Source organism: Mesocricetus auratus, unplaced genomic scaffold (assembly GCF_017639785.1).
Source record: "Mesocricetus auratus isolate SY011 unplaced genomic scaffold, BCM_Maur_2.0 Super-Scaffold_100007, whole genome shotgun sequence".
Classification (NCBI taxonomy): domain Eukaryota; kingdom Metazoa; phylum Chordata; class Mammalia; order Rodentia; family Cricetidae; genus Mesocricetus; species Mesocricetus auratus.
In genome coordinates, this window is record NW_024429191.1 from 81,049,515 (window position 1) to 81,594,044 (window position 544,530).

The 544,530-nt window shown below is 45.7% G+C and overlaps 8 protein-coding genes, 1 long non-coding RNA gene and 1 pseudogene across 11 annotated transcripts; 5 read left to right on the forward strand and 5 right to left on the reverse strand.

Annotated features, from left to right (window-relative positions):
* Window positions 1-26,659: 26,659 nt before the first annotated feature.
* On the reverse strand, window positions 26,660-92,823 carry LOC101835842 (leucine-rich repeat-containing protein 37A3-like). The gene is made up of 14 exons (XM_040748065.1): window positions 89,083-92,823; window positions 86,135-86,206; window positions 85,044-85,115; window positions 81,249-81,320; window positions 79,672-79,752; window positions 58,951-59,022; window positions 56,798-56,872; window positions 39,875-39,993; window positions 36,273-38,050; window positions 35,351-35,455; window positions 28,541-28,587; window positions 27,093-27,126; window positions 26,878-27,017; window positions 26,660-26,795 (listed from the first exon to the last, which is right to left on the reverse strand). Exons 1-14 carry the CDS (start codon window positions 92,784-92,786, stop codon window positions 26,696-26,698), a joined length of 6,471 nt encoding a protein of 2,156 aa, XP_040603999.1. The 5' UTR covers window positions 92,787-92,823; the 3' UTR covers window positions 26,660-26,695.
* Window positions 92,824-108,871: 16,048 nt separating this feature from the next.
* Window positions 108,872-123,091, forward strand: LOC121141193. Of its 2 annotated transcripts, XR_005878080.1 has the most exons (6): window positions 108,872-109,053; window positions 111,101-111,144; window positions 111,983-112,166; window positions 115,834-115,966; window positions 121,578-121,837; window positions 122,614-123,091. It is a non-coding gene; the product is annotated as an uncharacterized LOC121141193 (long non-coding RNA). The 2 variants fall into 2 exon arrangements; XR_005878081.1 differs by lacking the exon at window positions 115,834-115,966.
* Window positions 111,046-117,865, reverse strand: Lyzl6 (lysozyme like 6). The gene is made up of 5 exons (XM_013113233.3): window positions 117,716-117,865; window positions 115,734-115,919; window positions 114,047-114,205; window positions 113,103-113,181; window positions 111,046-111,365 (listed from the first exon to the last, which is right to left on the reverse strand). Exons 2-5 carry the CDS (start codon window positions 115,870-115,872, stop codon window positions 111,296-111,298), a joined length of 447 nt encoding a protein of 148 aa, XP_012968687.1. The 5' UTR covers window positions 115,873-115,919; window positions 117,716-117,865; the 3' UTR covers window positions 111,046-111,295.
* A 4,811-nt stretch (window positions 123,092-127,902) lies between the features above and the next one.
* Window positions 127,903-128,923, forward strand: Rprml (reprimo like). Its single transcript, XM_013113252.3, has one exon. It carries the CDS (start codon window positions 128,183-128,185, stop codon window positions 128,534-128,536), a length of 354 nt encoding a protein of 117 aa, XP_012968706.1. The 5' UTR covers window positions 127,903-128,182; the 3' UTR covers window positions 128,537-128,923.
* A 23,961-nt stretch (window positions 128,924-152,884) lies between these two features.
* On the reverse strand, window positions 152,885-172,907 carry Gosr2 (golgi SNAP receptor complex member 2). Of its 2 annotated transcripts, XM_005070059.4 has the most exons (6): window positions 172,751-172,907; window positions 166,111-166,175; window positions 164,512-164,620; window positions 163,523-163,655; window positions 161,010-161,150; window positions 152,885-155,503 (listed from the first exon to the last, which is right to left on the reverse strand). In XM_005070059.4, exons 1-6 carry the CDS (start codon window positions 172,777-172,779, stop codon window positions 155,342-155,344), a joined length of 639 nt encoding a protein of 212 aa, XP_005070116.1. In that variant the 5' UTR covers window positions 172,780-172,907; the 3' UTR covers window positions 152,885-155,341. The 2 variants fall into 2 exon arrangements, with proteins under 2 accessions (XP_005070116.1, XP_021082821.1); XM_021227162.2 differs by lacking the exon at window positions 161,010-161,150.
* A 28,311-nt stretch (window positions 172,908-201,218) lies between these two features.
* Window positions 201,219-209,438, reverse strand: Wnt9b (Wnt family member 9B). Its single transcript, XM_040748066.1, has 4 exons — window positions 209,432-209,438; window positions 207,492-207,887; window positions 205,815-206,080; window positions 201,219-205,050 (listed from the first exon to the last, which is right to left on the reverse strand). Exons 1-4 carry the CDS (start codon window positions 209,436-209,438, stop codon window positions 204,577-204,579), a joined length of 1,143 nt encoding a protein of 380 aa, XP_040604000.1. The 3' UTR covers window positions 201,219-204,576.
* Window positions 209,439-226,430: 16,992 nt separating this feature from the next.
* LOC101831480 lies at window positions 226,431-237,683 on the forward strand (annotated as a pseudogene).
* An 11,056-nt stretch (window positions 237,684-248,739) lies between these two features.
* On the forward strand, window positions 248,740-292,213 carry Wnt3 (Wnt family member 3). Its single transcript, XM_013113259.3, has 5 exons — window positions 248,740-248,944; window positions 282,127-282,368; window positions 285,339-285,604; window positions 286,368-286,855; window positions 290,318-292,213. The coding sequence occupies exons 1-4, from the start codon at window positions 248,865-248,867 to the stop codon at window positions 286,845-286,847; spliced, it is 1,068 nt and encodes a 355-aa protein (XP_012968713.3). The 5' UTR covers window positions 248,740-248,864; the 3' UTR covers window positions 286,848-286,855; window positions 290,318-292,213.
* Window positions 292,214-295,992: 3,779 nt separating this feature from the next.
* Nsf (N-ethylmaleimide sensitive factor, vesicle fusing ATPase) lies at window positions 295,993-430,951 on the reverse strand. Its single transcript, XM_005070056.3, has 21 exons — window positions 430,856-430,951; window positions 410,725-410,810; window positions 408,651-408,750; window positions 406,027-406,066; window positions 385,340-385,506; window positions 381,575-381,682; window positions 380,719-380,794; window positions 377,994-378,149; window positions 351,931-352,130; window positions 343,960-344,125; window positions 343,291-343,365; window positions 342,639-342,826; window positions 336,680-336,775; window positions 335,009-335,165; window positions 331,401-331,534; window positions 320,746-320,812; window positions 319,093-319,172; window positions 301,698-301,832; window positions 300,413-300,526; window positions 297,960-298,015; window positions 295,993-297,507 (listed from the first exon to the last, which is right to left on the reverse strand). The coding sequence occupies exons 1-21, from the start codon at window positions 430,865-430,867 to the stop codon at window positions 297,486-297,488; spliced, it is 2,235 nt and encodes a 744-aa protein (XP_005070113.1). The 5' UTR covers window positions 430,868-430,951; the 3' UTR covers window positions 295,993-297,485.
* Window positions 430,952-442,632: 11,681 nt separating this feature from the next.
* Window positions 442,633-460,085, forward strand: LOC101830505 (ADP-ribosylation factor 2). Its single transcript, XM_005070054.4, has 5 exons — window positions 442,633-442,786; window positions 444,805-444,971; window positions 450,416-450,526; window positions 456,459-456,583; window positions 458,311-460,085. Exons 2-5 carry the CDS (start codon window positions 444,824-444,826, stop codon window positions 458,470-458,472), a joined length of 546 nt encoding a protein of 181 aa, XP_005070111.1. The 5' UTR covers window positions 442,633-442,786; window positions 444,805-444,823; the 3' UTR covers window positions 458,473-460,085.
* The last annotated feature ends 84,445 nt before the right edge of the window (window positions 460,086-544,530 follow it).

Sequence of the window (544,530 nt, forward strand, 5' to 3'; positions counted from 1 at the left end):
GAACAACTTGGGAAGAAAGAGTTTATTTGGCTTAGAGGTTATAGTCTATCACTGGGGAAAATCAAAGCAGGAACTAAGCACTGTGGAGGAATGCTGCTTCCTGTCTTACTTCCCACAACTTGCTCAGTTTTCTTTCTTATGCAGCCCAGGCCCACTTACTTAGGAATGCTACCACTAACAGTGGGCTTAGTTATCATATATCAACTAGCAATTAAGACATTGCTCTATAGAAGTAGCCTTGAATGCAATGGCACAGGAGACCACTTCCTAAATATAACACCGGTAGCACAGATACTTGAGAGCAACAATGAATAAATGGGACCTCCTGAAACTCAGAAGCATCTGTAAAGCAAAGAACATGGTCAACAAGACAAAAACAGCTCCCTACAGAATGGGAAAAGATCTTTACCCACATCTGACAGAGGACTGATCTCCAAAATAAACAGAGAACTCAAGAAACTAGATATCAAAAGACTAAATAATCCAATAAAAAATGGGGTACAGATCTAAACAGAGAACTCTCAACAGAACAATCTCAAATGGCCAAAAGACATTTAAGGATTCTCAGTATCCTTAGTCATCAGGGAAATGCAAATCGAAACAACTCTGAGAGTCCATCTTACACCAATCAGAATGACTAAGATAAAAAACACCTATGACAGCTTATGCTGGAGAGGATGTGGAGTAAGGGGGACACCTCTGTAGAGTGTAGTCTTTCTTGCCAGTCGCCTGGACCCTGCTGCACTGTCTGAACCCCCAAATAACACACAGGACACTATATTAATTATAAAGTTGTTGGCCGTTTGCCAGGTTTTTTACTGGCTATCTCTAACTTAAGTATTTAACCCATAATTGTTAATCTAAGTATTTCTCTTACTGGAGAAAAGGGTCCGGACCTCTTACTCCTCTGGCTGCCCTACATGGTGTCTCCCTGTCTCTTTTCCAGAATCCTCCTTGACTCCTAGTCTCACCTATCTTGCTTCCCTATTGGCCAACAGTGCTTTATTCAACAACTAATAAGAGACAGATTTACAGAATGACATCTGTAGAGAGAAGACTTTTCCTTGCCAGCAGCTTTGGTTTTTCCCCACCAGTCATCTGGTCTCTGTGGCGTTGTAGTCCCCAAATAACACACAAGATGCTGTATTAATTATGAAGCTGTTGGCCTTGCTTGTTTCTTACTGGCTAACTCTGACTTAAGTATTTAACTCATTGAAGTATTTCTCTTACTGGACAGACATCTTACTCCTCTGGCGGCCACATCATAACTCCCTGTGTTTCTCCTACCCAGAGTCCTCCTCGACTCCTAGTCCCACATATCTTGCTTCCCTATTGGCCAACAGTGCTTTATTGACATATACACAGGACTTCCCCATCAGACATCTCCCATCATTTCCTCTTTTCTGTCTAAATAAAAAGAAAGCTTTTAACTTTAACATAGTCAAATTATATGTAACATCAACAGTTATCAAGTAAAAACTATAGCTACAATATTTTGTCCATTAACATTTAGTAAGATTTAAAGAAAATATGGTCTATCCTATCTTTGTGAGTCTAAAGTCTTATATGTAACTTATCTTTTATCATAACTAAGGAAAACTATAACTACAACTATCTGTCTTCAACTCCATCAAAGACCACAGAAGGATAATATATAAACACTAGAATTGACAAAGTCATCTTGCTACCTGGACAGTCAGTTGAGGTTCCGCTGTAACATTTGGGCATCCAAAGTCAGCCACAATGTATCTGGAAGTCTTATCAGCAAAGCAGGAAATTTCAAACTGTCCATCTGCATTGGCAGTCTGACAGTCATTTTTCTGTGTTCTGCAGAAAGTCTGGTTGACTCTTCCATGAAGCAGGAACCCTTTAAGACTGTCCAAATTCAGTAGTGACTTTTCTGTGGGTCCTGCATGTCCAGATTATACAGCAACAGTCAGTCTAGGCAAGAGCAGTTTCTTGCCCAAATGGCTAATCTTGCCATGTTGAAAGCAAACTCCATAACGAGTTTCTTCCATGCCCATCTTCCTCTTAGATGTAATTCATGTTGCCAGGAGCAGACATTGCTCATTGTCAAGAAAAACCCTAAACCATTTAAAATGTCATTTTCTGAATGTCTTTGAAAGGTTTGAAGACTGTCTATCTATCTCAAATATATTTCTGTATATCTAGAAAACCTAACTTACCTAACTATAAGTTCTGACTATTATAAGTAACTATCTATAATCTGTACTTAATTATGCATTATGTTTTAAAAGATCAGTATAAACACAATACTTAATCAAGAGGAGAAATATACACATCACAACATTGACCTTGAATTTGCATCAATAAATGAAAAACCATATCAATACAAAGTATTCATTTCCATACCATATTCCCTTTTTACCTTTAAAAAGAGATTGGTTGTGATCATTAACCAATTATAAGCAACCCCATTCAAATGAAAACAAAGATTTATAAGCAATATGGGAATTTGGATGTTGCTCATTCCAAACTGCTTCCTGCTGATAGGGGGCGCTGTCCATACCATGGGGATCATGGCAAAACTCAGAAACCTGTATAAGTCCTTATTTTTGTGGTCTGTAAGGCTGCATCATCTTAGCTGTCTTAATTGTTGGAACACCTGGCCCACTGCTTCTGAGGGTCTTGTTTCATCAAACCACAGAAGCATGGAAGAAATCCATAGCTTTCCATTTTCTGTAGAAACATAAACAAAAACTCTTTTTCCAAGTAACCTGTCCTTATATTTAAATTTAGAAGTCAAGCATTTTCAAAATATATAAATTGGATTAATTTAGCAGCATTTACAATCAAGTGTACTTTAGCAGTTGTTCCTTCTTTAGAGCGATCGAAAAACTGGAAGACACAATAGCATAAGTATCCAGACTCTCGGTGTATTTTCCATCTTTACGTGGCTTATTTATTTAGCTATTATTATTACTCTATTTCTTTTACTTTTATTTACTTGTTCTCTGAGACAAGGTATCTCTTTGGAAATCTACCTGCCTCTGCCTCTGGAGTGCTGGGATTAAAGGTGTGTGCCACCACACCCAGCTACTTTATTTTTATTTTTTCCAATATCTTGTTTCTTTTATTCTCCCTAGTCTACCTATATTTTTCTTCATCTGAATCTGACTTTACTGTAAAAGTTTATGTTTTTCTGGCCAAGTGTCTTATATAGGCTAAAGAACACTGCTAAAATTAAAGAGGAAACAGCTGCTGGCTTTGCAACATGGCAGGAGTAAGTTTGACTTCAGTTTATCGCCTCAATCTATACTGACGTCCAGCAGCATGGTGCCGGCTTGGAGATGTGGTCACTGCCACTGCCAGATGCTCGTGCACACCATTCAATTGTTAGCAGAGCCTCTTAAAAGAACCTTGATGGTTTTTTTTTTTTTGCTTTGTTTTGTTTTTCTTCTTATGCTGAGTCAGGAAGACTCTCTTAAGTGAGCCACGTGAGTCTCTGTTGTCCCTAGCAAAACAGAGTCCACCTGAGAAAAATTCTGCTAACAAGAAGCCATGCTTCTCTCTGTTCTTTTGTTTCTAAAATCCATTTTATACTTTTGTCATTTATGTGGAAATTCATGATCTCACTCCTGACAACCATATGTAGAGTGTAGTCCTCTTTGCCAGTTGCCTAGGCCTTGCCACACTATCTGAACCCCCAAATAACACACAGGACACTATATTAATTATAAATCTGTTGGCTGTTAGCTTGGTTTCTTACTGGCTATCTCGGGCTTAAGTATTTAACCCATAATTGTTAATCTAAGTATGTCTCTTCCTGGAGAAAAGTGTCTGGGCCTCTTACTCCTCTGGCTGCCTACATGGTGTCTCCTTGTCTCTTTCCCAGAATCCTCCTTGACTCCTAGTCCCACCTATCTTGCTTCCCTATTGGCCAACAGTGCTTTATTTAATAACCAATAAGAGACAGATTTACAGAACGACATCTCCCATCACACCTCCATTGCTGATGGGAGTGAAAATTTGTATATCTGATTTGGAAATCAGTATGGCAGTTTCTCAGAAAATTGGGAACCAATCTATTTCAAGAACCAGAAATACTGCTTTTGGGCATATACTCAAAGGATGTACACTCAAACCACAAGGACATTTACTCAGTTATGTTCATAGCAGCATTATTCATAATAACCAGAACCTGGAAACAACCTAGATGCCCCTCAGTCAAACAATGGATAAGGAAAATGTGGTACATTTATACCATGGCATACTACTAAGCAGTAAAAAACAATGACATCTTATAATTTGCAGGCAAATGGACAGAACTAGAGAACACCATCCTAAGTGAAGTAATCCAGACCCAGAAAGACAAATAGAATATGTACTCACTCATAAGTAGATATTAAAATAAAGCAAAGGACATCTAGCCTATAGACCACAAACCCAGAGAACCTAGGTAACAAAGAGGATCCTAAGAGAGACATACATAGACCTGCCCAAGGAGGAGAAAAAGACAAGATCTCCTGAATAAGTTGGGAGTGTGGGAGGCAGAGGGGTAGAGTGGAGGAAGAACAAAATAAAAAAGATGCCCATAGACATTCACACTGGAAAATCTGATGGAGTGAATTCTTTAATTTAGGTTCCCTCCTCCCAAGGGGAGGGTTGTGTAAAATTGAAAGCTGAAGTTAACTATGATACTGTGCCATTACTAGACAGCTGTGTATATGTACATGAAAACTGGAGCAATAGGAAAATTAAAGGTAAATAGGAAGATTAACTGTGGAGTTTGACTGTAGTCTCTTACCATTTGAGAATCAAGAAATACAATACAATATTTATTGTGAAGGCTGCTGACATACAGATAATATTTCTTCTATGTAAAGACATTTCCTAGTAAGATATTAAAATAGCAAATTAATCATGCTCATGACCTAAGCCTGTATGGTCTCTTTCCTTTTCCAGCTGCAAACCTGTAATTTTCTAGAACTCTCATTTACAGTAAAAGATATGTCTTAACCTCTTAACTACAAGTATAAAAACCATAGTTTTCTCTTATTAGATTGGAATCCCAACCAAAGTACACCTGTAACCATCTTTGCATCTCACATAGCAAAAAGGAAAAAAAAAGATGGCTTCCAATTTTATTTTTGAGTATTTTGTTTCCATGTATATAAGTACACCACATGTATGCAGTGCCCATGGAGGCCAGAAGTAGGTATCATAGCACCTGGAACTGACTGTGAGCCACTGTGTGGGTTCTGGGTACCCAACTCGGTTCATCTGCAAGAGCAGCCTGAGCTTTCAGGAGCTGATCATTTCTTTAGCTCCTTAGCCTCCCTTTGAGTTGTAATGTAACTACTGCTAAGATGATTAAACACAGCTCTTCTTTGAGGAGCTCGGATGCATGCACTCTTACTGTGTCTTATTGTTTCCATGTGTACCTTTTTATTTTTAATTTTTTAGACTTGGAAATTTTTTGTTTTATTTTTGAGGCAGGGTTTCTTTGTGTAGCCCTGGCTGTCCTGGAACTAGCTCTGTAGACAAGGCTGGCCTTGAACTCAGAGATCTGCCTGCCTCTGCCTCCAAGTGTTGGAACTAAAGGTGTGCTTATATTTTTAAACGTGATGTCCCCATCAAATCCTTCCTCTCAGGGATCAAGGAATTCTGTGAAAAAGGAGAAGAAAAGACTGTAAGAGCCAGAGGCGATGGGGGACACCAAGGCAACAAGGCTTTCTAGACACAACAGGACTAACACACTCACGAACTCATAGAGACTGTGGTAGTATATGCAAAGCCTACATAGGTCTGGGGCCCCAGTGCTAAGAGAAGTAGACACTTCCCCTAACCTAGAAGCTATCTCTAACTGAAAACCACTCACTAAGGAAAGATTAGTTTTCTCCAGTTGAGTGTCTAACTGGGTATATGAATCACAGTTTAAGGGCAGACCCCATGCCTAGCAGTAGATGGCTAACACAAAACAAACTCAATGGTACTTTTGGAGGGATTTTCCCCACAATGCTTTGCCTAGGCTTTTTTTTTAAAAAAAAAAAACCTTATAGATTTCTTGCTCATATATCATGGTTTCCAATTTTGTCTTTATGGGTTTTCTCTGTGTGTGAATGTGTATATCTCAATGTCTATATGTGTTTCTTGTGCTTTTTCTTTGGCTCTTTTTTTTCCCTGTTTGTTTGTTTTGTCCTATTCTGGTGGCTTGTTTACTTTTATCTTATTATGTTTTAGATGCCTATTTGTATTCTAACAAGAGAGAGAAAGAAAGGGTGTGGATTTGGGTGAGTGGGAAAGTGGGGAGGTACTGAGAAGGGCTGGGAAATCAGTTGTATATAAGAAAAACTATTTTAAAAAAAAGCTGGACCGTGGTGGTACACGCCTTTAATTCCAGCACTCAGGAGGCAGAGGCAGACTGGTTGATGTGAGTTCGAGACTAGCCTGGTCTATAAGAGCTAGTTCTAGGAGAGCCTCCAAAGTCACAGAGAAACCCTGTGAAAAACCAAAAAAAAATCACAAAAAACAAACAAAAAACCACACAAAAACCCAACCGATCTATTTTCAATTTTAAGATAAAAAATTAAGTGTATAGGTGCAGTGCTCACAGAGAGTAGATGAGGGCATAGGATCCCCTGGAAATGGAGCTATACATGGTTTTGAGTTGCCATTTATTTGATGAATCAGGATTCTTTTGAAGAACAGCTAGTACTTTTAACCACTGAAACTCTACATCTTCAGATATTTATTTTTAATAAACTGTAAAACTGTTTTATACTGCTTCATCTTGAAGTTCATTTCTGTGGTGAAATCAAGATCTACCTTTACTGAGGTAGGTCCCTAAAAGATCAAGGGGATACTTCAGGCTACTAGCAGAAATTCTGGGCCTGTTTCTCCTGCTGAACCACCACTGACAATCTTGGTAGCTGAAACACAAGTCAATAATACTAGGCAAGTGTTTGGGGTAAGATGTACTGACTGCTTAATAGGAATTCCTTCCCAGAGTGTCACCAATGAGCCAGGCATCTTTTTTTTTGTGCTTCAAACCAAAGGATAACTCAGATGCAGGGTAATTGATTATACTTCCTAAACCAGATGTTGAATTCCTTCCAGGAGCTGAGACTGTTACACACAAAAGTCCTATACCCCTGACATATCTGGTAAGACCCCCAGTACCCAAAGTCAATCAGAATGTGTGGCTATGAGGAAACATTATCTTTGAAGCTCATAAGTAATCATCTGGGTCTCTGAAGATTTAGGAAGCTCTACCCTTCAAGATCTGCTACCTGCAACACATGTAGCCTCTTTGAGGCTAGTTCCACTCAGGCCCACAGCTCTTCTTGAGAGAAGTCTCATAGTCCTGGTATCTCCAATATCCTGGGGTCTCCACTGTAAATAAGGCTTCACTTCCACAAAGTCATACAACAGCCTCTCAGGGCCTCCTTGCACAGACTACAAGCACAGATTGATTGCCTGGCCTTAGCTTCCCTCCATAACCCTCTCAATCCTGAATCTCTCAAACCTTCAATACATGCTAGATGGATGAAACTTCTAAGTGCCTCTGTCATCTTGGGATGGAACTTGGCCCTCCTGGACTGACTCTTGGGAAACATTCACACAGCTGATATTGAGGAACAAGGAACCCTTTCAGTTTATGCTTTCTTCCTTTACATGGATTTGGGTCTTTACAAGATGGAGCTCCCAAGGTTTGGGGTTTTTTCCCCAGGACATCTTTCCTATTGTTACAGAGCAGTGTAGGGGTTTTGCCTTAAATAGTGCTGATTTCTCAAACAATTGGAACTGCTTTCTCAGCACCATAAGCTCTTGTCCTGAGTTGTCCACTGTCAAACAAATTAGTCCATTATCTTTAAATTCAACTTAATCTGGTTATCAGATATGGACCAGATGAAGCTAGATTATTGCCCAAAATATCACACAAATGGCTCCTAGCCCAGATCCTGATAAGAGTCCTGTTCGCTGGAACCTTGATCTGTGTCTCCACTGTTTACATTTCTCTCAGCATTCTTATCTTCCAAGCTTTTCCGAGAATGGGCCACTAAGCTCTGTTTACAGAATTAAAGAACTTTTCTAAGCCAAAGTTCCAAACTCTTCCATATTCCCAAAATAGACAGTTCCAGTGACTTTATGACCCACTTATGACAGTCTGGTTTATCACAATGTCCCCACTTCTTGGTACCAATTTTCTGTTATTATAATAAAAATACCCTGACAAAAGACATCTCCCTTCACTTAAGGGAGATGGGAGGCCAGGAAAGTGGGACTTAATTGGTAGAGTACGTTCCCATCATACATAAAATCCTAGGTTAGATACACAGCTCCACATAAAAACTGTAAGTGGTAGTACATGCCCCAAATTCCAGTACTAGAGAAGCCTAGACAGGCAGATTAGGATTACAAGGCCATCTTCAGCTATATAATGAGTTCAATGTGAACCTAAGACACAAGAGACCCTATCAAAACAGGAGGGAGGGAAGATAGGATTTCTTTTGATAAATAGTTCCAAAGGAATATAGTTCATTGCTGTGGGATATTTGTTTACACTGTGAGAAGATGTCATAGTAATTGTTTTAATAAGAGCTGAATGTTCAATAGCTAGACAAAGGAGAGTAGGTGGAGCTTCCAGGGAAAGAGAGAAACTTGGGAAGAATCTACATGTATAGGAGATGCGAGGAGACACAGAGTAAGTCGGATGTACATTTTGGAGGACAACTGCTGGGTGGCAGAACATAGATTAATAGAAGCAGGTTAATTTAAGTGATAAGAGATAGCTGGGAACAAGCCTAAGCTAAAGGCCAAACTTGAATAATTGATATTAAGTCTCTGTGTCATTATTGGGAGTTGGTAGTCTCCAAAAGAAAGTTCAACAACATTGGGTGCTCCAATGTGTGGCATAACCAAATGGGCAGAGAATTCATGCCAGCCAGTGCTGCTGCAGTGGCCTCCTGGGCCTCTTGATGAGCATTCACACCACTCAGGGGGATCCGGAAAACTGATTCAGAAATTTTCTAGAGCTGGGGCAGGCAGGCTTGGTGGGCATGAGTCTCAGCTCTCATGGAAAGGGAAATAGCAACTGCAGCCCAGAGCCAGTGGGGTAGCCTCTGGACCAACCCAGGGGGATGGGGCCAGCCACCAGTGCCATGTGCTAAGCAGAGTCACATGGTGGTAGCTTAGAAGTTTAAGGTTTGGCTCATGGGGTCAGAGAATATTGCAGGCACTTAGTAAAGCCAGGTCCAGGCAGAAAACAAAATCTATGAACAGGTAGAGAAATGTTTAAAAATGTGCTTAGATGCTTAAGAAAGAAAAGAAATGGGTATAAAGTCATAGAAAATAAATAGTTTAAAAATAATAAAGTGAAATATTTTCAAGAAAGAGTAAAGAAACATAAAAAGAATAAGTCATGGAAGGATAGGAAACATGCAGGGTGTCTGGATCCTATATGGTGTTTTGTGGACTTTGGCTGTTTCAAATGTTAATGAACAAAAAAAGGCAACTGCTAAAAGATATTGGATTGTGGAAAACACTACTGAATTAAACCAGCCTATATATATTTAAGGATGTCTTAACTTCAGAATGGAAGTTAGGATATGTGTTCCTTTTGGGGAGAGGTTATGCTTTTGTTTCCATAGGAAACAAAAAGTTAAGGATTCATTCAAAATTAATAAAGATCAGATTTGACCAGGGAAGACCCCTGAAGATTTTGGCTACAGATATGAAAAAAGAAACCAAGAAAAACTACAAGACAGGTGATATAGATGATAATCCCTCTACTGTGAGAACAACTCTGAGACTGAATGAGACATGATAAATCTTGTTGGCTACAGAATCCTCATGATTTATTATTACATGCCATCCTTTCATATGACATGGTTGGAGATTTATATTACAGTTTGGTTATGCAGTTCAAAAGGACTCAAAGTCTACAGATGTCTTTTACTGCTCAAACACAGCAGAGAATCATTTTTAACTGACTTGTACACACCATACATTATATACTTGTGTTAATTCAGATATGTATGTTACTTTTAAAAGTTTGTGTGTTTTCAGAACAAAAGGGAAAGACACCAGTGAAGATGAGACAAATAGCCCAGGTGATCCAGTCTCTCAGAATATCTCTGTGACAGTTTTTTCAAAAATCTATAAAAATCGAGGACAACTTCAAAGTTGCTAGCCGAGATGGTCCAGCCTCACAGACTACTCTCACCAGTCCTGCTCTTTCCCATCACACAGGGACTGGACAACAAATGATACAGCTAGTTCTCCCAGGATTTGACCATTATCCCAATTTTCTCAGGGTCTCCTAAAGATGCCACCAGACAACAGGAAGCAGTCTAGAAAACATGATGCCCACATTTCCAAGGGGTGGATTGGATAGTTTCTGGTCATTTTGTGGATTATGGATATTTGTCATTGTTTAGGTGAGTTGTTGCAAGTTGTTATTGGCCATGGTCAGGGAGGAAACTAAGCAAAGGAGGTTAGATTAAGGGATCTATTTCTTTAAAAAAAAGGGGGGGAGAGATATAGGAACAATAGGATAAAAGATTATTGAATCTACTTTTAAACTAAAAAACAACTACTAATCTAAAATATTTTACATTGGTATAAATTTTTGTATATTGATACAAATTTAAATTTATTTCTATTTTAACATACTGTATATATGTTTCTACTCTTGTTTAAGGCATTGTACCTATGTATCCCATTTTAAAATGTAATGTAAAGTTCTAGTTTTTGAAATTTATTACTATTTAGGATAATTAAGAAATGCAGGTTAATAGTCATCTATAACAATCAAATTTGTGACCATGTTAGGTATGTTTTCAAGGTCAAACAGAGACACATTTTAGATAGATAGATGGGTGGTCTTCAAAAACTTCAGATGCTTACAGATTATGGCATTTAAGATGTTTTAATAACATAAGACTTTTCATGACAGTGAGACAGGTCTGCTCCTGGCAGCACCAATCTACTTCAGAGAAGATAATGGGCATTAAAGAACCTTCATATGGAGTTTGCTTTCAATATGGCAAAGCTACACATTGGGCAAGAAATTGCCCTTGACTCTACTGCTGACAGTATGCTGTCCAAATTGGACAAGTGGGACACAAAAGAAAACGACTGTTGAATTTTGCCAAGACAAAGTAGGACAGTCCTTCAAAATTCCTGCTTCACAGAAAAGTCTGTCTGATACTCTAGGCCTGTTGGCCAAAGATGGATGCCCCAGTGTTACAGAGGAAACTTGGGTTTTGTCCAGGCAGCCAGCTGTCCCTGACATTTCTACAGCTTTGGAAGTTGCTTGCTCTGCACTTCCTGTTTACTCAGGTAAAATTGTATCCTTCTGAGATCTCTCATGAAAGTTAAAGACTAGATAGTTATACAGTTTTCTTTGTTACCAAATTCATAAAAGAAATGTAAAGTTTATAAGGTTGAGAGACATAAAAGCTTAAGTTGTTTATTTTAAAAATGTTTTAAGGTCTAGAAAGATTATTTTTAGGATGGTAATATAAGTTATGATAAAAAGTGAATTAGGTACAAAACTTTGAACTCACCAAGATAAGGTAAATAATGGAGTACTTTCTCTGAATTTATCAAATTCAAATATACCGAATATTGTGAATGTAACTGATGAAACATAATGAGAATAAAAGTCCCCCAACTAAGTGAGGGGGGGTTACGTGATCAGAAACTCAGACCCACGAGCAGCTGCAACAGCATTGGCAGCTACTCCCTTACTCACATGGAAGGATGTGCTCCGGTTGTGGAATCCCAGACGACAGATGTGCCAATTCTACCTAACCAAATGCAGTCATTGTCTTCTCAAGGCCCTTTGTCTTATGATAATTTTCTATAAAAAACTTACTGTACTAAGTAATCTCTGTAACTATGGGAACCTTACTGAGACTGACAGCCTCAGGACTCCTCCTCCTCTCTTTTCAAGGCCTTTAAGTCTCATGATAACCTTTGGTATGATAAGTAATCTCTGTAACCTTGGAAACTGAAGGTCAGGACTCCCCCATTCCCCTTTTTCTCTTTAAAAGCTTCTCTTTTTGGCTGGTGGGCATTTCATCTCATTTCCCCACCATGGGGTGAGATCCAAGCTGAAAAAAGAAACCTTTTGCTTTTGCATCAGAAGTGTAGACTCCTTAGGTCAATTTCTGGGATTTAGCAAATCTGGCACAACAGTAATCCTTACTTGATAATTGTTCTTATTGTATATAGTTTTCTTTGTTAAAGTTAAAATCTTTCCTTTTTATTTAGACAATAACTGATAATTGCTCTGATTGTATATAGTTTTACTATGATAAAGTTAAAATATTTCATTTTTATTTAGAACAAAAGGGGGAAATGTTGCAGGATATTTGTTTACACTGTGAAGATGTGTTGTGATTGGTTTAATAAAGAGTGGAATGGTCAGTAGCTATACAGGAGAGAATAGACAGGACTTCTGGGGAAAGAGGAACTCAGAAGGATCTAGGTGTGCAGGAGATGCCAACTAGACACTGAGGAAGTTGGATGTACATTATGGAGGATAGGTAGCTAGTCACGTGGCAGAACATAGATTAATAGGATAATAAAAGCAGGCTAACTTATGTTATAAGAGCTAGTTGGGAACAACCTAAGCTAAAGACCAAGCTTTTATGATTAATAATTAAGTCTCCATGCCATTATTTGGGGCTGGTAGCTGAAAAGAAAGTCCAACTACAGTTCATCATGATGGGGAAGTTGAAGTAGCAGAGCTTGAAGCTGCTGGTCACTCAGGAAGCAGAGAGGGATGAACACATGCTGCTGCTTAGCTCCATTTCTCCACCTACATAGTTCAAGATCCCATCTGGGAAAAGGTGCCACCCACAGCAGGAGAGTCTTCTGACCCAATTAATGCAAGTATGATAATCACCTACAGGAGGCCTAGAGGCCTATCTTCTAGGTAAATTTAGATTCTGTCAAGTTGACAACATCAACCGTTACACTATATTTGGAGACAATTTGCTGTGTGTCAAAGACATTTTCACCCGGACTTAACTTGCCAAGTTTTTACTGGAGCTTTTAAGCAAAAGCCTGGGTAGGTTCCAGGCTTAGTTACCTGTTCCCCATATACCAATTAAAAAATATCTGATAGTAAAAAGCAGAGAGAGCTATTTAGTCAATGTGATCAGAGGAACAGATGAATGGGTTTAATGATCCCAAGGCTGTTTTCCAGGTTGCCGACAGGAGCTCTAGGTTTGCACAAAGGAAAAATTGTGACACAAAGATGTGTGTATAATTAAGCAGTCCTGATCTATGTGTGAGCTCAGGGATCATTGTCTTAGCTCCAATTTTATAAGATGTGTGGTGGTTTGTTGGTTTTTTTTTTTTTTTTTTTACTCTTTTAGGGTCCTGCAAACCAGCTCCCAAATAAATTCACACAGAGGCTTATTCTTTCTTATAAATGTCCAGTCTTAGCTTGGCTTGTTTATAGCCAGCTTTTAAAAAATTATCCAATCTATCTTTTGCCTCTGGGCTTTTATCTTTATCTATTTCTGTATACCTTTTTTTTCCTTTCTAACTCCGTTGTTGGTTGTATAGCTGGGTGGTTGGCCTCTAGAGTCTTCCTCTCCTCCTATTCTTTTTTTTCATATTTGTACATGAAATCTTTATTTTTTATTATTTTAATTTTTAATAGCTTGTTTTACATGTCAATCCCAGTTCCCTCTCCCTCCCCTCCTCCCGCACCCCCCCACCATCCCCCACAGCCTCCCACCCTATTGCCAATTCCTTCCACATAGGGGATATTTAGAGTCTGTCATTTCACTTAGGGTAGGGTCCAGGCACTCCCCTAAGAGTCCAGGCTGAGAGAGCATCCCTCTTTGTGTTATGGACACACGATGTCTGTTTGTATTCCAGGGATAAACATTGATCCATTGCTCAGAGCCCCATAGGTTGCCCAGGCCTCCTCACTGACTCTCACATTTGGGGGGGGGGGGTCTGGATCAGTCCCATGCTGGCCTCCCAGCTGTCGGTCTGGGGTCCAAGAGCTCTCCCCTGTTCAGATCAGCTGTCTCTGCTGGTTTTGCCAGCCCATTCTTTGCCAATTTGCTCATCGCTCCTCTCTCTCTGTCACTGGGTTCCTTGGGTTCAGTTCAGTGTTTAACTGTGGGTGTTTGCCTCTGCTTCCATCAGTTACTGGATGAAGGCTCCAGGATGGTTATAGACATCAAGTTCATTATCAGGAATGGGCATTCGAGGTGGTCTCTCCACTATTGCTTAGCTTGCCAATTGGTGTCATCCCTTTAGATCACTAGAGGTCACACTGGTGCCTGATCTGTCTTCTAACCTATAATTCCCTCTTTCCCCTATTCTACCCCCCCACTCAACCTTCCTGTTCCCCCATGACCTACTCTCTCTTCCTCTTCTCCCCCTCTCTTCTTCCCAGCTCCCACTTGCCCCCACCCCTCGCCGTGTTCCCCATCTGTTCTGAGGATCTTGCCTCATTCCACTTCTCTTGGGTACCATGCATATCTCTTAGGTTCTTTCCTGTTTCCCAGACTCTCTGTCAGTGGAAGTGCAAACTGGCACTATCCTGATCCGTGTCTAAAATCCATATATGAGTGAGTACATACCATGTTTGTCTTTTTGTGACTGGGTTACCTCACTCAGGATGGTTTTTTCCCAGTGCTATCCATTTACCTGCGAATTTAAAGATTCCATTTTTTTTTCTGCTGAGTAATACTCCATTGTGTAAATGTGCCACATTTTCTCTATCCACTCTTCAGTTGAGGGGCATCTAGGTTGCTTCCAGGTTCTGGCTATTACAAATAATGCTGCTATGAACATAGGGGAGCAGATGCCCTTGTTGTATGAATTTGCCTCTTTTGGATATATGCCTAAGAGTGGAATTGCTGGGTCTTGTGGTAGATTAATTCCCATTTTTCTGAGGAATCTCCATACTGATTTCCAAAGAGGCTGTATGAGTTGGCACTCCCACCAGCAGTGGAGGAGTGTTCCTCTCTCTCCACATCCTCTCCAGCATAAATTGTCTTCAGTGTTTTTGATTCTAGCCATTCTGACAGGAGTAAGATGGTATCTCAGAGTTGTTTTGATTTGCATTTCCCTGATGGCTAAGGATGTTGAGCACTTTCTTAAGTGTCTCTTGGCCATTTTAGCCTCCTCTACTGAGAATTCTCTATTTAGCTCTGTACCCCACCTTTTAATTGGATCCTTTGGTGTTTTGGAGACTTGCTTCTTGAGTTCTTTGTAAATTTTGGCGATCAGCCCTCTGTCAGATGTGGGGTCAGTGAATATCTTTTCCCATTCTGTGGACTGCCTTTCTGTCTTGTTGACTCTCTCCTCCTATTCTTGCTCCTTCATCTCATTTGTTCTTTTTCTCCTTATATTTATTCTTTATGCCTATCGCTACTTATCCTTTCTCTTGCCTTGTTACTGGCCATTCAGTTCTTTATCAGACAAATCAGGTGTTTTAGACAGGCAAAGCAACACAGCTTCGCAGAGTTAAACAAATGCAACATAAAAGAGTGCAACACATCTTTGCATTATTAAACACATGTTCCATAGCATAAAATGTAACACATTTAAAATATTAATATATAAGAGTGGGTTGAAAGAAAATGGTCCCCAGAGGGACTGGCACTATTATGAGGTGTGGCTTTGTTGGAGTAGATATGGCCTTGTTGGAGGAAGTGTGTTTCTTTTAGACCACAACATTCCACTCCCTGGCCGCCAAAAGCTTGAAGCCATACCATAATGCAAAAGGGCATTCAGTACCACTTCAAAAGTCCCCATAGTCTGCAAAAGTCTCAAACTTATTTAAAAGTCTAAAATTCAAAGTCTCTTTTGAGATTCATGCAATCTCTTAACTGCAATCCCCTATAAATCAAAATAAACAAGCAGATCACATACTTCAACATATAATGGCACATGATATACATACCATTCAAAAATGTAGGGAAAGGAATATAGTGAAGAAATACTGGACCAAAGCAAGAACAACAACAACAACAAAAAAACCACTGGGCAAACTCCAAACTTTGCATCTTCATATCTGATGTCAAAATGCTCTTCAGATCTGCAGCCCAACTAAATGTTTTCCTTTATAAGGGTGCTGTGGTCATGGTGTCTCTTCACAGCAATAGACACCCTAACTAAAACAAAGTGCTATGAAGAACAGATCTTATTCCAGCCCATTCAAAGTTTCTTCAGCAATGCCGACTCAAGGTTTTTGTACTCAGAAGACTGCTGAGTATACAAGTACCATCTCTACAGCACAGGAAAACTGCTGACCTGACTTGTCCACACACAAGTTACTCAAGGTTTTCCACCTCAAGGTTGGAAAGCAGTTGAAGCTGTTAGGATTTTGAATTACTGTCTGTCCTAGAATTTGATTTTGACTCTGTGGCACTGAGGCTCAAATCCAGGGCCTCATATATGCTCATCGAGCTCTCTGTTAGTGAGCCACATCCCCACTGTCAGGTCCAAAACAGCTGACATTGTCTTAAACAGAAGTATGACCAGGGAAACAGAAGGATTGTTAGCAGGTAAACAAGGTGAAAGGTGGGTTATGGGGTTGTCCTTCTGTATATGTTTATCTTATTGGTTGATGAATAAAACACTGTTGGCCAATAGGGCAGCAAGATAGGTGGGTCTAGGAGATGAGGAGGTATAGGCAGAGGAGAAGTCATCATGTGAGCTGGGCAAAAGAGGATGTGAGTCAGGCGTTCTCCAATAAGACAAGGTCATGTAGAAACACATAGATTAGTAGTTATGGGTTAGTAATTAAGACAGAGCTAGCCAAATAAGAAGCCCTAGTCATCAGCCAACAGGTTAATAACTAATATATCATTTGTGTGTTCATTTGGGGCAGATGCAGCTGTGGGATCAGGCTGGTGGGAAGAACCATCTGTAACAGGTGGGTTCCTCTTAGCCTTCTCCAAAGATAAACTACTTCAGGCAGGGCACCTCATTGCAGATCAATCCCAACAGTCTGTGTCAGCTCACACTCCTGCCCTGTTGATTGCTACATAACATCTTCTTTCTTTTTCTGCCATTTTACTCTTCTCTCTGCCCTTTACAAGAGATGGCCTTGGCAGTTTGAATCCCCAGTAGATATTTCTGCCCAGAGTGGTCTAGCTGGGTAGTTTTCTCTGTGCCATTGCTTATACCCAGCACTCCTACGGTTTTAATGAAGAGAAATAAAAGTATGGCCCAATTAGCCCAGCTATTGTTGGAGGTGTCCTATAGCTTCAAAATCAAGTAAGACTTACAAAACAACTGTCAGATACAGTGAACCCCTTTTTATTTCACACCATATAAAGAGTGAAAAAAAGTATGGACCTCACCATCACACTGACTGAGGTGATTAATTCTAGGTGGTAGACCAGTCCAAATCACTCAGAGGTTATAGATTCACATCCAGTTCTCTCTAACAGTAATTACAATCCATTTTAATCCTTCTGTCTAGGATTATAGTGTTTAAATGAGAATGTGTTTAGTTGAAGAAAAACTACAAAGCTTACCTTCATGATCCTGTTAGACAATCAATCCAAAGTAGCAAATTTTCAGTTCTTGGTATCAAGAGCTGTTCAGGGAAAGGGCCTGATATAAAACTGCTTTATGTCTGCTGCACAGATGAACCTAAAAAATGTCACAAGTGGGAGACCCACAAATATCACAACGTGCCAGAGATTTCATTTTGGATATACTGTAGAATTTATCAACGCTCATTTTACAGGGTGAGCAAAAAGATTAAATACCATAGGAGAACATTTTAACTGTATTAGTAGAGAACCCTCAATAAATATTATTATTGTTTAAACCACTTTCCTGCTTAATTTTCAGAGCCAAACCAGAATGATCAAACCCAGGGCTTAATACAAGCTAAGTAATAATTTTCACTGGTCTTTGTTGAACAGTGATGATAAAAAGTAACCCAGGAAGCCCTGCAGAGAAAGCATAGGATTGTGAGTAGGCAAAGAAATTGTTTCAGTTCTCTCATCTGGTAGCTCCTGCTTGAGAATAGGACCCAAAGTGTGGATGAGGTCAATCTGACACCTTTTAATCCAAATTAGAAGGAAGAAATTAACTGATTACTATGAATTTTACAAGAGGAAGAAATATGCATAATTAGTCCTGATCTAGGTGTGGGCTCAGTGACCATTGTCTTAGCTTCAGTCTCACAAGGCACCAACAACAACCTTCCTAACACACCTTATAAGTAACTAAAACTTAGAAGAGGCTTATCTGCCTCTGAAAGTTTCTTTGAGAATGCAAATTTCTCTCTGGTTAAATAGTTTATCCTTTTTCCTTTCTTGAGCCAAGGTCTATATAGTGTCTGGGCTGGCCTTAAACTACTTAGCATAGAATTATCTTGAACTTCTGATCCTCCTGCCTCTACCTCTTAAGTTTGGAGATTATGGGTGTGTATATGAAAACATGTATAGTTGTTTTGTTTTGTTTTAATATGGTGGGATATCAAACCCAGGGCTTAATACAAGCTAAGTAAGCATTTTACCAATTGAGCTACATCTCCAACCCTACAATTTTTTTAGATAGGGTCTGATTGTATATCACTGGCTGTCCTGGAACTCACTAAGTAGACCAGACTGGACTTGACCTCAGAGATCAATTTGCCTCTGTCTCCTGAGTACTAGCATTAAAGGCATGTGCCAACACGCCTGGCTTTAGTGTAGATTTCCTATACTACCAGTTCTTTCTTAGATGTTTATTTTATTTTTAGAAAGTGATATATATTCATAAGATTTGAAAAATGCAAATAAAGTCAAAGCATTATTATTATTTATGGATCTGTTCACATATGGTATTCCTGTCACTAGTTTGTAAGCTATTAAACACCCGAGGGACCAATATTTTACTTTTTTTCCATTCCCAGAACCAAGATGCCATACCATCTAAAAGAAGACCATCAGTCTGTTGAGAGTAAGTGAATGAGTGAATAATTTGAAAAATGGACCTACTTTCTCTATGTGAAAGCTGACTGCTGTGAAGTACACCAAAGATTCATTTTTATTTATATGTGCATGCCTGTGTGCAGGTACCTGTGGAGACCAGAAGAGGGCAGAAGATCCTCTGGAGCTGGAGGTACCGGAGGTTGTGAGCCATCAGATGTGGGTGGTAGGACCTATACTCCAATCCTCTACATTGTCAGTAAGCCCTCTTTAACCACAAAGCCATCATTCCAGCCCCATGATAACTACTTATAAATGTACAGTGCTTCAGGGCCACTGCCCATACTAAGAGACTGATAGGCAGGGCTACTGCCACTTGTTTTAATATTTACAAAATTTAAAGCATTTTTAAAATTGCATTTATTTGTTTATTTATTTGTGTGTGTGTGTGTGTGTGTGTGTGTGTGTGCATTCATGCCAGACCTTCAGTGTGCATGTGGAGTAGAGGACAACTTATCAGAGCCTTTTCTCCCTCAGCCACATGGGTTCTGGGGATGAAATTTAGGCTGTCAGGCTTGGCAGCAGGAGCCTTTACTGGCTGAGTCATCTTACTGAAGCACTTATCACAGTTCTGGCTGTCAATCATTTTCCTTCATGCCACTGGTGGATGTGATGGGGACAGATGAACATTTCTTTAACTTGCTTAAGGTGTTTATTGATTTTACTTTAAAATGTTTTCTGTACTTAAAAATGGAAAAAGGGTAGAAATTTGTAGTTCATTTATAGTTCAACTGGATAACAAATGAGGATGAGGTAGTTATAGTAACTCAAAGTTCTGTGTTAAGTAAATAAATAGACCTAATATTTCTCCTCTCAACTATATCTTGACTTCACCACCTTTAATGGGATTAACTTGTGTTTTTTTCTCTGTGTAGCTCTGGCCATCTTGGATCTCCATCTGTAAACCAGGCTGGCCTTGAACTCAGAGATTCTCCTGCCTCTGTCTCCTGAGTGCTGGGATTAAAGGTATGAGCTACCAATGCTCAGTAACTTGTAAAATTCTTAAAACCTAAAGCTTATGAAACGGCTTTGCCATCCAAAAGAACTAGAAACCAATTACAATTTTTCATGTTTTCTAATCTTTCCAATACCATCTATATTATCTAAGTTGATATGAGACCTAGTCATAGGCTAGCAACAGGCTGATCATAGTCCAAAAATTAAAGAATGTCTTATAGGAAGTCGCTTTCGCTCTAGAAGTGGGTGGTCTAGGGTGGAAGAGGCTCTCAACAGACAAAAGAGGATATAGCATACTTGTAATTACCATTGAGTGGGGTTTTCAATGTCAATAAAGGTTTAATCCATGAGGAACCAACACAAACAAGATTAGGCAGCAAGGAGGCAGATAAAATAGCCAGCCAGAAAAAGAACAGGTGGTTGAAATGAAGGCTATAACGGGATGTTGTCTTTTGGGAAAATAAAAAGGGCTGGCTGTTAACATTGACTAGGGGTTCTATGAGGCATTAAAGCATTGCTTTTCAACTTTCCTAATGCTTTAATACAGTTGCTCATGTTGTGGTGACCCCCAGCTGATGGGGGAAGTCCTTCTGTGTGTATGTTTGTAATGACAATAAAGCTACAAGTGACAAGGTTTGTCAAACTCACACCTTAAATCCACATAAAAATAATACAAGTCAGTGGCAGTGAGGAGACTTAGTGTGTAAGGGTGTTTTCTGTGTGTCAATGCAAGCCTCAAGACCTAACTTCAATTCCTGCAACCTTTGTAAAAAGTAGGAGAGAACTGATTCCATTATGTCATCCTCTGCCTCGACAAGTGCTCCGTGGCTCCTGTCCCCCACTCCCCATCCCCCCCCCACTAAAAATTAAAGGTAATAGAAGCCAAATTCTTGTAGTAAAGTTTAAAAAATAGCAACATAAATTACTATGGAATATTCTACAAGAGTACACTTGGACACTTGGGTTTGACCTCTTTACACAACAGCCAGGGTCAGGAACCTTAAAAAAAAAAATCACTTAACCTTTAGGCAGTGGGGGAGCACACCTTTAATCCCAGCACTTGGGAGGCAAGGCAGGCAGATCTCTTGAGTTCGAGGCCAGCCTGGTCTACAGAGCGAGTTCCAGGACAACCAGGACTGTTACACAGAGAAATCGTGTCTCAAAAAACCAAAATCATGTAACTATCCAGAAAGCCTGAAAAAACCGCTTCAGGTCGTATGCATTTGTGGTGGTCTCGTCCAGTAAAACTTGATGATGGTGCAGAAACTGGGGGCCCACTGCAGCGTTCGGGAAGACCTGGATTACATACAGAAGGCCAAACAGGGAGAACGGCGTGAACCGAGAGAAAATACTACGGGAGGCCCACGATGTGGGCGCCGATCTGCTGCCCCACTCCTAGAGGTCCCAGCCCTCCCAGAGGCTTCTTCTGGGGAAGCGAGAAGGGCTAAGGGCGCCCGGATGGCTCACTGACCGCCGGGTCCTTAAGACCTGTGTCCCTCAGTCAGATGTTCCAAGCATGGGCGAGAGCCCTCTCGGCTCCTCCCTCAACACAGGCGGCCGGCGCGACCAAATGTGATTTTCCATAGCTCAGTACCCGGTTGGAGGCCCAAAGCTGGTGTTCTGAAATGGGGGGGGGGGGGGGGGGGACTCCCATGCTACTACGCCTGCGCAAGTATGCGGAAGTTTTCCCAGAGCTCCCTGGAGCGTTGTGGGGGCGGGGCCACAAAGGTGAGGGGCGGAGTCCAATCTTCCACCAGGCTGGCAAACCCTCCCTTAAGGGCAGGTATTTGGGTTTATTCTACTCTACTCTCACTGTTTAATACAAGAGTCTCAAGTTACAATTCAGAGGTTTAATTTTTTTTTTTTAATTTTATGTGTTTGGGTGTTTTGACTGAATGTATGTTTGGGCATCATGTACATGCTCGGTGCCCACGAAGGCTAGAAGTGGGCATCGGATAGATCTCCTATGGAGTTGTGAGACTGAGCCATCGTGTGAATGCTGGGAATCGAATCTAGGTTCTTTGGAAGAGCAGTAAGTGCTTTCAGACACTGAACTGTCACTCAAAATGTGTATTTTGGGGGACCATGAACGGGAAGCTGGATGTCTTAAGAGACCCAGGGAAGAATAAACACGACTTGAAGAGTGCTAGCAAGCCCGGGCAAATATGGTGCTGGCAGACCTTGCCCTTCCCTCTTCCCTCTCCCTTGTAAATCACAAATTATATCCCTAAAGCTGCCCATCAAGGTCTATTCCCATTTTTGGATACTTTTTTATGCCAGACTCATTCCTGAGAATGACTCAACTCCAGCAATGGAAAGCCCCTTTGGTTCACCTAATTAATATACCCAATCAAGATATACCATCACATACTAATCCATTCTAACGCACATACACTTTTTTCTCTTCCTAATAATTACATCTGAAAGGTCATTTGCAGCTGTTTCTTCACTGCTTAGTGAAGGATCTATGAAAACAGGTGTTTAGATGTGGTTTGTGCCTAATCTGGGGGTTCAGCAGGGAACCCCTGCTGTGCAGGGATTTCTTCAAGACTGACAAAAAAAAGTCAATGAAATGATTCCTAACAATATTCTGCCTAGCCCAATCATCACAGGGAGGCTTCCTCCGGCAGGTGATGGGAAGCGATACAGAGAGCCACAGTCAAACGCTAGGTGGAGCTTGGGGAAGGAAATACTGTAGGAGCCAGAGGGTCCAAGGACAACAGGAGAACACAGCCCGCAGAATCAACTAAGTAGGGCTCCTAAGGGCTCGCAGAGACTGAAGCAGCAGTCCCAGAGCCTGCCCGGGTTTGTGCTAGGTCTCTGCATACACAGTGATTGTACACAGCGTTTGTTTAGCTTAGGGTGTTTGAGGCACTCCTAATAGTGGGAGTGAGGGTGTCTCTGACTCTGTCTGTGCTTGGAATCCTTTCCCTCCACTTGGTTGCATCATCTACCCTTGACATGAGGCTTGTGCCTAGTCTCATTGCACCTTGTTATCCTGTATTTGGTTGACAGCCCTGGAAAGCCTGCTCTTTTCTGAAGGGAAATGGAGGAGCAGAGGATCTGGAGCAGAGGGTAGGTAGACATGGGGGGAAGGACTGGAAGAATGGGAGGCTGCGATCAGGATGCATTGTAGAAGAATAAATAAGAAAAATTATTATAGTGGGAGAAGAGAGCAGGAGGGAGGGGGATGCAGGGAGATGGGTGAGAGGACAGAGGAAGAGGAGAGAGAACTGGGAATTGCCTGGGCTTTTGAACCCTCAATCCCATCCCCAGTGACATACTTCCTTCATTCAACAAGGTCTCACCCTCCTTACTTCTCCCCAAACAGTTCCATCAACTGGGAACCAATTATGCAAATAGCCATTTTCATTCAAATCTCCATGTGTATCTGACTGGGTTCTGGATCACACTCAGGTCACAAGGTTTTCATGGCAACTGCTTTCACACAATGAACTGTAGGTGTGTGGAGTTTTCCACTGATACCATGGATCAGCTCTGTCCTGCCAATTGCTCCCAAATAACTATACTGAGCCTTAACATTAACTACAAATGCTCCGTCGATAGCTCAGACTAGTACTTAACCAGCACTTACAACTTATATTAACCCATTTCTACTAATCTATGTGCTGCTCTGAGGCTCATTTACCTCATGTACATACTTCCATCCAGCTTGCTCTGCATCTCATGGCATCTCAGGACCCCTCCTGCTTCTTTTTCCCAGCATTCATTCTCTTAGTCTGATTCTCCTCCTAACGTTATCCTGCTGAGCTAAAGGCCAGTCAGCTTCTTTATTAAACCAATCACAGTGACATATATTCATAGTGTAAAGGAATATTCTACATTTCCCCCCTTTGTCTAAGTAAAAAAGGAAGGTTTTAAATTTAATATAGTAAAATTATATACAACAAAAAAGTTATCAAGTAAGAATCACAGTTACAATATCCAGTCCATTTGCATTTGGCAAATCTAGACAAAATATTCCATCATCTTTCTTATCTTTGTGAGTCTAAAGTTTTATACCTAATTTAACTTTTTATCATAACCAAGGAAAACTTTAAGTCTAATTATCCAGTAGTCTTCAACTCCATCAAAGACCCAAGAAGGGTGCACTGTTACCTACTGACAGGGACTCTACCTGCTTGGACAGTTACTCAAAGTACTTCTGTATCATTGGGGCATCCATCTTTCATCTATGGGCCAAGTATATCTAACAGACATTTTTGAGAAGCAGGGAATTTTGAAGGACTGTTATACCTTGTCTTGGCAAAGTTTGGCAATAGCTTTTTTTCTTTTTTTGCATCCTGTGAGGTCTAGTTTGGACAGTATACTGTCAGCAACTGGGGCAATGGCAGTTTCTTTGCCCAAATGACCAGCTTTTGCCATAAAGAAAGTAAACACCATAAGCAGTTTCTTCGATACCATCATTTTCTTTGAAGTAGTAAATTGGTGCTACCAGGAGCAGAGGTGTCTGTCATGAAAAGCCTTAGGTTACTAAACATATTAAATGCCATATTCTGTAGATCTTTGAAGTGTTTGAAGACCATCAATCTATCTAAATATATCTGTTTAACCTTGAAAACATACCTAATATGACTACAAGATTGATTATTATAGATGACTACTAACTGTATTTATAATTATATATTACATTTTAAATGAATTACATGAACACAATTCCCCAAAAAAGAGTAGAAGCATACATATAGTATAGCAAAAATAACTTTAAATTTGTATCAATAAACCAAATCCATGCCAATGTAAAATATATTGAAATTAATAGTTGTTTTTGGATTAAAATAGATTCAATAATCTCATTTCTATATCATATTCCTTTTTCCTTTAGGAAGAGATCTTTGAATTTAACTCTTTCATTTAGTCTCTCTTTTTTTCTTTTTCCTATGCCCAATAACTTGTAACCAACCTTGCTTAAATGATAACCAACATCCATAACCCATCTTTTGGGAATGTGGGAGTTACTCTCTAGATAACATTGGTATTTGCGGGGTCTGGGGGCTGGGGGACGGGATGACCCTTGAGAAAATAATTTCTTGGCTGGAGTAGTCTGTGAAGCCAGACCACCTCAGCCAGCAGCCTTGAAGTTATTCTGGGTGTAAAATTTTGAGAGAACTAACAGGCATTTTGTGATATTGGATCATCGGGGCCATGCGTTTTCATTGCTGTCTGGTCTCCTTGTTCTGAAAATACATAAACTTTTAAAGGTAACATACATTTCTATACTAATAAAAATATAGACTGTGTGTTGTATACAAGTTAGCCAAAGATGAATTTTATGTTTGAGTAGGTAAAATATACATTAGGAGTCTTGTAGTTTTTCTAGGTTTACTTCTTTATGTCTGTAGTCAGGAGTTTTAGGGGTTCTTCCCTGATCAAAGCTGATCCATATCAACCTGAAATGAATCCACAGTCTCTCATTTCCTCTCCCCTAAAGCAACATTCCCTTTGACTTCCATTTTGAAATTAAGATATTTTTAAAAAATATATAGGTTGGTTTAATCTATCAGCTTACATAATCAAATGTCTCTTAGCAGTTGTCACTCAGTCATCAACAATCAAAAAATTCAAAGACAATGCAATAACATACAGGATACAGACTTCCTGTGTATTTTCCATCTTCACAAGGCTTTTAAAAATATTACATTACTCCTTTTTAAGGACTTTATTATTTTAAATTATATTTTCTTCTATGACTATTTATACCCTTTCAACTTTCTCTCTCAAGCCTTTGTACATTTTTTTTTCTTTTTTGAGATAGGGTTTCTCTGAGGCTTTGGAGGCTGTCCTGGAACTCGCTCTATAGACCAGGCTGGCCTCGAACTCAGAGATCAGCCTGCCTCTGCCTCCTGAGTGCTGGGATTAAAGGCATTCACCACCAAAACCTGGCTGCCTTCGTACATTTTTTAAACACACTGTAACCTGTTTAGAGGTTTCTTTCATCTAAATCTGTCTTTACTGCATATCTGTAGCCTTTTGTCTGCATGAGCAAAACTTAACCATGCCACGCAGCTTAGCTCATGGCCTGCTGGCGGCTTGTTTGTAGTGGTGGCTCAAGTTCACAAGCAGTGGTTGGGAGATATGTCTCTCTACCATGGCCTGTATGAGAGTAAGAAGCTGAATTCGGCTCTGTTTTTGTGTGTTTATAACTTTTTACATGATTTCTAAGGTCTTATGTAGATGTAGGTGTTGGACATTTGGGCACCATTTGTAGGCAGACTCTGTTTTTGTGTGTTTATAACTTTTTAAATTATTTCTAAGGTCTTATGTAGATGTAGGTGTTGGACATTTGGGCACCATTTGTAGGCAGACTTTTCTGTCCTGCCTGCCCACTCCCAAATAACCACAAAGAGACTTATTAATTATAAATGTTCAGCCAACAGTCTAGACTTGTTTTTAACTAGCTCTTATAACATAACCTATATCTATTAATCTAAGTGCTGCCCCAAGTCTCATTTGCCTCCTCTGTGTATTTCCAATCCTGATTGCTCTGCATTCCATGGTGTCTCTGGAGACCCCTCCTGCTTCTTCTTCCCAGCATTCTCAATCTGGTTCTCCCACCTAACCCTATCCTGTCTAGCTTTAGACTTTTAAGCTTATAGCTACCGCTTCTTTATTAAACCAGCCACAGTGACATATTCATAGTGTGAAGGAATATTCCATAATGAGCCATCTTTACTGGCCCATAATATCAACTGCTGTGCATTGATTTTCATTTATTCACAAAGGCCTTTGACACTCACGAATCTACAAAAAATAATTTATTAATAAACGATAGTGGATTATTCTGTGCCTTCGGCGTCCTCGGCTGCTTCACTCTCTTCTGCTTCAGTGGCCGACGCTTTCGTGGCCAGCGTCACTACCACTTCTTCCTTGACCTCCCTGGAAGAAGAGCAATGCCAAAGCTTTCAAACTTTGAAATCAGCAAGTTACCCTTAACTCCTCATTTGAGCCAGACGTTTACCTTGATACATCCTGAATGGTAATTTCCTCCATTGCAGAGGACCCCGTGGCCTGTAGATCCTCAGACATGCTTTCCTTTCGTGTGTCACGTCTGAATATATCTGTAAGCCACTGTGGCCACCTCAGCCAGGCAGATCTTTCCTAGGAAACAGAAAGGGAGACATTAGTTCTGCTAACCCCTTGCCCCTTCACCACAGCCCCGAGTCTCAGGCTTACCTGACTCTCACTGTCCTTGTAGCATTTCTTACTCCTTGGAAGAAAACACATGCAGAAGACAGTTAGTGACTGTGTCATTGTTTTGCATATCTCTCTGGGGGACATCCTGGCTCTCCCCATAACAAAAATCACGCCACCACTTGAGAACAATTCCATGCACGTTTGGCTTCTGGGAACCTTTCCAAGTCTGTTCTAAGGGCCCCACAATGCCTCTGGGGAGATCTTTGTATGTGCCTTGTGCTAAAGAATAGCAAAGTGCCAGCATGGCAAAAACCCCACTTATTCCAGTGAACAAACTTATCCCTTTGAAGAAACCACCCTGGGCAGGAGCATTTTGCTCTCCTTTAGAACAGCTCTCACATGCAGGCTTGCTGAGGTGAGGAGGGGCTGCTTCCTGCTTGCCTAGCTGCTTCCTCCTCCAAGTGCAATGCCCAGGACCACAGCACAGCTCACAGACTCACAGATTTCACCCTGCAGACTGCCTCTGATGAGTGAGTTGTGAGATGTTTAAAGGGCTTGACTGGCTGGGCATGGTGGATCATAGCTATGATGCCTGTACTTGGGAGGCTAAAACAAGAGTTTGGGGCCAGCCAGGTGGTGGTGCATGCCTTTAATCCCAGCACCTGGGAGGCAGAGGTAGGCAGGCAGATCTCTGTGAGTTCAAGGCCAGCTTCAGTTACATAGCATAGTGAGTTTCAGTCCAGCCTAAGTATGAAACCCTGTCTAAAAAAAAAAAGGCAGCAAAGTACATGACTAGCACCAACACACACATTGGCTACCTTTTCTGAATTCAAGAACAATTAGAAAATTCAGAGTGCACTTTCCAGATATATATGCTATACAGATCTGAAATGAATTATACCCAAAGCCTGAGCACAATGGAATTAAAAACAAGGTCCCCACCAGGAAGACTGGTCCTCTTTCTGACATGCCCTAGAGAGTGACCACAGGACCAGACATTTCTTCCATTCCTACATTTCCTCATTAGAAGAAAGGTAACTGTTGTCCATATTCTTTCCTGGCTATAGTTCTATGAGGTTTGCATCACTCAAAGAATAGGCTCAGAAGGTGACCAAAGGATGAGAAGATGGGGTTTCTTCTTCTATGTAGGCAGGGCTCATGCTCTACTCATAGCCCTGCACTCTAACACGGTGGGCTCCCCTGCTTCTTCCCCAAAGCATCCAGTTTTGGAGTCTCTGGCTGAAGCAGATGACATTAGCAAAAGCTGGTACAGCCCAAACCTGTGGGTTTCCACTCTCTTTCTTTGAAGGCCTGGTGACGCTGGAGCTACTGATAGTTCCAGGTGCCTCTTTGGGAGCCAGGCAAAACAACAGAGAGGATAATATTATTTCTGGCAATTTTCTCCCTGTCAGGTGGGGGAATTAGGTGAATTTTGAGTTCTCTGCTAAAACTCTCATGTTCTCCTTGAAAGGTTGTCTCATATTTACCCTGTGGGCTTCTCTTCATCTCCCTCTTTTGCTCTGTGGGAATAAACCTGTTTGGGGAGAAAACACGATTCTGATTATCACAGTGACCACTGTCTCTAAATCTACTCATTCCTTTTGTTTACCTAAAGTCTGACCTCCTCGCTGAGCACAGGAACACACTCTGATGTTCTTTGTCTCTTCACAATAGTGATTTTAAGGTTTTACTTACTATATTGTCCTCACTATTTTAGATAAAATTCAGCAAATAATTCCTAATAAAATAATTTGTTAAAAGTGAAAAGTATGAATATCTTTTCCTATTCTGTCAGGTGCCTTTTTGTCTTGTTGACTGTGTCCTTTGCCTTATAGAAGCTTCTCAGTTTCAGGAGGTCCCATTTATTAATTGTCGATCTCAGTGTCTGTGCTACTGGTGTTATGTTCAGGAAGCAGTCTCCTGTACCAATTAGTTCAAGGGTGCCTCCCACTTTCTCTTCTAAGAGGGTCTGTGTAGCTGGATTTATGCTGAGGTCTTTGATCCATTTGGACTTAAGTTTTGTGCATGGTGATAGACATGGATCTATCTGTAGTCTTCTACATGCCAGCATCCAGTTATGCCAGCACCATTTGTTGAAGATGCTTTATTTTTCCATTGTATCATTTTAGCTTCTTTTGTCAAAAATCAAGTAATATGTTGATGTGTATCTGACAGAGGCCTGATCTCCAAGATTTACAAAGAACTCAAGAAGCAAGTCTCCAAAACACCAAAATATCCAATTAAAAAGTGGGGTATAGATCTAAATAGAGAATTCTCAATAGAGTTGTCTAAAATGACTCAGAGACACTTAAGAAAATGCTCAACATCCTTAGGCATTAGGGAAATGCAAATCAAAACAACTCAAAGATGCCATCTCACTCCTTTCAGAATGGCTACAATAAAAAACACCAACACAGCTTATGCTGGAGAGGATGTGGAGAAAGGAGAACACTCCTCCACTGCTGGTGGGAATGCAAACTTGTACAACCACTTTGTAAATCAGTATGGAGGTTTTTCTGGAAAATGGGAACCAGTATACCTCAAGATTCAGCAATTCCACTCTTAGGCATATACCCAAAGGATACACATTCATACAACAAGGATGTCTGTTCCAGAATGTTCATAGCAGCATTATTTGTAATAGCCAGATCCTAGAAGCAACCTAGATGCCCCTCAACTAAAGAGTGGATAGAGAAAATGTGGTAAATTTACACAGTGGAGTACTACTCAGCACAAAAACACAATGGAATCTTGAAATTTGCAGGCAAATAGATGACACTAGAAGAAACCATTCTTAGTGAGGTAACTCAGTCACAAAAAGACAAACATGGTATGTACTCACTCATATATGGATTTTAGACATGAATCAGGGGAGTACCAGCCTACAATACCATCACCAGAGAGTCTGGGAACCAGGGAGTACCCTAAGAGAGATATGCATGATACCCCAGAGAAGGGGAATGGGACAGGATCTCCTGAGTGGACTGGGAGCACGGGGGGGGAGGGAAAAGGAAGCTGGGGTAAAGTGAGGGAGAGAAGAGAAGGGGAGAGGAGGACATGAGGGAGCAGGAAAGTTGAGTCAGGGGAAGAATAGAGGAGAGCAGGATGAGAGATACCATAATAGAGGGAGTCATAGGTTTGAGGAGAGATCTGGCACTAATGAGATTCCCAGAGATTTACAAGGATGACACTAACTGGCAATCTAAGCAATAGTGGAGAGACTACCTTAAATGCCCTTCCCATATAATGAGATTGATGACTACCTTGTATGCCATTCTGGAATCTCCATCCAGTGGTTAATGGAAGCAGAGGCAGACACCCACAACTAAACACTGAACTGAACTCCTGGAAACCAGTTGCAGTGAGGAGGAGTGATAAGCAAAGGGGTCATGACCAGGCGGGTGAAGTCTACAGAAACAGCTGACCTGAACAAGGGGTTGCTCATGGACCCCAGATGGCTGAGAGGCCATCATGGGACTGACCCGGACCCCCTGAACATGGGTGTCAACAAGGAGGTCTCGGCAAGCTTTGGGAACTTGAGTACTAGATCAGTATTTATCCCTGGCATCCGAATAAACTTTGGGAGCCCATTCCACATGGAGGGATGCTCTCTCAGCCTGGATACAAGGGGAGGGCCTAGGCCCTGCCATGGACAATATGACAGACTTTGGAGATCCCCCATGAAGGGCCTCACCCTCCTTAGAGAGTCGATTGGGGATTGGATGGGGAGTTGGAGAGGAGGGGAGGGAGAGGGAGCTGGGATCGACACGGGAAGCACATTTGTTTATAATTTAAATAAATAAAAATAAAAAATAAAAAACTGAAAAGTATGAATTTTTCTGAGACAGGGTTTCTCTATTTCACAGTGTTGGCTGTTCTGGAACTAACTCTGTAGAGCAGGCTCGGTCTGGAACTCACAGAGATCTGCCTGTCTCTGCTTCCTGAGTGCTGGGATTAATGCTGAGCACCACCATGCCCAGCCAGCTGAAACATATTTTTAACTTCATCAAATTATATGCTAAAGCCTAACCAATGGCACTGTTTGAGAAATCAAGAACAAGAGCAGATTGTCACTATTACTGCAATAGGGTATCCCTGCCAAGACAGTCTCAATGCAATAAGGAAAATAAATTTGTGCAGTCATATATTATTTATGATTTATTAAAGCATTAAGCTGAAGATAAGAAAAGCAAAGCAGCCAAGCCACTAGCTCTTACCTCTGCCTCAGGATGAAAGGGTTGATCCTGCCTCCACGAGCTCTCACCAAGCCTGACTGCTGCCTTTCCTCAGTGTGGCTGGAGAATCAATGTCTGATGCTGACTACTGAAGACCCTGTTCCTATCTTTTATACTCCTCTAGTGCTGGGCTTAAAGGTGAGAGTCTGTTTCTCTTTTAGACTGATTCAATCTTGTGTATCCCTGGGTGGCCTTGAACTCAAAGAGATCATCTGCCTTTAACTCCTGAGTCCTAGGATTAAAGGTGCATGGCATCACTGCCTGACTTCTATGGCTAACTAGTATGGCTGGCTTTGTTATTTTGATCTCCAGTGGCTTTAATAAATCATAGACAATATATCACTACAAATGGGGAAGACATGTTTGGAAGAAAGGGGAAAAACTAGCATTATTTATATTAGAAAGAGCAGACAACCAAAAAGTGAAAGAGATCAACTAAAATTGAATGAGAAGTAGTATGAAAAGTCAGTGGGATGGCAAGTCACAAAATGAAGATTTCGGCACAAAAGGAAGATCTCAACACACCAACCCCAGTGACTTCTCATGTCCTCAACACAAACTAGAAACTATAAACACAGCAGCAATGCAGATGCAGAAAGTATCAGAGAGTAAGCTTAAGATGTGAAAGCTCTATGTGACAAGAGTTCCACTACTCTTCTGGAGGACATTAGAAGGAACGACAGGCCAGCCTTGCCTACAGTTTCAGAAAGTAGAAGAACCGCATCAGAGAACTGGCTCGGCTGCAACTAAACCTGAGTCCAATCCCTGGGATCCACATGGTGGGAAGGCAAGAACTGACTCCCTCTGACCTTCTCATGTGTGTCCTCTACATATAAGATAAACTCTCTATATAGATTAGACTGACCTTGTACTCAGAGAGATCCGTTTGTCTCTGCCTCTCAACTAATACATATTTTTTAAATTTAAAAAGCCAAGGCTGGAGAGATAGATCAGCAGTTAAAAGCACAGGCTACTACTCTTCCAGAGGACTTGGGTTTGATTTCCAGCACCCAGCAACTTAACAACTGTTTGTACCTCTAGTTCCAGGAGTTCCACATACCCTTGGGGCCTCTGAAGGCATCACACGCCATGTGGTGTATAGACATACATGCAGGCAAAACACCCAAACAAACACACATATGCACACATGCATACTCTCACACTTGCAAAATAAAAATAATAAATCTATAAAAGAATATTGCAAAATTATATACTAATTTAGGAGGAAAGGGATTCCCTGCCTCAACCCTACTTAAAAACAAACAGATAAACACATTCTAGAAAGATTAAAAAACAGAAAGCTGCTGGGTATGATGGCTCATGTGACCCTACCACTAGGGAGGTGAAGGCAGGAGGATAAAAAGTTGAAAGTCAGGTTACCTAGTGAGTTTCAGGCTAACCTGTACTACATGAGACCTTGTCTCAAAGAAACAAACAAGAAAAAAAATCAAGAGAGAAACATGTACAAATGACAACATAGTGTTAGGAAAGTATGATGATATATTATTTATACCTTATTAAAGATTGTCTGAGGATTCAGAAAGCAAAATCAGCCACAAGCCATAGAAGTCAGGCTCACACCTTTAATCCCAGCAGCCAAAAGCTAGGAGGTAGTGGTACACACCTTTAATCCTAGGACTCAGGATTAGGAGGTAGATGGATCTCTGTGAGTCCAAGGCCACCCAGATCTACACAAGACTGATCCAGTCCTAAAGAGAAACAGCTCACACAAAGATGATCTCAGCACCTGGGATCACATGTCTTTAATCCCAGCATTAGGGAGGTATATAAGACAGGAGCAAGGTCTCAGTATCAGGCATTCGTTCTCCAGACTCATTGAGGAGAGGAGGCATTCATTCTCCAGTCATGGTGAGAATAGGAACGTCCCAGCCCTTCTAGAGGTAAGAGCTCTCTGGTAGCTTGCTTTGCTTCCCTTATCTTCAGATTGAACCCGAATATCTGTCTCTGGGTAATTTATTTATCCTGTTACAGGTAAGTGCTAGAAAGTCGTAGCAGAAAGTGCCTGGACTCCCTGAGGTGACAAACCCTCTATAGAAGAGCATAACGCACACAGGAGGCACAGGCTGGTTATGATGAGTGGCTTTGGCTAGAGACACTTTCTTTTCCCACTGGGTTGTGTTTCCATGAAATAGATTAATGCTTCGGGTGGTTTCCAATGGTTTCCTTGTTCTCCCACACTCCCAATACTTCCTGTTTGTCTCTAAGGAGGTGAAACTGACCAGTGGTGTGAAGGGTCAGTGAAGGCTTCAGGAACAGGGGACCCGGAGCTCTACTCTTGGAGTGGCCACCTAAGTTGCTCTTTCATCCTAGGAGAGTCTTGAGAAAATCTTCCCGGAAGGGTCAGTGATTAGATCAGACAAGGAATGGAGAACTCTGGCCTGCGCTCAGCAGGCACAAGTGCTAACATTCCTAAGGATGCCAAAGGCTTCTGCCCATGGAGCTGGGACTAGACAGATCTTTTCCTCCACACATTTATTTGTAAAACTACTTCTATTTTCTCTATCATCATTTCTTTAAGGTAAAGGGTAGTAAGCTTTCATTACTTGGCCACAAGATAGTTAGGTAGTTGTTCTATTATCATTTATTAATTTTCCACCACTGACTAAACTATTAAAGGGTGACATCTCTTTTTTTTTAAAGATTTATTTATATATTACATATACAGTGTTCTGCATACATGCCGGAAAAGGCACTAGATTGAATTGTAGATGGCTGTGAGCCACCATGAGGTTGCTGGGAATTGAACTCAGAACCTCTGGAAGAGCAGTCAGTGCTCTTAACCTCTGAGCCACCTCTCCAGCCCCAAAGGGTGACATCTCAAAGGTTTTAGTGTCTAGGAATGTAGCTCACACTCAGCATGCACAGTCCATAGCTAAGTCCTCAGACCCCAGTCCCTGCATTCAAATGACTGGAGCATTGGTTTGTCCATTGCTTTTATGTTTGTCACTATTTAATCTGTATTTTTAGATAGAATTTCTTATATTCCTGGCCCAGATTCCCTAAACTGCTAAGAATGACTGTGAACTCTGGATCTCCCTGATTTTGTTTCCCAAGAGCTCAGGCTATGGGAGTGTGCCAAACATCTTTCTCTGCTGTTATTTTAAGTAAGTACTGGATTGTATCATTCTCCATAGTGGAACTAATGGAACGCTTCACTTCTCTTCTTTGAACACCACTGCTATCTACTACAGGCAAAACACTGGGCATGCTTGCTGTTCTTACAGAGTCCATCATTTAAACTGGCAGAAGAAATAATGAAAATATGAATAAAGGCAAGCACAGGGTGAATTGTACACACAACTAAAGAGCAATATAGGACTTCACAGATAATTCCTGGGAGGTTGCACCCACAGCAGGTGTGCAGGTGCTGTCTATGCAGTGGCCAGAGGACATCCTCCCAGGGGGTTCATGAACTGACCCCATGTTGATCTCTGCCCTCTAGGCTCAAAATTCACCATCCTCATTGACAGAGAACTTTCCACTGCTCCCACAGAGTCTCGCACCAACACCACCCATCTTACACCAAATCAATGTTACACAGTGACCTGACATTGATGAGTCCTGCTTCACAGACAGAATACCTGTGAACACATGGGGACATTATTACTTGTAGACAGAGAGGGTAAGTGGCTCAGGTTTTCAGTTCACAGGTTCTAAATCTATTACACAGACAGGGTATATTCTGGACACATGAATGTGTGGCAGGATTCCTGCGGGCCTGGTGCCAGAATGTTAGCCCTAATCCATCTTATGTTTAGCAGATACCCTTTGTTTCTCTTGTTCCCCTATAGGAATCTTGTCTGAGAGTTTCCCAAGGATGCAAAGCCTATGTAAAACTTGGTTCGGGGAAACCTGGAAAACTGTTTCCTGATGTAACCCTGGGCTAGGGGAAAGTACTTCAGTCCATAGAGACTGGAGACGCCTGCAGCCATAAACGGCTAAGTACATTCTTAAGGTATCTCTGAGCCTTCTTTCAATGGACCTGCATGAACCCACACCCACTCCACCACACCTTCAATATCAATGGACTGTTGTTCTTACCACAACGAGACAGAAGATGATAATCAAAACTGTGACTACTGCAGTTATAGATACTGCCAAGATGACTTTGTTGTTGTAGCTGAATCCTGGAACTTCTTTTGCACGCTGGAATATATAAAATAAATGACATTTGTGTGGTTGTTAGATAATAATAAAGTAAAAAGAATGCAAGAAGGGGAAGGCTAATTGTTCAAAATTCATTCTTGAGCTGTGCATGGTAGCTTATGTATATAATCAAGCAATTGGAAAGTTAAGATAGGAGGACTGCCCTGAGTTCAAGATCAACCTAGAATACCAGGTAAGTTCCAAGATAACTTGGATTACACATTAAGACTTTGACTCAATAACACTAAGAGATGGACTTGGTGATGTGGCACACACTTTTAATCCTAGCACTCTGGAGGCAGAAGCAGATGAATCTCTTCAAGTTCAAGGCCAGCCTGGTCTACATAGCAATTTCCAGGCTAGACATAACTAAGTAGTGAGACCTTATCTCAAACAAAACAAAACAAAATTCCCCAACAAACCAATAAACAAAAATATAACTATGGGCTACAGTATGTAGCTTAGTGGTCAAATTCTTGCATAATATATATATATATATATATATATGGTCCTAAATTTAATCCCCAACACTGTGAAACAAAATGACAATAAGAAAAAAAAAGCTAATATGAATTCTCTACTTCAGTGTCATGCATATCCTAAAAGAACATACCAAATTGAATGTGCTACCTATCTAATGCAGTTATTTTATTTTGTGTTTTAGGTTGGTTTCTGTCAAAGATTTAGAAGCACAGTGGGAATCGCTGTCTTGGCTGGGCTAGAGTTACATAGCCAATACAAGATCTAGAGCGGGAGCCTCTGGTCTTTCTGCTTAAATGACTGAGAAGGATAGGTCACGTTCCAGCACTGTCCTCACCTGACTTGGTTCCAGACCCTTCGGTTCACCTTGGGCTTCTATATTCTCATTGATGTAGTTTCCACTTTTCCACTGGTCTGTATCCCATTCGGTCCTAGACAACTTTAATTCTTGTTGCTCACTGAGAAGTTTCATCAGGAGGCCTGTTCTGGAGATGAGTTTGGCACAGGACAGTTGCACGCTGGGTTCAGAGCAGTCCATCTTCAAAGTTCTGATAACATGAGAAATAAGCCTTCTCACATCGCTGTTGGGGATGAGGGGCTGCAGCTGCTGGTTTAGCTGAGATTCAAAGTGTTCACCCGGTGACATCAACAACACTGGGTAAGGAAATTCTTTGAAATGCTCATGTGAGTTGAAATGGTCATGTGAGTCGAAATGGTGATGTGTGTCAGATTCCAACATGAGGTTTAAAGGTGGCTCTTTGGTTTGCTGAACAGTTGGTATTAAATTGGATGGAGGCACATCAGACTCTACAGCAGGAATCTCAGGGGGTATATTCTCTGATGCAGCTTCTTCAGGTAAAATGATGGGTGGTTCAATGATGTTTTCTTCACTATTATCTGTTATATCCTGGTTTTCTTCAAGAAATTTTTCTGTAGGAGGTTCTGAAGTAGCATATGATTCTGAAAAAGGCTTTTCTGCAAAACTCAGGTCTCCTACAGATGAAAAGAATCCTCGTGAAGGGGAATTTACCAGGCTTATCAATGCAGAGGATGCTGGCCTCTTTGCAATCAACTGGAAATGAGATTTTTTCTTCCTAAGGTTTCCATGTCTCTTTTCAGACTGTAAACTAGGGTTAGACCCCGTCATTCTTTTCACATTGGCATTTGCCCTTTCTAAAACAAAAATGGTGTAAGACAAGTCTTTTCGTCTATCTATGAACTCAGGTAGCGAATTTGTAGTGGGGGCTTTGTCCACCAGGGACGGTTCTGGGGAAGAAGACACTGCCTCCCCGGGTTCTGTTGGAAGCACTGGCTCTGAGTGGAAGGAATTTCCCACTAACTTCCTGGGCTTCTGCACCAGACTGAACTGCTGCAGCTCTGTGGTGCGTGGGCCTCTGAGCTGCCCATCTTTGGCGATGTTCTCCACAGGTGTCCGGACACTCTGCTTACTCCACAGGCTCTTGTCACTCACTTCCTTGAAGTGCCTTTTCTGTATGCTTCCTGTCCCCTTGAGCACTGTGTCCATCCTGTGGAGGAGTCCTTTCTCTGCCTTCTCAATCTCTGCAAGACTGTCTTCCTCTGCACGGCCAGGCTCCCATCTCTTTTCAAATATTTCTCGCTTAAACTTTTTACCTGCATTACTAGACTTCTCCTTATGTACTACAGGTTTCCCTTCCTTTTTAACCTCGTCAATTTCTGCATCTAACAAATTTTCTAGAAAATAAAGTTTATTCAATTTATTTTTGAAAGTGAAGTTACCGGACTCAGATTCATTTGTAAGAGAAAGACTGTCTGTATCATTCTGCAAAGATCCCAAGGAATTATCTGAATCTTGTTCATGAGAAAACAGCAGTTTAATATATGGTAACATTGTTGATACTACATCTTCTAGATTTCCCTCAGAAAAATATGGCAGTATGTAATTTAGTGCACTCATAACATCATTTTCATCACTAAAGTCGATCTCTTCCTCCATGGAGCTTGAGTAACTGCCATTTTCTTTGTCTGAATAGCCCCTCTCTGGTTCAATAATGAGCTCTGTACTGGTGTTCTCCTTCCGGGTCTGCAACACCTTCATGAATGCTCCTTCAGGGTTCCCTATAGATGCTTCTTCAACTGTCAAAAAGGAAGAGATTGACTTAGTCAGAGAATATTTTTAGTCCTTTCTCAGTCCACAGCCATACATTGTAGTCAAATAAATTAGGGCCAGCAAATGCTGGTGTGCTGTTAGTGTGTGTGGGAAATAAATCTAAACTTTAACCCTGGGAAATGGCAGCAACAGAAAGAAATTGCCACTGGCAAAGTAGTCACCTTCTAGGAATACTGCACAGAGTGCACTCAGGAAGTCTATTCAAGATAGCCAATTGACCAGTAGAGACCCAGGGCCTGAAGACAATGCCAGTTTCTCTGCATGTCTGATTGACCTGCAGAGAACTTCCACAGACTCCTACATCCACACTATCCTGCCTCAGATGTGAAAGGTCCACTAGGTTCCTCTCTCTCCATTTTTTCAACGTGAACTGTGTTGATGTGCCCACATCTGATCATGATGGCAGACATCCTTTGAGGGCAGAAATGCTAAGGCAGGTGCCTCTCATCCAGTTAGCCACCCAATTTCTTCCTGTAGACTCGGTTGCCAGGAATTCTAGCTCCTGCAACAGAAGCATCCTATCTGTGCATTTTTCTGGTTCTTTTCTTATATTTGGGGAGAGGAGGTTATGAGGTACAGGTGAAGACATGTTTAATGTCCTGGGTTTATTCCTATGTACAATCCATTTACAAAACAATAGCAATTTCTCACTTCATGTCTCATTCTTCCAGCTCCATGTGGGAATACTGCAAAGTTTCTGGTAGTGTGAAGGTCAAGTGGACCACTGTGTTTCTTTCCCAGGAGAATTAAGAGGATTGTGGGTGAAGCCCTAAGGGAGTAGTGAAAGGAAAAATGTAGGCCTGTAGACAGCCTAGAATTAGGGAGAGAGAACTCAAGCATGAGATGGCAGACATTGACACTTCTGATGTGTAAAAGAAGGGAAATGATTACTTGCCATTTCTGGGGAAGAAAAGAATAATGTAATTGGTTAAAACTTTTTAAATTAAAAATAAGTAGCATCTTATTTATAGAGACAGCCAAATGCTAATTCTATTTATCTTCCCCAGATCAAGGCTAATGACCTGCATTCAATGTATTTAGATAAGACAGCTGTAATATTTTGGAATGAAGTTATTGCTAGCAAACCTAACATACAGAAAAATATTTTAGGGCCAAGCACAAGCTATACCATGGGGTTTTATCCCTGTCTGCTTTTAAAATTAAGAGAAAATGAAATGAGATAGGTTCTCACTAAACAGCCTAGACTAGCCTTGAACTTGGATCACCTTTTTTCAGCCTCCTGAGTAGTTGGGATTACTGCCATGTGACACTATTTCAGTTTAGAAAAACACTTAAAATTACATGATCTGGTGATAGAAAAAGCCTGAGGTTGAAAGCAAGTAGACAGTTGGTCAGTACAGGCATGGATAAGCACTCTGCTCCATTAGCGGAATGAGGCACCACTCACTGGTCATACAGAACAGAAGCTCTCAGATTCTAAATAAAAAGGTATTCCTTGTAAAAATTGAACAAAATCCATCTAGAGATGTCCAAAAGTCAGAGATCATTTGAGACCTAATGTACATAAAACCAGGTTACAGACTGCAGTGCACTACATGCTTAAGTAATCATTGGAAGCAAGGTACCAGGCAGAAGCATAGTGCAGGGCATGTATCCCTTTCCCATTCACTTCTTTCTCTTGCTCTTTCTGCTTGTGGAACAGTTCTATTTTTTTCAGCAAAGGAGAAGTTATGGATGAATGAATAAAAATAAGCAATTACTTTTAGTTAATTTTTCATAACTAGTTAAATATTAAGACATAAAATTAAAACATTAGGCAAGAGACTCACGACAATGTGTGGTGTTTATCAGACATCCAGTATGACAATGCAGTTTGACTGTCTTGCAGACAACCTCAATATCACTTTTATATTTGCAGAGGCAGCAGGCCATGTGTCTAGGTAAAACCCTATAAATGGAAAAACAGAGAACTGGTTTACTGGGAAAGTCTTACTGAGGTGCAGAAGAGGCAGGTCAAGGCCACCATAGGGTTGTAAAGGAAGGAGTTCTTGAGGCATGCGACACGGGCAGTTAGGTGTGGTCTCAATAGTAAATTACTGCTCTCTGATATTGAAAGTAATCATGAAGGAGGACAGAGGTGCTCAAAGGGTGTGTGTCAGGGTGAGTTTGTGCCTAAAACAAAGGAGAAGAAATAGGTGACATGGACTGCAGAAACCTCTCTCCTCAGCTCAAGTCTCCCTCTGGGTTGGCTATATACAAGAAGAAGGCCTGACCAAGCCTCCAACCTAGGGTTAATTTTCTAATTTTCCCTATTTTTTTTTGGTTTTTCGAGACATGGTTTCTCTGTATTGTTTTGGAGGCTGTCCTAGAACTCACTCTGTAGACCAGGCTGGTCTCGAACTCACAAAGATCCGCCTGCCTCTGCTTCCCGAGTGCTGGGATTAAAGACGTGTGCCACCAATGCCTGGCTAATTTTCCCTATTCTTGTTATTAGAATACTAGAAATTATGTGAGGCCTAAAGTAGACTACTTTAACTCATATTTTATGGTTCAATGGCAACGTGGATGACATTGGCCAAATCTGGATTATTTTTGTGTTCCAATGAATAAGCGTTGTGGTGTAGCTCTTTGGTATGATGTTTATGTAGCAGTACAAGGTCCTGAATCTTGATCTACACTGATCTACACACACACACACACACACACACACACACACACACACACACACACACACACTTTGGGAGACAAAAAGAAGGCTAGAACAAAGGAGGGATAATAAATAATATAATTAAATACAATATAATGTAAAGAATATCTGAATTCCTAATGATACTTAAAAAGAAAAGCAGGGTAGGTCTTTGAGAAAATTAACTGATGTGGAAGAAAATTTTGCAACTACCAAGTACTAATTAGCTCCAACAAGGTTATCAAAATTAGTCAGGTAAAAGACGTTTGAGAAGCCAGGCATTGGTGGCTCACGCCTTTAATCCCAGCACTTGGGAGGCAGAGGCAGGTGGATCTCTGTGAGTTCGAGGCCAGCCTGGTCTGCAGAGTGAGTTCTAGGACAGCCTCCAAAACAATAGAGAAACCCTGTCTCGAAAAACCAAAAAAAAAAAATGTTTGAGAGCAGGATCTTTAAGGTCTCAACAATTCCACAGGTTCATCCTTCCTTTTTCCTTCCCATCTCTTCTTCATTCTCTTCCTGTGTTTTTTTTTGAGACAAGGTCTCTCTATGTAGCACTGGCTTGTCCTGAAACTTGATATATAGACCCTGATGTCTTCAAAATCATGGAGATCCACTAGCTCCTGCCTACTAAGTGCCACAGCCAGGCACTGGTTATTCTCAAGTTACAACATATAGAAATAATTTTAAGACCTTCAACATCACACTTTACACGTGATCAAACTCAGAAAGCATGACAGGTCACTTGAAGTCCCACTCAAGAAGGCAGTACAGATATTTGACCTGAATTACTACTCATGAAACAAATCTAGACTGGAATGCTAATTCATGGTTCATAAAAAATAGTGAAATGTCTTTGATTAAAAACCAAAAACATGACAGGTTAACACCTGCCATATAACTTACTTTGAATCAAAACAAAAAGATGATGTATATTGCATTTATCATGTTTAGGTATGTTCCTGCTATCCCTGATCTCTCCAAGACCTTTATCATGAAGGGGTGTTGAATTTTGTTGAAGGCTTTTTCAGCATCTAGTGAAATGATCACGTGGTTCTTCTTTTTCAGTTTATGTGGTAGATTACACTGATAGGTTTTCGTATGTTGAAACATCCTTGCATCTCTGGCGTATGTTGAAACATCCTTGCATCTCTGGGATAAAGCCTACTTGATCATGGTGGATGATTTTTCTGATGTGTTCTTGGATTCCATCTGCCAGTATTTTATTGAGTATTTTTGCATCGATGTTCATGAGGGAGACTTGTCTGTAGTTCTCTTTCTTAGTTGTGTTTTTGTGTGGTTTGGGTACTAAGGTAATTGTTGCCTCGTAAAAAGAGTTTGGCAGTGACCCTTCTGCCTTTATTATGTGGAACAATTGAGTGTTGGTATTAGCTCTTCTTTGAATTTCTGGTAGAATTCTGCACTGAAACCATCTGGCCCTGGGCTTTTTTTGTTTTCAGATTTTTGATGGCTGCTTCTATTTCGTTAGAAATTATAGGTCTATTTATTTTTTATTATTATTTATTTTTAAGTTTAAATTTAGATTAGAAACAAGGTTGCTTCACAAGTCAGTTCCAGGTCCCTCTCCCTTTCCCTCCCCTCCTCCCGTGCCCTCCCCCCAACCCCCCCATTATTCCCTCATTTCCCCAGGGAGGGTGAGGCCCTCCATGGGGATGTCCCTAGTCTAGAAATTATAGGTCTATTTAAAATGCTTATCTATTCTTGATTTAATTTTGGTAAGTGATATCTATCCAAAACATTGTCCATTTCCTTTAAAATTTCCAATTTTGTGGAGTACAGGTTTTCAAAGTATGACCTGATGATTTTCTGGATTTTCTCAGTGTCTGTTGTTATGTCCCCCTTTTCATTTCTGATTTTGTTAATTTGCATGTTCTCTCTCTGCCTTTCGGTTAGTTTGAATAAAGGTTTGTCTATTTTGTTGATAGAACCAACTCTTTCTTTCATTGATTCTTTGTATTGCTTTCTTTGTTTCTACTTTATTGATTTCATCCCTCAGCAAGTCAACAGCCAACATCAAACTAAATGGAGAGAAATTCAACGCAAGTTCTCTAAAATCAGTAACAAGACAAGGTTATCCACTCTCTCCATATCTCTTCAATATTGTACTTGAAGTTCTAGTTAGAGCAATAAGACAACAAAAAGAGATCAAGGGAATACAAATTGGAAAGGAAGAAATCAAACTTTCACTATTTGCAGATGATATAATAGTTTACATAAGTGACCCGAAAAATTCCTTCAGAGAACTCTTGCAACTGATAAACACCTTCATCAAAGTGGCAGGACACAAGCTTAACTAAAAAAATCAGTAGCCCTAATATATATATATAAAATCAATGGGCTGAGAAAGAAATCAAAGAAACATTACCCTGTACAATAGACACAAACAACATAAAATATCGTGGGGTAACTCTAACCAAACAGGTGAAAGACCTGTATGGCAAGAACTTTGAGTTTTTAAAGAAAGAAATTAAAGAAGACACCAGAAAATAGAAAGATCTCCCATGCTCTTGGATAGGAAGATCAACACATTAAAAATGTCAATCTTATCAAAAGCAATCTACAGATTCAATGCAATCCCCATCAAAATCCCAGCACAATTCTTCACAGACCTTGAAAAGACAATACTCAACTTTATATGGAAGAACAAGAGATCCAGGATAGCCAAAACAACCCTGTACAATAAAGGAACTGCTGGAGGCATCACTAACCCTCTACTATAGCTACAGACAGGTAGACCAATGGAATCAAATCCACACACCTACGAACACCTCATTTTTTGACAAAGAAGCTAAAACTATACAATGGAAAAAAGAAAGCATCTTCAATAAATGGTGCTGGCATAACTGGATGCTAACATGTAGAAGACTGCTGATAGATCCATATCTATTGCCATGCACAAAACTTAAGTGGAAATGGATCAAACACCTCAACATAAATATAGCTACACTGAACCTCTTAGAAGAGAAAGTGGGAAGTACCCTGGAAGGAATTGGTACAGAAGACTGCTTCCTGAACTTAACACCAGTAGCACAGACACTGAGATCAACAACTAACAAATGGGATCTCTTGAAACTAAGAAGCTTCTGTAAGGCAAAGGACACAGTCAACAGGACAAAACAGCAGCCCACAGAATGGGAAAAGATCTTCACCAACCCCACATCTAATAGAGGCCTGATTTCAAAAATATACAAAGAACTCAAGAAGTTAGTCAACAAATACCAAATAATCCAATTAAAAAGTGGGATACAGAATTAAATAGGGAATTCTTGATAGAGGAATCTAAAATGGCTGAAAGACACTTAAGAAAGTGCTCAACATCCTTAGTCATCAGGGAAATGCAAATCAAAACAACTCAGAGATACCATCTTGCTCCTGTCAAAATGGCTAAAATAAAAACACCAAAGACAGTTTATGCTGGTGAGGATGTGGAGAAAGGGGAACACTCCTCCACTGATGGTGGTAGTGCAAACTTGCACTTTGGAAATCAGTATGGTGGTTTCTCAGAAAAATGGTAATCAGTCTACCTCAAGATGCAGCAATTCCACTCTTGGGCATATACCAAAAGGATGCAGAAACAACAAGGGCATCTGTTCAACTATGTTCATAGCCAGAATCTGGAAGCATCCCAGACACCCCTCAACTGAAGAATGGATAAAGAAAATGTGGTACATTTACACAATGGAGTACTACTCAGCAGGGGGAAAAAAGAACAGTAAAATCTTAAAATTCGCAGGCAAATGGATAGAACTAGACTGAGTGAGGTAACCGTCACAGAAAGATAAACATAGTATGTACTTACTCATATATAGATATCAGACATACAGCAAAGGATTAACAGCCTACCAGCCTGCAATCCACACCTTCAGAGAAGCTAGGAAACAAGGAGGACTCTAAGAGAGACATACATGTTCCCCCGGAGAAGGGGAAAGGGACAAGAGCTCCTGAACAAATTGGGAGCACAGGGGGTGGGGGTTGGGGGTGGGAGGTGAGGAGGGAGGTAGGAGAAAGAGGAAGGGAGAAGAGGAGAGATCAAGAAGATTGAGTCAGGGGATGAATAGAGGAGAGCAAGAAAAAAGATACCTTATTGGAGGCGCTATTATAGGTTTAAAGAGAAATCTAGCACTAGGGAAATGTCCAGAACTCTACAAGGATGATCCCAACTAAGAATGTAAGGAATAGTGGAGAGGCTACCTTAAATGCCCTTCCCCTATAATGAAATTGATGACTACCTTAAATGTCATCCTAGAACCTTCATCCAGTAGCTGATGGAAACAGAAGCAGAGACCCACAGCTAAGTACAGAGCCAAACTCCTGGAATCCAGTTGTAGAGAGCGCGAAGTGATGAGCAAAGGGGTTAAGACCATGCTGGGGAAAACCATAGAAATAGCTGATCTGAACAAGTGGGAGGTCACGAACCCCAGTTGAACCACTGGGGAACCAACATAGGACCAAACCAGGCCCCCTGAACATGGGTGTCATCTAGGAGGCCTGGGCAGTCTGGCAGTAGAACCAGTATTTATCTCTAGTGCATGAATGGACTTTGGGAGCCCATTCCCTATGGAGAGATACTCTCTTAGCTTGGTGGGAGGGCCTGGCCCTGCCCCAAAAGACTTTACAGAATTTGATGATCCCTCATGGAAGGCTTTACCCTCCCTAGGGAGTGGATGGGGGATGGGATGGGGGGAGTCTATGGGAGACATGGGAGGATGGGAGGGAGAGGGAAATGGGATTGATATGTAAAGTAAGATTGTTTCTAATTTAAAATACAATTTATAAAATAAATAAATGGTTAAACACACACACACACACACAAGATGTAAAGAATATTACTGACTTTTGGCCAAAATGGAGTGAATGGATTCAACCACCCTAAACTCAAAACAAACACTAAAAACAAAACAAAACCAGGGTGCTATTTTGTTTCTGTTTTTTAAGGGGGAATTAAAAAGCAAAGAGAGATGTTTTTAATGTGGCTATTCTGGAGACAACAAACATTAAAAGAGTCTTGGGATCACAAGTTCATCTTCAAGGGCTGATATGAGTTTTAGATCCTGGGGTGGGGCAGGGGCAGGGGCAAGGGCTAGGCATAACTCAGCAGCTGTGATCAAGGTGTGTCTGATTGATCAGTTTCAATTCTAGTCCTTCAGGGTGGTCCTTAAGAAGCTATTATCATCGACATAGCTTGAGGGGGAAAACCTAGTCCTCATTAGATAATTTCTAAATTACCACAATGAAGAACTACTCCATTTGGAAGTAGCTTGGCCTATGTGTGAACTGTTTTACAGGTGGCTGTCCCATAGGATGACTGTGAACTCTGCAGAAGTCAAGGATCAGAAGACTCATACTCTATGTTCTCTCATGTCTACAGTGATAACATGCAGTGAACACAGACTAAAATCTCTGAAACTGGGAACTGGGAACTCAATAAACTTTTCTTCTATTTAGTTGTCTTTCTCTGGTATTTTGCCATAGCAGCAAAAAGCTGACTGCTCTGGAAGACTTTCTGTGCTTCCAGGAGGAAAACACAAAGTAACAAATGGTAGACTATTTGAAATCAAGAGGTTATAGCTCACAGGACAGAGTTATCATAAGGTAAGAGGCACATAGAGAAAAAAATAGAAGCATGAAGGGAGATAGCTCAAATATTCGGTAAAGAACTGAGTGTTCAGATTAACTGCTGACAGCCTGGAAAGGAACAGCCAATGGGGTTATAAAGAAAAATAATTTAGCATGTGGTTAGGAATTCTGTTTGTCCATACATGCAATGACATGCCAGGCAGAAGAACTAATGACCAACACTACAAGGCACTTAGAATTTGTCTTGGGAGTTATAAATCAGCAGCTCTAAAGGTTACTTCATATTCCCACCTCACAAATCTTCAAAGATTAATTCAAAATGGTGAAATCCTTTTGAGTAACAATAGCTATACCTGGGAGCACATTTATAGGAATATCAGATTCTATAATGCCCCCTAAACCAAGATTTACAATGTTTAGTGTAAAAAACTTACTATGTAAAAAAGGCAAGTAAAGTGCACGCCTTTAACCCCGGCATTCTGGTGACAGAGGCAGGTGGATCTCTGTGAATTTGCAGCCAGTCTGGTCTTTACAGCAAGTTCTAAGACAGCCAGGGCTACAAAGGGATATTTTGATCGCACTCTTGCACTTCTGAGGCTGACAATGAAGTTTACCTTGAATTGGAGGGCAGAGCTAGCTACTAGCTGACTAGAATTAGCCATACAGGTTTGGGAGGACCCAGGGCATACAGAGAGACACAGGAAATAGGAGGGGCTTAGTAAGAAGGGGCTTAGAAATATTCTCAGGCCCTTTTTGGATTGAGGACAGAGAGAGGAAGTCAATGGTTGCTTCTCCACTGCATCTTTGATCAATCAGGTTTTTACCCTGATATCTGATCCTGAGGCAGCTGCTGGCTGTCATTCGGTTGGCCCTGTACCCTCACATCCCACCATGTGGGTATCACCTGCATACCCCCAGTATCCATTTTTTTCAGGCAGCTCACTCAAAAGGTACTCAAAGAAATACAATTTTGTAAATGGGTATGTTTTATTTTTGTGGAGTTTGGAAAATTAAAGTATGTGCACCATACTATAGATACATATTCAGGATTTCAATGGGTGCTGCTTTAGTTATTAAAAGGTTGATTCTGTAATCACACATTTATTGGAAGTTATGGCCATTATAGGAATACTCGGACAAATTAAGACCAACAATGCTTCAGCATATGTATCTCATAAAAAGAAGCAGTTTTTTTGCACATTACAACATAAAGCATATTACAAGTATACTACACAATACTAGAGGATGAGCAGTTATAGAAAGATCTAATTGTACTTTAAAAGATATACTTGGGGAAGAGGTTTTGCTTTTCTTTCCACAGGGGAAGAAAAGCTATGGATACCATCAAGGTTGATAAAGATTAGAATCAAGCAACAAAAGAGACCTCTTGATTGGGAGAAGAGATAGTTTATTAAACATTGTGGACATTCAGTCTAAACTAATTTATAAGGCTATCAAATATCTTTCTTTTGATCAGATACAACCTGCCAAAAAGAGAAACTCCCCAAAGTTAAGGTTGGGGAAGGGTTTTGTTTTTGTCTTTCCAGAAGAATGAAGGCATCCAAGTAAGGAATCTAAAGACCACTGGACAAACAAGGCATCTGAAGAAGGACGAATCATCCAGAGAAGAAATCCCATGGAAAAGAGTAAACTGGCCTAATGGTATGGAACGCTTCCAACGGGATAAAATTTCATCAATCTTCCCAAATGTTTGTTTCTGCTGTTCTCTATGGATATATGAGACAAATGGTCTTTTTGTAGTCCCAATTCAATTAAAAACTAAAGCTGGCTTTGGAGTTGGAGCATGGCTCTCTCCTCTTAATAGAAGCATGCTTGTTAAAGGAAAATTCAAAACCTCTCTCTCATGTCAGAGGAGCTAGCTATCTGGTATGGAACAGAAAAAAAAACAAAATTAAGGGACTATTCTATGGTCACCAATCTTGTAATCCTTTGGTTTTAGACTCTTTAAAACTTTTCTTAAGATATAAATATTATCTCAAAAAATTTTAATTGATATATATATATTTAAACTTTCTGTCATGATATTAAATTTCTCATAGAACACTAATTCTAGAAATAGGCTTCATATAGCTTCCTGTAGGTTATTTCAGGCTTGAGTCTGAAGCAGGTAACTAGGAATTAAGTTTGTGTACCTCACATGGACTTAACAAATTGTGGTCCTCAAACCTCTCAGAGATCTGCTGCACATGACATTTAAAATGTTTAAGTTTTCTGCAGTGATCCATGACCATTCCTGGCAGTGACCAAACGGCACAGAACAATTTACAAACAGTTAAGATGGCCCAGCCTCGTAGGTCACTCCAGTCAGGACTTGGCCATTGTCTCAATTTTCTCAGGGTCCCCTGGAGATGCAGTCACCCCCAGACAACAGGAAGTAATTTTAAAAACATGACACCCACATTTCCAAGAGGCAGAGTGGGAGATTATGGTGGATTGGTCATTTGGTGGACTATGGATATTTATCATAGTTGGGGGGCTTGTTGCAAGTTGTCATTGGTCACAGTCAGGGAAGAAACTAAGCAAAGGAGATTAGATTCAGGGATCTCATTCTGAAAAGAAAATGGAGAATATAGGAATGATAGGATAGGAATATAGACATGATAGGATAAAAGGGTAGATTAATGAGCCTACTTTTAAACTAAAACAGCAAATCCTAGTCTTAAATTTTTTACATTGGTATGGATTTTTTATATTGGTACAAATTTAAGGTTATTTTTGTTCTACCTATGTAGCTCATTGAACAACATAATGTAAATTTCTAGTCCTTGAAATTTGTTATTACAAACTATTTAGGATAATTAAGAAATAAAGGTTAGTAACTAGTCATCTAACAATCAAATTTGTTGCCAGGTTATGTGAAACAGAGACATATTTTAGATAAACAAATGGTCCTGAAACACTTCAGAGACCTACAGAATATGCATTTATGACAGTTTATGCTGGAGAGGTTGTGGAGAAAGGGGAACACTCCTCCACTGCTGGTGGGAGTGCCAACTCATACTTTGGAAATCAGTATGGAGATTCCTCAGGAAAATGGGAATAAGCCTACCACAAGACCCAGCAATTCCACTCTTAGGCATATATCCAAAAGATGCACATTCATACAACAAGGACATATGTTCCACTATGTTCATAGCAGCATTATTTGTAATAGCTGGAACTTGGAAGCAACCTAGATGCCCCTCAACTGAAGAGTGGATAGAGAAAATGTGGTACATTTACACAATGGAGTACTATTCAGCAGAAAAAAAAACAATGGAATTCTGAAATTTGCAGGCAAATGGATGGCACTAGAAGAAACCATCCTGAGTGAGGTAACGCAGTCACAAAAAGAGAAACATGGTATGTACTCTCTCATATATGGATTTTAGACATAGACCTGGGGAGTGCCAGCCTACAATCCCACTGCCAGAGAGTCTGGGAAACAAAACCTTCATTCAATGGCTGATGGAAGCAGAGGCAGACTCCTACAGCTAAACATTGAGCTGAACTCAAGGAACCCAGTGACAGAGATGGAGGACTGATGAGCAAAGGGGTTAAGACTGGGTTGGTTTAACCCCCCAGAAACAGCTGACTTGACAAGGGTTAGCTCTCAAATCCCAGACTGATGGCTGGGAATCCAGCATGGGACTGATCAAGACCCCCTGAATTGTGGGCAATCTATTGGGCCTTGGGTACTAGACCAGTATTTATCCCTGGCATACAAATGGACTTTGGGTGCCCATCTCACAATGAGAAATGCACTCTCACCCTGGACTCTTCGGAGAGGGTCTAGGCCTTGCCCTGGATGAAATGACAGACTATGGACACCCCATGGAGGGCCTCACTCTCCCTGGGGAAATGAGAGGTTATTGAGGGGGTTGGTGGGAGGGCATGGGAAGAGGGGAGGGAAAGGGAGAGGGGCCTGGGATTGACATGTGAAGCAACCTTGTTTCTAATTTAAATTTAAAAATAAAAAATTATAAAAAAGATATTTTAATAACATAAGGCTTTTCATGACAGTGACACACGTCTGCTCCTGGCAGCACCAATTTACTTCAAAAAGGGATGATGGGCATTGAAGAACCTTCATATGGAGTTTGCCTTCATTGTGGCAAAGTTAGCCACTGGGCAAGGAACTGCCTTTGCCTGGACTACTGAGAGTATGCTGTCCAAATTGGACAAACCAAGACAAAAAAAAGGAGACTGTCAAATTTTGCCACAAAAAAGGAGACTGTCAAAGTTTGCCAAGACAAAGTAGGACAGTCTTTCAAAATTCCTGGTTCACAGAAAAGTACATCAGATATTCTAGGCCTGTAGGACAAAGACGGACACCCCCAACATTGCAGAGGAACCTTGAGTGACTGTCCAGCAAGTCAAATGTCCCTGTTATTTCTGTAGTTTTGGAAGCTGCTTGCTCTACACTTTATGCTTACCCAGGTAATACTATAGCCTTCTTCGGTCTTTGATGTGGCTAAAGACTAGATAGTTAAAGTTACAGTTTTTCTTGTTACCAAATTCAGAAACTCATAAAAATGGTATAAAGTGTATAAGGTTGAGAGACATAAAAGCTTAAGCTTGTTTATGTAAGAAAATGTTTTGTGGTCTAAAAAGATAGTTCTGTGTACAAGTTAGGATAGAAAGTGAATTAAGTATGAAACCTTGGACTCACCAAGATAGGATAGATAATGGAGTATTTTCTCTGAATTTGCCAAATGCAAATGAACTGGACATTGTGAATATAATTCTTAGCTGATAATTTTTTACTGTGTTAGTGTAATACCTTCTCTTTATATTTAGAAAAAAGGGGGAAATGTTGTGAGATAGTTTGATCACACTCTGACACTCCTGAGACTGCCAATGAAGTTTGCCTTGGATCAGAGAGCAGAGTTACTAGCTGACTAGAATTAGCTGTAGAGGTTTTGGAGGACATAGGTTATGTAGAAAGACACAAGAAGTAGCAGGGAGGGACTCAGAAAGATTCACAGGCCCCTTTTGGATATGGGAAGGAGAGAGAGAGCTTCTCACTGGTCGCTTCTCTGCCACTTCTCTGGTCAGGTTTTTACCCTGATATCTGATCCTGATTTTTATTAAAATAGGATAATGTAAATAATCACTTCAACCCTGTATCAAAAATCTAAAAAAGAAATAAAGGAAGAGGAAGGAAGGAAGAAAAGAAAGTAAATATGAGAAAAAATAAGTCAAAACTGACCCAGAACTTTTACAGGTGCTGGGAAGAGCAAATACATTAAGTTATTATAAATACATGTGGCACATGTTCAAAACTCAGACACTGAAAATGGCTACAGAACGAGGATTTTTTTTACCCAAGAGAAAACCCAGTTGAAAATGTTACCTTGAGTAAGTGAGAAGGCTGCATGGTGATGACTATAGGGGAGACTGACCAACAAATGTTATGAAGGCCGAGAAAGAGGCTAGAGCAGGAGACAAAGGGTGTGACAATATGAGAAAACTAGTCAAAGGAAATGACCTGATCAATGTTATTGTAACAGAGTGTTCAACTGAAGAACCTTTTCCATATTCATTTTGCAATCCCCTACATATTCACTTAAATCCCCTACACTCTTACTAGCAATATAGCAAGCTTGTATTTAGCTTGCCATACTGGAGAAAGAGACAGAAGTATCCACCATACTGCAGAAAAATGCCAGACAAACTGCCAGATGCTGTTCTAGTTTGCTTCTCTAGTGCTGTGATAAACACTGACAACCAAATCGGAGGAAGGGTTTATTTGACTTACAGGTTACAATCCATCATTAAGGGAAGCCAAGGGATGAACCTGGAGGCAGAAACTGAAGCAGAACCCATGGAAGAAAGCTTGTTCAATTACTATTCTTAGACAGCCCAGGTTCATCTGCCTAAGGATGGCACCACCCACAGTAGAATGGATCCTGCTACATCAACTACAAATGTCCTTGAGACATGCCCACGGGCCAAACTGCTGGAGACAATTCCTCAATTGAGTTTCCCTCCTCAGAGGTATACTGCGTTTTCTGTCAAGTTGAAAGAACTAAATAGCCTACCAAGAGTAAAATGACAGACTCTAGATATCCCCTATGTGGAAGGATTTGGCAATAGGGTGGGAGGGAGGGGGAAGGGGAGTGCGGGAAGAGGGGAGGGAGAGGGAACTGGGATTGACATGTAAAACAAGCTATTTAAAATTAAAATAAAAAATGATAAAAAAAAAGAACTAAATAGCCAAGCAGTAACACAAGCCTTTAATCCCAGAACTTGGGAGGCAGAGGCAGCTGGACCTCTGTGAGTTCAAGGCCAGCCCCTGAGTGCCAGGACAGCCACAGAGAAACCCTGTCTTTTGTTCTGTTTTGTTTTTCCAGACAGGGTTTCTCTGTGGCTTTGGAGGCTGTCTTGGAACTAGCTCTTGTAGACCAGGCTGGTCTCAAACTCACAGAGATTTGCCTGCCTCTGTTTCCTAGGTGCTGGGATTAAAAGCATATACCACCAACGCCTGGATGAAACCCTATCTTAAAACAAAACAGCCGGGCGTTGGTGGCGCACGCCTTTAATCCCAGCACTCGGGAGGCAGAGGCAGGCGGATCTCTGTGAGTTCGAGGCCAGGCTGGACCAACAGCCTCCAAAACAGAGAAACCCTGTCTCGTAAAACCAAAAAAAACAAAACAAAAAAAAAAAAAAAACAAAAACAAACCCAAAACAAAACAAAAAATCCCCAAACAACAACAAAGTAAAACAAAACAACAAAAATAGCATATGGCCTTATAGAAATATATGTTTTTTCTAAAACTGCTAGAAAGACTTCACACTATACACAAAATTTTACTAAACATAAATCTAAGTACCTAATTTCTGAAAGAAAGCACAGGAGAAATCTTTTGTGAAGATTATGTAACAGGCCATTTTTAATCCATGTTTTACAACTTAAGTAGTATATATTATTCTGAATAAACTGAAGCCACCATGTTCAGCACGGGTAGGGTGAGTACACAGTATAAACACAGTCATCCCCAGTGATCAGAGACCATGGTCCACCCCTCATGCTAACCACCACTGGTCATCAAGCCTAGGGCTTCAAAAAGAATGGAGGGGATATCTGAGACTTGGCTTGTACACAGGAAGCTAGAAAGTTCCATTCTTCTGACCAGTATTCTCGGGAAAAGGGGGGAGATTTTGGCCCTCTGTGTTTAGCCATACATTCTCCAACAGCAACACATGGTCTCCAGCTCACAGAACAGGCTCCTGCCCTGCACAGGTGATAGGAAAAAACAATAGGGTTTACTCTATGCAGGCCTTGCTCTACTAGCTGTCACATCCTGTTCAGGTCACCCACACAGTTTCATTAGTGACAAGGATGAAGACAGTTCAAAGTTCTCTAGACTTGAATGAATAAATAAACACAAGCATGAATCACTACACCTTTGACCTTGGAGTGTGTGTACTACAACCCATTCAACCCCTAGAAAACTCTCTCTCCTCTCCTCTCTCTCCTCTCTCTCTCTCTCTCTCTCTCCTCTCTCTCTCTCTCTCTCTCTCTCCTCTCTCTCTCTCTCCTCTCTCTCTCTCTCACTCTCTCTCTGCCTGTCTCTCTCTCTTTCTCTGTCTCTCTCTGACACACACACACACACACACACACACACACACACACACACACTCCAAAGGACTGTAAAGACACATTGTAAGGACAGTGTGGTATTACTCTACTGTTCTCTGCTTACAAAAGGGTCTAATTCCAGAGCCAGAGGCTGACAGGATGAGAGTCTCTGCCCAGTATTCTCTGCTTCCATATGCTTTCAGTGGATCAAAGAAGTGAAGAAAGGATTCATGGGTACTTTATTAGTGACTAAGTAAAGTCACCCCTCTCCCTTTACACTGTTTTCTTAATCATTTTATTACAACATTTTGTTCCTTTTCTTTTGTCCAGTCAGTTATATACCTGTGATAGTACATGATTTCAGAACATCCAAAGGAAAAGGGGTCAGTCATTGTCTTGGCTCTGACTTCAGCATACATGTTTTTGTTACGAAAGGACTGGTAAAATAGTTGTGGGTTCAAAGTACAGCTTTAACAAAAAAGACAGGGTGTTTAAAGTCTAAAATGCCACTTTAATATAAACAGCCACTGGTGTTTCAAGTTGGGTCACCGTATTCCTACACTGACTCATTGTTTGTATCTTTAGAGGTGGAGAGTGGGAATGCCATGAGTCCTTTGGGATGCACTGGGGCTCTTCTGGAGATACTTCTTTTTCTGCTCCTGCTACTGCCTTCTCTGCCTGCAGTGTGCTCCTCTTCGTGTTCACCGTGCTGCTCATCGCCTGCATCTGTGGCATCATCATGATGAAGTCTTGTCTCTTGTCACATAGTGGCTGCTACAGTGCTGACATTTACGCTCCAGGTTCTTGTCATCTTCCTCAGGAAACCTGGATTTCTCTGTGAGCACATTTCACCTGAAGCTGCTTTGTAGCAGTTATTCTTCTGGGGAGAGTCTCCAGGCGTGTGGAAGGAGTATTGAAGAAGTTGCCACATGGTTCCTGTCAGGCTGGAGAACACATGCACTGTGTATCACCTGATCATGAGCTTGTCTGTTACTTGAATCTTGAGCAGCTTTTAGTGAATCTTCAGACACCTCATTGCAAAGCTGTCACCTGCCTCCTGAGTTTTTCTCCCTAGAACCAGAGAACCATGGAGGGACCTGCGCCACCTTACCCAAGAGGAAAATGTGGCAGGCAGAAATCATGCCAGACTGATAGCCATGGCCTGGTCCTTCGCAGGGAGGGCCAGGGGATAGCATTGGCCAGGGCATCCTGAAAAGGGGGAGGGGCAACAATTGCTGCCACAGCAAACCCCAACTATTTGGTCCCCCTCTGCAATACTTCCAAGCTGGTACCATCCAGACTATTACTGCTGTGACATTCTTACCCACCTGTGCTGCAGTTCCAACAGTGGGTAACTCACAAAAAGATTTATCATGTAAGTCACCAAAAAAAGCACACACTATAGAAGAAACATTGCTAGAGTGCCTCATACATAAAAATTTAAAAACAGGTGCTCTTCAGAAGATACTTTATTAGTGAAGACACAAGCCACAACCAGAGAGAAGACACTAAACACATATCTGGGAGAAAGGACTTATATGCAGAGTACAGAAAAGAAAACTTAACTCAGCAAGGTGGCTCAGTGGGTATGGGCATTTGCAAAACTCAGAACACATATGGTGGAAGGAGACTTTTGGAAGTTGTCCTTAGATCTTCACATGTGTACCATAGCATGTACTCACCACACACATTCACACACAAAAATACATGTACACAACATAAATATAGAAAAAGAGATTCTTAGTAAGAAACTGGGTATGGTGGCAAGAGCCTGTAAAGCAGAAAAGACAGGAGGCAAAGGCAGGGGAATAGCAACAAGTTCAAGGGCAACCTAGGCTCTATTGAAGAGACCCTGTCTCAAAAGACTTAGACTAAAATCAAAGCTCAACAAGAACAAAAACATCCAATTCCGATATGGACATAGGTTTAAATACACACCACTAAAACATATCTGCATATAACTAGACACTTCCATAGCACCCGTTATTAAATAAATTCAAATTAGATTACAAGGACACAAACATTACTAGGTATCAGATAGTAGGAAGGCAGCTTTTTTGTTGTTGACCATCTTACATGTATCCCAGGCTAGCCAGGAACTCCCTAAGTATCCAAAGATACCTTAATTTTTTTTATTCTCCTGCTTCCACTTTGTGAGTGCTGGGGAGGACAGGTAGTCACCACCATGCTTGGTGTATATAGACCAAGGGCATCATGCATGCTAGACAAACATTCTACCAACAGAGCTACACCCCCAATCCAGATAAATGCTTTAAAAAATGAAAAATAAAGACCAGGCAAATGGAGCAATTGCCATACACTGGTGAGGATATATACTAAAGACCACACTCAGTGAGAGAAGACAGATCCAAACGGCCACACACTATGGGGTGTCATTTATGAGATGTTCTGTGGAAGGAAAACTATAGGCTCAGAAATAAGAATAGTAATGGGTTAAAGCGTGAGAGGAGTAAATAATGGAAAAGGCACATGAGTGGCCTTTGAACTTTTACTAGTATATGTGTGTATGTGTGTGTTTCAGCACTCATGTGGAGGTAAGAGGACATCTTTGTTGAGCTGGCTCTCTCCTTCCACTTTAATGTAGTTTCTAGGAATTAAATTCATGTCACCAGGCTTTCATAGTGTCATGAACTGAGCCATCTCACCATCCATGATGGGCCTTTTGAGGGTGACAGAGCTTGCATGGTTACCTTAGCTCTAGTAATGGTTAGCTAACTATGCAAACTCATCATACTCTGCACTTGAACATCATTGCATAAAAACTGTATCTCAATAATCCTCACAAGAAATTCATAAAACAAAAACTAGAATAAAACAAACTTCATAAAGAGCTAGGTGAAATTATTCTAAGAAAATAAACCTTACAGAAGCTCCAGGTCCAGAGTCATCGTGAGGATGTTCTCAAGCGTTGTCAGTTGTACTTGTGTTGTTCCCAGGTCTCTGAAGGAGAAAGCCAGATTTCATGAGGACCCATTTTCATCACGAGTGGTGGCTTAAACTCTGTCTTTCCTACACAACTATCTGTTCCAGGAATAAGTAAATCCATCAGAGAAGAAACTTCTACAGAGTTTACTAGAATAGAAACCATCTTCGTACTTCTCATTTTCATATTGCATTTGCCACATAACTACTACTTCATATTTTCTGTTCTTATGCTTCTTTGCTTTCTAAGATAATGATATATTCATCTATCTTGGGTGATTTTGTATGTGTATATATCTGTGTGTCTAAATAGATACACATTAATGGTGCGTGGGTGCCATGGAAACCAGAAGGGATTGGATCTCTTGGGGTTGAAGTTAGAGTGTGTTGTGAGCTACCCACATGGGTGTTAGGGTTAAAATGCTAGTCCTCACAATAGAGCAGCTAAAGGCATCAAATGCAGAGACAAGCTTCATCCATATTACATATCTCTTCCTGATCCTCAATACTGGTCTTTCCCCAGGCCAAATGTCTTGCCCATTATTTAACCTTTCTTCACCATTTTCTTTGTTAATAACATTTGAAAGGATTCTTTTTATTTAAATTGTATGTATGTATGTGGGTCTGTGTGTGGGAATCTGTAAGTGAGTATAGGTGTCTATGAAGTCCAGAAGCATCAGATTCTTCCAGAGTTGGAAACAAAGTCAATTATGATCAGCCAACTTAGGTGCTAGGAATCAAACTCAGGTTCTCTGCAAGAGTAGCACACACACTTCTTAACTGCTGAGCCACCTTTCCAGCCCTTTAAAAGCATTTTAAAATAATTAAGTTAAAAATAAAACTGACTTTTTTATCCTTAAGGCAGACTACTCTTTGATAGACAGGGTAGAGGACAGAATACAGGGAATACCCTGTATGGAAACCTACTACTATAGAAGATTTTACACACACACACACACACACACACACACACACACACACACACACACACACACACACACACAGTTTAAGTGGAATAGCCCCATAATAGGTAAACAATTTCCTTATGAGATTCCACAACCTAACAAATAAAAAGCCCATTAGAGGGAATGGGTCCCCTAGATCTCCAACTATAATAGGTTTTTGCTAATGCTCTTCATTATCTTCCATAACTTGATGGTAATACCTTACTGTGGAAGATACCACATACTTGAGTACTCAACTGGAGGTTTCATATTTACTGGCTAGCTTTAATAGTGTTGGAAGGTGCTATACACAATACCCAAGGAGAAAATTAATCATCAATCTTACTTACCCATGAATTCTGCAAGCTAAAATAACAACTGACTGAGCAAGGAATACACAAACACCTTAAGAATAACCAACCATTTCCTGATGTAAGGTCTTCTCCACAAGCAGAAACCCATACCTGGCACATTATTGGAGCATGAATCTGTGACTAGACAGGTCATAGGCCCTAGGGGAGAACCGACTATTATCACTCTGCTAAAGGACATAGTACTAAATGCAAGTCTAACAACTTCTCTTTGAATCTATAGGGTAACATTTCTGGAACACACAGCAATCAACACAGAGACCATAGAAATCAAGGTTAGAAAATAAGAGACTGCAGGATACTCAGCCCTAACTGGGACATTCTACATCACACTTCTCTCTCAAGGCTCAGGCATCCTTGTGGAAGAGAATGACCACAAGGCAACAGTGCTTTCCAAACACATCAGGGCTCTTGTATATATGAATTGGTGACAGCATGTATGTATGAGACCTGCATAAACACAAGCCAGACAAAAAGAGGGCAGTGGGCCTGGAATGATGCCATTAGCTAAGGGGTTATCGACAACTGATAGCAACTGAAAAAGGAAAAGCCTGCTTTTAAGAGTGTGGCCCCAGACCATGCTCCATTGGAAAGCCACAAACAAAAGTATAAGAACACAAAGTTGGGTGGGTAGGGAAGGGGTGTGTATTTGGGAAGAGCTGGAAGGATATGATCAAAACACAGGGTAATATGACATAAAAGAACTAATAAGAAATGATTAAAATATTTTTTAGTGGAATAGGAATCATCTCACAAACCATACCATTATCACAATACTTACAGATATTTTAATGCTGGCAACTTAAAAAAGTAGGGATCTTCAACAATTGTGAGAGGATTACGGCTTAGAATTCTGAAAAATACAATGTAATTGAAATTACCAGCATCATCAATATTCATAAGTCTACTTATGAAGATTAATTTCCTTGGCATGGAACTTTTTAAAAATTGCTCTGTGGGCCAACAAGATGGCTTATCAGGTAAAGACACTTGCCACCAAGCCTGACAATTTAGGTTCAATCCACAGGATTTAAGTGATGGAAGGAAAACACTGACTTCTCCAAGTGACATACATGTCATGTCCATGATTAACATTTAACTAGTCTATTGTCATTGAGATGAGAGATTAAAGACCATTTTAACATATTGATGTCAATGAAAATGGTTGAGTGAAGACATCAGAGTTCATCCCTCCATAAAACAATGAATTATCAAACTGTGGAAATTTAACCAAAGGCTTGCTACATTCCAGAATAGTTTATTTAAGAAAACCAACTCGATTTCTATAAGAACACTAAGATTTGTGTTGTTTTAATTTACTCTATAACATTTCTTATCTTAGCTTCATGGTAACCTTAAAAATCAACCCAAAGCCCCACACTATAGGTTGCAGAATGGAGCTGCTGCTCCTGCAAAACCTCAACCCCAGGAAATTGGTGGCCTGTGGTGATATCTTGTTTGTACTCTAACAAATAAAGCTTGCCTGAAGATCAGAGGGTGGAGCTAGCCACTGGTTAACCATGGGGGTGGAGGTCTGTACAGACAGACAGGATGTGAGATGGCTGGGCAGAGAGAAGGATGTACGGTGAGAGCAGACAGGAGCTTGCTCTCTTTTCAGCTGGAATGTTGGCGAGGTAAGGTATGGCTGTGGCTTGCTCCTTTGTCTCTCCGATCTTTCAGCATTTACCCCCATATCTGACTCCAGGTTTTTATTATTAAGACCAATTAGAACTTGTGTAACAGTGGCCCCTAGTTGAGACTAGACTTCTCTGTTTTTGACCTGACTGAGCGTTCTCTGGTTCTAGAAACTTCCCCAGAAGATGGTTTTGGAAAACAACTGCAGGCAAGTGTTGTAGCTGAGGACAGTGGGACAACAAAGTGCCTGTGCGGTGAGACTGACAGGAGAGCGGAGGAATACGATGTCCACAGGAGCTGTGAGATGCTCAGAGTGAGCTTGGGAAACAAAGACCCCAAGAGATCTGCTGGGCAACAGTCATGCACACGTGTGCATGCTCGAGCCTAGGTGGGAAACAACCCAAGAATACCCGAGGAACTTCACCCCCGGCTGATCTTGCAGTTCTGCACAGGTAGAAGGGGAAGCTAATGCTGCCTCCAAAAGCACCCACACCAGAATCCCAAAGGCAGGCAGGAAATGGGTTCCTTAGAAGATGGCCAGAGAAATAAGCAGATGACCGAGACCCTGCTCCAACAAGCATGAAGTGTGTGAGGAGAGGAGAAATCCTTTCTTCTCTTCATCTGCAAGGTCCATGAGCCTGAGAGCATGCCTCCCTGTGTAAAGCTCTTCAGTGTAGGAATCATGTGTTACACCAGTAGATTCCAAGAAATAAAAAATGGTGAGCCTGCATCTTAACTACAGTGCTGAGAGTTACCTTAAGGGAGATTGCCTGCTGATGAAGAACAGGGAGAAGTAAGACTGCTAGAGTCAGCGAGACTCACATTTTTTTCTGTAACTTTCTAAGTGATTGAGTAAGGCCCCCTCAGGCTATGAGTGACTTAGTAGCATTTTCCTCCCTTCAATCAATGAGAAAGAAAATGTGAGAGGCATCTAAGAAAGGGATGCCCAGAAGAGGTGCTCAGCAGTAGTGACTTCATATGTCCAGTAGTTGTGTGACCAGGAGCCCTAGTGCTTCCAGAGGGAAACAGAGCTCTGTCCAAAGAATCCTCCTGAAATTAGAGACCAACTTTGAGATAAGATACACAAGCTGGGCGGCGATGGCACACTGTGCCTTTAATCCCAGCACTCTGAGGCAGAGGCAGGTAAATCTCTGATTTGAGGTCAGCCTGATCTACAAAGACAGTTCCAGGATTGCTAGGGCTACACAGAGAAATTAGTAGTTATGGGTTAATAATTAAGACAGAGCTAGCCAATAAGACTTCCTAGCCACAAGCCAACAGCTGTATAACTAATATAGCATTGGTGTGTGTATTTGGTGCTGAACGGAGGTGGAACCTCGCAGGACAAGAAAAACTATAGTAACAGGTGCACTTAACATGCAAACTGTCATACACTATTGGTTTTTGTAACATTTTTCATATGAAAGAGGCATGATTCCTACTTTCAATAAAACAATGGTACTTAACTAATGAGTTTTTGGTGTGTCTTTGACCTGGATTTCAGATTCAAGAGCATCTGACCCTGACATGTTTTGTCAGTGTTTGTCACTAACATGGAAGCTGTATCCAAGTAGGTATCTGGAAGCAGGGGTGAATGTGAATCTTGAGAGGCCTGACCGTCTTGGGAAAGGCCTCTAATAATAACATGGGAAGTTTATTAATATAGAAGCTGCTAAAGCTCCAAGCAGGACTTAGGCAGGGTTTATGCAATGAGAAGTCTTTGGGTTTAGGCTCCATTCATCCCTACACAAACCCACCTCAGTTGGGACCTTTGTATAACTTTTGTAATGCAGGGAAGACAGAATTTCAACTTAAAAACACTATAGGAACTGTGTGCTATGTATCACAGAATTCCTGTTCTCTCCCTTGTCAACTTGCTTTTGGAAAGATGCAAGCAGCTTGTGCTCCAACTCGAGCAGAAGACCTCTGTTCCACCAGAAGTCAAGCCTACCACCACAACTCCTGCTTTGGAGGATCCCCTGCTGGACCAGAGGACCTCCAGCCTCCAACTCGGGTGGAAACCCCCTGTTCAACCAGAGGCCATGCTGGCCATCGGAAGTCCAGCCTCCAATTAGGGTGGAGACCCTTTTCTCAACCACAGGCCATCTCAGCCAAAAGACCCGAGAGGAAACAGAAACCAAAGAACAAAACACCCATCTAACAAAGACAAACACAGGAATCATCACCTAGACATATAATCACCCTAAACCTAGATGCCTAGACACCAGTGTAAGAATATAACCCACAACAGTTAGCATCATGTCACCACTAGAGCACAGCTATCCTACTATACAACTAGCCCTGAATATCCCAACACAGCTGAAGCACAAGAAAATGACCTTAAAATCAACTTTATGAAGATGATGGAGCTCCCTTAATGAAATACAGGAAAACACAAACAAAAATAGGAAGAAATGAATAAATTCTTTAAAGAAAGTCAAGAAAAACTAACAGTTGGGAGTCCAGGGAAGCAGCTATTCCAGCGGCGGCATCAGGTACAACAGGCCCTGCTTATGGGCCTGTGTTCCAGTGCCTGGGGATCGCCTGGGAACTGCACAGAGCTTCCAATCCCGGCAGGAGCCAAGCACCCCAGACTCCGGGTCTTCTCTCCCACCAACGAGACCAGGAAACCAGAGGAGCCAGGGAGACCAGGGAAGCAGCTGTTCTGGCTGCAGGATCAGGTACAACAGGATCCAGCAAAGGGTCCAGGGGACCAGGTGGGAGGCTAAGCGCCCCAGATTCCTGTTCTTCTTCTCCACCCACGGGACCAGAACGAAGACAAGGAATAGAAGAACCACCAGATTATTGGACTTGCTAGCACCCACCAAAAGGGAACTCTGGTCCCCTAACCATCAGACCAGTAAGGGACTCTTTCTGCACCCACTAGAAGAAGAGATGGGAAAGAGACAATACAAAAACACACTCAGCAACAGAAAAAAAACAAATATGACACCGCCAGATTCTAGAGACTCCACACCAGCAAGGCTCCAACATTCCAATGCAAACGAAGCAGAAGAGAATGACCTTAAAACCACTTTCATGAAAATGATAGAGGCCCTAAAAGAGGATATAGGAAAATCCCTCAAAGAAATGGAAGAAAAAACAAACCAAAAATGCAAGAAATGGAAGAAAAAACAAACCAAAAAAAGGGGACATAACAACAGACTCTGAGGAAATCCAGAGAATCATCAGGGCATACTTTGAAAATCTGTACTCCACAAAATTTGAAAATTTAAAGGAAATGGACAATTTCCTGGATAGATATCACTTGCCAAAACTAAATCAAGAACAGATAAACAATCTAAACAGACCTATAACCCCTAATGAAATAGAAGCAGTCATCAAAAGTCTCCCAAACAAAAAAAGCCCAGGCCCAGATGGCTTCAGTGCAGAATTCCACCAGAAATTCAAAGAAGAGCTAATTCCAATACTCCTCAAAGTATTCCACACAATAGAAGCAGGAGGCTCACTGCCAAACTCTTTCTACGAGGCTACAATTACCTTGATATGATAGTTTACATAAGTGACCCAAAAAACTCCGCAAGGTTACTCCTAGAGCTGATAAATACCTTAAGCAATGTGGCAGGATACAAGGTAAACTCAAAAACATCAGTGGCCCTATTATATACAGATGATGAAGTGACTGAGAGAGAAACATCACCCTTTACAATAGCCAAAAACAGCATCAAATATCTGGGGATAATGTTAACCAAGGAAGTTAAAGACCTGTATATCAAGAACTTTGTGTCTTTAAAGAAAGAAATCAAAGAAGATACCAGAAAATGGAAAGATCTCCCATGCTCTTGGATTGGTAGGATCAACATAATAAAAATGGCAATCTTGCCAAAAGCAGTCTACAGATTCAATGCAATCCCTATCAAAATTCCATCACAATTCTTCAAGGACCTGGAAAGAACATTAATCAACTTTATATGGAAAAACAAAAGGCCCAGGATAGCCAAAACATCCCTATACAATAAAGGAACTTCAGGAGGCATCACCATACCTGACTTCAAGCTCTATTATAGAGCTGTAGTCCTGAAAACAGCTTGGTATTGGCACAAAAATAGGCAGGTAGACCAATGGAACCGAATCGAAAGCCCTAATTTTAACCCACACACCTATGAACACTTGATTTTTGACAAAGAAGCTAAAACTGTACAATGGAAAAAAGAAAGCATCTTCAACAAATGGTGCTGGCATAACTGGGTACTGGTATGCAGAAGACTGCAGATAGATCCATGTTTATCGCCTTGTACAAAACTTAAGTCCAAATGGATCAAAGATCTCAACATAAATCCAGCCACACTGAAACTTTTAGAAGAGAAAGTGGGAGATACTCTTCAACGAGTTGGTACAGGAGACCACTTCCTAAACATAACACCAGTGGCACAGGCACTGAGGTCGACAATTAACAAATGGGACCTTCTGAAACTAAAAAGCTTCTGTAAGGCAAAGAACACAGTCAAAAAGACAAAAAGGCAGGCCACAGAATGAGAAAAGATATTCACTAACCCTACATCTGACAGAGGGCTAATCTCCAAAATTTACAAAGAACTCAAGAAGCAAGTCTCCAAAACACCAAAGGATCCAATTAAAAGGTGGGGTACAGAACTAAACAGAGAATTCTCAATAGAAGAGGCTAAAATGGCCAAGAAACACTTAAGAAAGTGCTCAACATCCTTAGCCATCAGGGAAATGCAAATCAAAACAACTTTGAGATACCGTCTTACTCCTGTCAGAATGGCTAAAATCAAAAACACCGAAGACAATTTATGCTGGAGAGGATATGGAAAGAGGGGAACACTGCTGGTGGGAGTGCCAACTCATACAGCCACTTTGGAAAGCAGTATGGAGATTCCTCAGGAAAATGGGAATCAATCTACCACAAGACCCAGCAATTCCACTCTTAGGCATATATCCAAAAGAGGCAAATTCATACAACAAGGGCATCTGCTCCCCTATGTTCATAGCAGCATTATTTGTAATAGCCAGAACCTGGAAGCAACCTAGATGCCCCTCAACTGAAGAGTGGATAGAGAAAATGTGGTACATTTACACAATGGAGTACTACTCAGCAGAAAAAAACATTGGAATCTTGAAATTCACAGGTAAATGGATAGCACTGTAAGAAACCATTCTGAGTGAGGTAACCCAGCCGCAAAAAGACAAACATGGTATGTACTCACTCATATATGGATTTTAGACATGGATCAGGATAGTGCCAGTCTGCACTTCCACTGATAGAGAGTCTGGGAAACAGGAAAGAACCTAAAAGATATGCATATATGCATAGTACCCAAGAGAAGAGGATTGAGACAAGATCCTCTGAATGGATGGGGAACACGGCGAGGGGTGGGGGGGAGTGGGACCTGGGAAGAAGAGAGGGGTGAAGAGGAAGAGAGTTGGTCATGGGGGAACAGGAAGTTGAGGGGGTGGGGTAGAATAGAGGTAAGAGGGAATCATAGGATCGAATACAGATCAGGCACCAGAGTGACCTCGAGTGATCTAAAGGGATAACACCAATTGGCAAGCTAAGCAATAGTGGAGAGACCACCTCGAATGCCCATTCCTGATAACGAACTTGATGTCTATAACCATCCGGGAGCCTTCATCCTGTGACTGATGGAAGCAGAGGCAAACGCACAATTAATCACTGAACTGAACCCAAGGAACCCAGTGACAGAGAGAGAGAAGTGATGAGCAAATTGGCAAAGAATGGGCTGGCAAAACCAGCAGAGACAGCTGATCTGAACAGGGGAGAGCTCTTGGACCCCAGACCGACAGTGGGGAGGCCAGCAGGGGACTGATCTGGACCCCCCAAATGTGAGTGTCAGCGAGAAGGCCTGGGCAACCTATGGGGCCCTGAGCTGTGGATCAGTGTCTATCCCTGGTATACAAACAGTCTTCGTGTGCCTATAGCACAAAGAGGGATACTCTCTCAGCCTGGACTCTTAGGGGAGTGCCTGGACCCTACCCAGAGTAAAATGACAGACTCTAGATATCCCCTATGTGGAAGGATTTGGCAATAGGGTGGGAGGGTGGGGGGGAAGGGGAGTGCGGGAGGAGGGGAGGGAGAGGGAACTGGGATTGACATGTAAAACAAGCTATTTAAAATTAAAATAAAAAATGATAAAAAAAGAAGTGATGGAAGAGAGAATCTCAAGTGTTGAAGATACACTAGGAGAAATGGATTCATCAACCAAAGAAAACCTTAAGTCCAACAAATCTTTAACCAAAACAGCCAGGAAATATGGGACACCATGAAAAGACCAAACCTAAGAATAATAGGTATAGAAGAAGGAGAAGAAAACCATCTCAAAGGGGCAGAAAACATATTCAACAAAATCATAGAAAACTTTCCCAACCTTAAGAAAGACATGCCAATGAAGGTACAAGAAGCTTACAGAACATCAAATAGAGTGGACCACAAAAAATGTCCCCTCACCACATAAAAATCAATACCCCAAATATACAGAATAAAGAAAGAATATTAAGAGCAGCTAAGGAAAAAGGCCAAATAACATATAAAGGCAGACCTATCAGAATTACACCTGACTTCTCCATGGAAACTCTGAAAGCCAGAAGGTCCTGGATAGATATTCTACCAACACTAAGAGACCATGGATGCCAGCCCAGACTACTATGCCTGGCAAAGCTCTCAATCACTATAGATGGAGAAAACAAGATATTCCATGACAAAACTAGATTCAAGCAATACGTATCCACTAACCCAGCCCTACAGAAAGTTTTGGAAGGAAAACTCCAACCCAAGGAAGCTAACTACAACCAGAAAAACATAGGAATTAGAGAATCCCTCTCTACCAACAGCCAAAAGAACAAAGGGGTGAAATTCCACACATAATTCCACCAACAACAACCATTGCAAATCGAAGAAGGATGAACAATCAATGGTCATTAATATCCCTCAACATTAATGGCCTTAACTCACACATAAAAAGACACAGGCTAGCAGAATGGATTGGAAGACAGAACCCTTCCTTCTGCTGCATACAAGAAACACACCTCACCCTCAAAGACAGACATTACCTGAGAGTTAAAGGTTGGGAAAAAAATTTTCAATCAAATGGACCCAAGAAACAAGCAGGGGTAGCAATCCTAATATCTAACAAACTAGACTTTAAAATAAAATCAATCAAAAGAGATGAAGGAGGTCATTACATACTCATCACAGGTGAAATCCACCAAGATGAAGTGTCTATCCTGAACATCTATGCCCCAAATACAAAGGCATCCACATTCATAAAAGAAACATTATTAGAACTTAAATCACATATAAAGCCCCACACAGTTATAGTGGGAGATTTCAACACACCACTCTCACCACTAGACAGGAATTCCAGACAGAAACTCAACAAAGAAGCAAAGGGTCTAATAGAAGTAATGACCCAACTGGGATTAACAGACATCTATAGAACATTTCATCCACATAAAAAAGAATATACCTTCTTCTCACCACCACATGGAACCTTCTCAAAAATCGACCACATACGTGGCAACATATCAAACCTCAGCAGCTACAAAAAAATTGGAATAACTCCATGCATCTTATCAGACCACCATGCTTTAAAATTAGAATTCAACAACAACAGAAATTGCAGAAAACCTACAAACTCATGGAAATTGAATAATGCTCAACTGCACCATTCCTGGGTCAAAGAAGAAATAAAAAAAAAGAAATTAAAGACTTCCTCGAATTCAATGAGAATGAAGACACAACATACCCAAACCTATGGGACACTTTGAAAGCAGTGCTATGGGGGGAAGTTCATAGCACTAAGTGCCCACATGAAGAAACTGAAGAATAGTTACACTAGAGAACTAACAGCACAGCTGAAAGCTCTAGAACACAAAGAAGCAAACTCACTCAGGAGGAGTAGACGCCAGGAAATAATCAAATTGAGGGCTGAAATCAATAAAGCAGAAACTAGGAAAACAATACAAAGAATCAATGTAACAAAGAGATGGTTCTTTGAGAAAATCAACAAGATAGACAAACCTTCATCCAAACTCACAAATCGGCAGAATGTGAACATGCAAATTAACAAAATCAGAAATGAAAAGGGGGACATAACAACAGACACTGAGGAAATCCAGAGAATCATCAGGTCATATTTTGAAAACCTGTACTCCACAAAATTCGAAAATTTAAAGGAAATGGATGACTTCCTGAATAGATATCACTTGCCAAAATTAAATCAAGAACAGATAAGCAATTTAAATAGACCTATAACACCTAAGGAAATAGAAGCAGTCATCAAAAGTCTCCCAACCAAAAAAAAAAAAAAGCCCAGGGCCAGATGGCTTCAGCTTCAGTGCAGAATTCTACCATAAATTCAAAGAACAGCTTATACCAATTCTTCTCAAAGTATTCCACACAATAGAAGCAGAAGGGTCTTTGCCAAACTCTTTCTATGAGGCTTCAATAACCTTGATCCCCAAGACACACAAAGACACAACTAAGAAAGAGAACTTCAGACCAATATCCCTCATGAACATTGATGCAAAAACACTCAATAAAATACTGGCAAATTGGATCCAAGAACACATCAAAACAATCATTCACCACGATCAAGTAGGTTTCATCCCAGGGATGCAGGGGATGGTTCAACATACGAAAATCCATCAACGTAATCCACCATATAAACAAGCTGAAAAACAAAAATCACATGATCATCTCACTAGATGCTGAAAAAGCCTTTGACAAAATCCAACACCCCTTTCATGATAAAGGTCTTGGAGAGATCTGGGATAACAGGGACACACTTAAACATAATAAAAGCTATATACAGTAAACCAACAGCCAACATCAAACTAAATGGACAGAAACTCAACGCATTTCCTCTAAAATCAGGAACAAAACAAGGCTGTCCACTCTCTCCATACCTTTTCAACATGGTACTTGAAGTTCTAGCCATTGCCATACGACAACAAAGGGGGATCAAGGGGATACAAATTGGGAAGGAAGAGGTCAAACTTTCACTGTTTGCAGATGATATGGTAGTTTACATCAATGACCCAAAGAACTCTACCAGGGAATTCTTACAGCTGATTAACACCTTCAGCAAAGTGGCAGGCTACAAGACCAACTCAAGAAAATCAGTAGCCCTACTATATACAGATGATAAAAGGGCTGAAAAAGAAATCAGAGAAACATCACCCTTTATAATTGCCACAAACAACATAAAATACCTTGGGGTAATGCTAACCAAACAAGTGAAAGACCTGTATCACAAGAACTTTGAATCTTTAAAGAAAGAAATTAAAGAAGCCCTCAGAAAATGGAAAGATCGCCCATGCTCTTGGATAGGTAGGATCAATGTAGTAAAAATGGCAATCCTGCCAAAAGCAATCTACAGATTCAATGCAATCCCCATTAAAATCCCAGCACAATTCTTTACAGACCTTGAAAGAACAATAATCCATTTTGTATGGAAAAACAAAAGACCCAGGATAGCCAAAACAACCCTGTTCAACAAGGCAACGTCCGGAGGCATCACCATCCCTGACCTCAAGCTCTATCATAGAGCTATAGTCCTGAAAACTGCTTGGTATTGGCACAAAAATAGACAGGTAGACCAATGGAATTGAATTGAAAACCCGGATATTAACCCACACACCTATGAACATCTGATCTTTGACAAAGAAGCTAAAAATATACAATGGAATAAAGAAAGCATCTTCAACAAATGGTGCTGGCATAACTGGAGGCTGGCATGTAGAAGAATGCGGATCGATCCATGTTTATCGCCATGCACAAAACTTAAGTCCAAATGGATCAAAGACCTCAACATAAATCCAGCCACACTGAACCTCTTAGAAGAGAAAGTGGGTGGTACCCTTGAACGAATTGATACAGGAGACAGCTTCCTGAACATAACACCACTAGCACAGACAGTGAGATCAACAATTAATAAATGGGACCTCCTGAAACTGAGAAGCTTCTGTAAGGCAAAGGACACAGTCAGCAAGACAAAAAGGCATCCCACAGAATGGGAAAAAATATTCACTAATCCCACATCTGACACAGGGTTGATCTCCAAAATTTACAAAGAACTTAAGAAGCAAGTCTCCAAAACACCAAAGGATCTAATTTAAAAAGTGGGCTACAGAACTAAATAGAGAATTTTCAATAGAGAAGTCTAAAATGGCTGAGAGGCACTTGAGAAAGTGCTCAACATCCTTAGCCATCCGGGAAATGCAAATCAAAACAACTCTGAGATACCATCTCACTCCTGTCAGAATGGCTAAAATCAAAAACACCAACGACAATTTATGCTGGAGAAGATGTGGAGAAAGAGGAACACTCCTCCATTGCTGGTGGGAGTGCCAACTGGTTCAGCCACTTTGGAAATCAGTATGGAGATTCCTCAGAAAAATGGGAATAAACCTACCGCAAGACCCAGCAACTCCACTCTTAGGCATATATCCAAAAGATGCACATTCATACAACAAGGATGTCTGTTCCACTATGTTCATAGCAGCATTATTTGTAATAGCCAGAACTTGGAAGCAACCTACATGTCCCTCAACTGAAGAGTGGATAGAGAAAATGTGGTACATTTACACAATGGAGTACTATTCAGCAGAAAAAAAACAATGGAGTCCTGAGATTTGCAGGCAAATGGATGACACTAGAAGAAACCATCCTGAGTGAGGTAACGCAGTCACAAAAAGAGAAACATGGTATGTACTCTCTCATATATGGATTTTAGACATAGATCTGGGGAGTGCCAGCCTACAATCCCATGACCAGAGAGTCTGGGAAACAGAAACTTCATTCAGTGGCTGATGGAAGAAGAGGCAGATTCCCTCGGTTAAGCACTGAGCTGAACTCAAGAAAGCCAGTAACAGAGAGGGATTAAGACTGGGCTGGTTTAACCCCCAGAAACAGCTGACCTGACAAAGGTTGACTCTTGAACCCCAGGCATCAGCCTGGGAATCCAGCATGGGACTTATCAAGACCCCCTGAATGTGGGTGTCAGTGAGGAGGCCTAGGTAATCTATTTTGCCTTGGGCAGTAGATCCAGTATTCATCCCGAGTATACACACGGACTTTGGACTCCCATCCAACAATGTGAGATGCACTCTCACCCTGAACTCTTGGGGGAGGGTCTAGGCCCTGCCCTGTATGAAATGACAGACTATGGACACCCCCATGGAGGGCCTCACCCTCCCTGGGGAAATGAGGGGATAATGGGGGGATTGGGGGAAGGGCACAGGAGAAGGGGAGGGAAAGGGAGAAGGACCTGGAACTTACTTGTGAAGCAACCTTGTTTCTAGTCTAAATTTAAACTGAAAAATAAATTAAAAAACTAACAGTTGAAGGAAACAAAACTGTTCAAAACCTGAACATGGAAATAGAAGCAATTAAGAAAATACAAACTGATAGTCAACAAGACAAAACAGTAGCCCACAGAATGGGAAAAGATCTTCACCAACCCCACATCTGACAGAGGCCTGATTTCCAAAATATACAAAGAACTCAAGAAGCTAGTCACCAAAACACCAAATAATCCAATTAAAAAGTGGGGTGCCAAACTAAATAGAGAATTTCTCAATAGAGGAATCTAAAATGGCTGAAAGACACTTAAGAAAGTGCTCAACATCCTTAGTCATCAAGGAAATGCAAATCAAAACAACTCAGAGATACCATCTTGCTCCTGTCAAAATGGCTAAAATAAAAACACCAATGACAGTTTATGCTGGAGAGGATGTGGAGAAAGGGAACACTCCTCCACTGCTGGTGGGAGTGCAAACTTGTACAGCCACTTTGGAAATCAGTAGGGTGGTTTCTTTGGAAAACTGGAACAAGTCTACCTCAAGATCCAGCAATTCCACTCTTAGGCATATACCCAAAGGATGCACACTCATACAACAAGGACATCTGTTCACCTATGTTCATAGCAGCATTATTTGTAATAGCCAGAATCTGGAAGCAACCTAGATGCCCCTCAACTGAAGAATGGATAAAGAAAATGTGGTACATTTACACAATAGAGTGCTACTCGGTGAAAAAAATGGATGGAACTAGAAGAAACCATCCTGAGTGAGGTAACCCAGTCACCAAAAGACAAACATGGTATGTACTCACTCATATATGGATTTTAGACATAGAGCAAAGGAATACTAGTCTATAATCCTCCAGAGAAGCTGGGAAATAAGGAGCACTCTAAGAGAGACATACATGGTTCCCCAGAGAAAGGGAGATGGACAAGATCTCCTGAGCTAATTGGGAGTATGGGGGGAAAGGAGTTAGGAGAAAGAGAAGGGGAGAAGAAGAGGGGAGAGGAGGACATGAGGGAGCAGGAAGATTGAGTCAGGGGAAGAATAGAGGAGAGCAAGAAAAGAGATACTATAATAGAGGGAGCCAGTATAGATTTAAAGAGAAATCTGGCACTAGGGAAATGTTCAGAACTCTACAAGGATGACTCCAACTAACAATCTAAGCAATAGTAGAGAGGCTACCTTAAATGCCCTTCCCTGATAATGATATTGATGACTACCTTATATGAGATTCTAGAGCCTTCATCTAGTAGTTGATGGAAGCAGAAGCAGATACCCAAAGCTAAACACTGAGCCAAACTCCTGGAATCCAGTTGCAGAGAGGGAGAATGATGCGCAAAGGGGGTCAATACCAGGCTGGAGAAAACCACAGAAACAGCTGACCTGAACAAGGGGGAGCTCATGAACCCCAGACTGTTAGCTGGGAAATCAGCATAGGACTTACCCAGACCCCCTGAACATGGGTGTCAGTAAGGAGGCCTTAGCAATCTATGGGGCCTCTGGTAGCAGACCAGTATTTATCCCTAGCAGAAGAATGGATTTTGTGAGTTCATTCCACATAGAGGGATGCTCTCTCAGCCTAGACACACAGGGCAGGGCCTAGGCCCTGCTCCAAATGATGTGACAGACTTTGAAGATCCTCCATAGAAGGCCTCACCCTCCCTGGGGAGCAGAAAGGGGATGGGATAGAGAGCTGATGGGGGCAGGGGAGGAAAGGAGGGAGAGGGAACTGAGATTGACATGTAAAACAAGCTTGTTTCTAATTTTTAAAAAGAAAATATAAACTGAGGGAATTCTGGAAATGGAACAGGAACTATAGAGGCAAGCTTCACCATCAGATTTACAAGAGATGGAAGACAGAATTTCAGGCATTAAAAATACAATAGAAGAAATAGATACATCAGTCAAAGAAAATACTAAATCTAAAAATTTCCTCATACAAAACATCTAAGAAAGCCGGGTGGTGGTGGCGCACGCCTTTAATCCCAGCACTCGGGAGGCAGAGGCAGGCGGATCTCTGTGAGTTCGAGGCCGGGCTGGACCGATAGCCTCCAAAACAATACAGAGAAACCCTGTCTCGTAAAAACCAAAAAAAAAAAAAAATCTAAGAAATCTGGGACACTATGAAAAGTCCAAACCTAAGAATAATAGGAATAGAAGAAAGAGATGAATCCCAGATCACAGACCAAGAAAGCATTTCAACAAAATTATAGAAGGAAACTTTCCTAATTTAAAGAAAGACATGCCTACAAAAGTACAAAAAGTTTACAGAATACCAAATAGATTGAACCAGAAAAGGAAGTCCCTTGCACATATGAAGCAAAACACTAAACATACAGAAGAAAGAAAGAATATTAAACGCTGAATGGGAAAAAAGGTTAAGTAATATACAGGGAGACCTATTAGAATTACACCTGACTTCTCAGTAGAGACTCTAGAAGCCAGAGGGCCTGGATAGATGTCTTGTACAATCTAAGAGACCATGGATGGCAGCTCAGACCTATATCTAGTAAAAATTCTTATCACCACAGATGGAGAAAACAAGATATTCCATGATAAAGTCCAATTTGAACATATTCTATTCACAAATCCAGCCTTACAGAAGGTACTAGAAGAAAAATTCTTCTAGTGAACTACATTCATACCAGCAAAACCAAATGAAAGGACGTACACACATACATGCCAGATAGATATAGCAGCCCATCTGTAATTCCAATCTTAGAAAACAGAGACTAGGAATTCAGAAGAACCTAGCCAGCTAGAGTAGTCTTAAGGACATATTCCAGCTGCCTCAATGAATAAAATAGAGAATGATAAAAGAAGACTCTTGACATGAGCCTCCACATGTGCACTTGTGTGCACACACACATTGCCACCATCACCAACAAAATAACAGGAAATAGCACTCACTGGTCATTGATATTTCTCAATTATCAATGGACTCAATTCCCCAATAAAAGACACAGACTAACAGAACAGATGCAGAAATAGGATCCATCCTTCTGCTGCATATAAGAATTACACCTCTACATCAATGAGAGACATTACCTCAGAGTAAAGATGTAAGGATTCAGGTATTATGCTGGCCTGCCAGTTACCTAGCAGAATGCACTCACTAGGATGCCTGTTAGAAAATCTAAAACTCCTTCACTTAATGCCGCTTGTGAAGGCTCCCAGACTCACTCACCTCTACACTAAGAAATAGCCCAAATTGCCCATCTAAAGGCTCTTTAGATCTCCATATCTTATAGGACATTTCCAATTACTGCCACAGACAGGTAAATGGAAGGAGTTACTGTTCCTTTCCCAATAAACTCCATGTGTGTTTGTTGAAGTTTGGTGTTTCATTGCCAGCCGCAGTAATTGCAAATGCAGCAAAAGATATGGAAAAAGATTTTTCAAGCAAACGGACCTAATAAAAAAGCTGGTGTAGCCATTCTAATAGCAAGCAAAAGAGAATTAAAACCAAATTTAATGAAAAGAGACAGGGAAAGACACTTCATACTCATCAAAGGAAAAATCCACCAGAATATTCTTTCAATCTCAACATCTACTCCCTAAACTCAAGGATGCCACATTTGTGAAGGAAGCACTACTAAAGCTGCAAACACACACTGACCCTTCCACACTGCTAATAGGAGACTTCAGTACTCCACTCTCACCAATGGACAGAACATCCAGACAAAAACTAAATAGAAAAATACTGGAGCTAACAGATGTTATGAACCAAATGGACCTAAGATATCTATAGAACATTTTACCCAAACACAAAAATACACCTTCTTTTCAGCACCTCACAGGACACTCTCCAAAAGTGACCACATATGACATAACAAAGAAGTCTCAAAAGATACAAAAAAAACTGAAATAACCCCCTTCATCCTATCAGACCACCACAGATGAAAGCTGGATTCCAACAACAACAAGCCTACAAACTCTTAGAAACTGAACAACTCTTTACTGGATGACTAGTGGATCAAGGAAGAAATAAAAGAAATTAAAGACTTCAGGAAAACTCAGGAAAATGGATGTGCAACATATTCAAATTTACAGGACACAATGAAAGTGGTGCTAAGAGACAAGTTCTTGGCACTGAGTGTCCACCTAAAGAAATTGGAGAGATCTCATACTAGCAACTTAACAGCACACCTAAAAACTATAGAACAAAAAGAAGCAAGCTTACCCAAGATAAGTAGACAACAGGAAATAAACGGAGGACTGAAATCAATAAAATAGAAACAAAGAGACCAATGCAAATAATCAATGAAACAAAGAGTTGGCTCTTGGAGAAAATCAACAAGATAAATAAACCCTTATCCAAAGTAAAAGAAAGAGAAAAAAGACAGAAAGAGAATATCAAAATTATCAAATCAGAAACAAAAAGGGGGACATAACAATAGATTATATTTTATTTTATTTATTTTTAATTTTTGTTTTTTTGAGACAGGGTTTCTCTGTATTGTTTTGGAGGCTGCTCTGTAGACCAGGCTGGCCTCGAACTCACAGAGATCTGCCTGCCTCTGCCTCCCAAGTGCTGGGATTAAAGGTGTGTACCACCAACGCCCAGTCTTAGATTATATTTAAAAAACCTGTACTTTACTTCACAAAATTGGAAAATCTAAAAAGAAATGAATAATTTTCTTGGTAGATACCATTTACCAAAGCTAAATCATGATCAGATAAACAATTTAAATAGACCTATAACCTCTAAGGAAAGAGGAGCAGTCATTAAAAGTCTCCCAACCAAAAAACAAAACAAAATAAAAAAAAACCCAGGGCCAGATGGTTTTAGTGTAGAAATCTACTAGACTTTCAACAAGGAGCTAAGGCTAATACTCAAATTATTCCACAAAATAGGAACAGAAGGAACACTACAAATTTCATTTTATGAGGCCACAGTCACCCTGATATCCAAATCACACAAAGATTCATCAAAGAAAGAGGATTACTGTAGTGAGATATCCCCAAGTCCAAACCTGTAGCACTGACCCAAATGGGCATGGTAACAGGTGAGGATGTGACAGAGGACCAGAATAAATCTGGGGTGGCAGACTCCAGAGCTCACTCTTGCTGCTGGTCAGGTCAGAGGGAACAGCACTGTTGGCCAATAGGGAAGCAAGATAGGTGGGACTAGAAATCAAAGGAGGATTCTGGGAAAAAGACAGGGAGACACCATGTAGGCAGCCAGAGGAATAAGAGGCCCAGACCCTTTTCTCCAGGAAGAGACATACTTAGATTAACAATTATGGGTTAAATACTTAAGTCAGAGATAGCCAGTAAGAAACCAAGCAAACAGCCAACAGATTTATAATTAATATAGTGTCCTGTGTGTTATTTGGGGGTTCAGATAGTGCGGCAGGGCCCAGGCAACTGGCAAAGAGGACTACACTCTACATATGGTTGTCAGGAGTGGGATCATGAATTTCCACATAAATGACAAAAGTATAAAAGGGATTTTAGAAACAAAAGAACAGAGAGACACATGGCTTCTTGTTAGCAGAATTTTTCTCAGGTGGACTCTGTTTTGCTAGGGACAAGCAGAGACTCACGTGGCTCACCTAAGAGAGTCTTCCTGACTCAGCATAAGAAGAAAAACAAAACAAAGCAAAAAAAACCATCAAGGTTCTTTTAAGAGGCTCTGCTAACAATTGAATACCGCACGAGCATCTGGCAGTGGCAGTGACCACATCTCCAAGCCGGCGCCATGCTGCTGGACGTCAGTATAGATTGAGGCGATAAACTGGAGTCAAACTTACTCCTGCCATGTTGCAAAGCCAGCGGCTGTTTCCTCTTTAATTTTAGCAGTGTTCTTTAGCCTATATAAGACACTTGGCCAGAAAAACATAAACTTTTACAGTAAAGTCAGATTCAGATGAAGAAAAATATAGGTAGACTAGGGAGAGTAAAAGAAGCAAGGTATTGGAAAAAATAAAGTAGCTGGGTGTGGTGGCACACGCCTTTAATCCCAGCACTCCAGAGGCAGAGGCAGGTAGATTTCCAAAGAGATACCCTGTCTCAGAGAACAAGTAAATACAAGTAAAAGAAATAGAGTAATAATAATAGCTAAATAAATAAGCCACGTAAAGATGGAAAATACACCGAGAGTCTGGATACTTATGCTATTGTGTCTTCCAGTTTTTCGATCGCTCTAAAGAAGGAACAACTGCTAAAGTACACTTGATTGTAAATGCTGCTAAATTAATCCAATTTATATATTTTGAAAATGCTTGACTTCTAAATTTAAATATAAGGACAGGTTACTTGGAAAAAGAGTTTTTGTTTATGTTTCTACAGAAAATGGAAAGCTATGGATTTCTTCCATGCTTCTGTGGTTTGATGAACCAAGACCCCCAGAAGCAGTGGGCAGTGTTCCAACAATTAAGACAGCTAAGATGATGCAGCCTTACAGACCACAAAAATAAGGACTTATACAGGTTTCTGAGTTTTGCCATGATCCCCATGGTATGGACAGCGCCCCTATCAGCAGGAAGCAGTTTGGAATGAGCAACATCCAAATTCCCAAATTACTTATAAATCTTTGTTTTCATTTGAATGGGGTTGCTTATAATTGGTTAATGTTCATAACCAATCTCTTTTTAAAGGTAAAAGGGGAATATGGTATGGAAATGAATACTTTGTATTGATATGGTTTTTCATTTATTGATGCAAATTCAAGGTCAATGTTGCGATGTGTATATTTCTCCTCTTGATTAAGTATTGTGTTTATACTGATCTTTTAAAACATAATGCATAATTAAGTACAGATTATAGATAGTTACTTATAATAGTCAGAACTTATAGTTAGGTAAGTTAGGTTTTCTAGATATACAGAAATATATTTGAGATAGATAGACAGTCTTCAAACCTTTCAAAGACATTCAGAAAATGACATTTTAAATGGTTTAGGGTTTTTCTTGACAATGAGCAATGTCTGCTCCTGGCAACATGAATTACATCTAAGAGGAAGATGGGCATGGAAGAAACTCGTTATGGAGTTTGCTTTCAACATGGCAAGATTAGCCATTTGGGCAAGAAACTGCTCTTGCCTAGACTGACTGTTGCTGTATAATCTGGACATGCAGGACCCACAGAAAAGTCACTACTGAATTTGGACAGTCTTAAAGGGTTCCTGCTTCATGGAAGAGTCAGCCAGACTTTCTGCAGGACACAGAAAAATGACTGACGGACTGCCAATGCAGATGGACAGCTTGAAATTTCCTGTTTTGCTGAGAAGTCTTCCAGACACACTGTGGCCTATGGGCTGAAGATGGATGCCCCCAACGTTACAGAGGAACTTCTGGTGACTGTCCAGGTAGAGCAAGATGTCTTTGTCAATTCTAGTGTTTATATATTATCCTTCTGTGGTCTGTGATGGAGTTGAAGACAGATAGTTATAGTTTTCCTTAGTTATGATAAAAGATAAGACTTTATGCTCATAAAAGATAGGACAGATGATATTTTCTTTAAATCTTACTGAATGTTAATGGACAAAATATTGTAACTATAGTTCTTACTTGATAACTGTTCTATTGACTATGTTAAAGTTAAAACCTTTCTTTTTATTTAGACAGTAAAGAGGAGATGATGGGGGAAGTTCTGTGTATATGTCAATAAAGCACTGTTGGCCAATAGGGAAGCAAGATAGGTGGGACTAGGAGTGTAGGAGGATTCTGCGAAATGTAGTGAACGGGCTGGTCTCCATGTGACTCCCAGGAGGAAGGGACACGGCAGGAATGTACCCTAGCAAAGGTAAGTTTTTATAAAAATATGTATTGAGATTGTGGGCCAATAATTAAGTCAGAGCTAGACAATGAGAAACAATAGCAAATAGCCAACAGCTTGTAATTAATATAGTGTCCTGTGTGTTATTTGGGGCTTCAGACAGCTTGGCAGGGCCCAGGCAGTTGGCGGGGAAAACTACACATAACAGAGGAAGAAAAGTATTATATAGAACCAGACTAGAACAACATATTTTCAACCATATCGCTTAATGCAGATGCCTTCTTATCCCATGCTGCAAAGGTGCCTCCTGCCCACAGATAACCCATGACTCCAGAGGCATATACTTCCTGAATAATAATGTTCTGGATGATGGATGGGGAGAGAAGTCCCAGGGAAAATTTTCAGCATTTTCTGCTTTACATTTCTGAGGAAGGGACTATCCCTTTTGCTCCCTGGAGTACTTGGTGTTAATCTTTGCTCTCTGGGAACTAACTGTGCATAGGAGAGGGAATTGGAGTGAAACTCACAAGTTTCCAAAAGCATCACACATCAGAGCCACAGCCCTGGGGCCCCATGAAGATACCTAGTGAGTGCTACTTGAGTGGTGTTACTTGTAGTGTCTGTGCTGAAGGTCAGGACTAGGAAAGTAGACCATGTCCTATAATTTACACAAGTCTCCTGGCCTCCTGTGCCTTAGTTTCTTCATTAGAAAAGAATGAATGGACATTAAGACAAAGTATCCACAGTTCACAGTGTTTATACTCAGTAAATCAATACTTCATTGGGACTTTAACACACAAATAAGTATTTACATGTGCTAAACTTCTACTTCACTTACAACTTCTGTAAAAACTGCATTCCATGCCATGCTTGAAACGTTCCAAAGCTCAGCTCAGTGAGTAAATTGCACCCAAGGTTCCTAAAATAATTTTAAAACATTAAAAAGATACAAACCAAAACAAAAATTCTTCAGAACAGTTACCATGTAACAATCCTTCTAATACACATATAATGAAACATAACCTTTCTCATAAATGTTTCTTCAATTCACTAAGAAAATCTCATTGTGGATGATATTCATTTATGATTTACACTTCATATTTACATATGCAATGCACTAACTACAGTGAATCATAAATAAATCCTTTTTTCAATGATCTTACTTTTCTCTAGAGAGGGTTTCACAACCTCAGCATTACTGAAATTTTAGGCTGGCCCACTCTTATGTAGGTTTTTCCTGTACACTAGACAATGTTTAGAACAGCTGTGATGTCTTTACACTAGATGCCTGTTGCAAATCTACAGTTGCCAGTTGTCACCTGGGTACACAATCACATTCACTAAAAATCAGTGCTGTGCTGTGATTCAAGCCTCTCATTTTTTTTACCATAAACTAAAAGAATGTGGGATGGTGAGATGGCTCAGTGGGAAAAGATGCTTGACACCAAGACCAAGTTCAAGCCCCAGGACTCACATGGTGGAAGGATATAACTCAAGTTCTGTGATCTATACAAGCATGAGAATGTGCACACATCCACATGGCTGTACATCCACCCATACACACACACACACACACAGAGGCATACACATGAAAAATAATTTGCTGTGTAGTTGTGGTCTCTTCCTATTAGCCACAAAATTTGTTTCATTTGTATACTATATAATAGGTTTCATCATGACAGTTATACATTGTGTGTGTGTGTGTATTGTATCTTACTTCTTATCTTTCCTGCCACTCTCTACTGTCCTGTCTCCTTTCTGTTCCTTTCCTCTCAACAGAGTGTCACTTTTCCTTTTATGCTACATACTCACACACACACACACACACACACACACACACACACACACACACACACACCTACCTAGATTATAACCAATAGAAAAGGTGACATCAGCCGGGCGGTGGTGGCGCACGCCTTTAATCCCAGCACTCGGGAGGCAGAGGCAGGTGGATCTCTGTGAGTTCGAGGCCGGGCTGGACCGATAGCCTCCGAAACAATACAGAGAAACCCTGTCTCGTAAAAACCAAAAAAAAAAAAAAAAAAGGTGAAATCATTTTGGATTCCTTTCTCACATTGTCCTTTTTTATTTTACACCTTTTTAGGCTCCTTTCTTGTCCTCCACACTCCATCTTCTATTTTTCATGCTACCTACATGTGTATTTACATGTAAGTCTTAGGGTTGTGGATTTAGCTCATTGATAGAGTGTTTGCTTAGCAATTACAAGGCTATGGGTTCAGTCCCCATCACTGAAAAAAGGCATAAGTCTAGCTTCTATAAATGAGAGAAAGCATGTGGTATTTGTTCTTCTATGTCTGGCTTATTTCTTACTAGCAAAATTTTAATCATGTAACAGAATAAATAGCATGGAGGTTATAAAATTCCAAATATGGAGGAGCTATATTTGTAACTTACATATACTTCAAAAAAGGTAATGATTCAAATGTCCCTCTTTCAATATAGCGTATTTTATTGCAGGATAAGTCCCTAGGAAAAGGAAAAGAGAAATATTGCTTTGATTAGCTATTAGATCTCTAATTAGTATGAGTAAACAACAAAATTTAGAATTGTTAATACTATTGGTTTTGTCTAAACTCTAAACCTTTGAATTTATACTGGAATTTTGTAGAACCCCTAATGCTATCCACATCTATCCTAAACGTCATGATCTTCATATATAAATATATAGCTATAGATGCTGGTAAATTTCAGAGTTAGTCTTTCCTGAGAGAAGAATATTTAGTGACTTTTGTTTTTGAAGCAGGGTCTTTCTATGTAGAATGCAATCCTTTCACCTCAGCCTCCTGAGTATTGGCCGCTGGGAGCTTTAGAAGACAGAAATCAGCCTTGCTGTGGACTTGTTGATTGGGAACTGGGTGGGGTGCTGTCATAATGAAGTTCTAGCAAGCTCTGCAGGTGATGCAGAGGAGCCTTTTACAGTGCCATGGTCACATTATGGCTCCTTGGCTTGGCATTCAAATCCAAAGAAGGCCCAGCTCTGATCTACTTTTCCCTCTTACATTCTGCAGGTGCTCATGGCACCCCTCAAACTCTTCTGTGTGTTTTGCCTTTTCACTCTTGTCATTGGTGTTCAGCACATTCTCCCCAAAGGGTCTGTTTGATGATTCCCAGCGATTCTCCAAGGTTTTCTTCAAATTGAATTGGTGTGGGAACAACTTCCCTTAACCAAATTCAAGTCTTTTTCCTCTTCTGTACTCTACACAATTTATACCTTAGTGACCCAAAAAATATGTATGTATGGATGTGTACATGTGTGGAAGTCAGAGGACAGTTTTCAGAAGTCAGTTTCTATCTTCTGCTTTCTTGAAGCAGGGCTGTTTTCTGACACACTTCTTACTGGAGGCCTGCTAGCTGAAAACACCTCCAGCTCTCTGCCCCCATTGTTTCACAGCAGTGCTGGGATGAAAGATGCAAACTATTGCATGTGTCTTTTTGTTAATGTGGGTTATGAGGACCAAATATGGGTCACTGGGCTTTCCTAGCTAGTGCTTTTCCCACTGAGCCCTATCCCCAGGTCTCATTACTTTAAAAAATTAATTATTTATTTGTGTATGTGTGTGTGCAGGTGCTCACAGAGGACCAGAGCATCAGATCCTCTGGAGCTAGAAGTCCAGGAGGTTGTGCGCCCCCTGATGTTGATGCTGAGAACAGAACTCTGGTCCTCTTCAAAGCAGCCAGTGCTCTTAACTGCTGAGCCGTTTCTCTAGCCTGCTCATACTTTTGAAATTATTTTTGCATCCCTTCTTCTAATCACAAGCTCCTTGAAAGCATGTAGTCCAAATCATCTACACTGACCACCAAGTTTGAGACTGACACAAATATTTCAACAACCTCAAATATTTATTCAATAAACACATAGTTGGTGAGTTCAAGAAAAATGACTTATTTGGAAGAAATTCAGTTTATGACTTTATGGCTGAGCCCTCTGCATGTCTGAAACATTAAGATTCGTGCTCATATGCTTGTTCCTCTTGAAGTGCATGAGTTTTCAGAGGGAAGGAATCCTGTCTCATTCATCTCTGGGCCTCCAATAATAGACACAGTATTTGGCATGTTCTATTATAGCACATTTTTTAAACTGAGGGATATTTAAATAAATGAATGACAAATTAGGTTAATATAAAGTAACTATTTACAACTAAAATAAATAAGAGGACTATTCTACTCAGTTATTTTATTGTTTTTCTCCAAACATTTTTTTACAGTTTGAGAATTCAGATGCAAAAAGTCCCAAATATCAATATAAAAGTAGGTCCAGTACAATCATGACCATTCTCTTTCTATAGAAGGAAAATGTTTCTGATTTGGGTTAAGATAAATCTCACTATGTAGTCCTGGCTGGTCTTAAACTCAGAGAGATCTGCCTGCCTCTGCCTCTGGAATGCTACGATTAAAGGTGTGCTCCACCACACCCAGAAGATGGAAGATTTTTAATACGATGTAAGGATCTGTATATGTACTTCCCTAATGCTCTTTAATTGGAATTATACCCCATTCATTTTTTAAAATGTCATTTTTAGCTCAAAAAGGATTGAGGGTGTATACCTTAAGGATGTATAACCTTTACCCATAGGGTCAAGGTTAGAAAGCAAGCTTTCACACTGAAAAACATTGTACATGCTTATCTCTAAACAATCAAAATTACCATTGCAAGTATTCCCTCCTTGGCAACAATTCTGTTGAGATTTTACATTTTTTATAGGGTATCTAGACACTATATCCCTGGCTAGCCTGGAACTCACTATGTAGACCAGACTGGCCTCAAACTTAAGATATCTGCTTGCCTCTACCCCTCCAGTGCTGTGGTTCAAGTCATGTGCCACTAGCCCCATCTTTTAGTTGTTTGGTCCATGAATGACATGGGCACTTACAGTATGTTTGCTTCAAGTAAACATTTGTAGGTACTTCCTAACCACTATTTCAATATCTATTTTCACATGGACATAAAATTACATTAAAAACTGTAATACCAATCTGTTCTCCTAATGACTTAATCATGTTAATGTTTATATAATCTAGCATTTGGCTACTTATTTAGTGTTTCGGTGTCAATTTAATTCAGATTAAATTATTACAGGAAACTGGGTATGATGGCACATGCATGCAATCCTAGCACTTGGAAGGTGGGAGTAGGAGGACTGCTGCAAGTTCAAGGTCAGCCTGGGATACACATGAAACCTAGGCTCAAAACAACCATGAGGTATATCGTGGTTGGTAGAGCGAGTGCTTGCCTAGCATGCACAAAGTCTTTGGTTTTATTCCCAGAATTATATGAATTGTGTGATAATGCATGCCTGTAATCCTAGCACCTGGGAAACAGAGGCAAGGGATTCAAGAATTCAAGGCCAGCTTTGGCTATTTAGAGAGTTTAAGGCAAGCCTGAGCTACATGAGACCATATTTCAAAGAGGGAAAACACTGTCAAACATTCTGGGTTAATGGCCTTCAAATGAATGTAGTTGTCTGTTTTCTTCTCTTTGATACAACTATTCAAAGCTGACATTAATTTCTCACATATTACTATGCTGTCTTACACCCTTTTTGCAAAGTCTAAATTAGTACATGTGCTAGGTTTATGAGCCTACATACAGACCCAGACAATGGAGGCAGCTAACATAAACCAAAAACCTCTGAACTGAAGAGCCGATGAAGATCTCATCATGGGTTTCCACCAGATGTTTCTATTAAAGAACATCAACGATGCTTGGGTTTGCACCAATGACATGTTCAGGCTTTCCCTGCACAACTTCAGCTGACCTCCACCTAGCCGGATACTCACGCTGTTTGCTCCTCCCTCCGCTTCCCAATACTATCTCACTCCTCCAGATGCTCTAAATATCATACACACATGAGCAGGGCCGAGGTGGGAGTGAGTGCAGTGGGCGTCTGTCACCATGGTATTGTGCATGATGTTTGGATGCTAGACTAGTTGCATCTGACAGGAGAAGTTTGTGTTGTACCAGCGCATGCCTTGGAAAGACTTAAGTAATGCAAAAGATTGTTGGTTTTTTAGTTTCCTTTTATTTTTTAATCTACTGACAAGTTGCTCTAGTTACACAAAGAAGTGAAGGAGAAAGCAGCTGCCTCACTGCCCAGATATTGATTTGTTCAGATGTTTCAATGCCTCATGATATAATAAAACCACAAAATTTTTCTTAAAAAACAAAACAAATAGATATGCCTAACTTACAAAATCTGAAGGGATAGCAGGCCTTCAAATGAGTCCTTATGTAATTCAGTCAGGTGATTTTCACTGAGAATTCTGGAAGATTAAAAGGTTATCTGGATCAAAAATCGTCAAACAGATGGAGAACATCCAGTGGTGAAATGGGATGAGGAAATATATGCTGTCATATGCTACTGCCTAGAGAATAAATTGTTGTCAGTTCTTTTGGAAGCAGTTAATATTCCATATACGCAATGGTCTCAACCCTAAAGAGTATACTTCTAGGTATGTAGCTTATAGAAACAATAGTCTGAGGCACATAGAATGTTTAATTCAGTCCTATATGAAATATTATGCAAACTGGAAATGAATAGTATGAACCTCTACATATGGGAAAGAGAACTTTAAATATCGTGAAGTGAAACCATCAAGTTACCAAATGTTATCACGTATGTAAAAGTGATCAGCAACACTCCTATTTTTCTATATGCCAATATGTATGGAAGGATATATACCAAATTTAGAGTAGCAGTTACTCCAGATCTAAGGATTATGGCACAAGGAAGGTTTAACTATTCCCCTTACATGATCCCAGCACTTGGGAGGCAGAGGCAGGCAGATCTCTGTGAGTTCAAGGTCAGCCTGGTCTACCGAGCAAGTTCCAGACAGACTCGAAAACAATACAGAGAAACCCTGGCTCGAAAAACCGAAGAAAAATTTATAACCATTAAAAACGCCATCATAGATGACTTTCTGTACTGGAAAACAAAATTGTCTTTCAGTGAAAACCAACAACATTTAAACTAAAAATTTTGCCTGCGCTGGTAAGGTTCCAACTCAGGACCTCATACACTAGACAAGTGCACTAGCACACAAATCCCAGTTCTCCTGCAACTTACCAAACAAATTCAATTAGTACTAATTTGTTTATTTAGAGCCATTAAAATTCCCTATCTCCACCCTAAACATTCCATAACTAGCTATCTATTATACAAAAATTCACTGGGGATGAACAGAGGAAATATCTCCTCAGACATACTTACCTCAAAATCTGAACAAAAGTGGGCCTTGTGTAATATTTTATATAACATTTGGAGAGAATATATACTACTCACAGTTTCTCAGCCCAACGGTATGCTTTCCATACATTTTTGTCAATGTAAGAAATATCATTTCCTTGGAAATTCCTGTGAAGAAGCAGTTCACATACTTGAGTAAATAGGAAAAGAATAAGCAGGAGGAGTAAAAATCATCACACCCTCGTGGAGGTGTTCAATATAGAACGAAGGAAACCACCAAGCTTCTAATTCTATATTTTCCAAGGGAGCACAGTTAACAATGCAGGGCTGCTAATACAAGGTAAGACCTTTCCTTGCAAGTTGAAGTTCTAATATGACCTGCCTCTTGGTTAGAAAATGCTAGTTAATTACTAAGTATTTTTCTCAAACATAATTGTGTTTAAATGAAGTACTTCTACAAATCAATAAAAATGGAGATTAATAAATCAACAGGAAAAATAGGCGAATTTTTATCACCATGAGCAAATAAGAAACCCTATTATAGGTAACACCAAAACTTTGCCTGAGGGCTGTCTGTTTCTAACATTGGTGCGTTAGAAAGATGAGGGAATCAGGGTTAGTGAAAGAGATGTGCTAGTGTGGGAACAGCTCCTGGCCATGCACTTAGAAGAAAATCACAAAAATCACTGTGGAAGTTTTACCTCCTCTGGGAAAACACAAATGAAACCAAAGGAAGGACACACACCAAATGCAAGTGTGGTTAATTTTGGTTGGTAGGGAACAGAAGAAGAGTGTCAAGCTACATGGAATGAATTTTCTATATTATCCTATAAACACTGTGTCTTTTGTTTCCATTTTGTATGTGTGCATGTGGAGACCCAAGTCTGATGTTAGGAATCATCTTCAGTCATTCTCCTACTTTACTGAGGCAGAGTCCTTCAATTCAGCCTAGAGCTCACTGGTATGGGAGGCTTGCTAGCCAGATGGCTCTGAAGAATGTGCTTCTGACTTCCAAGGCTGTAATTACAGGTAAACTGTCACACCAACCTGTCATTCACATGGATTCTGAGGATCTGAACTCCAGTCCTTACACTTGCAATTGGAGAACTTTAACACTGAGTAACCTCCCCAGGTGTCCCAACCCTTCACCCTATTTTGCAGTGCTAGTAATGGAATCCAGGGCATTCTATCACTGAGCTGTATTCCTAGCCATTCTTAGACAGGATCTCACTAAGTATAGTCCAGGTTAGCCTTGATCTTGTGATTCTCATTCTTTAGTTCCCAAGTACTAGGATTATAGATATATACTACCACACCAGGCTTCCATGACATTTTTATGGGATGATATCCTTGAGTGGGACATGCTTAAAAGAAGCTGTTTAGTACCTAATTTATGTTCAGTTTCAACTTTGTGACTCACTTTGAGCATTTACCTTTAGTTCTGCTCGTGCTTCTCAGTGAAGTCGTTCTTGCTCAGTTTCAACATATTTTTTCTTGTGGTAGGGAAGAAAGAAATCCACTCACTTGATAATGGACAACTCCAATTAATCCCAAACTGTTCACCAATAAGGAAAATGCCTAAAACTGAACTCACCACTCTCAAGCTACACTTACTTGTACCTGACTACTGAGTCCATATGCTAAATTCTTATTCTCATCTTCATCCAGGATAGAAATTGTGGGCTCATTTTTTTTTTGGCACACTCTATCTAATTCCCAACTTTGTTCGAGAAGCACTCTCACCATGTAGCCCTGGCTGGTGTGGAACTCACTATGGAGATTAGGCTGGCCTAAAATTTACATAGATCCACCTACCTCTGCCTCTCACATTCTGGGATTAAAGGTGTGTACCATGTCCAGTATCAGTCACTAAATTCTATCTCCTTCCCATTCCCATAATAGCCACTGTGGCTAATCTTTTGCTCACTTTATTCCTAGATTTTGTTAGATCTTTCTATATGGTCATCAAGAATTAAGCGTCTTCTCTGGATTACTCTACACAGGATGCTAAAATGATCCTGCATGTAAGTGTTAAGACATATACCTATATTTGTCATTTGGGAGGCTGAGGCAGGATGATCATGAACTCAAGGTCAGCCTATATTACATAGCAAGGTTCTGTCCTCCTGTTTTACTACTTTTTCAATACTTCTTAGAAATTTCAAACCACTAGACTTTCAAACCACTAGAGTTGATATTCAAAGTATTTCATATCTCTTATCACTTTCTAACCCAATTTTTGCTGGTAGTATCACTTTCTAACCCAATTTTTGCTGGTAGACTAGTCTAGTAAATCATTATTCTTGTAGCTATGCTTTTGCCTATGCTGTAATACCTATTTTTACTTTATTAAGAATTAGACATTCTTTGAGCCAAACGTGAAGTTTTAATGTAACACCCAGTTTCCCATCTATTATTTAATGTTCCAGAGAAAATTCCCTACATATATGGCTCCAATACTTCTTAGCCCTGAGTGAGCACACAATGCATGAAAAATAGAGAAAACTAAGAACAAGAATGAGCTCTGGACATAACTGAACTGCAAAGCCGACATTCATGTATGATAAAAACTAAGATAAGTATTCCATGTAGTCAACTAAACCTCACAACAGTCCTATGAAACAGTAGTAAGCACACTCCCTGTTTTATAGGTGAGGAAGCTAACTCGCAGCTAAATACTTTACCCAGGGTTGCAGAGCTTGGGTCAAAACTAAAGAGTCCAGCTCCAGAATCTACTCTAATCACTCTGATGTGTCCTCACTAATGAGATAAATTATAAAGAAGGTGGAATGAAACAGAAGAACAAAAGTTGAGCAATGAGATAATGGGGCTCAGTAAAAGTGAATACAGGAAAAGAAGAAGGGTTATAATAAATAAAAGGGACACTGAAGAAGGAATTGAGGACAAAGAAAAGTTGACAAGCCAAGGTAAGAGCAGAAAGTCAATCAATGGGAGTTAGGGTGGCAAGGAAGGCCCAGGAAGGTTCTGAAGAAAAGGGTGCTATGTCAGGCAGAATGTAAAACCGAAATAAAGGTGAGTCTTACAAGATAGCAAAAGTGTCATTGTAGGTGTCCGGCCTTGGCACAGGCACTTGGTGGAGTCTCCGCATTGGGCTGAGATGAATACACAACAGTGTCTCATTTTCACACAAGCAGAAGTCACATATGTTGGTGTACATGTAGGCATTTTGTTCCATAGTTAAACCTTTTTCTGTATTAGAATTTTCAGAATATGGAGTTATGGTAAGTTCCATTTTCAAAAATTGAACTGTGACTTCAGCTGAGCTTGGATACTGTGTCACAACCTGATCTGGATGTGGAAGTGTCATTTCAGGGCACTTTGGAGTCGGACCTATAGTTGTTGGGACTTCAGAATGTGCAATCTCTGGAGGAACAGCTGCAGTTGTTGAGACTCCACAGTACACAGCCTCTGTAGAAGCATCTGTAGTCATTGAGGCTTCAGACTGTATGGACTCCGGATAAGATGTCTCTGGGATGTCAGAATGTGCAGATCCTGGATAAGATGTCTCTGGGATGTCAGAATATGCAGACCCTGGATAATATGTAGTCTCTGGGACTTCAGAATGTGCAGACCCTGGATGAGGTGTAGTCTCTGCGACTTCAATGTTCACAGACTCCAGATAAGATATAGTCTCCAGGACTTCAAAATGTGCAGACACTGTATTAGATATAGGCTCTGGGACTTTTGTGTATGCAGACTCCAGATAAGACATAGTCTCTGGGACTTCAGAATGTGCAGACTCTTGATAAGATGTAGTCTCTGGAACTATTGTGTGTGCAGACTCTGGATAAGATGTAGTTTCTGTGACTTCAGAATGCTCAGTCTCTATAACTGATATTGAATGTTGAGTATCAACATGAGCTGAAGTTAGAGCTGTTGTCTCATGATTCTCTACAGGTTGAAGTACAGTCTCCACAGGTATCTCTGAAGTCTGAGCTGGGGTGTCCTTCATACGGGCAGAACGTTTAACCATTGTATTAGGTTGTCGAGTTATGGAAAATTCCGAGTGTAAATACTGAGTTGTGACTTGGGTTAGGTTTAGATGTTGAGCCTGAATCTTGTCAGGAGGTGGGAGTATCTCTTCAGGGATATTTGAGGGAGGAATAGTAATATTCCCTGGGGCTTGATAAAGTTCACTCTCTATCTTAGATATTTCAGTTACAGCATGTTCTATAGCAAGATGATAAACTGGCACCTCAGGTGACACTGTATGCTGAGTTTGATGATGACTTGGTATTGCATCTTTAATGTCATCAAACACTGGAGTTTTGGGAGCAAACTCCTCATGTGTCTGTGCAAGATGAGAGAAGGTCTTTTTCATAGTTTCAAAGAGTCTTCCCTCAGCAGTAGATTGATGAGTTATGGTAGCTTCCAAATCTAAAGGATGGACCATGATTTCATTTGTGTTTGGATGCTGAGTGTGACCCTGTTCTAGAAGTGTCACTTGGGAATGCATTGGAAGATGAACTGTAGTCTCATTGAGAGTTATAGGATGATAAGCCTCTCTAGTAGGTTCTGAAGTTACAGTGAGTTCCAAGTCTAAGGGCCGATATGGTGCTGTTAGATGCTCAGATTGATTCTGAATTGGAGCTGGAATCATGCCCTCCTCATATCCTAGACTTTGAGCTACAACCTTTTTACGTGATTTTCTAACCTCAGCTGTGATCCTCCACAAACTTTCAGTAATGTTACCTAGAGTAGATGAGATATGTTCATCAGAGTCAGCTATATCAGTTGGAGTTTTTGTAACAGGAATGAAAAGTTCTGGGTTTAGCAGCACATTATGACCTGAAAGATGAACCGTAGTCTGCTCTGGAGTTGGAGGATACTGAGTCCCTGTAGGAGGCCGAGAAGGTATGGTGAGTTCCTCATTTGGAGACTGAAATGAGATCCTGGATGGTGTTGGATACTCAGCTTCATCCTGAATTGGAACTGTCACCTCTTGAAATTCTGGGCCTAGAGCTACACCCTCTTTAGGTGGTTTGGTAATGTGAGTTGTACTCTCTTCCATTATTTGAGAAAGCTCTCCATCATTAATAGTTTGATAAGTTTCAGTTAGTTCTTGATGCAAATGTTGAATGGTGACTTCAGATGTATGTACATGCTTATTGTAAACAGGCTCTGAATATATTGCCAGAGGGTACTCTGGAGTAGCAACTGTAGTCTCCTCTGGAATTGTCCGATGGTAAAACTCTCTAGTAGGCTTTGAAGTTATGGTGAGTTCCAGGTCCAAGGGTTGAGATGTGGTACTGGGTGAAACTGGATACTCAGCTTGATCCTGATGTGGGGCTGGAGCTTCAACCTCTTTAAGTGGTTCTATAATTTGAGTTGTGATCTCTTTCATGATTTGAGAAAATTCTCCCTCAGCAGTAAGTTGTGGAGCCACAGTAAGTTCTAGATCCAAACGTTGAACTGTACCTTCAGCTGGTTTTGTATGCTGAGTATGAACATATTCGGGATATATCACTAGAGGATGCTTTAGCGGTTGAACTATTACAGTCTTCTTGTGGATTATAGGGTGGTGAGTCTCTCTAGCAGGTTCTGAACTTACGGTGAGTTCTAGGTCCAAGGGCTGAGAAGAGATATGGGATGAGGTTGGATACTCAGGTTTATCGTGAGTTGGTGTTGGAACTGTTAACTCCTGATATACTGGGGCTAGAACAACAACCGTTTTAGGTGGTTCTGTAATATGAGTTATGGCCTTTTGAATGCTTTGATAAATTTCTCCCTCAGCAGTAGACTCTGGAGCTACAGGAAGTTCCAAATCCAGAGGTTGAACTGTTGCTTGAGTTGGGTTTGGATGCTGAGTGTGAACATGTTCTGAATGTATCACTAGAAGGTGGTTTGGAATTGTAGGATGGTGAGGCTCTCTGGTAGGCTCTGAAGTTATGGTGAGCTCCAGATCCATAGGCTGAGATGATGCACCATGTGTTGTTACATAATCAGCTTGATCCTGACTTGGTGTTGGAACTGTCACATCCTGATATATTGGCACTGGAGCTACAACCTCTTCAGTTGGTTCTGTAATCTGAGTTGTGCTCTCTTGCATACTATGAGAAAGTTCTTCCTCAGCAGGAGTTTGATGAGCTACAGTAAGTTCCAGATCCAGAGGCTGAACTGTAGCTTCAGCTGGGTTTGGATGCTTAGTGTGAACATGTTCTAAATGTATCACTAGAGGGTGGTTTGGAATTGTAGGATGGTGAGGCTCTCTGGTAGGCTCTGAAGTTATGGTGAGTTCCAGATCCAAAGGCTGAGAGGATGCAACATGTGTTGTTGGATACTCAGCTTGATCATGACCTAGTGTTGGAACTGTCACCTCCTGATATTCTGTGGCTGGAGCTACAACCTCTGTAAGTGGTTCTGTAATCTCAGTTGTGCTCTCTTGCATAGTATGAGAAAGTTCTTCCTGGGCAGTAGTTTGATGAGTTACAGTAAGCTCCAGATCCAGAGGCTGAACTGTGGCTTCAGTTGGGTTTGGATGCTGAGTGTGAACATGTTCTGAATGTAACACTAGAAGGTGGTCTGGGATTGTAGGATGGTGAGTCTCTCTGGTAGGCTCTGAAGTTATGGTGAGTTCCAGATCCAAAGGCTGAGATGAGGGAACATGTGTTGTTGCATACTCAGGTTGATCATGACCTGGTATTGGAACTGTCACCTCCTGAAATTCTGGGGCTGGAGCTACAACTTCTTCAGGTGGTTCTGTAATCTGACTTGTGATCTCTTGCATACTATGAGAAAGTTCTTCCTGGGCAGTAGTTTGATGAGTTACAGTAAGTTCCAGATCCAGAGGCTGAACTGTGGCTTCAGTTGGGTTTGGATGCTCAGTGTGAACATGTTCTGAATGTAACACTAGAAGGTGGTCTGGAATTGTAGGATGGTGAGTCTCTCTGGTAGGCTCTGAAGTTATGGTGAGTTCCAGATCCAAAGGCTGAGATGAGGCAACATGTGTTGTTGGATACTCAGCTTGATCATGACCTGGTGTTGGAACTGTCACCTCCTGAAATTCTGTGGCTGGAGCTACAACCTCTTCAGTTGGTTCTGTAATGTGAGTTGTGCTCTCTTGAATACTGTGAAAAAGTTCTTCCTCGGAAGTAGTTTGATGAGTTACAGTAAGTTCCAGATCCAGAGGCTGAACTGTGGCTTCAGTTGGGTTTGGATGCTCAGTGTGAACATGTTCTGAATGTAACACTAGAAGGTGGTCTGGAATTGTAGGATGGTGAGTCTCTCTGGTAGGCTCTGAAGTTATGGTGAGTTCCAGATCCAAAGGCTGAGATGAGGGAACATGTGTTGTTGCATACTCAGGTTGATCATGACCTGGTGTTGGAACTGTCGCCTCCTGATATTCTGGAGTTGGAGCTACAACCTCTTCAGTTGGTTCTGTAATGTGAGTTGTGCTCTCTTGAATACTGTGAAAAAGTTCTTCCTCGGAAGTAGTTTGATGAGTTACAGTAAGTTCCAGATCCAGAGGCTGAACTGTGGCTTCAGTTGGGTTTGGATGCTCAGTGTGAACATGTTCTGAATGTATCACTAGAGGGTGGTCTGGAACTGTAGGATGGTGAGGCTCTCTGGTAGGCTCTGAAGTTATGGTGAGTTCCAGATCCAAAGGCTGAGATGAGGCAATATGTGTTGTTGGATACTCAGCTTGATCATGACCTGGTGTTGGAACTGTCACCTCCTGATATTCTGTGGCTGGAGCTACAACTTCTTCAGGTGGTTCTGTAATCTGAGTTGTGCTCTCTTGCATACTGTGAGAAAGTTCTTCCTGGGCAGTAGTTTGATGAGTTACAGTAAGTTCCAGATCCAGAGGCTGAACTGTGGCTTCAGTTGGGTTTGGATGCTCAGTGTGAACATGTTCTGAATGTAACACTAGAAGGTGGTCTGGAATTGTAGGATGGTGAGTCTCTCTGGTAGGCTCTGAAGTTATGGTGAGTTCCAGATCCAAAGGCTGAGTTGAGGGAACATGTGTTGTTGCATACTCAGCTTGATCATGACCTGGTGTTGGAACTGTCACCTCCTGATATTCTGTGGCTGGAGCTACAACCTCTTCAGTTGGTTCTGTAATGTGAGTTGTGCTCTCTTGAATACTGTGAAAAAGTTCTTCCTCGGAAGTAGTTTGATGAGTTACAGTAAGCTCCAGATCCAGAGGCTGAACTGTGGCTTCAGTTGGGTTTGGATGCTCAGTGTGAACATGTTCTGAATGTAACACTGGAAGGTGGTCTGGAATTGTAGGATGGTGAGTCTCTCTGGTAGGCTCTGAAGTTATAGTGAGTTCCAGATCCAAAGGCTGAGAGGATGCAACATGTGTTGTTGGATACTCAGCTTGATCATGACCTGGTGTTGGAACTGTCACCTCCTGATATTCTGTGGCTGGAGCTACAACCTCTGTAAGTGGTTCTGTAATCTCAGTTGTGCTCTCTTGCATAGTATGAGAAAGTTCTTCCTGGGCAGTAGTTTGATGAGTTACAGTAAGCTCCAGATCCAGAGGCTGAACTGTGGTTTCAATTGGGTTTGGATGCTCAGTGTGAACATGTTCTGAATGTAACACTAGAAGGTGGTCTGGAATTGTAGGATGGTGAGTCTCTCTGGTAGGCTCTGAAGTTATGGTGAGTTCCAGATCCAAAGGCTGAGATGAGGGAACATGTGTTGTTGCATACTCAGCTTGATCATGACCTGGTGTTGGAACTGTCACCTCCTGATATTCTGTGGCTGGAGCTACAACCTCTTCAGTTGGTTCTGTAATGTGAGTTGTGCTCTCATGAATACTGTGAGAAAGTTCTTCCTGGGCAGTAGTTTGATGGGTTACAGTAAGTTCCAGATCTAGAGGCTGAACTGTGGCTTCAATTGGGTTTGGATGCTCAGTGTGAACATGTTCTGAATGTATCACTAGAGGGTGGTCTGGAACTGTAGGATGGTGAGGCTCTCTGGTAGGCTCTGAAGTTATGGTGAGTTCCAGATCCAAAGGCTGAGAGGATGCAACATGTGTTGTTGGATACTCAGCTTGATCATGACCTGGTGTTGGAACTGTCACCTCCTGAAATTCTGTGGCTGGAGCTACAACCTCTGTAAGTGGTTCTGTAATCTGAGTTGTGCTCTCTTGCACACTATTAGAAAGTTCTTCCTCGGAAGTAGTTTGATGAGTTACAGTAAGCTCCAGATCCAGAGGCTGAACTGTGGCTTCAGTTGGGTTTGGATGCTCAGTGTGAACATGTTCTGAATGTATCACTAGAAGGTGGTCTGGAATTGTAGGATGGTGAGGCTCTCTGGTAGGCTCTGAAGTTATGGTGAGTTCCAGATCCAAAGGCTGAGATGAGGCAACATGTGTTGTTGGATACTCAGCTTGATCATGACCTGGTGTTGGAACTGTCACCTCCTGAAATTCTGTGGCTGGAGCTACAACCTCTGTAAGTGGTTCTGTAATCTGAGTTGTGCTCTCTTGCACACTATGAGAAAGTTCTTCCTGGGCAGTAGTTTGATGAGTTACAGTAAGCTCCAGATCCAGAGGCTGAACTGTGGCTTCAGTTGGGTTTGGATGCTCAGTGTGAACATGTTCTGAATGTAACACTAGAAGGTGGTCTGGAATTGTAGGATGGTGAGGCTCTCTGGTAGGCTCTGAAGTTATGGTGAGTTCGAGATCCAGAGGCTGAGATGAGGCAACATGTGTTGTTGGATACTCAGCTTGATCATGACCTGGTGTTGGAACTGTCACCTCCTGAAATTCTGTGGCTGGAGCTACAACCTCTGTAAGTGGTTCTGTAATCTCAGTTGTGCTCTCTTGCACACTATGAGAAAGTTCTTCCTGGGCAATAGTTTGATAAGTTACAGTAAGCTCCAGATCCAGAGGCTGAACTGTGGCTTCAGTTGGGTTTGGATGCTCAGTGTGAACATGTTCTGAATGTAACACTAGAAGGTGGTCTGGGATTGTAGGATGGTGAGTCTCTCTGGTAGGCTCTGAAGTTATGGTGAGTTCCAGATCCAAAGGCTGAGATGTGGCAACATGTGTTGTTGGATACTCAGCTTGATCATGACCTGGTGTTGGTACTGTCACCTCCTGATATTCTGTGGCTGGAGCTACAACCTCTTCAGGTGGTTCTGTAATGTGAGTTGTGCTCTCTTGTATACTATGAGAAAGTTCTTCCTCGGCAGTAGGTTGATGAGTTACAGTAAGTTCCAGATCCAGAGGCTGAACTGTGGCTTCAGTTGGGTTTGGACGTTCAGTGTGAACATGCTCTGGATGTATCACCACCAGGTGCTTTGGATGATGATTTGTAATTGCAGGATGGTGAGGCTCTCTGGTAGGCTCAGAAGTTATGGTGAGTTCCAGATCCAAAGGCTGAGATGATGCAACATGTGTTGTTGGATACTCAGCTTGATCCTGACCTGGTGTTGGAACTGTCACCTCCTGATATTCTGTGGCTGGAGCTACAACCTCTTCAGGTGGTTCTGTAATATGAGTTGTGCTCTCTTGCATACTATGAGAAAGTTCTCCATCGGCAGTAGGTTGATGAGTTACAGTAAGTTCTAGATCCAGAGGCTGAACTGTGGCTTCAGTTGGGCTTGAATGCTGAGTGTGAATATGCTCTGGATGTATCACCACTGGGTGCTTTGCAGGATGAACTATTATTGTCTGCTCTCGAATTGTAGGATGGTGAGTCTCTCTGGTAGGCTCTGAAGTTATGGTGAGTTCCAGATCCAAAGGCTGAGAGGATGCAACATGTGTTGTTGGATACTCAGCTTGATCATGACCTGGTGTTGGAACTGTCACCTCTTGATATTCTGTGGCTGGAGCTACAACCTCTGTAAGTGGTTCTGTAATCTCAGTTGTGCTCTCTTGCATACTATGAGAAAGTTCTCCATCGGCAGTAGGCTGATGAGTTATGGCAAGTTCCAGATCCAAAGGTTGAACTGTGGCTTCTGTTGGGTTTGGATGTTGAGTGTGTGCCTGCTCTGGATGTATCACCACTGGATGCTTTGAATGATGCTTTGTAATTGTAGGATGGTGAGTCCCTTTTGTAGGCTCTGAAGTTATGGTCAGTTCCAGATCCAAAGGCTGAGCTGCAGCTTCAGTTGGGTTTGGATGTTGAATGTGAACATGCTCTGGATGTTTCACCAGAGGGTGCATTAGAGGATGCTTTGGAATTGTAGGATGGTGAGTCTCTCTGGTAGGCTCTGAAGTTACGGTGAGTTCCAGATCCAAAGGCTGAGATGAGGCAACAGATGTTGTTGGATACTCAGCTTGATGCTGATCTGGTGTTATAACTGTCACCTCATGATGATTTGGCACTGAAGCTACAACCTCTTTAGGTGGTTCTGTAATCTCAGTTAAGGTCTCTTGCAGAGTTTGAGGGAGTTCTCCCTCTGTAGTAGTTTGTGGAATTATGGTAAGTTCCAGATCCAAAGGTTGAACTGTGGTGTCAGTTTGAGGTGGGGTTGTAGGATGGTAAGGCTCTTTGGTATGTTCTGAAGTTATGGTGAGTTCTAGGTCTAAGGGCTGAAATGAGTCAGTTGGATACTCAGCTTGATCCTGAGTTGGTATTGGAATTGTCATGTCATGATATTCTGGACCTTGAGCTACAACCTCTTTTGCTGGTTCCGCCATCTCATTTGTGGTTTCCTGCATAGTCTGAGAAAGTTTCTCCTTAGTAGTAGATTGTAGATTGATGGCCAGTTCCAGGTCTAAAGGTTGAACTGTGGTTTTAGTTGGGTTTGGATGCTGAGACTTAACATGGTATGGATGTGGAAATTTCACTTGAAAATGTGGATTTACAGTTCTCTTTGGTAGTATATAATGCTTAGCCTCTGGAATAATTCCTGAAGTTACAGTAACTTCTAGGTCCAAAGGCTGAAACGAACCATTGGGTGATAGCGTATACTCAACTTGATCCTCATCTAGTCTTGGGGCAGTCATCTTGTATGTTTGAAAGTGAGTTACAGTATTTTTCAGTGGCTTTGGAGGATTATGTGGAATCACTTTATGGGTTAGGGAAATTTCTCCTTTTCTAGGGTGTTTTAAAGCATGGGCTGCAGTGGACTTCAGCACTAAAAATGGTTTCCGATTCTTATGGAGGAATGTGGGATGAGGCAGGGTCATTTGCTGAAGCAGGGAAGGTCTTACTCCCATTCTGTGACCTGGAGGCAGTTCTGAGCCTTCCTGCTGGGTTGAAGAAAGGTCTACCTCTTTAGAATGGTGTGTTGTGTGAGCTATGGCCTCTTGGAAGGCTGGAGATTCAGTTTCAGAGAAATATGGAGGCTGTGAAAGGGCATTAGTCTGGATTTGTGAAAATTTACCTTGCTCAGTGGAATCTATAGGCTGAAGTACTTCTTCCTGTGGAAATGGAACTGATCCATCTTCCAGAGAGGGCTCTGGGGTTATGGTAAGTTCTAGGTCCACATGTTTAGCAGTGGTTTTATGTGGTTTTCGACGTTCAGTTCTGAATATTGCCTCTAGATCTGCAGGTGAAAGGATATTTGTCATTGAAGGCCAAGTTGAGCTCACCTGCTGACTTGGAGAAGGTTCCTCAGGAAGTTCTTCAGGCTGGGTTGGGACCCCTTGACCAACTGGAGGATGTTGGTCCTCTTTTGGTGTGGTTGGATGCTGATTTGGGACATTGTGTGACACTGGAGGATGAACTTGACCATGACCCAGGGATGGAACTGTTACCTCATGGTGACCTGGAGGTTGAGCTACCTCTTCATTAGGCAGCTCTTCAATCTGTTCTGAGGCCTCCTGCTGGGCTGGAAAGGGTTCTCCTTCCTCAGGGATCTGTGATGCCCCATCTGTGTCTTCTTGCTGGCTTAGAGGTTTATTATAGAGAGTATGTTCTGGGGATTGAGATAGAACACCCTGTTGATTTAGCAGTTCAACCTCTTCAGAAAGTGCTGTAGACTCATGGTACACAGGAGAAGTTCCCATCTCAGCTAAGGGTTTTTCTGTTATGGTAATCTCCAGATCTGGAGGTTGACCAGTTACATATGACAAGTTAGAATGCTGAGCTTGATAGTGACCTGGGGGCAAAACTGTCGCTTCATTATGCTCTAAAAACTGAGCTGCTTGTTCCTGCTCAGTTGCAAAAGGTTTAAACTCTTCATCATACTCTAAGGGTTGAGTTGGTACCTCCAGCTGGCTTTGAAATTGACTCTCTCCAGGAGACTCAGAAGCCTGAGATGGAGGCTCCTCCTCATTGAGAAAGGGTTCCGTCTCATCAGTAGACTCCAAAGGATGCACTGGTAACTCCTGCTGGGCCAGAGAAGATTCCATTTCCTTGGTAGGCTCTGAAGTTATGGTAAGTGCCATATCCACAGGTCTAAATGTAACACGTGGCAAGGGATAATGGTGGTCTTCATTCTGAGTTGGCTGGACTGTCACTTGGTGAATTGGTGGAGTTCCAACAATATTCTCAATAGTAGACTCTGCAGCTTGAAGTGGAGCCTCTTGCTCGATTGGAGGGAGCTCTGCAGGCTGAACTGAGGCTTCTGGCTGGTTTTTAGAACCTGATTCTACCTCCTCTGGAGACTCAGTAAATTGAACTGGCTGTTCTAGTTCACTGGGAGAAGATTCATCCTCCAGAACAGGGCCTACATGTTGAGATAGGTCTTCCTGTTGGGTTGGTAAGGGTCCCAACTCCTCTGCTTCCTCTTGAGGCTGAAGTGGAGACTCCAGATCAATTCCAGAAGATTTAATCTCCTCAGGGTACTCAGAAGGTTCAGCTGGCTGCTGCTGCTGGCTGGGAAAAGGCTCATCTCCAACAAGAGGGCTTGGAGTCTGAGTTGGAGTCTCCTCCTCATATGGAGATGACTCAATCTCCATTTTAGGCTCAGAAGTTATTTTAAAATCTGTATCTGCAGGCTTACCTGTAACAGTGGGCAAAGTATAATAATGGAGAAATTGATCTTGACTGGGATTTTGATTGGTGGTTAGTGGAGTGTCAACTATACTCTGTATAGAGGATTCTGGAACTGGAACTGTTCCCTCTTGCTCAATTAGAGGACTGATTTCTTCAGGGAGCTTTGTAGGTAGAGCTGGAGCTTCTAGCTGGCTACCAGAAGTTTCAAGGTTTTCAGGAAGCTCTAAAATCTCACCTGGGGCCTCTTGTTGGGTTGATGAAGGTTCCAACAACTCAGGACTCTCTGGGAACTGGGCTAGGGCCTGTTGCTGGCTCGGAGTAGCTTGTATCTCTTTAGCTGCCTCTGAAGTCACTGTCTCAAGATCTACAGGATTCACTGTGACATTTGGCAAGTTTGAGTGCTGAGCTTCACTTCTATCTGGAGGTGGGCCATTTATTTCAGGACTCACTGATGGTTCCTCGGAAGAAAACTTATGGTGAGCTGAGTCTTCTTTTTGGATTAAAGGTTCATTTTCCTCAGGGAGATGTAGGTAATAATCTGGAGTTTCCTGGGGAGTCTGTGGATTTTGAATTTGTGTCTCCAACTGGTCAGGTTCCACCTGCTGTAGGAGCTCTGGAGCTTCATCTGCATTTTCCTGGGGTTGCAGGGGAAGGTTGTAAGAATAAGCTTCATTCATATTCAGATCTTCATAATAATCATCCATGATTTGTTTCTGAAGTTGAGGTTTTCCAACAACCACCTTAGCAAGTTTCCTGTGCTGAGTTAGATCTTTCTTCAACTCCTTGGGTGAAACAATGAACTTTGTTGCTTTTGAACTCTGGCTGTTTAGTGGTGGGACAAGTATTTCATATAACTGGTGATCTGCAGCCTCAGCTAGACTGGCAGTACTTCTGAACTGTGAAGGCAGACTGGGAGCCTGAATTTGATCCCCATTTAGCATTAAAATATTCTCTAGCTGCTTCCCAGGTGGTATCATCTTGTTGGTCAGATCCTGATGTGAAACAGCAAGCTCCTCAGGCTCTGGGCTCGGCTCCCGAGAAGTACTCGGGTCCTGGAAGGGAAGTAAACTGTCAGTCAACTCCTCAAGTGGGGCCAACATCTCTGTGGAAGCAGAGGACCCCAGATACTCAGTGCCTGCTGTGTCTGTCTTGGGTGCTCGAGTATGTGGGGATTTAGGTGGATGATCAGAGGGGTGCCAAGACCAGATCTTGGTTGGCATCCAGGGCTCTGAAGTCAACTGGACTGGGTTTCCAGTGAATTCTGGAATGGGAACAGCCAGGGCCAGCAGCCACAAAAGTTGCCACGTGAAGATAAGCCTTCGTGCGCCAAAGTGCAGTAGAGACATGACATGCAGTAGGGACTCAATCCACAGTGTTGCCCCACACTCGTGGAAAACTCAGGGAAAGCCCCCTGAGCTCAGGGAACCTTGGCAACGAGGCCTGCCCCGCCCCGCCCTCTATTTATGACAGCTGACCTTTGTTCCAAACCAGTACTAGGCAGGATCCCAGTTGGATTCTGTTTGTTCTCTTGTTTGTGCCTTTCCCCCTTTTGGACTCTCAACTTTTTGTAGAAAACTCCAAAAGCCTAATTTAAAGGTTATCTTGGAGTATTTGTGCCCTGTTTCTTCCTCTGTAACTTCTTCCTAATGTCCAGAGTAGACTGACTGATGAAATAAGCATCAAGCAATGTCTGTTGTCAGGACTTTTAAAATAATCTTTAATTATAATAAAGTCATACATTTTATTATTGTTGTATGCTGGATGTGGCACATGCCTCAACATGCATGCAGAAGTCAAAGGACAGTGTATAGAGTGAATTCTCATTCCACCTTTAAGAAGCTTCCAGGGTTGGAACTCTGGTCACCAGGCTAGCATTGTGAGGTGTCAAGTACCTTTATTCACTAAGCTATCTTCAGACCATAATTATAAACTTAATAATACAATACCATCTTAAAGTGTTACCTCTCACAGACCTTTTAACTTAGACCTCCCATAATGTACTTAACCTTTCTATGTTTGTCCTCAATTTTGATGTACATTTTGGAATACTGCTTACTTTAGAACAAAAGTACCACTTACAATTCTTTCTCATGTGAAAGCATTCTTTCTCTTTAACCTTCTTTACCAAAATGCATTTCATATCTATACCCTTTTATATCTCTTCTCTCAGTTGATTGCTATGCTTTCTTTACAAATTTAAAAACATTTTATATCATACTTCATACTGATACATATGGATAAGTAGGAGGCTTATAAACACTCCTCCATTGCTGGTGGGAATGCAAACTTGTACAATCACTTTGGCAATCAGTAAGGCGGTTTCTCAGGAAAATGGCAACCAGTCTACCTCAAGATCCAGCAATTTCACTCTTAGGCATATACCTAAAGGATGCACATTCATACCACAAGGACATAAGTTCAACTATGTTCATAGCGATATTATTTGTAATAGCCAGAACCTGGAAGCAATGGATAAAGAAAATGTGGTACAAGCCGGGCGTTGGAGGTGCACGCCTTTAATCCCAGCACTCGGGAGGCAGAGGCAGGAAGATCTCTGTGAGTTCGAGGCCAGCCTGGTCTACAGAGCGAGTTCCAGGACAGCCTCCAAAACAAAACAGAGAAACCCTGTCTCGAAAAACCAAAAAAAGAAAGAAAAAAGGAAGGAAGGAAGGAAGAAAGAAAGAGAGAAAGAAGGAAAATGTGGTACATTTACACAATGGAGTACTACTCAGTGGGAAAAAATGAAATCTTGAAATTCACAGGCAAATGGGTAGAATTAGAAGAAACTGTCCTGAGTGAGGTAACCCAGTCACAGAAAGACAAACATGGTATGTACTCACTCATATATGGATATTAGACATAGAGCAAAGGATTACCAGCCTACAGTCCACACCTCTAGAGAAGCTAGGAAACAAGGAAGACCCTAAGAGAGACATACATGGTCCCCCCAGAGAAAGGGAGAGGGACAAGATCTCCTGAGCAAACTGGGAGCATGGGGAGAGGGGAGAGGGAGTTAGGAGAAAGAGAAGGAGAGAAGAGGAGGGAGAGGAGGACATGAGGGAGCAGGAAGATTGAGTCGGGGGAAGAATAGAGGAGAACAAGAAGAGAGATACCATAATAGAGGGAGCCATTATAGGTTTAAAGAGAAACCTGGCACTAGAGAAATGTCCAGAGATCCACAAAGATGACCCCAACTAAGAATCTAAGCAATAGTGGAGAGGCTACCTTAAATGCCCTTCCCTTATAATGAGATTGATGACTACTTTAAATGCCATTCTAGAGCCCTGATGGAAGCAGAAGCAGAGATCCACAGCTAAACACTGAGTCAAACTCCTGGATTTGAGTTGTAGAGAGGGAGGAGGGATGAGCAAAGGGATTAAGACCATTCTGGGGAAACCCACAGAAACAGCTGACCTTAGCAAGTGTGAGCTAATGGGCCCCAGTTTGACAGCTGGGGAACCAAAATAAAACTGAACCAAGCCTCCTGAATGTGGGTGTCAGTTAGGGGGCCTGGGCAGTCTATGGAACCTCTGGCAGTGGAACCAGTATGGATCCCTAATGCACAAATGAACTTTGGGAGCCCATTCCCTATGGAGGTTATACTCTCTCAGCCTAGATACACAGGGGAGGGCCTAGGCCCTGCCCCAAATGATGTGACAGACTTTGATGATCCCTCATGGAAGGCCTCACCCTCCCTGGGGAGTGGATGGGGGTGGGATGGGGGATCAGTGGGGGGCATGGGAAGATGGGAGGGAGAGGGAACTGGGATTGATATGTAAGATAAGATCATTTCTAAATTGAATAAAAATATAAAATGTCAAGATAATGAAAATAGCTGTCTTAAACTAAGTATCTAACAAGACCTGATAAATCTTTTTTAAAAATAAATTTTAATGTCTGACAGCAATACAAGGGGAACCTGGGCCACTATTAAATAGAATGAAAACTGTCCTAGGTCCAGTCAAATAGACAATTTTAAAATGTTTGTAATAATAATTTTTTATGTTTAAGAAACAAAAATACCACCCATAATTCTTAGACCATTATCCTTGTGAAGAGAGGCAGACATACACAGGGTCTGGCTATCTGGCTCTACTGGAGGTACATTCGGGTATGACTCGTTTTCACTACCCCAATCTATTCCAGAAGTTCCTGGTGCCAGTTTAGGGTTCTAAGCCAAGACTATGGCATGAATCTCACATACTCACAGGTTTCAAACTGGCAAATGGAAGCTGTACTTCCTGGAGAGTCTTGCCTCCTGTGGATCAAGGCTTGAATAACACACTGAGGAAAGTTGTGTAGAAATGATGATGGTGGGTCTATGCCACTCCATCACTAACAACCTTGCTTTTGACTTGGACCCCCCCCAGCCCTAGGACCATGGAATCTAAGAAAAAGGAAAAAACAAAACCAAAAAACCCTCAGAATCAATTGGAATACCTTTTCTACATTTGATTTTTTCACTGCTTAAGTGATTCCTCATGCAGTCAAAGATGTAAATGTTTGACTGGGCAGTGGTGGCATTCACCTTTAATCCCAGCACTTGGGAGGTAGAGGCAGGAGGATCTCTGAGTTCGAGATCAGCCTGGTCTACAGAGTGAGTTCCAGAACAGCAAGGACTACACAGAGAAACCTTGTCTCAAAAAACCAAGAGTTTATGCCAATGATGATTTGCCAAGGTAACTGAAGCCTCTAAGACATTCAGATTTGGGCAAGTATTTTAGCATAAAAGCAAGTCCTTCACCAGGAACTAGAGAAACATGATTTCCTCCTTCTCCTAAAGCTTGTGGGCAGGTAGGTCATCTCCCCCACTGAGAATCTGACAGTTCTGTCAAGTATATGCTTATCCAAAACTTGCCACTAAAAAGGGAGTTCGAGAAATAAATTAATAATAATGCATCCATCCCTACACTGAGAACAGAACTGCCTCCAGCTCACACCACAGGCTCTTTGGTGGCGCCAACAACTCAGGGTCTCTGCATTCATGGAACATCAGCACCACTTGTGCAGCACAGAACTAAAGCTCATGAAGCTGTTAGAAATTTGAGTTAAAGTCTATTCTAAAAGCGCGCGCGCGCGCGCGCGCGCGCATTGCGTGTGTATGAATGTTACTGACCCTAAAATCCAGAGTCTCACACATTAGGCAGGCTCTTTACCATTGAGCCACAACCACAGAACACCTAGAGTTTTAATGAAGAGAAAAAAAAAAATAAACTTCAACAATCCCAGCTAACAGTGAGGTGTCCTATAGCTTCAAAATCAATTAAGATCTTCGAAGGAACGATTAGTGTTGGCATTTTTATTACATACTACCCAAACAATAGAGAAAATTATGGACCATCAAAGTGATTAAGGTAATTAGCTGTACATGGTGGATCAATTCAGATATATCTACTTACTTTCAATAGTAGTTGTCCTCTCACATATCCTCCACATAATCCAGTTCAATCCTTTTACCTAAGTCTAGGATTATAATATTGAGGGTATGGTCAAAGTCTACACAGTTTTCTTTCATGATCTTGTTTGACCATCAGTGGAAACCAAAGTAGCAATTTGCCAGTTCTTGGCATTGTGAGCCTAAGGACAATGGCCTGATGTCAAACTGCCTTATGTCTGGTGCCAAGATAAACCTAGTCCTAACTTACAATATCATAACCTGCCAGATATTTCATTTGGGATATACTTGAAATGCAATGCTCATTTCTCAGAGTAGATGTGAAGAACGTTTTAACTATTTGTAGAGAACACTAAATAAATGTGGATTGTTGGGGTTTTGTCACAGTACTTTCCTGCATCATTGCTAGGGTGCGCAGGGTTTACTAACTGCCCTCTGTTGATGACAGTGATGATAAAAGGAAACCCTTCAGAGAAAGAAAGCATCGAAGTGAGCAAAGAAATGCTTCAGTCTTCACACCTGGCAGCTGCTGCTTCAGAATATGGTTCAAAATGCAGATGAGATGAAACTGTCACTCCCTCCTCCCTCCAAATTACTAATCCATTAAAAGGAATAAATGCACCTATCTCTATGAATTTTACAAGTAACTAAAACTACCAGAGTCTCATCTGCATTGATACACTTCTGTGAGAATACAAATTCTTCCTAATGTTAACTTTAAATACTTTACAAGTCACTGTGGATTTTCTTTTTCTTTTGTGAGACAAGGTCTCATATAGCTGGATTCTCTTCTTAGCCCCAGGACAATGCCGAACTTCTGACCCTCCTATCTCCAACTCTTGAGTGTTGGGGTTAGAGATGTGTACTGTTATGCCCACCTTTGATTTTTTTAATGTGGTGCTAGAAATAGAACTCAGTGCTTCATGCTAGGCAAGCACTCACTTTATCAATTAAACTAATTTCCAGTCTTATAGTACAGTAGACAGCACTAGTTCTTTCAAGATGTCTACTTCAATTTCGAAAATTGTCATATTGTCTTAGTTAAGTTTCTATTGCTGTGAAGAGACACCATGACCATGGCAACTCTTATAAAGAAAATATTTAATTGAGGAGCTGGTTTCAGAGGTTCAGTCCATTATCATCATGACAGGGAGCATGACAGTGTGCAGGCAGATGTAGTGGTGTTTACATTTCAACTTGCAGGTAATAGGACGTTGATTGAGACATTAGGCGGTAACCTGAGCATGGGAAATCTCAGAGCTCACCCCTACAATGATTCACTTCCTTCAACAAGGCCATACTCACTCCAACAAGAATCACACCTCCTAATAGTGCCACTTCCTATGAGGTTTTGGGGGGCAATTACATTCAAACTATCATATATATATATATATTCCTAAAAGTTGAACAATACAAAATAAGTCAAAGCATTATTAGTAACTTGCAGATCTGTTTATGCATCTTAATTCTCTGTCACCAGTCCTTAAGCTAATAAGCACCCAATGAGCACTAAAAATGCCAGTATTTTGTTCTTTTATTATCCCAGAACCAAGCACAGTCCACACCATCTAATAGAGGATTGATAGTATGTCTGCTGAATGAATGAATAAAGGATTGATAGTGTATCAGTTGAATGAATAAATAAATGACTTAAAAATGAAATTTCTCTCTCTGACATCTAAAACTGCTTGTTAGAAAGCTGAAATGCCCAGTACTACAAGGGAGACTGGCTATGTGATGGGTCACATTGGGGCTTTTCTGGACAGGCAGGAAGCACAGAGCTGTTACTTTGGCAAGCTTACCGTAGTTGTCGCTGAGAACATCATTCTCTTTTCTATATCTAAAAAGGTGTGTGTCAGGGGGAACAAGGCAGGAACTACCTGTATGGCACCAAAGCTAAAAAAAAAAAAAACTTAAACTGGTAACAAGGCAAAGGCAAGTAATAGTAACCCAAGACTCTGCAATAAGTATGATTTCACTTATTCAGTGATGGGCTTGGCTTGTAAAATTCTTAAAATCTAAGATTTATGAAATAGTCCCAGTTTCCAAAAAGCAGGAAAAACTCACTACTGTTTTGTAATGTCTCCAGTGACATCTATACTACATAAATGCCTGGACCTGGTCACAGGTTAGAAATAGACCACAATTAAATAATTAAACAATGCCTGACAGATGATCTCTTCAGTCAGTAGAAGCGGATGATCAAAGATGGAAGAAGGTATTGAACAATATACAGAAGCAGCGACAGTAGAGCAAGGATCCCTACTGAGTAAAGTTCTCACATCCAATAAAAGTCGATGAGGAGGCTACATGGGCAAAAATAAGCAGCAAGGACAGATCAGCTCATTCATTGAAATGGTCCTTGAAAAGGACAGGTGTTTGAATTGAGAGACACAGTGACACGTGGCCCTGAAGCAGGCTCTGAGAAATTAAATCGGTTGCCATGATGACATGGAAGAGGGTTTCTACAACACATTAAAGGAGCCTACATTCTGGGAAGTGAAGGGTTACAACTGACCGTTTGTCAAACTCACACATCTTAAATCTGTAGAAAAGCAACAAAAGCTAATCTTCTGTCATTTCTCAAACTTAAAGGCAACAGAAACTGATGCGGAAGGAATATTCTACGTGAGTACACTTGAGTTTGACCTCTTTACAGCAGTCACTGTTGCAAAGAGACGAGAGAGACAGAGACAGAGACAGAAAGACAGAGAGAGGGAGAGGGAGGGAGGGAGGGAAACAGAGAGAGAGAGAGAGAGAGAGGAGAGAGAGAGAGAGAGAGAGAGAGAGAGAGAGAGAGAGAGAGAAGAGAGAGAAGAGACAGAGAGAGAGAGAGAGAGAGAGAGAGAGAGAGAGAGAGAGAGAGAGAGAGGGAGACAGACAGACAGACAGACAGACAGACAGACAGACAGACAGACAGAGAGAGAGAGATCCCGGCTCGGTGAAATGCATGGGGAAGCACTGTGTGAGCCGCAGGAATGCTAGCTCATGGCTGAACTTCACTACAGCTCTGGCATTTCTACCCACCTTCACGGGCTACATCTGAAGTGGGGGGTCAGGTCCCATGCCTTTGGGGAGGTCAGGTCTGTGTGTCCCTCTGTCCCTCGTTCGGGAAGACACGGGTTATGTACAGAAGGCCAAACAGGGAGAACGCTGTGAACAGACAGAGAATGCTGTGGGAGGCCCACCATGTGGGCGCTGCTCTCCCTCCCCAGTTCCCACGAGTCCCCGCCCTTCTCCACTGGGGGCACTTCTCCTTGCAGGGACAGAGGCTTCTTCTGAGAAGGCGACGAGGGCGCTAAGGGCGCTGGCTCACTGCCCACCGGGTCCCCTAGACCTAGACACCGAGTCCGACCCTAATACCTGTAGCCGAAGCTCCAAGCTGGAGGAACCCGGACTCTCCAGGCACCGGAGGTGCCTCGTCCATCCTCCCCCTCAGCGCAGCCCCTCATACGCCAGGCCTCTGCCAAAACTCAAGTTTCCACTCAACGCTTTCGCGCTCTAGGTGCAACCCCTACTTCCTACCCTGACTGCGCCTGCGCTCGCACGCCTGCACCAGTGCACGTGCAAGGGGTGTGGCCGGCGGCGTGCCAGCGCCAGCGTCGTCCTTACCCTCTCTCTGTTGTGTAGTCCTCTGCTACAGCCGCCCCAACTCCAGCGATAGCGTTGACCCGTAGGCTCCTACCCAAGCGTATTTTTAAGGGTAGACATACAGGATCCCGCAGGCTTCGTCTTCTCTTCGGGAAGAGACTAAAATAGTAGGTAGTGGTCACTGTTGAACTGGTGGGAAATGACTTCTAAAGATGGGATCCTTTGGGTTAACTTTAAGGAGTTTTAAATATGTTGTAACCAAGCAGAACTCAACCCCTAGGCGACCTGCGTGAAATCTTTCAAGACGTGTTCCTGCTTGTCCCAGAGTTTCTGGTGGTGTGTGTATGTGGAGTTTGGAGGGTGTGAGGAGCTGCGAGCTAACTGATAAGTAAATTGGAAAAGAGATCAGAATGGATCCAAAGAAATACTGGAGCGGATGGCATCTAAGAAAGGTGTTCCATGAGATATAATGCAGGAGTGGAATATAGTACACTTCATTTTATAAAATTAAAACTTATATTGTCTGAGAGGTGAGGCCTAAGGCTCAACAATTCTAGGTTTCAGAGGATAAAAGGACTCTGTAGGACTTGTGAGTTCTAAATGACAGCCCTCAGGTCCATGCTGGTCTCTGATAACGTTTTCACCTGTCCTCAACAAAATAACAAAAGGACAGGAAATGTGTTTTAATGACTGTGCACCATACATACCTGTTGCCCACGGAGGCCAGAAGATGATGTTGGATCCCCTGGAACAGGAATTACAGGCAGTTGTGAGCCTCCATGTGGGTGCTGGGAATTGAGCCTGTGTCCTCTAGAACAGCCAGTGTTCTTAACCACTGAGCCATCTCTTCAGCACTAACAATATAAGTTTTTTAATTTTATAAAATTAACTGTATTATATCCCATTCTCCTGCTTGTATGACTTCCATAACAATTTGATGCTAAAGATTATTTTACAAAAAAATGCTGAGACTAGTCATGATCTTCTTAATGAAGTATTGAAATCAAGTTTGAGTTTGTGATTAATCTTTATCTGCTTGGCTACATTTAGCATCACCATGGGAACACACCACTGGGTATGTCTGGGAGGGTATTTCCAGGGAAGTTTTAACTGAGGAAGGTGGGTGGCACTGTCCCTTGGGCTTGGGTTCTGGACCAGTCAAAAAAGAGAAAGTGAGGTAGCTAAGCATCCACATGCCTCTCTTTCTGCTTTCTAACTGCAGATGTCATGTGACCAACTGTCTGACTCACATGTCAACCGTGGAGGACTGGCCCCCTCAAACTGTGAGCCAAAATATTAAAAATAAAAATAAGACCCTTGGTCTTCCAGGTACTTTGGCACAGCAGCAAGACAAGTGTCTAATATGGGGCCCTTCTGGTTTAGTTATTGACCTGACTTCCTACTTGCTTGTGAAGTACAGAAGTCAGGGAGTTAGTGAATATCAGGTTCTTTGTAACTACTGATAGTGACTGTGTGCAGGACATTACTCCAACTGTCCCTTTTTTGCCTTTGTCTTGTCTTTAAGCAAATTATACTCCATATCTACCCTTGCCAAACCAATCAGATCCTATCCAGACAAGCTTTCACCATGGCACAAGTGTGTATGTAAGGCAGGACAACTTTCAGGAGTCAGTTTTAGCCTACCATTTAGATTCCTGGGATTGAACTCTTGTCATCTGACTTGGCAACGAGCACTCTTGCCTGCTGAATCATTTTGCTGGTTTTCTTCTACTTTTTTTAGTAGTAGTAGTAATAGTTTTTTTTAATAATCTAGATTCCTGTTCAATCTCTCCACATCACTGGCACCTGTTACCATATCTTTATCTTAGTATGATTTTCTCCATTTCAATGCCAGATCTCAGCACCACTGAATACCTATGTCTGAATCTCCTATTAACCCTTGAAAATAATTGTCTGGGTGTAATTACTAATAGCTCAGTACTGTATCTAACCAATGAGTATAGATTTTAGTAAACATTTTATCACCCACTATAATGTTTATGGCTGTCTCTCCTTCACCAACTTAATTATGAATACCTAAAGAGCAACAGATATATTTGTCTTCCTTTTTCTCATGCCTAGAACACTCTTAAAGTGGTAGGTACTCAAATGTAAGTGGAATTAATAACTAAACACATTCTTTGCACAGTGTGCTTTAATTCATTTAGAAAATAATTGTATTTATTTGACATCTTCTTGGTTTGCAAATGATAGGAACAAAGGAACTGTGCCTGGATGAACACAAGCAGGGAACCTTGGTAAGACATTTTTCCACCGGGACTCTGGCCAGTTTTACTTGTTAGTGGGAAGAGAAAAAATATGAGGTGAAGGCAAGGAGATGAAATAGTGAAGAATCTCCAAGTAGAACAGGGGTCCTGGAGTGACTCTCCAGTGGGTTTGCACTCTGGTTCATTCCAGATGGCATCCTGTCATCCAATAGGAGAGTGGCCGTCCTGAACAGTGCAACCTCCATTCTACCCTGTGGAGTAAAAAGAGAAGGTTTTGCTCTCTGTTTAATTGGCTGCTTCTCCACATACCTAGTATAGGACTAGAGAGTCCTCCCTGCAGAGCAACACCCAGGTCCCCTTCAAGTATATACATTTTTAATTCCTTATTTCCCTTTTAAGGTGGGTGTCACTATTCTATAAGATTTGGAGTTAATTAAAACAAAATCCTAGTTTCAATCTTTGAACCTCCCCTTCAAAAAGGATCAGCCCTAATAGTAATTACTTCCTGGATCTTGTTTTGAGCATGCAATACTAGTATTCTTTACATTCTTACCAATGTGGGGCCTTTGCATTAGTTATATGTCCAGTTTGAAGCACTGAAAAGATTAAGTGGTCCCCTATGCATTCTGCTTTGAGTAACTGAAAACTTTGGGGTACCTGTGCCACTAAAGAACCCCCTTTTTTTAAACAGGAAATGTTGTTTATTATGAGAGGGGCCCCTGCAGGAAACACATCTGTATTCAGCTTTGCTATGCTTTCTGCCAGTTGGATCAAAGGGGAAAACACTGGTTCGCAATGAATCAATTAGCGTTGCTATCTCAGGAACTTTGACTAGAATTTGACTAACTGGTCCACTTCGGATTTGAAGTTATAGACTTGGGATGCTGTCTGTCTTGTGGATTGGGGACCAGAGGATGCTGGTCTGCAGAGAATGGTGACTTGAATGTGAGATGAAAGCAGAACTGGCCATGAGAAGCCTCTGTCTATTTTCCAGCCTCTCTTGAGGTTCCAACCTTCTCCTGAGACCCAGCTGCATGCCTTGAGTGGGCTCGGTAAGAAACCTTCTCTCAAAATAAATTTCTGGGCTGGGGAATGGTTCACAGTGTAAGACCAGAGTTGGAATTATCCCCCCAAAACCCACATAAGTGCCAGGTGGGCTTGTCTGCCTCTGATTTCAGTGTTCAGGGGATTCCTGGAGCAAAGTGCTTAGCCAGACTAGCCAATTCGGAGACTCTGCCTCAACGAATAAGGTGAAGAGAGATTGAGGAAGACTTCTGCCATCAACATCAGACCTCCACATACATGTATGCAGAGGTGCATAGCACACACATACAGGAACTAAAAATAAGTAACAAAGTATCTAAATATATGAACAAATAAGTTTCCCTCTGCTAGCTCAAGCTGCTTTGTCTTAGTACAATCAAAATTGTTGACTGCAGGGCAGTGGTGGCGCACACCTTTAATCCCAGCACTCAGGAGGCAGAGGCAGGCAGATCTCTGTGAGTTCCAGGACGGCCTGGTCTACAAAGCAACTTCCAGGACAACCAGGGCTGTTTCAAGAAACCCCGTCTTGAAAAACCAAAACACTAAAAAAAAAGTGATTAATACAATATCAGAGAAAAAACCCAGGTTTTATGACAAAGAGTATTAAGATCATCCACTATCCTGTCTTTAAATTTTTGAGATTTTTATTTTTATTTTGTATGTAAGAGTGTTTACCTGGATTTATGTCTGTGTATCACATGCATGCAATGCCAATGTAGGCCAGAAGAGGGCATTGGTTCCCCTAGCTTTGGAGTTGCTGATGGTTGTGATCTGTCTCGCTGTGGGTCCTCTGAAAGTATTAACCACTGAGCAATCTCTCCAGCTCCATACTGTTCTAAACCTCTGTATGGGATTGACCACGAGCCCCTGTCCACTGCCCCTTACTCTGTCATGCTCTTTCTTGAGGCAGTGCCCACTAACTCAATCCCACCCATCCCCCTCACCAGTTCTTCATCCCTCCTGATCCAGACACAATCTTTTTCGCACAGTGGATGGATGAAAGGAGGTTGGGATTCAGTAGTTCTGAAAAGAAAGAGGAGGTCACCTGTGATGTGCACAAAGGCTAATCCCAAAGACCAGATAGAGGACTTGTCAACTAAGGGCCTGAGAGCACTTCCAGATTAGGCCAGGCCTCCATCCTAGGGACACATTTAGATACCCTACAGTGGCTGCCAGAAATAGGAAGTGAGGCCAGGAGGAGATTTGAGCCTGCCCACCACTATTCCTCTAGTTTTCACCCAAAGTTTTCAGGATTTCTGGGGAAAAGGGGGTATAAAAACAGACAACACGCAGACCAAGAAAAAGTCCTGTTTATAGGGGGGGTCTGTAGGTGAGAAGCCCAGGGATGTTAGGGTAGGAAGGAGTCACCAGCCCTGTCAAGCCTCCTGGATTAGCTTTGAGGCAAGAAATTTGTACCTGGCCTTCGTTGTGGCCATTAACCTGGGTACAAGTGAATGGTTATACCTGAGCACCCAAGGACACAAGTCACATTCTTTTCAAAACTGCCTCCCTCCTTCCCTCCTTCCCTCCTTCCCTCCCTCCATCCCTTCATCCTGCCCCTCCTTCCCTCCTCCCCTCCCTCTTTCCTTTCTTTCCCCTCTCTCTCCCTCCCTCCCTTCCTCAGACAGCATCTCACTGAATGGCCCCAGGCCAGGCTTGTAGGTGGCACTAATGACAGTGTACCTGGCTCTGTTCTCTGAGCCTGAATTTGCTCATTGGGAAGCAGGGATCATAAGCAGTTTCTACTGTGTAGAAGGGTGGATAAAATGATCTATGCATGTGATAATGCTCAATATATAACAGTGTGGCTGCAGTGCCACTCCCAGCCATTAAGAGTAGAGCCTGGTCTCCTCTCTCACCTCTCCCACCCTAGGGCTCCCAGCCAGACCTTGACAGTCTGTGTGGCAGAAGTTCTCCGAGTGACTCTGATAGTCGTTGCACCAGTAATGGCTGTTGATCTGGAAGATCCCATAGTCGAAGCTGCCATCTACATTCTCATTCACCTTTGAGATGTTGAAGTTGCTTTCCACAAAAGCCAGGCACAGCCCTTGGAAAAGAGAAGAGGCTCGGGCTTTAGGGAGAATACAAACTGAATGGGAAGGAGTTGACTGGAAAAAAAGGGGCGGTGGGGAGGCAAGGAATCAGGAGAGAGAACGAGGCCCAAGAGGCTAGATAGTCCCCAAGAGCTAGAAATACCCACAGGCTTCAGGCCATTTCCCTATCCATATGTGTAGCCATCCCCCATCTTTCCACCCACTTAGGTTTTCTGCCCTTGCTGAGTACCTACTGTGTGCCAGGAACTATGCACAGCCTAATAGACTGGTGTTGACTTCAAGTACAGATAGAACAAAAGTATGGGCTTCACACACACACACACACACACACCAGGTTATGTGGAGAATGTGTCACAGGGCAGGTGAGCACAAATTTTGGGTACAAAGGAGAGATCCCTTCCATGCAGAATCAAGGATGAAGCGTTGTACTGGCTGTTCCTTTGGCCTGGAATGCCTGCCCTCTAGACATCTGGGGCCATTTCATTCAGTGTCACTTCCTCAGAAGCCCCTGACTTCCTCATTTAAATGGTTCCTTTGTGCATGTAGTTATTTTTTAAGGTTTTTTTTAAGTGTGTAGAGGGGGCCAGAGACAGGTAGGCAGGCAGAGACAGAGAGGCAGAGAGAAAATGAGAATGCGTGTTGAAGTCAGAAGACAACGTTTGAGAGTCAGTTCTCCCCTTCTCCCTGTTGGGTCAAGGCCTTTCTTGCTTCTGTAGCTGCACTGTGGACTCCATGCTGGCTGGCCAGTGAGCTTCTGGTGCTTTCCCTTTCTCTGCCACTCATTTTACCGTAGAGTGCTGGGATTATAGGTGTGGACAAAAAGATTCATGCTTAATTATGTGTGTGAGCACATGGGTGTCTGTGTGCATGTGACTTCAGAGTACCCGTGAGGCCAGAGACGTCAAGTCCCCTGGAGACGGAGTTGCAGATGCTTGTGAGCTGTTTGACATGGGTGCTGGGACTCAGGCTCAGGTCTTCTGGAGGAGCAGAACACACTCTTAACTGCTGAGCCATCTCTCCAGCTCCCACTTAGAAAACGTTGGCTTTAGGGAACAAACTCAATTCTCAGACATACAAGGAATGTGTTTTTCCTGCTGAGCCTCCTGCTGACTGCTTAAGTCATTTTCGTCTGTGTTTTTTTTTTTTTGAGACAAGAACTTGCTGCCTAGCCCTGGTTGGCCTCATAGCAGCCCTCTTGCTTTCGACTCTATCATAAGCCTATTTCATGTACGCAATGCATTTGTCACCACCAGTCAATACCTTACATCTGTGTGCGTGCTTGTTGCTGCCCTCCTAGAATGTGATCACTGTGAGGGAAAGGATTTGATTTACACATTTATACACATGCATAATAAGTGTTCAGTTAATAGCCGTTGATTTAAATGTGGTATGTTGGGAAAGGCATCTTGGTGGGGGGAGACGGTTCTGTGAACTTGACTTTGAAAGGCAAATGGCAAAGACAGGAAGGTGGGTAAGAAAACTAGAGGAGGGGTGAAGAGAGGCTGAGACTGTGGCACTCACAGTCCGGCAGGGAGTAGCCCTCAAACCCATCCAAGTCCTCCTCGTGCAGTATCTTGGCCAAGGCACAGCGATTGATGGTGTTTCCACCATTCACCACCAGGAGGCAACTTGCCATGCAGATAAACAGCACCCTCATCATCACCAAAAGGAACAAGGAGGCTGCCAGTCTCTGAGAGCCTGGGGAATCTGAAGAGAGAAACCACATTTCCTGCTCACTCAATGCCCAAGGCCTGGTGAGTTTCAGTGTCCCCCACCCCAATCTCACTTTACAACCCAAGCCTATCCTGGAACTCAGGATGTAACCAGGCTGGCCTTCAGCCATCCTCCTGCCTCTGCTTCCAGAACCTTAGTGTCACAGGCAAGAGCCACCACATTCAGCTCACTTTTTCCTCATGTTTTTGGCCACAGAAAATTGAAACACAAAAGGAGAGAGTAATCTTGTGATCCTCCATATACCCATTGCCCAGATTCAACAGCTCAAAATCAAGACCACTCTGCCTTCGTCTGCAGGTCCTCCTGTAATGGGTATTGAGTAGTTAGAGGCACAGGCAGAGCTTGGGTGCCAGGATGGCAAGTGAGGTTGGCAAAGGAGAGTAGAGCAGATTATGCTTCACCAGCATTTGTGGTGTGTATTCAGAGGAAGGACTGGAACACTGAGTACCAAACTCCCCCAACCCATACTCTAGACACATGAGACCATGCCTGGTGCAATTCCTGGTGGGCTACTTGTAGGTTCCATTGGTTTGTTTCTGTTCAAGATGCATATCAGAAAGCAAGTAAAAGTGATCTTGTTATAGAAATTACCTGCGCTTCTCTGCTTGCTTCTCTCTCTCTCTCTCTCTCTCTCTCTCTCTCTCTCTCTCTCTCTCTCTCTCTGTGTGTGTGTGTGTGTGTGTGTGTGTGTGTGTGTGTGTGTGCGCGCGCGTGCTAGCGAGCACCAGTGTGTTTGCAGATCAAGGTCTCTGAATTCCTACCCACTGCCAGCTATCAAAGGGTGGGCTGTTGTGTGACTTTTAACAACATACTTACTTCTCTGGACCCAGGTGTAAAATGAAGATTTATTTATTAATACCTACTCAATCAAAATGATGTAATGATTAAGATAAATAATAAACATCCAAGATGTTGGTTTTCATTCCTTACAAAGTGGAACCAGGACTCCTAGGAATGTGGCAGATTTCTAGGCTACAATAGGAACATGGTGTGGGCATAATAATTGGCTTGAACAAGAGCTACCATGGGCACCTAGTCTGAGATGGTGGGAGCTAGAGAAATAGCAGGGCTTGTGTACATGGCCTTGGTCCTCCCATATTACTTAGCAAAATCCAGACAATGGTTTGACCTTGCAACTAAAATTAGCATTGTCAGGGAGGGACAGAGGGACACTCTGTACCTCTAGATACATAAACTCTTATGAGGTATTCTGGCCAAGGATGGGAAGCCTGAGTCTAATCATGAAGAAATGAAGAAGGGAATATCTATAACTGGGTTCTCTCCTTCAAAATGCTCATTCCATGAGAGCACATGGGGGCTAGTCCCGTCATAGGATGTGTGTCTTTCCCTTTAACCCAGGTGTATGAGACTGAGGGCAAAGGCCAGGATCCCTCCACCTTCCCTTCAGCGTCTACTGGGGCAAGATGGCTTCTCTGGTGGCCTCACTTGCCTCCTAGTCTCTTGTTCTGTCTGTCTTTGCCATACAGCATGCACTGAGGACATTCTTTGGCTGTTCTCACTACCCCGCTCTATTGTTGCAAATAGAACAAATGGCCCTGTCCAATTAGGATTTCAGGTAAATCCTGTTTAACTGATAGATGTGTCATGCAATCCTCCCCATTCTGATTCAGAATGTCCCTCAGAGATAGTTTTCTCAGAGCATGGATTGCTGAAAGGTCTGCTTCAGTCCGTTAAACCCCCCAGGAATTCCCCCTTGGGGTGACAGTGGTCCCAGCATGTGGCCCTATTCAGATTCCAAGTCTACCTACCTCTCTGGCCCAGGGCCTTCTGGGAGGATCTATAGGACAAGCTGGTTTGTGGCAAGAGCCTCCTCTTCCTCACCAAGCACTCTCCAGCCCCATCTGGCTAATAGTTCTCCTTCTTCTCAAGAAGGCACGTGTTCTTGGTCACCCCAGCCTTCTGGAACCCTGGTTCTGTGATGTCATCACTCTCATAAATATGTTGGTTTGAACTGTGCAAACTGTCCAAGCTTTAGGTAGAAATAAATGGCAGATGGGTCTGGAAGGCAAGGTGTCCCACGTAAGGGACACCAACAGGCAAAACCCTGCTACCTACCTTCCTTTCTGGGAACAGGACCACCTTGGCTTCTTAGGAGGACCTGCCAGTCACAGGCCTCTGCCCCTGGGCTGCAGGGGTGTGTGTTTATGTTTGTATTCTGAATTGGAACTCTGCAGATCTGTGGGGCTTTGCACAGGACCCAGAGACTGCGTTTTGAATTTCTGTGGGCACAGCCTTTGTGAAGTCTGGACCAGGATCCAGTTCCAGAGGCAACCCTCCAGGGACCCACATACACCTTCCTTCTGCTATCTGGGGCTCAGTAGTATCCCTTCTTCCATAAAAAAAATTTTTTGAATTGTGTCTCTGTTGTGTGCTAACAAAGAAGAACTTCCTGTTATAGCATGGCAGTACTTCAGATGGACTCTGAAGAAAATATTTATAAATTACTGTCATTAAACAAAATACATTTGTGGAAAGGAGATTGTGGGTCAGGCATGATTGAGAAACACAGCATTGTTTAGAAGTCAGGAAACCATGTCCACCATCTCGAAGCTCATACTTGTTATGCTAACCAGCAGCCACTAGAGGGCAGAAGCAGCCTGTGTGCAAGGTTTCAGAGTTTGTTTTCAGAAGTGCCTTCCCTTAGATGCCCTAACCTCCCCCTGTTGGCTGCTACCATTCCCTTTATTTGTGCTACACCTTTGGATTTCAGCCTTGGTCTCTGGTTCTGATTCTACCTTGCCAGTCCATCAGCACCAGGAGACCTCCCTGCATCCCCAGATCTCGGTAAAAAGAGGGTCCTGACTCCAGCAAGGGTAGTCACAATTTTTTGGGTTGTAGAGCTGGCGATGGTATCAGAGGCTTGTGATTCTCAGGGCATCTTTAGAGAAATCTCCCATTCACTTTGCCTGGAGCCCCATGGTTAGGAAGCAGAGTGATTTATGGGGCCAGTTGCTGCAGCATCACAGGCTTAGCTAGTCTGGTTAGCACATGGTAAACAGTGTGGCACTGGAATGAATGACTCAGTAAAGGAGAAGGGAAAGAGAGTTAATGCAGATGGGAAGAGATGGTGGAGTGCCCGTGGGATGAGGCAGAGGAGCCTTCCGAGAACAGACACTGACCCTGAGTGAACCCTGCTAGCAGGGATGCAATGCTCCGCACCACCACAGGGGAACCCATTTATCTTCAGAGTGCTCCTAAGAATGAGCTTCAGAGAGGCTCACATCATGCCCAAACTCTCCAAGCTGGTAGGAGGCAGCCTAAAGCCAAACAGGATTTGAACATGTGGGCTAAGCTGCTTCTCAAGGGCACTCACATGGATAGAATTGTTTTTATCTTTTTGAGACAAGAACTCCCTCTGTAACCCAGGCTAGTCCCAAACCTCACGGTTCTTTTTCTGCCTTCACCTCCCAAGTGTTGGTGGGCTTACCGTTGAGCACCAATGTCCAGCTCTACAGTTTGCTATTTGAAGTAGCCACATCACATGTTGCAAATCTGTGAGGTGGCTTAATAAGTTTTCATTTTCTGTTCAGTGATAGTCGAGTCTAGATGCCTAATCAGATGAAAGTTTAAAAGTTTGTCGGGTCTAGTTATCTCCCCAAAGGTATTTTCCTAGTTTATTTATGTTGCTGTGGCTAAATACCCTGACAACAAACAGCTTAGGAGAGAAGACTTGCTTTAGCTTGCAATTCCAGGTTACAGTCAAGTCACTACTGGGACATCATCATTGCAATTCCAGGTTACAGCCCATTGCTACTGGGACATCACCATTGCAATTGCAGGTTACAGCCCATTGCTACTGGGACATCACCATTGCAATTGCAGGTTACAGCCCATTGCTACTGGGACATCACCATTGCAATTCCAGGTTATAGCCCATTGCTACTGGGACATCACCATTGCAATTGCAGGTTACAGCCCATTGCTATTGGGACATCACCATTGCAATTGCAGGTTACAGCCCATTGCTACTGGGACATCACCATTGCAATTGCAGGTTACAGCCCATTGCTACTGGGACATCACCATTGCAATTCCAGGTTACAGCCCATTGCTACTGGGACATCACCATTGCAATTCCAGGTTACAGCCCATTGCTACTGGGACATCATCATTGCAATTCCAGGTTACAGCCCATTGCTACTGGGAAGTCACCACAAAAAGAGCTTGAGACAGCTGGTCATATCACAACCCAGTGAATCATGCATGCTGTCCGATTGCCTTGTTATCAGCTTGGTTTCTCCACTCTTAAACAGTTCAGGGTCTCTAGCCTAAGAAACAGCACTGCCGACACTGGGCAGTCTCTTCCCTTATCGGTTGACTTGGTTAAGATAACCCTCAACAGACATGCCCACGGGCAATCTAAGGCAGATAATCTCTTGCTGAGACTCCTTCCTAGATGATTCTAGGTTATATTAGCAATTACAGATAACTATCACAAGCATATAATGTCTTCCTTTAGCAATGCCGGTATGGCTGATGTTCAATGTTACTTCAAGCAATACATGCTCTTAACAGCTGAGCCATCTCTCCAACCCAGTTCCCTTTTTAAAATGCTTATGGAGCACGAGGTAGCAACCAGTTTTTAAATAAAGTTCTACATAGTATTATTTTAGCCCTTGTAGTCCATAAGGTCCCTGTGGGAACGGTCACCATGGCACAAGTGCAGCCATAGATAATGCACCCATGAATGAGTCTGTGATGCAGTAAACTTCCTTTGCAAAAATAGGTGGTGACTAGATGTGGTCCACCAGCTCATCACTGATCTGTTGTATAAACAACAATGTATGGTGTGTCTCCTTTAAAACTAACCCTTGTAGTATTAAGCAATCATTTTCTTGTGATGGTGGTTTTAAGTTATTTTCAGAAGCAGGATCATTTTTCAAATGAAACATTATAAAATTCATCCAGCCAAGAGCTGCAGAGATGACTCAGCAATTAAGAGCACTGGCTGCTCTTCCAGAGGACCCAGGTTCACTTCTCAGCACCCACATGACCACTGGGCAGTAACTCCAGTTCCCAAAGGTCCGTCGCCCACTTCTGGCCTCCATGGGTACTGCAAGCAAAGGCCCCATATCATTGAAATCTTAACTATAGCAGTTAAGATCATAAAGTGAGTGCACCAAGACAACCAGTCCCAGAAACAAGCATTTCTCAAGCCTGCCCCTTGCTTTACCTTTTCAGTTGTCTCATTGGCCAGAAGAAGTCATATGGCTAGTTTGTGGAAAATGTGAATTCCTGATTCATCTGTGGTTACCTAATAGGTCACAGGCGAATGGATCCCTGCACCTGAACAGCTCAGGTGGAAGAGGGCCTGGGATTAGCCCAGGCACTCATGGGCCCTTTGTTTCCGGAAAAGAAAGAATGGATCATTGGCAATTCATACTGTAACTGGCTGCATTGGAGAAAAGAAATTCCGCAAGACAGTGGGTGGTGTTTCAGGCAGACAAAGCAATTATCACCCATTTTCCCCAGGTCATGCTTTCTTAACAAGACTGAGTACACTCGGCCAGAGCAAGTCCCCATGCCTGTGCCACAAAAACTTGTTTGATGCTCAGGATTCAAACTCTTTCCCTAAACTACTGAATGTGAAATCACTTCCTGTCTTCACAGGTCCTGATACAAATGATGAGAGACACTGCATGCCTGGTCCTTCCTCGGGCCAGCATCTGATCACCATCCTGTTACCTTGGAGACCCAGTGCTGAGCCCTTGCATGTGTTCACAAAGCCCGGGAATGGTTTCCCATGCTTAAGCCAGAGTTGGCGTCTCTAAGCCACGTGGGAGATCAACTGGAGCTTCTCCTCCTGTGTTCCATTAGCCTGTGGCGTTGGCCTCTCCTCTGGGTGCCCAACATGCATTGTCTGCCCCTAGGTATAATTTTTAACCAGCTTGCCCTTACCAAGTTTCTCTGTCCTCCCCTCTGGCCTGGGCTCCTTGTGGCAGGGACTGTTCTGCACACAGTGATTTCGCAGAGGTGACGCCCTTTTCTCTGTTTTGAGACGGGGCACTGATATCCCAAGTGAGCCTCAAACTTCACAGGTGGCAGAGAGAGGATGACCTTGAACTTCTGATCCACCTGCCTCTGTTTCCCCAGGTCTGGAGTCACAGGCCTGCAACACCACGCTTGGTTTATACCATGCTGGAGGTCAAGCCCAGGGCCTTATTCAAGTGCTCTACCAGCTGAGCTATATCCCAAAGCCCTTCCTTTTGTTTTAGTGAAACAAAGCCTCGTTCTGTAGCCGAGGCTTTACTGGAACACATGGGAGTTCACCTGCCTGAGCCTGCTAGCCCACCCCTCCCTGTGCTGGTAATACAGGCGTGAGCCACCACGCCTAGTCTTTAAGGTTCCACCATCTCCTAGTGCCACCACACCAGGAACAAAGTCATCAACACATGAACCCTTGGGGGACATTCCAACCCTATTCAAACTTCAACAACCATAAAGCAGCCCTGATTTTCCCTCCAGCTGTCTGCGCTGGCAAATATCCCCCAAGGGTCCACGCTAACAGGGAACCGCAGGCTCCTCAAGCCCTGTCATTAAGGCTGGCATCTTGCTCCATTCCCTGTTGTACTTGCTGGTGGGGAGGCTGGTGCACAAATGGGCAGCCCAGAAGGAGCCGTCTCCTGCTCGCTTTTCCTTCCTCCAGGCTTGTTCTTTGTGCTCGGGAAGCCAGATGCTTTACGGTTTAATTACATGCTGCAGTTGGAAGTACAGAATGTCAGCGCTGGAAAGGAAGGACCTCGTTACAGATAATAGCTACCAACGTTTATTGAGCATTTACTCTGTGCCAGGTGCTGTGCCGGGCCTGTTTCCAGGCATGGCCTTATCTAACTTTTGAAGCATCGTCAATGTTCTGCACAAAGAAACTGAGGCTTAAGGGAAGCTTCAGAGTATTTCCCAAAGTATTCTAGGTGGTACTTTGTAGCACAAAATAGCAGTTGATATGGGAGGGTCCCATTTTCAAATGCCACATCCCGATTCCCCATGGGGAGCTCCCAAAACTTACCACATGCTTACAACCCAGAGAAGTCTTGCAGCAAAGAAACCTGTTTGGGTCCGTGTCTCTTATGTGTCAGACTTCACAGAACTACTGCTCCTGAGAGGACAGTTTGAGGACTGCAGAAAATGACCAACCTCCTCACCTACAGATGGGGTCATGAAGCTCAGGCACTTTGGGGACAGACCAGACAAAGGTCTTGGGCTTCATGCTTCTCCATACACCCATACACAGAGCATAGGAAAGCAGACAGCAGCTTGCCTGGTCCACTAATCTGTTCTTGTAAGTAAAGTTTTAATGGAGATTCTCCCCCTCCCCCCCCCCCGTGTGTGTGTGTGTGTGTGTGTGTGTGTGTGTGTGTGTGTGTGTGTCTGTACATGCACACTCATGTGCAGGTCAGGGATCAACCTCAGGGCTTGTTCCTCAGGCACTGTCAACCCCACTTTTTTGAGATAGCGTCTTTGCTTGTAGGAACCCACCAAGTCGGCTAGGCCATGTGGTCAGTGAGTCTCAGGAATTCTCCTGTCTTGGCCTCCTGAGCTCTGGGTTTTACAAGTTTGTGCCGATATGTCCCCACCTTTTTAAAAACATGGTTTATAAGGATCAAACTCAGGCCCTCATGCTTGCCAGGCAAGCACTTTGCTGTGCTGTCTCCCCAGCTTCCTTGATTAATGGATGAACCAATCAAAACCGCAGAGAAGAGGGTTGCTTTGTCCAAAAACACACAACCAACCAGGAGCCCAGCAGAAACATATTCTAGATCTCTGCAACTCTAATATTCTCTAAAGCATGAACCAACTGGTCATAGAGTTTCACCTGTTATCCTGCACCCAGGAATTGAGGCAGGAGCACCTTGACTTCCATGTTAGCCTGGACACTATACCAAGACCTTGTCAATCAAACCTAAATCAGAGAGGTGGAAGAGGGCGAGGCATAGAAGTTCCTGATACCTATGACAAATGTATCTGCTCTCCACTGTGCATTGCTGATTTTGGCACTGCCCCTTTCCATAGCTATAGACGTCACCCCCAGGCCCTTCTCCCACCCACTTAGGGAAGGCCATCGTGGCTCATACGGTCTGAGGGCCTCCCTCTACCCACTTACCGCAGCAGAATAGGGCTGGCACCCTAGGGGCAACATCATGTGAACAAGGGGTGGACAAAGCAACTGGTGTTTAACTCTGTACCCAATGCGGTAAAAATGTCATTGGCTTCCCTCCTGTCTGCCAGCTGGGAACGTGAGACCATGTGGGCAGGAACTGGGCAGAAGGCAAATTTTCCTACTTCAGGAAGAGCTTGCTAATGACTCGGGTTGCTTGCAGTGCTTCACGGAATACATTCCACTCAAGGGCTCTCAAAGTGCACCATCGTTCCAGTCAACTATTTACATTTTCAAGGGGGAGAGAAGGTACAGTTGGATACACAAGTTAACTTGGTCTTACCTCTGTTAGAGTAACTCACGTGTGCACAGAACACTATATCCTGTTTACAGTGTAGATAGTTTCTAAGGTCTGCTCACCAGGACATTTTAGTCCCCAGGGTTCAGCTAGCCAGCAGCACTAATAAGAGAGGTTTTATTAACCTTTTTGCCTGAGAGGAGAGCATTTCTTGCCAACCCTGATGGCCCACACATGACAGAGGGCTAAAGGTTAACCCAAACAGCTGCAGGGACAGGACATTACAGCCTCTGGGTGGCCCCTGGCACTTCCTCTTGGGGACCAGATTGTCCACATGGCCCTTCCAGATCTGAGAGATGCAGACTGTGGCTGAGGTACAGGGTAAAAATAGTCCCATGTGGGTGGCAGCTGGGCCCAGAGGCACCTGCTTCCTTCTCTGTGGAGGATGGTGGCAACCCAGGTGACAAACAGCTCCTGTGTTCCTGAGGCCCCACCCTACAACTTGGACTTCCCATCTTTCCTTCACAGAAAAATACACTGATTCGTAGTCACGTAAATCTACCACACCTGCCTATCCACATGCATCAAGAGCTGCAGAGTGTGGACTTGGTTGTAAGCTTTGTGGGCTTATACACTGTCTGTGCTACACTGCCGGCCATGGCTTCACAAGCTGTTTCTCCAAGTGCCCATGGGGTCAGGGCTTCTCTCCCCAGGGCTTGCCGTGAGAGCTGAACAACAGTGAGCTTGCTGATGCGTTTCATTTTGCAGCCTTGGTTTTTCTTCCCTCTCCCTTCTGCCAGTTGTTCACATTCTAGAACATTCTCCAAGTTTGGCCCTGAGGAAGGTCAAACAGCCCCATAGAAAGGCCAATGAGAGGGACTGAGGTTCCCGCCTGCCAACAGCCCACTGAGGGAGTCTGGTAGTCTGAATGAGAATGGCCCCCATGGGCCCATAGGGAGTGGCACCATGGAAGGTATGACCTTGTTGGAGGAAGAATGTCGCTGGGGGTGGACTTTGAGGTTTTGGAGGCTCAAGCCAGGCCTAGTGGCTCAATCTCTCTTCCTGCTGCCTGCTGATCCAGATGTAGAACTTTCAGCTACCCCTCCAGCACCGTGTCTGTCTGGGCGCCACTGTGTTTCCCGCCATGATGATAATGGACTAAACCTCTGAACTGTAAGCCAGCTCCAATTAAATGTTTTCCTTTATAAGAGAGCTGTGGGGGGCTGGAGAGATGGCTGAGAGGTTAAGAGCACTGACTGCTCTTCCAGGGGTCCTGAGTTCAATTCCCAGCAACCACATGGTGGCTCACAACCATCTACAATTCAATCCGGTGTCCTCTTCTGGCATATAGGCAGAACACTGTATATGTAATAAATGAACAACAAATCTTAAAAAAAAAGAGAGAGAGCTGTGGTCATGGTGTCTCTTCACAGCAATAGAAATCCTAAGATGGAGAGATCTGGGAAGCTAGTCCTCTGCCCTCAACCTAACTTTCAGATGGCCTTAGCCACAACCTGGAGTACCATCTTGTAAGGGACTCTGTGCCAGAGTCACCCAGCCTAGCCACTGTCCCTCAGGTACTGTGGAGGGATTTGTGATGCAGTCATTAATAAGGAAGGCCTTGGCTTGTCAGGGTTCCCACAAACATTAATAGTTCAGAGGCCGGGAAGATGGCTCAGACTGTAAAGTGCACAGGGACTTGAATTGGATCCCCAGCACCTGTGTGAAAAGGCAGTGCCCATGTAACTCCAGTGCTAACCGAGGGGGACAGGAAGGTCCCTGGAGCTTGCTGGCCAGATCCCCTGCTGAATCTGTGAGCTCCAGACTCAGTGACCCTGTTTCAAAAATAAAATAGAAGGAACTAGAGCTATAGCTCCATGATAGAATGCTTGCCTTACTTGTGTTCAATCACACTAGATTCGACCCTTAGTCCTGGCAGTGGGGGAGATGGAGGAATGGTTGAGGGAGACACCAAACATGTACAGAGAGGGGGCGGGGAGAGAGAAGGATAAAAATGAAGGGTTCATACACATCAAACTGTGAACAGCCTTGCCAGGACTCATGGTTGCAGACAGGTAGTGAGCAATGGCCTGTGTTCAGGTCAGGCAGGACCCCTGTCCCTGAACTGGAGGAGCCTGAGAGGCCCCCATCTGCACAGTGACCAGACAATGTGAAAACAAAACCAGTAGTCAGGAAGCCAAACAAAGCGCCTGGGGCAAGCAGGTCTGAGCTTGAACAGCAGCCCACAGCTTCCCTAATTTTGTTCCTAAATCCTAAAGGATATGGTAGGGGAAGCAATATGTCTCTCCAAACTAAGTCCCTCTTCTGCTGAGACACCCCCACCCCCACCCCAGGGCTTTCCTCCCTCCACTGGAAAGCTTCCTGCCCAGACTGCATTGTCCCGTGAGATCCCAGTGAATGGCCTAGGCATGTTCTCAGTCAGGTGATCTTTGTTCATGTCCACAAGCCCAAACTCTTTTTCCCTTCACACTCCAGGTCAAGGCAAACATCTCTGGTCCCTCCTTCCACACTAAGTTATCCAGAGAAATCTACCCAGGATGGTGGAAGGGAGCAGGGGCAGGCAGGAATCGTTGAAAGCTTACGGAACAGGGCATTGGCCCGTGTATGGTGATCATGCTCACTGGAACAAGGCATTGCCCTGAAAGGAGCCCACTTCCTACTCCCACCCTTTGTATCAGACAGCCCGGCTTCAGCTGAATGGAGTCAAGGACACGGGCTCCAAGTCCAGGTTAAACTGTCGTCGAATCAGAAGAATGAGCAAAGAATATAATCAAGCATTTCTCGGAAGAAATCCTGCTGCCAAAAACATAGCACAGACTGTCTGGGCCAGATACTTGCGGTACAAAACAGCATGTTCACTACAGTAGACAAGACATTCCCGTTTGCAGTGTGGAACACAAAAAGGCACCCGGGAAGAGTTTGTGCCTAGGTTAAGAATAATTGACCCACCCCAGACTGAAGGGTTTTGTAGTTTTAGAGGGTTTTCCTCACTCTTGCTAAATCATGCTTTCTAAGTCGTCTACAATAGCTTTCTATAAAACAAAAAATAAATAAAAATTACCTCAAATGATTTAATTTTGATGAATATATTAAGTAGGAGTGGTGTGTGGGGCCAGACAAATAGGAGGCCAAGAGGTCTCCTGGCTGTGACAGCCTTCAGTCAGGAAAAAGCGGAGAGGGCCCAGCAGGGACAGTGTAGCACGACTTAGTCACCCAGAACCAAGCCCAGTGGAGTGGGCAACGCGGGGGGCCACAGCTACGCCCCTCCCCGCGTGCGCACCTTAAATAGAGAAGGGTTCCAGACCACCTCTGGAGTCACAGTTCGGGGGGGGGGGGGAGACAGGACAAGTCAAGGTTACTTGGTCCGAGGACAGAGCTGCCTGGACGTTCTGACCCTTGCCAACCATATTTGCTCAGACTGTATGCTGGGAGGGATTCATGTCCTCACAGTTTGGGCACCACGAGTAGGCTGGGGCAAGGAGGGGTAGGGCGGGGCGGAGCTCGGCGGTTGCCAGGGGCGGAGCAGCATGGCTGGCGTGGATCTCCGTGGGCGACTGCCACGCACTGTTTGTTGGCTCTCTCCGGCTCGCGCGCTGCCTGTTGCTCTCTGCTCCCGGCCGCCGGTTTCCCGCCGGGAAGGTAGGCGGTCCGAGAGTGCCAGCGCGTGGGCCGACTCCCCCCTTCCTCTCCTCCCTGCTTAAGGGTGATCGAGGGCCCCCCCGGGAGTCCCCGACAGCTCGGACGCTGCCAGCTCCCGGCGCGCCCTGGACCGCGCGCCCGGACTCCGGGCGCCGCGCCGCGATGAACGCGAGCTTTCTGAACCACAGCGGCCTGGAAGAGGCGGGTGGTGACGCCCGGGCCGCCCTGGGGAACCGCAGCCACGGGCTGGGCACGTGGCTAGACTGCTGCCCCGGGGGCGCACAGCTGACCGCCAGTGACGGGGTCCCTGCAGGGCTGGAACACGACGAACGCAGCCTGTGGGTGTCGCGTGTGGCGCAGATCGCCGTACTCTGTGTGCTGTCGCTCACCGTGGTCTTCGGTGTTTTCTTCCTGGGCTGCAACCTGCTCATCAAGTCCGAGAGCATGATCAACTTTCTGATGCAGGAGCGCAGACCCTCCAAGGACGTGGGCGCCGCCATCCTGGGACTGTACTGAGCTCCGGCCGCCCTGGCAAGCGTCGCAGCACCGCGAGGAAGGGACCGCAGAGCCTCTGCCTCAAGGCTTTAGCCACCGCGACGTGACTTGGAAGGCTCCAACCTGGACATCGGCGGTGGCGGTGCAAGAAGGGACTGTCACCCCGGGCTCTCTCGTGTGCGCTCCAGCGAGGGCCGGGGCACAGGGTTCGTCACAGGTTTTTTACAAAGAGAAGTTCGGGTCAGGGTGGGAGGGAGGGGAGAGGGAGATGCAATGCAGGGTTGAGGTCACTGGCGTCGGGATTTCGGGCATGTTGGTGGGGGCCAGTTCCAAGAAGGGCGCGGGAAGAATCTCTGAGATTTTGCAGCTGATCTCGCATTGCATCTGAAAATAAATTTTGTAATAAAACCATAGCTGTCGGGTTTTCTTATACATTCTAGTTGTTCCCAGTGCTTGTGGGGGGGGGGGCGAGAAAGGGGAACATGTCCTACTTCTGGCCCCAATTTGGTCGACTTAAGGAGCTGTGCAGCAGGCAGCTCTGGAGCTCCATGGCAAGAGAAAAAGGAATTTGGGGGGGGTTGGCTTTTCCCCCTTCTCACAAAGAACTGTTTTCTTCTACTACAGTAGAGGAGGCCCTTTGGGGCAGCCAGACAGTTGGTGAGATTAATTAAATCGCTGGGAATTTTAGCCTTCTTCATAAAGTAGAAATGGAAAAAGAAAGTGAATAGAATCCAAAAGGGGGAGGGCTGTGAATAAAATAAACATATCAGATAAATTAATCTGGGCAGGTAGGAATTGGATCTAGTAAAAATTCCAGGCTGAGCCCAGAAGCCCCGTTCAAGGGCTTGTTTTGCCCCGCCCTTTTAGGAGGTAGATGGATAGACTCAAACAAGCCCCTTAAATGGATTGCGAATGCCATTTCTTCCGGCACTCAATCCTCCCATTAAGAAATGCACCCTTCACTCTCTGTTGACCTGAAACCCAATTCTGGAGGGGACTTGGTGCTTACAGGCCAGAAGGAAGGGAAGGGGGCCATTTGCAGCAAGTCTTTGCTCTGAGGGACAACTGGGCCCAGGCCACCTCAGGGAGAAAGCCTTTTGACCTATAGGTACCCTCTTAGCCAGTTCAGGCATGTAGTACTTGGGGAGGTTTCTAGGGAAAAGAGCTCAGGTCCCTCCCTCTCCTCTTCAGCTTGGTGGAAATGAGGGCGAACGGGAGGGAAGATGGCTGAAGCCTTCCCTGGCGTTAGCATGGGAAGCAGGAGGGACCTTCTCTCTTCGGCAACAGTTGGGGCGAGAAGGTGGCGGGGAGTTTCTTAACGACAACACCAAAAATTAAGTGATTGAGTCTGAAGGATGCAGACGCTTCCTAGCTCCCACACAGTTCTGTGGAATCATAGATATGGAAATCTGTTCCATCCACCATCCTGCCATTCAGTCACATATCTGGGGATTCATCCATAGGATGGACAATCACAGAGCCCTTGTTAAATATCCATGAGACACCCTCCCCAGCATGGAATGAATGTTGGGATGTGGATGATTAGCATTGTCTGTGGTAGCCTGTCTGATGGGTGGAGAGAGGCTTGGAACAGCTGGGACACTGATTCTGGACTCTTGGCCTGAGTTAGCACAAGTACCCGGAGTCTGGGCCACCTAGTGGTCAGGAGAATGCCACTCAGAGGACTGCAAAGAGTTCTCTTTAACTCCCCCCAAAGAGGGAAATGGGACGGGGAGAATGAGGACTTCAGATGTGTGCCTGACCAGGTTCTAAAGAACACTGAGTACTTCCTGAAGCAAAATGGCCTGTTGCTAAAGTGCCGACAGGGAAGCGATTCGAGAGGGCAGTTTCTAAAATTGCCAACAAAGGAAAGTCGTAGTGGAGAAGCCTCACAGGGTTTGTCTCACTGTAAACAAGGACCTGTCCGTGAAGTATCACGAGGTTTTTGAGATACAAATTCTAAGGTCTTCCTATGTAGCCCAGATTGGCCTCGAATTCAAGATCCATTCCACAATGTTCAAGCATGCATTCATTCATAGGCAAATGTGCATAGGAGCTTGTTCACACATGCAGGTACAAGCAAAAGCCAGGCTCAAGGGAAAAAACGACAGGCACAGGTTCTGGGAAGAGGGAAGGAGGACAGTCACACTGTAACCATTCTTATTCCTACAGCCCAGAAGGGGGGTGGTACTGGTTAAGTATGTAAATCTCAGACACAGGAGGAAGGGTTATGTGAGGTAGAAACCAGCGAGGCTTGATGCTGCAGGAGAAAAGCAACCCAAGATCAGAATCTTGAACCTTGGAACTCTGGGAAAAACTCTTCCTCTGTCTCCAAGCCTTGTGCAGCAAGAATTTTCCCCTGTATGAGGCTGACTCATGATACAGTGGCCAAATCTCAGAGATTCCCAGAGTCAGCAAGGAGAAATGCAGGATCCTTGTCTGAGAAATCTTCACTGTTCGGTTTCCCTGCTCTGTGACTTCAAAGAAGTAGCTTAGCCTTTCTGTGCCTCAGTTTCCTCCTTTGCACAACAGGAGTGGTAGAACTCAGGGTTCCTGTGATATGCGTGTGATGTGACCAGCACAGGGCCTAGCACTTGAGGGACTGCCAATAAAGAAAACTACCAGTATCACCATTAGTTTTATTTAATGTATGAGCTCCTTCCCCAGTAAAATGGAACTGGCTTTCTGAAATGAGAGCCCTGAAAAGAAAAAAAAAATCATATTCATGTCACATTTTGCTGTTTTCAAAGTACATTCATAAGCAGGATGGGAACCTGGGAACACTTTATTAAGTCCCTAATTTGTGAAGCACTGACTTCCTAGCCTACTAAGAAAGGCTTCATTAACACTCCCATTGTACAGATGAGGAAATTAAGGCCCAAAGAAGCTTCCCAAGTCACACACTAGGATCTTGCTGAATAAGAGGAGCAGACACCCTCTTTCAGTTGCTTTTTTGGGAAAGGAAACTGACATTTGATTTAATGGACTTGTCCAAGTTCATTCTCTCAACCAGCATCAACAACAAATCTGTGGGTCATGTCCTGGGCCAGGGGTCTGCAATGGTCCAGTCCTAGCATGCCATCCCTGAAGCACCAGTCCTGGGATAGAGCAGCTGGAACTCAATCATGTCTTCTGTGCCTGTACTCTGATCCTGAAGCAGGGGACAGTTGGGAGTGCTAATACCCACACCTCCACTCCCTCCCCACTTGCCTGTCCAAATTCCCACAGAGGAGTGCACAGCTGTGGTCAAGCCCCGCCCTCCACAGACAGGCACCACATCAGATGAGCAGTAAGCCTAGGGTGACAGAGCTGGTTTCAGAAGGAAAGAAAGGGGCAAAAAGCCCAGTGTCTGCCACCAGTAGCCTCACTGCCCAACTGAGGTTCTTGGCTGAGCAGAAATGGGCTATCCAGTGGCAGGGTAGGGGGATGGGGGGATGGGAGGGTGGAGGATGGGGGGCTGGGGGGCAGAGACACGTCACACCACCACCTTTTGCTCCAAGCTGCCACTGCCATTCATCCAAGGGCTCCAGCAACTGGGACCCTCATCCTGGGGTCCTTTTCGGCCCCCACTTCTCTTGTCTTGACCCAGAGCCAGAATCCATGCAAGAGTATCTTCCTATCCTAGCTAGAGCAGGAAGCAAGAATGAGAACAGGAGTAGGAGAGAAAAGGAACAGGGTGGAGAGAGGATATGAGGGGGAGTGGAGAAAAGAGGGGATAGAGGAGAGAAAGGAGGGTAGAGGCCCAGCAGGAAGCTAAGGTCTCCCTCCCCCCACCCCCCACTCCCCCACCCCTCCGCCAATGCCCCACAAGGTTCTGTCTATATACAGGGTTGGCCAACCACAGCCTCTTCCAAGTCTGCTGAAAATAAAGAGGAGAAGCAAAAGCACTGAGGGGGATCGCTGGGGTGGTCCCATCCCTACCTCATGGGATCTGTGTCCTCTGACAACCACATAACCTCCCCGTGGAGGTGACCCTTCCTCAATGTCAGGCCTGGAACACTCCATAATGTGTCATTCCTACTCCAGGGCAGGCACCCTAAGGGGTATAGTTCAGTTCATAGGAAAAAAAAAAAAAGGAGCAAAGGCTGGGCAGTGGGTGGAGGATAGGCAGGGATGTACAGAGACACAGGGCTTGGGACTGAAGAAACAAGCCTCAGATTTCCCTGCAGCCAAAGAGAGCCTGTCAAAGCTTCAGTCCCCTCATTCCTAAGCACATTAGCTGACCTTGGAGTGGTTGAGAAGTTAAGTGATAATACGTCTGAAAGCGCTCAATAACACTGTGAATTAAGTGAAAAGAAACATTTAAAGTGTCCAGGCGTCTCTGCCCTGATCTGTATGAGGTTAAGGACAGCAGAGGATGGAGTTAGTCAAGGAGGCGTTGAAACACTGAACCATAAGAGCCACACGGCCACGCTAGGTCCTTGACTGTCAGCTCAGACCAGTGCCTACAATCTGTAGAGGTCACACTCAGTGTGGTTTTCCTCATAAAATTACTCGATTAGGAATTTTACATTTACAGCAGCAACAACAAAAAAGAGAATGGGCAAAAAGTTGTCCCAGTCCTTCATCCAGGAAGGATCGCCATGGATTCTTTCTATAATTCCTTTTTAAGTTTAAGATCAAAACAGCAAAAACTGGGCTTTTTCATTTAAAAAATGTCCTTATAGAATGTATGCCATTTTGAACATGATTTGAACAGTTTTCACTTAGCAGTGTACAGGGATAGGTTCATGTTGGGAACTCACATTACAGGCCCCATCACCCCTCCAGCTAACAGATCCCCAGAAGTTGGGTATCACTCTGTTTCCAAGTGAGTGGAAAGGTTCCAGCTGTGCTCCACCCCACCCTGCAGATGGACATAAATGGGAAAGCTTAGCGGATGACTCATGGTAGCTGAAGTGCCCTTGTCCCAGCCTCTCTCCCATCACTCTCTTGGGACTATCTCTCCAGGAGGAGTCTCCATGTTCCCGGATGGAATCTGCACTCACTCGCTGAATCCCATATATAAGTCCAGATTTTAAAACATCTCACATTTAATGTTCGTAGCAACCTTGGATGTTTGCACTCACAGATGAGACCATGCATGCTCCAAACAAACAAACAAATGAGCGAACGAACGAATGAAACACCAGGTTTGGCCTAGCAGTGGTAGAGCCAGGATCCGGCGTCTTTGCTCTGGCCTCCACACACTGTCTCCTGCTCCAGTGTATCTGTATAACTACCCAGCACTGGGGACTGGCATAGGGTGAGAGGAGAGCGGTGCAACGGGACAAAGCTGGAGTGGAGGTGTACCGAGAACTTGGGGAAAGTGGCAAGCTCTCTCTTACCATGGGAAAGGAGGCTGATCATGTCATTCTAGAATTCAGAGACTTAGGCCAGGCCTGGAAACGCCCACAGAATGGCACCCTTCTCTCTGGTTTCCGATCACTCATCTGCAAGCCTCTTTCATCATTGGTTCCTGTTTAAAAAAAAAATTCCACTTCCGCACTCCCCTTCCCCCCGGGGCATGCTGCTTCTTGTAGGACGGAACTGTCAGAAGGTAGCTCTGGCTATCAGGACAGAGCCTGGACACAGCACCTCTGTGGCATAGCTCTGCTCCTTTGCAGGGTGCCACTGAGGTTGCTACATAGTACTTCCATCATGAAATAGAGTCAAGCAAGGCGAGGGCAGGGACAGAAGAAAGAGGAAACAGCACTTGGATGGTCGGACACCTCCTTTCTGGACACTCATCACCTAGCCCACTAGCCCCAGGATTGCTTCAAAGTGGGGTGCAGTGGTAAATGCAGCAGGAGGGACACCTCTGTGTTCTGAGAGGTGGCAGGCAGGGGCCCCAGGCTTCTCTCTCCTTTCCCGGCACTGGCTACCCCAAGCCTCTGCTATGAGCAGGGCACTAGTGGGGGGGGGGGCAGACACAAGGAAAGAAGGGTTTTTCTTTATGAAATGATGGTGGCCTAAAAGAGCACGGGGGACCTTTCTCTATGTCCTGAGCCCTGCTCACCCTCAAATGTGTCTTATTGTTCTCCTGACTTGCAGATTTGAATAATTAGAGACTCCACTTCAAAAACAAATGTGATTTTGCATTAATTTGGGGAGTGGTACATGTATAGGCATTTATATGTATACACACCAGCGGTGAAGAACTCTAATGAATTTCCATGGAGATAAAACTTGGGATGAGGTTGCCATAGTAACGGAAATGTTTCTGAAAGGCCACATCACCTTGGCAAAGTAGGAAGCTCCTGTCAAGAATTTGCAGTTAGAGGCTAAATCACAGACCTTCCCATCAGGGCCGGGTGCTCTTTTGGTTTCTCTTATTTCTCCTTTTTTCTTATTTCCTGCTTATCATGATCAATCCCAAAAGCATGAGATTTTTTATTTGGGAGACTTTGATTCAAGTTCAGGCTTGGTCACTGGAGGGGTCAAATATGTGAGAACCTTGAAGAGGTGAAAGAGAGTAGGCTCCCTGTTGACCTAATGTGTGACCCTGGAAAAATTGTGTCTCTCCCTTCCTGAGTTTCCTCTCATGCAAAATACGAGGCCAGACTTACGGATTCTTGTAATATTTCCACTGGTTGGCCTGAGGACCCAGCCTCCCACCTCCTTCCTGTCCCTAGGCAGCCGAACGTTGAGCTGTCCATGGTTCTGAAGTCCTGCATGCTGAACACCTGGGCCAAGCTGTATTCTCAACAGATTGATCTCTGTGATCTCAGCACTCATAGAGCCTGCTGGGTGGGCTCAGAACATCTCAGCCAGAGGCTAAGACTTTATGGGACCTTGGTGTTCAGAGAACCATAGAGGAGGGATCTGGTGATGTATTCTAACTGGATGATCTCTCCCAGGAGCCATTTCCTCCCTTAACTGTGAAACTTGTGTGACAGTCCAGAAGATTGCCTGGGCTATGGGGAAAGGAGGACCCCCAAAACTCAGTCCTTCCCCTATTACATGAAGCTTAGTTTCCCCACTGGTAACAGTGGACAGAGATCAAGACACACTCCCTGTCAGGGACTCACTTCAACTGAAAGGAAATTGAGGCAGCATTTACATGTCCTCAAACAAAAGCTGAGCACTGGCTTGTGCTTGTTATGAAATGTGTCAAAACCACAATAGCCCAACTATGTCTCTACCTAATTACCTGACCATCTTTCTATAATCTACTTCCCTCCCCTGGAACACAGGAAGAGAGAGAGAGAGAGAGAGAGAGAGAGAGAGAGAGAGAGAGAGAGAGAGAGAGAGAGAGAGAGAGGAGCTCATACTGGAGGACACAGGGATTTGCTCGGGGACATCATGTGTTTTCCATCTGATTGTCCCCATCTTGCTACGTAATGCAATGGGTGGAAATGCAGAGCCCACGATCAAGAAAGCCTTGACTCAAGCCTACTTCTATCCTGAATAGCTGTGCGACATTCTTTCTGAGTCCTCATTTGGAAAATGAAAATTATAGTTGCACATATTTTAAGTGTTGTTGGAAGATTAAATGGGGGAACCTTTAGCAAGTCCAGGGTCTGGACACATGGAAAGTAACTGTTTGGTTCTCCTTAGCTGTGCTACAAACTGGCCCCTAGGCTTTTAATTGATGGTTCTGTGGGCCAGGTGGGCCTAGGTGGGCACTCTTGATGCTTCGGATGACAGCAGTAACTGAGTCATCCAGAGGTGACACACTGGCTCCAGTATCTGTATCTGGAATATTGGTGGGGTCAGTTAGGAGGGTGAGTGTGTCAGGGATAATGGGCCTCTATCTGCTCCTCAGTCCCATGAAATTGCCTTCTCCAGTCTTCACAGGAGAAGAGCTGCACTTAGGACAGCTTCTGGACCTTCAGAAAGGCACATTGTAGCAGGCCTTCTTCTGGGCCACCAATCAGCTCCCAGAGACTTACCTCACGCTTGTCCCACTAGCTCTTATGACCTAAATTGACCTGTTTCTCTTATCTACATTTTGCCTTGGGGATTTTTACCTTTATTTCATTCTGTATGTCCTACCTTCTTGCTTGTTCTGTGTCTGTCTGTCTGGCCCCAGGTACCTCCCTCTCATTTTCCCTCACTCCCTTCTTTTTTCTTCCCCAAGCCTATATTCCTCTTCCTATTTATTCTCTCTGCCTGCCAGTCCTGCCTATCCCCCTACTGCCTAGCTACTGGCTGTTCAGCTTTTTATTAGACCAATCGGGTGCCTTAGGCAGGCCAGGTGAAACAGCAACACATCTTTGCGTAACTAAACACATGCAGCATAAACAAATGTAACACACGTTTACATAGCTAAAGGAACATTCCGCAGCATAAACAAATGTGACACATCTTCGCCCAGTTGAAGTAACATTCCACAACAGCACACAGTTGGTATCTTTTCTCCCCTGCCACAGCTTATGTATTAAAAACAAGTCACCACTGAGTCCAGATCCAAGTGGCAGGAAAAGGCACAAGGACATGAATACTGGGAAGCATGGTTCATTACGGGTATCTTTTGAAATCAGCTCTTATGTGGATTAGTAAATATTTTTATTACTAGAGTTTAAGGGAGGTTCCACTCCCTTATCCATTCTTAGAAATAGTTTTGGAGGTTGGAGACATGGCTCAGTGGATATGGTATTTGTTGTACAAACTTAAGGACCATAACTGAGACCTTCAGCACCCGCACAGAAGCCTGAGGCAGGGTTCTGTGGCCCAGCCTCTGGAAGCAGAAATGGATCCCCAGGGCAAGCTGGCTAGTTAGATTGGTAAAAGCAGCAGATTCTGTACCCAAGTGAAGAGACCCTGCCTTGGGAAATAAAGAGAAGGGTCATCAGTGAAGACATATGATGCCAACCTGTGGCTTCCACATGCAAAAACATACAGATACACCCACAGGTACCACCCCACACACATAAAGAAATTTGGGTTTGCTGACTGGAGAAATTCAAATTCATGTAATGATCACTTTAGCTACCATCCTAGGCTGTGTTTCCCCCTTAACACCCTGCAGGCTTAGCAATGGGCTTTGTGTGTCATCAGCATTAATACAAGTTGCACTTTCCTGTGGTATGTTAATGTTTCTAGGCCAGCTTTGTTTTTCTTTGTATGTATTCCCTTCAGGCCATTCCCCTCACAGATTTCCCACATCCTCCATTTTAGAACATAGCACATAGCTGGATGTTATTAAAGTATAACCTTTTTATTTGTGTTTCGTGAATTTTCCTTAATTGTGATAGTGAATATATTTGGATTCATCTCTACCATTTTATTTAGTGAGATTTTTATAAAACTATCATTTTATTTGATTTTCTTCTTTTTCTTATGCCTTCTATTGGCTTGGAAATTAAGCACTTTATATTGATTCTTTTAGCAGTTACCTTTCAAGTTTCGACAGCATCATTGTTGGAAAAGTTTGAAGTTAGTATCTCCCTTTATCCTGGAAAAAATGGGACTATAGATTTTTTTACATATATATATAATATGTATTATATATAATATCATTTGGAAGCAAAGACTCATATAACACAGGGTGGCCTCAAACTCACTATATAGACCAAGATGACCATAATAAAATGTTTAAATTCTGATTATCTCCTCCATAGATAAAATTGAGTTTATTACTGCTTTGTTTTATTTTTGAGACATTTTAAACTATGTATCCCAGGCTGGACTGAAACATATCACCCTCCTACCTCAGCCTCTGGAATGCTGGGATTACAGTTGATTATCACTGTGTCTAGCTATCATGTTATTTTTGTCTCATTTTTACCCCCTAGCTTTTTTTAAAAAATCTGTCTCCAAAGTATTCACTATGAATATATCTTTTGAGTTCTATTTTAAATATACAGTAAAATTAACTTTTGGATATTTGCTTGCTAGTTTTATGCCAACTTGACACAAGCTAGAGTCATTTGAAAGGAGGGAACTTTGATTTAAAAAAATGCTTCCATAAGGTCGGGCTTTATGTAATCCTGTATAGCATTTTCTTAATTAGTGATTGATGGGGGAGGTCCCAGACAATTGTAGGTGGAGCCACCCCTGTGCTGGTGGTCTTGGGTTCTATAAGAAAGCAGACTGGGCAAGTTATAATGAGCAAGTCAGTATGCAGCACCCCTTCATGGCCTCTACATCAGTTTCTGACTCGAGGTTCCTGCCTGTTTTGGTTCCTGTCCTGACTTCCTTCAATGATGAGCAGTGATGTGGAAGCATAAGCCAAATAAACCCTTTTCTCTTTAACTTGATTTTGGTCATGATGTTTTTCACAGCAATAGTAACCCTGACTAGGACAGGGTGTATAGCCTTATGAATTTTGACAAATGCTTAAGAGTACATGGACAGACTTCCTAGGCAGCCTCTTTGTAGTCCAACCTTCCATTATTACCCTTGACCTCTGATGATTTCAGATCTGTTCTCTCTCCCTATGGTTTGTCCTTTTCTGAATGTCATATAATAGGACCATACAATTCAACCTGGTTTCTCACACTCAGCTTAATGCACCCAGTGTTATTTCATCTGACCGTAATTCATTTTCTTTCATTGCAAAATAGGTACTATTCCCTCAGATGAATTATTAAACCACAGGTTTGGTTTGTTTTTGTTGAGACATGGTCTCATTATGTTGTCCAGACTACTCGAGTGAATGTTTGCCTCAGTTTTCTGAGTGATGGGAGCATGGGTACATGCCACCATGCTGAGCTGTAGCCTAAGTTTTAAATTTTGAATTCTTATTTTTGTCTGTAGTTGAGGTATATTTGGGTTGTATCCAATTTGGGGAGACTGAATAAATCCAACATAAATATTCATGCATAGACATTTATGTATGTATGAATAAAATTTTCATTTCTCTTGGGCAAATACCTACAGGGGAGGTTGCTGGGTCATATGCAAGCTTAAGCTTGACTACATGAAAAACTGCAGACTATTTTCCATGGTGACTATTTAATGCAATTGCATTCTCAGCAGCAGTGAGAGGTGTTTGGGTTTCTTTGTACCTCTTTGCCCCCAGTATTGCCAGTGCTTGTGTTTGTTTCGTGTGTGTGTGTGTGTGTGTGTGTGTGTGTGTGTGTGTGTGTGTGTGTGTGTGTGGTGGTACCACAGGGTGGACCAAACAACTAACTAACAAATGGTGGCATTGCGCATCTTTTCAGGTACTGATTTTGCTCCTTTCTAAAGTTGAGATGTTTTTCTTCACATTGTTGAGTCTGAGAGTTCTTGGATGCAGGTCATCATTAGTATTGAGGGGGCATGTACGCACCAAAGTGCATGTGGAAATCTGAGGGCAACTTTCAGGAGTTGGCTCTCTCCTTGTACCCAGTTGTGGCAGGCTCTCTCTTACTGTTTCTGCTGTGATGAATACTCCAACCCTGTTTGCCTGGATACTTCTGGGTGATTCTCCTCTCTCCATCTCCCATCTCTCTGCAGAAGTGTTGGGATCACCAATGCACACAATTGTATCCAGCTTTGATATTTTTTTTAAATGTGCATTCTGGGGATCAAACTGAGGTCATCAGGTTTGCCTGGTGTTTTTACCATAGAGTCATCTCGCCAATCTCTGGACATGGGTCTTTCCATCTATATACGATTTTGGAAGATACATTCTGGTGATCCATCTGAGTTTGGTCAACAGGAGGAGTCTGTCCTGGGAAGCTGACCCCTTCTAGATATCCTGATCCAAATGGATTTCTGAACCCTTCTGTTGAGGACAGACATGGCCTGTGGTAGCCACTCCGAAGCCTACTCCAAGAAGTCTCACCTAAGGGCTTAGCCACATTTCCTCTGATGGCCTCTCTTACACCTGCCTCTTCCTACTCAGAAGAGAAAGGAAGAAAGTCGATTGTGAGCCTGGGGAGAATGGTTATGGAGATGGGAGGGAGACAAAAAGAAAGAGAAAGAGAGAGGGGAATGTTGTGAGTTGGAGAGAGGAATGCTGAGAGTAGGAAATGTGATAAAGCTATGCTCTAACTTAGCCCCTTCTCACCATACGCCAGTGGAAGGTATTGCTGGCCAGGGGACTCAGTATAGACCATCATGGGTGCTGCATATTCTGAAGGACAGCTTCATGGCTGAGACACTTACCATATTTCTAAGTATCTGAGAGCAGTTTTCTTTCCAAAACCTTCCAACTGCTGGTTAGACACAGTGGAGCATCTTTCTACTTTTTGCCTTGTGCCCCAAATGAAGATTTAGACGAACAAAACCCCTCTCCTTTCCCCAGAGACACTAAAGCAAACTGAACTCTAGGTTCAGAAAAATAGTGACTCCCAAGCGCCGCTAGGCATAGAAAACCCAAAGACTGTGTGTAGGGTCCTGCAAGGGCTACACTTATGGCTTACCAAAAGGAAAACAGAATGCTTTTCCTTTTTGAGCCAAACTTCTTTTTAAAAATTAAAATAAACAGCGGAGGCTGCACATAGCCGCCTGCCTATGAGCTGACTCTGCCAGTCTAACCATCTGTCTGCGGCTGGGAAGCAGATGACGATCCAGCCACTCGGCCACCCGCCTCCACCTGGCCCAGTCTTCCTGGTTCCTCTCTGGCCACACTTGAGGTTCCCTCTACCTTCCTTACACCGACTCTTGCCCACCTGGCTCTGCCTGGTGAAGGCAGCCTTGGGTGTGGTTCATCTTGTCAAGCTGCTTCAGCTCGGCTGTACAGACATCGTGTGTCTGCACCGAGTTCTACTTCTATTATAAAAACAAAAACAAAACAAAACAAAACAAAACCCAAACATTTCCTCTCTCTTGCTAGTCATCCAACTCTATAGCAGATCTTGGAGTCAGTCACACACCTAACTGTGGGGGAACCTGATACAGGGGGTCTGGAGATGGGGTAGAGCTGGCTAGAGTTCAGGTCTCCCTACCTCATCTGGTGTGAGCCTTTAGTAGGCTACACTCGGTTTCCAGGCAGGCTCAAATTGGTCAAGGTCTTTAAGGTCCCAGGAAGCCGGGTTCCATCCTCAGCCCACCCAAACACCTTTAGAGGACAGGGTGGGTCATGGGAGTGGGTCATGGAAGGGATTCCCTGTGCCTAGTCTACTGTTGCTGGCCACACTTGAGGTTCCCTCTACCTTCCCTCGAGTCGCTCATCCTTTGTTGATGCCTGCTTTTGGCTTAGGCAGGCTCTGGGATGCCTTGAGCCCTGCCACCAGCCCAGCCTTTCTTCCATTTAAGAGTAAAGGAAGCCATTCTCTGAGCCCCCACACATGCCTCCCACCCCCGTATCTTCTCCACTAGCTCCTGCTGTTGCGACTGTCAGGAGCGGAGTTTTGGGTAATTGTTGCTATGGAGATCCCGTCTTGAATTATTGTGCAAATGTATCCCATCTTTCTCCTTATTTGGTTCAGGACATGGATGCCTGGAAAATGTGGAGGTTGAAAACTCTTTGTGGTTGGTTCTCCCTTGTTCTCCAGCTTGTTTAACCTGGGCCAAAGCCTCAGGGCACCCTGATCCCAATGCTCATCTCTGAGCCTTGTGATTGGTTAGTGACAATGGAAAGAGTCCTGGGCAGCTGAAGTGCCTGCTCTCTGTGGGTTATGGATGGGGCATCCCAAAGGAAATAACCCTTGGTAAAACTGTCTCCTGGGTGATCAGCCCCTCCCCACCTACTGGTCACCTTTCTCTAAGGGAACAAAGCCTTTGTAAAAGTTGAGTTGTTCGACTGAATCCTGATTCCTCCTGTTTCCATAGGCACACCCCATACCAGATCTCTGAGGCATTACCCGGATGAGCAGCGCTTGTCTCCCCACATGCTCTTCCTCCCACGGACCGATGTCTGAATCATCAGCATTATTTTTATCAAGTGACTCTCGTGTCAAAGGTCTGGCCCATCTCCCCATCGATTTTTGTACTAAATACAGACTTGAACTGTATTCAAGGTATCCAGCAGCTCCCCCCAACCATGCACGCACATGTGCACACACACGTGTAAAAACAAACAAAAGTAATTTTTAAGGAATTCTGGCCACATGTAGGGAGGGGATTTTTGCATATATTGCTGCCTAGGAGGGGACAGGACCTGCGTTTAATATTGCAGGAACCACTGGATAATGAATGCTGACTTACAAATAGTCCTTATGGGCTGTTGATAATTTTCATCTAAAGGAGAAAATGACCCATGATGTTAATTGCTCACTCCTTCCCTTTCTTCCTACTCTCTCTCTGCAGGCATGTAGTTCAGACTCCATGTTTTCTTATCTTGGCATGAGACAGGGACAGATGATTCTAGAATATCTCGCCTTCTATGAATAGATGCAGTATCTGGACCCCAATCTAATGGGGGAGACCTACCACAGGAAGTGCCTAGTCTGAAGGTACTAACACCTCTAATGCCCTTGTCTAGAGAGATCTTCACTCACTGGTGGGTAGGACTGGCAAGGGAGACACACACAGTGCTCAAATGGCTCATAGAACCAGGCACAACTGGGTTAAACTTTGAAAAGGAGTGAGTCATCATTGGGGGTGTAGCTCAGTAGAAGAGCACCTGCTTAGCATGTGTAAGTTCCTGGGCTGGGTCCAGCAGCACAAGGAGAAAGTCAGATCAGAGCGACCACAGGGACAGGATGGTGGAGTCAGATGTGATGTGGCCAGCTTCCCGGAGGTGTGAGTGCTGAAGGAAGGGTGTGTTGCCAGGAAGTCTGGCCCCTGCACTGCTACAGAGATGTTCGTGGCCTGAGACCTACGCAGGTGATTGGAGAGTTTGTTCTTATATTGGTTTAGTTTACATAGAAAAGTCTTTCAAATTCTTACCTGACTTTTACTAAGAATTTGCTGAGCACATTTGTGGCCTGTCACATTTTAGCATCTTATTGTATGGATTAGCTCAGAGTGCAGAGGGCAGACTGGGCAAACATGTGGTTTGGGTCTTGTGAGACAAGCACCCATCAAGGCTTGATGCAAGGGTGTAGCTGATGTTGTCCCTGCAGAGAGAGAGAGAGAGAGAGAGAGAGAGAGAGAGAGAGAGAGAGAGAGAGAGAGAGAGAGAGAGAGAGAGAGAGAGAGAGAGAGAGAGAGAGAGCGCACACACACACACCATTCTGGTTCCACTGAAGTCCTTGGGGAGCTTCATTATCAGGCACCCTCTTGTACGACTGTGATAAAACTATTCAGGTTGGGATGCCATGAATCTCAGCGGCATCAGCTAAGGTTAGGGTAAAAGAGGCTATGGCAACTGAGTTTGTTTTCATGTGTCTCTCTCAGCAACTTCTGCCCATATTTTATTGACCAGAACTAAGAATTGACAATTCTTAGCTGCAAGCATCTCCAACTGTTTTTGTTAAGTATATCAGGGAGAACTGATAGTTGTCAGAGAGCCAGCAGTGTTCACAGGAATACCAGAAGAAATTCTAATTGGCTCTACATGTTCATGTGGTCATCTTTAAACCAACCTCTATGCCCTTTCAATTGACTGACCAGACTCTTACCATTGGAGGAGGCAACTCTAGCTGGCCTGTGAAATAGGATTTCCGTAAGAAAGAGACAGTGCCATCAGCAGAAGAAGATCAGGACTTGCATGCTGGGCAGATAAACAACATATGCTCAGTAGAAGAATTTTTCAGCAGAGAAAGAAAACATAACAAAAAAATAACTTCAGGAAATAAATAGCTTCAGGGATCTCCCCCACTCCCTGAAACAACATACCATAAGGCAAGTCATGTTACAGGGACTAAATATAGTCACTGTGAGAAGACAGAGGAGAAGTTATTTAGGCAGGAAGACTTCTGGTGGGTGGGAACTTGGAGCAGGGTTGTGAAGGAGGTGGTATTACAGAGGAAGGGCAGAGAGGCACCAACGACGTGAAGAAGGCAGAAATAGGGTTATCTGGAGGAGAGAGGGGTGGTGGCCTCTGAGCATCCCCACATGGGGGCTATTTCTCTTTTCTGAAGGTATCAGAGGCTTTCTCTTCTCATTGGATCTATGACTGGCTGTGCACTAGCCCTAGTTAACACTCTTATAGCTGGGGACATTTAGCGGGGAACGGGGAAGATCTCTTATGGTGAACTCCAGAAAAAAGGAGGGACATAGCTCTAACATGGAGAGCAGAGAGCCCCTGAGAGCGAGTTCCTAATCCAATTAAGAAGCAATCATGTGGACGTTTTCAAAGGCTAGCCAGTTACCAGGCACCTCCCAGGAGACTCTATCTGGCAGCTTGACAGTTCACTGCTAAACCTGGGCTCTGGAGCTGTAGGCTGGTATGGCAGCTGGGCGAGGAGCCCAGGCTCAGACAGCTGGGGTGGGAATCTTTTAAGGATGAACAGGATGGGTAAGGATCTTGCTGTTGTCATGGAAACGAAGTCTGGATAGATGAGACATGGCCCAATGGGCAACTGTGGAGAGAATACCACCCACTACTAGGCTTCACTGTGGGCGGCCAGCAGGCACCCCCAGAGCCTGCTGTTCTGGCTAGCTTAGGGGTTGTGTCCATCTCTGACTGCCTCCTAGGGACACGTCAGTCTGGCCATATGAGTGAGAGCTTAGATCGGTCTCTGAGGGGTCTGAAGAGATGCTTTGAAACCAGAATGGCCTTTGGCATGGCTCCTACTTCCCTGAGTTACAATCAGCAGGAATACCACACAGAGCCAGGATGCAGACACTACAACCAGGACCAGGATCTCAGGCTAAGACTAGAATGGGATGTCCAAAGCCATAGGATAAAGTAGTAGAAGCCATGAATGTCAAATACGTAGTCTCCTCTCTGCTTCCAGCTCTGCCACCTCTAGTTGGCTGGGTGGCCCTTGACACCCTGTCTTCCCCCCACGAGTCTCCTTTCAATCATGCTGCTCCTGTTCTTAGACTTAGGACTGGATAGTTTTGGTCTCGTCAGCCTTGGGTCTCAGCACTCTGAACCATCCCACCGCAGAACAGAGTCCTCTCAGTGTATCAAGTCTGGGTTCTTTTTGGGCCAGATACCGGGGCAGCCCCTTCCCACTTGTCTTTGCAGAGCTCGGGGCGCATTCACACAGGGAGGCTCCTCAAGCTCACAGCTAGCCCTTACTGCCTGTGGAGATGGGCCTAATAAGCAGCCTGTTGTAATTACACTTCCATTTTCAATAGGCGCTATTTTAATTGGGCCTTTTCCTGGGACAGGCATGAAGGAAAAAGCAATTTGCAGCACAGGCTTTTGGCCCTGGCACTGAGCGCACACTTAACAGTTTCAATTTCTCTGTACTCCCTCTCCTTAATTCCCTCTCCTCTCCTTTCCCTTCCTGGCCCTGTTGCTCACCCACCCTTAGCATTTCTCCAAGCACTGGTCTCCTGCTCACCCTACAAAGAGCACCAGAGAGCATTGCTATATAGTCCAGGGGGAAGAAAAACCAATCCAAAAGTCCTGCAAGGGGTTGCGGGGCATGGATAGGAAAGACAAGTGACTGGGGAGGGGGTGGGGCTGTGCCAGTTCCTATGGATTCTCAGAGATATTGGAAAGGCGACAGCTGAAAAAGAGGACCTGTAGCAAGAAAGTGAGGGGCTGGAGAGGCGGCTCAGAGATTAAGGGCACTTGCTGCTCTTCTAGAGGCTTCTGAAAAGAGAACTACCTGCACATGTCTGTCTCTGTCTCTCTCTCCTTACACACACCCATTTTAAAAAAAAACACGAAATATCTAGCCTTTGTCTCATGACAGCCTTGCAGTATATATATTCTCTCTCTCTCCCTCACTTTTTCGTACAAGTGTTTTCCTTGCATGCATTTCTATGTATCACATGAGTGCCTGATGCCTTCAGACTGGATGCCTAGGACTGGAGTTACAGTTGTGAGTCATGATGTGGGTGCTGGGAATTTAACCTGGGGCCTCTTAATAGCTGCCTATGGAGTCACCTCTCCAGCCCCCAGTTTCTTCTTCAACATTTGCCGCTTACTTCAGTTTCAGTTAATATACATTGAGTGCCTGGTGTGTGCAGAGGCATGGGGAATGGCACCCTGTGGAGAGCATAGCACGCCTCTCTCTGCTTTCAACTCCAAGTCTAAGTGCCTGCTGCAGTGTCTCCAGCAATTCCCAGAGTATACCAGTCAGCTCGGCCCTTCCTCTTAGGTTTCCCGGGCAAGGCTCAGGATACAGCTAGAGCCTGCCCGCAGTGTCCCAGGGTGAGTGGAGGTTAGTTCTGTCACACTGCTAAGTACCCTGTAACCTGGATGAGGGAGCGTGTGAATTGTATCAGTGTAAATTACTTACGCATATGGACATGATTCAGGGGAGTATAGCCTACCAGAGTCCCCAGAGACAGATGTTCCCATGTGTTCAATCCATACCATCTGCTCTTCCTAATGAGAAAGAAGTGGCTGGACTTGACTGCCACAGTTAAGATGGGTATGGCAGAATGATGCCCTGCAAAGGCCTGTTCGGGAAAGGAACAGGTTCTGTTGGCCCTTGCCCTTGGGATGCCCACTCCTGAACCCGAGCCCTGCTGTGAGGAAGCCAGGCCACGTGGAGAAGTGTACTGGGTGGCCAGCTCCAGGCCAGGGCTCAGCAGACAGCAAACACCACTCAGCTGGAGCATTCGGGAGTCTTTCCTCTTGGGGTGGTCCAACTGAGGCTTCAGATGTCATACAACAGTGACACACTATACTAAGCATGTCTTGTTCCAAATCCTGATCCTTAGGAACTGTGAAGTGTGGCTTGTAGTGGTTTATCCTTCTTGCACTCTGAAACCAAGCCCTGTAGCTGGCACCCAGTAGGTGCTTTTTAGTAATCATGGAATGAATGGTTGAAGCCCAGCAAATAGAATTAATCTTGACTGTCAACCTGAATCTCCCAGGAGACAAAGCTCTGAGTATTTCTATGAGGGTGTCAACCTGAATATGGGTATGCCAGTCCCAGAAGAGACCGAATAAAAAGGAGAAAGTGAGCTGTGCTTCCTGGCTGCCAACACAGTGTGATCGGTCACCTCCCTCTCTGGCTGCCATGCCTTCCCCACCATAAGGAACTGAACCCTACATTCACTGTGAGCTGGAACAAACTCTTCTCTCCCTAGGTTGCTTTGTCAAGGAACTTGTCGCAGCAAGGAGAAAAATGATGCATACAGCAGGTGATGATTCCAGTCTGGCCTTTCCATTATGGGTCACCCTTCCTTCATTCTCTCTGCAGAGATCCGCTGCTCACAGGGCAGCCCAAGTCGGCCTCAATAATGTCACTGAGTCTTACACCCCATAAGCTTTCCCAGACACACCAGTTCCTACTGCTGTAGATGCTTGGATTGGCTTTTCCAGAACTGACTACCAGGTCAGCCTCAGATTCACAAGCCTTGACATTTTAAAAAAATTATCATTCTTTTGTTTTTGTTGCGTGTGTGTGTGTATACACACACACACACACACACACACCAGAGCATGTGTGTCAGAGGACAACTTTGTAGTTGGTTTTCTCCTTCTACCTTTACAGGCTTGAACATGGATCACCAGGCTAGGATGTTGAGTACATTACCTACTAAGCCATCTTGATGTCTCTGCTTCAAAAAAATTTGTGTTCTCTCTGTCCTGTAGGACATTACTAACACCTACACACTCATGAAGGTGCCGAGGATGAGTGGGGACTGATAATGACAAAGTGGGCACTTGAATGCAGCTCTTCCAATGCCAAAGTTACACAATGCTAGTTAACAACAGGAAAGTTTGACTGAATGTCTAAACCTAAGCCCTGGTGGCAGACACCCCATGTCAGAGGGAACACTGAGCCAATTAAGAGGAGAGAGACATGGGACAGAGGATGTGATCTGCTCAAGCTCACACAATAAAGGGAAGAGCTGATCTTCACAATCAGATCATGCAGATTCTTCCACCTTCTTACAAGGATCACTTCCACTGAGCACGCTCTCAAACACAGCCATGTGAGCCATCCTTGGGAAGTGCTGTTGTTACCCCTGTTATATAGACAGGAAACAGATTCAACAGATGAAACCCAAGGTCGGGGTTGCTGACAAGTTAAGAACCAAAGCTATCACTGCCACCCCCACTACACCATGTAGTACCTCAAAAGATCATGTCCAAGGCCAATGATGTCAGAGTCCTCAAACGGAGCAAAGCTTGCCCACACCTGACACCAGACCAAGTTTTTCTACTAGGTCTCACCGGTGTCAGCATCATGACCACAGGCTATGGGAAGCTCTGAGGGCGCTTCAATAGCTGAAGGTACTGTTTCCCCATGTCTTGGACCAGTTGGTGACATTACTAGGTTGGAGATGGGGAGAGTAGGCTACTGGGTGCTCCTGAGGAGATGTGCAGAGCCCTAGTACACTCCTTCCCGAGCGTGGCTCCTGGGAACTTGAAATTCAGGCATTAGTTAGGCTCTACCCCAGCGTTTTCAGGTTTCAGAATGACGTGGTTACCTCCATCTGCATCTACTCCCGGCCTTTGTCTCCCTCCCCAGCTTCCCTCCCTAAACCCAATCCACTGAACACTAAGCCCACTCCTCCTATGGGCTTAGGTTCCTGAGTCAATCTTCAGCCCACTATAGTACCCTCTCCTGTCTCTCGGGATCTATGATCTCTGCCCCATGTGTCTGGCATCTAATTGCTATCCTATGATATCCAGTTATTAAATTGGCCTTCTTTTTCTTGGCAGGCCAGGCTGGTTACCGATTTACTGATGGTCCTTCCGCCTCTGCCTCCCAAGTGCTGAGATTCCAGGTATGGCTTACCACTCACAGCTTTCACTTACTGGGTTTTATGCGGATGAATGTTTTGCCATGGGTGTGTGTGGGGGGTGTACTGAAGCCAGGAGAGGGCATTAGATCCCCTGACCTGGAGCTACAGAGGTTGGGAGGAGCAATATGGGTACAAGAGCAGCAAGTTCTCTTTACTGAGGAGCCAACTCTTCAGCCCCTTAAGTAGACTTTATGCTAAAAGGTGGCAATGCCGGGTTTGTGCTATTTTCCTCCCTTCGGTGAGTTTCCCAGGTATCCACATCTCTAACCAAGTGCAGGTAAGAATGACCATAACACTTTTATTCCAATGTCTCCCCATCCAGGTGGTGGCCACAGTTCCCATTCCCCATTTGGGGGCTGCCAGCTGAGGGTCTTCCAGAATCCCTAGACTGTGGTAAAAGGCTACCTTCTGCCACAAGCGGAAAGAAATGGTTTCTTGTACTAAATTGCTATGGACTCTGGGTGCACACTCCACTTCATCTCTAAAGCCTTATATTCCCAAGTTCACATCTGCAGCGGTCTTGGGGCTCTGCGATCTCTGCTCTCCTGCAGAGGTACCTGTCACCTCTCACCTGTGTCTCCACACATCCTGGAAACAGAAAACTGCTCTTAAAAGAAGTGTGGGAAGTCTCCGGGATGGGCTCTGCCCATGGGGCACCTGTTGCCATGTTGGAAACGAGAGAGGAATCTGTGTCTTCCTGCATAGCCCACACTTTTAACACCCACCATGCACTCAGCTTTGCCTCGAGCTTCTCTGCCTCTGAAGGGCAACCAGTTCTTTATGGGCTCTGAGCTGGCTCCAGGCGGCCATAAGCCACGTTGTGATGGGCATCAACCCTCTCAGCAGCTGTCTCACTGCCTCCTGCAGCCAAAGGGCAGTTAGAGCTTATTAACGCCATGGGTCACCTTGTCCCTCTCCCCCCAAAACCCAGTCATTGCTCATTACCTCCCAGTCTCTGGAAAAGCCCCTCCTGGTCAATGCCCCACTGATACAGCAATTCAGAGCCATGGTCCCTTAGGTTGGGAACTCTGTTTCCTTTTCCTCTGGCTGTTTTGGATGAGCAGGGTGAATCTCTGAAGCTAAACAGGATTAGCAGGGCACCACAGCTGGAAGGCACTGTGAACCTTCCCAGGCTCTGCCCCACATCGGTAGTGCAGAGCCTCTTGGGGCTGACCCCTTAAGCCTAGGCTTTTAAAAACCTCCAGGAAGTAGCCAAGGCTGAGAAGCACCATTTTAGTGACAAGCACTGAGCTTGTCACTGTGGTCCTCTCTCTTCTTTCCCCCTGGACTAGAGTGACCTTAGCAACTGTCCAGCAGAGTTGTCATTAGCAGCCGGAAGGAGGGGCTCTAAGACACCACTGCAGGAAGGCTGAGCCAGTGTGAGCTCTCACTCGGGCACTCTGAATAGGTCCTCATTGTCTCCATTAGCTTATCTGCGATAACCAACCACTATTACCAGGAACAGGGAAGGCTGCTCCTGCAGACCTTTTTACTTCCTGCCTGGTTGGCACATTTTTTTTCATTGTGTGACCTAAGCTTTTCTCCCCCTTACTTTATCCATTTCTGTTGTTGAGGGCCTATGAGCATGTGGGCCACAGCATAAGTGGTTATGATTTTTTTTTTGCTTTAGGGTGTGGCCACAGCAGCTTCTCAGAACATTGAGCTCTAAATCTATTACTGGCCTGAGACACCTCCTGTGGGCCACTAACTTGATAGCCTGTGACCAGTGACCACCTTCTGTGTGCAGGTTACCACTCGGAGTGAGGAACAATTACCATTTCCCACACAGCAGACATGGTGTGCCCAGAAGCCCAGCAGGCAGGGAGCATGGAGCCCTGAGCCAGGTGTGGAGTGAGAGAAAGATTGAGAAGTCTCCTGAAGAAACAGGGAAGGGCTAGCCTCTCACACATAAGTAATTTACTCAGAGACAGAGTGGTATCAGTTAATAATGACACCACTGGCCAAGGACCATTTTAGGTTCTTCCTGGTGGTCTAATGTAGTGTAACCAATGGAGACGGTGAAGTCCATGGGGACCATCTAGTCTTGGAACGACATTCCTATCTACAGTTGAAGCCATGCCTGCACACGCTAGCCATCTGGGCAATGCGCAATGTCCTGTCTGCATCCACACCGATAAACTAGTCAAAGTACAATGCCTCCACACAGCCATTTCTAAAAGCTCCCAGAGGAGCATGATGTAGAGCCAACTGCTAGAGCCCATGAACGAGGTGGGGAGTACACTGCAGCACAGGTCCTGCTGCATTGGATGGGGAGTACACTGCAGCACAGGTTCTGCTGCATTGGATGGGGAGTACACTGCAGCACAGGTTCTGCTGCATTGGATGGGGCAAGCCCTGCCAGAGCCTCAAGCCTGTTCCCATCCTGCTTGCTCGTTCCCTTAGTGCCATGAGGTGAAAGAGCAGAGGGGAGTAATGACACCTTGGGAAATGCTTCCCATGTCTGTTTGCTCAGAGTGGCGAGGGAAGGACGGGAGGGAATGCAGTCTTGAAACCTGGTCATCTTTTGTCAGACTCCTAGAGTCCTAAAGCAGCCCAGAGCCACAGCTCTGCAGAGTCATTAGCACCCTAAGAGAACTGGACCAGAACTGCTCAATGCACCAAGCAAGCGTCTCTGGACAGACCAGCCAAGAGTGGAGAATTGTCACCCCCTAGTGGCAAGCTGTGGGTATGACACCACCTTGCTTTTGGACTTACATGCAAATCCTTCTCCCTTTTAGTTTAGAAGTAGAACTAGCCATATAAGACCTAGTATGCCATTCATCACTAGATGCTAGCAGAGTATCTTTCAGGGGATGCAAGAGGCAGGTTGGTAGAGTTGGGAGTATAGCTACATAAGGAACCAGCTTCTCTGGAAAACCACTAAGACAGCCCATTGTCTGCACAGCAGGGACAACACAAGCTCTAACTCTGAGGGTTGGGAAGACTGAAGGTGAAGAACAGTTTGCCTCACCTACACAAAAAGCTATGGGGAAGCTGGCAGTACGGAAGTCTGGTCTTGGCCTGAGGACAGGTGTCACCCTGTCCTATTCAGCCAGTATCCTGCTTCTCTGCTGTGCTTGTTTTCCTGACTTGACATGCCTCTGCTTTCATTTGTTTGTGGTCCTAACTTTGTATTTCAGTTTTATCTATTTCCTTTTATGTGGGTGAGTAATTGCCTGTGTTTATTTCTGTGCACCACGTGTGCCTTGACCTTTGTAAGTCAGAAAGCGGCTTTGGATCACCTGGAACTATAGTTAAGATGGTTGTAACTATCCTCTGGGAGAGCAGTCAGTGCTCTTAGCTGCTGAGCCATCCCCCCAGGCCCTGTCTCCTTGTTTTTTATTATGAACGCCCGCAGTGCTGAGGGCAGAACTCCGTGCAGAGTGAATGCCAGGCAAGCACTGTGTCAGAGTGACAGCCCAGGCCCCACTTGTTTCTGGGGGTCCTCAACTCTCCTGGATGAGGCAGGCCACAATGAGACTTCAGCTGGGACTCGTCAGGGTTTACTCTTTACACACACATGCAGATCTGGTTCCACATTCTTTCCCGTGCTATCATCCTTAAGAGAACAGCTCTCTGTCTAGGAGGCAGCGGTACACACACACATGGCAGGATTACCCGGGAACCTTAAGCACTGTTCTGAATCAGAAGGTCTGAGGATATCCCAAGAGCCTCCACTTTCATGTTCCCAGCTGCTTCTGAGGCAGCCACCCAGCCCGCAGCTCTCAAACACTGTGCATGAAAGTTTCTGGCCTGGAAACAAAGGGGTAGTCATGACAAAGAATGCCAAGTGCCTTCTTAAAGTTTTCTAAATAAACCTCAACTTTATTCAGCTGACATGTTCTGAAAACAAGGGGTGTAAGTATAATTTGCCAATTAAAGCGATTTAAATTCAACAGGGCAAGCTGGCTTTCAAGAAAGCTTGGAGCACACCTGTAAAACCTAGACTACTTACTTGGTCCCTGGGCTCTGCTTTCCTTAAAGTGGCCACACATGGATTATACATCTATTTAATACAGGTGCCCTACCTGCTTTACATCACGCCTGTATTAAGTAGATGTATACTATTACACAGCGGCACCAAGCTGCACACACCACCTGCTGGGCTGCAGCTAGAACTCAGTCTTACCCCACTAGAGGGCATCCATTCCGGCTCTGGCCCTTTCCACCACTGAGGACAGTTGTACCCAGTCAGGTCGGGGTGATCTCACAAGGTACTGCATGGGAATGCAAGGGAGGGCAGCCGTGAGGCAGCCAGCTCAATGCCCTCAGCATCCAGATCCTCTGGCTACTACTGTTCTCTACTCCCAGGTAGTGAAGACGCCCACCCACTGCAACTTTTATTCCAAAGTTAGGGAGACCTGGCTGCGAAGGCAGAACATCAGGTTTATCAAAGCCAAGGAGCACTACAAAGACAAGTGTGGGAACACTGTCCCAACCATCACTGAAGGGCAAAGGGCAGGGAGCTTTTGCTGCCCACATTTTGAGTCCAAATGGCTCAAGTTTTAACTTGTGCATCTTCCAAAGCACGTTGTCTGATGGGATTGTGGGGTGCCCAGGGGGCAGGGCAGTCAGGTCTATGCAGTCTAAACTCCATTTTATGGCCAGCCAGTAGCTCATGCCAATTTGTGTCCCCAAAGTGAGACCTAGGTCTGAAGATGCTACAAGCTTCCTCTCTCCTCTCGGGGCCATTGTTTTCACTCCACAGAATTATCAATTCTCCCTAGAGGAGTCACAGATCCTTACTTCCTGGCCACTGAGGGCCCATTTAGCCTAGAGCGGAAGGAGCAACAGACGCTGAATCTGACCAGAATCTGAAATTAGTACCCAGGAAAGACAGGTTAAAAGTGTGACTGCTGATAAAGTTCCCCAAAGGGATCCCACAGATGTACCCAAGAGACCAACGCTGCTACTCAATAGGAGAGAGGTGGTATGTAACACACACTGTGAAGAGGGACATGGCACAGAGGGCACTTAAGCAAAGATAAGCAGGGCAATCAAAGGTAGGGTTAATACTGACCAGGTTTCCAGTTCTGAGGAATTCTGGGTGTCTGATTGTCCCACCATGAGGCTACTAAGTTTAGGATTGTTTGGGTGGGTCTGTGACTAGAGAACAAATAAAATCACTAGATCTTTCTGGTACTTTCAGAGACTAAGCACAATAAGTGTGCTCAAGATATATTATTTTTCAAAAAAAAAATTCTACAATACACCAGGTATTGATATAGCCTTAATCATGGCTGGGCAAAGTAAAAATGACCTGGTCCCTGAAACAGTCTCATAAAGATATACTTACCAGGGACATCTCCAGGGTGGCCTACAAGGGCTGGGGAACAGGGAGGGTTAGTGGATTGATATATTGCTAATATATTTCAAGGGAGAGGAGAGCTAGTCACAGGAATTTGAGATGGCAAAACTAGATAAGTCTGCAGCTTATAAATCACCCTTTGCTCATGGCTACTTTCAAAGGGGCAAAGGCCCACCCACTGAAGTCTGGGTGGAGGTGCCAAGCTACTGTCTCTCAACTGTAAGAGTCAATTGCTGTATTAACTGGAAAAACACTGGTGACTCAGGACTTGTGTCCAGACTGAACACTCCCCAGGAACACTGCTGGCCTCACCTCAGGAAGGACAAACACCCAGTAACCGTGGCATGGAAAAGCTTACACTATCAGCAGCAACTCCAATGTCTCCACTTCCCTGGAGTAGCTGCTTCCAGGGAAGTGTGCTGGTGTTAGCAGTTAGTCACCTACGTGTCATGTTTTCTTAGGGGTTGGGACTAGGGAGTGGCTAGAGGATGTGAGAACTGATCTATCCCAGAAGGCACAAGGAAAGACTTCTTTCCTCATCTTCTCACTTGTGTCCCAGCCCACCCATCAGGAGCCACAGAGGGCGGGTGATGACAAGGAATGACCAGTGTGGACAGTCCTGTGTGCAAGCGTCACCATGCAGGCTTTCCAGGGCAAGCATTAACTGTATGGACAGACCACAAAACCCACCCATCCCTCCCCCAGTGAGAACCAGATAATAGGATCTTGACCCACTTCCTAAGCACCACACATCTTGGTGACCCCAGTTCCCACTCCCCAGATGTCACAGAAAACAAAGCAGGTTTGATACTAAGCCACAATTAGTCCTGGGGGGAGGGGTGTCTTCACAGTTAAGGCATACATTTCAAAAGGTGGCCTCCCAGCCCACTTCCTGCTTGCACATGTGCACACAGTGGGAAGGCTATTCCGTGCTGGGTACAGCTGGCTCATGTCAGGTACTGTACCACAAGGAACATGACTGCACAAGTGAGCAGCATCCCTCCGATCATGAAGTACTTGTCTTGGAAGGCCCGCTTCTCAATTAGCCTCATCACTGTGTTAGACAAGCCGAGCATGTTGGCAATGTCAAGGATCTTTTTCTGAGTCCCCTGGGGAGATGAGAAGAGAAAGAAAAACAAGGATCAACATAATTGCCAAGGGTAGTTAAAGAGCACCACAAGTCAGGGTTTTACTAAGTGTCCTCTTGGTCATGCCCAGATACGAAAGGCAACACTCACCAGAGATAGATTCACTTGTGTTTGGTCAAAGGAAAAGAAGCCTTTCCCTCAAATGGTGCTGGAACTGGCTACATATCATGTATATATGTACACTTCATGTATAAGTAAAACAAAAAAGTGAACTGTGATTCACATTACATACAAAACTTGGGGCTGGGAAATGGCTCAGTCAGAATGTTTGCTGTGCGAGCACAAAGACTTGCGTTTGGAACCCCAGGATCCATGTAAAAAGCTAGATGTGGTTAGCCTATAGCCTTCAGTGCTGTAGGTGGCTGAGGAAGGAGAATTTCTAGGGCTTGCTGGCCACCAGTCTAGCTCCAGATTCAGTGGGAGGCACTGTCAAGAGCCCTAGAGAAGGGCACCTGAGCATTTGAGTAACACTCATTCAAGGCGGATCTCCAAATAAACACAAAGACGGAAACTACAAGAAAGCTTCTTTAAAAAAGACAAAAGAAAACAGAAAATCAGAATAAGGTCTGAAAACTGAGAGGCAATCCAGTTTATGTATCAACCAGAGGATAAATAAACACACTATGGCATAGATACACATGGCTCAGAAATAAAAAAGACCTAATTAGCACATGTAATCAAATATGTCATAACACGAGTAAACCTTAAAACCAGAGGAAGAAGCCACACACAACAGTATGAATAGTTATGTTTAGTTCAGTAGCCAGTACACCAATGGACATTGGACCTCCCCCAACCTTTTAAGGTACTTTTGTTGTTGTTTGTTTTGTCTTTCGAGACAGGCTTTCTCTATGTAGCCATGTCTCTCCTGGAACTCACTATATAGACCAGGCTGGCCTCAAACTCATAGAGATCTGCCTATATGCCTCTGTGTGTGCCACCACTTCCCAGCTTTTTAAACTACTATGTCATACCTACATCAATTCATGACAATTGTATCACATATATACACAAGCAGACATATCCCTCTACTAATCACAGGTAAACTATATATGAGTGTCTTTGCTGAAGCTCATTCAATTTTTAGAGGCAAAGTAGCTCAAATGGGAACAAATAAACTCAGAAAACTAGAGAAAAAATAAAAAAATACATAAGAGTGGTCAAGATTAGTTACACCGATCTGCTGCACCTATCTTTTAATATTATTTTTATTTGTTTTCGAAATAGGGTCTCCCTAAATAACCCAGGCTGGTCTACAACTCACAGTCCCCCTTCCTCACCCTCTCCAATGCTAGAATTCAAGGCATGTGCTACCACATCCAGCCTTTCCTACCCTTTGAATACACAAGTATGCACTGTGTGCATTCAAGCTAAAATTTTTGCAATATTAAGTGGAGAGCTGCTGCAGGCAGAGCCACTATGAGTGGAAGAGCCTTGGCAGAGTGTAAGGCGAGCGGAGGATAGACTCAAGGCAGACTAGTCAAGTCTTGCTAGGATCAGGGGCTGGCCTGCCTACTGGTCACTTATACTTTATCGTGTCCTGTTTTGTTCCTTATTTGCTTGTTCCACTATTTTGTAATTAAGGCAAAGGGGTTCAACTAGTCTAAGTATTGTGAACCACACATCAGAGTGTCTTACTCAAATATTCTTACTCTTCTGAAAATACATCTAATTTCTTCTTCTTCTTCTCTCTTTTTTTTTTTGGTTTTGTCTTTTTTGTTTGTTTATTTTTTTTTTCTCAGTGAAACAGTCCTGGTTATCCTGGAACTCACTCTGTAAACCAGGCTGGCCTTGAACTCACAGAGATCCACCCGTCTCTGGCTCCCAAGTGCTGGGATTTAAGGCATACCACCACTGCCAGGCCTAAATACATCTAATTTCTACAAACAACTTTAAAAACATTTATTTATGTGTATGTATGTATGCCTGCATTTATATGTGTGCCTCTATTTATGTGTGTGCACCACGTGCATGCAGGAGTCAGAAGAGGCATTGATGCCTTGGAACTGGAGTTACAGACAGTTAGCCACAATGTGTGGGTAGTGATAATCTAACATGGGTCCCCAGAAGAACATCTCTCATGTGCTAACAGACCTTCTGCTCTACCATAAATACCATTATTTCCTAAGATGAACCTTAAAGCAGCTGAAAAGACAGGCTGGACCTGGGGCCAAGGATTGCTATTGCTCTTGGGCACAGGACTGGTGGATGAGATGCTGGACAGTGGTGGGCAAGGACAGCTAGTAGGTCTTCTCCAAGAAGGCTTACATACAGCCTGAGAACAGATACACACCAACTCTTAGCAGAAGGGGCCACAATAGGAATCATCAACACTGAACAGTTTCTGTGGATCGCAGCTCCCAAGTAGCTCCAGTTTAGCTTTTCAGTTTTTAATTCTCAGGCTGCTTTCATTTATATACAGTATATGATCAAATGTGCAAAGTCTTCTTTGGTAACACTCTTGCCTTGTGCTAGTGCCATGATTTCTTGTCAGCTAACAGCCCTTGCATCCAGTGCCCAGCCTATGATCTAGCTGGAAGCAGCACTGCTGTCAATGGCCTAATTACCCAAAATGTTCCATTATTACCAGTTTTCTGAAAACTTCTACAATGGGTGACAGACAAACACTACCCAGACACATAAGCACCACAGACTGGGTTCGTGCTCAGCCATATTCCTGTGGACACTTCTAGACTTTATATTTTTAAAAGCTATCTGAAAAACTTCCTCAGCTCCAGCAATCCTTGATAATGACCCATTCACTTCATAGAGTAGAAATCTTTAGGGCTTCTACTGAGTAAGTAGTTACAGTTGTTATTAACAAGTAAGTTTGAAGTGGGAAAAGAAGCAAAGGCTGGGCATTTAATCCCAGCAGTTGGGAGGCAGAAGCAGGCAGATATCTGTGAGATCCAAGGCTAGCCAGGGATACATAGAGAGAGGAGAGAGGAGAGAGGAGAGAGGAGAGAGGAGAGGAGAGAGGAGAGAGGAGAGAGGAGAGAGGAGAGAGGAGAGAGGAGAGAGGAGAGAGAGAGAGAGGAGAGAGGAGAGAGAGGGGGAGAGAGGAGAGAGGAGAGAGGAGAGGAGAGGAGAGAGGAGAGAGGAGAGAGGAGAGAGGGAGAGAGGAGAGAGAGAGAGAGGGAGAGAGGAGAGAGGAGAGAGGAGAGGAGAGAGGAGAGAGGAGAGAGGAGAGAGGGAGAGAGGAGAGAGGAGAGAGGAGAGAGGAGAGAGGAGAGAGGAGAGAGGGAGAGAGGGAGAGAGGAGAGAGGGAGAGAGGAGAGAGGGAGAGAGGGAGAGAGGTAGAGAGAGAGAGAGAGAGAGAGAGAGAGAGAGAGAGAGAGAGAGAGAGAGAGAGAGAGAGAGAGAGAGAGAGAGAGAGAGAGAGAGAGAGAGAGAGAGAGAGAGAGAGAGAGAGAGAGAGAGGGAGAGAGAGAAGACATAAAACCTCTTCTATATAAATGCTGCCACCCACCACAATAAACTGCCTAAACCACATGGCCTGGTCCTCCTCACTGTTCCTTAATGTTTATTGTATTTACAGCTTCTTATGAAATAACAAAACTCAGCATGTGTCATGACACACAGCGCCCACTGTGCTCACATGGACGCTCTAGCCTCTAGTCCCACATTTGTTTTCTGAAAGGAACACCCATTAATAAGCAACTGAGAGAAGGGGCCAGGTGAAAGAGACGCACGGTAACATGAACAGAATTCAGAGCCTATGGTCTGCCTAGACAAGGATCAACAAGGCAACAAGCCTCATCAAGAAGGATCTTGAGCCAGGAGTGGTGGCGCACACCTTTAATCTCAGCACCCAAGATGCAGAGGCAGCAGATCTCTCTGAGTTTGAGGTCAGCCTGGTCTATACAGCAAGCTCCAAGACAGCCAATGCTATGTAATGAGACACTGTTTCAAAAAACCAAACAAAGGAATCTTGGGCTGGGGATGTGGCCCACTGGTAGAATGCCTGAGAGCATGCTATACATGAGAGCCTTATATTTGATTCTTTATATTGCAAATAAAAATAAAATGGTGGTCTCAAGCCAAACTGGTCAGCTGTCAGGGGAGACTAGAAAAAGTATTCCCAATAGTGAGGAAATGGGTGCTCTGTTAAAGATCCTGCCTTAGAGTGAAAGTGCAGACTACTTTGTGGCCATGCCTTCTAGAAACACCTAAAAGTGACCATTAATCTCAAAAAGTCCCTCTTCCCAAGATAACACCAAAGCAATTATCCCCGTTCTTTCATGCTCCCCTTAAATGGTTTGGAAGAAAATTGCTTGGTTCAGGTGGAAGAGATCAAGAAAAAAAGACAAGCAAAGGAGGGACACTGAGAAAGTGAGTCAGAGTCACAAGGTTCAAGACCCACCACCTGGACAGGTGTCCTGGCAGGCCACCCCTGCTACAGTGCACATGGACTCCTCAGTGCGGCTGCAGGACGAAGCTAATACTCCATCAATAACCTCAACCCCACTAGCTTGCATTGATGCCACATGGATGTGTTTTATAAGTCTGAACTTCTCCTGAGCTGTACAAAAGAGGGATGTTCTGTACCAAAAAAAAAAAAAAAAAAAAAAAAAAAGCAGGAGAGCCAACTGGTATCTGTGCAGACTTCTTTAGTGGCTGTTTTGAAAGGGGAGCACCCTCCTGGGCCACTGGAAATGCTGTAACTGTCAGCAGGAGGTGAGCATCAGCAGGCCTATCTATTCCTCTCCCTGGTAAAGATGGCGGGAGCTGATCAGATACACACACTGGAGGCCTATAGAGCAGACGGCTCAATGTGCTACAATAAAAACTAAGATAATAGGCACACTTCCAAGTGACTTTCTCACAACTCAATGTCTGGCAATGCCTTATTCTGGGGGATCACACTCTGATAACAGGCAGAGCCCATACCCCCAAGCCATCTGAAACACCAAGACTGACATCAATCTGTGTGATGTTTCTGTAAACCACTCCCCGGGGTCTGGGTCAACAGTGCCAACAGGGCAGACTTCTTGGACATGTGGTTGCAAGAGGAAGAGATGCATGCAGACCACCATGTGCTCTGGAAACCACCTACTGCAGGCTTGGGTAGCCTGAAGGCACAATCCCTGGGATAAATACAAAACAAAGCCTCCATCATAACACACTCTACAGCTGCAATCTCAAAGAAAACCACCTTAGAAGATTGCCATGCCTTCATTCTTAAACGAGAAAATCCAAAGAAGCATCTCTCAGTCTCTCACTGGTCCCTCTGTAGCAACCTCAATTTCATGCAGGGTCAGTAAAAAGACAAAGAAAGCCCTAGCTACCAAGAAATGCCACTGGGTTTCATTATAAGCACTGGCAAACTTGCAAGCTCAAGGGCTTGGGCTTACTGTTGCAACATCATGAGCTGGGGACACAGAAGCAAAATACAAACACAGATGCTAAACTATAGGACAAGGTCAGAATAAGAGGCCTTCTCTCTATTCTCCAACAGGGACCCCACCTTCAAGGTCAGTCTCTGGGCCCTCAGTCCCTCCAGAATACTGTGCCCGCCTCCAATGAGGTCATCCATGCCGTGGTGAATGTTCTGGAGGGAGGAATTAAACTGCAGTGATTCATCCATGGGTATGGTGGTGTCAGAGTCCTGTGAAAGAAACGCAGGCACTTGATTAACTTCCCTTGCTAGTCCGCGCCTAGGGGCTGGTGGCATCTTACTACTCTGCCTTTTGGCCGAGGTCAAGCCAGAAGAGCCAGAGGGAACAAGGCAAGAATCAGCAAACCGAAGAAAAAGCAATCAGAGGTGTGTGTATGAGGGCAGGGGTCTGCTTACACAACAGCAGAGGAGGTGTCAGGCCCATTACTCTCCATACGAGTCCTGCTACCGTGTTGCGTTCTGTATCTGTCACATTTCCCCACTGAGGAAAAGCTAGCTATGCCTTCAAGACTTCATTCATTTCTCCTAAAGGTTTTCTCTGGCTCCTCCCAAAGATAGCTGCTCAAACGTTCCTTCTTGCTCATGTGCTATTACAAGTTTGCTTTTGTTCTTTAGCTATTTTATCTAAAGTTGTCCCTTTGGATAGACTGAGACTACAGATCAAAGAAGCAGTGCTTTCAAATGAAGGCTTAAGGGTGTTCAGGATAGGAACACACTTCTGAGGAAGCAGAAAAAGGTTGCTAAAGAAAGGAAGGCAGCGGGAAGAAGGACAAAGACCACAGACTGAGTACAGGCTATCCGAAAGGCTTGGGACCCATGTTTCAGATTCTAGGACTCTGCAGACTTTGGATTGGAGTTTACCTACTGAGCAGTTCCTTTGGATGCTGGACTTCCAGACGGAAGATGCCCTATCAGTATAAACCAAGTCCTTTTACTTCACAGGTCCATTTCCCTAAACTCTCTCGGCATGCTGGGAGTTATTTCTGTTCTCCCCATTTTACAGATGAAGAAAGTGAAGCCCAGAGAGACAGAATAACTTATCCAGATAGGCAGGATCCCAGGGCAGAGTGCACAGCCAACTCTCAGTTGTAACCACACTGTAGACAGAAACACTAAGAACAATTCTGGTGGCTCTAGTCTCACAGTCTGGGCTGGGGAGAGGACCAGGTGGTCACCAGTTGTGAGTGCTCTCCTTTCTGCTGCCTGACTAACAACCTCCTGCCAGGCAATGCCCCTTCTACCACAGAAGCCCCAATTCCCAGTCAGGAGGATAAAGCATTTGCTCTGCTGCTCAAGTTCAGAACCTACCTTCAGATGGACATTCTGAATTTCCCACTAACATGAGAACTCCTCAAAGGGAGGACCCATGTTTAGTAATTTTCTCAAATGTTTTACTTGGTACCTTGGTGTTGACTCTAGTATTTAAGAGAATTAATGACTCCCCTTACCTGACAAGCACTTATTGACTTCACACAAATCTGTCTCACATTCATTCCCATCTGAAAAGGGACGGGTGCTAGAGACTCTCTTTTAGAATAGGTAAAATGACTAAGAAATAAGCTTCACTTGGTGGGTCAATGTTTCTGAGTAGCCTAGTGAATGTGGTGCCACATCAGGCTGGCAATCAACAAAGTAATCCTGAGAGGTCATCTCTGGCCTAAAAATGCCTGAATGTGACATATTTTTCAGTATGCTATCCTATTTAGCATCTTAAAACATGTTGTGGTGTTAACCACCACAATCTGCCTGCCCACCTACTCTGGAAAAACAAAACTATGAAGCCATGTCCTGAGGCACCTGGAGAAATGCACTGCAGCAGGGGGATGGGGCCATGGGTTTATCCTCCTGCCAGTGGGAATGGGGGCTGAGAAAGGTCAGTACATTGCACATTCAGAGAATAATCCTACTGAAGCTACAGGGCAGGGGTGGGGCTTCTAAGAAATCAAACATGCAAACCAACAGGTTATTCCAAAAGACTGAAGCTAAGCAATCCACAACAGTAAACATCTGTTAACAAATTTCTTCAGGAGTAAAAACATTTCAATGCATCTGAGGCTAGAAACACACACACAAACACACACCATGACAGTGCCTGAACAAAACATATACACAGCACAATGGCAGTACCACACACACATATACACACACACACACACACACCACCATGACAGTGCCTGAACTAAACATATACATAGCACAATGGCAGTACCACACACGCACACATGCACACACAGTACCATGGCGGTGCCTGGAGGCAGCTTACAAATGCTGTCATCTGCATCTCTACAGATGGGCTAAGTTCTAGCCGTCTGTCTCCATCTGATCACAAAAACACCTCAACTGTGTGATCTTCCACCTCTGCAGTGGACCAGCCTCTGCCCACTTCTCCAATTTAACCGCTTCCTCTTCAGGGTTTTGCGTTGGAGAGAAATTCCCCATCTAGGTATGGTCTTAGTGGCAATGCATAAAATTTCCTGTCAGTCCACTTGTTCTCCTCCTCCTGCGTCTGCTTCAAGCAACCCCCTAAGAGGTGATGCCTGGTGACCTGCTCTCAGTTCTGACACCCCCAGTGTCTGGCTTACGTTAGTGGTGAAGGTTCGAGACAGAAGCTCATCTCGCTGTCTCTCCTGCTGCTCCCTGGCATGGCGCCGGTGCCGGAAGTTCCTGAGGGCTGTCTGCAGGTGCTGGACATCATACTTGAGTTGGTCGACACGGCTGGAATTAATGACACAGAGATTAAATTCCAGGGACCAAAGGTGGCACACTTTGAGGCAGCCTGGCTTGGTACTCAGGGGAGAAGACCTTGCTTCATTTCTCCCCACAACGCCCGCACCAGTGCCTAAACTGACAAGCAAAGATGCCGAGTCAAGCAGCAGCTTGTGGTTTAGGTGGGTGGAATCACACACAATTCCAGCAGCTTTGCTTAAATGTCTGCTGGACTGCACCGCTTCAGGGAACAGGTGACAGGAAGCAGGCTTGATGACCCCTTCCTGACCTTGCACGAGTTATTCCACACTCCTGGAAGAAGCCCAAGGGCAGCTTTGAGGTAGAGCAGCAATGAGTTTCGTGGAACTTTTAGGAGCAGGGGTTGGAGTGTTGGTGAGGGAGTTTCCTTTGACTTTCATGGTGGAGTATCAAACATGAGATCAGTACTTCATTATAAACAGACTGATTGAGGCGATTAGGACCAGGGCATGTCAGCCCAACAGAAGCCAGTGGGAACTAAACAGCAGAGCCAAAATCCCCAGAAGCATTAAGCTTTCAGTGGCTAGGGGTCTGGTCAGAAAATGCATACTTTCAAAATGACCTCAAAGAAATAAGAGATCATAATCATCCCCAAAAGAAACATGGGACCATGATCACAGGCTTCTGAGAAACAAACCTCATACTTTTAATCTGGAGGGTATACTGCTTAGGTAGAACTCTGTATTTTAGGCAGACTTATCTTTGCATTGTCTACATTTCTTTAGTATGTACCCAAGTTTTCAGTATATCCTACAGCTTCTAATGGGAGAAAGGGCAGCCTCGGTGGGCCTGCAGTATCTGAGCCATGTCAGGGGTCAACACTCACAGTTTGGCACTCTGCCTTTTATTAGGGGGCTCCTTGCTGGACAAAATCTCCAGACGCTCTAGATGGCTGAATATCTGGTCTATGCTTGCTTGGATTTCATTTTCTACTACTGCACAAAAGAGAGAGGGAGAAAAAAATAATTACTGGAAGAGATAATAAATCGAAATAAGAGTGATAACTTGTGCCGGGTGGTGGTGGCACACGCCTTTAATCCCAGCACTCAGGAGGCAGAAGCAGGCAGATCTGAGTTAGAAGCAGCCCTGTTCTACAGAGCAAATTCCAGGACAGCCAGGACTACACAGAGAAACCCTGTGTCAACTCCCACCCTCAGAAAAGTGATAAACCAAACATTTTTCCATAACACAAACAAAACATATGTATTTCAAAAGGAGCACAATGCATATAAAGATGAATCAATTCAAGGCATACTGTGTTTCAAAGCATGTATATACTTATAGCTACACATAGTTGTTAGCTGTTCTGTTTTTAAAGAAGGCATGTCTGAAGACATAAACTCTCCACCTTTTGAAAATAAACATTTAAAAATTGCCTAAATAGCTCTGTTAAGCTAAATGTTTTGATATAGCTTAACAGATATGGTTAATAAACCCCTAGTAAAAAGGTGACCAACTGAACTCCTCATAGATGAGGCTAAAAGAAAAGCAAGAAACAAAGAAACGGGACGGTTAGTATGAAAACACCAGAGGAATTCTGAAAGCAGGGGTAGCTGGCATGTGTTGGAGCCCTCAGAATAGACCACATATCAATAGGAAAGACCCAGGAAAGAGCCCGCAGAGGTAGAGGGTGTGATAGTCACTTTCCTTATCCCCTTTGATAAGGCTGTCAAAAAGACCTCTTTCCATTTCTAATCAGGCAACCATGAGATTGTTGGGAAGGCAAACAAAGGCCAGTGGGCAGAAACTAAACTGCACAGATCAAGTATCCAGGCAAGAAATGACAACCCTGGCACCAGCCTTTCCTAGGACTCCGCCCGCACCTGCAGCAAACGCAGTTTAGATTAGGGCACACTGCAGGGCGCAAAGCTAAGGGGAGCGACGGAAAAAGAGGAAACGGAAACAGGCCTAGCGAGAGCTGGGCAGTGAGGTGACAAGAGCTTCCGTGGGAAGTCCCCGAGGCTGGCTCTGAAAGGGGCACTTTGGAGCAGAAATGAAACTCCAAACCACAACCCCACATGCCTCTCAAAAGAAACTGGTGTGGGAACTAATTAATATTGCTAGTTGTTTGAATAATCCTACTAAGAAGCCAGAGTTCTCAGCTCAGAAGAGATGGCCAGTTCCAGGTCAACATGTCTGAATTTTCAGACTAGGTAATTAGATTAAGACAGATGGAGAGAGAACTCCCATTCCCATAGGGCCATGTCAGGTTGAGTGGAAGGGTAATGGGGGATAAAACTTGTGGGACTCCAGAGGGCACAATCAGGGAGCTCTGCAACTTGGCCATAAGGTTTTTCTGTTCATCCTAACAGCTCATTCCATGCTGAGTCATTAAGCCCCCAAGGCAGAACACAGCCAGGAAACCCAGCCCAGCAGCCCCATGTCATCAGAGAAAGGACTCTGCTCTCCCTGGTTAATTACTCACAGTGCACAGACTGCCTGTCTGCAGTCTCCAGGCGTCCCATGTGAGACTGGGTCTCGTGAACCTGCCTATCAAAGGAAGAGGGAGGAAATGAGTGAGACAGGAATAATCACTCGCACTTCAGTCAGGAAAGACAACTTGTTCTAATGCCATCTTACAACTGATTTAAACTGACAGTGCTGCTGAACTGTAAAATTTATATGTGGTGCTTTCGGGCCACCCATTTTGGCATCATTTCTAAGATCCTAATGCTAATAATAATACTGCTAGCATTCAATGAGTGCTTACTGTATCTGAAACACTGCTAAGTCAATAACCCTGAAAGGAAAAGCACTATCACCGTTCTCATTTTATAAATAAAAACTGGAACCCAGAAAGGTCATGCAAGTTGCTCCAGGCCACACAGCAGGCGATAAACCTCCACCAGGATCCAGCCAATCCCACTCTCTGTTCTGTGACCCAATGTGCTGAGCACTGGTCTGTCTACCAAGAGTCAAAGGGCAAGGGAGATACAATCCTTGCCCCTGAGAAACAATGTAATTAGGAACTGACAGGCCAGATGGACATGAAAAATCCCCGAGAAGAATTACGGGAAAACCAACACACAGAAGCAGAAACAAACAGAAAGTTGAGGAGGGAGCTGTGTACAGTGGGGCAAAGGAACAGAAAGGCTGGGCTAAGAAAGTGTAAACCATGGCATTTGGTAGATGGAAGGAGTTGTGTTCGCTTGTTTTTGAGACAAGATTGCATTTATGAAGCTGAGGCTCACCTTGAGCTTGTGATCCTCCTGCCTCAGTCTCCACAGTGCTGGGATTACTATTGTGCATGCCACCATAGAAAATGCTATGCAGAAGGCTCACAAGGCATTTCACATGGGGTAAAGGCAGGCTTGGAGTGCCTGAAAGACACTGAGAGAAAGAGCAGCGGGGAGCACACAGTGGAAGGACCATTTAGGAGGAAAGCCCTGAAAGATGGGTATCTCTTGTTTGGTAAACATCTCTCTCTGACAATAGGAGGGTGACTGCCATCTCATTTGGAAAAGCAACAGGTCCCAGACATTAGGCCCAGGGCACTCTCTGGAGACTCTCCAGGTCAACATCACCTTCGAACCCTTCCTAGTGGTTCCCCATCACTTGTCAGCTCTTGGAATGCTGCTTATGTTAGTCCCAATGCCTTCTGTGCTTATACAGGCACTACGCACAGAGCCAGTGTGAAGGAGACCTCATCTCCAGTCCATAACAGAAAGCAAAACAACTTTTCTCCACTGTGAACTTTATATACCATGAACTCAAATTTTACCACGGCCAGCCAGGAGCACCATCTTGCTTCCGTGTGTCTCTGGCTTTTTCTTTTCTTTTTTTTTTTGGGGGGGGGTTCAAGACAGGGTTTCTCTGTATTGTTTTGGAGGCTGTCCTGGAACTTGCTCTGGAGACCAGGCTGGCCTCAAACTCACAGAGATCCGCCTGCCTTGCCTCCCGAGTGCTGGGATTAAAGGCATGCACCACCAACGCCCGGCCGTCTCTGGCTTTTTCACAGCTTTCTGGTAACTTCTAAGTGTGACCTATGGCACCAGAAGCCAATCCAGCTGTCTAAGACTTCCTGAATGCTTCAAGGCAAGCCTTGTAACCATGAGAAGCAACCTGTCAGCTGTTTCAGGAAGGGAGCTTTGGAAGGGATGGGGCGGGGCAGAGGCAGTGGAGGTACAGAGACTGATGCAGGGATGCAGATGGAGGTAATTGATATATGGAACACTTGGATGAGGACAACACCAGGGGCTGGTGAGTTGATGGGCAGGAAAATTAGGATACCTATTAGTAGAAGTAGGACACCGGCAATGAAATAAACTTGTAATGGTGACTTAAAGCAAATCAGAAAGTTCATGTTATTATCCACAGGAATAGGAATGACAAAAAAGAAGAGGAGGAGGAGGAGGAAAGAAGAAGAAGAAGAAGAAGAAGAAGAAGAAGAAGAAGAAGAAGAAGAAGAAGAGAGAGAGAGAGAGAGAACAGAGGCAGCAAAAACATAACCAACTCAATTCTGAAGAAATATATGGAAGTTGACTCAATAAATAGCGATAACAAAAGGGTTGCAGATAACAAAAGGGTTGATGTCCAAAATATGTAAAGAACCCCTACAAATCAACAGGAAAAGTTCAACAGAGCAATTTTTTTTTTTTTTGGTTTTTCGAGACAGGGTTTCTCTGTATTGTTTCGGAGGCTATCGGTCCAGCCCAGCCTCGAACTCACAGAGATCTGCCTGCCTCTGCCTCCCGAGTGCTGGGATTAAAGGCGTGCGCCACCACCGCCCGGCTCAACAGAGCAATTTTTAAAATAGCCAAAGAGCTGGACGTGGTGGCACACACCTTTAATCCTAGCACTCAGAGGGTAGAAGCAGGCAGATCTCTAAGTTTGAGGCCACCCAGGTCTACAGAACAAGTTGCAGAACAGCCAGGGCTACACAAAGAAACACTGCCTTCATTGAAAAACAAACAAAAAACGAAACAAAAAGACCAAAGGGCAAATGACAGAAAAGGAAACACAGAGAGTAGACACATTTTAAAAAGATCAACTTCAATGATAACTCTGAAAACACATTAAAACCAATGGTATCATATGCCTCCCATCAGAACTTGAGAACATGGACATAAGTAGGGAAACCATACATGATAGTCTCATACCTGTCTGACGAGACCCTTCAAGTGCATTCTGACAACACCTGGTAGCATCACACACACTGCATGACCCAGTACCACACTTTTAGCAGCAAGGTTTACAGAGATTCTGCTTATATCAAGGACTTGTAACAGATGTTCATCAAAGCATTTTGTACAGATCTATAACCCACAGCCACACATCTATAATAAAAACTTGTAAGTTTTTGGCAAACCAATTATGTGGTAAAAATTGATGAGACTTGAAGCTATGGTTTGTTTATTCCACAAAGTGTGACATTCTATTGCCCTTTTCATGGGTCCTGTGCTGTCCTTATGGTGATTTTGTTTGGTTTTTGTTTTTCAAGACAAGGTTTCTCTGTGGCTTTGGAGGCTGTCCTGGAACTAGCTCTTGTAGACCAGCCTGGCCTCGAACTCAATAGAGATCCACCTGCCTCTGCCTCCCGAGTGCTGGGATTAAAGGCATGCGCCACCACCGCCCGGCTCTTTCTTTTATTTTTTTGGAGACAAAAAGAAACAAACAAACACAGCGGTTGCTTTATTATGTAGCCTTGGCTATCCTAGAACTCACTATATAGACCAGACTGGCTTCAAACTCAGAGATCCACCTGCCTTTTGTTTCCCTAGTCCTGGGACAAGTTGTGTGTGGCTTGTGTGTTGGGTTCTCCACTGTCCTCTGTCAGCCTACAGGCGGAAAAGCAAGGCTGACTGAAGGATGCTCCTTCAGGGGGAAGCAGCACTGAAAAGCACCCGATTCAAGATGAGTGGGGACCACCCCAATAAACACATCTTGGGGGGAAGAAGAGAGGAGGAGGAGGAAGAGGAAGAAGAGAAAGGGGAAGAGGAAGGAGGAGGAGGAGGAAGAAGCAGCAGCAGCAACAGCAGCGGCAGCAGCAACATCAGGCCCATGACTGTCTGGGGTCTTACAAGGATCTTCATGACCAAAGACAGAACTGGAATGGAAGCTCTTGTCAGTCCCTTTCAAGTCTGAGATTCTTAAGGACAGGTGAGACAACACTACCTTAAAATCACTCTTTGGCCAGATAAAAAGAAGAATTTTAAGAAATTTCAGAGAAACATTAACGACTTTCCCCATTTAATTTCTATTTATAAGTTCTGTTTGGCGATAAATGAATGAGAAAAGATATAACCAATAAAGTAGGTCCAGCCTCTACATTCCATGCTAGGAAATAAATGCAAACATGGCTGGTGTGACTGGCATGGTGGAAGTTCCTACCTAATACAGCACTTGGAGAATCCATTTCCATTCAGCTGGGATCCAGACAACACCCACACAGCCAAGTGACAGATACCCAAATAGGACAAACATGAGGGTGTAGACATGAGAACAAAAGAAGTTTCAGGCTTTTCTATCATGGGGTCCACCATGGACTTGAGTGATAATATAGGCAAGCAAAGAGTTAGTACACATTAAGCAGGAGGCATTGCTGTAGCACTGTCTGCTCTTCCAGAGGACCCACTCCAGCTGCAGGGGATTTGACACCCTAACACATAAATACAGGCAAAATACCAATGCACATAAAAACAAATAAATAATTTTAAAAAAAGAAGTCACAGCCGGGAGGTGATGGCGCACACCTTTAATCCCAGCACTCAGGAAACAGAGGCAGGCAGATCTCCGTGAGTTCGAGACCAGCCTGGTCTAGAAGAGCTAGTTCCAGGACAGTTTCCAAAAGCCACAGAGAAACCCTGTCTCAAAAAAACAAAACAAAACAAAAAAACAAACAAACAAACAAAAAGAAAGTCAATGAATCTGTTGGGCCCAATAGTGGTAACAACTATAATCCCAGCAGGAGCCGGGACAACAGCAAGTGAGGGGGAGGGGGAATGTCATGAAACTACCTACCCACCTCCACGATACACGGTGACTATATGTGCTTACTGCCTCTGACCACCATGAGCAAGATAGTGCTTGGGAGTTAAAAAGATCTCAGTTGCAAATCTAGTTCAATTATGCAAGATGACAGACTCTTTGCAAGTCATTTAACTCCCTGGTGCCTCTGTCTTAACTATGCAACTGAGCTTCTAATGGCAACAATAATTTGAGAGATTACAGAAACCAATGGTTGTGTGTAACCTAAATAGCATCAAGTTAAACTGCTGTTGCTTTTAAAGTAATGAGTGTGATGGTGTACATCTTTAATCCCAGCACACAAGTAGCAGAGGCAGGTGGATCTTTGTAAGTTTCAGGCCAGCCTGATTTTCATAGTGAGTTCTAGGTCAGCAGGGGCTACACAGTGAGATTCTATCTGAAACAAACAAGTAGTGGGTTAACCTGGGTGTGGCGGTGCTCACCTGTCGTCTTAGCACTTGGGACAGAGGCAAGCAGGCTATAAGTTCAAGGCCAGTCTGAGCCACAAAGCAAGTTACAGGCTAATCTCAGCTATATAGGGAAATCCTGTCTTGAACACACATATAATCTCTCTCTCTCTCTGTGTCTCTCTCTCTCTCTCTCCACATCTTCCACTCTTCCTCTATAGTTAGTCTTTACACCTCATAAGGCAAATTAACAAATTGGTCTTGAGATAATAGTTCTTAAAACAAACTACTCATTAAAACCACCTGGAAAGCCTGTTCACTACAGACTTGTTTGTATCTAAGACCTACTTAACCTGCATTGTCTAGAGATGAGACCCAGAATTGCAGACTGGACAACACAAGGAACAAATATAACCATCTTTACAAACACAAGTATCTCAAAAATGGAAGCCTGGCTATTAGCTTCTCCATGAAGCTCACTTTAGTGAACAATTACTGAAGTATAAAATGTCCTGTTTTTCATCTTTTTTTTTTTCATTCATTTGGTGCTCAGGACTTTAAATGATTTAATGTCAGTGTACTTTCACAGTAAGAGATAATCACAGATTAGGTCCAACGTTCTAGAGAGATGTTCCAGAGAGTATGTTCTGATGTATGTTTTGTCAATTCAGCAAACAGCATATTAACCTCAATGCACGACTAGGCCCATGTAAAGGATCGGTTCTTAGTCATGCAAGTTTGATTTTCTGTTTCATTCCTTTTCCAAGTGACTCACAGGCTATTTTTTAATCTCTTACTACACTTTTTATATAATATGTAAATTGTCATTATAATGTAGTTTCCATATTTTCCCCTCTCCAAAATCACTTTGTTGCCAAAGTAAAAAGAAAACCATAAACTTAGAATATAAGATAGAAAAAGAGTAGCCACCATCTTATTTCCAATCCTTTGTAATGAGTTTACTAAGGAGGCCGGATGACTACTTTATTTCATTTTCAGACCCAGGGAATATGACAGTTCAGTGTTGTAAAATCAACAGAAAGGCCTTAAAATGGCATAAGTATGAGCCCTTATCACGCCCAGCTACATAACACAGCAAGTTCCCAAAACACAGGCCAACATGAATAAAGGACACATCAAGGAAACTAATTTAGTTATGAATAGACAGTCTTAAACTCAATTTCCTTAAAGCTAACTTACCCAATGTGACTAACAATAATAGTCTATGTCACCTGTATTTCTTTAAATCACAAAAATATGTTCTTTAATAACCAGTCAAGAATACAAAACGCTTTTTTCGTACAACCCCTGACACTCCCACTAAGCAATGAACTCATGGACACAATCTTCGTCAACTGCTTCTCTGTTCTCGAAGCTCTACCAATCCGGAGGACTACGCTGGCAGGTGCTGGACAATGTACTATAACCTGCGGCGGGTGGGGGGGGGGTGTTGCTACTTTTCCTTCCCAATAGGCCGTCACGGTTTGCAGTCTGCAGCAGGGGCTACCCGGCCCGAGCCTTCGCACCCACACCGGCCCCCTCTCGCGGCCGAGGACATCCCGCTAGGGACTGAGCAATGCGGAGCAGCCCCGGCGGAAACGCTCGGCCTCCACAATGGCAGTCGCCAAAGCCCCGAGCCCCGGGAGTCGCCGCCCGGGCCGAGCCCAGCCCGCTCCCCGACGCAGCCCTCACTTGTGCGTTTGTTGGTACAGCGGCTCCATGACGCCGGCCGAGCCGGCCTGCGGCTTCCTCGGAACACGTCCTCACAGCCCCACTTCCGGCTTCCGACTTCCGGTCTCAGGACCCGCCCTTGTGAGTAGGGCGCCCGCTAGTGCGCCTGTCCCGTGGTGGTTGTGAGGTTGCAGAAGGGGTTGCGAGAAAGGAAAGCAGTACGCGAGGGGTGGGTGTGGCTCGAGGCTTGGCCCAGCGGGGAGCCAAGGGGAAGGTTTTTGCTGGAGCCTAGCTTCAGGTTTGAATCAGGTATCGGAGAGGACGGTCGCGGGGTACTGACGTCAGAGCCTTAGGGAGAAGTCGCTGGCGACTTTCTCCCTCGCTCTTCGCCGCGCTTTCCGGCTTGGCTTCCCTGTGTAATTTTGGGCCTGGGGATTTCTCTCCTCGACACGAATGCTTTTCCTGTCACGAACTTGTCCGTCCCATCTCCTGTTGATTTCCGTTAAGCCCACAGCGCGTGCGTGTTTAACTTCTTGTCCTGTGTGACGTGGAACAACCAAATTCCTCCTGGTCTTCAAGAAGTTGGACTAGACAAGGAAATACGATCTGTATACAAATAAGCATTCCAAAAGGTAGAAAAATCCCAATAAATGCAAAGATAATGAACTGAACTGGGGTTGTCGTCAGTGGGAAATTTTTAAAAGACGTGCAGGGCGGGTGACGTTTGGATTAGGATTTGGAAGGGCTCAAACACTTGTCTTCACCTAGGCCCATCTCATTTCCATCCATCTAGGTGCTTATCTACAGTTCCTCCCAAGGGAGGAGTTGTTCCTCTTCCTTTAGTGAGTTGAACCTTCTATTTTCCTGTATCCTGCATCCCTCCCAGTTTTGTGTCCCAAGAGACTGCCTGCCCATATTCATTCTTTCCCTAACATTAAATTTCCCGCTTCCTCTCACATTTACTGAACATCTACTGGGTACCATGCACAGATGTGTGGGGTAGGAACACAAACAAAACACATTCCTGAAGTTTCCCTTTCTCACTGTCTATTGAGAAGGTTCGTGCCTTGAGGCCACGTAGCAAGCAGCAACATTTAGGTTATCACGGATACAAGGACCATTTCTCTGGAGAAGAGCAAGAGGGATTCAGAATCAAGAAGCCTGGGTGCCGGGCGGTGGTGGCGCATGCCTTTAATCCCAGCACTCGGGAGGCAGAGGCAGGCGGATCGCTGTGAGTTCGAGGCCCGGCTGGACCGACAGCCTCCAAAACAATACAGAGAAGCCCTGTCTCGTAAAAACAAGCAAACAAAAAAAAAAAAAAAAGAAGAAGAAGAAGAAAGAAGCCTGGGTATGGGACACTCAAAAATCAATAGAAGGTTTGGGGAGGGAACGGCTGCATTTCAGCTATGATTGGGGAGGATTAGATAAAGGGCTACTTTATTAGATTTTTAGTACTTCAGTGGCGAGGAATGTGCAGGGAAATATGTATACTTGTATGTATCAGTAAAATTGTCTTTGGGTTGTGTGGGGCCCTAAGCAAATATTTTTGTGGGCCTTGTTATTTAGGCCTTTTGGTTTTAAACTGTATCACAAAATCCATGGCCCCATATGAAGAACAGTAAGAATAAATAACAGAAAAGAGGAACCTTCATATTCAATTGTTTTGTAATAAATACAGCAAGGACTCCTTACAGTATTCATACATCATAGGTTCCTGTTTGGACCCAGTAACTATATATGTGTTCTTGTCCTTTATTTTTGAATGTTCTATTTCTGGCCACCATGAAAAAATTAAAGGAGAACAAAGCTGTTACTTACAATGTCATGGCTCTTCTGTCTTCATTGGTAGCTCTTGTGCCTTTCCAGTTCCTTGTGCCATTTGATGTGACGTCACTCGTGGTGCTTTGTTCCCTTCCGTCTGCTGGTGATTACCGGCTCGGTCCACTACTGTGCTTTGCTAGTGGTGGCAGGAGTCGCAGGATTGCCTAGAGTCCTGTGTTTGCTAGTTACTTCTGTCATCGCTGAGAAGCTACTTAGGAGAGGGAAGGTTAATTTTGGTTCACAGTGTGAAAAGGTACCATCCATTTTGTCAAGAAAGTCATACTGGCAGGCAGCTTTACGGTGCTGGGGATGGGAGGCTGCTACTTGCTACAGCTCAGCAGACCAGAAAACAGAGAAAGGAAAGGGCTACCACTCTGTTGAGTTTGTCCTTTTTTTCTCTCTCTTTCTTTCTTTCTTCTATTTAGTTTGGGACACCAACCCATGTGATAGTGATGCTCATATTCACGGGAGTATTCTCCCCTTAGTCCTTTTTTTTGTTGTTGTTATTTATGTGCCTATATGTGTGTGTGAGTGCAGATGCCTTAAGAGGCCAGAAGAGGGCATAGGATCCTCTGGAATTGGAGTTACTGGTGGTTGTGAGCCATCTGATATAGGTGCTGGGAACTGAACTCAGGTCCTCTGGAAGAGCAACAAGTGGTATTGAGTGCTAAGACATCTCTCTAGTTCCTCTGAGTGTTTCTTAATGCAATCAAGTTGGCAAATTTGATTGCCATAGCAAGTATTCATAAACACATCAAATTCTGCTAGGAATTTTGTAGGATTAGTGTGCAACAATGTAGCTTCTACTGCGTTCCTGGGATGTAATTTTTTTCAGGGTTTACTGCACCCTGGCTTCCACACACTGAAACCCATTGGTAGAGGCAGGGAGAAGACTGGTTAGTATGGCTCTGGAAGAGAAGTCCCATGTGCAAGGCACGTTTGACTCTTATCTGACACAGCTTGAGATTGACCATGAAGTCATCACATTGATCATAAGGAACAGAGGAGACTGACTGCAAAGGCCAATTGGCCTTACAAAGTAATACTATTAAATGGAAATAGACACGGCCACTGCTGGAGGACTGCCACCATGTGGTGTAAAGCTGTAGAGGCCCAAGTTCCTGTCCTGTGACTCTAAAGGACACAGTAGAACAGATGATGTTTAAGCTACTGAATCCTTGAGTGGGGCACTGAGACAGTGCCTTCGTGCTCAGGATGGCCTCTAACTCACCATCATCCTATATGCTGGGATTAAATGTGAGTCGTCATGTCTGCCATAAGACACTATTTAAGTGGTTTGATATGTAGCAAAACAGATAGTTGACCTGAAAGAGTTCATTATCAAGTCAGGGTGATAAAGATCGGAGCTTATGAAAAACCAAAAATGCATGATAGCATATAAATCTGCCATGGGGGAAGGCTGATGAGCACCTGCCTAGACTTGATATCCACTACTACAGAGGGAGAGGTGGTGAGAGACAGGTAGGGAGGAGATGTTCTTGAACCATGATGGGAGAGGCTTTCCAGAGAGACAGGACCTTAAAGTGCACAGACAATGTATGGTGAGGCAGGCCAAGGTCTCCAGGCAAGTGGAGAGGTAAAGTAGGGATGGCCTGTTTCGGTGATGGTCTGTGTGGTTCCCCTTGACTGGAGCAGAGGGTTGCCTCTACCTTCTGACCTGGGACTTCTGAAGGCTGTTGCGCCTCAGACAGGATGGGTGATCTTCATGCTTCCTCCCTCTGTTTGAGTGTTTAGACACTCACAGTTCTAGGGCTTCAGGATTTGGAACACCACCTCACACTTAGCCTGTTTATTTTCATTTGTGGGGTAGCAAACTTAAAACACAACTATGAAAAATGATTCAGTTTGGTTGTGTATGCCAGCAATCCCCATGACTTAGGAGGCAGTGGCAGAAGAAGCATGAGTTGTGTCAGCTTGGGCTGCACAGAGTGATCCTGCTTTGAAAAACAAAAACAAAAAAGAGTTCTGGCCAGGCATGGTGGCATACACCTTTTAATTCCAGTACACATTCAAGAGGCAGGGGCAGGAAGATCCTGTGAGCTCAAGGTTAGCTAGAGCTTCATAGTGAGATCCTGTGTCAAAAAAATCCATCTGCCTGTGCATCATGATGAAGATTCATTTTTACCTCTGAAACCACATTAGTTTGTGTTTCTGTCTTAATCAGCCTTCATAGAATAATTCTGTTATCCCTTCAAGTCGCCAACACCTCTTCCCCCTCCATTTTCTGCAAATCTTCAGTGTTTCTCAGAAAACCTTTCTAAAACCCAGATACAGGACTACATCCTCCTCTTGTCACTCAGAGCCCATCTTACTAGTCTCATCTCTGGCCATGCTCCCATCCCAGCTGTAGTAACCTCAGCAATCTCCCCAAGGACCGCTGTGTCTTCTGGCTTTGGCATCTACTATTCCCTGTGCCTCTGATGCCTTTCCCTCTGCCTCAGGCCTGGCTGATCCCCACTTACCTGCAAACTCCAGCTGTGATGTCATCTCCCCTGGGGAGCACCTTAGAGGCCTAGGCTGTGGATGCTCAACAACTTGCTGTTTCCCTTTGCACATTGTGCTCCTCCTTGACTCTCAGAAAAGATGTCTCAGCCCTCTGTCCACCATCCTGGGGGCAGGAGATGTGCCTTTTGTCTTTACATAGCTCAGAGCCTCATAACAGGCAGGTGCTTATTAAATATTAGTCCTCCTGGGGTGGGGATGTAGCACAGTGGTAGAATATTTCCCTAGGAATTCCTAGATTCAATCCCCAGTATCACAAAACAGCCATCTTAAATAGATTTTATGTAATAACTCATTCTCCCAAGTATGTTTCATGGCCCTGTATCCCAGAAACCAAATTACTTGAAAACTGGCTTTTAGGTGTTTAAAAATTGCCCACATCACTTGGCTCTGACCAGCGCCAAGGAAGAATAAAACAAAGTCAACAACAAAAATCAACCCACATCAGGAGAGCCATCCTCTGTGAAAAGTCTAAACTTAAAGTGGGTTCAGTGATGGGTAAAATACGCCTCCTTTGACTTTAAACACAGCCCCTTCTCATTCTGTGCTCTCCTCTCCTGCTGGGAGGCAGGACCAGCAGCATCACCCTGCTTGTCTGTGCAGAGACACCGAGCTGAAGAGGACTTAACATCATGGCCCACGCTGACTAAAGAAGGACGAGGACAAGGACCAGACTAGAGTCACATGCCACCCTCCAGGCAGTTGCTGTATCACCAGCCTGCCTTATTGACTCAAAGTGCTTGTCACAGATAAACAGGACACCTCTGGATTGGGTCTGCTTTAGACAATAGCTTTCATCACCCCCCACCTAAGCCTGGGAGACATTGCCTGGCCACCTCTGGGTTTGCTCTGACCCCTTGGATTGAAGCTGAGCAGACGGCGGGGTTGACAGGTCTGAATTCAGGGACTGCAGTGAGCTAAGAAAACATGCATCCTCTCCCAAACCTAGGACCCACCAGGTGGAGGAGATGTTGCCCCAGGTGTTGTGGAGGGGGAACTCAGTCTCCAAGGAAACTGCCCTCTATGAAGAGTCTTTCCCCAAATTGTCTCACGTAGCCATAACAGCCAGGAGCAAGGCAGAGAGAGAAGGGCCCCTGTCTAAGGAAAGCCAGTGTGTTGTAAACAGAATAAAAGGCACTGGGAAGCCCCACTTACCACAGGCTAATGTGTCCCCAGGTCATCAGAGCTGGATGCCCTACCAGCAGCCCTGAGTGAGGGAAAGAAAATTCCTGAGTAACCCCTTCACCTGTGCACAGGGCCAGGGCAAAGGTCTTGCTTCTTATTTTTCTAAACAATTCCCATAGTCCTTTGGCATTCAGAGGGACCACAGCACAGCTTTTAGGAAGAGCTCTCTCCTCACCAGAGAAACGGCCTTTGGTGTCTTCTGGAGCAGGTTGCTGTCTATATGTCGTTCTTGGAAGGAGTGCAAGTCTGAAGGAAGCAGGCTTGCTTGACTTAGACTTGGGGGACTGAATGAGAAATGTGCTTAAGAACATTAATCTTAATATTCTTACTAGGTCATCGCCAGGGCCTGGGGGTGTCTTGATGGTAGTGCTCGCAGACACAAGGCCCTGCATTTGATCCCTAGCACTGGTGGTGGTGGGGAGGGAGCGCACTATCAATTCATTCATCACAAATCTTTGCTGCTAGTGATTGCATCTTAATAAAGAAGGAAACAGGCTCAAAGGACCTGAGTAAGAGATTCAAAATTGTTGCTGTCACGGTCTAAAGCGCACTGCCTAGCACTCTAGCCAATAGCCACAGGGGACCAGTACAAATCACAAACTGAGATGTGTCCTGCTCCCCTACCCCCTGCCCCCTTCCCTGTCCCCCAAGAATCAATGCTCACCCAAAGCCTTGTTCGTACCAGTGAGTACAGACAGGATCTACTACTGAGCTCCAGCATCTCAGCCCTTGCTCTTTCTGATTTTCTTTTCTTTCTTTTGTGTATCTCCTAGAAATTTAAGTACACAGGCCGTATTTGCAGCTCCTGCTGCTTCTGTCAGCCAGTCTCCACTGGCTTAGAGCACACTTTTTCTTTCCTAAGATTCACTTATTTTCGTTTTATGTGCATGGGTGTTTTGCCTGCATGTGTGGCTGCACGCCACATGCATGCCTGGTGCCCACGGAGGCCAGAAGAGGGCATCAGGTCCCCTGGACCTGAAGTTAGCGGTTGTCAACCACCATGCCAGCACTGGGAACCGAACCCTGCTCTTCTGCAAGAACAGCAGTTTCTCTTGAAACGACTGAGCCAACTCTTCAGCCCCACCTTTGGCTCCTTGAAGGCATAATGCTATCTGTCTTCCTCCTCTCCTGCTCCCTCCCTTCCAGATCACTGAGTCACAGACTCTGCCCTGAGTTCTACAGACACTGTAATCTCTACAGCAGGCTCCTCTGAGATCAGGGTGGGGTGTGTGGACAATCAGAAAGGGTTTCCTGTTGAGCATGAATGAGGCTTCAGGGCAAGACCCAGAGGAGGGCAAGTGCATAAAAGTTAAGAATGGTCTCAGCTGGGGTGCACAGGTGGCACAGGCATGGGAACCAGGCTTGCCTCTCCCAGGTGCTTAGATCTCAACATGGTGCTTACAGGGGCAGCTGCATGGCTGCAGAGGTCCAGAGCTAATGTCCCAGCAGTTCCAGTGGGATCTAAAACGTCTGCTTCTGAGGCAACCCCTTTTCAACACCCACGGAGACAGTCCGTGCCCCCCAAACACTCAACCCCAAATAAGGCAGCTCGAGCCCTGGCTATGCTGGTCATGAGTGAAGTCGTCTTCCTTCCCTGATGTCCCTCCAGGAGACAAGCTGCACTAATGGTGGTAATCTTGCAACTTTGAAGGATGTACCCTGGACCCCGAGGCATGAGGCCCCAGAGAAACCCTCTGAGGAGAGGGCCAGACGGCAGCCATCCCTCAGAGGCCTCCTCCTTGCTGCAGGCCATGAGGCCAACATGTCCCAACACTGTCAGGCTTCCTTGCACAAGTCAGACCTCACAGAGTGAGGGGGACACATGAGGAGGGGGACATGAAGCTCGACAGGAGGATCTGGACTCATCCATCAAGAACCGTCAAACAGCAGGGCCGAGGCCTGCCTTCTTAAAGGAGCCTCATGCATCTGACCCACCCCCAGCACCTTAGTCTCCTGGAATCAAGCACATTCCACTAAGGGGGGATTAGAGGGTCGGCAACCCGGACTGGCCCCCAGCCTGCTCTCCCACAGCGCTAGGACCAAGCATCCCTATTCCCCCACCCTCAAATGGAGCTGTGGTTACGGAGCCCAGGGCAAAATAGAAATTGATGGGGCCTTTCTGTCTGCCCCTGTGTTAAGGAAAATAGCATACTTTGAAAGGTAATCTTTATTACCTTTTTCTGTTGTTGAAATCAGGGAAGCTGAATTCTACTGAGGGCCTTTAAAACCTTGTTTATGCCAAGAGCCGGGATGGGAAACAGGAAGATTCCCTTACAGGGGAATAGAGGACAGAGGACCAGCTAGGGCGTCCTTCCCTCCCAGCCCAGCATCTGCCAGTCTTCCTGAAGCTTGTGGTCAGCCAGCCACAGGTGCATGAATACAGTCCTGTTTTATATGCTGTTTCATCTGCCCTGACTTCAGTTACACATAGATAGCCACGGCCACCAAGTATTAAATGGAAGTTTCCAGGGATAATTTATGCTTTAGTTTGCTTTATTTTATATATAATCGCTCTACTCTGCTTTTGGTTATTGATGTTCATATCTTCCTAGACTGATTTTATAAATTAAACTTCACTTGGTCTCAGCCAAAAGGCAGTTATAAATTGAACTTTATGAATAGGGAAAATGCAGCATGTGTATGTTTTGGTACTCTGTTTCAGGCTCCCATGGAGAACCCTCCCTGCCAGGTGGGACAAGAGGAGCCTTGATGGGGAGTATGCCATCCTGAGAACAGTGGGACCAGGCCTGACACTTGCTCACTGACATCAGAAAGGTCTTGGGTTCAAATCCTGGCTCAGCCTACTGCTGTTAGTTGACCTTGACAGGCTACTTGGATTATCTGAATCACCCTCAGTTGGCAAGGGTTTCTAGTCTATTCCTGTATAGTGGAAAGCCACCTTGCCTTGCCACTAGAGAGACCTGGTTTGGACCAGTGGTTGTTGGGGCATTCTTAAGCAAGTCTCATGATTACTCTTAAAGATTGGTTTTTATTTTGTATTTGTATGTGTGTGCAGAAGAGGATTGGGATTCCCTGGAGCTGGAGTTGCAGGAGGTTGTAAGCCATCCAACATGGGGGCAGAGAACTGAGATTGTGTCCTCTGGAAGAACAGAAATTGCTTTTAACCACTAAGCCATCTTCAGGCCCTGATGACTAAGCTCAAGGAATTTTTTTCCTTTTCTTTCTTTCTCTTCTTCCTTCTTTCCTTCCTTTCTTCTTTTTTTCCTTTTCTCTTTCGTGTGTGTGTGTGTGTGTGTGTGTCCTGAATAAAACCAAGTATTTAACAGTACTTATCTTAATACAAGGTTGATTAGACTATGAGATGAAATTCATTACTCTAGCTCCAGGCTACCTAGAGCATCAGTGCTAGTTTCTGTACATACAAACCTGGACCTCCCACTTCCACTTCCACTTCCTGGATAGATGACATCAGACAAGCTGCTTAACCTCCGTGTGTGTACTTCAGCCTCCTCATTTGTACCCTGGACTCAATGATTGCACCTTCCTGAGAAGGCTGTCAGGAGCTGTATAGTCATTCATACATGACAATGAAGGATACCACAGATCTCATTATCCTGGCAGGCTTTTGCCTACCCTGTCTTGTTAGGGCACGGAAGTCCTTGCTGACTGATCCTGTGTCTGTATTCTTATGGGAGAAGCAAAGGAACCACACTCCAGAGGGGGCCAATATGAAGAAGGTCTTTTGCTCAGCCTCTGGACCTGATCTCCTACCCCACCCATTAGCCCTGGGCCCACGCCAGGCCCAGACTGGCCCTCTCAGGAGTGGGGGCTGGGCTGGGTGAATAGCACTGCTCAGGAAGGGTACGACAAGCAGGGAAGGATTTTTAACGCCCAGTGGCAGCACAAAGGTGGCGCAGGAGGAGCTTCCTCTGCAGGAGGAAGGGAGAAGGTCGGGACCCACATCCGGCCCTGCCTGTTCCTCCCTGAATCTGTGGAAAGATGGCCTGGCTGCTCCAGTCACTGCTGGGCGGGGCTTTCCTTCACACTGGGGCAGGTCCCTTGGAAGACCCTTGTGGACAGGCTGAGGCATACACTCACAGGTTCAGATCCTGCCCTCCCTCTTGCTAGCACGCACACGCATACACAGGAACACAGCACAGGGGCTGCAGGATGAAGCAATTGATTAATGACTTGGCTGAACTAGGCTGTAGAGCTTCACTATCTGGAAGCTCAGGGCTGCTGGAATGATGCTTAGCTGCCAGTGTTCACTGTTCAAGAGTCAAGGTCCAGGGTCACTCTCTCTTTGTGCTTGACATGTGTGAAATCACCCTGCAGGACAATGCTGGGACTTCTAGATGTTGTCCAGCCTTGATGGGATCAGTTACTTGAAGCACTATCTTCATAGGGGACCTCTGGAATCTGTAACACTGGCTGGCTAAGGCAAATGAGGTATCCCTCTTATCCTATATAAAAGCAGACTGTGGTACAGTGTAGAACTGCTCTAAATCTTTTTATGGTGGTGTTGGGCAGTGTCTGCTTTGTGTGTCAGGAAGAGAAGGTTCATGGAGAGGCTCTCCAAGGCAACAGACAATCTTATCACCAAGCAGGAGGCAAAGTTCTGCAGGAGACCTGGAGCAAGGGTACTCTATGAGATATTTGCTGGGATCAAGTTTTTCCCAGCAGATCCAAGTGGGAGCATTCCTACATTCACGTGAAAGCTTCAGGCATTGAGTTTGGAACTAAATATCCTCCAGTCCACTCCAACTTTGCTCAGGGATGTAGTGAGAACTTGAAGAGCAGATGGTAGAACTAAGTTGCTGTGAGAGCTGGTGAGTCCTATTCACTCTTCCATCCATCCATATATGCATTCATCCACCAACACACACATACACACACACACACACACACACACACACACATCCATCTACCCCAATCCATCCAACTATTCATCCTTCCACCTACCCACCCATCCATCTACCCACTCATCCCATCCATCCATCCATCCATCTACCCATTCATTCACTCCCCATCCATCCATCCATCCCTGGAGTACCCACAGACAACCTGGCCTGTTGTTGAGTGCTGGAGATCCAAAGAGAAGAGACCTATAGTCCTTACTTTCCGATGGTTTCCCAGAGATAGACAATATTGCTTAGGATGCAATGCCTGAGATGGCTTAAAAATAAGAAAAACATCCTTCTGTCTTTTTTTGCCTGACTAGCCTCCTAGTCATATATAGTGATATGTCATGATGTTGAGATGACTGCCACACATTTGGAGACTGTATGCCAATGCTGTAAATAGCCAGTAGTTTCTTCATGTGACCCCTTTGGGAGAAGAGGCTCTCTCACAGTCCCCTGCAGGTCCTTCATTAGCTCTCTTTGCTAGCATGCTCCATCTGCCATACTTAAATTCATTTCCTTGAAAGAAAAGGGAATGACCACACCTGGCCTAAGTGAGTAGTTAGGTATGTGGCCAAAACTGGGATTCTTTTTACCAAGAGCAGGGACTAACTATTGGGTTGGCAGCTCATGGTGTCTGTTGGCATCCAGACACAAGATTGATGTGTTTTGTGTTATTTCTTCCCTTCCCCAGAAGCAGCATGGCTAATACATCCCTCACTTTCTGAACCTCCTACTCTTCATGTTTGTTTTTTGTCCTGGAAGTTCTGCTTGGCCACAAACTTCTGAGTGTTTGTTGTTAAAACTTGGCCAAGTGAAAACTTCCTGCTATCACATTTTCACACACACACACACACACCATACATTTCTCTCCTCTAGATTTCCACTGCGTTACTATGAGCCCTATACATTCTAGGGAAAATAATTTCTGTTACATTGGCCCTTCCCACCACAGATCTCCAGATCCACTCCACACAGTGTTTGTCAGAGCAGGAGTCTGGGAATCTCTTCCTAGATGAATTACAACAGAGACCAGGTTTGACCTCAGCATGCCCAAGCTCCCACTCTCCTGTCCTTGCCGTCCCAGGTACAGAGGCTTACAGCTGGACACACAGAGGGAACAAAAGGACCTGTGAGAAATGACTCAGCCTCACTCAAATGCTTCTACATGCAGAGCCACCACTATTGGTCATACCCCTTAGGATTCTGGGAACAGCTTCTTTCTTGTAAGACATCTGCACCAGAGCCAGAATTAAGTCCTTGGGGCAGAGCCCCACTGTCTGCTTGTTGTGGTGTAAGTGGGCTGACCTTATTCTGCAGACCCCTAACTACTTCACCCCTTCCTCTTGTCTTATCTCAGACGTCAGTTTGTTTTGTAAACCCTTCTCTGAGGCCTGGAGCTATCCTTCCATCTTTATTTGATGTCTTTTCATTGCATCATACCTGATCAGAAAATACATTGTTACAAGCTCCTTCCCCAAGAATGCAAGCCTATTGATACTTTGGACTGTCTTTGTCCTTGGTAGATCTCAGGGCCAAGAAGACAGAGTTTGGTTTGTAGATTGTGTTCAGTTATAAATAAGTTATTGAATTTCTAGTCCAGGCCACTTTTCTAGGATGAATTAGGAAGAAGGGTTATATAGAAAGTACCTACTGGAGATTATCTTTGAGGTCATCTTCACTCCGCAAGAAGCCAAACATGCCAGGAGAAGCAGAAACTGATGATCTTGTAGATACTTCTTCCTCTTCTCCATCATGTTCTCCAAGGTGATAGTGCTTCCAGGAGCTTGGGAAACGGAAGAGGATGGGAAGAAGTTGTGAAATCATAACCCTATTATATTACAATCACGCCAAACAGTAGTGCTACTTGAGCTTCTCTGTGTACCAGATACTGAGCTGTGTGGGTGACGTGCAGATCACTGAGCCCACTTTACAGATGAGAATGCAGAGTCTCCTGGGGGTTAAATAACTTATGAACAGTCCCTGCCTTAGCAGGATGTAGCCAAGACTGCACACTCATACTCTCATAGGAAAGTAATGCCTTTTAACCATCTCTTTAAACTACTTCTTACCCCAGTGTCGGGTTAATGCAAGAAATAAATGCACTAAGAATCTACCCACTAAACAGCTTCCTAGCATTCAATAAATACCACTCTATAGATAACACACAGGCACACGCATGCACTCATGTGTGTGCATGCACACACATGCACGGTCACTCTTGAAATATGCAATTCAGTAATTTTCATTGTATCCAGAGAGCTCTACAACCACCACCACCACTATCTACATCATCCCCTTTTCAAAACCCCCATACTTATTCGCGGCCCTCCATTCCTTCCTTCCCAAGTCCTGGGCAGTCACGTGTCTGTCTCTATGGGAATTGTGGATGCTGGTGAGTTTGTAGCATTAAGGACTAGCCCGATGATGCCAGTTACCTGGCACAGGGCAGACACTAGAGCTGGACATGAGAGGGAGGAGGAGGCTGACTTGTCTCTGGGCTCCTAGCTGACCTGAGTTTTCCTGAACCTGAAGCTGGCTCAGCTCTGCTCATGCGTCTTTGGAGTTCTTTGTCTGTGGATCTCCTCCCTTCTACACCAAGCAGCCATGGGTGCTCTCTAGTCTCCTCAGGAACTTGTCTGGGAGTCAGTCTGGAGCATTTTACTTGAAGCTGCAAAGTCAAGTGAGGCCAAGAGTTTGGGTCCAGGGCATCCCTACCCAATTGGGCATCACCCAATTCCTGAGCTATGTAGGATCTGACAGGGGTGGTCAGCCATTGCTGTACATCTATCTGTCTCTCCACATATTCGCAAATGGGCCCTGAAATCTAGGAAGAATAAGGAGCAGTGCGTGTCCAGGACTGCTTTGCATTGGGCAGGATGTTAGAAGGCATCACCAAGTCTGAGGGTGGAGTGGCAGAGGTAGAATAGGAACCCATAACCTGGACAGCAATCTGGCTTTTTTGTGTTTGCACAATTACTAAGGCATAATGGAGACCAGATTGCTGGATGCCCCTACCCTTGCTCCGTTCCCCACACTCTTCTTCAGGCACCTGCGCCTTCTAAAAAGGCAAGTGTCAGGGAGTAACATTAAACATCAACTGTGTCATGTCGTAGAGGTTCCTGTGCCAGAGGCAAACAATGAAACCTGCTTGATACATCGATTTACTATTAAAACAAGATCTGGGGCCAGTCAGATGGTTCATTGGGTAAAGGCACTTGCCATGTAAGCCTGGTAACCTGATCCGAATTCAATACCCAGAACCCACCTAAAGATAGAGAGAACCAACTCCCTGAAGTTGTCCTCTGACCTCCATACGTGTGCATCATACGCTCACATTACACACATGAGGTTGGGGAAGAAGAGAGAGAAGAGAAATTTTGTTGTTGTTTTCAAGACAGGGTTTTTCTGTGTAACTTTGTAGACCAGACTGGCCTCAAAATCACAGAGATCTGCCTGCCTCTGCCTCTGCCTCTTAAATTCTGAGATTAAAGGTGTGAGCCACCGCCACCCTGGCTGAGAGAAGAGAAATTTAAATGCTAATAAGAATTGGGCATGATGGCAAGTGCCTTCAAAGTCATCACTTGGGAAGCAGAGCCAGGCAGAGCTTTGAGTTCAAGACAGCCTGGCCTACATAGCAAGGTCCAGACTAGCCAGGTCTACATAGTGAGACCCTGTCCAAGAATGAGAATGAAGAGAAGGAGGAGGAGGGGGAGGAGGAGGAGGAGGAGGAAGAGAAGGAGGAAGAAGGAGGAGGAGGAGGAGGAGGAAGAAGAAGAAGAAGAAGAAGAAGAAGAAGAAGAAGAAGAAGAAGAAGAAGAAGAAGAAGAAGAAGAAGAAGAAGAAGAAGAAGAAGCTATCTAGGAAAATCACAACAGCTTCAATACAAATACAGAGGCCTAGTAAGGGAATCAAGCACACCTCCAAGAGTATTGCCAGGCCAGGTTCTTACTGCAAACTGCAAGATGGGCACAGTTGTGACCATCCCTACCTCATGACCATAGTACAGAGTGGCTCTATTTCTTGTAATAATCTATTTGCTTGGGGTTAGTCCATCTAGCCAGCCTGTGCTGGTGGATCCCCAGGCAGCGCCTAGCACTTTGTAAGGCATAGACTGTGTGTAGAAGTTAGTTATTACAAGTTGTTGATGGGCTGGGGAGCAGGGTATCCCAGTCAGCAGCCTCTGAATTGACCGATGACTGAACCCAGTCTGGGCGCCCTGCCCTGGGAGCAGGGCGGTGCCTGGAGATGGATGGCCCCATGTCCTCTCGGCCTGGTCCTGCGGAAGCCTAAGGCCACCTTCCAGTAGTACAGCACTATGATACAGACAGGGGTTGCTACAACGGAGGTAGGATCCAGCAGGTCCAGACAGGTCTACCGTGCTGAGGCCCAGTGCTCCTGGTGGCTGGGACGTCCCAGAGAAGGCAGGCAAGCACGTCCTGAGCCCAGGCCCCTGCCCGGGAGGCCCCGCTAATGACCCTGTGCATTCCGGACTGCATGGCCCGGGAATTGGCTGAGGGCAGAGCCATTAGCTGGAATCCTCCCAATGCTCACACATCTGAGTGGAGGGGGGGGAAAGGGAAAAGTTGAAAAAGAGCTAATTATCGCTTTTATCAGAGCGGTGGGTTGATGGGTCCTGCCCGAGGGCAGCTGGAGCTGCATTAAAGATTAAACCCCAGGTGAGGGGGGAAGCAGGGCTGTCATTCCACAGGAGGGAGGCCAGTAGGCTGCCCCACGGAGACCTGGTGGCTTTCGGCAGCCTTAGATCTGTCAGCCGAGCCCTCTGTCCCAGCGCCCACCACCTCCACATTCCATTGTGGACCCCCACGGCGCTCAGTGCTTCCGCCACTGTGAGAAGGGCAGCTGAAGTCCATGTCTGCTCCCTCAAGGGATGCAGGGTCGGGGCAAGCCTAATTACCCAATTGGTAGGTTTCCCGGCACTTGTCTTGGGGGACTTAATGACTCCTGCACATCATCTAGTGACCTCGTGTGTCAAACCTACATCAGAATTGTATGGGGCCTGAAAAGGACCCGTGAACAGGTGGTCTGACCTTCCTTGTTATTATAGAGAACTGTGATCCAGAGAGAGAAGGGCCCTGGGACAAACAGTAGTGACTTAGTCACTTCAGGATAGGGATGCATCTTCATACAGCACTTCAGTGAACTAAGGTGATGGAATTAGAGTGGTCAAGGCCAGGAGATGTTGTTATACCATTACAACCCAGCATTGTTTGTGGACACTAGCCTCTCAGTGAGTGTTGTTTGTGTGGATGAGATGGTTAAGAGGGCAGGGCAAGCCTTCTCCACCTTATGAGGGCTTACCAGCCATGATGAGTGACAGTCAGTTCTCCTTTGGTCCCAGCACTCAGGGAGTCAGGGGAAGAAAGATCTCTGTGAATCTGAGGCTAGCCTGGTCTCCATAGCAAATTTCAGACTAGCCAAATCTACAAGTGAGACCCTGTTTCATTTTTTTAAATGAAAACAAAACAAGAGAATGCATGAGGGTGGGTATTATTTTAAGCTTTCAGTGTGGAGGTGGACACTGGGCTGTCCATGGAAGGCTGATGGATATGATAGCCCAACTGAATTAGTCTTCGTTGTGTACTCAGTGAAGATGTCCACCAAGGGCTGGGGTGTAGTTCAGTTGGTAGCGGGCCTACCTGTCATAACAAAGTTCTGGATTTGCTGCTCCACTTCACAATGGACCAGGAGTAGTGGTACTTGCCTATAATCCCAGAGTCTGGGAGGTAGAAGCAGAGACTAAGAAGTTCAGGGTCATCCGTGCTAAACAGACAGTTCAAGGCCAGCCTGAGATTTGAGAGAGGGAGAGGGAGAAAGAAAGAGAGCACCAGAGAGATTAAGACATTTCTACATCTATAGAGGCTCTTAATGTTGACTCTGCTGGGAACCCAAGTCCTGCCTGGCCAACCCAGCTCTTTTGAAAGCTCTGCTGTTGTCTTGCTGACCATTGGGTCAACCTCTCTCGGAGCCTCTGGAAGAAGCCTGGGCTTCTGCACCAGTTGATGATTTGGGGCTTCCAACCACAGGCCAGAACTTAAAAAGAAAAAATTAGCTCATTCTTTGAGAATTTCGTACACATATCTATCCCCCCACACCCTCTCTCGTCTTCGTCTGGCTACTCTGGGGTTTTCTTCTCCACCCATCTCTCCTAGCTTCATGCTCTCTTCTTTACAAAACAAAGGAAACAAACAAAAAACAAAAACCCCACCACTAAGTAGTATTGCCCATATGTACATGGGTGTGAGACTGTCCACTAGAGCATGAGACACCTATCAGTGGCCACACCCTCAAATAAGAAGGATCCTCCCTTCCCCAACAGCTACTGGTTGCCAATAGCTCCTCAGAAAGGAGAGTAGAAGGGGACTTTGAGACTCTGAGGCCTGGTGGGAACGTCAGTAGAAACAGGTGTTATTTGGTTTGCAACCGAACTCTGGGTTCTCTGAAGTCCCTGCAGAGAGGAGTCCTCCGGATCACATGATCAGGGCACAGAGAAAGAGTACCTCTTGTGATAGGGTTAGACTCCGCCTTTCCAATGATGTTTCTGGATGCATGGCCATCAGGGTGGGTGGCAGAGGACACATCTCAAGCAGGTCATTTCTTTGTTCTCTGTACATGGAAGCTCAACTGAACGGATGTCTTGAGACGGGAGAGATTTGAGAGGCCTACATGGAGTACCCACTTCCCTTTCTAGCTTGCGACTTTGGGCAGGGTGTGGCATTTTTCTGTGTTACATTTCCTAAACCTGTAAAAATGGTGATACACAGATCAATCTCTGAGAGCCACGAACATACACATAGATAAAACACTCATTCACATACATCTTAAAGACATGTTTTTTAAGTCAGGCAGTGGTGGTACACACCTTTAATCCCAGCACTGGGGAGGCAGAGGCAGGAAGACGTCTGTGAGTTCAAGACCAGGCTGGTCTACGTACACACAGAGGAACTCTTGTGTCAGGACATACATTTTAAGAAGAGGCCGGTGACCCCCTGGAGCGTTTGCGGCAATGATAACTTGTCTTCCCCTGCCCTCACTGCTATTCTTCCACTTTCATCTCTTCCTCTGAGCTCTTTCCCAGGGCTACTTAGGGAAGCTAAGGCTAGCAAAGCTGTGTGCCTCTATACATGTTCGTGTACACACGCGTCTATGTGCCCGTGGAGGCCAGAGTGCAATCTCTTCCATTACTTGGCTACCACGTGTCTTTTTATCTGTTTGTTTCTGAGAAAGAGTCTATCTAATTCAGATAGACCGGTGACTAGCAAGTCCTGGGACCCTCCTGTGTCTACCTCCCCATCACTGGGATTACAAGCTTGTGCCACTGTGCCTGGCTTCTCGTGTGGTTTCTGGGAATCACACTTATGAAGCAAGTACTTTGCCAACTGGTCTATTTGCCCTGGATCCCATAGCAAGATTCTTGAAGCTTGGACCTGAGGAAGGCAGACTTGTGGCAGGACTCACTGAGGGGAGGAGAAATTGTCCAACAGAGATGTCACATCTGTGTCTTCAAGAAACAGCCTCAGCTCAGGGACTGGCTGTGCCGAGAGTCTCTCTAAGGCAGAATTCCACAACCTGTGACTCCTTTCAGACTGAATGTTCCAAACATGGTCCCCAGTAGGGTACTGCCTGGGACTCTGGGCCACGATGCTGCAGTCCCAGGGGCTCTCGCTTCCTGTGGTCAGCCTACTTGTTGTTTGCCTTCTGTGGAGGGTCTGCTCTCCTTCTCCCCCAGGACAGTCCCTGCTAGCATTGGGAAGCCCATCATTGCCGTGGTTCTCAACCTGTGGGTCACAACCCCTTTGCCAACCCTCTATCTCCAAAAATATTTACATTGTGATTCATAACAGTAGCAAAATTACAGTAATAAAGTAGCAGCAAAAAAATAGTTTTATGGTTGGAGGTCACCACAACTGTATTAAAGGGTCACAGCTCTAGGAAGGCTGGGGGCCTCTACACTAGGGGAACTCACAGATCTGCATTCTTCCTCTCGGATCACCCTCCAGCTGGGCAGCCCCTGCTCCTCGTGGAGCTCTTTAGGCAAAGATAGGAAACCACAAAAATGTTAAGCTGAGATGAAGGAACGTAATGGGCTCTAATCTGAACTGACAGCGGCATTATTAGCCAGCAAAAGGCCGCAGGAGCAGCAGGGATAGGCAGGGAGGGAGGGGGAGAAAGATGGAGGAGGGATGAGGGACAAAGAGACACAACAGCAGCCTTGGGGACGAGGCAAGGCCTCGGGGTGTGGAAATGCAGGCAGGGCTGTGGCTACTACATCTGGTGATCCCAGCGACAATGGAAATAATAGCAGCTGAGATGCTTGGCTAGCGAAGATGTGTGTCTGGCTTTGTTTGAAGTCGCTGCACTAGGGATACAATGTGAATGCTGTAGGTGTTAGTGTCCACTCCCATGTTTTATAAATGGCAGAGAAATCAAGACAGAGGGACCCAACAATAAAGAATGACGACTCAGGTGTCAAGGCTGTGGGCTGGCTGCTCACACACAGTCAAAAACAAAGGTCCCTCTCGGGACTCAAGGAAATGCGCTGGGGGGGGCGGTGCACATGTCTGTGTGGGAAGTCACTGCCAGTATCTTTCTCTTCAATCTGTCTCCACCTTATTTTCAACAGAGTCTCTCTTTGAACTTGGGGCGCATCCATTCAGCTGGAAGTGGCCGGATGGTCACTTCAGGGATCCACGTCTCTCCTGTGCCCAGCACTGGAGTTACGAACAAACACCCTGCCCAGTTCTCACATGAGTGCTTTGGAACCAAACTCCAATCTTCCTGCACATAGCACGTCTTTTTCTCACTGAGCCATTTCCCCAACCCCAAGCAGTGCACTCATTCAGAACCAAGATGGGCTGAAAGAAGGGCTAGATGGAGCCCCTACCTCAGGTACTAGAAGGAAAGAAAAGATGCCCTTCCAAGCCACAGCTAAGTATGACTCCTGGGGTCAGGAACATAGGGGTCAGAGGTCTCAATTAACCTTTTGGAAGGCAGAGGTCAGAAGTCTCATTTAGTCATTTAGGGATCAGAATTCCATCTAACCACCAGGATCTAGAGGCCATGGTCACTGAGAGTTGGCTGACTCCTAAAGGCTAGGATGGAATTGTAGGTTAAGACACGACATTCACTTGATTCCAAGAAGGGAGTGTACATGTTTACCAACTGCACGAACATGGTCACAGCCTAGAGATAGTGATCCAAGAGGGGAAGGGACCCTACTCTGTAAGGAATGGCACTCTCCCACCCATCACACTTCTAGACGTCCAGCGATGATACAAATAATAGCAGCTGAGATGCTTGGCTACAGAGGACCATGTGCCTAGCTCTGTTTGAAGGCATTGCACTAGCCGATGCAATGTGAATGCTGTAGGTGTGAGTGTCCACTCCCATGTTTTATAAATGTCAGAGACATCAAGACACAGGGACCCAACAGGACCTCCTAACCATCTGGCTGACTTCTTACTGACTTCGCAAAGCTGGGGGGCTCTAAGCCCAGGACCCTGATTAACTCTTGTGACGCTTAGCTCTCTACTGGGGGAAAAGGAATGCTTCCCTTCCTGCTGTAGGGAACGCTCCATGAGGGAGCTGGGAAAGCCAAAGCCTGAAAGTGTGAGCTCATGGTGATCCCTCCACTTTTACATGCCTCGGTTTCCTTATCTGTAAAGTGGAGATAGTGATTGTAATATGGTGCTCCTGGAGATGACTGTAGTATGGTGCTCCCGGTAGGTGACTGGCAGAATTAGTTCATGGAAAGCATTTTTCACGGTGCCAAGAGCCTTTCCTCTACCCAGAAACTGATATTCATGGCTACTTGTCAGGCCTGCAGCAGCGTGGTTCTGCTCCTACCTGGCATGGGGAGGTTTCATGTCTATGACAGCAGATGGGCAATCACATGACTAAGGTTTTGGTCTCTTGTTTGATGGACCACTGTTTTAGATCGACTGGAAGTTCCCTGACAAGGACAGCCTGACCTCCTCTCTGCCTCCCTGAGCAAGGGGTACATGGGTGGAAAGTGTCCATGCTACACTGCGATGGGAGATCTGGCACCAGAAATGTGTCAGTGGAATTGACCCCACAGCATTTGGGCCCCCTGCAGCTTCCCCCCAGCCACTGCCAATGACAGAAGCTGTAACTGGTGAATCACAACAGCACCGGCCATACATGAAGGACATTCTCTGTGCTGGACACTTTTGAGGAAAGCTCTCTAATCCCCTGGCGACCCCCTGTGCCATGACCTTCCACAGCCTCCCGCTTCTCCCCCCCCCCCCCCCCCCCCCAGCTAGCTTCCTGTCAAGCCAGTAGCTCCTACAGCTTCAGGCAGCACCTGGGCCCTTGAACCTCTGGGATCCTATTCTGACATCCCTAGGCCAAGTCTGCATCCCAATTCCCCAGCAGTGTTCCCGTAGCCCCCTCTTTTCTCCCTTGGCTATAATTCACCGTACATGCCTCTAACCCCAGAACTCAGCAGGCTGAGGCAGAAAGATCATGAGTTCAAGGACAGAATGAGAAAAAACAACTCATCAAACTTCGGGGTTTTTTTGTTGTATTTTGGGGTTTTTCGAGACAGGGTTTCTCTGTATTGTTTTGGAGCCTGTCCTGGAACTCACTCTGTAGACCAGGTTGGCCTCGAACTCACAGAGATCCACCTGCCTCTGCCTCCCGAGTGCTGGGATTAAAGGCGTGCGCCACCAACACCCGGCTCAAACTTTGTTTTTATTACTTTATTTTATGGTATGGTATGCAATACATTCACATAGCTTGTGATTCAAATGCAATGACAAGGAGCACAGCAAAAGCCGAGGATCTGCCTACCTCTTCCCCAGCCAGAGCTCTGTTGCCCCAGGTGGCAGGCTGTCAGTTTGATTACACTGGATAGCCATGACTTGTTTATCGTCTCTGCCCTTCATGAGAAGGAATTGTGACCGTCTCATTAACAGCCTCATCCCTCATACCCAGCACACAATAAACATACCGTGTGTCATGTTTCCATCCACTTACTCAGCCACCTATCTGATAGACCCACGTAGAGAAGTATCGAGGGTAGGGACTACAGAGCATCCCTGTAAGTCTAGCCTCAGCTGTAATGCCTATTCAAAACTAGCCTGGCTTCCTGAGATGTGGGAGAGATCTGAAGATGTGAGAAAGTAACTTATGTGCCTCACTCCGTCTAACTTCCAAGTCTCTGTTCGCTGGGGACTACTTATCTGATCATTAAACCTACCAGCTGGGTGTGGTGGAGCACACCTATAGTCCCAGCGCTCGGGAGGCAGAGACAGGCAGATCACTAAATTCAAGGCCAGTCTGGTCTACAGAGTGAACTCCAGGACAGCCTGTTACACAGAGAAACCATGTCTCAAAAAAAAAAAAACAAACAAACAAAAAAACCCTGTCCCTTCTTCTGGGACATTTGATCATCCTGTGTGAACTGGACTCTGATTTCATTTTTCTTTTTTTAATTAATTAATTTTATTTCATGTGCACTCATTAGCCTGCATATACATCTGTGTGAAGGTGTCAGAAGATCACCTGAAACTGGAGGTACAAGCAATTGTGAGCCTCCATGTGGGTGCTGGGAGTTGAACCCGGGTTCTCTGGAAGAGCAGTCAATGCTCTCAACTTCTGAGCCATCTCTCCAGCCCCTCTGATTCCATTTGTCAAGAGTGACTTTTAAATTGGGAACATCCACAGTGCCCTTCGTTAATTACTGTAATGCGAAGAGCCATGTGTCAAGAAATAGAAAATCATGTCACCAAAGGCCTCTGGGCCCCCCAGTCCACATCCCATTTCAGCAGCAACCCAACATGGCACTAAAGATGCCATTGCTGCAGCCAAGCACCCTCAGGGCCTCCCTTTCCGGCTATGTGGTGGTCTATGAATCTGTGACGCCTTCTCTAGCTTAACCACTTCCTGGCCAGGTCTGTGTGCATGGAGACACAGCTGCCAAAGCTCGGGATTAATACTAAGACTCAATACCAGTTCGGGTAAGCAGGTAAGCAATGGGATGAAGGCAACCTCTTCCTCTAGCCTCCAGATTAGCTCTGTCCTGAGCCATGTAGTAAGTACACCTTTCTGTGGGTCCTCTGAAGGACTGAAGGAAGTGGCAGCAAGGAGCTGATAGTCCTAGGGAGGCAGAAATGCTGAGAAGCAGAGATAACCTGGGAAGATGCCTTCGCCTGTGTGCCATCCCTGCCAGGGGCCCAGCAAGATATTTTCCACAGTGCCACCCGCACCCCAGTGTGGGAACTCCCAACTCAAGCTTTGGCCTGGCCTTGCTCCTGGTGCTGGAGAAGGAGGCAAGAGGGAGCGAAGGGAAGGAAAGGGAGGAGACAGTAGGGCAGGGAACATGGGCAGTGAGGAGCCAGCATGTCAGGCTGGGACAAGGTGTCAGCTATAACAGGAAGTCTGCTTGGCCTGGGTGCTGCTGAGGGAGAAATGGGGAGGAGGACAGCATGGAGGAGAAATGGGGAGGAGGACAGCATGGAGAAATGGGGAGGAGGACAGCATGGAGAAATGGGGAGGAGGACAGCATGGAGAAAAAAATGGGGAGGAGGACAGCATGGAGAAATGGGGAGGAGGACAGCATAGAGAAGAAATGGGGAGGAGGACAGCATGGAGAAGAAATGGGGAGGAGGACAGCATGGAGAAATGGGGAGGAGGACAGCATGGAGAAATGGGGAGGAGGACAGCATGGAGAAAAAATGGGGAGGAGGACAGCATGGAGAAATGGGGAGGAGGACAGCATGGAGAAATGGGGAGGAGGACAGCATGGAGAAAAAATGGGGAGGAGGACAGCATGGAGAAATGGGGAGGAGGACAGCATGGAGAAGAAATGGGGAGGAGGACAGCATGGAGAAATGGGGAGGAGGACAGCATGGAGGAGAAATGGGGAGGAGGACAGCATGGAGAAATGGGGAGGAGGACAGCATGGAGAAATGGGGAGGAGGACAGCATGGAGAAATGGGGAGGAGGACAGCATGGAGAAAAAAATGGGGAGGAGGACAGCATGGAGAAATGGGGAGGAGGACAGCATGGAGGAGAAATGGGGAGGAGGACAGCATGGAGAAATGGGGAGGAGGACAGCATGGAGAAAAAATGGGGAGGACAGCATGGAGAAGAAATGGGGAGGAGGACAGCATGGAGAAATGGGGAGGAGGACAGCATGGAGGAGAAATGGGGAGGAGGACAGCATGGAGAAATGGGGAGGAGGACAGCATGGAGAAATGGGGAGGAGGACAGCATGGAGGAGAAATGGGGAGGAGGACAGCATGGAGAAGAAATGGGGAGGAGGACAGCATGGAGAAATGGGGAGGAGGACAGTATGGAGGAGAAATGGGGAGGAGGACAGCATGGAGAAATGGGGAGGAGGACAGCATGGAGAAATGGGGAGGACAGCATGGAGAAATGGGGAGGAGGACAGCATGGAGAAGAAATGGGGAGGAGGACAGCATGGAGAAGTGTCATACACCTTCACCTGTGCGTTTGTCTTTCCAGTCGTTCATCCATTGCAACAAAGAATGCCAGAGAGACAAATTCTAATGGAGACATGTGCAGAATGCTAAGGAAATATAAAAGATAGGCTGCAGACAGGCAGTGGTGGCACACGCCTTTAATCCCAGCTACTCAGGAGGCAGAGGCAGATGGATCTCTGTGAGTTCGAGGTCAACCTGGTCTACAGCGTGAGTTCCAGGACAGACAGGACTACACAGAGAAACCCTGTCTCAAAAAAAACAAGATAAATAAATAAATTTTAAAAATAAAATAAAAGATAGGCTTCAGCTCTGGGGAAATGGAGACAGGAGGATTCCAGTCAGCCCAGTGGAATCAGCGAGGTTTGGGCCTCCACGTGCAAGTGAATATCTGTGCATGCTCATCCACATACATGCCCTCTCACGCACACGCCCCCTCACACACACATGAAAATGAAAAAAATAAAACGGAGGACAACTGAGGAAGATAAGATGTTGACCTCCGACCTTCACATGCATCATCACACATGTGCATATTCATAAAGCATGCATACAAATAAATGATAATAATAATTTTTTTAAAAGACAGGCTGCAGAGATGGGGACTGTCATGGAAGTAGGTACATTTCACTGGAGACCCTTAAGCCAAGACGTGAGTCGAATACAGAAGCAGGTGGCCTCTAGTGTTCCTCTAGTTTCCTCTTTTCTCTCTCTCCCTCTCCCCACCACCCTTTTTCTTTTTTGTTTTGTTTTTTGAGACAGAATTACTCTGTGTAGCCCTGGGTGTCCTGGAACTCACTTTGTAGACCAGGCTGGCCTTGAACTCACAGAGATCCGCCTGCCTCTGCCTCCTGAGTGCTGAGATTAAAGGTGTTCGCCACTACTACCTGGCCTCCTTGTCACAATCTTGCTGGGTGACCTCAGGCGAATGATCGGAGACCAGTTTTCTCAGCTTCGAGGTAGGGATGGTACCAACTTGGAGGGTTACCACACTATGCAAACATGATAATGCACCAGCGAGGAACCTTGCGAGGTGCTTGGTATCTGTGCAGAGCATGCGCAAAGTCACCTCCTGTTGCTGCTAACAGCAGCAGGAGCCACCAAGCTTCTTCACGGGCAGAACTACAGGCCTCTGTCTTCCAGCTGGAGAGCCGAGCCAAGCAGAGGCCGGTCCCCAGCGTCCCCCATCCCCACTCCCTCGCCCCCCTCCGTTCTTGGAGAAACATGAGAAGCTGAGCTTGGGGATCTTATGTATGTCCCCCACTTAATCCTTCCTGAACTTGGGGTGGGGGCGGGGTGGGGGCGGCACCACTGCCACACCTGCCCTGCTCTGACAGTCCCGCCTCTGGGCAGAGAAAGCAATTTCAGAAATGACATGTTGCCAACAAGCAGAAATCAGTTTGTGAATTAAAATGTGTCGGCGTCAGGTGACCCCAGGCTCAGCGGGCTGGCTGCGTGGCTGCATGAAGACAGCTGAGATTAGAGGCTGTCAGCCATGGGAGGGGTTGCTGAGGAAGGCTGGTGAGACCTGGGGCTACCGTTACTCTCCAGGGCCTTGGCCGTCCTGGACTTGTTCAGACAGCGAGGCAGGAATCCCGACACTGGGCCCGATCTGCCATGCATCTGACTAGCCCTTACCTCTCAACCAGCCACTCTTTGGGGTGAAAGCTGGTGTGTGTATGGGGGTCTGGCTTCGTTCCCCTGTGCCAGCTCCAGCATAAACGAACTAACGGGCCTGAGAAAGCTGGGGAGGAACATGGGCCTCATAGCCTCTGGGCATTTAGGGAGGATGAGAGGTGCGTGGACTAAGACACTTAGGAGGGAGTCAGCCTGGGCTCTGCAAGTGTGCAGAGGAGAGAGGAAGGTGCTATCAACCATGTTGAGTGCTTGCAGCTCCCCGGTGCCCTTTCTGGTGCTCCAGGCTTTAGCTCAGCCATCTCTGCATTCCTAAGGCAAGTGGCCTTCTGGCCTACACATATATCTGTCACACTACACACAGATACATATGTGTAATCCTAATGATTTATGTTTATTTATATGTATGCATGTGTGCTTGCTTGTATGTATGTGCACGATATGCATGCCAGTACCCTCCGAGGCCAGAGATGTGTTGGATCCCCTGGAGCTGGGGTTAAAGGTTGGTGTGAACTGTTCTATATGACTGCTGGGAACCAAACCCAGGTCCTCTGTAAAAGCAAGTGCTTTTAATCACTACGCTATCTCTCCATCCACAATAATGTAATTTTTGAAAAATGTTACGAGGCAACCAAATAGTCCCACAGTCTTGATCTGCCTCTCCACAGAGGAGCTGTAAACTTCAAAGGGAAAATAGTGGCTTCTCACAGGGAGCTCTGGCAGAAGCCACATAGTCAAGGGACGAGAGTGAACGTCGCCAGTCATGGATCTGCGTGTAGTCACTGACAACGCGGACAGGGAAGGGCACACACCACCCGCACAGCTTCATGGAAAATGTTAGCCTGGATCATGGTTTAGGAGACAATCACAAACCGCAGTTGAGCGATGGAGACACGCAGCTTGAGTGTTGAGACGTGAATGAATTACCAGTGTCACTGAGAAGCAGGCAGGGAGTGTATTCTAGAGTACAAGGCTGCAGAAGCACCACTCTCAGTGCAATGCCTGAGTCGTGAGTGTACCCAGGAATGGGGCATTTGAGGTCCAGCTAAAAAATGAGTGAGCATAGATGGTATCCCAGATGGCATCACAACTCTCAGATGTGATGATGGCTTGGGCTTCTGTTGTTGGTTTTAGGGGAGTATCATTGTAAATTCACAAATAATATGCAAACAGACACACATACACAAGCGCACACAAAGGGGTATGCGTGTGTTTATCTGTGTATTTATTTGTTTTGGGGTGTGTGTGTGTGTGTGTGTGTGTGTGTGTGTGTGTGTGTGTGTGTAGATCATAGGGGAACATTGGCAGTCTTTCTTTATCACTCTCTTCAGCTTGTTGTTTTAAGATAGGTCTTTTGCTGAAACAGAATCACCATTCAGCTAGGCTAGCTGGACGGCAAACTCCAGGATCTGCCTATCTCCTGTTCCCACCCCAACCCCCAGTACTGGGGTTTCAGGCACATGCAGCCATGTCTAGTTTTCAAGTAGAATCTAAGGATTAGAGCTTGGGTCCTCATGCTTGCACAGCAAATGCTGTTACTCACTGAGCCATCTCCCCAGCCAAGACTAAGTGCTTTGTTTTATATTTAACATAATTTCTTTATTGAAGCTTTGGGAATTTCACATCATGCACCCCAATTCCACAACGTGGGGCAGAAAGGATACAGTTGACAAAGAGGCTTGGGTCTGCCTGTTGGCAGAAGGGCCAGATCTCTGTACACCCGGTAACCATTCCAGCCTCGCTTCCCCTGGCTGTTGAGAAGGGAAGAGGCCGTGTGTCAGGTGGGGCTCAAGTGAGAAAGACGATAAAGCCCTGCACAAACTGAAGCCTGCTACCGTGTGAGGAGCCTTCTGTCATTTGCTCAGAACCAGCTGGAATCCATGCCCAAGAGCACAGGGCCTCAAACATGTTAGAACGGGATACAGGGGGAAACACGGGTACCCTCAGGGCTGTCTCCCTCCCTGAGGACCCCAGGTGAGACAATGTAGCCTTCAGCGGGGCTGAAGAGCTGGGACAGGGCAGGTCTGAGCTGGGAGAAGAGGACTGTTTGCTCCCCTTGCCCCTACTAGCTGCTTCCACCTCCCTTGTACCGGATCCCCAGGAGGTGATGGCGTTGCAGCGTGTGCAGAGAGCAGTGCACCTGAAGCTGGGCGTATGGAGCTGATGCAGAAAGGGCCCAGCCCATTGCGTGGCCTTACTTCTTGTTTGTTCCTGGCTATGCTTCCTGAAGGCTCCCACTTCGCTTTACACTCTATCCTCCTCGTGGCCCAGGCCGCAGAGCTGGGGCCTCTGCAAATGTGTTCAGCCTGGTCTGATTTGATGGGCAACCTTCGTTGGATGATGGCCTTACTCTAAGTCTCAGTTTACCCAGAATTCACAACAAGGGGTGTGTTCCTGCACTACCTACCCCAGAGGAGACATGGAAATGTTAGGAGGAAAAGACCCCTGGAGCCTGGCAGATCTGTGTCCAGCCTGGCATTGCTGCCTGCTGGTGGCCATGAGCATTCCTATCTCTCAACCTTTATTCCTTAGCCAGGGCAGGCGACAGCATCTCCTGGGCAAGATACTGCAGCAAACCAAGACAAAAAGAATACAATTGGGACTGGGGAGATGGTCCAGTCAGTACAGTGTTTGTCTTGCAAATCCAAGACCTGAATTCAACTACCAGAACCCACATTAAAAAGCCAGGCTTGGTGGTGGTGCACACTGGTAATTCCAGCATTGGGGAGGCCAGCAAGCCCGGACTACTTGGTGAGCCCCAGGCCAGTGAAAGAACCTATCAAACAAAACAAAAGGGAAGGATATCTTCTAGAATCTCCACATGTGTTTGCATGCATGCATGAGTGTTCTCTCTCTCTCTCTCTCTCTCTCTCTCTCTCTCTCTCTCTCTCTCTCTCTCTCTCTCTCTCTCTCTCACACACACACACACACACACACACACACACACACACACACCAATGAAAAAGGAAGCACAAATACCCAGTGCATAGTTTATTGGTTTGTTAGCTTTCTTCTCTCCAGCACGTCAGCCTCATGAAGCTGGGACTGGCTCTTAAGTGTGTGACAGCATTAAAAAAGTAGGGCTTCCATTGTCGTTCTCAAATGTGCTCAGAGGGGAAGTACTGGCAGTTCGTGGCTGTTGAGATGACACTGGAAAGAAAGACATGATCTTCAGGGCTGGCACAGTCTGTGTGGTCATCCATCTGCCAACAGCGGGTGTCAGAACATCTGGCTATATGCAGGCCAGGAGACAGGTTCTGCATGCCCATGAAAGCCAGATGGGAGCATGTATGACTTGAGGAAGGGCAGGGGACTCTGGGATAAGAGGGGGTCCCATGCATTCTGTCTGGTGTGGCTCCCAATGCTGGCAGCCTATCAGGATGCCAGTCCCATTTGCCAGTGCAACTGATTTTCAAAGCCCAGTGGGAAATAATTCATTTTCAAAGGCAAAAACATGAAAGAAAGCAAACAAAACTCATCTCTGGGCTGGAAGGGGCTGGAAACTATATCTTGGGTGATGTGTGCTGCAGGACCCCCCAAAAATGACCTCCATGGAGTCTTTGTCTCTCCAGGCTTCTCAGGAAGTCCCAGTCCTGAGATATGAGACTCAGCTTGCTGGAGAAACTAGCATGTTGTCCAGGGGGGAAGACAAAGGTCACACATAGCAAGGACCTCCCTTAGTTTCTAGGTTCAGGGTGAGATTAGTGGCTTTGGCTCTTAGGTTTGGAGGAGGTCCACTCCCCCAGTTATTGGGGCATGTTCAAGTCAATATTCACTCATTGTTCTCTTCATGTGACTTTGAGCACAGGCCTCTATCTCTGGGCCAAATTTGGAAAATGGATAGAGTACTTTGGCCTCATCTAACCTAACCTTACAGGGAAAATGGAGAAATCAAGGGAGAGTGAAGAGAAGAGTGTTTCTAAAATTGGAAAGTGCCCATTCTTTTTGTCCTTTATGAGCAAAACCCTTTGGACAGAGCAGAAAGGCCTCCTGGGGCCCAGAGACAGGGAATCCACAGACCTCACAAGAAAGACCCTGCTCAGTTTCACAGAGCTCATCTCAGGACGGATGTGTACTCCCAAGCTCCAAGACAGTCTTCCATGAGACACAGGAACTGTGACCTCCCTCAGCTACCTGGTATCCAGCTCCGTGAGCGCCCCTGGAAGACTCAGTTGTGTTTCCCCAGAGGCTTCTGGGTAAACACGTTGAACCCCACATGTGGTGCCCAAGAAATAGAGAAGCTATATAAATAACATAAATACTTTCCCATATATCTTAGCTATATAAATTATTTTCTAAAAACTATATGTATGAGGTAGGCAGAAATACCCTGTGAACATCTCCCTTAAAGTTCCAGTCTGAGGGGCCCCAGCATAACTGGGGTGGGATGTTAGGGGAACAGAAAGAAAGGGGCCTTGGAGAAAGAAAGAAGGGAGGGAGAGGGTCAGACTGGGGGCTAGGGCATCAGTGTTAACAGCCAGCCACAGCCTAGGCTTCAAGTCCGACTTTGACCCTTCTGCACCCCTGCCCTCCTGACCATAGAGTCAGGGTACAGGTGGTATGGTTGTAGGTCAGAGTGTCCTAGTCCCCAAGTTGTTTCCGGCTCCCTTCTTGCCTGTATAGCCTCCAGGCAGAGTAGTGGTCACAGAGAGTAGGTAACCAAGGAACAAGGTCACACAGGAGAAGGATGCCTTAGGCTACCAAGGAACAAGTCAACCTTCAGCAGGAAAATAGGAAGCTAGCGGTGGGCTTCTTTGGTCAGCAAAGTCATTCCAGGGGAGGGTCTCAGGTCACTGTGGCTCTTCTTGGAGCTCCTACCATCAAAGATCCTTCCAGTATCCTCATGCTGCCCTGAGCCACTGAAGATAGGGTGGCCCCTTCTGGCCCATAGAGCCTCCTTCCTGGAGCTGTCATGGTCAGTGTTTGCTGAGCACCCACTGATTCCAAAGCTTCCTGTTCCTGCAGAAGGATAGTAACCCTGACAGGGTTCAGAGAGGAAGGAGCGGGCGGGTGGGGGTAGGAGGGAGCCGCACAGCCAGCCAAGTGGCCAAAGGCTTCCCAAAGGAGGTCATTTCCTCCCTGCTGGTCTTGGGTCCTGCCCTGGGGAAGCATGCAGAACTCCAGCAGAGTGACCCCAGTGTCCTAGGCTGGAGAGATGTGCACTGCTCCATGGGAAGCCTATGCCTGGCTAGGCTGTGTGTGTGTGTGCATCTGTGTGGGCCTGTACCTGGGCACTGGCTTCTCTCCTTTTTCAGGGGCCTTGTCAGGAGACATTAAAAATGCCTACTTGGTCCATCAGCAGTCATTCTACTCCTCCCGGTAGGAGCCCAAGTGAAGGGGCCATTAGTAAAGGAATGGGGTCACTGAGGAGAGAGGCTTAGCAAAGACTCAGCCAGGGCAAAAGCCAGCGTCTGCATCCTGAGAGCAGGGAAGTAAGCAGACACATGGCTCATGAGCCAACCATTCTTCACAAGTGTTACTAACATGCGTGCGGGCCTCGCAGCTCAGGGAGACCCCGGTCAAAGGGAACTGGCAGAACACACTCCAGAGCGGTGTTTTAATACAGCCTGCCATATCTCTTCCATGCATCAGGACACTGCCTCTCCTCCTCTGGGCTGTGATTAAAGATTCCTTTGGCCACCAAGGAAAAGAGAAAGGGCCCCTGTCTCCACCACTCAACCATGAAGACTGGCTCCTGCACCCTTCTTAGATGCATTAGGGGGTCTCACTGAGCAGAGCTGGATGGCAGCTCTCAAGACAAGGAGACAAGGAGGCAGCCTTGAGTACCAGGACACAAGACTTCAGGTGACCTGATCCACCCAAGCCTAAAAAGCTTTCCTTGCTCCCAATAAACATCTCGGACAGTCTCCAGTGTGCAAAGCACACCCCCTCCCAAAGCAGGGCAGGCATGTGGCACCCAGAGCTCTCTGCCACCAGAGTGGGGATACCACAACAGGTTGGCCATGCTCAGTTGGATGCCCCCCGCCCCACTCCAGCTGGCTCTGCCTTCCTCCTCCATATCCTCCCAGCTTTTGTTGGCCTTGGGATGGGAAGCATCTCTGGCATAGCATCATCCCTGCCCTCCCCTGGTCTTCTCTTCTCAGTCTGATCTGCCCCAAGTCCTCAGCCAGGTTGGTGATCATGGGACTCAGAGACGGGGCTTTGTTTCTCTCTGCTGAATGATGATGAAGGCAGAAGGAGGGCCAGCGATCAGTTGGGGGTGAGAGATGAGTGGCACGCTCTTGTGCATGGCACATGCATTTGCAGATAGGTGCTTGCCGGAGTCCTGTGCCACGGGAGTCCTGGCAGTACCACAGTCCCATCCGGCCGAGGCCTAGCGCTTGCAGGTATACACAAGCTCTTGCTGCGCACACTGCTGGCACTCCACATAGCAGCACCACTGCACCTGGCAGTGGCAGGAGAAAGCCACCATGCGGCTCTGGGTGTCATAGCCTCGCCCACAGCACAGGCTGCTGCAGCTTGCATCCCGAGAACACACTCTGCCTGCCGTGCCCGGAGAGTACTTGCTGGGCCGGCAGAAGCTGGGAGAATCTTCCATGTAGACCAGGTCCCCAGGGCGAGGTGTTAGGCCCTTGGCAGGCCCACCTGGCTTAGCGGGCACCCACAGCTCCAGACGGCCCAAAGCCTCATTGGTGGCACTGGATACCTTGACGGCCGTGTCATAGCGTAGCTTCAGCACCTGGCCAGTCTCTCGAAATGGGGAGAGCTGCTTCCAACAGGTACGCACAGCACAGGAGCCTGACACACCATGGCACTTACAGGTTGTTCTCAGGCCACTCTTCACAGCCTGCAGAGAAGGTCAGAGCAGAGGCCTGTCAGTGGTCTAAGTCTGCCCCACCATGCCGGTTCTGCCAAGGAGTGTCAAGAGAATGAAAAAGCAGGAAGACGTATGTGAAGGTGACAAACAGGACCAGAGTCACAGTGATCTAAGACCCTCAAAGTACCTTTGTGTGTACTAGGAAAAAGTTTCCCTTCCTCTAGGCAATGCACTCCTGGGCGAAGGCAGTATGGGCCAGATCTCACCCGGCAGCTCCTCCACTTGGCCCAGAGTCCTTGTGGAGTGTACAGTCTGCACAACTGAACACAGCATCCTGGTTTCCTAAGAGAACTGAAGCTCTTGATCCCCCTGCCTTCTTGCTCCAGTAGACATAGAGACTCGCTGCTCTCAGCTCTCTCATGACTGGGTGTCCCAGGCTAAGTCCCTCCCCTCTCTGGGCCTCCTTTCTCTTCTACTTACAAAACAGAGGAGACCTGGGGGTTGTCATATCGAAGTCATCAAACGATGCTAGCCTTGTTGCTGGAATGGAGACTTCTTTCCAAACACCTCTTTATCAGAGTATGGTGCCAAGCCTGGCTCTGTTGTCATGATGCCTAGGAGTGTGTGCCCTCAGTGCCCAGTAATGTGCAGAGAAGGTTCACTTAGGGGTCTGAAGCTCATCTTGGAACATCTGTGTGTTAGGGCTAGGGCACTGACCTCCCGAACATCTTGCTCCCTACCTCTGTACCATGCCTAGCATGGCACTTCGGACAATAGGGAGGGGATTCACTCACCTTGATGCCCACATGGGTGTTGTGGGCATCAGCTCGGGCTCGTAGGTCCTTGCTTCCTCTCTTGGGCCCCAGGAAGTTGCTTAGGAACTTGGTGCTGTACTTCAGGTTATCACCACACACACCCCATTGCCAGGCCTGCCTGCTCTCCAGGCCTGGAGAGTCATCGCAGGTGCAACGCTCCATGCGCCCTGCACTGCAGGCCCGGGCCAGCGCATGTGTGAGGGCAGCTGCAGACACAGCATACAGGAAAGCTGTCTCCTTGAAGCCTGTGTAGGAGGAGAGGAAGCTCAGAAACCATCTGCAGCCCTTTGAAGGTAGGAGGTACGTGGGGCAGATAGTGGGTAGGGTAAGGGACTGGGAACCTAGGGACACAGCTGTGGAAGGCCTTCCCCTGTTACCTGCCCTCAGGCTCAGACTAAAAGCTGCCCCTTAAGCAACCTCTAGATTTACTGTGAAGTATGTGTGCCCAGATCTCAGAGGGCATCAGGACAGGACTGCTAATGTCAGTAACTTATGCAAAAAGGGACTTGGGCACCTGGGACAGGACCAGGCTAAAGCTAAATAGACATCCTGACTCGAAGTACTTTTGTGACAAGTTGGACAATCTGTTTCTATGGATTCCTAAGCTGTCTAATGTCTCTCAAATGTCCTCTGCCACCATCTGTAGGTGACCCAAAGACAGAATGGTCTTGGGGGTCCTGTCTGACAACCACCCAGTGCTGGAACAACCACTGTGCTCACATTGGAGGGTGATCCAATCATGCCTCCCCAAGTCCTCTGCTCTCGGTGTATCTGGGGCACTGGTGACAGCTGAAAAGAAAGGGAAGCAGGCCACCAGCTCTGTCTCAGACCCTCCCTTCGATAGAGAGCAGCTGGCCTACAGTGGGGCTGGCCACTACATTTTTGTAAAATTCCCCACTGGAAATCTAAGCAAGGTGAGTGGCTCACACCTACAATTCCAGCATTGGGAGATTGAGGCAGGATGATTGTTGAGCATTTGAAATAAGTCAAATAGTGAGTTCCAAGTCAGCCTGGGCTACAGAGACATAGTCTTCCAAAACAAATAACACCAACAAGTAAAAGTGCCTATGTTCCTTCTGCATGACATGGAGTCATACTACGATCTGTTTTCTCTTTCTAGAAGTTGCACTTTCCAAGGGCAACTTGGCCACACTCAGCCTGTGCCTCTGGCCCTTGGTAGTGCCTGGCTTATTGTGAGCCTCTGAGGATACTCAGTAGATGGACAGGGCTGGAGAAGGATGAGGAAGCAGGGGGAGGCAGGTGGGAAGGGAAGTAGGGAATGACGCATCAACGGACATGATGAAGGGTGACACATGAGCCTGTGGACAAAGGAATCTGCCTGACTTGCACATCTGGACCACTTAGTAGGTGGTTGGGGCCACCCACCTCCTCTATCATCTCTTCCAGGAATGCCGTGTCTTTTCCTCTCTTGTGTTATCTTTGCTCCTCTGTCCTCTCAAACCACTGGCCTTTAACAGACCTTACTAACTCCCCAGCTCTCTTCTCACTTGGGACTGTGCCCGGACAGTCAGCACAATGAGGGCTGGGTATAGCCACCTCACCACCTACAACCTCCCGCCAGCCCTCTTCCTCCCTCCTTTCATGCTGGCTTTCCTTGTTCTCCTCCCTCAACGTCCTCCCCGCTGTCCTCCTCACCTCTCTGCAGCAGGCCAGTCCTCCCCTCCAGGCTGCAGTTCCAGCGCTCCTGTCTGAACTGGAACTGGCATTCCAGCAGCCCCAGGTGTGCTGCATCCCTCAGGGTCTCGGCCAGCCCAGGCTCCCTTCTGCAGAGCTGCTTCTGCCGCCGAGACAGCTTCAGCAGATCACACTGCTTCAGGTGGGCACCAGCCTGTGCCGGGGCTGCCGCTGTGCCCAGGCCTGGGAAGGGTGTCAGGACATCACGCCCTGTAAGGCTGGAGAGGGTGAGAAGGGAGATGGTAAGCTTGGGGTTTCTGCCCGTGGAGGGCAAAAACTCATCCCATGGGGATGGAAAGAGGCTGTCTTCATTTTTTATCCCCTTGGATGGCAGGCCAATCCCAAAAGGGTTATGTCCTCATTTTATAGAATAGAAGACGAAGGTACTATGTAGCAAGGATTAGAATTGAACCTCAAACCCAAGTTCTCCAGATCCTAGTCTCTTCTTATCCATCCTAGTTCACCAACTTGCCTAATTGGGAAAATCCTGGGTGCATAGAAACACACAGGCAGGCTGAGCATGGCGGTGCATGCCTGTAATCCCTGCACTTGGGGGGTCTAAGGCAAGAGAAAACTATGTGTGCAGTGCCAGCCTGGGCTACACAGCAAGATCTGTCTCAGACAAACACAGATTTCCAAAACCTGCACTTGACTGTTTCTATAGCTCTATAGTAGGGCCTGGAAATGTGTACTTTTACCATATCCCCTGGGCAGCTGTTGTGCTCAGGCAAGTATGGGAGATGTTACTGTAGCATTAGTCACTTCCTGGAGGGGAGTGCCACCATGCTACCAGGGTTAAGCACAGGGGGGTGCAGAATGAATACCCAGCTGAGGTCCCTGTATCCCTCTGTCCCCTGTGTTCTATTGCTGCCCAAGTAAGCCCATGCCAGTCTAGCTTGTTTCCTGAATCCCAGGTAGATCACCATCTGGCCATTTGGTGCCTGATACAAATAGGAGCTTGGGAAAAGGAAAAAGGAGTAGGAGGAAAGGAAGGAGGGAGGGGAGGGAGGAAAAGAGGGAGAGGGGATGAAGGAAGGGAAGGGGAAGGGAGGGAGGGAGTCCCAAATCCCAGACTTCATGATGTATATCCAAAGTCATCAATCCTAGAGTCAGACTGCCAAATTCTAAGCTGCATCCTGCCACATCCTAACTGCAACCTTGAAAACTTGGCCCCCTCCTTGACATACATGAACACTAATACTCTGACCTCCCAATGGTGCTGTGGGGATTACAAAGAAAGTACAGGCTAGCCAGGCAGGCTTGCCTTCCTGCTGGCTGCCTGGTACTTCTTTCTCTCCTCTTGCAAGGTGCCTTACATTCTAAGTAGGCAGTGTCTCCCTTTGTCCTGACAGGTATTGTCAGCTTTGTGTGGAGGTGACAAGTGGCTCAGATAGCAGGCATGACCAGTTGAGCTGGGGGGGGGGGGGGGACGACGGGGGATGACAGAGCTGTGATCCAGAATTGGAACCATTCCCTCTTCCTGAATCTTGATGTGCCAGTGATAGATGTTTGTTGTCCCTCACCCTGGCGTACGCCATGTGGATGAAATAGACATCATTGTCAGACCTGAGCTAGAGAAAGCAGCTCCCTTCTTGAAACAGCAGGCTCTCAGCCACGGCAGCAAAGTGGGACCAGACACGGTCTATCAACAGTCCCACCTGGATGTGGCACTTGCCACTAAGGTAAGTCCTGTGGCCAAGCCCTGAGCAGTCAGAGAGGCCCTTATCCCACAGAGTCCAGGGCACGGCTCTACCCCTGGAGTCGCCTGCCTCAGCCAGAACATTTGGCTGGATGCCACAGCCTCTGTCTGCCTGAGAAATAGGAAGCCTCATTGGGAGGTGGGGGTCCTGGCAAGGTCCCAGGTGCCCCTGTAGATTCCAAGTCTATCAGGTGTGCCCAACCCGGCATGGAGCATATCTCCGAAACATTGAGCACAGACAGATACTATCTGCTGCCCCAAGCCCAGCCTGGACCCGGCTCCCCTCCCAGACACTGTGAGGGAAGGGGCCCGTTAAACATTAAATCGGGGCAAATGGGTAAGTTTCCAGTCCATCAGGCCTATACCCAGACCTCTCCCCGCAGCCTGGCAGGAAACCCTCGGAGCTTGACCCTGGGCAGGCAAGGAGCAGAGCCCCAGGTCAGGTCCTGCTGGCCAGGCCCCACCTTGAATGGTTTTCAGTTTCCAGGGCTATTAGGAACACAGATCGTGTTGACTCCATCGGGGACTGGTGTGAGGCATAACTGGCTCACACAGTTCCTGTTTCAGACACTGGAGCTTCCCTTATAGAAGCAGATTGACACACCAGAGAAGAAAATGCCAGTGATGGGCATTTTGGCCAATGGGGCTACACATTCTTTAAAGCCTGTTTAATATTCATTAAAAATAATGGTAATAGAGGGCTAGGGAAGTGGTTCAGTGGAGGCATGAGGATCTGAGTTCAAATCTCTTGAACCCATGTAAAGCCAGGCATGGCCCCACACATCTGTAACCCCAGTGTTCCTTACAGTGAAATGGGAGGTGAAGGCAGGAGTTAGGTCTGGGAATATATCCCAGTTGATACGGTGCTTGCCTGCATTTAGCCCTGGGTCTTTTTGCTTTTGTTTTTCAAGACAAGTTTTCTAGCCAGGCAGTGGCAGCACACACCTTTAATCACAGTACTTGAGAGGCAGAGGCAGAGGCAGGCAGATCTCTGTGAGTTTGAGGCCAGCCTGGTCTACAAAACTACAGAGAGAAACCCTGTCTCAAAAAAAAAAAAAAAAAAAAAAAGGACAGGTTTTCTGTGTAGCCCTAGATGTCCTAGAGCTTGCTTTGTAGACAAGGCTGGCCTTGAACTCAGAAATACACCTGCCTCTGCCTCCTGAGCACCAGGATTAAAAGTGTGCACCACCACCACCCTGAGCAAAAAACCATTTTAAACCTGGGCATGGTCCACAGCCATCCTAAAGTACAGAACAAGTTGCGAGACTGGTGTGCAGCTCAGCCCAGTGGTAGAGCGCTTACCTAACATGAGCTAGGCTTGATTATCAATATTTAAAACAATTAATTAAAGGGACAGATATTATCTTACCATTATGATACTATTATATGCTATAATATATAATATATTAAAATATTGCATTCAGTTGGACGGTAGTGGCACATGTCTTTAATCCCAGCACTTGGGAGGCAGAGGCAGGTGGATCACAGTGAATTCCAGGCCAACCTGGTCTACAGAGCTAATTCCAGGACAGCTAGGGCTATTACACAGAGACACCCTATCTCGGAAAAAAAACAACAAAAAAATGCATTCATTATATGCATATACATATGTACATGCCACTTTTTGAGTGCCTCCTACTACTACTGCTACTTAGGACTTCAAAATAGTATAGACACGTGATTATCCAAATATTATGAACATGTGATTGTTTTCTGCCACGCATTCCTTCTATCACGGTTGTCATATGGTCCCTGTCTGTAACTGTGTTTCACATGACCAGGCTTGCCTCAAACTCAGCTGCTTGGATGATTGGGTTGGTGATGAATTGATGATCCTAGTGGAACCAATCAGTCTTTTCTCTGTGAATTTAGAATTTGGATAATGAGAGCACACTCTTGTTTTCCTTCCTTTCTCTCCTTGCACGACTGGGCCTGAAACCCAGAAAAGAAACAGAAGATGCTGCGTCGAGGCGGGAGAAGAAGGAACCAAATGCTTTGAAAATGGCAGAGGAGGCTGTGCAAGAGAGTTAGGTCTGGGGATGTAGCCCAGTTGATGCAGGGGATACTTCTGGCCCTGATCCCAGAGTCTTCCCAAGGATCACTCTGCTCTTGCCTGATACACTTACACTGTGGAGTCATGGCTGGGAGTTACTTGGTCTCCCTAAGGTCATTGTCCTTTGTTAGTGCATGCTGTGCCTGGCTATAAAGTAACAGAATTCTCCAGGCTGCAATTGTGGTTCTGCAAACACTCACTCATCAGCAGGCACCTGCCTTTTTAATTTCATGTAATAGGCCCTGAGATTGATGGCTCCAGAAGTCCAGTATAAAGTCCGTTAATTTTATTAGCGGTAATGACACTTAGTAGTGATTAATGGTCAGGAAAGGCAGCCAAGCACATAGAGGCCTCCGGCCCCACTGGGCCCCAGTCTGTCCAGACCTGCTCTAAGAAAGGGTTCCCCAGAATTTTAATGGGGTTCCCACAGGGTCTGGGAGAGCTCCTGGGACTCAGTGTTGTTTTTATGTGTGTTCTGTGTTGCTGTTTGAAGAAATGGCACCACCACAGCAAATGGAGAACAACTTGGCTATTTCCTTACCAGGACTAGCAAAATCCCCTCTGCTCACATGTTCCATGGCACCTGACATGAGTTGTGTGATATTTTGACTGAATTCTGACAATAAAGTTTGCTTTGAGTCAGAGGGTGGAGCTAGCCACTAGCTGACCAAAATTAACCATAGAGGTTTTGGAGGACTGAGGATAGACAGGAGACAGGAAGTAGTAAGGTGGGGCTGAGAGAGGATCTCAGCCTTTTGGATGGAGGAACAGGAGAGGAGGTCACTGGTGGCTTCTCTGCCACTTCTCTGGTCATTCAGGTTCTTACCCTGATATCTGACTCCCAATTTTTTATTGATAAAGGATAATTAGATAAACGCATCAAGTGTGGGAAGTTCTTCTGACTGACTCATCAGACTCCTGAGCATTGCAGATCACAGCCTTTTCAGTGGCCAGCGGGTGTGGCATCTGTCACCCCAAGTTCAAGGACCCCACCACATGTTAGCCGAGACACTTGGTAGTGAAACAGATAACCGAAGAAACAAAGACTAAAGGGGTGTGTAAGGAAGACACTGCTCTGTGCCAATCAGGAACTCACACACAGGTCGAGGTGTCACCTGTGACCAGGATAGAGATGACAGAGGGGGTGGAGCTTATGAGCTTGCTAAGTGGCCTTTAGGATGGTGGGACAGAAGTTCCTTAGGATCTTCTGCCTGACTCCACACCCCTGAGTCACTGCAACCACAACCCGTGCTCTGGCCCAACGAGGCTCCCTACTCCCATCTCCTACCCCCCCCACACACACTCCTGACCTCTCTTTTTCCTTACAAAACACCAGCCCATGTGACCAGCTTCCTTCCACTCGTTGCCAGTGTGCTGTGTCCCTTGGGTCACAGCCTGGGTCCACGGTTCCTAGTACTCAGGCTGGGGATAGATAAGAAGCCGGCATGCTGAGACATCCTCTGGCTTTGACTCGTAGGCAAGACCAACTGTTCCTACCCCCAAAAGTTGCCCTTGGGGATTTTTCTCACACATGCCCTACCCCAGACCTCCTCTGTCCATTGAAGCCCTTCCTGTCCCTCCTCCTTTTACACCTCTCCCATCCACGGGTTTGGTTAAAGTTGCTCCATCATGACATCCCTTCGGGAAGCAACAGAAAGCTAGTGATGAGCCCCAGGGGCCACTCAACAGCCCCCAGAAGAAACGTAACACTAACCAGTATTCCAGTGTGGAGAACTAGAGGACCTCATGTCCCCCATCCATTCTCCCTGAGTAGTCTGATCCCAGGCTTTCTTCTCATTCAGAGGTGACCTCAGGGATGTCACACCTGGACTCATTCCATTTCATAGGCAAGTGTACACGCTGGCAAGGCCCTGTGCCTCTGAGTACCTGGTCTATGAGATGGAGACAGTAGCATCCTTTGTCTCTTAGGATTGTTGATGACATCCTGCCAGCTAATGTCTGGGGAGATCCTAGAATGGTCCCCGCCTGGCACACAGTATGCCCCAGGTAAGTGTTTTGTTATTAAGCACCAACTGTGTACATGGTGCTGGATATAAGAAATATGGTCCTGCCTTCCAGAAACTCACAACCTAGAGGGAACTCGGTTGGACTAAAGAGTCATCTAAACTCTCTAACAGCCCAAAGACCCAGAAAAAAGAAGAAAGCTTTGAATCAGCCTGGCTGCCCGAGCAACAAAAAGTAGCTGAGGAGCTCCGTATCTAGGTGACAGCCTGACCTTGGCCAGGTTCACCTTGCCAGCTGCAGAGGGAGGCAGGAACACTCCAGGCTAGGGAAGACAGCTGTTCTTCCAGCTGTTTCTGCTCCAGGGGATCTGTGGGTGGCTAGGTGGGATGGGGAGACGCAGGGGGGACCCATGGCATTAGATTAATGCAAGGGATCTGGACTCTTGGCTGGAGGGACAAGGAGCTGAGCCTGGTACCAGAGCCCATGCCAAGTACAGGCTGCCGCTGAGGAGCAGGAAAGCCCGCGCTGCCTGGGGCCTTCAGAGCCCCATTAGATGCTCCTGATAACAGCTTCCGCTGCGGGGGCCGTTTGCATGGTCAGTGCTCCCTTTGTGCATTCATCTTGAGCATCTTGGGACCTCATCCTGGCCCTGTCTGAGCCTCGGCACACTCCCACGCCCATGTGTACACACCCACGTCTCTGCACACTATCCCCCTGTCTCTATTCTCTCCCCCACAGGGGGCAGCTCCGTGGGGGCAGTACCTGCCTGGACGGTGGCCAGTCTTTCTTAAGAGAGAGCATCCAACAGCCACCTCAGACTTCTCTCCGACTCTATCATGCCCTCCTGGGCATCTTCATCTTTGGACCCCCTTTTCTGAGGCTCCTGGGTCAGCTTGCAATTCCCTCATGAAGACATTTGTACTTGGAAGCCTAATTGGTGGGTACCCTTCCCATCTGTGCTACAGCTAGCCTTTCCTCCCATGATGTCTTATTCCTTCCGTCACCAAGCATCCTTCATGGAGGGTCCATCCACAGGCACAGCACCACTTGTTATGTCTCTCCCTGGCTCCATTCTCTGCTCCCTCCATAACTTTAACCTCATAGCCCAGAGGCACAACCTTATGGAATGGAGTTGGCCACATCCTCCTACCTGGAACTCATGCTGAATCTGATACCCCACTCTGGTCCCTCCTCAGAGAGAAAAGAGCCTGGCCCAGCTGTGGGCTTTGTCTCCAGCTTCCTGTCTCCCTGGCTGTGAGCTGAGTATGGTATTAGGGAGCTGCTGGGGAGCTGAGTGGGCAGTGGCAGCTAGCCATACAGATAGCATTTTACATCTCAACAGTCTCCTGATTGAAAGCCGCTGGTTCAACATCTGCAGAGGAAACTCCCCGACGCCCTACCCTTCCCTCTGCACAGACAGAAGCTATGAAGGGAGGCCTATGTTCCTGGCAGGCATTGCTCAGGTGGCATAGTGGCCTTAGAGGGTCCCCAAAGTCACTCCTGGCAGAGGGATTCTTGGCCTCTGAACATCTGGAATTGCAAGCATCTCGCAGAGTTTTGGCTGGGTACAGATAGACATCCCTGGGACCAGGACATGTCGGGAGATGCCTTCTCATGTGGGCCAAAGGTTTTGGGAGTATTGCAGAGGCTGATGGGGAAGGAAGGTCTGATGCCCATGAAATTCATATAAGATTTGTTATCCAGGGTGACCATGGTAGGGGTGGGATGTGCTCCACATTTCCTGGAAGTTTCTGCCTCGTCATAAGAAAGTTTCTAGGAAACAAAACCAGCCATTGTTGTGGCCAGTGCCTGAGGTACTGGAGACAAAAAACATAAGGTTCTAGATGTTCAGGAAGGGGCCTCTCAGTACTTTCCTCAAAGACTGGGACTTTGATTAGGAAGGGGAAGACCTTCCATTTAAAAGGCTATTTTCCTGGTCTGAAATTCAGTCCCTTTAGCAGAAGTGGCCTGTCTATTCATACTAAAGTGTAAGAGTGTAGCACCAGTGCATAAGAATTAAATTTTGAGGAGAGAGAGAGAGAGAGAGAGAGAGAGAGAGAGAGAGAGAGAGAGAGAGAGAGAGAGAGAGAGAGAGAGAGATGAAAGGGGGAAGGGGGAAGGGGGGAGGGAGAGAAACTAAACTCAGTCTTTGGCCTATATCTGAAGACAAGCTCCCCCAGCTTCTTGGGTTCACAGGCTCAAGTAACGCTGAGAAGGGTAGCGTCAGGGACACACAGGGCAGGCACTGCACAGGGGTGAGGGGCAAGGAATACATGCCCTTCCCCCAGCTCCACCCTAACTATAGGATCCTGGCTCCTAGGCTAAGTGGCTCAGCTAGGGCATGCTGATTCTCTGATTCTGGCTGGTGTCCTCTTCCCACAACTAGAAGATCCAGGCCTGCACATGCTCACTCTGGGTCAACAACAGTCCATGGTCCGTTGGCAAGGGCTCAGACAGAGGTGTCACTTTCTTCCTGTGGGTCCCAGGGATGGCTACGGCTACTACCCTCTTCCCTCTTTTCCAAGGAGAGGAGGGGTAGCAGATAGCCACCTCTAAATACTCAAGCAGAGCCAGAGTAACCCAGGGCAGCCTGGAGAGTTGGGGAGTCCAAGATATTCCCTTGGGAGTGGATCAGGACTCCAGCTTCCCACCTTGGCCTGTACTGACTCCAGCCAGGGCTGAAGCAGAGAGCTGCTCCCTTCGGGCCAGGCTGGGAGGATAGGCTCTTCCCATCCTCCTGTCAGGTCTATCTCAGGCCAACCTCCACACCCCTTTTCATGCTGTCACTCCTGCCTGCAAGGTCTTTTCCTGGGTTCAAAGCCCTGGTGTCCCCTAGAAACGTTTCTAGTCACTGCCTTTGAAAACCCTTGAATCAATAATTCAGGAAGTCAATAACCCACCTCATCCAGGAAGTCCTTGTTTGTCAGTTCCGTGCCACCTTGGTGCATATAATGCCTTAAGTTCTACATGATTGACTGCATAGTTTCTCCAAGTCATAGATGAACTTCTTGGTGGGGGCTGGCATGACTTCTCAGAACCTTAGTGGCCATCCCTAGCTTGCCATTCCCCCCGGACAGATGTTTCTCAGACACCTACATCATCCCCTGTTGTTCAGTATTCTGTGCTCCCCCTCAGCCTCCCCAGGACTCACTCTGATGGCTTCCCCCTTAGTCTTGCTCATAGGCTTCAGGGACACCATCTTCAAACACTCAAACCTTTAGGGAAGACACTGGGAAGGAGCAGTGCCCTGCAGGAGCCTATCTGGGGCCATACTCTCCCTGCCCTCTTCCCGAAACCAGACTTCAGGGGCATCTGGCTCTAGCTACACAACCCTTGTGAGATCTCAGAGAGCTAGGCTAGGTCCCTCTTAACTTTACATCTTGGGGTTCACATATGCTTGAGCGCCCTTTAAAACCTGCTGAGGACCAGCTGAGAGACTGACCCATGTCTTTCTTCAAAGCAGCTTGCACAACCTCTCATGATGACATGGTACCATGAGTTCACAAACCTTTATCAGTAATCCAAACTCCGGAAGGCTCAGTGAACCCTAGGGCTTTGGCACAACTGGGATGAACTGACCCACCCAGAGTTCAGACCAAAGAGTGTTATGGTCTTTATTTATCCCAGCCTATCAATGTGCTCCATGAAAGTTAACCAAGTGTCTATCTCTAGGTGCTGTGCTCTGTGGGGGTAAGAACACCAAATGACCTCTCTAAGCTCAGCAGCATCTTGAATTGTAAACCGTACTTGTTCTGGAAGCTATTGTGACATCAAAGCAGACCCTCTGATCTTGCCCTACCTCCAGTCTCCAGAGCTTGCAGCATTGACCAGAATGTACTGGCTAAAGTCTATCCTGGCTCCTTCAGCCCCTTCATTCCTCCCTTCAGTCTTCATCTCTCTAATGAGGGGTCCCAAAGGGAGGCAGCCACATGACCTAAGTTTCATCCTCCTCCAGTTCATTCCTGCTGCCCATGAAATGCCCGGAGTGGCCGGCTCCAGGAGCTTGGGTGGCTTCCCACATGCTCTTCCTCACATCCCACGCTGACAGGTCAGGGAACGGTACAGGTTTGGATGACATGCAAGAAACCGAAGATCTGCAAACGAGCACTTGCAACGGGCATAGAGGGGGCACGAGGGAAGGGGAGGGCCAGCAAGAGACAATGAACACTGTTCACCCAGATATTCACTCAAGGGCAGGGGTGACATCAAAGGCTATAAGGACAGGTCCCAGCTAACAATGGACCCCCAAGACCTCTGGCCACAGGGAGCTTGAGGAAACTAGAGAAATGAGCACAGGAAGAATTGGATAACAAGGGTTGAGGGCACACTGTGCGGGAGGCTCTGCACATGTAAGGACGAGAGCAGTGGTGCAAGAATCAGAGGGCCCCAGCTGCCAGGTGGAGCAGGCCTGCTCGACGGGGAGAACAAGGCAGCGGGGCCAAGGAGTCACTCCGGATTCCCACAAGCTAGACAGAGCTCAACACTGGCACAGCTAGCCACTCGCTGTGTGACTGTGGGCGGAGCACTTGGTCCGTGTAAGCTTTCTCCACCTGGCTATATAAGATCGCAACATACCAGCCCCAACCTCCCGAGGCATCATAATGGCAAAATCACATCTTGCGTAGAAAGTGACGAGCATGGGAAAAACTCAGTTTGCTCCCAGCTATAGGACAGTCGGGAGAAAGAGGTGACTAGGAAGGAACAGATGTTGCCACAAACATTCCTTAGTGGGGTGTGAGGTCTCCCATCAGACTTCTCGCAGGTTTTCTGGAAGGTATGAGGTGTAGGTAGCATTTCAGTACTTTATATGCTCTTTTGAAAGTAGGCATTGCAGGGGGATGGAACCCAGGGCCTTGCCTGTACTCCTGGCAAGTGCTCTACCACCGAGCTACCTATATCCCTGTGTGCGGTAATGTAAGCCACACAACAACCTTGAGAGAGAAAGATTAGCCCGTTTTCTATACTGATGTCAAAATGGCTGACTTGCCCGGCATCATCCAGTAAGTCACAGTGGAGGATTTGAACTCTGAACGTGTGGCCCAGAGTCCAGTAACCCTGGCTGACCTGGAACTAGCTATGCAGACTAAACTGACCTTGAACCCACAGAGATTTGTGTGCTTCTGCCTCCCAGGTACTGGGAGCAAAGGTGTGCACACCACATCCAGCTAGCCCAGTGCCCCTTACATTAGAGCAGTGGCTCTCAACCTTCCTAATGCAGCAACACTTAACACAGTACCTTGTGTTGTGTGACTGCCCCCAACCATAAAGTTGTTTTCATTGCTACTTCATAACTGTAATCTTGCTGCTGTTATGAATTGTAACGTAAATTTCTGTGTTTTCTGATGGTCTTAGGTGACCCTTATAAAAGTTCATCCACAAAGGGATCAGGGCCCATAGGGTAAGAACCACTGTACTAGAGACAAACCTTGACTGTTTTCATCTTGCTCAGTTTGCTACCAGCATAGGAGTAACGCTAGTGGATGATTTGACCCATTTCCTGAAATCAGCCAACTCCCAAAGGCACCAATACCTCATGCTTAGATGATTGCAGCAGGAGAGGAGGCCTGCTCAGCTTCCCTTCTCCCAACCCACTTCTCTCAAAGAAAAGCTACCCCCATCCACTAAGGTGACTGGTTTGACCCAGAGCTCAAGGCTATAGCACTTGTCTTCAGGGATCACAGCTCAGCCTGGGGCTGGTGGCCTAAAGTCCTTTCCACAGACGTGGTGGTTCTTATCAGGGAGACTGCTTTTACTCCATCACTCCAAAGCTGCAAGGTTTCCTTTACCATTTTCCCTCGTATCCTGTCTTACTCAAGACTGGATTCCATTTTTAAAAGTATGGGAGTGGAATTAAATAAAAAGTGACACTCTCTAAACATGGAAGACACTTTAAAAATATTTGTAAGACCTAAGCCACGTGTGGTGGTACAGGCCTGCAATCCCAGCACTTGGGGACTAAGGGAATGGGGAGCAAAGGATCAGGATTTTAACACCAGACTTAGGATTATAGTAAATTTGAAGCCAGCCTAGGCTCCTGAGACCGCATATCCCTGTCCTACACATAAAGAATGTTGCAAGAGAGCTATGCAATGGGAACTACAAAATATTGTTGAGGGTGACTTACAAAGCCCCACGTAGATGGACGTGGGTTGTTTTTGAAGCAGCCTACTCTATCTTCTGTGAATTGGTTTCTAGATTCAGTACCATCACAATCAAAAGCTGATGCTAAAATCTATGTGGAAACATAAAAGACCTGCATAGCCAGAGCAACTTTTGAAAAGAAGGACCAAGTTAAGGAATTTGTAGCACTCCATCTCTGACTTAGTACAAATATCCATGTGGAAACAGTATGCCTGGATCTCTACCTCATATCATGCACCCAAAATCAGAAACGTAAGTGTAAAAGTGAAGGAAACATAGGGAGAAAAAGCATACGAGAAAAAGTGGACAGTGCATTGGATATCATAAAAATTCAAAAGCTCTGTCTGCCCTGCACCTCCCTTTGCCTCCTCTTCTTTCTTTTTCAGGACTGGGGACTGAACATAGGGACTCTCACATCCAAGGCAAGTTCTCTAACACTAAGCTATAATCCAGTCCTCTTATTGACACAGTGCCTCACTAAGTTGTTCTGCCAGGCCTTGAACTTGTGTTTCCTGGGCCTTAGCCTCCCGGGTAGCAGGAATCACAGGCTGCACTCCTAATCCTACCTAAAACGTCTGATCTTTAAAAGTATCAAACCAAAAAACGGGTAAAATATTGCCAATACTTTTTGACAAAGGACTTATGCCCAATATATAAAGAACACCTATGCTTGATTAATAGAAAGACAACCCTCCCAAAAGATATTCTAATAACCATAAAAAATGTTCAACACACCATTCACCAATGGGACAATACAAATTAAAGCCACACCATACACATCCAATAAAATAGCAACAATTAAGGCTGAAGATGTCGAGTCTCACGAAGCAGCCGGAACGCTCAGACATTCCTGTGCAAATGGCATAGCCATGTTGGAAACTGTTTGGCCATTCCCTATAAATTAAGCATATACCTACTAGGTGACCCAACAATCCAGTCCCCCAGACAGTTGCCAAAGAGAAATGGAAATAATATACATCCACAAAAAGAGGTGTTCATGGATGCTCACACCAATTTTGTTGTAAATAACCAAAAACTAGAACTAACTTAAATGTCCATCAATTGTGAAATCAATAAAAACTTTGTGGTATGCTCACATAATAGAATACTACCCAGGAGAGCCAGGTGGTAGTGGTGTACACCTTTAATCCCAGCACTCAGGAGGCAGAAGCAGGTTGATCTCTATGCATTCAAGGACAGCCTGGTTTGCAGAGCAAGTTCTAGGACAACCAGGGCTACACAGAGAAACCCTGTCCTGAAAAACAAAACAAAAAAGGATACTACTCAGGAATAAAGAGGAAAGAGCTATTGAAATATGCACAGATATAAATCTCAATAAACGTTATCTATAAATGTGTAATAATTGTGATCACCTCTAAGGAATTATAAAGGTATATCCATTTGAAAGACCTAGTGTTCTGAAAATGAATGCGGTATGTTATATGCAATGAGAACTTGGGGAAAATACAAGTGATGTTTTGTTTCTTCCACAAACCCACAAGGACAGCACCTGAACAGCCACACAGAGAAATGGCCTGGTGAGCTGGCACACTACTACTCAGCCAGCTGGGTTCTCCCAGGGTACAGTGGCAACAGGGAGTAGGCCAGATCTCAGAGGCCAAGTTTGTCCGGGCTCTGAAATTCCTATAATGTGTTGTTTGACAGAATCCTTAACCCCTAGAGATCCCATGTCTCCGCATTTGACAGACCTGGAAGTCCAGGGTGGTTTCCTAATGGTGTTGTGACATAGCCTGGATTAATAGACAAGCATATAGCTTATGTGATGGGCTCTGCCCATGCTACATCCGGTCACCCAACTCAGTCCTAAAGTCACCCCAGGAGCTTTGGCACTAGACATTGTCTCTGTGTGTACGTAGTTACAGAGGCCAGAGAGACAACCACAGGCATCATCCTTAAGAATGCTGTCTGTCTTTAAGATAGGGTCTTTCATTGGGCTGGAACTCATCAATTATCCAATCAGCTGCTCAGTGAGACCCAGGGATGCTCCTGTTTCCAGTGCTGAGATATGCCACTGCACGTAGCCCTTTTATGTAAATGGAGTTCTTTTTTTTTTTTTTTTGGTTTTATGAGACAGGGTTTCTCTGTTTTGGAGGCTGTCGGTCCAGCCTGGCCTCGAACACACAGAGATCCGCCTGCCTCTGCCTCCCGAGTGCTGGGATTAAAGGCGTGCGCCACCAACGCCCGGCTGTAAATGGAATTCTTAATTGGTCTAGATAATAAAAGCCCGAGTCAGATCTCTCAGCATTTCCCTCTATATCTGGTTTTTACTATCTAGACCATTTACACTTTTACATGAGCGCTGGGGATCCGAACCCAGGCTTTCATGATGCAAGGCAAGTGCTTTACTGATGAGCCGCCTCCCAACCCTGTAAATGCAACTTTCTAAGCATAGTTGACTTCAGTGGTCCTTTGCAAGTGTGTAGCCTCGGCACTGGTGGGATCCCTTTCTTCTCTAGGGACAGAAAGAAAAGGCCGTGAAAGCACGAGCCTTTGTTTGAGTCCAGGGTCTGAACCCCAGCTTTGCCAGCTGCTGGCTGTGTGACTCTAGGCAGATGTTTTAACCTTGCTGGGTTATCATTGATGATAACACCCATTTTAAAGACAGGCGTGCAGCTTGGGCAATGATGGTCCAACAGGGTGCCTACCAGGCACTAAGTGCTCAGTGCAGGCTTGTTCTTGGCATTCCAGCCACCTCCTGTCCCATTGCTATCCTTTGAGATCCCACCTGACAGGTTAGAAGGTTCATGGCACCCTGCCTGTCTCACTCTTGAGGAATGTGTGGCCTCTCCCACTATGGCCAAGAGGGTCTGAGAGAATTCATCAAGCAGGAGAGGGAAGCCACACTCCAACCCCCACCCTCTGCAGCTGCTGTCCCCCTGGGGCATCACACAATGACAACTTATGAGACTGTCCCCTACACAGCACAAAGAACGAACAGGAGGCAGGTTTCTGTCCTGTCCCTCACTAATTTTCCATGTGACACCAGATGACTTCCCTGGACCTTTCTTGCTGTTTTCTACCGCCCATGAATTGCTTTGAGGGTCCTAAGAGAAGGGGCTTTGTGCAGAAGTGATTTATAGACTTCTACTCTGCTTTGTTACATCACCATTGCCACCACTGAACCAGTGACAAAAAGCCACTGCTTGCTCCCTGTGGCTTGGGAGGGGGGACACCTGATCTGAAAAGCAGGGATAATATGTGACCTTTTTGAAGCAGGGGGTTGGTCACTCCTCACTCTGAAGTCTTTGACTGCAAAGATCCCAAAAAGATTGGTTCCAAAATTGCTGTCACCTGCTCTCCTCGTCGTTGAGTTCCCTTTCATCAGGAAATAAAGGGAAGTATTTCATGTTATACTTAGAAATGAGACTTCAAAGACAACTGACCTAAGGAGGAATAAGCACATTGCTTCACAGTCTCGCTAACATGTGATGGCTGATATCAGAGAGCAAATGCTGATGGGAAGCTAGGAAACCTGGTCCAACTAAGTCACAAGAGAGTTTGCCTCTAATGGGTCCTGCCCATTCCCTGGGCCCAAACATTTGACAACAGGAGGCTAATGTGTACCTTTTCAGCTCTTCCGAGGAGGGGTTCCGCTACTCAAGCCCCAACTCTTGTTTTAGACGTAACTAACCATCTCCTCTCTTATTACCAAGGCTGTCCCTTGCTTCCCTGTCCCTCAAATTCATTCCCTTTCAACACACCAGTCAGGGTGGTTCAGGCCTTCTGAGACCCCTCTCCTCCAACCTTATCTGACCTTCACTCCTGCCTCTAACCGTAAAATCCAAGGAAACAAAAAGATTATGGAAGCGGTTGATGTCACTTCCTCCTCTATTCCTCAGAAGCTGTCGGGTCTGAGATACCTGGAACCCTTTTGGTTTCCTATACCATCATCCTCAATAGCATTGGTTGGATGTTTACTGCATGCTAGCCACTGTTCTACAGGCTTTATATTCGCTAACTCAGGCACTGTTATTCGTGGTCTACAGACCGGACACTAAGGAGCAGTGGCGGGGAGTGAGGCAGCCAATGGCGTGGTGCATTGAAGTAGCAGGATTGAACTCAGAGCTGTGTCCTCTCCCTCCCCTCATGCCCACGGAGGGAAGGTCTTTCCAGCTGAACTTATGTCCCGCTGCTCTGGGATCTGGGGCTGGGTCAAAAGGAGATACCGAGTCCCCAGCAACTGAGTGGTCTTCTAGGTCACCATTAACTAAGGATCTGCACTAGGATTGGGACTGACCATCCCTCCTCATATATTTCAGGGGAGGTTCCTGCTTATAACCCAGGCACATTTTAGCTAGGGGTCATGACCTGGCAATTAACCTACAGCCCTCATTCCAGTCTGTGAGGTTGCCCCTGGACTCCTGCATGCCCTGCCCTGCACGGCGGCTTCCTGAGAGCAGCCTGTTGCTTGCTGTGCTCAGGTGTGAGACTGACTAGGGGTGAAGCTGTCAGAAAAAGGCAAAGTTTAAAGTTAAGTATTTGGAACCTGCTTTGGGTGGAGGTCAGAAAGGTGACTTTAAAACCCATGATCCCTGCCATCACCGCCACCCCAGCTCTCACAAAATATCTGCAATTCAGGGTCAGGAAAGACATTTGCAGACAAATGTCATTATCCTTGCCTTCCAACCATCTCCCTCAGGATCCTATCCCACTCCCCAGGTGTCACCCACAAACTATAATCATTTTCGCCTCTCTTCCTCTCTTTGCCATGAACCCTAGAATTCACATCCCCACTCCAGCTTGGGGTTTAATTTGATCGCACTTCCTCAGAGAACGGTTCTCTATACCTCCAACTGACATGCCCCTCCGGTCCCGGAATCCGCCATGCCCTTGGATCAGCAAAAGTCTCAGCACATACACCCCCACCCCTAACCACCAATCCCTCCACCCAGTCAGGTGTACAGGTTCCAGATCTGCCAGGAGAAAGCGAAGGATACAGAAATCGCAGACAAGAAGTGTGGCTAGACCGAACCCAGGATGGGGATAGACGGGACACAGAGAAAGGATCTGAAGAGGACACGGGAACCCGGGCCCACACTTAGACCGGCAAGGACAGCGCGTACCGGGGTGTCAGGTTGGGATCCCAGGAGCGAGCAGAGCTCCTGGCTTAAGCTAGAGTCTGACAGCCGCGGGGCTGAGGAACCGAGCAGGGCTGGGGACCGAGACTTGGATTCGGGAAAGGGAGGTAAAGTCTGAGCTCAGAGAGCCAGGGACGGAGATCGAGACGCGAAGTGCGTCCGCAAGCCAATCTGGGTCCTGTCTGGGCAAAGGGCTGAGTTCAGGGCCTCGCAGGGACTGGAGCCAGGGACCGAGCACGCGGAGAGCGGGGATGCGACGGGCACTGACCCGAAGTAGGCGGCGGCGGCGGCAGCGGCGGGCAGCGCCAGCAGGCAGAGAGCGGCCAGGGCCAGCGCGGGCGCGGGGCGCATGATGCCGACTGCGGGCGCACTCTTGCATCTCCTCGCGCCACTGGGCGCTCGCAGCGCCGCCACCAGCTGCCCGTAGGGCTTTAAACCCGGGTGGGGCGGAGCGCAAGCCGCCGTGGGAGGGAGCAGCGGGGCAGACTAGCAAACCCCCTTCCCCCGCGCGCGCGCCCCATTGGCCCCACGGCGCTCGGCCCGCCTCGTTGTAGGAGAGGCCAGTGGCAGACCCCGCCCCACCCCAGGTGAGCGCTCACCTGGAGTTGCACCCACTCCAGGACAGAGGTCGTGACGTTCAGGACTCAGGGCCTGGAGAGGCAGGGATGGGGGTTCTGGGGACCAAGGAGATGTCACGTCTCCCGAAGGGATGCAAGGGCACATGAGCTGTGCTCCGAGCTGGACAGTGGGAAATGGGGCGACTTACCTGGGCTCTACCGCAAAATCTCGTGGTCATGGCGGTCCTGCCAGGCAGGTTCAGCTTTCTCTGCTCAGGGATTCAGAAGACTGTGAGCCCTTCTCCAACAATGAGAGAAACTCACGTCCAATGGCTAGGAGAAATATTGGTCATAAGACAGCATACAGAGGGCACCTGGTCTTAAACACGAGGCTGGTGGTCATCTTCGAGGTGCTAAGGACTGTGTTGACAACGGTGGCCAGAAATTCAGATTGTCTAGAGAGTGGGGTAGAGCCTCAGAGGAAGGAGGTACTGTCCTCCTTAGTCATGTAGATGCCAGATCTCCATAGCTAAAACATGAGTCTCCCCAGTGCTGGGCCGCAAAGCAAAGCTCCCTGTTGCTTCGTTTTAAAAGTTTGGCTCCAATTCTTGGAGTGAAGCAGGGGGTGACATCAGTCTAGGAAGGAGACATACAACCAAATGAGCTTTCAAACATTTTTGGGAATCTTGAACATTGCCACATCAAGCAAAAAAAAAAAATCTAGCTTATAATGAATGTCAAATCTTTGTGTCAATTTTCAAAGAAAGGAAGGAAGGAAGGAAGGAAGGCAAGGAAAGAGACCAGACGTTGAGTTAGAACACTGGGTGACAGTGACCATGGCTTTTGGGTGGATATCAGCATGATGGGATTGGAATTAGGAAGATTTATGTCAGTCAGTTCTGACATCAAGTAGTGGCACCAGAGGAAGCTCGGCTGTAGTGAGCCTCTCTGGGCTGGCTCACTGTGGAGAGCCCAGCAGCCACATGACCCTTCGTGACAACAGCTCCGTGGTCCTAGCAAGCCTGGTGGTCCTATTTGTCCAGGCTACAAGGTCCAGTGAGGGCTTCAGGGATCTGGAATTCCATCATGTGAACTACAAATTCCAGATGTGAAATGGGAAAGATGACAAATAACTGACAAGGTTTCTATGCAGATGAGATGTCAGGTGGAGAGGACACCAGGGTTGTTAATGCCTGCAGGCAGGAGCCCAGTCAGGTGCTGCTGTTAACTCTCCTGGGGGATGAGCGAAGGGTGTGTGGTTTCTGTGACTTGATTTCTGGGCTGTGGGTGTAAATGTCCCCACCCAGGCTGATTTTACACCATCACTATGGTCACCAGTTATGACAGCATAGTGAAGACAAGTACATGATCAGCTCAGCAAGCTGGTGGAGCCTAGCTCTGGTTCATCACTTGTAACACGGTCCAAGCACTCCGGAGTCAGAGGCAGGACTCTGAGTTCAAGGACAGCCTGGTCTACAGAGAGAGTTCTAGGACAGCCAAGGCTTGTCTAAAAAACAAACAAACAAACAAACCCAAAGACACACACACACACACACACACACACACACACACCCCAAACCCTGGGAACTGGCATAAGGAGGCTCAGAGGAAGAGGGAGCTCAATGGGAGCCATGTGAGTCCAAGAAGAGAGTGCTGTGGAACTGGAGTCATAGAAAGATGCCAGCAAGTCAGCAAGTCTCAGCCGCCGCATCCACGGACGCCCTGGTGTGTGCAAAGGATGCAGGAGGGAGTTCAGCCTGGCTGCTCCGACTGCCCTAAATCTCACAGGTACACATACGAATAGACAACACACGATGGTGGGGAGAGGGAATTTCCCAAGTGATGCAACTACCTGTTGTTGTCTGATGGGAGGCTGCACTGGGAGGAGGTGGGAGGAAGCCTAAGAGTCAGTGCAGACCTCAGTGGTTAGAGAATGAGGCACAGAGCATGCTCACAAGAGTCAGTGCAGACCTCAGTGGTTAGAGAATGAGGCACAGAGCATGCTCACAAGAGTCAGTGCAGACCTCAGTGGTTAGAGAATGAGGCACAGAGCATGCTCACAAGAGGCAGTGCAGACCTCAGTGGTTAGAGAATGAGGCACAGAGCATGCTCACAAGAGGCAGTGCAGACCTCAGTGGTTAGAGAATGAGGCACGGAGCATGCTCACAAGAGGCAGTGCAGACCTCAGTGGTTAGAGAATGAGGCACGGAGCATGCTCACAGTATGCTCTTGAGCCTTCAACAGCCAGGACAGTGGTCCCCATCCTCCTCAAGTTAGAACCATGGCAGGGCTTTGCCTCCTGGGTGTCTTCCGGCATCTCACAGAGACCTCTCAGTGATGCCTCTGTTGGGCTCATGTGAGCACTTGCTGTGGGTCAGGATGGTTGTGGATGGGATATAGGTGTGGCCTGATTCCTGGCAGCCTGTGCATGTGTCATGCTTTCAGAGTACGGTGTAGCTCCTAGGAGCTTGCCCTCACGGGATGTACATATACATGGTCTAGAGGCAGAGAGGAGTGATGAAGCAGATCACCTCCTAACTGTAGTATTGCTCTGCTCCCACTAGGCTGCCCTGAAGGGCAAGGCTGGACTTTACTCCTCTCTCCAATATCTTCAGAACTGAGCATAGGATCTAGCTCAATGTAGGTGCTTAGGATGTTGTTGTCAGCTCATTGGCCCATTGTTCTGCAGCCTTTTTAGGAAGCCACAGAGATGTAGTGTCATGCTAACATGATACATGCTCACAGACACACTCTTTCCTATGCTGACACATATTCCAATGAGCATGAGATAAGCTTTTGCACACATGTACACACACACACACACACACACACACAGAGCACAAGTCCAGTTGAGGCATTCAGTCATACAGACCCCCTTCTCCTGCATTCACCCCATGGATGTCTAAATTCCTAGGCTGCTCTGGGATCCACAGGTTCACACAAGTATTCAAGAGAGGCATTCTTAGCCTTCCACAAGCAGCTACCTGTCTCCATAAACCAGCCCAAGCCAGCCACTACTTATTATTGGAGTATACCCCTCCCAATGAAAACACACACACACACACACACATACACACACACCCTGGAGGTGACGAGCACACAGTAAAAACTTTACTGCTATGCATCAAATCCAGTTGGGGGGGGCTCTCCAATTTGTCTTCCTCTTAGTCCCGCCTCCTCCCAAGCAGACCACCTGCTTGATTCAGAGCTTTGGGAACCACCCTTGGCTGGCTCCAGTTCTCCACACCTCTAAATCCTAAGCAGGAGCTCACCCACCAGGTCCTAAGTCAGCAGAGATTTGACATCCTAGGTGGCCTGCTCCCTGCAGCCTCCCCCTCTATTGGACTCTGGACCAATAGAAAGTGGGCAGTCGTGCCAGAGGCCTGAGGGAAAGTGCCAGAGCCTGACTGGGTGCTGAGGAGCCTGATCACAGGGTCACGGGGGGTCCAGACAGGCCCAGGGTAGTCTGTCTCTCTCCTTGTCATTCCCCACCCTCCCTGGTGGCTCTGCTAGGGTCTCACTGTGACCTGCTGTGTTCTGACCACTCCCACCATTCCTGACCCCACCAATCTGAACTGCATTGGCAGCATCCCTGTGCCCCCTCCCTTGTACGTGACTCTGCAGCACCACGAGGGAGCTCATCTGTCATCACTGACTCCATTACACGGATGCGGACACTGAAGCCCAGAGAGGCAACTTCCTGAAGGTCACAGGACTCAGGCTTCCAGAGCACCTGCCTGAAACAGGACTGAAGCTAAGTGGGAACGTGGATAACGGAGTCCCCACATAGGACACCCACATTTGAGCCTGAAAAGGACACCCCCCGAAAGCGAAAGGACAGAAAAAGAAACCAAAATGTAATAATGGGTGGACTGGAGGTTGGGGTATGAGTAAAGGTGTTTTTATTTTCTTTGTGTTCTCCAAGTATTTTAGTGCAAGTACGGCTGACATTTACATTAAAACTGGAGTCATTTTAAAAGGGGATGTTGGTTCGGAGGAGGGCTCAGTTGGTGGAGTGCTTTGCCCAGCATGCAGGAAAGTGCTGGATTTGATCCCCAGCACTGCATAAACCAGGCATGATGGTGGCACACATCTGGAATCCCAGCACTTAGAAGGCAGAGACAAGAGAATCAGAAGTTCAAGATCATCTTCAGTTACATAAAATCTCAAAGCCAGTCTGGGATAAACAAGACACAAGATGGAGAGGAGAGAGGAGGAAAGAGTGGGGAGAGGATCAAAATGAATCTCTGACAGCAGGATTTTAAGCACTGGTGAGGAAGTGTTTGGGAAGGGGCAGTGCCTCGGTGCTCATTAATCAGTTCAAGGCCAGCCTGGTCTACACTGTGAGTCTTAGATCAGCTAAGACTACATAGTGACACCCTGTCTCACCAAAGGTGGTTAAAAAAAGAATGGCCAAGTGGTGGTGGCACACGCCTTTAATCCCAGCACTCGGGAGGCAGAGGCAGGCGGATCTCTGTGAGTTCGAGGCCAGCCTGGTCTACAGATCGAGTTCTAGGACAGCCTCCAAAACAATACAGAGAAACCCTGTCGCGAAAAAACAAAACAAAACAAAACAAACAAACAAATCAGCCCTTTGAAGAGTCTAGTCCTTCCTCGAGGTGCTCAACCCAGAGTCCTGGCCCTAGTAACTCCAATTTAAGGCCTTACGTTCTTCATTCTCTTCCGACTTGTTCCATCCGGATCATCATGCTGGTGTGTGTGGGGAGAACAAAAAGCATGCTGCGTCCTCTCTCATCCTCCTGGGGCCCTTCCCCAGCCCTTGAACATAGGTATATCTTCACCCTCAACCAGGAAAGGCTGAGTGCAGACAGGGGTCCTTTAACACCCCCAACACTGGTTACTTCCATTGCCAAGGCAACAGGTTTCTTCCTGGAAGCCTTTGCTCATTTGTCACTTTGACTCAAGAAACTTTATTGGCACATTATACCAGTCACCACTCATGCACAGTGTCCTTGAGTTTAGGAGATGTTTGGGATCCTCACTAAGCTGAGATCCTATGCCCTATGTTTCTTTTCCTTCCTTCTTCCTCCTCTCCATCCCCCCACCCCACCCCTTTCTTTTGTAAGGATACGGAGCAAACCCAGGGCCTCGAATACTAAGCAAGCATCCTACCACTGAGCTGCACACTCGGGTTCCTCCTATTTCTTTCATGCCCACAGTTCCTGTAGAGGAAGACTTGATCTTCAGCTCCAAGTAAAGAGATCATTAAGTATTAGAACATCAGTTCTCACCCTGTGGGTAGTGACCCATTTGGTGGTCACATACCAGATATCCTGCATATCAGATATTTACATTATGATTCATGACAGTAGCAAAATTACAGTTATAAAGTAGCAACAAAATAATTTTATTATTGAGGGGTCACCACAACACGAGGAACTGTATTAAAGGGTCACAGCATTAGGAAGGTTGAGAAGCACTAGATTAGACTGAATTAATGAATGATTGACTCTGAACAGTCAAACTTGACTTACTGGTGTTTAGAAATCCTGCTCTGGCCAGGCGTTGGTGGCGCACGCCTTTAATCCCAGCACTCGGGAGGCAGAGGCAGGTGGATCTCTGTGAGTTCGAAGCTGGGCTAGACCGACAGCCTCCAAAACAATACAGAGAAACCCTGTCTCATAAAAAACAAAAAAAAAGAAACAAAACAAAAAAAAAAGAAAAGAAATCCTGCTCTGATCAGGCTAATGGTACTCACCTTTACTCCCGGAACTCTGGAGGCAGAGGCAGGCAGATCTTGGTGAGTTTGAAGCCAGCCTGGCTTGTATGGGGGAGTTCCAGGCCAGCCAAGGCTATATAGTGAGACCCTGTTTCAAAAGAAAAAAAAGGAAGGAAGAGAATTTCTGCTATTTTCTTCATGACATGAGACAGAGGGAGAGTCCTCTCTTTTGACACAGGTGAGAGGGACAAGATGTTCTCAGCAGTCCAGTTCTGTAATCATGGACACACATGAAGGTAAGAAGTGACTCAGAGGGAAAATCCCATTGTCAAAGAATCTGCTCCGTGGTTGCCAGTGGCACCCATAAATGGCAGGTAATGTATATGTCTGGCCTCTGCCTGGCCGCTGGGCTCACTGGGGTGTGACTTCCCCATCCCATGCCTGGTGGCCACTTTCAGAAGCATCAGAACACAATAGGATGCCTGGACAGGCAGCATGGTGCAGCAGGCATCTGTCCTTCGCCATTGTGATACCCAACAGAGATGTCCGTGCAGGGCACCGTCACTGACTCTGCCCACAGGAAGGAAAGAAAACTGAAGGAAAGGAGAGGAGGAGACAGGCAAGGGCACCGGGCACCTCGGGAAACGGGAGTGAAGAATAAGGCCAGAATGGACCGTAAGGAACACCCGAAACATGCAGCTCCGCACACAGGCGTGCTCGAAACATGCAGCTCCGCACACAGGCGTGCTCGAAACATGCAGCTCCGCACACAGGCGTGCTCGAAACATGCAGCTCCGCACACAGGCGTGCTCGAAACATGCAGCTCCGCACACAGGCGTGCTCGAAACATGCAGCTCCGCACACAGGCGTGCTCGAAACATGCAGCTCCGCACACAGGCGTGCTCGAAACATGCAGCTCTGCACACAGGCGTGCTCGAAACATGCAGCTCTGCACACAGGCGTGCTCGGCATTGTCTGTTGCTTCCCATCCTCTCTGCAAAGGACAGGAGAGAGAAAGGAGTCCCATCCTGATGCTCAGAGAGCCCCTGGAGCGACGCACTTTCTTCCTGCTTGCCACCAAGGCCGTTTCCTCTAGGTCACAGCATCGCATCATTATGACCGCGGGTACAAGAACATTTGCAAGAAGTCTCGTCAACCATCCTGCTTGGTAGGTGATTCAAGACCTATTCCCACACTCAGAGTCAGGTGTCAGGGGTGTAGCTGGACTTCCTTCTTTTGACTGGCGGGGAAACTAAACCTGAGAAACAGTAAAGTTGGAACACACATGTACACATGCACACACAGGCCAGGTGGGCCTATGCATACCTGCAAATCCAACACTTGGGAGGCAGAGGCAGACTGATCTCTGTGAGTTCGAGGCCAGTCAGGGCTGCATAGAATCTGTCCGAAGAAATATTTTGTAATTTTATGTAATGTATACGTTTATATATTATATCTATAAATTGTAATTTTATGTGATTATGTATAATTTGTAACATTTAGCATGGTGTGACCACCATGTAAGCAGCTGTTATATTGTTTAAGAAATAATGACAAACTGGGTGTGGTGGTACACGCCTTTAATCGCATCCCTGTGGAGGCAGAGGTAGGTGGATCTCTTTGAATTCAAGACCAACCTGTTCTACATAGTGAGTTCCAGGTCAGCCAAGGAGACATAGTGAGACCTTCTCTTAAAAAAAAAAAAGAGGGAAGGAAATAAATAAAAAAGGTAAGTCCACACATTCAGCACAGACATTTTAAAAACGTCTCTTTAGCTGTCCTAGAACTTGCTCTGTAGACAGACTGGCCTCAAACTTGGAGATCCACCTGCCCTTGCCTTCTGAGTGCTGGAATTAAAGGGATATACCACCACCACCTGTCTATTATTAATTCATTTAATCCTCACATTTTACACACAAGAAACCGAGGCACAGGGATGGCCTGTTTGTCAGCCTAGAACCGGGAACCTAGAACCTATGGAGCTGGTGTCAGAGACCACGTATTTAATTACCTGCTATAGTAAAGAGAAGAAAGCACTATGACGAGGAACCAGATAGGAGAACCATTGGCTCACTGTCTCGGAGAGGCTGTATAAGGCAATACTGAGATGCTGTTGTGTTTTGACCTGGATCTTGCAGGCGACTTTTCTGTTCTTTCTTGCCTTGGTTTACCCACTGAGACATCACATCCTACTTTGCCACAGAAATACTTGAAACAAAAGGTGGACTTCTCCTGGTAACCAGCCTATCAGTGTCTACACTGACAAAGTCATAATTGCACGTTCTTCCAATAGGGGTCGCTAATTCCCACAGAATGGAGCCTGGGATTACACGGAGAGAAACCTGGGCCATAGCTACTCCATCAGTGGGTCATTCTGGGATCTCAGTTTCCTCACTCATTAAATAGGTTAACATTCTCAGTCTGCTGCCCTCTTAGAACGGGGAAAGGGGTTGTGTGAGAAATGTGAGGACCAATACCATCGCTTTCCAGCGTGACCGAGAACTTTCTTCCAGCTCCTACCCATATGTGTTCAAAACCCCATTCCTTCCAGGGTTTTGAGTATCACTCACTGTCCTAGATGCCATGCACAACCCAGAAACCATGTCTACCTTTGCATAAAAGGACTTTGAATAACCGTATAAATCAGTCAATACTCTGACCATGCCTGCAGGTTCTTTGAGGGAGGCAGAAACAGCCGCTCTTGCCCTGCTAAAGAAAATGGCTATGAAGCAGCAATGTAGCTACCTCCCCTGGAAGTCTCTCACTCATACCTAATTGGTGCATGGGGAGACTGAGGCACAGAGAAGCGAGGATCGAGTTCCAGTAATTTCCCAACTAAATTAATTCCAGAACAAGGAATAGAAAGGGGGAAGTGCGAGAAGAAAGTGTCCTGAGTGGGCTGGGAGGGAAGGAGTGTATGGAAATACGTTTCTGTTCTGACAATCCTTCAATGTGGCAAGGGTGGTCAGCCTTCTGCAGGAGCGCCCCCTGCTGGTCAGCCCGGCCCGCGGCGATTGCGTGGAGGAAGATTGCGAAGAGGGTGATGATTCAGGAAACCACCTTACAGCACGGTGGAGGAGGGGCCTTCATGCCTTCGTTCTGCGCAGGGAAACACAAAGCTTTAGGGGAAGTGACCCATTTAAGGGAAAGCCGGTATATTTGGGATTTTTCCGGAATGCCTATCCTCCGGAGAGCACTGCCTCCCTCTCCCCTCGCTTTCCCACCCCGGAACCCCTTAGTCTTTTCTGTTAGCAGAATCCACTTAGTTTCACCAAGACCCAACTAGAACGCTGTGTTCCACCATGGGCTGAAAGGGAAAGGCAGGGAGACTAACCTAACGGAGAAGATGCCCTTTAGGAAAGGGAACAGACCGGGGACACTGAGTCCCTGGGGAACCTAGCAGCTTTTAATTCTGGCACCCGGCCAGGCCCAGGGTAGGCCCCTGCAGTCCACCACCTTCCTCCTACAGGCCCCCAGCCCTTCTTCCGGAAATCCTGCTCTTTCCAGTTCCCCAGCTGAAGGCGCTCTCAAAGATTTTCTGTTTGTTTGTTTTTCTTGTTTTGATTTTTCAAGACAGGCTTTTTCTATGTAGTCCTGGCTGTCTTGGAATTTGTTCTGTAGACCAGGCTGGCCTCGAACTCAGAGATCTTGGGAACTAGGAAGGGGCCTCTTCACTGTGAATTATCCTCCCATCCACACAGGCTCTTCCCCACTCCGACGTGTTTTTACTTTCTTGGGAGATGAATATTGATGTGTGACACACCCCCCCTTGTAACCCCCGCAGGTGGCCAGCAGGGCCTTTCTGGCACTGGGCAGTACTAGCTTTCCTTCCTAGGTGGGCGACCTTGGATGATTAAAGTCTCTCAGTGCATCTGTTTTCCTGTCTTTGAAACGGCTGCTGTTTGTGCTGCCTGTAAGGGGTGCAGGGGTGCAGGGGTGCAGGGGTGCAGGGGCGCCATGTACCTGGCACAGATGTTGTGCCCAATCAAGACCTGATCGGGTCAGCCGGGTTTCCAAGAAGCCGAGGCCTGGTCTGTCTGACTTGCTCCCTGTCCTCCATGGCATCCTTTTTGTTCTACCTTAATCGTACTAACCCCCTGGCCCCCGCTGAAGGCAGGCAGCATTCTGGAGGAGGTCATGGTGTCACAGCAGGACAGGAAAGGAAAGCGCTATTAGCAGAGAGTACAACAGGGTGTAATTGGACTGTGCTGTCAGCTCATGTTCATGAGAATGACACGGCTTCCAGGTTTTAGAGTCTGGCTCTCCAATTTGAGCTGGCTCCGTCAAACTGTGGTCTTTCTAAACAGTCTCCCTGCCTCCATTGTTATTTGCTTCTACTTCTTTATATATGTATGTATGTATGTATGTATGTATGTATATATATATTATGTATACAATGTTCTGCCTGCATGTATTCCTGCAGGTCAGAAGAGGGCACCAGATCTCATTACAGATGGTTGTGAGCCACCATGTAGTTGCTGGGAATCGAACTCAGGACCTCTGGGAGAGCAGCCAGTGCTCTTAACCTCTGAGCCATGTCTCCAGCCCCTGCTTCTACTTCTTGCCTCTTTGAACTTGCAGCCTGTGCAGGGCTCATCATAGCCATCCTGGCAACCTCTCTGCGCCATAACCACTCATTGTTGGGGCTCAGTGCACCCCAGCATACATGACTAACAAGAGAAGGAACCTCACAGGCATGCTGTCTGGACCTGCCAAATGCTTTGGGCAGCTGACAACTGCCTTTGGAAAGGCCATGTGTTTGCGCCTACACCCAGGGGATTCTGGCCGCGGGGACAGGGTCAGTGCTGTGAAGCATGGCCACAGACATATTTATCCAACAAAATAAATATAAATGTTACAATATGTTCACATAAATATTACTCATTGTTGGGAGTGATGTTTGAAATCCATGAAAATGCATTTGAAATTCTTTAGGGAAGGAAATCACCTTTGCAAGCTGCTACCTATGAGAGATAATCCCCTTTTCCCAGCCCCCACTCCCATCAAATTGTGCCAGACTCAGGACTCGGGGTGTGGCTCAGTTGGTAGAGTGCTTGTCTAGCACACACAAAGCCCTGACCTCAGTCCCTAGCGCTCTGTAAAACAGGTGTGGTGGCAGATGCCTGTGACCCTACTATTGTGGAGATACAGGCAGAAGGATCCTAAATTCAAGGTCAACCTCAGCTATACAGTAAGTCTGAGGCCTGGACTGGAGAGCCTCAATCAGTGAAGTGCTGCTACACACACCTGAGGACCTGCACTGGATTCCAGCACCCACAGAAAAGTTGGGTGCAGAGGCATGCCCATACAATCCCAGATCTGCTGGGAGTGCAGAGACAAGAGGATGCCAAGTTCTGGGAGAACCTGTCTCAGAAAATGAGTTGGAAAACAGTCAAGGAAGAAATCCAATGTTAACCTCTAGTCTTTACACATATTTGCACATCCACATAAGTGCGCGTACACACACACACACACACACTACGGGTGGGGTGTGAATCCAGATTTGTATGGACTCTATCTGCTTAAGGGTTGCAGCCAATATAGCCCCAGGGAACAATCTCCCACTGCAAACAAGACAGATGGTTTGGGAGATGTGCTTTTTCCTTCCCCCAGTGATCTCTGAAACAGAGATAAGTTTTCTGGGGTTTGTTTGAAATAGGATCTCACCATGTGACCTTGAGCTTATGGCAATTCTCCTGCCTCAGCTTTCCAGATGTAGGATTATAGATATGCATATGTACCACTTCTGCTCATCTTTGCTTCCTTGTTTTTAAAAAGATGTATTTTTAATTATGTGAGTGTGTGTGATATGCACATGTGAGTGCATGTACAAGTGGAGGCCAGTAGAGGGCATCAGATCCCCCGGAGTCACAGTTGTAAACCCTTGGTTGTATGTGCTGGGAGCTGAATGAACTCTCAAGAATGGTATATGCTCTTAATCACTGAGCCATCTCTCCAGTCCTACTAATGTTATTTTTTTTTAACATAGTCCCTTGTGGTCTCTCCACTTCCTCCTCTTCCTCGTCTTACTCTCCACCACCAGGCTAGCCTGAATCATTACCAGATCACCTCTGAGAGAGAACAGGCAAGAGCAGGGAATTGGTGGCTGTGTCCCTACCTGTGTCTGTAATGTGTTTGGTGGGTTTTCATTTGGTTGGTGTATTTTGTTTTTAAGGTTTATTTCTATTTTTTGAGTTTTTGCTTGCATGTATGTATGTGTGCCGTGTGCATGCCATTAGATCACTGGAACTGGAGTTACACATAGTTGTGAGCTGCCATGTGGACGCTGGATCATCTGCAAGAACAGCAAGTGCCCTTAATCGCTGAGCCACCTCTCCAGCCACCCCCTTATGTGTTGTTGTTTTGTTTGTTTGCTTTGAAGTTATTTTTAAGAGATTTAAAATTTTTATTTTAGCCTTTTCGCCAAGATGGCGCCGAAAGCGAAGAAGGAAGCTCCTGCCCCTCCCAAAGCCGAAGCCAAAGCGAAGGCCTTGAAAGCCAAGAAGGCAGTGATGAAAGGCGTCCATCCACAGCCACAAAAAGAAGAAGATCCTTCCGGCGGCCCAAGACCCTGCGGCTCCGGTGACAGCCTAAATACCCTCGAAAGATCACGCCCAGGAGAAACAAGCTTGACCACTCTGCCATCATCAAACTCCCCCCTGAGTCAGCCATGAAGAAGATGGAAGACAACAACACGCTTGTGTTCGTTGTGGACGTCAAGGCCAACAAGCACCAGATCAAACAGGCTGTGAAGAAGCTCTATGACATTGACGTGGCCTGACAGAGAGAAGAAGGCATATGTTCGAATGGCTCCTGATTATGATGCTCCAGATGTTGCCAACAAAATTGGGGTCATCTAAACTGAGTCCAGCTGGCTAATTCCAAATATACACGTTTTCACCATAAAAATAAATAAATAAGTAAGTAAATAAAATATTTCTCCTCTGGTGGCTCAAAGCTCCATTTGAGGGGTGTCAGCATCAGGCTCCAGGACAGTGTGTGTCTGGCACTCAGGCGTCACAGCAGGATTGATGCTGTGTCAGAAGGGAGAATGTGGGAAACACGTGACGTGACACACTGGCAAATCCTTTCTGCCAGGACCTTCTGAAAGGGGACAGGCTTTGTCGTTTGCTTCTGCACAAACGTGTGTGTAGATGCGGGAGACAGTCTTTAACAAACTCAAATCCAGCCGGGCGGTGGTGGCGCATGCCTTTAATCCCAGCACTCGGGAGGCAGAGGCAGGCCTCCCGAGTGCTGGGACCGATAGCCTCCAAAACAATACAGAGAAACCCTGTCTCGTAAAAACCAAAAAAACAAAACAAAACAAAACAAACCCAAATCCTCGTGTGGAGGTTTCTTCATCCACTCATCCCGCTTTTAAATGATTCCAGTAGTCAGTAAGCAGCACACCTGGGTGTCAGGGCAGAGGTCAGGACAAGCCCCCCTGTGGTCTAGACAAGCTCAACTCCAGCCTGGCTCGCCAGGGAGGCCAGCCACTCTTCCCAACGTCTTGTGTATGAATTGCACCAGCACTTTGAGTATGTCAGGTGTCAAGCACAGTGCCATTCATCTCATTACCCTACTTATTCTTCCCAGTTCCTTAGCAGTTGACATGTTTAACCATTGATGTCTGGGCGGTGACTGTACTGAACTTTACCCCCCCTTATCAGGACAATAAAACACAAAGGTATACAAAGCATGTGCCAGATGTGTGTCCTTTGCCCTCAAAACCTATCACACACAAGAATACAAAGAACTTGGGGGGGTGGGGGAGGAGGGGAGGGAGAGGGAACTGAGAGTGACGTGTGTAAAAAATTAAATAAAAAATATTAATCAAATTAATTAATTAACTTTAAAAAGAATACAAAAGCCGGGCGTTGGTGGCGCACTCCCAGCACTCGGGAGGCAGAGGCAGGCGGATCTCTGTGAGTTCGAGGCCAGCCTGGTCTACAGAGCGAGTTCCAGGACAGCCTCCAAAGCCACAGAGAAACCAGTCTCGAAAAACCAAAAAATAAAAAATAAAAAGAATACAAAGAACAACTGATCCTGCTTCTAGGGACATGAAAAGCAAAGCGGGTCCTGAACCCCATATTTCAGGATGAAATGGAAAGGAAACAAAACAAAACAAAACAAAACAAAAAAACCAGCAAGGATATAATGAGGACCCTGCCTTTTCCTGGACGCCCAGCTGTAATTTCAGTCTCCTTCTTTATACACCCACCTGAGCTTCTCACTAGGGAAGGGAGGGAGACTCAAGATCTACGGTGAGCCTCCCGATCCAGGGGCAGGTGCTATTAACTGCCCCCCAACAGGCTCTCTCTCAATGCTATTCCTCACATGTCCAGCAGGTGTCACTCTCACCCTTACCATCCACCCAGACCTCAGGAGGTCTGTTGGGGAACAATTCCCAGGTAGGCTATGGTGGCCCTAAAGGTGGAACCTTGTCGCCACTTCACTGTCTCATGGGATCACTTCAGGGAAAGGCTATGGATGAGAGGAGGTGGTTCAAGGTCATGGTCTTGGTGCTGGGCAGAGTGGAGAGTGGAGAAGGAAATTGACATCTGGGACTACCCTCCCTTCCTGCCAACCCAGCGGGTGTCTCTGAATTAAGAGAGACGCTCCTATCACTACTATCTCACTCACCTGAATCCCAGCCCTGAGCTTTGGGGGACAAACCTTGCTGACTGATCAGGGCCACTCTGGGTTAATAAGCCACTACATTGATGAAGATTTGGAAGGCATAGAGAAAGTGGCTTTCCTGGAGGAAAAGACTAAGATCTAAAAAATGAAGCCATGGTTTCAGCCCCATTTAAGACCCAGGAGAGGGGTTGGGTGTGTGACTGTGCTATAGCCTTTTCCTGAGGGCACAGTGTCTGATTTTGTTCGTCACCCCACCCTCCTGCTCTTTTCCTGATTATTTTTCATTTTGCCCATGGAGCAATGCCTGGGAACGGCCTGGAGAGCAGGGCTGCGGGGAGGGGGGTGTGCACAGGGGTGCCAGCTCATGGCAGCCTCCAGCGGTGCCCCCAGTGGTCAAAGAGAAGTCGGTGGTGCAGCTGGGGAGCTGGATGGAAGGCTGTTCATTTCCTCCCAACACCGGCACTGAATCTCAGGGCATTGGTGATGTGCCCAGAACTAGGATGGGGCCCAGTGGCCTTGGCCCGGGGGACTTCTGCTGTCCATCAGAGGAACCTGGAATGGCTTCAGCCTCGTTTCCATGTCTTGCTGATGCCCCCTGAGGCCCCTGAGCCATGGCACCTGTTCCACGGTACACATCTCCCCATGGATGGGCAGGGATCTGGGACATTTGAGACCTTATTTTTGTCAATAGTATTCTGGCTGTGGAGTGGACCGTCTGACCACAGACCTGACTACTGGCAGCTGCAGGTAGAGTCTCCAAGTATTAGGACACTGCCACCACTCACTTGTTTTCTCCACTGGGCCAGCATGTCAGTCCAAGAGCCACTCTTTCTGAGCTCTCTGTTTAGGATTCCTGGAGTTCACAAACCTCCCCCCCCTGCACGCCCCCTGCCCAAGCCCCTACATTTCACCCAGAACCAACAGAAATGCATTTCCACGGAGAAACCAGATCACAAGCCCCTGGTCCCAGTGTGTCTACACTGCTGGCTTCCTGGGGCCCTGGCTGGTGTGTTGTTACCTCAGAAGTGGCTGGGACATTTTGGTCGCCAGGACCACCACCTTCTGAGAGGTTTTTCAGTTACTCTGCAGCCCAGCCCTGTTCATCTGTAACCTCCAGGGGGGGGGGAGGGCTGGGGGCACAAGAGGCTGATGGGGCAGCAGGTGGGGGGGCCGGGGTTCCCCTAACTGCAGAGGCTAGCTTTACACACCCAGCAACACATGTCCCCCTTTATGGCCCGGGCTTTCTCTCGGTGCTTAAAGGCGACTGTGAAAAGAGCAGGGCTGATTCTGGCTGCCTGGCCGTCTCCTGGCAACAGGCCTGGCAGGAGGTCTTTCTTTCTCCCCCCCCCAACCTCCCTTCTTTTCTCCACCACCCCCTTTCCCTTTCCCCCCTGTGTCTTGTGTTGTGTATCATTAAAACTTCCCTCCCAGCCACTTGGCAGCCAGCAACCAAGCCCTTCTGGGGCCAGTTCCCTCAGGGCAGATCAGCTGGCCCCAGGGGTGCAGGATCCAAGGGGTCAAGCCCCCAGAGTGGCGGCTTTGTGTGATGGAACGAGGTCTAAACTCCAGTTGGCAACCTTCGGCACACTCAGAGGGACGGCCATGTGCACAATACACCTCGGCTTTCTCTCCTCCCCCTCTCTTCCAGGACCGGAGTGTCTTCCATGAGTGCTTGGAGCCTGCCAAGAGGGTCAATGGGCACTGCCCAGCCCTGTGACTACAATCCTCACCCAGGACAAGTGTCAATGGAAGACTTGGGAAAACACTACCAGGGACCCACAACTAGCCCCTAGCCAGTGTCCTGGTCTGCCCTGAAAGGCAAGGGCATTAAGGATAGTGGCTATTAGTGATGATGGAGAAGTAAAACATCCAATCACCTGGTCTTATGACCAGAAGGTCTCTTCATTTGACCACTTCAATCTAGAGGAGCAGTGATAGTCAAAGAGGCTAAGTGCCTTGCCTGAGATCTGAGGTCACACAACCCATCAGCCGAGAACTGGACTATTGTCGTGCGCCCCCCCCCAAACCTCCCAACTCCTGTCTACCTCTAGAAGGGTGTCTGAGGCACTGACTCATCCTCTTCTCCTTCCTCATCCCACTCCTGAAGAAAGCCACTCAGACCAAAGGGGTGATCCAGAACCTTGTCGGCTCCTCTAGCCATATGAGGGGCAGTCAAGCTGCCTGTCCTACTAAGAATATCTGGGTCACAGAGGCCTCAAGACTGACCCATGCTGTCACCCAACTCACTCATAAGGCTGGATTGTTGTTCCCAGATATATCTGATACTTTGAGGCAGGGATGATACTTATGACCAGGTGATTCCAGATGCTACCATAGAGAAACTCAATGCTACCCTTAACTGCAAAGAACAGCCTCAGACAGGACGAGGAAAATACATTCTCCTGTATCGCAAAAAAGATTTCAAGGCAGGATTCTTTGGGTAGTTAATATCTCAGCAATGGCTCAGTCTCTTCCTCCTAGGTCTATAGTCTACTATAGACCAGTCAATTGTTACATAGCATTCCACCAAGACATAACAATGTCCCAAAGCAGGAGAACTGGATAACAATGTCTCAAAGCAGGAAACCTTGCTCTGTTTCCTCACTCCCCCAGGATACTTTCTAGAAATCTCAGATCCTCCAGCTGGCTTCCCTTTGTGCCCTGTTTGAGTCAGTGTAACCCAAACCCTTGCAAATTAACTCATACTAGTCAAGATTTATCTCTGAACCAGGCAGGGGAGAACAAACCTGGGCTACTGCAACCTACCGAAATCCTTTAGATTTGTGTATTTGTGTTCGTATGTACGGATTTGTGTCTGTATGTACCGATGGCTTATAACCATCGGAACTCCAGTTTCAGGACCCTGACCTCTGCAGGTATCAAGTGTGTAGATGGAACACACACACACATACATGCAGGCAGAACACTCATACACATGAAAATAAAATAAATACATTTTAATTAAAAAAGGAACTCAAAGGAAGCTTTCTAATTGCCAAGCTCAGCTCCTGCCAGGTTCCATTTCAGATACAGCGTCATCATTGCCAGTGACGGAATAGGCTCAGAGGACATAGGAGACGGCCCAGGCTGACATGGTAAGAAATGGAGTTGGCCTCTAAGGCAGCCATTCAGGTAATGTCTCCCTGGCAGGCAAGTGAAATCCCATCAGGACAGAGCCTGCTGGGATGTGAGGAATGGCAAGCAGGATCCTTAGTTTGCCCAAGGACCTACCCACACATGCGACAGCCACAAACATCTGCTCAGGGGTCTTTGCTGGTGAGGCAGCTAATGACTGCCCACTGAACCTTTTACTCATGTTCAGGCTTTCCCCAGATCTCAGTTCTGGTCCAGCTTCAGGTTCCAGCAGTAGCTGCTGGCCAAACTAGTCTGTGGAGACATGATTGATGGACAGAACTCTGGAGGGTACAAACCAGCGCTGGGAAATTGTCTGTACTGCCTCCTGGGATAATAGCAGGCTTATTCTATCCCATTTTCCTACAGTGTCCCTATCAAAGTCTTTTCCCAAGAATCTTCCCAGCTCTTAATTTTGCTGTTTAGAAACAATTGCTCCTCTGGGGCATGACTCTCCCCATCAGATGACAAGCCCTATTATATACTCAAAAACTTGTTGGGACTCAAAGATGCTTACCTGGGAGCTGCCCACATACAGCCCCTCTCAGTGAAGCTGTGAATGACACACACACACACACTGTACACACATACACACTATACACATACACTATACACATACACTGTACACACACACTGTACACACACACAGTGTACACACATACACACACTGTACACACACACACATGCACACACACACATACACACACACCACCTGTACACAGAACACCTGGAAACCCTGTAGCAGCACACAGCAGTGTGCTATGCACACAGCCCAGGTAAAGGGGCGAAGCTCAGGCTGGCTGAGGCCAGAGACTGCAGAGACCAAAGATGGCTCTCATCCACCTTGGATTGCAACTGCCTGAAAAACAAGTGAGCCTGAAAAAAGGCTCTTACAACCCAGCCAAGAAAGAGCACAGCAGACTTACAGTTAGTCACAGAGGAGTGGCTGTGCACAACCCCTCAGCATCACCCCCCAGGTCCACAATGAAGCCGGGAATGGAAGGCCTGCAGGCCTGAGGTTCATGGTTCTGGGAGAAAGGCAGGAAGCATAGATGGACGGAACGAGAATGGGAAGAGGAGAGAGAGATGTAACTGGAGACCCCCCTTCCCCCAAACCTCAGAGGCCTCCAGGTGGCAGTGATTTCTAGCCAGTTGCCAAGCCCTCATCTCAAACCATCAGGCAAGGTGGGTGTTTTCATTGAAGAAAACAGGGCCCTAAAGCCGGCATAGTAGTTGGGGTGGACAGATCTCCAGGGAGTATTAAGGGCCTGGGAATACCACAAGGAACATAAACCCAGGGCCCTCCCATCTGAGACCTCAGTGCCCTCTCCAGGCCCCTCACCAATGTTTATCCAGGGTCATCATGAGCCCATCCTGCTCTTGGTGTTGAGAGTTCCCCTGAGTTCAGAGCAGTAAAGGGCAACACATAGCAGACAGGCTTAGTATGTGCCATGGGGTAACTTCATGTCCGTGTGAGGGACTTCATGGAAAAAGAAATTTGCTGACTGTCTTAGGGTTCCTATTGCTGTGAAGAGACACCATGACCACCACAACTCCTGGGAAAGAAAAGAGCTTATTTAGGGTGACTTACATTTTCAGAGGTTTGGTCCATCATCATGGTGCGACGTGGTGCTGGAGAAGGAGATGAGTATCTCACATCTTGCAACAGGAAGTGAACTGAGACTCTGGACAGTATCTTGAGCATATATGAGACCTCAAAGCCCGCCTCCACAGTGACACACTTCCTCCAACAAGGACACACCTTCTCCAGCAAGACCACACCTCCTAGTTGTACCACTCCCTTTTGGGAGCCATTTTCTTTCAAACTACCACACTGGCTTAGAGGACCAGGGCCATAGCGTAGGGGTTGGCCACTAACATGGTGGGGAGACTCTCCAAAGAGATGTTGAGGTGGCTGGTGGTGTTGAACAAGTCCTACAGGAGAGGTTCCGGGCTACTCACAGATACTAGGTCAGGGTAGGGGGAGAGAAGCGTTTCTCATCACAGAAAAAAGGCAAGCCAGGGTTTCTTTACCATCTAGGTCAGGCAGGCTGTTGCATTAACATTTAATGTTGTCAACTCCCCGGGGGACATTTAAGTCCATCCCCGCATCCCAGCTGAGGATACTCTCTGGACACAGCTGTTTCCACTTGTTTCCATTAGTGGACTTGCCCTTCATTTCACAGTCCTTCTTCCAAAGGACTCGGGCACAGTATCCCCTCCCAAATTACCCTCCGTCTCTGGGGCCGCTGCTGGACAATCGCTGCTATAAGGGGACACCTGGCATCTTGAGGTCTGATAGACCCAGACCAAGAAACAACAACTGTTCTGTGTATAAGGCACTGAGGCACCACACGGTCCACTCCCAGAGATGTCAACTTGTGCCGCAATATCCAGTCTGCCAACTGTCTCTAGGACCTGCCAGTCCTCCCTGGTGACACACGGGTTGGGAGGAGAGGGGAATGGGGCACACCTGTTCCCCAGGTAAGAATGGAATTGCATAGTAGATTAAGGGAATTCAGTCACGAGGATGCATCTCTAGCCAGGATTCCCAAATATCCAGGCTACTTAGGACAGAAGGCAGCCTGACTTTCGCCTTCTGTCAGCACCTCCTCTCTGGGAAACATGGGAGGCAGCACAGAGGAGGCTCTGGGCTCTGGGACAGACACCCGCGTGGGGTGGGGGTGGGGCTTGGTTCTCTACTCTACTGCCTCTGTTCAGGTCACAGGCTTCCTGCACACGGAGACTTCTGTCTCTCCACCTCCTAGGATGGGGCCTGCACGAATAGAATCGGGCCCAATTAATTTCTGTGTCTGCAGGTCACGTCATGATCCTTCTACTTCCATGGCCACCGTCTGCTGTCCAGTATCCCATTGGTCTCCAGGGAACTAGCCTGAAATTGTCCAGGATGGCTCCTAGTGCTATTCTCCGGGTCAGAGGCCTTGGAGTCTCCCATTCCCTTTGGTGCTATTCTGAGAGTGTCTGCTTAAGGTCCCTTGACCTTCGCACTTGAAGTCTCCCCAATTGCCTGCAGTGGTTTTCCCTCTCCTCCATTCCCACATTGGGCTGGGCTGCTTTGAGCCCCCCCACCTCCATCCCGCAGCGCCCAGAGAACAGTCCTAGCAAAAAATGAATGGCAGTCAGAGTCTGGGTGGGAGATTTCCTCTTCCCTCCTTGCGACAGACTGGCAGCCGCGTGAGGGCGGGCGGGGGCCTGGCTGCTGAATTCTTTGTCTTCGAGGTGCCTCGGCAGGGGTCCGGTGGAGCCACGCTGAATACACAGCGGCTGACCGAGGGCTCCTGGAGGGAGTGCACTTCAAAAGGAACCTCCCCGGGCAGCTACAGAGGTGGGGGGCGGGGGTCCCCATCTCAGGTCTGAAGTCCCTGTCAGTCACACACAGCACGCAGGCTTCCCACGTGCCACATCTTTTGCTGCAGGTCTCGGGGGGGGGGGGCCGTTGCCTACCTCTCCCTCATCCAGGAGACCACCCTTCCTGTCCAGGGCCGAGCCTCGTGTCCACTAGCTGGTTTGGGAGTGAGATTAACCCTTTCTCGCCATGTGCAGCCTACCCTGAGGTCGGGGCGCCTATCAGAGAGAAGACGTTTCTGTAAGATACTCGTGGTAAGGGGGCTCCCTCGCTGCCTGGGCAGGGTCCATTCCTGCGTTGCCACCCGCAGGCAGGAGGAAGAAAATTAAGCTTGTGTTGAAGGAAGGACACCTGGCAAGAGAGACGAAAGGACTCCGGAATCCCCTCTTCTGGGGAACTTTCAAGTGGGGGGGGAAATCCCCACGCAGGCCTCTACACTCTGCCGCGGCAACATGCGCGGCCACTCCCCGCTTCTGGTCCCCTCCTCCCTTACTTCTTGCACTTTTCCCTCTGTTTGTTTCCTACCGGCTGAACAGCACCTGGGGCTGCCTCGGGCTCTAGGATGCATGTAAGAGGCACCTGCATACACACAGCCCGTCAAAGAACGACCAGTTTTAGCCACACCAGTACAGCTTCCCACGCATCGCTCAGGCAACCGACATCTTACCCAAAGCCACCAAGAGCCTTTGCCACTTCCCCTTCTAGGGCTGCCACCTGTGGAATCTCCAGGTTCTAAATGACCCTAAGAAGGCATCCAGATCAGCCTCCACACCGCAGTGGCGTGTTGCAGGCCAGGGAAGACAACTTCCCAGAGCTCAGAGACACTAGTGTTGGGCTGTCGAACCCCAAGCCGTGGTGTAGGACTTGAGATCTAACCCGCACTGATGTTCGTCAAACTATGAGGGGTCCCTGGGAAGAGCCGCAATCCAGTGCTCAGCTAAAGGGTCCCTAGCAGCCAAGAGCCTGTGGAAGATCTCTCTTGACTGAAGTGTCAGCCCTGGGGCTCTCTTCTACACTCCCGGGTAGTGGTCAGCCCCCCTCCCGCTGCCCTCCCAGGTGAACCAGAAATGGGACTGCAGAACCCAGAGGGGCATCTTTTGGGAATGCCCAGCCCCTGGGGGTGTTTCTAGGGGTGCTTATCACAGTGCCATCTTCCAGCTCCAGGTGTGGAGTTGTCCATCCTGCTCCTTAGCCCTCTTCACTTCTTGCCTTCTTCCCCTCCCCCCTCCTCTGTCTGGGAGCTCAATCTCGTCCCACCCCACCCCCGCCCCTGTTTTCTGTCTCAGTGTCTCTAACCACTTGTCTCTATCTCCCCTTCCTCCCCTCTTTCATCTCTCCCTCTACCCCCTCCAGCCGTGGATCGGGCTAGGAACGCGCAGAAGCAGTGACAAGCCCAGGCGGCTCTCCCGACCCTTGGTGCCCCCAGGGGCCAGTTCCTCGCTCTCCCTACACCAGAAGCAGCCGTGTGCCGAGTGGATCTGAGCTGTGGGCACCAGCCGCCCCGATCAAAGGCTAGGAATGTCTACTCCCCTGTAGGACTTCCCCCCAATCCTGTCCACCCCTATGAGCGGAGAGCCCGCCATTCCTGGCCAGGGAGGTTTGGGTGGACACCTTCTCTGGGCCTCCACACAATTCGCGGAGCAGGTCCCACCAAGGATTCTTCTCCTTAGGCTTGCTTTCTTGATCCCAAACCAGGAGCATTTCAAGAGTTTAGTGTCTCCTGTGACCCGGGAGAGATGCTGAGGGCAGGTGAGGGGACCGAGTCCAAATAACCTAGTTATAACCTAGGCACCACTTCTGGGCTTAGACCTAACTCCCAGGCTCTGGAGTATAGGAAGGAAGAAGGCCCCTTTGAGGCCTGGGCGCTTCCCCCTACATATGGACTACAGTAGGTCATGGGGTGAATCTGGTGACTGCACGGGACAACGCTTGGGCACCGAACACCAGGTTCTAGTTTCTCATCCGCAGAAGGGCCAGCAATGCGAGACAGAAGACCTGGGCATAGGGGAGGGAGGATATTCCTGGAGGTCTCCAACCACTACGGCCAGGGCTGACGTGTTTCACTGGTCCCACCCCAAAATCTAAAGGAGACTGCAGGTGCTGCTAAGGTCTGGCCTGCAGGCCCGCAGGAGAAAGTGACCGAGTCCTCCCGCAGGAAATGCTAACGGCGGCTGGTGTCAGTTGCAGGAAATGCAAAGGCTGCAGGAGGTCGCGATACCAATCTGACGCTTGACAAAAGACTCAAATGACACTAGCTCTGTCCCCCCGGCGCCGCCGGCTGGCAGACCTTCGAGCCTCCGCGGACTCTGGTGTGCGCCCCTCGGACACCCTGGAAGCGACCTGCGGCCGGCTGGCGGGGCCGCCAGCTCGCGGGCTCGGAAAGGCGGGAGGCTGGGAGGGGTTGTATTTCCCAAGCCCCTGATCCCAGCCGCGCGATCTGCAAACAACCTCTTGCTTTCTAGTCCCGATTCCTTAGGGGCCCAAGATCCGAGAAATCACAGTTCTCCGACAGGAAAGGGAGCAACCCATCCCTGCCCAAACCGACCACTTCACCACGTGAACGCTGGGTCAAAGCCCCAGCTCCCTAAACCTGGCTCGTGTGGTCTGGGGAGGGAGCGTCTCGGGCCGGCAGAGAATCCAGCGTGCCGGGTTCTCCCGAGGCCTCCGTGCGCCCCGGGCGCAGGCTTTGCCCAAGTTTGCCGGGAGATGCCCTTCCCAGAGCCGGAGTTGTGGGCCGGGAGGGGAGGGGCGCGTGATTGACAGGCTGAACTACAGACTCATCTCTTACCTTAGGCCGCGGGCGCTGATTGGCTGCTCGCTGACATCCTCAAACCCGGCTGCTCGGCGCTGGGCTCCGGAGGGGGGCGGCTGCGGGTGGAGGTGCGCTTCTGAAAAGCCCGAAAGTCATTTCCAACCTCAAGTGGACTTTGTTCCAACTATTGGGGGCGTCGCTCCCCCTCTTCATGATCGCCGGCAAACTTCCTCCTCGGCGCTGCTTCTAATGGAGCCCCACCTGCTCGGGCTGCTACTCGGCCTCCTGCTCAGTGGCACCAGGGTCCTCGCCGGCTACCCAATTTGGTGGTAAGACTTGCCTCCTGTCTGCTCGCGACCCCGATCTCTCGGCCGCGCCCGGGGACGGTGGGGGGCTCTGGCCGGGTCTGGACAGCCGCAGGCCTAGGGCTCTTTTCTCCTTGCTTCCCTCTAGCCCCCCAGCCGTCCACCTCTCCTGGATTTTCTGCTGGTGTTGCCTACCGAATCCAACTCTTGGCTTCTCCGATAATCACCATTTTCCCTGCTATCCGCCGCAGAGGCGGGAGGGCTCTCCCTACCCGCGAAGGTCTCTCATTCTTAGTCTTCATCCTCTCCCACTCTAATTTGGGGGTCCCGGAGACCCTTCGTTTGCTTACAGTTGGATATCTGTGCTGTCCCTGGGGCCCGGCCACTCCTCTTCTCCATTTTAGGGTCTATACACGGGCAAAATTATCCTGTCCTTCTTCGCCACCCTACCTCTTCGGTGTCTCGGTCAAGAGATTTCCCCCACAATACTCGCGTTTGCCTTCATATTTCAGACCCTAAGGGGGCTGGAGGGGGCATTTCACCAGATTATCCCCACTCTGCTCTAGATTAATTTTGAGCCTCTGAAGTGAATGTAGAATTTGCTGGTCCTAGATGCCATTGCTGATCCGGGTGTATTCGTTCTTTGCTTGTCCATCCGGGAGAAAAGGAGGTTGGGGGCACTTTGAAAATGTAGTTGTTTGGGAGGGGTAGGGTTGTTGTTCTCTGAGTGAAAACCCAGTTCTCATTGTCAAATTCGTTGCTTTTGGAAGACGGAGATGGGAAGAGAAAGGGAGAGAGCAAGGGGAATTCTGTCCCTGAGAAATACGGATACAAAAGGCATTTTGGTAAATAAGGCTGGGAAAGCAGGCGGAGTGAGGGGACTCACTGTAAGATAAACAGCCTTTTAGGAGGCCCCCACCCCTGGCTTCAGGGACTCCCCTGTTTTCCAAGCCTCATTGGTGCTCCCCCTCTGCAGGTCCTATAAGGGAAGACACTAAAACCAGTTTTCTAAATTATACCCCAGCTCTCCCAGTCTCCAGCCCCTTGCATTCCGGAAAACTTTAATAAAAGAACCCTCCCCTCCTGGACAGCGGCAAGCGGCCTCGGGGTGGGAGGTGGGGAGGAGGAATTTGGGACCTGTGAGTAAGAAGGAGACTGGCCCCTGGGGTGAAAGTTAGAGAGGAGTGCTACCAGGGTGATGTGCTGCCTGAATGCTCCCCCTCCTTGCCTGTTACCTGCAAGCCTGAAACATGAGGCTCAGAGCCTACAAGATGCCTGGCCACACCCCAAGTCTTCCAGCTGCTTTGGGGATACCTGGGTGCTAAGGGAGGGGACAGTCATGAACCCAAACCCTCAAGCCGCGGCCTGACTAAGGGTCTATTCAGAGGGCTCAGGCATTGCTCCTTAGGCAGATTACCCCAAGGACAGACAGGCTTTCTTTGCTGTGGACTTGGGCTGGTCAGGGCCTCCCGTGTGTATGTAGAGCCTGTGAGTGCTGGGGTAACTGGGGGTTCCAGGGAGGGGCTCTGCCAGTTGGAGGAAGGTTGCCTCTTGATTCTTTTTCCAACCTCCAGCCAAGGCAATGCTCTACCTTCTCTGGGAGGCTGGGGATGCACAGGAAGAGATGCCTGGAACCCTGGGGATGACATGGATGAAAGAGGAGAGTGGGCTTCCTAGTTCTACAAACTGGGCAAGAGCACTTCCTGGGGCAGTGCCAGTGTTAGATGGTGGTAGCAGTGGGGGCTGTGTGTGATGGTGCCCAGGAATGTCTAGATAAGTTCCCCCAACCAACAAGAAGCAATACTAGGAAAACCCAGAAGGCTGAGACAGGCCCTAACATAACACAACACACATGGCCTGTTTGGGGGTCGTGGGGGACCAGGTGGCTGCTTTGTCTGAGCTAGAGAGGGGATTTTAGAGATGGGCGGTTTGTCAGTGCCTGTGACTGCCTCTGTGTCTGTGGTACAGTGTGTGTTCTGGGTCTGTGACCCTAAGAAGTATGTCCGTGCACCAGCGTGTCTCTGTGGGTAAGAGCTGGTAGTGCCTGAGACCCAGGCAACTGCATGTAAAATCTTGTTGCCTGCGCCTAGGGGATTCGTGGCCCACAGCCGGGTGTGCCGGTGTCTGAATGCAGGTATCAGTAAGTGGCTGATTCTGTGATATGAGACTGAAGTCTGGAAGTATCTTTGCTTGTGTAAAGGGGACCCCCTGGCTTCTATTTGTGATACTGGACATGACATTATGTGTGTTTGGACCTGTGTGTTGTTTGTGCCTCTGTCTGTGTAAGCCCCTGCACACTCGAGAGCATGCCTTCTTGTCGGTGTAAGGGAGGAGGCTCAGCAAATGTCTTTGTGCATGATATCAGTGTTTGTGGCATGACCTGCGTGTGGTTGGAAGGATGAGAGTGAGCCTTGTGTCGATACCTGAGTGAGGGCTGGTGTCTAGGCCTGCTTCCGATCTTGTCCCCAAGTGCCGATCTTGTCCCCAAGTGCCAGTGCCTGTGGTTTGTTTGCTGACACCTGACTTGTGGACGTGAAGGACGCCTGAGACGGGGTGCTTGGTGGACATTCGTGGTCCTGAGGGGAAGGACAGGCAGGAGGTCTCAGAATGTGGCTGCAGACACAATTGGCCTGGGCTCCCAGCTAGATTGAGGACAGGGCCTTCCTTGGCCCTGGTGTGCCCTGTCTGCTTGAGGTCTGTGACTACTGACCCTCCTTCTTCTGCAGTTTCCTTTTGGTCTTGGAGCTGGGGTGAGGCATGAATCACCTTCTCAGAGCTGGAATTGGAGAGTGGGTAGGCCTCAAATTCTTGGTTCCCCCTCTGCCCCCAGGCAGGCAGATTCCAGTCCTTTTAGCATTTGAGTCCGTCGCTGACTGCCCTCCTTGGCCGACCCAGCTCCCACATTCCCCAGGAGGGATTTACGGGGGAATCGCTTAGCTTGGATTTCGGACCACATCACCTCAAGGAAGCTCCTCCGTCCCTGGTAACCTACCTTTGCTCTTCCTTGCTTGGGCCCCAAGACTGACAGAAAGCAGATGAGGAGAAGGATCTGAGGGGCCTTTTACTCTTGAAGGAAGCCCTGTGCTCCAGAGCCTTCCAACCAAACCAGGTCGTGGCTTCACTGGGCCAGGACTAAGTGACAGTGTCACTAGGACCAGTCACAGCAAGCCTGCTTTGTAGAACTCTCCTTGCCAGTACCAGTTAGCGGCTGGTAGAGAAATCTGTCCTTCTTCTCTTTCTTGGGGAAACTATCTTCCTCAGACCTTGCACTGTGTCATCTGTTCCGCAGGAGACCCCGGATAAGAGGGGCTAGGTTGGCTGGGTGGCTCATCTTTCTGTGTGACTGAGGACCACTGACCCCTCCCCTTTCTGGACCATTTTTCTCACATTTTACCCAGGGTCACCAGCTCACCCAACATTGCAGTTTAAGGGAAGATGTTTGCCTGTTAGAACAACTGGGCTCTTATTCCGGCACTTCAGAGCCCGCCCCCCACCCAAGCATCTCTCTGAAGCCCTGCCTCAGTTTCTCCATGTGTCACATCTTGCTGCCTCTCCCCTGCTCAACACCCACCCAGCAGCCGGTTCTGGTTCTCAGAGGCTTGGGAACGTGTTCAGTCAAACCCCAGTGGGGGTCAGTAGGCTGGGCCCAGGGAGGCACCTGGAGACTGCGGGGGAGGAAGGCCCCAGGCCAGGTGTTAACACTTGTAACAGGCAGGAATTACAGCTGGCTGGGGCTAGGGCTGGTGAAGAACTGAGCTGGCTGGAGGCTGTTGATCCCACAGACAGACAGACAGACAGACAGACAGACAGATGGGAGATACCAGATCGGATGGCCAAGCTTTAGCAGGGTGGTCGCCCTTGCAGAGAAGATCTTGCCTTAGGGGATTCGTCTAGGGGAAATGAATGCAAGCTCCTTGAAAATGAGCTCACAGCCCTCCTGCCCAGCCCACCCCTATTGTGGGTGGGGTCTCAAGCTCCAAAGGGAGCTCAATTGGTGGCAGATCTGTTAGCATCCTTCTGATGGCATCATACATGATTGCTAAATAAACAAACAAAAAAGAAAACAGGTCCAACGTTGTACTAATACCAGGAGTTGTGTCCTTGGGAAGAACCTACTGGAATATACAGAGAAGAAGGCATGGGGCCAGGGGGAGACACAGCAGTCAGAGGAAAGCCCCCCCATCTCTAAGTGTCTTGTTACAGCTTTGGGACCAAGAAGTAAAAGCTAGGCATGACCTGCTTCTTCATCCAGAAGATTCTGAGGTCTTGGGGCCCTGGGTGTCTATCCTGCAACGGGCTGTGATGGCAGAAGAGGGGACTCGGGAGTCTAGGTCTGGTGCCTGTCATGGCTGCTCTGCTGTGAACTCAGCTAGAGCTCTCCAGGGCCCACACTCCCTCACCTCTGGGCTCCTGTTCCACCCCTGATTATAGAGGCCAGAGGCAGACAGGGTGGGGCAGGGGTCGCAGGAAAGAACCCCAAGGAACAGACCGGTCCAAGCAAGCTTCTCCTATCCTGTCACTACAGAACTCAGTGCAGTAAGCTGGGTGGGGAATGAGAGCTAAATCCAGCAGCCTCCTGTGAAGCTGATGAAGAGAAGGGCTTCCCTTACCTCTGCCCAGCTCCCCACTTGAAGGCTGGGTCCCCACATGTATCTTTTCTTTTTCCTTTTTTGACGGGGGTGGAGTGGGGCTTCTCTGTGTAGCCCTGGCTGTCCTGAAACTCACTCTATAGACCAAGCTGGCCTCAAACTCAGAGATCTGCCTACCTCTGCCTCCTGAGTGCTGGGATTAAAGGCGCGTGCCTCCACCGCTGTCCGGCGATATATTCTATTTCTGTATATTCGCACTGGGTGCTGGAAATTGTTCGGGCTGAGAGTGGAGAGACTCCTGTCTTAAGTTCTGAGCTTACTGCCCATGGGTTGTGTGACCTGGGTGAATTTCTGTCCTCCTCTGTGCCTTAGGTCCTTGCTTCTCTCTGGGCTTCATGTCCTTGGCTATGCTGAGGGGTGTTCGTTCATCTTCTCAGTATCCCAGGAATATGATGGGGACTCCACAGCAGACACCTGGGGCCTGCCTAGACAGTGCACCCCTTCATGGCTGTAGCTTGGTGTACCTGCTCTAAGCCCCAAGCCCCTGCCCCACTACTGCCAAGACTTCTTGCTGCACTTGCAAGCCTCTCCTCAGCGCTCCATCCCTCTGTTTCTGGGCTGCTGGCACACACATCTGTATTTTTTTCATGTTATCTGAGCAACCAAGACAAAATGACCTCTCCTGGACTCAGTTTCCCCATATGAAAAATAGTTATAGCTCTACCTTTGTGAACATTGGTGATAGAACACAAGCCCCTAGAATACTGCCCATAGACAGGAAGTACGGTTGAGTGTTTGAACCTCCGTCTGGTCCTGAATCCAGACTTGCCTGTTCCCAGGTTGGTTCGCATGACTCTTATTTCTCCTTGTCCCACAATACTTGGCATTAGAGCCCGCAGACTTGTAACTTTCGTTCAAAGTAGAGGAAGTTCAGCTTCCTGCTGCCCAGGGAAAGAAGGCTAAGGTGGACAGAGGTGCCGGGGTCTCCCCTAATCCTCCTGACACCCCACAGTCTCCCAAGCTCTGAAGCCACTGTCATTTCCAGCTGGAACACAGAGCACATGTGTCTGATGGGGAGGGCTAGGCTTGGGACTGCCTGCTGGAGCAGCCCCAGCATGAGGTGAAGTTGCTTCTGGAGCTGGGGGATGACTCAGAAGGTGATTTATAGACGGAAGGCAGAAAGCTTGGCTCCTGGCAGAAGCCTCCTGCTTAATTACATTCTTTGGGGGGTGGAGGTATGTGGGGCGACAGTAGGAAGAGACTTCCACCTCGTCCCCTCCGGGCCTGGGACCTGTGATGTCCTGGCTCCTAATATGGTTCTTCGTGGAGAGTGACTCCCCAGTACGAGTGCTAGGCCACCGAGAGGAGGAAGAGATGGGAAAGAAGGACAGAGTCCCATGGGGACCCCCTCTCCCAGGACAGGCTGATGGAGCCCAATAGAAGAGCAGGAGGCTGGGAAGGATCCCGGAGTCTCCACCCTGCTTCTGCAGGAGAATAGCTAAGCCACCTGAATTTCTAGAATCTTCTCCATGTAGCTGCTCTCTCAGTGCTGAGTCTATGGTTGCCTGTGAAGACCTTCAAGTTCGCTTCTTGTCCTGTGGCTTGGGTTCTGGTGGCCCATGGGGGTGAGAGACCAGTCCTCGTATCCAGAGGCTGACGTCTAAGTCTTTGTGTTAGACAATCTGTTGCTTGGAAGCATGGCTACTGCCTTAGGGCCACAGAGGTTCTTTATAGGATCAGCCTTGTAATAGATGGGAGGAAACCCACTGGCCCTCCATTAAACTAACTTTTCTGGAGCCGCACAGCTTACCCCGCTGCCTGGTGACAAGCTTCTGTCTGCCCATGCTGACCAGTGTGGCAACTCCAACAATCTGTTGCATTTTCAGCCCCAGATACTTTGTTTCTGGTTCAGGGACCAAGAAAGGTATGGGGCAGGCAGGAGTAGGGGTGCCTGCAGCACCCATTTACCTGTTTGAGCTCAGTTAGTACAGCTGGCAGGACTTGGCAGGGGTCAGGATGGGGACAGCAGACAGTTCTCTGGTTCCCCCTGAGGCAAGCCTTCTCAAAATGGCCTCATTAATGCATGCGGAGTGAATTCCAGAAATGTCAGGCACATTCACACATCTAAGGGAAGGATGGGGTCCCAGAAGTGTGCTGTGCACAAGAGGAGTCATAGCACAAGGCAGTTTCCAGGTCGGTGGTCAGGGGAGCTGAGCAGGTGGACATAGTCTTCCTCTTCCAAAGAGATGCTCGGTGCACAGGGTCAGCAGATATTTGAGTTGTCTGTGTCTGGTGGGAGACTGAACTGATTCCAGGGCAAGGCACAGACAATAAACTTTACACTCGAGCAGCTGCAAGGTACTGGCGGAGCTGCCAACCTTCCCAGACCTCAGTTTTCTCATCCACCAAATGGGCATCGACACACCTTCCCTGCCTGTGGGGCAGCTAAGCGCTCAGAATGTCACTCCTCCCAGGGTCAGTAGCTATCATTGCGGAAAGATGACCAGAGCCCCGCTCCCTCCCCAGAGGAGGGGCAAGAGTAGCTGCTGTGGACCCCTAGTCTCTGAGGAGGGTCTGTGGGGAGCAGAGCCCTTGCTTGTGTTTAAGGACAAGTGACAGCGGCATGCCCCAGTTTCAGCTCTTGAGACCCACTCAGCCCAGGGAAAGCTGGGGTAGGAGGTCTGGGTGGAGGTGAGGGATGTGAGGGCAAGGTGGGCAGCTGGAAGGGCCCTTTTGTAGCCTGAGGTCAGCAGGAAACTCAAACACCCCCCAGGGAATGCCAAGAGAACCCACACCAGCCTGGCCCTGTTCCTCAGGCCGGGCTGGTGAGACTAGAGGAGAATGTGGGTCCCTGTGTTGGCAAGGGGGATGGGAGCAACAGGACCCGGTGCCCAGGTCTGTTGGGAGGGCCTTTCTGCCAAACCTGCCCCTGGGCACAGAGTCCCACTTATCTATCGGAGCCAGCTGGATCAGCAACGAAAACCAATATTCCAGTGCCTGCTATGAATGCAAATGGGGCCTGGTGACCACGTGAACAAGCCTGCCGCCTCCCTCTAGCTTCTCCACACTTTATAGTGTGGCTTTCTGAGGGTGGCACCCCACTCCTCTGAAACCTCCCATGGTCCCCCACTTCCAGTCTAGAACCCCCCCTCTGTTTTGTTTTGGCCTACACCTACACAACATGCCTTTCAGAACCCCTCTCAAACTCCTCCCTCAAACCCAATGTCAAATAAAACATGAGCCCCTGAGCTTATTCCCTGAACCCTTCCACTTCCTTCTTCTGCACTGGGGAAGACAGGAGGACTCTGTCCCCGGGTTGGCCAGGGCTTATTCCCCCTCTGCTCAGCACGGGTCCAGCCTGGCTTGGGTGGCACAGCTGACAGCCCTGGACTGTATCTCCCAAGGCAGTGGGCCATTTACCTGAGCAGGCCGTTGCTGCTCTTCTAGATGCTGGGATGTCTCAACCACGTCCATTCCCTTGGGCTTTGTTGGTCTCTCTCAGCCTGGATTGCAGTTTTTCTATTTATGTATCCTTCCTCCATGCTCACCCAGCCCATGTTGAGCGTCTAAAGTTGGCAGGACCTAGGGGCAGGTACCCTTGGGTGCTGCATGCTGTGTGGTGGTCTATACAGACCTACAGGATCTAGAAGATGCTCTTCGGAGCTTAAAGATAGGCAGCTATGTCACACAAGCCACTCATGGTGTTAGGAGGGTTGGAGACTATGCCCTTTTTCCTGCCTCCATTCAGATTTGCAGGACTTCCTTGTTCTGATGAGATGCTGTTTATTCCTGTAAACTCGGTTCTCCAAAAGATCTTTCTGAGGCCAGATCTCGCTTGACTGTCAACTTGAGAGCCGCTACTTAGCATGTGTGGATTCCACTATGAGGAGTTCAGGAAATCTTGCTGGGGACAGGCACCTGTCACTGGAGGTGGTCAGACTGTTCTCGGGTTGGGATGGTACAGTATAGTCATGTGAGCATTTTGTGGCCCTCAGAAAGAATATGGCTAACCTTGGTCAATCAATCACTGGGCCTCTGCTTTCTCAACTGGAAGATACTTAGTGACTGCCAAGGCTACTGCCTGCTATCAATACCACCATCCTCCTATTTCCCTTTTCCTCTTGGCATTTAATCTTCACCCTGTGTGGGCCAGAAATAGTCCTGTCTTCGGGCACACACGCACACGTGTGCGCGCGCGCGCGCGTGTGTGTGTGTGTGTGTGTGTGTGTGTGTGTGTGTGCAGGCGTGCGCACACACGTGTGCACGTGTTGAGGTAGGGTGGGCGGGGCGAGCTATGTGTGCACATGTGTAGGGGAGTATGTTCATGTGTGCATTGGATTGTGAGGCCACAACATAACCTTGGGTGTCGTTCCTCAGGTACTCTTTGGTGTTTGAAGCAGAGTCTCTCATTGGGACTTGGGCTCACTTAATAGGCGAGGTGGCCTGGCTGGTGAGCCCCAGGGGTCTTCCTTTTTCTGCCTTCCCAGCTCTGGGATTACAGACACACCGCCATGCCCAACTTTTCTCCATGGGTTTGTAGCAATGAACTCAGGCCTTGGACAAGCCATCTTACCTCCCCAGCCTCAGAATTCATGCCCATGTCCTATTCCTGAGTTGGCGTCTCTGGGCTGTTGATTTTTCACTCGACTTTCACAGATAAGCGTTCAGCATTATTTCCCGCTGAGAAACCAGAGTGTGTTCTCCATTCTTACAAAGCGTGTTCCCTTCATACCCTGGCCATTAGGAAACCCAGAGCCACACTTGATGCCTGCCTGATGCTTACACCTAAGCTGACCTTGAGAGACATCTGTCCACTCCTTTGCCAGGTCCAGCTCTTCAGTCTGCATTCTGCTATTTGCCCAGAAACATTTTGTATCCTAAACTCTTTGCAGGCAGACCCCATGCCTAGTTCTTCTAGAATTCTCCATGCTTGGTCCCTGTGTGGTAGCTACCGATGCTCCATAAATATTTTTTGTCTTCAGTTGGGATGTTGGCTGCCAGCTGTGCTGAATTCTTTCTGAAAAGAGGCAAGGCATACACACACACAAAAATAAAATGAAAAAGCAAGATACATTTTTGTTTTTTCAAGACAGGGTTTCTCTGTGTGACATCCCTGGCTGTCCTGGTACTCTGTAGACCAGACTGGCTTTGAACTCATTCCATCTGTCTCTGCTTCCCAAGTGCTAGGATGAATGGGCTGGGGTAGCAACATTTTGGCATGGTGGTGGTATATCTGTAGTCCCTGCGCTCCAGCAGCTGAGGCAGGAGTACTGCAAGTTTGAGACCAGCTTGGGCTAGACAATGAGATCCTATCTCTATAAAAGAAAGAATGGAGGAAATGGGTGGGTGGATAAGAAAAATTGCCATTTCAAGAAGCAGTTCTGAGCAAACAGTTTGGGGTCAGAGGAAGAATAGTCAGTGTCTATCATCTGCTTCCCCTGAGTCTGCAGAAACCTTGTCTTTAGGGATGCTGTTTGCAGGAATGCCACCACGACGTACTTTAGTCTAAACTTCCTACCTCCTGGGAATCTGTTTCTCTTTCTTTCAAGACATCGTCTCCAACATCACAGCCAAGGATGATCTTGACTTCCTCGTCCTCCTCAGTGCTGGGATTAGCTTGCACCACTGTGCCTGGTTTTATTTAGCTTGCACCACTGTGCCTGGTTTTATTTGGTGTTGATGATTGAACCCAGGGCTCCGTGCATGCCAGGCGAGCATTCTACCATCTGAACTCTGCCCCTAGTTGGGGAACTCTTCCGTGGCTGCGCCTTCCCTTTGATTGGTCCATCACACCTGCTTTGTCCCGCCTCCCTCACCCTGGGAACTAACTGGTGCTCTCAATGCCATGTCACAGGTGACACACGAGTGCCCGAGTTGCCCTTCCCCTCTCTCCAGATCAGCTCCTGCTGTCCCAGAGGCCTCTGTAGAACTACCATCCTGTAAGGTTCAGGGTGGCATGAGGATAAGGGGGAGTGGAGGAGACAGGTTCAGGATCACACAGGATACCCTCCCGCAGCCCAGACTTTCCTGTTAGCAAAGCCCTGGGGGAGAGCCTGACCCGGCCTGGGCTGAGCCACATCACTGCGGTGCTGCCGTGGGAGCCTCATCCAGGAGAGGAGCCGTGTGTTGTGGTGCCTTTGACCCCGACACTCAGGAGGCCAAGTCAGGCAGGTGTCTGTAAGTTCAAAACCAGCCTGGTCTACAGGGCAAGTTTCAGGATGGCCAGGACGACAAGAGAGACCCTGTCTCAAAAAATCAAATAAACAGAATTGAAAACCTAAAAGAACAGAAATGGAAGAGAACTTTGGAGGGAGGGGACAGCCTACCCACCGCTCAGCACGGCTCAGTTTAGTTCTCAACTCCTGACCTTGGTTGGCACCTTAGAGAGCACCCCCCTCAGCCCCTTGACCTCAGCAAAGAGAACTTCAAAATCCACCCAGGGTGGCCCTCTGCCTCAGTGGAAACTTCCACAGGGAGAAAGATTCCAGAACCTTCCAAGGGTGGCCATGACTCTGGCTTGTCCTTGAAGCTAGAGCATTGCCCCTGACTCCAGAAAGTGAGTAACTGGGGGAACCGGAATTATTAATCAGCAATCAGTCCATCCATCCTTCCGGATGATCCAGCCTCAGCCTCGTGTGCACAGAGGGAACGTCACACACGTCATCCCCAACAGTCTAAGATGCATGCACTTGTTCTCCCCATTCTACAGGTGACAAACTGAGGCCCTAAGAACGACACTTCAGTGCCCAAGGCTTCTCAACCAGTAGACTGCAGCTCTAGTTATGATGCTGACTGCTGGAAGCCAGGCCCTCCAGGGTTCACAGACGCTTAGTGATATTACACCACTCTACCCCAGTAGTCTAGAGGTCTATCTGCAGACTTAATCTAGGCCCGGATGATTTCGTTTGGTCTCCAGGGACGTAAGCGTTACTTACGTTTGCGTTTGGGGACTGGATGTATTGTTCCTGGGGTCTCCTTCTCCAGAACAGTTCCTTGGAAGTAGCCTGCCTCGAACTACTTGTCCTTCAGGTCTTTCTGAGCACTGTTCCCCAGTCCTGGGGTCCATAGAACTGCCTTTAGCCTAAGTTATGAGTGGTCCTGCCCAGGCCTTTGAGGCAGAGGGTTCTGCTCTACTGTCTGACAATTGTGCCCCTCTCTATGGGGCCAGGAATCTGGAGTGCCAGTGCTCACACCCCCAGGGTCCATACCCACCCTGGTCATACTCCAGGTATCCCAGTGTCTGAGGACTCCTTCCCAGATGACCATGAGCTTCCTTCTGAGCTCTGTGGGTTCTGCCTGAGGTTTTTCCTACTGGAGCAGGGCACACCTGCTGATGGCCCCAAAAGAGGTCAGGCAGGGTATTTGCAGGGGTGGTGGGTACCTGGAGGTTTGGCCAGACGTCCAGCATGGGCAGTGGGTACCTGGAAGTTTGACCAGGTGTCCAGCAGGGGCGGTGGATACCTGGAGGTTTGGCCAGGTGTCCAGCAGGGGATGATGGAAGGAGGAGCGTAGTTGAAGCCAGGGGCTCTTCTTGTCCATGCCATCATTGTCTAGAATGAACTCTTTGAAGAACTAAACCTTTCTGGTATTTTCCCCAGATAGGAGGCTAGTATTGTTTAAAATTTTTATATTGGTATATAACACAGACGCACACACACACACAGACACACACACAGACACACACAGACACACACACACACACACACACACACACACACACACGAGCATGGCTCCTGTGAGTCCTGGTCAGTGAGCTCAGTAGAATGTGAATATAGACATTTGCTAACCAGAGGTGAACGTTTTTAGTCCCTGGTGCTTAATGAATGAGTCTTCATTCAGTAGTTCCAGCCCACACACTTGGCCAGGCCGAGGAAGTCGAATGGGAAAGTGGGTCTATCTGGGCTGTCCCAGAACAGAATCCGGGAGAGGGCTTGGTCCCCGCTCCAGCCTTGCAGCATAGGCTCATCTCAGCTTGTGAATGCCTTGTTCAGCAGCAATCCTGGGGACTGTCCCAGCTGTGTTTGCTCCCCCCTTCAGGGCCCTCTTGCCTAATCTTGCGTCTCATCTTGACACTCTCCAGTGACCTTCCCTGGTGCTTAGCCAGTTTTGTGGCTTTAGATGGTGTGATCAGAAGGACAGTGACATCACCAGGTAACACCTGACTACAGTGTTCTCTAACATTGTCTCCAACCCCCTCCCGGTCCTCCTGATTACCCTGCCTTCCTTCTAGCTTCCTTTCACTAGCAAGGAATAGAGCGTGTGTGTGTGTGTGTGTGTGTGTGTGTGTGTGTGTGTGTGTGTGCAGGGGGCAGTCCTGGGCAGTCTGTCTATGTAGCTGGGTGACCTTATTTTCTCTGAGCCTCAACTTTTCCCTCTGTAAAATGGGCATCGTGAGGATTAAAGGATGTAACATAGGAGACAGACAGGGTCTGGCGTCTACACAGTGAGTAATCCTCCCATTGGCCATGATTAATCTCACTGCTCTGTTCCTTGTGTGATGCATCAACCTCCCTGTGCCTTTGTGCGTGTCCCTACCTTCTCCCGGGGTGGCTGTGAGGGTGCCTGTCCACTCTGCGAAGGGAGACAGGTACCACTGCCCCTGCTGAAGCCCTCCACCAGCACCTGCCCCACCCAAGTCCTTCCTAGAGTCACAGTGGGACTGGGTCAGGCAGCACAGAGCACAAGGCATCCTGAGGATGGGCCCTAGGCTGAAGGAACAGTGCTGAGTGTGCCCTGCTGGACCAGACTCAGTCTTTCTGCTCTAGGTGTGCTCCCTCCTCCTCCGATATCCCCAGGAAGACCCACTGACGCTGGTCATTTGATTCTTAGCTTCCCAGTCACATCTTATGGGCATCTATCTTACCCTCCGAAAGAGGGGCTCAGCTCCTGAGGACATAGATTTGAGGCTTAGTGGCCCGAGTGAGCCTCCTAGAGTAACCCGAGGGATGCAGAGCACAGCTAGGGGAGCACTGTCCTCCACAGAAGCTCTGGTGGATCTTAGCTGCTTCCCACACACTAGATAGCATCTCCCTCTCTCAGGATCCCAGCAAGGCCCAGTCTTAAGCTTCTAGCCTGTGCCTTTTGTGGACACACACACACACACACACACACACACACACGCACAAACACACACACACACACACACCTCTTGTTGCATTTGAAGAGGAACTGTCCAGGGAAAATGGCGCGTCTCAGACCTGTCACTCGGTGGGTTACTTGAAAATTTCTGAGCCTCCATTTCTTCTCTGTAAAACAGGGTGGGGGCAGTGTAATGTCAGGGAAGTTGTGAAGTCCCCGCTACGTGGGGGCTGAGCTGACAGTGACTGACTGATCATGGGTGTGTGCAGGTCATTCCAGTACATTGAGGGTTGTCCAAGTACTCAGTACGAGGAAAGAATGCGGGTCACCCTGCTCTAGAGAAAGGGCCACGCTTGGGGAAAGCCATACGTCTTGTGATGGTGTGTCCCAATTATCACCTTATTTGAAAACCAGAGTGGGAGAGGCTCAGGGAAGGATGCTAGTGATTCAGTGAGGACACTGGCCTGACCCTGTGTCCTGGTGTGCTGCTCAGCCCCTGGCTCCTGGGGAGGGGTAGGCAAGTCAGATGTGGCTTCGGGGAGTTTTACTGGGGCTCCTGGACTGGTCTGTGCAGGTTTAATATGGCTGAGGCACCGGTCATTTCGGTCCTGCGAAGTGTGGTGAATAAGCCTGGCTGGGATTCCTGGGAGTCTGGGCTGCTGAGTGCGTTCATCTCTTAGGGAAGAGGGCCTAGCTGAGCTGCTGGAGGAGGATCACAGGCAAGAAGAGGTGTCGTGCTAATGTTATGGCTGATATGTATCCTACACAGACTCCAGCTGTTTGGCTGAGGACTGGCGAATGAATATTCTTTTTTATTATATAGCGCCTCACACACACACAGAAGGCAAACACGTATATGGGATGTCATAACAAGATGAAACCCCGAACTTCCTACACCCTGAAGAACCAGAACATCGGCATCTGTTCTCAGGCTTCTCCCTCCCCACCCCTTCACCATCTCCCTCCAGATGTGACCACATTCTGAATTTTGCCACCCAGTGTGGAGCTCACTGATTAGGCTTGACTGCGCAGGAAGTCCGGTCAATACCTCCCCGGTGCTGGAATCACCACTGCACTTGGCTGCTCACGTGACTGCTGGAGACTGAATCCAGGTCTTTAAGCTTGTGAAGCCTAGGCTTTTGCCCCCACCCCTGAGTGTCTCCAGGCAAGAATGCCTACACTACATTTTTCATTTTGCTTATTTTCAGAAATAAAGAAAAATGTAGTTAGTGTGTGGTCTTTTGTGATTTTTCTCTTCTTTTTGAGACAGAGTCTTACCATATAGCCTTGGCTGGCCTTGAATTTACTATGTAGACCAGGCTGGCCTCCAACTTGCAGAGCTCTACCTGGCTCTAGCTCCCAAGAGCTGGGATTAAAGGTGTGAGCCACCACGTCTGTCACTGTTCTTTGTATCATGTCTCTAGGTTCCATACTGATGCTGAGTCTTCCTGTATTTCCTTGAGGTCTGTTCACTGTCTTCCATGGACATACATCTTTCTGTGTGCTTGGAGGAGAGCACTCTGAAGACACTTGCTTAGGAGAAGAGCTGTAGGCTGTTGAGGTGTGGCTATCGAATGTTCTCCTTAGATGGATGTCCAGCTGTTTCCTAAACAATGACCCCATCTTCTTCTCATCCTTCCTCTCTCAGCCTGCGACCTTCCAAAGCTTTTTCAAATTCTGGCTCAGAGCCTCCCTTATCCCAGGTCTCCTGCCAGCTTGGCCTCTGTGCCCCACCCCCGCACCTCCAGCTCTTCAGAGCACCACCTGGGTCAGAGCACTGTGTCTCCAGGTATTTCTCTTCACACCAGCCCTGTATGATCCTGCAGGAAAAGGCTTCTTGGGTCAAACACATTTAGAAGTTATCCTTGTTCACTGGAATCCCAGGGGCACCAGGCCAGCTGAGAGGTGACCCTTGTTTTCATTTGCCTAGTCTGTTTCCCCAAAGCAGCTAGCCCAGGAACCTTTTCTCCCCTTGGGTATCAAGTGTTACCCGTTTTGGAAATTTCAATCCTAGAAAATCCTCCTGCCCCTTCAGTTTGTTTTTGTGGTCTTAATTTCCCAACCTGGGAGGCTGCAATTTTTTTCCAAGGTTTTTTTTTTTTTTTTTTTGACCATCCTGCATGAAGTGAATGAATTTAGTCCAGTGTCTCTATCCCAGAGGGGCTTGAAGATGAATGAATGATGTAAGCGTGAGTGGTGAATGAAGCCAGCAGTAAAGCCAGCCATTGCTCTGTGGTCCAGCTGGATCTCTTGTCCTATGAGGAGTCAGAAACTAGGGACACTTGAAGCTCTTTGGCCAGTGTCCAACCCTGCCTACAGTATTTCTGCAAAGCCTTCCTCCAACGCCCACGTGGAATGAGTCACTCAAATTAGGCCTCCTGTCACTGGTTCTGGGGCATCTGTTTCATAGGGAGGCCTGGAGCCCTTGCAGGATCGAGGCTTGGTTCCATGTGCCCCCGCCCCACCCAGTTCTCAAGAGTGGCCGCTTACTGCCTGGCTGCTGGGTGAACTCAGGCAGGGGAGGTCTCCTGTGTGTCCTTCCCAGTGACTGAAGGCACTATGATGAAGTCTGCAGGCTCTGGAGCCAGGCCAGATGTGTCCTTTACCTGCCAGTCTCTCCCTCAGCTTGGACAGCTCCTCCTCTTCTTCCTGCCCACAGCTACTCCACTGACTATGCCGGCAGGCTTTTGTTTTATAATCGGTGAGACAGGGTCTCTCTTTGTAGGCCTGAAACTCAATATGCAGACCAGGCTAGCTTCAAAATTATGACAGCTTCCTGCCTCTGCCTCCCAAGTACCGGGGTTAGAGTCACGTGCTACAACCATGGCTTTGCGTTTGTTGGGAGTTTTAGTTGTCGGTTAGTTTAAATTGAGACAGGCTCTCACATAACCTGGGCTGTCCTGGGACTCACTGTATAGTAGAGGATAAACTTCTGACCTTCCTGCCTCTGTCTCCAAGTTCTGGAATTACAGGACCACACTCAGTTTATGTGATGGCAGAGACGGAACTCAGGGCTTTGTGTGCATGAGACAAGAGCTCTGCCAAACGAGCTACGATCCCAGACTTTTTTTTTTTTTGCTTGCTTGCTTTGAGACAAAGTCTTACTGCGTAGCTCTGGATGGTATGGAGCTCATTGTGTAGGTAAGACTCTCCTTGAACTTGTAACGACTCTCCTGCTCCAGCCTCCCAGATGCTGGGATTACAAGTATGCATCATGCATGACACTGCTGAATATTTGTTGTTTTGATCCTTTATTCATCCCAACAAACTGGAGCCCATAACAGTGCATGGTTGGGTTTGGAGCGGGGGTGGGGGGTTGGAGTTGGAGGGAAAGAACACATAGGCAAACAAACAGAAGTTGGGCCGCCCAACGGTGGCCAGTGCTTTCATGGCAGACCCAGGAAGCTAAGTATACTGAGACGGAGATTGCTTTGACACCTGCGACTTCAGTGCCTGGGGCTGTAGCAGTGTCCTTGAACACTGTGTGGCGTACTGCCATGGTCCTCAGCCTCCTGCACAGGACTATGTGTGCTGCGAGATGTTTGCAGGCAGAACACTAGGACCACTTTCCCCAGGGTTAGATGCTCCAGGAGGTCAGACAGCAAGGACTGAGTATGTTAGGGGTTCACTTCTCACTCTGGGGCACACACCACAGGATCCCAGGCTTGGCCTTGAGCTCATCATTCCCCGCTTACAAGAGGAACCCCACAAGCTTCAGGGCAGCTGCTCCCTTCTCTTTACATTGGCCAGCCTGCATTCCAGTCCTGTCTTAGTTCTGCCCACCCAACAGAAGTGAACAGGGGGACTTTGCAGCTGCGGTGAAGGGCTGATACGATGCATGGACGCCAGGGCTGTTCACTGAGGAGAATCGAAGACTGGGGGCTTTAGTGACAGGCTACAGTCCCCTCAGCAAGGGAGGGCAGAACACAAAGTGATTCGGAGGGGTGTAGATGAGATTGCCTAGCAGGTGTTCCAAAGATGCTGTGGAGCTGACAGAGCCAGAGAATCTGGTGGAGAAAGGCTGACTGAGATCTTTGTGGCCTGGTAAGGAAGGAATTAAAGCAACTCATAGACCTCTGGTCTGCTGAGGGCTTGGCTAGTGTGAGGAGCAGGGGAGGCAGAAGTTGTGGTTTTTATCCTCTCTGCAGTGGTACAAGATAACAAGTGGTCACCAAGGTCAGCCTGAATGTCCCAGAGATGCAGAAGGACCCTGTTCGGTACTGACTCCTCAGCCTCAAGGAATCTTTATCAGCTAGACCCAAGAGTGCCCAGGTTCCTGCCAGTGTCCTTCCAGACTCACAGATGGTCCCGGCATTGATGCCTGTGGGGTCTGAACATGGCAGCTGACTGTCAGTCCCTGCCTCTGTCTCCTCTTGTCCCTGTGAGTTGGTTGGTGTCCTGCTTACATCTCTGTGTCTGAGATCCCTTTCCTCTGAGAGCAGAAGCACCCCCTTCTCCCTCTTGCCTATTGGTCCAGGTCTCACCCACTGGTGATACCAGATTCTGGCTGAATACATTTATTCTTCACCCACATATCAAGGGTTGCACTTGGTCAGAATGACTAAACAATTTTAAAAACAACGGTGCCAGCTGTAATCCCAGCTTCTGGGAGGCTGGGGCAGGGTAATTTCCATATATCAGAGGGCAGCCTGGTCTGCATAGTGAGTTCCAGGTCAGCCAGGCCTATACGGTGAGACCCTGTCTTAAGGTAATATAATACAATAATACAATACACCAGGCCCCTACTGGTTACCCATCCCATTCTGCCCTGTGACCCACTTCTAGGTTTTCTTGGCTCTTCCTGGAAGTTGGCTGTGTTCTTGCTACTTTCCTCCTGTGTGCACGGCCCCACTATTAGAATGCACAGTCCTCCAGGTGAGGGTTAGTGTAGGACACACATCAGGTACAGAATAAATGCATTCTGCCAGAATGAGTTATTACCGGCGGGTGGATCTAGACCATCAGACAAAATGGCATCAGTGTAGGAGGAGAAATCAAACTGCTTCAGGCCCCGTAGGTCCTTCTGAGCCTCTACTTTCTCACTGGTGCAATGGCAGCAGCCTGAACCCTTTGGGGCTTTTGGAAGGGTACATCTGAAGGAGGTTCTGGGACACAGCATTGTGGTCTCAAAGGTGCCCAGCTCCCCTGAGAACCCCCATGTCCCCATTGGCTCTGAGGGCCCACATCTTCTGGGCTTAGTATCTTAGAAGAGATTTGGTAATCTGAAATTTTCTGTGGTTACTTGAGCCCACGTGTTTTCCACCTCTGATCCTGGGAAGGGGGTCTCTTGTCCCCTGAGGTTGCCTGGTACACAGCCCTGCTTTAGTACAGAGACATAAACATCAAGGGTAAAAGCTCCACCAACATTCAAGAGAAGAAATATCCGTAGGCGGAGGTGTGAGTCCAGTGCTCAGCCTGAGCAACAAGACAGGCTTGAGTGTCTCAGCTCACCACTGACACGCTGTAGAGACCTTGTCCCATAAAAGTCTCTTCTTGATTTCTTAGCAACCTTCGTACCACCATCGCCAGCTGCATGACCCTGGACATGTCACCTAGCCTCTAAACCCATATCATCACCTGTCAAATGCAGATGATACCGTCATTGGATTCTTTGACAAATTAAAGGATGTATTTCATGTAAAGTGCTTGACCTGGTACCTGGCACAGAGCCAGGGTTCAATACATGCTGTCCTTTACAAATAATAACAATAACCACTGTGAGTGCCCTGGAAGTAGGTTCCCTCATTCCCTCACTCTTTTACACCAGAGCTCAGGAAATTATTTCTTCATGGTCTTCTTATTAACTACTGTCTCCCCAGAGAAGTGCACCCTGTATTAATCTTATTCACCACTGAGTATGCACCTGTAAAAGCACGCCCCTTTATTTCATTTATAGCTGTTTCCACAAGGCCCTCATTACCTCATCCCCCTGTTTTGTGGGTTCCTGTCTGTGGCCACATGGCCTCAGTCTGTGTTGGCATCTGCCCTCATGCTGAACACACAATTCCTTTGTAGACTTTGTAGAAAAATCTGTAATTTGTCCAAGCTCTATTGGCACAGGCCTGTAAACCACCTATTCAAGAGTGTGAGGCGGGAGAATGGAAAGGTCAAGGTGAACACGCACCGAAGAGGCAGAGGCAGGTGATTCTCTGTGAGTTCAAGGCCAGCCTGGTCTACGCTGTGGGTTTTAGATCAGCTGAGACTATATAGTGACACCCTATCTCACCAAAGGTGGTTAAAAAAAGAATGGCCAAGTGATGGTGGCACACATCTTTAATCCCAGCACTCAGGAGGCAGAGGCAGGTGTGATCTCTGTGAGTTCAAGGCCAGCTTGATGTACAGAGTGAGTTCCAGAACAGCTAGAGCTGTTACACAGAGAAACCCTGTCTCAGGAAAAAGAAAGAAAGAAAGCTTTCTCAAGGTGGGCTCCAGAACTTATTAAGACTCTATCTCTATATATTTGTATCTATATAATAGGAAAAGTGCTATTATATATGATATGTATAATATACGCATTGTAGGGCCGTTATATATTATATGCATAGCACAGCAATTGAGTACTTACGTAGCAGTGTGAAGCCTTGGGTTTAATCCTCGGTACTAAAAAGAAATCTGTAATTAGAATTCCCTGATTTAAATATGTATGTGTATATGAGAGAGAGAGAGAGAGAGAGAGAGAGAGAGTGTGAAAGAGAGAGAGAGCAGGGTCTTTTGTGCACAAAGCTCCTTCTCCAGAAGAAATGCACGAGACTGTAGAGGCAGAAATGCTTCTGGGGCCTTCTGGGATGGCAATGTTGGGTGCTCTGAGAGGAAACGACTGGACAGGGTGGATTCAGCCTGCTCTTTTCCCTCCTGGTTATGTGAAAGAACTCAGAAAGATGTGGATCCCTGTAGGAGTCAAGTCTTGAGACCTTGAACCCCAGGACTGTTTGTGGACACCCAGCATGTCTGAGTTTCTGTACTCACAGGCATGTAAAGTCCACTGCAAGGCTCAGAAATCTGGGTGGAGAAATCAGGGAAAGAGAAAAACGGCAGGGAAAGACAGATAGATATAAGGAGGAAAGTAGTATGGGCAGGGGTTGGGGCCCCCAGCGGTGCCTGAGACAGGGTTTCTTTTGAAAGTAATTTTCATTGGGACCTTCCTTTTCCAATGGATGCTAGTTAGCAAGCGGTTAGTAGTAAGGCTTTTAAACTCCAAGCCTGTGATTTATACCTGGCCTATGTAGATGAGGGACATGCCCAAACACTTTTCACTCGGCGCTGCTGATCAAAAAAACAGTTTGGCTGCTGAGGTTGTCAAGATGGAGGCTTGAGAAACCTGGAGCGCTAGGATGAGGACAACACCAGGGCTTGCGAAAGAAAGGCAGACCCACTCTGGGTACCAGGAAAGGATGTGTGGCGTGGGGCAGGGTGGGGTAGACAGGGCCCGACAATGGAGCCTCAAGAGTGGCCCCAGTCTCTGGCTCTTGGTCTGCTCCTTGAAATGCAGGGAGGACCCACTGAGCACTCAGACCCCTCATATCCTGTGGATGCGAGGTCTAGCGGACATCGTTACTGTGAATTTGAATTTCGCGTGTAGTAATCTTTGAGACCCAGCGGCCCTCGTCTGAGTACAGGAATACCTAATGGGGTCCTGCTTCGATCTGCCAGTGTGAGTGGGCACTCACAAACCCAGAGAGGAAAGGCCAGGCTCAGTGAGGAACTGGAGGCAGGAGCCCCGGACTGGTGAATGTGATGGTGTGGGTGTGGGGCAGGGGGTGCAGAGGAAGGTGTTGAGGCTCGCTCCTGGAGCGGGCCTGGGAGGGAGGAGCAGGCAGCGCTTTGAACTTGCGCGCAGTCTCCAGAAGGAGGGCGGGGGGAAGTCCAGGTGCCGGCCGGCTGCCTTCACCTGCAGATCCTTGGCGCTGTGGGGAACGAGGAGCTAGGAAGACCTCCTGGGAATGAGGTGGAAATACCCACCTTGAAAGGCACGGAGCAGGAACGTAGCCCTGAGCGCCGGGTGTGGCGAGGCTCCCGCCCCCCATCCCCACCCGCCCCCGGCTGCAGCCTGCGCACCTGCTGCCGCTGCCCCACTGGTGTCAGTGCGGGTGCCAGGGTCCATTCCAGGACCCCAACCTGGTGGTGCTCCCAACAACTGGGCCATCGCGGTTCCCGCGCTGCGCAGATTCCATCTAGAAGTCCCCACAAAGGAGTTGGGAGTTTCTATTGTTCTTCAAAGTTTTATTATAAAAATTGTTGATGGGGGCTGTGGATCTTGCTTAGAGGTTTAGGGTTGGCAGAGCGTGCTACAAGAGCCTGGCGTCCAACTCCGAAATGTAGGGGGAAAAGTGAACCAGAAACGTTGAAAGGGGGCAGGAGATGTAGCTCAGTGGGTAGAGTACTTCCCTAGCATATCTGAAGTCTTGGGAGCCAGGAGGGGCATAGCTTGTCCCAGGCTAGCCAGAGCTAGCTACATATACATAATGAAAAATAATACAAGGAAGAAGCATCTACATGCTTTCGAGTGCAGCCATTTTTAATGTTTTACCCATGCACGTTTGCTTTTGCACAATTGCAAAGTAAGTTCATCACGAACTCTGAGATCCGGATAGGTGAGGTTGGCCCTGACCTCAAGACTACATGCTGCTTAACAAAACCCCTAAGGATTCCCAATGATTTGGGTTTCTGGCAGTGTCCCCTATGGCCTTTACCCTAAGGGTTTTCAACCCAGTCATTTTGTGTCTCTTGCCTTCATTTTAACCTAAAAGTATTTCTCCTTGTGCCCAACACACTTTTCAAAATGACGTCGGCTCTTCAGAGAGGTATAGTCTGTAGTCTTTCATCACGTGACCTATTTTCAGGTAGTCTGCTTGCCTCTGTGGTGTCATATGGCTTGTTCCTCTGTCTCTCATTCCCTTGACCACTGAAGGTTGCATCTTAGGTCAAACATCTTTCGCTGTTGAACTTTATAGAGGAGGCTGGGTATCCGGCATTGCACCATCCCTGGCCATCCTGCTGTCCTACTTCTCTGGAGGTGTTTAATGGGGTTCCCCAGTCTCCTTCCCTGATGGGCTGGTCCAGCAGGTTAGTGTTGGAGTCCATGTGTCTGGGCTTTGCAAATCTTCCCCTGATAAGCTGGCTGCTTCAGTGTCTCACCTGCCTTCCTGACCCAAGCATCCAAGGGCAGTGATCATCATGGCCCTCCAAAGGGCATGGTATGGGAGGTGTGGAGAAAGGTGAGTTCCCAAGGCTCTGGATCCCGCAGTACCTGATATCTGCATTTGAAATGGCCAGGGAGGCACATAGGTCCCAGCCAGCAGCTCTACACTGCTCTTGGATTCAGTAGTTCTTACACGATTATATAACTATACCCACAAACATCTGTATGGTCTCCACGTCAGGCCCAGGGCTGGCCCAGGGCAACTGCCTCTGAAATGAAGATATACAGCAGGCTTGTGGCCCTCATGGAGCCCCCAGAGAGATGATCTGGAATGAGCTTCAGTCAATAGCTCAGCTTTCTGCATTGGACAACTCAGATAAGGACTTCCCAGGCTGTGTGCAGCAGCTGTGGAAAAAGCTCAAGAGAACCAGCAGGGTGGCTTCTGCCCTCCAGTTGTCATAGTGACAGCCTGAGTGATAGGGCAGTGAGGAATGACTGGGGAAGTCAGTGGGTACCTCTGGGTCCAAGGAGGCCTCCCCCAGGGCTCCTGTGCCCACTGGAAAGCCAGACTCGCCACTGAGTAGTTTCCAGTGAGTGAGACAATTTGTGCTCTAAAAAGTGTCACCACTCAGTGGAGAAATAGACTTGGGAAATAGCTTGGGAGGGTGTTCAGGGTCATGTTCTCCTTCCGATAAATTGAAGAGATGACAGAGATGACCAGAAGGAACAGTCTGAACTGGAGACAACAAGAGGGGATTTTAATTTCAGATCCTGAGAGGTGAATAGGAGCTCTAAGTGAAATGAATGGCTGGGCATGCTGTTTTGTCTTTTACCAAAACTTTGCTTGAAGGGAAAGCTACATGAGAATCCAGAACTGTTGAGACCAAGGAACTGGCCTTCTTCATTTCTTGGAACAATTAACCAGACCTGTCAGGCACCCACTTCTCCATTTGCAAGTGGGAGAGTGTCCCTGCCACCTGTAACTCTGACTTGGAGGGTCAACAAGGAGGAAGTGGTAAAAGGTTCAAAAGATCCAATGAAGCAAACTGGGTTTAGGGAAGGTTTGCGGTTCTGATTGACAGGTTGATAGGTGCACTCAGAGAGAAAGGGATGGCCAAATGGACTGGACTTTCTAGCCTAGAATACAGACGTCCCACTCAGCCCCTCTCCACTAGACACTCTGATCTTTAGAATTCCTACCCCAAATGGGACACCTCGCACTTGGTCAACTGCAGGATGCCTCTTCTCATAGGGTGGGGACCCCATCCTATATACACTAGGCAGGAAATATGCTGGTAATGCAGAGTCCCAGTGTGTTGGCTGATGCTCTTGTGAGACTTACAGGAGGTTCTGTGTGGTGTAAGGGCAATGGAGTTCCGAAGGCCTGACCATCCTCCCTTCACCAATTTGAGCCCGTGAAGGACATTGGATGAGTCATATCACTTTTGGAGGGCCTCAGTTTTCCTTAAGAAAATGAAGTTAATGGTCCCACCAAGCTTTGACATTTCATGACTTGATACTTTAATGGATTAGTTGGCTGTGTGACCATTTGCAGGAGACTTCCAGTGGCCTTTCAGGGCTGTCTATGTCCCACACACTTCCTCCAACCAGCCAGACACCAGTAAGGGACACTTTTCAGGTAGAAACTTCTATTCTACAAGCCTTTATTTCATAGCAACCTTTGACCCAGAGACCCCTGCTCTTGGTGGGATTTTGGGGATGTTCAACATCTCCTCCCTAGAAAGAATAAATGCATGTATGGGGGGGGGGGAGTAGGGCAGTCGCTGCAGCTGCTAGGCAGGGATGATGTGACCCAAGCAAGCCTTTGATCCTTGGCTGTCTTGTCTGTGACACAGACACCACCTACTAACTGTAGTGTCTGAGGCTAGGGGCCAGACCATGGGTTTCCAAAGGCAAGGACCTGACCTGCTCAGTGGGGGTGGGGAAGGGGAGATCATGGGATTCACTTGGGAACTGTCTGATAGGAAATGACTCAGTTCTTAACCCAAGCTCCTGGAAGTCATGTCTCTGAAACAGCTGGCACTTCTCAGAGAGACCTTCTTAAGGGTCTGAGGTTGGAGACCTCTGGCCCGACCCTGCCATCTCTGGATGTTCCGGGCAAAGTAAGCCCAGAGAAGGTGAATCAGGCCAGGCTGCAGAGCGAGCCATGGCTGCGGGAACCCCAGGCTCGCCCTTTGTTTCCACTTCCTCCTTTCCCCTCCCAGGTCTCTGGATCCCGCCTTCTCTCCCCACATTTTCTAACCCTCTGCCTTGCTCCTCAGGAGCCATCAGTCTGCTCCATGCTCCTCCAATCCTCAATTTAGCCAGGAGGGACAGTCCTTCCATCCCCTCCTCCCTTCTCCACTGTGATCCGACTCCACCTTCCTGTGAAATGGGGGTGGGGGGGCTGGCTCATGCTCACAACACCTCAAAAAACAGGTTTCAACATTTCACAGGTTTCAACATTTTTCAGGCGGCCTTGTCACACCTTATCAGATCAGGGCCTGCAGGCAGAGAGTAGACGTTGTTACATTCCATTCAGGCTGGGCTGTCATGGGTGGAAAGAGTCCGCCTGGCTCCACGGATGGAGGCAGGATGGCTACTGCTTCCCTCTGATAGGGGCTCAAGGGTGACCCCTTGGCTGCATGCTTCTCCCTACATCATCTTCTTCCTTCCATGGCTGTCCGGCATCCAGACTCTTTGGGGTCTTGAAGGGCTTGACCCCAAAAGGAGCTTCTAAAAGTAGCGGGTAAAAATGAGATGGAATTGCTCCCAGAATGCAAACAGACAGTCTTTTGGCCAGCAGAGGCAATAAGTTCTGTCGCTTGAGTCACATGGGACCCTCAGGGAGAAAGGAAGAAGAAGGCCACCCCGCCCTTCTCAGTGACTGCTTCCTTCCAGAAGGAATGACTTTGACATTGGTTTTCTTTCTTCGTGCCTGTGGGTTTCACCCCGTGGTGTAGCCTGACATCGAAATCCCCTTTCCTTCATGTTCTCCAAGAGGCTCTGCCTCCTGGCTCCTGTGTCATGCTTATGGTGGCCTTGGCGGCACGGGAAAGACTAGCCAAAGTCCAAAGACTCAGAGTTCAGCTGAGCCAGCCTGAGGAAACAGACACAGATGCTGGTCCCCAGACAGCTCTAGCTAGGTGGAGAAGGTCAGGCTGGAGGTAGATCCCACTTTGTCAGCCAGAAAAGAGTTTCCACAGGAGTGGGTGAGGTGATGGCTACACCTGGCTGAGGTGATTGATGGCTTAGGGTGAAGCAGAGTTTTCGCCTAGGGAGGAAACTATAGATAAGGGACAGTAGAGGAAGGAACAGAGTGATGACTGCCCACACATGCAGGCTGTTTGCCTCTGTAAGGACCAGGGGACAGAAGCCAACAACATAACCTATGGTCTCACAGGTGTTAGGCCCATTCATGTGAGGTTTGGGCTGGGCCACAGTCGAACCTCCCTGCCTGGGTACCACATTGTATCAGCGCCCCATCATGAAGCTTCCAGCTGACCCAGCTTCCCCAGGTACCTGTTGGGGATGCCTGGTCTAGAGGGCCATTCGACTCCACCATGAGCAACCGTCCTCAAGTGGGAATTACTTCCTTCTGCCTTCTTCTTACTCTCTGTGCTCCCACCCCACTGCCTGTAGGACTTACAGCTTCTTTTTCCTTTGCTTCTAGCCTTGATAGATGCTGTCCCCATCTTCCTGGTGACCCTGGACCCTTCCTCTCTTTTCCTCCTTATCCATAGCCTTCTCTCCGTCCCTGAAGCCCTTGTCGTGAGACAGTCAGCAGACCCCATCCTCTGCCACAGGCCAGGTTGCCCTCTCCGGCTCACCTGAGCCTGGTGGCATTGAGGCTTCTGGCAGTGGCTATGTGTGGCCAGGTCCCAGTACCAACCGTCACAGCAGCCTCCCAGCTGCTTTCCCAGCTTTTGATCTCCAGTGCACATGTGACTGATAGATCAACAGACCAAAGTCCAGCTCAGGATGCTTCAAGCTCTGCCAGCTTACCTGGAGTGGCATAAAGCTTGGCAGGTGGGGCCCCTCACCAGCCTTTCTTCCCTCATCTGTTCCTCTGAATAGCCCAAGACTTTAGGTGAAAGATAAAATGGTAACCCAGGTATACCAGCTGTTCTGAGGCCGCTCTCTGTTCCAGGTACTTAAGAGAACCCGGATGTAATTACCAGGTGCGCAGTTGCTGCTGATCATGGCAGCAGGGGTCTACTGGTCCCATTCTGGAAGACTCAGTGATCTTGCCCTATGATATGACAAAGATGACAGGGTTGTAAATGACAAGTGTCCAAGAACCATTTCCTGCCCATATGTGGCATCCATAGTGCCCTGAGCTGGTAGGAGAGGGCTTGTTGGTCTGTCGTTGATAGATGCCTCCTGGCCTGGGTGCTCTTCTGTGGGGCTTCATTCATCTCTGTGTTCCTAGCACCTGGAGCTCTGCCAGGTTTGGAGGCATCATTCAGTAACTGATGTTGAGTGAGCAGGCGCTGAGTGACTGTGTTTACCAGGGAAGGACTTGAGCCCAGCTGCTGGGAGCAGGCCCTCCATTTGCTTATTCTCCCTGGGCCCAGTCTGCCTACCCAGACTCAGGCAAACTGGAAACCCAGCCCTACTCTGGGTTCCTCCCTCTTCCCCTAAGCCCTGTATGTGAGCTGAATGTCTCTGTTCTTGCTAGATCCAGGAGGGCAGATGCTCCTCTGGGTCTGTGGGGTGAACCAAACAGTAAGGCTGGAAATACGGATACTTATCTCCATGAGAAGGGAAGGGCAAGGATTCCCATGATCCCAAGAAGAGCAAGATTGGCATGGCTTGACCCCGGAACTCACTCCAAGACCAATGGAGAGCCTTCTCCCCGTGTTGTGGCCCTGAGATACACCCTGTCCACTCCTCTGAGCCCCAGAGAAGCTTCTGAGAATGCGTCTTTATCATACCCTGGGACTCACAGGAAGGGACAGTGGTGCAGGGAGAAGAGCCTGTTGGTAATAAAGGGCTGTGGCTACGGCTCCTGATCTTTCCAGTCAACTGAGTGACCCAGAAAAACAACAAAACCTCTGAGCTTTGGTATCCCCATAAAACTAGAACAGACTGGTGTGGTACTCTCCAAAAGTTTCCTAAAAAGTTGAGGGATCCAGGTAGACATAGTCCTGGTGACTTTAGGCTATTATTAATTTATAAATCAAAGTGTTTAAGTACATTCCAATGTCATGCAATTACCACCATTATTTCTAGAACATTCTCATCATCCTAAACATTCATTAATGTGGGACATGAGCCTAAGCTGGGACTGCTGGATCCTATGGAAATTCTGTGTTCATTTTACACACACACACACACACACACACACACACACACACACACACACTCACACACACACACACACACTTTCAAACAAAAATAGTTAACAGTTAAGCAGACTGAACCTGGTGACCTCCAACACCTCCCTAAGCTCTAAGATCATGCGCTGGGAGGCTCTAAACTTAAAAGCAAACAAAACAAGCTAGGCTTGGTACCGGCTACCTGCAGGATGAGCCTGGTGTTGACAGGCAGAGCCATCCTGGGCCCAGCAGGGGCTCAGGCATGCTGGGGAGTAGTGGGAGTTTGCAGGTATTTAAGGCCACAGGGACACTTCTCTTTGTAAGTCAGTGCAGCAGCTAGGTTGCCCTGAATTCTCCAAGCTCGGTTGGCAGAGTGTCTTCATAGCAGGCACAAAGGCCCGAGTTTGACCCCCAGCACTGTATAAACTGGGTGTGGTGGCTCATGCCAACAATCCTCACACTCAGGTAGAGGCAGGAGGCTCAGGAATTCAAGATCCTCCTTGGCTACATAGGGAGTTCAAGGCCTGCCTGGGTTACTACATTCATCCCTGTCTCTAAAACAAAAGCAAAACAAGAGAGTTCTATTTCTCACCATGAAAAATACTAACAGGTCACTTGTGCTTTCTTTGGGACCCATAGCGGGTCTTTTCCCCATTTTCCTCCTAATTAATTATATGTGTAAATAAAGAATATAAACTAGCCAATTAAAATTGTTGTGTCTGAGTTGGATGTGGGGTGCACACCTGTGATCCTAGTACTCAGGTGTCTGAAACAGGAGGATTGTAAGGTCAAGGCCCGAATGGGCTACAGACTATGGTCTTGTCTCAGAGCACCGACTTCTAGGGCTGTAGCTCAGCAGTAGAGCCCTTGCCTAGCACCGGCAAGGTCTCAGGCTTCCTCTCAAGCAAGGAAAACTTTTCGTGTCTGATCTTGTCACATGCACACCCACCCATAGCCCTCCATCCGCAGGTGTCTGAATAGATGAAGAACTGAGTGGCAGTGAGGGCCTGACAAGGCCGTGGAAATGTTTTCATGCTGGCCTGATCGGAGAGTGGCATTTCTCTCATGTTCCCTATGATGGGCCTATGGCTTGCTGCCACCTATGGCCCATTCATCTGGCTGCTCATGTCTGTCTGAGCCCAGCTGGATGGTGGGTGGCTGGGATGAAGGATGAGCTGTCCCTGGGGCTGAAGGCAACAGGGCCTTGGGCAGAGCAGGGCAAGAAAGGGACAGGAGCTGGGTATAAATAGCCCCTACCCAGCAGGGCAGGCCTGGCAAGCCGTCTTGTCCTCCCCCTCACCAGCTGCTGGTGCCAGCCGTGCCTCAACCTCTTTTGGGAGCCTGGCCATCATCTCAGATCCTCACTGTAGGAAGTCCCTCAGCGGAACCGAGGAGTCTTGTCCTGTGTGTGGGTGCAACCTCCGGCCGCCTGCCTGGAACCTGCCGAGTGGGGGCATCAGGCCGGCTCTTTGGGGCATCCTCTGTTTCTTGCCTGGGAGCCCAAGTGTGCTGGTGTATGTATGTGGGGGGGGGCAATAAAAGACACGCCTCTTCGTGTAACATGCTGCAAACAAATTAGCCAGCCTTCTGTGGTGAGGTGCAGAACGCAGGCTACGAGAGGTTACTTCTGCCTGGGAGCTCATGGAAGTCTTCAGGAGTGACTCAGGATGGGTTTGCCTTGGGTGTGGGCTGCAGAGAGGCACTCAGGTGGAGGTCTGACATGTGCAAAAGGTGTGAAGCTAGCCTGAAGGCAAATCTAATCAAAGCCGCTCACCCTGGGGAGGGACGGAGAAGAGGAGGCTCTCATGCTGATTCTCCCAGGGGGGCACGTTTTTCTGTAATGGGGACAAGAAGTGGGTTACACTGATATGTCTGTGACGGCGGAATGTCAGCCATGCTGCGTGGGCACAGCTTAGGGCCGGCAGGGTATGTCTGGGAGGGCAGCTGTCCTGCAGAATTCAATCCCAAGGCCACAGCCTCAAGAGACCAAAGCTGTCCATAGATCTGAGCCCCGTCCCCAGAGGCCCTGGTTAATTACCACAGGATGTTCAGATCCACTGAGACCTTTGACCAGAGTGTCCTGGAAATGCTCCCATGCCCTTTGGTTAGTTGGAACATTCATCCAAGTCACACATGGCTTTGCTCAGAGTGACCCGACAGTCAGTCAGAGGGATGTGGTCTGCCAGCCCTGTCAGGGTTGTTGGTGAAGGGTCTCAGCTCTGTCCTGAGGCCTCCTTCTCATGTTTGACGGGAGGCAGCTTGGGGAATTCTGGTGTGTTGTACCAAGTCAGGGAAATGAGGACATGGCAGGAACAAAGCACTGAGGGCATGGAGCCTGTGGGAGCCACCATTCCTTGGGGGATTCTGATACGTCCGGCGCTGAGCTGTCTACCTCCACTGCTGTGAGGTCTGTCTCACAGATGGAGAAACAGGGTTGTGGAGAAGTTGCTTGGACAGGCAGTGTGAAGAAGACAGCTGGGTGTGAGCCAGGCTAAGGGGACAGGTTTGGAGTGAGCATAACTCAGGGTGATGAGACATCCATATTGACCCCTTGCTAGGTTTTCCTGTCTAATGACATGGGGGTGAGTGGCAGACTAGGGCTGTACTCTGGGAAAGGGCATGGTAAGGGGTTGTGAGGAGGGAAGAGAAGAGAGAACACATGCCAGGAGCAGAGCTCAGCTCCAGCACTCCGAGCCCTGCAGATCCAGGTAGGTTACTTAGCTTCCTTGCCTTGGTTTCCTTGTCTACAAGATGGGAGGCTGTTGATGACGACAATGAGTTTCTGCATCACAGATCTATGAGGATTAAACAGGTCGGAGACATAAGCATTTAGAACTGTGTCCAGCCAGGTCAGACCTTTGACACATGTTAGGTGTTTTCTTCTATACACAGGGTGGGCTCCCTCCAAGGCGTCATGTGCTACATACCATGAGACTCTGGGTTCACCATTGTGTCCCATTTAGACATGAGCCACCCACCAAGGTGTAGACAGCCTAGGCCTGAAGTTACACCAGCTTCCTGGGCACTCAGGTAGGCATTGTCCATAAGGCGGAGATGGGCGGCTTGCTCCGGACCTCTGGAGCCAGTCAGTCTAGTTTCTAACAGCAGTTCCTTGACTCTGCGGTCTATGCGGCTAGTGACGTCCTCACTGTGTGCTGGGCTGCTATCAGGCAACTCGAGGAAAGGACACTTAGTGAAGGAAGCCATCACGGTATGACATTAATGCCTCGGTGACCTCATTCTTTCTTTCCTACTCTTGTTGTCTCAATGAGACAGTCTCTTGTAGCCCAGGCTAGCTCACGATGCCTGAGCCTCTTCTCCCAAGTGTTGTGATTATAGGAATGCACCACCAGAGGCTTTGCTTTTTCAAAGCGGCTCAGGGCACGAGGCCCTGAAAGTTGGGGTTGGGGATACTCAGATCTGGACATGGCTCCTTAAAGTCACCAATGCAAAACCCCAGTTCTGCTTCCCTAGGCCCTCTTCCCAATCAACAAATGGGAAAACCTGGACTCCTTCCCCCGACAGCTGAGGCCAGAGGCTGCTGGAAGAGATGGTGCTGTGTGCTGTGTCTCTTGGAGTCTTTGGATTGAGCAAGACTCTGAGTGAGCGCCTAGTGTGTGGGGAGGATGCTAGGAGGCAGCCCATAGCGTATGCTGATTGGTCACACACTTGCTCCCAAGAAGCCTGAGGCAAGCGTTCTTCATTGGGGCCAGAGATATTAAAAAACTGACCAGGCCTGTTTTAGTGTAAGATGCTGAGTAACCAGAGTCTGTAAATGACCAGTGTTTGGTTCACCAGAGCCTAACCAAGGAAGCTTTTGTGTTTTCTTCTGACCCTCTCCAGAGACTTGCACCCAGCCCTCTTCCCAAGGCTCCTACATCCAAGGCTTGACCTTGGCCAATGCCCAGGTCACCTTCTTCTAGGACACTGCCCTCTCTCTCATGAGGCCACCCACGATGCCATTTCTGTTGTCCCTTTCTTGGGAAGAGGGAAGGAAAAACTAGAGACTCTGGCAGTGCCTCGATTTTTCTAGAATATTTAATCCTGCCCCCCACATGTACTTCCCAATATAAAAAATCCCAGGTTGAAGAATGAGGGGTGGAAGAGTGGGCAGCTAGACTGAAGAACAGGGTTGGGGGAAACGTCTGCTGAGATTTTCCTTTTGCTCTTGAGTTAAAACTACTCACGACAAAAAATAACGACAACAACAAAAAAACAAAAAACAACAAAACAAAAAACCCCGGCGGTCCACACACCCTTAGTCCCAGCACAGAGGTAGAGGTAGGTGGATCTCTGTGAGTTCAAGGCCAGCCTGGTCTACAGAGTGAATTCCAGAGAAACAAAACAAAAATAAGCATGAAACAGAGCCTCTCTGTCTCTGGTGAGAGGGAGGTGGCACTCTAGAAACTTCTGAGGAACTATAAAGATGGTGGTGGAAGCCCTAGTAGACAGCATTTGATGCCATCAGAGATTGTGTGTGTGTGTGTGTGTGTGTGTGTCTGTGTGTGTGCAAGCTCTGCTGAGACTTGTGCTTTTGGGTTTTTTGTTTGGTTGGGTTTTTTGTTTGTTTTTTGTTTTCCTAAGAGGGAACTGGAGTCACAATGGCCTCTGCTTCCTTTGTCCTTTATGTTTGGATTCCTTCCCGCAAATGGCTGTTAGTCTCCACGTGTCCCATGAATCCTAGAGTCCCTGGGAGATTGCTCAGCAGGAGTCCTGCAATTCCCACCAGGCACTGGGCAGAACTTGATCTCAGCCCCAATGCTACATTTCCAGGCCAGGGTTATTTTCATGACACAGTACAAACCCACAAAGTGCCTCCTCCACCAGAGGCTCTGCTGCTCCCCACACCCCACAAATCAGATGTGCCCATGTCAGAGGGACACTGCCTACACCAGTGCTGTGCCCTTTGTGGGACACCGTGTCTCCCAAGGAAGTCAAAAGCAGCACATGAGGTTCCAGGCTTCTCAGAGCCGTGGATCGTACCCCCCCCCCACTCCACTCCCTCCTCTGTGAAGACGTGACATCCATCCTGGGCCATGTGCTTTGTGTCTACAGCGCCATCCCGTTGTCTGCCTGCAGGTCCCTGGCCCTGGGCCAGCAGTACACATCTCTGGGCTCCCAGCCTCTGCTCTGCGGCGCCATCCCAGGCCTGGTCCCCAAGCAACTGCGCTTCTGCCGCAATTACATCGAGATCATGCCCAGTGTAGCAGAAGGTGTGAAGCTGGGCATCCAGGAGTGCCAGCATCAGTTCCGGGGCCGCCGATGGAACTGTACCACCATAGACGACAGCTTGGCCATCTTTGGGCCTGTTCTGGACAAAGGTACTCACCGGGGGCTGGGCGGGAGGTGCCTGGGAGAGTGGAGGTGGCCTGAAGGGTCCCAGGACCCTGCCCCCCCTCCTCCCACCGTGGGAAATTCTGAGTCCAACATCTCCCTAGGAGGTTAATAAAGCTGGCGGAAAGTGGGTGGGGCCCATCTCTGGGTTGACCAGGCCGTCTCCACATCACATTTTCTCCAGTGCTGCTGGGGGCTGGGTAGCCATGAGTCCTGAGACGGGAGGGCAGGCACCAAGGAGCCCAGAGCCGTCCTTCCTGGCTGACACAGCGGGGACCCAGGCTTTGATGTGGACATGTGCGACATTTCCCTTATGCTGTGTTAAGTGCTATGCAAATAGAGCTTTGGGGCGGGGGTGGGATGGTGCCAGGCTTAGGTGTTATGCCATGGAAAAGTCTCCAGGATCTGAGGAAGCTGCCTGGTGTTGGTAGCACTGCATGGCCTCCAAGGGTCCCCTGAGAGTTCCTGTTGGTTCCCATGTCCTGAAAGCAAGATATGCCCGTAAACTGGTGGCCTGTAGACCGCTCTCAGCTATCTTGAGACCTGGAAGTGTAAACAGCTGTGACCCTAGTGGGCGACTTTGTGCATGGGGTATAAGAGAGAGATGAGTGGGGCAACTGCTCCTAAGAAGGGGACTTTGGCTCCAGAACCTCTTGTGTCCAGGAATTTAATGACCCTAGCTGAGATGGCGGGAGGGGGGGGGGGAAGCTCTTCCTCTTAGAAGGAATTGGTAAAAGCTGCATCCACAGCCAGGAAGAGGAGGGGTGAGCTGAGTTTGGGAGAGGGGAGGTGACTACTCTCCCGATTGGAGTGAATTCCGCTCCCTCCCCCCCCCCCCCCCCACCTGTGCTTCAAGTGCGAAGGGTCTGTACAACCTACAGGCAAAAGACGCAGGCTATTGTCATGGGACAGGAGGGCAATTAGCAAATCAATGGATGATGATTCTGTTTACGCTTCTATTATCAAAGCTAATTATTCCTTGTTTACATAAAAGGTTTGGCCTCTAATTGGGGCCAAGTGGCGGCGGCGGCTGGCTTTTCAAACCTGATCTCGCCCGCCTGTTGGTCTCACTGCCTTCCGGCGCCCCACCTCAGTCCAGGTAGCGCTTAATCAAACAGCCCGGCGTCCCGACGCCTCCCCAAAAGCAACACTGGCCTTCTGAAGACGCCTCCCGCCCAGGACATCGTTCACCCAGACCTTTCAGCTTTATACCGGTTCGCTGTGGGTTGTGCCACCTGCCTTGGTCCCACGGCAAGAGGGCAGTTTGTGCCCCGGTGTGCAAGGGATATGGGGCTGAGACATTGGGATTTGATGAAGGCGGTGGGTCCTGTCCACTTTTGCTCAAGTCCCACAGCAGGTGTGGGGTGGGCTGCCGGAAGGCTCGAGGCCGAGGTCCCCCGCGGCTCCCCGAGGGCGCGAGCGCCGCCCCCCGCCGCGCGCCCGCTGCGGTCGCCGCGCCATTCACACGCCCTCTGGCCGCCGCCTCCCGGGGATCGCGCTGCCCGGCGCCGGGGCTGGGGGCGCGGCCCGGCCGCGGGAGCCGCCCGTTGCTACGCGGTGGCGGCCGGCCCGGCGGCCGGGGCCCGGCGGCCGCATTATGCGGGTAATGCGGTGTGACACCGCGCGAACAAAGGCGGATTGAGCGGCGCAGCGGGCCCCGCCGGACGGGGACCGGCACAGCGGGGCTGGCAGCGCCGCTCCCAGGCTAATCCCCGCCCCGCCCCCGCTACCCCCGCGGCCTCGGCGCTGGGAACCGAGCGTGGCGGGGCCAGGTCGCCGGAAGCCAGGGGCGCCCTCCCCTGGGGCGCGCGGGCCTAGAGGCCCGGATCACCACGGCGCACTGCCCCCGGGCCCGCTGCGCTACTGCTCCAGCTCTGTCTTCGCGATCCCCGCCAGGCTACGGGGAAAGTGGGACGCGCCCCTGCTGTGCAGGTGGCGCTTGAGGGCATCGTTCCAGCAGAGGCTGCTGTGGCTATGAGGACCTTGTATTAAGGATGGGCCAAGATCTAGCATAGGAGTCCTAGGTCAGTCTTCCTGTGCAACATGGCACTACCCGCTCTGGGGTCCTATAAGAAGAGATGCTGGGCCTCTGGTCTCGCAGTGCTGTCTATAAAATAGAGTTTAGAACATTTTAGGGAATAAAGCACCCGAAAGACAGATCTGTGCGTGCGCAGCATTCAGGAGGATGACTCTCACTGTGACAAGGCTAGCGACATTTCCTCTTCCCGGGACTCTGGGGCCAGAGGCAGGAAAACTGCCCTGTGTCTCGGCCCCTGTGGCTCTTAAGGATGTGGACGGGGAGTGGGCAACTATGGCAGGAGAAGCTGCACCCATTTTTACAGAGTGTAATAACGAAGCTCTAATGAGGAATCTGCCTTCGGGGAACCGAGATTCCGGTGGAACATGGGCTGATTAGTAGGTTTAGGCTGCAGATTCCAGTCCCCCGAGTAGAGGGCTCAAAACTGTTTTGGGAAGGTGTGCGTGTGAAAAGTGTAAGGTTGGGGCTGGAGAAATGGCTCAGAAGTTAAGAACACTGATTGGTCTCCCACAGGTCCTGAGTTCAATTCCCAGCGATACACATGGTGGCTCACAACCATCTAGGATCTGGTGTCCTCTTCTGTCATGCATACATACATGGAGTCAGGATGTTGTATTCATAATAAATAAAACTTAAGGTTGGAGACCCAGAGTCAGGCGGGGCATGGTCATCTTAGCTCATCAGTGATCATTCCTGTCCCATCAGAGACCCTTCAATCATAGCACTATTGCAGCCCTGGCCTCAGTTTGCCCATTCGTAAAGCAAGAATACTAATTAGGGTTGGACTCTTTAAAGAGGAGCAGGAGGGCACCTGGCTCTTCCCTAGGTGACTGGTGAGCCTTGAGCTCTTTCCCAGCCCCCAGAGGCAAGGTTGTGTTAGACTCCAGCCTAAGCGTCCTCTCCCGACATCCGTCTGCAGCCACCCGCGAATCAGCCTTCGTGCATGCCATCGCCTCGGCTGGTGTAGCCTTCGCTGTCACGCGCTCCTGCGCCGAGGGTACCTCCACCATCTGCGGCTGTGACTCGCATCATAAGGGGCCACCCGGAGAAGGCTGGAAGTGGGGAGGCTGCAGCGAGGACGCCGACTTCGGGGTGCTGGTGTCGCGGGAGTTTGCGGATGCACGGGAAAACAGACCTGATGCCCGCTCGGCTATGAACAAGCACAATAACGAGGCAGGCCGCACGGTGAGTCAGCTACCCACAACTCTGGGGGGTGGCGGGCACCAGGGATCCCCGGCCCTCCTGGCCCAGGATCCCATCCACACCCCTATAGTACCCCCTTGACCACCTTCCTTTCTCTCTCCCAACTGCTCCTGAGTGGGTTGTCACTTTTAAATTTTAAGTACATTTGTTTGTTCGTTGTGTGTATACAGTACGTCTGTGTGTATACATATGTGTGTGTGTGGAAGTCAGGGGACGACTTGTGTGTATACACGTCTGTGTGTATACATATGTGTGTGTGGAAGTCAGGGGACGACTTGTAGGAGTCGGTTCTCCCCGCTATGTAGGTTCTGGTATCAAATCAAATCAACCTGTTCCTGGTTCTTTGGGGGAAGTAAGTCTGCCAGGGAGTGTGGCTGCCCTCTCTATAGGAGCAAGCAACTGCAGGCTCTAATATGTTGTTTGGCAGGCTGTCTAGTAGGTCTGTGATGTGGTTGTGGGGTGGGGACTGACTTCTGAGTCCAGCCCTCCCTGTTCCCTATGGCTGTGGAACCTTGAGCCCATCACTTAGCTCAGCCTTGCCTTGCAGGTGGCTCATCCCCTAGTTTCACTGCTTGCGTGGATGGGATGTGAATGTGAAGCCTGCCAGGGCTTGGGGTGTGACTAGGGACACTGGTTCCCATCCGTTCTTCCTGACATGGAGTAAGGGGTAAAGGAGGGTGTGGCACAGAGGGGAGGGTGCCCCGGGTGGGTCAGACTGGGCTAGCTGCTGCTCCTTTCCCCTCAGACCATCCTGGACCACATGCACCTCAAGTGCAAATGCCACGGGTTGTCAGGCAGCTGTGAGGTGAAGACCTGCTGGTGGGCCCAGCCCGACTTCCGTGCCATTGGCGACTTCCTCAAGGACAAGTATGACAGCGCCTCGGAGATGGTGGTGGAGAAGCACCGGGAGTCCCGAGGCTGGGTGGAGACCCTGCGGGCCAAGTATGCACTCTTCAAGCCACCCACTGAGAGGGACCTAGTCTACTATGAGAACTCCCCCAACTTTTGTGAGCCCAACCCCGAGACGGGGTCCTTTGGCACCAGGGACAGGACTTGCAATGTCACCTCCCATGGCATCGATGGCTGCGATCTGCTGTGCTGTGGCCGTGGCCACAACACGAGGACGGAGAAGCGGAAAGAGAAATGCCATTGCGTCTTCCACTGGTGCTGCTACGTCAGCTGCCAAGAGTGTGTCCGCATCTACGACGTGCACACCTGCAAGTAGGGAGCCAGGTAGGGTGCAGGGCTGCCCTCCCCGCCCCTCTGCTAGGCCTGCCTTCCTGTTGCTAAGCGTCCCGAGCCAAACAAGTTCCCCCAGCCAAAGCAGGGCTCCAGGGCTTCCCACATGTCCATGGGGATGGACTTGGGCAGTGATGTAGCAGATTGGTACCAGGCTTAGATAATGACCGACGGTGCGCGCATAAGCCACAGGCAATTGATTTAAAAAATCTGACACAAATTAGCTATGATGAGCTAGACCAGATTTGTTCATGGCTGCTGGCTGCCATTACTGAGCATCTGTGCAGCCAGAAGAGAGATGCTGAGGTCTGGTCCCAGCTGTGCCCCTAATTTTCATGTCTCAGGGCCTTAGTTTCTTTACTGTCCAAAGAGGAGAGGTTCGAATGCCAGAAACAGGAGCTGGGTATGGTGGTCTTGGCCTTTAATCCCAGCACTCAGGAGGCAGAGGCAACCGAGTCTCTGTGACTTCAAGGTCAGCCTGGTAGACATGGAAAGTTCCAGAACAGCCAGGAATTCATAGTGAGACCCTGTCTTAAAAAAAAAAAAACCCTGAAACAGTGGGCTGCAAAGTCTCTCAAACCCTGGGGCAGAGTCATTTCACATCAACCATGGACTAAGAGGGAAAGGTTTGACCTAGCACAAATCCTCCAGAGCTTGGGGGAGTGGGTGGGGGGAGCAAGATCTGAAGCTTGGGTGGGGCAGGGAGCACTCTCACCAAGTTTATGAAGGGAGATGGGAAGATGGGAAGGAGAAAGGATCCCAGTTCAGAGTGACTGTGGTGAGTAATCATGGGATAAAAGGCCTGGTGGATTAGCTCCCAAGCTTCCCAGGGGTGGCATGCGTAGGAGGACCCAGGGGAGGTCAGCCTAGAAGCAGAGTGGTCCTAGAGCTTCTGACAGGGGAGGTGTCTCAGGCCAGTGTGGCCCTTCTCTCCATCCTCCTCTCCCCTGAGAAGGGTGTGCTGTGCACTGCAGGCTTTGCAATTAGGTCCCACTGTCAACCAGCAACTCTGGCTTCAGCATCTGTTACCTCTCCTGAGCTGCTGTGGGGAAGAGGGAAAGAACACCTGGGCGGGGCTTGACTGATGGAAAAGCAGCTTGCTCTCAGTTTATGGCTGGCCGGGGCAGTGCATTCCACCTGCTCACCTTGGAGCCGGTGACACACAGAAGCTGGTGGCTTGTGTCTGCACCGTGTAGGGCTTGGGGGGGGGGTATCTGACATCCCAGGAACTACCTTTGATTGAAGGGTGATACCCTTCTCAGCCCATCTGAGAAGCTCCTTATGGGGCTTACATTCCATCCCAGGAGGGTCTAGAACCAAACAGGAGGGGTGAGTTTTCCGTATCAGGGTCAAGGGTAGGAAGAACAGCCGTTGAGCCTGAGCACTCACTTGCCTGCTACTGAACCTTGCCCGCCCCACATGCACAGTGATGGTGGAATGGGGAGCCTTGCTGAGCACTTATAAGGCTTAAGTCAGCGGGTGTGAATGTTCCTCTGAAGCTAGCTCTAGTTAGAAGTATCAGAGGCCATGAGAGCTTTGGCATGGGGTTGCTGCAAACGAACGGCACCACCTTGGCATTCTTTCTGCTTTTTGGAAGGATAGGAGAAAAGTCAGCGAGTACGGAGACTCAGAGGCTAACAGTAGTGTTGAGGTGGAAGGAATGTCAGAAAAGCATGGGTGGTCACCTTCTCTGAGACCCACTATGGCAAGAAGTATCCCTGCCGCCCCAGTCAGATGATACCAGCTCTGGCCATTTTGAGGAGCTGTGGGTGTAGTCTCCTACTGACCAGGTAGGCGGGCCATTTGTCTAGCCTGCCCATTTCACTGAAGGACAGACTGAATTAGTGGCCTAGACAGACTCACGTGCTTGCCCCCTAAGTCTGCTTGCTAAGGCCACAGCATTGGCAGTCCACACCTCATACTGGACCCATGGGGGCAGTGTAGGTCCCAGACACAGACCCCGATACAGACTCAGCCCTTGCCTTTGTGGGCAACTGGACTCCTCCAGGCAGAGAAGGAAGTTCTGGGTAGGCCTTTGATGTCCAGAAAATTGCTTCAATCCAACCCTTGTACTAAAAACAATCCCCTAAGGAGAATCCAGTGTAGCTGGGTAGTAGAGTACTTGTTGCACCCTGGGTTTGCTCTCAAGTGCTATGGAGGAGAGAAAGCAGCTCCCTTTCTTTATCTTTCTACCATAGACACTTGGTGCTTTTCCAGTATCCTGCAGACATGGTTTCAAGACCATGTAGGTCACAGCCTCAATCCTGCCACATAGTGGGGCTCTCAAATCCCACACTTCCGGATAAGAAGGGAGCTCCCTCACTGTGATGTCCTTTGCCTCTCTGAGCCCTGGTTTCCCCTTGGGAAGATCTGTGCCCTGCAGGACTGCTGGGAGCCTAGACACAGTCATGAAGAGTCTGGCCTGGGGTCCTGTGCTCAGAGGCCTCTGAGTCTCTGAGGCCCAGCAGGGCTGGACAAGAGTTACTTTCTCTAGGCTCTTGCAGCCTGGTTTGTCTGAAGCTGGTTGAGACCTGCTTCCTTCCCACTCTCTCAGCCCTGTAGATGCTACTACCGATGGAACCCAAGAGACCAGCAGGCAGGGAGACAGCAGGCAGAGAGAGTCTCTGGCATTTTTCTTGGCAGAACAGGCAGAGAAGGAGCCACAGAGCAGAGCCCTCCATACCGTCCATAAGCACAGTGACAGCACCCTTGTCCATCCTAAGTGGGGAAGACACTTTCTTCACTGCTTGAGTGTTGTCCACTGTCTCCAGTCAGCCCCTGGCTTGGTACCTGAATGCTGATAGTTACAAGCATCAAGTTTGTGCTTCTTATCCCTATGTTGGAAAAGCTATGGGCCCAGTCACCTCATCTGACTGGCCATACATCATGGGTCTGTCACTAGTCTTTTGTGGAACCTTGAGCATAGCCAGGCCATCTTTCTCTGTCTGGTTCATCTCTGCCACTTCTGCAGCTGAGGGGAGCTGGGGGTGCCTAGGAGGTGGCCTTGGTACCTCAAATTCCACGGGATAGGACTGAACAGAGGGAATTAACATTCTCAGTAGTGGGAAGGGATTCATCATAATTAGTTACATAGATTCCCTTTCTTTTGGACAATTCGCAGCAAGCTGCTGGTGCCGGGGGCAGAAACACATAGCATATGTCTGGTGGTACGAATCCTTCTGGGGACTGACTGGTTCCTTAGACGACCCGGTTTCTTCATGTCTACATAGGACAGTCGTTACTTACAGCGGGCTTCCTGAGCTGGAAGGAGGTTTGAGTTTTGTGGATGCAGGCTCTACTGTTCCTGCGGATGGCATGTCCTTCCACAGCAGGCTCTGAGGTTAGGTTAGGAGGGGGCAGAGTTAGCAGTGTCAGCAGCCTGTGATCTTTGCATCCCAGGGGGTGATGTCGACAGCAGTTATTAGATCTCTGATTCTTCCTGTTTATTTCCCAAAGGCCACTGGGAAGGGGTAGATTGTGCGGCTGGATCCATTCATCGAAGTCCCATGGGAAGCAGGATCTAGATCTGGGCCAGTCTTCGGCACTGGCCGGCAAGGAGCATGGACTGTTTGCCAGCTGCATGTGATAAACGCCCTGGACCCAGCCGGCCTCGGACGGGAGGCCCCTCCTTTCTCATCTAACGTTTCTCACCCTGCTCTGGATGGTGTATGGCTTTACAGAGGGGCTTTCTGTTTTGGTTTTCCAGGGTCTGCTGGGGACAGACCTGAGGCTTACCTTTGCACATGTTAAAGAAAATAAAAATGAAAAAAAATTCTACTGCAACAGAACAGGCTGGGCTAATGCGAGCTCTTGGCCTGGTGGGAAAGATAAGAGCATAGCAAGATTCTGTCTCCAAGCTGCCTCCACTCGTGACATTCCAAGATGCCTCTGAGGTGGGAGTTGTGAAATAGGACAGAGCCCTGCAGTCCCCTTTCGTCCATCTACTCCCATTCAAATTGGACACACTTTCCCATTCTGAGAAAAGCCATAGTATAGCAGGGATGCAGTGGCGGGGAGGCCCTGGGCTGTTGTTGGAGCAGGATCTTGAGTTTTGAAGAACGGAATTCTGGGCCACCTGGGAAGCCAAAATAGCTGAGTTCCTCTTAGGCTCATTTTTTTTGATAGCCCTGCTCTGCAATAGAGATAGTCAGATCTCAACGTGTTTTTCTGTCCTGCGCTTTCACCGCTACTGCATATGCTTTTCATGGTGGACCTTGTATATAGGTTAGATGTGGAGGCAAGTCTCTGTCAGCTTCATGTACTACCTACAGAAAGAGGAGACTGCTCATCATTCTCAGCCCCGCTCACCAGCAGACACTAGGGAGAACAGCTGGACACCTTAGTTAACTAATGCCACCAGTGAGGGAACAACAATCTTGCAGTTCCAAATTTTCAGCTGGCAGGTGGGGAGGGTGAAGATTCCCGGCTCCCTTGTGAGTCCTTTTCTCCTTTTGGCTTGAATAACCCAAAAGGCAAGAGATCCCTACCTGGGCCCGTCCCCCTCCTGCCAGTGAGGTAGCCTATCTCAGTTCCCAAGGGTCTGGGTTCGATGCTGGAGAGAGGCAAGCAGGTGAATCAAGCGGCTCCCAGCTCAGTTATGATGCTCGATGGCCCTGCCTGGGGTGAGGCAGTGGCAGCATGGATCAGTCCAGCAACTCTCTTAAGATCAGAAAGAGGAGACAGGACAGGAATGGAGCAGAACAAGGGTTTGTCCTTACCCCTTCTGTCTGGGGTCTGCTAACTCTTTCCTGTTGTGCAGTTGGCTTGACAAGCAGGCCCAAGTAAGCCCTTGCCTGCACTGTCCACCCTGTGACCATGAGCACTGCTCAAGGCACACCTCCCACTCCTTCCTGGAACCCCAAATGTCCCCTCCCATCTCTCCTTCCCGAAGTCTGAAATCAAGTCAACTGGATAAAGCTTGCTCATATGACGACACTTCAGCAGAACAGATACAAAAATTTACAAGTCTTTCATATCTCTGTATTCTATATTAAAAGTGATAAAGTCATGTTTCTGGGGCGTATTCAAGTAGCTGACAAGTAATTATTTAATAATAGTACATGAGTGCATTGTAATTATCCTTGCCATAGTCAGGTAATAGTATCCAATGGGAATTTCCTACCAACCTGCTGTATCCAAAGTTTTGTAAAAAGTTGTAGAAGTTGTTGATCTTTTTGATTTTATATTCAAAAAGTCTCTTTTTATAAATATTATTTATTATACAATGTATATACCTTTGAGTTAACTAAGATTATATATTATATAAATATATATATATTTGGAGAAAATCTATTTCATCATGCAGTTTTTTTCCATTAAGTCATTAAAGAAAAGGTAAACCTCAAACAGATATACTACAGTGTGTGGAGTCTCCAGATTCATCTTTAGCTCAAGGGTATCTGAAGGTCGTGGCCAAACTAAGATCATTTCCTTTGCTCTCTAAGCAAGATGAGATGTCACAGACAGCAGGTGTGACATGAGACTTAAAGGATTGCTTGATACTAAGTCAGCATCAAACAAGGAATTTCCAATTTGGGAAGAACAAATCTGGTCAGTAATCCGTTCAGTCTTGAATATTTTCAACATGTATGTTGAGGTCTCAAATATTTCTACAAGATTTGGCCCAGGTCAGTGGGTCATAGGGCCAGCCATTGTCTTACTCCCCTCTTCACCACGTTCCCAACTCTGGTGGGGAATGAGGAATTGCTCTACTGAAAACGAAGCTGGATCAGAAATGGCTGTTCCCCTGCCAGCTCTGCAACAGCTGAACTGTGGAAGAGGTAAGTAGGATGGCAAGATGGTGTGTCCTGCCCTAGCTCTGGGCCAATCGACATTGGAGTTGTAGGTTGGTTTGGACAAAAGACTTGCTGGGAACTCTGGGAAAGGACACTCTCCATGGGCTGGAGTTTCAGGAAGAGTCACCTGAGGCCCTCACCCTGTCATCTTTGTTGTTGTTTTTCAAGACAAGGTTTCTATGTATAGCCTTGGCTGTAGAACTCACTCTGTAGACCAGGCTGGCCTTGAACTCACAGAAATCCACTTACCTCTGTCTCCCAAGTGCTGGGATTAAAGGCGTGCAGTTATTATGATATATGGTCCTGGGCTGTCAGTGTTCCTGGCACAATAATTCAGAGGATATCTAAAGAGTTTTTCTTCCTTTCCTTTCCTTTCCTTTCTTCTCCTCCCCTCCCCTCCCCTTCCCTCCCTCCCTCCCTTCCTTGCTTCCTTCCTTGCTTTCTCCTGGTCTACCACATTGGAAATACCTGTTATTCGCATCGCATCATCAGAAAATGAAGCCATCTATTTTTGATGGACTGTCAGTACCAGGTCCCTTGCCTCACCCCTCAGTTGGAAATGGCCACACAAGCACCGTTTGCCCTAGAAATCTTGTCCCACTTGTGTGAAGCACCTTGAGGGTAGAGGCAGGACAACTGGCTATTTTTTTTTTTTTTTTTTTGGTTTTTCGAGACAGGGTTTCTCTATGGCTTTGGAGGCTGTCCTGGAACTAGCTCTTGTAGACCAGGCTGGCCTCGAACTCACAGAGATCCACCTGCCTCTGCCTCCCAAGTGCTGGGATTAAAGGCGTGCGCCACCAATGCCCAGCTCAACTGGCTATTTTTTTATTTCACTTTTCCATGAAGTAAATACTCTTCTCTCCCAGTATTTTGGGTTTTATTTTTTAAAATTTTACAAGATTGCTGAATGTTGAAATGGTCTCTATGCATCCTATGGTCATTCATTCTATTAAAGAGAATTCGGTTTATAGCTGTGTTTGAACATTAGTTAGCAACACTGGGAAATGGAAGTGTGTGAAGTTGTACATGGTGGTGTATGTCTTTAAGCACCTAGGAGGCAGAGATGGGTGGGTCTCTGTGTTCTAGGCTAGCCAGTGCTACATAGTGAGACCCTGTCTTTAAAAAAATAGTTTCAAAAATATTAAGAAAATAAAAGGGGACAGACAATATGGTGAGGTTTTCTTCAAAGCCACATTATTCTGAAGACAGACTGTTGTGTTCGTGGATGACGCATAAATACAGGGAGAGGAGCTAGGAGAAAGCCAGGAAAAGCCAGGCAAATGGGGTGTGGTTGTTCTAGGTGGATCTGACGGTTGTCTCATGTGTTACTGAGCATGTAGCATAAATGGCGGGTCTACACTCAGGAAGTTAGTTCAGGATAAAGAACAGTATTCCACTGCCATGCCTGGCTTAACAGAATTTGGGAGGCAAACAATTATCTCAGCACTAATTAATCCCCAAACAATGGACTGTGCTGGAGAATCATAAATACATGCCATTGCAATTTCAGAGTGGACGTAGCCTCACTCTGCAGTACTGGCTATCCTGGAATTACATAGACCAGGCTGGCCTCAAACTTGTGCTGATCCTCCAGGCTCTGCCTCTTGAGTACTGGGATTTTAGGTGTGCACCACCACACCCCATCCTCCTCGCTAATCCCATTCTCACCTCCTTGGGTCTCCTGCTATCACAGGTGTTATCGATGTATCTTGATGCCATGGCGTCATCGTGCTCACACCCTCCTGGGCTGTCACTGGGACTCAACCTCAGTAGTTGCCCGTGGCTTTCATTTTGCACTAACTTCCAAAGTTTACACGAATTTTTGAACTCTTCACAAACCTCGTCGAGTCACTTGTTTGAAGAGGGTGGCCCAGCTATCAGGCGAGCAAACTGAAATCCTGCCCTCGCCTTGTGTGTTTGGTCAGGTGGCTATTTACAGCTGACTCTGCTTCCGCAGGTCTGTTGATGAGAGTTCGATTATTAGACATAATTGAATCTCCTCCATAATTCCGTGATATATGGTTCAAACTTAGAGGTTGCTCACTGTAATTTTTAGGCTACAATAAAGACAATCTTAAAACACATTTTGGATACTAACTACAAATATTACATTGGGGGGGGGAGAAGCACCCTAAACGAAGACATTTAGTAAGGATAAGATAATCTCTTTGGACAACTTAGGACTTTTTAATACCAGGATGAAAAACTATGTAGGAATGGTTCATCAGAGTGGCTACGCTCTGGATTGGAGATAAGGAGACCTGGGGCCTCCTCCTGGAGCTGCGGTGGGGCAACTGCTGTCCCCAGATTTGCTGGAGCTAGCCTCTTCTCTTTTCTGGGCTTACCTGTGCTAAGGACTGGGGCTGGGCAGCTGATGTCTGAGAAATGCAGAAAGTGAAGGACAACAAAGAGAGCCATGGAAAGACATCAGGGTCCAGGCGTCTTCCTGGTGGCACATTTCAGAGGAGGAGCCGTCCGCGCCACTGAGCGTAGCTTCCCTCCACTTTCTACTAACCGAGTTCACAGCCTCAGAGCTCAGATTTTTAAGTAAAATAAGTATCAAACACAAGTATGAAAATTCCTGTATATTTGCATATGTCAAACACAAGTATGAAAATTCCTGTATATTTGCATATGTGAAGGAACTCTTTCTTTGTAATATTTTCTTTCTTTCTTTCCTTCTTTTTCTTTTGAAGCAGGATCTCTCTACGGCAGTGCTTCTCAACCTTCCTAATGCTTAGCTTTGACCCTTTAGTTCAGTTCATGCTGTGGTGACCCCAACCATACAATTGTTTTTGTTGCTACTTCATCACTGCAATTTTGCTAGTTATGAATTTTAATATAAACATCTGTGTTTTCAAAGATCTAGGTTACCCTGTAAAAGGGTCATTTAACCCCAAAGAGGTCAAAACCCATAGGTTGAGAACCACTGCTCTACAGATCCCTGGCTATCCCAGAACTATGTAGACCAGGCTGGCCTCAAACTCACAGAGATCCGCCTGCCTCTGCCTCCCAAATGCTGGGATTAAAGGCGTGCACCACCAGTCTGGCCTAAAACTTATTTTATGTGCTCTGCTTACATGCATATATCTGGGTACTACATGTGTGAGTTATAGACAGTTGTGAGCTGCCATGTGGATTCTGGGAATTGAACTGGGTCCTCCGGAATAGTAAGTGCTCTTAACTGCTAAGCCATCTCTCCAGGCTCCTTAAAAACTATCCATCTCCTGTCCTAGTTGTAACAAAACAAGGAGGGGCTTCTCCTCTGAGCCCCCCTTCTTCATAGTCCAATCAGTGATCAGTGCTGTTTGGTATAAATTACTTGTCTATACAACATTTCAAGTATATTTACTCTTTATTGCATTCCTTCAATTTGCATTACACAATATAATATTTATCTTTTTCAATATAATTTTGGACAAAAACACAAGACATTAACTTCATTGAACAAGAAACATAAGTTAGTCCATACACGGCATTGTTGGGAGGAGCAAGTCAGGACCACAGACAACAGGGACCATGGTGATTGACAGGGACCACAGTACTGGCCACAGCATCACAGCTTCACAACACAATCCACTCTTAAAGCCACAAAATAAGCCAGGGATGAAAACCCAAAACAAAGTATACATACAGCAAGATTAGGAGATGATTTGCCTTCTACTGTGGGGACAGTGTCAGAGTCGTACCCAGGCGCCCCTGTGGCACGAAGCCTGGCTGACTCCTGATCACTGTCTTCGTGTTTTCAGCAGCAGTGGGGAGAGGGGCATGCTCCCTAAGACTCATCACTACGCATGACGACCTAATTAAATTTCTTCTAACCACTGATTGGACAAATCACCCTCCAAAGGGCTGGGTGAGTCCCTCCTGTTTTGGAAGAACTGAATACACCGGAATGGACACTCAAGGACTGAGAGAGGGGACTAGGAGGTGGCTTGTTTTGCTGGGTAATAGTGTTTTACTAATGTGCTTTAGACATCACAGATTGTTTGAGATAGAGGGAGAGTAAATTATAAGCCATTCAGCTGAGGAAAAGGAAGAATATGGCACTAATAAACCTCTGACGTCATCCCAAGGAGCTGACCCACTTAGAATTGGACACTAATTAGAGCTGAGAGGCTTGTAAATTACTGTAATATTTTTTTCTGTTTAGGGATGTACAGCTTTCCATATGTATCTTTCATAAGGTTTTAACAGCATCTACCAAGTGGTAATGATTAGCATATCTCTTACCACAGAGCAAATTAATTACACTCAGGGCATATCACAGCCACCACAGGAATGATCAGACTTCCGATTAGGAAAGCTCTCCTGATTGCAACTTGGAAATATCTCTGAATATGATTGAGGACAGCATCTTAGATATTCATAGCCTGCTTCTCTAGGCAAAGATAATAACCCATTGTGTGGGAGAACCTTTTAACCAGACACACAGCGGTTAGCACGGAGGGCGCTAAGGGAGTCCCCTGGAACTTCTGCCTTTGCTCTTGGTCGCATGTGGAAGCCTACCTTCTGCTAGGCCAAGTGTTTTCTGGGGGTGGGCGTGGCGGGAGCAGTGTGCACAGGTGCAGCATGTCTCCCACGTAAGCAGGGATCATCTTAGCGAGCGTGGGAGGGTGAGCAGAGCAGTCTAAAGCAAGTCTACACCTCCAGGGAACACTGGGATGTCTCAAAAACACGAGGGAGTTTACTGCACGAGTCATGCAGAGCAGCCGTGGAGAGGGTGGGAGTGTTGCCTTAGTCTGGGGTCTTGAGGGCGATGAGTGATGACCCCAGGCCATCATCACCTTGGTCACTTCCCTTGGTCACTGCTTACAAACAGTCCACTTTCAATCAAAGTCCAGGGGGCTACTGCAAAAGAAATCCCAAAACACAAAACCATGAGCTCTGAACAACAACAACAACAAAAAAAAAATCCACCAAGAAGTCACTAAAAGCTTTGTGCTTTCTCTACATTTTCCACCATGCACTTGCTATTTGATGGGCACTCTCTGAAAGAAAACGGTCAGGGCTCCATGCATTTTGAAAGCAGGTACCAATAAATGTGTACCATTGAGTCTTCCCTGTGCTGTGACAGGGAAGCTTTGAGAAGCAGGACAAGGAGAGCGGGCAGACAGAACAGCCCACTTCCTCCCTCGGTCCTTAATCCTACAACACAGAAGATGCTAATCCTTGTAAACAAGGTAGCATAGGCAAGAAACCATCAGCTTCACGTACTGCACTGAGTCAGTCCTCAGGGGAAGCCCTGGGACCTCGCAGATGGGGACCTGCAGCGGATGCTCCTGGTCGTGGCATGTACTTACGCGCCTTCTTCTCTCAAGAGGGCCAAGAATTTCCTCACCCGATACTCAGGGTCCATCTAAAATCATCAGAAGAAACAAAGATGTATTGATGGCACTTTTCACAAAAATGCGCTTCTTTCCCACCAGGCGAGGCTTGGTCGCATGCTTTCAGTGGCACTCAGAAATGCGTCACTGCTCCCTGGCCAATGTTTTGAAGCATAACCAAGTAGATTATGCCATTTAGAAGCCAGTGGGACTTCGCAATATGGTCATTCATGGGCACCTCGGTCAAGTGCTCCCTCCGCTGTTTTGGTGTGAGGAGGAAAAGCCTACCAGCAAGGCATCAGCACAAACTGGCCTACGGTCTCTCGTGGTGGGGGTCTAGACATGTCTGGATGCATTCAGGGTGCTATGACCCATGGGAGTTCAAATCGTATCTAATTCATACATCTTACTAAAGGAGGAAGACAGAACTTGAAGAAACCAAATTGAGGCTGATTAAGTGACCAAAATACAGTTATGACTTTCACATACTCAGTGACCTGGCTTTCTTAGTTGCAGGACCCCTTTGGTATTGGTGGAGATGCTGTCACACCTAAGAGAGCAGAAGAAGGTGCTGTTGGGCTCTTGGGACACCTGGCTGCCAATGTGTCACAGACCAAAGGCAAGGTGGTGGGTTTTGATCCCGGAGCTCAGTTCAAGTCATTATTCCCAATTCTCTCTCTCAGTTGGCGTTTTTTGTATCCAATTTACTCCACTTAGTTAAGGTGTACGGTATTCTTATTGGCCTGACGGAGACGTGAGGTGATCTGGAAGGTGATCATTACAAAGGAGCATCTCTAATTCCTTAGTGTAAAATTCTATTGTAAGAAACACCTCACTTTTAAAGCATGTTGTAGGCACAAGTCTGTTCCCTAGAGGGAACTCCCTGCCCTCTAGGAGCAGCTATGGATGCTCTGCTGTGCACAACTGCGCCATCAAATTCCCCTCCAACCACTTTGTGAAAAAAGATCCTCTCTTCTGTCCCTAGCGAAACACAGAAGTTTCAAATGTATCAAAGTTATGGGGTCAGACTACAAAGAACCAGGAAAAAGTGTGAACAGCTAACAAAAGAACCATTTTCGCTCTTTGGGACTAGAATTACACATGAATCAATTGTCAAAGTTCTTTCTAAAAAAATGGAACTGGCTGGAGCTCGCTGTAGTCAGTACAAGCAGGTCTTCGCCCATTAACTATATTTAATATGTGTGAGGAACGACTTACTGACTTGCCTGTAGCTATGGAATTAAAAGTCAAGAGAAAGGGAGGAAAAAAGTAATCTAGATAAATGACTTTATTCCCTCAGGTGACATCCAGTCAGAGCAGATCCTCAGCACCGAGCAAGTTTTAACAAAATCGGGTACAGCGAGCACAGCGAGCATGACTTCTTCCATTCTGCTGAAGTACACGCCTCTCCACCCGGGCTCGGCTCCTGAGGCGGCTCTAAAGAGAAGTCACTCAGCTGCACGGAATCCATTTGACATTAAGGGGTTCAAACTCCAGGCCTAAAAAGTGTCAGCCGCTGAAGATTAGGCCAAACGCCCCACTCTCGCTTTCTACCCCACACATATAAGAGGCATTAACTTGATCACTGAGCTGCAGGCATCAAAGGGAGAGGAGGGGGGGGGAGAGAAAAACTCGCATAGTTTCTTCCATGCAATTATTTTAAAAGATTGTCCTGAAACTGAAAAGAGAAGGGTAGAGCTGACTTTCTGACAGATTTATCTTTTTTCAGGGACAGAGCCAATGCACCTGTATGTACGCCTTTACCAGGAGTAAGCCTGAGCACAGTGCTCAGTCTACGGCTCTAATTTAGTGCCCATAATGCAAAACACATAAATCGACTTAATGATGGAAGCTTGGGAAACTTTTGGTTTCTGAAAACCACAAAAATTTAATTTTAAATTAAGTTTATCAGAGAGAATTAAAACAATTCTCTCCATATTTCTTATCTATTAGCCGTAGAGCTTCCTTCAGCTATAAACACGAAGCGAGAAACCCCTGCTGCCCACACTGGGAAGGACAAGGCTGCCCAGTGATGCCCAATGCTTAGGATAACTCCAACTTATTCACTCAAGTCTGGGGATGGATCACTCATTCATTCATTCACATACCCATTCATTCACTCATTGTCTGTGCAGTCACTGACCAACCCTGATGTAGAGTGCCACAGTAGAGAGTGTGTGACCTAGGCTAATTCACTGACAACCTGTGGACGTGACACTCATATTTTCTAGATTGCTCTTTGGAGTCCTTTCTAATTTTTAGACTTAATAAGTCTCTACGTTAAGAATAAAAGTCCCACTGTGCTCTTCTCATCTGTTTCTGAAGATTAAGGGTGGTACCAGTGTCCCTGGGCCTTGGGGGAGGAAGGAAGGCCCTCCTGGTGTGCCGCCATGATCCCTGTGACTCACACAGAGAAGGAGTCGCCTTACCTGCAGGGACATCTCAATCAACATTAGTAACTTCTTGATTCCAATCCAGACCTTCTTCCCTTTGACTTGCTGAGCAATTATGGTGCGTTCCTTATCTTTGAAGTTGCCCAGAAGCTACAGAAGCAATAAACAACAATAAAGACACCTTACAGTACTCACACCAACACATCCCCCTTAAGTGCACAGTGGGAGGAGCTGCCTGACTGGGATGAGCTGACCACACAAGAGCAAGGTCTTATTCCCTAGCCCAGGCTCTCCTCAAACTCACACCAACACATCCCCCTTAAGTGCACAGTGGGAGGAGCTGCCTGACTGGGATGAGCTGACCACACAAGAGCAAGGTCTTATTCCCTAGCCCAGGCTCTCCTCAAACTCGTGGAAATTCTTCTGCCTTAGCTTCCCTGTCATTGAGATGACCTTGTCTAGAAGAGACATATCTTGAGCTGTTTTTCTAGAGTTTTCCAGTAAACTTAGAGACATATTTGCTGGGGGAAAACAGCTCCAATCCATAATAAATTCAAGTTAAATGTGTTGGCATTCCTTCCTAGGAACAATCTGTATGTGTCAAAATAGACTAACTTTTTTCTCTTACCCATCCCAGCTATAAAAGGCTGCTCAAACAAGTGACCCAGAAATACTTGTCATATAGACTTCTGCTCTGCTGGGAGCATACAGCCACTCCTAGGTGCTCTGTGGGGAACCTTAAGAAGCCTTCCTGATTCTCCTCCACCAAACAACTTACATCATATTTTCCAACAGATCTCATCTGGTCATTTGTGTACATTAATATTAACTAATGCTTACTGAAAGATTCAGTTTTGAAATTAAAGGCTTCCAAAATTAAGGAAACATTTCTACGTTATAAAGTTGAGAAGATTGGGTAACTTTTTTGTAGTTTCAAAGGCTTTAATCATTGTTCTGGTTTATTAACTGCAAAGAAATGTGCTGCCAGCCATGGTGAAGAAAAAGTACTGACTCCCCACGCTGTACCCATCCTGTCCCTGTCATGTGATCCACAAGTATCATATTCCAGGATGAGAGTGACTAACCCTCTCTCCTGAGTGTGGGAGAGTGGCCCACACTCAGGAGTGAGAAGTTTATCTGCTTTCCTTTGCGTTCTCGTCTTCCTCTAGCTTCTGAAAAGCATTGAGGTAACATCCCAGAGTCCCACATTCTAGCCTGATGTGCCACTAAATGCCAGTTGCTATGGCTGAGGACCCTTCGGCATTATCTCAGGCCTCAATTCCTTTCTGATAAACAGTTTCTAACAGCGACTCATCTTTACCTCCAAAGCTTCCAGCAGCTGCTCTCCTGTGGCAATGTTGGGCACGTGGATGGTGGTGCTGAAGGCATTCAGCATCTCCATTTCCTGAAGGACATCTTTGCGGCTGGTGGTCCCGATGATGAGAAGCTTGCGGCCCTGGTTACCGAGAGAAAGATGTGTTGCAGTGCACAGAAAAAGACTAATGAGGAGACTGGAGGAAGCTTGAATGAAATGAGCAGAATCCACTTATTTGTCTATGTAAACGAGTATGCAACACACACACACAACAGGATTTTCCAAAGAAAACTAAACAAGCCATAGATGCGACAAAATGAAGCCGGTCCTTCCCACTGATGCCAGTAGACATGGGACCAGTGAATCGGGGAACACTAAACCAAAGACACCAAAGTGAACGCTACAGTTCCACCCCCAAGCCAGCATGGTGCAGTGTGACGGGAAGTAGGGCTTTTCTTTAGACAGGGTCTCACTATGTTGCTGTGGCTGGCCTGGAACTCACTATGTGGACTAGCTGACTCCTAACTCACAGAGATCTGCCTGCCTCTGACAGCTTGGTCTACATAGTAAATTCCAGGCTAGCCAGGGCTGCATAGTGAGAACCTGTCTACAAAATAAAACAACCCGTTCTGCTCCCCAACCTCCGAAAATTTCAACTTGGGCTTTGTACACATTATAGCATTGTCAACAAAGCAAGACAGCTTTTCTCAATCTTACTTGTTGTTTTTGTCCACTATGTGCTAAGGATAACAGTGTACCACCACAAAGTCCCATAAGAAACAACGTGGAAGGCAGGGCTGTGGCTCACTTGCCTCCATGCACAGAGACTCGGTTCAAGTTCTAGCATATGTATGTGTGCACACATGAACACACACACAAGCAGAAACCCTCTTGACACTATTAGCTCCTTAGTTTAATAGATGACTGTGCAAAGATCCCACGGTAGAAATTTATTTATGATGCATAAAGATTAAAGACTAATCTTTATGGGGGAACAGGAAGTTGAGGGGGTGGGGGTAGAATAGGGGGAAGAGGAAATCATAGGATCGAATACAGATCAGGCACCAGAGCGACCTCGAGTGATCTAAAGGGATAACACCAATTGGCAAGCTAAGCAATAGTGGAGAGACCACCTCGAATGCCCATTCCTGATAATGAACTTGATGTCTATAACCATCCAGGAGCCTTCATCCTGTGACTGATGGAAGCAGAGGCAAATACACAATTAATCACTGAACTGAACCCAAGGAACCCAGTGACAGAGAAAGAGGAGTGATGAGCAAATTGGCAAAGAATGGGCTGGCGAAACCAGCAGAGACAGCTGATCTGAACAGGGGGAGAGCTCTTGGACCCCAGACTGACAGTGGGGAGGCCAGCATGGGACTGATCTGGACCCCCCAAATGTGAGTGTCAGTGAGAAGGCCTGGGCAACCAATGGGGTCCTGAGCTGTGGATCAGTGTCTATCCCTGGTATACAAACAGTCTTCGTGTGCCTATAGCACAAAGAGGGATGCTCTCTCAGCCTGGACTCTTAGGGGAGTGCCTGGACCCTACCCAGAGTAAAATGACAGACTCTAGATATCCCCTATGTAGAAGGATTTGGCAATAGGGTGGGAGGGTAGGGGGGGGAGGGGAGTGCGGGAGGAGGGGAGGGAGAGGGAACTGGGATTGACATGTAAAACAAGCTATTTAAAATTAAAATAAAAAAATGATAAAAGATTAATCTTTATTGCTGGCCAATAAATCAACTAGGGGGAAAAAACTATATCAACCAAAAAAAAAATATCAAATGCTTATCAACAGACACTTGCTAAATTCCTGAATAACTGTGGAATAACCTTGTACAGAGAGACAAAAAGATAAGGACAACAGCAAACCCCACATACTATGCCATGTGGAAAGGAGGCATATTCTACACCAGGAAGGAACCTGGAGGAAGAACCTATGCTCTCTTCGGGGAGGAGTCCGCAGGTCAAGCCTTAAGCAATGGGTGAGCTGATTTAGTCGATGGGCAGGAACGACACTGAGTCAGACGGAGGGAGGTCCACAGTTATATGTATTTCTACTATATCAAAAAGGATTCTATACTTAAAAAGTACATTAACAATATATTCTAATGCTAACCTTGAAACATATTCTCCAAAACTAACAGATACCAAAGCTGGAGCAGTCTCATTACAATTGTGACTGTTTTTGATAGTGTCTGGCTATCTGCCCAGGTTGGCCTTCAACTCCTGAGCTCAGTGATGCTTCTGTCTTGGCCTTCTGGCTCATCATAACTAAGGAGAGTTAGCTGCTTTCCTCCCCTTAGGTGTCCAGCATCCTCTGCCCAGCTCCCTCATCTCTCTCCTCTCGCGGAGGGAAACACTGGCCTCCGTAAGAGAGCGGCTCTGCAGACACTTCTTGCTCCCCGTATATAGAAAGCTGGGCTTTCCAACCACCACCACTTTTTCCTACAGCCACTCCGACGTCTTCAGGGTGTTGAAAGGCTGGGAAGTGTGGGGTAACTTATAATGGAGACGCTAATTTATGTTTTGCCTGTCTTCTTGTTTAACAAGACTGCAAACATTGTGGAGAGGTCACGACCCAGGCAAGCTCAGGCCTTGACTTGTAAAGCATCATCTTTAAGAAAACACTGAAAAACATTACCAAATAATTAAATTGTGCTGGATGGTTTTTTGTATTAATTAGTGGTAATGCTCATCTGGAAGCGTTCTCATGGAAAAACAGTGTGGATGTACTAAGGTAAGGAACCACACCGGGTCTCCCTTGAAGGATAGGAGCCGCCAGCAGCATGCCATGGGAGTGCAGCTTCAGAAGAGGCGGGTTCAACCCAAAGGGGAAATCTATCTTGCTAATGTGTAGCTATGGGTTTAAAGTCCATGGTGCCCAAACATGCCCCATGGAAGGAGGAAACAAAGAAGCGGTAACCTATTTGGGGGTAAGGGAGTCGTTCCCAGCGTCCTCTCCTGAGATTTGCTGGTCCTGATGAAACACAGAAAAGGCCTAAATAAAATGATGATCTGCCAATCGGATTACGATGAACATTGTTCCAAGGTTAAATAAGTATTAGTTAACCAAGTCTTAGTACTATAAGAAGCAACTCAGGTGAAAACATTACCATGAAAAAGGCAGGGCTCAGTCAGGTGTTGATCCTTCAAAAACCTACTTCTTTACAGGGCGAAGAATGAACCAAGCGCCAAGCAACATCTAAGCCTTTTGCCACACAAAGGGCTAACCAGATAATCCACACCCTTTCAGAGGTCTGCCATTGATTGGCCCCAATCAACTGATTTGTAACAAAAGTTCATGTGGAATAAAGCTTTTTTTTTCTTTTCCTAAATAAAAAAATGCCACCAATATAATAACTGCAGTGAAATGGAAGGGCTGGCTTCAACCCACCGACAAAAGTGAAGTCAGTTATGCGGGAAAGAAAGGCTGCTCTTTCTTACCATTCAATGCGGCCAATGTAACACACCCTCAGTAAGAAGCATTAACCCGGAACAATCGGAAACCCTGGGATGGATTAAGAAGTGAGTTTAAAAGCGAGGTTCAAATCTGCCATGTGTGATGGGCCATAACCTCTATTGTCTAATGATTACAATCTGATGTTTTTGTAAAAGAGTGAAAAAAAAATGTCAGAATATTAGGGATTTGTAAACTCAGTGAGAAAATGATGAAATTAACATTCACTAACCAGCACATTAACAAGAATTTATTCTTTTTAGGTACATGGATAATGAAATTTAGTTTGTGCATTCAAACTGACTACAATTTAGCTGGCCAGCACACAGGGGCCACTACCAAGTCACACACCAGAAAACATTATGTGGCAATGGCTATGGAGACTTGGAGGGGTGCGGAGTCTCAGAGTGGGGTAACCTGGAGTAGCAGCACAGAGCTGCCAGGCCAGTGATGAGGGGGCACTGACAAGGCCTGTGAGGAGTGGGATAGGCCTATAATGCTACTAAACTCTATGTGGGCAGAGGGAGCAGCTGAGCCCCAGTACCAACTCTCTGGAGAGATGAGGGCAACCAATGAAAGGAAGACTTGGAGTGCAAAAGGAAGGAAGGAGATTTCATATAAAAAAGCATCAGGAGAAACCAGAGCAGGGTCTTAAGGAGAAAGGACCATGGTGGAGAGAAAGGATCCTGGCAAGTGCCTGACATAATGGGGTGCTTTTGATGCCAACCTGGGGGTAAGGGGGGAAGTAGTGGAGTTGTCCTGAAGGCTGGGTAGCGTGTGCGGTAGAAAAGGGACAAGCACCATCACCTGCAGCTGTGTGACAGATGTCAGGGGTAGATTATCTCAGCACCAGGCTCCTCCTCACCCATAAACACAGCACATTCTTAGGAAGGGTATGTATAGCTTGTGTTGCCACTGAGACCTTAAGAACAGTTCTGTCTGACCCCATTGTTCCCCTCACTACACCAACCACTTCCTCTCACCCGCCCAGTATCTGAAGCACTTGGGCCCAGCTGCCTTTCGCCATCAGCATGGCTCTTTCCCTTATCAAGGGCTGGCTTGAATGCCAGCTTTTCCACAGCTTTCCCAAGCCCCATGCTTACCCTGCCTCTTCTCCCTTATTCTGCTCTGTTGTCCTGCGATCAAGTCACCTTTTATATACTATCTACTTGACTCCTTCCCTCTGTTTGCTTATTATTGCATGTCTCATGAGTCTTTTGTGAGGGAGGGCTGAAGTTTGTTTGGTTTTCCTGAACTATCCAGGAATAGCACAGGGTCCTGTGCAGCGGAAGTGAGTAAGTATATATTGAACAAATGAATGACGAGCCCATTCAGGTTTCAAGGGTAGTAGTTCTCTCTATTGTTAGTGATTTCTTTTCTCACCCTAGAAAAAGGCATGTTACACCAAATGTTTAACAGGAAACCATCATTTCAGAGCAGCTATGGCCCCGAGCCCTAAGTGTTGGATGCTATGACATACTAAATTTTAATGAAGATACTCTAGAATAGGTGGTGCGTGTGCTTTATTTACAACTTAAGTTGATGCCAAAGGCTGTAACAACGTTCTTTTAAGCTGATCAACCCCTTAGCTACTGACTGCATAGGACCAGCTTCTCTAGCACAGGAAAGAGATTTATGGGAAGCTAGGAGCCCAAGTTATAGAGATAACAAGCATTAATGCCTCCTTCAACTCTTGGTTTGCTGTAAAGCAAGTGAAAACCAGCCAGTAGCAGGGCTGAGGGTACCTTGGTGACAGACAGCTTGTCTACAAGTGGGAAACCCTGGCTTTGAGCCCCAGCACTGTAAACGAACTAAGGAACATAAAAGGAGCCAGGGCAGCAGCAGTGATGGCCTCTTGGGTCTCTCTGTGGCCTGCCTGCATTTTGGATCATGGCTCAAATGTCTGGCGCTGCAATGGTTCCTTCTCCTTCTCTTTTTACTCTTCCTCCTTCTCCCCCCTTCAGTTAAATGCTGAAGTTGAATACCAAAGGAAGGATGTTTCAAATAAATCATGCAGTAACTAGGCAGACGACTACACTTAAATTCTCCATTAGACTTTACCCTGAAGCAAATTCTTTGCCCAGCCCTTTGTAGCCAACCTGGTGCTGTAAGCAGAGCAGAGGACAAGGGGAGGGAGGCACTCGCAGCTGATGGGGTAGAAACTAGAGTCTGAACTCCAGATGATTTTTAGACAGGCAAAAGCACACAACTTTGTGATGTTTAAGAATCTGTCAAACGATTCACACAAAGACCCAGGGTTACTTGGTCTCACACTTGGAGCAGCATCTAAGGAGGCCCCTTCTCCCCTGTCCTTACTCTCTCTCCTCCCCATTCGGTAGCTGAGGAACCTGGGCGGGAGGTGATGTGTCTGGGCTCTTAGCTCCAGGAAGGGGCTGAACTGGGAATTCATGCTCACTGACTTTCCATTAACCTTACAGGGTCCAGGGTTGGCTGCGTATTTGTTTTTGTGATGCTGGGAATTGAACCTGAGGCCGTATACACAGTAGCCAGGGGTGCCATCATGTGCCATCGTATTTATTTATTTATTTTTAACTTTGCTTTGGAGACAGGGTTTCTCTGTGTAGCACTGGAATTACTCTGTAGACCAGGCTGGGCTTAATAGAGCTCTTCTGGCCTCTGCTTCCTCAGTGCTGGGATTAAAGGCGCATGCACCATCACACCTGGCACCATGCGCAATTTTAAACCCGTGTCTACAATAACTGTCCTACTAATTACTAGTTTGGGATAGACATCTGCTAGAAATGACCTCTGAACTCTTAGGAGAAAAGGTTAAACAACTTAAGAAAATAAAGTTGTACTGACCATGGCACACTGTTCTTAACGCCAAAGGAATGGCTGGTGTAAGCACGCTGTTAGGCCGGTCGAGCTTCTGCTGCACCTAGCTTAGTTTGCAGCTTGATATTTGTAAATTAACCTCTGTTCTGAATGCATCACTGTTCTAACCATATTTCCACCTCTTTGGTTTCCACCCCAGGGAACCTCTCCTTTTGCATGAGCTGGTGGGAGTTTTGCATCAGTGTGCATCCATGTCATGTTCATATTTTAGAAGCATCAAACTAGGTGAGGGACCCTTCAGAGAGGGCCGACGACCTCACTCCCGGGAGCCCTGCAAGTAACAGCTGTCAGCAACATCACCAAGGAACTAGGAAGCACAAAACCCTTAACACACAGTTGTACACCTTGCCTCCAAATTCCACATCTGAGAAGTATCATATTAACCTTCACTTTCTGTATTGTAGAATAAATAGTTATTGTATGTACATTCTAACAAAAGCAGATGTTCCTTAAGGTAGTGAGTATTTCTTTTTTTGATTTTTTTTTTTACAACAGGGTTTCTTTATATATCCCTGGCTACCCTGGGATTTGATCTGTAGACCAGGCTGACTTTGAACTCAGAGATTCACCTGCCTCTGCCTCCTGAGTGCTGGGATTAAAGGTCACCCCTGCTCTGCTCAGCTGGTAGTAAGCATCTCAATCTCAGATGTCTAAAGACACGTTGCAGATGGAAAGAACAACCCTTCCATTAGCCATTCATGAAACGCAATGGCTGCCATTTACCTTGGTCACCTTTAGCTACATGGGTGCCCAGCCGTCATCCGTTCAGATGTGAATCACAGCACTGAGCAGAGCCGGGGATACCGTGAGAGCCAAGGGGCCCTCTCACTACCACAGAGTACCTTACAGATAGTACAGCAGTCATTGTAAAAGAAAACGCGAGGTTAGAAATACACATCACGCATACTCCAACAAGGCGGTCTCATCTAATGCTGTCTGAGGCCGTCCTGAGCTACACAAGACCCTATCTCAACAAAGCAAACAAAATAAAACAAAGAGTTCACTGCTAGGCTAAAAATGAAAGTAAATATATATAAACAATACAATTTTTTTCTTGATTTTGATGTAAAACACATTACTTTAGAAATCTTATAAAATGTAAGAAATAATGAAGCAGGGAAAAAAAATCACCTACAATCCAGGTAGAGCAGCTCAGCTTAAGATGTAAATGGTAGAACTTCCACCACCATAAGACACTGCTTTTTTGTGTGTTTTACAGAGAACACTATCTTACAGAATTAATGCTTGCATGAGAATTTAGGGGATGCTGAGCCGAATTTTCTTTGTTTGTAACAGTATTGGAATGTCTGCCGAAGATTTGGAGGCCAATTGATGGAAAGGCAATTACAACAAACAGTTTAGGGACATCTATTCTACCCCTTATGCTTTTTTTTTTTTTTGTTTTTTTTGACAGGTCTTGCTATGTAGGCCAGGCTGGCCTTAAACTTGCCATTCTCCTGCCTCTACCTCCCAAGATCAAGTCACAATACATAAAAGTACCCTTTCTCTCCTCTCATTTTCTTGCATGTGTATATGCTGATTTTGAGATAGGGCCTCACACTGTAACCCACACTGGACTAGAACTCACTATGTAGCTCATGCTAGCCTCAAACTCACTTCGGCTCTCCTACCTCTGTCCCCCACATCTGGAGGCTGGGCACAGAGAACTATCTGCCTTGCTGCTGTCACTGTGAATGGTTCCCTCCCTTCTCTTCCCATACCACCATTCTTTCTTGCATTGGCCCCTCGGCACCCTGCTCTGAGCTGCTAAGGCAGGATCTTGGCAGCTAGGGCTACAGCACATGGCTGTGCTCTTTCCTGTGACCTTCCTTCCTGGGCACAGACCCTGAAGTCTCATTCATTTGATAGGGTGGATTTCTCTGTTACCTTTATTTATTTGTTTTGAAAATGGATCATGAGGTGATACTTGGGCTGTGCTTTGAGTTAATGAAGAATTAATTGGTTCTTGATCCTGACGCTTGCTAGTTCACCTGATAAAGTGCTTTCTATGCAAATATAAGGCCTTGGGCTTGATCCCTAGAGGTGGGGAGGTGGGGGATGCGGGGGAGGATGTGTGTGCAACCCACTTTCCCATACCAGCACTGAGAAGGCGGACACAGACTGATTCTTGGGGTTCACTGGTTGGCCAGCCTGGCCTACTTGGCCAGCTCCAGGCCACAGAGAGAACCTGTTTCAGCAACTGAGGAAACAGCTGTAGTTGTCTTCTGGCCCCTACATGTGCTTGCACATGTGTGTACACATACATGTGCATGTGTATCTGCACAATGCACATACAAGAGACCATAAATATGGTTCATATTTCCTGTGACTCATTCACTTTTGAAGGTCATTCCCATTTTACAAATGAGAAAACCTGAGGCTCAGAAACTAAATGACTGGATTCAGATTTGTCTTTGAATTTTTCCTGTCCTCTTATTTATATTGCCAGTAATAGCTCTATGTGTAGTTAAGACACATGGTTTTCAAAGTATCCATCCTCTTATCTAGAGAGCAGAGACAGAAGTACATACCTATAGGCACCAGGTACCTGGGAGGCTGAGGCAAGAGGATTGCAAATTCCTGGGCAGCCTGAGCTATTTAGAACTACTATCTCGGAACAGAACAGACACAGGTGTGTGTGTGTGTGTGTGTGTGTGTGTGTGTGTGTGTGTGCGCGCGCTCATGTGCACATGTGCACACTCATGCATGCCAGATATGGTAGCCTAGATCGTACCCAGTGAGAAGGATTCTGTGTGACAAAGAGGACTGTCACAGTGTGTGGTTTACAGACAAACTGACTGAAAACCATCAAGTTCCAGTTCTATTACTTTCCAATAAACACCAGGAATACTAATAGATAGATTGTTCTAGCCCTTTCGTAAGGTTGGCTCTTACCCATGGCTGTTAGGCACATACTGCGTGGCATAAAGACCCAGGGATGCTCAGAGATCGTTCTCCTGATTTTAGGCACAGGGATGTACAAAAGAAAATGAGTTGCCATTCAGGTGTGCCAGGACTTGGGAGGACGAACACAGGCCCCAGCCTCCAGGGGCTTCACGGAAAGGCAACAGGTGGTTCAGTAGGAGTGCGACCAGCACCAAGTCCTCATGGACCTCAGTGGTTAGAAGCCCCGTCCCCCCTCTACACCCTGCCTTACTGAGCTCTGAAATTCTTGTCTCTATTTCCTTCTTTTATAACAATAATCTCTAAAACCCAGACAAGTACATTTGTCTTAGGACTTTGCCTGCAAATCCTAACGAATGTGGTGAGATGCCCGTTTCCTTCCCTAATACTGCACAGGAGGGGATACGAGCTGGAACTCTGAAGTCACTCTGTGTGGATCTTTCCTCTACACAGCAGGTGCATTCCTCTGTTGTCTGTCTCACCAGCTGAAAAGGATACCTAAAGGTGTTTCTTTGCTTTAATACCTTATATGGTTGCAGTTCATACTTTTCCCCCTTGAAGTCAGGGTTTCTCTCTATGCAGCCCTGGCAGGCCTCAAACTCAGAAATCTACCTGCCTCTGCCTCCTGAGTGCTGGGATTAAATGTGTGCACCACATTTATAAAGATTTTCACTATATAACATCTTTATTGACCCTCAACTAGATAGGAAAAGAAGAATTCTTTCCACTCTTATAGATAAAGAAATATACACAAAGAAAATAAGATCCTAGTTTAAGGCAATAATGCCAGAAGGTACTTGAACCAAGACTTGAATTCAGGATTTATGACCCTAAGTCCAACACAAGTTCTGCAGAGAAGGTACTCCTAGGAGGTGAATGGTGCTGATGAATGTTAGGTGTTATAGACAACACCTCCTGAGGGGGTTTCATGGTGGGGTAACTGACCTGACATGAAAGAGATCAAGGCCAAGTTCTAGCTGTGAGGTAAAATGTTCATTAACATTTCTTTGCTGATTAAAATTTAGACATTCTGAGTTACTGAAAAATGGTGTATACACCACAAATATTTGAACGTACACACACACACACACACACACACACACACACACACACACACACACACACACACACACACACCAGAATTGATCTTGGTATTAACTAATGCCTACCATATGTGTATTCTTCCAAAAACAATAAAAAAATCAAAGCCTTTGAGATTTTTTTTGATTTTACTCGGCACATTTTTGTAACAACGTTTTATAAAAGGGTTCATCAAATGTCTTTTACTACTTTTCGATACTTTTGAAAACTATTCTGCACATATACATTTTATTCAATTTACATGTAACTTTCTAAGAAAACCTATTCTAAGTGCATATAAAATAGTCTTATAAAACATAGTAGCTAAATAATATTATTGACTTCATAAATGGAAAAATTAGGCTGCCATTTTTTAAAAAATTAGTAATTAAAAAAAAAAGATGGAGTCCACTGCAGAAGTCACCCTGTAAAGTGATTACAACGAATGTGTCTGGCAAGATGACTACACCTCTCTCCTGAAGTGGTTATACATCTTATTGAGTCACACTGTAGTCATTAGCCAGAGTTAATTTTAAACAGATAGATGGAAAGATTCTCATGTTTAGGCCTGTAGGGCTTGGAGTCTTCCATTATCTGTTTATTCACTAAAGCAACCCAAAGCCTGAAGAGTTGCCCAATATTACCAAGACCTTCCCAATATCACAGCTACTCTAAGACTGCACTGAAATGTCCTGTAGGAATTACATAAAAACAGTGCAGTCTATAGACAGGTGCTGTTAAAACAAAACCCATGGAGAAACATACATACCTAGCCAGAGATCTATAGTTTTTTTAAAGAATATTTTTAAAAATTTGTGTGCATTAGTGTTTTGCCTGCACATATATCTGTGTGAAGGTGTTAGATCATGGAGTTACAGACAGTGGTGAGCTGCCATGTGGGTGCTAGGGATTGAACCCAGGTCCTCTGGAAGAGCAGCCAGTGCTCTCAACCACTGAGCCATCTCTCCAGCCCCTAAAGAATATTTTATTGAATACTTTCCCAAAGGGTAGTGACCAGATAAAAAAATAATTCATTTAACTTTATTTTATGTGCATTGGTGTGAAGGTATCAGATCCCCTGGAACTGGAAGTAAAGACAGTTGTGAGCTGCCATGTGGGTGCTGAGCATTGAACCCAGGTCCTCTGGAAGAACAGACAGTGCTCTTAACCACTGAGCTATCTTTCCAGCCCATGACCAGATTACTGTCTGCCTAGCTATAGTTTTTTATTGGCCCAGTTATGCTCCAACAATACCATCCCTCACATATCTTTTTTGAGACACAGTCTCATGTAGCCCAGGCTGGCCTTGAATAGTCTATATACCTGAGGATGACCTTGAACTTCTGACCTCTTGCTTCTACCTCCTAAAGGCTAGGATTATATGTGAGTCCCACCATGTCCAGCTTGCTTGCTTTCTTCCTTTTTCCTTTTTCTGAGACAGGGTCTCATGACATAGCCCAGGCTGGCCTCGAACTTAACCCTTCTGGCCCTGCTTCCCCAGCACATCCAGTCTCCTTTCCTTTAAAAGAACAAAAACATTCCTAGGCACTAGAACAATAGAGTCCTTATAGTAAAATTCAGTTTGAGGTCTTAACTATTAGGTTTGAGTTTACTTCAGTAATATTGCTAAGAATATGGATATTCTTTTTAAAGTTTATAGTTTCCAAAGTATACTATTGCTATGCACAAATGAGTTATATATAAATTAATGTGTTGATTCCCATCAGCAGAGGAGAAGGCATGGGTCCCTGGCCAGCTTTGAGGATCCTTGACTACTTAGTCACATGTGACCAGGTGCCATTTTCTATGTAGATAAGATCAGGAGGCATTGTAAAGGGATTGGCTTTCCACTGCAATATCCTACCCTAGGCTACTCTACTCTACCCTACCCTACCCTACCCTGATGGAGCTTCCAGTGGGATTCCAAACGATGTCAGGAACACCCAGAAATTTTTTTAAAGATTTATTTATTGTGTGTACAGTGTTCTGCCTGGCCAGAAGATGGGACCAGATCTCATCACAGGTGTTTGTGAGCCACCATGTGCTTGCTGGGAATTGAACTCAGGACCCCTGGAAGAGCAATCAGTGCTCTTAACTGCTGAGCCATCTCTCCAGCCCAGGAACACCCAGAATTAAGAAACCAGTTAATGACTTGAAAGCCCTTAGACTTGTTGAGGAAACTGGGAAATCATGCTGTTTCACGGCCTGAAGAGCTTTTTAGGCACTTGTCTCCCAAATGATGAAGCTATTGTTTTAACTGTGGCCTTAGAGACCCCAGAGGAAACATTAAAGCCACGGGTGCCACTGGTTCAGGCAGTTCACCTGGCCTTCTCGCTTACTGGGGCTCTTCCCTGACACGGAGACCTGGCTTTCATCCTGCAGATCTGGAAAAGCACATTCTCCCCCCCCCCCAACTTCCATAAATCTGCAAACCTTGAAAAGAGCCCCAGTGTCGTGGAGTAAAAGCGCCGGACGGCATTAGGATCTCACTGCAAGGAGGGGTGTCTTCAAGCCTCTCACTGCTAAGCCGGACATTTCCTAACACTGGACAAATTGTACGTCCAGCTCAGGGAGGGTGAACTGCAGTGGTCTTTTACCCTCCAAGCCAATTGTTAGCTTTTCACAGGAATCAGCAGGGAAGCACATGTGAAACCTCTGTGTGCCGGTGAGCGCCCCCATGCCTTGTGTGCCTCTGCATGTAGATGAAGCAGGCTGGGAGCTTTCTGAGCTGCTGAGGCTGAGTTCTCAGAGAGGCCTTTTCTCCGGCTCGGCTCCCTGCTGGGACAGCCCTTTTCAGGCTTTCTATCCCGCCTCGATCTCTTCTCCCGCAGAACACAGGGAAACTTGATTGAAATAAAGACCTAGGGAACATGTTTTATTTTCTCCTGTTCAATCCATTTTAGAAAAGCTTTTAATTGGTTTTAAAAAGATGCTAAACAAAATGTGATGATGTTTCTCAGTCTTCATGAACTACCGATACCACTTCTTATACTTTCAAAGGGCTGATAAATCAATCATGAAAGTAACTCTCCAGATAAATTTAAAGCAAACCCACTGAATACCAGGTTCATTAAAAATCTATGCATTGGCTTAGAAAAATTTAAAATTCAAAGAAAATTATCCTAGTAACTGAAATCTGCCTTGAATTTTTAGTTCTACACCGAAAATCCAAGAACAAGGAGATCACAAAGGAAAAAAAGGAGGGCTTGAGACCCAGTTTTAATAAGCCAATTTACAAGAGGGGAGGGTGGGGGAGGGGAAGTGGAAAGGGAGAATCTGGATACATAACAACACGAGCCGGCGGGATCCTGTCATTGGAACATGTGCACACATGCACATACAACATTTCTGTGAGAAAGCTGGAATTACAGCAAACGCAAAATTCAGGCTCCTATGACTGATATGGTTACTGTCTTGTAAGAAGCACAGTGCTTCCTAAAGAAGGTGCCCACAGCTTTTGTTTTCTTGCCAGAGAGGACAGTTTTCTGTGACCCACACTCTCTGTCTCACTCAGTGCCTCTAGCTTTAATACTAAATAGGGAAATCCATGCAGCAGTGGTCAGCTCAAGTGGACCCTCTCATTATCAGGTTGCCAACGCTCTCCACACTGGACAGCTTAGAAACATTTTCATTTTCTTGAGACAACGTACAGTGCATTTACAAAGCAAAGTGGTGTAGTCAAAGCATATTTTTATTCTGTTAAACTTGTGCCAACTAGAAATATTTCCAATACCAATTTCTTCTGCCACAAATCCACTTACACAGTAGGTCACCTGGCAGACAGGGTCAGAGTCACCAAGTTCTGACTAATGACAGGCCAGTGTTCCCTTAAAAGAGAATCCCTGCCATTCCCTGTCACTAAGGTAACCAGGTTCCTTACTTCTTACATGCATCTTTACTTCTTAGAGAAATTCATTCCACAGTCCTTTTTAATGATCCAATTGCTGGGTGTAAGATTGCTCCCAAGCTGGGATTTCTCCATGTACCCTGGTGACTCGCCCTCTACTTTTAACCCTTTATATAATTCTTCTTTCATCATTTACATGGCTTGGAAAATTACATTTTAAAAATGTGACAATTTTATTGAGATATAATTTGCAAAGCACACAATTCATTAATTTAAAGTGTACATAGGGCGACAGTTTTCAGTCCATTCATAGATATGGACAGCTCTTACCACACTTGATCATAGGATATTTTCATCTTTCCAAAAAGAAATCCCACACTCATTAGCTGTTGCTGCTTAGTCTCAGAATCCAGCCCTCCCAGCCCCAGGCAACCACTGACAATGGAACATCTATCTCTACAGACTTCATAGAATGGAATCATACTGGGCCTGCAGAGTGCTGGCTGTCCTTGCTGAGGACCCAGGCTTGATTCTCAGCACCCACATGGTGGCTCACAGCCATCTGTGACTCCAGTTCCAGGAGATCTGACACCCTCTTCTGCACACATGTAATGCACAGACATACATGCAGTCAAAACACCCATACATACAAAATAAAATGGATAAATCTAAAAATAAAAAGAAATGGAATAATAGTATGTTGTGGTTGTCTTTTCTTTTCTTTTTTTTAAGATTTATTTATTTATTATGTATACAGATCTCATTACAGATGGTTGTGAGCCACCGTGTGGTTGCTGGGAATTGAACTCAGGACCTCTGGAAGAGCAGCTCATGCTCTTAACCTCTGAGCCATCTCTCCAGCCTGTGGTTGTCTTTTCTAACTTAGCACATTTTCAAGGTCCACTCATGTTGAAGCATGTTCTGAGTGCATTTTCATTGCTGAAGAATATTCCACTTCATGGCTAGATTATATTTTATTCTGCTTAGATTCATATTGCTTTCCTTCTGGGTTTTTATGAATAATCCTGCTATGAATGTTCAGGGACAATCTTTGGTACAGGTTGTGTGTTCTCCCTTGTTTTGGATGGATTCTAGAGATGGACTTATGATTTTTTCTAAAAAAGTGTGAGTGTGTGTGTATGTGTGTGTGTGAGTGTGTGAGTGTGTGTGTGTGTGTGTGTGTGTGTGTGTGTGTGTGTGTGTGTGTGGTGTATTATGGGAGAGAGCATGTGCCATGGTATGAATGTGAACTGGAGCCAGTCTCTCCTACCTTTTCATGGGTCTGGGGAATTAAACTCAGATTATCAGATTTGCTTTACCTGCTGAGCCATTTTGCTGGCCACTTTTAGAAATGTTTTCACTGAACATATCTTGTTTTGTAACCTAAGACCATCAGCATGAGAAGATGCATATATAGTTAAAAATATGTACTCAATGTGTGTGCTGAATAAAGAAGGAGGGATGGGCATGTGTGCATGTGTGTGCAAGCGCGTGAGCGTGCACACGCGTGTGCTGTGAGATTTAGAAGCATAAGATAATTTTCCTTCCCTTAAGAGTCTGTTTTAAGAAACAGAAACAGTTATTCTTTAGTCTCTAACCAAAATGCAGCAAGATGTCTTGGGGACAAATGTGCTTTTAAGGAAGCCTAACAACCCAGGTTCAATCCCTGGAACCCACATAAAGGTGAATGGAGAGAACCAACCCCTCAAGGCTATCCTTTGACCTTTGACCTCCACAGGGCTTATGGCCTGAAACCCCAATTATAAATACAATGAAATGATATTTGAAAACATGCCAATTGTTAGTATTTCCTACTAATAGATATGAAGAGCTTTCAGGGAAGAAATGCATCTTTATTTAGACTCACGTGGATAGTACATGACCAGGTAAAGGAAAAATTTGAAAACAGCATTGAAAGGCTATTCATTCTTCTCCTAAGTGAACCTTTGCATAAATTCTTTTTAAACAAAAAGTTGAATATTATAATATATTTAAGTGTCTGAAAATTTTCTCCCATTCTAAACATTTAAAACATGCTAGTTTCATAAAAATAGTGTATGAGTATACAGAAATTATTATTTTGTTTTAGCAACTTTAGACATCTGCATCTATTATTTAAAAATAGAAGGAATCAAGAGAAGCAAAAAATAAAATTCAGTTGTCTTAGCATAGGGAAAACTTCAACAAGCTGAGGCAGGAGACTGACTGAAGTCCAGGAGTTTGAGGGAGCCTGGGCAACATAGTGAGAACCCCATCCCAAAACAGAAATTGTTGAAAACTTGCCTAATGTGCATGAAGCTGGGTTTGGTCCTTGCAAAATTTCAAGGATGTTATGTATCTTTTATGACTTTAGAAAAATTTTAAGGATCACTAAAAACCAAGAAAATCAAGATCGGTCTTTAAATGTAAAATATGGGTGCATATGTATTTTTAACTGTTAAATTACATATTAGTATCACAAACTAATTTTATTATTTCTTTCTCCTCATAATGTATCATACATGAGACTGCCATAGGGACACTCAGATGTTCTCAAATAATCGCTCATCCTCTTTGTGTCTCCCGTTGATTTCTTCAGTGTTCTACCACATAGAATCAACCTAGAGAATGGCTTGTGACTCAAGCCAAGCATGCCCCAGCAACCTCAACAGAAGTGACACGTTTAGCCAGTGCTCACAGGACAATGGTCAAAGCCAAGGACTCCAGCAGCCTTATGAGTAAAGATGTGACCAAACGGAGGATGACCCCAGCTCTGCTCCTGGAGAGCAGCGTGTGGCCCAGGAGAAACTTCTCCATGTCATCCTCACACCTAAAACCTCAACATCAAACCTGCTGGCTTAGTAAATTCACCCGTCATTCTCAAATACAGGTCCTCAGGAAAACCACGAAGTGCTGAACGAAACAAACAGGAACTCATACTTAATCCCTTCTACATTCGTATCACAATCTCCCTCTGAGGGTGATGGGGCTAAGGATGTGGAATATGCTGGGGAACTCACAAAACAAGATCTAATAGTAACTGAGACCATCTGGTCTTGGCATTTTCAGAAAATGAAAGAGGGGGAAAATCTGTTAAGAAAAAAATTTACCTTAAGACAGAAGGCTAGATCAAATGACCCTTCTGGAACCTTTCAACAACAGAATTTTATGTGTGTGATAACCTGCATACTCAGAGTGTACAACTGTATAAACTTCCTGGGAGATTCTGCAGAAACATCCCTTTTCATTACTAATTCATTACTAATTTACCTGAGGAGGTGCCTTCTTCAGTAACACAAGAAGAGCTTGCAACACCAGGTTGGAGAATCGGGGGCCAATGGGGACGTAATCTGAAAGAGAAACATGTCTGTGGCTCAGGATTGAGATCTTGGGGCACACGTCCAAACACGCAGACCTGTCTGCATCAAGACTAAACCTCAGCTGGATGTAGTAAGAGGCAGGCAGGTCTGCTGTGAAGGATACCCTGAGTAATCGACATTCCCAATACAGTACGTAAGAACTCAGTTGTGCATTTTATAAAACCTGCTAAATGTCCACTTTGAGTCACGTAGACATATTTCCTGCTCTTCATGGACATGACCAGAAATAACTGGAAACTGCCATAGTACCTTTACATATATTAAACTGATTACAAAGTTTGACACAAACAGTACGTAGACACGGACTGGGTGGGATGTGGCTCAGTGGTAGAGATCCCAGAAGGAGAAAAAGGTGAAACAGAAAATGAGATGAAAAGAAATGTTAATATAACTACAAGGATAGAGAAGCGTTCAGACTGGTCTTCAGAAAATGCAGAACAGGTAATAAGGGAACTTTCTACCTGGGGAACTTCCTCAAATTCCTCTGCATGTATAACTAGTCCTATGCTTGGAGGCCTGCAGGCTTTGCCCTGTTTTCTGAACACCCGGGATATAGGTTTACATTACTTCTTGCCATAAAGGTTAGGTAGTATCATTTTCTTCTGAGATCCTTCTAGAACAGTTAGTTACAGAAGTAATAATTGAATAAATGAACAAAGTACAAAAGAAAAGCCCTATTCGTACAAGTAAAAATATACTCAGAGGGCATACATTCCTGACACTGTGTGTTGCTATGACCATATGCCTTAACTGTGTTCAGGTAAAGGGGTTTACACAAAGCTGTGACCATGGCTAAAAGTTCTGAAAGAAAATCTTACAAACTGAACTGAGATGTCCCAAACATGGGGGCCCCAAATCTTGGCTAGTCAGTAAACCTATTAACTTAAGGAGGCCTCATAGATATACCTGCTTTGTTTTACAATAAGCACTACCAAAACAAAAAGTAAATAGCAGAGGACACAACATGAGGCTGAGCCCCACGGGGAAGTGAAGAAGAGTTAACTTGACACCATCACTAGCAGCCAGTGCTGGGTGCTTGTCCCAGTGTCTATTAGGTCATCAGATGCTTCTGGTTCAGTGGTGTTGGTCTGGTCCCGACCTACTGTTATAATGACACACACCAGGTTGACTTAATTTACAATGCACAAGATGTACAAGTAACAAAAGTTTTCTGACATTTACTAGTTTCCTGCTGAGTTGAGTGCAGGAACTAAGTCTTATTCATCTTTGTATCCCCTCTACTTCAACCTAAGAGATACTTAATCAGTATTTTAAAAAATTACTGTAGAGCACCTTTAATTTTCAGAATTTCAACATTGATTGCCCTACATTGCTCATTTATTATGGACAGGACACACTGTAGAAAATGAGGCAGCTCATCATGACTATTGATTTCATATTGGAGACACTGTTATAGTGCCTGTATGACAAGGTATTTCTATTGCCTCATAGCCTGCAAATTCTCATGCAAATACTTTTCTCCTGTAATTTCAAGGTTTCAGTTGTCATGTGGCAGAGTACAGCAGCCAAAGTTTCAACTCACCAAGCAGCCTTTCGATGTCATCCACTACCACACAACTGAGTTGAGATTTGTACGCATCATCAAAGATCTGGAAGAAAGAAAACCATCTGTGACCTCACTGTCCTCCATGATGTTGACTACTCCAAGAACATTAAATTTGGTTAATTTTTTCCCCATCTTTTTGAGACAGGGTCCCACTATCTATACTAGGCTGGCCTTGAACTCGCAGAGGTTCATTTACCTCAGCCTCCTGAATGCTGGGATTAAAAGTGTGCACCATGATGATGCTCAGGTAAATTTGGTTAGTTCTTGAACAACACCTAAACAAAGCACAGTGTAACACTAACTGCCCAGACTATAGTGCATTAATAGATTACATGACCTCAGAACTTCAAGAGCACTTGTGGGAAAACTGAAAGCAGTTAAATGACTTGATCAGGATAACACAATAAGGTGGCAGTCAAATACAGTCAGTAAATTAAAGAAAGCTGTTATGTCCTGGCAAACATGGATTAGCAGTTTCCAATCAGACAGATGAATCTGTTGATGTATAAGCTGAAGATCAGTGCCCATGGCCTTCAGGCCAGCCTCCTATGAATGATGACTGGTCTGTTCTAGACTCTGTAAATGGTGCTCAGTGCCTCCCACCAGTGTCATAAATAAAAATTAGTCTCTGCATCTACCCTAATCTCTCTGGTTGATACATAACCTTGGTGAACCACAGTGGCAAAAACTGTTCATCCATACCATACAACACTTTAGGTGGAACAATATTCCCTTGTTGGTGTCCTTAAACCATAGAAGATTTAGAATTAAGTATAGAAATAAAATAATCAAACTAATAATACTAACACTTTTCATATTAAAATCACCTGCACACAGTTGGTCCTTAAAGAATCCTTAAGAGATAAGAAAGGCTACCACGGAGAGTTTCCCACAATCACTATCAGTTCCTTGTTACCTCTTCCGTGGCAAAAATACAAACACAATTTTCATCTCCATATATTTAGTCAGAAAAGCCCCTCTAGTAGAGATGCTTTATTTTGGTCCATGCCCCTTAACCCCTCTATCATTCTTGTGTAGCAGTTTCCTGATTGAAACACTCAATTTTACAGGGAAGGTTCTTAAGAAAGGAGGCAAACAACTCTACCGTCTAAGGAAGTCCCTGAAACCAACCAGATTATATAAACAGGAAAGACCGGGTGAATCACTCTCAGGCAAGCCAAGCTGCAAAGAGTACTCCCAGATAAACCCAGCGTTCAGGAAGCAGACCAGTCCATCTGCTTGGAAGAGGTTCAACCCAACTGGACCACCTGGAAGGGACACTCTCAGGCTGTGTAGTGTGCCCCAGGTTCCCAGCTTGGCAAACTGTCACCCATGCTGGGGTGGGCTTTGGCAATGCAGCTGTCTTTGAGTCATTTCTGCTCCTGTAAGTAACCCCTCACCTATATTCCTATAAATAACTGCAGTAAAACTCATAGATTCGAAGTGTGTGTTGTCTTTCCAGAGTCCATTATACAACATTGTCCCACACTGTGTCACAATCCTACTTAGCCTTTTATCTTTAGCTACTTATCTTCCCACTGGAATGGAAATGCATAAAAATATCACCCTATTTATAACATCTTTAGCACCCAGCACAAGACCATATCCAGTAATGATGTCCACTCAGCAGATTCAATAGTTGAGACAACACAAGCTCCAAGTCCATTTTGTCCTGCATCATTTTTCTTTCTATTTGTTTTCCCATATATTACACTAGACTAGAAAAACCCAGAAGACAAGTACTATTTTATTATCTCTAGGTCCTCAGATCAATTAATTTAATGCTGGACCAGGAAAGTAACAAGTGTTAAAAAAATAAATTAATTTGTGTATTTATCTTCAAGCAGAATATCAAGTAAGTAGTTGGAGATGCCCAAGTCAGGATAAGAAGATGCTCTCAGGACAGTGGCAGGTGAAAGCCTGACTGGATGAGGGTTCCAGGGAACAACGATGGAGGAAGAACATAGTATAAAGGGCTGATATGGTAGGAAATTTTAGCGCCATATTCATTCAGTCAACAGAGGTTCTTAAATCCCTGTCATATGTGAAGTGTTAATGAAACCACTGGAGAGAGCAGTGAGGCAGATAACTGCACCCTATCAGAAGTGAGACTGGGGGGTGGTCCCGTGTGACTGTGAAAGACAGAGTCAGAGAATGAGTCACCGTGTTCCTTCCCTGTCTCAGATGTTGTAGAGTCACACATCACCTACTTGCTTGAGCCTTTGAGAAACTACAGTGAGCAAGGGTCACCTTCTGAGCCACAATGCTCACATGGCCCAGGAGTAAGACACAGCGCAGAGTGTTGTGGCGCTGAGATTTGGGGGTGCTCCTTAGAGCGGCATCACTGAAGCTATCCCAAGTCACACAGGCATGTAGGGGACAAGGGTCAAAGCTGTTCCCCCACATCCCTGCAAAAAAAAAAAAGACTTTTAAGCCAAAATATAAATAAGGACAATGTATTATGAGTATACCAGAGAGAGGGAATTTGGAAAGGTGTAGGAACCAGCTAGCATTTAGTTGGTAAGATTAAAATGAAGATGTGAGGACATCATTGTGGGCAGGGTGGTGGGAGAGAGGTGAAGCAGAAGAGGAGCTGGCAAAGAAAAATGGACACAGAGCATCTCACCAAACCAAACCAAACCAAACACCGGGATCCCACTATGTAGGCTGTCCTGGAACACATTCCGTAGATCACCTGCCTCTGCCTCCTGAGTGCTGGGACTACAGATGTGTACCACCACCACCCAGCTTGGCCAAGATGATCTTAATTTTTTTCCATTAGCTAAAAATTTATTGTAAAGGCAATTTAAAAAAAGCCACTCTAGGGTTCTAAGCAGCTGATGTGAAGAAAAGCAAGAGGAGAGAATCCGAGACTGCTGAGGTCAGGTGAGAAATGGTGCTGGGACTGTATGGAGAAGTGAGTAGACAGGAATTTGGGGGGCGGAGAAGAACAACCTAGTGCAGAATGAGTGCGGGGATGAGGGAGGAACAGGTGTCAGAGAATCAGTTTGGGAATGGATGCTGAGCGCATCTGAGAAGGCGAGGATGATTTAGCTAGCCCACCCCACCCTGCTTGGTAAAGGGGGAGGAGCCGGGATGAAGAGCTGGCTGCTGTTCTGTTTCCTGATGTCTAGGCTACTTTCGGCTTTCAGTTAGTGAGTTCAAGATCACCACTGGGAGTAGTGGTTCTGTGCTCTTTCTGGCCTAGATTGATATGAAAGCCTCTGTCATGTTGTGTAAACACAGGGAATCACTAAAAAAGAAAAATAAATACTTTTCTTTGCAAAATTTTTTCAGAGCTCTACTGAAGGTTTTGAGGCAGGCATATCATTCTGTCACTCAAGCTATGAAATCATAGATCAGAGTGCTGGAAGCCTGGGGCACCAGTGCCTGGCCAGATGTTTTAAGTCTACATTCCCCTTGAATCAGCTCTTCTCCTTTCTCAATGCAGTGTGTAATTTACATAGCAAACTTGGGACATCTGTGGGTGTGTGATGGTGACCACTTATAATCCCAGCACTTGGGAGGTGATGGCAGTAGGCTCAGATCTAGGCCAGTGTCAGCTCATAAGAAAGTCTGAGCTGAGGCTAGCCTAGGTTACATGAGGTCCTCTCAAAAGAAAAGAATATATATATATATTAATATATATGACATATACATGTTAATATATATTAATAAGTAATAGATTGTTTTGTGTCATGTAGTGGGAACAACTTAGGGACCTCTCAGTTCATTATATAGGCTACCTGGAATTTTAGAAGAAAAATACCAATGGTATTCATTTAATATAAAGTGTTTTGTACTTTTATTTAAAAAAACAAACAAACAGATCTCAGTGCAGTGAGTGCTACAGAGACAGGAGCGCTCAGAGATAGACCTGTTAACAATGCACTCATGAGGACAAAGGCTGTGCCAAAGCTAGTTGACTTGACTAGCTAACCCATACCCCTCTGCTCTAATCTGAATGTGCACGCATGTCCCCTTCGCTCTCTACACACACAGGCCCCTCTTTATTTGGTCACCGTCTAACATGAGGTCTTCCCTCTTCCCCTGGATTCACAGATTTATGTGCAGTCTTCTCAGAAACTGCTTCCTGGCCCGGCCCCCAGCAGAGTGCTTGCTAAGTCAAGACTCAGCCTTGCCGGGCAAGCACAGGAGATTAGCTGCCAGTCTAAATCTAATGAGATATTTACATACTGAGCTGGAAAGTTCTACCATAATTTTATGTAAATCAATTCAAAAGGAGGTGAGATATTGGAAGGAAAGATACAGGAAAAAAATAACAACCAAAATCATGCAAATTGCCCCGGTTAGAATCCTACCACAGCTTGCCATCAGCAACAGCACACGGCAAATGCACAATGCCTGCTCTCGATCAGATATGCCCCCACCCTGGGGTAGGCAGGTGGGTCGAAGCATCAGCTAGGAGCTACCTCACAGACTCCGAAAAGATTAATCTAAGGGCTGTGCGATCATTCTAGAGTCACCAGGGAGTGTCGTGTAGGGCAGGTGAACTGTCAGCATATAATGACAGGGTCTAAGTAAGTCAGGTGGGAAGCCTGAAGAAGGGATGGAAGAGGGAAAAGGCAGGATTGGAGAGGGGCCAGAGGGAAGGACACTCAGGGTTTGTGTAGCAATGATGAGATTTTCTCTGAAGGGTGAAGAGAGTCTCTGGAAGAGAGATTCCCAGAGTCCATTCCCAGCTGTGGACACGGGGGGAGCCCGTCACGGTTAAACATGCTGCACCGCTTCCCTTCCTTGTAAAAAGGTCGACAGTACACAGACCTGAGGGTCCTAAGAGACAACCAGTCCACAGGCAACCTGGGCTCCACAGGTGCATGCTGAGGAGGACTGGGGCATGCTGGGAAGGGGGCGGGGCAGCTCACTGCAAGTGCTCAAGGCACAGAGCTCACAGGGCCTTGGACTCTTCAGACAAGCTACAGCCACCTGTGAGGAGGGGCGGGGCAGCAGCTGCTTCTCTGGTCTGACATGAATGCTTGAGGGAGGATGCCAGCATTATTAGCTCCATGTTAATCCCAGCCTTTCAGAGCCACAAGCCACAGCAAAGTGTGCTCCAGGAGCTTCTGTCCTTCATTTTCTATAACCGCTTTAGTGCTCTTAAGTAAGTAAAGCTAAGCTCTTCCTTTCAGAGACTGGAAGGGTAGCTGGCGTGAAGTACCTCAACCTAGTTAGCAGAAATCTAATGACAGGAGGAAGCTCCTGGCTTAGAAAATCCCTAATGCAGTAAATCTGTCAGCAATTAGTGGAAAGCATATGCTAATCATATCTGGTAGCATATAAAAACGTAACCGAGCAAATTTAAACCGGCACTATCAGTAATAATCTCTGGTCTCTAAAAAAGGCCACGCAGGAAGGAGACCCCAGCTCTCGGCAGAGCACTGAAGCCTCTTGGATTGAGCCTTATGTGTTCTCCCTGCTTTTCAAGAAAAAGTCTTACATTTTTCACTGTCGTGATCCACAGAGAGGGTGTGCTTCACCATCTAAAAGCCACGTGGTCTCAGAGCTCTGCTCCCCCTTTACATGCGCGGCAAACGACAGTGTGTTCACCCAAAAGCCAAGGCGTCTACCATGACTGGAGCCCCCACACCGCCCAACTCATGCATGCTCAAACTTCACTGAATCAGCTCCGTGATATATTAGGATGTCAACCCAAAACATCCAAATTCTGTTGCTTAGTAACTGCTGTCAGAAGATCCAGTTTCCAGCTCTTTGTACCGACTGGAGCATGAAAGGAGGAGGATTAGGCACCATGACTGTCTGTGCAGACTACAGTTTGCAGTGGATTTACAGTAGGATATTCACATAAGATTATGTCTTTCTCGAAAAGCTGGTGGGAAGGAAAATTTCTTCCGCCAATTTTCAAGCCTTTGAAAAGAGAATAATCATGCTATTAATAGAAATGACATAAACTGCTGTTTTTATTTAATTTTATTAAAAAATTTTAATACTATCTGGCTTGTCTATTTTATCTCTATACTAAAAGTGTACTCAGACGTATCATGATTAGGTAATTAGTTAAAATCTAATCCTACTGCTCTGTTCCCTTTATTTAATGTCATTAACAGCCAGCAAAACAGATTTTCAAGGTATAAATGCAAAAATTGATAAAAGAATTAAAATTTTAGAACAGAATAAAGTTTGGGAAGCAAATATAAAATAGGAGAAAAGAGAAATATCTGCAAATATTTCAAATATCTCAGTGAAGCAGATGGCATTCCCCCTCCCCACCCAGAATAAGAGGCTAATGCTTCATAGATACTTTGACAGTGTTGAGTTTATCCATGTAGAAAGTATTTGTTGAAGAAAGTAACAGAAGTACAAGGTAAATTTTAAATGAATTGGGAATAAACTATTTTCATGACATAATTTTAGGGGAAAGCAATAGTGTAATTATGGCCCTCTTCATAAAAACTATCCGCTATTTGTCCCAGTAATAAAATGATAATAAAGATATTGAATGGACTAATTTAGACCACTCCTCTTTAACAAAATTAGCATGCTGCATTATTTTTGAGCTTGTAAACTATTAAGATTATAGAACATTTGGACACACTCCCACCAGAGATTGAGCCTGGCATGTGCCAAACAGGTAGGCGTGCTGCCAGAGTCAATCGCACGTAGTCAAGAAAGAACCAAACCCCTAACATTTAATCTGAACTAAAAACCTAACAAATTGGAAAAGAAAAATTAAGTAACTTTAAGCTAGGCAAAAGTCCAAAGAAACTTATTCTTTTCACATTTTTTTCAAGTATGAATCAGCACAACTTTTTGAAGGAATGAGCCATGTAAAAATCTACAGTACTCTCTTTATATAAAAGGTTTGATAGCAATACATGTAAAAATCTTCACAAATATTGAGTTTTTTTGTTTTTTGTTTTTGCTATGAGAATATGTCTCCTAGAAATGTCAGAAAAGCTAAACCCATGGAGTCTCACCAAGACGGCTGCCTAAACATGACCCGAACAAGGAGGGTATCAATAGATACACTAATGTGGAAGGAGAAAAGCTCACAGGCCTCAGTCCCAAAGGACGACGGGCAACTGAGATTAACAGTCATCCCGAAAGAGCACACCAATTGGTTATTCAATACCAAATGGGCAGCCCTGGACACATACATACAAGTGATATTATATGCACTGAACAAGTTGTGTTTATATATGTAGGAATATGTATATATACACATATACATGTACACACACACACACCAACAACAATTAAAGGAAAAGAAGCCATGAATTTGTGAGAGAGCAAGGGGGTCATGGCAGAGGCTGGAGGGAGGAAACAGAAAGGGGAAAGGGTGTAATTTTATTATAATCTGAAAAAATAAAAATAATAGTGAATAATAGCAATCCAAATCCTGAAGATTTATCCTAAAGTCATAGGCAGAAACCTGTACAATAATAAGTAAATTGGGCTACATTCTTAATTAAGTTCATACTCTGTCCAAGCAATACCATGTTACTTTAAGTAAGTTACTATCTCATTTAATTCTCACACCGCCTCTATGTGGCAACCCTGCTGCTTCAGCCTGCTCTGTGCTGGGACTGAGGTATACACAGCATGCTGTAAATAAACATCACCTGCCACACGAAAAGGCAGAGGCTTACAGGGTTTAGAGACAATCATTTACTCAGGGTGAGAGGGACTGTAAGTGTGGTGGGGATGGGATTCCAATTCAGGTCTATGTGAATCAGAACCCAAAGTTTAGTCACATGATGTTAATCACCCTAAGAAAAAGCTAATGAAAATGTGTAGCACTGATCTCTCTAGTTTGGTAATTCTACAATATATATATATATATATATTTTTTTTTTAAAGACAGGGTTTCTCTGTGTCTTGACTGTCCTGGAACTCACTCTATAGGCCACACCCACCTAGAACTCACACAGATCTGCCTGCCTCTGCCTCCTGAGTGCTGGGATTAAAGCCATGGGCTACAATGCCCAGATAGAATATTATTTCTGACTGTTAAAAAAAAAAACAACTGGGAAACAACCTAAAACAAAAGTGATTTTAAAAAATTTTGAGTTACTTTAAAGCTATGTGTTTGTGCCTGGGTACGTGAGTGCAGGTCCCCTTAAAGCTGGAGCCGGAGTCACAGTGGTTGTGAGCTGCCTGATGTGGGTGCTGGGAACTGCAGTACACGCTCTTAACTTCCCAGAGGGGATTGTTTAAATGGGTATTAGTCAGCCAATAATAATACTGAGATAAGCTGCAGCTATGTATCATTTATATATCTATTTATTGGTTTCTTTTTTTTCTTAGATAAGACCTCACCATGTAGACTAGGCTAGCCCCCACCTCACAGATCTACCTGCTTCTGCCTCCACAGTGTTGGGATTAAAGGTGTGCACCACAACAATATTTAAAGTTTAAAGTGCTATGTCCAATGTGCTCTTCAATACATTGTGATTGTGAATACACTTGTGAACACATGTGCATGTATGTGCGTGGCATGTCTTAACAGTGAACTAAAGGATAAGTACAAATACAGATTATTTTACTGTTTTTTTTTTTTCTGAGACAGGGTTTCTCCGTGTAGCCCTGGCTGTCCTGAAACTCGCTCCAGGATGGCCTCAAATTCACAGAGATCTGCCTGCCTTTGCCTCCAAGTGCTGGAAGTAAAGGTATATTTTACTTTTCAAATCTATTATTTTTGTAGTTCCTCCATTATATTTGTTATTAAGAAAAGCTACATGGAGAGGGGACACTTGAAAGGAAAGAAAATCTTTTTTCAGACTAAAACATTACAATTTACCTGTGATCTGAAAAGGATGTTAAAGCACCCTTTTCCCATCCTCACACTGCAATTGTGGGGACAAGAAGATTGGAGAGGCAGCTGGAAGGAGTGAAGAAAGACATTTACATCTCATCTTCAAAACCAACCTGGGAGACCTGGAGTATTTAGACTAGTTTGAGCCCTCAGGCATAGTCAGCCAGCCATTAGGTAACAGCATGGAAACTGTTTGCTGGCCAAGTCTTATAATATTTCTAATATGTTTCTAAGATACCTATGTTTCATTATTTTCTCTGTTCTGAAGTTTAGTAACAGGAAATAATATTTCTCCCACTCCAAGGAAAACAGAAAGCCTACTGTGGATTTATTTATTATTCTGCTGAGATAGATCATTTTTTTTGTAATTTTAAGAGCACAAAGATGATCCAGACAGTGAATCATGAATCAGAACAACTTTGAATAAGCTGGTATGGACTCTTAGTTTTATATTCCTTAGCTTTCTGCTCATCTGAAACTCTACCTTGAAAGGCTTCAGCAATTTAAAGATTAAATCATAAGTTATTAAGTCATTAATTTAACCATTTAAGCCTCTAAAATCAGCACATATTACCTTCCCCCCCTCAAGTCAATTTGCAAGAGATTAAAATAATAAAAATGATACTATCTCACACTCACAAGGTGGCTTTGATCTGCAGAAGCCTAAAGTACTTTTTAAAACTTTATAGAAAAACAAGGGCCATCCACCCACAGCTCAGAGCACTTCTGAGGTAGGAGCTGGCAGCGGCTGTAAAGCAGTGGAATTGGTTGTCATCTGCACAGGCTACTGATTATGAACAAGCACAGAAGTAAATGGTTTAAGGCAATGTAAATATAACCAGTTTTTCCCTAAGCGCCAAGTTCGGTGACTACAGATTCCAAGGGTTACTTTAAGTTTCAACACAAGAAGCTTAAGGGTCACCTTTAGAGGGAAAACAGTAGCTTGAAGGGGGTAAGGGGTTGGAGAAAGAGTTCAAGTGGTAAGCTCACTCAAACAAAACAACAACCAAGAGCATGCATGCAAAATATTTAGAATATCAACATCAACGCAGGCTACCAAGTGAAAAGAGACAGGGTTTCTCTGTGTAGCCCTGGCAGTCCTGGAACACATTATGTAGACCAGGCTGGCCTTGAACTCACAGAGATCCTCCTGCTTCTGCCTCCTGAGTGCTGGGATTAAAGGCGAGCGCCACCACCGCAGCTGCCACTCCTGAGGTCTTACTGGGTTCTTGCCTTGATGCAGGTGACATGCACCAGATGATCCTAATTCTACTCTGTGTAGAATGGCTCCGAGTGGCAGATCCAGAAAGTGACAAGTTGGAGACAGTGTGAGGAGGACACTAAGTTGAGAAGCAGGTTTTTCTTTATCACAAGATACACAACTGTCCTGTGTAGGGGTTCTTGGGAAAAGCTTCAATAGGCATTCTAACTTCTGTTCTTTTCCAAACTATAGTTAACTTTATTGAACCTGAACAGTTTGGCTTTGTATGTTGATAAAGAACTAAAGAAATAAAACATAAAAGAATTTGTTTCATTCTATCTTACCCTCTTAAGTGATTTTTCTTTAATCAAATTGATGTAGACAAGAGGTGAGAATTAATGTTGATATGTACTAAGACAGTAAAATTTGGAAAGCAAAGAAACTCAACAAAAATGCATTACAAAGTTTTAGGATCTGAAACAGTCACCATCCGCTCTCAAGCTCTGCTGACAGTTCTAGTTGAGGACAGAGTTTCCCCAGCTTTGTACTCATGTGTGTGCAGGCACCTGCATATGTGTACATACGCACACACTCACCTGAGATTAGAGATTAAAATGAAAATCAAAATCTTGATACCTTCTTCATGGCCTGACACTTGGCCGTCTCAGAAAAGCCAATCATCTTATCCGGGGAGCAGATCTTGATGAAGGGGAAGTTGGATTCCTCTGCAATCTTTGCAGCTAGGGCAGTCTTCCCGCTGTGAGGGGGGCCTGTAGAGAAAGATAGGTGGAGGAAAAAAGCCAACCTAAGCACAGGGCATCAAACAAGTTCAAACTTTTATCCACAAGGCTCTGAGGTCTCAACTAGTTGCTCATTAACATTTCCTGACAATTTCACAGCAGACATGTTTCCTTTTATTTATTAGCAACTAAACTTAATGAACTGATTAGCATTTCTCAAAAGTATGGTGAAATGCATGCCTTCCTGCTTTCTCACATTCCCTTAATCTTCCAACCTTCTGACTAAGCAAGAACACAAGGGTTTTGCTTCTGAAAAGGAAGAAAATGTATCCAAATGCATATCAATATGTGAATTATTAGTTGTATCAATCTTTTTCCCTCTTGGTAACAAAAACAGTTTTCTCAGGAGATGGTATTGGCTGCCGGGGAAAGCTGCCTTACTAGAGGCCAATGTGTCATAAGGCTAGAATGCTGAAGACTCATTTGTTCTCACAAAGACAATCAAATCCATAAGGTTGCCTACATTTAGACACCCCCTTCCTGTGTATTGGAAGACATGGCCCTCTTCCCAGTCATAGCCAATCAATCTTTCCTTTCCATCCTCTCTGGAAGGGGACGTTAGTGACAGCTCCTCTCTTCCCTGCCACATTCCCAATGGCATTTAAACATGTTTTGTAGATTTAAATGTCTGAAATCCTGATAAATAACCCGAAGTCCTCTTTCTGGACCTCACACTCTTCAACATCACCCCTTCATTTCCTGTTAAAGCAGAACCTCCCTCCGTATCTCCCCGGCTGCTTCACCTTTTGCCTCGAACCAGCCCTCACCCTCTGTGGGGTTCCCACCCACACTGGTCAGACTCCCTTCAGGGTCACCAAACTCCACACAGGTATTTTTCTGGCCTGTTAGGAGAATTTGCTACACCTCCTCTGTTCTGAAGTGCCTCTCTTGGCTCCCTGACAGCACGCCTTCTCCCTTCCTCCTCCCCTCCATTATTCTTGCTTAGTCTCCCTTGTCATTTTTTCCTGCTCTATTTAGTCCTGAACTGTTAACACGTCTCAGATAAGAGTTCCAGGCCCTGTCTGCATCCCATCCACACCCTTTCTTTAAAGGACTGTCTCCACTCCTGTGGCTGTAAGGGCAGATCCCGATCCAGGGCAGCCATACTGCTCCCGAGAGCTACAGACCTGCAAATTAAATAGGCTAGCCAACACTGCTAATCACACTCTCCTACGGGAACCTGGGATTTAGCTGCTCAAAAGTGACTTCATGATCTTTCTTCCTAAAACCTGTCTCTGTGCCAGTGTTCTCTGGTGAACAGTCCTGCTGACTGGGCAAGGGCATATTTGACACTTTGCCCTTGCTTATTTAGCTTTTTATTTTTATGTTACTTTATTTTGTTTTTTGGTTTTTTTCAAGACAGGGTTTCTCTGTGTAACAGCCTTGGCTATCCTGGAACTCACTCTGTCGACCAGGCTGGTCTCAAACTCACAAAACTCACAGAGATCCTCCTGTTTCTGCCTCCTGAGTGCTGGGATTAAAGGTGTGAACTACTGCCCAGCTTATCTTTTTCTTTAAAAAATGTATTCTCTTTTAAAAATTTGTGTGTGTGTGTGTGTGTGTGTGTGTGTGTTTGCAGAAGGAGGTGTCAGATCACTTGGAGCTGGAGTTACTACTGAGCTACCTCTCCAGCTCCCTGCCACTATTTGACCTAAGCAGGATTTCTAAGCTTCTGCTTCCCTGTGTCGGACAGGGATTAAAAACAGTGTCCATGACTGGGTGTGGTGGCATACACCTTTGATCCAGCACTGAAGGTAGGCAGACTGAAGCCAGCTGGTCTACAGATAGTTCCAGGATAACCAGGGCTACACAGAGAAACCCTGCTTTGAAAAAAAACAAATAACAAAATAAACAGCGTCTGCACTCGCAGCCTGAGGTGAAGACTAGGGAGACAGTGCATGTGAGGCGCTAACAGAGTAAGTGGAGAACAGGAAGGACTGAAGAAGTGTAATTGCAATAGTGATTGTCACCAGGCCTTTATTCTGTCTGCCGCCTCACCTCTCTCAGACAAACCCACTCCCCTGCGCACTGCTCCCACACTGCTGGGGCCGCTGTCAGCCCTCACTAGCCAGTTTACCTGCTTCTACCCAGCAGCTCTCAGCATCCTTTTGCTGCTTCTGCCCTTTTTCCATCACAAAGCAGCCAGAGCTATGTTTTCACAATACAAATCTGCTTATGCGACGATGTCACTGCTAAAGAGCTTCCAAGTGGTTTCCCAGTGCCCCGAAGACATGGTCTCGATCTTTTCTTTTTTCCCTTCTACTTTTGGAGATCGGACTCAAGGCTTCACGAATGCCAAGCAAGCACACACTCACTGAGCTACAACCTAGCCCTACGCAGAACAGGTCTTTAAGCTATCCTGTTTGATATAATCATTATTATTATTGTTGTTTGAATGTGTGTGTTTGCATGCCATGGTATGCTTGTGGAGGACAACTTGGTGAAGCAGTTATCTTCTTACTGTGGGTTCTGGTGACACCTTTACCCTCCAAGCCATCTCACTGGCCCCTCCCAACTGCATCTTCAACCCTCGTTTTAGCTACTCTTCTGTTTCTAGGTCTTTTCTGCTAAGGGACTGTCCACATGCAGGACTCTTTTTGTAGACTATCTTTCTCAATTCTTTTGACTGCCCAGCTTCTACACATCTTTCGGCTCTGGACTTAACCTGCTTCTCTCAGAAGCCTTCACCTCTAGACCTTAGAGGGAGCTAGGTTCCCCTGTCATCTGGTCTCACTGGACTTTTCCACGGTCATATTAATATTAAGCTAACTGATTATGAGTAGAAAGTCCTTCCCTTTGTCTACTTGAGAAAACTGATCCTTCAAGGTCTAAATTAGGCATCACCTCTAATTATCTGACCATTCCTGGGCAAAGCAACTTGCACCCCCACACACCTTTACATGTGTATGCTAAAATTGGGGATTTCTTTCTTTTTTCTTTTCTGTCTTTTTTTTGGGGGGGGCTTCAATACAAGGTCTATCTGTATAGTCCTGGCTGTCATGAAACTCAGGCTAGCCTCGAATTCACCAAGATCTGTCTACCTCTGCCTCCCAAGTGCTGGGATTAAAGGCGTGTGCCATCAACACCTGGCCCTGCAGGATTTCTTTGCAAGTCTTTTCTGTGATGACACTGATATTCGAATGTCTTTGTATCAACATTACAAGTTCCTGCACTGGGCTATGCAGTATCAGTCTATTTAGTACCAGAGGAATAGATTCCTGTAAGAAAGCTAGTTGCTGTCATTTATCAATGACATCCTATTCCCTATTTCAATCTGTCCTAATACAGGCACACAGGCTGGGATACTACTTGTAGATCATGAACAAAGTTTAGAACTAAAAACTATTTATCTTTCTGAAATGTACTAAGTACTTTTTTAAAACAAATGCTACCTTTTCTGTATTTTTTAAGCTTTTACGGCTGCTATTGCATCATTCTGCTTACCTTCCAGAAGGACGCTAACCAGAGGTGTACGGTCACTGTTTTTAGTTTGCTGGACCAGCAGCTCTCCGTCATCCAGGACACGGGTCACAGGGTCACCCCACTTGATGATTCCATTCATAATGTAACTTGCATAATCTTCTTGGTTTGTGCCAAATGCCTATTGAGGTAAAGGACAGTTTGAAGTGTTTTAGCCAATATTAAAACTAAACTATCTGGTCTCTCTGTCTCCGTCACTGTGTTGTTTGGGCCACACAACCCATTCCTTGCCATGTCCTCTTGAAAGACATTTTGGATTAAATGATTTCTGACTAAGAAACAAAAACCTGTCTCATTCCCCAATGCATTGGATAAAATCTGGCAATAAAATCAGCTCTGACTCCACAGAGACTTTGGAGAAGAATCAAGCTAAGGGCTGGGATTGACCACAGTGGTGGGGAGCTCAGGTAGCCCATGTATATCTCTCTGTACTGTGGAGGCAGAGGCAGGCAGATCTCTGAGTTTGAGGCCAGCCTGGTCTACAGAGCAAGTTCCATGACAGCCAGGGCTATACAGAGAAACCCTGCCTTGAAAAACCAAAAATAAAATAAAATAAGGTAAAAAATTAAAAAGATTAGTATAATTCTGTGTACCTGAGATTCATTTAAGAATGACAATAAAAAGCTCCAAATAATATACATGTATGAAGATGTCACAATATAACTCATTATTTCTATGATAAAGGAAAAAATTTCAAAAGGACCAAAACCTAGCTTCACAATACGTGTGTGTGTGTGTGTGTGTGTGTGTGTGTGAGAATAAAGATGAAGTAGACTTTTCAACGGTTTTTATTGAACTAGCACTGCGTTCCAAACAATGGTGACTCAAATGTCAATGATTATTTTTATAGAATAATGAGTTGACCTTAAAATATTTTCCAGTTCTAATCATTTCTGATTTCAGTACATTTTAAGACAATCTAGCATTTCCCCCCAGAGGTATCTAGGATGTTAAGAATCTTAGAAACTAAGCAGTGAGAGGAACCTGTGGGGAGCAAGGGGCGAGAAAGCACAAGACATGAGGATGCGCTTCCTTTCTTTTCCAAAGCGCGTCTTATTCATTCACGTGCATGTGTGTGAGTGTGTGCACACGTGTGAGTGTGTGTGCACACTGTGAGTGTGTGTGTGTGTGTGTGAATGCCATTTGTACGCAGTGCTCTTGGAGCCAGAAGAGGGCATCAGACTCCCTGGGACTGGATTACAGGTAGCTGTGAGCCACCAACAGGTGCTGGGAACCGAACTCAGGCTCTCTGTAAGAGCAGTGCACACTTAACCGTCGAGTCATCTTTCCAGCTCCCAAGGGTTCATTGTCATAGTAGCTGTCATGGAAAGGAAGGACAGAATTTAAGTTTCTGCAGGTTGAGGTTATGTAAAAACCTAGAGAACTACCTCGTGTTCCATATGAAAAACTAAGAAATAGAAAGTCTCAAAACTGAATGGTGCTGCGAGACAGTAAGGTCTCTATTACCGGAAGGACTGGTCAAAGACCCAGCACTGATGTGTCTACAGTAAGATTTTCTCATGTTGTAAAGCCATGGGTAGCAACAGGTCCTGCAACATGAGGTGGCAGGGCTCTTTCTTCTTCGACAGTAGCAGTCATCACTGTGGGCCACACCCACTCAGCATACACACTCACAGGTTTGATGTCGTTCTCCAAAGAAGCCAGGAAGTCTCCTCTCGTCACCTGCAGACTCTCTGCTTTCTCCATGTCTACTTCTACTTTCGTACTGGCCTGAGAAGAAGTAAGGCAAAACATAAGAATTTAGAAAACTTAAGCAGTATTCCCAGCCTAAGAAAAGTTAAAAGAATATTTTCACATATAAAATTCTCAACTATCTACAAGTCATATATGTTAGTTAAAGGGGTTAATAGCAAGAACACATACAGCTCCTAAAACCCAATAACAAAAATTAGGTACTTGAACAGACATTTTCTCCAAGGGATGGAGACAATGGTGTCTGACCTTAGATAAACATCAGCATGTCCTCTCGAGCCTTCCCAGACATGTTTCGAATGCCCAACAGCACATGAAAAGATGACTGACACCACTAATTCTCAGAGAACTACACAAAGTTAAGTGTACACAACAGCAATCAGGAGGCTAAGGCAAGAAGGAGGCAAGTTCAAGGCCAGTATAGGATACATATCAATACCCTGCTTAAAAACGCCAAATAACAGAAGACACAATGAAATTCCACCTTCTACTCACAGGGTAGCTAAGACTACAAAAAAACAACAACCTCCCCGCTCCCCACCCCCCCACCCCCGCCAAAAAAAAAAAGCAATTAAGTGTCAGCAAGGATGTGAGGGTATGGAGAAACTAGAACCCTTGGGATGTGGACAGGAATGCAAAACACAAAAGCTCCTCACAAAAATAAAACCAGGACTGAGGCCAGGTGTGGCGGTGGTACATCCCTTTGATCTCAGCACTGGGAGGCAGAGGCAGGTGAATCTCTGAGTTTGAGGCCAGCCTGGTCTACAGAGCGAGTTCCAGGACAACCGGAGCTACACAGAGAAACCCTGTGTCAGGAGAAAAAAAAAAAAAAAAAAAAGAGAGAGAGAGAAAAAAAGAAAACTGAGACTCCCTTATGATCTAACCACATCTCCTTTGAGAGATACCTCAGAGAGCAGGAACTGGGTCTTAGGCATTTTACCACCATGTCCACATGAGCACGGAATGGGGCAGCTAAGGTGAGGAAGCAGCCAGGTGTCCACCGACAGGTGAATGGACAAGCAGACATGGCATGGGCACCCAGTGGAGTATTATTCAGCCTTAGAAAGAAGGAAATCTGAATATCATACAACACGGATGGCCTTGAAGACACTGTGTTCATGCAGGCAAGCTAGCCACAAAAAGACAAACACTGCATGACTCCACTTGAATGACGCAGTTAGGGTACTCAAGGTCCTACAGAAAGTAGAGCTGAGGTTACCCTGGGTTGGGAGGAGATGAGAATATAGGGTTACTTTTTTATTGGATACAAAGTTTCAGACTTATAAGATGAAAAGAGTTCGGAATATGGATGGTAGTAATGGCTACATAATATGAATGTATTTAATATCACTAAAATGTGCAACTAAAATGATTAAGGTTACATCTATTTTAACCCAACAAAGAAATACTCAGGGGCAATGATGCCCACCCAGCCTTGGCTGTACATCAGGATGCCCTTTAGCATCTTTCTGGAGGTGCAGATGCCAGCAGCCCCACCCTGCAGGACGCTGAACAGTTCGGTGGAGGGCCCGGACACCTCTAGTTTTAGATGGTGCCACAGATGACTCTAGAACCGAGCTGAATTTAAAAACTATGAGTTGTTCTAGGAGACTAAGAACCCAAAACTTCGATTTGTACTCAGGAACCTACGTGCCAAATACTCTGTTCCCTGCACCTGGAGCTGACACTTGCACATCTGGAGAAGCAGCAAGGTTTCCATCAGCACTTGGAGCTGCCTGGACCTGATGAGTGATTAAGATAGCAACACTTTTTTTTTTTTATTGTGACTGGGCACATTCCCAATAGCACAAAACAAGAGAATTTAATTTTTTAAATTGATATCGTGGCTTTTTAAAAAAAGGCATCTTAAAAAACAGTGACTATAAAACAAAACTATGTTAGGCACACAAATCAACCTTCCATCGATATTATAAAATATGAGTCATGTTCCTTTAGGAACAGACTGCTGAGGTAACAAAAGAAAAAATAGACATTCAAAAAGAAAAACTCAGCCTTGAAGGATAAAAAGAACGATGTCAGGAAACTGGATCAAGATGGTAAACAGAAAATATGTATTTATTTGCTTTTCTGCTCCAGATCCCAACAAGTGACAGTAGCTAGACAGATGAAAAAGCATGGACAACCTACCACTCACCCAAAGTCTCAGAAGCAGAGGGTGGAAAGACTAATTAGCACCGAGGAAACAATGAAAGGGGAGGGGAAGCATTCCTCCGCTGAAGAAAGGTGTGTCTTTGCAGTTCAATGAATGCTGATCGGGATCAATAGAGAGAAATCCAGTCTGTCTAGACACACTGGAGCAAACCCACTGAACATCAAAGGAGAAGACGAAGTCCCAGAGCTTTTCTGAGAAACAAAAACAAGCCCGTGAACCTGGAACTGAATTGGTGTGATGGTTCTCGCTGGCAGTATCAGGAAACAATGAAACTAGTACTCACAGACACAACTAGATATCCATTCTAGAAAATGGCTCCGTTGCTGTATAAGGAGATGACAGAGACGAGCACTGCTCAACAGCATTTTAAAAAAGCCATAGTCAGAAATAATTTAATGTTATATAAATTATTAGCACATTCATTCATTATATTTATCGAGTGCCCCCCCAAAACTAAAACTAAAGCATGAAATTGGATGTGCATATTCTCCGGCCTCATGGTTTGTGCAGGCTGGCCTCAAACTCCTGGGCCCAAGTGGACTTCCCTATAACCATGTTCTACAGGAATTCACTACCATGCCCAGTCTATCTTGTACGTGGTGGTGTTTTAGACTACTGTATATCAGTTCAAAATAATGTAGGGACCTTACAACTACTGACATGCAACGCTCTCCAAAACACACTGGAAAATGAAAAGTAAAAATCTCAGTACAATTATACATATGTCCCCTTCTATAAAGTATGTGTGTCTATGAATACAAATGTAGAGAAAGCAAATAACGCAGGTATATCCCAAATGCTGGCTAACTCTAGAGAGGAGAAGGGAAGGGTTGTTCAAGCTTTTCTCATTTTCCCTATATATCTGGCATCCTTGAATCCTTAATACATGAAACAGACTGACTTTATTAAAAAAGAGGTTTATTGAGCTTGGTTTGGAACGCTGAAAAGCCTAAAGACAAGGGCCCCAGAGTAAGGGCATGTGTAAGAGTGAAACCTCAGTGCTTCCTAACGGCAGTACCCCCCACCCCCACCCAGGGACCTAGCAACTAAGAGACTGAGGCAGGAGGCTCTAGAGTTTGGGGCCAGCCTGGCCTACTAAGACCTTGCCTAAAAACACAAACACAAGTGGTTCCCAGAGGCCTTGGGTGTGAGGGGATGGAGAGGGTGGTTCCCAGGGATCACATACTGGTGCTTATTTCCAAACTGCTAGTACAGAGATTCTGAATGTTTCCTAAACCAAGATATGCACGAGTATGCCAGTTACCCCAATTTACTCTATATTAAAATTAGCCTATCATATGGCTAATTGGTATATGTCAATTATACTTTTTTTTTTAATTTAAGCCAGACATTGTAGCCTTCACCACTTGGTAGACTGGGGCAGGAGGACAGAGTTCTAGGCCAGCCTGGACTACACAGTGAAGATAGTTAGGGCTACACGGAATGAATTAAAATGTCAAGGAGTGGGGGGAGGAGATTAAACTGTTTTCAGGCACTGCAGAAACTTTCAAAGTTACCTAAATGTAAATAATATTCCAGTGTTAAATTATTTCTGCTTGTTCATTAAAATAAAAGTTGGGTTTTTCCTAGCTAACACCTACTATTTTACCAATATCAACACAAATTTATTTTTAAAATTCAACAATTCTGAACTTCTATGCAATCAAAACCCCCTTTTTCCCCATTTGGTTGAGTTAATAAGTCATTTTTTGCATTTTATTTGTGTCAGTTAATCAGTACAGAAGCGGTGACACCTTCCAGCTTAGACACAAACTCATAAGCTCGTATTTCAACACCAGCAAATATCAAGTGGTTGCCCTTACGCTTCGTAACCTTCTAACCCTGACCTTTCCAGGCTCTTATCATTCCTCTGAAATTAAGGGAAGAATGACTTTAATCAGCCAAAAGGTCTATGGAAAAGAAGAAGTTATTTATTGAGGCTCACCAACACAGCACAGAGAGTTGCTCCAGCTGTGACTCGTGTATTATTCCTTTCAACAGATACGGAAGAAATTTGGGTTATGAGTCTTCTCTACCTGCAGCAGAAAGAAACTCCTCTCATCGAAAAAAACAACCAAATGTGGAGGTGTAGTTGACCAAGACCACGCATGTCAAGTACAAGGACACAAACACAAGGGAGTTCATGACGGGGCGTCCCACTTGTTTCAGAAAACCTGAAGCCACTGCCCACCAGGAAGGCTCATCTTGTCCACCTAGTTCAGTCTTTGCTTTGGCCCAAATGTTTTGAAAAGGAGATAGAAATAAAACTCAATTTTTGTGTCCTGAAGGCTTGAGTATCATAATGAATTGCTGAATGCTGTAGATGTTTTAAAGTTCTAACCAACTTTTAAAGCTTATTTCTTAAATTTATTATTAGTATGCCACGCAGTGGTGGTGCATGTCTTTAATCCCAGCACCTGGGAGGCAGAGGCAGGTGGATCTCTGAGTTTGAAGCCAGACTGATCTATAGAGTGAGTTCCAGACCAGCCAGGGATACACAGAGAAACCCTGTATCTACTAAGAAAAAAAATATATATATATTATTAGTGCGTGTGTGTGATGTGTATGTATGGGTGGAGGCATGAATGACAGTATGATCTTGTGGAGGTCAGAGGACATCTTACAGGAATTACTTCTCTCCTACCAGGTGGAGTCTGGGTGTAGAACTCAGGCTGTCAGACTTAGCAGCAAGCACCTTTACCAACTGAGCCATCTCACTGGCCCCTTAATTTACACTGCTTATAGCAAGAAGGAATAATAAAAAAACAAACAAAAAACAAAACAAATTATCCATATTATCCAGGGCCCAATACTACATTCTCATACTATCTAAACCTTCGGGGAAAATGGACTACAAGAGTTACTGCTGCTATGTCGGGAAATTATGAATATGACCAAGTTTGATTTAAGAATACATTTATAGGGCTGGCATGATGATGACTCGGCCACTGAAGGTGCCTGATGTGCAGGCCTGGAGACCTTAACACGCTCTGGACCCACACAAAGTGCCAGAAAAGAACCAATTTCTGCAAGGCTATCCTTTGGCTCCCACACCAGTGCCCTGACATGTGTGCATCTCACATCTCTCCTCTTTTCTTCCTCTCTCCCATACACATAAATAATAAATAAAAAATAAAAACAATACATATGTGGGTTTGCTTCTTTACAAAATATACATGGCTGGTGAGAAGATTCAGCAAGCAAGGGCACTTGCTGCCCACACCCCTCCAAATACACACACAAATAAATAGATAAAAATTTCAGAAACTACATGTACTATGTGCTCAGTGCTTAAGGGAACCATGGGATATTCCAAGATGAATAAGATGTAACCTTACAGGGTAGAATACTGACAAGCCACCCTTTTCCATAAAAGCCTTTACAGATTCTACTGCAAAATGAGCTCTGCCGTTATAGCATAAATACAGTCACAAATAAACACAGTAATGGATATGACTGTGGTTTTTTTAAAGCTTTATTCAGAAGAACTAGTGGTTGGCTGGGTCTGGTTAAGTGTGGTCTAGCACCAATGACAGGATGCCCCCAAATAATGACGACATGCTCAACCTCACTCTTCAGGCTGTTACCTCCTGTCGGATCTGTTATAAAAGTCAGCATTACTCTCCTTGGCCCACAGGGTAAAGAGAGAAAGAACGGCGCATGGCGCTCATGGACCACATACTCCACCTGATCATGAATTTCCCTGACCTTTATGTGTCTGTTCATGGCCGTCGACTGCGCTGCTCGCACCAGACCTTCCAGCTCAGCGCCACTGAAGTTCTTGGTCTCCACAGCCAGCTCCTTAATGTCCACATCTGCAGACAGTAACTGATGTCCTCTCATCCTTGCTGTGTGGATATGAAGGATCTGTAGTCGACCCTTCTCATCTGGCAAGCCTGAGGAAGCGAAAACAGGCACAGTTCCCTAGTCTTCAGAGTCCATCAGAAGATACAGTTACAATCCTAACACTTTTCTCCCAGGGAACCTGACAGTGAGTATTATTTAATATGACATTGCTCTCATTAATGAATTCTGAAACCACATGTGAAAACACAGGTGCAAACCACACCACACAAATACTTATGCACACACATAACACACATGCATTCACACACACACACACACACACACACATACTCATACCACATAACACACACCACAAACATATATACATGCTCACACAGGCACACACATGTATACACACCAAATGCAAACACATGCACACATCCATGCACACACCACACACATCCTCACATGTACACACATTGCACACACACACATGCACACACACACACACACACACACACACACACACACACACACACGTATGCACCCACATCAGTGACCTAATTTTACTTACCTATCTCCATTTTAACTTCCAGTCTTCCAGGTCGAAGGAGAGCCTCATCTATCAAATCTGGTCTATTGGTCATTCCTGAATGCAGATATTAGGAACAGTGAGCAAATGATCAGAATTAAAGTAAGGTAAAATGTACTTCAGTCTATGTAAAAATAGTAACTTCCCAGCTGGACAGCGGTGATACACACCTTTAATCTCAGCACTCAGGAGGCAGATCTCTGAGTTCGAGGCCAGCCTAGTCTATAGAGTCAATTCGGGGACAGCCAAGGCTATACAGAGAAACCCTGTCTTGAAACACTCGATCCCCCCTCAAAATAGTAACTTCCCCAAGGAAATTTTATAAAAGTCAAACACAATGCAAATAACACTGAACTGAAAACAGCATTTACTTTTTATCTAGTAGAAAACACTGCAAGACTTTTCTTTTTAAGGTTCAGTGAAGGCAAGTAAGTGGTTAAAAGGAAAGAGGGTTATGGCCTCTCCAGCTTGCAGGTCTTCGCCTGTAAAGCAGTAATGCTTTTCCCTTCTAGAAGGCATCTTAAACAGCAGCTCCAAATGTACAACAGATAAAATGCTCTGGGAGAGCAGTGTAGGCCCCCAAGCCCAGATGGAAGAGCCAGAAGCTAACGTGTAGGCATCGTCCACACCCATTCTGTATTTTAGACATACCAATAACCAGGATGTTGTTCAGCTGCTCAACACCATCAATCTTGGACAGCAGCTGGTTGACAACGGTGTCATGAACTCCGGTGCTACCAGCCATGCTCCCTCTCTGCTTGCAGATGGCATCGATTTCATCAAAGATGATGATGTGCAAGCCACTGTTAGCACCAAGCTATGAAGGAAGGAGATTCCGCTAAAGGTCACAATTTGAAGGCATAGTTAAACAAACTAATCAAGAAAGGCAAAACAAAGCACTCTACAGGTTGATTTTGCTGCATTTTGACTAATAAATGCAGATGAGTATAAACTAAATCATGGTTGTTGCCCTCTCAAAGGTGTAGGAATTGCAAAACAGCTAATAACTCATTAGCTACATTAACATGGGCTTTCTAGCAATTTATATTTAGTAATTAAGCCTCCTGTGAGGAGCCAGAGGGAGGAACATGCTAGAAAACGTCTTCCAATTTTAACCGATATGTAGTAACCCCATGGTTATTAGGGGGTGTGATGACATTTCAATGTGTGCATACAATGTGCAACAATCAGTTCAAAGTAAATGACATATCCACCACCTCAAACATGCAACACTTCTTCATGTGGGAAGCAATCAAAATCCTCTCCAGTATTTTGAAATTTAGAATTAATTGATGTCAACCATGATTCTTTTACTTTCTATGCTTAACACTAAAAAGAACAAAGAATAACAAATCAGAAGACAATGAACATAACCTAACCATGAAAATACATAAATAATATAAATTGATGAGCATAGTGAACCTAAGGATTAGATATGGTTAGAATGCATTAATCTCTGGTTAAAAAAATAAATAAATTCTCCTTTTAGGGCATGAGATGTGTGTTTTGTTTGAGACCGGTCTCTCTGTGTAGCCCTGACTGGCCTGCAGCATCGATTCACCTGCCTTGGCCTCTGCACACCTGTCTCTGAAAGTACAATATTTCAAAGAGGTTTAAGAGGCCACTGAAATGGCTCAGCAGGTAAAGGCTTGATGACCTGAATTCAATCCCTGTATATAAGAATAGATTCCCACAAGTTTCCTTTACCTTCACACACATGCCATGGTACATACATATCCATATTCACACACACACACACACACACACACACACACACACACACACACACACACACATTTTAAAAGAGAGGTTTAGGGATAAGTGATAGCTCAAGCCTGATGATCCCATTAGGATATCAGAGGTCAATCACATATATACAAACAAATACACACAAAATAATCATAATTTAAATTAAAATAAGAGGCATATTTTTACCGTAGAAAATGTGTTACCTTAGCAAAAGTTGTAAAACAATTAAAAATCAAGTTAAAAACTACTCTCTTTTAAAAAATGATTTATCTATTTAATTTACGTGCATTGGTATTTTGCCTGTCTGAGGGCGTCAGACACCTGGAGCTGGAGTTACAAGCAGCTGTTAGCTGCTGTTCAGATGCTGGGAACTGAACTCGGGTCCTCTGGAAGAGAAGCCAGTGCTCTTAACCTCTGAGCTATCTCGCCAGTCCTAAAAACTACTCTTATCATCTAAAAATAAATGCTATTAATGTTATAACAGATTTCTATTTTTAAATTTATAGTTATTTATGGCATTGGTTGTGTGTATGTGTGTGTGTACACACATGTATGTGTGTGAATCATGGATCACAAGAGGTCAGAGGACATCTTGTGGGAGTTGGTTCTCTCCTTTAACCGTGTGGGTCCAGGGGTCCTTTACCCACTAAAACATATAGCTGGTCCTACAAATTTCTACACTTTAACTAATTTAAGGAATGAGAACTCACCACACCTTGTATTCTCTTAAACACTTACTGTTCTTTGAAAACAATTTCAAGTCTTATTCCTGTTTCTAATTGTTTTAAAGTGAAATATGTTGCTTTTATTTATTAAAATTTTCATGCAAAATATTTTGAGCATATTCTTTCTCCTTCCCCAACTCCTCCAGATTCTCTTCACCTTCCTACCCACGCAACTTCATGTTCTTTCTCTCTCTAAAAAACAACAACAAAAAAAACCAAGTCAAAACAAACCACCACCACCACCACCACCACCAACAACAAAAAAACAGTAAGGCAAAAAACCAAAAGCAAGCCGGGCAGTGGTGGTGCGTGCCTTTAATCCCAGCACTCGGGAGGCAGAGGCAGGCGGATTTCTGTGAGTTCAAGACCAGCCTGGTCTACAAGAGCTAGTTCCAGGACAGATTCCAAGGCCACAGAGAAACCCTGTCTCTAAAAACCAAAAACCAAAAAACCCAAACAAACAAACAAACAAACAAGACAAAAGAGCACGCACACACACACATAAACCAAGGAGTCTGTTTTGTGTTGACTGTTTCTCCTGTGCATGGGGCCTGCTCTGAGTGTGGCTGAGACATCCAGTGACAATCAATCCTTTGGAGAAAACTGGTTTGCTCTTTCCTGGCAGGTATCAAGTACAAATAGCTTCTTGCTTAGGGGTGGGGCTCTGTGTCCACCTCCTTTTCTCCCAGGAGTGGTTCTGTCTACTTTGAACTTGAGCAGGTCTTGTGCGCACTGTCACGGTCTTTGATTTCAAGTGTGCATCTGTCACCTCTGGCTCTTACAATCTTTTTGCCCTTCTTCCCTGTATCCCTGAGCCTTGAGGAGTAGGGTTTGATAAAGACATCCCACTTAGAGATGAATGCTCCCAAAACTCTCACTCTCTAACTGCAAAAAACACAGAGAAAATCTGGGAAAATATGTGAAAACATAAAGAGATCATAAGTACCAAAGGCAACTAGCCACAATGTCCTGTTATGTATTACTATGTAATAATCTCAGTCTGCTTGCTCTTCCAGTCCAGTTATTACCTTAAATCCACTTCCAAAACTACAATATGATTATTAGTAGCTCTCTAGTATTTCATCATTACTGGTTTCATAGTTCAACCCCCATACTCCACATTAATTCCTTTCTGTTAAATATTTAATTATTTCTAATTATACATGGGCTGCAATTAATGCTTTTTATACATAAATCCTTGACAAAATACATAATTACTTCCTAAATACAACTGCTAGGTTAAAAGGTATACTGAATATTTTAAAGACCTTAAAGTAGAGTGTCATATGCTTTTCTAAAATAATTTATTGCTGCTGTTTTGTGGTCCTGGAAATAAATTTTGGGTTATAACCTCAGCCCCTTCAAAAAAAATCTTTTAAACAGTTTAGTAAGACTGTGCCTATTTTGGTATGGTCTTACAAGTAAAAAATGCCAAAAACATTAAAAATAATTACTAATGTGTCAAATTAATAGTAGTATATTTCTGTGTGTATTTGGTTGGTTTCAGTGATACTAGGAACTGATTTTTCTGCTTGTAAATCACATTTTTCTAATTACTGAAAGTGCTGACACATTTTATCAATTATATATTTTTGAGCTGGGGAGATGGCTCAGCTGTTGAAGGCCAGGCTCACCATCAAAAATAGAAATTATATGTTTTTTTACCATTGCTAAATTCTCTCTTATTATTTGATTTGTCTCCTTTATGTTTTTTATTACTGATTTATAAGAATGATTTTTAATTAAGCCTATTAATATATTTTGTAAATACTGTATTTCAATTTGCCCTTTGTTATCTTACTACTACTACTACTATTATTATTATTTTGGTTTTTCGAGACAGGGTTTCTCTGTATTGTTTTGGAGTCTGTCCTGGAACTCGCTCTGTAGACCAGGTTGGCCTTGAACTCACAGAGATCCACCTGCTCTGCCTCTCAAGTGCTGGGATTAAAGGCGTGGCCACCAATGCCAGGCCATCTTACTATTATTTACAGCATAATTTTTGCTAAGTAGAAGGTGAGTGTACTCTTTGTTTTTAGTATTTAAACACTGTCTTAATTGGGGATTTTATTGCTGTGAAGAGAAACCATGACTATGGCAAACTCTTACAAAGAAAGCATATAATTGGGGTGGTTTGCTTACAGTTTCAGCGGTTCAGTTCATTACCATCATGACAGGGAGCATGGTGGCATGCAGACAGATGTGGTGCTGGAGGAATAGCTCATAGTCCTACATCTTGCCAGCAATAGGCGTTGACTGACACACAGGGTGGCATCCTGAGCATAGGAAATCTCAAAGCCCACCCCCACAGTGACACACTTCCTTTAACAAGGCCATACCCATTCCAACAAAGCCACACCTCCTAATAGTGACATTCCCTATGAGAGTATGGGGGCAAATTACATTCAAACTACCACAAATAGCCAACACCAGTTTTTATTTTTATTTTTTTGTTATTTTTTAAAAATCCATCCCCATTATATAAGCTGATAGTCATCTACATTTTCTTCTCTTTAAATTTTACAATGCATATTAATTTTTACCTGGTAGGGGTCTGTGTGTGTGTGCGTGGTCACACACACTCTTGCAGAGGACTCATGTTTGATTCCTAGCACATATAACTCTGCCTTGTTTTGGTTCTGAGGACACCAGACATGAATACATGCAGGAACTTACACATACACATCAAATAAAATAAATAAATCTTTTCTTTTTTTTGGTTTTTCGAGACAGGGTTTCTCTGTATTGTTTTGGAGGCTGTCCTGGAACTCAAGCTGTAGACCAGGCTGGCCTCGAACTCACAGAGATCTGCCTGCCTCTGCCTCCCCAACGCCCGGATAAAACAAATAAATCTTATTAAAAACTATTTTGAACCATATTTACTTCTAAATGAACACTGGAATCATTCTAACAGAAGAAAAACCTGCATCAATTACAACCAAAGAGAAAAAGGTAAAGTAATGTGAAGAATGGGGCTGGGGCGATGACTTGGCAGTGTGGCTCACTGCACAGGAACAAGGCCTCCAGTTCAGATCCCAGCACCTGCATCAGAGTTGGCCAGTGGTGTACATCTGAAACCCCAGACTAGGTGAGCAGAGACAGGCGGATCCCAGAGGCTTGTCAGCCAGCAAGTCTAGCTATACACTCAGTTAGAAACTCTGTTTTAGAAAATAGGCAGACATCTTTAATCCCAGGAATCAAGAGGCAGAGGCAGGCAGATCCCTGTAAACTGGAGGCTAGTCTGGTTTACAGAGCAAGTTCTAGGTCAGCCAGAGCTGTTATACAGAGAAACTCTGACTCAAAAAAACAAACAAACAACAAAAATCTCCAAAACAAAATTATTCTCCTTCCACAAACATTTTAAAAAATTAAACTGAAGTTTAAAACATTTGATTTTTCAGCATCACTGTATATACTGAGTAGAAGTCTAGACAAATGATACTTTGCTTCTTAAAAAAAAAATCCATGCCAAAAATGTACATTGTTCCACCCACAGAAAAACTGGAACTTCAAGCTTGACTTTGCCAGAGAGCACTTTCTACATAGAAGTATAATTAACTCAGTGAAAAACCAGGACACTCTTGTTTGTGACTGGAAAACTGTGAATTCTACATTTTTAAAAGACACTCATATCCTGGCTGGGCATGAGAGGCAGAGGTAGGTGGATCTCTAAGGGTGAGGCCAGTCTCATCTACATAGGAGTTCCAGGCCAGCCAAGGCTACATAGTAAGACCCTGTCTGAATATAAAGGACATTTATGTCTAGGGTTGTCTGCCTAATGGACAAGAGAGAGAAAAGAACTACACTGTGTGCATGTACACTTGTTTACAAGCCCTGAGCTGTGTGGTGTCGCAACTTCCATCTCCGTTTAACCCTGATGTCACCTCCTCAGGAAGGATGCCGAAGACTACAAGGTGTTGCTTGATGAAATAAATGATCACAGGGGCAATCTGTCCTAAACACAGCCAGTACAATCCTGACTTTTCCACAGCCTTGCAAGTCTTGTGACCTGCTACCGGTTCCCTCCCCCTACCTAGTCAGAACAATAGCGTCAAGTTTTACAGAGTATTAGTTTGAGGCAAGCTCTCATTATAGTAGGTCAGGACTCACGTTCACATATCAGCATAACTGAGTCATCAGTTAACAGTGTACCAAGGACTGAACTTTCCATAGTGCAACCCTCTTCAACTTATTGGCTTCTGACTCTGCTTTTACCAGTGGTAGTCTTTCCCATAGAAACAGGGCCAATGCTATTGCGCCCCTGGCAACAGCCTTCGAAAGTGGCTGTTCTAAATTTATCGAGTTGACCTATATGGAAGCACTCATCTCTGTCAGCCTGGCCTGTCCAGAGTCACAGAGGGGAGGCTTTTGCAACACACATTTACACTCCATGCGGTCATTAGCTGGGTATACCAGAAGAGGCTGAGGATGATTATTATCTCTCTAGAAATTCTTTGCCAGTGCATTGTTTCATTTGTGGTGCCATATTTAAGCTGTGAGTTTAAAAAAAGAGTACCAAAGTTATGCACTATATGGAAAGTTTCACAGGTGAGAGTTTCATTTCAACTCATCTTTGTTTAGTGCATAACATTAGACTCAATTTTACCTTTTTAGGCATTGTTTTTTTAACAGTTGACACTAACTATTTATAGGGACTGCTGCCTCATGCTTTCTTTTTCTAAATTTCCAAAGAATAAAAAGAAAAATGTATCCTTAAAATATACTAAACCTCATTTTATCTCTCAGTAACCACAGAGTCCACTAGACCTTTTCTGAACTCTAAGATGTGTTGTGCTATCTCACCATCCTTGAGATTACAGCATTAGCAATTATCCCCCGTGCTCAAGATGATTACAATGGTGACAGAGTAGAAGGATGATGAAGCTATGTGAAGAACAATGCAAGAGCTCCATTGACTTCACAACACCCTTGTGGGCCATACACAGCCAAGAAAACTCAGCAGAGAAGAGCACCCTCGCCTCCATGCAGTAGGAGGCGCAAATCATTCCAGTGCTGAAACGAATGGGAGATTCGATCATCTATTTTCTGCAGTGCTGGCGACTGAACCTAGGGCCTCACACAGTGCCCCACCACTGAACAATAGCCCTAACCCAATAACTCATATTAAAATTAAAAAGAAGAGTTTTCTCTCAGGCTCTTAAAACATCATTCAGTGGCTTCTAATTCTTTTGTTTCTGTTTAGAAGACATCTGCTGTCATTGAGAGGACCATCTGCTCCACTTGGTCTACCAATCCAAAGTTAAGTTTACCCAGAAATACTTACAAACACACCCAGGATGTACAACCTAACATCTGGGCAACTTGTGACACATCAAACAACTGTCACAGTTAGGAAACTCAGGTCTGATTTTTATTTTTTTTTAATTTTTCTTTCTTTTTTTCAGGTCTGGTTTTTAAATACTATTTTTCCTAAGGCCCAAATCTAGCTTTTGAGTTTTCAAACTGTCACTAATTTAAATACTGCCCTTTGAGCCCCAAATAACTTCCGCATTCTCTTATCTCATTATAGGTGGGAATATTGGTAATGCTGTAATTCGAAAGATGCTACTCCATAACTGAGCTGACTCAGTGTGACTTAAGTATTTACTTCATGTAGGACTTTACACATGGCTAAAATCTATTCATGGACTTAACTTCCCTCCTTTCCCAAAAGACAAATGAGTTCAAGTATTTGGAAACAATGTGGTCCAAAAGCATCACTTGAAAATATATCAAAGATCTGTTTTTGAACATGTAGGTAATGGCATTTCGCATCATGTAAACTCCACACATTCTCTAGGCCAGTGGTTCTCAACTGTCCTTATGCTGCAACCCTTTGATTTTGTTCCTCATGTTATGGTGACCCCCAATCACAAAATTATTTTCATTGCTTCTTCATAACTATAATTTTGCTACTGATATGAGTTGTAACATAAATATCTGATATGCAGGATATCTGATATGTGACCCCTGTGAAAAGGTCCTTTGATCCCCAAAGGGGTGGCAACCCAGAGGTTGAGAACACCTGTTCTAGGGCAATGCTGTATATAACTATTGACACCAACTAAATTCTTCCTAGGTCAGTTCCGTGTCTCTGGGTGTCACTCATCATGTAAGGCTTTAGTGTCTTGGTCATTAGCTCACATACCCTCCTTTGCTCCTCTTCGGCATCAGCAAAAAGTTTACGAATGTTCGCCTCCGATTCTCCCACATATTTGTTAAGGATTTCTGGTCCATTGACCACCTTGGGTTCTCTCGCATTCAGCATCTTGCCAATCTGTCGAGCCAAGAGAGTCTTACCACAACCAGGGGGTCCATACAACAGGATGCCTTTAACATGTTTACAACCTAAAAAGAAACAAAAGGCAGACTTACACCAGCTGACTGAAATCAAGGAAGACATCTAAAAGGAGATCTGCCTTCTTCACACGCACTTGGGACAGGCCACCAATGTCACTTACATACATTAATATCTGTGTGCTGAGGACAGACAATCATGAACAGTCAAGTCTGTTGTATTTTTTTATACAGAAAATCCAGAACCCAGCTCTAAATGCTATATTTGAAGGGGGAAGGGAAGCTGCCAGTTGCTGATTTTTAGAAAACTCTTTTTTTTTTAAACTATCACTTAGAATGAACACTTTTACTCAGGAACTGTATCTCTGACCTAATATCTATCTAGGAATTATTACTTGCTTCATTTTCCTTTGAGAGCTAGAGGAAAGACTGCTTTGGGGAAAAAACTATTGGAAAATACATCTATTGCAAAACAGGAGGACAGCCAGGTGTTGGTGACACATGCCTTTAATCCCAGCACTTGGGAGGCAGAGGCAGGCGGATCTCTGTGAGTTCAGAGGCCGGCCTAGTCTACAGCTCGAGTTCCAGGACAGCCTCCAAAACAATACAGAGAAACCCTGTCTTGAAAAACAAAAACAAAAAACAAAACAGCGGGGCTATGGGAGCTACATCTTTGTCACAAGTTAATAGATCAACCAGCCAAAACAAACTTGGAGAAGCAAGTGTGTCTGGATTGGATGGGTACACAAGAGTTCTGAGGTCTAGATGGATAGCACCAATTTGTGAATAAGGTTAAATGTCTTCATGTGACAAATGTTGAATGACAAATGTATGTGTTTTTAGGGCCACCCAGATGGAAATGAAGTTTCAAAAATAGTATTCAATTACTTGTCACTAATAAGTCACACTAGCAAGACAGACAATCTAGACTCCCCAGAGCATCTCTGGCTGACTCTACAGGGCTGTTTGTTCAGTTTCTTAAGATGAAGATGGCGATTACTCTTTGGGGGACACTAACCTTCACCATTGCACTATTAAGGTCCATGGTTTCCATTGAACAGTTTTTCTTTCTACTACACTGAAATAGCACTCTGTGAAGTAATTCACCATTAGACTTCAGTGTTGTTCTCCTAACTACAGGTGAGAAAAAACTAGAAATGCAACACACAGTGTGTACCTGTGAAAAATGGCTTATCCTTTTCGGAGATGGGAGTCTTAAAAATTCTATCTTTAAGGGGGAAAAGTACAACACGACTGTCGACAGACAGTAAGTAAAGTAAATCACGTGATACAACTAACTACTAGAAGTCTTAGACTCTAAGGTGGAAGATCTTATGGGTTGACAGTGGCATCCATATGTAACATCTTTATGTCAAGAAAAGACCCTGTTAAAATTCTTGAAAACAAACAAACAAAAACAAAACAATTCTTGAAAACAATGAGATCGGTACTCATGGTTAAGCTCACAGGCAGAAAAGGAACTTACTACCACAGACTCAGGAAGGCTTGGCACCGCAACCTTTCTCATCACAGAGCAAAGCTCCGTTCCCAAGAACCACGGCAAGTAAAATGTCTTTGACCTCCAGTCCAGTCCTCAAGCAGGAGGTTCACACTGTATGACCTGGCAAACCTGGCTCTTTTCCTGGAAGCTGGCACCACCAATTACAGCACACATTCAAGCCTCAAGGACAACTAGACTTTGGAAAGTGACTCCTAATCTTCCTGTTCGAGCCAGATGTTACCATTAGACTGTCATATGCACAGGCCACAGGCAGGTGATGGAAGGCCTCGGTGGTTAAGAGAACTTGCTGCTCCTCCAGAGGATCTGGGTTCAGTTCCCATGCTCTCATGGCAGCTCATAACTGCCTGTAACTCCAGTTCTAAGGGATTATGCCATTTTCAGGTATGCACATGGTACACCTACATACATGCAGGCAAAACCCTCATACTCATACACATAAATAAACATGAAGAGGAATGGGAGCAAAGTTTGACGAAGACCTACAGAATCCAGGCCTATTCTCATCTTGTCTCCACTTTCTCCAAGTTTGTCAACGTCCTTCCAGAAGAGGCCACGCTTTCTTGGAAAGGCTCTTCATGTCGTCGTCTTCTGTCCCCATCTTGTGAACCCTGAGCACAATATAGCCACAGCAGAAGCAAACAGCAGCGCTGCGCTGACTGACGGTGCCTCCTCCCCCCACTATCCAATTTCAGCTCGGCTCTCGCAGCTTTCTGTACCACACGCCATCCTTTGCTTGTCTTTGTTATCTCTTTCCTAATTCTCCTTATGAATTATTGAAACACTCAGTTCTTCTCAAGAGCTACCTCACGCCACTACTTCTCAGAGATGACCTAGATTCCCGCTTCGCATATTTAAAAAGAGAGATTATCAATCGTGACCTCCCTTCGGCTCTCTGCTTCGCCCGCAGACCCTGGCAAGCAGACACATCGTTCTTAACCTCAACCTTGGCTCTCAAAGGAGGAGTCTGCCTTTCTCTTCTCTGAGGTTTACATTGCCATCATTGGTACATATACCTCTCTCTGGGGTGGTATTCCATTTAAGGAAAATACTGTTTTATTGATCTTGAATCACAACTGACCTAGCATAATGCTTAGCCCATAGCATGCACTCACAAAGGAGCCAAAGTAGTACATTTTTTATTCCTTTTCTCAGAAATTTAAAGAGTCTGAGGGAGAAAAATACCAGTTTTCAAAATTATTTGAAGCCCTTAATTTATGGATCTTACTACTGAACTAATTTAAATCTGTACAAGCAAAATAAATAAATAAGGAAATAAAGACAAAATAACTAAGTAAATAAATAAATAAATGCTGTTTGCAGTGACCAAGCCTTTGCAGGTTAGCAAAACAAACTGTACATGAATACCGGAATCGGAACTTTGCAATTTTGTTTTTGTGTTTGAAAAATGCTTAGTTTAGTGTAGTTTTAATTAAACTAACTTGGATATGTCTTCACAAAATATTGCCACAAAAATAAAAAGACTGTAATACATTCTTATGAAATGCATTATATGTTATCTTTGACATGACAATATAGTCGGTGCAGTATCAACAGTGCATCTTAGTGGCTTTCAGGAAGCACCAGTCCTAGAATCCTTCTAGCATACCAAAGAGACACACATTGACAAGAAGAGTTTCAAAATCCAGCTCCACAAAAGAATCAGTTATCTGAATAAGCAGTGGAAATAAGACCTTGTTATTACTATTATTATAGTCTGTCCCGACTTATTAAATAAGCACGGGTCTCTAATTTTCAGTGAGTCATATAAACTGATTCCATTCAACAAAGGTGTATTAGGCTCCTGTTGAGAAGCACTGAGGGAGGTGTTAGGGATACAGACATGCAAAAAGCAGTCCCTACCTGCATGGAATTCCTGGCTTAGTTGGAAAGAACGCAGCCAAGCATCTACACCGTACCATACTGTATCAGTGAAATGTATGAAAATATTCTTGGCACCTACCCAAGGAAGACTGATTCCACTGAGGTGACAGGAGAAAATTAGGACTGGGCACAGGAACAAAGAGATGCTGAATCTGGCCTGGAAGGGTCAGTAGGGGTCATGTTTGGGTGGTGGAAAGGAAATGATACCATAAAGAGAGACTAAAGGCAGCCACAGGCACAGAGGTATGGATATAGATGCCAGCAGTGACCTGCTACAGCCAGAGCCCTGGAGGTGCCTAGGGACTGCCAGGTCAAGTGGCCAACCTCCACACCATGCCAATGAGTTAAAATGGTATGTATTTATTTGGTTGGGGAGGGCGCAAGCATGCCATGGTTGGAATATGGAGGTCAGAGGACAACTAGAGGGAGTTGATTCTCTCCTCCTAACATGGGGAATGAACTCAGGTCACTGGGCTTACCAGCAATTACCCCTGGCCACTGAGCCATCTCTCCAATTCACCCATGAGTTTTGAACTTGCAGAGGATGGAAGGGTCACTGAAGGGATACTCTGCCTTTTTCTGCAGAGACTGGCTCACTAGCTGACTGGGTTTTTGCTGGCTGAACTTTCACATCTCTCCAAATTCTCTGGGATCAGGGAGTCAAGGCCTCAGATGGAAGCCCCATTCCTCTGCTATGCCCAACTTTTCTCCTGAGCTTTTCCTGGCTCTGATTCTGGGGGCCTTCTGATCCTAGGCTGTAGAACCATCTGCTGCAACTTCTACCCCTGCTTAATGCTGTATAGACCCCTCAGTTATCAGTACCCTGGGCCAGTAAATTAAATATAAAAGGGAAGATATAGAAGAAAAAGAAACTGGTGGAAATAATTTAAACTGACATTCATTCATTCATTCATTCATTCTCATTCCCCATTCCTCCCCCACCCACTGTGTGTGTGTTTGTGTGTGTGTTGCTTTTGTTTCTTTCGGACAGGTTCTCATACAGCTGAAGCTAGACTTGAACTCCTGGTCCTCTTGCCCGATCCTTCCATGTGGTAGAATTACAGACATACAACTTCATGCTCAGCTTAGTCCTTTCTTTCCCAAGAGCAGTCTAATGGAATTCCCTAAGAAAATGCACCCACACATCTCCATAGAACTGAGGAGATTCCCAAACTCTCTAAGGCCAACCATGAAGACTACATGAAAGACTCTGAGGAACGCAGCTCATTTAAAGCACTCGCCTAGTGTGTGCAAGGATCTGGGTTTGACCGCCAGCATTAGAAACACAAAAGTAGGGTGGCGGTGGTGCATGCCTTTAATCTAAGCACTGGGGAGGCGGAGGCAGATGGATGTCTGTGAGTTCCATGACAAGGTGGCCATCACGTACTTTAAAAGTTTCCCTAGCACTACTGTAGTCACCAGAGGCCAGCTGCATCAAGGAGAAATTGTCAGCAAAATCACAGGTACTCAAAGAGGGAAACTCACTGTCAGGATGTCAATAAAATAGAAATTATCTCTATCAAATTAGCATTGGGATAGGAGTACCTAATTCATTTCAGGGGTGGGGGCAGGATATGAATGATTAGTGATATTTAAAGGGGAATCCCAAGTGGCTTCCAGCTCAAACACAGACATCGGCTCTTGCCAAGGAGTCTGTCGAGACCAGTGCAAGTCAGGGCATCGTCACAAGTCTTGCAGGCTTCTCTAAGCAGGTGTGCAAACCAGGTCTGAATGTTTATCACTGAAAAGTGCATGGACTTGTACAAAGCACAGTCCCAGCTATTATTAATATTTGATCTCTAAGTTTTCATAATTTCCGCTTGTGTCTTTAAAAAGAATGAATCGGAACTAATAATACAGTTCTACTTGACTTCCTCTTTTCAGAGTACAGGATGATTATGTTAAGAAACACGTCTTTTTTTTTTAAGTTTCTCTTATTTATATCATTCATTTATTTTGATACAGGGTCTAGCTATGTAGTTCTGGTTGTACTGGAACTCGTTATGTAGACTCGTTATGTGGCCCGGAACTCAAGAGATCCACCTGCCTCTGAGTCCCAAATGCTGACACTAAAGGCGCGAGCCATCACCCAGCAAGATTTACCTTTGTGTGTGTTGTGTATGTGTGAGTGCAGGGCTGGTGGAGGTGAGACGGGAGCATTAGATCCCTGGGAAGTGAGTTACGAGCCACTGTGAGTTGCAGGGTGAGCGCTGGGACTCACACTTGGGTGCATGCTTTAAACACCTCACATCTCTCCAGTGCCAGCTTCTGTTTCTCTAGTCGTGAAGGAAGGACTTGGAGCAGGACTTTCATCAACTTCTGTTTATAAGAGAGCTGAGCAGCAAGGAAGGTAGGTTACCCCCCGTACTCCTCCGTGTGTACTTTCCAAATCCTTAAGGAGACATTTAAAGCGAAGGCCACTCAACCCCATTCTCTTTACAGCATTTTGTCTAGTGGGGTGTGCTGCTGCAAGGGCATCCTGGGCTCTACTATGAGGAGGTGGAAGAGACCCATGCCCTGAGCACCAAGCAGCTGTGCTAGCTGCCTACCATCTGACTGGTCTATATCCAAATTAGTCAACTGAAATTCAGTATAGATCTTCTCATCAGATAGCCCAGAATGAGAGATGGGATGTGTGGAGCAACCTTCCCAACTAATCTTTGCTGACACCCCCACCCTTTACACTCCCTCCTAGGGTGTTGCCTGGTATTTCACGAATTCTTGATGACAAAGATCATGCTCTTCTGTAGCAGGTCCTGCCTTGCTGCTATCTGGCATAGTATGCCTCCTGATTTCAGCAGTCTACATGTGGCCCTCTGTTCCCTCTGTCCCGCAGCCTGTAAGTTCTTGCTGCTCTACAGGACATCTGCTTCAGCCAAAACACACGGGCTCTGGCAGACAACTTAGGGCTGCCTTTCCTTCGCCTGGAATCTCTAACTCACTAGTGCATGTTCGCCTGTCCCTCAGAAATCACAGCCCTAAGTCAGGCATGGTGTTACATGTCTGTAACCCCAGGACTGGGGAAACTAGAGATTGTTGTGATTTCAACGCCGTCCTGGGCTAAACAAGTGAATTTAAGGCCAGCCTAAGCTACCAAAAAAAAGTCACTTCCTTAATTCATACTATGTGACTTTGGTCCTATCTTTGGACTCAATTCTTCAATACTTAACAGTTGTCAAAACTGAATGTGTACCAAGGCCCTATAGGTTCATTTAAATGCATATTTCCAGGCATCACTCTAAGAAACGGAAATTCATGAAGTCTGAAGGGATCTGGGGTAGGTGACTATGTAACATGTGTTCCTACATGTCTCTAAAAGCAAGCCAGAGGACACGCCAGGTGTAGTTACAGCTGGTAATGAACTCAGTTGCCTGAGCATCCCTGAGCTTTTATTTCACTTCATGCACATATTCTTGGCTTCCGTTTGGATCATAAGCTGATAAGAACACATTTCTTATCCTTGACAATTGTAGCTGCAGAAGTGTAGAGAGATCAAATTATCAGGAGTAGATAGATGTAAGTGCAGCAGGAGTGATAAGGATTTGTGAGAGATGACTCGTGGTTTCACTCAGTGGTAAATTCAATGGGAGTGAGGGCAAAAGGAAGATGTCTAAAGTGTGAACGCAGTTTCAGCCTGCAAAGGAAAGATGTTACAGTTCAGAGACGTGGATAAGATGGTAAAGGCTAAGACAGGTCTCCAAAAGAAACTGCAGGAACTAACCCCACTGGGAAATGCACTTTGGAGAAACAATGGATCTGAGGAGAGCTGAGGTTGGCAGAACTGCTTTCTTCGCAAACTTCAAGAACTTTCACAAGGAAGGAGAAGTAGAATTGTTCTCCTTCTGTGTGGCCTCAGGAAACCAGAGTTGATTCAGAGAGATGCCTCACTTAACCTAGGAAGCGCCACCTGGAACAGAAGGCAGGCGTGTGGACTAGCAGAACCTCACGACCTGGTGCAATATGGAGACCACAGGAAGCTGACTGTCTCTGGTGGGGCCAGCTAGTCCTGCAGAGACCTAAAACAAGTGTTCCAGGATGGTGTCTCCATTACTTGTGACCAAATACCCGACACAAACAACTTAATGGAGCACGAGTTGTTTGGGTTCACAGTGTGTGTCTGGCTCAGTAACTCTCTACCTTGTTTTTTTTTTTTAAAGATTTATTTATTTTATGTGAATGAGTATTGTCTACGTGTGTGTGCGCTCGCACTGCATGTGTACCTGGTGCCTGAAGAGGCCAGAAGAGGGTGTCACACTCCCCTGGAGCTGGAGTTATGCATAACTGTAAGCTGCCATATTGGTGCTGGGAACTGACCCCAGGTATTTTGCAAGACCAGTAAGCTATCTTAACCACTGGGCTGTCTCTCTAGCTCACTGCCTCATTTTTTGAGACGTGGTCTCTCACTGAGCCTGGAACTCACTGATTCCATGTGGCTACACTGACTGGATGGTGAGTCCCAGCCATTTACTTGTCCCCACCCCTACCCCAGCACGGGGGATCTGAACTGAGGTTCTTTCTCATGCTTGTATGGCAAACAGGCGACCAACTGAACCATCTCCCTGACCCCCATTTTAGCCATTTTCTAAGTCAGTTCAAATGGAACTTAAACTTCACCTCTGTGACCTGCATACTGTTTGGTCACTGGGTGGTGAAGGAGGTGGAGAGAACGGAAAAGGAAAGGTTCCATTTGTTTTTCACAAGATAAATTCCGACTATCTACTCAGTGTTCTGTGAGGGCACTAAGTTAGTAGTGGTGTCTATCTATGTGAAGCACAGACGGTGCTCAACGCTGAGACACGGTCGTAGAGTGACTGGGTAGCGGCTGTCCTTCCGTTACATTAGGAGGCTTGTCTTCTGGGAGCGTCCGCTATTGGGCCAACACAGTTCTGCCCTTTCACACTGGGAAGAGGGAGAAGGGAGAGGAAAGGCCAGGGTGAAGCCCTTGCTAGCACCCTCACATCTACAGACACTTTCAAATAATAACCTCCTTCCATAGACGCAATTGTGGTAATGTGCCTGTGTTTATCAGCCCTTATTTCACAACATGAAGCTTTCAGATGTTTACAGATAATAATGTATGATAAAAGTAGAGCTGGTGAATTAAACAATTAGCAAATTCTTTTGGTGAAAATTAAGAGAAAAGAAACATTTGGGAAGTGGCGCTGCTGAGCCACCTCAGAGCTGTGGTATCAACATTCACTAGGTTGTCAAGAAGGAGAGATGCATTCAGATACAGCCACATTTACACTGTGATTATAACCACTGACACGTGGTTCTTTCTTTTGGCTGTAGTATAGGAATACAATATCAAACAATTAAATGAAAACATTGCTTATGCAAATATTATGGCAGTGCAAATCTGATATTGAATTGTCTAAAAATAAATTCCACTCTAATGCCATGTACCTTGTTTTAAACTAGGAATTACAGCTGTCAATCTGAATGCAGCTGTCAATCCGCCAGTATGTATCTTCAGAGACCTAATGGCATTTTGATTGTAAGATATTCTTTGTTTTCGTGAAAGATAATAAGATACACTGCCAATTTCATTGGTATTATATGCCTGGTTATAAAAATGCTCCAGGCTTTTGGACTTATATATTAGTAAATATTCATGATTTATGGGAAAATGAGATACATACTACATGAGTATGTACACACACACACACACACATATATATATATACTATATATACACACACATATAAGGAATAAAGGGTACATCAAAATTGCTGGTAGTTATGCACAGTTTTCTAGTGCTTTGCTTCTTATGATTTTCAGAATTCTATGAACATGCTGGCCCTCAAAAGTTGAAGAAATAAAAACATTTTTAAAAAAGTAAATACATAATAAATGCATATAGGATCCAAGAGGTTAGAGATTAAAATTACTACAAAATGGGAAGGACTATACTAAATGTTTTAACAGTCTTTGATTTATTTTATTTTAAAAAATTAATTGATATTGACGGCTCTTCCAGAGGACCCAGGTTCAATTCCCAGCACCCACATGGCAGCTCGCTGCTGTCTGTAACTCCAGTTCCAGTTTCACTCTTACAGAGACATACATGCAGCCAAAAGACCAATGCACACAAAGTCAAGATAAATAAAAAATTAATTGATACACAGACACATCAAAGTTGTACCTATTGAGGGATACCATGCAGTGTTTGAAACTTGTGTCTGTTGTGTAGTGTGTAAACCAGACTGAGCCATTAGTGCGCTCTTTCATGCGGTCACAAAGTTCTGTGACAAGGTACTGCTCTTCCTCTCTGTAGGAAAGAGCATGGAGCCTAAATGATTTCCTCATGGAGACATCTAGAAAGAGGCTGAGCTGGAGCTGGGTCTCAGCTCTGCCTGGCCTCAAATGCACTTGAGGCAGAGCATGTATTCTTTTAAAGCCTCAGACATTCTTATGTATACCAGAGAAAGCGATTCTGTGTCACTGAGTAGGAAATGCACCAGAAGAGATGGGAGACACTTGGAATAACTCCTCGAAGTGAAGAAACATGGTGGGTGCTATGCCTTGAATATGGTATGTCACCTCCAAAACTCTGGTTGAAATGTAGTTCCCCAAATACAAATGTCGAGGAGAGGGGATGTTTAAGAGGTCACTAAGTTGGCCAGGTATGGTGGAACACATATTTAATCCCAGCACTGAGTAGGTAGGTTGATCTCTGTGAGTTCAAGAATAACCTGGTCTACACAGGGAGTCCCAGGACAGTCAGGGCTACATAGTGAGACCCTGTCTCAAAAAAACAAACAAAAAAATAAGCTAGTGTTACCAAATATACATTTGGTGGATGGAGACACAGCTCAGGGGTTAAGAGCACTTGCTGCTCTTCTAGAAGTACGGAGCTTGAGTCCTAGCACCCACATCTGTCTGTAACTCCAGTTCCAAGGGATCCAATGCCCTCCTCTGACCTCTGTGGTTACCAGGCATCATGTGGTGTACAGATATACATTCAGGCAAAACAAAACAAATAAATCTAAAATGGTTTTTGAGGAGGTCACTAAGTTGCTAAGAGGGAGCAATGCCTCCCTCGAGGAAGTGGGCTCACAACTATACTCTCAGTGGGCAACCCTCGCTTTTGTGGAACTGATCAGTTACTCTAAGAGCTGCTACAAGAAGTGCCTGCCATGTCTGTGTCACCCCTTCTGCACGTGTCTGCTTGTCCTTCAGCTTGTTCCTGTGTTAGGACACAGCACAAAGCCCTTACTGGTTGCATCTGTCTGATCTTGAACTTCCAACTCTCATACCTGTGAGCTAATAATACTCCATTTCCTTTATAAGCGAACGAGTCTCAGGGCTTTGCTTATAACAACAGGAAATGGAGTAAGAAGTGGGGTCTTCAGAAGAGAAAAATAGGTAGGGAATCTGCTTTCAAAATCCACAGATGTGGGGTCAAGGTATCACACTCAACTTCAGTCTCTAGTATAGTGGTTTTTGTGACCCCTTTGTAGGCTGTATATCTGATATCAGATACATTACAATTCACAGCAATAACAAAATTGCAGTTGTGAAGTAGCAACGAAAGGATTTTATGGTTGGGGGTCACCAAGACATGAGGAACTGTATTAAAGGGTCACAGCGTTAGGAAGGTTGAGAATCACTGCTCTAGTACATAATCAAGAACAGTGTTAAGCGAAGTTCTTTCAGGACACAAGATAGCCTCTGTTAGAAGTAGCTCTATATTAAAAATCAAAGCTACAACTACAGGAAACAAACTTTTAAAATGCTGTGAAAGCCAAAGGTGAACAACTACTTCTACTTGGGAGCATGTCTGTGTGATAATTCTTCCGACGACAGTCAAGCTGAGCTGATGAGCCCTCGTGGCATCCTCCCGGCCAGAGCCTGTTTGTGCGGCCTTCATATCTCACTGGAATGAGGCACTCCTGTGATGACAATCCCACAAAGCTCTGATTCTTGATCTACTGTCCCTTTTATGGTGATGAGGAAACTGAAACCCCAAAATAAATCTCAAACTAAACTAGTGCCTCAACACTGCCCATCAGTTTCCCTGGACATTTTTAAATATTGTCATTTGTGTATATAAACACATACACAGAAATATAACAAAAACTAACAGGATGACACACCAAAGAATACTAACTTCTTCACTTTTTAAAAAGTTATTCTCTTACTTTCTTTCTGGTCACCTGTGCTTTGGAAACCTGCAACAAACATGCATTACTAATGTTTTCAGAACAAAGATCTACATGATCCATGAAAAGTCAAGGGACTTTTTATGACTAGGTTAAATGACTAGGTCAAAAAAAATTTCTCCCCAAGCCTTGTGGGCCCAGCAGGGAACCTGCAGTGACTGACAGAGGCAGGGACCAGCTCTGTGAATCAACCTTGGACTCCAGAAGACTGAAGCTCACTCTCAAGAATTTCTCAATCAAGTTGTGAAATCTGAAATTTAAAGAAGAGCCAACAATAAATCAGATCATTTGTGTGTCTGAGTCACAAAGCCTAAAGGGCCCCAGACTGGGGGCAGGCGGCCTGGCTCTACCTGACTGTGACTGGAGCCTAAGTAAGGCGCTGGGTCTCCTGGGAACCTGGTGTTCTCCAGTGTGAAACAAAAAGGGAAAGAAGGACTTCACGGCCTGGTGTTCCGTGGAATGCAAAGGGGTGGACCTTTCTAGAGGTATTTTTGCTAATTAAGGAAATGCCAGACTAGAGAGAGAGATCTCTGAGATCCCCATTCCAACCCAGTCTAGGTCTGAGCCAAGGATACAGCTCCCTGATGCTCTGGAACCTGTATGTACAGATACACATCCACTTTTGGTTTCTTCACCGAAAAGGAGAGGAGAATTAGATAATGCAGGATGGGTGACAACCCACTTGAAAAAAAAAAAGAAAACCCACAGCTTGCCAGCATCAATTGAAATGAGAGAGAGTAAAGGTTTACTAGTGAGAGGTTAAAACCGTGTCTGGTGAAGATAATAGAGATGATGAATGGGCTGGTGAGATGGCTCAGAGGTTAAGAGCACTGACTGCTCTTCCAGAGGTTCTGAGTTCAATTCCCAGCAACCACATGGTGGCTCACAACCCTCTCGTAACGCGATCTGGTGCCCTCTTCTGGCGTGCAGACATACATGGAGGCAAGATGTACTCATAATAAATAAATAAATCTTTAAAAAAATAGAGATGGCCAGGCGGTGGTGGCGCACGCCATTAATCCCAGCACTCGGGAGGCAGAGGCAGGCGGATCTCTGTGAGTTCGAGGCCAGCCTGGTCTACAAAGTGAGTTCCAGGACAACATCCAAAGCCACAGAGAAACCCTGTCTCGAAAAACCCAAAAAAAAAAAAAAAATTGAGATGATGAATCTAAACAGTGTCTTTCGCTCAATTTCTGTCTGTCCTCCCAATCATACTTTTCTTCAAATTATTTTTATGATGTTCTAAAAACAGAATTATTCCAATACCAGTTAAAACCATTGCATGTTTAAAAACATTTTTTAAACAATGATTTTCTTTTTAGAAAATACAGAGAAAGGGCCGAGGCTTTGAACTACAGCTATAAACTACAGTCTCTCTTTCCAAAGACAGACAGCATCGCACTGAAGTTATTCCCACTTATGATGCACACAAATCTTCAACAACTGAGTTCCGGGGCTGGAGAGATGGCTCAGAGGTTAAGAGCACTGACTGCTCTTCCAGGGGTCCTGAGTTCAATTCCCAGCAACCACATGGTGGCTCACAACCATCTACAATTCAATCTGGTGCCCTCTTCTGGCATGTAGGCAGAACACTGTATACTAAACAAATAAATAAATCTTTAAAAAAAAAAAAAACTGAGTTCCACAGCCACCTTCTATCATGTGTGGTAGGCCTGCAACAGCCAGATAAAGAAGAGCAGCTGTGGAGAATTTGTGATGCAGGTGGCTAATCCTGACCATCTCTCTTTTTTTAAAGCTTATCACAGCCATAATTGGCACATAAATAGGATCTACAGAGGAAGTGGCATAATTTGATAGCAGAGAGAAAGGTAAGAAGTCACACAACATGTAGGTTGGTAGCATACTCACGACAGGTCTGTCCTGTTATAACCATGCACAGGTAGTCAAAAGGCTCTTAAGTCTAGAGTTTTTCTTAAGGCAGAGTTCTAGACAGGTTTTTAAAACAAAGCATTTTAGAAGTCCAGGAAATTGTGGACACACTAGAACAGACACACATGTAAACAGCACAGAAGTTTAAGGAATAGATGCATGTGTGGACCTTTACACCGGCCAAGGGTTAGTCACTGAAGTAGGAACAGGACTCAAACATGACTTTCTTATACTGCATTAAAGAAAAGGCCATAATGCAGAACTCAAAGTCACAAGTAAATCTTTGAGTATTTAATACATGACTTAATCATTTCTTTCAAAGCAAAATTGCACAATATTTGTAAAATGATATGTAGAAGGGATTTACCCCTGACTAATGTCTCTAAATTCTCCTCTTCCCACACCCCTTAGCATAACACCCAGCCCAGATTAGTTTTTATTTTTAACACTTATGTAGTGCTGTGAGTCTATATGTGGTGTGTGTGTGCACTTATTTAGTGCTGTGAGTCTATATGTGGGTGTGTGTGCACTTACGTAGTGCTGTGTGTCTATATGTGGTGTGTGTGTGTGCACTTATGTAGTGCTGTGTGTCTATATGTGGTGTGTGTGTGTGCACTTATGTAGTGCTGTGTGTCTATATGTGGTGTGTGTGTACATGTGGCGGTCAGACAAAACTGGTAGGAGTTGGTTCTTGCCTTCCACCACATGGGCTGCATGGCTCCAATTCAGGTCATCAGGCTCCATGACAAGAATCTTTACCCATCTCACAGGTCCATGTTCATTCTTTAGGAAACAAAGGAAACTCATATTCCTTGCAGGCATTTTTAAAGTATGGGCACATTAAACATATCAAAGGCAGACTGCTCTAATAACATGTATGGTACTCTGGGAAAGTATTATTGCATCCAGGCAGCCAAATCTCAGGCCACATTTGCTAACATGACTGATGCTTTCTGCAACTTCTCTCTCTGGCACTGCACTCTCTACTGTATCTACAGTATATCACACATAAGGATTTATAGCAGTGGCAGAGCATTTATCAGTCCTCTCTGATGGGATGTGACAAAGAGAATACAAATCAGCCCAAGTTTGAGTTCACAAACAGAAGAGGATCAGCCAAGTGTCCCCTTGACTACCTATCAACAAACACTATTCAGAATGGGTAATTACAAAACAGCCTAAGAAGATAATCCCAGGTGTTAGCTTTTCTCAACAGCAAGGAAAGGTTAAGATGAAAAGGAAACATCTCAACACCTGATTAAAGGGATCTGGCTATACATTTTTGCGCTTTATCAAGCTACAATGATGGGCAATGTTGTTACACCAAGTACTGTCTATGGAGTATAAGCACAGTATGAGAAATACGTTTGTGGGTTAGGACACAAGACTCAGAGAGTTCTGGGAACAATTGCCCTGAAGCATTTCCAGGTCCGGGGTCACACAGTGACAAGCAGTAAAGGAAGACTCTAAATCAACCTTCTGCTACACCTGAGGACCTTCTCAGTGCCCAGGGTCATGGGCTAACTTAACTGCTAAAGGGCACACAGACAGACAATTTTTCTAATGCTATTGATCTTTTTAAGAAAATGCTATTCATGGTTTATCATGGAAAAAAAGACCAAAATACACTACTAAATTAAAAAAAGTCACAGAATAGCTGTTGTGATCTTATTTAAAAGAAGAAAAACACCTATACATGAATAGAGCCAAATATGCATATGTGGATAAATATTCATGAAAGGGTCTGAAAACACCCACTGATAGTACAGTAACTACATCAGATAGAAACTAGGGCGGGGTCGATGGAGATCTTATTTTTTTACTCTGTATATCAGCGATGCTTTACAAGGACGTTAACTTTTGTAATCTGTAAAGCAGAAAATGCAAGTGTGTATACAGGTAATGAGGGCTGTGCTCTTCCCCACCCCTGAGCTGATGCTTTGACCCTTGAACTCTATTCTTCTAACACCCATGCATATGAACAGCCATTATCAAAGAAACCAATAGCAGCTGAGCAATGCCTAAGAAAACTTGTCCCCTTCTTGTTTCTGAGATCCACCTGGAACTATTCCCAGAAGTCTTTCCTAGAGCAAAGATGAACTGAAGCAGAGTACCTACTCAGACTTAACGGGGGACTGGAACCACCTTCGCTGCGCTGACTTGTAGAAGACAGGGCTCGGCATTGTTCTTCCTATGGACAGGGTTTCTCAGTAGCTATGGAGCCAGTCCCAGAACTCACTTGTAGACCAGGCTGGTCTGGACCTCACAGAGACCCGCCTGCCTCTGCCTCCCGAGTGCTGGGATTAAAGGTGTGCGCCACCACTGCCCGGCTGGACGTGTGCTGTACCACACGGCCTTCTTTGTTAGCCTGGCTCGCAGGGTGCCTTGTGTCTTATGTACTGCTTTGGGATATACAAATGTTTTCCCCACAGAGACTGTAAGCATCTTGAGGGCAGAGCAGGAGAGTTAAGTGTTCCACTTAGTCCAGATTAAACAAGCTACTGGCAGTTATTCATTTCTAGAAAACGCACAGCTATGTAAGAAGCAACCATAACACAATGCAGCCATGCAATAAAGGAACATACATATGGGATACACAAGGAGCATACTAAAGCCAGAGCATTCTGGAAAAAGTCAGATCAAAGCTGAGGCCTGAAGGAGGAACAAGAATTGAGCAAAATGATGGTCAAAACATGCCCCGAGATACAAAGGGAAGAGACAGTAGCACAGCAAATTAGAGGCACTGAAAATAGCACTCTCTGGCTGGAACCCAGCGCGCGGGGGGGGGGGGGGGCGCAGGCCCAGATGAGGCAGGAAAGTTTGGCAGCTGCCAGAACACTCAGGGCTTGTAAACTGTGCAAGGAGTTACAGGGAGCTGCTAAGGAGTTTGAAGCAGCGAAATGACAGGATCAGACTTGCCTTTTTATAAAAAAAAAAAAAAACACTCCTGTTACAGTGTGGAGAATGGATTAGAGAAGGGCAAGGTGGCCGCTCATGGAGCAATTCAGGCAAGAGATGATGGTGTTCTGGAGAGTGAGAGCAGGGCGAGGTGGAGGGAAGTGCGGGACCAGACAGTGGGAGGCGGCAGCGCTAACGATCTGTTCCGTGACTGACCGAAATGGCACCCCGTTTCCAGGCGGAGAAGGGAAGCCAAAGAGGAGGTTCCAGCTTTGAGTTGTCTCACTTCCAGGAACAGACAATCAAAAGTGGAAGCATGCTGGAAGGAAGCTGCAAAGGGATGAGTTTAATTTGGAATTTACTGCACGGCGGCGGGTGAAATAACCAGGAGGCTATGTCTATGAGAACCCTGAGCTCTAAACTGAGACAGAGAGAGAATTCACATATTTATTTAAGAGTTATAGCATGAAGATATTAATTAACACTATGGAGGTGGACATGATCCATCTGAGGGAAAACACAGAGTAAAGCAAAGAGATCTAAGAGAGACTCCCAAGGACCCTCAAGTCCCCCTGCCCCTCCCCCCATCTTAAGGGACATAAGTGGGAAGGGAAAAAGGAAGCAGGGAGATAAGAAAAACTTGGGAAAAAGCCAGGAAAAGGGGACACAGCAGTGCCGACGGGCGCTTCCTTAGTATGTGTAGACTGACTGAGTGATGCCGGCCAGATTTACCTGTCAGAGTCTGGCTTTCTCCAGGTCTGCTTCCTGTTCCTTTCAGGGTTGAGAAGATGCGTCACTGCATCTTCCCACTGCCCTAAGGAACCTTGGGGTCCCCTTATGTCCCCTATCCTCTCACACGGTCCAGCTGTCACTTCCAAGCCTGTCACCCATGATGCCCAATCCCTGAGTTCTGCCAGCCTCGTTGTCACCATCGTTCCCATCCCTGTTAGTGTCATGCTAGCTAAGGCTCTGCACGCTGCACAACTAGCCAACCAGCACCCACCGTCTCCCGGGCCATCCTGCCCTCCACCTCCTTCCCAGTGGTCCCTCGCACCGTCTCCCGGGCCATCCTGCCCTCCACCTCCTTCCCAGTGGTCCCTCGCACCGTCTCCAGGGCCATCCTGCCCTCCACCTCCTTCCCAGTGGTCCCTCGCACAGGATAACCACAACAGCACAGCTACCCTAAAGTTCTAGTTGTTGAAAAGTCTCATTAATAATTTCTCGTAATCACTTGTTCAACTGTTTCATTTATGTGATAACTGTTCACACACACACACATATATATGTATACACACACACACACACACATATATGTATATCCATGTTTCTCAAACCATCTAAACCTATGATCTATTTGTTTGTTTCTTTAAAAAATATCAATCTATTACAATATTTTTATAAAATATAATTTAGAACATCATGGTAATGTCAAATTGCCATAAGCTTTTCTAGTTGCTTACTCTCAGTCTCTCAATACTTATCTTACCATAGTGGTTCCCGGTCTGACTATGGCTGGTGGACTGCATCCCAAACAGCCCGATGCTGACAATTCATGGGAGGATGAGAATATGGCTTTTTACCTTAAGGCTTACCTTAAAGCCTTTCAGCATGTACAGGATGATTCCGCCAGCTTGGTGAGACATTTTTTAACTGACACAGAGTGGACAGTAAGGAAAGAATCTCCCATCGAGAATAGATGCTGCTACACATCTTATAGTGTACGATGTACAGCGTGATCCTCACAGCAAAGAATTACTCAGCCTGAAGTATATGCACAGGGCAAAGGTCAAGAAGCCTTGCCTTAGGAGTATGATACAGACAATTATAGTACATTAAGGATGACGAGCCAGGTGGTGGTGGCACTCAGGAGGCAGAGGCAGGCTGATCTCTGTGAGTTTGAGGCCAGCCTGGTCTACGGAGTGGGTTCCAGGACAGCCAGGGCTGCCTCAAAAAACAAACAAATAAAAAACAACAACAACAACAACAAAGAATGTCGGAATGGTGGAGCTGCTAGTTTTTTTTTTAATTATTTAACTTTATTTTATGTGTATTGGTGTGAAAGTATCCGATCCCCTGGAAATGGAGTTACAGACAGTTGTGAGCTGCCATGTGGGTGCAGGGAATTGAACCTGGGTCCTCTGGAAGAGCAGCCAGTGCTCTTAACCACTGAGCCATCTTTCCAGCCAGCTGCTAGGTTTTAAGTATATCAACAGAGGAAGCATAAAACAGACCAGTCTGTTTGGAAGGTTATGTCAGGGACAGAAAAAGTATCACTGATTCACAAACTTCCACAACCCAACTCCGACTTGATACCTTGACTTTCAAATCTTTTTTTTTTTTTTTTTCGAGACAGGGTTTCTCTGTATTGTTTTGGAGCCTGTCCTGGAACTCACTCGGTAGACCAGGCTGGTCTCGAACTCACAGTGATCCGCCTGCCTCTGCCTCCCAAGTGCTGGGATTAAAGGCGTGCGCCACCAACGCCCGGCGACTTTCAAATCTTATACTGTTGTTCCCTACACCAGGACTGCTACACTGCTCTGAGCTTCCAATCCTCTTCCTTGCTTAGTCTGCTTCTCTGTATGAACAGTAGCCCTTTGCCTCCTGCTGTCCAAGACCACCGGCTTTAAGACCTCACTCAAGTTCTTGCTCTGCCATGAAGCCTTTAGTGAATTTCCTTAAGTTCCTGAACGACTTACTCTGTCCACACTACTTGGTTGGTTCTTAATCGCACACTGGCTTCGATGCCACCTATTAGGTTCTGTTGTTTAAGTAGTCATTTGATTTTGACTGTATTTTGTGTATAGCTTGATAGCTTACTTAAGACAGCATCTCCTACACAGCACAGTAATCACTTCCTGCATAATTGGTGCTAAAAATAGACATTTTACAAAGTGGAATTATATATTGAACACTGCAGCCCTACTGCCGGCTCTTTATGTGTTCCGTTCATGACAGTCTGAATATATCAGATTACTAGAAAGAGTAAGTCACAGTGGGCAGGGCGGCTAGTTTCTGTACGGAATGATTATCTGGCCTAACAGATTAATGATACCATGGCAGAAATAGCTGTGGCCAACTCAAAGATCACCTCCAAGGTCCCTCCAGATTGGGTTCAAGAAGATGCCCTACAATGATTTCACATGATGGGGTTTCATGAAAGAAGAACAATATAGGGGTCAGCGGCATAAACTATGAGGCCATATTGGGTTCAAATCTGCCCTTACCATTTACATGAGTCTTGAATTAATTACTTTACTTCTCTGAGCCTCAGTTTCTTTCTCCATAAAATGGGAACAATATAGTATATGCCCCATAAGGTTGTTGTGAGGACTAAGAAAGTTAATATATAAAATACAAGCAAAGTATTTAGAACAGTGTCTCCCACCTCACAGGTACCAGATATCATCAACAATCTAAACGTGAGTAAGACAGAAGAAGCCGCTGTTTCACTGTGGGAGTCCTGAGAGTCTTTTGTCTTTGAATTTGGGCACAGTTCTTCAGATATCAAAGTTCTGCTCTCCCAAGTCACCCTTCTCCTGGGCTCTCCTCACTTGCTTCTTCAGCTGTCTACCTACAGGCCTTGACACAAATGCTCACCTGCTTAGGGGGAAGACAAAGGACTAAACACACATCACTGTGGGGGTTACTGGGAAGAAGCAGTTGACAGGAAGTTATTACCTATCAAGAAATCCTTCCTCCATCAGTAGAGCAGGACAGGTGTTTCTGTTTGCCCTCAGTCACACTGCTACCAGGGTCCTGGAAATCCAGGCCGGGAACCCTATGTGCTTTGTGAAAGCTGAGGACAGACCAGAGCGCTGTACTGAGGGCCGCCCTGAGATAGCCTGTGCTAGAATCTGTTTGTTTGCTTACTTTTCAAACTGCACATTAGCGATACAAACTACCAATAAAATACACAAAGGGAATAGAAAAGAAACACGGTCTCCGTTTGGTCCTCTCCCCCTTCTCCTAGAGGTAAACATCTTCTTTCTGTTCAGTGCGTCCTTGGGGACTTTTATACTGCTTTTGTTTGTTTGTTTTACACATTTTTATTAACATAATTGTCTGTGCACCTGCCACAGATGGCGTTCACATGGGTTCGCCTGTTATGTACAATGTTGTGCACCACAGTTCATCTAGTATTCCCCTTACTGGTGGACACTCAACTTTAACTTTGATTTTTTTTGGTTTGTTTGTTGGCTGGTCATTTGGCTGTTTGCTGCTATTCCGGATTGAACCTAGGACCTGATGTTTGCTGGTCTAGGCCTCTACCACTGAGCTATATCCCCCAGAGACTATAGTTCAACTCTGCAATGATCCAGTTATTGACTGTACGCCACACCACTGTTACCAGGCAATCTGACTCACTGTATACTCTACCAACTGTACTGCTTTGCCGAAAGATTTATTTTCCAAAGTCTGTTTATAAGCTTTAAAACACCAGATGAGTTTGAATATAGTCTGATTTCGAGATATAGATGCAACTACATTATTCCTATTCAAACATAAATGTAACTTAAAAGTAAAAAAAAAAATCAGGGTGATTAGATTTTGTGGTACCTATCTCTAATTCCAGTGCCCAGGAGGCTGAGGTGGGTGGGTCAAAAGTGTGAGGCTAGTTAGGGCTACATAGTAATTTCCAGGCAAGCTCGGGCCACAAAAGAAAAGGAAGGAAGAAGGAAGGAAGGGGAGGAGGGCAGAGGGGAGGCAAACAATGAGAAATCAACCCAAGGTAAAGCAGATTTCTACCTGCAGAAGGCTACCTTACCCATAGGTGTTGTGTTTTCAAGCCTATACCCTTTGCCTCTTATTTATCCGATGTAGAGACTTTGGAAGTTACAAGATCATAAACTATTTTCTTTTCACTAGAAAGAATCAAAACAAAACAAGACCTTTCTGAGGCCTCTGACCTGAAGTGAGAATTAGTAAATCATTGCATTCCTCATACCCAGCGCAAAGGCAGGAAGAGAAGTTTGCATCTCCCAATGGCGAGCAACTGCTTGCTCTTCCTCTGCTAATAAATTACAGACAGACTTGAACAGATGTCAGGTTGGCATTCAAAACCTAAAATATAGCTGAAAAGCAAGTTATGACTAATACGAGGAAAAAAGACGAATGTCAGAAACCTTCATTTTTTTTTCCTCCCTTTTTTTTTTTCAAATTTCAGATAAGCTCTTTAGCCTCAAGGCTCTGTTTACAGAGCCCGAGTTCGCAGGGATGTGTTAACCCCCATTTAAATTGCAGTCCCTCCTCAGGAGTGGGGGTGTGAAAATGCATTTTCAGTGTCAGTGTTTATGTTAATCTTAGCCAGACTCCCTTTCTCCCAGTAGGGCCTGCACAGCACCCATGCCTGTTCCTCCCTGATGTCTTATTTGTGCTGTTCTTAGCATCTGAAGGATGTCTGGGTGTGACTGAAGGACCCTTATCTGCTCTCCTTCAGAGGAACTGCAGTCTCACTTAGATCAGAGAAGAGCTGCTTTCCTCTCTAATTCCAAAAGAAATCTTAAACATGAAGGGTGGAGACCGGCTTAGTCGGGGGGGGGACAGGGAAAGGGAACAAAAGGAACACAGCAGTCAGTTTCAAAGAGTGAGTCAGAATCCCTAGGAAGGGGCTCCCCCTTCCCTGCTTGGTGGCCTGGATGCCCAGAGCCCACCTGTCCCTGAAAGGCAGTGACAACCATTCCCCCAACTTCTCTAGACACGGGAGATTCCAACCTACTCCCAAAATGATGCTATGAGCCAATGAAAAGCTTGTCAGCCATTATTCCAATGTTCTTAAAAAGGATTTGTTCTTTGGCTCTAACATTTACAGCTTCGAGTTACTGCCAGGGATGGTGAAAAATGAAGTTTCTTTGTAGAAACACCCTTTGCCAACATGAGAGCTACAATGAGAATTGAGGTGATTCATCATTCATTTATCCTGAGTGTTCTCCACAAAACTGCATGCAAGGAGTAAGTGCAATAAGTATCTAACAGGACACCTGAGGCCACTCAAGGGCAGCCATTAACCCTGAGCTCACTCACCTAGCCTTCCAAGGCCAGCTTCTGATGCTAACACTGCTACGCTAGGACACAAATGGTGGCACTGTCACCCCAGTCATCATGGGGCTGGGAGATAATCTATTTGATGCTCACTTGGTGTCAAATATAGGCTTAGTTTTCACCATTTCTTTTTTTTTTTTTTTTTTTTTTTTTGGTTTTTCGAGACAGGGTTTCTCTGTGGCTTTGGAGGCTGTCCTGGAACTGGCTCTGTAGATCAGGCTGGCCTGGAACTCACAGAGATCCGCCTGCCTCTGCCTCCCTAGTGCTGGGATTAAAGGCGTGCGCCACCAACGCCCAGCTAGTTTTCACCATTTCTAAGAATGACCTACCCCACTCGAGTTTGAGTTAGCCTAATTGCTACAGACAAGAAAAAAGAAAAAAAAAAAAAAAAAGGAAACCCTGACTAGACACAGTAACAGAAATCTCAGTGATGCTCACCATAACTGGACCCTTTTCTATTCCCACACACAGCCATTATCCCTCGGTACCTGAAGACAGAGATGCTAGACAGGAACCAAGGATGGCTGTCTGCACATGTACTACTCATCTGCTCGCCAGTTTCTCCTCATAACTGTGTCTCTGGTGAAACCCTCCAGTCATCTCAATTCCATCACAATATTCCGTATGTTTCTAATCCCTAGTTCAGTTTTTAAAAGGAAATATAAAATTTTACAACAAATGAAAGACAAAAATTACCTAAGGACACAACCATCAGTCTCATAAATACAATGGCCAAAGAAAAGAAAATTATTGACGTCTCGCTTTTTAAATTAGAAATCTTTATAATAAGCATATATATATAAATACACACACACACACACACACGTGTGTATATGCCTATGTGAAAAGTCCAATTAATATTCTTATTTCAAAGTGAGTGTAACTCCAGACTTTACAGGAAAGACAATTTGTTAATCCCCAAATAAAGTTTTCTGCTTACAAATGCCTAATGGTCACCAGGTGGGAGCGGCGCACACCTTTAATCCCAGCCTGGTCTACAAGAGCTAGTTCCAGGACAGCCTCCAAAGCCACAGAGAAACCCTGTCTCGAAAAAAACAAAAACAAAAACAAAAACAACAACAACAACAAAAAACCAAAATAAACAAAAAACCCCAAATGCCTAATAAATCATTATTTTCTATATACATTGTCTAATTATTAAAAACATGCAGTACATTTCTAAATCTACTTAATGGAGAAGAGAAAAAAAAAAAACAACCTATTTTATTCCTAGCAGAGTGAGGAACAGAATATCCATAAAGGGACATGAGTAATTTTATTTATATTTGGTTTGATTGCTTCAGCCTTTGTCAAAGATCAAGCATATAAAATATTCCTATGTAACACTTTTCACTTTTTACCAAGCCAAGTGGTAGCTGTGTGACCAAATTCTTCTTGGAAGGCAAAGAAATACTTTATTAATTCCCCCAAAATTTAAAGGAACAGAAATTCTCAAGGAGAGGTATCTCCCTAGGAGATAATCACTTCTCTGACATCAAACCCTGAGCAATAGAGCTTCCTTTTTTTTTTTTAAAGGGGGGGTTAAAAAAAAAAGATACTCAGGCACTTCCTGTAAAATAAGGAAAACAGCAAAATTTTTTTTGGGTTTTTTTGTTTGTTGTTGTTTTGTTTTAAAATCAGCTTTAAAGCCAAGGTAGCTTTACAGTAGGTTGTCATTTAAATTAAATTGATAACATGTGCTTCTTGATGAAGGAAGCCACGACGGGGTTACTTTTAAAGGATAAGACTTACTTATTTATATGTATGTATGTCTTAAAATACTCTAAGTGTAGTAGAGAACACCATAAAAACAGCTCTGGAAAGAGGCACTAAATTCAAATCCGCATGCCTGGGTCAGCAAACACAGTGCACACAAACATCGCCTCTGGTTCATTTAACCTACAAACATCAGACACTGATCCGATTCAAGGGTAACCGCCAAGCCTGCTCGATTTAACTTCAACTGAGAGGGGGCAGAGTCACAAACGGACTGGCGGGGCTTGCTCCTCGCTGCACTGACACCACAGCCTCATTCGGAGGCCCAGCACACACAGGCCACCAATGCTTGCACTGTTCCTCGGCACTGGGAAGACATTTACAGTAACACACCCACGGCACAGCGCCCTGCAGGAGCAGCTGCTTTGCTCCTTGTCGACTGGACCCCACAAACCGTCAAAGACACTGAACCCTCCTCTCTCAGCCCTCAACCAGGAACACAGTAAAAATAGTCCAAAGAATAACTGGCAACATTTAGAACCATCCCATGAACTACATTTTTACCTAAAACATATTTAAATAATATTTTCATGTCTTGATCAAAACACCTTAAGGATTTACTAGTCCTCAAAATACACTTTAAGGGACAGTGAATGCCACGTTTCTTCCAACTTTCCAAACTAGTGGCCTTTTTTTTTTTTTTAATGGATTTGGCCTTTGTATCTTCCAGATAAGAAGTATGTCACTGCCATTTCAAGGCGTAGAAAACTCAGGTGATGAGGGTCTCTGTCATTTTGACTTAATCCAACTCTAAACTCGACCTTTAACCAGTGAACAGGTGTGTGCTATGCTCGTAATTTACTAGAGTGAGCAACCAGGCAGGAAAGTGGCCGACCCAGCCGGCTAGCGCAGTCCAGAGCTCAGCGCCTGGGAAGCAGCTCTCACCCACCATTGTGGGAACAACAGATAATGAATATACTATTATCTCCTGGTAGCAATTAAAGAGAAGGAATGAGGGGAGAGGGAGCAGTATGCTTGTATTCCTCCACCTTTTTGGATCCTGTTTTCACACTCGGTCTGCAAGAAGCTATTATGAATTCCTTTCTCAGATACTCGGCTGCTCGCATTCCAACCCAGCGAATGATACAGATATGAAATCAGTCCTGACAGTATTTCCACTGGGCAAAGAAAATCACTTCACACAGATAAATTAAATAAACCTTCAGGAAAAAGTGACAAATGAAGACAGTGAGTATTTCTTCACATGCGGTACAGAAACTCCCATATGTCTCCTGCATTTGTCTTTGGGGATCAGACTTATCTAATTAAAAACCTTGCCAAGTATCCATTTACTAGACAGGAGGAAGTGCTGATGGGACCCGTAAGGCTGTACAACACGGAAAGCAGCCGGCATCCGTGCAATGTCCACATGGATGGACGGTGACAATCCACACGGAAAGCAGCCAGCATCCGTGCAATGTCCGCATGGATGGATGGCGACAGTTGGACAGGTAAGTCTGACCCACAGTGGGTCTTCAGAATGAGGCACCGTTTCTAGAATACCCACAGAAAAACACTGTAAACTAAACAAATTAAATGGAACAACTGTATCATTTCTATTATTTCCCCCATAAGAGTAAATATTTTGAAGTTTTTCATGAAACTTAAGGTGTTTTTTTTTTTAAAGAAGTTAAAATTAGTATTACTCAGGTGAATTTGAAAACTCGTTTCAGAACTACTGCGGTAAGTGTCTCGTCAGCTGTGTGCTTCCTCAGGAGCACCAGCCTTGGGTCAGAAACTCACCCATCTGCTCCACAATCTCCGGAGGGAACACCCGAGAAGCAAATGCTCGTCGGAAAATGTCTGAAAACTCCTTATCCAGACCGCCGATTCCCATTTTCTCAAAGTTCCAGTCAGGATTGATGATGGACTGGCGGTTTTCCTTGGTTTTAGCCTTGCCTGTGTCAAACAAATACAGATTTGTGAGGAAAACAGTGTGGTTAAGTACAAAAAGGACAGATGTCCCCTGACCTCCTAAGTGAACTGACATAGCTGTTCCATAAAGGCAGTCAGCACGCACTTAGCGGTTTTTCCAGTGAGAAGGGTAGGACTGGCTTACCCAGTTTGTCTGTTCTCCGTTCACAGTCAGTAATAAACTTCCCAAACTAACTAAACTTATGCTAGTCTAGTCTACCTGTAGTCAGTCCGCGGAATTCCGTTTCATTAACCTTTAACCCAACCAAAGTAACTTAGCAGATGAAAGGAAACACCATGCATGTATTTGAAGCAAACTCCACTAGCTTCAGAGATGCAGCTGACTTGGCAAGCACTGGTTCACAGCCCCTGGTAAGTGTATATATACAAGATCTATGTATTTACCCGGGGAACGGTATGATGGTAAATAGCCCCTCAGCCCAGGATGTGTGGAATGAGTTTGATGTCTTGTCACATGAACACAAAAGTCTAAAAACATTCTAAAGGCTTTAATGACTGCAGAAGTTATACTTACAAATTCTCTCATAAAGATAAAAATTATTTAATTTAGATGTCAGAGTGCCACCTAAGGTAACTCAAGAGAACTACACCTTTTTCAGACACAAAGAACAGGGTACCCAGGCACACTCTAAACAAAAGGGGAGATAAAAACTTTATGAAGTTGAGGAAGAAACTATGACATTAAAAAATTTGCAGATATCAATTTTCTGGTTAGTTTTGCAGACTTAGGATTTCCTTTAAGAAGGAAATTAAAAAAAAAAACCATTTTCTTATGCTCTACTGCCCTCTTGTGGTCAGATTCACTGCAATGCCAAATTACTGCAATTGCATTTTCCAACTGAAATCACATCTCATAAGTTACTTGAAAACACCCATACTGTCCAAAAGTTAAAGAATTGCCTAAGAATAAGATATTTTAACAAAAATTATACAAAAGGAAAATACAAGTAAATCATATCATAAACATCCTGTGTCCGTAATAGGATATTACAATACATCCTTCAGGATATATGTGGGTGTTAAAATCATATTGTAGAGATATATTTAAGATCCTTGAAACATGCTAAGCAAAAAAAGTAAATTAAGGGTTACTTATGTAGCTCAGTGAATTAAGGCGCTTGTAACCAGACAACCTGTGTTTGATCCCCTTCCCTCGCATGGTGAACGGAAAGAACGGACTCTCCAAAGTTTTTCCTCTGGCAGCCACACAGGTAACACGTCACATGTGCCCAGACACATGTGCCCCCACACAACAACTACAAAAGGTAAATTATAGAATCAAATTTAGAATGTGAGTTGAGTCTTAGTGAATGCTTTTCCGTAGGCATGGCGGCATGGGCCGTCAGTCCCAACACGCGGAGCACACAGAGCAGGTCTACACCTTCAAGGCATGTCTGGGCTGGTAAGACGGCTCAGCAGTTACTATCACACACTGCTCCTGCGGAGGGCCTGAGCACGGTTCTCAGCACTCATGTTCATAACCATCTCATAGCACTGCTCCTGCAGAGGGCCTGAGCACGGTTCTCAGCACTCACGTTCATAACCATCTCATAGCACTGCTCCTGCGGAGGGCCTGAGCACGGTTCTCAGCACTCATGTTCATAACCATCTCATAGCCATCTGCAGCTCCAGCTCAAGGGGATCCAATGCTGTCTTTCTGGCCTCCTTACACTGCGTTCAGGGCACAGATCACACACAATGGGAAAGAGAGTCTTTCTCAAAAAAGGTAAAAGACAAACAGCAATCGAGACTGGCCAATTACTGATAAAAAAAAAAAAACCAATAACCCACATTCAAACAAAGTCAAGTAGCTTTGGACACAACTGTGCAGCCAATGAAAAACTTCTCTGTTCTATTGGGACAGACATGAACATAATTATGTCAACCATAAATTCCAGTTAGCACATCATTATGCAAATGAGTTGCTATTCTTAGAGATTAAACTACATCATTTTAACATATCAAAGTAAGGCAAGTAAACAAAAACCAAATATGCTGGGAGGAGTTTAGACACACTCATCACTCCATCACTATGGAACAGGGATGGTGTTTCATTTAACATGAAAATTAGCTGAGGGGCTGGCAGTCACAAAAGACCATGAAATTCTGAGGAGGTGTCAGAGACGGGAAGACTCCCACAGAACAACTCTGTATAGTGTCGGGATAATCCTGAATGAGACTCTGGAACAGAGAGAGGCCATAATGGAAAACCTGGTGAAATCCGAGGAAAGGCAGCACCTTGGGTGGTAGCAAGGAATCCATGTGAACGAGTCAGCTTTGGTAAAGGTACTGTATGATGCTCACGCCAGGGGAACTGGGAAAGGCCACAGGGCTCCTTTGAGCACTTTTACAAATCTTTGTGAGCCTAGAATTATCTCGGAGGCGGTAGAACCTTGTGTCAGCACATCTGATAGTATGTATCTGACTCTGGGATAAGTCTTCTGGGAGGGGTCCCTCTTCTTTCCCACAAGTCATATGTATTATCAGAGACATCTTAGCTTTATCTGTAGTTTTCTAAAACTGTAAGTCTTACCAATAAGATTGAGTGAAGAATTTTCTGCTTTTTCAAATGCAACTTGACTGTTTCCAACAACCAGTCCTACTTCAATCTGCACAGAAAGATGGGAATTAGTGGGCTATCGATACCTCAGAGCAAGGCTAGGTACGAGGGGGGCAGGAGTCTCTCTGTGCAAAGCAAACCTTGCAGCCGGCCATCTCAGGACTTACATTTGCTTTTCTCGTGGCTACCTTCTATAATTCCTTCGTGCAATGTCTACATCTTTGCAGTTAGGTTCTCCTTGATTTATAACAAATCTCTGTAGTCAATTAAAATTAGAAGTACAAATTATGGGAGCTGGAGAGATGGCTCAGTGGTTAAGATCACTGGCTGATCTTCCAGAGGTCCTGAATTCAGTTCCCAGCACCCACATGATGGCTCACAGCCACCTATAGCTGGGTCTGGTGCCCTCTACAGGCATTCAGGTGTACATGCAGGCAGAGCATTCATATAAAATTAGAAAAAAAGTACAAATTACAAGTGGATCTGTGGTTAGCTGTGTTTCATTTCTATTTCAGTAGCAGTGATAGCTATAGCCGACAGTGAGGCCTTAGCACAGTGGTTCTCAACCTGGGGTCACATATCAGATATTTGCATTATGATTCATAACAGTAGCAAAATTGCAGTTGTGAAGTAACACCGAAATAATGTTAGGGTTGGGGGTTGGTACACATAGGGAACTGCATGAAGGGGACAGCACTGGAAGGTTGAGAGCCACTGAGCCACTAGCTCAGAGGGAAAAATACACAATATGAAAAGCTTCCGGAAACACATCAGCCTGCACAAGTCACATTGGAAAGATCACCTAGTAAAGACCAGGGACACAGCTTACCTTCTGCCTTTTACCTGACGCAGGCTCTCCCTTCAGGATGCTAGGGTCCATGGCTTCAATGTCCTTCACCAGTAATCCAAAGAGCTTGTCATTGAAGCTGAAGACAAGCTGGGGAGAGAAGAAGTAATGGGAGCAAAGTTACCTCATGCCACGGTGGGCTTCTTGCCACATCACCAAGGTTTTCTTTTGAATACCCCTCTGGGTTTCTGCTCCTCTGTCACATCACTCACAGACCCAAAGACAGGAAAGGGAAACTCGTGCGCGTTAGTATGACAGGAGGTGACACAGTCAGCACTCAAACACTTTGGGAAACTACTAGTAAGAGAGCTGAGATCTAGTCGGGCAGTGGTGCACACCTCCCAACACTGATCTCCATGAGTTCAAGGCCATCCCGGTCTATAGAGCCAGGGCTACATGGAGAAATCCTGTCTCAAAACAACAACAACAAAACAGGCAAGCGTTGATCCAGAAGCAGGTTAAGCACCAGGGTTGCACCAGGGTTGAGGCCTAGTAAATGAGATTTCCAGGTCAAGTTTAGGACTGTAATTCTAAAAGTCAGCCCTTCCTATAAATAATACAAAACGCTTGCCACACAAGTGTGGACAGCTTTGAAGGTTTAATTATTCATTAGCCAAGTACCTGTAGAGTGCCTTCTAGAAGGCAGGCCTCTTAGGTATTTTCTTTCACGGTGTTATTGACATCTACATGTTATTGTGTTTTAAATTATTATAAATATCAAAGAATGGTACCTTAACATACCAAAGCTAAAATCAAAGGTTAAAATTCATAATCTGAATAAAATTATACTCAAAACATGTAGGAATCCAGAAGGATCATAGCACAGCCAAAAACAAGACAAACAAAAAATCACAACTATGAACAGCAGGCAACAGCTAGGCAGCTGAGTGGCAACTAGGAGCCTTCTAGACCACCTAACACAAACAGCAGCGACTTGAGCACGGCATCGGTTGGGTTTCTTCTCTCGGTTAGCATTGCTTTTTCCTGTTAACTAGAAAGTTCTGCAGCAGCAGGAAGTGTGTCTACTCTGTCCCCTGCTGACCTGCCGTGCCAAAAATAGTGCCTGGGTCATTCTTTATGCTATTAAACATTTCATTTATTTCGCTCTTACGGATGTCACTGGCTATGCATCTACGGGCCAGGATTCATCTCCTCTGAACCTAAAATTTCTCATTTGGGAAGATGTCAGACAAGAAATCCAAGGTTCATTCTAATTCTAATGTTTTCTACTTTTAGGGTTTTTTGTTTATTTGCTTTTTTTTCCAATAGGGTCTCACTATGTAGCTCTGGCTATTTTGTAATTCACTATGTAGACCAGGCTGGCCTTGAACTCAGAGATCCTCCTGACTTTGCTTCCAGAGTGCTGGGATAAGAGTGTGTCACTATGCCCAGTTCATTATAATACTTTCATTAAACATATATTTTGTTCCTGTACATCAGTAATTCAGGTTCTGCCTACAAAAGTTTGATACCATAATATATGAATATTTTAGACTGCTATCCTTCCATACTTAACAGGGAAAACATGAAATAAAAGTAGCACTCCGTTCACCACAATGGCTCTTGCCTTTTTTCCTCTTCTGCCACCCCCCGCCCCAGCTGTCTCCTGAGACAGAGACCTCAGGGCAGTATAAGTACATCAGTAGCCATGGCAGTACTGGTAGCCAGCAATCCCCGACACTTTGCTCCCAGGATCCTGCTATTTACTTTGGAGGACCCAAAGAGCAGTGTTTATATGGAATGTACCTACTGAGATTGACCATATTAGAGATTAGAAAAAAAAAAACCCAACAAGTATGTGTTTAAAATAAAATCACTGTCTACAACAACAAAAACTGCAAGGGTAAAAACTGGTGCTGTCCCATTTTTGCAAATCCTTTCCTGTCTGGCTTACTGGAGACGGCTGGGTGCTTCTGCTGCTTTGGCAGTCGGGCGTGCTGTGCTGACATATAAGAAGCAGTCGCTGCAGAACTGCACCAAGCTCACACAGCAGAGCAACAGAAAGATGGCAAACCACCACAGTGCATTGTGAAAGTCATTTTGACCTTGTAGATCCTCTGAAAAGGACTGGCCTACGCAGCTCTCCCAACAACGTTTGAGGATTGTTGCTGTGGAGCTGAGATACGAGAAAGGACTACAGAATAACTGGGAAGGCAGGCGTGGTGGCTCAGGTCTGTTAGCTCAGCACTTGGGTGGTTGAAGGTGTTGGGTTGGGTTTAGGGTCAGCCTGGGCTACATAGGAAGAACCCTGCTTTCAACACAAAAATCACAAATAAGAGATATCTAACAGTAAGGGCAAAAGATCTACAATTATTTATCGTATAAACAATGTATGAATTCACACTTTCTATTTTTTCGAGACAGGGTCTCAGAGAACTTGCTGGTCTCAAACTTGCTGTGTAGCTGAGGGTGACCTTAAACTCCTGACCCTCCTGATTCCACTGTCCAAGTGCTGGGATTACAGACATGCACCATCAAGCCTGGCTGTAGGTGGTGCTAAGGCTAATGATAGAACCCAGGGCTTTGTGCATGCTGGGAAGCACTCTACCAACCAAGCATACTTTATGGTTAAAAGAATGCTTTTCCTAGTATCATCTGATACTAAATGAAACACTGGCAAACCTTTTCAGTGAAGGACTAAGCTTCAGGGTCTCTATAATGAACTTGATAATATATGTACATAGCTTTCCTAGAAATTCTGGGAAGTCCAACCCCACCAGAAGTTCAGATGTACTGTGTGTACATGTCCGTGTGTGTGTGTGTGTGTGTGTGTGTGTGCATCATGTCCGTGTGTATATGTCCATGTGTGTATGTGCGTGCATGTCTGTGTGTGTGCAGGCACACGCACGTGTGTGTGTGCGTGTGCATGCATGCCTGTGTGTGGGTATGTGCATATCCATGTGTATGGGTGTGCATGCGTGTGTGTGTGGGTGTGCACGCATTTGTGTGTAGAGGCCAGAGGTCAGCTTCAAGTATTGTTCCTCCATTGCTCTCCATCTTGTTTTTTCCACCTTATTTTTGAGCCGGAGTCTCTCACATGGAGCTCACTGATCTGCCTAGACCAGCTGGCCATGGGCCTCCAGTGATGCTCTGTCTCTCCCTCCTGAGGGTGGGAATACAAACAAGTACTTTCAGCCCATCACTCCCAGCGTTTTGCCTGGGTGCTAGAGGTCAAAGTCAGGTCTTCAGGTTTGCTTAGCAGGCCGTTTACTGACTGAGCGATCTCCCAAGCCCCAAGTGCTGCTCTTCTACAGAAACATACTAGTGACACAGGAAGACATCCCAGAAACAAATCCCATGTCCCACAATAAGAAAAGAAAAAAAAGAATTCAATTATATCTCTATTGTGTTCCCAAATTTGCAGGAAGAACAGCTGTTGTGACTGCATATGACATCTTAACATAATCTAAAAGACTTTTAGAATGTATATATATGTGCCTGTGTTCTACGTGCAGATACCCTCAGATGACAGAAGACAGACAGCACTGGATCTGAAGCTGGAGTCACGGGCAGTGGTAAGTTGTCTGAAATGGGTGCTGGGAACTGAACTTGGATTCTGCAGAGGCGCAGCCAGTGCTCTGAGCTGCTATGCCATCTCCATGGCCTCCTAAAGCTGTGTGAAGGCTTTTCTGAACAGACTCATATCAGTGAACTCACTCCTCTGCTTGCATGGAACTTTTCCTCTTAGTTCTTCCAAAGCAGAATTCTGGGCATTGGCGGGCATTTGGATGGCTAGAAAGTGTCTACCTGCTGTCCCACTGAGAAGGCCTGGTTGTTGAACTGCTGGATAAATTCTGCTGCCATCTTGTCGGTGTCATATGGGTTGGAGTCAATGTTCTTTTTCTGCAGAAAGTCAATCTCGATGGTCATGGTGCCAATGCACTGCTTGGCTTTGTCAAATGAATACAAGGCGACTAGGAGGAAAAGGAGCATTCTTTGAGAACCAAAGGAACACCAAAAACTTAGGTTTCCAGTTACAAAGAGTTCAACGTAAGGGAATATAACAGCACTTGACCAGCAGCGAGCTTCACGTGGGCTTCCCTGGAGGAGCACACAAGCACAGACTTAAAATCAATAGGCAGAGATTTCCTTACCTGAGTTAAGAAGAAAATATTAAACGACACTCCATCACCTTTGACCCCTCATCCCTCCATGACAAAGAAAAACACATCACATCCCTCTTCACAGTCCCTGCACCTCCCTCCTCCTCATTTAACAGAGGACAAAGCGACAGTATGGGTGGCCTCCGTGGAGTTGGCGCAGCATGGGGCTACCAAAGATGATTTTGTTTGATCTAAGAACATGCTGCCATGAGAGAGTGGGGTGATTCCTTGCCCTAAGAAAGTAAGAAAGAGGCAGTGGGGGGAAAAATGGGGGTGGGTGGGTGGCGGTCTTAAGAAAGGAATGTTTCCCAGGGGTTATATCCTGTAGTTCTAACTTACACTTCTTTGTAACACTGCAAGTGTGTTCACTGAGCACCCACTGTGTCTGGGAATGCCTACAATCCACAAGGCAAGCATATATAAAGCTCTGAGTAAGAAAATCTTGACTTCAAATTAGGAGTTTTAAACTGACTTTCAAGCTATAATGTTATGGACTTAAATATTAAAGCACTACATATAATTTTATATTATACAGTAATTACTCAGCCCCAAATGCTTAACTGTACGACATAAAGTTTACATATAATTTAGGTAAAAACAGGTATTAAAGGAAAATTTCTCAATGATACATAATTGCAAAGAAGCATTTTCAGAGGAAAAAAACTGGTTTTTAAATCAGCTTGTGCATATTTATATGTGCCAGTTTCTAAACAAACTTTTCTTTTCTTTTTTTTTTTTTTGAAACAGGGTTTCTCTGTGTAACACCCCTAGCTATCCTGGAATTAGCTCTATAGATCAGACTGGCCTCAAACTCACAGAGATCCACCTGACTCTGCCTCCCAAGTGCTGGGATTAAAGGCATGCGCCACATCCCAGCCCTAAACAAACTTCTAAAGCAAAAGATATTACACTACAGCATCTGATATTGGGAGCACTAGGAAAAACAGAAAAGCTACCCAGGAAAGTCCAAAGAAACTTTTGCATTTGACTTTCCCCAACAGGGCAACTTGCTCATGCCCAGTGAATAAGAGCCTAGCCCTGCTCTTCAGTGGGGCTAATGTACGTGAACTTCCTGTGTGTTTCCTGAAGGTCAGTTCTGGAGTGTATTGATGGCCCCTAGGAACACAGTGGAAGTGCTTTTAAGCAGTTGCCTGAGTTTACTTGGCTGTGCCCCTCTACAATACACCTGCCTGTGTCCCCAGGCCCTGGAGCTGTGCACACCATAGGTTAGTCATGCTCATTCTCTAATCTGTTTATGATAGTTATGCTTAGTAGAGTAATTATACAATGTAATTAGTTAGAATATGAAAATTTGACATTCTACTGTGAGAACCAAAGTTAGGTTTTAAGTTTTAATTACTATGCCATAGAGATCCATGAAACAAAAATGCCTCTGATCTTCAAGCCCCTTGCCCAAAGACAGATAGTTCCTGAAATGCTGGAGGCTGCTGTTTATGGGAGATAATAAGCCTCATGTTTTCACCGCCCTAAACAAGTTTGTTTGACCCATCTGCACTGGATGTGCTTGATCACATGTGGGTGGGAGGTTCATGGGCAGGAAATGTGTCAGGATATAAGCTTGCCCCTAAATGGACTGGATGGGAAATGCAATGAAATGTGGGTTTTCCTTCTTTTTTCAATTTTTAAAAAGTATTTTTAATTTATGTGCATTGGTGTTTTCCCTGCAAAGATGTCTGTGTGAGGGTGTCAGGTCCCCTGGAATTGGGGCTATGGAACTGGAGCTACAGACATTTGTGAGCTGCCACATGGGTGCTGGGAACTGAACCGAGGTCTATCAAGAAGAACAGCTGAGTCATCTCTCCAGTCCTGGTGGTCCTTCTTAAGCTCCTGCCACACTTGATTCCGGGCCATTTCCCAGGAACCTGGGTATGGACCTGGCCAGAGTCTATCCACCTGGCCAGTATTTAATAAAAGTTTGCTTCAAATTTGGCTTGAAACTGTGGTGGGATTAACATTTTCTGGAGATTCAGACTATCCACCCGAATTCTAAAGCTGGACCTTCACTCTGGAACTCTGGGATTGAGGGGCTGCTTCAGGAGGTTTGTGCCTTGAGACGTTCCGAGGCTGCATGGTTGCCTTCTGTTCGTGGATTATCGGAGTGAACTTCCATGCTGAGAAACACAGCAAGCATCTATGGAGGCCTCCTGTTGAGTCATAGTCTGGTTCTGTTTTGTGGGATCCCTATCTAGTATGTGGAGGAGTTTCAACAGGACCCCAATGTTCTCCCATCCAGGGCATATAGAGACATCACCTGCCCATCTGGTTCTGGTAGGAAATTTTGATTTCCGGGGAAAGTTTTGTTTGTCTTGTTAGAAAATTCTGTCTATTTCTTAGGAAAGTTGTGCATGCTTGTTTTGATGGAAAGTTTTGTGTCTCTGTGTTCTCTGGCATATCTGTAAGTTTTGTTGTATTGCCTGTCTTGTTAGAAAGTTCTGTCTGTCTGTCTCTCGTGAGAATTGTGTCTCCCTGCTTGGTTGTAAAGTTTTGTCTGTGTTTTCTGGTGTGTTTGCATGGAGCTGAGACAGAAATGGGTCAGATATTTTTGCTGTCTCTGCTGCTGATCGCAGCCAGTTACCACCGCTGCCATGGTGCATTTATGGCGGGGGCAAAGAATTTACCTCTGAGCTCTCTGGTCACTGGACTTGGGTTAGTAGGAGTTCATATGTCTTTTGGGTGTGGATAATAGTAAAATTGTTTTATTCTGTTCTATTTTATTGGAAAGCTGGCTCTAGAGTTAGATTATGACTCTCCCATCACTAGAACCACGCATATCTGGAAGTTTCCTCTATGTCCTGTGTCAGTCTGAGCCACCTGACACAGTGACAGAGGAAAAAGCAAAGCAGATAGCCAAAAAATTAGACTTATTAAAAATATGGGGAAAAAAGGCAAAACTAGTAATACCATGCATGGGTAATTTTAAAGGAACCAATCTATGCTTGGCTAATTTTCAAGAAACCATGTGGCATGATTCCATTTTGTGATATAAGCGACACATGGATTGCCACTACCTTTGGGCAGCCATGTGTCTGGCAGCCATCTTTGCTAGGGTTTTAGTAGATGGATGTCATGTGATTTCATCACCATCCTGACTAAAGGTAACTGGTGGAGTGGGCCTACCAGGGAGGCAACAACAGGTCTCCGAGATACTTTGAATTAGGATAGATTTTTGTATAATAATACCTGTCCTGTCCTGAAAACAAGGTTTATGAAAGATAGGATTTAAAAACAATGCTTGTTTAATAAGGCATCAAAGCTGCATGCTTTTATATACAATGGTTTTATATCTAATGGTTTTAAAGACAGGAAGGGGGCATGGGGAAGAGCTGGGGTTTGCAAATGTGTGGCAGGGTTCAGTTCCTAAGGCCAGTCCAGTTGCAATGGTGGACGTTAGCAGTTTCAGAAATGTTGGTGCCAAGAGACAGTCATCAGAAGCATCAGCAACAGTGAAACAGAGCAGGCGAGGGTCTAGAAGACAAGTTATGCAGACTCTGCCGAGGACGGGGCCAAAGGAGTGATCCAAGCCTCTCGAGGAAACCAAAAGATAACGAACTTTGGATTGTTTGCACTGTTGGAGCTTGGTTTTGCCTTATGCAGATTGTGGTTATGTCCTGTTTCTTCCTCTTAAAATAAAAGAAAGGGTAATTTATCTTTGATATTGCAGGAACACACAGTTGAGAGATTTTTAAATTTCTTTAAAAGGAAGTTAGAATTTTACAGAAAATTTTAAAACTGGCATTTTTTTAAAGAACAGCTTTTAAGATACCTAAATTTATAAGGCTATGGGCCATTTTAAGTTTATAAAATGTTTTATATTATTAATATTTGAAGTTAAAATAAATAAAAGGTTAAAAATTAAGGCCACAGCTATGAGCACCAAATACTAAACACTAGAAATTGGGACGTTCCTACCTTATGATGTGTAGCGGGCCTTACTGGGAGGAGGGGACGAGAAGAGTTTTGCTAGAAGCTCCTTGTCACAAGCAGTCAACAGACCCCCATGGGGGAAGGGTGCCACAAAGATGCAGCAACACAATGACCTGAGCAGCCTGGCAAGAACTTGAGGCAGCTTCTCAGCCTATGCGTCTCATCTCTTTGGGGGTTGAAAGACCTTTTAATGGGGGTGGCCTAGGCCTAGGCCCACCTGCTGGATGCTTGCATTGAGATTGGTAAGTGGCAAAACTGCAGTTGTGAAATAGCAGTGGGAATGATTTTGTGACTGGGGGCCACCGCAACATGGGGAACTGAACTGAAAGGTTTAAGCACTGACCACTGGCTCAGAGAATGTCTCTCCTTACCTAAGGTCTACTCATGATTAAGAATGTATGTCTAGCCTCCTTGTCTTTGCTAACTTGGTTAATCTTAAGCAATTTTGGTAAACTGAGTCATATAAGACACTGTTATATGCTGTCATGGTGTACTGTAAAGGGATCAGGAAATTTCCCAGTCTTTCTGTGGACTATGTTTATGAATTAAAAGATTTATTTTGAGACTACAGCAGCTTCAATTCAGAATTTTTTTTTTTTTTTTTTGGTTTTACAAGACAGGGTTTCTCTGTATTGTTTTCGAGGCTGTCGGTCCAGCCCGGCCTCGAACTCACAGAGATCCGCCTGCCTCTGCCTCCCAAGTGCTGGGATTAAGGGCGTGCACCACCATCGCCCGGCCAGAAATTGTTTTTTTAAGGCTCAAACTTAACAGAGATAAAGCTATAAAATCCTTTCCCCAAGATCAGGCATTTAGACAAAAGCCCCCATTCCCTCTAAGGTTTGAAGAAAGTTCTTGCTTGCTGAAACATAAATCATTCTTAACTCTGGCAAAAGGAACTTATGGCCCTTTTATTAACACATGGCTGTGGTGTCTATTAACTTGTCAAGGGCAATGTTAGCCTGTAGGCTCCCCCAGTCCCTGCTCACAAACCCTACCCCAGCAAGTCCTAGTCTTAGGAGAGCTAATTAAGTTACTGTAAAATTTTAAAGATAATTAAGAAAAATCAGACTACATTTGGCACCCAGCATGGGGCATGACCACATGGGAGAAGTCATGCCAGTCAACATCACCACAGTCTCTGCCTGGGCTTCTCTGCAAGCACTCTCAACAGCCGGCTGTTGCCCACAGGGACTCTGGAAAGTGGGCTGAACAACTTCCCAGAGCTGGGGCAGTAAATGTGGCTCCACAGGAAATGAAAAGATATGGATTCCTTCAAAACGAATAAAGACAAGATCTGAATGGAAGAGACTTCCTAAGGATCTTGGCTGCAGGCATGAGGGAGGAAGTCAGAAAAGACTACGGGACAGGTGATGTGTACGCTGATCCCTTTACATGGGAACACCTTTGAGACTAGATGAGACATGATAAATCTTGTTAGCTACAGAGTCCTCATAACAGTTTGGTTATACAGTCCAAATGGACTTATAAAGTTGACAGATGTCTCTTACCTGCTCAAACATAAAACAAATCATTTTTTAGCTGACTTGTGCACACTGCACACATTCCATACTTGTGCTAATACAGATATGTATGTTATCTTTAAAAGTTTGTATGCTTTCAGAACAAAAGGACTGGACACAAATAAAGACAAGACAAGTAGCCCAAATGACCCACCCTTTCAGGATGCCTCAGTTACTTACACTTTCCTCCAAAATCTGCATCCAGAATAACTTCAAAGCTGCTAGCTGAGATGGTCCAACCTCCAGCCAAGACTTTAGATAAGCTCTACACTTTTCCATCACACAGAGATTAAATAAAAAATAATAATAATACAGCTAGTTCTCCCAGAACGTGACCATTATCCCAATTTTCTAGGGGTCCCCTAGAGATGCCATCACCCCCAAACAACAGGAAACAGCCAAGAGAACAGAATACCCACATTCCCAAGAGGTGGGATGGGTGGTTTTTAGTGATTTGGTGGATGTTCGTCACTGTTTAGAGAGGTTGGTTGCAAGTTGTTATTGGTCATGATCATGGAGGAAACTAAATAAAGGAGGTTAATTCAGGGATCTTTTTCAAAAAAGGGGGGATATTAGGAAGGGGCAGATTATTGAACTACTTTAAAAATAAAAATGATAGAATAAAAAGGTAGATCATTGAATTTACTTTTAAACTAAAAAAACAACTACTAGTCTCAAATATTCCACATTAGTATGAATTTCTGTATACTGATACAAGCCTAAGGTTATTTTTGTTATAATGTATATATGCTTCTACTCTTGTTTAAGGTATTGTACCTAAACAGCTCATTTAAAAATGTAATGTATAAATAAGAAATACAGGTAAGTAGTTATTCATCTATAATAATCAAAGTTGTAGTCATGTAGTCATGTTAGATATGTTTTCAACCCTAGGCTTGTTTAGCTCAGATATATTTAATAGACAGTGGTCCTCAAATCTGATGATTGTTTAATGGGAAAAGCTTACTATGACAGACAGAGACTCCTAGATTCGAGCAGTGACCCTGAGGTCTCCAGAGAAGATGACGAGGCATCATTATGTCTCTACCATCATGATGTCTCCACCAGGATTGTGCCTACACTAACCATTGGGAAAGACTACCCCAATGCAGCACCTGCCGCTATGACCTGGCTCAAACTACGGACAAGCAGGACACTAAAGAGTTGATTGCCACACTTTGCCTGAACAAAGTAAGATCAGTTTCTCTCAGGCTCCTCCTCCATGGAAAAGCCTTCTCACCTTCTGGATGTGGCAGCTGAAAACTAATGCTCTGCTTCCAATGCCATGGAGCCCACAGGAGCCTGGGATGGCTACCTAGGTAATAGACTCGTCTCTGCTATTTCAATTGATACATAGACCATTTGGATTACACTTCATGCTACAATTTACCCTTCTCAGATCTCTGATTGTATTGATGGCTAGGCTAACTATAGCCTTGTCAGCAGGCAATCAGGTTCTTCCCAAGGCTGAAGCCACCTAGTTAGTTTATTTCATATGTAAAAACAAAGCCTTGCCTTTTCTAGAAATACTAGGTCTCCCGTGGAGAAAAGGCAGACAGGTTTGCCTTGCTAACAGGCTTCACATTAAAAGATAAACAGGTTTCAGATGTCATTTTCCAGTAAAGGAACATGATTTGTGATGACTGTTCTCAGTAATAACTACTTGTGTCTCTGGTAAATAATTAGATGGAAAGAAAAAATATTAAAGTCTATGGAAGTACGGGGGGGGGGGGGTCTAAGGTATATGAAGGTTTGAAGCTGTAAAAGCTGAAATAAGTTTTGAGAGTCCCAGAAAGTGATTAAGATGTTTAACTGAAAGCTGTAAAGATATAAGTAAATGATTTAAGTATGTGAAAATGGGAAGTTTTTCAGATTTCTTTCCACTTCTATGCTGTTGTTACACTAAGATTTCAAAAGTTTAGAGTTGTTCCATTGGTCAATGAAGTTATGATAAGCTGGTAGAACAGTGACTACTTACTGTTTAGTCACAAGCTCAAGATTTTAAATTTCCTTTGGCTGTCTTCTAAATATAGACTTAAAGATGCTTTGCATCCAGCCAAAGACATCTCCTTCTAATCTATATCTGGCTCTCTGGACAGAGGAAAAAATGTTCATTTTTTTAAACCCAAATCTATAGCTTTACTAGGGCTTAAAGGCAGAAGTCTACTCGAGCTGTTTTACAGACACCTGTTACCTGCTTTTTCTGCAATGTGCATTTCAGTGCAGATTGGTAATGCTAATAAATCTAAGACTTTTATGTCTTTTTTGTAAGCTCAAAAATTTCATGTAAGCTTCGGAGAATCGAGGGAGTCATAAGACTTGGACCTACCTCTCACAGGCCAAAAGGACTCCAGATAAGTACAGGTAAGTTTCCTCACCTGTCTATTCCCGAGGATGATGTTTCTGTCTCTCCTGGTCTTAGGACTCCCTCTTTCCCCAGTTACTAGAACTATTTACTAGAACTATGGGCCTGAAAGTTCCAAATGTAAGATTTTCCTTTAAGTTCCTAAATTTTATCTTCTGTCCACAGTCTGCATCTGTCTCAGCAGATTTCCACTTGGCTGACAGACACATTCGAGCATCAGCTGCTGACTACAACCAGCTCCAAAGGACTTCAAGCCTTGGATTTGCTGAAATCTGATATGGACCAGTCCAGCCTATGTGAATGCTCCCTGCCTTTTTAGGTGGGTCAGCGAACCAGATGCTTCTGCCTGAATCCCCTCCCAGCCTTTGACTAGCACTCCAGCCCTCCTGGACCCTGACAACAACATCCTAGTCTCAGCAGGAAGTAGTTACAGAAGAAAGTATATCTCCCCTTGTCCCCAAACAGACTCGAATGTTAAATCAAAAGGAAACTTCCTAGTATGAGGGACAAAATAGCTGCATATAGTGCCTATTGGTGTACCAAGAAAGGTTAAAACCAAATAGATCCAGATCTATCAACAGGTAGATTCATTAGCTTAAATAGTTCTGTAGTATGCAGAGGGTACTCAACCTGCTCTATGGAAAACAAAGAGAAAATTGTTGTTTCTATATAAACTACTCAGGAATCATTAGAAATAATCTGGCTGTACTAAAAATAATTGCAAAAAAGATAGTAACTCTGATGTCAGCCATCACAGGACCTTTTTGGCCCCCCCTTCTGCTTCTGCTAAATGCTGTTGGCTCATGGATGCCTTAATTAAACAATAATTCCTGTCTGGGTACCATTACGCTGATGGTCATTAGATCTCAATATAAACAGGTACCCACCACAGAGTCAAGGATTTGACTCAGGGTACAACTGGGGGGGGGGGGGAGATGTGAGAGCCAAAGTTAGATTTTAAGTTTTAATTACTATGCCATAGAGATCCATGAAACAAAAATGCCTCTGATCTTCAAGCCTCTTGCCCAAGGACAGATAGTTCCTGAAATGCTGGAAATTGTTTAGGGGGGGATAACAAGCCACATGTTTTCACTCCCCTAAATGAGTTTGTATGGCCCATTTCACTGGATGTGCTTGATCACATGCGGGCAGGAGGTACAGAAATATGTCAGGATGTATGCTTGCCCCTGGCTGGACCTGAAGGGAAATGCAATGAATTACAGGTGTTCCTTCTTAAGCCCTTACCATACTTGACTCTGAGCCATTTCCTGGGAACCTGGGTATAGACATGGTCAGAATCCGTCCAGTATTTTATTAAAGTTTGCTTCAAATTTGGTTTTAAACTGTGGTAGTGGTCTTGTTCTTGATAAGTGAGATTAACACTACAATTGATACTATAAAATAGTCAGAAACACTTTTAGTTTGCTCTTTAAAAGAAAAAAATCAGCTAGGCATGAGCAAGAAAATTAGAAAAGATTATGGATGAAATTTATACAAAATCCAATAGAGGGACTGGAGTGATAGCTCAGTAGCTAAGAACACTGTTCTTCCAGAGGACCCAGAGCTGGGGGAAGGGGTGTCATTTCTTCAGTCAAGTAGCTATGGATAAGTTTCCCATGCTCCAGTAACTAACCTACCCAAGCTCACATACATGATCCTAAACAAACTCAGGGGGGTCACACACACATACAAACACAGATGGATGGACAGATGGACGGACACACACACACACACACACACGCACACGCACACGCACACGCACACGCACACGCACACACACCAGGATGAAAGTAGAAAAGTTGTTGGGGAGAATGGTTTCAGTGAAGAGAGGGAAGAGGAATGAGAGAATAACGGGAGGGCAAGAATGACTGAACTTTATTATATACATGTATGAAACTGTCAAAAAGGAACAATAAACACTTTAAGATTTTATTATGGGGCTGGAGAGATGGCTTAGAGCTTCAGAGCACTGGTTGCTTTTCCAGATATCCTGAACTCAATTCCCAGCAACCACATAGTGGCTCACAACCATTTATAATGAGATCTGGTGCCCTCTTCTGGTGTGCAGACATACATGCAGGCAGAAACACTGTATACATAATAAATACATCCTTTTTGTTTGTTTGTTTGTTTTTTGTTTTTATGAGACAGGGTTTCTCTGTATTGTTTTCGAGGCTGTCGGTCCAGCCTGGCCTCGAACTCGCAGAGATCCGCCTGCCTCTGCCTCCCGAGTGTCCAGGACAGCCTCCAAAAGGATAGAGAGAAACCCAGTCTCAAAAAAGAAATGAAAAAAAAAAAAAGGGTAAAATAAGAAATAAAATAAAAAATTTCCAGTCTTTCGCCTGATCCACTGAGGTCAGGAAAGTAAAGGGGAACTGAGAGATCTAAAAGGCTAGCCAGTAAGGCTATGTGGATGTGTTAAAAAGGGGTACCAAGCTAGGGGTACTGGATTAAATCTCCAGGCCTTCGCCTGACAAAGGTCAGGAAAGTAAGGGGACCCTGAGAGATTGCCCTCAGATGGGGGGTGGATTGGATTAAATCTCCAGGCCTTCGCCTGACAAAGGTCAGGAAAGTAAGGGGACCCTGAGAGATTGCCCTCAGATGGGGGGTGGATTGGATTAAATCTCCAGGCCTTCGCCTGACAAAGGTCAGGAAAGTAAGGGGACCCTGAGAGATTGCCCTCAGTTGGAGGGTGGATTGTGTAAATCTTAAGGCTTTTTGCATGAGGGAATATCCTGGGTCGTAGAATGGATTGAAAATGGGTGAATAGCCGGGAGTTGGCGGCACACGCCTTTAATCCCAGTACTCGGGAGACACAGGCAGGCAGATCTCTTGAGTTCAAGGCCAGCCTGGTCTACAAAGCAAGTTCCAAGACAGCCTCCAAATAATACAGAGAAAAAAAAATTGGTAACAAGCTGGGCGGTGGTGGCACACGCCTTTAATCCCAGCACTTGGGGAGGCAGAGGCAGGCGGATCTCTGTGAGTTCGAGGCCAGGCTGGACTGACAGCCTCAAACAATACAGAGAAACCCTGACTCAAAAAAATTGGTAACAGTAAAGAGGTACTGGTATTAAGTAAAGAAGAAGAAAAAGACAAAGGTATATGGAATGGAAAATTTTGTTTACATTTAAGTTCTATTTTGTGAGTCCTCTCTAAAAACTTTTGGCCAAAAGCCTGGCCTCTCCACCTTGCATCTACAGAGTTACAAGGAGTAGGTACGGCTGTACCCCATGACTGTAGCTCAAATGGAGGAATGATAAAGAACATACAGGACTTTTTAACCCTTTTAGTTCAAGGATTGGCTGGAATTGTTCTTTTACATAGATTTCAATTAAGAAAGCTTCATTGCAACAGACTAATCATGCCCTAGGGAAAAAGGATGACTGAAAGATGCATGTATGTTCTGAATGTATGGTGTGGCCACACCGGTATGTATAAAATGTGATTGTGAATGCGTGAGTGTGAACTGCTTATATGATTAAAAGGATACTTAAATCCCTTCAAAAATAGTTAAGAAGCTACCTAGATTGCTTTAAATATAGCCAAAAGGAACATCCAGCCAGTCTGTTAATGTTTTAACAGAAAATTTTAAGATGCAAACGAGGCCTTGTCAGCTAGTGAGAGCTCTACAGGTTAGATTGGGAAAGACTGCTCACAGACTTCAAATAATTTTAAAAAGTTATTTGGACACAGTATAGTTTACAATCTTTGAGTGATTTTCAGAAGTTTTTGGGAAATATTTAATGGATATGTCCTTTTTAATGGGCATCTACAAATAATCTAAGTAGTAATCCCAATTTACCTAGATAGTCAACCAAGGAGGGTAGACAAATCCTTCTACTGTTATGGTCCAGCTTCAACAGTTCAAAAAAATTTTTTTAGAAAATAAAAAAGGGGGAATAATGTCCCCAGTCCCCATATGACTCATCAAATAATACACTCCTCATTTAAAAATTTTATAATGTGAATGCCAGTGAGCTTCAGACAGATTCTGGCATGATGGAACTTGAGCAACCATTGCTCAGGTCAAATGGAGACATCCATGCACTAGACAGTGGAGAAGACCCTAATTTGGGGTCGAGGGCATGTTTGTGTTTTCTTGCAGGAAAAGAATAAAGCTTCGGCAGCTGTCAGACCATTTAGTGAGATGCACGGAGCAGAGAAAAACTGGACCTGAGACCATGGGAGCCTACCTAAGCCAGTTTGAGTGAGATCTCCTAAATCAGTGTTCCTGACCCTTGCTGTCATCGAATCTAGAGCCCAAGAAAGAAAGAAAACAGTCGGTTCGAGATTTCCAGTTTCTCAACAGAACTGCTGCATCAACCTTCCGGACCCATGAGTTTTCATCGTGAAGCCAACAGAGAAAAAAGGACCCATTTAAAACATTTGGACATTCGTATGGACTGTGATGAGGGGCAAAACCTCTTTTCAGTAATTGAACAGGACATGGCCACTTGAAATATCAGACTTGGTGGTTCCTGTTTCTGGAATCGTGCCTAGGCCAGTGTATTTTTCTGGAGAAATGCAACTTGTCCTAATGCGACAAAAAGGAGACTTTGACTCAAGTCGTATAATCAGCTGATGTTAAATCAACAAACTGCGTCACCACAGGAATAAATTGGCGCTCTGTGGATAGTGCAACAAGCCTATTTATTGTTCATATTTTTCATAATGCTACATGTGTAACATCAATGATTGTACCTAATGTATCTGTGCAAGTGCACTTTCTAAATGCTTTCCTGAGCAGATCTTGGAACAATTGTAAACTTTATCAAATTGTAAATGTAAATCACATGCGGGTTACCCTTGTAACAGAATGTAAATCACGTGTGGGTTACCCTTGTAACAGACGAAGGCTGGTAGAATGTTATGGCCCAGATCTGGTGATGGGTACGGTGATGGAGAGGCACTATGTCAATGGGGGTCCTGGAAATGGTGGCAGTGGCGGTAGGCATTCTGGCTTTATGCCGAGCTCAAACGTGCCTTGTTCCAGAGGCAAGAGATCCGTAACCAAGTATTGCTTAGCTTAGCCCATGGCAATCCCGATAGCCATGAAGGTTGGTTACAGATGATTTAAAGTTGGGGCGCTCTGTTGACGGACAACCTGTGGGGAAGACCCCTCCCACCTAAGACAGGGGTTCAAGGTCCCCCAAGGACGGGAAAGGGAGGGTGACCCTACTTGACCTAAGCCAGGAGTGCCTCATTTAAAAATAAAAAGGGGTGAATTGTGGGAACACCAGACCTTGAGCAGAGACCCACTTCCCCTTCTGCCTGGGAGTAGGCAGCTGTAAGACAAAACATGTTTACTAAAAACAATACAATGCCCGGGGCAATAAGTTCCTGGAAAAGGCCTGCCCACAGAAACTGCCCTGACCTCGACCTTGTCCAAAGACTAGCCGCCTCTTCTGCCACGCCCAGATCAGTTTTTGGTGTCAGAGCAGAACCAGCCAGGGGAGAGGAGAGAGCAGAAGCTTCTCTGGTGGGAGCCTTTCTTAGGAAGTTTTCTTGAACCTTTTTGGGGCCTGCTTAATGTTTTCTTTACATTGTTGAACAAGTCTCTGTGTTGTCAATCCCCGACACCCTCTGCACGTTCTCGGACACAGGCCGCGCAGCAGACGCGACACGAGTGCTGGGATTAAAGGCGTGCGCCACCACTGCCCGGCCATAATAAATACATCTTTAAAAATATTTTATTATGCGTATTTTAAGGGAGCTGGGGAGAAGGATTTCAATGAAGAGAGGAAAGGGGGATGTAAGAGGACACTGGGAAGGCAAGAATGACTAAAATGTTTTATGTATATCTATGAAACTATTAAAAAAGAAAACTTTTATTATGTGTATTTAAACTATGTGTATAGTGTGTGTCTGTGCATTAGCATGTTAGTGCCCTCAAGGCCGGAGCTGTCAGCTCCTGGATCTGGAGTTACAGGTAGTTGTGAACAGACTGAGATGGGTCCTGGGAACCAAATCCAGGTCCTCTGCAAGAACAATGAATTCTCTTAACTGCTGAGCCATCTCTCCCGTCTCAAAAAATAAGTCTTAAAAACATACCAAAAAATCAATTTTTAACATTCATTTTGGACAAGGGGCATGGTTCATTTATGTGTGACACTGGACAAATAGTAAGAAGTGAAAGGAAAGAGTCACTGTATGGCTTTCAAATGACTCACCACTATTAAACACCTGACACTAAGGTTTCAGTGGTTTACAAAGATGCTCTCTCCAAAGGAATCCTGAGTCTGCACATCAACAGATCTTGCTGAAATCTAAATAAATCATTTAATCTTTCTGTGCCTTCAACTGTCACAAGTGTCACCAAGAAGACTGGTTAAGTCTTAACAATCAGTAAAACTCCAAATTTTAGTCTAAACTTACTTCATATACCATATGTACTTTGTACTTGAGTTGTGTACAAAGATTTTCTGTAATTCTTTGAATGAAATTGCTTGTGTAATCACATTTTTAAAATTCTTTAGCTTGGCATCTTAAATGGGGGCAAATATGTTTTAAATATTTCATAAACGAAATAGCAGAGCCCAAGTAAGGACTGGAAAATGTACTAAAGATGGAAGGATGAATTCAAGTTTGGCCTAAAGTTTTAGAATACTCTCCTGCCTCCAATTCTGACATGTTGGCCCCTTGTCACATTTTGTAGCAATTATAGGTTAAAATTATATGTTGAGCAACTTTTATAAGCAAGAGAGATTCATTGTTTTCCATGTAGTAAAATACTTATAGTTTAAAACATTGTGAAATTAAATGAGTCAGTAATTCTATTACAGGAATCTGTTCCAGACACTCTTGAACATTTGTCTAAAGTGAGATCTACAGGGAGACTCACTACAGCATCATTTGCAATGGCCAAGCAACTGAGAAACAGTGATTGGTAAGAGAACACGGAACAAAATGCAGTAAACTCATAACATAGGACACTGTATAGCAACTTTATTAGAATAAAAACTTGATCTAATTTAACAAAGATATATAGCCTCTAAAATATTGAATAAAAATATATTTCCTAAGGATTTGTATACTGTGATACTATTTTGGGCATTAAAGAGTCCAAGACAGTATAACACATAAGTATGTATGTGCGTATATGTACATACATATGAGTACAATCTTCAGCTTGAGAAATATAAATATGTATATTAAAATATCATCACTAAATTGTAGTTATTAAACACATTTTGATTTAAGGTCATGTTCCTAAATAGCAAAAACCAAGCTGCTACATTTTCTAAGGCTGTGGTCAGCACCACGGACAGTGTCCCAGGAGGTCAGCACCATGGCCAGTCCCAATGAGATAGGTGTCTGAAGGTTCCACACAGAACAAAGCAGAAGGTGCTGAATTTAGTAAAAATATTCTACTGATTAAAGTGATTTCTACAGTACAACAGTTAAGAGTACTGGCTGCTCTTGCAGAAGACCTGCACATGTGATCTCCCAGTTGTTTCTAACTCCATGTTCAGTCTGATAAAAAAGGATACACTAGGTGACCCTTCCAGAAAACACTCTCACACTAAAATGACTGATTTACCTCCAAAGTCTCACAGACAGGACTGGCATCCCAGATCCCCTGAATCACCTTTCTTCAAAGCACACCTGCACCACCCCACCTCCAACACTGCTCTGAATCACCTTTCTCCAGAGCACACCTGCGCCACCTCCAACACTGATGAGCAGTTCCTGCCTTTAGGACCACACCATCCACATCAGCCAGGTACTGATCTGTGCTTCACACATCTGCCCAACCTGCCTTAGTCTGGCTCAATCACTTGACTTACAGTTTGACCCAGGAAGTCCCCTTGATTCACCTCTCTAAAGCTCTGACTCTCAGGTGGGTAGTGCTGGCGACACCTTTAATGGCAGCACTTGAGGCAGGTGGATCTCTGAGTTCAGGACCTCCCTAATCTACAGAGTGACAGCCAGGGCCACACAGATAAACCCTGACTCAAAAAAAAAATCATCTGATTCTAGACAAGAAACCATTCCTGGTAGAAGTATTTTTGTAACATACTGTGAACCATAAAATACATTTTTTAACCCATCAAAGTTTACAATATACTGTTCTATTGCTGTGATAAGGCACCATGGCCAAGACAACTTATAGAAGAAAACATTTATTTGGGGGCTCACAGTTCTGAAGGGTTAGCGTCTATGACCACCATGGCAGGGAGCATGGCAGCCAGCAGGCAGATGTGGCCCTGGAACAATAACAGGGCTTATGTTCTGGCCCAAAACACAGCAGAGAGAAAGGCAACTGGCAGTGGCATGGGCTTTTAAAACCTCAATGCTAGCCCCCAGTGACACCTTCCCTAACAGCTCCATCAACCAAAGACCAAGCATTCGAATATATGAGCCTGTGGAGGCCATTGGCATCCACACCACCTCATATGCCTTTTCAGACAGAAAACAACTGTATTGAAAGTTGTGTTTAAGGGCTGGAGAGACAGCTCAGAGATTAAGGACAAATACCTGGGTTTAGTTCCTAGCAACCTCACAGGGCAGCTCACAATTGCTTGGAACTCCAGTTCCAGGGGCATCTAATGCTCTTGTCCTCTGAAGGCACCAGCAGGCATGTAGGTGAACATACACTCACAAAGTCATACAGGCACACACACATACACAGAAAAATAAACCTTTTTGAAGTTAAATTTAAAAGCATTCTTATCCTTCTATTTAAACAAACAAATGTAAGGAAACTAGAAACTGGTCCCACAATCAAACACATTGCCTCATTAGGTATTTCACTAAGTATTTGCTCTTGTCGCCGCTGGACAGGGAACCCTGGCTTCAAGCACTGACCTACTTCACTCTGGTCCTAACTCCTCCACTTCCCCAGCTTCTCGTGATGCTTCAGGTGAAGAGGTGATAGGTAAGGGAATCACTTATGTCAGTGTTTCCCAAAATATTACTGAGAAAAACCACTTAAAGGTGATTGTTAAAAACACAGACACGTGAATCAGAGTCCCCCAAGAACCTGTGAAACTTTTTAAAAATAAACCTTCCAGGTAATCCTTTCAGGCTAGTCTGAGAAGTACAGACTATGCATTCCTCTCCATCCAATACCCATATCTAAACTAAGCCCCTTCATTTTCACCCCAATTTTTCTCATCCCTCTTATTGATTCCACAACGAATAAAGAGCCAACTAAAGGTAACCTCAATGCTCACCTTCCCTCTAAGTCAGGAAAAGAAAAGCAAGCTGTCAAGTTTGCAGGCAAACACTCCCACTGGGATTCTCCCCTGGTTCTTTGCAGGCACTTCTCAGAGACAGGTGAACAATGTGCTACCACTTTGCCAACTTCTCTCAGATATTATCTTCTTTGATCCAGTTTAAAGCTACTACAACTGAGAATATCTTCAAAAGTGCTGGGCTGAGGGATAACAGTGGCCCCATGATAGCAATGAGGAGGACAATAATATCACACACACAGTCCCCAGTCATAGGACACCATGAAAACTGAATTATTTGAAGAAGAGATAAGCATACAGAGTTCCCACTGTGGGAAAGGGGGAGCAGAAAAGGAGGGTGGGAGGCATGACCATAGACAAAATCCAGGCAAAATCCACCACCCCAAAGGTAAACATCGCACCAAGTGACAGTAAAGCAAAGATTTGGAATTGAGCTAGGCATGGTGGTATGACTTTAATCCCAGCATTCAGAGGGCAAAAATAGGAGATCTCTGCGAGTTTGAGGCAAGCCTGATCTACACAGTGAATTCAAGCCAACTAGGGCTATATAGTGAGACTATCTCAAGACAGACAGACAGATGTGGGACGTGGCAGCCTACAACTCCACATACAGAGAAATTACCTGAAAATAAATAAGACTAGAGATAGCAACATCAATCTTTTTTCTTTAAAAAAAAATATTTTGGTTGTGAGCCCAACCTTCAAGAGCTGAACCATTTCTCCAGCCCAATTGTTTCCTTTTTAAAATTTTAATGTGCATATAAGTATTTTGTCTTTATACATGCCCATGCATCAATGCATACAGGGCCCTTAGGGCCAGAATAGGGCATCAGATTCCCTGGGATTGGGATAACAGAGGGTTGTGGGCCTCTATTTGGGTACCAAGAATTGAACCTGGGTCCTCTGGAAGACCAGCCAGTGCTCATAACCACTGAGCCATCTCTCCAGCCCCTATATTAATTTATTTTGGAAAATCAGATAAGAAAGGATGGTGCATGGAAAAAGGTGGCAGTGGAGAAAAAAGGGCAGTTAGAGGGACTGAAAATATGACTGAATAGTTAAGAGCACTGACTGTTCTTCCAGAGGACGTGGGTTCAATTCCCAGTACCAACATGGCAGTTCACTACTCTCTGTAACTACAGTTCAGGGGATCTGACACATAGGCATACATGCAGACAAAACACCAATGCATATAAAATAAAAATAAACATAACCTGTAGGGGGAAACAGGACTCTGCCATTAGCCATGTGGCACTCTAAAGACGCATATGGATGTGGTAAAGAAAGGGCGGAACCGCGCCGCTAACCACACCCACTTTAGGCATGACTAGAGACAGGGCAGCGGAACTATGCCACTAGCCAGGCCCACTTTTGGGCATGGCTAGGGGCGTGTATGGAGGAAGGAATAAAAGGAGGAACAGCAGAGCGCTCGCCCCTTTTTTTCGGCTTCCAGTTCGATGGCAGAAAACTGCTCGACTCATCAGGGTTGCTCGTTTCTGTCTTGTGAGTAATTTCTACAATAAACAGTTACCTATACCCTCAAGTGTGCCGTTTATCGTTGCAGCATCAATAACCTTTTTTTTTTGTTGTTTTTTGGTTTTTGGTTTTTTTTGTTTGTTTGTTTTTCGAGACAGGGTTTCTCTGTGGCTTTGGAGGCTGTCCTGGAACTCACTTTGTAGACCAGGCTGGCCTCGAACTCACAGAGATCCGCCTGCCTCTGCCTCCCAAGTGCTGGGATTAAAGGCGTGCGCCACCAACGCCCGGCATCAATAACCTTTTAAAAGGCAGTTAGAAAAGAAAATTAAGGATCATACAAAACCAACAGAGAAACAGGCCATATCAACCAACCTTCCCTTCCACTGCAAAAATCATGCTTGGTAAAGATTGTACTTCTCTATAGTAACAGAAAAGAATGCTTCTAGATCAATAAACCATGAGAAAGAAACTTGCTTGCAAAATTACTATAAAAAGAAAACAATATATAACAAATACCACAACATTTCAGTTGTGAAGTGTTCCTCCAAACATCCATGAAATGGAAAACCAAACCAAACACATACACACAATCACAATTTAAATTTTCTCCCCTTAGACAAATCTGAGTTTTTGTGTTTGCTGTTACTTGTTTTTGCATGTGTACAACTGTGTGATGTATGTATATGTATCTGAACACAGTGGGGGAGGCATGTGCATGCACATGCATGTGAAGTCCTTCCTTCATTGATTTCTACCTTGTATAATTTCTACCTTATATATAAGCTTGCTATACCTACAGCTTACTGATTCTGCTGGTCTAGCTAGCCAGCTTACGCTATTGTCTTGCCCTCACAAATTCTGGGATCATAAGTAGGCTACCATGCCTACCCACGATTTTCGTAGGTGCTGGGGATCTGAACTCCCAGTCCTGCATTCCTGAGCACTAACCCATCTTTCTTACTAACCTATGATTTTGTCTTTTCTTACTTGCTTTATATGATTTTAGGATCCAATATGGGGCCATATACACATACAGCTGAGGAAGTGCCTCCATTAGATTGGCCTGTAGGCAAATCTGTGGGGCGCTTTCTTGACTAATGATTGATGGTCCCGCATTGTCTAAGCAAACAAGCTTTGAGAGCCATGGAGAGCAAAGCTGTAAGCAGCAGTCCTCAGATCTCTGCGCTGGTTCCTGCCTCCGGGTTCCTGCCCTGCTTGACTTTCTGCCTTGGCTCCCATCAGTGGTGGACTGTGATAGCTATGTGCAAGCCACGAGACGGGGTTTCTCTGCATTGTTTTGGAGGCTGTCGGTCTAGGCCGGCCTCCAACTCAGAGATCCGCCTGCCTCTGCCTCCCGAGTGCTGGGATTAAAGGCGGGCGCCACCAACGCCCAGCAAAAGATTTTTTTTTAAAGATAAAAATTATCAGGGGCTAGGGAGACAGTTCAGTCAGTAAAATGCTTGCCCCACAAGCCTGAGGACCTGAGCTCCAGTCACCAGGAAGAGAGCTGGTGAACTGAAACGCCCTTAGGACACAGGAAGAGAGCTGGTGAACTGAAACGCCCTTAGGACACAGGAAGAGAGCTGGTGAACTGAAACGCCCTTAGGACACAGGAAGAGAGCTGGTGAACTGAAACGCCCTTAGGACACACCTTACTAAGAGAAGAGGAAGAGCTACAGGCAGCACACCCGTTCTCTCGTTTGCACAGCTGTCCCTGCACTTTGAAGGAATGAATGGTTAAGACCCAATAATCAGTAATTATATAGGGCTTAATAACTACGAGGAAAATACAGGAAATTGACTTTAGGTAGCTAAAAAAAATACCTACCTTCTATTTCCTGTCCAATAGAAAGTCCGGCCCATTTTCGCTAAAAAATAAATGAGGAAAAAAATGGTTAAAATCAAGCCAATCAAAGTCAGAGAAATAAAGAAAAGATGAACAGCTGTGAATTTCAGAAAGACACTGTAAAGCCCAGACACACGTTATGTGCTGAACTGTGACCCCACACCCACCCACACCCCAAAATGCCAATCTTCAGCCCCCTGGACCTGTGGATCTAACTGTATTTAGAATTAGGGTTTTTGCAGACTGCATTAGGATAAGCCCTAAGTCAACTTGACTGGAGCACAGGAGCATGTCATATGATAGCAGAGGCAGAAGCTGAAGTGATGCCAACCCCACCACCAGCTGGGCACCATCAGTCTTCCCAGAGCCCTCAAAGGCAGCTTGCCTCTGTGGTACCTGTTCAAGCTCCTAGCTTTCAGGAGTATGAGAGAATGACATTTTTCACCTTTACCCATTTTTGTGCTCTTTTTATCGACTTTTTATATTGTTTAAATTTTCTATTATTTTAAGCTTAACCAAATTGTGGTTCCATTTTTACAGATAATCTAGAAATGGATGTATATTAGACCTTATAGGAAATGTATGAAGCTTAGACCTTATAGGAAATGTACCAAGCTTGACTTTTTTGTTTTGGGGATTTGGTGTTTATTGTTGTTGCTGTTGTTTGAGACAGGGTTCCACTACGTAGCCCAGGTTGGCCTAGAACTTGGGATCCTTCTGAGTGTGTGCTACTGTATGCCACCGTGACTGGAGTGCCCTTCTAGAGCAAAGCTGGCCACGGTGCAGAAAGCTTTGTACAACATAACACACCTCACCATCTTCACTCCAGCAGCTGTTTCTGTTGCTGTTAGTTTTGTATAACTGTTGGAATACCTCAAATGCAAGTTTAATTCATGAAATTAAACTAAAACTAGCCAGATGATCCACACTGAAACTTAAGCTGGGACTCAAACCACAAACTGGTTAGGATTACCCTGTGCAGTCTACCCCCCAAAAAATTTTGGGCACTTAAAGCCAGTCCCCAGTCCTGAATACACTGGCAGGAGGCAGGTCAGGATGCAACGAGGTAAGAATCCTACCTTGACACAGATTTAAAATCAGTTATTACTGAGAACACTCCATAGAATGCTGGGAAAAATAACTTCTGCCTGAAAACCCATGGTTTGCCTTCTCGTGTGGCCACAGGGGATTGTGGGGAGGGTGGTATCCCATGAACGAGTACAAGGAACGCTCCCTTTCAACTTCTTTCATATGGGGCACATTCCTTCCTCTGCCCACACCCGCTCTGCCCTGCTCTGTAAAACACCATCTTCTATCCAGCCACGGTGACATTTCATGATGCTAGTTAAACCTAGACCTGGGGACACAAAGCGACTACACTGAGGTTCTGGATGTTTCCTGCAAAGACTGTCTTTGGATGACAATGACAGTATCCAGTGTTTGTCCTGAGAATTCAATGAGTTACCACATTCGAGTGAACTTAAAACAATGCCTGACTGTGGAGTATGTCTTGGGAGGAATTTGTTTTGTTTTTTGAGACAGGGTTTCAATATGTAGCCCTGGCTAGCCTGGAGCTCTGTTTAAAGCTGGTAAGCCCAGTGACAGCCCAAGCTTTCATTAAACTAAATTAATTAATCAGTTCATTTATTTTTTTAGGCAGGGTCAGGGTCTCATATAGTACAAACTTTTAATCTGTAGAGACAAATGTAAATTTACATTGCTAGGGAGTAGGATCATCAGTGTCAGGTGTCACTTGTGATACTGAGTGAGCACTGGGCAACGTGCCTGGACTCCTCACAATCTACCATGGCTACATGCACCACCTCCCCAGCTCTAGAGAAGCCCAGGAAGTTAGGTAGTAACCTAAACAACTACTCTTTGCAGGTTAGGTCTGACACTATGCCATTATAACCCTCTACTGGGGGCTGGAGAGATGCCTCAGCAGTTAAGGGCACTGGCTGCTCTTTCTAGGACCTGGGTTCAACTCCTAACACCCACATGGCAGTTTACAACTGTCTGTAACTCCAGTTCCAGGGGATCTGACACCTTTATACCAATGTACATAAAATAAAGTTAAATAAATTATCAAAAAATAAAACCTCTATTATTAGATTTCAATTTATAAATAAGATAACTGAGGTGTTATTTTACATATTTTCTCTTACCCTGGGATTTAGCATCACACCTTTTCCAAGAGCTAACTGATATTACTTCAGACTTTTTTTTAATTAGAAAAAAATTAAGACAATACAAAGGTATTGCTGTAAATAACTGACAACTAAGAATGTATCTTTAGGGCCAGTGAGATGGCTCAGAAGATTCAAGTGTCTGCCATCAAACCTAATGACATCAACTTGAGACCCAGGACCCATATGATAGAGTGACTCCTGCCAGCTGTTCTCTGACCCCCATTGTGGCATGTATGTCCTCCCCCAAAACAAAATAAAACTTTTCCAAAAAGGAATGTATCTTTAAATTCTTTATGAAACACCTAGGTGTTTTTCTTCAGTGGAAGGCAATACAGTTACAGGGCAATGCTTGCTTAAAACGAGTTAAGTGCTGCCGCTTGCTCTTAGACTGTAAGAAAACACGCTGCCGTTGGTTACCTGAGGTAAGCTGAATGCAATGCTTCCGGGAACCACCGATGGATGGGTCCTCAGTGTAAATATGTATTTGTGATTGGGGGACGTCCTCACAATCACATGCCTAGAAGACAGAGCACAGTCAGGACTCCAATTCAACAAGAACATGTCTTCCACACGTGTTCATCCCACACACGGAGAGAAACATGCATCACATGAGAGTCCTGACAGAAAACCGCAAACTTAGTTCCCAAACTATAACTCAAAACATCTTCTAGACATAAAGACACCTTGGCACCATACATAATCCAGCCAATCACATTCAATTCAAGGCATCAACTTCGTGATGTTTACAGGGAACTGAAGAGTGATTCAGAGTTCTTGCAATGAAGTAAAAGAAAGATGATTTCCTTCCCTGAGAGTAATTTCCCACATCCCAATAAAATAAGTGGAGGAGAACCAAAGGCAGAAGAGTGAAGGTATATGAGACAGCTGCTCGTTTCTAAGGTTGCTTATTAAATCTTTCAGCAGACTATCTCAAAGCTTGAACATTTATGATAGCAATGTATAAAATAGCTTTTAGAAATGAAAATTTTCACTGGGCAGTGGTGGCGCACACCTTTAATCGCAGCCCTCGGGAGGCAGAGGCAGGCGGATCTCTGTGAGTTTGAGGCTGGGCTGGACCGACAGCCTCCAAAACAATACAGAGAAACCCTGTCTCGTAAAAACAAAAAACAAACAAACAAAAAAAAAGAAACGAAAAATTTCCTCAAACACATCAACTTTCATACAGATGTCAAAATTTCAAAGAACTCTGGACCAATTCCTAAATTATCAGACATTATCCATAACACATATACTATGTAAAGCTATCTCATGATAGTGTTCTATCCCAAGTTATCAGATGTTTATTCATCATATATATATAATGGAAAGTCATCTCATGCTAGTCTTCTATCCTAGGACCAATTATTAAGTTATCAGACCTTATTCATCACATATATATTATGGAAAGCCATCTATGATAGTCTTCTACCGCAGGGAACCGATGAGTCCTTTGAGAGAGACTCTTCAAATCTTGTTCTGGGCCAGCACTACCTTTTGCATATAAATGACGGTGGGGACGGGGGACGGCTGCCGAACAAATCTGTCAGAACCTATACATGACAGGCACACACTCTGCCATTGTGTCACCTCCCGACCCACCTATCTTCAACAAGCAGCTTTTTAATAATGTTATTATTATTTTACTGTTATAGTTAGTGGTTATATATATATCGCTTTGTTGCTAAAACACTTAAATCTACTGTATTTTAAGTGGAAAGTTTATGTGGAAGAATTCCATAAAACTCTCTCATTGATCACTGACACTTCAGTCCATGTGATGAAAATCTCATCTTCAATTTAGCATCAGGGAATGCTCGATACTGTCTCCTGCTCATGTTGAGGCTAACTCCACAAGACCCCAGAGGCAGCCTTTTGATGTAGATGGCATTGAACTTGCTAACAGTCTTTGGGAGGTCAGTTGGTGATGTGAATCAGTTAAGATAAATTATGATGAGAATTCCTTTAAAGATTGAGGGTTTTTATAAATCTTCAACTTTTGCACCTCTTACATTATCACAGTAACAATGATCACACTAGTGGAAGTTATGGAGGGCTTGCTAACATGCTGGGCACTGCTGTAAATGTTTCTTTGGATTAAGTGATTCCTCACAACTGCCCCATTTTATAGATCAGGCCACAGGAACACAAAGATGGCAAAAACTGTGGTTATCAGTTTGTGACTGTCAGAGCATGGATCCAAACTTGGTCAGTGTGACTCCAGAGCAAGATGACTATCAGCCATGCTACGTGAGCCCTGTACACAGAGTGTCTACAATAAGAAAAGCAGCTTCTGAAAAGGTTCTGTGTGGTATGTATACTGTATCGCGTTTTGACATAGTAATGACTGAAATACATGACTCTCACCTCCATTTTCCAAGTCAACAAGAGTAGTAAAAAGGATAATTTCCCAAAGTTTCCCTACAATGATTCTTTGAAAGTTTCTAAAACAAATCTTAGAAAGTTAAAAGAATTAAGTCAGAGAGCTACTCACTGTCCAGATTGGTAATCCTTCTCATTCACAACTGCACAGTTGCTTAAGGACAATTCATCAGTAGGGCATCTCGCAGCTTGCATACTCTGTAAGAACCAATGATTAGAAACACAAGATTAAGTCATGTTCTCTTCCTTCCTTCTTTCCTTTTTTTTATTTTCTTTTTTCTTTCACTGTGTAGCCTTAGCATAGACCACAGACAACACTTGGAAACATAGACCTGACAAGTCCTTGAGGCCAGTCCAAACTATTGAGTAGAGTCAATAAATTCTTTTTTTGCTCAAGTTTATTTGAATTGATTTTCTATGTCTTTCATATAAAAGAATCATGACTGAAAAAATGAAATAAAGTCAAGCAGTAAATTTGATTCAAGGTGTTATGAAATGCACCTTTTTATAAGAGATCCCAAGTGGTTATGAATTTATTTCCTAAAGATGAAAGAAAACCATCTTCCACCCTGGGGCAGGAAGATTACCGAAAGTTTGAGACTAGCCTGGACTACACAGCAAGATCCCATCTCAAAAGAAAACAAAACAAAGACAAAAATCACATACACACACACACACACACACACACACACACACACACACACACAAAATCTTCCGAACATTTCTCTACAAAAATAATTATAAGGTGCACCCAAAAGGAAAAACAGCAACCAATGGCCTTTTTGGTCAATATCTACTAGCCAAATATTCTTCTAAATAACGCCTTTTGTTTGTTTCTGAAGCAAACTCTTGTGTAGCTGAGGCTAGCCTGGAGCTCAGTATATAGCTTATTCTGGCATTTGCATTCCTAACCCTCTTGCTTCCGTTTGCTGACAGTGTGGGAATGTACCACCTTGCCTGCTTTATGTATATAGCTTATTCTGGCATTTGCATTCCTAACCCTCTTGCTTCCGTTTCCTGAGTGCTGACAGTGTGGGAATGTACCACCTTGCCTGCTTTATGTGGTCCTGGGGGTTGAACCTGGGGCACCAGGCATGCTAGGCAACCATTCCACCAACCTCAAGAATGTTTTATCCAGTAACCCTTTTGTCAGAGCTGGCTAGCCAAAGCCGATCACCTTTAAATTTATATAATACTTTGACCTATTTTTTTTCTTTGAGTTTATTTTATTTTCATGTTTTGATTATTTGAGACATGTTCTTACTCTGCTGCTCAAGATGGCCTTGAATTAATGATGATCCTCCTTCCCTTGGCTTTGAAGTGTGGTGACCACAGGTGTGCATGCCCACACCAGGCTTTAGGGGGTATGGGGTGTGTGTGTGTGTGTGTGTGTGTGTGTGTGTGTGTGTGTGTGTGTGTGTGTGTGTTGTTTGTTTTTTGAGACAGGCTTTCTCTGTATATAGCCTTGGCTGTCCTGAGACCAACCAGGCTGGCCTCAAACTCAGAGATCTGCCTGCTTCTACCTCCCAAATGCTGGGATTAAAAGTATGTGCCACCGCCACTACCCTTTGGCTCCAAGCTTTTGTCTTAAAGGGCCACTTTGAGTACCATTATCTGTTGTTAGTCTCTAAAGTGGGTTATGTGTTCTCAAAGAGTTTGTAAGATAATCCTGAGGGATACACGATGATATTAGTACTTTATATTTATTTTACAGTTTTTATTGAAGATAAGGTTTCCAGATCTAATGACACTAACAAAGCCCTCAAAATCTGTCAGGACTTTTAAGTTTTCATAACACAAGATGGACTTCTCTATCTGCTGAAAGGAACAGGCTAGTTAATCCAGCACTTCACAAAACTATTAATGTTAATTAGGTACCCAGATAGCTGTTTTCCTAGGAGAAAAGACACAAAGTCCTGAAGTGAAAAAATAAAAAATATTTTGTTTTTATGTACAGGCATGTGTTGGGGAAGTCCTGTGTTGGTCAATAGAGAAGCAAGATAGGTGGGTATAGGAGTCCAGGAGGACTCTGGGTAGGAGAAACACAGGGAGTCAAGATGTAGCTGTCATAGGGATAAGAAGCCCGGAAACTTTGCTCTGGTAAGAGAAATACTTAGATTAACAATTATGGGATAAGTACTTAAGTCAGAGCTAGCCAGTAAGAAACAAGCAAGGCCAACAGCTTCATAATTAATATAGCCTCCTGTGTGTTTATTTGGGACTGATGCGGCTCTGGAACCAGGCTGGCGGGAAGGCTTCTCTTTACAGGCATGAGTCTGTGTGATATATGCCATGTGTTGTGGTTACTTAAGGAGGCCAGCACAGGGCTGCAGCTGGAGTCACAGACGGTTGTGAGCCACCCAATGTGGGTGCTGGGAGCCAGACTGGTCTTGTCAAGATCAGCAAGAGTCCACAACCACCAAGTTATTGCTTCAGCCTTTCTTCCTTCTTAAAGATCATACAAGCATTACTGGTAATTGCAAAAAACTTAAAAGAGCTGAGGGTGTCAGTGCATATCTGCAATTGCAGCTGTCTTGAGGTTGAGAAAGACTACAGCTTTCAGGTCAGCCTGGACATCAGTGAGTTCCAGGCAGCCTAAAGCACAGCAAGACCTTGTCTCAAAAACAAAGCAAAACAAGAGGCTAGAGAGATGGCTTAATGGTTAAGAACACTAGCTGGTCTTCCATGGGTCCTAAGTTCAATTCCCAGCAACTACACATCTGTATATAACCATCTATGATGAGATCTGGTGCTCTCTTCTGGCTTGCAGAGATACATGTAGACAGAACACTGTATACAAAATAAATAAATAAACCTTAAAAATAAAACAAAAGAGTTTGAAAACAGCAACAAGTTATATAATTCCTGTATTAAAAAGTGAGTGTTGGGCTGGAGAGATGGCTCAGCAGTTAAGAGCACTGGCTCCTCTTCCAGAGGTCCTGAGTTCAATTGCCTGCAACCACATGGTGGCTCACAACCATCTGTAGTGGGATCTGATACCCTCTACGAACATAGAGTAGAAAGAACACTCAAATACATAAAATAAATAAACTTTTTAAAAAAGTGTTTCAAACATAACTTTTTCTAAAGAGAGTACAGTAGCATATTACCCAAAAGATACTAAATAGGTAAAAACTTGCCCTGCACCACCCCATAAAATAAAAATGCTTTTCAAAATGCAAAAAAAAAAAAAAATACATTGTTCTAATGAAGGTTGCATTTCAAAACTGACTAGCTGCAAACAGTGCCATTGCTAAGTGACTATCTATACTATTGAAAAGAGTATCTTCAGGCAGGTGACTCAAGAGATAAAGGCCACTTGCTGCCAAAGCCGGGCAACCTGGGATCCATGCTGGAAGGAAAGAGCTGACTCCTGAAATGGTCCTCGACCTCCACATCAACCTAAAAACAAACCCCAAACTTGTGTGTGTTTCTTTTTTGTTTTGTTTTTGTTTTTGATTTTTCCAGACAGGGTTTCTCTGTATAGCTTTGGAGCCTATCCTGGCACATGGTCTGTAGACCAGGCTGGCCTCAAACTCACAGAGATCCTCCTGCCTCTGCCTCCTAAGTGCTGGGATTAAAGGTGTGAGCCACCAATGCCCGGCTCCTGTATGTTTTTTAAAGCCAAGAACAGAATAGAATAGTTGAAGCTTCTAAAACAACCATCCACATGATGGCTTGCAGGAGTTTTTCTGAACACATTTATTAGCACTATGAAAAGTGTAATGCACTTTGATTAATTTGCAGAAAAACAAGTAGACAGATGGAAATGTACTAGTCACATTTCAGTAAAACATTTCCATAAATGGTGATTAGTTTGATTTTAAAAAACACAGAATATCATAATTTCAGAAGTGCAGCCAAATTCCCTTACTTTGTTCTAGGCTTTGATTGCCATTAAAATGGAGTGTCTTTAAAAGTAAGTTAAATTTAGTAACAGGCCTTTGAACAGATGTACTGAAAAATATTTAGGCAAGATATTCAAGAACAGTCTGGCAGTGGTGGTGAACTTCTTCAATCCCATCACTCAGGAGGCAGAGGCAGGCAGATCTCTGGGAGTTTGAGGCCAGCCCAGTCTACAAATCGAGTTCCAGGACAGCCAGGGCTGTTACACAGAGAAACCCTGTCTCAAAAACAAAACAAAACAAAACAAAAAAGATATCAAAGAACAATGACCCATCACTTTGTCTTATTGATTACTAGTAAAGTAAAAATATTAGATTATACACTTGATTGTCATCTTGCTTATTCTTTTCTATATGTTGCACTATGTGTATAAAATCTGAGTCATCACCAGTGAATACACATTATGGACAAACTAGGGTTATATAAACACTTTTTACATGTGGGATTCATGATCAAATGTTTGGAAATAACTGATTTCCCATGTCATGAACAGAGTCAGGGTCACAAGTTCACCTTCCAAATGAAACAAGTCATACCTTGACTGGCCATTGGTCAAAAACACATCGAGCAATTTAAAGTTTCTATCTTCCCAGAATCTCTTCACCTTCAAGTTTCTTCCTTTTATGATCATTCCCCCTAAGCTTGCATCCCTTTCTTGGCCAGTTCCTACACACTCCACAATCCCCAGTGTAGACAATTCTTATCCTAAGAGACATCCTGGAAAGCTGCCCTGCCCAACTAAGCTGATAAAAGGTAAACAGAAGCCCTGGATATGTCCTTATTGTCTTCCTGTATGCTTGAATCATACATAGGACAAGCATTAAGAACAGAGACTTGATTTTGCTCATGTCTGTCCTTCCTGGGGACTATTCCTGGGCCTGGCACACAGTGAGTGCTTTTTAAACATTATAGATTAATACTAACCTGTTTCAACTGCATTATAAACCACCCAAAACAAGTGTACAAGACACTACAAGGTCACTTAGGACATGACTTAATTAGACTCAAATGACTTAACAGTTCAAAGTTACACAACTTGGGGCCAGGAAGGTGGGAACAGAAGATCCACGGAGAAAACTGGTTAAGGAGTCTGGCCGCATCTGGGAGCTCTGAGTCTGGCTGAGAGCTGCTACCTCAATGCATAAAGAGGAAGAGCAATTGAGGATGAGTCTTGGCATAATCCTCCTGCTTTCCATGCACACGCAGAACACATGTGCACACACACGCAAACATGTGCACCTACACACATGCAAAAACATGCATACGCAAATGCATACCACAACACATAAACACAAACACACACAAATGGAAAAACAGAAAACAATAAATAGAACAAAAATTACACAACTGATAAAGCCAACACAATAAAAACTCTACAAACTGTTTAGGTGACCTTTTCATTTGTAACCCTGTTCAAATGTCAATATCCCTTAATAAGAAGTGGGGTGAGGAATCTGTGGAGATCATCCGGCTGGCCAACTGAAACAGATGCTACAACTGAAAGGCTTCCCTATTAGAACCCAGAAGCATCTGTGTTTATGGTAAGCCAAGCAGGGGATCTCATTCTTAACAAAGTGTAAGTCCCTATAAATAGTGGAGCTGTCTACTTACCACAGAAATGCCAATGGAAAATTTCATGATTTTTCTAACTCTGGCTTTGCCTCTAAGGAACAATAATAAAAGCCGGCCACCACAGACATATAGCCTTTTAAACATGAAAACACAATCAGTGATGGGTATTAAACTGAGTTGCTGGGACCCATGACTGTTTAAGGATATATAAAACTATCATAAATACCAAACATTACAAACCACTGTAGACCACTGGCTACTTGAAAGAATGGCAATGTGGCAATGTCAACAGACCAAAGGAAACTGCGGTGAAAGTGACTGTACCATTGGCTATTCCAGAAGCTTTAAACTGCAGAGAATTTGCTTCTCTCAAAGGAAAAAAAGTGTGTGTGTGTGTGTGTGTGTGTCTGTGTGTGTGTGTGTTCGGTGGGTGGGAGGGAGGCTTAACCAAGATTTCTCTGGACAGTATTTAAGTTTAAGAATTTAAATAGCACGCTCCTGTATAGAGGTTCCCTGAAAAAAATGGATTACTTGGGTAAATTTTAAATCAAATAACAGTACAGCAAAATAAGCAAAGAAAAGTACAGTATGGGGCAGAGAGTGGTAACACTCTCTTGTAATCTTAGCACGAGAGAGGTGGAGGCAGGAAAATCAGGAGTTTAAGATAACCCTCAGCTACACAAGGACTCAAAGTCCAGCCTGCCCTACAAGAGACCCTATCCCGAAAGAAAAAGGAAAAGAAAAACAGAATGTGCTAGCAGACTAGAAAGGGCTCATCACCAAACAGTCCCTCCTACCCTGACTATAACCCTTTAAAACATGACATCTCTTCCTCTGGCACCTCAGGCCTTGGTTACATTTCTCCAGAGATGTTCATATTCCCACAGCGAAGAGGAGAGCAAAATATAGAAACCTGCTGCAGGGCCAGGTCAGATGACAAGCCCTTGGTTAGTTCTCCTTAGGCGAATCACTCCTGAAAAAAACTAACAGTTGAGAATTACAATTTCACTGTGGGGGGGAGTGGGGGGCTGGTGTGTGTGTGTGTGCCCTCTACCCTGAAATCCCCTAGCATAAATAAATGTAACTTAATTGTTTTTTAAAATCCTGAAGATGTGGGGCATTATAAATGATGAGATGTGAGTGGGGAGCATGGTGTGTCAGTTATTCTCAAGTCTCTTGGAATATCCTTGACATTCCCTAATCCAGACGAAGGCTATGCACCTGAGTGAGCCTCTTGACACCTACCAAGTCCTTAAGATTATTCTTTGTAAGTTTATATTTTAAAAAGCTTTCACTTTGGTCTTTCAGCAGAAATCCATGCCAGAAAATAAGAATATCAGAGGCCAACAACATCAAATACTAGCAATAGTATAAAGCAGTTTCCTAAAGCTTATGTCGTTTAGCAAATATAACCCCATATCTTTGGCCAAGAAACTGAAAAGTATGTCCACACAGACACTACACATAAAGGTTCATAGCATCTGTAGTCACAATAGACAAAACTGTAAACATCACAAAAGTCCTCAAAAGGATAAGTGGGTAAACAATTATGTCATAGCCACAAAATGAAATACTACTTGCAATTAAATAGAAATTAATCATTAGTATATGTTTACCATTCTAGGGGTGGTGGGACTTGGGAGAATGGAGTCAATCAATGAGATAGATTAAAGTCTCATGCAATAGCCAACTTTATTCAGAGCATCAGACAATTTATACTCTGAGGGTCAAGAAAAATGGCCTGAGTAGAGTTCTCATCAGTTCAGGCTATTAACCCCAAGAACAAGCTACCTGTAGACATGCTGAAACATTTACTAGAATAACAGCAGCAAGCACCCATGAGTAATCTGAAATGAACTCACTCCTACCCGCTGCACCTGGGATGAGCAGGAAAACACGTTCTGGGGGTGGTCTTCACTTTCTTTTTTTTTTTAAGATTTATTTATTTATGTATGTGAGTACTCTGTCTTCCTGTACATCTGCATGATAGAAGATGGCATCAGATCCCATTATAGATAGTTATGAGCCACCATATGAGTGTTGGGAATTGAACTAAGGACCTCTGGAAGAGCAGCCAATGCTCTTAGCCACTGAGCCATCTCTCCAGCCCTGTCTTCACTTTCTTAATCATCTCCTTTGACACATGAAAATTTCAATTTTGATAAAATCCTATTTTTCCTAATTGCTTATGTTTTTTGTATCACACCTTTAAAAACCATTGCTTAATCTAAAAGCATGCATGCACTTTTAAAATCTAATCTTCCTTGGAAGAATCATGGTTAGGTCTTTGAACTGTTCTTAAGTTTATTCTTTCCGATGCTAGTACAGGGAAACGTTTCCTTATTTTCACTTTTAGATTGCCCATTGCCATTGTATAGAAACATAGCTGACTTCTGGATATTGCTGTTCTGTGGTACAGCTATGCTGAACCTAGTTACTAGCTCTAATTTATGTGTTTATTTGTTTATTTATTTTGATAGGCGAATTCTTTAGGAGTGTCACCTGGGGCTGGAGATGTAGCCTGATTGTAGAGCACTTACCCAGCATGCACTGAATCTCTGCATTCAATCCCCAGTACAACCCCAAGCAACACCAACAAAGGAACACCTGAAACACCACGCCATCCACAAATTGGTGGTAACAGGTGCCCTTTATTCCTTTCTTTCCTTGCACATTGACTCCCCCTAAAACTTGCAATGGTGTTAAACAGAAGTGGCCAAAGGAGACATCCTCGTCTCAGTCCTGATCCCTAGGAGAAGCTCTTAACCTTCACTGTGACATACAGCTATGGGGATTGTAGTTGGCTGAGTTTTGTTTTGTGAACCAAATTTTGACTGTGCCAACTCATAAGGTTGCTCTGAGAATCTAACAAGAAAAGATCTGTGAAGGTGTTTTCCAAGCTGCAAAATGCCTGTTCATTTTATGGTTATAGTCCACAATACGGTGTTCTTACTATGAACAAAGTTTATTACAACAGTTGCTAAAGAAATCAAAACAAACTGACCCTAGTTTTTTGCAACGATAAACGGCATGCTTATTGAGAGGTATGTATTTATTGTAGAAATTACTCACAAGAGAAAAACAAGCAACCCAGATGAGCCGAGTACTTTTCAGCTGCCGAACTGGAAGCCAAAAAGAGGGCGAGAGGCTCTGCTGCTCAGTCTTTTATTCCTTCCTCCGTACATGCCCCTAGCCATGCCCAAAAGTGGGCCTGGCTAGTGACGTAGTTCACCGCCCTAGTCCATATACGTCTTTAATCACACCTAAAGTGGGTGTGGCTAGCAGTGCGGTAAACCGCCCTTTTATTACCTCATCTGTATGTGCCTCTAATATGCCACATGGCTAATGGCAGAGTACCAAATTTCACCCTACAATTCCCCTTTTAGTCTAAAAAGGATATTTAAACTTAAAACAAAACTAACTTGTGTCAATGAACAAAATTTATCAAACATCTATCCCATCTAAACCTAAACTTATCTGAAAGAAACACCCAAGTCTGAACATCTCCTTCCAGTCCCAACTCTAAAATAATTGAAAACTAACACTAACAGATGTAAACTATCCTATAATATCAATAGTAGAGAGAGGGGGCGTGGAATTCTCAAACCTTATCCAAAGCATTCAAAGTGGCTGTACAGCATAAAGACAACATGTGCTCGTCATATGCGGACTGAACCTGCGGGTCAGCGAAAGAACCCTCCCCAAGAATCTTGTCTTGGGGTGATTCATAACTGTTCTTTAATCCCTAAATCTTTAGGGCTTTCGCTTCTTGCCTCCATAAAGCTCTCCATTGAATTTGGCATGAATTTTCTAGCACTGCTGAGGCTAATTGGGCCCAGTCTCTTGGGGTTACTCTATTTGCAGTGGCCCATGAGGTTATGAGCTCCCTGACATTGGGAGAATGAAGACCATACGAAACAATGGCCTCCTTGATTCCCTTTAGGTCCTTCATCTGTATAGGTTTCCATTGATAAGCAACGAAACCATTTGGGTGCTTTTTCGTTGCTGGTTTTTCGGTTACAGATACTGGGAAACCCATAGGTGAGGGCATAACAACCTTAGGAAGATCTTTCCGGCATTTGAGAGGTGTAGGGAAACCTCTGTCCTGACCAGTTGCCTGTATGTCTTCTGAAGTATCAGATTGGACGTCTTCTAAGACCTGCAATCTATTTATCATTGTTTCTCTGAGAAAGGGGGAAAAGTTCTACATCCAGCATGGCTCCCCATGGCCACATAGAAAACCCCCTTTTCTCTAGTCTTCTGTCTCTACATGCTAGCACCTTCTCTGGATTCTGAGGCCACACACACTTAGGGCAAAATTGCATACAGATGGCTGGGAAGAGGGACCGGCATACAGTGAGGAGCAGGTGGGCGGGCTGATGTGATGAAGCGGCAGCTGTTTTGCTGGGAGAACAGAGCTGGAAGACAGGGGCCCTGTGGAATGCTGGGAACATCTTTCTTAAATTGGGCATTGATTACCTTGGGTGTGTTCATTTTAGAAAAGTGGAACCAATGCCAGGTGGTGGTGTACACCTTTAGTCCCAGCACTCGGGAGGCAGAGGCAGGCAGATCTACAAGAGCTAGTTCCAGGACAGCTTCCAAAGCCACAGAGAAACCTTGTCTCGAACCCCCCCACAAAAAAAGAGAGACTCTTTCTGAGCATTTAAAATAAGATCAGGTACTGTTATTCCACAGTAGAGTGCTTGCCTTGCATGTGTTAGGCCTGGGTTTTAGCTCCATTATTGGGGGAGGGGGTTAGATTTATTTTTAAAAATCCAGTTTCTCAGTTGAACTGGCCACATTTCAAGCTCTGCATATGACCAATGGCTGCTGGATCTGACAGCAGGAAAGTACTTGTGCATGACTCGGATTCAGAAGGCTTAACTGAACAGTCTTCTAAGGGGTGAGTATTGAGCAGCACATTCAAGGTCCAGAGCACTGTATTGAACAGGGCAAGTAAACTAGAAGTGAGATCAGGCAGTTGCTGAAAAGCTAGGACCAGCATATTCTTCTCACTCTCTTTTCTTCTCTGTTAACAGAGAAACAGAGTCTTAACTAACTCTAGTCCAGGTGGGTCTTCAAGAACGCTTGCAATCTTCCTGCAACCTTCAGGACTACATCACTGGGCCTGGAGAAACACTGCATTTTTAATTTGCTTTTTATCAGTTTACATATATGACTGTTTTGTTTTGTTTCTTCATCAAGTACTAAGAGAGGCCTGAAACCCCCCCACTGTCACCATTTTATGTTGTTAGCAGCTGGATTCGAGTCGACTCCACCCCACCACCTGGAGTAACCAGGACAGATTCTCTGACAGACTACTAGTCAGAAAAAGCCAGGAGTCCTCCTTTGCAGCAGAAAACAACGGAGACAAGACAGTGTGCAGTGGAGCTGGAGTTTATTGGGAAAGGCTTCAGCACTCACTTAAGCGTAGGTGAGTGTGGTGGAGGCGCTCAAGAAAAGGACGGGAAAGGAGGCTTCTCACCTCAAAACAACTAGCCTCACAATTCCCCATCCTCCTGCCTCAGTCCCTGAGTTCTGGGACTACAGGAGTGTACCACCACACCTGCCACTGCTCCTACTCATTTCATGTCTATCATTTTGATTTCTCTTAATTGCACCTTCCCGACTGAAGTCCTACGAGGTGCACCTTAGGAACTACCCCATGATTTCACTTACTAAAGAGAAAATAAAAATGTGAAAAGGTTTCTTAGCAACCCTTTCAGGTGTAATTTCATATGCCCCCAAATTGCACGTATGGCTGTTACAAAGAACTCAAGCGCTTTCTCAAGCATAGGACATCTAAAATTACACCCCGAAGGGTGAGAAAACTCTTTCCTGTCCTGTGTCCCCTTGGTTTTCCCTGTCCTCCTGCTCTGCTCAGCTCCATCCCTTTATCCTTTGCATATGGAGTCAATTGTTAGGCTCACACACACTTAGAACTGTTTCGACTTTATGGATAAATGAACTCAATGTTGCGGGACCAAGTTCTATTTCTTCTGTTTTAAAGTGTCCACTGTCTATGTGGTCACTTTACCTTTTTTTTTGTTGTTGTTGTTTAGAAATTATCTGATAAGACTTTTTTAAAACAATCTTTTTGCTTTCTTTCTGTATTTTTAGTGATTATCTTAAAAATGTTGGCTGGGATCATGCTGGCATAGGGGGTGTATACTTTTCATGCTAGCATTGGGAGGCAGTGGAAGGCCAATCTCTGTGAGTTCAAAGCCAGCCTGTTCTACAAAGCTCAAGTGTGAGGCCAGTCGGGGCTATATAGTGAAATCCATCTTAAATAAATTTGATAAATAAGTTTAAATAAAGAAATAAATAGGCAAATAGGTTCTGGGCTTTGGGAGTTGTTACCATACACTCTTTAAAGGTCTAAAGTGACTAGCTTTTCCTCTGAATGAAGCATTTAGTTCTAATATGATTTGTTCTGGTTTTTTTGGGGGGGTTGAGTATTACTGGACACAGAGTCTTGCTATACATTCTAGACTAGCCACAAATTCCCCATCCTCCTGCCTCAGTGCCTGAGTGCTGGGACTACAGGAGTGTACCACCACACCTGCCACTGCTCCTACTCATTTCATGTCTATCATCTTGGCTCCTCTTAATTGCACTTTCCCTGTTTATTTTTCACTTTCTTTTATTTTTCCCATTGTTATTCATATTTGTATTATTTCAGTAGTTATCCTGGAAATATGCATACTAAACCAAAAGCCATTCAAGTAGCTCTAACTCCTTACTGAATAGAACAAAAATCATAAAACACTTAAGAGTCTATGCCTACCCCAACTCCATCATATATTTAGTTCTAGTGGTTAAAATTTCCACATGACATCACTGATTTATTTTAACTACTATTACTGCCCTTGTTTTTGTTTTGAAAGAGGGTCTTGCTATGTAGCCCAGCTTGGCCTCACCTCACAGCAGCCATTCAGTCCCCGCGTGGAGGAAGAGCCTATACATTCCACTACTCCATACTTTCTGAATTTGCAGACAGGTCAAGTCTCCTGGCGTTCTCTCTTCAATTACAACCTTTGCCTTATTATTCTCCACTGGGAGCCTGGCTGGCCCAGACCTCCTTTCCTGACCTTTGTGTTCTCCTAAATGCTTTCCATCACTTCCCACTTCCCTGGTCCGCAGAAACCCTGTAACAATCCTTGTACCAGGGATACATAAGCTTCATTTAAAAATGCAATGCTGGGGCTGGAGAGATGGCTCAGAGGGTAAGAGCACTGGCTGCTCTTTCAGAGGTCCTGAGTTCAATTCCCAGCAACCACATGGTGGCTCACAACCATCTAGAATGAGATCTGGTGCCCTCTTCTGGTGTGCAGGCATTCATGCAGGCAGAACGCTGTATACATAATAAATAAGTAAATCTTTTAAAAAATGCAATGCTAAGGGGCTAGAGAGATGGCTCAGTAGTTAAGAGCATTGGCCACTCTTCCAGAGGGTCTGACTTCAATTGTCAACATGCACCTGGCAGTACACAACTGTCTATAACTCCAGTTCTAGTGGATCTGATCCCCTCTTCTGGCCTCCTCAAGCACACATTCATACACAGACAAACACGCAGACAAAACATAAATGCATAAAATAATGAATTAAAAAAACTGATACATACAAATAGGTACTATGGCAGCCTGCACAGAGCCTGCACAGGTTCAAACCAGACAGGGTTCCCAGTGATGAGAGAGGGGAGTGGATACAGGCTCCCATCCCTAACCAAGATACTATCTCCAATTGACATCCACTTGCAAAAGAAAACTTACTTCTTTCCAATGGTGCCTCATGGGTGTATTAACCATACTTATGGGTAGACCCTATAGGACAATAGATGGTCAGAATAAATGAACACAATGGTATTTGCAGAATTTTTGTCTCATATGGCTTTGTTTGGGTGATGGGGGAAGTCGTTCTATGTATATATAAATAAAGCACTGTTGGCCAATAGGGAAGCAAGATAGGTGGGACTAAGAGTCGAGAGGGATTCTGGGAAATGTAGTGAAGAGAGTCGTTGCCATGTGATCCCAGGGAAGAAAGGATGGGTCAGGATGCCATCCTCAGAAAGAAGTCCTTATAGAAATATGTATTAGTAATTATGAGTTAATAATTAAGTCGGACCTAGCCATTAAGAAACCATAGCAAACGGCCAACAGCTTCATAATTTATATAGTGTCTTGTGTGTTATTTGGGGGCTAAAATGGCTGAAGAATACACGTTACATATGACAGCCCGGACTTGGGGCATGAACTCCTACTTAAGAATCTAACAAAAACTTAAAAAGGGATTTTAGAAACGAACAAGCACGGCTTCTTGGTAGCAACATTTTCTCAGGTGGGCTATGTTTTGCTAGAGACAAGCAGAGACTTGCATGGCCAGTGCTGGTGGTAAACTTAAGCTCGCCATCTTGGAAAGATGGCAGTTAAAACAGCCAAGGCTCTTAGCAGCTAAAAGACGTGTGGCCAGAAAAACATAAAGATTTACAGTAAAGTCAGATTCAGATAAAGTAAAACCTCTAAAAGGTTTACAGTATGCTTAAAAATATATGTAGGCAGGGGCTGGAGAGATGGCTCAGAGGTTAAGAGCACTGACTGCTCTTCCAGGGGTCCTGAGTTCAATTCCCAGCAACCACATGGTGGCTCACAGCCATTTACAATTCAATCTGGTGTTCTCTTCAGGCATGTAGGCAGAATACTGCATATGTAATAAACAAATAAATCTTTTAAAAAATTCGTAGGCTTGGGAGAGAAAAAGAAACAAAATAAAGTGGTTCAAAAAAAAACCACAAAAACAAAAACAGAGTGGATGGGCAGTGGTGGCATATACGTCTTTAATCCCAGCACTCCAGAGACAGAGGCAGGTGAATTTCCACAGAGAAACCCTGTCTCAGAGTAATAAAAAAGTCACGTAAAGATGAGAAGTACAAAGAAAGTCTGCATACTTATGCTATTGTGTCGTCTTTGAATTGTTTGACTGCTAAGGAAATAACAACAACTTGATTATAAATGCTGCTGAACTAATCCAACTCATATCTTTTAAAAATGCCTTGACTTTTAAATTTAAACATAAGGACAGGTTTTAAGCATTATTTAGCTGAATTGTATTAAAGTCGTTGTGTCTATCTTTGTAAAACACAGGAGGAAAATGCAGGTCAAAATGAACAGATACAGAGTGTACACTTTCTTCTGAAGAAGCAGGGGATGTGGAAAGGGCTGAAAATGTAAGATGTGGAAAAATGAGGAAGGGCTGGCTAGGAAAGACGGTTCCACAGGAAAAAGTCAGAGTTCGGTCCCCAAGACTCACACAGTGAAAGGAGAGGACAGACTCCTTCAGTTTTTCCTTTGACCTTCACATATATATCCGTTGACACATGTCCAACCACACACATGCACACAAAAATAAATGGAATTTAAAAATTTTTTAAATGAGGAAGAGGTGCACTTCCATCAGACAGCAGGAGTAATAATGAAATAATAAATCACAGACTCGGACCCCACAAAGAGAACATCACAAATCAGTGGAGATAAAGGATTGCCGCAATAAACACCGGGACAACTGTTCTTGAATATGGAAGGATAAAATTAACTTCATAATTCACACCAAACACAAAAATAAGTTCCAGACGAATTAACCATCAAAAGAAGCAAAGCAAATAAAACTTCAAAATAAGATCTTTATGATTTCTAAGTAGAGTAAGCTTTCTTGAAGATCACACAAAACTACAAACCATATGGGCCAAAAGATAGCAAATATAACAATAACATTTAAATCTGAGACTTTGTAAACAACATGAAAAAATAATCATCTAGAAGCTATTTGCATCTAGAAGCTATCTGCAACTAATAATTTGAATCTAAAGCAAATCCTGCCTTCCTCAAAAGGAAAAATTATATAAATAGGAAAATATGAATATCCCAGCTAAAAAATGGACAAAAGCTGTACAATGTTGATATATTATGTATGATTTAATAATGCCACTTGAGATCAAAATGCAAAGCTAGCCACAGGCATAGAGCCAGGCAGTGGTGATACACACCTTTAATTCCACCAGCTAGTTATGGAAGCTGGGCAGTGGTAGTAGACACCTTTAATCCCAGGACCCAGGAAACAGTCAGACAGATCTGTTAGTTCAAGGCCACCCTGGGCTACACGAAATTGATCCAGTCTAAAAATGAAACAAATCAAACAAAGGAGATCTCAGCACTTGGGAATCCCACACCTTTAATCCCAGCTCTAGAGAGGTACAAAAAATAGGAGTGGGACATTCAGCAGTCAGTCTCAGAGATTTATTCTCCAGCCACAATGAGGACAGGACAGTCCTTTCAGCCTGAGGAAGGGGTAAAAAGTAGTGGCCGGCTGCTTTGCTTTTCTGATCTTCAGCTTGAACCCCAATATCTTTCTCTGGGTTTTTATAATTGTGTTACTAGTGATAATGCATGGAGGAACTCTCCACTGACCAACAGGAAAAATGCTTAACCTCACCATGGCATTCAGGACAAAATGGAAATTACATTGATGAGATCATGTTGCATTTCTTATATTAAGTTTAATGTCAGCAACCCAGAGTATGGGGGTTTAGAGAATGCATTATAGGGCTTGGTGTTGTGGCACAAACCTTTATCCCAGCATTCAGAGGCAGAGGCAGGCAAATCTCTGTTAGTAGGTCAGCCCATTCTACATGGCCAGCCTAAACTACATAGGGAGACCCTATCTCAAAAACAAAGAAAGAAAAAACAACCAGCCTTATAGCAAGTGTTTGGATACTACAAATGTAGGGCATTATTACCAAGGTATTACTCTTCTGTCAATTTAGGATTTTTCTATAGTAAAATAATATACCTATAGATAGGTGACATAGTTCAGCAAGTAAAGGCATTTGCTACTAAGCCCGACAACCTGAATTCAAGTTGGGCCCGCGTGATGGAAGGAGAGAACTGACTCCCGCAAGTTGTCCTCTGAGCTCTACCCATGTGCCATGGCACAAATGCGCACTCATAAGTAAATAGATGTAAAAACAATAACATACTTTCACCTCTACACCTTAAATACCTGAAAAAATAAATCTATGTATCAAATAGTGCTTTAAGGAATTAAGCTTTATTTTCTTAAATTTATTGCACTTGATGATTTTTTTTAAATCTCTACTAAACTGATACACAAAAGCAAGTGTATAAAACAGAGATAGTAATGAATAAATATCTAGCATGACCTCTGCTTTATTGAAGTGGAGGCAAATAATAACACTAATACTTTATTTCTGAATCAGGGTCTTATTCTACTGTAGCAGACTTTCTTGAACCACCAGCCCTCAAATCATGATAGAGACTTATTAATTATGAATGTCTGGCCTTAGTTTAGGCTTTTTTCTTGCTAGCTCTTATAATTAATTTAACCTGTTTCTCTTCACCTATATTTTGCCTCAGGGCTTTTATCTTTCTTTCATTCTGTAAGTGTTACTCAAGTGGCTGGCTGGCTGGCTGCTGCCTGACCCCAGGTGTCTTCCTCTCTTTCTCCCTTGTTCTCTCCACTTCTTAAGCCTAGATTTCTCCTTTTACTTATCCTTTCTGCCTGCCAGCTTCACCCATCCCTCTACTGACTGGTTCCTTAGGCAGACAAAGCAACACATCTTTACATCCTTAACGAAATGCAGCATAAATGTAACACATTTTACATAGTTAAACAAATGCAGCATAAACAAATATAACACATCTTTACATAGTTAAAGTAATATTCCACAACATTCTATAGCTCAGTATGTACACCAGGCTGGCCTCAAACATACTGTGATCCTCCTGCCTCTGTCTCCCCGGTACTGGGATTACAGACATGTGCCAACACACCCTCACTAACACAGTTACATTGAGAAACAGATAAATCTCTAAGATAGGAATACAGGTTCAAGGCTATGTAACAAAGTATCCTGATTTACAGCTAGAGATCAGAACAGGCTTCCCAAGTGTTCTCTGAGTAGGAGGTAAATGGTTGGGGGCAGAACATCACAAAGAAAAGAAAGGGCCCAGCAAAGGCCTGTGGTAAGAGAAACTACTATAGCTTCAAGGAATTGAAAGGCTTATATAAGCTGAGCACAGACAGTAAAAGTGAGTGGAGGGAAACAGTAGCAAAACCACAAAGAACCTCAAGGTTAAGTATTTGATCTTCTCCCAAAAACGAATGGGTTGGAGACTACTTGGAAACTTCCTGCAGCTCTCCAGACCAGAGAGAGGAAAGGGGGTGGAGAAGAAGGTGCAGCTGGTGAGCTGATCAGGGAAAAGGCTGCCGCGACAGCGTGGATGATTTCAGTACTGAGGATGGTTTAAAGCAACAACACGCCCGAGCCTACATTTTCCGGGCCCTAACTAAATGCCTTTAAAAATCACTTTTATTATCCTTAGTGTTTGGGTAGGGGGACGATGATGAATTGTACAGAGAGCAGAGCAGGGGACATGGCAAGAGGTATAGAGAACAGGGTTGGGGAGACAGCTGGGTGGATAAAGCACTTGTCCTGCAAGTGTGAGGACCTTAGTTCAAATCCCCAGAACCACTGTAAAGCCAGATGACTCATTTCTATAATCCTGGGTAGACAGATTCTCCAGGAGCTGGAAAGCCAGCTAGCCTCGCATAAGCAGAGGTGAACAACTAAAGAAACCCTTCTCAAACAGGGTAGATGGCAAAAACCTAATCCAATGTTGTCCTTTGACGATGCATGTGCACACACCATACCCACCAGGCTTCCACTGGATGGGTGATGGTGTCATTCAATGAAAGAAAAACAGAAAAGTACTAGGTAGGTAGATCCTGGCTTTTTGAGCAAGAATTCAAGTGGTCTTGAATTATTCATTCATTCATTCATTTTGGTTTTTTGAGACAGTGTCTCTCTGTGTACCCCTGGCTGTCCTGGAACTCACTATGTGGACCAGGCTGGCCTCAAACTGTTAGAGATCTTCCTGCTTCTGCCTCTGCCTCTGTGGGGCTCAAAAGTATGCGTCCAGCCTTGTTCTTGAATTCAAATAAGCAGTTTCATATCAATTTGGAATTTAGAGGGCAGCTGTGTGGAGGATGGGTGAAATCTTGAGAACCCCAGGCATACACACAGTGGTAGCTTTGACTCAGAAGGGATTACTGGAGATAAAACAAAGCATGGGAATTGAATGACAGGGTGGAGAAAGATGAATCTGCAAGAGAGATGAGTCAAAACAGTAGCAAGGCATCACAGAAACCAAGGAAGAGTGTCTCCCATTAAGGAGGCAAAGGTCAGGCCAGGCAGTGGTGGTACAGGCCTTTAATCCCAGCACTCAGGAGGCAGAGGCAGGTGGATCTCTGTGAGTTCAAGGCCAGCCTGGTCCACAGAACAAGTTCCAGAAGAGCCACAGCTGTTGTTACACAGAGAAAAACCCTGTCCCCAGAGGAGGGAGGAGGGGCAATGGTTAACCATGTCAGACACAGCTGAGACATCAAGTATGACAAGGATTGAAAAGTGTGTATTAATTTTAGGGGCTGGTTTCAGCCAGACTGTGGTGGGCCAAGGAGGGAGCAGGTGGCAAATAAGTGGGAGACATTAAACAGGAAAAATCATCGGAATTCACCGCTGTAAAATAATAAGAGTAAAGGTGACGTGTGTGGGGACAGAGGGGGGAGGGTTTGTTTAAGATAAGAGAAGCTCCAGTATGTTCCAAAACAAGTGACGATTCAAGAGAGGGGCTCCTGAGGAGGCAAAAGTACATTTGAAAGGGCAAGCCTGAGATTAAAGGGGGGGGGGGTTGAGAAAAGGAGTAGAAAGAGATGGAACTAGACCGACGACCTCTAAGGTCTCTTTGGGACTTTAGAATCTCATGACCTACAATTCTCTTTAGAAAGGGCATTTGCATATTTGCATGCATGTATGCAAACTTATTCAAATATTCAGGTGAATCCGTCAAGCACATCGTTAGTCCGTAATGACGCAGTTAATGTCCCCAGGTTTTCCACCAGTGTAATCTCTGGGCCGGATTCATCCACCAGGGCTCTTAGCTCTAATGCATACTGCAATTAACAGCAGTGACCTGGCCCCATCTCTCCTCGCCAACACCGCGATCCTACAAGCTTAAGGAGGAAGTAAAATGTAAATCCCTGAAACTACAGCACTGCCTGCTGCATTCGAAGCGACTGTCACTTAGAAAAACAGAACGTGACACCCCAAATCCTTCTGCACTCCGGGCTAAAGACATTGCAGCCTCTCTCGAGAGAGAGTTGACAGGTTTCTCCCCAGAGAATGGTCTGATCTTAGCCCTAAAGTCATCTGCAGACCCCTCCTCCTTTCATAACATCATTCATTTAGGACATCATTCATTTAGGAAGAAGGAGAAACGGGTCCCCACACCCTCGCCCCGACTGCAGCAGACTACACCCCGCGGTTATCCAGCAGTGCCACCTCAGAAACCCTCGGAGGAACGCGGAGGACACTCGGCGCTCGTCAGAGGGGGCTCTAGTGGCCACCACCCTCAGGGTGCCTGGAGGACGAGGGAAACTAGCCCCAGGGGATGGCCAGAGAGACTCGGGAGACCCGGGGAACGAGGAGATAACCTCAGGGAGGACAGAGTTTCTGAGCAGAGCTAATCCCCTGCCGCAGCTGCCCTGTCTCGCCTCCAGCCCTGCTCCGACCTCCCTTCTTTCAAGGTTCCCCGGTGCTCAGTCTCGCGTTCCCTCCCCGGAGCCCGCGTGGACCTCGCAGCGGTCGCGAACTCCGCGATCCCGCCGCGATCCGGGGCTGCCCGGCCGCCACTCACCCGGCCCGCCATCTTCGCGGACACGTCCGGTTCCGAGGCTGCAGCTCCGCACTCGGCTGAGCCCGCCCCCGCCGCGCGCGCGCGCCCGCCTGCAGCCCGCCCTCGCGCAGGCGCGCAGCCGCCGGGAGGCCGCGCCCGCGCCCGGCCGCGTCCCCGACGCCCTTCCCCAGCCCGTGCGCGCGCCCGCGGGCCGAACAGCGCCATTTTGGCTGAAGACAAGCTGGCATCCTCGCTGTTTTCCCTGGTTCCACAGAAGCCATGGCTGTTGGCCACGTGGCCTTTAATTGCCTTTTAGCTTTCCGCTTGCAGACCTCTTAAACGGGAACGCGCCGAGAAAACCCCGCGTGGTTCCTGGCCTTTCCCCCAAGGAAGGGAAATAACTAGAAGCTGGTTCCGAATTCGGATTCTGTTCCAATCCAGGCTTTTCTTTTGCAGAAGCAATAGTTTTGAAAGTGAATCATAATTATACATTTATTAGCTTTATAGATCAGTATTTTCAGTTATAAGCACAATGTATAACTTTAGTAATTTTTTCCAGTATTGTTTGATTTTTAGGGTACTCTGCAAATAAATGTCATTAGGTTCAGTCTGTGTATGAGGGTTTATGAGTGTGCCTGTATATGTTTAGGCCAGGAGACAGCAAGATGTCTTCTTCAATCCCTTTTCAAGATAATTGTTTGGATGCCCAGCAATTCCCAGGGAATCCTCCTGTCTCTACCTCCTCAGCACTGATGTTACAAATACCTGCTGCCACGCTCATGGATGCCAGGCATCCTAACTGAGCTCCTCACCTGCTGAGAAAGCATCTCACGTAGCAGTCTTCTCCCCAGACCCGAGTTCAACCTCCATGCTGCCTTCCTTCACAACATTTCTGTAAGCATCCAGGCATTATGTTGGCCTGCACCTGTCACCTGGGAGAATGCACTCAGGCAGTACCCTGGTCAGCCCAGGGTTCCATGACTACTGCATGCAGGCACAAAGGACCCCTATAAAGGAAAGACCCCCGCCACTTACGCTCTCTCTTTCTCGCTGTTCCCCTGGAGTAGACAGAACTTTTCCAGTCTCCCTCTTCTGTCCTCTCTATGTCTCTTTTTATTTTCTTACCTCCCGTTCAGTAAAACTTTTAATATGAGTCACGTCTACAGGTCCCCATCAGCCCACCATCCATCACCCACCCCTGGACCAGGGACCTGCCACCTGCCATCCCAACCCACGCTGCTGCTGCGTTATCCTACCAATTTTTTCACTGGAATCTCAGGTCTAACTTCAGGCTGCAGAAAGAAGACTTCTACACCAGATGCTTGTAAAATCCCCTGTTGATGTTTCTTTTCACATTTGCCGGAGACAATGAGTGATAATCAGGGCTTAACTTTAATGTCTCATTGAAGAAAATGAGGCTATGAGAATATCACCACTCCAAAGTTTGGTTGAGAAGGGTTTTATTGTAGATATGTGACAGAACATAGCCAGAGGTATCTGGAAGGGTCCAGATTGAACATGGCCAGCCGAATAGGGTAGGCTATGAGGAGAGAAAGAAGTAAGAAAAAAGAAAAGAAAGAGGAGAGGAGACCAGAAGAAAGAGAAGAACCAAGAAGCCAAGATGAGAGCCAAGAGACAGTGTAACCAAAATGGTTGAGTTATATGGGAATTTGAAACTGGGGGAAGGGAAGCCCCTGAGCTGGAGAGGTTTAGGGTAGGGAGTGGAGTGAGAGATGCTGGGGGGAGCCACAGGTACTGATTGAGACCTGACACTTATAATTATTTAGGGTGGAGGAGGAGTTTTTATCCAATATGAAAGAAAACAAACAAAGAATTAAAGGTCAGCATTAATAGACTTTCTGCCCCCCACCCCTAATAGGTTTCTCTGCTGACAAAGTAAGTCAGATCAAGCCAAACTGAAAAAGTACAACAGGTTTAATTAAGCAAAGCAACTCCCAGGCAAGCTCTTCAGTCCCAGAATTGGAGAATGGAGAAGCCTGGCTCATAAACAAAAGCAGGGAGATTTTATAGGATGTAGGCGAGGCATGATGACGTGTCTACCACAAGCTGGGTTTGTGCCCACGCATGGTCAAAAGCTGAGCGCTTTAGGTGGGGACTTGGGCATCTGGCAACTTCAGGGGAGGAAGCTGCTGTAACCACCAAGAATTTGGAACTGGGCTTTTTGGTGCCTTCTTTTTATTCCTGAGATTCTCTGAGTGAACTGGGTTTGAAGAGACAGGGATGGGGCTTCTCAAACCATTCAGGAATGAGCTGGAGATTCCAATGAACAAGCATGTTTAGTAATTTAAGAACTGATAAAAATCAAGCAAGGCAAAGCGGTGACTCTTTTAATCCCAGCACTGGGAGGCAGAGGCAGGTGGATCTCTTTGAGTTTGAGGCCAGCCTGGTCTACAGAGCGAGTTCCAGGACAGCCAGAGCTACTTAGTGAGACCTTATCTGAGCCCCTGGTGCTAGGTTAGACAGCCCAGATTTGATAACTAAGTCATGAGTGACCTCAGGGGTTATGAGGAAGGGAAGGAAAACAGTTGAACTCTGATGTTAACTTGGAAAAAAAAAGCTGTTTAGAAACAAAAAAGAAAATAAAAATATCCCAAAGGAAATGAAGACCCAGAAGCTTTGTTGTCCTTCTCTGTCACTCATCTTCTGTCCTTTCTGAACTTCAACCCTCCTAATGTAAACTGAGAAGTACAGATTGATAAACTTAACGATGACATCTTACTTTTTTAAAATTGTTGTTACTTTGAACTTAAAGCTATAAATCACAATGGTCTCGGCCAATTACCAGATCCAGATGATACTGGCTCTCAGCCCAAAGATCTAAGATTACTTTCCAGGCTAGTGTTCCTATCTCTACCACTGGCCTGTTTGTCTTGCTTTGCTCAGGAAAAGAATTGCAAGGGGGGAATTTCTTCCATGTCTCCAACAAGGATGAATGCTTACTATCTTGGAAGGCCCAGCCTGCCTGTGCGTGGTTAAAAACTAAAAACAGACCCTGTACCCAGCTCTGCAGGATCTACCAGTGATGCCTCAGGCAAACACAGCTCATTCTTTAAGCCAGAGGGGAAGGACTCGGAGACCTTGCTCCAGATCTCTGCGTGTCTCAGCAGTCCATCTGTGCCTTGCTCTGGCTCACATTCAAGTTCATCCTAGAAACAGAGAAGAGCTAATTCTGAATTACCTTCTCAACAGCCCCTACAGTGGTAGTTGATGGTGACAAATACTTTTGCCACCTCTGGTTCACTCTGTCTGGTAGAAGCTTGCTCACTTCATGTGGTTTTGGAGGGATGATCAGACCCGGCTGGCTCTGGTGTGAGCACCTAGATTCAATCAGATTTGTTCCAAAACAACTGCAGTGACTGTCCTTAGGAGGAAAGAGCCAGGGCTCCTTTACTGTTGAGATGACACTCTGGCAAGGCCATCCTCTAGTTCCCCAGTTCCCTGGAGGTTGCCTCCATTCTGTCCTCTGCAAAATGTGGTTGTCTCCTTTGCCTTGATTTGTATAACACACACACACTCTCTCTCCCTCTCCCTCTCTCTCTCTCTCTCTCTCTCTCTCTCTCTCTCTCTCTCTCTCTCCCTCCCTCTCTCTCTCCCTCTCCCTCTCCCTCCCTCTCTCTTTCTCTCCCTCCCTCCCTCCCTCTCTCTCTCTCTCTCTCTCTCTCTCTCTCTCTCTCTCTCTCTCTCTCTCTCTCTCTCTCACACACACACACTCACTCACTCACAAAAGCAAAACCCTACTTCCCTAAGCTCTCCTTTGAACTCTGAAATTCTCTTAATATGTTTTCCTTTTACAGTGAGAAGAAAAGTAAGGAAACTATCCAGGGGCTGAAGAGCTGGTTCAGCAGTTAAGAGCACTGGCTGCTTTTCCACATGTCCTGTGTTCAATCTCCAGCAACTACATGGTGGCTCAGAACCAACCATAATGAAATCTGGTGCCCTCTTCTGGCCTGCAGACATACACGCAGGCAGAACACTGTATAATAAACAAACAAACAAACAAATCTTAAGGGGAAAAAAGCTATTCAAATGCTTTAAATGTACATTAAAATGGAAATGGCTAACTTCACTTTCTACAGGCTGGAGGCTTTTTTATGGAGTCAGGAGAGAAAGTTAAGGCTAGGATCAGAGACAAAAGGTACCTGAAATGTGGGGAAATGTATTGGTTTGCTTTTCTATTGCTGTGCTGAAACATGCGACCAGAAGCAACTTGGGAAGAAAAGGGTTTATTTATCTTACAAATTCCAGTCTATCACTGAAGGATGTCAATTCAGGAACTCAAGGCAGAAACTGAAACAGAGATCTCAATGGAAGGTTGCTTACAGGCTTGTTCTCCATGGATCTCTAAGCTTGTTTTCTTTCTTTCTTTCTTTCTTTTTTTTTTTTTTTGGTTTTTTGAGACAGGGTTTCTCTGTGGCTTTGGAGGCTGTCCTGGAACTCGCTCGGCAGACCAGGCTGGTCTCGAACTCACAGTGATCCGCCTGCCTCTGCCTCCCGAGTGCTGGGATTAAAGGCGTGCGCCACCAACGCCCGGCTAAGCTTGTTTTCTTATACAATCCAGGACTACCTAGGGCATATAACTTTGCCTAGAGTTGGCTGAACCCTCTTTCGTCAATCATTAACCAAGAAAATGCCCCACAGACATGCCACAAGACTAATCTAATAGAGGCAATGTCTCAATTTAAGTTCTCTTTTCCCAAGTGACTCTAATTTGTGTCAAGTTCATAAAAACTAATGGGCACTGTAAAGAAGTTGTTAACAGAAGATATAAACATGGTTGAGCATAGTGGCACACGCTTTTAATACCAGCACTCAGGAGGCAGAGGCGGGTGGATCTCTGAATTCAAAGTCAGTTTGGTCTACATAGTGAGTTCTAGGACAGCCAGGACTGTTACAGAGAGAAACCCTGTCTCAAAACAACAACAACAACAACAAAAGAACCAGTAAAAATAACAAAAAACAAAAGAAAGAGAGAAAAGAAAAGAAAAAACCTCCAGAAGAATCCAGGATAGAGGACATTGAGACACAAGAAGTAAGGGCAGCTCTTGCTGAACGTAACTATTTGTGAGCCAGTGTGAAAGTTTGTTTTATATGTTTAGGCCATGGTACCCAAATACTTGCTCAAACACTACTCTAGGCTTCTATGAGAATCCTTTTGGGATGAGAGTTACACTTCAATCTGTGGAGTTTGAATAAAAGATTGCCCTCCATAGTGTTGGTGGATGGGTCTGGACAGAATAAAGGGCCAACCCTGAAGTGTTTGTTTACGTGCTTGCTGACCTTAATTTAACTATGCCATGATTTTATTTATGACAAAATCATCTGATTTTTTAAAGACCTACTTTGTTAGGTGTGGTGGTTCACACCTTTAATCTAGCGCCTAATCAGCAGAGGCAGGCAGATCTCTGAGTTCAAGACCGGCTTGGTCTATATAATGATTTCCAAGCAAAGCAAGGCCATGCAAAAACAAAAACAAACTAAAAGACTCACACTTCTTTCCAGATCAAAAGCTAATTCAGATTACTGCTGGGCTACATCTTCAATTTAGGGAACTCTAGCCTGTCCTGTCAAACTTGTTCTTGGACTTGTCAAACCTCCATAATTACATAAGCCAACCATCACCTCTTCCAAGCTGCACACACATCCTTCCAGGCCTGTTTCTCTGAAGAACTCTCCAGAGTACAGCCAGTGTCTTGTCAGTGAGTGACATGGAAGCCATTCCAAACATTACCCCATGACACAGAGTATTTCCACTTGCTTCTTTGGAGGTCACCAATCTAATGACAAACCATGACTCATTGATAAATGGTTATGTTCCAATTACGACTCCACATATTGCCCAGTAAGCAGTTCCGTTAGAGTTGAGTAAGGTTTTGGTGATATAGACGTTTTGACTTCATTTCACGGGGGGGGAGTGGGGCGGGGGGACGACACTTTCTCCTATGTCCTGAGGAGGTGTGGTAATATCAACAACAGAACCTGAGCTGATTTATTCTGATATACTTGGTTTATATTTCAGTTTTTTCAATACTATAGCTTGATACTTTATAGCCTAGCAGAAGGGGGAAGTACCTTTGCTTTGTGGAAACTGTAGGATTAGAGAAATGGTGTTGGTGACAGAGTTTAGGGTCTTAGGAGGGTGTGGGTTTCAAAGGTCTTCCAGCTGACTTGGATGCAGATGATTCAGGAACCATTTTGTTTGGCAAATTCTCCACTGCGTTTTAATTTTAGGTAAGAGCCTAAAATCCGAGAATGTCTCGCTAGTGTCATTGTGCAGCAAATGCAATCCTCAGAGTTCCTTTTACAGCCTTCCCTCTGCACCTCCCATCTTTCCCAAGATTATTCCACATTGGTAACCTAATGTACTCGTAGGTGCAATTTAAAAGGATACCGCCAGGAAATCAGTGGCTTCGTGGAAGAAACAAAGCTGTAATAGCAAAATGGCAGAGACTGTGACACTATGTAGGCAGACAGCCTTATGCTTGCCATTCTAATCCTAACCCACGGGTCAGCCCACCCGGGAACAGCTTCCCAGTCCCATCACAGCCAGGCTTGGGATGATGCAGTTGCCATCTGTCTGTTTTCTGTCAGTGAAACCTACTCCCTGACGTGATGCACAGGGCTAACAAAGGGAACAAAATGGAGAGAGGCTGTGGACTTTGTAAAGAACCTCTGCTGCAATGCAGCATTCCAGCTGTGCAGGGATGGGGATAGGGGGAGCGGCTCTCAAAGGAGTGGCTATTTGCTCTTTGACAGATAAAGACAAACACCTAAAAATCACAAAAACCGACTCATTCTGGAAAGTCTGAGTGGGCAGGATCCATGATAGGGTTCCCTGTGAAGGGGAAGGACTGTTGCTATGGAAACCAAATGATTCTGTTCTGTGATTGGAGCCTCAGTGCATTTGCCGGTTTGCCTAACCCTGTACATCCACACTGTGGGGCCAGAAAGCTGTTTGCATCTCTTTCAAGGGAGGGTTCAGATATTGTTCTCCTGAACCTTCCTTCATCTGGGTCAGAGTCTCTGCAGAGGGGCTGAGACATTTAGAACCTTAAGCGCTCACCTCCTGCTGTGAACTGGGGTACCTTCACTGACTGTGTAGCTCTCAGTAAGACTCCCAGGGTCAAGTGGAGGTGTGCCTTACAGTTTTACCTAAGGGGTGCATGTCCTGCAGAACTGTTTCTAGAACAAAGGCAGTGTATAGAGGGGTTTCTCAAGAGGCAGAAGACCATTATTAAGGAGATATTAAGGAGGTAGTTTGGATACTGTTTGGCTTTTTTGTTTTGCTTTTGGTGGTGAAGAGCAAACCCACGACTTCATACATGCTAGGTAAGCACCGGGCCACTGACTTACATGTCCTACTGCACTTTCAAACTCTCTAAGCTCTAATGTTGCATGTAAGAAGTAGAGAATTGGGACTGGAGAGATGGCTCAGAGGCTAAGAGCACTGGCTGCTCTTCCAGATGTCTTGGGTTCAGTTCCCAGCAACCATATGGTGGCTCACAACCATCTTTAATGAGATTTGGTGTCCTCTTCTGGTGTGCAGGGATACATGCAGGTAGAACACTGCATACATAATAAACAAATCTTTTTTTTAAAGTAGAGAATTACCCAGAGAACCTTTGCACTCAGTAGCTGATCCAGCAGACACTCAGGTGAGCCAGCATCTACACCATTTCCTCAGTTATTACAACTAGTACCCTGTATTATTTTTTTCTCATTGCAGTGACAAAATCCCTGACAAAAACAAGCTAAGGAAGGAAGTGTCTGGCTCACAGTTTAAGGGATGCAATCCACCATGGTGAGGGCAACATGGCAGCAGGAGTGTGAGGCTGCTTACTGCTCACTTTAGAGCTGCAGACAGGAAGCAGGGAGACAAATGCTGGTGCTCAGCTGTCTTCCTCCTTTTTCCCCTTTATATTCACCATCTTACTTAGGATTACCATTGCTGTGATGAAACACCATGACCAGAAACAACTTGGGAAGGAAAGGGTTTATTTCACCCACAGTTCCATGTAACAGTTCATTATCAAAAGCAGTGAGGACAGGAACTCAAGCAAGCAGGAACCTGGAGATAGAGGCTGATGCAGAGGCCATGGAGGGATGCTGCTTACTGGCTTGCTCCCCGTGGCTTGCTCAACCTGCTTCCTTACAGAATGCAGAACCATCAACCCAGGAGTAGTCCCACTCACAATAGGCTGAGCCCTTCCCCATCAATCACTAATTAAGAAAATGCCCTACAGGCTTGCCTACAGCCCGATCTTAAGGAGACATTTTCTCAGTTGAGGATCCCTCCTCTCTGATGACTCTGGCTGTGTCAAGTTGACATAAAACTAGCCAGCATATTCACCATCCCAGAATCCCAGCTCATAGGATGGTGCCACTCCCATTCAGGGTGTGTCTTCCCTTCTCAGCCAATCCTCTCTGAAAGCATCCTCATAGATAAACCCATAGGGCTATTTCCTAGGTGATGCCAGATCCAGTCATGTTGACAATGAAGTTTTCATTACATACACTTGGCAGGGGCTTCACCACTGAGCTACATGCACCCTCAGCCCAATTAACAGAGTTTAAAGTCTGACCCAGAGTGGAGAGCCTTCCCCAATAACATATTACTAGTGTGAAACTTTGTTCTTCTTTTCACAAGAACACATTGTGTTTTTCATGCTTTGCAAGCAGATGATTGACAGGAAATATTTTATTAGGGGAAATGCTTCTGCCACCACATCAATGTCACCACAAACAATTTATGCTTATTGCTTATTGTAACCTACTTTTCTTTCTATCTTTCTTCCCTTTTTTGTATGTGTACTGTGAATGGAATTCACAGGGACAGAAAAATACTCTACCACTGAGCTACTTCCTTAGTTCATTTCACTTACAAAAAAAGCAGTTTTCTATTATAAAATCAGTGCATATTTTTTTCTCCCAACTACTTTTTAAAAAATGTTTTTCAAGACAGGGTTACTGGCTGTCCTGGAACTCATTTTGTAGACCAGGCTGGCCTCGAACTTGCTGAGATTCACCTGCCTCTGCCTCCCAAGTGTTGGGATTAAAGTCGTGTGCCACAACTGCCAGACTCTCTCAACTACTTTTTAAAAATTATAACCCTGCCTCTTCAATCCCATCACTGGTAATTTAGGCCTATTTTCTTTTTCTTTTCTCTCTCTCTCTTTTCCCCCATTTTGTGGATGGTTTGTCAATTTGATATAAGCCAATTTTTTCTAGCTTTACCCAATCCACATCCACCAAGAGTATCATTAAATAACTACAGTGCTGCTGTAATTCAGATCTAGAACATTCCCCTCAAGGTCCAAATGTTAAAGGCTTTATCCCTGGCCTGAGGTGCTATTGGGCAGTTGTGGAACCTTCGGGCTGTGGGACCAAATGGAGTGCTCTAGATGGAGATTATGGGAACTCTGTGTTCTAGTTTCCTCTCTGCTACTATGATCAAAACATTCTGATCAAAAGCAATGGGCAGGAAAGGATTTATTTAGTTTACACTTCCAGGTCACAGTTTGCTGTTGAGAGAAGTCAGGGGAAGAACCTCCAAGCAGGCCTGATGGTTGTCGTCCTCTCTCACCAGGGAGCTCACTCACAGCTATGGAAGTATAGCAGAGATGGCAGAGGAATGTGCTGTGGCTTGCTTGCATGCTCATGCATAGTGTCTGGATCCTACCACATCAATTAGCAATCAAGACAAAACTCCACAGACACGCCCCCATGCTAAACTGATCGGGGGAACCCCTCAATTGAGACTCTATCTCAGGTGAATTTAGACTGTGTCAAGTTGATAGTTGAAGGTAACTAGGGCACTTTCTCTCTCTCTCTCTCTCTCTCTCTCTCTCTCTCTCTCTCTCTCTCTCTGTTTCTCTGTGTCTCTGTCTCTCTCTCTGTTTCTCTGTGTCTCTGTCTCTCTCTGTTTCTCTCTGTCTCTGTCTCTCTCTCTCTCTCTGTTTCTCTCTCTCTGTTTCTCTCTGTCTCTGTCTCTCTCTGTTTCTCTGTGTCTCTGTCTCTCTCTCTGTTTCTCTCTGTCTCTGTCTCTGTCTCTCTCTCTCTCTCTCTCTGTGTCTTTCCAGCTATGACAAACTGGTTTCTTGCACCATGCCATCCCTTCGTGGTTACACTACAATCCAAAACCATGGGATTAGTTAACCATGGCCTGAACCAAAATTGTGAGCCAAAATAAGCCTGTAAGCCTTTTCTCTTTTTAAGCTAATATCTCAGACACTCTGTTATAGTAATGGAAAGCAGACTAACATATATTAGCGTAGAGATGTAGTTCAGTGGTAGAGCACTTGCCCAGCCTGAGCAAGGCTCTGGGTTTGATCTCCACCACCATAAAAAAAAAGCAAACAAGAAAGCATGTATAATATATACAAAACACGTGCTTTTGTGATTCCAGTGGTTCAGCAATTGAATTTCAAGTAGACAGGAATGTTGTTTTAAATATTTGTGTGTGTGTGTGTGTGTGTGTGTGTGTGTGTGTGACATATGTGAGGGTGACTGAGAAAGACAGAGAAGGGCATCAAATCCCCAGGAGTTGGAGTTACAGGAGGTTGTGAGCCACTTGGCATAGGTTCTAGAAACCAAACTTGAGGCCTCTGCAAGTGCAGGAAGTGCTCCAAACTTTGGAGCTATCTCTCCAGTTCTCCTCCCTCCATTTTAGGGTGCAAAACTGAGAGGAATGGGTAAAGATCTCCCATGTTCTCCTGCTCCCCTTTCTAACATCCTCCCCAGATACCAATAGCCCCCATTAGAAGCGCAGTGTAACCAAACAACGGAAAGTGCAATCCTGGGCTTGGACACCTGCATAATGGCACTGCCCATCATGATTACCATACAGAATACATTTTCTTTTCTATATGTGCACTATGCTCCCCCTATTTCATCCCTCCTTTTTTGCTAAATCCTCGAAACCCTTAGTATTTTTACTGCCTAGTATATATCAAGCCTTTTCTGTCTATGTACAATTAAGGTCTCATCATGTTTTCGATAGTTCTTTTTAGCACTGAATAAAGCTGTTAACTGATGTTCTAGGTTCTGTTTGCTGTGCTAGGGGACTGAACCCAGGTCATCTCACATGCTTGTCTAGTAGCGAGTGCTCTATCACTGAGCTACACCCTTAACCCTTGATTATGCAACATTGACAGGTCTTCGTAAGCATTTTAACTAAATAGGTTGGTATTATTTAGAGGAGTTAGTAAGTTAAAACATTTGTCAAGAAAGCCACGCTGCAGCTCTGGAATACCGGGAAGGTGCTGGTGACTATATTTCTTCCTACTCTTGAAAGTCTATATACAAGAACGGCGGCAGCGTAACTTCATGCTAAATAGGAAATCTTTATGCCTAATTTCGATGTTGGTATCTGGGTATTTCCGACCAGCAACTCTGCTCCAAACTAGTTTCTACTTTTAGCTCAACCGCAGCAAATTTCCTTAAATATCTCTGTCAACTTTGCCCCGCCCACATAGCAGCACTGGGTTGGTCAGAATGCTCCCGGGGGTTAGTTCAATCCCTGCGAATTCCCGGAGTTGATTGGCGGGGCGAATCGGAACTCTTTCTGCTTTTCTGATTGGTCGCTTGTAGCCTTGGGGTGGAGTACGTGGGCGCGGCTCACCCGGATGCGGTGAGCTCCTATTGGAAGATGAAGCCGGTATTTCCAGAGCTTGGTGCCGTCGCCTAGGTCGCGGGGGTCGGGCCTCTTCTCGCCCAGCCTTCATTGTCCTTTCCATTGGTCAGATTTCCCGTCACTCAATCAACCTCAAGGTCATTGGCTTAAGGGCTCCCAGGAGGCGACGGATGATTGGTTGATTGCTGTTCCCGCCCCCAACCAGTCGCCATTTTATTGAGGAGAGCCGAGGTCTTCAAGGCGGCCGAGGCGGAGTAGCGGTTTCGGGGCTGGCTTTGTGGAGGTGATCACTGCAGACACAGGTGAGTCGCGGGCTGCAGGGGAGGACGGCTGGGCTCGAGGCCCGGCTGGTGTCCTGCGTGTCAGCGGGCAGGACACCGGAGAGCGGCGGCGGCGGCGGCGTCCGGAAAGGGGCTGGGTCCCCTGCGTTCCCCGCCTCTGTCGGGCCGAGCGGCGCGGAGCGGACTGACACCCGGAGGGCTCTGCGGCACAGCGGTCCGCTGTCCCCAAGGAGCGGCCTGATGGCCAGCGCAGACCGAGCTCTCACCGGCCCCAGGTTCTCGGCGCGCGTGCCCGTCCCTGCGCGCGCTCACCGAGGCTACTGCTGTCACTCGTGCCCTTGGGGTCTGTCTGCCTGTCATCGTCACTTATGATTCTCCTCCGTGGACGTTTGGAGAAGGGCTCTAGGGTTGATGGGTCTTATTCCAGAGGGCCCCCTTGCCCACCTTACGTCCTCGGCATCGGAGCGGAGTGGGGGGGGGGGGCACGAACGTAGGGAAACGAGCAGGACAACCGTGAGTGCTCTGTGTGGTGACGAGGAGAATCTGGCACCGGGCCTCCGGGAGCCTGGAAGCAGGAGGTTCCTCCCTTTCCTCCTAATGAATGATCCTTTGAGTTTCCTGGTCATGACCCACCCCCACCCCCCCAACCATGAAAGGAATCTCGGAAATTTGAATGCGTCAAGGTACTGAGCAGTTTGTTAGAGCAAGACAGACCTGTGCATGAGGAAAGTAGTCATTCTTTCTTTGATCATTTGGCTCTCATATGTGTACAGGAGAAATGGGTTCGCTGTCTCTCGTGGTAGAATGGAGTACTGTGTAGTCCATAGTCCATGATATTAAACTGTTGTAGGAACTGTTGACTTTCCAAGATGGGACTTCTGGAGTCTGTCACTCGCCCCTCTGAGTCACTAGAATCTAGCTGAATGGCTGTCCTACACACACACACACACACCAGTAAAACTTTTCTTGGCGAACAATTTGAAAAGGAAGACCATAGTTTCTGGAACAAAGGATATTGTGGGGATTTATTTTGTTTGGGTTTTGGGACTCTAGCCCCAGCCCTAGAATGTCTTTTTGAATAGTCATTGCTGGTCAGAGTGTAGTGGGTGTGCGCATAGTTCTGCTTTTAAGTCTTTGAAATAGCACATCATTCAAATAGACTGATCTGTTAAGAGGAAGACAAACTTTCTGCAAAAACTCATCTCTCCTCATTGCTTTGCCAAATAACCTGCCAGGTATTCTACTGCAAAATATGACTATTGGTGTTTAAGCTGTTAGAAATCAACAAGAATAATTGCCTTTTGGGGAGTAATGATTGGAGGAGGCACAGGGAGGATCTGGTCTGTTAATTAATTACCTTTTCCTTGACCTGGTCACAGTAGTTGTCTTTAATTCATGGACATTCTCAGCCCTTTGTAGTCAGTCATATTTGTATCTTTCAGAAATTTTTAGAAGATGACCAACCCCATTCATTGCTGGTTGCTAAAATATTCTCTCAGCTCTGCCTGCTTGATGTGTGTCCCCGGTGCTTGGTATCTTCAACTCTGAAACCTCCTAGTTCTTCCTGGGTATTGGTATTTTCTGCCAGCCAAGGGCAACTATGGTTTGCTAGGGATATCTGTATTTTACCTGCCTTATGAACTTTGCTGCGTATGTGAAGAACAGGTGTTTGCTTCACAAGTTTTTATTTCAGGTGGGCCTAGAAGAAGCCATAGTTATATGTTGTGCCGTTTCTTCCATGCGTAAGATGACTAAAGGCCACCACCAGGACATGTCATTGAGGCTGTGCTTCTCCCATCCCATTTGGATGCTTCAGGATACAGTCTTCTGGCAAAACATCAGAGGATGGCTTAGTGTAGCCTCCTTTTGAAAACAAGACACACTTTTCCTTATTGGCCAAGGTGTACTTAACTTTCACTGGGAACACTAATTGTGCCATGTATTATATGTGTTACACACACACACACACACACACACACACACACACACACTCACGGACACACCTCCAAGAGTAACTGTTCAACTTGTTTTTCATTCAGGTTATAGCATTCATCTACAATGGGGAATGTTTTTGAAAAACTGTTTAAAAGCCTGTTTGGGAAAAAGGAAATGCGGATTCTCATGGTGGGCTTGGATGCAGCTGGCAAAACCACCATCTTGTACAAACTGAAGCTGGGAGAGATTGTGACAACCATCCCTACCATAGGTATGTTCATGACTGTGGTCTTTCCAGTTCATAGTTTAGCATGTTATATTTGATGTGTTGCTTTTTAATTTTTTCATTTGCATGCATATGTGTCGTATGTGTGTATGCATGTCCACATCAGGTGTTTTCTCTATAACTTTCCACCTTATGTTTTGAGACAGAGCCTCTTCACTGAACCCAGAACTTGCCATTTTGACAAGGCTGGCTGTCAATATGCTTGAGGGTCTTCCTGTTCACCCCTCTCCCCCAAAGCACTGGTTACAGATGTCTCATCAGGTCATCTCTTTTTATTGTTTATTTGAGACAGGGTTTCTCTATGTAGCCCTGGGTGTCCTGGAACTCACTCTGTGGACCAGGCGGAACCACCTGCCTCTGCCTCCTGAGTTCTGGGACTAAAAGCATGCACCACTACTGTCCATCAGGTTTTTACATGTGAGCAGGAGATCCAAACTCAGGTCCTCATTCTTGATCGACAAGCACTTTACCCTCTGAGCCATTACTCCAGCCTCTGATATGCTCCTTACATTGAATATTTGTTTTTTTTTTAACCTTGACTACTTGAAGAACATAAATTTGAAGCCCCAGATGTTGTTGTGTTATTTTGGTTTTTGAGACAAGTTCTTACACTATAGCCAGGCTGACTTGGAACTTGTGACACTCATTCTGACTCATCCTATTAAGTGTACCACCATACCCAACCACACATATTTCTAAGTGCTTCTTAGCATCCCGGACACATTCCTTGGCTTATGGGGAGTCATAAACAAATTTAGGTTAAGCAAATTTAGCCCTATTTGCTTGTCAAAGAGGAAAAGTTAGTAACCCTTGAGATGGTAAGGAAGCACTACCTTCAGCCCTTTCTATTAGAGTGGGACCTAGGTCAAGCCTTAGGTGGGAACCAGCCCAGCTTTCTCAGCCTCTGTTCTACCTAGCTTCCCTTGGGAGCATCTCTCTGAACCAGGTGTGCTCAAAGTGTTTAAAGGTAGATTTTGTGCTCTTTTTGCCCTGTCTCAAAACACGTACGTGAGGTGGTATCCAGCTGAAAGTATTCAACACTGTGAACCAGTGCTGTGTTTCATGGGCGCTCTAAGAGATTTGCAAAAGCAGTCTTGACAGAACTTAATCTTTGCCTTGTGACTTGCCTACAAAACCAAATCCCCAGGCTGTTGTGTGTGTCTTTCTGGTGTGGCTGAGAAGGGCCAACTTTCACCTGAGGCACTAGCTTCAGAGGTTGCAGCATTTGAAGAAAGTTGTAAATGGATAGAAAATGTTCACATATGCAATTTGAAAATGTTTGAGTTCAAAATGAAAACAGCTCTTCCCAGTTATAAAAATATATAGGCTGGCAGCACATAGTTCAGCAGGAAAGGCTCTTGCTGCCACACCTGACCACCTGAGTTTGATTCCTGAAACCCCATAAAGTTTCCCTTTGACCTCCACATGTGCTGCATGGCACATGCATGCACACTCTCTCTCTCTTGTGCGCACACACACACACACACAGACACACACACACAACAAAAATACATGCTTCTATACATTTTTATATGCAAAAATATATACAAGTTTTGAATAGTCTTTTAGTGTCCTGTTGAAAGATTTCGTGGGTGTGTTTGTATAAGGAGTGCTGCTTCCCCGGTTTGCTCTCGACAGTGATGAACTTTCTGTTGATTTTCCTGTGGATGCTTTCCTGCCTTCTCTCATTGCCCCTTCCCCTTTACCCAATGAATGTTGCCAGCCCACTTTTTTGGAGCTCAGTTTATTTCAGAGGCTCCTTTCCTTTTCTCTTGCTCTTAAGTTTCCAGAGTATCTTGAAGTCCTTAAGTAACCCTTAGAAGCCTCTGTGGTTTATTGATTGTTCACTGTCTTCTTCCCAACAGTGTAAATGAGAAGGAAGCACGTGTGTCTTGTTCACTGTCCCCAGTGTCTGGTAAAATGCCTGGCCATGTTAGGTGTCTGATAAATCTTAGGTGAATGAAGGGCATACTGATGTAATAATTTGTTGAACTAATGGCCTCCAATGAATCACGCTCCGTAATGCCTTTGCTCTTGCGCCTCTTTCTTCATGGTGCTGAACTTGGCCACATGACATGCTTTGGCTGGTGACACAACACTGCCACTGAAAGTTGCCACCATCAGTTAAAGAAAAGAGCCAGTGCTTCTGGGGATGAAAGACCACCTAGAAAGAGAGCAGTCTGGCCTGCTGCCTCACTAGGTAAATGAGCTAAAGAGGAGCCAGAGCCACCAAAGAAGAGGTGCCCTAGAGACTTAACTTTAAATTGAGATCAGAAGAACGAGCTGGCCTTCACTAGATTGAAAGGGACAGCAGCAGGATGTTTTTAATAACTGGCTTAGTATTCCATTATATGGCTGTATTTTAAACTAATATGCATTGATAGGTGGTTGGGTTATTTGTAGTTCTCTGTGTGTGTGTGTGAGTGTGCCCATGCATGCATTTCAGAATGTCAAGGCCAGAGTATGGCCTTGGGTATTATTCTTCTGTCATTATCCACATCTACCCCAGCCCTCACCCCACCTCCGATTTTGAGACAGAATCTCTCAGTGAGATGGAACTCTCCTGATCAGGTCAGGATGGTTGTCCAGTAAGCCCCAGGGACCCTCCTGTCTCTGTCTCTCCAGTTCTGGGATTACAAATCCTCTAGCCCAGTCCACTCCACCCCACTCCACCCCCACCCCACCCCACCCTAAGTCTGAGAATTGGATTTAGGCCCTCACACTTACAAAACAAGTACTTTACTTCTCCAGCCCTTAGTTTTGTTTGTTTGTTGTTGTTGTTTTAATCTTTTTAAAAGAATTTTTAAAAAGATTTATTAATTTATTATGTATATAGTATTCTGTCTGCATTCATATCTGCATGCCAGAAAAGGGCGCCAGATCTCATTATAGATTGTTGTAAGCCACCTTGTGGTTGCTGGAAATTGAACTCAGGTCCCCTGGAAGAACAAGTCAGTGCTCTTAACCTCTGAGCCATCTCTCCAGTCCTGTTTTAATCTTTTTAAGACACAGTCTTGCTATGTAGGTGACCTTAAACTGGTAGCCATTTTCCTGCTTCATCCTTTCAAGTGCTAAAATTTCAGTCCTGTGCCACCATGCCAGGCTCACTTGTTTGTTTTTTGTAAATAGCTTTCACTTTTAAAAAACATTTATTTTTATTTTCCATTTTATGTATGTGGGTGTTTTGCCACATTTATATCTGTACACTGCTTGTATGTATACCTGGTGCTTTTGGAGGCCAGAAGAGTGCATCCGATCACTTGGAACTGGAGTTACAGGCAGTTGTGAGCCACTACATGGATACTGGGCTTTAAGCTCAGGCCCTCTGGAAGAGCAGCCAGTGCTGTAACCACTGAGCATCTCTCCAGCCCTATCTTACATATTTGCGAACATGTATTTCATTTGCTTGCAGTATACTCTGAAAGAAGTCTTCCCATGAAAAGTTAATATTTGATGTGTATATACAGTGTATCAGACTGTTCTCCAAATAGAGTTGTGTCACCAGCAGAGAAAAGTAGAAATCTGACATCCATTAAGGTTTTTGTTGTCAGTGAATAAATCAAAATGTCTTCCTTTGCTCTTTGATTTGGTTTTTTTTATTTTATCTTTTATTTTTAATGTTCAGTTGTTTTTTATTGTGTTGTTTACTGTTTTACTAACTTGAAGAGTGACAAACTAGATCATGAACAACTCTTGCCAGGCACTTATTTTCCATTTGATAAATTTGACTTTCAACCTTGTTTTTTGTTATGTTAATAAAATTTTAAATGATTAGACAACCAAATTTATGGGTTTTTTCTTTCTGAGTTTTATGGTATCTTTATACAAATAAAAATATTTGCTGCTATTTTTTCCTACTAACTTTACAAGGTTTATATTTTTCATTAAAAAAACAATTGAGGGGGGGCTGGCGAGATGACTCAGCGGTTAAGAGCACTGGCTGCTCTTCCAGAGGTCCTGAGTTCAATTCCCAACAACCACATGGTGGCTCACAACCATCTATAATGGGATCTGATGCCCTCTTCTGGTATGCAGATATAAATGTAGACAGAGTGTACTCATACCAAAAAGAAAAAAAAAAAAAGTCCTGACTGTTGAAGAAACACATGTTGGATGAAGGTGGCATTGCCATATCACTTCAAGACAACAAAGCAAAACAACAGCCAGGTGGTAGTGGTGCATTTGGGAGGCAGAGTTCAGGGCCACCCTGGTCTACAGGGTGAGTTCCAGGACAGCCAGAGCTACACAGAGAAACCTTGTCTTGAAAAAACAAAACAAAACAAACAATAACAACAAAAACCAATTGAGGGACTAAGAGATGACTCAGAAGTTCCTGGTTCAGTTCCTAGTACCTAAATGATGGCTCACAACCATTTCTAATTGGAGATTCAATACCCTTTTCTATCCTCCTTGAGTACCAGATGCAATGGTGATACACATATATACATGCCAACAAAATATTTATGCACATTAAATAAGCATAACTAAAATTTTTGGAAGAGTGGATAATGTGACCATTGGCTAGCTATTGGACTTTCAAGAATGAAGAGTTGTACTACAATGTTTACTGAATAATTTTTCCATGCTAATGTGAAATGCCTTATCATATACTAAATTGTTATTCAGAGGTGTCTTTCGTTGCACCACTTCCTGTTATATTTGTTTGAACTTTATTCAGGTATTAGAACGAATTCATTACTCATTTTCAGAAATTTATTTGAATGGAGAAGAACAAATAGAAAGTCATAGACGGTAAAGATGTGCAGTTAACAGGTTTACATAGGGTTTCAACGGGCATTGCCCAAGCTGCTGTTGTACTTTTTAGGTAGCTGAGGATCACCTTGAACTCCTGATCTGCCTTCCTCTGTCTGGAGTGCTGGGACTACAGGATGTGCTACCACACCCAGCTTAGATTTAGTTTTTGAGATGTGACTCAGGTAGAGGAGAGATTAGTGATGTGTACCAGTCTTCTAACTGAGTAGAAGTCCTCTACCTGAGTCTGGGTAGGTTGAATCCAGCACATAGGTGGAGGAAGTTGGCATTACATACTCAGTGTTGTAAGATGGAGGGAGAATAGTGTGGTGAAGAAGTAAGTACACTCTTACACCGTGTGGTGGGAAGTGGAAATCACTTCCGTGGTGGCTTCTCTTTGTTCGAAAGTTCCTGGAAGGTCTTCTGTTAGAGGAAGCAAAGCTGAGAGGCTGCTGATTAGATGGTGGTGGGCAGTAGTAGGTGGTCAGAGTAGACAGGTTTTGAGACACCAGGCACAATGAATGACAGAGTGAGAACTTTCTCTTTGTGATCTATAACTCTTTGGTTTACAAGCTGCTTTATAAATTAACAGTACTATCCAAATGTTAATTGAAGTTATTTTGAGTTGTTGAACCAGTGAAAATCATAATGAAAGTTTTTCTAACTTCCCTACTTAGGTTTCAATGTGGAAACTGTAGAATATAAAAATATCAGCTTCACAGTCTGGGATGTTGGTGGCCAGGACAAAATCAGACCTTTGTGGCGACATTACTTCCAGAATACTCAAGGTAAAGATCGGAAGTGTGTGTACTGAATGGGTCTGAAGATGAGAACTTGTGATGCCTGCTGGAACTGGGTTTCCAGCCATTCTGACTGGGGAAGTGTCTGTGACATTGTTCCTAGATATATACCAGTAAAAGCACTTGAGTTTTACCTCTTTTTAACGCAGAAATATTGGGAAATAGTCTAATGGGTTTCATCTTTCAGTTAATTGAGGGATGTTTCCTCTTAGATAAAGTGCCAGTGTTTGAAGAATTTTAATTTAGTCAACTCCTTTAAATCTCCCGAGAATATCTTAAAATCACATCCATAGGGAAAGAGATTAACAGGGATGGCTGGAACCCCAAATCCTGCCATTCTGTGTGGCCACAGTGCTTCCCCGCTGGCCCTCCTGCTCCAGGTGTTTATGAGCAGGCATGGACATCCTACACCTTGTTTCCTTATCAGTGAGCTCTGGGAAGTAGTTCTAATCCACTCCTGTTCCCAGGACTGTATTTTTAGTAAATGGTGCCTTACTGGGTCTTGCCAGTTGAAACAGACTGTTCACATGGTTTTCACACCCTGGTTCCTATGTAGACTCCTTATTGTATGGCATCTACAGATTACTCACTTTGGAGTCTACTTAGAATATATTCGCTTTTGAAGATTCTAAAGCTGATAAAGTTTTTTTCCGTGTGTTTAATAGTAAAGACTTTAACATTTGCCAGTCTTTAGGACCAAATCCCCAGATTAGTTATCTTTTTGTATCTTAACAGTATCTTTTAGCTGTTGCACTTGATACGTAACTGTATTTGTAATTATTTTCTCAACTTGTAGATTTTAGAATATCTTCCCTCAAAATAAGATGTTTTTTAAAAAAGTTTTTCTTCTTTTGAGACATAATTATGTAATTCAGGATGGCTTCAAACTTAAGATGTTGTTAGCCTTCACTTGTATTTTGTTTTGTTTGTTTTTTGAGTCAGGCTTTTTCTGTATGGCCCTGGTTGTCCTGAAACTTGCTTTGTAGATTAGGCTGGCCTTGAACTAACAGAGTTTCACCTGCCTTTGTTTCCCGAGTGTTGGGATTAAAGGCCTGTGCCACAACTGCCTGGCCCTGGCTTGTTCATTTATTGATGGGCAGGGAGGTTGCTTCCACCTTTTTGCTCTTGTGAACAGTGCTGCTGTGAACAAAATTGGAGATCTTCCTTTCTCTGCCTCCTCAGTGCTGCAATTAAGGCGTGTGGCACTGGGTCCAGCATAGTCCTTATTTCAGTTATTTTGATTTGCCTATGAGCAGAATGATTGTGTGAAAGGTTTTTTGTAGTTGTTTTGTACTTGTATTCTGTTGCTGTTGTCATATTGTATGTGTATGTGGGTATACACACACACACACATATAAACACACACACACACACACACACTTCTTTGGTGGGAGGGTGATAAAGACATGTAGTCCAGAATCACTTAAAACTCAGGGTCTTCCCACTGCAGCCTCCCCAGCTGAATTAGCCAGTTTTGTCCTGTTTTGTTTCTGCTGATAGATCAAGCAAGGGCCTCAAGCATGCTAAGTAAGCATCTGCCACTGAGCCTCTAGACCCATGTAAACTACTTTTAAGTTACAGGTCATTGGTATTAAATACATTCATAATGTACAATCATAACGTTGCCTATCTTCAAAGCTTTCTCATCTTGTACAACTGAAATCCAGCACTCATTAAACACTCTCTCCTGCCTTGAGCTCCCGGCAGCCACTGGTTTTTCATACTTTGATGCTAAGTGGGCTCACATGATATCAGCCTAATTTCCCCAAATGAAACTCCTATCAACCTTTTACCACATAATCCTAGTGTACATTGAAGGATGTTGAGTACTCTTGTTGTTTTGTTAGGAGATGCAAAATGGTAGTTTCTTTAAATCATGTTATTCCTTATAAGAGGGCCCTGCCTGATTTTTTTGTTTTTGCTTTTTATTATTTTTTCTTTGTGTTGTTGGAGTTGAACCCAGGGCCTTATGCATGATAAGCAAGGACATTGAGTCACTCTTTCTGTATTTGTCAGCTGAAACTCTTTTAAATAAGGAATTTCCTGAAATACATTCTAGTACAAGGAAGTCAGGAAACATACTTGAGTCCTTGTTTTCAGAGAAACCACATCACTTCCATAGTGAAGTGTAGACTTTGACATTGTGATTTAATGCATTGCAAATAGGACACATTTTTTGATGCTCACTGGAGTGTGTATTTATCTTGGACTGGTGCTTGGCAACCTGGCCACTTTGCACCTTCTCATCTGTAATAAACTTCAACAGTTGAACCGCAGCTGCTAAGAAACCTCAGGAAAGTTAGGTGATTTCTTCTGCCTCCATCCCCTCATCTTAGAAAGAGGATAATGCCTACTGCCCAAATCCCGGGGTTAAAATGAGAATAATTTTGTGAAGTGCTCAGTTGTGTGGCTGAGAGGCAGCAGCACTTAGAAGCCAGATGGACAGCATTCTCTGACCGCACTTCTTGTCTGCCCTATTCAGTTTTCACATTTAAGCATCAAGCTGAGGTGCATTTCATCTTCAGTCTTCTGTTTGCAACAAGCCTAATTTTATAGAATTTTCGTAACCATTGCTTTGATGGAGGAAGTAGCTGTGTTCTGGGAGTGACGGGTGGTAGTTTGGCTCTTCATGAAATAGCAAGTAGGACTGTGTGAAGAATGGACTTTGCCGTCTCTGGTTGGGCCACATGCCTCATCTGTGAGGACTCTTGGATGCAGCCCCTGTTTTGTCTGCCAACTTCCCAAAGGTCAGGCTGTCTTTTAATTTAAATTTTCTTCATCAGTCTGTTGAGTATGACAGACCTTAATGAATGTTTGTAATTCTCTATTAAGACATCAAAAGCTGGGCCTGGTGGTACAAGCCTGAAATCCGACCTACTCAGAATGCCAAGGGAGGATCGCAAATTCAGGGTCTACCTGGGCTGCAGAATAAATTCAAGACCAGCCTTGTCAACCTTGTGAGATGTTTCAAAATAAAAAATAAAAAAAAGCCTGAGGATGTAGCTCAGAGCTCAGGGCTAGAACGCTTTTCCAGTATCAGGAGGTCCTAGTCTCTCCCAGCTCTGTGTGGGTTTGCCTGTGTAGACTAGAATTTAAACTGTCTGATTTCCTGATAACTGTAGTGTACATAAAATAGCTCATTAGTTCTGTTGTGGATTTTTATCCTTGATTTGTGGGTTCTTTTTGGGGGGCGCAGGTTGAGACAGGGTTTCTCTGTGTATCCCTGGCAGTCCTGGAGCCTGCTCTGTAGACCTGGCCTTGAACTCAGAGATACACCTGCCTCTGCCTCCCAAGTTCTGGGCCTAAGATTGTGAGCCACTACATTTAGCTTGGTTCATTTAATTATTGAATGACAGTATATCTGTATCAAAAAAAAAGAGAGAAATACAAAGAAAAAAGTTTTATTTCTCAGTTTACCTCCTACATGCATCCACCTTAATTTTTTTGTGTCTACACATACTTTTTCTACAAGTGTAGATAATATAATAAATGCAATGCATATATTCCCCCTACCTTCCTCATTTTTTTGCAGGGTAAGGGACAAGGCTGAGATCAAACCTAGAACCTTGCATATACCAGGAAAGTGCTCTACCACACAGTGTTGTATTTGGTCAGGCTTGCCTGGAACTCGTGGTTATAGAGCTCCTTACAAACTCTTCTTGAATCAATGTGTCTTTTCTCTTACAAGTATAGGCATTCTGATGGTAGCACACAAACCTCTGTGAGTGGGGGCTTGAGTGTTTCCCCCTTTTAACCTGATGATGTACTAGGTACAGCTTTGACTCAAGTGAAGACTCTAAATCGTCAGAAGCCCCGAGAGCGCTTGTCTGCTGGGTAGGCTGCTGGAGGGCCTGAGACACACAGAGGCCTGGTTTCTCCCTCGGACTGTTGTGAAATCTCAGTGTCATCTGACCCTACTTCCTTTTCTGTACCAGAGTCTCTCCTCCTTCAGGGTCCCTGTGAAATCTGCTTAAGCTGGGCATAGGCACCTCTGGTAATGTCCTCAAGTGGCTCACTTCTTCTGTAGTCCTTCTGCCTGTGTCCTGGGGACTTCCATGACTTCTTCCTGCTCGTTTTCTGTCTCTTCATTGAGCTGTCCAAAGCACCCTGACTCAATGCCATGGCCCTTCTGAGGTCTGAAGACAGCTGTCAGTCTCTCCAAGTGCTGTCTTCCAGGAGTTTCCCTGCTTACATCACCTGACCAGTGTCTGATACCTTGTCTGCTAGCTCATTGAGACCTCCAGTGTGCCTGTGACTTAAGAGTGTTAGGGTCCAACACTGGTAGTGTAATATTCCAGGATAATCTAATTGATGCCCAGAAGAATCAGCTTGTTATCGCCCACACCCCAGAAATGGAGTAGCTGTTACTACTGGTAGTTCAATCTAGGATCAAGGAAGTTCTTTTGGCAGCTGTTTCACATTTTCGTCTCAAAGGCCTTGCTTTCAGCCAGACACCAACTTGCTACTGTTACTGTGCGGTGGAATACTGACAGCTCTTCCCCAGCCTGTGCTCACCCCTGCACAGTCTCCCTGCCTTACTGTTTCCTCCAGCAGTGTGGTCCATCTGTGCAGGTTCTGCCATTCCCTTAGGTGTGATGTGGTAGCCTGAGGTGGTGCCTCCTTCAGCCTGCCCAGATTTTCTCGCCTCCTGGGCTTTCTCTGCTGATGTAGTGGGAGTGTTAAGGCTCCGACACCCACTGCCCAGAGCTGGGCTGCACGGCACAGTTTAAGGACACGACCCTGTAGAAGATCTCACTTCTGTCATTGGCTGAGCAGGATTGGGGTCCCCAGCCACTCTTACTTCTTGCTGCATTGTTAGTTTGGCAGTTTTCACCCCACTGGCAGGTTTGATAGCTTGCAGGGGTGAATCACAGAACTCAGGGCAGAGCTATACTTAAAACTACAGGTTTTTTTTTTGCACCAAAAGGATATAAATGCAGCAGTCAGCGGGAAACACCCGAGAAGGTACCTGCCAGCTGTTGTCCACTGCCCCCAAATTCAGAAAGTGGCACCTGATTTTTCCTAGTGCGCAGATGTGAGACAGTAAACAGTGCTGCCACCAGGGAAGTTTATGTGAGTGCTTGTGAACACTTTTCATTGGGACTTCATTAAGGAGGAAATGGAGCTACCTCCCTCCCCAGAGGCAACCTTATTAGTATAAACTAGCAGGGGTGGACCCCCACCGTCAAAGACTCCTCTGCCATTCTGAAAATTCGGAGCAACCAGATTCTTTACCATAGGTGTCCATAAGAACCTCTTCACATTCTTACAGATGTGGCCTACAATGTTGAGGGTTTTATAGCTTTTAGATTCCTCTTGGATATGTGTGAGAGGACAAATAATTCCCCCCTTTTGCCCCTTGTTAACTGTCCTTCCTTCAGTCCGCTGCTCCCTCAAAGCCCTTACTCCTGCTTCCCTGACCATCCCCAAGACAGCACAGCTGCTCCTCTTGGCCTTCAGGGCAGGCTCCAGGGAGCCATCCTCAAACACTATTTAGTGTATAAACCATGATCTTCCAAAATTCTCTTTCCCTCTGAGGTGGAAATGTAGTGACTAATAACTAAGCCTCACTTTTCTTTATGCCTTCTGGTTAGTCTGGTAAGGGGTTGTGACACTTCTGAACAAGATAGGGGAGATGAATGTATAATGAGCTTCCTAACTTTGGAGATCATGTAGACTTTCTAAGAAGAATAATGGGGGCAGCATTGTGTACTAACAACTCAGTCTGACCTTCACCCTGTGTGTGGTATTTCTTTCTGCCGTAGCCCCTCAGAGTGTTGGGATCACAAGCCTGCACGGTCTTCTTCCTGTTGCCTGCCTTCAGTGAAGCCTTGCTGTGAGCAGGGTGCAGCTGTGTGGAAGTATAAACAGCTGCTCTCTCCAGGTTCATGTTACTAACATGCTTGGGATTTCTTTTCAGGTCTGATTTTCGTGGTTGACAGTAATGACAGAGAACGGGTCAATGAGGCCCGGGAAGAACTAACCAGAATGTTAGCAGAAGATGAGCTCAGAGATGCAGTTTTACTGGTGTTTGTAAACAAACAGGTATGCAGTTGTTAGCTTTCTAAACGCTGAGACTGAAATTTACTGCCAGATGGCTCATTTAACTATATAGATATATAAATTAGATATCTGCCTCATCCTCATCAGTCCTAACCATAGCCTCTCCTCCATCTCCTTTTTATAATGTCTTATAGTCACTCCATAAATACTAATGGAACATCTGCTAAGTTCCAGGCTTTGCTGCAAGTATTGGGTCCTTACAATGAATAAGACAGAAAAGACCCTGCATTTGTGTTTACTCTGTAGTGGGAGGAGAGGCAGGGAATAAAGATTTTTGAATATGTCTGTTAGTAAGTGTTGTGGAGGCAGTACAGCTGACTGGGAAGTGCTGGCCATGAGACTTATATCTGAGCCAGGAGGGAAGGGAGCCACAGGTCCCGGAAGCAGAGTGAGGGGCGGACACGGGAAGATTGGGTCCTTGGGCCTGTCGTTGGGGAGGAAAGGCCATGAAATGTGGGAGGAAGGCTGGTGCAGAACACCTGACCCCTGGATACGAGCAGAGCCGAATGCCAACGAGAGGTGGAGCTGGGCTCTGGGAGGCGACCTGTTCACAGGGCGGTGCTTCTCCTTTCTACTCTCCTCATGCAGCGAGACTGCACTGTAACCACAGTGTGCAGTTGTGTCACTCAGACCCAGCAGATTTTCTATAAACATGACTTCCTATGGAGGATGGATTATGAGTCACTCTCCTGTTACCGGTAGGATGCCAGGCGGCTTCACTACTGCACGTAACAGGTTTAAGCAAGAAAAAATGACTTTGTTTTTAATGATAAAAACAGAATATGTTCAGGGTAGAAATTTGAAAAGCGGTTTAGAATGCCAAGTGACCATCTTTGCTGTGTGCGTGTGAGCCTGTGAGGAGCCCTTGGGACGGTGACTGGTAGTAGGGGCAGTTTTCTCACACTGTGACTTACACAGGTTGTACAAAAAGCCAGTGTTCCATTCGGATTGCTACCTTCCATTCCTGTAGCTTTGATTATCAGATGAAATAGTCATTTTTTTTATATGTCTTTCCAGAGGTAAGACGTCCTATGCCTGTGTAAGCAATTATGTATCAATTAGTTTTGTTCCTGTGTTTTCATTTAGCATGTATTTACACTTTACCATATCAGTACTTCTAGGTCTTCCTTTGGTGCCAATATCGTTAGTTTACTGTGTGGGGTAACCCAAAGAAAAGAGAAAGATTCTACTATACATTCTAGTTAAAAGAGACATGCTGTATAATTAATACACAGAGCAAATAACTTTTATCAAATGCTCACACATAAGGATGCTATGATAAAAAGATGAAGTAAGCCAGTTAGAGGCCCCAAAGCCTGGCAGGCCATTCTGGCAGCTTTGGCTCTTCTCTGGAAGAAGGAGCACTTTGGTGTGGTTTTAGTAGGAGGATGGCATCTGAGACTAGGGGTTAGGAGCAAACACGGAAGCAGAATGAGCTTGAAGAAGTTGTTTCTATTATCCAGGTGAGGAACTGTGGTGGGATCAGATCTGGGTGGTGGCAGAGAGGCTGGGACAGGTGGTCAGCTTCTGAATAAATTCTGATGATAAGGCCATTGGGGTTTTCTGTTGTGTGGACTGAAAACGAAAAAGTGCAGATTTTGGGCCTGAGCAACTGAAAGAGGGATGGTGGGTCAGGGTAGGTTTTAGAAGAGAGTCTGGTTGTATCGCATGGATAGAGGTTGGTAAACTGTTTGCTTGTTTTCTTTAAGGATCTTCCTAATGCCATGAATGCAGCAGAAATCACAGACAAACTCGGCTTACATTCCCTTCGCCAGAGAAACTGGTACATTCAGGCTACCTGTGCCACCAGTGGAGATGGGCTTTACGAAGGTCTGGACTGGCTTTCCAACCAGCTCAAAAACCAGAAGTGATCAGAAGCAACCCATTCCCCGTGCATTGTGGCAAAGCCAGCTGGCCGTCCCTGTGTGCATGTGAGCGTGTGAGGAGCCCGTGGGGCTGTGCAGCTGGGAGTGGGGGCAGCTTTCTCACACCGTGCCTTATACGTGCTATACGAGAACCGTATTCCATTTTAAGAAACCAGTGTTACATTTTGAGTGCTACCTTCCATTTCACTAGCTTTGGTGGTCATTTTGCTGAGCCCCCTGGGTGACATAGCTAGAGCTTCTCCAGGCTGGAAAAGAGAGCTGGAGCCCGACAGGTCCCATTGTTGCAATCCTGGGTCTGGCATCTCCACACACCCGGAATCCTGTGGGGTTTCAGGGTCCTTTTGTAAAAAGCAAGGCAGGAACTATCATTCTTTCCCACCGTGCCAAAGCTAGCAACTCACTTGCAGTGCTTTAAAACGATCCTCAAGAAGAGAGAGATTTGTGGTTACCACAGGTTGAAGAGGCTCAGGGGGATGCTTCCTCCAAGTTCTGTTAGTTCAGACTGACTTGTTTAGCTTGTTTTAGTCAAAGGAATCGGTGACCTTTGTCATTAGAGTATCAGACTGTAACACTAGAGAAGTTTCCAACCTGTCCCTTACTTGCCAGATGGAGACCCTGTGGGCCGGTGGCCCAACAGGAGGCCAGGACTCTTCCGCCAAGCCACACGGAGAGCAGGTTTTCTGGAGGAAGTGAGGTGGGGTGGCTCTTGTGTTCTGGCATCACTGTCTCAGGCCCTCGAGGCTGCTGCTCCCACTTCCCTGCTCTGTGCTGAATGGTCTTCACACGAAGCAGACAGCTGCTCCTGGGTGGGGTCGTCACTGTGTCCAGTTGTCCTAGTCTACTGTAGGCTTTTGGTTCGTATCTGTTTGCAGAACTGCACACCTGTGAGTTCTGAGAGTTTGTGAGAAAGTCATGAAGTTAATGTAGGGGACGAAGTTCCCAGTGACCCTTGCTACTCCCTGGGTTGGTGCTAAACTTTGCTCTGCGTAGCATCTTTTACCTAGACGGCTCTGGTGCATGGACTCCTCCTCAATGGCAGTAGTGTCTGAAGAGCTGTTTGGAAATGTGTGCTGTGTTGCCCTGCAGATAGCGATAGATAGGAAGGTCCAGAGAGGAGCTGGGTTCAGCCCAAGCCCTCTAGCCACACGACTCCTGGCCACATTTGTACCCAAGCCCTTCTGCTTAACCTTTTAAAACCCCTTTCAAAAAAATCTTGATTCCTATTTTAGGAAGGGGAATACAAGCTGAATTTCAAGGAACATGATAAGCCTTGTTCATTGGTAACAGAAGTTATACTAGGAAAAAAAGATCCATGCCATTGTAAATGTGGGCTGTGATGATTTTCTCTAAAAATCATCTTAAAGAATGTTCATTGCAATACTGGCAACTACATCCAGATGTGATTTTTAACCACAGATAAATTCCTGAGAAATGTTGAAATTGTACACCTCCCTTGGGCAGGGAGTTTCTTGCCCTTTGTAATTATGCTTAGTGTGCCTGGCCTGGTGCTAGGCTGCAGTAAATGTGGTGATTGGTTAGACAATAAAGAACTTACTTGGGAAGGAGGAGACATGGTCATGTACTCCTGGATGTCTGAACTGAGTCAAGTTTCTTTCCTCTAAAGCTCTCAGGACACACCAGGAGGCGCTGCCCCGTCCTCAGACCCCTGCCGGCCTCCTCATTGGCACTTCCACACCATGTGTCTCGTGTGGCTTTGGAGCCGAGACATCAGTAACATGCAAGCAGAGGCCTTCACTCTGTGGCTCCGAGCAGAGGCCTGGTCTTTGAACACCACTTTTGCATCCAGCTCGCCTTGCTCTCCAGCCGCTCACTGTTAGCCTTGGTGTGTCTCAGCCTGTTTGTCAGCCTGAGATTCCAGTCCTGACCTCAGAGGGGCGGGGACTAAAGGACACATGCCGTTAATACTTTGCTCTGCTCTTTCTGTAGATATCATGGTGTCCAGCCAAGGACAGCAGCACTGTCCCCAACTGGACAGCACTGCTAATAGCTTGGGGGAGTTGCTTTAGCTGCCTTGCCTTTGCCAGTGCTGCAGAGAGCTCTGTCCTTTTTAGCATGCTCGGTGCAGCAAGGCTGGTCCGGATGTTCCTAAAGAAAGCAGATTTTTATTTTTATTGTACAATTCAGTAAGTCAGTATGTTCAGAATATGCCACTGCCAGTTTTAGATGATTTCCATGAGCACCAGAAGAAGTCCCTTGTCCCTTGGCATCTGCCCCGTCTTCTTTCCCACTCTGTCTGGGAAGCTGCAAGATGTTTTAGGAGCACTGAGGCTGCAAGTGACCATGAACTTTACTGCCCTAGGAAGGGCAGAGGTGCCACTGCAACAAGATATCAGGTGTGAGGGGGCTGTGGTCATCTGTTAGCTTGGACTGGGACAGAGAACACAGAGCTCTGCCATGCACCAGCTGACCCTCACTGCCCTCCTGTTCTAGAAAGAGTCTGAGGGCCTACAAGGGGCACAGTCTTTGTGACTGTCAGAATGTGGGATGTCATGGGTGGTTGGGCCTGTAAGTCACCAGTGCATTGCAGAGCATGTCATCTGTTAAGCATCATGCTTGGTGTGGACAGGAAGAGTATGTGGTATGTTTCAAAGTAGGTTTCTCATGTGATCAAAGTGACAAACTGAAGTCCTTGGCAGGCTTCAGGTAGACATTGTCCTGCAGTACATGGAAGCCCTGGTGACAGGCCTGAAGAGGCTTTGGAGTATCCAGTTCAATGGTGATTCGTATACTCACGGATGCAGGCATCCATACTGAGATTTGAAGGGCTTCTTTTTAAAATTTTATTTTACAAGTTTGGGTGTTATGTCTGTGTACTGTATGTGTGCTTGATGTCTTTAGAGGCCATAAGAGGGCGTCTGATCTCCCGGAACTGGAGCTACACATAGTTGGGAGCCACCATGTGGGTGCTGAGAATCGAACCTGGGTCCTCTGGAAAAGTAACCAGTGCTTTTAACCATTGAACCATCTCTCCAGCCTGAAAAGTCTTTTCTGTAGGAAAGACAGTGTTAGGGCTGGAGAGATGGCTCAGCAGATTAGAGCACTGGTTGCTTTTCCAGGGGACTTGGGTTTGATTCCCAGGTACCCACATGACAACTCACAACTGTCTGTGATTCCAGTCCTGAGGGATCCAATACCTTTTTCTGGTCTCGAAGGGTACTAAGTACACACAAGGTACACAGATATACCTGCAAACAAAACACCCAAACACATACTTTTTATGTAAAAGAGAAGACAATGTAGATCTTTCAGCAGTTACAAGGCTCCCCACTTCCCAACCCCCAATCTTCCATATCCTTAGCTCACTGTTGAAGTCTCTAGAGAATTGGTGGAACATCATGCTGTGAGATTTTATGGCTTTTAGTTTGTTTGTTTCATTTATACCCCTTGTCGTCTTTAATGTGTGGCATGGGACCCTTATCTAGAAGGATTGTCTGGGACACAGGCTTAGACTTACAAAGGTGTACTCTGCACATCTCCTTGTGTATAGCTTACTTTTACTCATCGCCACCAGGTGGTGCTGCTGCTTCACCCCAGTTTCTCTAACAGCCCTGCCAGAATGAGCTAGCTATGGGGTTCCCAGGTAGAGGGGACTCCATCTCCCCTTGCAGGCAGTAAGGGCTGGAAGAGGAAGGCTAAGTAGGCATCAGAGCAGAGAGCACTGAGGCAGTAATAAAGCCATCAGGAGCCTCAAGGGCTGCCCGAGCTCCATGGCTTCCCCAGATACATCCTCTTCCCCAGCTGGGCACATGAGCAGTATCTGCACTACAAAGGGAGAAACTCAATTATAAAAAGATAAAGCAATGGGGGGAGAGGGAGGCAGAAGCATGTGGGCTGCTGAGAGTTCCAGACCACCTGGGCTACATCGTGAGAGCTTTTCTCAAAAAAGAAAGAAAAGGGGCTGGGGAAATGACCCGGGAAGAGCGCTGGAAGGCAAGACCGAACCTGAGCTCCACTCCTGGAACCCTTATGTAGTGGAAGGACAAAGGCATCTCCTGCAGGTTATCCTGATTTTCACATGTGTGCCATGGCATACCTGTGCCCACTTACACACACACACACACACAATGTAAAGAAATGAAGGAGGAGGGAGTTAGTGGGATTTGCTGGAGCCACCTGGACACCGTCGGTGACACTGGGACCCAAGCTCTTCCGAGTTCTCACTGCTGCTATAGAATCCAGAGAAGACCACGCACCTGGCCCCAGAGGCCGGCAGGGAGAGGAGAAGGAGGCAGAGGGAAAACAAACATTCAGAAACGTGGCCGAGCTAATAGTTATACAACCAGAACTTTGGTAAGACGTAACAATAGGTGAGTTGTATGGTATGGAAGTTACACCTCAGTAAAGTATGAAATGTGCAGTCATGAACCCCACAGGGATGAGGGAACCTGTAGTGGAACAAGAATTTGTTCTGAGTTGGCCATAGTTATGAGGAGAGTGAGCATTTCAGAGCGGAGCCAGGCCCCTGCTCTAATCTTAGTGCTGGGGAACTTCAGGGCTGACACACTCAAATCAGGTGAATGCCATCACTAATACCTGTTATGCTGTGAGTAAATAAGCCCTTCTGTTGTCCTACAGCACGTTTCAGAGTTGACAGTCATTGCCTTCTCTCAAGTCTTTTTACCCCAGACAGAAACTCAGGGTTTTCACAGTATGAGAGTTCTAGATGCCGGTTTTCTGCTTGCTGGGCCTTCTCAACATTATTAAGATGCAGGGGCTTGGATATGGGAGTCAAGACACTGGATTTAGATCCTTGCTCCATCACAGGCCAACTGTGTGGTCATGGGTAAAAATACTTATCTATATGCCGGGTGGTGGTGGTGCACATCTTTAATCCAGCACATGGGAGGGGAGGCAGGAGGATCTCTATGAGTTCAAGGCCAGCCTGGTTTATAGAAAAAGTTCCAGGACATCCAGGACTACACAAAGAAACCCTGTCTCAAAAAACCAAAACATAAATAAAAATATCTGCTTCTGGGAACCTGGGACTTCACCCGAGTTACTGTGAGGATCGTACTAAAGCGCACTGTCTCCCACTGTAATTTTGGGGGAGGGGAGCTCGCCACTAAACTAATAGAGCAATGAGGGCCTCAAGCAGCCACACCTGATAATGAGCCGCAGCTTGGAAAACAGCAGTTGGAGGGCCCTGCTCACCCCTGGCAGGCAGAGGTGAGGCCGCAAAGCCTGGCGTCCACAGTGCTAGTGTGCACCTTCGATGCGCAGGGTGTACTTGTTCACCAGTGCCTCCTTTCGCACCCCCGCCCCCCCGCGCAATTTTCCTGTGCAGCCCAGACTTCCCTCTTGACTCATGTTTCTCCTTGTTCCACCTCCCCAGTGCGGGGATTGATTACAAGCAAGTGCCTGGCTTTCCCAACACCTTTCATTAGAAAGATTTCAAACATGGAAGTTAAAAGTGTGTAGAAAGTCTTTGTCTAAATACTTCTGCCCACTCAGCCCACATTTCTTCTGTAAACCCCTATTTTTGGTTTTCTTTTGCTGATTTCTTTAAAAATAACACATTTGGGCCGGGTGCGGTGCAAGCTGCCTTTAATCCCAGCACTCGGGAGGCAGAGGCAGTTCAGAGCCAGCCTGGTCTATATAGCAAGTGCCAGGATAGGCTCCAAAGCTACACAAGGAAACCCTGTCTCAAAAATCAAAACAAAACACAGACGATGTGAACCCTTGTCCCTGAGAACATCAGCAAGGATCCAAGCCTTCTTTATCAGAAACAGAAAATCAAGGGGCTGGAGAGATGGCTCCACAGTGTACACAGGGCTTTTCTAACACCCACAGCAGGTGGCTCACAAGTGCCAGTAATTCCAGCTCCAGGGGATCTGGCGCCCTCTTCTGGATGTCATAGACACTGCACTCGATGTGCACTCACCACATCATACACGTAAATAGAAGTACAATAAGTTTTTAAAGAAAAAAAGACACCCAAGACCAATGTCAGGAAGCTGAAGCAAGCCTGGGTTGCATGGAGGTGCGGTGTGGAGGGAGGGAGGGAGGGAGGCAGGGAGAGAGGCAGGGAGGGAGGCAGGGAGGGAGGCAGGGAGGGAGGGTGGATGGAAGACTACAAGTTCACTATCATACTTAAGAAAATCCTTTGTCATTTCTAATGTCATCTACTTTCCAGTTGTCTCCCGCTGTTTTTAATAATGGATTTTCTCTCCCCAAACTAGGATCCAATCAACTTTCACCCATTACATGTAATTATATTTTCTTTAATCTTCTGTATGACAGTTGTTTCCAGTCTTTTGATCTCACCTTCCCTTCACTGAACACACCCTTCCCCTAATCTACTTTAGGACAGAGTCAGCCAGGACACATCTCTCCTACCCTTGAATTCCTGTTGTTCCAGACATTAATATATCATTCACCTGTCCTTCTAATATATCGGAAGGACAGGGCTTCTGAGGGGATGCTCAAGTCCATCATGGCCAGGACTATGGCCCCATTCCAATGGAACCTATCTTGATTTCCCTTCTCCTGTGAGGGGGGTTTCAAAAGTGTGGACACCCAATGGTGTGGTGGCCTATGACTTCAGATTGAGGTCAGCCTGGTCTATAAAGCAAGTTCTAGCCAGGAATATACAGGGAGACTCTGCCCCCACAAAACAAACAAAAAAGACTTAAAAACCCATCAGTCTCCTCCACAGCATAGTTTGTCCCTTTTTTTTTTTTTTTTTGGTTTTTACGAGACAGGGTTTCTCTGTATTGTTTTGGAGGCTATCGGTCCAGCCCGGTCTCAAACTCACAGAGATCCACCTGCCTCTGCCTCCCGAGTGCTGGGATTAAAGGCATGCACCACCACCGCCCGGCCCATAGTTTGTCCCTTCTAATATTGTCCCCAGTCTTACGACTCTGCACACCATATTTGCACTGACTTAATCTATGTAAAACAGACCTTTCCCCCTTTCAATGCAATAGACATGCTTTGTGTTGTTGGCTTTAGAAAGTCTATTACTACATATTCCAGGCTGCACTCCAAACCCAGATCTGTCTGTCTTGGTCTCCCAAGGGCTGGGATTACAGGTATGTGCCACCATACTGGCCTAGGAATTTTTTTGGGGGGTGGGTAGGAGATAGAATTTCATATAGCCCAGGCTGGACTCTAATTGATATATGGCTGAGGATGACATTTAACTTTTTAAAATTAGCTTGTTTATTATGTACCGTGTACTGCTTGCATGTACGCCTGCACGACAGAAGGGAGATCAGATCTCATTGCTGGGAATTGAACTCAGGACCTCTGGAGGAGCAGCTAGTGCTCTAAACCTCTGAGCCATCTCCCGACTGATTTGTAACTTCTGATCTTTCTGCCTCTATCTTCTGAGTGCTGAGATCACAGGCAGAGGCCATTGTGCCTCAGTTTCATGTGGTCCTGGGTCTTGAATCCAGGACTCAGGAATGCTAAGTAGGTACTCTACCAACTGAGTCACGTCCCCAGCTCTGGGCATCCTTTGGATCAAAACTACACCACAGACACAGTGAGACGGTGCTTACAGGAAGCACTCAGTGTGTGCAAGCTTGCCCTTCCTGTTCCCTCCGCCTCTAGCTGAAGGTTGTAGCTGTGTTTCAGCAGCGACTTCATAACATCAAAATGCACTGAACTTATCGTCCATGGAGTGAGGCCCCGCCCTCTGCCCACTTCTCTACCTGTGTAGTTGCTCTTAGGGACCAAATGAATGGCTTGAATTTGTTCCATTTCATTTGAGTTTCTACCCATCTTCCTAACCTTTTGGCTGCTTTGCCAATCTTGGGATTCTCCATAGAATGAGCCAGTTCATCCTCCAAGTTTTGCCCTCTGCAAATTAAGATCATGACACACAAGCCATCTTTTTCACATTGAATGAGAATGGGGAGTGCCACAGAAGCTTTTCCCAGCTGGGTTCATCCGTGGAACATACATATCAAACATCTGTAATGTGCTTTATGGTGGGTTACACATGCATGCTCAGCCCTGTTCAATTTGGCTAAACACAGTTTAAGTCTCAGTCTTCATCTTGTTCACTAGGAATCCTGAGAAGGTTTATCAGAAGTCAGCAAGATAGCTCAGAGGGTGAAGATGCTTTCTACCAAGGCTTAGAACCCAAGTTGGACTCCTGGGATCCACATGGTAGAAAGAGAGAACTCACCCCTGGCGTTGTCCTCTAGTCAATCTTCATGTGTCCACTATGGCATAGGCACACTCCCATACACAAACAAGCTAGTAATTTTTAAAAATTTTAGAGTACTTAAAGGGGTTGGAGAGATGGCTCACTGGTTAAGAGCACTAGTTGCTCTTCCAGAGGACTGTGGTTCAATTCCCAGCACCCACATGGCAGCTCGTAGCTATATTTAAGTCCAGTTCCAGGGGACTCTCACATAGACAGACATGCAGGCAAAGCACCGATGCATATAAAATATTCAAAAACACTTTTAAAGTGCTTTCAGTGGGACTGGAGGCTGGCTCAGCAGTGGAGAGCATTTTGTGTCTTGCAGAGGAGGGTTCAGTTACCAGAACCCACAAGGCAGTTCACATCCATCTATAATTCCAGTTTCAAGGGACCCGGTGCCTTCTGACCTCCAAGGGCACCAGGCGCGCACATACATGCATACATACAAACAGACATTTATACACACACAAAAGGAATAAGTAAGTATTCGTTTAAAAGGTTCTGTTCGATGCATTGCTACAAGTGAGTGTGAAATATGGTGAAGGGTGCCTCCATCACCAAACCATCAGCGGTGGAGATGAAGTTATTTTAACTAACTGGTGAGTTCCACTGCTCATTAGCCATACCTGCTGTTTTATAAAGGCTCCAAGTCCATCTGATTACAGAGCAGTGACGGATGTAACAAGGAGCTGTGGCTCAGGATACAGTACCCTTTTACCCACGGCATCTGGGTTCCACCTCCAGCACCAAAAGAAGACACCTGGTCTATAATTTCCAGAATCTTCTCTCCATCTTCCTCAAGCTGGGGAACATTTGCTCCTTCCCACTTCCTCCCGCTTTCCTGGCTTCCCAGTGTTTACCAGCAGGGGTTCTGCAGTCACACTGTCAAGTGCTTGGTTATATTAAGGGAGCCGAGCTCAGGCAGGGTGGTGTCTCAGCTCTCCTGGGCTGAAACCTCCCTGCAGTCATGTTTGTTACCCTTTCCGGTTGCTAGTCCCTCTTTTCTTTCCTCCCCTGGTCCCTCCCTTTCTCTTCTCGCCCTCCTTCTCTTTCTTTCTTTCCTTCCTTATTTTTGAGACAAGGACTTTCCATTTATCCTGGGCTGGTTTTAAATTTTCAACCATCCTGTCTTAGCGTCCCAAGTACTGGGGTCCCAGGCTTATGTCACTATACCTGGTCTCCACAAGTCTTCCCTTAAAATAATCAACATATCAGACTGTCTGTCACATTTTGTGCTAAAACTCCCTGTGCTTCAAAATCAAAGTGCTCTACATTCCCCTGGCTGAGTGAGGTAGAGAAGATCCCAGAAAAATGTAACTTGTTTTCTTTCTTATTTTTAACCAACTGTAGAAATTCTCCAGTGGGCAGCCATTCTCAGATGTATGTGTTTCCAGACATGTGTTTTGTATACAGCGACTGTTCAATGTGTGCTAGCTAAGCATCTGACTGAAAACCCCAAGGAGACCAGCATCCAAAGAAGCATATATTTTCTTTACACCACTAAGCAAGCATCCTAGAAATGTGTATGCAGTAGGCAATTACTAAATGCTGTTAGCTAATTAGGGAGCATAAATATGGGAGGTTGTGAGTTAATGAGACAAAGCTGCAGTATAGATCATCAAAAAGCAAAGTTGCTGGGGCTAGTCAAACCACTTCTGAAGGCTCTGTGTGTAGAGGGGAGAGGGAGTGCCAGCTGACCGGCAGGTTTGCCTGCCAATTAGACTTGCATCAGGATAACATTGCTATGTGCTTAGAGACTGTAGCAACAAGATCCTGTCCCCAGAATAAACTTCTGCTGGGATGTTGTCCTGGTTAGTTTTTATTGTTAACTTGTCACAACCAAGAGTCACCTGGAAACAGGGAACCTCAACTGAAGAATTGTCTTGATAAGATCGACCCATGGCCATGCCTGTGAGAGATTGTCTTCACTGATGTTTGATGTGGGAGAGCCCAGCCCCCCGTGGGCAGCACCATCCCTAGGCTGTGTAGGAAAGCCAGCTGAGGGCTGGAGAAATGGTTTTCCCAGAAGACCCAAGTTTGGTTCCCAGTACCCATGTCATGCATCTTATAACTGCCTGTAACCCAAACACCTACAGGGGATCTGATGCCCTCTTCTGGTCTCTTCAAGTATCAGCACACACATGGCATACACTCACACAAGCACACATACCTAATAAAGTAAAACTAAATCTTTAAACATTTAAACAGAAAGAAAGCTAGCTCAGCATGAGTCAGCAATCGAGCCAGCATGAGTCAGCAATCGAGCCAGCAAATAGCATTCCTCCCTGGATTCTGCTTCTAGTTCCTGCTCAAGTTTCTGTCCTAGTCCTCAATGATGGACTGGGGCCTGGAAGAATTATGCTAAAATAAATCCTTTCTTCCCTTAAGTTGCTGTTGGTCGTGGTGTTTGTCATGGCAACACAAAAGCAAACTAGAACGGTTGATGGTTGTAGAAGGTGTTCAAGGTGTTGCAGAAATATGCTCACTATGAACCGCCTCCCGTGGACACTTCACATGTAACTAATTGAACACTAACCACCAATGTTGACCGATTGGGCTGCCGGCTTTTTTCTTTTCTTTCTTTCTTTTTCTTTTTTTTTTTTTTTTACTGACAGAACTTAAATATGAACTCGGGAATCTGGATGGCCAAGTACCAAGAGAGCTCATGAGATTATAGGTTTTATATTTCAGGAAAATTGGAGAATTTAGACAGCTTATGTATCTCCTTCTCATTAGGGAAGACAGCCTTGGCCTCTGAGTTCTGGCTGACAAGGGCTTGTTATGGAGACAAGCTCTGGAAGGGAAAAAATATAATGTCCTCAATTATCTTGCCAGCTTTTGAAACGTTTAGGAAAAAAATCCACGCACTCTACCTTGACAATCTTAAGTAGCTCAATTTTCCATGTGTTGTATTGTAATCGGCTGTTCTGTCTGGGGACCATTCTTCCTTCCCGGCTGGAGTGGGTGGGGCTTGTTCTGTCTGGGGACCTTTCTTCCTTCCCGGCTGGAGAGGGTGGGGCTGTTCTGTCTGGGGACCTTTCTTCCTTCCCGGCTGGAGTGGGTGGGGCTTGTTCTGTCTGGGGACCTTTCTTCCTTCCCGGCTGGAGTGGGTGGGGCTTGTTCTGTTAGGCAGCCACAGAAATTCTGGCTCTCGGAACCCTCCCTCCTTCAGATCTTTGTTCCATCTTCCACCTGCCACATGTCCCCCTTTCTTGTTTTCTGTGTGGGGAGAGACAGCAGAGCACAAGAATGTTAGCAAAGGCGCTGTCTGTCTGTCTGTCTGTCTGTCTGGCTGGCTGGCTCTAGCTTTCAGGGGTTGGGTTTCTCTGTCTGTCAAATGGGTCACAGACAGGGTTGCTGGAAAGGGCTGGGCCTGGATGGTGGGCTTTTTCCTCTATGTTTGCTGTCCACAGCCATCACAAGACCCTTGAGACTGGCCCTAGTAAGTCCTGAGTTTATTCAAGGGTTTCCCTGTAGGTGGTGCTGTGGCCTGGCAAATGCTGGGAGAGGTAAACCTGGGGTTGCTCTTGTTCAAGAGGTTTTAGAAACTGTAAGTAACACTAGCCTGGATTCCCTGTACCACGTGTCCTGGGTATGTGTCCCTTCCTCCTGAAAGATCCCCAGTTGTCACAATTGGTTTCTCCTAGGGCCTGATACCTGGAACCAAGATTCTCTTGTATCTCCTTTTCTGTCCTCTCCAAGGGATGGAGCTGAAGGTCCTGCCTGACACCCTGCCCAGGCTCCACACCCATATGCTAGACCCTATATTGACAGGTTGCCCACCGCCAAAACCACTTAACCTGCTGCTGGGAACTGCAGCAGGCAGTCCGTCTGTACTCCCCTCTCATTTTGACTTCCTTTCCCAGCCATGCTAAAGCTAGGGAAGGAGGTGAGCCAGTGCTAAAAAGCAAAAAGGCCTGGGCTGGTGAGTCGGCTCATGGAGGTAAGGGGTTTGTTTGTTCAAAGTGCTGAGGTTGTGAGCTCGATCCCTGGGACCCACATGGTAGAAGGAGGGGACTCCTTCAAGTTGTCCTTTGACCTCCATGTGCATACTGTAGTCTGTGAATATGCACACACATGCTAGACAGATAGACAGATACATAGATGAACAGATATGTTTCCTTTTTGTTTTGTTTTGTTTTTTTTGAAACAGGGCAGCCACAGCTGCCTTGGAACTAAATTTGTAGACCAGGCTGGCCTCAAACTCACAGTTATCCTCCTGCCTCTGCCTACCAAGTGCTGGCATTAAAGGAGTGTGCCACCACCACCTGGCACATGTTTCCTTTTAAGGGAGAAAGGACCAGTGTCCTGATGGAGCTCAGAGCTCAAAGGCAGAGCTTTCTGGTCCAGTCTAAAGAGTTGGATTTTAGTACCAGAGCCCTTCTTTTCCCATCGAACTGGGGATGACACCTTCCCTGCACTCCGTGGGATGAGTTATGCAACGGACGTGGAGTTGTACTGGGTACCACTGCTTTCCAAGTAGTAAGCTGCTATTCAATGAGGAGCTGGTATAATGGGGTCAGAGGGAGTTGATCAAGCTAGTTACTGAAGGAGGGCTGTGAGAGAGACAGGATGGTGGGTTCTGCAGAAGAAGTCTTGGCAGGATTCTGCCAAGCCACCCTTTATTCTGCTGGCCCCCAGGGACTTTGTGGCAGTTGCCAGACTATTTTGGCCCTCAGTGGACAGTGAAAATGACCACTCTCTCCATCAGCAGTGTTCTAGCTGGAAAGCTGCAGGGCCCAGGGGACAGCACCCAGTCTCCATGGCGAAGCCTACACTGAGCAACCCCAAGTACCGTGATGCTCTCCACCACAGGGGAGAGCCGCCTGGAGAGAAGCCCTGAAGACTGGCACGGCCAGCGCACAGCAAGAGACACGACTCCCTGGCTCTCAGCCTCCAGGAACATTTAGCATTCTGTCTCCTAGGAGGAATGCAGAGCGGCCATCAGATCCGAGTCTGGGGCTGGTGGCTGCCAGTATAGCTATCACGTCCCAAAACTCCTTATTTGGGGGAGCGGAGGACAGTGTCATTGCTCGCAGAACAACGCTGATGATGCTGGACCGGACCCTGCATGTGACAGGTGTCACAGAGGCTTGGGAAGCTCTATGGCAGGGTTGGATAGACCCCCCACTCATACCACATCCCTGAGAATCACAAAGGAGTGTTCTTACACACCTCAGTGCCCTTGTGCACACCCTTCCCTGCCTCCAGATGTTTGCATCTGCCAGGGTCCCAGCTGCCTCCTCCTCTTCAGTGCTGTAGGACAGAGGAGCTCTGCCTCCTATGAGTGGCGCTCATGGCATCTGCATGTCACACCAAAAGGTCATTATTTGAATCCAATATGGCAGAACATTCCTAAATCCCAGCACCCAGGAGGTAGTGGCAGGAGAATCACTATAAGCTCGATGCCAGCCTGGTTTAGGTAGTGATTTCCAGATCAGCCAGAGCTGGATTTCTGGTGTCAAGAAAACAGAGGGATGGAAGGAGAGAGAGAGAGAGAGAGAGAGAGAGAGAGAGAGAGAGAGAGAGAGAGAGAGAGAGATCATGACTTCTCCAAGTGTCTCCCCATCCTATAGATACTGTCTTCTTGAAACCAACAGCTGGGCAGGTTTTTCTGTGGGTTTGACAGGTGTGGCTACCACCTGCCTCTGCACGTGTCTTGACAGTATCTCATCCTGTTAGAAGCTTGGCATAGAGTCATAGACATGCTTAGAAGGTTTTTATAAAAATCTAGCTGGATAGAAAAGGAATGCGCAATGAGGCCTCCTATTGGAGCCCAAAAATCTAAACTTTTTTTTCTTTCCTAATAAGTAGAAAAGACCAGCTAGGGTTGGTCTTTAAATGCCAAGTTTGATATCTAACTAGTTAAGCTTATTGTTCCCATTTGAACCAACCTACATATTTTAAAGTATTCCCACTGGAGGGGGAGGGACACAGGGCTTCCCAGGCAGAAATCCAGGGGGACACCTCAGAGGCCACAGAAGGAAAAGCACAAAAGCATCTTAATTTGATTTTGTGATGCAGAAACAAAGTGTTCCACTTGTTTTGCTCTTAAAATGGAGAGCAGAGAACAGAAAATGATTTAACAAATAAAGGAATGAAAAGCCCTGCCTTGTGTGATGTCCAGTTTAGGAAGAGACAATAGGGTAGACAGGGACAAGGGAAGGGGTGAGCGCGAGGAAGGAGGACAGTGTGCAGAGATGATGATGGTGATGGAGACGGTGGTGAGAGAATGGCAAAAAGGCCAGAAGAGGTCAAGATAGAAACTTGCACGGGTGCTTGTGCATGTGTATCACATACACACACACGTTCACACTTTGTATAATCAAAGATTTACTTCATAAAATTAATATTTTATTTTTTTGTTTTTCCTACAATAAGAGAAACTCCTCTCTCTCCCTCCCTCTCCCTCCCTCCCCCTCCCCTTCCCTCTCTCTCTCTCTCCCTCTCTCTTTCTCTCTCTCTCTCTCTCTCTCTCTCTCTCTCTCTCTCTCTCTCTCTCTGTGTAGGCTAGAGGACAATGCTGGGTATTATTATTCAAGCACCACGCTATGCAAAACCTGGAGAAGATTCTACCATAGCCTTAATTTTGGTTTTATGCAAGTGAGTTTATGAAATATACAGCAAGCCAAAGTAAAGGAATAAATAGCGAGTAGCCAATGAATGAGTATATGGGTAGATAGATAGGGAGATAGTCAGAAAAGCATCATCAGATTGGGTACTAAAAACATTCAGCAGAAACTGACTAGGGAAATCTCTTTAAGCCAGTCACCTGGAGTTTCTAACAGAGGGAGTTCTAGGCAGATCGGTGTCCCCTTGGGTGATGCGTCCAAGTACAAGAACAAACAGCAGCACAGAAAGATGACAGTATCAAGTCAGGAGTACCTAACACCTAGCAGAAACCAACTGGGGAAGTTGAGGCAGCCAGCTGGAGTTCCTGGTGCAGTTTTCTCTCCATGGGTGAACTTCCTGCTTCTCTTACCCTCTTCTTTGGGCACTTTTACACCATGAGGTAAACAGTAGCAACCTCTGTGGGAATGGTTTCCATTCTGATTTCCAGGGCACAGAGATTTCCCTCATGGGCAGTTTTGCTCTTCTCTTCCATACCTGTCAGAGTTAGGGGACCAGTCCATGCCCAGATAAGGGGCCTTGGAGGATACCTTAAGACAAACATTCTTGGGTCTGAAATGGGGATGGGGCAACCCTGCTTCCAGAGGCAGCTGCTCAGGGAGCTCAAGCAGTACAGGGCAGCAGCTTACCTTCCCCAGTGAGTTCAAACAGCACACGGCTGGTTACCGATATAATATATATTAGCATTCACACTTTGTTTTTTTTGAGACGAGGTCTGTCATTGGCTTGGAACATGACTAAGTAGGCTAAGCTAGCTGCCCAGTGAGCCCCAGGGACCTGCCCATCTGTCTCTGTCTTCCCAGCAGCAGAATTATAAACACATACCACTGTGCCCAGTTTTTTTTCTTTTTGTTTTAAAATATAAGTTCTGGGTACTGAACATAAGTCCCTGTATTTGCAGGGCAAGCCCTTAATTGAGCCATATCCTTAGCCCTAATTTAGTAGTTTTGTTTTTTTTTTAATACATTTTCAGAGACAGCACCCTTCCCCACATCCTGCTTTGAATGGTCCCTTTATCATCTTTCGTTCGGGTTCTTGGGTGACACATCTTTTGGCTTTTTGTACTTCTGTAGCTATCAGTGGTCAGTCCTCTGGCATTTTCTGTCCGGGTTTCTCTCTGTGCTGTCCTAGTATCTGTCTTTTATGTTGGAGATGGTCCTCCAGCTCTTGGCTATCTTTTGTAGCACCAAGAATAAAGTAATGTACTAAAATCATCTGCCGTTGATGCATTTCACTCTCAGAGCCAGAGGTCCTGGCCATTTCTTTGAGAGAATCCCCAGTGTCAACTGCAGTGAGTCTTTTCTGGGAGCAATTTTATGTCCCTGAGGGCTATTGCATAGGAAACAGGAGAGGAGAAAAGATTCCGATGTCCTATAGCACAGTAGGGTGACTAGAGTTAGCATAATTTGTTGTGTGCTTCAACATGGCTGAACAAAAGGATTTTGACTGTCTACAACTCTCGAATAAATAATACATATTAGCAGGGAATGCATGTGAACTGCCCTGGTTTGACCATTGTGCATGGTACACATTACACTATGAGGGCTGGAGAGATGGCCCTGTGGTTAAGGACGTTTTCTACTCTTACAGAGGACCAGTTTGGTTCCCAGCATCCACGGCTGGTGGCTCACAATTGCTTGTCACTCCAGTTCCAGGAGGGTTCACGCCTTTTACTCCTACAGCCATCTTCGCTCCTTCACCTGCATACACATGCTGCACCCAAAGCATGCGCATAATGGAAAACAATGCAAGAACTAGAGGTCTGGGGAGTTAGCTCAGTTAGTCAAGTGCTCGTGGTGAGAGCGTGAGAGCCTGCATTCAATCTCCAGAACATGTGGAAAAAGAAGTCAAGGATGTGTGGTGTGTGTACAGTTGTAATCCCAGCACTGGGCAGGCTGAGACAGGAACATTCTTAGTGCCTGCTACCCAGTGAGCCTAGCCTGCTACCCAGTGAGCCTAGCCTGCTCAACAAGCCCGGGCCAGAGAGAGACCACCCTGTCTCCAAAAGCAAGTGCACAATGTCTGAGAAATGACATCTGAGACTGGCCACTGAGGCTCGCTGGCTTCTAGCCTAGCCAAGAAAATGCAAGCCCCGGGTTGAGGGAGAGACTCTGTCTCAAAGGAACAGGTGGAGAGTGACAGGGGACCCTGGCATCCTCTTCTGGCCTCCACACGAATGCATAGGCATCCCCCAACACACGTGAGCACACACGGATACATACGTGCATGCATGCGAGCGTAAATAAATAAACCACCAGACTTTAGATACTTAGTATAAAGCCTACCAATAAAAAGAATTAAGAATCCATAAGCCCTCAAGCTTTTGTCCGGGGTCGGGGGGAGGGGGAGGTATGGATGAGTACTGAGTGCAGTTCTGGCTTCTTATAGCTCTATTGTGGCTTGGTGTTAGAAGTAGGGTGGGAGGTACAAGGCCTGGTGGTGGCAGAGGTGGGGTTGGAGGTACAAGGCCTAGCGGTGGCAGAGGTGGGGTTGGAGGTATGAGCATGCAGCAGACAGACTTATCACTTAATCCTCTGGCTTCCATGATGGTGCTTTTCTTTTCTGTTCTTCCTGTTCATGTGGCTTTGAGACCCTCAATTTATCCCCCAAATAGACTTCCTGGTGGGTTGGAGAAAGGTGGGTCACTGGGCTGAACTGAATGGGAATGGGAACTTAGGGTATCCAACTTCTTTCTTTTGTTTGAGCCATCGTCTCAGGGATCTAAAATGGCCTTCAGCTCTTTACGTAGCTAAGAATGTGAACTCCTCCTGACCCTCCTGCCTCCACCTCCCGAATACTACGATTACGCTGTGCCCTGAGTGTTCCTTATACCAGCTTCGGTCAGTCGCCCAGTTTTCCTTTGCACACCCCCTGCCAGTCTCTGCAGCACCCTGTGCCTGAAATTTCAGGCCTTGCCAAGATTCCACAGCTTGTCTTGGCTCCACCCTCACTAGTATCCCCTTGTGTCCGCACATGGCCTTCCGATGCCACAGTGCCACCCCCCCCCCCCCGCCCGTTCCCAGCTTCCCAAATCTGTTGACAGCTTTGATCTGCTGGAGTTTCCACCTCCATCCCCCCACTCCACCTTAGGTTTTTGAAGCAGGTTTTTTTTTTCAACTTTTTTTTGAGAATTTTAAAAAGATTTATTTATTTATTACATATACAGTGTTTTGCCTGTATGCCTATATGCCAGAAGAGGACACCGGATTGAATTGTGCCACCATGTGGTTGCTGGGAATTGAATTCAGGACCCCTGGAAGAGCAGACAGTGCTCTTAACTTCTGAGCCATCTCTCCTGCCCTTGAAGCAGGGTTTTGCTATGTACCCCTGGCTGGCCTGAAATCCGTGATCTTCCTTGCTTCTTACTCTCAAAGTAGACGGATGATAGGTTGTGCAGCATACTTGGCTTATTTATAATTTAACTAATTAGTTTGTTTGTCTTTTGAGGCTTGAGGACAATTTTGTTAGAGTTTAAAAGAAAAACCCAAGGTAGGCAAATATGAAAATCTCCAAAGCTTCTCAGAGGAGGAGGATGCAAGGAGAAAGAATATGCATGCTGTTTCCTAAGCATCCACACGGCAGGAGATGAAGGTGGCATCTGAGGAAAAGAGGAAGCCCAGGGTGTCTGCGAAAGCATGCCCAGGCTATGGCCAGTATCCGAAAGAAAGAAAAGTTACGCTTTTCCAGCTACAAGAATGTGGGCAGGCTTAGCATAGCTGCATGCCTGTAGCGCCATAAATCACTGCCTATTTTTATATACTTATATATTTATTTATTTTTAGGGAACTCCATATTGTTTCCCATATGGCTGTACTAATTTACATCCCCACCAGCAGTGCACAAGCCTTTTTTCTCCATGTCTTCCCTGGCCCTGTTATCTTTGGTCTTCTCAGTACTCGCTCTTCTTTGCCAGAGTGGGGTGCCAGCTCCCTGCTGTTTTAGAAACTTAAATCTACCTTGTGTTTTTGCAATACAAAATACACAGCGGGAGACTTACTCTGTGTTGCATAAAGGCAGAAGGACTTTTCAAATCTAGCTGAGTTTTTTGTTTTTGTTTGGTTTGTTTTCTGAAACAAGGTTTCACTATGTAGCTTTGGCTGGCCTCGAACTCACAGACAGGCACATGCCTCTGCTTCCTGAGTGCTGGGATTAAAGGCATATGCTACCACACTCAGCAAAGATTTCTTTTATTTAATTATGTGTATGTGTCTGCATGTGGGTATGTACATGTGAATACAGGTGCCTGACGAGGCCACAAGTGTTAGCTACCTCTGAACCAGAGGTGGAGGCGGTTGTGAATCACCCAGCATGGTTGCTGGGTATGGCAACTAGGCTCTCTGTAAGGGCGCTACTCACCCCTACCCAATGATCCATCCCTCCAGCCCCATACTAATTCTTAGGAAAACGAAACAAAGAGTTTAAAGAAACGACTCAGTGATAAAGCAAATACTGCTCTTCCAGAATACCCAAGTTCAATTCCAAGCAACCCACAAATCCCCAGAGGGTTGCTAGCTCTAGTTCCAGAGGACCCAATGACTCGGGCCTCTGCAGGCACCTGCAGTCACACACACACAGCCACCACATATACATAATTAAAAATAAAATATTTTAAAAATGAGGCTGGACAGATGGCTTAGTAGTTAAGAACATTGACTGCACTTGCAGATGACCAGGTTTCAACTCCCAACACCCACGTGGTGGCTCACAACAGTTTAACTCCAGTTCCAGGGTCTCCAATGCCTTCTTCTCCACAGGCACCAGACATGCATGTAGTACATAGACGTTAACACGCAGACAAAATGCCTGTACACATAAATTAATGCTTTAATGAAAATAATGTCAGAAAATGAAGGCAATCCTGAGAAGGGGCAGGAGGTGTTTGACCTAGAGAGAATTGGAAAGTGTTGGTACTCTTTAAACTGGGAGACTAGGAGACTCTGGGTGGTTGAGTGATTCATTGGGATTCAGGTTCCTTAAAAGGTGCCCTGGCACCCTTGCTACTGACTTGTTTTGTGCTCAAATCGATGTCTAAGCTCCCATGGAAAGGTAAACTCGCTCTGTAGACCAGGCTGGTCTCGAACTCACAGAGATCCGCCTGCCTCTGCCTCCTGAGTGCTGGGATTAAAGGCGTGTGTCACCACTGCTTGGTGAAACAGGGTCTTGCTTTAGTCTGAAGCTCATCAATTAAGCTAGAGTGTCTGGCCAGTGATCCCCACCTGCTGTCCCCATCTCCCCAGCACTGGGATTTCATTCCACCATACCAAGTTTTTGTGCTGGTGCTGGGGAAAGGAGTGTGGGTTCTCATGCTTGCAAAGCAACTGCAGTCCTGTAGACTTCTAAATGCCTTCCCTCAAAAACTTTCCAGCTTCTAATCATCTTCCTGAATGTTCCCCAAATCTTTAGCCCTGCAGATTTTGCTGAATGCTCACATATATTCAAGGAATTGGGCTGGGCTCTTTCTTACCTGACTCTGGGGTTGGTAAGTCAAGCACTGGACTGGCCAACTGGTCCTGGTTAAGCATCTGGCCCTAACTTGGAGTCTGAGCACGCAGGTGGTAAGAAGAGGAGGGGATGAAAACAGAGCCAGATGATAGAACACCACCACTGGTGGTCTGGGATGCAGGTGGCCCTCTGCAGGCACCAGGCTGCTCCTGTGTACAGAGAGGTCATTGCCCTGAAAAGGAATGTCCCTGCCTATGCAGTGAGCCCGGCTGCCTTGGAAGGGAAGGCTCAGCTGTTTGGGCATTCACCTGTCATCCCTCCATCCTCTGGTGGGACTGGGGTCAAATGTCACCACACAGTGTTGTTGGTAGCACTGCACCTGGACACTTGGTTTGGAGCCCAGATGACAGTCCCATCACCATAGTTGTCCCTGACATTGTCTGGACCTTTCTGAGCCGACTGAACCGCAGTGTCTGGAAATCTCTAATCACTACAGTCTGCAGACAGACCCAAAAGGGTTTTCTTTTCTCCTAGACTTTTTAACCAACAGAAAATTACATACTCTTCCCCTTTTCTGAGGCCTCCTTCCCTTGCTTAATGGCCAGACCTTGCCACAGACTCCTAGAATGTCCTTGCAGAAGGCCTTTTCCCAAGAATATAACTCAGAAAGGCCATGTAAGTTTCTGAGGGTCAAGGTCAACATGAGCCTGGGGAGTAGGGAGGCAATACAGACACCTCAAGTTTGTCTTTGACCAAGTTGAGCAGGTGACTGCAGGGTGGGGGTGGGGGAGCACCAGTTCAGTACAGTGGGGTGACTCTGCAGGCCAGCACCAATGGGAGCCCCAGATCTGCTTTCTGGTTTCTACTCTTTTCCTTTGTCTATCCTGAGCTAGGGCCTGACATGGCTAGGGAGGGAAGAAAAACAGCCAATATCCCCGAGGTGACCTGGCTCAGTATTCTCACTCAGAGACACACTGTACCAAACTTAGACTTGCAGATGCATTTTAAAAGGCTATCTAATGAAACAGAAGCAAAGCAGCTTGGGCTCCTCAAGCCTGTGTGCAGAGCAGTAGTGGGGGAAGAACAGAGGTTGTCCCAGCCGGCGAAGGAGGCTGGGGAGCTGCCAGGATGGCAGAAGATGCCTGGGTTCAGGGTGACCCGGTTCCATCCAGGGTCCCCGATACCCAGAAAAACCGCTCCCCCTGTTTACACTAGCTACTTTAAGCTTAAACCTCCTGAGTCTGCCTCTGATTTGGGGCCCTATTTCTTTAGGGTTTTCATTAGGGAATGTCAAAACCTGTGGATATTGTAACCAAACTTTAAGTATATCAGAAGTTTCCATGTGCCTGAGCTTCTACTTATTTATTTATTTATTTATTTATTTATTTGGAAGGAGGAATCATCTTTTTGCCTGATTCTCCAGAGGGCTCAGGAACCAAATCGAAGAGTCTTAGTCTAGACCTCACTGGAGTCAGGAAAAGGCCAGGCTACCCATAATCCAGCAGGGCCTCTGGGAAAGGGGATGCAGGTCATGTTCACCTTTGGAGTGAGTGAGGCTGGGTACCCTGGGGGAGGGCAGGATCTTTCTGAGCTTTCTTCCCCTTGTTCAGCATATCCTGTGCTGCTTCTCTCTGGCAAGCTGCCAGGGGACATCTATAGATGGCCCTACTCAAATCTCTGCACGTTTGACACTTGTAGTGAGACAGGTCCTAGGCAGGGTGTGGAGGTCATAAGAAGATCAGACACTGGTTTTGTCCACCCATGCGGCTTACTAGAGAATGGCAGATCCGAGAAAGCTTATTACACACTAGGTATGTGTAATACCTACAAATAAAGATGAAAGAGGGGCTGAAAATGTAGCTCAACTGATAGAGTGTTTGCCTATCATGCACGAAGCCTTGGGGTCCAAACTCAGCACCACATTAAAAACGAAACAAAACAAACAAACAAACAAACAAAAGGTCTGAGGAGGTGGAGGCAAGAGACTCTAAGTTAAAAGGCATTCTTGACTACATAGCAACTCCAAGGCCAACCTGGACCATATGAGACTGTCTGAAAAGATGAAAGAGGTCCAGGCAGCTGGGAGAGAGAAGGATGAACTTGGAAGTTGAATGGCCACTGGAAAGGTGAGTCATGTGACATGTGTCTTAGGATGCAATGCAGGCTGTGTTGTCTGAGAAGCTCGAACACCTATCAGGATGATGTCATAGCAGTTCTTCATCAAGCTGACAAATCAGCTGAGGTCGCATCCATTCGGTACACCTAGAGGTTGGTCCTTAGAGTGGGGTCTGGCTTTTGGAAAGATCTAGAAGGACACAGAAATCACCAAGGAGAGCATGGATAGAGCTGTACCCTGGGGTTGGCACTTGATGCTGACTCAGTGATTCAGGAGCTACTCACTCTTCTCAGTCTGGCAGCATTAGGATTCCATGACTCAGCAGTCCTTGACCCGATGGTGAAGCAGTGTGAAGATTTGTGGGTACTGACAATGACGTCTGTAGAGAGCTTGTAGATCAGAGCTGCCAATCACAATAATAATCATTGCTACAAATGAACGAGAGCTTATTAGGAATTGAGGCCCACACAGTGTTTATGGGATAACTTACTAGATGGATCTTTGGACTGCACAAATGGAGGTGAGTTCAGGTGGTCAGCACTCCATGGGCCCATCTGGTACTGTCTTCATTTCCAGTTAATCCCTTCCCTATGCATTTCTCACTCAAGCATCTTCGCTTACTGATCATAAGCCATGATCCATCTTGGTTGGTTGGTTGCTTGGTTAATGTTTTTTCTTCTTTGAAATGGGAACTCATATAGCCCAGGTTAGTTTTGAACTTATTATATTAATGAGTCTAGCCTTGAATTCCTGGTCCTCTTATTTCTAGCTCCCAGGTTTGGGATTATAGGCATGTACTACAATACCTGACTTGACCCCTTTGAAGTGTCCTGAAGGTTAAAAGTCAGATAGGACTCTCCACTTCTCCTAGTTCAGCTCCTCATTGCATGGGAGATAAAAACTAAAACCCATAGATGGGAGAGAATAGCTTTTTGTTGTTTTTAAAGACAGAGTCTCATGTAGCCCAGGCTAGCCTCACTATGGCCCCAGAATATTGGGATTACCAGCATTCACTTGCACTCCTGGTTTTGTGCCTTATTGGGAATTGAACCGAGGGTTTTGCGTGTGCTAGGTAAGCACTCTATTAATTGAACTATATCTACAAACTGGGAGGGAGTTGCTTTTCTAAATCATAGATAGGTACCCTGAGCCCAACCAGGAGGGAGGACTGGGTTATCCTGCACTGGCTACCCATGTGATCTTGGCTGTAGAGTCTTCTAGGGAAGGGCAACAGATAATGTGGGTACATACACATACCTCCACACTATATCACTCTCCTTTGAAGCTATTTCCTTCTGTCACCAAGGTCACCTGGTGTTCCTTCGGGTTAAGTGGCTACAATGGGCAGGTTAAGCCTCCCCAGAAAGAAGCCTTCTTGAAGACACGTGTAAAGAGATCTGCGAGAATAATAATATTGGATATTATTATTAGAATAATCTGGACTGACCTCTGTCCAGCCCTGTGTGAGTAAAGAGATACACATCATAGCCAGCTTCAGGGCACTGAAGGGGCCATTTGCTTTGAAACCTACTTAGTTGCACCCCTAGCCTGATTCCTACAGTCCTCCAGACCTAGGACCACTTGGCCCTGTCTCCCCTGGCCCATTCCTTGCTGTTGGCCAATGGCCCAGGTGCTAGGGTGGGCTTGCATAGCCCCGACCCTTTATTTTCTCCCTGCTCTGCTCTAGCGAGACTCCCGGGCTCCACCCCCTGGAGCCGCATTCCTGTTTGCCCCTGCCGTCTTGAGCCTCTGTCATTCCATCAGCAACTAGTAGGAAGGAAGCATGACCCTCCTTCCGGGGCCTGATCTTCAGTGGTGTTTATCTCCCTAACCTCCTCAGCCCTGGAGTTGCTGCAGTAGAACAAGAACAAGGTGCCATGCCTGCTACACTCAGACTGAGTATGCAAGGGGTCTCCTGGGGGCCAGGTCACTGGGGTCTCCCAGAGCTTCTGATGAGGCAGGTCTCTGGAGTGGACCCTACAACCTGCATCCAACAGCTGCCCAGGTTCCGCTGCTGCAGACCAAGGGACCACTCAAACCACAGGTGTGAAGTAGTCCTTCCGTGGTGTCCTAGGCACCCGCTACGTTGTTTCCTTTCCATATTTGCGTAAGACAACATCAACACAGAACTCCAGACCTTGGTAGGCTGGGTGGGGTGAGGACCATGGAGACAGCGGTTCCTTCCTCCCTCTGTTCTCAGCCCTCAGTCCGCTGGCCTGCTCTGTTTAGAATATGAACATCTTTCTTAGCCAGCCTTTGCCAGGGGCAGCAGTGTCACAAGAATTAAGGCCCTGCTTTGGCCTTGCATCAATTTTATCCACTTTTTGCTTGGAGTTGCTCTTGGTGAGAGCTTGATATTTTATTCAGAGTGTTAAGTGGCTGACAGAGTGTGATGAGGGATTACTTTGGAAATGCCTCTGCAAGGCAGGGCGTGAGAGAAACACTAAAAAGAAAGCTGCAGGCTGGCCCTGGCTGAGGGCGGAGAGCCCAGAGCCCTTTGCTGTGCTCTGCACAAGGTAGAAGCCACAGTCGCTGGCTTTAGCTCGGGAGCCAAGCAACGCTGGTATTCTCCTTGCCCTCAACCTCTAGAGTTTTGGGGATTCTTCCCATCTCTTGACCACTGGTTTTGACAAAGTTCGGCATCTCAGCTTTTGCTTGTCCCTAGAGCGTCAACGTCCTTCTGTCCCTCTCTCTCCTCCCTTCCCTGTATCAAGAATGGAACCCAGGCCCTCATAGGTAAGGCAGTCAGTCTACCAATCAAGCTGTATCTCCAGCTATGTGTGTGTGTGTGGTGTGTGAGTGTGTGTGGTGTGTGAGTGTGTATGTGGTGTGAGTGTGTATGTGAGTGTGGTGTGAGTGTGTGTGATTGCATAAGTGTGTGTGAGTATATGTGTGAGTGTGCACATGTGGTAATATATGTGTGTGTGTGTGAGAGTGTGTGTGCACTTCTGATAGAAGCACCAGCAATCTACAGAAGAGCAGGCATCTATTTCTTGGTCCTCTGACAGTCCATGTGAAAGGTTAGTGCAGTCCAGGCCCATAGAGGCTGGGAATGACAGTGGAGTGTGATACACATGCAGGGATATATTCTGTCTATCAAATTTCCTTCCACTTCCTGAAGTCAGTCAGGGAACATGATGGGCAAACCTAGTCTGCACCTCATCCAGTCGGAAGAGAGGCCCTTCGCATGCTCTAATGTGAGCCAGGAGGGCAGAAGAGAAGAAAACAGGCAGACTTGAGAGAGCTGCTTCTCTGAGGGAATAGGAGTGGGGTGGGGGATTGCATTTATGAGGCTCAGATGCACACAACCTTACTCTGGGAAATGTGATGCCCAGGCTTTTAGATTTATAGAGAGGGAGAGGCCAGACTGTAAATCACTTCTGAGGCCCCGATGGGGGTATCTGGGGCTAGAATACATCCCAGAGTGGGAGACTCTCCACCCATGCACCATAAATTGTGTTACTGCAGCCGCTCCAGTGGCACTGCAAATATCCAAAGGGAAAAGGGAGAGGGGAGCCAGGCCACAGCCTGTGTGAAGGGGGTGCCTAGGAGATGTGGGTGAAAACAAAGATGCCAGGTACAACTCCCTCCACTGTGGTGCTTGGCTTGTAAACTCAGCCAAGGCCCCATGATTACAGAGCGGGAAGAGCCTCACAGCCAGAGATACATTTAAACCCTGTCTCCACCTGGGAGCATCAGTTCAGAGTCATGGAGTGCACCAAGGGCTGGTCCACGGGAGCAGGAGTGGAGACTGGGTATTTGTGGTTGATGGGTGTAAAGGGAAGCAGGTGAAACAGGATTGTGATGGAGCGGGAAGTAAAACCAAGAGGGTCTGAAAGTCTCAGCCTACTCCACACAGCCCTGGAGCCGCTCCCTATTGTTATAGCACGTGTCCAGGGTCCAGGCAAGATGACAGTACCTTTATGTCCCTCCTTTCTTATTTGTTCAGTTGCCCAGGAGGGGTCTGATCTGGAGGTTAGGTCAGGAAGGAAGGATAATGGGTGGATGGATAGGTGGATGAGTGGATAGATGACTGGGTGGACAGAAGAATGGACAGATGGGTGGATGGGTAGGTGTATGGGTAGGTAATTGAGTGGGTGGATGCATGGGTAAGTGGGTGGATGGATGGACAGACGGACGAACAGGCAGGCAGGCAGACAGACCAGTCTTGCCCAGAGTGTTAACCTAGAACTTTGGGAGACCTCAGCTCAGTGAGTGGAACAGGGCTTGGGGATGGAGCCATGCCTGGGACCTGCCCCTTTTTTCAAGATCATCGATGATCAGGACCAGGAAAGGACAGCAGTCAGTTTTCTCTACACACTGGGGACACTGAGAAGCAGGCAGGGAACAAAAGGACCAGGCTTCCTTGTAATCTCCCTCCCATTACAAGGACTAGAGATGAAGGACAATGTATACTTCTAGTCCTGGCCCTGGCACTCACTAGCAGGTGGCCCATAATGGGTCCATCCCTCAGGGCTGACAGAGAAAACAGAAGAGGCTCCCCTACAGATAGCCTCACCACCACCGGGCACCCAGGCTTCTGCACAAGGGCCATGGAAGCAAGGTTAAGAAGCCCAACCAAGCAGCGTCAGTACAGGTGTCTGTGTGTAGCTGCATGTAGGGCTTTATGTTTACATACAAATGTGTACATCAATTTAAAACTCAGTCTGAGGACCAGCAACATGGCTTAGTGTATACAGATGCTCACTGCAAATCCTAATGACCTAAGTTCAAGTCCCAGCAGCCACAAGATAGAAAGAACCAACTCCTACAAGTTGTCCTGTAATCTCTGCAAATATGCTGTGCCAGGTGCATGCCCCTCCCACTCACGCACACACTATAAATAAAAAAAATTTAAAACCTCACTATGAGTCAGGCAGTGGTGGCGCACGCCTTTAATCCCAGCACTCGGGAGGCAGAGGCAGGCGGATCTCTGAGTTCGAGGCCAGCCTGGTCTACAGAGTGAGTTCTAGGACAGTCAGGACAACACAGAACAATCCTGTCTAAAAAAAATTAACTAATTAATTAATGTACCTCACTATGAGAAAGATGCAGTCTGGCCCCCTGTGGAACGCTCCACTCTCCTCATCAATCCAAGCCGATGTTTTACAATGACAAAGTCAGCCTGTCTGGTTGTCCTTAGGACCTCTTCCTGCAGAGAGGGGTGCAGGGCTCGCACACAGCCACCAGTGATCTGAAAACAGCCACAGGCAAGGTGGACATAACAACCCAGGCACAGAGATCAGAGCTTTGAGCTGGGTGCTTCCCAGTCTGAGAGGTGGCAAAGGGATAGTTGCAGATGTGGGAGTGAAAAGAATCCGAACTCCATTCAGAGCTGTGTTACTTGAGACAAGGTGCTTAAGCCCTCGGAGCCTTTGCCTGTTTGTAGAAGATGATGACAAGAGTGCCTGCCTCGTAAGAGTGTTGTAGGGATTAGAAGAGTGTGTGTGTGTGTGTGTGTGCGTGCGTGTGTGTGTGTGCGTGTGTGTGCATGTGTGTGTGTGTGCATGTGTGTGTGCGTGTGCATGTGTGTGTGCGTGTGCATGTGTGTGTGCGTGTGTGTGTGCATGTGTGTGCGTGTGCGTGTGTGTGCGTGTGCATGTGTGTGTGCGTGTGTGTGCACGTGTGCATGTGTGTGTGTGCGTGTGCATGTGCGTGTGTGTATGTGCATGTGTGTGTGTGCGTGCGTGTGTGTGTGTGTGTGTGCGTGTGCGTGTGTGTGATTGCTCCCGGCATAGAACCAGGGCTAATAAACAGCAGCTATTTATAAGCCAGCATTTTCATTTCTTTCTGGTGTCAGATCCACTTCTGTGCCTGCCACAGCCTTCTGTGTGATATGTTTAGCAAAGTAAGAGGCAGGGAGTCAAACTGCAAGGTGGAGGGGATACCAGGCACGTGGGGATAGTGGCCGCCCTGCTTGCCTCACCCTCTACCCTCCTTGCTCAGGAGAGGGGTCGCCTTCTGCTCATACTTGTGTCCCCAGGCTACCTGCCAGGTCAAGGTCAAGGTCAAGGTCGAGACACACTTCTTATTGTGTATAAGTCAGTCTGGCCTCTGCCTCCATCTCCGGAGTGCTGGGGTTACAGATGTACACTACCAGTGTAGCAGGCTGTTTTTAGTCTTTTATCTTAGCTCTTTGGAGGGCCTGCCACCCAGCTCCCAAATAAACCACATGGAAGCTTATTCTTTCTTATGAATGCTTGGCCTTAGCTTGGTATGGTTCTAGCCAGCTTTTCTTAACTTAAATTATCCCTTCTATCTTTTTGTCTCTGGGCCTTTCCTATTTCTACATACCTTTTTTCCCCCCTTACTCTGTCGTTGGTTGTGTGACTGGGTGACTGGTCCTTGGAGTCATTATCTCCTCCTTTTCTTTCTTCTTCATCTCTTTTGCTCTTTTTCTCCTTCTATTTATTCTCTGCCTGCCAGTGCCACCTGTCCTTTCTCCTGCCTGGCTATTGGACATTCAGCTCTTTATTAGACCCATCAGGCGTTTTAGACAGGCAAAGCAGCATAGCTTCACAGAGTTAAAGAAATGTAACACAAAAGAATGCAACACATAAGCCAGGCCGTGGTGGTGCACACCTCTAATCCCAGCACTCGGGAGGCAGAGGCAGGTGGATCTCTGTGAGTTGGAGGCCAGCCTGGTCTACAGAGTGAGTTCCAGGACAGCCTCCAAAGCTACACAGAGAAACCCTGTCTTGAAGAACTCCCAAAAAGAATGCAACACATCTTTGCATCATTAAACAAATGTTCCACAGCATAAGCAAATATAGCACATGTCTAACTAATATTCTAAAACTTGCAGTGCTGGGGGTTGAGCCCAGGGTTTTGTCCATGCCAGGCACACTCCACCGACCAAGCTGCATTTCTAGCTCCAGAAGAAACACTTCTTGAATGGATGAACGCATGAACGAACAAACTTTTCTTTTGCCTGGATTTATGTTCACCTTCCTCTTGGCCTGTCAAGGTGTTTCACTTATTTTGCAGCCTGAGTCTTCCCAGCAGCCTCTGTAGATGTCAGATTCTGAGTCCTGGGCTCTAATGTTGGATGTATGTTCGTCTTCTAGATAGGTTGCTCTGTCAGAAAAGGTGCATGTCTTGTGACAGTAGGGGTATTATTAAGCATGTACCTGCTCTTCAGTGGGAAAAGCTGACTGCTGCTACAGCTGCCTCTACTGCCACTGCTGCTACTTGGGACCTCTGTCCCCCATGCATCCTCCTCCTCTACCCATCATTGGACCAGGCTCAGAAGGTTCTTGGGGGCTGCCTCTCTGTAGCTTCTGACCGACTGCCCAACATGATATCTCTGCTTAGGGTGGTTTTAGATGACTCTCAGCTGGCTGATTCCAAGGTACATCCAAATGCTCCAGAGGGCTTCCCCCTACTCTTCTGACAGCTTCCTACCCAGGTATGGAGCCCACGGGATTGTGACTCAGAAACCAGGTTGAACAGGGACAGCCCTGGGCAGCTGAAGATGGCAGTGGTGATGAGGCTACAGGAGGGGTCAGACATTTGAAATCTTTCCCAGAGGAGGATCTATTACAATCAAGAAGTCACTCTCCCTATACAAAGATGCAGGTTAGTCTCCTCCAGTTGAAAATGGGAAGGACAAGCAGAGATGCTGTGTGCATGGCAACCATCACAAAACAACGGCACACCGAGATAGTGGTGTCCATCCTGGCATCCGGCAGAATGTTTCATAGGACACCAGCCTGAGGGGGACCCCTTCAGATGAGCTTTAAGCAGACAAAGGAGGGGACTATTATCATAGAATGCAAAAGGGTGTGTGTGGGTGGGGATGCCAACTCCCCTATCTCCTGTGGGTCTTGGACCAGATCTGCAAAATGGAGAACAAATTCCGGGGATGGGACTGTAGCTCTGTTGGTAGAGTACTTGCCTAACCTACAAGAGGTCCTAGGTTTGATTCCCAGCACTATAATCCCAGCACTCAGGAGGCGGAGGATGGGGACTGGAGGTTCAAATCAGTTCAGGGTAAAGGTGTCTCAAAACAAAAACAAAGCAGAAAACAAATGCTAATTCAGCCGGAGGGCACACAGGGGCGACTTCTTAGTCTCTCCAGACTGTAGGCTTCTTACCAGCTCATGGTTGTCCATTACACTTCAGCGCAAAGTAAGGAGACAGACAGGTCTGGGAGGCACCATCAAGGCACCCTCCAGGAAGAGAATGGCTGGGCCTTGCTTTCCTCATCTGGACCATGGAGACAATCATTGCACCTGCCCCACAAGTGTGTGATAGCTCAGTCAACCCTGAGCAGAGCATTCTACACACAGTGGATATCATGTACTTGCTGGCCAGTAAAGACAGTGTGTGTGCATGCACACACACACACAAATAAATATAAAAATTAAGAGATAATAAAATACTTTCCACATAGTTTGATTGTATTAAGTTCTTGTTCTGAGTCTAGGAGGATTCAGTCATGTGAAATATCCATTCTCTGTCCTTTTCACAAAGTTCACATTCAGAATGATAGAAAGCTGAACATGCCTGACTCTGAGAATAAAGATTCTGGGCCCAGAGAGTCCCTGATAAGCCTTTATGTTAAGGTTTTGTTATTATTTTGGGGTGTGTGTGTGTGTGTGTGTGTGTGCTACCCAGGTACACCTGTGTGCTTACAGGTGTTTGTCTAAGCAAGCACATATACAGCTTCAGGGGCTAGCCTTGGGTACTGTTCCACAGGGGCTATCTGTACAGCTCTTGACAGCTCAGGAGATTTAGGAGACAAAACACTCTCACTGGGCCCTGGGGCTCACAGATTAGGCTGAACGGTCTGGTCAACGACCCCCAGGGATGCACCTGTCTCCACCTCCCAGTGCTGGGGTTATAACTGTGTGTGACAATACCTAACTTTCTGCATGGGTTCTGAGCTCAAGTCTTCATGCTTACACAGTGAATGCATTACTGACAGCTATCTCTTCAGCTCCTGGGTTTTGGTTTTTGGAGACGGCGATTTATATAGCACAAGCTAGCTTCAAACTTGATGTGTGTCTAGGGATAACCTGATTCTGCCTGACGCTCCCAAGTGCTGGGGTTACAAACACGGGCCACTGCAGCTGGCAGTTTGGGTTTAATAGGGTCTCATTAGATAGTCCAGGCTGGTCTTGACCTTGAAATCCTCCTTCCTCTATTCCCAAGGCCAGGGTTACAGATGTGCAGCATCACACTGGTTTACCTCTGAGCCCACAGACTTGATGCCTCTTGGCTTCTTGCCAGCCTCTGTCCTGCAAGGCACAGCTGGTGACGGTATTTCTGGCTCTTGAGTCTCATGCGTTCTCCCCAACCCCGGCTCCTCTGCACAGTATTTGACGTGCAGCAGATGATCAAGATGCACTTTTGACCAAGCAACCCTCTCTCTACCAGTGGGAGGGAGAGGCAGCCTCACTCCACAGCTGGCAGTAAGTGGAGTCAAACAGAAAGTGTGTAATTACTGGCCTTGGCATGCAGGGCTCTCATGTAGCACCCTCCCCGGCTGTGGGCGGCCACTTCAGTTGCTTTCTTCATGCTCTAACCTAGCCAGAGGGTTCCCCACCTGGAGAGACTGTTATTTTTAAATCCGTTCCAAGACTGGCTTGCTGGAGCTGAGGAGGACACTTGTGTAAGTGAACAACTGGTGACATCCCCCAAGTAAGAGAAAGCTGTGTTCATTTGTTTCGGGAGTAGGGGTGACGGTGGAGTGTGCTTCAGTTCAAGAGAAAACACACACCCAGTGTGTTCAGCATCCTTTTCTGCTGCGTGCCAGACTGTGACCTGTTTTCCTGAGCCAACTGGGAGTTCTTGGGGTTGGGGAGAAGAAACAACTCTCTTCCTTGTTGCGGAATACTGTCTAACCCTAGCATAACAGCTACTACTGTATACATCAGAGCAGCTGTGGGTATTCGCAAGAGACCCTCAAGATCAGGACTCCTTGTGCTCCTTCATAGAGCTAGTGGGTAGAGAGTCACAGACCCTCACTTGGGTTTCCAGCCCCCCCACCCCCAGCCTGCCGTTCCCTGATAGTTGAATACCATCCTGCCCTGGCTACACATAGTCTTGTGATCTCAGAAGGCACTAGAATGTATAGTGAGAGGTTATCGGGACACGCATCGATGTAGCTGTGGTGAAGTCATCGTCCATGCTATGGTCAGACTTGCTGGTGATTTGCCTGCTTTGGGGGTCACTCATGCTCCTGGAGGCAAGCCTAGGAAACTCTTTGGTTCACCAGCTAGACTCTAACTTGGACCTGCCATTGGTGGCCTATATGGAGGGGGAAAACCAATTGTTTATACATGTTTTCCCAAGAAAAGTTCACACAGCACCCCTCAACTGTGGTGGTGAGGGGCCTAAGATCTGATGACTCAGGGCTTCATAGAGTATCTTATTCTTCCAGTAACTGGCAAGATTGACACTTGGCATATTTTACAAATGGGGAGCTTGAGGTTCAAGAGGCCATAAGGACAGCCAGAATGAAACAGAGCCATGATTTAGAATACAGCAGAAGCAGAGGATTTCAAGGGCAATGGTCTAAACAATGCAGATGGGTACTTCAGCTTCATATCAATTTCAGGCTGTCATTCAAGGACATAGGATCCTGTTCTCCCTGCCTTCCCAGGTCCCTTAGAACTGGAGTTATGGATTTTCTAAAGAGAGCCAGGCAGCAAGCGTTTTAGGCTATGCAAGGCACATGGTCTCTGTGCTTACTTAACTCTTGTCATTCTTATCATGGCAGCCTTAGCTAATTTGCAAATGGAGTGGCTGACTTTCAATAAAATTTTATTTACAAGAACAGGCAGGATTTGACCCAAAGACCAGCCATAGTTAAGTTGCTGGCCCTCCTTTAAGCAGCGTGTTTTTCCCACACTGTTGTTTCAGACAAGTGGCTGTATCAGCAGCGTTTGGAAATGTGTTAGAAACGCACCCTTCTGGGGCTGAAGAGATGGCGCGGTGGGTAAGACAGCACACTGCGCTTGCAGAGGACTCTCCGTTCCCGCATCCACATCTAGCAGCTCACAGCTCCAGGCAGTCAACACCCTTGTCTGGTCTCTGTGGGTACCACTGCACTCACGTGCAAGGGCCCCATATAGACAAACACATTACAGATACCCACAACTAAAAATAAAAATATTTCTGAAAACAAGCTCTGTTGATGCCTCTTAAAAGTACTGAGGGTTAAAAGCCACAGCTCAAGTCGGCTGCGTCTGCACACTCCTGCACTTAGCACTTGCAAGCATGAGACAAGAAGACGCTGCTTAATCTTCCACATAGTGGCTGTGTCTTAATCTACTGCCATTTCAGCTAGCAATTACAACTCCACTGTTAGCAGAGCCTGCCGGGCTCAGGCCACAACCTGGCAGGAATTCTTTTTCCACAGGCACTGGCTCTGCCACTGCTGCTAAAGGTAGCTTTAATTAAATCTCTCTCTTCTGTTCATAAATAAAATTTGAGACTCAGAGGCTGGGGTGAAAACATGCCAGCTCAGTGAGGTTGACTAGCACCTAGATAACCTTCTCTTCCTGCTGGCATCTCCCAAAAAGTCTTCAGTTCACCCAACACAAAACAGAAAAAAAAATCTGCCCCACTCAAAACCTCTCCCTACTACCTCTGGCGAGTCTCTGTCTCTTCCAGATGCCCTCTGATGCTCTGTGATTACTTTCTGTCAACTAGTTGTAACCCAGCCTCCTGACCCAAAGTTAATTTTATTTAATTAATGCAAATGCAAACTTGGGGTTCACAGTGTGATCAAATATTCCACAACAAGAGGATCAGGAGTTCACAGTTTTGTTTTATTTTGTTTTTTTTTTTGTTTTTTTTTGCTACTTATCAAGTTCAAGGCTAACCTGGCTAAGTGAGAGCCTGTCTCAAACAAAATAAAACAAAACAAACTCCTGTGGTTCCAGAACCTGGCTCTCAGGCCCTGTAGAAGGTGAGTGAGCATCATCGAGCAAGGACAGTTCTTGATGCCACCCAGGTGAACTCAGGTAGATCCCAGGTCTGGGCACCTTTTAAACTCCCTGATGACTCTGAGGGACAGCGCACTGGGAAGCAGCATGCTGAAACTCAGTAGAGCTTATTTTCTACTGGTCTAAGACTACATCTGCTTTTCTGGTGAGAGGAGCACTGTGCCTTTTGAGGTCTGTCTGGACTGTAGTCTATTTGTCCTGCTTCCCAAGCCCATAGGACCATGCCATCTACATGGGAACTCTACAGAGTTTCATCATAAGAAGACCTCAGTTCAAGTTCGTCCAACTATTCAGTCTCCCAAAGAAATGAGACAAGAGACCTTCCTTGCAGAGGAGAAGGGGTGTGGAAGGGACACAGGGCAGGAGAGAGAGGAAGAAGGTGACAGAAGGAGGACTTGTGTGAGGCAGTACCCACCAGAGAAGACAGCTAAGACGTGGGTTCAAGCCAGCAGGAAGTCTTTATTAGCCGGCTTCCGGCTGCACTGGGTGTTCGGGACCCCAGTGCAGCCCTGAGCCTTTCTCAGGGCGAGTCTTTTAACACAAAAACTGCTTCAAATAGCAAGAATAGTCATCCAGAAGTGCAGCTGCAGATGCCTGAAAGCAAGGTTAGCACATTTAGAGACTCCTTCAGAACTGTGGACTTTGACGAGTTGGGCCTTTGTTTCATTTCGGCTGTCTATGTGCTGAGTTTTGCAGCCTGTATGGCACTTCCATCATGGAGTCTGTTTTGCTAGGGTCTGGGGGCCTATTACACTTGGAGTGAAAACACCTAGAACGGTGGCCTGACACCAAGGGTTCGAGAAAGGCCAGTGTCAGCGTCTCTCTCTCCTTCTCAGAGGCCTCCAGCACCATGCAGGAACCCTGGCAGGTACATACTAATGGAAGCCATGGAGCACTGCAGAGGGACAGGCACCCTCCCCAGGGCTCCCTGACCTGTAGTGTGTGCACTTGCGCATGTAGAATATTCTGTGTGCTTAATGTAGGTCAACATGTTGAGCCCCCACAGCTGCCTGAGGCTTCAGAGTTGAGGTGACCAGAGTCAGGACCCAGCTCAGACAGTGTCCAGAGCTGAGCTGCCAGCCACCATGCACAGTCACCCTTCACGACAGCCCCATTTTACAGATGAAGAAGTTGAGGCCACAAAGGACTCTTCATGGTCACTGAGAGGGTGACAGGGGAGGCAGGGTCAAACCTTCCTTTTGTTGATTTCTCCTCCCACACAATCCTTGGCTCTGCCAGTTTGCACCCAGCCTAATTTGGTTCCCTCCCCTCTCCCCGCCATCTGTCCCCCCCAACATATTCTGGGCTTGCACGTGCAGCACTGACTCACAGGGGAGCATGAGAGCCCCTTTGGAGTGAGTGTCAGGTTTTATTTCTGTTCAGAGCCATCTTGGGTGGATGCGGGGAAGGGGGGAAGCTGCCAACTCCAGCCAACACACCCACCCCTACTAAAGCTGTTGAGGGTGTGGGCAGCCCCAGAGGGGCTCCAGGGAGCCCCATGGCACCAGCTCCCCCAGCACATCTAAGCACTCCAGGGAAAACAGAGCCTGCCTACGTCATCAGCCTCATCTACAGTCTTCTTTTCCCAAGGGAGGGTACAGGGCCCCACAGCCAATGAAAGGTCCCTCGGGAGTTTCCTGAGACTAAACTCTTGGTTCCTAAGCTCTTTCTGCCTTCTCCTTCTGGTGAGGTGTGGCCGGATCCTCCTCTCGGTGAATGTGGATGAATTAGTGAATCGATTCAGGGGCACACAACAAGCTGGAGGGAGATGACGGAGACTTCTAAGCTGGGTCGAGGGGGCACTTTCTTGGGCCACCCCGTGAAGGTTAATATTGTCAACTTGACAGGACGTAGACTCACCTAAGAGATGCCTCTGGGCATGTAGGTCTCTGAGGGAATTTCTGTAGTGGGTGGGTTGAGGTGGGAAGGCACACTCCAATGTGGGCAGTACCGTTCGTTGCAGGGCCCTGGCTGAATAAAATGAGCACAGTATCCATCTGTGGATGCTGTTAGTCCCACTGGTTGAGAATAAGACCACTACCATAATTTAAAGCCAAATTTGAATTTTAATTAAATACTGGCCAGGTTGATGGACTGTCTACCCAGGTCCATCTCTGGTTTCACAGGAAAATGGTTTCAAGTCATGGCTTGCATCAGCTTAAGTATTTCCCATCAGATCCAATCAGGGCCAAGCATACATCCTGATGGACCTCTGGCCTATATCCAGTCAGGGATAAGTGTACATCCTGATGTATTTCCTGCCCGTGAATCTCCCACCCTTATGTGATCAAGCACATCTGGAGCAGATGGGTCAAACAAACTTGTTTAAGGGGGTGTGTGTGAAAACATGTGGCTTGTTATCTCCCATAAACAACAGCCTCCAGCATCTCAGGAACCACCTGTCCTTGGGCAAAGGGCTTGCAGATCAGAGACATTTGTGTTTCATGGATCTCTATGGCATAGTAATCAGAACTTAAAATGTAACTTTGGCTCTCACAATGTTTCCTGACTGTGGATGCAATGTGACAGCTGTCATGCCCCTGCTGCAGGCCTTCCCTGTCATGATGGATGGTACCCTTGACCTGTAAGATAAAGTAACCCCCTTCTATCTTTAAGTTTCTTTTATCAGGCATTGTGCGATAACAATGAGTGAAGTATCTGGTGTGCTCCCCCTGAAGGAAAGCGAGCATGGTGCTGGGAGAACACGGAAGCTGTCCAACAGAGAGGTAAGGAGACACTCTTCCCCGGAAGGCAGAAAAGCCATTTACCAGAAGCTCTACAGGAGCAGGGTGGGGTGGTGGTGATGCAGCACTCAGGAGGCACAGGCAAGCAGATCTCTGTGAGTTCGAGGCCAGCCTGGTCTGCAGAGTGAGTTGAAAGCTCTTCAGGAATGGAGGCCTTTTCCAAGAGCTGTGTGAGGGCATCATCTTGGAGGCAGATCCTGTAGCTAAGTCTTTAGATTTGCAGCCCAGGCCAATGAAAAAGTTACATTCAGTGTGTGTGTGTGTGTGTGTGTGTGTGTGTGTGTGTGTGTGTGTGTGTGAGACACTGTAGAAGCATGATCAGAGCACAACTTCCAGGACTCCATTCTCCCCTTCCTCAATATGGGGCCCAGGGATCAAACTCAGATCATCAAGGTTGGTGGCAAGGACCCTTACCTTCTGAGCCATTTAATTGCCACTCTAGGCCAGTGTTGATTATGAAACGTCACTGTAGATGGATTTTCCTTTGGGTTAACACCTCACAAAAGACTTATTATTATGAAAGCTCAACCTTAGCTTAGGCTTGTTCCTAACTAACTCTTTTTTTTTTTTTTTTTTTTTTTGGTTTTTACGAGACAGGGTTTCTCTGTATTGTTTCGGAGGCTATCGGTCCAGCCCGGCCTCGAACTCACAGAGATCCGCCTGCCTCTGCCTCCCGAGTGCTGGGATTAAAGGCATGCGCCACCACCGCCTGGCGTTCCTAACTAACTCTTATAACTTAAATTAACCCATATCTTTTCATCTACGTTCTGTTACGTGACTCAGTTACCTTAACTATGTACTGCTCAAAATACTTCCCCACATCTGGCTGGTGACTTCACTTTCTTCTTTCCATCCTCCCCTCTCTGACTGGAAATCCCACCTGTCTCTCCTACCTAGCTATTGGCCATCCAGCTTTTAATTACACCAATCACCCCAAACTTCTTCTCAGTATACAAATATCCCATAACACTTTACTAGAGACCCTGGGCCAGAACCACTCATCCATGCTGCTTCTGAATTCCTGGCTCAAAAATCTGTGCAATAATAATAATAATAACAATAACAATAATAAAGATGTTATTTTACTAAGTGGTGGGTCAGTTTTGAATGCAGCCATCAATGACAGATACCCACAGCACGATCAACAGCCTTTATCTACAAGGCAGAAGAGCCGAATGAGATGTGTGGCTTGATGACCTAGATCCTCTAGAGGCCAGGGATGAGCATTTCGGGAAGAAAAGGTCTGCTTTTGTCAGTGTCCATCCATTGCCAACAAGGCTACCGATGCTCCTGTGGTTCAGGTTGGGACACTGAGCACAGCTGGTCACATCACTTGGCCAACATTGTTGTTGTTGGGCCCAGTTTGTCTGCCCTGGCCTCAGCTTTCCCATCCTTCTATGTGCTGCCTTGATGAGTCTAGTGATCTTGAGCAGGCCCCTCCCCTTCTAAGGGCTTCTTCTTGAACTTGAGCAGTCTCTGGGCTTGCCAGTGAGAGGGCTGAGCCTGGTGACCTACGGTCCTGGAATGTCTGATGCAAGGTATGTAGACTGTATTACTCAGTAAGATGCCTCCAAGGAGGGCAGCCCTGTTTGCTATGGATCTAAGGATGTTGATGTGATAACTAGGCTTTGGCAGCCTCCTAATTCCCATGAGGACAAGTTACCCCAGATCTATTTGTGACCACCTCTGGCACCTTGTTTCACCTTTACTCTGGCTCCTCCTGAAGCATGGCGACAGTTGGCACTTGAGATACATGTACTTAGGGTGATGTAGCCTGATAGTCGTGCCACATACAGTTTCAGGAATAAGGCTCTTGCTGGCTGGAGGGCTTGATGGAGGAAGTGATGGCCATCGGAGAAACAGAGTCCACAGAAGGGATGCTTTCCTAGGAGCAGAGGCTCTGGAGTCCAAAACTGGAGGCTAGGACCTGTGGCAGCCTTGGAGAACTCACCTCTGGTCAGCTGCCTGAAGTCTTCGTCTCTTTGCAGGGACCAGAGGCTTCACTCTCAACATCGGATGCCCTTCCTCTATATGCTGAGAGGTCCAGCGCCCGCTCAAGGGCTCCTGTCCTCCAGTGCTCACTCCAGCCTCCAATTCAATGTCTCTGCCACCTGTAGCTTCTGCAAAGACAGAACTGGGCTCTCTCATGGAAAGCCTTCCCCACAGCTCACACTCAGCCCCCGTGGGCTCCATGTACGTGTGGAAGAACCACCAGCCGGAACATTCTTGTCCCCTGCTTCCCAAAGAAGATTCTGATCATTCACTATTTACTCATTTACCGTTTACTGAGGTTTCCTTGGGCTGAACCCTTTCTGAAGACTCCCATGCACCTCTATCCATCACTCACCCAGGAGAAAAGAGGCAGGTGGGGAGGGTGGCTGTAGCGGGCATCTGAGATGGACAGATGGACATAATGCAGAGCTGCCCCTTTTCCTGAATGGCCACAGGAGGGATGAGGTAGCTGCCCTCTTGCATGGTTGCTGAGAGTGTGAACAAGAACAGCTTGTGAGGGGCTCTGACGCAGGGCCTGGTGCGGAAACCTTTCTGTGTCCTTCTGGATCTGGCCTTGAGCCAGATCACATGACCCACACGGTTCTGCCCTTTTGGCCTTCACAGCTCATTCCCCAATAGCCCACACTCTGCAGGGACCCTTAGCCTGGGGAGGAGCATGGATTAGCCTGGGGATAGCCGCTGAATGTGTCAGATCTGTGGGGTGTGTGTGTGTGTGTGTGTGTGTGTGTGTACACTGTTTTCCTGGAGTGTCTGCAGCTTCTCGTGATGTGATGTTGGTGATGTTATAAGGATCTGCCTTAGTGCACATTGCCCAGGCTGGGCCTCATGATGTTCACTTCCAGCAAGTCTGCTGTCCAAGTTCAGGGGCAGCCAGTCAGCAGCCGTCCAGATTCCTCTCTTCACTCTGAAACCTTGACACCTGCTCAGGAGGTGAGATGTCAGTCTCCTTCCCTCCCTCTCTGTCTGTCTGTCTGTCTGTCTGTCTGTCTGTCTGTCTGTCTGTCTCTGTCTCTGTCTCTCTGTCTGTCTGTCTGTCTGTCTGTCTCTGTCTGTTTATCTCCCTCTGTCTGTCTCTGTCTCTCTGTCTCTCTGTCTCTCTGTCTCTCTCTCTCTCTCTCTTTCTCTCTCTCCTGTATGCAGAACTTGGTTTCTCTCCACCTAATGCAGGTCAGCCTCATGTGACAGATACATTGTCATGTTTCCAACAATGGGAGAAGTTATTCACCCACACACACATTGTGCATCTATCTGAGCAGTCTGTCCCAGAGGTGTTTTGTCTGGTCTCCAACATATAGGCTCTGCCTGTTAGTGTTAATGTGATGCCCAGAACTGAACTCATCTTCCCAACAGGAAGTTCAAGAAAAGTAGGGTTGGTGACTCTAACAGCCCCGATTCCAATAACAATGATTTTGGTGTTGATCTGACCTAGAATCCCCTTTAACTTGGGATTTAGAAGTCAGTCACACTCCACTCTTTAAAGCTGGGCAGCAATGAGGGGGGTACTTTCCACAAGGACTGTGCTGTCCCTGTAGAATGTTACCATCATTATCAATTTTCACAAGTGACAAGTTCCTGGGAGTGTCTAAGAACACCATGTAGATGTTGGATATCAGTCTCAGGCTAGAACAGGGCCACAGTGATGACATTGGCTGAATGTGCAACATTCCTGGGTGTATGGCAGAGTGAACCCTTGTGCCTTAGTGCTCTCAAAATGGGAATGATTACTGTCACTACCATGGAGTATTCTTGTGCAAAGGGATAGTATATATTCAAAGAGAGGCTGGGGAGAAAATTCAATCAGTAAAGTGTTTGCTATGCAAGTGTGAGCACATGAGTTCAATCCCCAGCAGCCATGTAAAAGCCAGGTTTGGTGGCACATACTTGTATTCCCAGCATTGGGGACGTAGAGACAAGCAGATCCCTGGGGCTCACTGGCCAGCCAGCCTGGCCTACTTGGTGAGTTCTAGACCAATGAGAGACCCTGCCTTAAAAGTAACAAGGGGACAGCCCTTAAGGAAAGACAAGTGGGGTTGAATTCTGATCTCTATATGAATGTACTCACACATAGACCTGCACACACCTGCATTCATCTGCACACACACACACACACACACACACACACACACACACACACACACACACGAATATGTCCAAAACTCTACTCACAGTGATAATGGGCATATTTTAAGGTGAGCTCTGAATTCAAACAGCTAAAAACCAGAACAGATCGTGGACTTCAAAGCCTGTCTTCTTTCATCTCTGAGTCCATGTAACACTCAGCTGCAAGTAAAAGTTTACCACCATCAGAGCCCTATGGATGTCAACTTTTAGGGAACTTTCATTTCTTATCACTCATACCTGTACTTTTATTTTCTTATTTTTGCTTATTCATTTATTTGTTTATTGTTTTAAGACAGGGTCTCTTTCCTTGTATCCCTGGCTGTCCTGGAACTCTCTGCATAGACCAGGCTGGCCTTGAACTCACAGAGATCATCCTGCCTCTGCCTCCCAAGAGCTGGAATTAAAGGAGAGTGCCACCAAGCCCAGCTTGTTCATTTTTTTTGCATCAATAAACACAACAGTCTACTCAGACAATCACACCGTCATTGTGTGGTACAGGCCAAGGAAACAGCAGTCCCTTCTCTCATGTGGCACTGGCTTTGAACCCATGGCAACGTGCATGCTAGGCAGTCACTCCACCACTGAGCTGTATCCCCAGTGGAACTTCTCCCTGTGACTCGAGTCACCTTTGTCAACATGCTTTCGGGTTATTAGGGGCAGGGGGGAATTCAAAATTTGTGAAGGAAAAACCAGTTTAGGGATGCCAGTCTAACCTGTGGCCAGGGAGATGATTCCAAAGCCAAAGACCATGCAGGCCCAGACAAATATCTAGGTTCACATAACAATCTGCCTGTTGAAAGAACAATTCGTTACCAGTAAGTCGGAGACAGACATCTTCCCCTCAACAACTGACCCTTTCTGAGAGAGAATACTATAAAGCAACTATTCAATATGTGAGTCGATGTGGCTACCTCTTGTCCTTCCTTGAGCCACAAGACTTTCTCCTGGTCAGCTCAGTCCTGTAAACTCTCATGGGCCTCAAAGTCTTGTCCAATCCTCAGACTAGGTAGTTCCAGGAACTCATTGAACCTCCCTTCTCAATTCCCACACAGTGGCTGGGGCTGACAGAGGATGTCACATTCCCTGACAGGAACTTGTGCTTGATTCAGCCATGCTTCCTTCTGAGAGCACCTTGAGTGGAGAGTTCTAGAAGTCAACCATTGACCATCTTCATCCACCCAAGAAACTCAGACTTTCATCAAGTTCATCTACTTGCAGGAGGCTGTGAAGTCAGATGTGGTGACATACACCACCAAGCAGCACTTAAGAGGTAGAGGCAGGAGGACCAGGAATTCAAGGTAATCCTTGGCTACATAGTGAATCAGAGCCCAAAGAATGAAGGAAGGGAGGGAGAGAGGAAGGGAGGAAGGAAGGAAGGAAGGAAGGAAGGAAGAAACAGAAAGAAAAAGAGTAGGGAGAAAAAAATGAAGGCAGTGTCTAAAAATTATTCAGACCCACTTGGAAATCCACTATGGCTGGCATTTAAAGAAATGATTATTTTGCTGATTATGTGGGTAATACATGTTCACTGCCAGGAATTAAGGGAACACAAAAAGAGTATGTTAAAAGAAATAAAACCTCTTAGGATCTTTCTTACCTCTCAGAAATATTATTAGCATTTAATGTGCTGACAGGTGTGTCTGTGTGTGTGTGTGTGTGTGTGTGTGTACAGCCATTTATAAAATTACTTGGTATTTTATCTACAATTTTACATCTTCTTCTCACTTCACACAAGCAGACATTCTCTCACGCCGGCATCTCATTGTCAAAAACACCGTGTTAATGATTACCTGTATGTCATTGTCTGGTTGGGCCAGCATTCACGCAGTCAGAACTGCTGGTCGGTGTCAAGGTGGCTCTCTATTTTCACTATTACAAATGCTGGAATAGAGAGTATTTGTGTCCAGGAAATCTTTATCTGAGTTTCCGATCGTTTCTTCAGAAGAGGTTCTAAGAAGAGGCAGGATGGTGTCTCAATCAGCCTGTGTCGCAGCCACTCAGGGTCAGTAGAGGTCAGCTGCTTGGCAGGATCTGAGATCTCCTAGGGCCTCCGAGCAGAGAATCTTCATTCATGAGGAGATGCAAAGGGGCTCCTAAGCCTCCCCAGGAGACTCCCCACAATCACCTGGATGTGTGCCATGCAAAGCAGCTCTCCTTTCCCCTGCCTCCGTTCATAATTAACTTAGAACTAAAGCATGTTTAATAAACCCAGGAAACTCTTCCCGCCATCTGCCCGTGTTCTCATACGAGCAAGATGGGAGTTGGTTTTCTCCGAGCTCCCTCTTTTTGAGGATGGAGCTCGTTTCCAGTGTCTTGGTTCTCCTGAGGATGAAGCTGGATGCCCTGTCTTTCGAGGGCTGACCCTTAGTGGGGCAGAGGCTTGGACTCGTTGTAGGTGGTAGGTAGGGTCAGAGGTGTCAAAGCTCCAGGGTCTGGGGACACCTGCTATCAAGTAGCATTGTACTTTAGGAGAATCATTCCCACCCACTGAGAGCCTGGTTCTTACTGATGGTCAAGTTGGCTGAGCCTCCCAGTCATCAGGATCTGTAACCTGTGCCTGTTGATAATGACCCTTGGCAGGGGCCGAGAGCAGTTTACTGGGACCAGGGCAAAGTGAGTGAGAGTGAATTCCAAGTACACAGGACCTGCCCAACCGGCTGCAAAGCCGACTGCCTGCAAAGGACAGAAGGTGCAGCGTCAAGAGCTCCGGGACTGCCTTCCAAGTACTGGCAGGCTGGAAATGCCTCCTTAAGATGTAAAAGATTTGCTGGCTGAGCCTTGCCTCCGATCATCTTCCAGCCATCTCTCCAGGCTGCCTGGAAGGCCAAGGAATATTGGGGGGACAAAAGAAGAATCTGTAGAGATCTCTCCAGGGTGGCACATGTTAAACCTGCAGCAGGACTCAGCTCTACCGATGACAGATTAACCAAGAGGCAAGGGGGGCAAGGAAGGAACTCGGGGGTCCTGTCCAGCCGGCTGCAGCCTCTCTCGCACCAGAGTGCTCTACAAATCACCTGGCCCAATGGCCTCCGAAATACAGCAAAATGGAAGTGGAGAGAGCTTCTTTTTTCTATTAAGGGTGTGGCCCATAGAATGAGAAAATAAATCAATGAAGAAGGAGGAGAGTACAAAACAGCTTCATTCCAGGAGTTTTGAGGAGCAAGAGAAATTTTTAAAAAATGTTTCAGTCGTTTGCTTTCAAAAAAGCCAAGATGGAGAGGCTGCAACTCTCTGCAAACACATCCTGGAATGGAAATGCCACCGGGTTCCTGGGTTTTCTTATGCAGCCATTTAGTGGAGAGAGGCCAGGGGTGAGGGAGAAGGGGCTCAGGGAGCGAGGGAGGGGCAGCACGGATTGGAAACTGCAAGCAGAGGACAGTCAGAACCGCAAAAAGACAGAGCACAGGGGTGAAAGATTTGCATTCAGAGAAGCACAGAATTACAGCGGGAAAAGAGAGAGAGAAGCAGACACACAAAGCATACGAACTCAGACAGCCGAGGTGTGTGGAGGGGGATGGACACACCAGAGCCAGAGAGGATTCCAAAGCTGGAAAAACGATTTGTGAAAGATCACCTGGGGCTGACTTTTTTTTCCTCCATAAGAGACAAACATTATTAAAGTTACCTCTCTTTTTCTAGAATAGTTTTTTTTTAATTTGAACTTAAATCAATCTCTCTCTCTCCCTCTCTCGCTTTTCACACAGCCCAGGCAATCCTCAAACTCCTTATGTAACTGAGACAGTCCCTGGACTCCTGATTCTGCCTCCCCACCCCAAATGCTAGGGTCACAGATGTGTGCCGCTACACCCCACACATAAATTGCATGTGTACACGTGTGTGGCGGGTACAAGTGCACGTGTTTGATGTGTAGAGGCCACAGGACGACACTGGGGTCTTTCTTGGTGTACCATCCTTTTCTTGTTTTGAGACATGGTCTTTCACTGACCTGGAGCCTGCCAAGCACGCTAGGCGGGCTAGCCTGTGCTCCCTGTCCTCTGGAGTCTTCCTACTTCCATCTCCCCAGCATTGGGTTACAAGTGGGAGCCTGTGGTACCTGGATTTTTGGGGGGAGGGTTATTTGCTTGTTTTCTATTTTTGTTTGTTTTTGTTTTGAGACAAGAGTCTCACTTTTTGCTCTGGCTGTAGACCGGGCTAGCCTCACAGAGATCCACCTGCCTCTGCCCACCAAGAGCCGGGACTAAAAGCATGCGCCTCCATGCCCAGCCCTGTACCTGGCTTTTTAAATATGACTTCTGTATAGAACTCAGTTCTTCATGCTTGCAAGCCAAACACTTCACTGGCTGAGCAATTTCCTCAGCTCTAGAATTATTATTAAGGAGGTTTTTACATCCCTGCCACTTGGAGAAGCATGGGCCTCCTTAGAAATTCGTTGTCGTCTTCTGCTGCCTTGAAGATGCCTGGTTTGCAGCTTGAGCAGAAGCTTCACACCTCAGGCCTCAGCCTCCCAGGAGACCTCTTCAGATTTTCAAGGTCCTGCTGCTTCCAAGACTGCTGACCTGGATGGTGTTCCCATCCCCGCCCCACAAAATGGCAAAATGGACCCTTAATTCTGCCCTCCTCGAGATGAGACCTGCTGCTTTCAAAGACCAGCAGTCTGAATTCAGAGTGATTCAAGTGGGACCAGAGCCAACTGTTCAGCTCAGCTGGGTGACAGCGGACTAGTGACTCACAACCATGACAGCAGTGGATGTGTCCATCATGTGAAAGGAACCAGTGCCAGGCACCACAGCCACCTCCCTCATGTCTAGTAGCAGCTTCTCAGCTCTGCCCCACTGTCACACCTTGCTGTCCGACTCTGTCTCATCCACAGTCAGAGCAGCTACTCTGAGGGTCCTATTCCAACAGCACTCCACTCCCCCCAGCTAGGGCTTCCCTCCTTCCTTGCTTTGGTTACCACACTGTTGCTACACCTCCAAGAGCTCTTCAGCACAGTCCTTGAGAAGGGACTTTCTCATCCTCACACAGTCATTTCTGACTGAGCCCTGTTGTGAGGGGGCTCTGTCACACAGAAGATTGAGGGCATCCCTTGCCTCTGCCTGCTAAGTGCCAGCAGCCCGGGGTTGAATATAAGAATGTCTCTAGTCATTGCTAAACGTCCCCTGGGAGACAAAATCATACCCAGGGACACAGTGTTAGAGTGAGTTGTTTGGGTGTGTCCTCCATATCCTCGTTGCTAGATGATGTCTGTTATAGAGGAGGTATCTGGATTCTGCAGCTGCTGCGACCATGCCCATGGCTGGACAGACAATGAATGGGTCATGGCCCTCATGGCCCTGTTGGTCATTGAAATAGGAGCATCCTGGAACCTCAGCTCTGTAGCTGGATCCAAAGCTCTACTGAATGGCAATGGAGGACACGCATCAGGAATATAGAAGGAAATCTCCATAGTCAAGCTCCCATAGTCGAGCACACACATGCACACACACACACACATCACACACACATGCATCACACACACACTACACACACACACACACACACACACACACACACACACACATTTCAATCACTCTCCCACAACCTCAGACAACCAGTAATCTACACCCTCTATTCACGGCTTTGCTTATTCTGAACGCCAAATACAAATGGATTTCTAAAATTCTGTTTTTGTGTTTGGATCTTTACCCAAATGCAATATTTTCTAAGTTTACCCTTGTAATATCAGGACTTTGATCCCCATCTCCATTTTTTGTTACTTCAGTACTTTTTATGGCCAAGTAATGTTTCATTTTATGAGTATCCAATATTTCCTTTATATATTTATATATGTTTAGATTGTCAGTTTTAAATAATTGTATTGTGTTCATTGACATGTGAACTTTGAACTTTGTAGTGACTATAGATGTCCATTTCCCATAGTTGCAGACCCAGGAATGGGTTATTTTGGTCATCCTTAGTGCTATGTTGAAAGCTTTTGTTGTCTTCCACAGTGGCTGCCTCACTGGCATCTCACCAGAATGCTATGAGGATTGCAGTTTGCTATGTTCTTGTCTGTACTTGCCAATTATCGCTTCCTTATACGAGGACTGGTGTTTCGCATGGACACCCCCTTCTTTGCAGAAGAGGAAATTCTGGCTAACAGGAGAAGCTCCCTGCTGGCATTAGCTCATAGCTAGAGGTGAAGCCAAACTTCTCAGCAGTGCACTTCCACCTGTGCAGATAGTCAGCGCCTGTTGCATTTCTGGAGTTGCACAGGTCCCAGTGGTGATGATGCAGCAACTTTAGCATGTCCACCTACTAATCATCCCCTCCCCCATCTCTCCAGAGCTGGAGCTCAGTGATGGCCATACTCTGTGCCTGGCCAAGAGCCAGAGGACTGAGGAGGGCCTGGTGCCTGTTTTCCAAGCTGCCTTGACTTCTACCAAAAGGAAGGCGAACTTGCTCCTGTCGGCAGGTTGACACTGTGCCAGAGAGCCGAAAGCTGCTGAGGAGGTGGGGATGGAGGACAGAAAACGACCCCAGGCTGATGGGGGACTGGTGGACTGGTAGGGGATTTCCTTCTTCTGTATATATGTTTCTCTTGTTAGTTGATGAATAAAACTTTGTTGGCCAATAAGGCAGGAAAATAGGCAGGATTAGGAGACTAGGAGACTCCTGAGAAAAGCAGGCAGAGGGAGCCTGCCGAAAGAGTTGCCATGGTAAGGACAGGAAGAAAGGACACACCAAGTGTTCTCTGGTAAGCTAAGACCATAGATTAATAATATACATATAATATAATAATAAATACATAGATTAATAGAAATGGGCTAATAATTAAGACAGAGCTAGTCAATAAGAAGCCCTAGGCATTCATTGGTCAACAGTTTTTGTTTTGTTTGTTTGTTTGGCTTTTCGAGGCAGGGTTCCTCTGTATTGTTTTTGGAAGCTGTCCTGGAACTCACTTTGTAGACCAGGCTGGCCTGGAACTCACAGAGATCCGCCTGCCTCTGCCTCCTGAGTGCTGGAATTAAAGGCTTGCACCACCAACGCCCCATGGTCAACAGTTTTATAACTAATAGTGTGTGTGTGTTCATTTGTGGCTGAAGCGGCTGTAGGCTAGGCAGGACCAGGCTGGAAAGAATCTTCAGCACCAAGAGGAATGGTGCCAAATGAAGGCACATGAGCAGAAAGAGACAGCAGAGCCAGAGATATGGTTGAGCTGATTTCTTTTTGCTGCTGTTGTTTGAAGCAGGGTCTCCCGTGTAGCCCAGGCTGGTCTGGAATGCCCCCCCATCTTCCTGTCTTAGGCCCCAAGTACTGGGGTTACAGCATGGGCCACTTGCCCTTCTGGCTGTCCTGGTTCTGGGACTGGGTTTTACTCAGTACCTAAGGAGAGATTAAGAGATAGAATCAAGGAAAGAGTGCGGAGGAAAGGGGGAGGGAGGAGGACAAAATGAGGGGAGAGGGGGGAGGAGGGGAAGGAGGCCCTGCCGGTCAGTTAAATCGCTCCAGACACACACCTTTCAGTGACCACACCTTACAGAGTGGGGTTCCTTGTGGCATCTTCATCGTCCAGACAAGGAAAGGGAGGCTCAAAGAGACAAAGTATCTGATAGACTGAGGATACATCTTGAAGTCCGTATGACCTTGAGGCCTGATCCCCAGTAACCGAGGGATCCTGAGGGGGGCACCCCATCAGGGCTACTGAAGGTGGCACACTGGGCGGCTTTCCTTGGAAGGTGCAGAGTTTGGGAACTGAAAGACGTAGAGGCTGCAGTGATTTCAGACTGTCCGGGGGGTTTTACATTTCCGTTTCCTCTCAGCCACTGCTGTGTGCTTATATTTGTATATTCTTTTTTTTTTTTAGACAGGAAAAAATGTCAATGAATTTTTAATGCAGTTGAGCTTGAATGTTTGACCAGTGACTCAGAAAGACCTGGGAGTGGTAAGGCCCACACAGTAGGCAGGACACTGACGGTTACACACAAAGCTTGTCCCCCACCCCCATTCCTCCTTTGGTGGTTTAAATGAGAACTATCCCCCACAGGCTCCTGCATTTGGACACTTGGTTCCTAGTTGGTGGCACTATTTTGGGGAGGTTGTGGAACCTTAGGAGGAAGAGCCTTGCTGTAGGAAGTTCATCACTGGGGGCAGGCTTTGAGTGTATACAGCCTCACCCTACTTCCTGTTTGTCCTCTCTGCTTGCAGTTGAAGCTGTGAACTATCAGATTTTTATTCCACCACGCCTTCTTGATGCCATGTCGTCTGGCCATGATGGATTCTTAATCCTCTGAAATGGTAAGCCCTAATAAGTGTTTCCTTCTGTAAGTTGCTTTGAGTCATGGTGTGAAACCCTGAGCGAATGTGTATTGCTGACATAAGCATGGTCTTATCAAGAACACCAGTGTCTCAGACACACAGGATTGGCTAGGCCTTCCCAGGTCAGGCTCAGAGGATGGCAAAGCCTTGCTCTGGTCTGAGTATGGATATTGATGAGCAATTGACCATTAGCTAAAACTAGTATGTGCAAAAAGTACTGTAAAGTATTGTACCAACTACAGCTTCTGCAGCCTATGCCTGCTCCCCTACAGAGACGTGCTTACTGGGATGAGCTAGCCTGCTTCCTCCTTCATGCTAATTTCAGGGCTGCTGTTGCTCTATCTTCCTCTGAGCATCTGACCTACTCGGTGTTACTTGTGTCATTTATTAATCCCCATTGCCTTATTCAGGTCAAGTCCAAGTCCAGTTCACAATAGTGTTTTATCACAGCAACGCAAAAGTAACCAGTACACTTCCTTTTTCTCTTCCAGAACCATCTAGAACCTTCAAGCTTAGTGATATGGTAGTGCACACCAGTAATTCAAAACTTGGGAGGCAGAAGCAGGAGGACTTGAAGTTCAAGAGCAGCAAGCTCTCTTCTGTCCCTCGGGAACCTTCGGGGCCGCCACTATCAAGTGGGGACAATGACACATTCTTTGCAGGATTAAATAGCTTGGGATAAAAGGACTTGGGAAGGCACTCTATAACTGAGCTCTGTTTGGAGAACAAGGGTTTTGCCTGGTTCTGAAGAGCTGCTGATAATATAAAGTTGTGAGGAAAGCAAAGGTGATGACACAGGCACCCAGTGTGTCAACTGTCATCACATGCAGCAGCTTGTGAGTGGGTAGGGAGTGTGTCCCTTAGGGGCTCAAAGGGATAGAGACCCAAGCAAGATACATCTATGTTCTATCTCATTTTAAAGTGGAGATACTAGCCTAGAACCCATAAAGTATCCCACAGTATCACAATCTGAAGATATTCTGTATCAGTTCCTTTTTTCCCACTGAAATAAAATATCAGGCAAAAGCCACTGTCTTGGTTGGGGTTTCTACTGCTGTGAAGACACACCATGATTACCACAACTCCTATAAAGGGAAGCATTTAACTGGGGCTGGCTTAGGGTTCAGAAGTTTAGTTCATTGTCATCATGGCGGGAAGCATGGCAGCATGCAGGCTGACTGGAGAAGGAGCCTAGAGTTCTACATCTGGATAGTCAGGCAACAGGGAGAGAGAGAGAGAGAGAGAGAGAGAGAGAGAGAGAGAGAGAGAGAGAGAGAGAGAGAGAGAGAGACTAAGTCTGGCTTGAGCATTTGAAACCCCAAAGCCCATCTCCCAGTGACACACTTCCTCTAACAAGGCCATGTCTCCTAATAGCGCCACTCCCTGGTGACCGTACATTCAAATCTATGAGCCTCCCGCAGCCATTCTCATACAAGGCACCACAGACACTTAAAGAAAGATGGGTGCAACATGAGCTTTCTGTCCTGCGGCCCTTGAGCCCCAAATGAACATACAGATGCTATATTAGTTATATTAGTCAATGACAAGGGCTTCTTATTGGCCAGCTCTGTCTTAATTATTAACCCATTTCTAATAATCTATGTATTTCTACATGGACTTATCTTACCGGAGAACACCTGACACATCCTACCCTCCTGGGCTCCGCATGGCGACTTTGTATCTGCCTCCCTTTCCCAGAATTCTCCTTGTCTCCTAGTCCCACCTATCTTCCTGCCTTATTGGCCAAGTTTTTTATTCATCAATCAACACAGAAACATTTGTACAGAAGAACATCCCCATCAGATGGGTTTATTTTGAGTCTGATAATTAAGTCCATCATGATGGGGGTGGTGACAGGAGCAGAAGGCAGCTGACCATGTCAGGAAGCAGAAAGATTCTCCTTCCCCTTTTTATTCCATCTGGGCCTCCAGCCCATGGGATGGTGCCACCACATGTGTGGTAGGTTTTCCTTCTCAGTTAAACCTCTCTGGAAAAGCCCACACACGACAGTCAAGATCAACCACTACACTTTCCCTCCTGTCCCATCACCCTTACACACAACTTCTATTCAGTGGTCATCCCACAGTCCAGCATGGCTGCTAGGCCTCCATCTATTAGGTCTGATTTCAATCATGCAAAAGGAAAAAGGAACAAAGTAGGTTAAGTGACATATATGAGGAGTCTTTCAGGGAAGTTGATTGGAAGTTGTCTCCAAATGCTGCTATTTATGCCTTGTTTGCCATCCCTAGCAACAAGAGGCTGTGGGAATCAGTCTTTATTCTCAGTGTCCTGTAAAGACAAAGACTACTTTTTTTTCCTGAGAAACTGGCTAGGGCCACCAGAAGACTAAATTTCCAGGGAGGACTGATGTCTGGCTGCTGGGGCAGGTGGGTGTCACTGAGTGAGTGGGAGTAGGCTGGCCTTGAAGAAGAGGGTGTTGGGGTGGAGTGCAGACATGGAGGGGGTGCTCTGGAATGTGGGACTGTGAGCAGAGAGGACAGGGGCAGAATGTGGGGAGCGTGGGTGAAGTGGTGTAGTCTAGAGCACCCGGGAGGGGTATCTGAGGGTTAAACATCCTCTGGGAAAGACAAAAAGAATAATATGATAAACAGATAAACAGCTGGGGGCCTTGGACGGCACACTGCCCCATCATCTTAGCCCCTGGAAGCCTGCTTCCTGCTTCCTTCAATGTCATCCCATAGCCTTTGTCAAGGCTACCATGGCTGGGGAAGTCCTCTGGCCTTGAGTGGACCCCCAACACAGCTCACCCTCCCAACCTTTCCTTGTAGGAGCCTGTTCTGGGTAGCATGACATTATTCCCCCTACGATCGACTCAGGACACCTGTCCCTGCACAGCCCTTACTATCCTTGAAGCTGCAGGCACAGACCTCAGCAGGCAGCCTTGGCTTTTCACTTTCCAGCAAGAGTTGGGTCCCATTCTCTTGGCTCTCCCAGCTCTGGGATCCCAGATCATTGTCATACTCCAGTTCCATGTGGCATCAGGCCAGCAGGGCACCTTGACTTCCTTGGGAAGGGAGAGATAAACAAGCCAGCCTAACCCTTACTAAGATTAGCCAACCCACAAAACCCACCCTCCTCTATTTCTTCAATCCACATCCAGTCTTCTGAGGCTCACAGACCAGATGTAAACGTGGGGGGTCAGAGCCAGGGAGGGGCCAAGTATGTCTGGTCCCCCAGATGATCTAGTAATTTCCTTCAAGATCTGTGGGCTTTTCATAACTAGGTTGTTAGCCTTGAGCCCTTAGGTGACATTCCAACACAGAAGGGCCAGCTCCTACAGAGCCAGGGGCTCACTCCATCACATCTGTTGACAACTAGCTGTGTGACATCAGGCCTCTGCCAGGAGACCGTTTCAGGGACAAGAAATGAGGCCAGGAGGAGGGGGCAAGGTCAGAGGAGCATGCATATGGGCTGAGCTTAGGAGCCATGGAAAGGGTGGCCTCCCGTGTGCTTTTGGAATGATGATCTCAGACGAGAGTGAGGAGAAATTGACTGATAGGGTGTGAGACCTGGGGAGTGGGTAGGGGAGAGTGGAGACAAAGAGGAACAGAGAAGGGGGGAGGCTCAGTGGAAGGTAGAAGGAGCACTCTGCAGTTTGTCGAGAACCCTCACAAACACAATTGCCTTAGTGCCTGAATCTGCGCTATGAAATGAGCCAGACGCTCTCATACCCATTTCATAGCAGAGAGGACTGAAGCCCTGGCGGGCGATCTGTGGGTGAGTCTCTCCGCCTCTTGTCTGAACAACTTGAAGAGCAGTACCTGCCTCTTGTGACACTCTTTGCAGGTAACTGCCAACCTGTCCTATTTCCAGGTGGGGGCTGGGATGTCCCAGGGAGAAGGCAGGAGCCACTTTGAGGGATAGTGACAGTACCCTTAGCGATCCATGAGACTTTCTTTCTGTGGCTCTCGCCCCTGCATCCCCATTCCTCACCCCATCTTCCTTCCCTGAATCTTTCTACCCACTCTTCCTGCCTTTCTTTATTCCATTGTTTTTATTTCCTTCCTTTCCTGTTGCTCCTCTCAGTTCTGTTGAGAGTCCTGGGGGCCAGAGACAGCTGACACCTCTCCACCTCCTCCTTGTGAGGTAGGCCAATAACCAGCCCTCCAAATTACTTTGACATCCACTAAGGAGCACATTCCAGAAATACCCACTGTTTCCTCGGGTCCTCTGCAGGATGTGGTTGGAGCATCTGGTTTTTCCTGGAGTGGGAGAGAAGCTTCTCCAGCGAACACCACCCCTCCCCACGACCATGAAGACTCTGCCCGATGCTTCTCCTGAGCCGCAGCCCACATGGCCTCTTTTAAAAGCAAAGAGGAGATGGAGAGAAATTTTAGCAATATCATTGTCTTCTGCCCCTAGCTTCACAGAAGATAATCAAGAGAGAGACAGAGAGAGCAGGCTCTGTGGCCAAGGCTGCTATTAGTGAAAGATTATTTGTTCATCAGCCTACAAGAGTTCTCAGCTTTGGCCCAGGTAATTACTAGCTCAGGTGGCCTGCCAGGTCCCACAGAGCCTGGGGGAGGCCAGGGTGTCATTTCTAGCTCACTGGACTCCATTCTCTGCTTGGCCAAGATGTCCCAGTGGAAGGTTAATGAAGGGTTACTTAAGACTCAGAGATTTGCTCAATGGGTAAGTCATGGCTACAGAGAGCAAAGGCCAAGTCTATAAATGCTTCCGAAAGCCAATTCAGCTCTGTATAGACTTACTGACACAGGAGCCCCTCTCCTTAACATGTGTGTGCTATCTCTAGACCAGGTACAGGCTAGGTTCATTGTTGGTTCCAGGGACAAGACAGCAGCCAAGGAGTGGGTGGCTCTTTAATGGTCTCCCAGGAAACAAGTCTCCCACTCACCGTGGGCTCCAGTTTTACTAGCTATCTGCCTGCTCTACCCTTGGGACAGTCACCTCCTTTGGCTTGGGTAGGTCATGATTTTCCCTCATTTAAAAAATGTTTTGTTTTGTTGGGCAATGGTGGTGCACGCCTTTAATCCCAGCACTTGGGAGGTAGAGGTAGGTGGATCTCTATGAGTTCAAGGCCAGCTTGGTCTAAAGAGTTTCAGGACAGCCAGGGATGTTATACAGAGAAACCCTGTTTTAAAAAAACAAAAAAGTGTGTGTGTGTGTGTGTATGTGTATATGTGTATATGTGTGTGTGAGTGTGTGTGTATGAGTATGTGTGTATATGAGTGTGTGTGTGTATGTGTGTGTGTGTGTGTGTGTGTGTGTGTGTATGTATGTATGTATGTATGTATGTACTTCTGAATGTAGGGGCTCTTGGAGGCCAGAAGAGGGCACTGGATCCCATGGAGCCAGAGTTACAGGCAGTTTCAAGTCACTCGATGTTGGTTCCAGGAACTGAACTCAGGTCATGTGTGTTCTTAACCACTGAGTCACCTCTCCATCCTGTTAGACAACTTCTTAAAACCATGTTCCCAACAGGCATTCTGATGTGTGTCCTCCAGTGACATCACTCAAGTCTGCTGGTACCTTACAGGTGCGGTGTGATGTCATCCTGGTGTCTCCTTCAGGACCCAGAAACCTGCTTCAGAGTCGTACTTCAGCTGCTTCTGAGAGTAGTGGCCGATGAAGGCTGTCAGGTAGGTGTGTTCCCAGGGATTTGCTTAGCCAGTCGGAGTCACTCCCCACCCTAAGACCACCTCCTCCTCCAGAAAGTCTGCATCTGCCATTCATCCATTTGCCTCAGAAAAGAAGAACTGGAGAGTCACCGCAGTTTCGCTCCCTTCAGGAGTAGATGAGTCCCTTGTTGAAGCTCCAGGCAGTTCAACCCCTCTGTCTGCCCCATCCCACCTCCTTCACTTTTCCTCCTGGGCCCCACCCTCTGGAGATGGTGCCAAAGGCACCCTCCATAAAATTGCTGCTTGAAGATTTTCACTTCAGTCTGTTTCCCAGGCAACCCAACCTAAGGAGAGTGAGAATGAGAGGGGAGAGGAGAGGAGAGGGGAGAGACAGAGAGAGAGAGAGAGAGAGAGAGAGAGAGAGAGAGAGAGAGAGAGAGAGAGAGCGCCACTAGCTCTGATGACCACTAGAAGCCATGCATTCATCCATCCAGCAAAGGTTCAGCAGTGGCATGGGGCATGGATGCAGTAGCATCATTGTGTGCCTTTTGAGTGACAATTGTTCTGTCTCTGTTGTTGAGTAACGGCCATGGCAAAGACACAGTGGCCAACTAACTATGTTTCTAAATTACTTGGCAGCGCCGATGTACTAATTCCCACTCTGGACCAGCACTGCCTGACCTTTAAAGGGATTGTTGCTGGCTGAAAATTCTGTCTTGTCCCTGCCACATGCTGTATCCCACTGGCACCATAACCTAAAGTGATGCCCATCTCCCACCCCCAAACCACATCAAACAAGGGTTAGCTTCATGTTGTGATTCATAGCCTTTGTTCAGAGCCCCTCCCTTCACCCCATCTGGGTGTTTTCCTTGCAACCACCTTGCATTTTCTCTGAATGGTCCCTAAGGTCTCGGCTCATGTACCTACCCTTATCCCACAAATAGAGCTTTGTGTAAAGGTCTTTGATGTCCACAACTGATGGCCTTACTCTCACTTGTCCTTTACCCATGCATCATGCCACACCAGGGACTGCCTAGCTCATGGCAGCCTAGCGCCTTGCTCTGTCTATCACGGCAACATATGGTCAAGTGTGCTTCATGGTTACAGATTCAGAAGGAGGCCAACAGCCCTCTGGGGACTGTGACTCTGTCAGGTACATGGCTTGGATGGCCTTCCATCCTGAACACACCAGAAGGTGCCGCATTGTTGCTTCCATTCCAGGTTACTCCAACCAACACAGTGTGGCTTCTGCCTCCTAGGCCATCTCCCCAAGAGAAAGGTAAGCTTGAGGGGACAGGGTCCTCAGAATCATCCTTAATAAAGTCAGAAAAGAAGCGGGGTGTATTGTGACATTCCTGGAATCACAGCATCTGGGAGGCTGAGGCAGGAGCATTGCAATTGTCTAGGTTGTTTAGAAAGACTGTCTTCAAAAAAGACAGGAAACAGAAACGGCCTGGAAATGGGAAGAAAAGGGAGACTCTGTCCAAGGTGCTGAACAGCAATGCTCGGAAGACTTCTCTCAGGCTCTCTGCAGTGGACTTAGCACTTAGCTGTGGGCTGAGGAACCCAAGGGGCATGGGAACCTGGCTTTTGCCATTAAAGGCTTTTCCAGAAATGCAAGTACAGTAAGAAACCTACAGGAGAATACACAGAAACCATCATGATAGTCCAAATAGTGATGGGTTTCAGAAACTCTCAAGGAAGAGTTCTGTGGTTTGAAAAGGGCAGGTCCCATTCTAGGTCCCTTTGAAGAAAAAGAAAACCCACCACTTTATAATTAAATGCAATTTCCCTACTCTTTACCCCATCATTTTTATTTTCATTTTTTATTTATTTTATTTTATTCATATAAGCGTTTGTCTGAATGTACACCAATATCTAGGGCTGGTGGAGGTCAGAAGGAGACACCAGATCCCCCCCAGAAACAGGTTGTGAGCTACCATATGGGTTCTGGGAACTGAACCCAGGTCCTCTGGAAGAGAAACCAGAGCTCTTAACCTCTGAGCCATCTCTCTAGTCCCATTTTTTTTTTGTTTTTTGTTTTTTTGTTTTTCGAGACAGGGCTTCTCTGTATTGTTTTGGAGGCTGTCCTGGAACTCGCTCTGTAGACCAGGCTGGCCTCGAACTCACAGAGATCCACCTGCCTCTGCCTCCCAAGTGCTGGGATTAAAGGTGTGTGCCACCAACGCCCGGCTCTGGTCCCATTTTTATCCCATTTTTTAAAAACAAGCATAGAAAGCCTAAATGCCTTGATACAAAACTAGCTGGTTTAAATGCAGTAGATTAAATATAGAAGCTAATGCTATGTTTGAAATACAAGCATGAAAGTGGATTCTAGTTAAATCTTTTAAAAAGGGTTGGTGAACAGCTTTTGCCTGAGCATCCCAGCTCCAGATCATATGGCCACAGTCTCTGTTTCATACTTACAACCACATCCAGCTGTCCCTGTGAGCAGGAGCCCAAGGCCCCGCCCAGGATGTGCACACAGCAGTGTCCTGCCACACCCGCCACTGATGGGAATGTGAGCACTCCTCGGTGCCCCTTCAGCCCTCAACATTCAGGGGACATGAGCATGAGGGGACAAATACTGTTCTCCACACCTTTTTGCTCCCTGCACCTGCTTCTCTTCACCTTCAGTGAAGATGGCTGCAACTTTGAGCTCCCCCTCAGACTAAGGATTGTGGTGGCCTCAGAAGGAGGTGGTGCACAGGTGTCTTCATCCAGACCCTGTGGTGTTGTGATGATCTACCCACTCATAGAGAAAAGGAACAGCTTTAGCTCCAGCTTTAGAATTGGGACACTTACTATTTGTCACTGGTCCCTAACTACTTTGCTCTATGATAGATAGGTAGGTCACACAACTATGGCTCTCAGTTTCTCTTTAGAACAAAAAGAATTGGATGGATGATCAAGCTGATTGCTGCGGATTCACTTGGTCTCAACTGTACTGTGTTGCCTGGGTCTTGACAGACATTGGGCAGATATCCCCATCAAGAGTTTTCAACCTCGCCCTGCTCAGTAAATGCTCCATCCACACTCTTGTTCTCACCTGGGGACTTGTCCTCATCTATGAAACTGGGCTAGGCAGCCCAGACTCTAGACATACCTCTTGTCCTCTCCCCTAATGACCTTAACCACAGTTGGCCCCTTGAGAAGCTCCTCTTTCCATTTCTTTTGTTGTTGCTGTTTTGTTTTAGTTTTTAAAGACAGGGTTTCTCAGTGTAACAGCTCTGGCTGTCCAGGAACTTGCTTTGTAGACTGGACTGACCTTGAATTCACAGAGATCTGTCTGCCTCTGCCTCCTGAATTCTGGGACTCCTGGCCAGAGGCAGGGGCAAGGCAGGGCAGGATGACACACACAAAGAGAGGGAGAGAAAGAAATAGAGGTCAATTTCTTTTTTAAAAAGACATTTTTTATTGATTCTTTGGGAATTTCACATCATGTACCTAATCCTATTCATTCTCTAGTCCTTCCCTATCTGTCTTCTACCCTTGTAACCTCCTTGCCAAAGAAAATAAAAATTAAGATAAAAAGTCTGTCTTCAGTCCTCTATCAATCTTGGTCTTCTCTATACCAGTCATTTGTACCACTCCACTCCCGTTTCTCCTGCCTCTCCATCACGTATTCATTTGTGGTAGTGGCCTGGGTGCTGCAACGTGTCACATAGTATACCCTTTTGCCCAAACAACTTTCATTGCAATGAGTCATCGGTATGGTTCAGGGCCTCTGGTTTTGGCTACACTATTGATACAGGTCCCTCACTGAGACTCCTCTTAGATATCTTGCTGTTTCCCAGAGTCATGGAGATACTGTAGCTATGGTTCTGCAGGAGCGGCCCCTTCACATGCTCCAGTCACACACAGACAGGGTAGGTATTGGAGTGGGTCAACTCAAGGCCCTGGATCTGGGCCAGGGTGGTAGGGGAGTTGGTCAGCCTGGGTCTCCACAGGGCATCCCCTCCCCCCATGTGACAGCTGGTGAGGGGTGGGGCCAGTTTACCCATACCATCAGGGCTAGTTTTTCCACATCTATGTCATGGGACCAGCTCTCTTATGCCATCCCAATGAGGTATGGGACCAGCTTTCCTGTGCCCACACCACTGTCTATGCCCCTGCTCAGCTGCCAGTGAATGCAGGGCCAGCTCTCCTGCACCCAGGCCCTGAGGGTGGGACCAGTTCTCCTGAGTGTGGTGGTCAGCACAGTGCTTAGACATCCACATGGCCTCAGGGGGCAGCCCAGACCACAGAAATACATGTGGCTTTTAGTGGAACCACAGGCCTTGGACATCAACACAGTGCCATGGACCCAGACATGGGCCCCAACAGCAGCATGGGCCTGAATGTCACCATGGCCTCCAGTGGCAGCACCAGGCACTCAATCCGTATGGCCCCTAGCAGCAGCACAGCCCTCAGACATCCACATGATCTCAGGTGGCAGCCCAGACCATAGATGACTGTGGTCACAGACATCAACACGGACCCCAGCTGTTGTAGCGCCACGGACCCAGACTCAGCGGCTGCCAGACTGGACCTCACACAGGCTCCTCATATCCACCTATTCCCCACCGCCATTGCCTCCCCAGCTCTACTTCTCTCCACAGTGCACAAACCACCCAGCTTTCTCTCCCTTCTCTCCACTCATGCTTCATCTTTCCCATCTCTCCAGCACAGTCTGCTCATTGTAGTGGCGCCCTCTGTGGAGCCCCAGGGTGAGAGGTGCTTGGGTGGCTTCTGGCCACTCCCTGGCCTCCTGCAATTTCTATTGACTCCAAGGAAGAAAGCAGGGAACCCAATAGCACGATTCTCTTACCACCTTGGGAGAAGATGGAATAGATTTTCACTCTTCCAAATAAATTGTCACCACCGGGCTTCATTTAATCACCCAAAGGATGGGCGATTCCGAAAGGAGGCTCATGTGGAGGGGAAGGTGATAAAGTAAGACATTAACTCTGGTGCTGGGGACGTAGCTCAGTTGGCGGAGTGCTTGCTTGCCTAGCACGCAGAAAGGCAAGGGTTCCATCCGCAGCACCACACAAACAAGGAGTAGTGGCACACGTTTGTAATCCCAGCATTCAGGAGGACTAGAAGTTCGAGGTTATCCTTAGCTACACAGGGAACTCAAGGGCAGCCTGGGCTACATTAGTCCCTGTCATAAAAAAAGAAAAAAAAAAGGGGAAAAAAAGACATCAATTTCAAAATAGCAGCTGGACAGAGTACCCAAGGCAGTTTGCTGATATGCTTGTAGAGAGGCACGGAGTGGTGACAGGTAGGGCCGAGAAAGAGCCACACACTGCAAAGGCAGCCACAGCGATTGTGCTGGGGGCTCAAGTGGGCTCTGGGGACTCAGGCGGAGCAGGTGTGAAGTGTTTGGTGATGCAGGACTGTGTGATGGCTGATGACAGGGTTGATCTCTTGCGAGGGGAGCAAGCGAGGCATCAGTTATGAAACAGGGTCTCTGTGGGCTGGGTGCTTGTCTTGGGACTCCCAAAGTCTGACAGATTTCAGGATCACGCGTAAGTCATGTGACTGAATGAGCACATAAAGATTTCAGGGGCCCACGGAAGTTCACGTGGCTGCATGAATGCACATAAGAGGTACAGCGGAGAAGAGTTTTCTTTCAGTTGTTCTGGATTAATTAATTTGGTCAAGAGTATTAAATTGATGTTTATTAGTAATAGGCAATTAGTTCCAACTCAAGCCAGGGCTCCCGAGACTGGCTGTCAGCCTGTGTAACCGCCTCCCTGCCGGGAGGAAGGAGAACTGAGTTTACACATTTGGTGAACACCAGATAGGAGAAAAGAAGTCATTTTTTTTTTCTTTTCAGTCCATCAACTTGTTATTCTCAATTGCGGTCCCAGTAGGCTCCACATACCCAACACATCCCTGAAAGTTCTGTCGCATCAGGCATAACTAGGGAGAGGAGAGAGGACTGTACCCAGAAAGCCCAGAGGCCCCCAGAAAGAGCCCAACTATATCGACATGAGCAGCGAGTGGCAGCAGCTGCCTCTTACCTGTGGCCCCCAGACCTCCACCATACTACTTTCCAGGTACCATAGCTGCCCTGAGTGAACTCCCATGAGCCTTTGCTTTCAAGGTCTCAAGAGCTCCTCCCCTGGACCCTGTCACTCATTCTCAGCAGCAACCCCATGAGCACCCTCTGCACCAGGGGCTGGGAGCTGCAGAAAGACAAGGAGGCGCGTTGGGCCAACTGGTGTGAGTGAGTCACTGTGAGTGGGAGCAGAGGACAGAGAGACAGTGACTCAGCGAAGGGAGTGTGGGTGAGCAGGGGGCTCGCACAGCTTCACCTGCTTGAGGACAGTTGCCAGCTCAAGGGACTGCCCGCTGATGTCAGGCGGCTCTAGTGACCCTCCCAGACTCAGGCCTCTCTCTGAGTGACAGTGCATAGTGTGTGGTCTTTGGCGTCCTCTGTGCATTTTGTCCTGATTTCTTTGGCTCTTCTTGGTCATCGAAGTTGATGAAATGCTTAGAGAATTCTCAGCCAATGACCTTCCACCTACAAGGTCATGGGAGGGTGCCTTGAGCTGATAAACAGTGTCCAGACCTAAAGTGCCTGTTTAGTTACTGACTGTGGTGACGCCCCTTGTGGAGTCTGAAGGGAGGAATAGACTCCTGGGTGCTCTGGCTGCTAGGGAGGCACAGAGATCTGAGGAGGCTAAGCTATACAGAGAAAAAGAGTGAGGCACGCTGCCATAAGCCATCCCGCTCGGTCAATAGCCTGTTTCAGGGCCTTTGCACACGATAGACTAGTCACATGGAAGCCCCTACTCCATCTTTCTGAGTGAGCAAGCACCCCGTTCTAGTCATTCCACTCACAAAGGGGATTTCTTTCTTTAAAAATTTATTGTTTGCCTGTCTGTTTGTTGTGTATGGCTGTTTTACCTGCATGTATATCCGTTTACCACATGTGTGCCTGGTGCTTGTGGAGGTCAGAAGAAGGCATCGGGTTGCCTGGACCTGGAGTTACTGTTGGTTTGTGAACCACCGTGTGGGTGCTGGGAACTGAACCTTGGTCCTCTGCGAGAGACACCAGTGCTCTTAACCACTGAGCCATCTCTCCGGCCCCACATAGGGGCTTTCTGAACTGCACTGTTGACAACGCTATCCAACCCTCTGCATTCTCTACTCCTTTTTATGCCCCCCAGGCCACCCGCTATCATCTGAGAGTCTACATCCCTCACTTGTGTGCTTTGTTGTTCTACAGACCACAAACTCCCCGAGACCCGGGCTGGCCCTCCGTGCTCACTTCAGGCTCTGAACCTGGGAGAGTACCTAATGCGGAGCTGTCCCACACACTTAGGTGAGTTCTCGGCTAATAGAGACAGCTCTGAGTACAGGTTAGGACAAGGTCCACGCCCAGCAATGGGTTTTCTATTGAGTGACAAAAGCTCAGACTGGGATTTGAGAGACCCAAGTTCAACACCGAGCTCAGCTCCTTAGTGGCAGTGGGAACAGCAGTGGCAGCCATACAGACAAATGACAGTCCACCCTGTGCAGTAAAACTGCAGGTTGCAGTAAAACAAAATTGTAATCACAATGCTGGGTATGGTGGATCTCACAGTAAGTCCCAGCACTCAAGGGAGAGAGGGGCAGATGGATCTCCAGGAGTTCAAGACCAGCCAGGGCTACACAGCAAGACCCTGTCTGAAAAGAAGTGTCACAACAGATAATCTTTGTGGTCCCTGTCCCAACTCCACCACTGTCTAGAGCCACCACTGAGTTAGAGATCAGATGACACAAGAAGAATAGAGGTTTCTTTTCTTTTCTTTTTTTCTTTTTTCTTTTTTTGGTTTTTCGAGACAGGGTTTCTCTGTATTGTCTTGGAAGCTGTCCTGGAACTCGCTCTGTGGACCAGGCTGGCCTCGAACTCACAGAGATCCGCCAGCCTTTGCCTCCGGAGTGCTGGGATTAAAGGCGTGCGCCACCAACGCCCGACAGAATAGAGGTTTCTTACAGGAAGTAAATTTAACCTGGCTTCTCGGAACTCAGGGAATGAACGGTGCTGGCCAAGGCTCAGAGGAATAAGGGACTTGGGTGGGAGAGAGACCGGTCCTCTTGGGGGAGTTCTGACTCCAGTTCACGGTACAAGAGACTGTGGCAGCTTCAGCCCCCTCAGACCACCCCTTCTCCAGCCACCCACCCTGGCTCAAACTGTGTTCTATTCAAGGTGTTCTCAAAGGCTAGAGCTGGGTCAGCAGGACCCCCTGACTTTTGTCCTCCTGGACTACTCTATGTGTCTGAGGTCCCACTCAGCTGACTTGTAGCCTCTTCACACGACATAACTCTTTAGTTTCAGGCCCCATTCTCATTTATAGTTTCTTTGAGATGGGGTCTAGCACAGACTGACCTCAAACTCTGGGCAATTCTCTTGCCCTTACCTCCTGAGCGCTGGGATTACAGGTATATACCACCACACCTGGCCTTGCCTATAGTTCGTATGTTCTAAGATCACATTTTTAGCTTTATTTCTGTCTCTATGATGAAGGAGGACAGAACACTAGGGGCCAGTCACCCAGCCACACACTAGCCATGGAGTAAGAAGAAAAGAAAGATATATAGATTAAAGAAACATAAAAAGCCTAGAGGCAAATTTAAGGAGAAATGGGATAACTTATACTAAGAAAAGCTGGCTAGAAGCGAGCCAAGCTAAGGCCGAGCATTCATAAGTAAGACTATGTCTCCATATATTTATTTGGGAGCTGGTGGTGGGCCCCCAAAGAGTAAAAACAAAACAACAAAAACCCAACTACATCAGAGCTCCCAGAGTGGATAAAGAAAAAGGGTTGTTCCCATAGTTACTCACCCACTCTCTGATCCCTAGTGCCCACCTCTGCCATGCCATCTCCCTGCCCAACCATTTTGCAGTAACTCAAGTCCCACCCATCCTCCTAAGTCCAGCTTGCCCCTCCCCCATCGGAGCACACCCATTGCCACCATAGCTCTCTCTCTCTTCCTTTTGTATCACCTGTAGGTGGTTCACAGCCCAGCAGGCTCTCAGCCTGAGTGCAGGCGGTCTTGGTAAGGTCATCCTGCACTGTTTACTTCCTTCCTGTAACTTAACTGTATGGCTTTGTGATTGGTCATCAGGATAAGCACCACTCACTCCTGAGGCCTTTGATGGCCGCTGGTAGTTCCTGTAACATGGCTGTCTGTTACTCTGGGTGCTGGAAGGGGCATTTACCATAATCAGATCAAACTCTAGTCTAGAGTTGCAGAAATGGAGGTCCAGAGACAAGGAGGAGTGTTTTAACCCAAGTGGCATATTAAGGTCACAGTTGGGACAGAAGGTCAAGTCTCCCAGGTCTTTGTCCAACAAAGAGAAGAGGCTTTTTTTGTGCAACTGACCCCGCACCTCCCAGCAGGGACCCAGAGCCAATGCAGGGTCATTGATTCTTTGGCGCCAGGCACTCCCCATTGCTTCCTCTTAGAAATCTCTGAGAGTCTGGGCTCTGGGTTGCAGGCTGACAGGGATCTCTAGCCAGGGCCACATGGATTGCTGGAGGAAAGAGAGGGGGAACCTGGGGAGTTTGTGCCTGTACTGTCATCCCCCCTGGTTTTAACCAAGCATGTGGTGGGTTTCCTGATTGACAGGTGGCCTGAATAAAAGCAGCCCAGAGGAAAATGGATCTATCTGTGCAGGATGGGAGGAGGGCCATGTTGGGTTAAACAGGCTGAAGGGAAACTGAACCAGGTTTATCTCAGCCTCTGGGAAAAACCGGAGTTCCAGAGCCTAGGGATCCCAGCTATGAAACAAGGCACAGCTATGACCCTGTTGACCTTGGAAGACCTTGGGGGCAGGAGGGAATTTGCCATAGTCCACATTTTGCAATGACTAGTGGGAGTCCCACAATGGTTGAGTCAGCACAGAGAAGATGAAAAAGCAGAGAATTGGTACACATCCTTAATCCGAAGACCCAGGAGGCAGAGGCAGTTGGATCTCTGAGTTCAAGACCAGTCTGGTCTACAGAGCCAGTTCCAGGCCAGCCAGGGCTCTACTGTGATACCTGTCTCACAACAAAACAAAGGATCGGCTTGGTATTTGACCCCGATTGTCTTCACCCAACCAGGTACTGGCCCAGACTTTCCACTTTAGTAGAGTTCTTTACCCAAGTTTGGATGTTGGACCAGCTTACTAACTTGCACACTAGTGCTGCTGCCAACCACTCGATCTGCCCATTGCAAAGGACCACTCCAGGGGTGGGATAGATCCCCATCCCCTCCACTTTCCTCATTGGATAATGAGTCCTGAACAGGGCTCTATAGGACGACTCCAGCATATGTTCTGATTTAGGCAACACAGGCTAAAGTATCTTCACTGGGTGCTGAGGACAGGGTGCTCCACAGAGCCTCCAGGTCAGTCTGTGCGACCCCCGGGAAGGGACCCCCGACCTGCGGGGGTGAGGTGATGAGGGTCGCTACTAATTTAGTGGGCCTTCACGAGCAGATCCGATCTGGAAAGTGAACTTCAAGAGGTTAATGAAATCAGGCTCAAGACAACGTTCGCTGATCAAGAGCCTTTATTTTTTGGGGGCGCGCTGGAATTTATAGAGGAAGGACCTCAGGGGGTGGTACAAGCATGTCAATCAAGTCTCAATTCAAATATACACCAAATACGGTAAAGACAAAGCTGTAATTTTCCATCAGTCATCAGTTACATTCCACAAATGCTTGTCAGCGTAAGTCAGGTGCAGGAATTAGGGAGGGGTAGGAAGTATACAACAGAACACTTTAACCTTTTGTTAACAAAGACAATTACTCTGTAAGGGTACTTCCCTCTGGCTAGGCGGGTGGGCTGCCCTGTGTAAATTTAACTTTAATGGTTAGCCTTTTCCTTTGTCTCAAGGGCATGTGTGCTCGCAGTCACGTAGGCGGAAGGCCAAGAAACGGTTGACAGACTCCATTTTGTTCAAGGTTCTAGCAGTCCCCAACATCTCCCCCTTTTCTATATAGTAAAAGAAGAGAGCAATTGGGTGGAGTGCCTGTCTAGTGCGTGGTCGCCCCTGTGCCGCAGGAAGAGGTCTAGTAGGGGGGAGGCGGTTCGGCTCCTTCCCCTTCAGGGCCAAAAAGAGGGAACTGGAGTTTAGGTGATGCTGAAGAGAAGAGCTGTGAAAACTTGTCGCTGAGAGCTTGAACGAGAGAGGAAGCAAGAGAATCGACAGTGGAGGAGTATTTGGGAGCAACAGATCGAGGGGGATCAGGGAGCGAGGAAAGATCATAGGGAGGAGGTCTCCTGGCCAGAGAGACCTCGCGCCCGAAGGCCTGAAGGTAGGCAGCAGCCTCTTCCTCTAGCTCCTGGGCATCCCCAGGATCGAGAGGTTCCTCAGTAGGAGCAGAGGCGACAGCCCGTAGGGAGGGGTAGATGCCACCGGTGGCTGAAGAGCGAGCTTTAGGGGCAAATGAGGTAGGTTGATCAGGAGGAGAAGGTGGAAGCTTATCAAAGTCAGAGTTAGCAGAGGAAGAGGAACAATCTTTAGAAAGATCAGCGACAGAACTTGCTCTGGAGCTGGCACGAGAGCACCCTCGGGAAGCAACCTCTAGATGTTGTTGGGCATCTTTAAGAATTTGTTCATTTCGGGGCTTTCCTTTGCGTTAACAATGATACCTTTTAAGAGATCCCAATACTGCTGCATAATCTTTTTATCACTTTCAGAGCCTTTGGTTTCGAAATAATTAGTTAATTCAGCCCCGACCCGTTCCCAAGTACTGCAAACTATTTTTGGGCAGGTAATGACAAACCAGGGACAAACTTCATGTACAAAAAGCAAAAACTTAAGTAAATCTTTTTTCTTAACCTCAATGTTTCTATCTCTTAATTCTTCTTGAATTCCTTTAATAAATCTAGCTTCTTTGCTGATACTAGTCCCCATTTTCGCGGGACGGATGGGACGGCGGTGTTAACCTAGGTCATTAGACTAACCCTACTCTGCGCCACCCGGATGGGGCTTACCTGACGCCTTATGAGTGGGCTCCGGACTCGTCGCGCCTCTGCCGTCCGATCGGTGGTCTGTAACTCGTGTCCCACGTGGGCGCCAGTTGCGACCCCCGGGAAGGGACCCCCGACCTGCGGGGGTGAGGTGATGAGGGTCGCTACTAATTTAGTGGGCCTTCACGAGCAGATCCGATCTGGAAAGTGAACTTCAAGAGGTTAATGAAACCAGGCTCAAGACAACGTTCGCTGATCAAGAGCCTTTATTTTTTGGGGCGCGCTGGAATTTATAGAGGAAGGACCTCAGGGGGTGGTACAAGCATGTCAATCAAGTCTCAATTCAAATATACACCAAATACGGTAAAGACAAAGCTGTAATTTTCCAGCAGTCATCAGTTGCATTCCACAAATGCTTGTCAGTGTAAGTCAGGTGCAGGAATTAGGGAGGGGTAGGAAGTATACAACAGAACACTTTAACCTTTTGTTAACAAAGACAATTACTCTGTAAGGGTACTTCCCTCTGGCTAGGCGGGTGGGCTGCCCTGTGTAAATTTAACTTTAATGGTTAGCCTTTTCCTTTGTCTCAAGGGCATGTGTGCTCGCAGTCACGTAGGCGGAAGGCCAAGAAACGGTTGACAGACTCCATTTTGTTCAAGGTTCTAGCAGTCCCCAACAAGTCTGGGGGACTCTCAGCCCTCACAGGTCCTCAAGGGCTCCTGACGCTGATCCCTAGGTGTGTCCAGAGGTGTCTAGCCTCCACGCTCCTCACTGACTGATCCTCACTGCACTTCTTGTAGCTCTCCAAGCGAGTCATGTGTCCAGGGTCCTCCACTGGGCTTTGCTGAGTCAGCTCCGCGCCCTGTTCCCTGGAACTCTGAGCTGGCATTCTCCATAGCTGCCTAGCCTCCTACCGCCTCTCCTGTGAATACTGCCACGCAGGAAGCCAGATTTACCAAGGCTTGTGTACATTCCGAGAAGCTAATAGGTCCCCTGGGGCTGGTGGCTGGTGAGGAAGTTGACAAGGAAGGGCATCCTGAGCTGGCAATTGCTGCCAGAGTCAAGAACAGGCTGGATGAGTCAGGCTGCGGGATACTGCTGATTGCCCTGAGGGTCCTTAGGATTCACAGAGGCTACCCTGATGCGGTAGAATGGGAGTGCTTCCGGTGCCTACTCCCCCCCCCCCCCCCCCGTCAGTACTGATGTCAGAGCTCAAGGTCTACAGTGGAGAGGGCACCTCCACTGGCACTTGGTACCAGGGGGAGAAAGAAGAATTGGCCATCTTTTAGGACTTAGGAGATGGTGACTTTTTTTTTCCAGGCAGCCTCTCGTTCATTTCTCCCACTGGTGCAGGCAGCAAGATGCTTTTTATAGGCTCTTAGACTGCAACCCAGAGAGGCCAAGCAGCTGGCCCAGGGTCACACAGCCACAGGGCAGAGTTTATCTTCTCACTTTGCTGCATCTGAGACATCAACCAAGGAAAGGAAAGTCGGGAGTTGGAGCCCCCTTTTCTGGTGGGCAAACATGGGGATGTGTCTTATCCTGCCATATCCAGGCTGGGTCAAGACCCGCCCTGCACACCACCTCCCCAGACCTGCCCTCCTGGAGACTCAGTCATGGCAATCCCTTCTGTTCAAGAGAGAAGAACAGCAGAAATCAATAACTCATGAACCACCACCTTCTTAAAATTCAGCATTAACAAGCCTTCTAAAGGGCGAAAATATTTGAATTAGGGCAAATGAATGCTTTATGAGCTAGGAGGGAAACATAATCTCCCAAGGTTGGTCAAGGGGTGGCTGAGGTTCAGGACAGCCTTGAATTGGAGGACTTGGGTCTCTGGAATCTCTGAGGCCCAGGCCACTGAGATTCACAGGGACTGTGTTCAGGCAGAACTGCACTCAACCAAGGTCTCCAAATGCCTCCATCCATGCCTGGAGGGCAGTAGCCTTGTGTTCAGGTCTTGACTCAGTCCTGACCTCCTGGAATCTGCTATTCCATGACCAGATGAAATAAACCCTTTCCTCCCCAAGTTGCTTTTGGTCATGGTGTCTGTCACAGCCATGGACAGATACCTGTCCAAGATACCTGTAAGTGTTATTTTTCTTGTTGCTGGAAGAAGGAAGTGTTTGTTCTAGCTCACAGTTTGAGGGTGCACAGTCCATCATGGCAGGGAAGGCAGGGAGGTTGGCACATGAGGCAGCTGGTCGCACGGAATTCATCATATCAACAAGGAGTGGAGAGACAGATGGATTCTGGTGCCCAGCTGGTTTTCTCCTTTTTATTCGGTCCTGGACCCCAGTCCATGATGGTAGCACTCATGTTCAGGGTAGTTTTTCCCTCATCAGTTAAACCTTCTCACAGATACACTCAGAGATGTGTCTCTACGGCTGCTCTAGATCCAGTCAAGACTCACCGTCACTCACCCTCACACTGTGCCTGTGAGTACTAGACCCCCGTAGCACACCAGGAAGCATGCCACACCCTACCTGGCAGCTGTGTGACCGGGTGTGCCTTAGCTTGAGTTTCTGATGCTGTGATAACACACCGTGACCAAAAGCAACGCAGGGAAGAAAGGGTTCGGTTGCATTCCCGTGTCACAATTCATCATAGAAGGAAGTCAGGACTGGGAACTCACAGAGTCAGCCTGGAGGCAGACGCTGATGCAGAGGCTGTGGAGGGGAGCTGCTCACTGGCTTGCTCCCCATGGCTTGCCCAGCCTGCTTCCTTACAGAACCCAGGACCACCAGCACACAATGAGCTGGGCCCTCCCACAACAATTACTAATTAAGGAAATGCCCTATAGTTGTGCCTACTGGCAATCTAATGAAGACGCTTTTTCAACTGAGGTTCCTCTTCCCAGCTATCTCTACCTTGTGTCAAACTGACAGGAGAGGAAAAAAAAACAAAACCAAAACAGGACACTGGGTCAGCTGCTTACCCTCTGCAGACTAGTGACTTCACAGGGGTCATACACTGACAGGTAAGGGCAGTTTATTTCCCAGAATTCTCTCAGACATGTGAGCATTCCCTCACTCCCTCATACTTCTGCTCCCACACTACCACCCCCAAACCCAGTTGGAAAATACTCCTCTGTGTCAGGAAAACCCTTTCCAGTATCAAACCCTGTCCTCAGCTGCTTCTGGGTGGAGAGCTTGTGTTTTGGTAAACATTGATTGGAAGTGGGCTGGGGGAGGGCCTCAGGCAGAAAAGGCGAGTATGAATTAGTTACCCTTTCAGACTGATTACATTTGTTCCAGCAATACAGCGGGCTTGGGAATAACCATAAAGGAGAGCACACACGAGAGATGAGATGCTCGCCCAGCCCTCTGTACACACAGCCGATCTCGTCCCAGCAGCCCAAGACTTAAGAGCAGATAGACAGCATGCCAGCAAGCAAGCCACTGTTCTACAAAGCAAATGACGATATAAAGTGGTAAGGTGTGGCTGTGGCTTCCTGTGCACATGGGATGGGCACCAAAGAATTCCTTTTGTGGAAACTGGTGCAGGGACCAATGGAGAAATGCTGCTTGCTTCCTTGCTTCCAGGCTTGACCTCAGCTGCCTTTATTATACAGTGCATACCAACTTGTCTAGGGATTCTGGGCTGGGCCCTCCTATGTCAATTAACACTCAAGAGCATGCCCCACAGACATTCCAGGCCAGTCTGGTGGAGGCAATTTCTTCACTGACATTCTTTCTTCCAGGGTGTCAAGTTGTCAACAGAAGGTAACTATGATGGGTTCTATTGCTCTACACCTATAATTTTTTTGTGAAAGAGTGTGTCACTGAACCTGAAAATCATTGATTTATCTAGGCTGTCTGCTAGTGAACTCGAGATTCTCCTGTCTCCCCATGCTGCCATGCCCAGCTTTTACATGGGTGCTAGGAGCTGAGTTCAAGTCCTTGTGTGTGCAGCAAATGCACTTGCTGACTGAACCACATACCCCACCCCTAATTTTATCTGTCTTTTTCTTTAAGACAGGGATCTCAAGGTGGTTAAACAGTATTCACCAGACTGGCCATGAATTCACTAAATAGCCGAGGATGACCTTGAACTCCTGATCCTCCTGCCTCCATCTCTTTAATGCTGGGATTACAGACGTGTGTTCATCCTTCTTTCTAGTTCTCTGTTGCTTTTCCAGTCCCACGATAGAGGTCCAGACTTAGAGCAGATTCCCAGCATCAGTTTCATCCCTTGCAGAATAGGGAGCACCGTCCTGTGAGTGTGGGGTTGAGGGGCAAGCGGGGTCTGTTAACAGTAGGTGCCGCATCGTTTCCTTCCCTCTTCCTTCTCTGCTAGCCCTCCTGCCTTTCAGCATGTTCGCACAGGAGGCTCACATGTCCACACAGCTTCCCCAGCCCCTAACTCCGCACAAAGCCCCTCTCCCTGAATGCATTTGTCTCTCGCTGAAGTTCTGACAGCTGATGTCAGTGACTTAATAACAAAGTAATTGAAGATCCTGTTTACAGCTCCTCAACTGCAACCCTGTGTACTTTTGACCTCTGCCTTAATTAAAGCAATTAGTGCCAGCAGCCAGTGGTAGGCCAGGGTTCTCGGGCCTCTGCCAGTTTCACACTTGCCTGCATTGGAGGACAGGGCCAGCTGTCTACACCTGGTGCTCTTAGCAGGGCTGGGTTCGCATCTAAGTGACTGATGACTCTTAGAATTAGAAACTGAGTTCTGCCAGGCAGGCAAAGCAAGGCAAGGCAAGATAAACATTTGGCCAAGTCAGTCAGGGTCTCTCTCTCTCTCTCTCTCTCTCTCTCTCTCTCTCTCTCTCTCTCTCTCTCTCTCTCTCCTGCCCTCACCATAGCCCTCTCTCCCTCTCAACACTGGTATTCTATGTTTCACACCAATAACTGGGCCACAGTGACCGCCCATCTCAGCCTCAGCCTCCTGGGGCCAAGTCATGTGCTCTCTGCCTGCATCCCTTTGTCTTTGCCTTGGTCTTTGCTCCATTCTGAGGACAGCACAGGCTATTGACATCATCCATAGCTGGGACAAGCTAAACACTAAACACTCTGCATGGCATTTATCGGGTATTCAGAAGTGTTCTGAAAAGAAGATATGAATGGCCAACAGGCACACACTAAAAACAGTCAGCTTCACGAGTCAGCAAAGAACACAAATTAAAACACCACCCCGTGCCTGCCAAAAGCTGTTCTCTAAAGAACAAAGCAGCCAGGTACATTTGGGAGGTAGAGGCATGGGGGGGGGGGTCAGACGTTCAAACTTCATAAGCTGTGGATGCAGAGACGGAGGAATGCTTGCACTTGGTGTGTGGGAATGTGAATTACACAGTCACAATGAAAGCACGGAGGCAAGTTAAAAATTACAGTCACCAAGTGGCCCAGCAATTCCTCTACTGAATAGAAAGGAAATAGCAACTCCTCTACTAAATAGGAAGAAAAATGGCAATTCCTGCACTGAATAGAAAGAAAATGAAGTTAGCATATTGAAGAGACATCTACACTCATTGTTCACCGTTTACTGAAGCCGAGATATGGGATCAACCCAAGTGTCCATCAACTGAGGAATAAAGGAATTTTGGAGGGAAGACACACATGCGATTGGAATACTTTTCTGCCTTGAAAAGGAAAGACGCCTTCCCCGGATGAAGCTGGAGGACAGTATGACAGTTGATAAACCACCATAGAAAGGCAAATGCCGCCAAGACCTCACTCATGTGCAGAATCTGAGGACTGATTCTCAGCCAGGGATAGAGGTGCAGGCATGCGGTTACAGTGTTCAGGAACCTGAGGCAGGGACTGAGAAGACTGTAGAATGTTGGCCAGAAAGATTGCCAAGTTTCTATTAAAGAGAAGGAATAGAGTTGAGAGGTCTATTCCATGACATGGTGATTATAGGTAATAAAATACTGTGTAACCAATGTAATTTTATTTGTTCGTGTGTATATGTGTGTGTTTATTGTGGTGTAGATGTGGTATGTGGTGTGTGTGTGTGTGTGTGTGTGTGTGTGTGTGCATGTGCCGTGGTGCACATGGAGGGGCCAGAGGACAATCTGTGGAAATCAGTTCTCTCCTTCTACTGTGTGGGTTCTGGGAATCAAACTCAGGCTGTCAGGTTTGGCAGCAAGCCCCTTTACCTGCTGAGCCAGCTCACTGGCCCTAAAATACTGCATTCTTGAAGACTGCATACAAAGAGAACATAAATATAATGTTTTTTTAATCAGGTGGAATCTGCATTTAAACAAGTGTACATAGAGTATATATATGAGTATACAAAAAGATTAAATATACATATATATGAGTATGTGTATATGAGACATGAAAGTAGAGGGGTGTTCTATGTGGGGAGGGAAGAGATCTAAAGAGAGGAGAATTGGAAACAAGAGAAGATGATGGGGAGGAAGAAGAAAGAAAAACATTGCATGTCTTTCCTCATATACAGAGTCTATATTTAAGCACATACTGTATTTATGTGACATAGGAACAGAGGGAAACAAGTGGGGGCATCAGAGAGGAAGGGAGTGATGGGGAAGTCCTTCTGGGTATATGTTTGTCTTATTGGTTGATAAATAAAGCACTATTGGCCAATAGGGAGGCAAGATAGGTGGGACTAGGAGAGGTGAAGGATTCTGGGAAATGGAGGTACAGTCAGTCACCATGTAAGACTCAGAAGAGGTCAGATGCTTTCTCTGGAATAAGAAGACCATGTGGAAATACTTAGATTAGCAGTTATGGGTTAATAATTAAGTCAAAGCTAGCCAAAAAGAAACCATAGCAAACGACCATCAGCTTCATAATTAATATAGCGTCCTGCATGTTCATTTGGGACTGATGTGGCTCAGAGACCAGGCTGGTGGGAGGAATGCTTGTTACAAGGGGGTACCAGGGAGATGAGTATGAACAAGGAACAATATACATGAAGATGTCATAATGAAATCTGCTATTTTTATATTGTAATGAAAATTTTAGTTTAAAACTGGGATTTAAAAACAGTGAAAACAGTAATTGTAAATTATTCCTGCCACAAAAGTATGCCAAAAAAGGATGTGAGGTAATGTGTATGCCAATTAGCTCCATTTAGCCACTGTATAGAGCAAATATATACAATTTTATTTATCAGTTAATTAGACCATTAATTTAAAAAGGCATTCTGTACTGTCAGTTAATTCAAATATCAATTTTAAAAAGTGTTCTGTATTTGTCAATTAAAATATTATTTTTCAAGTTTTCTGTTTGGGCCACTGATGTGGGATGTCCTTCTGTATGCTATGAATATGTGTTGTTCTCATTGGTTGATAAATAAAGCTGCTTTGGCCTATGGCAAGGCAGGATAGAGCCAGGCAGGAAATCCAAGTAGAGATACAGGAGAAGGGTGGAGTCTGGGAGACACCAGCAGCTGCCTAGGAGCAACATACCAGAGCACCACCAGTAAGCCACCGGCCACATGGCAATACATGGGTTAATTTAAATGCAAGAGCTAGTTAGTAATAAGTCTGAGCCATCAGCCAAACATTTATAAGTAATGTTAAGCCTCTGAGTGGTTATTCGGGAACAGGCAGGTGGAAGAGAAACTGCTCTGGCTGTGTGACATTGTACAAATTACTGACCATCTCAGAGTCTTATCCCTCAGTGATATAGGATTATAGTAGCTCCTGCCAGTGGGTCAAAGATGGGGCTGAAGGAGGCAATTTATGCTCATTGCAAGCTCAGTGCAGTGACTGGAACATCAGAAGACCCAGTTTACAGTAGCTGGGTTTCCATTTTTATCAAGACAATGCTTTATCCCGCCAACTCTGTGGAGTAGCTAACCATCTATCTTCCTGTTCACAGAGGACAAAACAGAGGTTGAGTCCAGTTCAAACATCGAGTGAGAGTTGAGCCCTACTTAGTATGATGGTGATGGCGGGGAACATCCTGTGTTAACTGAAGAAATAGATGCCTTTGTGGTGCTTTCTTGGACAAGTAGCCACTGGCCAATCCTCTGGCAGAGGCCCCAGGAGCTAGGCTGGTGGGTCCTATTTAAAATAAGGATCTCCAGGCTTGCTAGATGACTCAGGGAGTGTACTAGTTAGTAAGACAGTAAAGGTGCTTGCCATTAAGCCTGACTATCTGAGTTCAAACCCACTGGACCCACATGGAGGAAAGAGAGAGCAAACTTTTCATGTTGTTCTCTGACCTCTACATGTGCATCCTGGTGCACACACATACACTCACACATGCACACAAACGAACAGTAAAACAAATGACGCGATATTTTATTAACTATAATCGCCATACACAATCCTTTTCTCCCCTACTTGCTTTTGGTCACGACGCCTTTATCACAGTAATAGAAACACAAACTAAGACATATGCCGACGAAGCTTTTTGGCCCACAGTTGCCTTTAATCAAGGTATTTGCCATAGCAACAGAAATGAATCTAGAGCACCTTGCCACAGGAAGGCATTGCCCCATCCAGGATACACACAGGGCACGAATACTGACAGTATCCAGGGACCTGCAGAGGTCACAGACATGTCTGGTTGTCTTCTCACAACTCAGCTGCTTACCCACGGAGCTCATCCCACGTGGCAAGACTCACCGAAGATCAGAGGAATCACACAAATCCTGTGGTGGACATCTAGCAAACATTTTCTCTTTTTAAGAAAATAACACAGAGACTTCTCACACACACCTTTCTCCCGGCCCCCCTGTTTGTTTATTTACCCTGAAGATGATTTCAGCACAGCTCATGGAGACTTGCCATATTTCTACAAAGTTGCCTTCACTCTGCTGTGTGGACAGTTCATGTGGTTGGTTCCTTAGCCATTTCTGCTGTTCTCTGGGTCAGGAAGGTGCATCAGTTGCCTTTCTCATTACTGTGACAAGATGCCTGACAAAAGCAGCAGAAGGAAGAGTCTATTTTGGCTCACAGTTTGAGGGGACAGTCCATCATGGCGGGGACGTCATGGTGTCATGGTCATGAAGCCCTTGATCTCGTTGCAGTACCCACTCTAGGAAGCAGAGAGATGATGAATGGTGGCAGTCAGCTTGCTCTCTCCTCTGTATTTACCAACCATGTCATGGTGCCACCCGCAGTTAGGGTGGGCCTTCCCTCAACCCCATCCAGAAACCCATCACAGACACGCCCAGAAGTATATCTCCTTGGTTATTCTAGATTCTGTCAAGCTGACAATCACTCTTTTTTTTTTTTTTTCGAAACAAGGTTTCTCTGTAGCTTTGGAGGCTGTCCTGGAACTCACTTTGTAGACCAGGCTGGCCTCGAACTTACAGAGATCCACTTGCCTCTGCCTCCCGAGTGCTGGGATTAAAGGCGTGCGCCACCAACGCCCGGCTGACAATCACTCTTAACCAACACAGAGGACAAGTGAGTTATCTTTTCTTTCGATGGCTGATTTGGCTTAAAATTTCTTTTACATTTGTTTTGTGTGTGTGTGTGTGTGTGTGTGTGTGTGTGTGTGTGTGTGTGTGTGTATGTAGGCATACACATGTGGAAAGGTGTAAAGAGAACAGCCTGTTGGGGGAGGTTCCTTTTTTACCCCCAGCATGTGGTTCCGGGTGATCAGACTCAGGCCATCAGACTTGGTGGTGAGAGCCTTTTTACACAGTGAGCCCTCAGAAGCCTGGCTTTTTTAGTGATTGTGCCAATTCACACATTCACTAGCAAGCTATGAATCCTGGTTTGTTTGTTTGCTTTTTTTTTTGAGTTGTTGAGTGGGGAACAAAAGCTGTCTCTTATGGGCTAACTGGTATTACTTTATGAGTGAAGTTAAAAAAAAAACACTTGTTCCAGCAGGTGTGGTGACAAAGCTGCATGCCTTTGATCCCAGCACTCCAGAATCAGAAGCAGGCAGATTTCTGTGAGTTGGAGGCCAGCCTAGTCTACAGAGTGAGTTCCACTATATATATATATATCAAAAACCCACACTTATTCCTCTTCCTTTCCAGTGCTGACATGAGGCTCTTGTTAATTTGTGTCTCAATGGTTGTTTCTTTTTCTTGTAAACTGGAAGAGACCTTTACATGTGGCAAAATCAAATCCCTTGCTCAGGCTAGGAGTTGACAGCTTGTGGCTTTCTAATGGTGTTTTTCCCCTTAGAGGGAATCTTAATTCCCATGTAGTTGTCATGTTTGAATATGAAATTTCCCCAGTGGGCTCATCATCCGTGGGACACTTGGTTTGTGAGTGCCGCATGGCTTTTTCTCAGAGATATCAACAAACGTCTACTCACCCCAGATAGGGAACCAATGACAGACCAAACACATCTGCCAAAGCCTGGTTTAGCACCCCAGTGTGTTTATTGGGGTTACTTATAGGATCATGGATGACTCTAAGGCCTCTTCACCACTGTCTTAGGTATCTATTGCTGTGAAGAGACACCATGACCACAGCAACTCTTATTAAGGAAAATATTTAATTGGGGCTGGCTTGCAGTGTAGAAGTTTAGTCCATTATCATCATGGTAGAAAGCATGGTGGAACATGGTGCTGAAGACGTAGCTAAGAGTTCTACATGTGATCCAAAGGCAGTAGGAAAAGACAAATGACACATTCCCGTTCACAATGCCACACCTACTCCAACAAAGTTATATCGCCTATTAGTGCTGCTCTCTATGGGCCTATGGAGACCGTTTTTATTCAAACCACCACAATCACCATAAACTAACTCCAGCATGGGTGGGTTAAAGTCCTGCACATCTGCACCTCAAACCACCGCATTCCACTCCCTGGCCCTCATAAGACTCTGGCATATGAATATTGGGTCCACAGTTAATGGTACTGTTTGGACAGACTCAAGAGGTGTGACCTCATTGAGGAAGTACATCTCTGAGGATGTGCTATTTCTTGTGTTTTCTCTGTTTCCTGCTATAATTTAAGATGTGATGGGACCTGCCAGGTGCTGTCCCTGCTCTGCCATCACAGAGCTGTAAGATAAATAAACTCTTTCTTTTATAAATTGAGTCGGTCGTGGTGTTTTTTCACAGCAATAGAAAACAACTAAGATGAAAGTTGGTGTCAGGGAGTGGGCTATTGCAATAAAGATCATGGTTTTTCAAAGGAGTGTGGATGACTTTGAGTCTTAGGAACAGAAAAACAGTTGAATACTGTAAGCAGGGCTTAGTGGGCAATTCTAGCAGAAGCTTGAACGGCGTTTCTGAGAGCAATGTGGACTATGGAGGCCCAGTTCAAGAGGTTGCAGAGGGGAGCAATATTAGTAACTGGGCTAGAGACTGTTACTGTGATATTGTGGCAAAGGATGTGACTGCCTTTTTCCAGTGTCTTAAGAACTTACCTGAAGCTAATTTAAGAGTATTGGACTAGCTTCTTTGGTGGAAGATATTTCAAGATAGCCTAATATTGACTCTCACATAGTTATTAGTAATCATTCTTGTACAGATTTTCAATGAAAAAGAGCCAGGGGGTAGAAAGAAATACAAAATGCACAGTTTGAAGAGAAAAAGGACACTGCCACACTTAATGTTACAGCTAAGGCTTGTGCTGGAAAAGAGGTTGTAATTACTGAGACTAATGCCATTAAGGAGCCAAATCTGCATTGGACAAGAGGGAGGGCCACCTTCAGTGCTAGACCTCACCTATGTAAGCCTCCAACCAGGGAAAGGAAAAGGTCTGAGAATTATTTTGATCCTAGAAAGGAACAAACAGAACCTGCTACAAATGTGATTCAAGGTGGCCAATGTGCATCCTAGCCTGGGAGATGAGCTTAGCAGTGTTATCAATGTAGTGCTGGTCTTAGAGTTAAGACGAACACAAAAGTAAACGGGTCATGGAATCCTCCTCTGTGGTTATGGAGAGCTACTGAGGACAGGCATGTGACAGGGAAGTGCCTGCACGGAGGTCCTGAGAGGTCATTGCAGAAATCTGTTAAAATGAAGCCTGTATTACATTGGAGACCCCAGGATGTTAGTGCCAGAGCTGGGAGGCATCTGCCAAGAAGAGCTGCACAAGAAAGTGGAGAGAGATACATCTTGCCGGCAGCAAAGCTGGAAGAGCAGAGTCATCTAAGGCCTTTGACATCTGACTTGGAGCTGCAGGATTTGGGGTTTACCCTGCTGGGTGCTGGTCTTGCTTTGGTCCAGTATTTTTTTACTACCCACCCCCATTCCTCCCTTTGGAATGGTAATATGTATTCTGTGCCATTGTGTGTTGGAAGTACATAGATTGCTTTTTGATTTTATAGGAGGCTACAGTAAAGTGATTGCCTTGAGTCTCCGCAGGGACTCGACTTTGGAGTTTGTTGAGATTAGGAAAGACTATAGGGATTTTTGAAGTTGGACTAAATGCATTTTGCCTTATGATATGGCCACGAGACTACAGAGGACAGGGAGTGAGCTGCGGTAATTTGAATATGTCCTCCATATTCTTGGGCATCTGAATAATTAGTTCCAAGTTGGTGACACTGTTTGAGTAGGAGGATTAGGATGTATATATAGTCTTGCTGGAGGAAATAAGTCACCAAGGGGCAGAATTTGAGGTTTCAAAAGTCATGTGATGATTTTCCAATGCTTCCCTCTCTGTCTCTCTGTGTTTTTGTCTCTGTCTCTCTGTCTCTCTGTCTCTGTCTTTCTCTATCTCTCTCTGTCTCTGTCTCTCTGCTTCCTGCTGCGGTTTGAGATGTGAGTTGTCAGCTGTTGCTCCAGCCGCCTGCCACCTGCTACCTTGGCTCTGCCATCATGGACCATCTGGAAACATAAGCCAAATAAACCCTTTTCTTTGTAAGCTATCTTGCTCACGGTGTTCTATCACAGCCATAGAAAAGTAAGACAGGGTGTGTAAGTTAGATTGCTTTGGCTCCACATTTGTTGAAAGTGAGCTACAAGCAGCTTTGCATTCTGGGAGCAGTTATTCAATGAGTTTAATAAATAATCCACTTAGAGTCAATGATTAGAAACTTTACACATCCCCAGTTGCTGTTTTTCTCTACTTGCATTCTCTTTTCCCTCTGTTCCATTGATGAGTCTTTTTACTTGTGTTGTCTTAATCATCATAGCTTTGTTCTATTTTTAATTTTGGTTTGTGTGAGCCCATTCTTCATTTTTTTTAGAATGCTTCTCCTTATTCTTGCTTGGCTATATTTATATGCATTGGGCTTTATAATGAGCTGACTCATTCCAGAAAGGAAGAACTGGGTTTCAGAGATGGTGTGGGTGAGCAGGGGATGGCACTGCCTCCTCTGGTCCTGATGCAAGTTCCGTCAGAAAGGGCGAGACCTTGCTGGATGGTTCCAGCTGGCTCACAAAGGTCTCCCTTCTTTCTCCTTAAGGATTTCTGGAGGACAGAGAGGTAAAGACATCATGAAAGGAAGCACATGAAAAAGTAGAGGTGAAAGAGAATGGTGAAGCAAGAAAGAGAAGAGGCCCCCAGGCAGAGAGGGAGGTGGGACTAAGGGCATCACCGTCAAATGAAGCAGCAAAAACCAAGACGGTTCCTTGTGAGAACGGGAAGGGGATGGGTGCATGGCAGGTGGGGGCTGGCTGAGACCTGGGTTGGGAATTGGGGTGGCCTGGAGCTGTGCCCTCAGGGCTCTGCTAAGAAGAGGCTGGCCACAGAAAAGTAGCTCTTATCAGCCTCACACAGTCTGTGTGGTCCTCCAGAGGTGAAATCCATATCCCTGCTGCCATACAGGGGCCCTGCCTTTAGGGAATCCATGGAGTGGGCTTTTAGGTTGGCTCCCATGACCAAGTGGTACATACCCTCATGGAGGGAACTCTGGGCTTGCAGAGCCAGATGCAGGCATGCCCATGGGTCTGGCACAAGCATCGCATCAAGGAGGCGTCACAGGTCTGCTTCTTAGATACCGTGATTCTCCACACACACAGAAGGCAGCACAGAGCTTTGCTCTGGAGGGGCAGTGCAGCGTCAGATGCACAGGATGCAGTGAACACTGGAGAAGGAGGAAGGCGGGAGGAGCAGACGTGGCGGCTCCTGCACAATGATCCAAAAGAGTATGCGGTGAAAGGGGGACTGAGGGCTCTCACCACAAGCCTCACTAGCGCAGCCAGAGCCTTGCAAAGGAATTCTCCCGGGGGAAGTTTCAATGTGAGCACCCTGTGTCCAAAGGCCCGACCTCCAAGCCTGAAGCACATAGCTACAATGCCAACCTTCCCACAGGAACCCATATTGCTCCCCACCCTCAAAATGATCCTTCCTGGGCTGGGGGAGTTTTAGCATCACTTGGAAGCAGGATCCTGCTTGCCCACACCATGGTTGATTTGTTTCTTCCTTCTGCAACTAGGATGACCAGGCCCAAGCCCTCTCCCTCATAATTTATTAAGTATCAGAGAGTGAATCGAGGTTTCCAAAGCTACCTGATGGTGACCCATGTTACCAACGTGTCCAGCAACATAACAAAATGTCAACAAATGGAGCTTAATAGACTAACTAACTCTTAGTAGGGATTCATAAACCCGGCAGCATTCCATCCAAGGAACAAGAGGGTGTCCTGCCACGACTGGCCATTTGGCAGGAACAAAGCAACAGCATGGAACAAAAACTAAAAACAAAAATAGATTTGTTTATCAGCTGTGGTGGTACAGTCTGGTCACCCCAGCTACTCACGAGGCTGAGGGTAGGGGTGTCACAAGTTTGAAGGCAGCCTGGACTACATGGCCAGACCATCTCGATAATACATGAATAAGTAGGGGCAGGAAGCTAGCTCCATGGTAGAATGTTTAAGCCGGCCTAGACTATATAACCAGACCATCTCAATAGTAAATAAATAAATAAACAAACAAACAAATAAATAAATGGGGAGCTAGTTCCATGGTAAAGTGCTTGCCTGTATGTGCAGGTCCTGGGTTCAATCCCCATTGCTGCTAGAAAACAACAAAAGCAGCTGATATCAGCTTTCTTTCCTTCTAAGAGTTATGGCGATGTGGCTGGCCTGGAGGCCTGGCTTGCCTGCCCTCATTTCTCATAGGTCAGATGTTAGAAGTTAACAGCTGAGCTTCCGTTTGGAGATGAGGAATCTTAGCCCAAGTGACTCCATCTTGGGTTGTCTGTTGAAGTCTAGTCCGGGAGTTCAGGCCAAGTCAACAGCCTCCCATAAATCTTACTGACAATAGAATGCGGCTCACTTCTGGCAGCTGGGCTTTTTCTAGGTCTGGGCTGCCTGCTGTGTTGTAGGGCATGTCAGCATCCTGAACATCCTGTGCCTGATCCTGCCCTCCTCCCTGTGAGGCCTGACTGCTGGATGCTTGGGTGGGGGACCAGATTCCTTCCTGATATCCAGATCACCTTGATTTTTAAGGACCAATATCTCGAATGGCTGTTTATTTCAGTTGTAGTGTATGTGCATGTACGTGCGTGCGTGCGTGCGTGCGTGCGTGTGTGTGTGTGTGTGTGTGCGTGTGTGTGTGTGTGTGTGTATCTAAAATGTGACCTGGGAAAGGAAGCCAGAGGTACAGATCTATAGGGAGCAAGTGGGCTTTAGTAAAAATGTTCTTGCTAAGGATTAAGCTCTTTCTAAGACGCAGTTTCCCAGTCTGCCAATAGAAGAGGTTGGATTTGACTCTCCCTCTAGCATTGGCCTGCTCTGGTTTTCTTTTGTGTTATTTTTTGTTTAACAATTTCATATGTGTACGTGTGTACCTTGATCACCCCCCCATCATCTTCTTATCCAACTCCTCCCCCACATTTCCTCTGCTCCTACATTCTCTCTCTGTGTCCTAGTTAGGGTTACTACAGCTGTGATGAGCACCATGACCAAAAATCACATGGAGAGGAAAGGGTTTATTTGGCTTACACTTCTATATCATAGTCCATCACTGGAGGAAGTCAGGACAGGAACTCAAACAGGACCCGATCCTGGAGGCAGGAGCTGATGCAGAGGCCATGGAGGGATGTTGCTTACTGGCTTACTCATCGTGGCTTGCTCAGCCTGCTTTCTTATAGAACCCAGGACCAGCAACCCAGGAATGGCACCACCCACAATGGGCTGCCCGCCCCCATCAATCACTAGTTAAGAAAATACCCTGCAAGCTGGAACATTTTTATATACAGTTTATTTGTTTCTAGTTTATGTACACTGGTATTTTGCCTGTAGCTATGTCTGCATGTGGGCATAGGATCCCTAGAAGGGCAATTACAGACAGTTGTCAGCTGCCATCTGGGCGCTGGGAATTGAACCCAGGCCCTCTGGAAGAGAAACAGTACTTTTAACCACTGAGCCATCTTTCCAACCCCGAAAACTGGATCTTATGGAAGCATTTTCTCAACTGAAGTTTCCTCCTTTCAGATAACTCTAGTTGTGTCAAGTTGACATAAAACTAGTCAGCCCATCCTTCAGACTTTTATGTCTTGTGTATTTATGTCTGTTTACACTGACTATAATTAGGGTGGTGAATAGTATGGGAGTGAGTGGGTCATTTACACAAACAAGGGCAACTTACCAGTGCACTACTGAGGGATAGGTCTTCCCATCTCCCCCAAACCATTAACTACCTGTAGCTTCCAGGGGAGGGATGGAACTTCATGAGCCTCTTCCCCAGGCATGATAGCATGTTGATGGGCACTGTCTTGTGCAGGCACCCGCTGCTGTCATGAGCCAATGTGCTTCCCAGGCCCCATTCCCAGCCTTTAGCTCCCCTCTTCCATGACGCTCTCTGAGCCTCAGTAATACAGATGTACTGTTTAGCACTGAGCCTCAGTAATACAGATATACTGTTTAGCACTGGGCATTCAATGGTCACTTACTCTCAGCACTTTGTTGTGGTGATATATTATTTATGATTTATTAAAGCTTGCCTGAGGATTCAGGAAGCAAAGTCAGTCACAAGCCATAGAAGCCAGGCACACACCTTTCATCCCAGGATTTAGGATTAAGAGGTACACAGATCTCTGTTAGTTCAAGGACACACTGAGTTACAACAAATATATCCATTCCTAAAAAAAAAAAACCAGTTCGCACAAAGATGATCTCAGCACTTGGGATCATACACCTTTAATCCCAGGACTCATAAGACGTATTTAAGACAGGAACAGGGCTAAGTATCAGGCATTCATTCTCCAGTCACATTGAGGGCAGGAAGACACTGAAGTCTCAGGATTCTCCAGCCACACTGAGGAGAGGCTTAAGTCTGAGGTTTGGTGGAGTCAGGATCTCCTTTTAGTCTGAGGTAGAGTGAGAGCTAGTGCCCAGCTGCTTTGCTTTCCTGATCTTCAGCTTGAAGCTTGAACCCCAATATCAGTCTCTGGGTCTTTTATTTTTCGTGTTGCTCTTTGTCTAGTTATAAGTCTCTGAATTGCCCACTGCCTAGTGCAAACAGGAGCTTCTTCCACAGCAGCGCTAGTCTATAGGTCATTCCTGTGCCTTCTGTTGGGCAGATGGATGGAAGAGGGCTTGCTGTCTGCCTACTAGGTGCTTCCTCACATCTCATTTGTAGAAGGGAAGCAGCTGCCAGCCAGAGACCACAGTCTCTCAGTGAAAGAAGCCAGTGATAGAAAGGCCTGGAGAGGATTGCATTCCTCATGGCCAGGACAACTCCCCTCCTGAAGAAGATGAACTCTGTTGGGTGAGTCGCCAAGGAGTCCAGTTTCCATTTATGCTGGAAGAATGTAAAAAAAGCCTAAGCTGAGTAGACAACTTAGTCAATAAACCACTTGCTGCAAAAGCATGAGGACCTGAGTTGGAGGCCCAGAATCTATGTAAAATGTGGGATACAGTCACATGATTGTGATCCCAGCACTGAGAAAACACAGATAAGACAGTCCCTGGGGTTTGCTGATCAGACAGACAGCCTAACCTGATGGATCAGTCCCAGACCAGTGAGACATCTTGTCTAAACACACACGGAAAGAAAGAAAGAAAGAAAGAAAGAAAGAAAGAAAGAAAGAAAGAAAGAAAGAAAGAAAGAAAGAAAACTCAGTGAAAACCCACTAGCTTCCAGCATGATTTTGGAGATAGTAATGCTTTCCTTGCAGGACCTGTCAGAACCCTGCATGAACTTCTGGCCAGGTTAGAGTTTTCAGACTCTTAGATCACCTCATGCACTCTCTTCCAGTCGTTCCTAGCAGAGTGGCCCACTGGTCTTCTTCTTGACCTATTAGTCAAGTAAAGCCAAGCTGCTGGAGCTGAGAGCCCCAGCAGTGACTCAGAAGACAATTGTAGGGTTCTCTGCCCTCTGACAAGAGAAACAATCCAGGTTGGGGTGACTTGCTCACATAGACATACAGAGACCCAGGTTCCTTCTGCTGTGTGACATAGTCTCTAGTGTTTCTCTTAGTCTGTTCTAAGACTGCAACAACATACCTTAGACTTGGAAATTTGCAAAAGTGGAAATTTACCATTCATGGTTCCGGGTCCAGTGCCTGGGACCTTCTGTTCCATTTCGTAGTTACCATTTCTTAGCTGTCCTCTCCCGGTGGCGGCGATAAACGAGCATCTGTGAGCCTTTTGGTGTAGTGCTATTCTCTAGCCACTCATGGTGGCACTTGCCTTTAATCACAGCTCTCAGGAGACAGAAACAGGCAGATCTCTTGTAAGTTTGAAGCCAGCCTGGTCTGCATAGCCAAGTTTTAGGCTAACCAAAGTTACATGGTGAGACCTGTCTCAAAAAAGCAAAGCAAAACAAAACAAAACAAAAAAACATGAATGCAGATGGAGCCCCCAATCTAATTTCCCAAGATCTTTTTGCACTATAGACAACCCTGACTTACAATGGTCTGATAACATTTTTAATAGACTTTGAATTTTTACCTTTCCCCAGTAGTGACACATGGTACAGTACTCTGGCCATGCTGGATAGCAGCAGCAAACTGCATCATGTGACCACCCATAACTGCATGCAGCTCCAGCCATCCACATGATCACAAGGGAAAATAACAGAATTGTGCAGAATTGCCAGCTTTCTTTAAAAGCAAGTACTTAAATTACTCACGGCGGCCCATATTTACTATAAAATACATTCCGTGCTATATGGATTTGTTCAAATGCAGGCTCATGAAGGTGTTCTGAGAATGATGAGGTAGGCTAGACTAAACTATAAGTTGCCAACTACATTTTGACTTTACATTTACATGTCTGCATACACATGCATAGCCACGTGTTGTGTATTA

Bases quoted from the DNA above. Each gene is read 5' to 3' on its own strand.
- Lyzl6 (XM_013113233.3), bottom strand. From the start codon at position 115,872: ATGATGAGGGTGCTGTTTATCTGCATGGCAAGTTGCCTCCTGGTGGTG. The intron at 113,182-114,046 runs GTCTGGCTGGGA...CTTTCTTTTCAG, and splicing joins CTGCCACACAGACTGTCAAG to AACTACTGAATCCCAACCTC. The intron at 111,366-113,102 runs GTGAGGGGGATG...TTTACTCCACAG, and splicing joins TCAGGAGGGATGAAGAACTG to GGTAGAATGGAGGTTGCACT.
- Nsf (XM_005070056.3), bottom strand. The intron at 406,067-408,650 runs GTAACCAACGGC...TTTATTTTTTAG, and splicing joins TTGCATTCAGCTTACCTCAG to CGAAAATGGGCCGGACTTTC. The intron at 344,126-351,930 runs GTATGTGAGCTA...CTTCCTTCATAG, and splicing joins CCGAAGAGGAGCAAAGGAGG to CTTGGTGCTAACAGTGGCTT.
- Wnt9b (XM_040748066.1), bottom strand. The intron at 206,081-207,491 runs GTGAGGAGGACA...CCTCCTACACAG, and splicing joins GACTGGCCTGCTGCAGAGAG to GCTTCAAGGAGACAGCTTTC. The intron at 205,051-205,814 runs GTGAGTGAATCC...CCTTCTCTGCAG, and splicing joins ACACCCATGTGGGCATCAAG to GCTGTGAAGAGTGGCCTGAG.
- Wnt3 (XM_013113259.3), top strand. From the start codon at position 248,865: ATGGAGCCCCACCTGCTCGGGCTGCTACTCGGCCTCCTGCTCAGTGGC. The intron at 248,945-282,126 runs GTAAGACTTGCC...GTCTGCCTGCAG, and splicing joins GCCGGCTACCCAATTTGGTG to GTCCCTGGCCCTGGGCCAGC. The intron at 282,369-285,338 runs GTACTCACCGGG...ATCCGTCTGCAG, and splicing joins TGGGCCTGTTCTGGACAAAG to CCACCCGCGAATCAGCCTTC.
- LOC101830505 (XM_005070054.4), top strand. From the start codon at position 444,824: ATGGGGAATGTTTTTGAAAAACTGTTTAAAAGCCTGTTTGGGAAAAAG. The intron at 444,972-450,415 runs GTATGTTCATGA...TTCCCTACTTAG, and splicing joins GACAACCATCCCTACCATAG to GTTTCAATGTGGAAACTGTA. The intron at 456,584-458,310 runs GTATGCAGTTGT...GTTTTCTTTAAG, and splicing joins TGGTGTTTGTAAACAAACAG to GATCTTCCTAATGCCATGAA.
- Rprml (XM_013113252.3), top strand. From the start codon at position 128,183: ATGAACGCGAGCTTTCTGAACCACAGCGGCCTGGAAGAGGCGGGTGGT.
- LOC101835842 (XM_040748065.1), bottom strand. From the start codon at position 92,786: ATGCAAGAGATCACAAGTCAGATTACAGAACCACCTGAAGAAGTTGTA. The intron at 39,994-56,797 runs GTAAGGTTTATT...TTCCATTTATAG, and splicing joins ACTCTGGACCTGGAGCTTCT to GGTTTTACCTAGACACATGG. The intron at 28,588-35,350 runs GTAAGAACAACA...CTCCCCAAACAG, and splicing joins TCATCTTCTGTCTCGTTGTG to GTTTATTCCCACAGAGCAAA.
- Gosr2 (XM_005070059.4), bottom strand. From the start codon at position 172,779: ATGGAGCCGCTGTACCAACAAACGCACAA. The intron at 163,656-164,511 runs GTGAGTGTTGAC...CATTAATTCCAG, and splicing joins AAAAGGCAGAGTGCCAAACT to CCGTGTCGACCAACTCAAGT. The intron at 155,504-161,009 runs GTGGGGTCCCTG...TCATCTCCCCAG, and splicing joins CCCAGAGACTGACCTTGAAG to GGGACTCAGAAAAAGATCCT.